This window comes from Leopardus geoffroyi, chromosome C2 (assembly GCF_018350155.1).
Source record: "Leopardus geoffroyi isolate Oge1 chromosome C2, O.geoffroyi_Oge1_pat1.0, whole genome shotgun sequence".
Lineage (NCBI taxonomy): Eukaryota > Metazoa > Chordata > Mammalia > Carnivora > Felidae > Leopardus > Leopardus geoffroyi.
This window is the reverse complement of record NC_059333.1, coordinates 10,194,901-10,771,616: the sequence shown is the minus strand read 5'-3', so window position 1 is coordinate 10,771,616 and position 576,716 is coordinate 10,194,901. Positions and strand designations below refer to the sequence as shown.

The window sequence follows — 576,716 nt, the reverse complement described above, 5'->3', positions numbered from 1 at the left end:
TTACCACCCCCCACCCCCAAGCTCTGACCACCAAAAATGCCTCCAGATTTTGCCAAACGTCCGCTGGGGGACAAAATTGTGCCTGTTGGGAGCCAGCGGTGGAAAGTCACAGCCTTATAGTTGGGTGGGCCCTTTTCGGGCGCCTCCTACTCTCACACCCTTTGACGTTGAATCCAGAAGGCGTTAGGGCCCTAGACTTCCAGGTTGGGCCCCGCACTACCCAGCAAGCAGTTATGTTAGCTCTGCAGAGAGTGGACCCTATCCCGGGGCACGGCCACATCTTGCCAACCTGTCTCGCCCTCGTGGACAGACCGCTGGGACGCCACAATGCTCTTTGGATAAAAGCCACACTTCCTGGCGGAACTTACAGGGCTCTTCAATGCCTGACCCTTGCCTGCTTCTGGAGGGCTCTCTGCCCTTCTCCCGGCCAGCCGCCCACCTCAGCCCATCCACACTCAGCCCCGTCCTCACTGAGATGACTTTTTCCCCCTGGTATGTTTCTTGCTCTGGGTTTTCCCACGCTCACTCCTCTGCCTGGAATGCTATCTCTGACCTTTTTTTGACCAGCTAAACTTCTACGCATCCTCCAGGTGTGTGCCCTCGACCTGACCAAGCCTCGCTCCATACCTACCCAGCCCCAGGTCAAGGTTGGACACCCCTCCTGCACGGTCCTAACAGAACATTTACTCCCTCTGTGTTGTACTTGCTTGGCTGATTGTCTGAGGCCCTCCAGGAGGGTGGCTCCCTCCGGGCGTGGGCTGGGTGGCCTTGGCACGCCGTGTCCCCAGCTCCAGCAGGGACACCAGCGGGTCTCAGGGCATAGCTCAGGGCTAAATACACGCACACACCATACAGTGCCTGGCACTGGGCACATACTTCTCAAATATTAGGAAGAGTTAAGGTCATAGGGTTAAGTTCACAGACTCCGGAGCCAGGCTGTCTAGGTCCATTGCTGGGCTCAGCTGCTGTGCAACCGGGTGCCCTTGGGCAAATTACTTACCCTCTCTGTTCCAGTCTCTTCATCTTTAGCGTGGAGTGGTAATAACGTATGTACCTGCAAGAACCACACGGATTAATGTATGATACGAGCTTAAAACGGTGCCTGGTATTCAGCCAGTATGATGTGAGTTTGCTGTCAGTGCCTCCCAATACTTGATAGAACTTACCCACACTACGAGGATAAGAGTTTTGGTTTGAGGGGGACGGTAGGTGGTTGGGATGAAGAGGGAAAGAGACAGCGTGGGCTGAGAGTCCCCATGTTGGTGAAGAGAAAACCAAGAGAATGGACTTCCTGAGAATAACCTTAGGACCTTGGAGAAGAGTGCAGGAGAATGTGTGAGATTCTAGAAACTCATTCGTTTCATGAGACTTTGTGGTAGGTTAATTCTGGGTCCAGGAAAGGAGAATGGAATGCCCCTTCTTCCTTCCTCCCTTACTTGGCCCTTTTCCCCAGCACTCACATGAAGAAGCTTCTCTGGACACCTACCCTCCATTTGTCACATCGTTTTCACGGGACAAGTGCATTTCACGTTCCTACCTTTCCGGCTGGTCAACACATCCACTAGAAAAGAGGAGACTGCCAGTTATATAAACCAGGACGACGACGGTCGTTTCTTGTTCTCAAGCATTTGGATACAATGGAAGAATTTAAACCTGCCTTGGGGAAATTTCTAACTCTCTGATTTATGCCCACTGGATAGAAATTGAAAACCTGAATTCTCCATCTAAGTCTTCGGTTTGCATTCACGGGTCTGGAGTCATAGAAAAATAAGTTGATGTGGTGTCGAGTCTGAGTTTTCAAGTCTAGAAGGGAAATGACTTTGAACTTCAGAACAAGGTTAGCACGACTGGAGGAGAAGCCAAGAACAGGAATGTTTTCTTGACTCCTGAGCCTGCGCTCATAAGCTCACACCGACCTTTACTGATTATTTAAGTTCATGTAGTTTGAATGCAGTAGAAATAACAGGGTTATTTGTCAGCTGCTGAGTTCATTTGGTTGTTTAAACAGTTAAATCAAGCAGGCGGGTGGGCAGACACACAGCAAACATGTGCCTGACATTGGCACCAGGTGCCCTTGGGCGAGACAAGCGTTAACAGTGGCCGCATGTGGGAGTTAGCACGTCACCCGTGGACTCCAGGCTCTGCCGCTTACCAGGGATATTTGACACCTCTGAATCTCAACCTGCTCATCTTTAAAATGGGGTAGGGACACCTGGGTGGCTCAGTTGGCTAGGGGTCCGACTCTTGATTTCGGCTCAGCTCATGATCTCACAGCTGTGAGGGTTCTGGTTCGAGCCCCGAGTCGGGCTCTGTGCTGACAGCTTGAAGCCTGCTTGGGATTCTCTCTCTCTCTCTCTCTCTCTCTCTGCCCCTCCCCCACTCGTGCTTGCTCTCTCTCTATATATAAATAAATAAATAAATAAATAAATAAACTTAAAATTTTTTTTTAAAGCGGGGGTAGTAATTTCAGTTACCTCATAGAGTTCTGAAAGGTTGTAACTAGACAGTCCCCTCGAACTGTGTGCCCAGCATTAATGTGACTGCCTCTGTTTTGGAGCTCGTGAGCAGATAGAAGGAGAGAGAACTGATTAGCAGAAGCCTGTTGCTGGGTCTTTTGGGGATGAGTGTGAGGAAGCTAAGGGGGAGAATTCAGGACGGGGTGGAAAGAGAGAGTAGTGGATCTGTTACAAATAGCAGGGGTGAAACCTTCTGGGGCCAGGAATGACCTAGAGCCCTTAAGAATGTATATGGCATTTTTTGGGGCATTTTTGTCCTGTGTAGCTCTGATGTAACCAACTCCCCAACCCAGTGCCCATTATTAGCCCTGATTCTTTCTTTCTTTCTTTCTTTCTTTCTTTCTTTCTTTCGAGAGACAGACAAACAGAAAGAGAGGCTCTCAAGCATGTTCCATGCTCAGCAAGGAGCCCGATGCTGGGCTCTATCACATGACCCTGGGATCGTCGTGGTCTGAGCTAAAATAAAGAGTCAGACGCTTAACCGACAGAGCCATCCAAGGGTCTCTAGCCCTGATTCTTTTTTTTTTTTTTTTTTTATGTGTATTTATTTTTGAGAGAGAAAGAGACAGTATATGAGCAAGGTGTGGGCAAAGAGAGAAGGAGACAGAAGATCCAAAGTGGGTTCTGAGCTGAGCACGGAACCTGATGCAGGGCTCGAACTCTTGAACTTGCAAGATCATGACCTGAGCCGAAGTCGGACGCTTAACCCCCTGAGCCACCCAGGCATCCTTGTAATTTACACCTATAGTCCCAGCGTAATTATTTTCACTTTTAAAAATTTATTTATTTATTTATTTATTTATTTATTTATTTATTTAGAAGGAGGGACAGGGAGAGAGGGGAGCGAGAGAATCCCAAGCGGGCTCTGCACTGTCAGCAGAGAGCCAAACCCAAGACTTGAACTCACAAACCATGAGATCATGATCTGAGCCGAGATCAAGACTCAGATGCTCCACTGACTGAGCCACCCAGGGGCCCCCATTACCTTCACTTTTAAAAGTGTACAAGTTCGGGCTGTAAATTATGTCCTAACTATGCCCACTGCCTTCTGTGAGGTGGTGTTTTGGAAAACGGAGGAAAAGAGGTGGGGGTGACGAGAGGAGACCAGCAGGTGGGAGCTCCGGGCCAGAGGGGACCAGAGGAACCAGCGACAGAGCGACGGACGGGAGGTATGTGGAGCTGTCCTCCGTGCTCAGGATGGGGCTGTCAGCCACTTACATCTTTAGGTGGAGCTGGACGATGGGGGGTTTTCAGGCAACTAGCGGATGGTTCGTATTTATAGCATTTTACAGGTAAATTTACCTACATTGAAATACAAAAATCCTATCCGCCCCCAGAAATCCCCTTGCCCGCGTGCCAGCGATGCCCCCACTCCCTGCCCCCAGCCAACCACTGATTTGTTTTCTGTCTGCTTGGTTCGGCTTGCAAATACTGTCCTATGAGTGGACCGATGCATTATGTATGTTTTTGAGTCTCGTTTCTTCTGTTTTTCTTTTTTTTTTTTTTTAATTTTTTTTTTTCTTCAAAGTTTATTTTTTTTTTTATTTTTGGGACAGAGAGAGACAGAGCATGAACAGGGGAGGGGCAGAGAGAGAGGGAGACACAGAATCGGAAACAGGCTCCAGGCTCTGAGCCATCAGCCCAGAGCCTGACGCGGGGCTCGAACTCACGGACCGCGAGATCGTGACCTGGCTGAAGTCGGACGCTTAACCGACTGCGCCACCCAGGCGCCCCATGGTTTCTTCTGTTTTTCATAACGCATTTGAGGTTCATCCATGTTGCGCATATCAATAGCTGGACCTTTTCGTTATTGAGAAGTATTCCTTTGTGTGGATGTGACGCAGTTTGTTTATCCGTTTCTCAGTTCGAGGACCTGACGTTGTGTTCATTAACTGTATGATGTTGACAAATGAATATACCTGTGCAACTGGTATTGTAAGATACACGTGTAGGTTTCATTGAAAGTACCAATGAGAAACCAAATAGAGGTTCAAGGGTTCTTGACCTCTTCTGAACTATGGATCTGTTTGCTTGTCTGGTGAGCTCATCTCTGAATGCTTTCAGTGCCCAAGGAAAAATGCAGAGGATCTCCAAGGAAGCCAATTATACTGAAATACAATTATCAAAAAAATAAGAGGAACCGTCTGATTAGGAAGAAATTTAAGAAGTAATTAAGTAATAATATATTTATTTCTTTGTGAACCCACGTCATAAAATCCAGACGCAGGCTTGATAACTGTTGAAATTTCAAAGTAGCGATGAACGGAATGGAAATGATACTTTAAGATAATTCACACCTGGAATGAGATACAAATATATCTCTGATTTGTACTGGGGACAAAGCCACAGGTACAATTATTGCAATGGTCGTTTGATCTTTATGTCCATAATTGAAAGAAATGTTAAATTTGAGTTTTGTGAATATAAAAATATGATTTTTCCCCAGGAAGCTTCTGAATTCTATCCGTGTGTCCTTTGGGGACTTTGATTATGGTGCCTTGTTGTAATTAGAATATTCAGCTCGCTTTCTTGCTATAACCCTAAAAGGGGGGGGGGATCAACTTATTTCTGCTGACTTCCATATTCACTGAGACAGAGCCTGGGTCTTTCTCTCCGCTGACTCATAGCTGTTGATTAACGCATAATGCACCTATTTCGGGCAGGTCCCGAGTCCCGAGTCCCGAGTCGCTTCTGTGACTTCAGAAACTGCTCAGCGTACAGCAGTGTAACAATAACGCCTTCAAATTTCATGAAAGAAAACTTGAACAAAGCTCCCAAAGTCCTTGGGAAAGTGAAACATCTCCTTATCTCGACTTAGGAGACCTGCCACCTGCATTTATAGCAATATACACACACTTAAAGCAAAAGCAAAAAAGTTAAAAAATTAAAAAAAAAAACCCAAAATACAAAACAAGCAAAACAAACAACAACAAACCCACCCCCCCCCCCAAAAAAAAAACAAACAAATGAAGTTTAGCTAGGGGTAGAAAAATACAACTCGTAACCTGTATTTTGGGAGCTCTGAGTTTCTATTGAAACATGAGCTAGTATGATTCTGGGAAAATTTACCTTCCTGGTTTAAAGACAGGGTTATAAAACAGCTTTCAAGTTTTGTGTATATCGAATGCTCCCGAACTCACCCAACAGGATTTTTTTTCAGACGTAATGCATACGAGTGCACCAGAGACATGCAGACCGGTAACGCCTTAAACCACTTAGATTTATAAGGAAGAATCATTATATCCAAAAAATACAAAATCTGCTCCAAAGATTTGCTTTGAAATCTGTTCACCCTTTTTTCTCACTCTTCCAACCAAACATTCTAGAACTGCCCCCTACCACCAAGTGCCATGTGTCAGCATCGCTTCCCCACCCATCACGTTCCTTATTCACTCCTTCGCTATCGACATCCATATGGCCCAAACGTACCTTCCTTTTATGGTCCCAGGTGGGTTGCCTTCAGGGAACTGTCAAAGACTCTCTACCTGAAAAATAGTTTCTCACTGGCTCTTGGCTGCCTTAGCATTTTCAAGGGTGCAAAGCTTTTATTTCCCAAATAGAGGTAGGGACTTAAAGTGTAGATCCTCTTTGGAATGGCCTAGAAGAACGTGAGACATTCCTGCAGAATGAATGGAATAGACACCAGGGCTTCTTCCAGTCTGACCGAATGGATAAATCCTTTCTGGAGACAGGGCCTAGGGACCTTTCATACTGACACACTCCCTCCGGCATCCCTGTCACTCTGATGCACAGCTGGGGTTAGACATCCACGCCTTGGAGCACTGAAGGTCCGATGTAGATGCCTTACCTTTGTATGTCCATAGTTCCTGGGTTTTTATTCAACAGACTTCTTGTTTGGTCCCAAATAACCTTGTAAGAGGAGGGCAGGGATCGCTCCCTCATGGTAAGGTTGGGAAACTTGTCCAAAGACACCCCAGAAACCAGGTACAAGTAAAAGAGGGAGAAGGAAGGGCTGGGCCTGCCCTTGGTTTATTTCGAAATTTTGTTTAAAGGTGATCTTGTATATTAATAAATGCCATTAGTGTCGTCTGTGAAATCAGGGACTTAAATACGAAAAGAGGTTTTATAAAAGCTGGCGTCCATTGGCAAATGTCGTCAGGAGCCTTCCAGGAGGAATCTTCCGGTTGGGTGGTAAGGCTGTAATTTTTTTTTTTTTCTTTTTTCTTCTTTTTTCTTGGTGAGAAAGTTGCCATCCCTGTCTCAGCAGAGGAAGGGCTGGTTTTAGACTTGGACTATCTTGATTTGGGGGCTATTTACAAGTGTAAGTGGGGTTGCAAATAAAGGGAAAAAGAAGTTTTACCAGGTATTTGAATCCTCAAATAATGACGATTGACTATACTTTGTACACATTGACACAAAACATCCCTGGTAGGTTATGGACTGAAGCCATGGAAGAGGAGAGACCAAGGCACGTAGGGGTCAAGTAACTTGCCCCAAGTCATATAGCTAGTAAGAAAGAAGCCAGGACCATATATCTGGTAACAGTGCTCCCCAGAAACCCACCAGCTGCTTTTGGACGTGTGGAGAGTGCCAGGTGCAATGGAGACCTCCATATCACCTGGTGTGTTTCAAATTCCTCTGCCAAGAACACCTTTGGCCTTGGGATCTTTCCAGAATATTTTGCTGTTTTGAGGGCTACAGTACAGGGTCTGAGGAAGGCACTTGTGCCTCTCATCATTGCTCCTGGTGGGGCAGTTGTTTACAAGCTAAAAGGTAGTCAAGACCTCAGATTCTAGGACAACAATTGGCCCTGTTTTCGAGAAGAAATAAATAAACAAGAGAAGAGAGAGCACAGTTTAGCGGCAGTGATTGGAAGGCTGGCAGGGGGAGGAGTGGGATTTGGGCATCAGGCTTCCTGCTGAGTCTGCGGGAACAGACTGTACAGAGAGGGAGGTAGGTTCCCAAAATAGAGTTCTACAGAAAAGCGGAGCACAACTCATTTGTAGTGGAATCTACAAAAGCTGGACTCGTCAAACAGAGGGTACGTTGGTGTTTGCCGGCGGCTGGGGCTGGGGAAATGGGAGATATTGATCAAACGGTGCAGACTTCCAGGGAAAGGATGAGCGAGTTCTGGGGAACTAATGTACAGCCAGGTGATTACAGGTAACGATACTGAAACATACTAGATACACTCTTTTTTTTAATATATAATTTTTTAAAGTTTTTAAAATTTATTTTGAGAGATAGAGAGAGCAGGGGAGGTGCAGAGAAAGAGAGAATCCCAAGCAGGCTCTGCACGGCCAGCACAGAGCCCGATGTGGGGACTCAAACTCATGAACCGTGAGGTCATGACCTGAGCCGAAATCAGGGGTCGGATGCTTAACCGACTGAGTCACCCCGGTGCTCCTGAAATATACTTGAAAATATACTTGAAGGGTACTTGAAAGTTGCTAAGAGAGTAGATCTTAAGTGTTCTCACCACACCAAAAGATGGCAATCTTAGGTGAGGCGATTAAGTGACCTTATTGTGGTAATCAGTTCGCAATATCTGTGTGTTATCAACTCATCTTGTACATCTCCAACCTTACACAATGTTATATGTCAATTATATCTCATTAAAGCTGGGGAGAAACGTAGAGCGTGAAATCTTATTTCGCGATTGTCAGGGATGATGATTATGATTTTATGTTTATAGAAAGCCTGAAAGGGATCACACTATCCTCAGGGGAAAAATCGTATTCAAATTTCCACAACTCATGCTTTAATCTAGTTCAGTTCCACGTCACTTCGCTCTGTGGCATCCCCCATTTCTACTCCAGGACAGTGACCCCATCCCAGGGTTGTTGAGATCACTCAGTGATTTAAAATAATATATCGGGGATAAAGACTGCTCTGTGTAGTGGCAAGATGTGTAACATTCTATTTCTAAGAGGGAACTAGACAAAACAATCTTTAAGGTCCTTTCAAGTTTTAATATTCTTTTTTTTTTTTTTTTGGGACAGAGAGAGACAGAGCATGAATGGGGGAAGGGCAGAGAGAGAGGGAGACACAGAATCGGAAACAGGCTCCAGGCTCTGAGCCATCAGCCCAGAGCCCGACGCGGGGCTCGAACTCACGGACTGCGAGATCGTGACCTGGCTGAAGTCGGACGCTTAACCGACTGCGCCACCCAGGCGCCCCAATATTCTTTTTTTTAAAAGATTTTTAAAAATGTTTTTATTTATTTTTGAGACAGAGAGAGACAGAGCGTGAACAGGGGAGGGGCAGAGAGAGAGGGAGACACACAGAATCTGAAGCAGGCTCCAGGCTCCGAGCTGTCAGCACAGAGCCCGACACAGGGCTCAAACCCATGAACTGTGAGATCATGACCTGAGCTGAAGTCTGACGCTTAAACCCACTGAGCCACCCAGGCACCCCTTAAATTTCTAATTGATACTATAATGCTTTATTTGTAAGATGGATAATTATAATATATAATAAGTAGTTATATATAATTTATTTATATTAAATCGCTGTACCTGACGTATTGACATATGGGGTTTTGTCCAGTAATACTGTGCCATTTCATAAATGAATACGATAAAATATAACCAAATATCTCTCTCTATTTTTTTTTTCCCCAACACACACACAACTATCAGTCTGTTTTTGAGATTTTGGCTCATTATTCTGTACTATGTGCTGGGTATATAGGGATCTTTCTTTCTTCTCTTCCTCTCTCCCTCTCTCCCTCTGTCTTCCCCTACTTTCCTCCCTTCCTCCCTCCTTCCCTCCCTCTTCCCCCTTCCCTACCCTGGGTTCTTCTTTCCTTTCTTTCAATCAAATAAGTCATTTTCTTGGTTCATTTGAAACAAGAAAGTAAACCTTATCGCTTAACTAAAACTTAAAAGTGTAAGCATTCTTTGCTTTTAATTTAACATTTAGTTTTCACAAAGACTGTTTCAGCCTTCCTGTTTTGCTGTTTCTAATGGGTTCTGAATCAAGACACCGGAAAATAGGTTAGGTTGAATTTAGAATAGAGTCATGGGCTTGGAATGAGAGCTCAGTTGCTCATCTTTGGGGAAAGCATTCACACTTTAAGAGGCAAACTCAGTTATATTGTTGTTGGCTTGGGGAGACCTTTTCTGCTCACTTCCTGATTCTGAGCTTTGTTCAGCTCTGGCTAGTGATTTCTAAATACGTGAGGTGTTAGATCATAGGTTACAGAATTCCAGTGCTGAAGGAACCCTGTAATCATCTGATCCAAGGTTTTCATTCAGGGTGATGTCCCATCAAGTGAAAGGGACTTCCCAAGGTCACTGAGTTCACTACTTACCTGATCAAACACATACATCTTTGGGGAGAATGTGCCAACAGAGCCGAGGCTCTCGCCCCGGTTGACCCTCTTTTACAACCTTTGTCTCTTTCTGGTCCAATCAGATTAAACTCAACCAAATTAAAAAAGGAAAGCTCAAATATTGTAAGATTTGGGAGTGTAAAAGTCGTGAGCTAAATGATTTCATTCTCAGTGTGCTCAATAAATAAACAAAAATACATTTCAAACATTTGACTCCAAGTTTTTAAGAAACATGATTCAAAACATGAGCAACAAAAATATTTTTACAAAGCAGGGCCTTGGCGTGTTTGAGTTTATAGAGTGTGGTTAAAGATCTTAAAAAAATGTGTAATCAAAGTTACTGATGAGGCGTGGCATGAAATACCAGCCATGAACCGGCATGAACATCAGAACGTTTATAGTTTAGTAAGGGTTTTCCACTCTGCAGAATTACACAGCAGGGTGGGACCCTTGTTCCATTTATGTTTATTTCTCCAATACTAGCTGAGTCTGTGTCACAAGAAAGGTCCTCAGAAAGAGTTTGTGGTGTGGTGGATGAATGAATGAGTGATGGGTGGATGATGGATAGAGGGATGGATGGATGGGTTGGTTGATGGGTGAATGAACTGGATGATGGATGGATGGGTTGGATGATGGGTGGTTGGATTGGATGATGGATGGATGGGTTGGATGATGGGTGGATGGATTGGATGATGGATGGATGGGTTGGATGATGGGTGGTTGGATTGGATGATGGATGGATGGGTTGGATGATGGGTGGATGGATTGGATGATGGATGGATGGGTAAGTCTTCTCAATTCTGTGAGTAGAAGGGAAATGGTTTCTTTAAAGGGCAATTTCATGACTATGTTATAAAGGGATGATTAACTTAATTTTGTGATATGGTGCTCACTTTTTCCTGAACCATAGTTACAAGTAAAATGATAAAAACAAAAGATTGCCAAGTCTCACAATGGCCAGCTTGTGCTTCTCGTGGCCACTTAGAGCTCACCCAGCTCCCGGCAGATGAGAGGTATTTTCTGGGTATGTGGGGACACGGCGTGCTCTAGGATCATCCTTTCTCTTTAGCACCATCTGTTTTCATTCTGACAGATAACTTTTTTCCCCCCAGTATTTCCTATAAGGAATAGACGTTTAGGATATTGGATTTTCTAAACCTTTGTGTCAACAGATGCCAGGGAATCAGCCATGGAAGCTGATTTTTTGACAAGTATCAAGGGATTAATATATTTTTTTTTTTAATTTTTTTTTTCAACGTTTATTCATTTTTGGGACAGAGAGAGACAGAGCATGAACGGGGGAGGGGCAGAGAGAGAGGGAGACACAGAATCGGAAACAGGCTCCAGGCTCTGAGCCATCAGCCCAGAGCCCGACGCGGGGCTCGAACTCACGGACCGCGAGATCGTGACCTGGCTGAAGTCGGACGCTTAACCGACTGCGCCACCCAGGCGCCCCAAGGGATTAATATTTTAGATGAATGTCCTATGTTATAGAAGAGTGAGATCCATTCCAATACCTGGACAGTGAAAACTAATAGGACCGACCATTGGATCACCACCCAAAAGCAAACCATTATCACTTGGCGATTGTGCAGAAACATCCACGTTTACAAAATACTTTACAGATGATCTCTTCAGAGGAGCCCAGTGCAGTAGGTTTATCACCAAGAAGTGGCTTGTGCACTATAACATGGCCAGTAAGCAGCCGAATTAGGAGTTGGGCCTAGGCTTGTAGATGCAAATCTCGCAATCTGTCTATCATTTCAAAAAGTTTCTCATCAGGATTCACTAGTAATCTGCAGGACATGTTTTAAAGAATTACCATGCCTCCCCCCCAACACAACACAACAACCCTTCATCTACTATTCCAAGCTCCTAGTAGATTCAATATATCAGATGAAGGCATTTTCTATGGAACACCCTGTAATTGGGGGGGGGGTGCTGGGGGGAGACTGGTCTTCCTTTCAGGCAATAATTCACATTATGGGCTGGTTAATTCTTGGTGGTGGGGGGCTGTGCATGGGTCCTGTGCATGGGAGGAGGTTCGGCGGCATCCCTGGCCTCTACTCACTAGATGCCAGCGGCAGCCCCTAATCATGACACCAAAAAATGTGTCCAGACATTGCCAGATGTCCCACGAGGGGCAATATTGTCATACGTATGTCAAGCCCAGTGCTCACGCACACCTCCATCCATCTCTGTAGATTTTTGGGTTCTGAAGGACTGGAGGGAGGAGAGAAAAAACTTGGGAGTTTAGTTTTTTTAAGTTTATTTCTTTATTTTGAGAAAGAGAGAGAGAGAGAGAGAGAGAGAGGGAGGCAGAGAAAGGGAGAAAGAGAATGCCAAGCAGGCCCCGAACTGTCAGTGCAGAGCTTGACGTGTGGCTGAAACCCATGAACTGTGAGATCATGACCTGAGCCCAAATCAAGAATTGGACGCTTAACTAACCGAGCCACCCAGGTACCCCAAAACTTGAAGTTTAAAGAAAGTCGAGTTTCTACAACATGTAGAGAGCAAATACAGAAGATTGGACCGTTTGAGAAACATATCAAAATGTTTAGACAAAAACTTTACAGATAGAAGGGGAAAGTTTAAAATTGGCTTTCAGTCTTGAGTTTTGGTATTGTTTTTGTCTTCAGCCAGATTGTGACTGATGCTCCTGGGGTCAGAGGTGAAGAATGGGAGAATAAGACCCTGGACCTACTGTCTTCAGGAGGCCAGGGGCCGGTGTGGCATGGGATGGGGGTCCACACCCTTCCACCCCTTCCCTTGTCCCCGGACTGACCACGGCACACCTGAAGCCTGCAACATGACTTCGTCTTTCCTTTCCAGATTGTAGGCTACCTTTCCAGAAGGGCTTTCGGCAAGTGGTTTGTAATCAAACCCTCCTCCTTCCACTCCCCTTCCTCCTCTCCTTTCTCAAAAATCTCTTCCCTCATCCAACAGGTATTTGTTCCAAATCTAGCTTGTTTTGAGAACAGTGCAAGATCATGTGGAAAGAAAACAGAAAAAGCTCTCACTAGCTAGGTGAGTTCCTGGTAGGGTGACCATATGAGTCATCGTCCCAACTGAGGCACTTTTGAGAGTGACAGGGGGTGGCTTGTGATTATGTTCCTGAGACAACAGGATGACTCAGGACTGTCACGGGCTAAGTGGGACGAAGTGTCATGGCTTTTCCAACACTTCAATGCACCGTTCTGTCAAGATGTGTCCTCTGGGACAATACTAACCATGAGGTCACAATGCTGACGATAACAAGTGCCGTGCTGGGTAGGATACGTACATTCTCTGACTTACAACGGCCATGGTCCTACTAGAACTTCTGTTCTAGAGGAAAAACTTAGTGAAGATCGCAGAGTTAATATGAGATAAAGTGGGGTTTGAATCAGGCAACAGTGTGCCCCGAGAACCCACTCATTTCACCATGGCATTATTCGTGTTGGTTTGCGTGACGGGCTTATTGACTTGCAAGAAGGAATATCAGTGTTTCAACCCCTGCCTTCCGATTTAGGTCTATTCTTCAGCAATAGCCTTCTTTTAAACTGAAATACACCTTTACAGTTAACGGGGCAAAGCCAGGAAAATTAGAGCAGGTTGGGGGCCATTCTTGGGCAAGAAAGACCAGCTCTTGGACGAGAAATCAGTTCAGGAAGGACTTTGGTTCAGGTATAGCATATCCCATGAGCTGAATGTTATACATACATCGAAATCCCAGGGGCCCTTCTGAAAGGACCAGACGCTGGCTAAAAAAGAGATCTCCGTGGAAATGAGTCTATCTGTTCCGGAAAAACCGCAAAACAACAAATCCTTTAATTGTTTGTTTATGGGGCACCTGGGGGGCTCAGTCAGTTAAGCTTCTGACTCTTGATTTTAGCTCAGGTCATGATCTCACAGTTTGTGAGTTCAAGCCCCACGTCGGTCTCTGTGCTGACAGCGCAGTGCCTGCTTGGGATTCTTTGTCTCTTTCTCTCTGCCCCTCCCCTGCTCTCTCTCTCTCTCTCTCTCAAAAAGAAATAAATAAAACAATAAAAAAATAAATTGTTTATTTATAAGCCCTTGAGTTTTTCCTTGGTAATCCCTGAGCTGTGCTGTTTCATGAGTCCTCGTAATACACTGTAAGAAAGCTCTGTAATTACTAGTAATTTCTTTTTTTTTTTTTTTTTAATTTTTTTTTTTTCAACGTTTATTTATTTTTGGGACAGAGAGAGACAGAGCATGAACGGGGTAGGGGCAGAGAGAGAGGGAGACACAGAATCGGAAACAGGCTCCAGGCTCTGAGCCATCAGCCCAGAGCCTGACGTGGGGCTCGAACTCACGGACCGCGAGATCGTGACCTGGCTGAAGTCGGACGCTTAACCGACTGCGCCACCCAGGCGCCCCTAGTAATTTCTAAAAGCCACTTGATTACCAGTCCTTTGCCTCTTGTCTCCCAGCCTTGACTCTGTCACTTCTGTTTAACCCTCCTTGGTATTTAAATAGCTAATCTGGTGCTGGTTGCCGAGTTAACAATGTGCAAACCTCTAAAGCAACTTCACCTCGACCTTCATGATTCTGTTTATTTGGTGTTTCCTTTTGTGTTTCTGTTCATGAGCTGACTTGGCCTTTGCTAATGATTAAAAGTATTCGCTGAAGTATTCGCCAAAGCCAGTAGATAAGAATTTCTGCAAACAGTGTGTCTTGTGACATTAGCTTGTCCCCTGAAGTACAAAACCAACTGAGAAAAGTAGTTTTGAAAACAGGTTCGGGATGATACGTATGTATTTGAAAGCTTGCATGTATTCGCCCGCTCAGGATTTATTGAGTTTCTAGTATGCGCCCAGTTTTGTTCTAGGCAGTGACAAACAAAACCTTTGGCTTCATGGGACCACCATCCTAGCGGGGGGTGGGGGAGGAGGGGGGGGAAGACAGACAATAAGGAAGTAAAACACATTGTATGTCATACGGAGACAACTGTTATGGGGGAAAAATAAGGCAGAAAAGGCTGACAGTGAGTAGGGATTGTGATTTAGTTATTCTCTTTTTTTAAATTTATTTTGAGACAGAGAGAGAGGAGGAGGAGGAGGGGCAGAGAGAGGGGAAGAAAGAATGCTAAGCAGGCCCCAGACTGTCAGCATGCAGCCTGACATGGGGCTCGAACCCACAAACCATGAGATCATGACTTGAGCCGAAACCAAGAATCAGACGCTTAACTGGCTGAGCCACCCAGGCGCCCAGGAATTGTGTTCTAAAATAGGGTGTTTATCCACATTTACTGCAGCATTACTCACAACAGTCAAGATATAGAAACAACTTCAATATCCTTTGATGGATGAATGGATAAAAAAAATGTGGTATATGCACACAAAGGAATATTATTTGGTTTTTAAACCGAAGGGAAACCTGCCATTTGTGACAGGGACGAATCTAGATGGCATTCTGGTAAGTGAAATAAGCCACATGCAGAAAAGACAAATACCACACGATCTCGCTTATATGTGGAATCTAAATAGTCAAGTTCATCTAAACAGAGAGTAGAATAGCGGTTAGCAAAGGCTGGGGGAGGGGAAAGGAGGGAGGTGTGGGTCAAGGGTACAAAGTTTCAGTGATGCAGGATGAATACTGGAGATCTAATGTACCACATGCGACTATAGTTAACGATACGGTTTTGTATATTGCTAAGAGGGCAGATCTTAAGTGTTAGCACCACACACACACACACACACACACACACACACACACACACATATAGGGTGCTTAGAGAAAAGAGCTTATGAAAAACCTAAACAAGGTAAGGGATGAGCTACAAGGATATAGGGAGCATCCAAGGATGTAGGGAGCATCCAGAATGCCTAGCAGATTCTGGCAACAGCAGGAAGCCAGTGAGGACAGAAAGATACTGGGACGCCTGATTTTATAGGAGCCATACTTGATGTGTAGGGACTTGACTTTCTCTTGGTGTGAGACAGGAAGGCTTTGAAAGATTTCAAGCATACGAGGTGACTGGTGGACTCATGATTTCGATGGGAGTCATCTGATTGTGCGGTAGAGAACAGACTGATGAAAAGCAAGGGTAAACCAGGGGACCAGCTGGGAGGTAATGGTGGGTTGGCCCAGTGGGGTAGCAGTTGGGGGTAGAGAGAAGAGTTTGGATTCTGGATATGTGTCATTTATTTATTTTTTAAAATGTTTATTGTTTTGAGAGAGAGCGAGAGAGAGCGAGCAGGGGAGAGGCAAAGAGAGGGAGAGAGAGGGTCTCAAGCAGGCTCTGCACTGTCAGCTCAGAGCCAGATGCGAGGCTCGAACTCACGAACCACAAGATCACGATCTGAGCTGAAATCAAGAGTTGGATGCTCAACCGACTGAGCCACCCAGGCGCACCTTGGATATGTTTTAAAAAGTGGACAATAGAATTTATTGGCAGGTTGGATGGGGGGTGTGAGAGAAAGGAGTTAAGGTTTTCAGTATGTGCACACACGAGTGTAAAGTCTATATAAAGCTGAACGTTATCCGAAAGTGTCTGGCTTAACTGCTTACTTATTTTTGCTCTAGCCCAAAGCCCCATGATGGAAGGCATACAGTTTGCTCATTGCTGTGTGCCTAGAGTCTAGAACAGCCTCTCTTTCTCAGCACAGAGCCCTACGTGGGGCTCGAACTCACGGACTGAGAGATCATGACCTGAGCCGAAGTCAGATGTTTAACCGACTGAGCCAACCAGGCGCCCTGAAGAAAGTGTTTATTGTGAGTAATGGGATTTCAGAAACATTGTAAAGAGTTCTGTTATTTTCTGTCTTCTCTATTTTCAGCTTTGAGTCTGTATTCATGTAAAAATAATGCACTTGCTGAATTATAGAAAATAAAAGAACTTTGCAGAATTATGTGATATAAACATTTAAAAATTGTTAAGACTATTATTAAAAAGTGAAAGCTTCCACATTCTACAGAAGGCAAGCTGTTATTATTTTTTTTAATAACATTTTTTTAATGTTTATTTATTTTTGAGACAGAGAGAGACAGAGCATGAATTGGGGAGGGTCAGAGAGAGAGGAAGACACAGAATCTTCTGATTCAGGCTCTAGGCTCTGAGCTGTCAGCACAGAGCCCGACAGGGGGCTCGAGCTCACAGACTGTGAGATCATGACCTCAGCCAAAGTCGGAAGCTCAACCGACTGAGCCACCCAGGCACCCCGGCAAGGTGTTATTTTGAAAGCCAATGTCAGTGTAAGTCAACGAATCTAAACACTATAAAAAATTAAATCCTAATCCTATAGAATAAAATGACCTCGTTTGAGAGGTAGGGTCCGTTGCGAGGACAGAATAGACTTTATGAATGCTGTTTCTCTACAAGGACACTCCTGGGGACCAGCTCTCAGCCAGCCAGTCAACTGTACTGAGTTCCCATTAATCATCTCTAGGCTTGATTCAAAAGGAGGTTTTTAAGAGATGCCAACCTTCCTATAATCAGGACTTCTGTTTTCTGGAACACACCAGGGCTCACGGGGTTTCCGTAAAGGGACTTCAGTCCTGTGCTCACGGGGTTTGCGTCAAGGGACTGCAGTCCTGTGCTGTGTTTGCTGTTCGGGGCTGACTGCGCTGGCTTTTCTCCTTCCTTAAGCAATGAGGCTAATGGCTATCTCCTGGCCTTGTGAGTGCAGCAGGATTCCTTTCTCTAGGTGGTGGGAGCTTTTGCAGAGCATGGCCTGTGTCTGACATGTCTGTCTAGCTCTCATGTGTGAGTGTGGGGCTTTGAGTAGATGTGCCGTGCTTTGTGGTGATGAAGCTTCCGGTCCCTTCCTTTCTGGATAGGGCACAACCTTGGAGAAAGGTGGCATGAATCTGGGTGACACTGGGCTACTGTCTTGTCACCTGTCAGTGGGTATTAGACGGAGACATCCCGGGTGACTAGCCAAATGTGTGACTCCAAGCCCTACCAAAGATACCCTCTGGTCTTTTAGTGATAACAGAGCCCTCTATAGACGTGACAGACTAACGTGTCTCAGGACAGTGTCAAAGCCATTAAGAGCCCTATGACTCAAATCAGTCTTGAGTTGGGCTCCCTGCTTCACCGCACTCAGACTGGGCCATCCTGGGCCATCCCGGGCCATCCTTGATCAAAGTGCCTCCACGGACTCTTCCTTCTCTACAGGGGCCTCTGGAACTTCTCAGGAGGGTCCTGCCAAACTGGAAAGGTGTCTCCCTGTCTTCTTGCTTTCTGGGTTTACCACCTTTGTTCGGGGACACTGAGGCGGAACATGGGCATCTGCATTGGATATCAGCTGAGGAACTTAACCCTGGGCTCCCTGGGGGAGAGTGGAGATTGGGTACTCGGGTGCCCAGCGTGTGGTGCTAGGGGTGTGTGTGATTTAAATGGCTCTGGAACTTGATGCTGTTACAGAAAACACCCAAGCTGCCAGGAGAACCGGGATCTTTTCACTGAAATTCACAAGGGCCATGGGAAAGGCTGTCATTGGCCAGGCTCCCAGGCCACCTGAACACTGGGAGAGGATGGGGTGCAAGCCCCGCCCAAGCCCCAGGGGGACGGAGTTGGCACCGATGACTACTGGTCAGTCCCTGGACGGCGGGCCAGGCATTTCAAAGGGTGTGGGAGCTAAGAGGCCCTCCCCAGCCGCTCTCTCTATCTCGGTGGCCCGCGCCTCCAGCGAAGCCGGGTAGGAATTGGAGTCTGGGTGGGAAGCAGACTCGAATCTGGAGAAACGGTTGCGGTGGAGGAAGATAACAGAAAGCTTAAATCCGGGACGAGGGGCGCAGTGTCTTGAGGTCGAGCCCATTTTGCGCCACCCGAGCCCAGAGCGAGGCGTCCCTTTGGAAGGGGTGCAGCGGCCCCTCCGGCACCGACCTCCTCGCCCAGGGCCCCTTGCCCCATCAGCAGTGTCAAGGAAGGGTCCCCAGCGGAGGACAGGGATCTGCGGCCATGGCCGAGGCAGCGGAGTTGGAGGGAGGGCCCCCAGGCCCCCAGGGGCCGCCCGAGGCCCCAGCGCCTGTGGCGGAGAGACCCGGTGAGCCGGGGGCCGCGGGCCGGGAGGCGGAGCGGGAGGAGGCCAGCGAGGGCGCCGCGGAGGCGCCGAGGGGCGAGGGGGCGGGCGCAGCCGCGACGGCCGCGGTGAACCGGGCAGAAAGCCCCGACCGGGACGGAGGGCTCGCGGGCTCGCGGGAGCCCGGCGCGGACGGTGGCCCGGCGGCCGAGACGCGGGGCGCGAGGGCGGCGCAGGGGGAGGCGGAGGCCGAGGAGGGCGCCCCGGGGTGCGCCGACGGCCCCCAGGGAGAGGAGGGGGCGAGCGGCGGGGAGCAGGTGGAGGACGCGAGCCCCGGGCGCGGCACGCAGGGCGAGGCCGCGACGGAGGTTCAGGGGGAGCCCGGGGAGCCCGAGGCCCCCGGGGCGGAGGAGAAAGCGGAGCGAGGGCCGGGGCAACCGGGAGGCAGCGCGCCGGGGGCGCAGGGGCCCGGCATGGACGCAGCGGGGCAGGCGGGAGGGGCGCACGGGACCCAGGGTGAACCCCGGGACGGAGGGGACCGCAGCCCCCAGCCCCAGGCCGAGGCCACGGAGGCCGCGGCGGCGGAGATTGGCGGGTGCGGCCCCGGGGAGCTGGCAGGGGAGCCTCGGGATGCAGCGGCGGGGCTTGCCGACGAGGCGGGGGCCCCGGGGACAGCGGAGTCGGAGGAAGCGGCCCCCGGGGACGCGAGGGCGGAAGCCGTCGAGGAAGGGGACCAGGGTGGACCCCAGGAGGAGATGGAGGAGGCAGAGGAGGAGAGGCGAGAGGGCAGCCCGGAGGGGGCGGGCGAGGAGGAGCCCCCCGACAGCAGCAGCGCACATCCAGAGGCGGCCGCGCCGACCGGGGCCGCGGAGCCGGAGGCCGAGCTCAGCAACCACCTGGCGGAGGAGAGCAGCGTCGAGGGCGCGGACGAGACCGCGCGGGTGAACGGCCGCGGGGAGGACGGCGAGGCGTCCGAAGAGGGGGCCCCGAGACAGGAGCACGACATCACCCTCTTCGTGAAGGTAAGTGGAGCTTTCCCCAGCTCTTAGCACGCCCCCTCCCATTTTTGGTCTTGGTCTTCCAGGGGTCCCCAGTGTCAAGAGGGTCACTTCCATTCCTAGGAGGGAGGCAGGACATCCTGGGTGTTTTGGGAGAGTTTTAAGGAGCGTTTCAGCGAGACACGATGGTTTGGAAACGAAGAGGTTGGGTGGAGGCAGTCGGGGGAAGTGTGGGGATGCAGGGCCAGCACCCCACTGTCCTTTGCTCTGAAAATCCAAACTGGCCCTTCTCCTCCGGAGGTTATTGAAGAATTAACTTAAAGAAGAAAAAAAGCGACACACCCTACTGATGTTCAGAGCAGTTGATGCCAAAGAAAGCTTAATACTTGAAGAGGGGGAAAAATGCAAACAGGTTGTAATGCGAGAAGTATCCCCAGGACTCCGATTTCAGAGGCCCAGGGCTGGCCAGGGTTTTCAGCCCCCCAAAAAGTATCCCTCTTTGGTGGGTAGAATCGATGAGGTCTATTTGGAAGGAAAGTAGAAATTTATGTAAGTATTAGGGTGTTTATTGAGCATTTTAACATTTATTCTGGACGTTTACAAGATGCTGGTGGCTTGAACGCAATCTGCCTTTATGTCGTATTTCAAACTTACTTCAAATGGGAGGAGAACAGTGAACTTGTTAGGGACTCTGTAGGGCACGACTGAGTACGTTTTGAGGTTTGAGTTTAAACAGGCATTTCTACAAGGCATCAAAAATGAGAGACGAGGTCCAGTGGTAGCCACCCCCCACCCCCTGCCCCCTGCCCCCCACATGGGGATCTTGGTTAAAAAAGCCCGTTCTGAAGACCTGTGGCCAGACCAGGAAAGCAGCAGATAATAAGGCCAAGAATGTGCATTGCATGTTGAATCATAATCCTTCCAGAATACTTTCAGGCTTATAGAAGCCAGTTAGGACCTAAAGCTCCTTGCGGGGAATGTAAGCAAATTCTAATAAGCAAAAGGAGAAATGTTTCCAAAGTGATTAACATCAGAATTTCAAGAATTGTTTGGGTGGCAAGGGGGTTAGGGAGGAGAGGGCATGTATTTCTTCACTAGTGGGAAAGGGCTGTTACAGAGCTTTTTTGAAAACCCTGGGGCCTTTTAAGATTATGCGTTGGGATAGAACCTAAGGGCACAGCCCCTCCAAAGGGCCTCTGGAAGCTAGAAGTTTGTAGGGAAGGGGAAGGAGAAGGAGGGGGAAGGGGGAGGGGAAGAGCCAAATGCCCTGCCTGTGGTGTGTGCCCCAAATCTGCTCTTGATCTGAAAAATTCCCATTGCTCTGGTCTCATGGCCACCTGATTCCAGCACATCTTTCCAGCCTCTTGTTACAGTTCGGAAATAGAGTAACACCTTCCTACCTTGTCCTGCTTCCATTCTCCACTGTCTCCAACCCAGGCCCTTGGTGACAGCCAGTGAGCTACACGTTGTTTCAACGTGTAAAATTCTTCAGTTGTTTATTGCAGAATTTCAGATAGGTCCACACCCTTAGCCCGGCCACAAGGTCAGTCCCTCATGATGTTATTCTTGCCTCTTTGGTGTTGTCTGGATGTCTCCACCCCCCCCCCCCCCCGCCCCCCTTTGTTACCGATGGTACCACTATGGCAGCCATATTGAACGAGTTACCTTTCCTTGAGCGAAACACATTCTTTCCTGCCCGGAGATTTTGCAGGTGCTGTACCTTCTGCCTGAATCAAGTTTTTTTCCATCTTGACTCTCTCCCTGCCCCCTGCAGGGTGTCTGGATTCATCATGGGGAATCATCTCCTCTGGGGAGCCTTTTCCAACCCCAGTCTGGGTTGGGTGTCCCTCTGTTGAAAGTCCACTCACGTCCTGTGTGTTTCACCTCTCCCCTTGACTGTGTGAAATTCATCTTCTCCCCTCCATGTGGAGCACAGGTCTGGAACACGACGAAGATTTGAATGGGTGTCTGTGTGCACGACAGCCACGGTTACCATGGTAATCAATAGCATGGACCCACAGCCGGGGGATCAAATCCTGGCTCTGCTGCTCTCTTGCAGTGTGACCTTGGGCAAGCTACTTAACTTGTCTAAGCCTTTACTGCTTATGGATAAAGTGGGGATAATAATAGTACCTACCGGTGAGGTTGTTCAAGAATTAGATTATGTAAAGCACTTAGAATAGTACCATGGCTTGAGATAAGCATGGTGCGAACCTGTGTTCTTATTGTTATATCTGCTTAGCTTCCACAAACTTCTATTGCTTTTGCACAGAAATGGTCCCCTGCCCATTTCATCCCTGCCCTCCTTTTTTTCTTTTTTAAAAAAATTTTTTTTTCAACGTTTATTTATTTTTGGGACAGAGAGAGACAGAGCATGAACGGGGGAGGGGCAGAGAGAGAGGGAGACACAGAATCGGAAACAGGCTCCAGGCTCCGAGCCATCAGCCCAGAGCCCGACGCGGGGCTCAAACTCACGGACCTCGAGATCGTGACCTGGCTGAAGTCGGACGCCCAACCGACTGCGCCACCCAGGCGCCCTACCTTTTTTTCTTTAAAGGAAAAATCTCTCTAGATACCTAATTACCTCCATTCTCTGGGGATAGGAATGTTATGGAAAGTAAAAATACATTTTTCTTCTCAGATCCTGCTCGGGAGGCAAGGGGCTTTTTTTTTCTTTTAATATATATTTGTTTATTTTTTTGAGAGAGAGTGAGCGCGTGAGCAGGGGAGGGGCAGAGCCCCATATGGGCTATCCAGACTGTTTTATTCTGACATGATCATCTTGGTGATCATTGCCCACCCCCCACCCCCCCCACCCCCGCTTTTTTTTCTTAAAGAAACAGATCTCCAGGGGAGCCTGAGTGGCTTAGTTGGCTTAGTTGGCTTAGTTGGCTAAGCGTGCGACTCTTGATCTCAGCTTAGGTCTTGATCTCAGGGTCGTGAGTTCAAGCCCCACACTGGGCTCTGTGCTGGGTGTGAAGCCTACTTAAAAAAAAACAAAAACAAAAAAGGGTAAGAAAACAGATCTCCAACTAGGGAGATGGGTTTTTAAGCAACTACTATTTGATACAACTTCTGAGGGTCACTTCAGATGTGCCTCATAGGATTGTTAGGGCATCCCCTTTAATTTTTCCACCTGCAAATCATTCTACTTGAAAACAAAAAAGAAATCAAGCAAAAACCTTTCATTTATTTATTTTAAAAAGTGTTTATTTATTTAGAGAGAGACAGTGTGTGTGTGCACGTGAGCAGAGGAGGGGCAGAGAGAGAGAGAGAGAGAGAGAGAGAGAGAACTCCAAGGAGGCTCCATGCTGTTAGTGCAGACCCTGACCCAGGGCTTGATCCCATGAACCGGATCATGACCTGAGCTGAAACCAAGAGTCCAACACTTAACCAACGGAGCCACCCAGGCGCCCCAAGCAAAAACCTCTTAGACGCTTGTATCTTTTGAGTTTGCTAATTCTTACTTTTGATTGAAAATCCTTAAATTAGTTCAAAATAGGCTTTCTTTGCCAGCTTTAGCTTTCTTTGGGCTTCTTCTTTGGGCTCTACTCCGTGATCGACATCTGACCTTCTGGGTTTTGTAAACATGTCAAGTTTTTCTATGCCATTTCTGGAGTGCAGAATTCACAGATTTGGTTTTTCAGGGAGACTACTGCAAGCATTTCAAACATCTCCCGACGGCCTGGCCAACACCGTCGTCATTAATTGGCCCATATTCTATTTGTGATTTTTAACTTTTGCTTTTTCCCCTGTTTTTTCAAATGCATATATTGGTTGCAAACATACCACAAAGTAATGACATATGACCCAGTAACATGTGCTAATAAAATCTGCTTCTACTTTTTTTTTTTTTTATTTTTATTTTTGGGACAGAGAGAGACAGAGCATGAACGGGGGAGGGGCAGAGAGAGAGGGAGACACAGAATCGGTAACAGGCTCCAGGCTCTGAGCCATCAGCCCAGAGCCCGACGCGGGGCTCGAACCCACGGACCGCGAGATCATGACCTGGCTGAAGTCGGACGCTTAACCGACTGCGCCACCCAGGCGCCCCTGCTTCTACTTTTAACCACCTGGTGGTTTATAATCTCCATCTTTGTGAAAATTCTCATCCTACTAATTTGCCATTTTGTTTTATTCCGTAAGTACGCAAGAATGTATTCTTGTAGAAGAGCCAAAAGCGTATAGAACAGGCCCAGGAAAGCTTCCTTGAATTATTGTATGGGAAATTAATTTCTGATCATGCTAATTCTTTTATTTTTTTTTTTACAAAGAAGTGTTAATTATTTGTCATCAAATGATAAGGTAACCCTGCAGTGTATTTAGTAAGAAAGAGTCATTTCTTCTTCACTCATAACAAAGGGTAACAACATAATAACATACCAACATAACAATAACAAACGACAAACAAAATACTGACAACAAAGGATAAAGTAGGGACTTCACCAGCTGTGGGGACTTAGTCGCTAAGGAAGTCTTGCTTACAGATTTGGGGCTTCTAATCCAGTGTGTATACTTTGAGGCAGGGTCTAGGCGTAGGACAATCTGAGTTATAGATTTCCTGGCAAATGTCACGTGACTTAAAAAAACCTCAGTGTGGCCAATGAGTAATCCCGGGCCAGAGTCTAGGAATTTCTGAAATTAGGTTTTTGGACACCATATATTTAACTGTTAACATGCAGCTACTGCAGAGCTCAAAAGCTGGCATTTGCCATCACATTTGGGTCTCTAGAGAGGTGGAATCGGGAGAACCAAGTACAACTCAAGAAAGACGTGACCTTGGGGGCGCCTAGGTGGCTCAGTCGGTTCAGCATCCGGCTTCAGCTCAGGTCACCATCTCGCAGACTGGTGGGTGAGTTCGAGCCCCGCGTCGGGCTCTGTGCTGACAGCTGGGAGCCCGGAGCCTGCTACGGATTCTGTGTCTCCCTCTCTCTCTGCTCCTCCCCCATTCGTGCTCTGTCTCTGTCTCTCAAAAATGAATAAACGTTACAAAAATTAAAAAAGAAAGAAAGAAAGAAAGGCGTGACCTTTGAAGAGGCATTGACGTTGAGAACTGCCCCCCAACATAAGTAAATAAATGAATGGAGGCAGCCAAGCAGGGCCACACCACGTGGCCACGGCAGGAGAGGAGGGGTAGGTATGTGTCCAGAGCAGCAGCTGACTGGCTCCTGGTAGACCAGTTGGCTGCAGCAATCTAGGCACCTTCCGCCAGGAGAGAACATGTCAAGACCTGTCCTGCGGGGCTTGGTCACCGAGGAGCTGGAGAGGGAGGTGGTATTTTCATCATCGTGTGTGGGCTGTGACCACGCGCCCTGAAGGGAAATGGGCAAAGGTGCACTCCTAGGACTTTCCGTCTCCCTGCAGAATGACGTTTTTGTCCCTTGTGTTCTGAGTGTCTGATACAACTTGCCTGACACATGTGCACACGGGGTCGGGGCGGGGGGTGGTGGTCCCTCTCCCCACGTTGGCAGGGCAGTGGGCTCATTGGAAGCTCTCGGTCGGTGCCTTTTGGGAATGGTAGGTAAAGGCCCAGGTGGATGCCGGTGGCATCAGTCCAAGGTGACCCAACTAGGCCACTCAGATATCCTGCGGATATCTGTACCTGTAGATACCTTCAGAAACAGATACCTGAAGATCGGCAAGATACCAGCCTTTGAAGGAACGTAGAAAGTACAAAGCTCTTGAGCCATGGTTTCGGTTCAAGTAGGTCACAGTGCTGTCGATGCCTCCCTTAACCTCGCGCGTGTGGATTTATCACCTACTGTGTGTCAGACACTGTGCTACAGTTTGGGGACCCAACGTCAGGCAAGACCGACAGGGTCCCTGACGTCACGGAGTTTACCGTCTAGCCCAGAGGACAGACCCCGAGCACTGAATGCTGGCGATAGCAGGGACTACACTGACGTGCTCACTTTTGTCCTCCCGCCCCCCCCCCCCCCAGCACAGGGTCTGGCACACAGTAGGCGCCCAGTTAATGCTGGCAGGAAGGGGAAGAGGCAGCAAAGATGAGTAGGAGGCTGTAGGAGTATATAGTGGGAAGACCCACAGATACAGTGGTAGTCACTAAGGTGTTTGTCGATTTGATGTATTTGGGGAGACACAGAGAGTGGGACCCTCCGATGATCCCTAGTGCAAGTTCTTGAAGATTTTTGAAAACAGGCTGCCTTTGCTCTCGCCACTCTGGGAGCTCCTGCGACGTTCAGCAAAGGAGGGTTTTCTCCGAGAGTTGGGGAGGTGGATATTGAAATCTCTTAGACTCCTTTTCCATCAATTTTTTCTACTTTTTTTTTTTTTTTTCTGGCAGAGTGCTGATTCATGAACTGGGCTTTATATTTGGGCATAGTTGGGGGTAGAGGGAGATACTCTGTCCGCAGTATAGACATCACTGTGTTTTCTGGCACACCATTCTCCTTCCCGTAGGGAGATGGTATCCAATTCCATTTTCAGCTGGATTCTGCAAAGCCTAAAATATTTACTCTCCGGCCCTTTAAGAGAAGGTTTGCTGACCCATAGTTAAGCCCCCTTTGATTTGTGACCTGGGACTAGATACATGGTCTTTGGCACAAAATTGGAGTTTTATTTAGCAAGGAAGATGAGGAATGGCTGTTGAGTAAAGAATCAGCAGTGTCTATGACAGTGAAAAATATTTAAGACGCTGAATATCTTATACTTATTTTTGGAAATGTTATTTTTCTACGAGGCCCCTAATCTTGGTTCAGGTGAGGTTGAAATAAAACAGAGATTATAAATATAAAAAGATACTATGAGGGGCACCTGTGTGGCTCGGTCAGATTAGCGTCTGACTTTGGCTCAGGTCGTGATCTCCTGGTTCGTAAGTTCAAGCCCCACATGGGGCTCACTGCTGTCAGTGCAACGCCTGCTTTGGATCCTCTGTCTCCCTCTCTCTGCCCCTCCCCTGCTTTTGCTCTATCAAAAATAAAAAAACATTAAAAAAAGATACAATGAAATACAATACAATAAAAAGTAAGTCTTTTTCCACCCCTGAGGTCCAGCTTCTCAGTTTTTCTTCCTGGAGACAGTCGCTGAATCTCTTTCCAGGGGTATTTTGTGCATATTGAAGCTGGCATGTAAATATCCTCACCGCATTAGTTACCTATCACCGTGTAATAAATTAATTACTCTGAGACTTAGCACCTAAAACAGCAAACATTTGTTATTTACGGCTTCTCTGTGTTAGGAATTTGGGGTCTTCTTGGTCGGGTAGTTGTAGCTTATGAGATTGCTAGATGTGACGTTCGCAGGGCTGTGGTCTCATCTGAAGGATTGGTTGGGGCAGGGGAGGATCTACTTTCAATGTGGCTGAGTCACATGACTGTTGGCAAGCGGTTCGAATCCTCACCACTTGGGGCTTTCTTCATGGGCTGCTCTCATGTTGGCACAACATGGCATCTGGCTTTTCTTAGAGCAGGGATCCAAGAGAGAAGAAGCCACAATGCCTTTTATGACCAAGTCTCAGAAGTCGCACACTGTGGTTTCTGTCTTATTTATTTTATTTTTTTAGATGTTTAATGTTTATTTATTTTTGTGAGAGAGAGAGGGAGACCACGCATGTGCACAGAGGGACAGAGAGAGTGGGAGTGCAGGAGGGGCAGAGAGAGGGGGAGACAGAGGATCTGAAGCAGGCTCTGTGCTGACAGCAGAGAGCCCGTCACGGGGGTCGAACTCACGAACTGTTGAGATCATGTCCTGAGCCAAAGTTGGACGCCTAACTGACTGAGCCACCCAGACATCCCTCACAGACATATTTTTAAAAAAGTACCACACCCAATTTTGTTTTCATAAAAAGTAGTACACTGGAAATACATTGAGTTACATCTTGCTTTCTTTACTTAATGGTATATCTTAGATATCATTCCCTGTTGTACCTGTAGCTTGATTAAATTCTGATCGAGCTAAAAATTTAACTCTGATCGAGTTAAAAATTTCATAGTTTTCTAGTGATAGATGTACTCTGTGGTCAGTCTCCCATGGGTGGATATTTAGGTAGTTTCCTTTTTTTTTTTTTTTTTAACAGAGAGAAAGCATGAGCTGGGGAGGGGCAGAGGGAGACAGGAACTGAAGGCGGCTCCATGCTGACGGCAGAGAGCCCAATGTGGGGCTTGAACTCACGAGCAGTGAGATCATGACCTGAGCAGATGTCCAACGCTTAGCCTACCGAGCCACCCAGGTGCCCCAGTAGTTTCTTCTTTTGGATGTTAAACCACCCTGTAATGAATATCCCTCGGTGCATACGTAATCACACATGGAAGCTCACTTCTTTAAAAAAATTTTTTTTAATGTTTATTTATTTTTGACAGAGAGAGAGAGAGGGACAGAGCCTGAGCGGGGACAGAGAGAGAGGGAGGCACAGAATCAGAAGCAGGCTCCAGGCTCTGAGCTGTCAGCACAGAGCCCGACACGGGGCTCGAACTCACAGATCGCGAGATGATGCCCTGAGCTGAAGTCGGCCGCTCAACTGACTGAGCCACCCAGGTGCCCCAGAAGCTCACTTCTTAGATCATATCTCTTTTGGTGTATGCGTGGTTGAGTATACTTTTATATTTAACAACTATTGACATCTTTTTTTCTGTGAGCAGCTCGCTTTTGTCCTTTGCCCATTTTTCAAATGAATGTTTGACCTTATTTTTCCTAATTTTTGTATTAAGGAAGTTAGACCATTGTCTGTCATGTGGGCTGCATATATTTTTATTGGACCGTTTTGACTATTTGTACTGGAGTAATTTATCCTTTCAGTCTTAGTAACTTGTTGGAATTGATGCGCAGGAAAACAAAGCATAGGCTGTGACAGCACTCTTAAACTCTCCAACTTCAGGGGCGCCTGGGTGGCTCAGTTGATGAAGTGTATGACTCTTGATTTCGGCTGAGGTCATGATCTCACAGTTTGTGGGATTGAGCCCCGTGTCGGGTTCTGCACTGACAGCGTGGAGCCTGCTTGGGATTCTCTGTCTCTCTGCTTTTCTGCCCCTCCTCTGCTCTCTCTTTCTCACTCTCAAAAATAAACAAACATTAAAAATAAAATGACATCCCCAACTTAATTTACTGTAATCTTTTTTTTTTAATGTTTGTTTATTTGTGAGAGAGACAGAGTGCGAGTGGGGGAGGGAAGAGAGTGAGGGAGACACAGAATCCGAAGCAGGCTCCAGGCTCCGAGCTGTCAGCACAGAGCCCGACGTGGGGCTCGAACTCATGAACCACGAGATCATAACCTGAGCTGAAGTTGGCTGCTTAACCGACTGAGTCACCCAGGTGCCCCTTAGTTTACTGGAATCCTCAAATCCTCTGTTTTACTTTATATTCTATAACTTCTTAAGTCCTGAGGGATTAGGTATTTCAATTCTTGCCTCTCTCCCTTTCTTTTTAATTAGCACGTTACACTTTATCAAGCACATGCCCTTTGAGAATTAAGTTCTTTCTTACATGGTAAGAATTCCCGTTCAAAACAAAATTTCAAATATCTAAGATAGCGGGATCATTTCATGCCACACAGCTACATCACTCTGATCTTGGCATGCCACCTACTGGAATGTATTTGAGTCCCACAAATGCAAACCATCGTGAAAAGTAATCGTCTGTGATGCAGTGATATCAAAATATCATTTCTGAGGTTGTCTCCTCGCCAGATGTTCTATTTATGCCTCCATCTGTCCAAAGAATTGACCAAAATTTACAGAGAATGATGGCATAGCCTATTTGTAGAGATCCAGTGAATTGTGAAAGACTGCTCAGAGCTTATGTTTAATTAGTGGGAGGGGGAACTGAAACACCCAGATGTCAAAGATCATTCGGGGAGATACTTTTGAAGCTTTGGGGGAGGGGGTAGCTCTATGGAGAACAGTTGATATATACTTATTCACACAGCAAGGGAAGTCAAATCTTATATGCTTGTGTAAGAAAGCATCAGATTAAAAACATTCTCTAATTCTAGATTTTTGTTGGGTTTATGAGCTCTACCCCAACTCCCTGGTTCTCCTCCCTTGGGTGCTTGGTTGGCCACATGAAAGTTGAGTGTTTTGCTGTGGGGAGAGGTAAAAGGTGCCTTTCAGTCTTCTAAACTCCAGAGTGGTGTTTTGGACTCAAGTGGCTATTTAAAGCAAATATTGATGGAGTGTCCGCCAAGTAGCAGACCCTGTGTTTGGGGCGGGGGTACAACAGTGACACACAGCGATGAACACAGCCCCTGCTTTTCTAGAGGTTTCAGCCTAGAGAGTGATCCAGAAGCAATGGCTAGAGTGAGGAAGGGGAGTGTGTGTGTGTGTGTGTGGGGGGGGGGCGTTTGCTGGAACAGGTGGGAGAAATAGGGTAGCAGGCTGGGCAGTGATCCCTAAAGGGGGGGGATTTGGCCTCTAGACCTCAGACAGCCTGGGCTCTGCCCTTCTGCTGCAGTCTCTTGCGCTCGGAAGACTGTGCTGTGTGTAATAGACGGGTAAGTGGATGATGGTAATGTACACGCGTGGCTACCGCATCAGGTACAAAGAATTGGGTGGTCAGTTTGCAGAGTGTAAATTGCGTCATCTCGTACATTCTCAGTTAGCCATGAATGCCTCACGCGTCACTTGGCACTCGCAGACATCGGCTTGTGTCTGAGCACAGTAACCGAACAGCTGTTCAAGCCGGGTGCATGTTGCAAATCATCTTTGGCTTTCTATTTGTATGGCAGGAGACTACAGGAAGCGGAACAGTGAAAGAACAAAACGGGGGAGATAGACGGAGGTCACTCGGTGGTGTTCAGCTGGTGGGGGGGCCGATCTGAGGGGTCCAAGGCAGCTTCGCACACGTGTCCACTGTCCGGGCAGCGTGGCCGGAAGGCGGGGCTCAGCCGGGATTGTCAAACGGAGCACCTGCAGGTGGTCCCTCCAGCTGGTGGCCTCCAGACACACAGTGGACGAGGCAGCAGGTGCACAGCCTTTTATAGCAAAAGCCACATAGCATCGCTCCCACCATATCCTGCTGGTGACCAGGTGGTCCCCAGGGGGCTGGCCAGATTCAGAGCCGGCTTCTCGGTGGGAGGAGGGCGAAAGAATTTGCAGCCATCTTTAGCCGATCGCGCAGTCACGTGATTTCACGTGACGTCAGAGGGTGCCGAAATGCTCAGATCGTTTATTTATAGATCCGGTTCTTTACTCACTTGAACTAGGAAAGTGTCAGCGGTGCCTAAAAGGAACGGAGTTATTTATTTATTTATTTGTTTGTTTATTTATTTATATGCAGTGATGGACAGAGCAGCCTGTCTGCACGATTTACTACAGCAAATGTCCCTGCCATGTAATTACCGTAATTGCAACTCACGGACGAGGCGGGCCTCGAGCTGAGATCTGGGCCACTCCACGTGTCCTTTCTACAGTCATTTCTTTGTCATCTCTACGAAGCCGCCATTCATGCTTATGAAGGAGAAGGGTACCATGCCAATTAAATGGAGACTTGCCCCCACACCCCCTTTTGCTTCTGAGCGTGTGAGTCCCACGCGGTCTTGGAGTAGCAAGAGGCTTGGGTCCCCTTTCAGAAGCTGTGCTATCCTGCCTTTGGGCCAGCAAGACTCTCCCCCTAGACGGCGTGGCCAGCTGCAGGGAGAGGAGAAAATCTGGACCCATTCTGCCCAAGGCGTTATCTTTTTTTTTTTTTTTAATGTTTATTTTATTTTTAAGAGAGAGAGAGAGAGAGCTAGTGAGGGAGGGGAGGGGGGAGCAGAGGACCTCAAGGAGGCTCTGCGCTGACAGCAGACAGCCTGATGTGGGGCTCGAACTCATGAACCATGGGATGATGGCCTGAGCCTAAGTCCGGTGCTCAAGTGACTGAGCCACCCAAGTGCCCCCAAGGCTTTATCTTTGTGTTTTTCTAACCTTCCTGGGGCCTTAAGATGCTGTGGTCCAGGAGGAAGAGCCTCATTATGCACCCCCAGCATCACCCCTTGGGTGCCCCAGGCCCACCTCTAACCATGGTGGGTGGAGGGAAAGACGAATTGGGGCAGGAAGTCGCTGTTCTCTTCCCTGAGTGGGGGCACACGAGGGGACCGATGGGGCCCTTAGGACAACAGCCAGAGGCATGTCTAAGACACTGCACATCACAGACATCACATGCTTTGAAGCCCACATAGAATAAACGCGCTATTGGTCTGGAGATACAGGGACATGGGCTTTCTTCCTAAATGAGGGAAATTAATACCTTTTTGGTGCCTTTGGTGTCAGGGAGGCGGTGAGTTCGAAGAATCTTGGACTGACTTAATCCCTACCCCCAACTTTGTTCCCTTTGTTTGAGCCCCGGGCTGGCTGCCTTCGACGCTATTCCCATAAAAGGTCAGACTGGATGAAGTTTTGGGTTGCAGCTCAATGGTTTCTTTGTGTCGTTTAACTTTACAGAGAATTTAATGCTTAAGAAAACTCAGAGGTATTAACACATCAGATATGAGAAGGACATTTTTTTTGTTAATTGCCACTTTAACCAATATATTATGACCCTGAGTCGTAAGCAGCGGCAATAAAGTGAGATTGTCACTCTCCAGATATTGACATTTGCTGTCGTAAATTCTGCACAGATGTTGCTCTGCCCATCACTGAACATAAAAAAATAACTCCCTTGCTTTTAGGCACTGCTGACATTTTCTTAAGCCAGTGCAAGCGTGTAAAGAACTGGGTCTATAAATAAATGATTTGAGCATTTCCGCACATCGTGCAATCACATCTTCAGGTGGTGGGTTAAGGATGGCTGCGAATTCTTTGACCCTCCTTCCACTGAGAAGTGGGGTCTGATTCTCCTCCCTCTGAAGCTGGCCAGACCCTGGTGACTGCCTGGTCACCACTAGAATATGGTGGGAGTGATGCTGTGTGGCTTTCGCTATAAAAGGCTGTGCACCTTCTGCCTTGTTCACTGTCTGTCTTGAGGCCACCAGCTGGAGGGACCACCTACTGGTGCTCCATTTGACAATCCCGGCTGAGCCCAGCCTTCTGGCCACGCTGCCCGGACAGTAGACACGTTTGAGAAGCTGCCTTGGACCCCTCAGATCGGCCCCTCCACCAGCTGAACACCACTGAGTGACCTTTGTCAATGCCACATGGAAAGGAAGGATCACCTAATCCAGAGCCTTGTCCAGATTCCTGATTTATGAGAGCACGAGAGATTAAAAAAAAAAGCAGCACCCTCTGTTAAGTTTGGGGTCGTTTGTTCATTGGTGATAAGTAACTGGGATGTGTGGCTTATGTGTCTTCTAAGCTGGTGAAATCTGGTTGGGTCAAAAGACAGGACCATGGTGAGAGGTATAGAGGGGTTTAAGGCAGGTCCAGGAGACACAGGAGGTTCCGTGTGGCCAGATCTTCTGTCTGCCGCGTGCATTTTTTCCCTGTGCAGTCACTGCAAGGATTGGAATATTCTCATCCATTCAAGAACGCAAACCACCAGGGTATATAAAAACAGGCTGCATTATTAAGCAGGCTTTCCAGAACAAGATGTTCCTTTGTTGTAATAATTCCTTGTGAGAATTTTACAAGGAAATAAGCTTTTCATGTCCGTGTAAAAGCTTCAGTTGGTATCCGGCCATATTATTAAATAAGGATTAAAAATAGCCCTGGAGTTTTTAAAGCATAATTCGTACACGAGGATAAATAGTAAGTTCCATTCTGTTCGTCCGTGTACTTCTTATGACTTGATTCCACCTACTGTGACAATGAATATGAACACGACTAAGCCTCTGGCCAGAATTTAAAGCTAAGAGCAATTTGATTCAGTGATTAAGTTATGTGGGTCAAGGGTGGCCAGCCACCTGATCCATGCAATAATACATCGATTGTTATGGCTGTTGAAAAGAATAAATACTATACATACCTGGGAGCGTAGTTAGGATTAATAGGCTTTTTGAAAGGTTCAGATCTATGTTTCAAAAAGTTTTAAGACTGAAAACATATTTCTGAGGATCCAGGTATCAACGATGCATTAAATTGTTCTTAAGTTCTAAGGGAGGGAAGAGTGAGAAGCACATTTCAAAATAGAGCATATCTTTTTTGTGTGTGGACCGGAGTAAGAAACTTAATAAACCTAATAGATGAATAAGGTGCGGCTGATGGGCCCATCTCTCCGCTCCACTGGGGACAGACAGCCTAAATCATTGGCTGGATGTGCCAACAAAATCAGTCTTGAGAAGCGTTATCAAGAGGGTAGGCTTGTATTTATGTGAGAAAAACAAAATACTCAATTTTCCTTTTCTAAAATAGGCTTTGCTGCACTGATGATACATTTTTCCTTTATAGGCTTACAAGAAGTGGGATGCGTGCGCTTTGTGTCACAAGAGATGCTAGTATAACGATAAACTCTACCGACAAAGATACGAAAGCGAGGGGCTTAACGGCCTCTCTCTTCATTCCTCCTAAGTGTGGTGAAACAGAGGGTCTATCCGTTTGGTTCCCATTCCGCGAGGACCCTTCCTTCTGCCGTAGAGTTGGTTTGTTGCTGTCCCCACGGGATATCTTGTTGCACCACTAGATGGCGGAAGAGGGAAGGCGAGAGACACGACAGTGGGGCCGAAGGGGTGGTTTCCCGACCAAGGAGCGTTCCCTCTCTGCCTTGCAGAAAATGTAAAAACCAGAAGCCTTCCGGATGGTCTGTACTTCACAGTAGTCATGGTGACGATACAGCTGGAATTATTGGAATCGTTGGCTTTTTGCCTGCAAGCAGCCGATAGAGCCCTTCCTACTGACCTTGGCAGTTGCCTTGGCACTGTAATCGGTGGCGATAACAGGAGCCCAGCAGGGCACGGTCTGGCTTTCTGCTCAGCTGCCCACGGGCCCTCTTCCCTCCCAGCTGCAGGTGGCCAGCTCCCCGGCCCCACACTGCCAGACTCCGTCCTGCACCTAACCAAGAGGTGGGGGTAGGACCCGTGAGGACTCTACTTAGCTGGCACACACTGCAGAGGAAGATGGGAGAGGGCGATGCTGAGCTGAGAAAAGCTTGTGCGGTGGGTGCAGGCAGACAAATGACCAGACGTCGGCAAATGGCTTGTCTTGGACCTGAGCTTCAAGAAGACTGGTTTCCCTCGGTTGAAAGGGAGACTGGAAAATAGGGACTCCACCGTTAGAGCAGGGGATATCGGATGCTGTGGCTGTCCTGGCAGAATCTCCCCAAATACAGAAATTGGGAAATGAGCCAAGAATTTAGCGCCTTGGGGACTGGCACTCTCTGTCCCATTTCTATTGGTTTTTCTCATGTTGTCTCTGTCACCCGCTTAGGGGGTTTCTATATCTTTTAGAAAACTTTCTCTTTCATAGGCTCCTCCTTCCCCAATTTTGTGGTTGTTTGGGCATTTCTATAAAAGCTGTTCCATTCGTTCTGGGCCAAGAAAATAATCTCTTGTTGTATCACTGTGTCCGTGGGAAAATCAGTCAATATATCAATTCAACGCACATCATCTTTCCCAGGAATGAAGTTTCCTTATTAAGCATGTCCTTCTCCTAAAAGGTATCAGTGAGTCACATTTCAGTAATGGATTTTTTTTTAAACCGGTAGTCCAGATTTTCAGAACCACAAGCCTATGGCACACCTTATTCTGATGACCCAGGTGAATTAGCTATTCAAGGTTTGTCGAGTATTTTTAAGTTCTTACTTCCTGCACCGACAGCATCTGAATCCAAATGGAAAGAGTTAAAAATCCCCTGAAATTATTCAATGTGTTCACCGAGAATACTGTGCGAAGTGGGTTTACGGCTCTGTATTTCTCCAACACCGTCCACCGTAGGAGGGATTTCAGAATGTTCTCGGCACAGTGCGTATCAACACTAGGCCAGGAGTGGAATACAGCAAGAAAAACTCCAGAAGCTGACCCTGCTCTGGTTGAGCTTCTCTTCTCGCCCCAATGGCACTGTCCCCTAGAGCTTGAGGATGTGTTGACAAGTCAAAAACACTGGAAGCCTGGATGCTTCTATTCACAGTGTGGTAGTGTGCTAACTATCAGTGTGTTTTGGGGATCCCTGATCCGTGGATTGACTTCTGAGTTCATTCGTTGGCTCAGCAAGCATCCCGAATGTCCCAAAAGAAAATCTTCTTTTATTGTTTCTTCTACAATTTCATCTTTCGGAATGGGGCTTCGGGTTTTCTGGTTAAGGGCACCCAGTGTTTTGTGCCATTTCTACCCTTGCGCCTTATTTCGTTGAGTAGATCTTTATTGAACAGACTCATGGACAAGACTGTGTTAAACCAAACCCTTTTCAGCTCCCTCTTCTCTTGGCTTTAGTCGGAGCGTCCCTATGACCATGGTTCTGGGCAGTTAGTGTGGTTTGGGACAGAAATGGAATCCAGGGAACCAGAGCAGGGCTGGTTTAGATGATGCCTAAGGGTGGGCTGGACGAGCTGAGGCACCTAACCCACTTAGGGTCCCACACCTAAGACATAGCCAGTGCCCATCCCTCCCGCCCGCCCTTATTCCCCTGAATGCCTTTCTTTTTGTGTCTGTGTAGATGCCTTTATTTCAGCAACAAGTGAGAGCCCTCACAGAGGCCTGAATGTAGGGCACCGGCTCTTAATCCCATAGGACCTTTTTTTCCCATAACTCGGGGCATTTTTATAAAATTGCCTTCAGTGTGGGGTGGGGTGGGACAGCTGCCTGGTGGTTCAAAGGGAGAGCAAAGGGCTCACTCTGCTGTCCCTCCCTTGCCCGAGGGAGAATTTTTCCCACACTCCCATCTCTAAAGCCCTGTCTGTCCTCCTTGCCCCTTCCAAGTGGGAGCAGGGAGAAGGGTCTCAATTTCAAAAACCAAACCTCTACTTTGGTTTCTCACCCCTCTAGTGGTCGTGGTCAGACCGATTGTGGGGAAGAAGTTGTCAATACTCAACCCAACACAGGTGTGTCGCAAGGGGGCTGTCCTCAGAGAAGGCCAGGTTAACTGGTGTTAGCAGAGATTTTGTTCAAGAGGGATGCTTTTCCTGTGGGGATTGGGAGGTGGGTGCAAAGAAAACCACGGAGGGCTTCCAAGGTCTTTATGCTTCAAAGCACATGCCTTGCACATCACCGTCCATTCTGAGTCTTATATGGTATGATCCTTTCCTGGTTCTCGTTTCTGGTTCATTTGCTTCTACGGAAAGTGCTGGATGGAGCAGGGTTCTCATTTGGTGCGTTAAGGGGTGTGAGGTTCTTCCTTTTTTTTGACAACTGTCTCGAGGGGGATTGATGTCGGTGTCCCTCAGAGTTGCTCTGCACCACTCCGCGAGACCCCCGGCACAGACTGGAGCACGAATGTGTCCCCAACTGTCGTGCTACGTGGCCTTCTCTGTGGCTCCTGGAGACTTTTCTTTTGGCTTCCCTCCCCTAGGTTTGGTAAAAGCTTTCAGACGGTTCCATTTGAATTTTTTTTTTTTCAACGTTTTTATTTATTATTTTTGGGACAGAGAGAGACAGAGCATGAACGGGGTAGGGGCAGAGAGAGAGGGAGACACAGAATCGGAAACAGGCTCCAGGCTCTGAGCCATCAGCCCAGAGCCTGACGCGGGGCTCGAACTCACGGACCGCGAGATCGTGACCTGGCTGAAGTCGGACCCTTAACCGACTGCGCCACCCAGGCGCCCCCAGACGGTTCCATTTGTCGACTCTGACATTTCCCTGGTGCTTTTTGCTTTTTGCTTCATCTTCGACACAGCATAAAATTATGCTCCTTGCTTTCCCTCAGCCCTCCGAACAGATGCCCACGACCCGTTTGACCAGCCATCCTGCTCCTGGCCCTGCAGTCATGGGGCAAGACAAGTTTCTGCTTCCTTCTTCCTTCAGACGACCGTTCCCTTGTTTCCTGTTTCCTATAAACAGATCATGGAGCTGCCCCTACAAACAGCAGGGGCATCCAGACTGTGGTAGGCTCCCAAGGGACAGGCCTGGGGGCTGGAGCAGAGAGAGAGGCCTCTCTGATGCTGCTCAAGCTCATGGTGGGTGAGGGCAGAACACGCCTGGATATCTAGGTGCCCAGGATGAACCGCTGGTGATTGGTGGCATCCCCCAAATCACAGCCAGATTATCTTCGCCTTCCATTGTCTTCCTGCAAGGGAGGGTGCTGGTCTTTTCCTGTGTCGTTCTTTACCTACGGGCACCCTCGTGTGAACTCTTTCCAAGTTATTCTATACCAAAAGTCGTATTTTGTTGCCTCCTCTCTGAATTCCAGTTTCCCAAGCCCTACTTTGCCCCTCCACGTAAACCTGACATACGGCAATTCTATATTGGATTTAGGGTCATAAATGACCATCTTTAGAAAACCCCAGCCTCTCCTCTTGTGTCAGCATGTCTGTCTCCACGGGGCAGATGAAGTGACTCATCACCCTGACATTGGATGGCTGCGGTCACAGGATGATTTGCAACAAATTAGGGACACAGGTTCCCGGCCACTTACCGTAACTGCCCCTTTTGAAAACAGGAGCCTCGGAATGGTTTGTTCCTGGGCTGGTTTGTGGACAGCTCTGTGAAGCTGATCTCTGGCTCACTGTCCTTGTTTGAGTGAAAGGGTCAGGGTTAAGGAATCCTGAAATAGTATATGCCCCTCCTTCTCTTTTCCCAGGGGTGAGGGTGGTGAGGGTGGGGATATTTGCCAAAAAAAGCATGTGGCACAGAAATGACTTCCTTATAATAAAGCCAGGGCGTTAGTCTCAGCCTTGGCCAGCCTGTTTGCTGTTTCTCCTTGTCTGGAGAGAAGCTCGTGCCCTTGGCCTTAAGCCACAGGCCTTCCTTGTTGTGTGGGTCAGGCCAGGGCACGGAATACAAGTCTGAGGGACTAGCGATGAGGAAGTGGGGAAAGGCAACGCTTCCAGATAATTCTGTAATGTCTGAAGCCCCCAAATCTCCCCATTTAAATTGCGAACATCTACAAGTCAGTACTGCGTGTCCCTGCTCACTGACAAGGAACTTTAAAATTCGGCACATTTGCCCCCCGTGACCTAGGAACTTGTAAGGAACACACCGGGGCTGCAAGGAAATGCAAAATAAAATCTAATCGTTACAATTGGGGTAGTTACCTTCCTGAGCATAGTTCCGGTAACATTTCGTCATTTTAATAAACTCTGTATCTCTGTATGTATATATATGTGTGTGTGTGTGTGTGTGTGTGTGTGTGTGTGTGTATTTATATAAGTGTGTGTGTGTGTATAAAATGTGTGTATTTTGGACTCTGCCTTTGGTTTTCTTGCTTTTGAAGCTTAAAGCCAACCTTTGCTAATTTATACCTGATGGGATTTGGGGTCGCCCTGTTGATTCTTCTGTCTCCTCTCACCAATGCCAAATGATAGTCTGGTTTGAGCCCAAAGCTTGCGAAGCCTTTGGTTTCTTTCTATTTAGTCATGCGGGCTTACCTTCAGATCTCAGTGGGACAACAGGGTGGGTCAGGAAAAAGGAGCAAGTTGGTGTGGCTCGGGTTTCTTATTAACCACAAAGATATAGGACAGAGTTTACTAAATTTGCACTGAAATAAAAATACCATCCCATTACACCCTGGATCTGGCCTGGGGTCCCATAGCGCCTTAGGCGATGACCTCTCTCCTCTACCAGAAGTTGTGTTTTGTGCTGGGAGCTGTTCATTCGTTTCCGATTCTTGCTGAAGTTCGAGAGCCATGCGGGGATAATCCGTCATCCCATTAGGCACAACTGCAGGGAAACTACCTAATGCCTAGAAATGGCTCCTACGTAGTACCCTCGGTTGCCATTTTCAGTATACCAGATGTTTTTAAAAAAGTATTTAAATATAGTTGACATATACGTTAGTTTCAGGTGTACAACATAGTGATTCAACAAGTCTGTACGTTATGCGGTGCTCGCCACGGTAAGCGTGGTCACCATCTGTCCCCGTACCTTATTCCCTACACTGTACTTTTCATCTCTGTGACTTACTTACTTTATAGCTGGGAGTTCGTATCTCTTAATCGCCTTCACCTGTTGCGCCCACGCGTTCTCTGTATTTAAAAGTCTGGTTTTGCTTGTTGGTTTGTTCATTTGTTTCGTTTTTTAGATTCCGCACCTCGGTGAGATCAGGTGGCGTTCGTCTTTCTCTGTCTGATTTATTTCACTCAGCGTGATACCCTCTAGGTCCATCCATGTTGTTGCAGATGGCAGGATCTCATTCTTTTATGGCTGAGTAATATTCCATCATCGTATCCCTAGTGACTTCATTTGAAATTGTGAGTATTCTTCATAACTCTAGCTGTGTAGTATAGCTATAGCTGTAGTAATTAATATGGCTTCTCACGAGTGCCTCGAACCTTTTGGAAGGAGATCTAAGAAGCATAACTTTATAAAGGGACATTTAATAAGACAAGAGTGTTGATCTGGTTTCGCCTCTTGAGCAAACACTTGTAGGAAGGTGCAGAAAGGGTCACCAAAGTAGACATTTTCCTGTTGTGTATGAGGAAATAGATAGCGTCAAATTTGTGGGAAGGTTAGTGGTTGCTGGGGCTGGTGCCCTCCTGGGGAAGAGAAAAGTAACCACCACCACTTATCTTAACAGTCTGTGGCTTTTTTCTAGATGATTCTCTGAGATTTAGGCTTTTGTGGAAAGCTGGTGTGGGCATTTTGGGCCAGGTGAACTCTTCCGGATGTCACAAATCATGCTGCACAGGTGAACCTTCGCCTTCTACCTGAAAGAGTAACCACAAAGTTTCTGATTTCTGTCATAATTTGCAATTTTTTTTTAATGTTTATTTTATTTTGAGAGAGAGAGAGCACAATGAGTGGGGGAAGGGCAGAGAGAGAGAGAGAGAGGGTGAGAGAGCATTCCAAGCAGGCTCCACACCGTCAGCACAGGGCCTGACGCGGGGCTCGATCTCACGAACCGTGAGGTCACAACCTGAGACAAAACCAAGAGTCGGATGCTTAACAGACGGAGCCACCCAGGCATCTTGGAAATATTAAAAGGAAAGCATCCTAAAATCCGCATTCATCCTAAACTCTGTCTCACAAGAATTCCCCCCATGACCCTTGAGATACTTCTGATTAATTGGCTAGTTCAGCCTGAACAGAAAATTCCACAGAATGCCTAGTCCCCTTCCCTGTCCTGGTCAATAGAGCTTTCATATGTTGGTCATCGAAACCAACTGGTGTCTCCGAGGCCCTAGACTTTCTTCTCTGTAAATAGTTCTAGGCCTTTGTCTTCCTTAAAACTTATAGACATTACAAAGAAAAATAAAGACAAAGCAAGTACCTTTTTTGTTTTTCAGGAAGCTACCTGTTTCTAAAGGCTTTTGCAAAAGAGCTACAGAAATCTGAGCAAATTGAGAAAAGCTGGATCAGGAGACTGCTAGAGATAATTAGAATTTTTTTGTTTTCCATTCTGCTCTCCTACCCACTGTATTTCCTCCCTCCTCTCTGCATTGTTCCTCAGTGAGAATCGAGAAATACGTTACAAATCATAAATGGTTGTTTTCCTAACATGAGCGAAGCACACACAATTTTGCTGCTGATCTCAAGTCTGGATGCCTTTTTAGAAGCCATACCGTTCAGCTCCCAACTGTGTTTGGGACCTGGCTGTCGCAGTGCCTAGGACAGAAAGACAGTGCCCTCTTTGGTGGTTTTAATGTGGGGTCTAAGAGGGAACTCAAGGGTAGGGAGACCAGTGCATCCTAGTTTATCCAGGACTTTGCTGTTTTTTTTCTTTTAATCATTTTTAAAATGTTTTATTTATTATTTTTTTGAGGGAGAGAGAGAGAGAGAGAGAGCATAAGCAGGGGAAGGGCAGAGAGGGAGAGGGGGAGCAGAGGACCTGAAGTGGGCTCCAAGCTCTGCACTGACAGGCTGACAGCGGTGAGCCCGATGTGGGACTTGAACTCACGAACCACGAGATCACAACCTGAGCTGAAGCTGGGTACTCAATCGACTGAGCCACCCAGATGCCCCAGGACTTTACCGGTTTTAAAATAAAAAAATCCAGGTAGCCGGAAAACCCTGAGCGTCTGGCAGATGGGGAAGGTTAAGTCCCCTACAGGAGCGAAAAACTAACCTGTGACATTTTCCATCAGCACCTAGTTAGGGATGGATGGTGGGCACGTCTGAATGTGAAGGTGGACAGTCCGAATGTGCCTCTTAAGACCACGTGGGGGCGCCATCAGCCTCCTAAAGTTGTTCCACAGTGTGATGTTACAGGGGGCTTTTGAAAAGGCAGGTCCTAAAATCCGAGGCGGGGCTCAAACTCATGACCTGAGCTGAAGTCAGCTGCTCAACTGACTGAGCCACCCAGGTGCTCCCAGGGCATGCATTTCTGATAGCCTTAACCCAGCTCCATTTTCTGTCCCGACCACAGTTTGTCCCGTGCATTTCTACTGTGCATTTTCTGATTATTATGGATTCCCTCGAACCACCCCCAATGCTTACTGAAAGGAGATGGGGTAAAACTAACAGGCAGACCTTTACTCTGAGGAAGGACTTTGCTGGAGCTCCATTTAAACAGAGGCCAGTGGGGGCGCCTGGGTGGCTCAGTCGGTTAAGCGTCCGACTTAAGCTCAGGTCACGATCTCGCAGTCCGTGAGTTTGAGCCCCGCGTCGGGCTCTGTGCTGATGGCTCAGAGCCTGGAGCCCGCTTCCGATTCTGTGTCTCCCTCTCTCTCTGCCCCTCCCCCGTTCATGCTCTGTCTCTCTCTGTCTCAAAAATAAATAAACGTTAAAAAAAAATTAAAAAAAAAATAAACAGAGGCCAGTGTCCAGAGTGGGTAGACGAGGATGAACTCTAGCCAACTCGGGGTGGGGGGGTGGGGAGCTCAGACCCTGCTGTGTGGCCTTGGGCGTTACTCTACCTCTCTGAGTCTTAGTTTTCTCACCTGTCAATGGAGATAGTAATAGGACCTACGTCTAATAGGCTCGCAGTCAGGCTCTACATCTAATAGGCTTGCACTGAGTTAATCCGAGTCAAGTGTTTCAAACAGTGACTGGTAGAGTGTAACAGTGATGTTGGTTGTTACCAACAGCATCTTTGTTTTGCAACATAGCCACTCTGTTCGCGATGCCACTGGGAAAAGATTTGCAATCTGTGATCGTCTTCAGGACTCAGGCGAGTTGTTTTGAGAAAATGCATTCAATTATGTGTCTTCTTTTGAGATGGAGAGGTGGGACAGAAATTCTCAGGTAACACTTCCTGGCAGTACTGATCTGGCCAGTCTAAATCCCAGGAGACAGACGCTCCAGCGCACCGGACTCTGTCCCCAGCGGCTTCTGACTTTGGGGAGACTGGGGCGATTTCCCTGCTTGATGGAGGTTCTTACTTTTCCTTCCAATCCCAGGGGTTCTATGGAGGATGAGAGAGAAATGGTGGCCTTTGTCGAGCGCGATACAGGGATTTGCAGATGAGGAGATCCTGGTTTCTGGCCCGTTTCTGTGGTACCGCTCGGTCTAGAATGTCCCTCACGCCCAGAGGTGGGCCGTTCGGGGGGTGGGTTTGCCCCGCAAACCCCACCGCTGATTTTAAAGTGCTTCTCTTTCCCAAAGGTGCCCTAACAGCTGGGAGGGGAAAGCCTGCTCCTAGAGTAGCAGGCTATACAGAACTTGGTGAGTTGGCCAGGCTCGTGGTAGTTCCCGCCTCCTCCCCCCACCCCTGCAGGCCTCAGCCCCTGTTTATCTGTTCACTCTTCCAAGGACCTTATAGTTGCAAGATTTCAAGGTATCAGCTACCTAATCTGAGCAGTTGATTACATCAACCTCTGCTGATGTTCTGCCTAGGGAGGAGCAAAGCCCTGCCTCTAGACAATCTGTGAGGACATTTATAATGTTGTTCCTCCTCCTAAAAAAAAAAAAGGCTCTCATCTGGGTACAGAGTATGGTGACCAGCTGTTTCAGCCTGCCTAGGGCTTGGAGGGGGGGGGGTGTGTGCGATGGTGCTGAATTTCCAGTTTGAAAATCAGGGCAGTCCTGGGGACACCAGGAGGAGTTTGTGACCCAAAGATGGTCATTTTGGGTGGGTGGGGAAGGGAGCCCCGTGACAGGCAGTCTGGGGGGAGATGCTTGAGGACAGAGGAGGCTGGCCGCGCTGCTGGCCCCGTGGGTGGGTGTTCTCGGGGAGAAGGAGTGGTTTCGCTGTCTTTAAAGGAACTGCAGGGGATGAGGAGTTTGCTAGAACTTCGGAGGACAGTGGCCGTTTGCTCCACCATGCGAATTTTTGTGGGTTTTTTTTAGTGTTTATTTTTGAGAGAGAGAGAAAGAGAGAGAGAGAGATTGGGGGAGGGACAGGAGAGAGGGGGACAGAGGATCCGAAGCGGGCTCCGTGCTGAAGCAGAGATGAGTTTTTATGAAGTGCCTTCCACAGGCCTGGCTCTGTGCTGTGGACGCTGGCGGGGGCGCAGGCAGAACAGGAACAGTGTCACAGACACTGCAAGGGGCCAGTCAACCACCTGTTGTGCTCAGGAGGCTGACAGGGTCCGCCCGAAGGAATGCAAACCCACAGGAAACAATCCGTAAATAATCTGGTGCTCAGCCGGGCAGAACTGACTCCCCCGGGAGCAGAATTCAGCAGAGGGCAAAAGAAATGCCCAGCAGAGAGTCAGAGAAAGGGAGTCCCTACCTGCGGGGAGGCAGGAGTTGGATGGTAGCCAGGTGGACCAAAGGTATTGTGGGAGGGTGACATGGGATAATTAAGAACACGGCAGTTGGCCAGAGAGAACAGCATTTGAGGAGAGTGATTAGCTTGACTGGTATGTTAGACAGTGGAAAGTGCCAGCCTTGAACACAAAACAGCCAGTTCTTTCACCAGTAAAATGGGTGTATTCGGGAATGGCAGAGGGATTGCGATTTGGGACATGCGAGCTATGGCAAGACCTCGGGTGCGTCTGGAGAACAAAGGAAAGGAACACTACGTTAGAGAGAAAAAGGAGGGACTTGCGAGGGACTGCTTTGAGCGAAATTCTGTTGGAGAAAAGTGAGAGTTCTGGGTGGTGACGGCTTCTCATTGGCTGAGTTGTGGCAGTCGCTCATTGGCTGAGTTGTGGCAGTTTCTCATTGGCTGGGCTGTTGCCGGGTGAAGAGAAAATCTTCTCCTGCTGAGGTAGTAAAGCTGGCTTCTTCCTGTGGGAAGGTGCAGGGGATACTTCTTTCTATTGGGTCTGCAATGGAATTGGTTGGGCATGAGAACTTTTTTCTTTTTTTTTTTTTTTAAGTTTATTTTGAGAGGGACAGAGAGAGAGAGGGAGAGAGAGAATCCCAAGCAGGCTCCACAGGATCAGTGCAGAGCCTGATGTGGGGCTCGAACTCATGAACCTTGAGGTCATGACCTGAGCCTAAATCAAGAGTTGATGCTTACCGGACTGAGCCACCCAGGCTCCTTGGCAGGAGAACTTTAAGGTTTCTTTTATTCAGGTTCACAAAAGGAGAAGAAAGAAAGAAGGAGGGAAGGGGCAACGGATGATGGAAAGTTTCCATTTGTCAGGCATTGTTCTCTGTAACATGTAATTAATTCTCACCCAACCTGAAGAGGTAGGTCCTGTTATCCTTACGTTGTAAACGAAGACCGAGCTGTAAGAGGTTGGGTACTTTGCCTTGGTCACACTGCTGGGAGAGCACTGTAATGTGAATTTGCATTTGAACAACATTCCAGCAGCATGATCTAAGATCTAAGGAAAATGGCATCTTGTCTGGGTGGTTCTGGAGATAGAAAAGATCAGAGGGGCTAGGATCCTTAGGCTGACAGACCAGCAGGAGACTGCTGCAGGAATTTGGGTGGGAGGCTCTGAGACCAAGGCAGGAGTGATTGCAAAGGAGGAGCCATCGCTGTGCTGGGGGACAGACTGATGTTCAGATAAAGGGTAGGAAAGACTGGGTTTCCATCTTGAGGACCGGGAAAGACGTTTGGGACCATTGCCTGGATCCAGTTTGGGAGAGTAAGAGAAATCTTTGTTCACCTAATCTTGTCTATGTCTTAGGGCAAGTTACTTAGCCCCTCTGAGCCTCAGTTTCCTCCATCTGAAAAACGGGAGTAGTAAGCAGGCATCTTACAGGAGTTTGAGAGGATTAAATCCGATAATGGCTGTAAATGGTTTAGAACCATATTTAAAATCAGAGTAGGTGTTCAATGAGTGTTTGCTCTTATCAGTTTTGAAAAAACGTCTGATTTTGGAAGACATTTCCTTCAAAAACATTCTCGTTCGACAAGGAAGTGATAGGCTCATTTGTTTCTCTCCTACTTGGTTGTGATCATTTTTCTTCATTTGATCTGCAGCTCTAGCGTGTGGGACTTCAAATCCTGGTGGGGATTCTTCCACAGTGTGGAATTCACTCTCTCCCAGTGACAGTGGACGAAAGACAGCTGGCAGGCCTCTCGTTTCCTTAGTGCCAACTGCAAAAGTCAGAAAGGAGATCGGCTTTAGCTTTTACAAGCGGAGACCTTTGGTATCGTTTCTAGAAAAGACTGTTCCCTTGGGCTTGTCGGCCCTGCCATCGGTCAGGGCGAGCACAGCTCTCCAGATGTTCTTTCCTCTGGACCTTTCCCCAAGAGGTAACTCCCCAAGACATGAGTGCCAGCCCTTTTGCATCCTGGCTGAAGATGTGTTTGCTTTTGCAATTAAGAAAACGACCTCAGTTGTTAATTTTCACTTGGAATACACAGAGGAGGCGTTACTTTTGGAGGGAAAAATATCTGTGGCTTTTTAAGGACTATACAGTTTGGCATGAAAATCACACTAATTGAGCCTTGTTAAAAAGTTCCCTAAATTCCATAATTGTCTGTTCTGATGCGCCCCAGTTTGGAGGAGTAATAATGCTGATGCTGCAGATGATAATGACAATAATAGCCGCCTTTATTGGTGCCCGGGAGACCGGAGTGTATCACGCCAAGATCCTGCAAGACATAGGCCTCCTTATCGCCGTTTTTAAAATGGAGAAACTGAGGCTCAGGGAGAACACATGAATTGCCCAAGGTCACACGGCCAGGGAGTGGGTCACAGCGGCTCTCCCTGGCTCCAAGGTCTGCTGCACTCATTCCCCTTGACCATACTGCCTCAAAATAGAAACTTCCACTGTCAGGCAAATGGAAAGAACTACACAGTTTTTTGTCTTTTGTTTGGTTTGTTTGTTTGTTTTGTAATTGACAGGAGTATTCAAATCAGAAAGTCTCAGATCTCTTTAAATATTACATTTGAGGTCAAACCATTAGATCGAGAGACTTGGGGAAGACTTTACAGCGTAGCTCAGGCCCTCCCTCCCTCTCTCCTACCCCCTCACCCCCTCTCCCCCAACCTCCCTGCCTCCAGCCCCCTTCTATTCTCTTCCCTCCCCTTAGCTGTCCCTCTTCACGGGTAATGTCATAGTAGGAAGAATTGGGAGCTTCTGGAAGGGAAAAGTTCAGAAAAGTTGGCTCAGAAAAAAGTGAGCGGGGAGGGGCTGGGAGGCACTTTCTGAAGCCGACCAGGCTGCAGGTGTATGGGAGCGACTGGACTCAGCACCCCCCTGCCTCCCACCCCAGTCATTTTCTAGTGTTTACTGCATGTCAGGAACTCTGTCGGGGAGTGAGGATGGGTCTCTGACTCCACACACCCCGCTTTTCAAGGATTAGAGCGATCTTAGTCCCCCCCCTTCCCCGACTTCCAAATGGGAGCAGGAAAAGACCCAGTGGGACGCCTGATTTTGTACCATTTCCCACAAGGCTTTCTCCCTGGGAGGGGACAGTTTCCCCAGCCCAGCCCTCCAAATGGCAGGCCTCGGTGCAGACAGGGTGGGCATAGGCTGGGTGGCACGGGGAGCAGTCACCCACTCCCATGGTTGGCGCTTCTGGCTTTTTCTCTCTGGCGATGCTGTGTCCGGCCTTCCACTGGGGTCAGCTGCCACCAGAGGAGAGTCCCCGCCCATCCCTTCTACCACACTGTTCTTCTCAGAGGGTCAGGTGGCTGCCCACGGCCTCCCACTCACACTCTGCCTTCTGACCCCTGCCTCCTCTGGTCAACTACTGTTTGTGTTCCGCGAAAGTTCCTCCGGAACGCTGGAAACAGAACAGCCCGTCATTACTCACTGCTTTTCTCCAAATCCCTGTGACGGAGCCCCATGAGCTGTTCGCCCCCAAATCCCTCCTGGTTTCCTGCGGGGACTGGCATACCTCCCTGCACACAGGGTGCTCATCCTGCCCTCTTTGGTTGAAAGCTGGCCATCAGAACAGGGACAATTAGAATATTACTGATTTATTGCCTTTTCCTCTACCTTCTCCCTGTTCGCCCCAAGTGTTGTTTCATTACATTTGGGTAGAGTAGGGAAAGTGCTTACTCTACAGAAGGTGTTTAAGGTTTAGGTCCACATAGAATTTTCTAGAAAGAAGGTAGAGCCAGGGGTGGCCGGCTGGCTCAGTCAGTGGAGCATGCGACTCTTGATCTCAGGGTGGTGAGTTTGAGCCCCGTGCTGGGTGTAGAGATTGCTTAAAACTCAAACAAAATCTCAAAAAAAAAAAAAAAAAAAAAAAAAGGAAGCTAGAGCCAAATAGGTAGAGAATCAAGGTGGTGGGTGTGTGGCCTGCTCTGGAGGAAAGGAGGGGGCGGGTGCTGAGGAGCTGCTAACAATACCTGGAAGGGGTGTCACCCCCGTGTCAGGTCTGGACCAGGATGCCAGGAGTCCATTTGGTCCTTTAAAGGCGGTGGCCGGGCAGGAGTCACTTTAGTGGAAGGTGGGGGTGGGGAGGGTGCCCCTTACATGCAACCCCAATGCAACACCAGAGAGGTCATTTGCTGGAAGCAAAAAGCAGTGGAAGGAAATCTGAAGCAAACAAACAAAAATGTCTTCATTCCCCACAGATTCTGAACGGGCACAGGGTAAGTGGGAGAGGTTCTAATTTGAAGAGGCCTGAGGTGAGGAGGGCTTTGGAGTGTCATCTGGACCCTTCCGCCTCAAGCCCGGAGGGGCTCTGTGCCAGGGAGGCGGGCGCAGGCCAGGACCCGCAGGATTACAGAAATTCTCAAGGCCACAGGAACTTCTCCGCACGTGTCAGTGGCATTAATGTCTTCCTTTCGAGAATTCCCGTCACAGGTGCTCGGGAAAGTCGCGTTTGAAAGACAGATGTGCCGGGGCGCCTGGGTGGCGCAGTCGGTTAAGCGTCCGACTTCAGCCGGGTCACGATCTCGCGGTCCGTGAGTTCGAGCCCCGCGTCGGGCTCTGGGCGGATGGCCTGTTTCCGATTCTGTGTCTCCCTCTCTCTCTGCCCCTCCCCCGTTCATGCTCTGTCTCCAAAATAAATAAACGTTGAAAAAAAAATTAAAAAAAAAAGAAAGACAGATGTGCCATCCTGGGTTGTCCGGGTGTCTGGGTCTTCCCTGGAAACAAGACACTCCGATCTCTCAAGCTGCTTCACCTGATTTTTTTTTTTAATTTTTTTTTTCAACGTTTATTTATTTTTTGGAGGACAGAGAGAGACAGAGCATGAATGGGGGAGGGGCAGAGAGAGAGGGAGACACAGAATCGGAAACAGGCTCCAGGCTCTGAGCCATCAGCCCAGAGCCCGACGCGGGGCTCGAACTCACGGACCGCGAGATCGTGACCTGGCTGAAGTCGGACGCTTAACCGACTGCGCCACCCAGGCGCCCCGCTGCTTCACCTGATTTTTATCAGAAACGTATACGTACAAGAATCTCCCCCTGCGGGCCGAGAAACCCTGCTGAGACATTTTTTTTTTGCCCAGAGTGTAATTAGCCCGAGAGAATTATTAGCAACGGAAAGTAGAACTTTATACCGTAACACGTCCCAATTACGGTGACCGTCAGTTATTCACTCCTACCGTATGAGGATTTATCCCATCACCGCGTCTGGTTAATGAACATGACAAGACGACCCAGTGTTCCTCCCAGTGTTGCTCAATCCCGGGCTGTGAAGATGGCCTATCTCCGCCTTGATTTTGGCTGGCGCGTCCCAGCACCGAAGCACATTAAAGTAATCAAGTCAGGCAGCAAGGCATCTTGGGAACTCCCACCACGTTCCCATGACCCCCTTCATTTACAACAGACCGAGACAGGGAAGTGTTTTCAGGGCTATTTAAGATGAGACGCCCGTGCCTATGTAAATCCTGTGTTGGCAGCTGGCTGATTCTCAGAAACAACTGGCAGCTTCCAGTTCACTAGCCGTGCTGGCTTGTGACAGTCCTGTTTGGAGGTCACACGGGGGTGGGGGGGGGCAGAGTGCACTTGTGGCTTTCCTCACTGCCTTCCAAGCTCTGGGCCCCATGGCCTGCAGGCCACTGCCCCCCCCCCCATCCCCCACCCCTCCCCCCCTCCCCCAGCCACACGTCTCTCTTAGGTTTGTGCAATTCTAGAAAGGAACCTGTTTCCAGGTTTCTGTGTGTGCAGAGCTAGGTGACAAAGGTAGGTTTTTTTATTTGAGATGTTGGATGTTTTTTGGATGTTTTAATTTTATTTGAGAGACAGAGAGAAAGAGAGAGAGAGAGAGAGAGAGAGAATATGAGTGGGGGAGGGGCAGACAGAGAGGGAGACACAGAAGCAGGCTCCAGGCTCTGAGCCATCAGCCCAGAGCCCGACACGGGGCTCGAACTCACGGACCGTGAGATCATGACCTGAGCCGAAGTCGGACGCTCAGCCGACTGAGCCACCCGGGCGCCCCAGGTTTTCCTTTTAAAGAATGTATTATCGCTTCTGATCCCTTTACTCTTCCTGAAGAAGGAGGTGGCCGGAAGGACAATTTTGGGGGCGGGGGTGGGGGGAACGCCGACCTGAGCTGGGGACAATGCAGACACGGAGCTAGGCAGAGACCCGGGCGATGGAATTCTGCCGCGGCAGAAAGCAGCCTGGTGCAGACAGGCCTGTTCCCAGACTTGGAGTTCTCTGTCAAGGTGAGCTGCGTCCACGCACCAGTGACGGCAGAGACGCACGGGCTCAGCAGGGATTTTGCCGCATTCAGGATGAGTTATGACAGGATCTCCGAGGTTAGAGAGACAAGGGAGAGAGAGAAAGGAGACGGTTACCCCACTCCACAGAACTTATCTTAGACTTTACTGTGCTTACTGTAACCACTATAAAAATAAGAGGTTTAGAAGCTGCCAGCGAGTCAGGACTGGCCAAAATATGTGGTTCTGTGTCCTTGTGATTTCATGTCCCCGCCCCCCTCCGTTGGCTTGATTCTGCCCAAACCTGCAGTGGTGAAGAAAGAAAGCGCCATGATTTAAGAGGTCCTTGCAGCGAGCTGCTGGGGGTTTGTGTAACTCAGCTCTGCTCGCTCGTCTTGCTCCAGAACAGAGTGAGGAGGGGCTGGGTTGGCCTTCAAAATGGCCTTGGTTGGGGGGGGGACCCCGAGGCAGGGAAGGCGGTCCAGCAGGGTGCTGTTTCAGGGCCCACCTGCTGGGGACTTGCAATGACCGCTCGATGGGGGTGTCCTGACCGGCCACCTCACCACCCCTCCAGCTCCCGAAGCTTCAGGCTCCAGGTGGGGGAGTCCCCAGCCTCTTCTCCCTCATAGGTGGACAGGCCAGCACATGCCCAGAGGGGGAGGGAGAGTGCAGGGGCTGGACAGGTGTGAAGAGAGTGCTTGGAGCTTAGGGGACTCTGAATTCAGTGCTCTGAGTCTGTTGGTGCCGTTTTACGGGCACGATGTCCGCCTTCATAGATCCCTGGCCACCAGCATGACATCATCTTGGGCGAGCTTGTTAGAAATTCGTATTTTCCCGGGCCCCAGGCAAGACTTACTGACTCCAACTCTCTGCAATTTTTTTTAATTAATATTTTTACTTAAAAATAATACCTATTGAAGTAACGCATGCAGTCAAGTAACCCTATGTTAAGACTCCGCCACGTGAAATCAAAGAGAATGAAATCTTGCCGTTTGCAACAACGCGGATGGAACTGGAAAGTATTCTGCTCAGTGAAATTAGTCAGAGAAAGACAGATATCATGTAACTTCACTCATGTGTGGAATTTAAGATACAAAACAGACGAACAGAATGGAAGGGAAGCAAAAATAACATAAAAACAAGGAGGGGGACAAAGCATAAGAGACTCTTAAATGCAGAGAACCAACTGAGGGTTGCTGGAGGGGTTGTGGGTGGAGGGATGGGCCAAATGGGTAAGGAGCATTAAGCAGGGCATTTGTTGGGATGAGCACTGGGTTTTACATGTAAGGGATGAATCATTGGATTCTACTCCTGAAATCGTTATCGCACCATATGCTAACTAACTTGGAGGTAAATTAAAAAAAAAAAAAGAAAACAAGACTCTGCCACTTCAATACACCCGTGTAGCCACCACCGCCTTCAAGATGCAGGACATTTCTGGCATTGCGAAGTCGCCCTCCTATCCCTCCCAGATGAGAGTCTCCTCCAGGGACAGCCGCTCTTCTCACTCCCGTCATCTAGAGAAGCTTGCCTGTGTCTGAGCTCCTTTGAGTCGGCTTTCTTCCTCTCAACACTATGTATGTGGGATTCATTCACATTGTTGCTTATACTAATAGCTGAATTTTCCCCGTTGTGATGTAGCGTCCTATTGTACGAATACACTACAGCTTCTCTACAACGAATGGATAAGTTGTAGTATACAGATATATTTTAGTATTTCTGTCTTATTTTTTTCTGTGCTTTTAAAAAAGTATTTCTGTCTTTTATTTACTTATTAATGTTTATTTATTTTTGAGAGAGAGATAGAGAGAGAGAGAGACAGAGTGTGAGCGGGGGAGGGGCAGAGAGAGAGGGAGACGCAGAATCCGAAACAGGCTCCAGGCTCCGAGCTGTCAGCACAGAGCCTGACGCAGGGCCGGAACTCACGGACTTCAAGACCATGACCTCAGCCGCAGGCAGACGCTTCACCGACTGAGCCACCCAGGCGCCCTTACTCGTTCTACTCTTGATGGCATCCGGCATGTTTTCAGGTTTTGGCTGTTCTAGCAAAGCTGCTAAGAACATTCCTATGAGTGTCTCTCGTGCCCATCAGTATTCTGCTCCGTTGGGAGTAGAATCGCTCGGTCGGCGCGCTTACGCTTACTTAACATTGGGAGATTAGTGCCAAACACTTCTCCAAGGTAGTTGTGCTGTTTGCACTCTAGGCAGCAGTGAATGGCGGCTCAGTTGCTCTGCACCCTTGTCCACACTTGGTGGCGTCAGACCTTTTCATTTTGGCCGTTCCCATTTTGGCCACTTGTGTGGCCCTGTCCCTCCGTGGCTTTGCTTTGCGTCGCTCTGTTGCCTAAACATGTTAGGAACATTTTCATGTGCTTATTGGCCCGTTTGGGTTTCGTCTTTGGTAACGGGGCCGATCTTTGATTGAAAATTGGGGGTCTCTTCCCCTCTTGATTTCTAGGGACATGTGGTTATTAGCAACCCCTCCGGGTGACTTATGCACCCCACCTCTCCGAAGGTCTGGCCTTCTCGCGTCTCTCTTTCCCTTTCTTCAGTCCCCAGGCCAGCAGCTCACTTCCTGCCTCGAATCCTCCTGGGACGCAGGTTGCAGACACAGTGCCGTCTCCTCCACCTTCTCTTAACTGCGCGTGGCTGCGGGAGGCGCGTGGCCTCTCGGATTGACTGTGGCTGTGTCACCGAGGTCTGGCTGGGTGCAGTGCTTGCGGTCTGGAGATGTGAGGAGTACGGCGAAGCCACCTCCTTGCCTTTTCCAGCAGGATTTTGTTAGCGCCACGAGCTGGTCAGGGACGTGCGGCCTGGTGGGGAAAGATGGCAGGAGACAGAAGGGTTTTGGACCTTCTTTTGTTGGCCTTGCTTCTAGCCCTCCGTTTCCCAGGGCTTGGGTAGCCGGGCGTCTCCTCTGTCTTCTCCAAACCCCGTGCCTTCCTTCTCGGCCACGAGCCCACGAGGAGGAGGACGTGCGTTCCGGACGTGTCTGCCTGTGTGTGGGAGAGGCGTGTGTGGGTGTGACCTGCTCTGGGTCACCGGGGAGCGGCCGCCCCACCCTCAACACCTTCTCAGTACGAATGCTTCCCATGTTTCTGCCACCCCATGAGCCAGAGGAGGGGACATCAAGGTGTGACAGTGTCCAGGAGGGATGGTGTCTTGGGGGGGGGAGAGTCTGCTGGCGTGTTTCCAAGCTGGAGCATCCTGGAAAGAGCACGTCTTTCCTTTGCACCTTTGGTGACAAGGAGAGTTCCCGCCTGCCTGTCCTTCCCTGTGGGAACCGTGCTGCTCAGAGGCCCAGTGTGGCAGGAAGGGGTGAGCGGCGGGAAGGAAGAAGGAAATGCTCCGTGAGGCCTGTTCGTGTGCCCCCTGCCCCCTCCCCGAGGGGGTGGCCGACTGGCTCAGAGGCTGAGTGAAATGGCCCCGAAAGGGTAGTGGCGGTGTCGTGACCACCAACGCAAGTTTGTAACGGGTTTGTGCCATGCCTTGCGGAATCTGGCGCTTAGCATTGTGAGCCTCGCTCTGATAACGATTTCTTTTCCCGCCTAGGCTGGCTACGATGGCGAGAGCATTGGGAATTGCCCCTTTTCCCAGCGCCTCTTCATGATTCTCTGGCTAAAGGGCGTTATATTCAACGTGACCACAGTGGACCTGAAGAGGTAAGAGGAGGTTTCCACGTTGTTGAGACTGGCCCTGCCACGTCCCCCCCCCCACCCCGCCCCGCGCACGTCTTCCCACCCACTCACACCCCACGCTCCCATAACCCCCACACACCCCCCGGCACTCACGCACTCCTAGAGCCCACAGGCGACATCGCCGCACGTCCATCCGCGTCGGGGCCCCGAACTGAAGCCCGGGTGTGGGCTCGTCAGTAATTACAGGACCCGCTCAGACATAACCAGGGAGGAGTTGGGGGCACCGTTAAGGAACCTGCTCCCCAAGCTCCTGGTCAGCTGAGCACCTCTCCAAAGCCCGTGTGAGCAGCTCTCCTGTGACCCACGGGGGAGAGTTGGCTTTCTTACCTCTGCGCCCAGACAAGAGCCACGCTTTCACTGTCGGTAGGACGTCTTGGGAACCCATGGTCTCCCTTGAACTTCTCAAGGGCTGCTCCTCGTAAACCGGGGAGGACGCGGCTAGGCTTTGGGGGAACGAATTCAAACCTTGGCGACCGTTCACAAAAGCTGCCGCTCCCCTCCCCCCTCCCCTCCCCCCCAGGAAACCCGCAGACCTGCAGAACCTAGCCCCCGGAACAAACCCTCCCTTTATGACTTTTGATGGTGAAGTCAAGACGGATGTGAATAAGATCGAGGAGTTCTTAGAGGAGAAATTAGCTCCCCCGAGGTAGGCCTCATAAAACCAGCATTCACCATCTGATCGTCCCTTTGCCCCTTCGCAGACAAGCCTGAAACCCGTGGCTTCGTGTATTTGGTTTTCTGCGGCCGTGGTACGTCCGTCCTTCCTTAGCCGTGCCGCGGCGTGCCGCAGAACACACAGCAAGAGCAGAAGCCTTGGGCGACGGTGGCCCGGGTCTCTTTGCTTCGTTTGCACCTGCGGTGGGGCAATTAGGGTTTGGCAGCAGGAAGCGGGGAGGAGGCGGGCCGATGTCGCACGGGTTGGCCACTTCTTAGGTCTGCGGCTGGGAGGGGAAGGAGTGCATGTTAGCGTGCGATGTCGCGGGGCGCCCGATCTAGAAGGGAATCTTCTAGCACAGTTGGGGGTGCGGGTGGGCGGCCGTGTCCCGGGAGGACAGCAAAGGTCTTCTCCCCAGGCTGTGCTGCTGCCACACCTTGAACACAAAGAGATTAGAAAACCATCCGAGGGGGAAGGTTTTTCACTTTTATATCCACTCAGAGAAAGACATGTTTGCCGCCCCCCGTTATCTGTGCTATTCCAATTCTGAATTTTTCAAGGTACCCTAAGCTGGGGACCCAACACCCTGAATCTAACTCTGCAGGAAATGACGTGTTTGCCAAATTCTCGGCATTTATAAAAAACACCAAGAAGGATGCCAACGAGAGTGAGTACCTGCCGTCTTCCTGTTCAATGCTCTCCACCTGGGGTGCCCCTCGGCCTCTGGTGTGGCTTCTTCTAAGGTCCTGGGAATTCTGACTGATTTCCCTCGGGGTAGGGACCTGTGTCTAGAAATCAGGAAAAAGTACCTTCGACGTAGAATCTGCACGTGCGTTTCAAGAGGTCAAATGCTTCCCCTGGAGGTTGGGAGCCCAGAAAACAATAAGTTTAGGGGCAAAGAATCACCACCAGGAATTCCCCTGCTGGACCACGGGAATCAGTTTCAATGAAGCTTCTGCCACTGCTTACCTCATTATGGGCCTCCCATAAAAAGTTTTGAATAAACGGATGAGTTCTAGAAGGAGCAGTGTTGTGTAGACAGCAGAAGTATTTTCCAAGGAGGAGTGAGTCCTTTATTCAGATCTTAGAAGTCCACATCCTTCCCTCCCAATTCCCCAGTGCGGCCCAGCCATGTGTCGGGAGGGAAGGGAGATCAACTCCTCGTTTCATGTGGAGAGAAAGGTAACACTAACTCATACAGCTGACTTATCTTGGTCATTTCTGGCCTTTCTGTTTTAGTTTATGAAAAGAACCTGTTAAAGGCTTTGAAGAAGCTGGATGATTACTTAAATAGCCCTCTGCCTGATGAAATAGATGCCTACAGCACTGAGGATGTTGTTGTTTCTGGAAGGAAGTTCCTGGATGGGGATGAGCTCACGTTAGCCGACTGTAACCTCTTACCCAAGCTCCACATTATAAAGGTTTGACGTTCCTCCTACCGTAGCTGCCGAACACACGAATGGGGCCTTATTTGATTTCGGCCAGACATTGAAACAATCTAAAAGGCCGACTCCTGAATTAAAGAGTCAGTTGGTTTCTGTTTGAGGCGGTCAAATCCCAGACGTCAGATACATGGATATTCTCAGATATGCTTTAGGTAGTCTCAAGAAACTTCTGGGAAGTTGGGCCCCACCCCTCCATCCTCACTGCTTCTCATTTCAAGTCTTGCCCCCACATCCTAAAGAAAAGTTATATGAGAGCAACTTGAGGGCAACATTGATTATACCTGGCATTTAATGCTCGAGGTTTGGAGACAATGCATGGAATCTGGGAGCAGTGCAGTGTGAATTCAGTTGTTGGTGACAGAAACAGTTCTGTCTGGGGATGGCAGAGATGTGTCTTCTCAGCTCTTAATATCACCCCCCTACAGCTAGGGAGCAGCTCCTTGGCCAGGCCTCTGCCAGATTTGGCATCCTGTCTTGCCAGATAGTTGAACAGGAAATCAGCATTGTGGGTCGTATATGTTAGGGTTTAAAGTCTCCCTAGACCAGTGGTTCTCCACCATTAGCAGGCATAAGAATTATTTGGGGAGCTTTCTAGAATTGAAAATCCTCCAGTCCAGCCTCTGGTCTACTAAATCAGAACTTCTAGGGGTGACCCGGAGATTCCAAAGTAGATGGCCCTACACCTGGCCTCTGGAGTTATGGTGGTCTCTAAGTAGTGCCCCCAGCCTTCACGTGTCATCAGTTGTTATTATCATTATCACCACTGCAATGTTCTTGACCCTCAGTAGCCTCAGAGGCCCCAGGAAGAAACCCACGCCTTGTTCTGGGGCATCTTGATGATTAAAATCCCCTCAAGTTCAAACCTGGGTCCTCGGTATAAAGATGGGGGAGATGGGCAAGAGGGGGATACAAGTCAAGGACCCTGTAATTTCATAACTCATGTAATTGCCGGTTAGAAACTCACAAATGAGGATCGCATAATCTGTGGTGCTGATGCTCCTGTAGGCTACCAGCTGCCTCTGGTTGTCTTGCCTTTCCTTCCTGTATTTTCTTCTTCCTTCCTGATTCCTTTCCCAACTCTTGTCCCATTTCTCTTCCTTCTTCTCTCTTCCTTGTTGGGCTTGAGGGATACCAACTTGAAATCCAAGCCTTGAAGATGTGGCTGAGCCCTCAAGCGAATGTTTTCTTCAATAGCTTTGCCAGGTCCCCAGCATCTAAAATGTAACGAAAGCATCTCAACTCGTCAAAACCTCCTCTATTTGGGAGCCAGTTTCCAACCAGATATTCACATAGTTGTGTTTTGGTTTAGTCCCTTTAGCGAACGTGTTGTAGTCATTGCCATGACCAGTGTAGCCTCACAGCAGTACGTGGAGGTTGGGGGAAGCAGGAGAGATGCTCCGACCGTTCAGCACTGATTGCCACTTGTTCATCTCCTATGAGGAAAGAGTATTTTAGATTTCAGTAGAACTAAAAGGGGGTAAACTTGAGAGTAAAATAAAACAGCCCAATATTTGACCCGAGAGCCAAATCTTCCAAAGCCATTGGACATCCAAAATACCAAAATAGCTTAATAATCTTTCAGGACGGAATACCTTCTGGAAGGAAATGAGACTCCGTCTAAAAGAATGTATGATAAAAGATGAGAGAGTAAAGGAATTTTTCATCTATTCTCCTTCTTAAAACCCAACACAAGCAATATGAAGAAACAGAGCAAAGCTTCGTCTTTCATAAAACTGGAATAGGACAGGATACCAGTTCAGAGACTAAGAAACGTTGTCCGGTGTGAGGTGTCACAGGGCTGAGGCAGGTTTCTCTCTATCTTTAGTGAAGTTCAGGTTTCTCTAAAAGTAAATAGTACAGTCTTGAAATGCCCAACCCAGACTTCTTTGAGGACCGGGGCCATGAGAAGAGAAGCAGGAAACAGCCCCACGCAGATCATTTTCCATCTGAGGTCTCCGGGGAGGCAGAGTTGAAGGAGGAACCATACAGAGGCGCCATCTTTGTGTCCTGCCGTCCATCCCCTAATCTGAAGGAACAGGGAGAGGAGATGGAGAGAGGGAATGTGCTTTTGGCTGCTGAGCAGAGGAAAGAAACAGTCCTGGAACCCGTCAAGAGAGGGACTGTAAATTTCCTGAGCTTTATTTTTAGCCGTGGTGACCTCCTGCCTAATCTGAGAGCCCGGGAGTGGAGAGTGTCCTAACTCTAACCTTGACTCTGACCTTGACCCTAACCCTAATTTGTCTGTGGAGCAGCGCATAGAGCAGTGTTTGGTGAGAGAGTGTTTGAGGGTAAACATCCAAATTGGTCTTCCAGCTACCCTGTCTCACTCTCTTTGCCCTCCACAGTATTTTTAAGAAGTGATAACTCCGGGGGCGCCTGGATGGCTCAGTCGGTTGAGCAGCCGACTTCGGCTCAGGTCATGATCTCGAGGTCCGTGAGTTCGAGCCCCGTGTGGGGCTCTGTGCTGGTGGCTTGGAGCCTGGAGCCTGTTTCAGATTCTGCGTCTCCCTCTTTCTCTCTGCCCCTGCCCCGCTCGTGCTCTGTCTTTCTCTCTCTCTCTCTCAAAAATAAATAAACATAAAAAAAAAGAAATGCTAACTCCAGTAGATCTGCCTCATTAAAAGACGATTAATAACCAGAAAGAATCCAAGTGGGACCTCTATGTGGATAGAGATGATCAAGAGGGAGAGGGGAAAAAAGAAAGAGAAGGCACAGAAAAAGGAAAAGGCAGGTGAGAAACACATTTCTGAGGAAGCACTGCTCCAGTAGATGAGAATACATTTGAGTCAGATACTTCTCTGTGGCCTCTGAGAAATGAACAAGAACATGGATCTTTCGAGAAGAAGCTCAGAGACAGGAACAAGATATCAAAAAATATATATAATATCACAGAGGACATGAAAATCATGAAAAAAACCCCAAACGCTTAAAGACAAATGAAGGAACTTCAGGGGCACCTGGGTGGCTCTGTCAGTTAAGCGTCCGACTTCAGCTCAGGTCATGATCTCGAGGTCCGTGAGTTCGAGCCCTGCGTCAGGCTCTGCGCTGACCGCTCGGAGCCTAGAGTCTGCTTCAGATTCTGTGTCTCCCTCTCTCTCTGCCCCTCCCCTGCTTGGGCTCTGTCTCTCTCTGTCTCTCAAAAATAAATAAATGTTAAAAAGATTTAAAAAATAGCTTCAGAAATAAGGTACATTTAAGCAAGACATAGAACAAGACATTGCAGAAATTTGTCAGGGGTCTGGAGGGTAAGCCCTAGAACAGTTTCCAAAATTGAATGGACAAGCACAAGGATAAAAATGCTCAGCAATTTCCCAGATGTATATAATCAGGAGCCAGAGAACAGGAAAGGGAAAAAAGAAAAGAAAAGAAAAGAAAAGAAAAGAAAAGAAAGGAAAAGGAAAGGAAAGGAAAGGAAAGGAAAGAAAAGAAGAGGGGAAAATTTATTTTGAACTAAAGGATGATCTGAACCTTCAGTTTAAGCAACATGCCATGTTTGGAAAAATACAGTCCAGAATAATCAACACACGATGACATACCTGATAAATTACTGAACTTTAGGGGCCAGATAGGACACGCTGGGTGTCCAGACCATAATAATAATAATAGCAGTAATATTAGTAATAAATAGTAAAGCCGTCTCCAGGGGGAAGAAATTCAGACTTGCCTCTTATGTCTTGATGACCACATTAAAACCAGAAAACAGTGGTTTAATAGGTACAGAGACTTAAAGGAAAGAATGCGTGATGTAAGAATTTCCTATCCAGGTAAATTGTTTTTAGCTGGGCTTCTGGTCTTAACAAATTAAGTACTCCTGGGCTGTTTTTTTTTCTTTTTAAAATAAAGTTTCTTTATGATGAATATAGTAATAAAATGATACTGAAAGTAAGAACCCCGGAACAGAGAAGGTGGGTGGTATAAAAGGGTTGGTGATAAACATAGAACCTATTTAAATCCAAAGACAGAACTAAGACCAAACAATGTTATAATAGTTACAGAACAGAATCCGAACATAGTAAACTTGGATGTTTTTACAACCAATGGAAGGGAGATAAGGAAGAAGAAATAGGAAAAACTGTAGTTGTACTAATTTCCTTATTTGTCATAATCAGGAGTTAGTAGATACCATCTAAACTTGACAAGTCAAGAAATAGAGAATCTCTGTTATTTAAAGCTTTGTAGGGAGAGAGACCGAGGACAAGTCGGGGAGGGGCAGAGAGAGAGGAAGACAAAGAATCTGAAGCAGGTTCCAGGCTCTGAGCTGTCAGCATAGAGCCTGATGTGGGGTTTGAACTCGTTAAAAAAAAAAAATCGATAAAGTTATATAGGAAACCACAGGAAGAGTTAAAACAAACCATAAGCTTCGAAGTTACCAGAAAAAGAAACATACACAAACACAGAAATAAACACAGAAAGACAGAAAACAAAGTATTAAATTCAGAAAATGTACCATAAAAAGAAGATCACTTCTATAGGAGGCAGACACTTAAAAAACTTGCTCAGAGGGGCGCCCGGGCGGCTCAGTCGGTTAAGCGTCCGACTTTGGCTCAGGTCATGATCTCACAGTTCGTGAGTTCGAGCCCCCCATCAGGCTCTGTGCTGACAGCTCGGAGCCTGGAGCCTGCGTCTCCTTCTCTCTCTGCCCCTCCCCCACTTGTGCTCTGTCTCTCTCTATCAAAAATAAATGTAAAAAAATTTTTTTTAAAAAAAACTTTCTCAGAAATGTTAAAAATTAGGAGCGCCTGGGTGGCTCAGTCGGTTAAGCTTCTGTCTCCGGCCTTTGGCTCAGGTCATGATCTCACAGTTCATGAGATGCAGCCCGGCATCAGGCTCTGTGCTGGCAGCGTGGAGCCTGCTTGGGATTCTCTCTCTCCCTCTCTTTGCCCCTCCCCCGTGTGTGTGTGTGTGTGTGTGTGTGTGTGTGTGCATGCTCCCTCTCTCTCTCTCTCAAAATAAGCAAATACACATTAAAAAACTGTTAAAATAAAAAAAAATAGGCAAAGATAAACCAGGAGTAATAAATAAAATAATACGTAAAAGGAATTCTTTTTAAATAGATTTTTTTTAATGTTTGTTTATTTTTGACAGAGAGACAGAGAGAGAGAGAGAGCATGAGCGGGGGGGAGGGGCAGAGAGAGAGGGAGGCACAGAATCGGAAGCAGGCTCCAGGTTCTGGGCTGTCAGCACAGGGCCCGACACGCGGCTCAAACTCACAGATCGTGAGATCATGACCTGAGCCGAAGTCGGACGCTCAACCCACTGAGCCACCCAGGCGCCCCAAGGAATTCTTAACATTAATACCCCTAAAGTTGAATTGAAGCAAGGTATTAAACGATTGAGGAGGGTGTCTGACAGGCATCTGGTCTTGTTTTGCTGCATCAGTGGCTTCTAGCCTGCAAAATCTGCATAATCAGGTCCCAAGGTCTTCTAATTTGTGTGAAGTTCCATGTTCGGTTCATCCACACATCCCAGAAACCAATGCAACAGGAGGCAAGGCAGCAGCAGAACAGGCCTTTGTGGCTCTGGGTTCCTGTTCGGGGATGAATTGCACCGCCTCCCCCACCCCCATTCATATGTTGAAGTCCGAATCCCCAGCACCTCAGGGCATAACCTTATTTGGAAATGGTATCTTCGGAGATGTAATTCGTTAAGATGAGGTCATAGTGGAGTAGAGTGGGACCCCTATCCAATAGGACTGGTGTCCCTATAAAAAAAAAAAAAAAGGTAATTTGGACACAGAGACACACAGAGGGAGAAACTACCAGAAGCTGGGGAGAGAAGAGACCTTTCCCTAGAACTTCCGGAGGGAATGTGTCCTGTTGACTCCTTGATTTTGGAGTTCTGGCCTCCAGGAGCGTGAGAGAAGAAGCTTCTGTTGTTCTAAGCCACCCAGGTTGTAGTACTTTGTCACAGTGGTCCCAGTTAACTGATAGCGTCTCCCACAGTATCACCCTCCTTTGTGGCGAATTCCCCAATGGGGCCCCTGGAGCCAGAGGAAGCATCCCCCACTGTTGTGGTTCCCATGATGCTCACTCTCAATTGCCCTGTCCTCGCATCTACCATTTCCGGAAGGACAAGGATTTGTGTCCATTTGTTGACAATGAGGCGATCTGTTCAGTGACAGATTGATGGAAATCTGCAGAAATAATATGCGCAGATATCTGGGATTTCAGGAGGTGAGGCTCAGCACGTAGGAAAAAGAGAGCATTTCATGGTGATCCCGGCACAACCTACAGGGAAGATCTTCACAAATCGTTAGGCACCAAATAACACAGCAAGCAGAACACACAAAGTCAAAACTGCCAGCAACACGAGGAGAAGTCCACCAGAGTAGAGACCGAATTCGTACCGGTGGATCCCAATTCATCTGGGATAAATTGGTGGGCAGGGCTGTGTGGAGTCGCTGTTTTGAGCCCAGTACTTTCATGAGCTTTCCCATCCCCCGTATGCCCTATGCAAGGTTGACGTGTAATTTGGGGTAACCTGACTGGCTTTAGGAAGAATGCGTCAGGACTCGAGAAAGAGAATACATCACACACCTCCAAAGAATGGATTGTGTGATCTGATGGCCTACACTAGTGGGTTTTTCCTTTGCTGATTATTTCCTCTTGATTTTCAGATCGTGGCCAAGAGATACAGAGATTTTGAATTTCCTTCTGAAATGACGGGCATCTGGAGATACTTGAACAATGCTTATGCTAGGGACGAGTTCATGAATACGTGTCCAGCCGACCAGGAGATTGAACATGCATATTCAGATGTTGCAAAAAGAATGAAGTGAAGCTGTCTTATTTCTCAGTGGTACGAGCGAGGCTGTGATGATAATGTATTCTTTGTGGGGCGCCTGGGTGGCTCAGTCGGTTGAGCGTCCGACTTCGGCTCAGGTCACGATCTCACGGTTCGCGGGTCGGGCTCCGTGCTGACAGCTCGGAGCTTGGAGCCTGCTTCGGATTCTGTGTCTCCCCCTCTCTCTGCTCCTCCCCCACTCACTCTCTGTCGGTCTCTCTCTCAAAAATAAACATTTACAAAAATGAAAAAAAAAAAGAATGTATTCTTTGTGAGTGGTCTTTTGATTTCCTTCCAATAGCCATCGTGCCCATATTTTAATAACACCATATCGTAGTGAGATGCACTCAACCCAGATGATACATGGCCTTGTGACTTGTCAACTCACTTGTGTATCTTAATAATACCAGTATCTATTGTGATACATGCCAGTTGTCCAGTTGACATTAACTTACTTCTTTGGCATTCGTTGACACTGTAACCCACGATGTTGGGGCATGTGATTTTGAGTTTCCAGTTTCTTTTAAGTTTTTTTTTTTTAACGTTTATTTATTTTTTTTTTCAACGTTTTTTTTTTTTTTTTTTATTTTTGGGACAGAGAGAGACAAAGCATGAACGGGGGAGGGGCACAGAGAGAGGGAGACACAGAATCGGAAACAGGCTCCAGGCTCTGAGCCATCAGCCCATAGCCTGACGCGGGGCTTGAACTCACGGACCGCGAGATCGTGACCTGGCTGAAGTCGGACGCTTAACCGACTGCGCCACCCAGGTGCCCCAACGTTTATTTATTTTTGAGACAGAGAGAGACAGAGCATGAACAGGGGAGGGGCAGAGAGAGAGGGAGACACAGAATCTGAAACAGGCTCCAGGCTCTGAGCTGTCAGCACAGAGCCCGACGTGGGGCTCGAACCCACGAACTGCGAGATCGTGACCTGAGCTGAAGTCGGCCGCTTAACCGACGGAGCCACCCAGGCGCCCCTTGAGTTTCCAGTTTCAAAGCAAATTAGATTGGGTTCAATTCCTCCTTCAACAGTTAAAAAATTGGTCTGTTCCTGATAGTTTTCATAGTCATATACAGCTTGTTTCTCTCCCCCAAAATAGGAGTTTAAGTTTCTTCAGAATGAAAGATTGTTTTTGTAGTCACACGATGATACATGCCTATTTTAATATTTTAAAACGATGTCAGAGAGTCTAAGGAAGAAAAACCATCGCCTAAAATTTCACTCCACCTAAATAACTGCTAATAACTTGTTGGTGAACCTCTTCCCGTTGGTTAGTCTCTCACAGACACTCGCACGGCATACGACTCCACTCATATGAACTTGGTGACGGGACATGTTAGTGATGCCTTGATGATCATCCGTAGGGGACCCGAGACCCACAAAAAGGTTCGGCACTGAAGGGCTGCTGGAGGATGCTTTCGAACAGGTTCCACAGGTGGAGAATTGGAGTCCAGAGACCTGCAAGGACCCACAGGGACCAGTGGGGACCGGGAGCCGTGGGGCGTCCCTTCTCTGCCTTGTTTCCGCCTTGGTGATGCCAGCTGCCTCTGGGTTCAGGGCAGGCAGGAGAGGAGAGGGCCAATCATGTGTCTTTTGTTCCAGTTTCCTTTCTGATACCTTCTCTCGCTCCCCCCACCCCACTCAGGAGACCCCCCGACTCAGGAGGTGCAGCTCACAGCTGCTCTTTGGAGAATCCTCCCGCCCTGGGATGAAGTGTGGGCCAAACACGCTTCGATTCCTTCCAAGGGTCGCCTTGTCTCAGACCCAACACTGGGCTTCTTCGGCAGTGAGGCGGTGTGGGGCTGGCCTGGTCGTCGTTGCTTCTCTGCCCTTTACAGCAGCATTTTGACGTCGGGCAGGGAAACTCCAGAAAGGCTGGATTCGTGGTGACTACTCTTGGGCAGTTCTGGTAACTGGTCAAGTTGGGGAGGAAGTGGAAACTATCGGCTCAAAGAGTGCTCTGGGGTACCTGTGGCTTCCCCGCCACCGTCCCCTGCAGCCAGCCTTCCACCTGCCGTGCGTGTGGGCTGGGCTTCCTGGCTCCACCTGAAGGCGAGGAAACAACACGGCAGGTTCTGTACAGATACTCATCAAGAGCCCTTTGGGTCTGAGCATTCGCGACCAGGCTGTGTTCCTTTGACGTTTATATACACTTTACAGAAATCCCCTTGTCCAGTTCGCTGTAGCATTTGGTTGATGCTGAGTGCTAAGCAAACATTTGTTCTCTGGGCACTTGTACATGAAACCAAGATCTTTGATCTTTTTTCGCTTTGCCTGCCTCACTTATGCGGGGCTCGAACTCACGGACCGCGAGATCGTGACCTGGCTGAAGTCGGACGCTCAACCGACTGCGCCACCCAGGCGCCCCTCAATTTTCTTTTTAAGCAAACATTTGTTCTCTGGGCACTTGTACATGAAACCAAGATCTTTGATCTTTTTTCGCTTTGCCTGCCTCACTTAGATGTCAAGAAACAAAATGGACAGGGACGGCTTCCTTTCAAACGATGAGAGCAACGTCAAACCAGAGATTTGGTTGGTAATGAAATTAGAAATAATCTGTATTTGTATTGTGAGCCACAACGGCATTTTAATGGAGACTTACAGAGGTCAGAAAAGACACGTGTGACCCGACCTTGTCCAGGTGGCCACAGCCGAGGTCCTCAGACGGTTCTAGGTTTCACTGTGGTTGTAGGAAAGTGGGTAGTCCCTGGCCAGCACCCACTCCTCTTTCCTACCTCCATGGCCCGTTCACAGGCCCCTAAGAGGCTATTCCTTTGTGGGGAAGGTGAGAAATATTCCAGGGCTGTTCGCTGGCTTAAAGTCTTTATCACAATGTCGGTTCTGAAACAAAATACGCTTGTTTTTCAAAACATACCGTACAGAATGCAACTAAGGGCACTCGGTGAATGAATCCCCTCTTTGAGGCTTCCTGAGAAGTTTCTTGATGACATCGGCTCCCCGTCTCTTCCTCCCCCTCCCCTCCGTAATGGGTTCCTCGATGTACTCCCGGGCGAGTGGACAAGGCCAGTGGCCATCAGAGGCTGGCCGGGGATTACCCACTACTCAGCTAACCTGCTGGGCTCTGTCCCCGGCAAAGCCGTCCTTCCAGTTGGCTAACGCTTGGGAACCTGAGTCAGGCTCCTTTCTGAAGCCCCAACCTTCTACTACTAAATACTTTACGTACACCTGCTAGGGCCCTGGGAAGCCGTTAAATCTTCTGGATTCCCTCAGGGCCCCGGATCATCATACCAGGAGGAGAGCAATGGTCACTGCTCAGGACATTCCTTGGTTTTGTAAAAGGGTGTTCAAATAGCATTGAGGTTTGCGTTTGCTTGCTTGCTTTTCCCTTATCTGGCATTAAGTGCTAACAAGTTCAACATGGTACTAACCTCTTCCCTGTGAGGAGCTTTGAAGCAGGGGTGATGTTTAAAAAACCCAAATACCAAACAGCAGCAGACACAGGGTCCTAAATCTGCCCTCGATACCTCTGACACGTCTGAATAATCATTTGATCTCTCTGGAGTCTTGCTCTTCTTATCTGGAAAATGGGAACGATAGCTCGAGGTCAAGGAGAAATCGGTGTACTTAGAAGTTCTCCGCAAGAGCTGTAATGCAGCTGGCTGCATACGCCTAATTTTTTCCTGTATTTGCTCTTATATGGGTCCTGTCAAAATGGACAGGTTTATAGGACCTTGAACTTTTCTCCAGGAGGGGAAGGCAGTTATGCCCGGACCTCCTGCTTCCGGGTAACGAAGCCCCCTCCCCACCCCCCAACTCCCCATGGGATGGTGGCCACTAACTGCTCAGCTGTCCCCTTTGGTAAGTCACTGTGGGCTGGTCCAGATACCTTGGCAACCGGATGGACTCCACAGTGGGCTGATGGCTCCATCAGGATCCTTTCCATCTGGCCCCGAGACACAGTTTTCAGTTGTGTGGCATGTGCTTGAGGCCCCGAGTCGTGGAAAAGCAGGTAAATCAATGTGAGCGGTGCTCAAGCCACAGCTGGAGGTCCACCCAGGCCCCGTTGTCCTCATTCTCACCACTAGGTGGCGTTTCCTTTCATGCCCGGAAGTGGGCAGGGGGCAGGGGTCTCATCCCACCTCGGGCTTCAGGTAGGTACCAGCTGGGTTGACCCACATCCTCCCCCCCCCCCCCCGCCCCCACCCTGGTCTGATGCAGATTCAGCTTTAGGACATCATACCCAGTCTAGCCTTCCTGGGGTCATCCAAGGGCAGCCCACCCGTCAAAGGGGCTTTCCAGGGCCAGAGAAGCAAAGCGTAAAATGCTCCTGATGGTCTCTGCCCAGCTTCCAGAAGGTCCACACCCAAGTTGGGCTGTATTTTCTGATGCGCTGCAGGATGTCTGTGGTGGGGCTTCTGCTCTCTCCTGCGGCTTTCTGTCCAACCACGGAAAGTGCTCTCGAGGACAAGAGGCTCCTGGTCAAGACTGCCTCAAACACAACTCAGCCACTTCCTGTTTGTGAAACCAGATGGGGGTGGGGTGGGCACTGCTTCATGGGCTTCAGGAGCCAAGGCCCCTCGGGCCCCTCCTTGGCCTCTTCCTCTCCAAGCCCACGAGCCCGGTGCTCCCTCCTGGAGCCCAACGCCCTGACGGCTCAGAGATGCATGAGGGTTTCATGGAAGGGACAAGTCCCTAGGATCATGAGAAACCTTGCGGCGTCTGAGATTTCCGCTTCCTCTCCTCACCAGCCCTGGCTCTCGGGCCGGAACATCTCCCTGAGCTGCCTTGTGGTCTGCTCACAGCCCTGGGCTTGGAAGGAGGGGGCCGTGGTCGGTGGGGGCAGGCACTGTCTCACCTCCATGCCCGGGCTGTGTCCCCACAAACCTCCTTTCGGTTACTCGCCCTCACCCAAGAATGGAGGGCCTGTGCCTTGGGCTGGGGCCAAGGGCTGGGGCCAAGTCTGACAACCGACTTAGTTGTTCCCCAATCAGTTGCCAAGCACTCAATAAATCCATCCATTGATTTTACCGTAGAACTATATCAAAAAGCAGCCAGGGAGCCTGGACGTGGCTCCCACCGACTGGCCCCCAGTCCTCAGACCTGCCAAGCGACCCGGGGCTCAGCTACCGCGCTACCTGAGAACGGGAAAACCCCGATGACCGTTTTGCGACGCGGTGCTCAGCCTCGACCCTCCCCGAGGTGCTTTGCGCTGTTTTGCATCCTGGGGTGCTGATTTCTTGGAAGTGCTCCTTAGTAAAGGAAGGCCGTCGGACAGCCTGTGGTCAAACCGGAAGGCACCTTCCTTGCAACCGCACAGGAAGTGGACCAGGAAGGATTTTATCCACAGCCTTCTGCTCAGAAAAAATGAAAGAGCTGAAAGGGAGGCAGACCTTGGATTTTTCCGGAAGAGGACTCACAGGAAGAAGAAGGTGGAGGAAGGGGAAGAAGGGAAAGGAGGAAGAGGGAAGGCAGGGAGGGGTGAGGGACTCCGCGCAGGGGTGGAGGTGACTGTGGCTCACACCCCAGGTATGTCAGTACTTTCTGGTGCCTGAGGGGTGTTTCAGGAAGCCCAAGCAGTAGACACAGCTACAAATTGCCTGGTGTTGAGGTTTGTGAACGGCAGGCGTGGGCTCCAGAGGCGCTGGACGGCTTGTGAGCTCTGGGCAGTGCCGGCTGCCAGGCCCTCTCTGGTCACGTGATGTGCCAGAGTTTTTGAAATGTATGCACGCGGTGGTCTTCTTAAACACGTGCACCCACTTTCCCACCGGTGTGGACTGGAGTAAAAGAAGCAAAAGAAAAACAGAAGTTATCTTAACAAGGGTTTTTGCCTCTTGACCTTTCAGTCTGTCCGAGGCTGAGGTGTGGAGGCCTGGTCCTGTCACGGGGTTCTCCCTCCTCGTCATCTTGGGCTCGACCAAGTTCGGAGCCAAGAGGAAGGAGAAAATGGGTTAGGGAGGCATCTAGGGTTGGAAAGGAGACGGGACGGCGGGCCTGGTCTTGCCTCCATCGGAATCTTTCCATTTCTATTTCGTCTTATTTTCTGTATGTATGTATGCGTGTGCGTGCGTGTGTGTGTGTGTTTCGTGTAGTTCACAAATGAGTCACTAGTCCCGAAAGAATATTCTTTGAAACAAAACGTTAGGGTCATCTGGCAGTGCTTTGGATGTTGGATGGGCGTCCAATGTATACTTTGGGATTTTTTGCTAGCTCAGGCAGGGGGGAAGAAGAATTTGTTGTATCGAGTATGATCCTGGAATGAGTAGGAAAAAAGATGACAAAGAAGTGAAAAGAAGTGTTTCTTGCTTTTATTTCAGTTTTTTAAATGTATTTTAAAGTTTTATATTTACTGAGAGAGAGAGAGAGAGACAGAGAAAGAGAGAGAGAGGGAGAGAGAGGGGGAGGGGCAGAAAGAGAGGGAGAGAGAGAGAATCCCAAGCGGGCTCTGTGCCGTCAGCCCAGAGCCCAATGCGGGGCTTAAACTCATAAACCGTTGACATCGTGACCTGAACCCAAACCGAGAGTCGGATGCGTAACCGACTGAGCCACCCAGGCACCCCACTTCTTGCTTTTAAAAAATGTGTGGTTACAATGAGAAAAGAGAATGGTGGCCAGAAAGATGCCTAAGAATATGTACAATGGAGACCAATTGGGCAAGCGGGCACTTAGATGTTTACAAGGTTGCTGAGGGGATGTTGCCACAAATGAAATAAGAGAAGTGATAAAGCACATTCATATAGCATTCACGGTTTGCAGAGCCCGCACAAGCGTATGTGGTCCCCTAGGCCCTGGGTGTGCGTTGCGACGCAGTGAGGGGACGGCCATCTTGCCTCATGGGCCTGGAGGAGCCTTACTTGCTTCTTTCTCATGAATGGAGGGTGCAGACCACCGCAGAGACCCTGTTCTGTCGACTTCGGGGCCTTGTACCGTCTAGAGGGAGCGGGACATTCCGGTCAGAGAAGTGGCAGCTTCCAGTTCAGAGATAGCAGTGAATGGAGGGGAGGGAATGGCTAACCTTTTGCCTGCTCCAAGCGTTCATCCGAAAAGTAAGCCGTTGGGCTAGACTGGTGGGTTTTCTTTTTTTTTTTTTTTAATTTTTTAATTTTTTTATTTTTTTTTTTCAATGTTTATTTATTTTTGGGACAGAGAGAGACAGAGCATGAATGGGGGAGGGGCAGAGAGAGAAGGAGACACAGAATCGGAAACAGGCTCCAGGCTCTGAGCCATCAGCCCAGAGCCTGACGTGGGGCTCGAACTCACGGACCGCGAGATCGTGACCTGGCTGAAGTCGGACGCTTAACCGACTGCGCCACCCAGGCGCCCCTAGACTGGTGGGTTTTCAATCTTGACTTCATGTTAGCATCCTCTGGGTAGCTTTAAAAATGATCGCCGTGCAAGCCACACCTCCGACCAGTCGAATTGGAATCTTTGGGGCTGGGTTTGGACACGGGTGTTTCCAAAATCTTCCCAGGTAATTCTCTTGTGCCTCCGGTGTCTGGATGTTCTTTGAGCTATTTCCAAGCCCAAAGTCTCTAATTTCTGGGTCTGGGTTACGAGTCCTGGTGGGGGTGGGTCGGGGAGGGGAGTGATGGAGGGGTTGCACCTACAGTGTATCTCTACTCTCAGGGCAGCTGGTTGAACTAGCCTTGAGCATACATAGAACACGACTATACTGGGGCGCCTGGGTGGCGCAGTCGGTTGAGCGTCCGACTTCAGCCAGGTCACGATCTCGCGGTCCGTGAGTTCGAGCCCCGCGTCGGGCTCTGGGCTGATGGCTCAGAGCCTGGAGCCTGTTTCCGATTCTGTGTCTCCCTCTCTCTCTGCCCCTCCCCCGTTCATGCTCTGTCTCTCTCTGTCCCAAAAATAAATAAACGTTGAAAAAAAAATTTTTTTTTTAAAAATAAAAAAAAGAACACGACTATACCAACTTGAATCGTGTCCCTCCGATGCATGCCCATTCAGAATCTCAGAGCGTGGCCTTATTTGGAAAGAGGGTCTTGGCAGATGTAATTAGTGAAATTAAGATGAGGCCTTATTGGATTTGGGTGTCTTATTGCATCTGGGTGGACCCCAAACCTAATATGACTGGTGCCTTTATAAGAACAGAAGACGCTGAGACGTACAGACACGGAGGGAAGGGGCCACGTAAAGGTGGAGGCAGAGACAGAAGTGGTGTAGCCACCAGCCACGGGCTGCCCAGGCTTGTCTGCAGCCAGCAGAAGCCGGAAGAGGCAAGGAACGGTCCTCCCCTAGAACTTTCAGAGGGAGCACCTTTCTGCCAACACCTCAATTTCAGACTCCTGGCCTCCAGAACAGCCGGGGAATACATTTCTGTCGTCTAAGGCCCCTGACTCCGGGGTACTCTGTTACTGCGGCCCCAGGAAGCTTTACCCAGTGAGGTCTGGATCTTGGAGTGACTGGGCCATTTCATCCTTACTTAGTTCCTGGGGATTCCGGAGCTGACAGCACAGGCAGGGGGAGGCAAGTCGGCCCAGGGGAGCCGGCTTTGTGCTTCCGGAGCAAGGACAGCGAGGTACAGACTGAGCCAGGGTCTGTCTGCTTGAGGGCTGATTTAACCAACGGGCAGCGCTTGGGTCATTTTGTGCTAGAGGAAAGGTGACCGGACGGGAAATGGCTGAGAGCCCTTCGGGCTGGTCCTTGCCCCTGCTGCTTCTGACTGGGGTGGGGGCTTGGGAGAGGCAGCCAACCTTCCAGGGCCTCCGTTTCCTCCTCTGTCCAACGCAGGGATCGGATGGTGGGTAATCCTATGAAGTTGCCCACCGATGAGTTGTCAACCCTGAGCCAGTGAGGCCGTTAAGCGCCAGTAGCCACAATGCTTGGGGACAGGGCCTCCCCGCACAGATGAGCAGCCCTTGCCCCAGGTCTGGTTCTAAGCTCAGGCCCGTTTAGCTGCCTGCGTTAGTGATTACGGATAGATGTTTTGCTTTCTGGTTAGAGTCACTTGCCCCATTTAGGAATATCTCTGCAGCCTGTGACTACACTAGAGATATCTAGTCACCTGATCATATAATATGAAGGATGGTAACCCCCCACAAAGGGGTCTAGTGAGCTACTTTTTCTCAGAACGCCTTCTACGGCATCAACCGGACTTTCTCTAACCCACAGGGCCAGGTGTAGCGACGTTGGGAGGCCTTCTCAGTACCCGCTCCCCCATCCATGCAGCAGCCTGCTTTGAACATTCACCTTGACGGGGAAAAGTGGGCCCAGAAAATATGGATACGGAGAAGCGGTGGGGAAAACGTCAGGCGCATTTTCTCTCTGCGATTCTAGGGCGATGTACGGGTTTTCTCTGCCACCAGCAGATGACCTCAAACTTAGCAGCTTAACACGGCACATGGTTGCTGACTCGTGGCAGTCCCACAGCATGGCAGAGCTGGGCTCTTTGCTCAGGGTCTCCAGGCTGCAGTCAAGGCGTCAGGCAGGCCTGTGATTCTTATCTGAGGCCCGGGGGCCCCTTTCTAAAGTCACTGGTCGTTAGCGGAATTCAGGGCCTTGCGGTTGTGAGACTGAGGCCTTCCGCTTTGAGAGACCATCCATCACTGCCCCCTACGTAGTTCTCTCCTTAATGTGGCCCTTTGCTTCTGCCAGGTCAGCAGAAGAATGTCTCTGCTGCCTGAGAACTCTCTGACTTCTTTTAACTCTGACCTGTAGTCCCTCACTCATCTGATGAAGTCAGGTCCATGCAGGATAATGTCCTTCAGGAAAGTTGACAGAGCAAGGCCTCTAATAACACATGCAAACTCCCTTCATCTTTGCCATATGATGTAGCCTACTCAGATGAATGACACTCCACCGGTGTTCACGGGTCCTGTCCGTCCCCCCCGCCCCCCGGCTATGGGCGGGGGAATTATGCGAGGCGTGCACACTGGGGTCTAGGGATCCTGGGGGCTATCTCAGGATTCTCCCGTCACTGATGACTTGGAGAATCTGTAATGGCCTTTCCAGAAGAAGTCTGCCGCCCAGTACCCAACCCACGGGTTGAGGTCAGCTGAGATGGCATTGTCCGCGTCTCAGATGGCCCCAGGCCTCACCAGAGCACCAAACGTCTGCTGCATATGTTCTTGGCAGGCTTCCCTGATATCCTTCTACTCCTAATCCTGAGGCTCAAGCACCCACGGAGAGAGAACGTATGGCATTCCCATGAAGTCCACTGACTCGATTTCCAGGTTCCTCTGACAAAGCAGGAATCTGTTGACCTTTAAGTCCTGGCACCAAATGTACCTATTTACCCAGGCTTTTGCCAAAGGGTGGGGAGAGAGGGTGAAGGAAGGATTCTTTGCAGTTGGTCAATACCGTGTTCTGTTGTTATTTTGCTCCACGGTGCACAGGTGGCCAAGCGTCCCACGTACAAGGCAGAAGGATTTCTCCTCCTTGGCCTTCCCTGCGTTCAGCCCTGAAGCAAGTGGTGAAGATAAGAATAAGAAACAAAGAGAGGCAGAGAGGGAGAAAGAGGAAAAGACAGAGAGAGGGAGAAAGAGGGATAGAAAGAGAGAGAGAGAGCAAGAGACAGGGAGAGAGAAAGAGGGAAAGAGAGAGAGAAGGAGATAGAGGGAAAGAGGGAGAGAGAAAGAAAGAAGGAACAAAAGAAAGAAGGAAAGAAAGAGGAAAAAAGAAGAAAGAAAGAAAGAAAGAAAGGAAGAAAGAAAGAAAGAGAAAGAAAGACCCACCACAGTTTCTCCTGTGGTAGAAAAAACAGTCTTTAGAAAGAAACCAATAGTCTGAAAGAAGTTAACATGGGCTTTGGGAAAACAAAACAAAAACACCTAACCGTCTTCTATTCTCTTTGAGTTTCATTCTGTGCCATTTGTCCCTGCCTACTTGATGGTTGCACCTTGCGATGCAGGGCAGGTTTTTGGTCTGTTTTGCTCGGGGAGACTCCCGGCTTATCTGCCCAAACGGGGCAGTCTTCCAAAGGATGAGACCGGGTTTGCTTTCTCTTGCTTGTGATGTAGGGTCCCCAGGAGTCCTAGGCCCCTGGACCTCAATGGAAAGCGAGCTGTCTGCCAGATCAGGAATGCCGAGTGGGGGAGAGGAGGCCAAACCGGACCTCGGAGGCTGTGTGCACAGGAGAGTCAAGAGAGGCCTCCTGGCCCTGTGGAAGGTCACCAGAGCAAACGTCAAGCGGCTGGAACGCTGGTCCTCAGGCCCCGGGGTCCTTACTGCCAAGAGAGGAATTTGGTCTATGTAATCTCCATCGTGGTTTTCAGCAGCAAAATGCTCTGATTCCGTTCAGCGTGCAGTCCTTCACGTAGCCCGGTGGCTGTGACACGACTCCCCAGCTTTCGCGAGAGACCACTGCCACATGTGTCATAGAATCATGGATATCTCACGCCGGGACGAGCGAGAATGCGGCCGGCTTTCAAGCTGGGGTTGGTGTGTTTGTTTTCCCACGGAGACCTCGCAAGAGATGTCTGCTACCTAATTCACTATTGTTAAATAAGCTAAAAGCAGTTTCCTGGCAAGAAATGAATATACAGTTTCAGCCACAATGCGTCTTCACAGATGAAACGATATCTATCTTTCTTAAGAAGCACATTTTCCAAGGGCTCTGGGCCTCCCTGAGGATGTGATCTTTAAGGCCGGACGACACGTTCACCTCGTCCTCAGGACCAGACCCCGGAAATACTCCCCATGAACACGGGAGGGATTTGATTTCGTTCCGCCAAACCTTCTGGAGAGGGATGATCCCCAGAAATACCTGTGTCTGCAATGGAGGAGGTGGGACATCTCCCCGGGAGACCTTGACCAAGGAAACGCCTCATCTCTCGGAGGCATCTTAGGGCGGCCCTGTCCGGAAGCGGAAAATGGGCTAGGCCATCTAACAAAGCGCCCCAGATTTCGAGGATGTTACTTTTCGATGAGAGAGCTTCTACTTGATATTTCTGAGAAGTCTGAAGATCCATTTCCATTGTTAAGGAGGAAAAATTCTTTTGTTTATGTATTTATTTTTGAAGAGAGAGAGAGAGGCAGAGAGAGAATCCAAAGCAGGCTCCATGCTGTCAGCAGAGAGCCTGACACGGGGCTCAATCTCACCAACTGTGAGATCATGACCTGAGCTGAAATCAAGAGCTGGACGATTAACCGACCGAGCCACGCGGGCCCCCCAAGGAGGAGAAATTTTGGAAATGCAGTGACGCTCACAGGTAAAATTTCAAGCAACGCCTTGTGGGCACCCCCCCCCCCCACCTTGGCAATGGCCATGTGGGGGCCTGGAAGACAGCCACAGTAGCCCTGTGGTGTTTGCCGGGAGGCTGGGGGCTGGGTTGGCCAGTACCGATTTGCCAGCCCAGGAAACTCTGTCCTTACCCGATGGAGTCAAAAGAGGCCTTCCCAGTTTGCTCCGTGGAGGCCGGCCAGTCCTGGCTCTCTGGCACACTGTGTAACAACTAACAAAGGAAGTTTGCATCTAGAACCCAGAGCCTGATTCACGATTCATGCCCGAGGCTCATTTCTGTGTGGAATATTCCAAGTACTAGCAGGAGAAAGGCAACCCCCAGCTCCCCAGCTCTCCCCTCGGTGCTCCCCATCCCGAGACCCTCCCGGGCTACCGTTCGTACGGATTTGTGCGTGTGTATGGCCAGATCACGCAAATGCAGATGTCAGGTCCACGTCTTCATAGGAGGCGAGGACAAGGAAGCAGAAGTGGATGGAATCAACAGACGGGGGGAGGGTTTCGGATGGGTGGGAGCAGCAAGATTACTCAACACTTGGGTTTTTAATCAAGGGATCTTAGTAAAGAACAGTATAGCCTTTGTGGGGCAGAAAATAAAAATGCAAAACAGAAGCCAGTAGAGATTTAATAAACAGAGCAATCAATAGGACGCTTTCAGGAGGACTTTGTCGCAATGACTGTTTTAACCCTGCTGAGAAGCGCTGTGGTGCCTGGTCTGTGTTGGTCTCTGTTGACACGGTCTCAGGCTGGCCCACGAGTCACTGCCGGAAAAGTTGGGTTAATTTGGGCGATTAACTCTTGCAAGCAGTAGTCCCCGGTATTGACGCTTTCGATGAACTTTCAAGAAGCCAAAAAATGTTTTTCAGGGTCAGATTGCTCCCCCTTTTTAAAATGCTTTCAGAAATGACTCGATGGGGGCATGTCTGGGTGGCTCAGTCGGTTAAGCGGCCGACTTCGGCGGAGGTCACGATCTCGCGGCTCAGGAGTTGGAGCCCCGTGTGGGTCTCTGTGCCGACAGCTCGGAGCCCGGGGCCTGCTTCGGATTCTGCGTCTCCCTCTCTCTCTGTGCCCCTCCCTCACTCGCACTCTATCTCTCTCTCTCTCTCAAAAATAAACATCAGAAAAAATTTAAAGAAAGAAATGACTCGATGTACTCGAGTGAGCAGCATAAATGTGACCAGGGTGGGTGCTGAGATGACCCCACAGTTGTAGCTGTTTCGGTGTAGACGATTTCACGCCATTGCTGGTCAGCCTATCTCCCGATGGCGGTTTCTTCCTACGCCAGCCCCCCGCCTTGTTTAACCAGAACTTCAGATTACTGAGCAAACTGCTGTATGGCCTTGGGCGAGTCCTTTAACTTTGCTGAATCTCAGGTTGCTCATCTGTAAGAGGCTTCTTTTTTTTTTTTTTTTTTTTTTTTTGTAATCCAACTCTTGGAGTGTTTGTGAGAGAATACAGACAATTGCCTGAAAATATGGAAATCTAGGTAAAAGCAAACATTATTATTCTTTCTGCCTGGTTACGGGGCTGGGCCTCAGAAGGTAGAGCGGCCTGGTGGCCAGGGAGCTGGGCCAGGAGTCAAGTCACTTCGTTGGTTGGGAGGCCTTGAACATGTGACTTTTTTTCCCCAAGGCCAATTAAGGTCACACCTGCCTTATTGAGACTACAAGAGGAAATGGAGGTGAAATCATACCGACTTCATTTAAAAAAACAGTGTAAGGGGAGCTGGGTCACTCCAAAATATTTCTTATGTTAACCACCTTGCTCTGTGCCAGGTGCTCTCTGTCCCTGAAGTCACCCCAAGAAGTCTCCACGACACGGCACCTGGAGGCTCAGTCGGTTAAGCATCTGACTTTGGCTCAGGTCATGATCTCACGGGTCATGGGTTCGGGCTCCACCCCGGGCTCCGTGCTGACGTCGCGGAGCCTGCTTGGGATCCTCTCTCTCCTTCTCTCTCTGCCCCTTCCCCTGGTCTCTCTCTCTCTCAAAATAAATAAACTTTAAGATAAATCAATAACAATGAAATAAAACAAGACTTTTCCTGAAGTCCGTTAAAAAAAAAAAAAAAAAAAAGAAGGTTCCGTGACATGCCATCCGGCAAGGAGGTCCCCTCTGGGTCTGGGGTTGCTTTGAAGCCAGAGCAGCCACGTCCAGTCTGATTTACTTCCTCCGGTTGAGAAAGCACACGAAGGGCCTCGCGAGGCACAAACCACATTTCAGGCTTCCTGCTTTTAGCCGTTTCCATTTTGTCGTCTAGATTGTGACCCACCATTAAGCATGACCACGGATCTTTAGAGAAGCCCATCATCACAGAGCAGTCGGGATTACACGAGGTAACTCCTAGGAAAGCACTTTGAAAACTGCAAGCTGCAACACAAACGTTCCTTCTATCCACAGTTACCTGGTCAGCCGCTACTTTCTAAATTACTTTAATTGGGAAACTTTTTAAAGTACCAGAGGAGAGATGAACAACGTCTAAGAGAAAATGCTGACGACGAAAGCACGAAAACCCTACTTGAACTTGCTCACTTATGGTTGAGAGCTAAACCACGCTCACCTCTCAGGGGTAGTTAGCGGAAAGATGAGCTCTTCAGCAAGCGTATCAGCAGCTCCAGTCCTGAAAGGTGTGCTGACTTTACCTGGAAAGCAAGAGTGGCAGGCTCTACGATGGCCAGGGGATGGCTGAGGCTTGGTCCCAGAGGCTGGCACGGCCGGGGGACGGGCAGTGGCTGAAACCCTGAGTATTCTGACTCAACACTAAAGTGAAGAATGGGTATTGCATGAGATGCGTTGAGCATCCAAGACCATCATGCCAATGTCCTAATGTTTGCATTATCATCTCCTGAAGATAGCCATGGGGAACGTGACTTTTCGTCAACGTCTCTGTAGGTCAATATTTTGCATTGGTCCTTCTCTTTGAGGATATGAAAACAATCTTGGTCATTCTCTAACTTTGAAGGTTCCCCAAGGACTGATATCTCTTCACATACTTTCATGGGTAAAGATCCCATTCTCGATGGAGACCCTCTACTTGGTGATGCCAAAAAACAAAATAGATACCACCTATCTGGGAACATTTTGAGGCATCTCAAGGGCAGGGAAGAACCACTTGGCTATGACATCTGGTTATTCTCTCTTGAGACCTTGGCCATTGAGCCAATATTGGGCTCTGTGGAACCTGCCTCTGCTGCTTCCTAAGGAAATCCATCATCCTTTGGGGCCCAAAGCCCATGAGAGCAACCACACTCAGATCAGGCTCTAATTCCACACAAGAATCTGACCTGGCTTTCTTCAGGGCTGGCTCTTGCCCCATTGGGCTCCAAGTCTCTGTGCTGGTTGGCGTCAGTTTCCTCCCCTTTCAGCCTTTCAGTGGAACCCAGTGTGACTTCGGACTAAACTCTTGTGAGTCCAAGATTGGAAAGGTGGTTATTGTTTTGACTAGTGCCTTTGTTGCCTAAATTTCATGAAGATCAGAGCATTGTAAGTGACATCGGAAGGGTATGTTAGACCTTTTGTCCTCAGATCATTTTAGAGCTAAAAGTAAGAGCAATCATACAAGGAAAATTTTGTTTCAGGAAGCCTGGAGAGTTTAAATTACTTGCCCCAGGTCTTTGTCCATCTATGGTAGAGCTGGGACTAGTGTCCAACCCCCTGAGTCATAGCTGAAGACCATGCGTCCAAGGCAGTGTTTCTCAAAGTGTGATCCTCAGACCACTAGCATACGCATCACTCGGGAACTTGTTAGAAATGCACACTCTTGGGGGTGCCTGGGTGTCTGAGTCGGTCAAGCATCTGACTCTTGATTTCAGCTCAGGTCATGATCTTATGATTTGTGGGTTCAAGCCCCATGTCGGGCTCTGCACTGACAGCATGGAGCTTGCTTGGGATCCTCTCTCTCCTTCTCTCTCTGTCCCTCCACTGCACAATCTCTCTCTCACAAAATAAATACACTTAAAAAAAAAAAAAAGAAATGCTCATTCTGGAGGGCCTTTGAATCAGAAGCTCGATGATCTGTGTGTTGACGTGTCCTCTAGAGAGTTCTGATGCTTGTGAAAGTTTGAGAAGCACTTTCCATGGTATGACAAGTCAAATCTTTTTGGGGGGGGGGCAGGTGGTGTCGATCCAATACTTTTCGTCACGTGTAGAAGAGTTGAGTGCTGAACAGTGATTTTTATCACCCTTTATTTTGTTCATCCGTACATTCATTTTGAGTGCCCATTCCCACATCAGACGCCACATGGATCAGAAGGACATATTGGGGGGCACCTGGGCGGCTCAGTTGGTTGAGCATCCGATTCTTGGTTTCAGCTGAGGTCATGATCCCAAGGTTGTGGGATCGAGCCCTGCACTGTGCTCCATGCTGAGTGTGGATCCCCTTTAAGATTCTCTCTTTCTCTCTCTCTCTGCCCCTCCCCTGCTCTCTCTCTCTCTCTAAAATAAAAAAAAAAAAAAAAAAAGAAAGAAGGACATATTGGGTATAAATATTTCCTTCAAGTAGCTGATGGAGAGTCAGGGCATAGCCCAAGTTTTTATATTGGAATGCAAGACAGAATGTGATTGAATCCTTGAATGATACAGACATCCGGGGCAACAACCTGAGTTTGGAAACTTCCTGAGGTGCAGAGGTGAGGTTGGAAATGCCAGCGGGGAGAGAGACCTAGCAGTCATATGGTGGAGATGGGCCTCATGAGTTCTGGAAACGGTAACAGTAGCCTGAGACCGGTTAGCTGAGAGGAAGAGCTTGGGCTGGACGTTACATGATCGAGGACCCCAAAAGGGCTGGCCTTAGCGCCTGAGGGGGATGGGCACTTGGCCTCAGGTGCATTGCTCAGTGATTGACTCTGAAACCTTCCACCTGGTAGGGAGGTATTTTCAGACTCCTCTACAGTACAAGCCTCAAGCAATTTGGCATGACTCAGGTGGTTGGGAAACAACCGTGCTCCCAGGGACGGCCTGACATGTCACTTGAGCGGCCGCCTGCGGCCCAGCTGTTCTTTTTAGGAGGTATGGGCTGATTCTGAACTTGGAGGGGAGTCCAGCAAATGGCAAATGGACACAGAAGGTCGAGTCACGAGCGCTTGCCTCGCCTAGGCCAGTCTTCCCTTCCAAGCGTGAAGCCGACCGCAAAGTCAGATTGGCTTGCAAACATCTGTGCTTTCAAATTGTGGCAGTAAATTCTCTGCGATCCACTCCGTTCCCGGCTCAATGCATATCCCCGCATGGTGCACACCTGCTTGGAAATCAAAGCGGCGTTCACAGCGAGGTGTCCCTCGGTCCCTGACGGCTTTCTGGATTGGCCAAGAAAAACGCCTAGTTGAGTAGCCAGCTTCAGGGTATTTCATCGCGTTTTAATTTTGGAAACGTAGCAATTCTTTGGTGACACATATCATAAATCTAGTTATCAGATTGTTTGATCAGAACACTTTATTATCAACCATGCTAAATAATAGAGAATTTATTGCAGTTACAACTACTCTTATTTTTGAAGATAACCCCGGCTAACAGTGATCTAGGACAGTCATTATTTTGTGTCATACACCTACGCTACGAAGCAAGCGTTCTTATCGTCATCTTACAAGTGAGCAAACCCAGTCACAGAGAGGATGGTGACATCTTCACAGTTCTGCATCTCTCTCTGAGTAGATGCCAGAGTAACTGGCATCTCTCTCTCTCTCTCTCTCTCTCTCTCTCACACACACACACACACACACACAGCCCATACACACACACACACACACACACACACTCATAATCCTGGTGGGATAATGGTATCACATCTTAGAGAGAGGTAGGGATTCAAGCCAACATGGGGCAACTGAGTTCGGACAGGCTGAACAACTTGGGGAAGCCACTTTTAACTCTTACAGCACTGGCTGTCTGTTTGTTGACACGAAGTCCCTTCCCCACAGGTTTGTGGTGAGGAAAAAACTGGGAGAATCCGTTGAAAAGTTCTGCTCTACAAACGATCTCCTCCCCCCTCCGCCTCTCTTTTTTTCTGCCCGTCATATCCAGAAGTTAGATTTCTCTGGAAGGCCACGGATGCAGACCTAGCCTCAGGGCCCCCTGATCTAACTCTCTTAGCCCAACTCAAATGGGCTGAGTCTGCTTCTAACCTGTTGGTTTAGTTCAGCAGAATCATCTGTCTGTCCAGGTGACCTCGGTAAGCAGTCGACTGGCCACGGGTTTCCCAAGGACCTTTTGGGACAGCTCAGCGCTCTGACAGGTGGATGCCAGGATCCCCACAAATAAAGATGTCTTGTCTTGGGGTCTGTGCGTTTCGTTACTTGAGCACTCTTCCACCCTGGGGAAGTCACGTCTTCCTCTGCTTCCCCGGCAGCCCCTGCAGCCAGTGGTTTAGGGCCCCGGGGTGGGGGTGGGGCTCCATACTTTCTCCAGCACCCAGTGTTTCAGGGACCCACTGACTACACCCCCTGACCTCCCATCCCGCCCACTGTCACCCTCACTCGCTGAATTTCAGTGCTTGATGAATTCGTGAAATAGGACTTCCCATGAGCTTGTGTCTCTCAAGGGGTTCACGAAAAACTTTATGCCTGCAGCAGAAACAAACCCGTGTGCTCCAGGTTTCTAGAATGAGTGAGATGTTGGAAATACTTCTCGAATTAAAAACGATCCCCAAATGAAGGCCTGTGAAATTAGAAATGTAGCTGTAATTGCTAGTTTTTGTTTTTGTTGGTTTTTTTTTTTTTTTACTCTTTTATCCTGGTATCATTGACATAACATCAAAGTTACCATTAGTAACATTTACTACATTCCCAAGATTGTGCAGCCCTCACTATTATTTTTTTCCAGGAGATTTTCATCCCCAAAGGGAGACCCAGGGGACACCTGGGTGGTTCAGTGGGTTGGGCATCTGAGTCTTGATTTCTGCTCAGGTCATGATCCCAGCGTCCTGAGATCAACCCCCGTGTTGGGCACTGTGATGAATGTGGAGCCTGCTTGAGATTCTCTCTCTCTCTCTCTCTCTCTCTCTCTCTGCCCCTCCCCTGCTTGCACTCTTGATCTCTCTAAAAATAGAAAAAAAAAGACAGACCCAGAGGGCAACAGGGTGGCTTAGTCAGTTGAGCATTTGACTCTTGATTGCAGTTCAGCTCATGATCTCATGGTCATGGGATTGAGTCCCTCATCGGGCTCTGCACTGGGCGTTGAGCCTGTTTGGGATTGTCTCTCTCTGTCTGTCTCTCTTCCTCTGCCTCTCCCTCGCTCTCTCTCTCTCAATCATACTCCATTTCTTCCCCCGCACCGCACCCCCCAGCCCCTGGAAACCACTAACCCACTTTCTAGTTCCATGGATTGCTTATTTGGGATATTTTCATATGAGGCAGACAAGTCTGCGAATTCAAAAATTGCAACATGCTATGCATTCACATTTATTAAAAATAGAAAAGTCCAGAAGGGCTTCCTTTCTTCCGACCGGGCCCCCATCAGTCCACATCCCCTGTCCTTTCTTCTACGCCTTCGTCGATTCGTGCGTGATACAAGTCAATGTGCCTATGTTGTCGCTTGCTCCCTTTATCCCACAAAAGGTAACATTCCATACACAGTATTACGTACCTTGCTTTTTAGTCACGTAACAAAATGTCCCAGAACTTTATCCGTATCAGCGCACAGAGAGCTTCCTGCTCCTTTGTGCGGCTGCACGGTGGCTTGGGCGGGCCGTGCTTTCTTTAACGCATCCTCTCTTGATGGACAGCTGGGTTTGTTTCCAGTGGTTTCCCCTCGCCCCCCAAGCCGCAGTGAATCATCTTGTATGCGTGTCCCCTCGAAAGTGTCCCTGCGGCACAAATTCTCAGAAGCCGAGTGGCTGGGTCAGAGGGCGTGTGGATTTTAATTTTGTTATCTTTTGCCTAATGAGCCTCCGGCGGGGTCGTGAGGATTCACACTGTCTCTGGAAACCCGGGGGAGCCTCCCAGCCTCCACCACGCTGTGTCCCCAAATGTGAGTAGTATTTTCAGTCCCGGTGTATAGATTTCATTTTAATATCTATTCATATGCTTAAGAAATAGGATGTAAAGAACAGTTATTCTCTTTTTGTCTCCTTTAGATTTTGTTTGTTTGTTTTTATTTATTTTTGAGACAGAGAGAGAGCGTGAGCAGGGGAGGGGCAGAGAGAGAGGGAGACGCAGGCTCCAGGCTCCGAGCTGTCAGCCCAGAGCCCGCCGCGGGGCTCGAACCCACGAACCGTGAGATCATGACCTGAGCCAAAGTCGGACGCTCAACCCACTGAGCTGAGCCACCCAGGGGCCCTTCTTTTTGTCACCTTAAAGGAAAGGAACGGTTGCCTGTTTGGCACCTCAGGTGACATCCACCAACGCCTGCAGACCCTTCCTCCACCCAGAAAGAATAGCCTGTGGAAGGTCTCCGCTTCCCTAGGCCAGAGGTCAGCTGAGACCCTCTCTGTTACAAGGATTTGGTATTTTCAGAATAGATTTCTTCTGCGTCCAACCTGAGCATGCTTCTCGCATTCCCAGGCAGAGGCTGTGAAGTCCAAGCTGTCACTGTTGACTCCGCTCCCCGCCAGGCACCTGCTCTCAGAGCGCCAGGCCAGGGCTCCAGGAGTTCATGACAAAGCATGGGGAGAACGCTAATTATGGAGGTCAAAGCCGTGCGGGGTGCGGAGCCGGGCTCAGGTTGAAAGGGCCCCTTCTCGGCTCTTGCCCATGGCAGTGGAGTGCGTGCGTGTGTCGGGGGCGGTGGCTGGCCACCCCTAGGCTTAATTTTTGGGGCCCACGTGCCAGCAAAGGGCGAGAATCCCTGCACTCGGGCCCTTTGACTGTTCCTTTAAAAAAAACCTTTAAACGTGTCTGGACAGAGGGACTGTCAAGTTGCTTTAGGCTTTGGAGAATCCTATCTCTCTCCTTAATTAGGAGTCAAAGACTCCATTGAAAACTCAGACTTTTTCCGCTTGCGGTCACGGCCTCTGTGTGGCTCTCTGTCGGCTTGGTGGGCACGCAGTGTTTGCCCCCGGTCACCTGCCCCAACTCCTCAATGCCTGGGTACTGGCCCCCCCAGGCACTGCCGGCCAGAGCTGGGAGCGTGCACACTGGTTAGCTGTCATGGTCAGCATCTGACTGTCCTCGAGGGACAGCTGATGGGCAGCGAACTTCCATCCATCATTTCAGACTCGGGGAAATAAACTCAGCCCTTAGGGAGACCAAAGAGACCGAGCATAAGGTGAGTCCTCAGGGGGCCGCGTTCTCTGATTTACAAACGGTGCAGGTGAGACCCTGCGTTCCTTCCCGCCCCATGAGCCCCACGTGAGCAACCCTGCCTGCCGTGTGTCTCACTGTGCCTCAATGGTCCTTATTTAAGCATTGAATGAGGAGTGGGCCGGAGGTTTTACACCGGATGGCTGTGAAGCAGGGACACCTCAGCTCCCTGCATGTGTGGCTAAGTGCATCCCCTACGTCCCCTAATCCGGAGAGCATTTCCTGTCCTCCTCTGCTTCTTATCCCTTAAATTTAATACCCTGAGCTCATCGGCCATCCTCCCAAAGCTAACCCCGGTCTCCGGTTCCTGGCACAGGGCTCTGGTGACCAGGGAGGTCTTGGGAGACAATTATAGATGGTCAAGTCCCTTCTTGGTCATTTATTTATTAAAAAAAAAAAAAGTTTATTGGGGCACCTGGGTGGCTCAGTCGGTTAAGCGTCCGACTTCGGCTCAGGTCATGATCTCACTGTCCGTGAGTTCAAGCCCCGCGTCGGGCTCTGTGCTGACAGCTCAGAGCCTGGAGGCTGCTTCAGGTTCTGTGTCTCCTTCTCTCTCTGCCCCTCCCTCGCTCATGCTGTCTCTCTGTCTCAAAAATAAATAAACATTAAAAAAATTTTTTTTTAAGTTTATTTATTTTTGAGAGATAGCATGAGCAGGGCAGAGGCAGAGAGAGGGAGACAAAGGATCCAAAGTGGGCTCTTTGCTGACAGCAGATAGCCCGATGTGGGGCTCGAACTCACGAACTTCGAGATCATGACCTGAGCTGAAGTTGGAGGCTTAACTGACTGAGCCACCCAGGCGCCCCCAAGTTCCTGCTCGGTCATTTAAAGTCCCGGAGTACTTTAATGTTTCCAAAATTCAGTTACATCACCTGTAAAATCGGCTAGCAATACCAATATCCAACAGCAGTGGGTGAGGACTGAAGGACACATTTGGAAAGTGCCCGGCCCCATAGAAAGCGCTTTTGGCAACCGTGAAATGTTCCGCCGATGGTTGGTGATAAACTCATTTGCTGCTCCTCTGGACCCACCACGAATGTGTGCAGAGCCACACTTGCCACGGGCTGTTCCCAGGCGGTGACCAGGCATCACAGGGGTGCTACGACAGGTGCGTTCCCGAGGGATGTGGGCTTCCTCTGTCAGACAGCTGTGGCTCGAGGACGTCCCACGGGCTTGGCCAGAACTTCCTTAGAACTGTGCTACAGACAGACTTTGTGTGTCGGCTCCCCCTCCCTCCTTCCCAGGGTCAGACAGGCATCTGCTCTGCTGGCCCTCCCCCTTCTGGATCTTTCCCTTTTTTGCCATCACAGTGGCATCGACTTCCATCTCGGTCCCTGCTTCTTAGAGACCCCACACTAGTATGACACCCAACACATTTTAGTTCCCTCTCCTCTTTGCCAAACATACAGCTCAAAGGCCATTTCCCATCTAGATATCATTTATGGGGATAACGATATGTGTTAATTATTCACTTTAAAATTATTTTCTCTCAACCTGGTGGACATCCCTGTCAGTACCTCGGTGACCGTGAATCCTGGGACTTCTTTGAGCATCAGCATTTGGGGGAGCTGCTTCACACGCAGACAGACAAAAGTCTCAGACAAAAGTCTTCCTCCCTTGCTGACCAGGGACTAGGTATTTTAAAGTGTGTTTTTCCCTACATGAAGATAAACGAGCAATGCTCCCACCTCTGCAAGTGCTGTGCTCCCCAGGACCAGCGTCTGTCTCCACCGAAGGTCTAGAGGGCGTGGGAAGGTCAACCGCAGGCCTGGGAACCTCTGGGTGTGTGCACAGAAGCACCTCTGTCTGTTTCTGGACTCAGCAGGCAGTATTCCTTTCCTCTGACTTTGCCTTATCTGATTTTTTCTAGGAATCTTAGCTTCTTGGTGATGATAGGGGTGAGAGACCCCCCCCAACCCTTACTCCATTCACCCCACAAATCAGCCTGGGGATCTTCAGCAGCTCAAGGTAATGAAACCATAAAAACATGGTGTGACAGACCATGGAGGGGTCTTAGCGACCATTAAATTAACCCACCTCATTTGCTAGGTAAGGAAAGAGGCCTAGGGTGCAGCAGAAATTGTCCTTCCTTTGTATTTCCCTTGACTTCCAACCATCCATCCATCCACCCACCCACCTATTCACCTACCAATCCATCCAATCATCTATTCATCCATCAGTCCATGGATCCATCTACCAATCCATCCATCCATCCGTCTGTCCGTCCATCCACCCATCCATCCATCTGTCTGTCCATCCATCCATCCATCCATCCATCCATCCATCCATATATCAGGGCGAGGCTCTGAGAATTCAAAGAACAATACAATGTGGTGTCTCTCCATGGAGGCTCTCCCAGTCTAGCACTTGCTAGATTTCATTCCTTAAAAAGGCCCAGTTCAACCTTGTCCCTGAAATAGCCCAACTATGTCATCCATCACTCAACCTCTTGCAGTGGAAACCTTTCAAATTCCATCAGCAACACTTTGGCTGTGGGTATGTAGGTCACGAAAAACAAAGTCAGCAACACATGCCTGCCCATTTCTTCCCGGAGGAAGGGACTCTTGCGCCCAGAGTCTAGGCCGTGGGGAGCAGGTGCCTCCGGGCTTGGGAGCCTCTCCCAGCAGAGAGAACCCGCTTTTAAAGTTCTGCTTCCTTCCAATCTCCTCCCTTCTCTCACCCCCACCCCATTGCCCCGGTACCTCAGCTTTCTCTACCCCACCCCCCTCAAGCACGACTGCGTTGGGGCCATCCAGCAATGGGGTTCCCTTTATGGCCCTGCTTGTCTCATTGCCCTTCACATCAGAGACCCTTTCTCTCTTTGAGCAAACTCATTACCCTCTGTTAACCCTGCTTGCATAGAAGAGGCTCTGATGTGTGTTGTGAGGGCTCAGGAATGGAGGGAGGAGGGTAGACACTCGAACACACTACACATTCAGATCCTCAGCTGTGAGACGTCTAGTTCTTTCCTTGGAGACCATGAATGACCATGGCTACATCTGTGCTGCTCGTGACGGTGAAGAAGGCAAGGGTCCCTTGGGAGGGTTGGGCCCATCCCTTAGCTCTGCCTTAGACCTGCTTCGTGATCTTAGGAAAGCGCTTCCTCATTCAGGTAGGAGCAAACCCGCTGATCATCAGCTAATATTCACGGCTTGCTTTGTAGACAACTCCTACAGTGCCTGAGCACCCGGGGTTTCCCCTATGGCTGTAAAGCTCGGTGACCAAAGCACGGCCGACTTACCATCTGCCATGGTGATAGGCAGATGCCACGATGCCGCTTCCTACCTCGCGTCTCCTTCTGAGTGAAGAGCTGCTGTGCCTTCTGGTGCATTTGCAGTAGACGTGTGCCAAGCAAGGTGCTGGCTCATGCGGGTGTCCTTGTGCCAGCGGGGGGCGTGCACCAGGGTGCCACGGACCTCGGGGACGTTCTGCAGTGTGCACGTACTTGGGAGTTGGGGTTGGGAGCCAGGCAGAGCAGCAGGCTATCGTCCTGGAGCCCCGAGCCCTACCTGCAGGATCCAGAGACATCTGCAGGCGCCCTGCTCCTACCCCCCCCCCCCCCCCATTTTCCCTTTTAATCCCCTCCCCGCCTCCAGAAACATGGTGATCGCTGCCGACCCTCATCTTGCGATCTTGGCAAGTCACCGATCTCCAGGAGTCGCAGCTTTCAAATCTGAGAAGCGGAGTCATAACCCCATGGACTTCACAGGGTAGGTATGGTGATTACACGAGGCCGTTTTTGTGAAGGTGATTCGCGAGCAGCTTCTCCCGTGTTATTTTGTCAAAGATGGGTTATTTAAGGTGGCTTATGAGGGAAGGGAACAGAGAGCGAGGGCGCATTCCAGGACTCCGCTCTGGCACCCAACGCTTCCCTGAGGGTCCACGGAGAAGACGGTCCCAGCCCCGAAGGAGCCCTTGATGCTGATACACCGTAGGCGCAGTGTGGACACTTCTGCGTGCCCAGCGTCATCTGGCCTCCTTCGTACCCACGGAAGTGGTGCCGTGTGAACCCTCGGCTTGCAGAGGAAGAGACCAGAAAGGAGCTTCTCCCGGAGGTGGTATCGTCACAGTTGGAACCCAGGCTGCGTGGTTCTTGCCCCCCTCTGAACCACGGCTCTGCTGGACCTCCTGGATGCAGGACGGAACTTGGGGAAAAGCCCACAGAGCCCCTTCCCGCTGGCTCGTTCCCCAGACAGAACAGCCCGTGTGGGGTTCATCCCGTGGTCACCCTGCCACCCACTGCAGCCATGAGGCTGACACATAAGGGACACCCGAGGGCTCTGGCTCACTGCTCCCTGCACGCTCAGCATGGGCAGCACCCCCCTCCTCCACCCTTGGGATCCCCCCGAGGGCCTCATGTCCAAGTGCACGACCGAGGAGGCCCCGAGCGTCCCTCCAGCCCTGGGTGTCTGTGACACGTCCGTCACCGGCTGTGTTCGTTTGCTAGGACGGCAATAACAAAGTTGCACGAATGGGGTGTCTTAAAACAACAGTAGTGGATGGCCTCACGGTTCTGGAGGCCAGAGGTCCTAACCCAAGGTGTCACCAAGGCTGGCTCCTCCTTTGGAAGGATCTGTCCCCAGAGAATCTGTCCCGGGCCTCTGTCCTAACTTCTGCTGACGGCCGGCGACCCTGGGCGCTTCTTGGCTTGTGGCAGCGACTCTGCGATCCCTGCCTCTGTCTTCGCGTGGGCTCTGTGTCTCCGACTCGTCATGTGGATGGCTCGCGTGCCACTCTTTTTATTTTTATTTTTATTTTTTTTAAATTTTTTTTTTTCAACGTTTATTTATTTTTGGGACAGAGAGAGACAGAGCATGAACGGGGGAGGGGCAGAGAGAGAGGGAGACACAGAATCGGAAACAGGCTCCAGGCTCCGAGCCATCAGCCCAGAGCCCGACGCGGGGCTCGAACTCACGGACCGCGAGATCGTGACCTGGCTGAAGTCGGATGCTCAACCGACTGCGCCACCCAGGCGCCCCAACGTGCCACTCTTTTTATAAAGACGTCGTCGTACTGGACGAGGGGCCGTCCTACTCCAGCACTACCCCATCTGTACTAATCACATCAGCAACAGCCCTACTTCCAAATGAGGTCACGCTCGAAATATTGGGGGTTAGGATGTCAATGTATCTTCTTTGGGGGGGAGGGAGGTGGGGGACACCACCGACCCATAACATCACTTTTGCATAAAACTGGCCCAACGGGTGAGCATCTTCCGTCTTGTCTGAACTTCCTCGGGCTGGGTGAGTTTGCAGAGAGGTTACAAGATTCCTCCGGCCTCAGATACCCAGAAGGTGTCTCCTCTGGGGCTACGGGGGAAGCGCTGGGTGGGGGATTGAGAGATGTGACCCGTGTCCCCCGTGTGGTTTCACCTGCGAAGCCAGGCTTCCTCAGGGGTGCCCTTAGGCTTATTAGAACTTATCAAGGCCACTTTTAGGGGGGGATGGAGCCTTATTAAAAACCACAGGTTGTGGGGGCACCTGGGTGGCTCCGTTCAGTCGGGTAAGCATCCAGCTCTCGATTTGGGCTCCCGTCATGATCTCGCGGTTCGCGAGATCGGGCCCCACGTCGGGCTCTGCGCTGACGGCACGGAACCTACTCGGGATTATCTCCCTTTCCCTCTCTCTCTGCCCCTCCCCTGCTCTCTCTCAAAATAAATATGAAAAAAAAAAAAAAAACCACAGATTGCGGGGGTGAGAACTAGAAACCTGTTCTTCCTGGCAGGCACTACAGGTTAAATAGTGTCCCTCAAAAAGACACGTCGCCGTCAGAACGTGAGCCTATTTGCCGGTGTAATTAGGCGAGTTGAGGTCATGCTGGGGTAGAGCGGGCCCCCGATGCAATATGACTGGTGTCCTTAAAAGAAGAGGAGAGACGCACACACGGTAAAGACAGCTGTGTGATGACACAGAGACACGGAGGGAGAAGGCCACGTGGCGACAGGTCGCAGAGGTGTGGCTGCGAGCCGAGGAAGGCCAAGGCCCGTCACTCCCAGAAGCTAGGACGGAGGATTCTGCGTCGTCTCAGAAGGAACCAGCAGTGTCTCGCCCGCTTCCGGTGTGGGCATCGTGGGGACACCGTGAGGCGTCTTCCTTCCAGGTTCCTGGGCCCGACACGCTCCGGAAGCGGGAAAAGACGAGGAGACACAGACGGCAGCGGGTGGGAAGCACGGCCCATGTGCCAAGCGTTTTATACCCGCCGTGCTCTCCCGTGCTTGTCCCCACTTTGCGGATGGGAAGTGAGGGAATTTGCCAGAAGGTTCCCGGCTGGTAAGCGGCCAGGCGGGGCTTCCCACTGGCGTCTGTGGGTCTGACCTGGACCAGCTCTCCGCAGGGGTTCAGCAAACGCCCCCGAGGTGGGTCCCCGAGAGGCAGAAGCCGCCCTCACCGTTGCCTGCTTGGTGTGGTGCAGACTTCCGGGGGGGGGGGGCGGGGGGATCTCCCCCACCCTTCAGGGCAGCTGGGCTCTGCCTGCTGTCCCCTTCTAACGCCCTACAAGTGACACCTTTCTCAAACCTCAGTATCTCCCTGCAAACTTAAAGAGCAGCCCCAACTCAGGCCACGGGAGCGGCCCCCGGTATGTCCTTCAGTGGACATTGATTACGCTCCGGGCCAGGCAGCATACCCGGGACTCTGGGACAAGCCAGAGAGTCCCAACGTGCCCTGGCCCTCAAGGAGGCGCAGAGGCTATGACTTCTGCATGCTTTCCTAGAAATGCCCCCAACTTGGGCCTTACCGTCCTACGTGGGGCGTCCTACGTGACTGTGAATCGCGTGCAAGGTCTCCTTGCAGTGACCTTGGGCCTGGCAAGACTCCTCGTCAAGATAGGTTTCAGGTCTTACACACTGCAGGGCCTTGGCGCCCTCCCCGTGCCCTGTTTATGGGCCTTAGTTGTTGCACAGTTTCCTGTTGACCTCGGTGGCATTTGCCCCTTTGCATCTCTCTTGTCTGGTAGCCAAATCCGATTTTTCTCCAGGCCTTATCTCCGGGAAAACTGTAAAAATGAGCTCAGGTCAGCCAGCGCAGGCCAGGCTTCTTCCCCCAAAGCCCTGCTCTGATAGCTTTTGGGATCACTTTGCTTTGTCTTTTTGGGCACAGGAAAGTCAGGTTGGTGTCCGTAGTAGCTTCCCTTCCGTTTATCAAGAGCTCTCAGGCTCCTGACTGGCAGACTGACCTTTTACACAGATTTCCTAATTTAGTTCTTGCAGCCATCCAATTAGATAAGCACTCTGATGCTTCCCATTTTCCAGATAAACAAAAACAAAAACAAAAACAAAAACAAAATGGAGGCACAGAGGTGTGATGTAACTTATCCTGCCTTTCAGAAATTGGACTCTAAATAACTTACCCCACGTCCCTTAGCCGGTGACTTTCAGAAATTGGACTCTAACCCAGGGGGACTGAGAGTGCGTAATCAAAATTCCACATGGCGGCTTGAATGAGACACGTGCATGTAGGTAGGTCCATACAGGACGGGTAATGTTAGATCGATTGATCGATCGATCGATCGATGATAGGTAGATAGATCGATAGATCAATAGATGATAGGTAGATGGATACTCTCTAGACATAAAAGGCTGGGGACTCCTACCAGAGAAAGATGTTGTTTGTTATGATCGTATTTTCTCCCACATCAGTCTTTCAAAATTACCTTCAACCCACGCACCCAACCTCGTGATGGCCGCCTTCTAGAGGAGGAAATAAATGCCCAGAGAAGTCAAGCTCGTCACTCAGGTTCTATGGCCCAGGGGCCACCACATGGCCATGCCGCATGCCGACCGGTCCCCCGGAATGCCCTGTGGCGTGGGGCTTCGTGTGTCCCGTGTCAGGGGTGCTGGCGTGGGCGGCAGGGGACCAAGCGTCTCCCTTAGAAGTACCCCCGAGGCAGGGAGCCTCAGGACTCCACCTCACGTCTCCAGGACACTGGACTTTGGACGTGAGGCCTCACCCCCGGAAGCATGTCCCTTACAACCAATCACCCCCTCTGGTGCCAAATCACCACGTGCCCTAGGGCCTGCAGCCGGGGAGGGGGAGGGCCTGGAGCGGGGAGCCCCACCCGGGGAGGCTGGTCTGGGGCTAGACTCACGGGTTCGGGCCTGCCCCCCATCCACCGTGGGGGCGGAGGCTGGTCATCCAACCTCTTCCGCGTCCTCACCTGTAGCACAGCCCGTGTCCCGGAACGTTTCATGCGGAGAATGAGTTTCTGTGTGAAAGATGCTTCAGCGGTGTGTGGATGTGGTTGTGTGCGATGCCCCCGGGGTGCTGGAGGCCGACCTTTGTGCCCACCCCCCCCCCCCCCCCCCCCCCGGAGGACGACGTCTGCCACCAGGGCAGTTGCTGCGGCTAAGTCAGGCCCCGGGTTTGTCTTGGCTTGACTTGTTTCCATTTTCAATTGAAAATTAAATTTGGATAGACTTCAGCCTGATGAGGTCCGCTCCCTGGGCCTCGGCCAGCCAGCTCTGAGTAACTGCAGACAGGGTGGGGTCACTGGGATTTGGTTATTGGATTTTTTCCCCCCTGTGGTTTCGGGCAGCCTCTCCGCGACAGGCAGCGTCGTCGTCTTAAGACTGGACTTTCCGGGAGAGCGTTCGGGTCACTCCAGGCGTCAGTTGGAAAGGGCAGCTCGTGGACGGGGTCACGGGCCCGAACTGGGAGCTGCCTCCTTCGGACCTGCAGCCTCCGAGCCCATCGAAGTCTAGGTGACAGCCGGCCCCAATAGCTGTCGCTCCATTGCTGGGCAGTGGGCATTGCTGTTTCCGCGTCAGGCCTGGGCTGTTCCTTTGCGATCATCTCTCTGCTTCCCTGGCCGCTGTCCCTTCGCCAGCCCCCTGACGCCTCACCTACCGGAGCTCTGGGGGAGGCAGAGGGGGGCGCCCCAGCCAGCCATGCCCCTGCTCCAGCCACGCAGCCCGCCGACCCCCACCACAGGGTCTCCCTCCCCGGCTGGGATTCGGTTAGCTGGGCTGGGGCGCCCACCCTTGGCTGCTCCCCTGCCGTCCCCAAATGCGCTGTGACCCGTCTCTCCACGACCCCCCTGGAACCACTGCAGACCGCTTCCCCTGACAGCAGCCCTGCCCAGACGGGGAATCCTATGAATCTAAAACTTGAATGAGGGGCGCCTGGCTGGCTCAGTCAGTTGGATGTCTGACTCCTGCTTTCGGCTCAGGTTCGCGGGTTCGAACCCCGCATCTGGCTCTGTGCTGACAGTCAGTGCGGAGCCTGCTTGGGATTTTTTCCTCTCCCTCTCTCTCTGCCCCTGCCCTGCTCTCTCTCTTCCTCTCTCTGAAAAAAACAACTAAATAAACTAAAGTAAAAAAAAAAAACTTGAAGGAAGAGAGCTTAGTTTGGGGCGCGCATCGCAAGGTCGTGTGTGTGCGTGAGGGGGCTTTTTATGTGTCTATTTCAACATTTTTGTCTAGGGCAAGAAGTCACTAGATATGCCAACCCCGGGGGCACTAAATCATGAGAACACAGAGGCCAGACAGCCTTTAAGGTGTAGACGGAAGAGTCCTCTTGGGATAATCCAGTTTACTGGTCTTCTAGCGGACGGAGGCGCCACAGTCTCCTGAGGTGACTGGGTTAGGAGCAGCGGGGGGCACTCTGCATTTCGTCAGCGATGTAGGGACGACACCCTCTTCTCAGCGCTTTATGAGGCTTTGTACCATGCTGGGCCCCTGGCGTCTGATCGAAACAGCTTCGATAATGCTGCGAAAAGTTGCCAGACGATTTATCCCATTGGCACGAAGCCTAGAATTATAATCAGATCTTGACTTCTTCAAAGGCTTCTCGCTCCGGACTTTCCAAATCGAAGATAAATATTGAGGGCAATTACCCTCCTTTCGTCCTCTGCTGTGCGAAGGGGAGTTTTCATCCCTTAGTTCCAGTAACCTGTCATTTCATTCGGAAGGTATTAGCCCATGGAATATCAACACGGTCCGTCTAGGTTTTGACTGAAAGGAGGGAAGATTTATTATGCCCCGGGTTCATATTTTCCTCTCTTTAAGAAGTCCTGGGCACGCCAGACACTCCTTTTCAGACAAAATCGGCTGTTTTCTTCCCATTACTGGATGCATTGTTTGTGTGCCCCGTTTGCTTGCTATACTCAGAACTCCCTCAAGGGGGCAGCAAACCACAACGCCTGCCGCGTTTCTGGGGCCGCGCCTGGGGTTGCGGAGAGGCCTTGGGACTTGCCTCCAGAGGGGGAATGATTATTGGATTACTGCTCGCCTTCTCAGGAGCTTCTCCGGGCTTGACACGAAAGCACTTCTCCCGGAGTGAAAGCCAGAGCTTCCCCAGTCTCGTTTTTTAGAGAGCTGCAAACATGACCAGACCTATTAATTACTTAATTGAGGTTCTGGGCTTTGAAGATGAAAAGTGTGCTTAAGTGGTGAGTTCTGTTGTTTCCAGACTGGGAAGCTCTTTACTGAGGGGGGTGGGGTGGGGGGAGAGGTCTCCTGAGCGTCTCTCCAAGTTATCAGGTCCACTCCGGTGACCCTCTCTGGTGACACGGACCACCCAGTCCTACCGCTGTGCATCGAGGAAGTGTCTCCTAGGTGAACCCCCTTGCAATTACTTCCTCCATCCATCTCAAGCCCCACCAGGCTGCCCACAGAGTCCTAGCAAAGGGTCTGGTCGCCCTCAACCCTGATCCAGTCACAGGCCCCCCTGTGGTGGCTGAGAATCTGTAGGGGGTGCTGGTCCATTAGGGACCCTGCTTGGTTGCGAGGCAGACTGACGCGGATGCCCCGGTGGCTTTGTGGCCCTGCCGGGGGCGGAGAGTACTGGTCACGTAAATGAGCAGCACCTCCAAGCACCAGGCCAGCTCCGCCTGGGGCGAGCAGTGTCTGTACCTGTCTTCGCCCATGGGGATGGGGGAATGGGAGGGGAGGTGGGGAGGTCTCCCCACGGGGGGCCCAAAGTCACGGGTAATAAGGGAAGCACTGCAATGTGGCATCGATGCTCTGGTTGACGGAGAACTTTCACATCGACATCATCTCCCGGGAGCCTCTGGAAGGCTCCTGCGAAGAAGCTGAGGCCCGGGTAGGAGACACCCAGAGCAGGCGGAGGGAGGGGCAATGCAGGAGGAAACGCCCCAGGAAGGCTTCTCGACACCTCCAGCGTCCCTCCCTCCCGACCCTCCCCCGCTCCTTCCAGACTGGCATGCTCAGTGGTTAGAAGGCAAGCACCCCACAGCGGCGCCCTAACCTGAGATATTAGCCTTCATGTCACCAGCGTTTGAAATTAATTCCTGCCACGAGAGGTGCTGCTCACGCTCCGCTGCTCTGCAATTCTTGCCGACGTGTAAGCAGTTTTCCTCTGCATCTGAACCCAAGCACAAGAGAAATCACTGAGGAAAGTCAAAAGTCTAGACTCCCCGCGAAAGGCTGTGAGGGGAAAGAAACCCCCAAATCTAGGGCGACGCTTCCTCTCCCGCGGGGACAGACGTCTCCTTCCCCGCGTGGATGTCCCTCGCCCGGAGCCCAGGACCTAACACGGCTGGGCGACCCGGTTTCATTTCATGTTTTGAGAGCGTGTACCGCCCTCTTAGCTGGAGAATGACGACCTTCAGAGCAAGTCTTTGACCCCGCCCGCTGAAAGTCCAAAAAGCCCCCCGCGGTGGTCTGCCTGTGGCCTGTCTGCCGCATAGGCTTCCCCAGAACGTGGGCGTGCAGGTGAGGGCGCGGGAGGAAGGAGGAAAACAGAACAGCCGTGTAGTCGGCGACGTCCTCTTGGTTACAAACCACAGAAATGGATTCTGGCTTATCAGTTTAATCAACATGTGATCGAAGAGGGGAGTGTACGGGAAAGGGACGGAGGTTTCACGGGCCCAGGGTGGCCGGCGAAACCAGCTAGGTTGGCCCTTCCATGCCGGGCTGTCGCGGTCACGGGAGAGGGGTCCTTCAGGTGGCCTGGCCTCAGCTCCTGGTGCCTGGGTCTTGCGGGTCCAACCTCAACCCCTCAGGAGCCCAGATCTGATTAGGTGAATGGGATGGAGCCAGTGGGTCAGAGCATGTATCTCTGTGTGTGTGTGTGTGTGTGTGTGTATGTGTGTGCGCGCGTGTGTGATGTTAGACAACCAGTAGCTTCTCCAGGCGAGGCCCACCATTTGCTTCGTGTGAACTGAATGTTACATGGGGATTTTCTTCAGCTAAAGCTGAAGCACATTTCTTACAGGAACGGCAACCTTCCTTTAAGGGTTACCAGGTTTTCTGTTAATAGAGAGTTTAAAAATAGAGAAAAATACCGAGAACAAAATGAACTTTGTCTGTAATACCACCATTCGGAGAGAGCGATCATCACATTTGGGTCATATCCATCAGATAGATAGATAGACAGACAGACAGGTAGATAGATGATAGATATATAGATGATGGATAGAGGTATACAGATGATGATGGATATTATACATAAAAAAAAGTATATACAAAAGTATATACATACTTTTAATAAAAATGTGATTTTAATGAGCGCATTGTTTGGTGATCTTTCTCTTCATTTGCTGAATGTCCTTTTTCATTACATTTTTTTCCCATTATTTTTAATGGGTCCTTATAATATTCTGTCAGACACATGTGGCAAAATGTATTTACTCAGTCCCCCACCGTTGAACAGTTAGGTGCTTCAAATGTTTTTTTGCCGTCATAGGCCATGAAGTGATAAACATCCTTCAATAAGTATTTTTGTACATCTGTGTGGTTATTTCCTTGGGATAAATTTCTTCAAGTGAAGATATCAGATTAAAGGTGGGCCCTTTTAAAGTGTTTGGGTTAGTAGGATCACCTGTCCTTCTGAGATGTCCCCGGAATACTCCAGCACGCTGAGTAAGATGCCCACGCTGAGTTTATTCATTTCCCAAATACTTTCCTATTTTACGGTGACATCTCATTGCTGTCTCAACTTTTCTTCCAGGTTTGTAAAATACTTTTTTATTTCGGTGTAACATATAAAACACACAGATCTTTTTTTTTTAATTTTCAAGTTTATGTGTTTATTTTGAGAGAGAAAGCATGAGTGGCAGAGGGCCAGAGAGAAAGGGAGAGAGCGAATCCCAAGCAGGCTCCTCACTGATAGCTGATAGCACAGAGCCCGACGTGAGGCTCGAACTCACAAACCGTGAGGTCATGACCAGTCAAGAGTCAGATGCTTAACCGACTGAGCCACCCAGGCACCCCGACACACAGATCTTATATGTACAACTCAGTGAATTTGTACATATAGAGATGCCCATGTGACCACCAGTCTGATCAAGATGTAAAATATTTCCGTTACTCCAGAATGTTCTCTGTGCCCAGATAAGGTCACACTCACAAGTACTAGGGGTGAGGAAGGGGACATAAATTTGGGGGGCTACCATTCATCCCAGCATATTCTCCTCACTGGATTACTTCCCACAAGTAGCTTACCTGCTGAGGGTAAGCCAGCCCACTTGACCTTCCCTCAGATTACAAGCGTATCGTTGTGTTTTACCTTCTTAGACACCAGGAAGAGGAAGCATTCCATCTTCTCCCCTGTGACATGTCTTGGTCCACAGCTGGCACGGATCCTTGCACAGATTCTTGGTCCACAGCTGGCCTGGACTCTTGCCTGTGTGGTTGGGACATAAATGTAATAAGCTGTGAATCGGCCTCTCTTGCCAGGGGTGCCTTATGAAGAAAGAGCATCTATTTGAGCAAACAGGTATCTTTAATTTGGGGACAGCATTTAGCAAAATGACGCGATGATAACAGGGAATATGTTTACGAGTGTGAGTGTGGAGCTATTTAGACACAAGAACCAGATCTCTAGGTGGTTGCCGATAAGTTACCGTGTGTTTGAAAAAAGTAATCTGTGTTTTTCCATTCATCCCTTGAATGAATAAGGAAGCTCAGACAGGTGACAGAAGTGACATTGATTATCGAGTCTTAATTTGGGTTTGCCTTTGTCCTTTTCAGTTCTTCAACACTCGATTAAAAATGGCTTCTAGGGGTTCAGTTATCTGCGATGTGTAGCACCTACGGCAGGTGTCAGACGTTCCTGTGCACGGTGATATAAAGTCACAACTTGAATCGTTGGAGTACGGTATTTAAAATTTCGGCAGTTTTGAACTTAAAGTTCAAACATCCAAAAAAGAAATTAAGATGGTAAAGCATGCACGCAGACACACGCGCGCACACACACACACACACACACACACATGCACACACACACTCATGCATGAGCACACACAGGCACCCACATGCATGCACCCACATACGCGCCTGCACACACACACATGCACGCGCGCACACGCACACACAATGCATGCACACACATACACACATGCACACATGTGTTGCACACATCCTAGGACCTGCTGCAGCCTGAGGGCGGTGCCTGGGCCTGGGAGTTGGGGACCCGCCCCGCCGGGCACTGTCACTGTCACAGTAGAACCCTGTCTCCCATCCTCCAGACCCTGTGCCTCGGCTCCTCCTCCTCTCAGGGCCTGGTGGCCACTCATCCTGTTCCTCCTGGAACCACCCAGATCCGAGGCTTCCCCACTGGCCCCTCGCCTCTTCTAACTGCCCCTCCCTGCCAGGCCCTCTCCTCTGAAACCAATCCTTCAAATCCTGCCTGCATTCGCCTTTAAACAACCACGTCAGCAGTCCTTACACAAAAGCCACATAAAGAAATGTGTTTTCGACCGCGACCCACTATCGTGTAAGTACACGCATATGTACATACTCGTACGCATACATATATATGCACCACCCCCGAGAACCACAAGACAAGAATCATGAAATAATGTTTACCTTTCTTATATGGAACCTTCTCTGACATTTGCTAGTCCATTTCACCCCATCCTGTTTCATTCTATTCCATTCCAGTTGACTTGATCCCGCTGCATTAAAAGTAACGCTTCCGGTGCCCTAAAACCTTTATCTCACGTCCCCTTAATGGCTTGTAGCCGCGCTTCCTCTTAGAGGGCAAGTCTGAAATCCTTAGCCTTGTTCTCAGGGCGGCTCCTGCCACTTGCCCCCCACTGTCCCTTCAGCCTTTTATTCAGGACTCTGTGTAGGAACGTCTAGGATTTATTTCCCCAAACCTCTCCACCCTGAGTGGCTCCTGAAGTTCAATGCTCGTTTCTGCCTGGCCTGCTTTGTGTTTTTCTCTACCTCCTCCTGCTTGTCCCGTGGACCCAGGTCAATCCTTGCCTCCTCTCTGAAGCATCCCTGACCATGAGCCCCCGCTCTTGTTTCCTGCCCACACATCTGGCATCTAGATCAAGACGGTGAGCTCTGCTTTCATAACCCTTCATTTACGAACAACCCACCGCGTCCGGGCTGGTTTCTCAGTGCAAATAATTGGCCAGGAGAAGGACACTTAGCACTTCAGCAAGTTACTGGGACCTTGAAAACCCAGCTCTCCCTTCGCCCAAGCCCCTGCCCTGGGGCTGCCCGTGGTGGCAGGGAGGAAATGGGAATGTTTTGGTAACAAGTTGGAACCAGGAGGCACTTTCCTGCTGAGGTTTCATCGCTAGATAAGCGGGTGCACCTGAAAAGGTGTTTGGGGTGCTGTGCCTGTTACATACTTTACGGTTACGTTGGCTTTTATGAGCCAGTCAAACAACCTACCCTCTTCTCAGAAGGCTGTTTTCCGCAGAAAAATGCATCACATTGCATACAAGTCCTACACTTGATCTTAGCCAAAAGGCAGAGAAGCAATGCATTGCATACAAGTCCTAAACCGCTGACCTACCGACAACTTTGGAACTCTCCCTGCCCTGAGGTCGAGCACCTCCTGTACTGCCTGGTCTCACCGCCTTTCCGTGTGGACGTGTCTTATCCTCCCCACCGGATGCCAAGCCTTGGAGCACAAGCTCTGTGTCCCCAGCCTCCCTCCATTTCCTACAGGGCTGAGCGCAGCGGCTCGTGCCCGGTGAGCTCTCTCCATGATCACTCGTCGGGGATATCCCCGGCCGCACCCCACTCCCGCACCCCACTCTGGTTTGTCCCAGAGGGAGCAGCTCTCTATTGTTTGGAAGATTTTAAGGGATACTAAACAGGCAAGAGAGAACAAAGGGAGAGACGGGGAAGGGAGTGGGGCGGGGGTCGGGGGAAGACCAAGAAAAGGGATGGTCTCCATCCAGGAGGCCCAAGGGGCAGAAAGGGACTGGGGGGAGGGGAGGGGTGGGTCGCTGGGGATGGGGTGGGGGAGGGTGGGGGCAGGTTATATTCTGCAAGATGAAGGGATTATGGAGATGCTTGCACAACATTGTGGGTACATTTAACACCCCTGACCTGCACGCTTAGAAATGGCTAAGATGGGAAATTTTATGGTGTGTGTTTTGTACCACAATAACAACAAGGAAACAACAAAGACCCCCCATTTGATCAGATTCAATGAACAAAGACCCCTAGAACTCTGCATTTTGTGTATGTGCTGAATTTTATTCCATGCATTTCTTTTTTTTTTTTTTTAATTTTATTTATTTATTTTGAGAGAGAAAGAGAGAGCATGAGCTGGGGAGGGCCAGAGAGAGAGATAGAGATAGAGAGAGAGAGAATCCCAAGCAGCCTCTGTGCTGTCAATGCAGAGCCTGACACGAGGCTTGATCTCACAAACTGTGAGAACAGGACCCGAGCCCAAATCAAGAGTCGGTGCTTAACTGACTGAGCTGCCCAGGCGCTCCTCCATAGAGTTCTAAAATATAAAATAAATTTCAAGCTTCATACTAGATATGAACCCAAGCTGAACCGCTGAGGAATGAGTGGCTCAGATGTCAGGAGGGCTGTCTCTACTCCTAGTTGATGTGGACGATACGTGCGTCCCAGTTTGGTGATAAGGTTTTTCATTTCGCCCCTCAGCCGAGACGGATTTCCAAGCACTATGTATGCCCTGAGAATCATTTGTCGCCAACTCACTTGGGCATTTGGTGGGCATAATAGGTCCTTAAAGATGTCCGGGTCCTGGTTTTCAGACCCTGTGACTGTGTTGTGTTACGCACACACATTAAGGTTGCAGATGGGACCACGGTTCCCAATCAGCTGACCTTACGATAAAGAGATTATCCTGGATTACACAGCAAACCTGGGTGCAATTACAGGGGTCCTCAAGGGGGAAAGCAGAAGAGTCAGAACGAGGGAGATGTCATCATGAGGGGGACGCAACCTGCTAGATTTGAAGAGGGAGAAGGGGCCGTGAGCCCCGGAAAGCACGTGGGCTCCAGGAGATGGACGAGGCGAGAAAACGGATCCTGTCCCCGAGCCTCTAGAAAGGGACATAGCCCTGCGGATACCTGAATTTTAGCTTAGTTAGACCCATTTCAGACTTCAACCACCAGAATACATTTGGGTTGTTTTAAGCCACTTAGTCCGTGATATTTGTTACAGCAGTCACAGGAAACAAATACACACGTGAATCTTTGAAAATCTACTTGAAAGGCTCAAAACTCTTTAGTACGTACAGGCACCATGAGTCCCTTGCTTTTGGGCAGCCTCTGACTTATGTGTGTGTTTCAGAAAAAATACAACCCTGATAATTGTCTGCAAACCAGCGAGCTAACCATTGTGTTTTAAAAACAGCTGTTCACTGCGTTCAGTTGAAAAGTTCTAATTATTTTCCAATTAGCTGGGTGTGTATTTGTGTGTACGTGTCACCTCAAAGCCACATGACACAGGAACCTTGAGGGGTGGTCTGAACTACGGAGAGCTGTGGAAAGTCAAAGATCGTCCGGGGAACTGCAAGTGTAGAGAGTCATCTTCCTTATTTGCTGCCTTCCCGCATCAATGAAAGCCTTCATCTTCCCCTCGGTCAAGAGCTGGAACTTCCAGAATTGTAATTCTTTGGCTCAGAGAAGCTTAGAACCAAGGTTTCTGACCCCGGCTGCCCGTTAGTACCCAGAAACTTCCAGGAATCCTGATGGCCAGCCCAGACCACGTGAATTGGGATGTTTGAGAATGCCACCAGGTATCGGTACCTTGTGAAGCTCCCCAAGTTCCTCTGGTTCCTCTGCATCAGCCCAGGTTGGGAACTGATGCATTAGGAGGATGTGAGGAGCAGATCCCAGGATCCTGTGAGGACATCGAGGCAGGCTTGCTTCCTGTGGACTGGTTGCATGGACAGAGGCAGAGATGGGGACAGTGAATGGTATGGGGCTGATTGGAAACCTGCATGACAAAAGAATGCAGATTCAGGTCGCATGCGGTATACCAAGTATTAATTAAGGCTGTAAGAACGCTTGTGAGAAAACCTAGATGCCATGGGAAGGTTTCCAACAACTGCTTCCTCCGCCATGAGCCTCAGACCATGACGGTCTTCGGGACTCAGTACTCAACCCAAGGACCGGGTGTTGACGAATGCCTGTTGACAGATAGAGCTCACAGAGGTAGAAGTCCCCCAAGAAGTTCACAGCCGGGGTTGACAACTGCCAGGTGGCTCATGGTTGTCACCATATCCTCCTCGGTTACGGAAGTCCCTCCAGTCCCCCGGCTTCCCTGCTTTGTACGGTTATGGGAGACAAGACGATGAAAGTCCCCTGTCAGAGAATGATGGTCCGGACCCTCAGATGTCTGTTGAGCAAACAAACAAACGTGGACTTGGAATTGTGTTGTTATCCCACGTCATTTTCTCTGCCCTCAGAAGAAACTAATTGAGTGCAGGCGCCGTTCTTTCTTCCAATGTAATTGTCAAAAGAAATCCAGCTATAAAATGCTATTTTCCTTGTATAAATAAGCGGGAACTTCCTAACCCTGAGCAAGTGGAAAGTTGGAAAGTTTTCTCCGTAAAAATCTGGAGGGACAGGAATCTTTGAAAGAACGAGAATCTCGCGGGTGCCAGTTGCTGATATCACTCCAATAGTATTAATTTGGATTCTACCAATTTGGAACTTGTAGTGATTAATACTTGTCCCACTAATTCTTCTTGCAAAAAATGTTCAAGATCATTTTTTCCCTGATGGAAACAGCACGGAGTCCAAAGCTTGGAAGCCTGGGGTCAAATCCCAGATTGGCAATTTATTAGTCATGTGATGCTGGAAAAGTAGCGGCCTCTGTAAAACTGAAATAATAATCCGCAGTTTGTTGTGGGCATAGAGGTGATGACACGATAGGCAAACTGTAGAGGGCTTTGCAATTGTTTAGAGTCCGTCTTAGAGTCCAAATCTAGTTGTTCGTTAGTTCTCTCTTAACCTCAAGAGGCATGAGATTCTTTTAAGAGGCTTCAACTTCTGGGCTTAGCAATTCTTTAAAAAATTTTTTTAATGTTTATTTATTCTTGAGAGAGAGAGAGAGAGAGAGGGAGAGAGAGACAGAGTGAGCAGGGAAGGGGCAGAGAGAGAGAGAGGGGGAGACACAGAATCTGAAGTAGGCTCCAGGCTTCGAGCCATCAGCACAGAGCCCGACATGGGGCTTGAGCTCATGAACCACGAGATCATGACCTGAGCTGAAGTTGGACACTTAACCAACTGAGCCACCCAGGTGCCCTAGGGCTTAGCAATTCTTTATAAATACGTTTATCATTAGAGTGTGTGAGGTAGAGAATTTATAGGCACCACTTTTCTTTGTCAAATAGACCCTTAAAACCTGGGGATAGTGTGTCTTTAAAATGTATTTGATCATCTGGGGCTCCTGGGCGGCTTAGTCGGTTAAGTGTCTGACTTTGGCTCAGGTCATGATCTCACGGTTCATGGGTTCGAGCCCCGTGTCAAGGTCTCTGCTGACAGTAAGAGCCCGCTTCAGATCATCTGTCCCCCACCCCCGCCTCTGCCCCTTACCTGCTCACACACACACACACACATACACACACACACTCTCTCTCTGTGTCTCAAAAATAAATATTTAAAAATAAAGTGTATTTGATCATCAAAATCACCGAGGGAACACACACACACACGTGTGTATGTGTGTGTGTATGTGTGCACGTTATGTGTAGGTGTGTGAATGTAGGTTTATGTGCATGTGTATGTGTAAATGTGTGTATGTATAGCCAATGTATATATGTGTACATACATGTACATGTGCATATATATAATATATAGAAGTCTTTATGAATCTATGCAATATATAGAAATATAGTATGTGGCATATAAATCTTTAAATATGCCTCTACGTTCATATATAGGTATGCATGCACATATACACATTTATATGCATATACAATATACAAAATGTACGTATATACTATATATAGTAATTGTATGGATGTGTGTATATAGCCATGGATAATATATGTATATATTAGGTTTACATGTATATGCATATGTGTGCCACAGGGTCCTATCTTCTGATTCAGTAAATTCTGGGCGAGGCCCAGGGATCTATTTTTAAGTTACACATTAATTTTGATTATCAGCAGTTCAGGGGATGACCCCCCTCACTTTTTACTCATGAAGAAACAGAAGCCCCCAGAGCTGCTGACTTGGCTGAGGTCGCACGGCTGGTTAGAGGCAAAGCCGAAAACAGAACCCTGGTTTCCCGGTTTTCTGAACTGATCTCCTGATCTGGCTCCTTGCGGATGACAATGAACCATACTGTCACTCACTATACTCATAATTGAGCTCTAGAAATACCACGTCTGGCGTATATTTGGCTCGTCAGACTAGATTCCTCCGCCCTTTCTGCACTCAGTGCTTGGATATCACGAGCAGCGAGTGCTGTGCACGGAGAGGCCGCGACCCCACCCCCTCCCCGCTGGCTCTTCTCAGGCCCAGCCCTCTGCGTCCCGCTCTGAGCCTCAAGAAGGCAGGGGGACCTCCGTCCTGGGGACCGTCTTTCTCCCTGGTGTGTGAGCTTCCCCGGGGAGACTCCATGTCTGGAGCAGGCCCTAGCATTCCAGGCCACTGGGACGGGAGGGCAGGTTTTAAGCGGAGGAGGAAAGACCAAATATAGTCTTTACCAAGGTCTGCCTGGTACCAACTGGAGGGCAGATTTACTGGGAACAAGAACGGAGGCGGGAGAACTGTAGAAAGATGTTTCAGTACCTTGGCAAGGTATTTTGGTGGACAGCGGGGGTCTGTTAGCTACAGCCATGGGTCAAATCTGGCTGGACACCTGTTAAGCCTGGAGAATGTTCTTTTTTTTTTTTTTAATTTTTAAAAATGTTTATTTATTTTCGAGAGAGAAGGAGACAGAGCATGAGCAGGGGAGGGGCAGAGAGAGAGAGAGAGAGAGAGAGAGAGAGGGAGACGCAGAATCGGAAGCAGGCTCCAGGCTCTGAGCTGTCAGCACAGAGCCCCATGCGGGGCTCGAACTCATGAACCGTGAGATCATGACCTGAGCTGAAGTGGGACGCTTAACCGACTGAGCCACCCAGGCGCCCCAGCCGGTGAATATTCTTAATTGATTCGATGGCAGAGAACACTAGCTCTGAATCTCAGTTAAGAGGAATGTTATTCCCCCACAAAGGAATTCTATTCTTCTCATTTGTTGACTTGCATCTGAAAAAAAAATTGCACCCCGTTGTTAATATCGTTATGTTTTAAATTTCACAACAAAAATGCATGGAAGTATATTTTCTCTTTTGTTATGTAAGTACCTGCATGATGTCTTTGATTTTGCCCCTTTGTCCACAACACCTAAGATATTTACTCCCTGGCTCTTTCCGGGAAAAGTTTGTTGGCCCCAGAGCCAGGTGTTGGCACTGAGCCAGATAAAACGGATGGACTGGGATACAGTTTGGTGGGAGAGCCCAGAGGACTTTGATGTTTAACGCCGGCAGAATATAGACCATGAGGCTGGCGGGTGATGTGACATTGGGTTATCTGATCCCGAAGACCCCTCCTAAGACTGGGAGGAGCCAATGGGCAACAGCCTCTGGGGTCAAGAGGTCCCCATCATGGTTGCAAAACAGCCCTGACCGTAGATCACTCTCGGCTGGATCTTTCTGGCTCTTGCCATATCCAGGCTGGGACTGCAGGTCTCATGTGTGGAAACAGCACTGTTGACCGGGACAAGCAGTGCCTGGTGTGGATCCTGGATGCTCCATGGAACAGCCAGTACACAACGAGGTATGTTTTGATCAATTATTATCATTGTCAAGTTTCCAGCCACCTCCCTACCTCCCAATGACCAACACGTTGGCTCATGGTTGGCACCAAGAATGAGCGGCTTAAAAATTTAATCAGGTTCAGGTAACAGGTAAGGACTGGTTCTCCAGTGAAGGGAAAAAACACAGCAAATAGTTTGGATTAAACTATGTGTGCTGTATCTTGCTGGAGCTTGCAGGCCCTTTGGAGGCTCTCAGACGGCTTTTAATTAATTGCTGGAGCCAAGTAGGGCAATCTTGTGAACGCGGCTGCTTTTGCTAATCTGATCCAGCCATGCTCAGGGGGTGGGGGCAGCACTGGCCTTGGGTTTGGGGGATGAGTGGGGCAGGCTGGGGCGTGGGAGGAGCTCAGCCCAGATGGTTGGGACAAAGCTTGGAACAGCCAACCTGCTGGTCAAGGAAACAAACAGGCCTTCCCTTCTAGGCTCAGTTTCCTGGCTTGGCAAGGAGGGATCTGAAATCGAATCCTAGCTCTGCCACTAAGTGTCCCGGGGACCTTGGGCCAATTAACGCCTTTGAACTTCAGTGTATCATGTGTGCAATGAATATAGGATTACAACCTGCAGGATTGTTGTGAGAATCAAATAAGATGACGATGATGCCATGTAACCCAAGCCCCGGGTCCAGCCCTGCAAGGCCACTGATTAGCTGGGCACGTGAGCAGCCAAAGGCAGTGCTGACCCTGGAGTGGGGAGACGGGAAGAGATCTAGGGTGGGCACATTTCTTGGAGAGCAGAACAAGCTGTAGGTCCCAGGGGCACCTAGGTGCTGGGGGTGGAGGGTTGCCGGTCCCGGGGACCATCTCCCTAACTCCTCCGTAGCAACGGAGGCAGCTCCTGTAGAGGTCGGCAGAACTTGGGCCTGGGGGAGGTGTTCCTGTCTACCTAGCCTGGGCCTCCAGCGGGAGCAAGGAGACTTTCCCTTGGCCCTGGTCCCCGTGGGGCCCCATTTTGCTTTCACTCCTTGTGGTGTGGCCCATGCCCTGGTCACAGAGCTTGAGAGTTTCTTCCCCATGCTCCCACAGAGGGCTACAGGTAGAACACAACTCCTGGGGAATCAGGATGGGCTGGAGCTCAGGGAGGGCACATGTTCAGCAGCATCTGCTACACCTCTCTGGCCCATGCTGATGCTTCCAGAATCCATGGTGCTTGGGCTTCCCTCCTGGGCCCCGGTTATGCCTTTGCTTGCTCTTCTCTTTGCCTGGACGCCTCCTCCCTCCCCCTTCTGCTGCAGAAAATCTTGCCTGAGCACACAGGTGAGGGACCAGCACTCCCGAGAGTCACTTCTGTTGCCCTGCCACATTCTGTTGGCCTTGTGCTTTTCTTGACTGCCTCCTCCAACCAGTCCTCGAAGTGCTTGAGGGCAGGCACTGGATCTTAGGCAGCTCCGAGTCTCCAGGATGGGAGTCACCTCCCAATAAATATTTGCTGCACTAAACTGATTCCTTTCCTTATAATGTAAGAATGGAAGCCAAGAGAGGGATGGTGACCTGCCTAAAGTCACGTGCTACTCAATGGACTCAACCCTATTTCTGGCAAGGTCAGACATAACCTTGATTCGCATCACGTTCTTACAGGATTGAAGTCATGCTGATGACTCAATGAGATCAGATGGGGTTAATCAGAAAACACTCCTTGGCCATCTCAACATGGTGGATACAGGTAGAGCAGGCAGTGAATCTTGACGAGTCTCAAACTCAAGTGTGCAGAAATGCAACTTTACTTTTTTTGTTGTTTTTCTGTAGATCACACGATCATTACATAAAAGCAAAACAGTATGAAAAGGCTACACCTTAAGATGTCTTGTTCCCATTTTATTGGTTTGTTGTGGATCTTTTAAAAATAGAACCAAAGGTGAAGACATATCCTTATTACTCCCCTTTCTCATAAAATGTAATACGTAGTCCTTTCCTTTACATATCACTATGTAGAGAGTTTCATCATTTTTTTTTATAGTCATAGACTATTTCATTATTGATTTAACTGATGGCCACCTGGTTGCTTTAGATTTTTTTAAAGTCTTTGTTTAAACTCCAGTTAGTTAACATAAAGTGTAACATTAGTTTCAAGTGTACAATACAGTGATTCAACTACAGTGAATAACAGCGTGCATATGTCGACTTGCGCAGAGGAAGTTGGGTTCATAGAAAAAGTTCTGAGAAGTGGAATCACTGAAATACGGGGTAAATGTTTCTGTAAGTTCTGTGAATATTTCCAAACTCCTCCCCACGAGGTTGTGCCAATTTAGACTTACACTAGCCCTGGAGAGAGTGCCTGCTGGCCACAACCCCAACACTATGTCAACTCAGTCCTTGTTGGAAGCTCCCTTTCTACCTAGTGATAGCACCATGCACTGACTGGTGTCTCCCCAAATTCAAATGTTGAAGTCCCAAGCCCCACTGTTACTGCATTTGGAGATAAGACTTTTAGGAGATATTAAGGTTAAGTGAGGTCTGAAGATTGGGGCTCTGATCCAATAGGATTGGTGGTCTTACAAGAAGAGGAGAGAGACCATGCTTTTTCTTCCCACATGTGCACCAAGAAGAGGTCATGTGAGGACAAAGTAGCCATCCACCAATCACGAAGACAGCCCTCACTGGAAACCGAACCCTGATGGACCTTGATCTTGGACTTCCGGCCTCCAGAAGTGTAAGAAATGAATGTCTTTTTTTTTAAAACACCCAGTTTGTGGTATTTTGTTATGGCAGCCTGAGCAGACTTATATGGGTAGAAAAAATTATGTTTACTTCAGGGTAACTTATTCAGTTAGGTGTTTCGTTTTGCTTTGTTTTTGGTTGCTTTGGGAACGTGCTTGGTGAGAGTTTCTGCCTTCCCCTCCTTCCAGGGCAGCATCTGCCTATAATCATGGCATCTTGTCCTTGGCTCCTGCTGAGAGGTCTGTGGTCTTGTCATGGTCTTCTCCAGGCAACCAGTGCATGGGCTATGTCTTTCTCCTCCTCCACTTCCTCCTCCTCTTCCTATTTTTCCTCTTTCTTGGATCTCAGGAGCACATGGTTGGATTAATCATAATTCTTGCTTCATACCATACCCTCCCCATCGCCCACTTTCATTGCACTAGTTACTTCTAATAATGACTAAGACAATTGTGAGATGGTTGTGTCCCCCTAAAGTCTCCAGTTGTCAGCTCGTGACTCTGTTTCTTTCTTGTTCACACTGTGAGGCCCTGTGCACACCCCTCTGAGGAAGCAAGGAAACTTCTGATGCTCTCTGATGCTGTGTCAGATCCTCCCTTCTAGTCCTGCTGCCCTTTCTACCCAACTGCTTTTGGGGTGGAGGCTGGGGAAGCAACTCTGTGAGGCTGCAGGCTCAGCAGTGCTGGTAAATGTCTAACAGTTAGCTCTGGTGCTGGGGAAGGGAAAGGGTGCAGAAAGGTCCACACTTGTAGCTTTGCTGGATGCAAAAGTGTGAAAACTAACTCCATGGCCAATTTCAAGCTGCTAACCTCAACCAGTTCATAAAATTGCTGAAAATTTAACAATTAGCTGCAGGCATGAGTGGGTTCCAAGCTCACCATAGGATAGGCAACAGGGGCCCTCCTTAGACACCCACAATTTTTTGCCCCTTCTGTCCCCTTGCTTAGGCAGCCCTTCTCCAGTCTCTAGGTAAAGGGTCATCTAGCTCTCATGTGTTCTCTTTTCAGCCCAGTATGGTTGACCTGGGCTTGCCATTCTTTGGAGATCACCTTAAAAATGCGACTCTGATCTCTGTACTCTGCAAGAATAGGGGAAGAGAATTGTGGTGAGAACAAGGCAGTATAGGGGAGAGTTCCTCCACTGAGGAAGCGATTTTGATCTGTTTTGTCTCTGTTGCCTTCCTGGTTGGCATATTGTTGATGTGCAATAACGATTTGTGGAATTAATACGTATCTAAAAATCCTATCGTGCTACTCAGAGAAGTAGAAGACATAGTCTTTGTCCTCATGAAACTTACAGTTGGTATAAGACAAGGAATGAAAAAAGTGACAGATGGCCAGTGCCGGACTATGGTCCAGACGGTGAGTTTTGGTGGTTGTCTGGAGGATGGAGACATTGTGATGGGCCAGGATGCTCAGAGAGCGCTTCATGGGGAAGATAGGATTTGTACCGAGCTTTGAAGGATGCTGTTTCTGAAATAAACCCCTTAACAACTAATTGAAAGCACCTAATTCAACTTGATCTGCCTGTCAGGGGTGTCTCACAGAAAGCCAAAAGAATTCTTCCTGCTTGGCCAAACGGCATATGCACCACATCAGTAAGAAGCAGGTTTGTTTGGTGCACTCCTGAATTTAGCTCCCCCCAAACAATCTGTGGCTCAAATTGCAGAACGGTCATGTCAAGTTGATCACTGAGTAGGGAAACAGGACTTGAAAATGTATGAGGAAGCTCCCTATTCTCTGAGAGCTACCAGTCTAATTAAGAAGATCCTGACATACTCGATTGACAGATACATGAGCAATGTCAGGGAAACTCAACTTCCGTTATTGTCCATCTCAGCACGGATGGGAAACTTAGGGATGGGAGGTGTGTAGGGAGATCATTATGCAGAGCCTCCCAGGATGTCCCACACAGATATCCTAACTCTACACAACCCAAACTCAACCCACTACCTTCCTTTTCACAGATGTCCAGTCTTTTGTGTTCCTTATCTCCAGGCCCAACGGCACCATTTGCCTGCCTGGGCAAATTAGAAAACTTGGGGCGCCTGGGTGGCGCAGTCGGTTAAGCGTCCGACTTCAGCCAGGTCATGATCTCGCGGTCTGTGAGTTCGAGCCCCGCGTCGGGCTCTGGGCTGATGGCTCAGAGCCTGGAGCCTGTTTCCGATTCTGTGTCTCCCTCTCTCTCTGCCCCTCCCCCGTTCATGCTCTGTCTCTCTCTGTCCCAAAAATAAATAAACGTTGAAAAAAAAAATTAAAAAACAAAAAACAAAAAACAAAAAACTTAACAGTATTCCTAGTTTGCTGTGTGTTGTCTAGTAAGCACTCAGTCCATAGTTTCTTTCCCTCGCTTATTCATTCATTCATTCATTCATTCATTCATTCAATAAACGACAACATGATCTGTAGGGAGACGGTATAGTGTCTAGACCAAAAGCCTGGGCTCCAGAAAGGGATTACCTGGGTTGGAACCCTGACTCTGCCACTTACTAGCTGTGTCACCATGAGCAAGCTGCTTAACTTCTCGAAGGCTCAGGTGCTCTATCTGTAATATGAAAATAATAATGTACCTCTCATACAGTTATTATAAAGACTAAACGAGATAATCCTTGTAGAGTAGTTCATAAGGGCTAAGCACAGAGTTCGCACTCGATACATTTACTGTTTTATGACTGCTACTACTTCCATCATTGTGTTTGGTCTCAGAATTTGGTAGGAGGATGGATGAATATGACCCTGGCCTTGTACCTTTAGTGGAAAAATTTCATCGCTTTTTTGGAGAGGACACATCTCCCTTATCAAAAGGGTGTGTGTGGTCCCTTTAATTAAATTATCTGCTACAGGTAGTGTCCACCAGGTAGACCTGAGTCTTAAAGGGGAAATGTGATCCCCTCTTATGTCTCCCCTGTAGACCCACACGCTGAGGGCATCTGTCTCCATCCTTCTCAATGTCTGAAGGAGCCCTTGACTCTTACCTTAAATACTTCTGTGTCTGTGGGCTACCCCCATCCTCGGCTAGGTTGACTTCAGCCGCTTTTTTGTGCCTCATCTGGTGCCCCCAGCCTCATTTCCAACAGTAGGATGCCAAAGGATGGTCCAAGACTTGCTCTAGAAACAACCACCTCTTGCTGAAGAGAAAGGATGTAGGCAGGCACAAGGGGGCCAAAGAGGTAATCATGAAACTCAGGTTATAGCTAATTATTGAAGCCCAGGATCTATGGCAAAGGCAGGGAGGACGGTGCCACATAAACCACCTGGAGAACACACAAAGCAGCAGTGATTACATCATGCCATCCAGACTTAATCAACTGTGATATTTGAGATGACCAGGCCACGTGGATGTGTTTATCAATAGAACCCAGGTGGGGTGGCTGCTAAGCCAACACATGTTGACCCCGGTGGGAAGAGACTGAAGCATCTGATCAGAGTCTCCAAGGAATAGGTGGCTTTGAGGGAAATTGGGTGGAAGTTCTGAGAAGACAAATAGGGAACAAAGTCCAGGAAATTTGAGATTAAGTAACAGTGTCAGGTCCACTTTTCTTCAGGAGTGAAGCAAAGGTCAGCTACATAGCTACTAAGAAGGCTTCCTGTTCCAACCCCACGTCGTCCTCACTTGCTTTCCTTTAACAAGGGGCCATGCCTCCCATAATTCCAGGGATTCTTGAAATGCATATCCCATCGGGAAAAAAAAGCACTATGGTGATTCCTAATCACACTAAGCAGTATAAGTCATTGGCCCGGTGAGGGGTAGAACCAACATGACTGAAGGCCAGTTGCTTTCAGGCATCATGCCGGGCAATTTTTCCATGTCATCTAATTTACTCTTCACACAACCTTATTGGGAGGCGAGTTATTTGTCTCACTTTGTAGACGAGGAAAGCAACGCTGAGAACAATGGAGTACCAAGTCCAAATTTACACAGTCCATTTTTGATAAGGTATAGATTTTTCCCTCCCAGGTTTGATCTTACTTCAAAGTCTATGCTCCATCCACCTTTCCACACAGGATGATCTGGCTTTGTAAAGCAATGGGAAAAATGGAATCTGTGTAGTCATGTTCATGAATTCCACTGGGGTGGTTTAAACTGAGCTTTGTTAAATTGGACAATATGGTCCAAATATGGTCCATACTGGACAATATGGTCAACGGTTCAATCATCCTGGATTGTTGTTAGATGTTGGCATTGTGATAATAGCATTTTGGATGAGTCACTGAACTTTTCAATATTTCAGTTTCTTTGTGTAATGGGGATAATAACCATGACCACCTACACACCCAACGCTACCTCTGATGACCAGAGTGAAGAGCAAGTAAGAGAGTGGATAAATGCCGTCTTTGGAATTGTGTATATGCCAATTTTTATTTGGTATAACTTGGTTTATTAGGTCTTGGATGTTTAAACGTCAGCTTTCAGTTCTGATAGTCAAATCCATTTAGATGCAGAAAAATGCACAAATTGTAACCAGTGATTGGCTTGATTAATTACTACAAAATGAACATACTTCTAAGTAATTACCGCCTATATCAGAGATAGAACATTATCAATACCCTAGAAGTCTCTCTGATACTTCCTCCAAATCTTCCTCTTCTTTTCTAGAGGAAGTAATCACTATCCTGACTCTATAACCTTAGATTACTTTTGCCAATTTTGAAGTCTATATATATGGAACCATACAGTATGTACTCTTTGTTTAGCTTCTTTTTTTTATTTAAAAAAAATTTTTTTTAACGTTTATTCATTTTTGAGACAGAGAGAGACAGAGCACGAACGGGGGAATGTCAGAGAGAGAGGGAGACACAGAATCCAAAACAGGCTCCAGGCTCCAAGCAGTCAGCACAGAGCCCAACGCGGGGCTGGAACCCACGGACCGCGAGGTCATGACCTGAGCCAAAGTCGGACGCCCAACCGACTGAGCCACCTAGGCGCCCCATCTTTGTTTAGCTTCTTAACTAAACCTGATGTTTGTGAGAAAGATCTTGTTGCTGTATCAGCGGTTTACTGATTTTCATTACTGCATAGTATCCCATACATAAAGAGGCCACAGTTTATACCATTCTCATAGATTAGTTGATTATTGAATAGTAAGCCAGTTTGAATTCTTGGAACAAACACAACTTGATGTGATGTATTATCTTTTTTTAAAAAAAGTTGATTTATTTGCATGTGTGTGTGTGCGTGTGTGTGAGAGAGAAACAGAGAGAGAGAGCAAGAGAGAGAGAGAACACGAGGGGGGGAGGGGTAGAGAGAGAATGAGAGATTCCCAAGTAAGCTCTGCACTGTTAGCACAGAGTCTGATGCAGGGCTTGAACCCATGAACCATGAGATCATAATCTGAGGCCAAATTGAGAATCGGATGCTTAACCAATTGAGCCAGGCACCTTAATTATCCTTTTTGATATTGCTGAATTCAGTTTGGTAATATTTTATTCAATTGCTTTTCCTCTATTGCTTATGAATGAGATTGGGCTATCCTTTTCCTGTTTTTGCATTGTTCTTGTCAGGCCTTAGTGCCAAGGTTAACGTTATGCTGCCTTTAGAAAATGTGGAGGAAATGTCTTTTCTTTTATCACCTGAAGAAATTTGTTTACAATTGGTGTTCTTAATTTTAAGAAATTAATTTAAATTTAAATACACTTAAATAAGTTTAAATTTAAGGAAATAATAACACCAATTGTAAACAAACTTTTTATCAGTGAAAGATATATCCAATTATTTAAACAGACATGAGATCTATTTAGAGTTTCTATTTCTTCTTGTGTCAACTTTAGAAGTATTTTCTAAGAATTTTCCCATTAATTTGTTTCCACATTAATTGGCATTTTGTTCTTAATGTATGTTATTTATTTAATATCTGCAGTGTATTTTATTGGTGGATTAATCCTTTTATTACAAAATATCATTACCATTATGACATGTTCCTCTTTATGTTATAGTAACACTCCTTGCCTTTCAGACTATTTTATTTGATATTAACATGGCTATGTACACTTTCTTTTGGTTAATGTTTGCATGAGGGTCTATTTCCATTCTTTTATTTTAAATCTTTTTGTATTCTCATTTAAGGTGTGCCTCCTATAAGCAGCATATTTTTTATCCAGTCTTACAGTCTTTGTATTTAATTGGAATATTTGGTTTTCATATTGAATAGTTTCTGGTATATGTAATTTTAATTTTTTTATGTTTATCTATTTTTGAGAGAGAGAGAGAGAGACAGTGTGCGAGCAGAAGAAGGGCAGAGAGAGAGGGAGACACAGAATCTGAAGCAGGCTCCAGGCTCTGAGCCGCTAGCACAGAGCCCAATGCAGGGCTAGAACCCACAAACTGGGAGATTGTGACCTTAGCTGAAGTTGGACGCTTAACCAACTGAGCCACCCAGGCGCCCCTGATATATGTAATCTGAAATCTACTTTTTGTATTCTGTTTTCTCTTTGTCTCACCTTCTATGATTCCTTTTATCTTGTTTTTTCATGGCATTAAAATATGCCCACAGATTCTTTGATATTTCATCTTTCAAGAGATGCAGCTTTATCTTTCTGCGAATGTGCCCTAGACATACTGACTCAATTTTATCAAACAGAATAGGCAGAAATGACAGTGAATCATTTAAAAGGCTAGATCACAAGAAGAATGCTATTGGGACTCTCAAACATCCACTCACATGTAGTGAAGAACTAAGGTTTCCTGCCAATAGCTTTATAAATGAGTCATCTTAAAAGAAGATTCTGCACTCCCAGTCAAGCCTTCCTATGACTGCAGCTCTGGCTGACATCTTGATGGAAACCTCATGAGAGGCTCTAGCTGAGGCCACCCAGCCAAGCAGCCTTCCAAATTCTAGACCACAGACACTGTGGAATATTATTGTGCTGTTTTAGCTGCTAAGTTTCTTTAGCTGCTAAGTTTTCTTTAAGCTGCTATATTTCTTACTTTATCTGGAGTAGTTACTTCTTATCATTCCTTTTTTCTGTTAAGCATTTGTTGGTTATATATTCTTTTATTCTGGTTTGTTTTGTGCGGGTCTCACCCTATTGACAGAGGTGCTATTGGCTAGAAATGCCTAGGGGCACTCACCTGGGCCTATGGAGTGTTCCTCATAGACATCTTTTCTTTTGGACTCACGGTTGTGGTGGGACCGGCCTTTGTAATTTTTATTATGATTGCAAGATGACCTCAGGAATAGCCAGTTAGAAACCTTGAGAGAATAGACAAGATTTATTACTCCCAGGTCCGGGGGGGCGGGTGGTGGGTGGGGTACACATGGCACTCCTGGGGCCATCCAGTGAGGACATGGGAAGGGAGAGTGGGGGAGGGGGCAGAAGCAGCCCTGGAGTTATGTTTATTATACTACATGGTTACTCTAGGTTACAACACACATGTTTGACATTGAAATCTACCGTAAGTTAGTAACTTTTTTTTTAATCACTCATGGATAACGCAAGGAACACAAGGCATTTTAACTTTATGTCCTCCTGCCTTTGGTGTTGTTATTACTACGTATTTTAATTTTCTCTATATTGTTTAAATCTCACAAGACATTATTAGTGTGTCATACACGCATACTTTACCATTTCCGTTCTTCTTAATTCCGTTGTAGGCTTCTACATGGAATCCTTTCCTTTCTACCCAGAGGCCTCTGTTTATAATTGTTCTGTATTGCAGTTCTGTTGGTGACAAATTCAATTTTCATTTGTTTGAAACTGTCTTTATTTAAAAGTGTTTTCACTGAGTGAGAAGTTCTAAGCTTGCAATTATTTTCTTTCACCACTTGGAAAATGTTACCCCATTATTTCCTGGCTTCTACTGTCTTGTTTAAAAGATATTTGTCAATCTTATGGTTGCTCTTTTGAAAGTGTTATGTTTTTTTTTTCTCTCTGACTGATTTTAAGAGTTTTTTCCCTTTGTTTCTGGTTTTCAACAATTTTACTATGAAGTACTTAGGTGTAGTTTTCTCAGTATTTAAACTGCTTGGTGTTTTTAAAAACACTTTTAAATCTGTGACTTGATGCCATTAGTTGTGGAAATTTATTGTCATCTCTTTGAATATTTTTCTTACCTACTCTCTTTTTCTTCTCCTGGAATTGTGATTACATGTATATCAGACCTTTCACCATGTACCTATGTGTCCTATGCTCTGTTCTGTATGTTCTGCTTTTTTATTTTTAACTCTGTATTTCAGTCTGGTGATTTCTTTTTTTTTCTTTTTAATGTTTATTTTTGAGAGAGAGAGAGGTGGGAGGGGGGGAGGGAGAGCCAGAGATAGAGGGAGACACAGAATCCCAAGCAGGTTCCAGGCTCTGAGCTGTCAGCACAGAGCCCGATGTGAGGTTCAAACCCATGAGACGTGAAATCATGACCTGAGTCAAGGTCATACACTTAACCGACTGAGCCACCCAGGCGCCCCAAGTCTGGCTATTTCTTTTGACCCGTCTTCTAGTTCATGAATCTTCTCTTCAGCCCTCTCTCCATTTACTATTGAATTCATTGGTTAAGTTCTTAATTTCAATTCAAGTACTTTTCAGTTATAGAAGGTCCACTTTTTTTTTTAATAGTTTTGAATTGTCTACATATAGCCATCTAACTTTCTTGCATTTATTGGTTGCATATATTTTGAAGTCCGTATCTGACAACTCCTATGATTTCTGTGACAACTATCTGTGATTTCTCTTGATTTTCAGTTATTTGTTCATGTCTTTTGGTGTGTCAAGTAATTTCTAGTTGAATAGCTAACATTGTGTATAAAAATTGTTCAGATAATTTGAGCATCTGTTACGCTTTGGAGAGCATTTGGATTTAAAGTAACTAAATCTATGCAGATATTGAGGTGATTAGAGTCTGTGTTTCAGTATTTGTGAAGCTGCACTCCCAGGTATAGCTCTTGGAGCATTTCAATGGAAAGCCTGGGTAATTTATCAGCGCCTCTCTCGTGTCTCTTTCTTAAAGGGCCCTGAACTTAATTTTTGTCCCTGTACCTTGAAGCCTAACCAAAAAAAAATTTTTTTTTAGTTTTTTAGCAGGCTTGAGAAACAGAAAATGCCTGGAAGGGAAAAGCAAAAGTAATGCCAAATGTCAGACTCATATCACTTCTCACTTCTTTTCTACTTCCCTTGCTTTCTAGGATATTGACCCCTTAGGTCCCTGTTTACCTTGGTTTGATGTCTTCAAACACACACACACACACACACACACACACACACACACACACTGACGTTTTGTTAGTTGTTCCCTATGGGAGTGTTAATCTGCAACATGCTACTCCCACCATGATTGGAGGCAGGAATCTTTCAAAATCTACTTCTCACATACCAAATGCACAACTCTTCTTAACTTCAAGCCAGGCAGCCTACTATACTTCTGAGAATCAGGTCTTTGAAGACCTAAAGTATGTTTATGATTTCAGAAAATGTATCAATTTAAACTCACTTTCTGGTTTTTAATTTCTTTACCCTCCCATTTTATTCTTGCTCTTATTTGTTCTATCTTAGTCTATGTAAGAAATACGTAAGTTGTCCCAAAGTTCACATTTGAACTCAGTGGAAATTGAAGGATTGCCAAGAAAACACAAGATACACATGTAGGGACAATGACTGTTAAGCAACGTGACCTGGGCTCCAGGATGTTCACGACTTTGGAGCCATTCTTTAAGTGTAGGCACTACCTAGAGAAACAGTGCCCGGTGAGTTCTTAACTTTTTTCCTACCCTGTGAAATTCTCTTTTGTCAATCTGACCATTTGATTTTGAAGCACAGTTTTGGCATCTTCACATCGAGACATATGGAAGCTTAGACCTGCATCCTTTAAAATTCAGCTCCATTAAATGGGAGGCACTGACCTTTTTAATATGTTGGGGACAGAATCAAACCCTCTATTAAGGGCATCTCTTTACACAAACTGTAGGACTCATTGTTAAGAAAAGATGGGAAGAGTCTCCTGGGCTGTTCTGAAAGGACTACCCGTTAAATGGTAAGGTACAGTATGTTTCGGAGTGACAAGCCCAACAGCTGAAAACGACTCTTTGATCTTTAAAAGGCTCATAAACAGGGGCAGTGTACTTGCAGACCTATATTTATGTGTTCAAATATTGGAGGAAACTCCAAGCAGAGTCTCAGTACTGCAGGAGTTAGTGGTTTAGACAAAGAGACCAGGGAGAGGGGCAATTACATCAAACTTTTTACAGCACGAAGCAACCTTTCTTCCCTCCTTGCTAACCAATGAGCTGGGATCTTGTTAAGGGCTTGTGTTTTAAGTGAGGCTTGAACCAATCATTACATAGACATGAGGTATTCATGGAGACAGAAAGAGACAATTGAAACCAAAAGAAAGACTGTTTTGTTTCTGAATTAAATTTGTGGTTATTGTCCCCTTCTTTTACGTTTACTATTGCCTACCCCTCGGTGCCACCCACATGCACGTATCCCCCTCCTTGGTGTTGAAATCATTAACCACATGTGAAGAGTTAATTTGTGGACAACATGGCTATTTCCTCTGTTTTGTGGAGCAACTAGCGAGGGTTTATAAATAACTTCAGGGGCATCATCAGGGCTTTGAGGATGGTTGCTGTTAAGAACCATCCAAAGGAAGTCGAATAAATATGCGATTTCCCCCCGTGGATACTTTCAGTCCTATTAGCATGTTGGCGTTTTTTCTTCCTCTGACCCAAATGATCTGGATATAAAGAATGACAGGCATTGTGGGGAGGGGGTGCCTGGGCAGCTCAGTCAGTTAAGCATCTGACTTTGGCTCAGGTCATGATCTCACGGTTCGTGAGTTCGAGCCCCACGTCGGGCTCTGTGCTGACAGCTCGGAGCCTGGAGCCTGCTTCGGATTCTGTGTTTCCCTCTCTCTCTGCCCCACCCCTGCTTGCACTCTGTCTCTCAAAAATGAATAAATTAAAAAAAAAAAAAGTAAAAAAAAAAAAAAAGAAAAAAAGACTCACAGGCACTGGAATGGGGGGATCTGAGCTGTGGTTCCAACAGCAGCCATTTACTCCTTTACCTGATTCCTATGGTGACCATGGGTATGTATTTGTCACATGATAGGTTGACTCATGGGATTCCAAAGGGGCCTTGGACAAGAGCGGTTGATCTAACGTTGAGTTTTGAGCTCATTAGCAGTTTAACTGAACCAAGTTCTCTCTATATGATTAGATAAAGATGCATATATTCACCACCTAAGCTAAGAAATAATATGATATCCCAGAATCTCTGATCACCTACCTAGTGTAACCAAGTATCCTGAATTTTGTGTTAATAATTCCCCTAATTTTCTCAGAACACCTGTGTATGCACCCCTTAAAATATTTTGCTCACTTTTGAGCTTTATATAAATAGAATTGCACCCTGTACATTCTTCTGATTTTTTAGCCCCGTGACTCATTTTGCTACATGTAATGGTAGTCCATTCATTCATGTAATGGTAGTCCATTCATTCATGTAATGGTAGTTCATTCATTCATGTAATGGTAGTCCATTCATCATGTAATGGTAGTTCATTCATTCATGTAATGGTAGTCCATTCATTTTCATCTCGGTATACTCTTCCATTGTAAGAATATAACACAGCCTATTTATCCATCTTCTATCGTGGACATTCGAGTTGTTTCTAGTTCTTGCTAGTACAATTAGTGCCACTTTAAGCAGTGGAACGCATCTTTTGGTGCATAGGAGGAGTCTGTCAGGTATTTTTCTGGCAGTGGACATTCTGGGACTGAGGGTGAGGCATGTGTTCAGTTCTGTGAGGGTAATGTCAAATTGTTTCCCACAGTGGCGATGCCAATTTATACTCCCACCTGCAAAGTAAGAGAGTTTTCATTGTTACTCATTCTCTCCGACATTTTCTGTTGTCTTCCTTTTAATTTTTTGCCAAACATATTCATTATTAATACTAGTTAGATTGAAACGGATACTTTTATTTGTACCTCACACGTGTGGCAGCTGAGGGTTGGGAATTTCAAGTCCTTGGATTAGGTATAAGGAGACTAGATTCTGGAAACGCCTATGTGTAGGGAGGAGATCATATCACTCAAAACCAATTTATGGAAAACCAGCCCGTGACTGGCCATCCAATGGCCAGTTCTGTTCAAAATTCACCTTTGTGAAGGTTTTTCATCTGTTTGGGAGCATTTAATGTGAAATAAAATACAAATAAACATAGCTAAACAAAATTAAATTTTAAAAAATGGTCAAAATTTGAGAAAAGGATCTTCAAAAAACCTGGCTAAAACGTCCTTTGTTTATTTACAATGAGAACAAGGGCACCCAAATTGAAAAAAAAAAAACCACCACATTATCCATAAAACACTGTAAATCTGATGGTTCCTTATCAAAGCCTTTTTTAAAAAAAATGGCAGAAATGCCCTCAGACCATATTCAACAGTTAGAAAGACAAGATGGCAGACGAGGATGGGACATGGAAGAAAGGCAAAAACTCTGAAGCTGGATTGAATTTTAAGGAAACTTGACCATCAGGCAAGTGGATCACAGGCAAAGTGGTTTTTGGCAACCTGAGCTAAGCACATTTGGGTCGTTACAAACATTAGGGCAGAGTTAAGAGATGAACTCGCAGTGGAGCCACGGGGCTGTTCATCCTGGTAGATTCTGGAGCAACCCTGCTACCTCCTCTCACTTCCTCCTTTCTCTACAGTCCCCGAACACCCGGAAAGGCCCTTAATAAACTGGAAGGAATCAGAGTTTGGGAGAGGAGAAAGCAAGAAAGCAGTTCTTCCCCCAGTCAGTGTTTCTGCCCGAGGTGGTCATTTATGTGTGTATGGCACTTAAGATTAAGTTTGTCTGCAGGGACAGAAAACCCCACATATAGGTGGCCTAAGTGAGAGGTAAATGTTTAGTTTTCTTTCATGTGGATGCATCCAGACATAGGCAGTTCCAGTGGGATGGGGACAAAGACATTGGACCAAACTCTTAATGGCATCCACCCATTGGGGTGTAGCTCTCTTCCACGGACCATCACCTCCTTATTCTAGGCAGCCAGGTTAGGGAAGAGATGGATAAGTGGGGGCAACATATGCACACCCACTCTTCATTAAGGAGTTTTCTGGAAGCTGCCTCCATTTAGATAACATTGGCCAGAAATTTGTCACATGGGAGGCCAAGCTGTAAGGGAGGTGCAGTCTTTCCTCCAGGCAGTCATGTGACCAAGGGAATCTATTACCGAGGAAAATAGATATTGGGGTAGGCAACTGGCAGGTTTTGGCTTCCTAAAACTCAGGGATGGAAGGAAAGTACTTCAGCTATAGGAATCTGTCGTTTTTGCAGGTTTCAATGCGCGGGTCATTCTGTTTGACAATCCAAATCAAGGCACACACGGACTTAATGAAATCCTTTCTCCATCCTTGGGGGCTAACTGATTGGCATAGGGAGAAGGTGAAGCCTACAGTTAAGTCTTGCTGTGGGTTTCCCTCCCCGTGGGCAGTTAGGCCAAATGAAGCGACAATTCCTCACCCACCGAATTAGAGAATGAGAACATGGCTGCGGAGATGGGGGCGGAGTTCAGGGATCCCCCTGCTTTTGCCAAGAGTCAGATCTCGATCACAGAATACTTGTGGGAAAATGGGATGCTGCTTGCTTATTAAGCCATGTATATGGCTGTCAAGCAGAATTCCTAACAAGCAAGGGAGACCCATCTTTTTAAATCTACCATAGCTTCTGTTGCCACCTGGATGGATCCTTCATTGTTGGAAGAATCTTGAAGAGCATGTAATGCATCCTCCTCTTTTCCTGACCCACCAGGAGATGGGGGTCTCTGGACAAACTCACTCCTTCCCAGATTTCTACTTCAGGGAATGCCCACTTCATTCATCTAGTTTCTCAGATCTAAAACCTTGAAGGTATTCTCAATTCCTTTTTCTCCCACACATCATAGTTAATCCCTCAGCATAGCCTGTTGGTTCTACTTTTTTTTTTTTTTAATTTTTTTTTTCAACGTTTATTTATTTTTGGGACAGAGAGAGACAGAGCATGAACGGGGGAGGGGCAGAGAGAGAGGGAGACACAGAATCGGAAACAGGCTCCAGGCTCTGAGCCGTCAGCCCAGAGCCCGACGCGGGGCTCGAACTCACGGACCGCGAGATCGTGACCTGGCTGAAGTCGGACACCTGACCGACTGCGCCACCCAGGCGCCCCTGTTCGTTCTACTTTTGTGTGCTGCACAAAATCTACCTGGAGCACCCAGCTGAGTAGGTGAATGGGACCTGAAATCCAGTCGTGCTCTACTCATTGAACTGTGTCCTTTGCTCCCAGGCTGCATCTGTTTGATAGAATCACCCTCGCCAGCCTCTTAATCTTGGACTTCTGGTTTCTAGAATTGTAAGACAACAAATTTCTTTTGTTTCAAGCCATCCAGTTGTGGTATTGTGTTATAGCAATCTTTGGAAATTAATATAGCATCATTTTTTAAAGTTGATTCATTTATTTATTTTTGAGAGAGAAAGAGAGAGAGAGAGAATATCCCAAGCAGGCTCGCACTGTCAGCACACAGAGCCCAATGTGGGAACCGTCAGATCATGACCTGAGTTGAGATCAGAGTCTGATGCTTAACTGACTGAGCCACCGAGGCGCCCCAATATACCATCTGCTAGACAATATGTTATTGTTGATTTGTTTAGAGTCTTCCTCCCCCAGGAGGAGGGAAAGACTCTGTTGTTCACTGCCATAAAAAAGATTTTTGATGAAGGCAGCCATTTTTTAAGGAAGACACTGCAGCTTTTAATTGCCTGCAGAAACTCTCCCACAATCACTAAGGCGAGGAAAGAAAATGGCCTCGTACAACTATTTGTAATAACAAATAATCATACTTTGTATGCACGTAAGACTTTTCATCTTCAAAACACTTTCAAAACATTAATTAATCTTTACAACAGCATCAATGAAATGGAAACGAGGGAGAATTTGAGGTATGCAAAATGTAATTACCAATATTAAAATTTGGCACACAATGAACACCCCTCTTCTGCGGTAGTAAACACATTCCATGACACCTTCTTTCCCTTTGAAAACATGAGCAGGGAACTTAATCCTATAATGTATCATGAAGGAGGCAAGGCTACTCTTGAGAAACCCTAAGGGGAGGGAAGGGTATATATGCATCAAAGAGAGGGGGGGCATTTGTTTACTTTGGCGTTACCTTAGGATTCTGGGATCTAGGATTCTGAAACCCCACTGAAAGGGGGGATCATGGACATACAGTGTGCCGGTTTTGAACAAAGATATGGGAAATTTTGTTAAGTCGTAAGATAAAGTTCAACCAACGATCACAAACCTAAAAGAAAGAAAGAAAGACAGAAAGAAAGAAAGAAAGAAGAAAGAAAGAAAGAAAGAAAGAGAATTTGAAGGAAAGAAAAAAGAAGGAAGGAAAAAGGAAAGGAAGAAAGAGGCAACTTTTTGGCATCCTGAGCCACATTGGAATACTTTGGTGAGGACTCTCTCAACATCATTTGGAAGGAAAGGGTGGAGGAAAACTTGGCTGTGAACAAAGACAGTGAGCCCAAAGTGACTGGGCAACATGGAGCTTCTAGAAACCTGAACTTTTGGATTGTCTAGGCTAGAGGGGGCAGAGACCGGGTGCTCCTACACTTAGCGGGAGGGGAGCTGGTCGTCTTCTCTGGAGCAGATCTCCAGGGGCCACGTGGCCACAGATGGTGCTGTCCTACTGCTCTCAGCCAAGGACTCGTGCCTCCTGAAGGGATAGAGAATAAGGCTTCATTTCGTTTTTATTTTCTAATGTTTTTCTTTATTTTTGAGAGAGAGAGTACGAGTTGGGGAGGTGCAGGGCGGGGGTGGGGTGGGGGCAGAGAACCCGAAGCAGGCTCTGTGCTAACAACAGAGATGCCAATGTGGGGCTCGAACTCATGAACTGTGAGATCGTGACCTGAGTCACCCAGGCGCCCCAATTCTTCATTTCTTAAGTGTGGCCTGTGTGTGGTGACTTTTTTCCGAAGAGTACAGTATGGAAAGGGGGGGATTGAAGGGTAACTTTACAGAGGAGAACGTGACAAACACTTCTACCGGCTGATCAAGGTCAATGCCAGTAGGCATCGATCATGTTGATTGTATGTATCCTTAATAAGATGTGATAAAAAATAGTACGTTACTTCTGTGATCTTCCTCCTCAACACCCACAACCCCCGTCTCATCATGAGAAAAAAAAGTGGCAGAGAAATTCTCATAGTGGGGCAGCCCGCAATATACCTGACTGGTACTCTTTGGAATTACCGAGATCCTCATAAACAAGGGAAACCTAAGAAAATGTCACAGCCAGGAGGAGCCTAAGGAGACGTGACAATTAAATGTGCGGAATCTTGGAACAGAAAAAGGACATAGGTGAAAACAAACTAAGGAAATCTGAATAAGCTGCGGACTCTAGTTCACAATCACGTATCGGGAGTGGCTCATTAATTGTTGCAAAGGCACTATACCGACGTTTAAGATGTTTAAGTCTCAGGGGAAATTGTGTGCTGGTGGCAGGGGGCAGGGGGACGGGGGAGATGGAAACTCTCTGAAGTGTCTGCTCACGTTCTCTGTAAATCTAAAAGCGTCTTTAAAAATAAAGTTTCTTAAAAATAAATAAGCGAATGAAGGTCGGAATGGAGGTGTGGAGGGCTCCGGCCGAAGCTTTCGCCCACATCTCATGGGGTCTGCCCGAGACACTCAGTCATGCAGGGAAGACGCTTTTCACTTGGAGCCTCTCCATGATGGGGAGGATGGAGTAAGTGTGAACGATTTCTTCGGAAGCCCCTTGGGCTCCCCTTTTTCTGGAAACTCTCATGTACTCATTTCTCCCTTCTGCTTTTCAGATGGGCAAGAGGTAGGCACTCTTTGAAGGGAAAGTCACCCATGAGGGTTTACTCAACTCTTTTGTCATCGATGAATGTCAGGGTTGCTCAGAGCCTCAGTCTAGAAAGCGGTGTAGCTGATGAGTCCTGAACCAGACTTCTGGGGCCCAAATCCCTGCTCCTCCACCGACAGGCATGGAGCGTGGGCGGACTGCTTAACCTCACTGGACTTCAGTGTCCTTGTCTGCAAAATGGGGATAACAACAGGATCTCCTGTAAGAACGGAATAAGCTAGTGTGTGTGCAGTGCTTTAGTAAGAGTCCGGCTTTAGTGAGCACGTCCATGTAATTTGTTAGTTTTAATTCACTCCTCCCCTGGAATGCTTTAAGCGCTGCAGAAGGTACAAAACCTCTCTGACCCAAAGGTCCTGTTTAAACCCTGCCCCCGACCGCCGTAATCGAGCATTTCCCTGGCAAGTTTCTGTTTTCTGCCACCTAGCATGTGGCCCTGACCCCGGAAATCTAATTCTTTTGAAAGAGCATTCTGGAGGGATCTGTCAAAATGTAAAATCGTTTGGAACCCACAGTTCCTTTTTATTTTATTTTATTTTTATTTTATATTTTATTTTATTATCTTATTTTTCAGCAGTTCTTCTTTAAATGTACAGAAATTCAAGCATGAGGTCATAAGACACGTGCAGAGAGCTGTTGTGGCAGCAAGTCGCTGGGGGGACCTTCCAGCCCATCAGTGAAGGAAGGGGCAAACTGACCAGTCCAACCATCCCGTTTTCTGTGGTGCCGTCACTAAAAAGAATGAAGGAGATCTAAGTGCGAAGGACACACACTGTATATCAAGTGAAAAGGCTGTGCAATGTAATGTATCGTAGGATGCCTTTTTGCGTGGATGAAATGAAATATGTGGTGTGTAGGGGCGCCCGGGTGGCTCAGCCGGTGAAGCGTCCGACTTCGGCTCAGGTCATGATCTCCAGGTTCGTGGGTTTGAGCCCCGCGTCGGGCTCTGTGCGGACAGCTCGGAGCCTGGAGCTTGCTTCGTTCAGATTCTGTGTCTCCCTCTCTCTCTGTCCCTCCCCTGCTGGCACTCTCCCTTCCTCTCTGTTTCTAAAAATAAATACACATTAAAAAAAAAGATTTAAAAAAAAGTATGTGGTGTATATCAAGGGTACAGAAAAAGTCTGCGATGGCAAACATGGACCAGTTAGCAGTAACATCGAGGCATGGATTGGGAAAAGTGGAAGGCATTTTAACTTTTTATTTGATCTTGTTTACGTTTTTTTTTTTTTTTTTTATAAACTTGGCTGTTTATTTATTTATTTATTTATTTTCAACGTTTATTTATTTTTGGGACAGAGAGAGACAGAGCATGAACGGGGGAGGGGCAGAGAGAGAGGGAGACACAGAATCGGAAACAGGCTCCAGGCTCTGAACCATCAGCCCAGAGCCCGACGCGGGGCTCGAACTCACGGACCGCGAGATCGTGACCTGGCTGAAGTCGGACGCTTAACCAACTGCGCCACCCAGGCGCCCCTTGTTTACGTTTTTACTAATGAGCAGTACTATTCTGCGTATTTCCATTTACTGAGCACGTAAATTACGTACCAACACTTTTTATTATTGTATTATTTTCAATGTTTATTTATTTTGTGAGAGAGAGAGCATGCAAGGAAGGAGGGGCAGAGAGAGACAGGGAGAGAGAGAGAATCCCAAGCGGGGTCCACACCATCAGCGTGGAGCCGGATGTGGGGCTTGAACTGCCGAACCCCTAAGATCACGACCTGAGCTGAAATCGAGTCGGACGCTTAACCGACTGAGCCACCCAGGCGCCCCAACATACCGACAACGTTTTAGTATGTTTCACATGTATTAAGTAATTTAGATCTCCTACCTTCTAGCATCGTTATCTCTATCTTACGGGTGGGAGAGGCTGGGCCCACAGTTTAATCTGTTTCCGAGTGTGAAACAGAACCGGAACTCAGACCCAGGCGGTGTGGCTCCCCAGGACGTGCTCAGCGGCTCCGCTAGGCCCCCTGTCTGAACACGCCTAACCTGAGCTTCCCACCCATTTCCTGCCTCGGCTCATTGGCCATTATTTCTTCGGATCCCACTTGCTTTGTGTCCTGACATTCTTCATGACCACCCTGCGGGCCATCAAAGACCACGACAAGGCAGTGACAAGAACCGCGAAGGAGTGTTAGATGGTGGTCCGTGGCTGGGAGGTAACTTGGTCACAGAGTCGTGAGACTGAAATACTAGCGTTGCACGCGGTAGGTGGTGAGGGAAGAACGTGAAACAACTCACCACCGCTACTCAGGGCTGACTCGTGTGGTTTCAAGAAATGGAGGCGGATGACGGCGACCGGCCTCTTGAACGTAGGCGCACCTTTCCCACTCTGTGTTTGCAGGTCCCACGTAATTCTTTGAAATCAGTTATTACTTTTATATAGGCATGAGAGCGTGCTTCCTTGCTCCTTCGTGCCCAAAGAAGCTGCGCCGGGGGGCCTGGGCTTGGCCTCGGCGCTCCTGGCCTCAGAAGCCAGGGTGTGCTGGCCCCCCGGGGAGGAGAAGGCACGGACGCCAGCCCGAAGGCCAGCCCGCCCGTGAAGAGCTTGCCGAAGGTGTTGTGCGTGCTGCGGGGCCTTCCTTTGGCTTCCCGCCCTCCATCTCCGACACAGACAAAACCAGTGTGATGAGGGTGTATGTACTTGCCAAACTGTTTATTTGCCATTCGCTAAGCGAGGAGATTGGATTTACAGAAGAGACTGTGGTACAAAGAGAGTAAGGCTCCCGTGGTCCCCGGGCAGCAGCAGGCCAGCCGCCCTGCACAGGCTGGGCCCGGGGAAGGCTCCCGGCAGAGGGGAGGCGGCCACTCGGACAGGAGCCCACGCACGATGGGAGCCACCCCCCGCCCTACCCTGTCTAGAAACACCTTGGAGAGGGGCTGGTGGGGGTGTTCTCTCATACCGTATCTGGTTTAAAACTCGCGATTGACAGTTTCCTTTTGGGAAGGATGCAACGCGTCAGTACCGGGGAGAAAGAAAGCACACACACATTTCCAGGAGGCTTTGCGAACAGATCCAGTAACCGCCGTGCAAATACACACTAGGTGGGTGGGGCCTGTTGGAGTAAGACTGCGTTTCCCATTGTTACTTTGTCAATAGAGGTGTTTTACTGCCGTTTCAATTTGGAAGTTTATTTTGTTTTCCATTGATTTTTATACATCCAGAATAGCACAAATAACCAACAGTTCTTTTTTTTTTCTTTTTCTTTTTTTTTTTTGCACATTCATTTCCCCTAGAACAAAAAGTGAACTTAAAAAAAACAAACAAACTGGAACCATGCTATTAGCTCTTTACAAAAGTGAATAAAAAGTAGCTCATCTTTAAGTCTAAAATAAACAAAGTAGAAAGAAGCATTTTTTTTTGTCTACAGTATTTAGCAAACATAAGAAAAAGTCCTTAGAAACACACACAAAAAAATTGAAAAAAAGTTATTACAGGTATTAACAATATTTTATAATGAAGCTTAAAATCTATTTACATACATAAATACACTTTGTTGATGCAACTCTTCTGGAAGGAAAAAAAAAAATGCCAGTTGATCAGCCTCATCAATACTGATCTGGCTAAAAGGAGGGGGGGGGGAACTCCAAAAAGACAAACAAAAAAACCCCAAACGATTGTATCCTGTAGGTAAACAAAAAGGCATTTGTTCAGATGTAAAAAACGTTTTCTGAGATTATCGTTAAACTGATTTTTCATGTATAAAAGACCCCAAATATGTCATACCCCAGAAAACAAAACCCACCAAAAACAAGAATCACCAGGACGGAATGTCCTAAGGAAGCAGGTATTTCAGGACAGAAATCTGCAAGCATAAATTGCAGGACATTTGAGTGAAACCATTCATTTCCTTTCTAATCAGAGCATTGCTGTTTATCTGCACAGAAACCCGAGGCAGCAGAAAGGCTGTCTATTAACTCACTGATTGTAATTTGCCCAGGAAGGCTTCTGTTGCTGTACTTGGACAGCAGGCAGATCCAAAATGGTTGGCAAGGTCTCTGTTCTGCTGGAAGAAACCCATGGGCAGGAGAAAGGCTGACTCACCATGTTCCTTTATGCAAAGGGAGGAGAACGGCAGCTCCTCGTGTTCTGGACATTTGGTGCGGAGTTGGGGTGTGTGTGCTGTCTCCTCAAATAAAGCGGGAGAACGGAGGAGGAAAGGGAAGCGAAACAGAGGAAGATGTTACAGGCGCAGGGAAGGAAAGAAATAGAAGTAATGTAAGAAATACAAGTAATAAAAGAAATATAGTGAGAAAAACAAAAAGAATGAAAATGCATGTTCATGTTGAAATTATAAAGGCACGAATGAGCAGTAGAAATGGCTTAATCTTTCTTCTCTTGGACCAATGTTTCCAGATACATCCAGTTATGACATTATTGGCTTAAGGGTCTCCTCGTTTAAAGGGACACCTTAATGTACCTGAAGGCAACCAAAGCAACTTCTCAGGAGGGGGAAAGGCATTAAGTGTGATGTGAGGCCTATCTCCAGAACAAGTAACGTCTGACTTAATTTTTTTGGACCAGTTAAGTACTACATTTGCTGGTAAGGGACTGTGAAACTCCGAATGGCCAAACCAGTGGGTCTACAACGAAGTGACAAGCCCTCCTCATACATGCCTTTGAGAGTAAAGATCCAATGTGAAGGATCCTCTGATTCCCCCTCTTGGGCATTAGGCTGGTTTTCAGTTGGAATATCTTCAGGTACCGGAATTGAAGTGAAAAATAGAAATTGTTTTTTCCTTCATTTCCCCCCCAAATTTTGTCAGGTCAGATACGGTCACATGTGCTGAAAAGAATGCTTCAATTCGATTTGGTAAATGGGCTGAAGGTCCCTTTCAGAAATAAAAAAAAAAAAAAAAAAAAAAAACCACAACACTTAAATTTACTGACATTCAAGGGTAATTTTGCTGTAAAAATGTGATACAGAATCAAACATCAAGTTGAGTTGTGGAGAGAGGATTATGTCTAAGCTGAAAATGAATATATTCTGAGTTTCTCCAAGATCTGTTTTAGCTCTTTTCTAGATAAGAATGACCTGACCGACAAAACAAACTGTTTTACTCTTTCTTACCAAAGTGCTACTGCATCTATGTAAAACAAATAATCAATATATATATATATATAAGAAAACTCAAAAACAAGTTGTTTTAAATAAGACCAGCTGTTTTGCTGCCTGCAGCCAAAGATCTTTCTAATTTGAATCCTTAAATTTATAAAATAAAAATCAAACACTGTTCTGAAGTCCTGCTTTCAAATACTCTTCAGAGTTGACCTGAAATCATTTCAGCTAATGTCAGAGGTACATTAAATAACAACCAGATCATTTTGAGCACACATATGTCAAAATCAGCAGTTAGTATTTAGGAGTTGTACAACAACTGCATTCTGACCGAATTCTCCAATGAAAATAGTGCCATAAAATTTACAGTGACATTGGATACTTTTGAATCGTAGCCATGGGCAGCGGTGGCGCGAATTTCTCCTGTCCCGCTGAGGCACGGAGAAAACTGCACACACACACCCCACAAGGTAGGTGAAAGCAACGCGAGGGTGGGCGGTGGACGGGCAGCGTGGCTCGGGAGTCCGGCTCGGGCGGGACAATGCTTTCGCATGCGACTCCACCTGGGCACACACAGGGAGACTGGCCTGTTCAGGTCTGCCTCTAGGCCCACCCTCTGAAACTTCGGCTGGAGACCTGTGGGCATCAAAGGCACCCGGTCGGTAGTTTCTTCCACTCCCAGCCTTGGGGGACAGCCACACGTTTTGTTCTGCAGCAACGAACAGGGACTGTATCAAACAGGACTATTTTCTTGGAGCTAAAAAATCTGAACTCTGGATTCGGACGATCTCCTTACTACCCCAGAAGGGAGCAGTTAAGGAACCCATAAATTCATTCACTGGCTTCCCATGTGGATACTTCTCTGCCACACAGCTTACTTTGGATTTGTTCGGTTATAAAGCATGTCTGAAATCATCAAGAGCCCGTGGAGGGAGCAAACTGCTAGGCAGAAAATAAATCCTCTCCAGAGGTGCAATCATTGGCATCTACCTGAACCCTCTGGAACCAGATCTGACCTTCTCTGTTCCAAGGGAGGGAGTCAGATAGGAGACCCTCTGTTGAGCTTGGCCGAAAATTCCATACTTCAGATCCTTTGAGTGGCCCTCAGTATCTAAAAAGCCTATTAAAAACATTGCTGCATTAGCTACCAACTCGTTTGATTAACATGAAAGGGAGTTTAATGTAAACAATATTTAGATAACCCGGTCATCTCAATGCCTGTCCTTTTTTTCCAGCCTTCTTCAATGTGACACATTTAACTTTGGCTACTATCAAAAACAAAAATGTAGTACTTGATATTTTTCTTCTTAATATAAGTACATTTAAATAATAAAAAAAAGTATCAACACATAAGTAAGTGTCTAAACATCAAGATACATAAATATCTAGGGATTCCTTGTGGGAATACAGTAGTTGAAAATGACCCAAAGCTGTAGCTGTTTCTCTAAAAGAACAACTACACGAAAGTCCAAAAGAAAAGTTAAATAAAACTTACAGAAAAAGGAATATTTCTTTCAATTGTCAAAGCAAGAGAGAAGCAAGCTCAAATATATATATATATATATATATATATATATATATATATATATACCACCCCAAATGCAAATACGCATTTTGCAATTTATAAGGTGCTGGAAAAGAAAATTAAAAATATGAATTAGATACCAAAACAAGAGGAGCTGCATTCCCCCACCCCTCCCCGCCCCAAACCAAAAATTCCATTCTTTGGAATAGACAACTTGGTTAAAAAGTGAAGTCAAGGGTATAAAATCTTTCTTTTATTCACAGCATCGCTAAATCAGAAGCATTCACAGTTTCCCTCTGGGAATCTTCCTGTTTGCCTTACGACGCGTCCGCGTGGTGGCGGAGCGGACACCCTCGCGGGGGGGGGGGGTGCGGGGGGGGGGAGGTCGGGTCGGGTTCGGAAAAGGGGAGACGGGCCCACACGACGGCGCTCCGCACGTTTCCGGGGGGCGGGGGGCGGCGCGGAGCGGGGCGAGATCCCAGGGCCCCCGGCGCGGGGCGCGCTTCCCGCCCCGGGCCCGGCCTCCCCGCCCAGGCGGGCCGGCCGTCTGCGGCCAAGGCCGGGCCAGGGCCGGGCGCCCCTCCCGCCGGCCGCCGCTGGGGCCTCAGTAGGGCCGCCACACGGCCTCCTCGAGGCGCGCGGCGGGCGCCATGTTGGTGGGCGAGTTGCTGTGGCTGCCCTCGGCCTCCACCACGTCGCTCTGGTTCGGGAGGCTGGGGTTGAGCAGCGCCGAGCCCGTGGACGCGTTGGTGCAGGGCGGCAGGATGCGCGGCGGCGAGCGCTCGCCGCCCACCATGGAGAACTGGTAGGAGCCGGCCGAGGCGCCGTAGTACAGGTGGTAGGAGGGCGAGCTGGCCTGGAAGGGGCCGCCCTGCGCCTGCGACGAGCCGGGGTAGGGCGGCGGCAGGTACGTGTGGTAGCGCGTGGCCGAGCTCATGGCCGACATGCCGATGCCGATGCCCGACGTGACGGGCGTCGGGGAATAGGTGAAGGCGCCGGGGTAGTGCATGCGAGGGTCTGAGATGGAGGGCAGCGCGGGGAACTGGCGCGGGTCGCCGAAGGCCGTCAGGTCGGGCGCCGCTGCGGGGTGGGGTGGGGGGGGAGAAGAGAAGCGTCAGGCGCTGGTGGAGGCCACGCCCCTCCCGCCCACGGCCACGCCCCTCCCGCCCGCGGCCACGCCCACGTGATTACCCACAATGCTGCTGTCCCCGGAGCCCGGGGCCTACCCAGCATGCTAGTGGGCAGGCAGGTGGGTGGACGGCTGTATAAGACAACGCGTAACGTGAGCTCGTGTGCGATACCACGTTATTGTAAACGATGTAATGTAACATCCAATACGGTAGATACAATACGTATGATTGGATATCGGTGTATCCGGGTTGACAAGCCCGCCTTCCAGCTGCTACCGATTTTCGCATGGCTCACAAGCTTACTTCTCTACATGGTTGAAAGAAGTGAAAAGAAGAGTATTTCCTGACGTGAAAGTCCCGTGAAATTCAAATTTCAGTGGCCACACCGACCATTTGGTTGGAAGGAGCTTTGCTCATTCTTTGATGTATTATCGGGGCTGCTGTGGAGCCACCGCCGCAAAGTTGAGTGGTCGGGACACGGACCGATCGTGGGACCCAGGAAGCAAAAATACCTACTATCTGGCCCTTTACATTAAAAAGTTGGCAGAAAGCGTAAAATACCTACTGTCTAGCCCTTTACATTAAAAAGTTGACCAGCCCTCTATCATCAGTATATTAATATGCCAATATTAATATAAGTGTAATCTGTGATATGAACATAATAATAACAAGATGTAACTTATAAAATTATGCAATGCTAATGTCAAGGATGCATGAGCAGATGAATATTAATAGAATATATCCTACATAATATGACACTGTGTTATAGTAATATATAATAACAATACATTATACATAATATTTAGGTTGAATCATAGGAAACTGCTGTTTCTGTAGGCCTCAAACAATTAAAAATTGGCAATTTCTTATGATTTGCTCTAATGCGTGCCATACTAATGACTTGAGAATGAGTGGCAGTGAATATCACTACCGCTCTCTCCCCTACGTCTATCTTTAGACTTGTTCCACATTGGTAGAAAGATACAGCCTCAGTTTCACCTGGTTCGCTTCGTTGGTTCTGTGCTTCACTGCTTTGTTAACACAAGTGGCCGCAGGGCCTTGATGTATATACTCCATTTTTGCACACGTTGAAGTTTTACCAGGAATGGCAAAGCTTTGTCTATAAAACTCATTTTGTTAGGGTCATGCATTTATGGTTTCAGAAACCGGCTTTGACCTTCCCTGCATCCTTCTGCATTTTTCTCAACCACAGGCTGCCCTTGGGAACTACTAGGGGGTCTGGATGCCAGGAAGTGCTCCCTGTGTCCTGTAGATCAGTTTCTCAACAGTAGCACTATTGACATGTGGGGCCAGATAGTTATTTGTTGGGGCTGTGGGGGCTGTCCTGTGCATTGTAGGATGTTTGGCAGCGTCCTTGGCCTCTGCCCACCAAATGTCAGTGGTGCCCCCACACCCCGCATGGCGACAACTAACAATGTCTGTAGACCCTGCCAAATGTTCTGGGGGTAGGGTGAGGGGGGCAAAGCCACCATCTCCCCCGCCCCCACTGAGAACCACCACTGTAGATGCAGGATGGTGTCCTGGGGTAATTTCTGTTCTTCAGAAAGTGACATCAGCAAATCCAAAAGGACGAAACGTTTTAAAATGTGTTAAGTTCTGAAACCAACGTATAAAATAACTCCAAGCTCAGGATGGCATGTAGCCTGTGTCCTTTTGTGTTCAGGCCCATAGAGCAACTTAACGGAGCCAAGAGTTTGCTCTGAAAGGAAAGCTACCAGGGTGGATTAATCTGTTTTTGGAAGGCATCCGGGGTTGATCAACTTCCTCATATTTCAAGCCTATTATTCCAGCAGGGAGAGCTAGTGTGCTCCTCTCTCTGCCTGTCTCTCTCCCCCCCCCCCCCCCCCCCCCCCCGCCTTCCCCTTCTCCCTTCTCCTCCTTCCCTCTCTCGAATGAACTCCTCTGTAAATTTGGGGTGAATGTGATGAGGAGGTCTATACTCCTCATCAGAGAGGTAATCAAAGTTTATTGAAACAACCGAAGTCTGCAGCCAATCTCTCTGCTAATGAGGAAACCAGGAGTCTGCCTTTCAAACAAACACTGCTGTTAATCTTTTCAAAGCGAGTCAGACATGTGGGCAGGGAAAACGCTGGGAACTGACAGTGGTTCTCGAGCTGCCCTTCCGTGGCCACGCTCTCGCTCGTCCTGAAGCCAGGCCGCACCTCATTCCACAGCGTTCGTCCCTGCCCGCTTTCTGGGGCCGTCTGTGAGCAAGCTGTGTGTCACTTGTTTTTGCTCACACGGAGAGCTGTGACAGGAAGCTTGACTCCATTTTTCCAGTGAGATTTCTATAGTCGAGGGAGAAGCATTAGGCAAATGCAATCAATTTGTTGGCATCTGATGCAAGAACTCTGGACACAGGCTAATGACTCTGCCCATTATGCCTCTTGCTCCATTTGCCCTGAGACACAAAGGTGAATCCACTGGAAAAATGAATGAAAGGTCACCCTGTTTCATGGCGATGTCTGGACATGTTCTGCCAGTGTGTTCCAGCTACTACGTGGTAACCTGGTGATAGTACCAAGTTACCGTAATCCCGAGTGAGTCCGCGGTTGGTCACGGATGTAAGTAATGGAATGATGTTACGGTCTCAGCTGTCAGGGGAAAATAGCTCTTTCATTTGGGGGCAGGATATCTGAAAGATCTTCAGTACGGCCCGTGATTCTTCTTCCAATGCCACTCCACCAGAGGCCATCTGTTTGGTCAAGCCATCTTTCCTCACGCATTTTGATAGGGAAAGAGCTGCGGCCCTCTAGCTACGTTCCGATTCAAATGGTCTATTCAAATATTTGTTGCCATTTTTATGTCCAGTCTGACATTTCCTACCAAGCCCCACAGCCATGCACCGTTCACCCCACCTGGCTGTAGCTCATGTGTCCCTTCGGCTGGCCCGGTGCCCCCTTATTCAACAGCGTGTGAGGGTGGCGACCCCTAATATCCACAGGGAGCTCCTAAGAAGTAGGAAATCTAGGGATTAGGAGGTTCAGGTATCTTCGTTGGAAATGTTTCCCCACCGATGGGGCTAAATATTTGCCGCGACAGCTCAAGTGTTCGTTCTGCAGCTTGACATGGATGAAAGCTGTCCCACTCAGGCCCCTCCCACTGCCCCCAAAGGATTAAACAGCCTGAGCAGATAATGGCTGCCTTAAAAGGATCTTTTGCATGACTCAGATTAATGCATGCTGTCTGTCGCCCAGGTTGGCAGCTAAACATTAATTTTTTTTTTTTTTTTTAAGAAAAAAAAAAATAAAGGAAAACCTCCAGATGACATCTCTTTTCAGACAAGGTGTGGAGACTGTCTGCAAAGGAAAGAGGGGGAGACCAGAGGGCAAGGCCCCCTTCGCAGAAGGAAGTCCAGGTGGGGCTGGGGGCGGGGAGAGGGGCAGATCTCAGAGCTCTGGGGCGGGATTAAAAGGAAAAGCAGTCAGAGAGCCGTGTCAGGTTCTCAAAGCCGGCAGACTGGCAGCCACTTTTCTTTTATGTGTCCCAACCCCCCACTGCCCCCAGGCATATGACAACACGTTGCAGGCCTGTGCTCCAGGCTTGAATTCTCAGAGGGAGATCTGCCAAGTTGAAGAGCAGCGTCCCATGCCCTTCTCTGCCACCGGGGGAAAGCTCATCTGGAATCCTCTCCGGCCCTCCCTCCAAGACAGTCTTGGGCGCTGAAATGGGACGGGAGTTTTGTGTACTTCACACCCTCATGCCATAAGACGTCCTTCCTTACTCCTTGGGTAACTGAAGTCCTGGTTATTCAGAAGTGTAACAGCGACACGGGACTTGGGAGGGCATGCTACTCGTTCCTTAAAAAAAAAAAAAAAAAAAAAAAAAAAAAAAAAAAAAAAGCCACCCTCCCATCTGAACCCTGGTCAGTTGGAGCAGCTGTCTCCTAGGGCTCTAGAAGGTGCGGATCTTGGGTGCTGACCAAGTCAAAAGTCTTATGTAATAAACTCCAAGGGACCCACAGCAGGCACATTTCCAAGGAAAACAGTAATTGTTTCAGATGTAGAGAGCCGAGCAGCGCCACTGAGAAGAATCAATAAAAGTTGACAAGTGCCTTTGGAATCAAACTAGTCCTGAGGGAACAGAACTTCTAAAACAACAAGCTGAGCAGACGTCATAATTCCTAGGCTACTTCCTCAACTCCTCAGCCCCCAGCAGGTGCCCTGAAAATACTGGCATTAATAGTCGAAAATAACGTGGGAAGTGGGCGCCCAGGCTGGCTCTCCCATTTCACTACAGTGCCCGAGAATACCCGAAGGCAGTGGTTCTCAGCTAAGGGGGCAGTTTGGGACCTCTGGCTATTGTGGCAACGTCTGGAGACATCCTTGGTTGTCCTGATGGGGGGTGCGGGGTGGGGGACGGCTGTATCTAGAGGCCAGAGATGCTGCTAAAGATCCTACAGTGCACAGGACAGCCCTCCACGACCAAGAATTCTCTGGCCTCAGTTGTCAGTGGTGCTGCAGTCGAGAAGCTCTGGGAAGAAGCCAAAGCGTTTGGTGAAATCTCGAGTACTCACAACTGTCTGGAAAACACAGTGTTACCCAGAGCGTTTAAAATGGCGGACAAGAGGCCTTGGCCCCTTTGCCTGCCCCCTGATCTACTCTAATCGGATCTCAAGGGCTGAAAAGCCAAAACCACCACCCGCTTCCCAACACACGTGAAGTGCGCTTGCGGGCTTCCCAAGGCTGAAGTTCTCGGAGCTGTTTTCACAGTCTGGCCCAGCTCCAATTCCAAAGCTCCAAACGGGGAGTTTCTTCCTTTGCTTTTAACAAAGGAATTTTTCTCTCACTCCGATTTCCCTGCCCACGAGCAAAGGTGAGTGCCAAGCCCAAAGGTCTCATAGGTTACATGACTAATATTTAATGAGCTCGTATTAACAACAATTATGCTAACCACGACACCCAAGCCTTCCATTCTGCTCCTCTAGTCTGGTGCGAACATCCCTTCATTCGAAATATCTCACGTGGGGGCGCCCGGGTGGCTCAGTCGGTTCAGCCTTCGGCTCAGGTCATGATCTTGTGGTCTGTGAGTTCGAGCCCCCGCATCAGGCTCTATGCTGACAGCTTGGAGCCCGGAGCCTGGAGCTTGCTTCGGCTTCTGTGTCTCCCTCTCTCTGTCCCTCCCCTGCTCACGCTCTCTCTCTCTCTCTCTCTCTGGCTCTCAAAAATGAATACATGTTAAAAAAAAAAAAAAAAGAAATCTCTCACGTGGGGTATAGCACGGGTACCCCAGTGTTGTTCACATGGCCTCTGAAAGCTGGCCACCACCAGATGGACAGTTCCATCAGAGTTCTAGAAGCTGATTACTTTGACCTTGTGTATTATTAACCCTTCAGCTGCTACTTTGTCTGCCAAGTGTGAGCAAGCCCAAAATGCCCACAGAATCAACTTCTGCCTTCGCATTCATAATCCCCGTCTCAAGGTGTCAGGGAAAATCCGCGCACGGGTATAGGACTTAGACAACCTTGTCTTTAAAGCACGTTTTACCCGCCCCCTCCCAAATGACTGCCAGCCCCTTCGGGCATCTCCAGTCTCTCGAACCTTCCACTCTAGCTCGACTTCAAAGAGTGTGTTCGAGCAGCTTACTTGAGAGTCGACTGGAAATCTCCGCGGAGAGGGTTGTCATGCCGCTGGCCCGTCCAGGCGAGATGGGTGTTGCTGGGTGTACGGAAGGCGAGGCGATTGATCCCAGGTACTGGTAGGACTGGTCATAGGACCACGGTGGGGACGGCTGGATCTGCCTTGTGTCTGCAGAGGATTGGAGAGGTCAGTCATGCGTCAGGTGGGGTGGGATTGAAGAAAAGAAACCTTTTAATAAAAAGCTAGTCACCTTTGTTTGTCCTACGTCCTGTGGCCTGTTGACCGGTTTGTATTAAGTCCAAGTATTTGCTTTTGTTCGAGAATCTCCCCCCTCCTCCCAAAGTTACTGAATTATCGTTTGTGTGAAATAGAGTTTATTCTCGAAGATTTCCCCCGGATGACCGTTCCTTCCAAAGGTTTCACCTGATCACGCTCATACCGACGGGAGAGGTTGAAGATGCTTTCCAGGTAGGTGTTCCCACCCACCTGTTGAACTACCACATGTACTGGCCGCCCAGCTTTACCGCGAGTTACAATTCTCATCCTCCGAAACCTTTTATCAACTCAGGTGATCACCTATCCATCTGTAGTCAGTAAGCAAAAAAGAACATAGAGCTTTGATTTTTTTTTTTTTTTTTTTTGGACCTTTGGCAAAAATACTCCAAGGGCTTTTAAATGTCCTCCGTTTACGCGAATTCTCTCCCAAGGATGACAGAAAAGAGGGTCTGGCTGGGAAGCTGGTGATGGGGCCTGGGGACTAGTTCACAAGCCCAGCAGTAGTGAGCTAGCCCTACCAACCCAGACCAACTGGTACCAACCCAGACCGACAGCTGTCCTGCATGTTTTCAAGACCTCCAGTTTGCCGTGTTTAAAGGGCAGAATGTTGAGCAAGTATTTTATAGATGGCCAATAAATGAGGCCTGGGAGAGAGAAGAGACAAAACTCTGACTTCAGAAGATTTAGGTAAAAAGGACTTTGTAAATTTGACTCCAGCATTCACAGGAGTCTTAGTTTCAAAAGCATCACACTGTTTGCAGATGAAATGGAGGGGAAAAAAAAGGAACAAACCCTCTATTCTTAGGCAACACGTGTAAGCAAATTTAAATGGAATGCTGGCCCGCCAGAGAGAGCTTTCCATTTTTTTTTTTTTTTTTTTTTTTTTTAGGGCTAAACATCGATTTTCTCTTTGTGTCCCACCTTCTCTGTGGACCACACCAGTCCCCAGGGTCCTCATAGCCCGGGCTGCATGAAGCCGGGAGTCAATCTAGAAAGAGCAGTGTTCCTCAGGAAAATACCAGTCGCAAGCTGTGTATGTGCCAGGACATAAAGAAGTGAGTTATTCCTACTCGTTATAAAACGTCCAGTTCTACTTCCAACGGGGAATTTGCGTTTCCAACAGTTTAAGTTTGCTGTCTTTGTTGATCTGTTGGCAGCCGTCAAAGCAGGGGTTTGGAGACCCAGGTCTCCTCCCCCACCTTCCTGCCCGCCCCTTCCCCTTTCCCTCACGTGGATCCATTTCTTCCTTTCCTGTAAAATAGCTCCATTTTGGGGGGCACCCGGGTGACTCAGTCGGTTGAGCGTTCCAGCTCTTGATTTCAGCGCAGGTCATGATCCCCGGGTTGTGGGTTCGAGCCCCGCTTTGGGCTCCGTGCTGAGCACGGAGGCTGTTTGGGATTCTCTCTCTCCCTCCCTCTGCCCCTCTCCCCCGCTCGCGTGCACGCGCGCTCTCTCTCTCTCTCTCTCTCTCCAAAAAATAATAAAATAACTCAATTCTTTAAGTTTGAAAACTCTGGGGAAATATTTTAACTTAGAATCTCTGCAATCTAATATTAAAGAAGGGCCCTCATGTCATTCTGAATTTGGGGGAATTTGAGCAGAGGGCAAGGAGTAAGAGAGCTGGTCCATTCTAAACTCAGTGCAAATGAATGTTCAACTACAGCCAAAGATCCTGCAATCTTACAGACAACGGTGTTTCCAATAATTGTAAGCAAATAGCAACAGCAGGATGTTCTGCATCCCCCTGTTACTGCAAGCGTTTTCTTCCAAGTGAAGAATAAAGTGTAGACTCAGATATTTTTGTAAGGCATGCATATGTCTTAGATCTACACATTTGCTGCGGGAATATACAGTACTCAAATATTTTAATCATTTAAGAAACAAACAAAAGAGGTTTTATAATTGTCATAAAGCCCTCCGGGGTGTGAATTGCGGTTCAGTAATTCATGCCTTGCTGTGTAGACAGCCCAGCTTCCCCTAACCCCGTGTCTAAAACCACAGTAAGCATAAAGTATTAGGCCATGATTCATGCTCTGTCATGTTTTACTGTAGTGAAAAAGTTGTGCTAGGCTTTTCTAAACTCATAATTAAACCGTGCAAACGTTGCATAATGTTTCACAGCCTTTTAAAAATATGCTTTGGTAAAATGATCTTTATGATTAAAGTCCAAGTTCTCTGATTGTGTTTTTTTTTTTTTTTTTTTTTTTTAACCCAGGGTTTTAGATTCAACATTCTTACTCCACACACAACATAGCTTTCCAGTGTGGAGGAGGGATAACACTAAAAACCCAAAGGACCCCCGTCCGATCACTTTCCATTCATATGACCGTAGTGAATTGGGTTTGGGTTCATTGCCAGCGATAGGCCAGAAGGTGGTGATGGCGAGCTGCTCGTGCCAGGTGTTTGGGTGTTTTCTAATTCTACAGGTATTATTAATAAAAATCCAAAAGCAAAAAATAGAACAGGACACTAGGGCCAACGATATGGTGTATGATGAGTTTACTGCTCAGTCACCATTCTTGCTCTGATGAGGCCGATGTGAACACAAGAAAGCAGGCAGAGAAATGGCAGTGCGGTGGGCCAGCGCTGGAAGACAGGATATGATCTCCAAGCCCCTGCCAACAGTAACAGCGCCGGATTCTAATTCAAACAGGTCCTACACAGTGTTTCTCTGCTTCACTTGTACGCTAATCAGACTTAGGAAGGAATCCGGCGGAAGCGTGGGGTGAACAATGGTGCTCTTAATAATAAAGGCAGCCATTCTGGGACGAGGAAGTAGGCCGGGAGAAGACGGAAGTGATCCAGAAAAGACCACAGGCCGAGGAAGAGGACCACTGTCAGTCATTCTCCAGAAAGTAGGGCGACTTGTTCTTGAAGGGAGGGCCTCCGATAAGTCACGCCATCAAAAAGGACCGAAGTTTTGTTTTGTTTTGAAATTTTGGCGTGTGCCCCGCATGTGCTAACTTAGCTAGTAGTAGCCTGATGAATAAGACCAAGGTGGCCCCTGCCCCATTGGAACTTCTAGGCTGGTATCAGTGAAGATCCTGAGAGCAGATGATGCTTGGGAAGGTTTCTTGCTATTGCATGAATCGTCATGTTGAGAGTTTTTTTCGTGTTTTCATTCACACTGATTGGTTCGTCCATTCATTCATCCATTTCATAGGCTGATGAAATTATTCACATCCTCATTCGTTCATGTTGCCCATGAGGATTTTCGCTTTGCTAGGGTCACTGTTCGGGGGACTCGGTAGTGAGTGGACTGTAGTCCTCGCCTTTAGGGAACGACAGCTCGTGAGGGACCTGTGTCCAGGCGAACTGATGGATGGTCTGTCTAATCTGGGCTTGCACACAGCTGTTCCCAGGTCAGAGCTACCCTGATGGTGTTCCTTATACACTTCTGTTCCGCCTCAGAGGAACAGGCTAGGGAAAGTGTCTAATTGAAGTCCTAGAATAGATTTCAGCCCGAATTCTGCCTGTACCCTGGGCAGGTCATTTCTTTTCCCTGCTACGTAGTTTTCCCACTTCAAAAAGTAGTGGCAAAGGGTAAGTGAGGTAAGCTATATATAAAGCAAGTAACCCAGTTTGGGGCCACATGAAATGTCCAATTAGTCTGAGTAAGTTTTATGATTATATTATGAAAAAGGAAACTAGGGGTGCCTGGGTGGCTCAGTCGGTTAAGCCTCCGACTTCGGCTGAGGTCATGTGAGTTCGAGCCCCATGTTGGGTTCTGTGCTCCCCTCTCTCTCTGCCCCTCCCCTGCTCACGCGCTCTCTCTCTCTCTCAAAAATAAATAAACATTAAAAAAAAAAAAAAAAAGGGAGGGGCGCCTGGGTGGCTCGGTCGGTCAAGCCTTCGACTTCGGCTGAGGTCATGTGAGTTCGAGCCCCATGTTGGGTTCTGTGCTCCCCTCTCTCTCTGCCCCTCCCCTGCTCACGCTCTCTCTCTCTCTCTCAAAAATAAACAAACGTTAAAAAAAAAAAAGGGAGGGGCGCCTGGGTGGCTCGGTCGGTCAAGCCTCTGACTCTTGGTTTGGGCTCAGGTCATGATATTGTGGTTCATGAGATCGAGCCCCGTGTCAGGCTCTGCGCTGGCAGCGAGGAGCTTGCTTGGGATTCTTTCTCTTCTCTCTCTGCCCCTCCCCTGCTTGAGCTCTCGCTCTCTGTCCCCCCTTTCTCAAAGAGAAACATTTAAAAAATAAAAAAAAATTGAAAAAGGGGAAGTGAATCCATGCTAAGGGATTCATCTGATACATATTGGTAAGGCCATGCGCACCTGCTCTAGAGCGAGGCTCAGGTAATACCGTGCTGTTCACTGAGAACAGGGCTTGCCAGCTGGTCTCCAGCACCAGAGAGGAACTGGGCTTGGACGATTAAGTGGTAAAGGGTAAGAAAACCGGATATTTGAGGTCAGGATAGCGGAGGCAAGGATCCACTCTTAATCAGTTCATGTTGCCACTAAGAAAACTACCGGAGGGGAGCCTGGGTGGCTCAGTCCGTTAAGCGTCCAACTCTCGGTTTTGGCTCGGGTCATGATTTGACGGTTCGTGGGTTCGAGCCCCGCATCAGGCTCTGCACTCTCAGATCCCTGCACTCCCAATCCCTGCTTGGGATTCTCTCTCTCTCTCTCTGTCTCTCCGCCCCTCCCCTGCTCGCACACGCTCGCTCTCTGTTTCTCTCAAAACAAATAAATACACTTAAAAAAAAAAAAAAAAAACCACTGGATTAGGAAATTTAAATTTGAGCCTTTCTGCCTCCTATGTTTCTCAGGGTACATAATGTTTTGATGCAGCTGCTCTACTGAGGCCATCTTGTGATGGGTTATTTTCAGCTTTTTGAGCATCATCCCTTCCGTTTGGAATGAGGCCAGAGAAGGGGGATGTTGGGGATCGGACGAGGCAGAAGCAAGAGCTCAGAGAGCTCCGAGGCATACGCCACTCAGTAAGAAAGCAGAGCGCTGTCGCCTTTTGATGCAGTGACATCAAGAAGTCGCCAGAGTGAGGGGCGCCTGGGTGGCTCAGTCGGTTAAGCGTCCGACTTCGGCTCAGGTCATGATCTCGCGGTTCGTGAGTTCAAGCCCCGCGTCAGGCTCTGGGCTGATGGCTCAGAGCCTGGAGCCTGTTTCCGATTCTGTGTCTCCCTCTCTCTCTGACCCTCCCCCGTTCATGCTCTGTCTCTCTCTGTCTCAAAAATAAATAAAGGTTAAAAAAAAAAATTAAAAAAAAACAAAAAAGAAGTCGCCAGAGTGAGAAGTGACCCTATCAAATAATTGCTGTCAAGGTGTTCTGCTTCCTGCTGCACCTCTGAAACGTAAAGAGCGTCGGGGGCCACCAGTCCCATCCCTACAAGAAAAAAAAGCTGAACAGACCGATAATCCATGACTTTTCTTAGTCTATTAGAGAATTGAGACTATAGGGCAAACCGCCAGCCTGAGGTCCTGAGGGACACGCGACTGTAGAAATTCGCACTGAGGGTCTGCGTGCCAGGAACAGAAGCTACTGGGGCCATAAACTGGTAGGAACATTTACATGGTCATTTTTATAAATTGTTGGAGACTGAGTATAGGCACCCGTGAGAATAAGAAACCTCTGGGGGCTGTAGTCTTATGTGTGTGTGTGTGTGTGTGTGTGTGTGTGTGTGCACATGCACGTGTGTGCATGTGCGTGCGTGGGGGGGCGGGGACACTCTCATGAAGTTGGCCTCACAAACTTCTCCAGGTTTCATGGGATCCAGTATAATAACAGCGGGTCACAGCTTAAAGACACCATTTAGGGAAGTGTTCTTAGGGAAGTCCAAAGACAACAAGGGAGACAAGGACATTAGAGGAATTTGAATCCTCTGGCATCGACAGTTTCAGTAAACATTATACGCAGCCCAACTACTAGCCAGATGCACATAAAATCTCACACTGAAGACCTGTTTACCTCCATTCCCATGACCCTGATACATCAGGCCCAGCTTTCAAATTAGACATAACAGGGCATATGCCAAAAGGTAAGAGAAGCAGTCTGAAGAGATACAGTTGGCATCAGAACCAGACTCAGATATGACATAGAACTTGGGAATTCCCAGACGGGGGATTTAATTATGATTAATATGTTAAGGGCTCTACTGGAAAAAGGAGACCGCATACAAGAACAGGTGGGTGATGTCGTACGGAGATGGAAACTCTCAGATACAGAAGGAAATTCTGGAAATTAAAAACATTGTAACAGAGGTGGGAAATGCCTTTGACAGGTTCATCAATAGACTGGACATGGCTGAGGAAAGAATCAACAAGCTTTAAAATATGTTAAAAACTTCCCAACCTAAAAGGTGTAAAGAGAGAAAAGAAAGAAAAACCACTGCAAACAAACAGAAAAAACCCAAACAGAACATCCATGAACTCTGGGACAATTTCAGAAGGTCTGACATATGGAGAGTGGAAATACCAGAAGGAAAACAAAGAGAAAACAGTGGAAGAAATAATTGAATTATTAATGGCCAATAACTTTTCTTTTTCTTTTTTTAAATTTATTTTTAATGTTTATTTTTCAGAGAGAGAGACAGAGCTGGGGGAGTGGGGGAGGGGCAGAGAGAGAGGGAGACACAGGATCCGAAGCAGGTTCCAGGCTCCAAGCTGTCAGCACAGAGCCTGACACGGGGCTCGAACCAACGAACCACAGGATCGTGACCTGAGCCGAAATCAGACACTTAACTGATTGAGTCACCCAGGTGCCCCATAATGGCCAATAATTTTTCAAAATTAATGACGGACATCAAACCATAGATCTGAGAAGCTCAGAGAACACCAAGGAAGAGAAATACCAAACAATCTACAGAAACACCTTACTTAGAGAGCAAGAAGGATAAGAATTACTTCCAAGTTCTCTTCGGAAGCCATACAAGCAAAAAGAGAGTGTAGCAAATATTTAAAAAGTGTGAAGAAAAAAACCCCAAAACACCACCAGCCCAGAATTCTATACTCCACAAAATTATACCTCGACAGTGAAGGAGAAATAGACATTTTCTGACATGCAAAAACTGAGGTAACTTATCCAGCACAACAGCCATGCAAGAAATGTTACAAGAAGCTCTTATAAGAAAAGGAAAATGTAGGTCAGAAACTTAAATTGACACAGAGAAAGGAAGAGCTTCAGGGAAAGAATAAATGAAGGTAAAATAAAGTCTTACTTTTCCTGTTCTTAGCTGATCCAAAAGATAACTGTCTAAAATGACATTAGTGATATTAGATGTTAGAGGGAATACATGTTGGATGGTCACAGCAGATGGACAAAGGATATGAGTTGCAGTAATGACAGAGTGGAAGGAATGGTGTAGTGTTATTTAATGGTGGCTTCGATTCATTATACATGTGGTTTGCAAACTCTAGGGCAAACACTAAAAACGGTAAAAAAAAATTTTTTTTTAAGTTTATTTATTTTTGAGAAAGAGACAGCATGAGTGGGGCGAGGGGCAGAGAGAGGGAGAGAGAGAGAATCCTAAGTAGGCTCCGTGCTGTCAGCACAGAGCCCGATGCGGGGCTTGAACTCACAACATCATGAGATCGTGACCTGAGCCAAAACCGAGAGTCGGACGCTTAACTGACTGAGCCACCCAGACGCCCCTAAAAACACTCTTCTTAAAAGGTGCAATTGATAGGCTAAGAGAGGATATAAAATGGAATCATAGAAAGTGCTCCGTTAAAACCAGAGAAGGCAGAAAAAGAGGAGAAAAAGAGAACAGGTAAATACATATAAAGTAGTACAAGCATGGTACGTATGACTCCAACCATATCAATAATGACTTTAAATATGAATGTTCTAAACGCACCCAGTTAAAAGACAGGAACTGTCAGAGTGAATTAATAACAAGGCCCAACTATATGTTGTCGACAAGGAACCTATTTGAAATGTAAAGACCTGGGTTAAAAGTAAAGAGATGCACAGACGCCATGCTGACAGTAAGCCACAGAAAGGCAGGGTAGCTCTAATAATTTTATACAAAACTGGCTTCAGGAGAAGGAAAAATTTCAGGGATAAAGAGGGGAAATACGTGATGATGAATGAGTCATTTCTCCAAGAAGATGTAACCATCCTTAATGTGTGTGCACCTAACAACAGAGTGTCAAAAAACATGAGGCGAAAAGTGACTTTGAACTACAAGAAACAATAGAAAAATACTCTTCTAGCAACGGATCCATCAAGCAGGCAGAACATTAAGGCACATTTGACCCGAACAGTACCACCAACAAGCTTGATGCAGTTAACATCTATAGAAGATGCCATTTAACAACAGCAAAAGACACTTTCTTCTCAACCTCACGGGGAACATTCACCCAGAAAGACCCCATTCTGGGCCATAAAACACCCTTAACAGATCTACAAGAGCAGAAATCATGCACAGTGTATTCTCAGATCCACATGGATTTAAAGCTAAAACGACAACGTCGACAACAGAAAGTTAGCTGGAAGAAGTATCTGGAGCTTCGACAACACACCTCTAAGTAACCCACGGGGTAACGACGAAGTCGCCAGAGAAATTAAAATGCACTTTGAATTAGATGAAAATCCAGCTGATCACAATTTGCGGGATGCAGCAAAAGCAGCGCTCCGAGGGAAATTTATAGCATCGAACGCATATACTAGAAAAGAAGAAAGATCCAGAGTCGATGATCTGAGCTTCCACCTTAGGAAAGTGGAGGAAAAAGAGCACACTAAAGCCAAAGCAAGCGGAAGGAAAGAAATAACAAAAATGAGGGCGGAAATCGATGAAATCGAAAGTGGCAAAGAAAATCAACAAAACCAAAGGCTGTTCTTTGAAAAGGTTAAGACGGCCCACTTTGTCCTCGGTCCTCAGACCCCCGCCGGGCCACCCAGTAGAGCCTGGCCAGAGACCCCTCTTGGTTCTGCTCTGACCAGCCACCTCTGGGGTCTTTAACGCCCACCCTCCAAACCCGGATTCCCAGCAGCGCCCCTGAGCCCAGGGCGTCTTTTCTCAGCCCGGGGCCGGGAGGTCGCCAGCTCTGGCGGCTGGTATAGTTAGAGGGCCCTTCCTTCGGCCATCCAGCTGATATCTTTAAAAGCTGCGACCTTTTGGTAACCTTTCAGAGCCATTTAAAAACAGAGACCAGACAGTTATGTATGTCATGGGGCCCCAGCATCTATTTTTAAAAGGGCCAAACCTGCTTGGTGAACATACAAACCCTTGGGGCTGTCCTGGTTTTTTTCCCTAGAGGATTTTTTTTTCTTTTCTTTCTCTTTTTTTTTTTTTTTTTTTTTTTTTTTTTTGCCCTCTTTCTGTTTGGAAGACAGCAAGGTGCTTCCCAGGGTGCTCTTCAGATTCACCTCAGTCATGGGGAGCTGGTGTAATGCCCTCTTGGATGCCTCCAAACGCACAACAGGATATGACTCAGGGCTCAGAGATGTGAGTCAGTTTCCAGGGTGATGTGTCAGGGCGGGCCCGGTGGTGGCTTGCGTTTCCTTGTCTGGGACCCTTGGGAAGGAAGATCGGGGCTCCCCTGCAAACAAAAGGCTGCCCCCCCACCCCCCAGACACCCTGCACCTCCCTTCAGAACCCTGTGCTACCAGTGTTCGTGGCCCCTGGCGCTGGGTGGTTCTCTGTCCTGAAAGAGGCATTTCCCCGAAGTCCCACTGTCTTCCAGCTGTGTCCTCCCGTCTACGAGGCCTGCAGTCAACGCCACACAGCCCAAGAGGGCGGGCGGGTGGGCGGGCCGTCACCTAGAAGTGCGCCCAGGTAGCTGACCCCGCAGTGGCGACTTGTTGCTATCAGCGAAACCCCAAGATGATGTGAGTCAGCTCCCACCAGTTCTGGATCCTGGAAAAAGCGAGGTTGTGAAATAGCTCTGGTATTTGCCAACCGTTGTCTCTGCCGGCTACAGACATCTTGGTTAGTCATGTACAGCTAAGATGCCTTCATTGTTCCAGCAATTACTCCGGAGGGAGGCATCCAGCACCAAGCCTGGGCAGAGACCTGCCCGGGGATGCTGCGTTTTAAAGGCCTTCAGGGTTTTGAGGGGTCCCGTCCGGATCAGGGGGGGTGGGGGGGTGGGGGGAGGAGGGCGCGGCAGAAGGGAAGGAGGGAGCCGGAGCCCCATGGCCACGTCTCCACCGTTCACAGCCTCCGGGACCCATGTTCCGAGCCCCGCCAGGGGGACGGTGGGGAGGTGCCGGGGCTCTGCGGTCAAGGCCACCGGGGTCGGGGTCGGGGCGCCGGGAATCCAGGAGGCCGGCTCTTCGCAGCAGAGCCGCCCCCAGCCCCTCTCCTTCCAAACCTCCGTTTCCTCGTCTCTAAACTTGGGGGCAGCCGGCCTCACCTGCCTCACAGGTGTGAGCGTTAATTAATGTTTGTGGAGCCGCTTTGAGAGGCACAGATGAAAGGCGTTCTATAAACGCAAAGTGCCGGTCCTCATTAGAGTTGCCAGACGCTTCCCAGGGGAAACAGCTCAGCCCTCGCCACGAGGCCTCTCCTCTCAACGTCTGGAGAAAGGCTCTGGACTCCGGCACGGTTGTCTCCGAGGAAGGGTTTGGGGGGGGGGGCGGCGAGTCACCGGCTCCTAGAAAAGACGGCCGTGTGGATGCACACCTGCTCTTCCCCGCCCACGCTGTGTCCCCGAGGCAGAGAGAGAGAGAGAGAGAGAGAGAGTAGCCTTCGGTTCACACGAGGTTGGAGCCGGGGGGGAGGGGGGGATCACGGTTTCGAGGGGACAGAAGGCACCTTCTAGTCCTCCTCTGTCCTCCCCCGCAGACGGATTACGTCCCCGTACTTTGTTAAGCAAACGTCCCCTGCAGACACCTCTCCCGGAAAGATTCTCTGCATCTCGGCCCCTGAACACACTTGCCAGGTCCGAACCGATTCTGCAGGTGGGCTGGGTGAACTTCTCTAAGGCCAGCCCATCTGTCATGTTCAGATGAGTCCACGGCCACCCTGTTATTTTCCCTCCATTCTTCCATTTCCCTCTCCTCCAACAAAAATCTCAAAACACGGAGGCTAAGGATGGCTTTCGGTTCCCATCCGCTCACTCTCTAGCCCCTTTGCCCTCCTTGTGGCTCCTGGAAAAGGAAGAGCCAGAAATTCCGCGTCAGCAGCTGGGAGATCTCAGGCAGCCTCCAGCTTGCGCTCGAGCCCTGGACATAGAACGAGGACCCTCACTCACAGGGATCAAATGACAGACACCTCGAAGTGGGAAGCTACAAGCGGGAGAGACACAGCATCACCTGGCACAGCCCAGAGCTAAAGAAACGGAACCTTTTGAGGGAACATTCCACGGGGCTGGCGCATGCTCTAAAGAGGACCGTACAGGTTTGAGCTTCGTTGGTCCATGGCACAGGGCGGGAGGCTGTCGAAGCCAAGCCACGATCCAGACTGTCGATGGGAGGCCAGGTGCCGATGAGGGGGAGCCCATAGGACTTGCCAGAGGGACATCAGTGGTCTGACCAAGCAGATTCAGGAGGAGCTGGCCCTTGAGGAGATCCTATTAAGTGAGGTGGCCAAGCTTCGCTAGGGTCCTTGTGATGCCTCAGGGTGGTGGCAGGCAAGGAAAAAAAAAAGGAGTGATGCTAGGTCTGGGGCCGCGGGGGCTGCAGGGCCACCGGCCCCTCCCCCGTGAGTTGTCAATATTGGAGAGCACGCTTTTGAGCCCAGCTCAGAACGAGATGTGGCACTCAATGGCTATCGGTCCTGTCATTCTGCGGCCTGGCTTCCTCGGAGACCACTCCATCCAGCTCTGCGGCCCCCGGCCCTCCGTTGTCAGCATGCCGCCCTCCAGCCGACAGCTGGCCTCCGACACATCTCTGGTGGGGGACACAGAGGCAGCACGGGGCAGAGATACCTGGAGGCCGCCCTCGCCACCAGCCCCGGTGGTGGCTTTCCCACGGTGCGTGCTCCCGGCTGCAACCCTAGATTTCACCTCAGCACTCGTGTGGTTTTGTAGAACGTTACGACTGTTGGGCAGATTTTAGAGGGGCTGAAGCCGTTCAGGCAGCCTCTGTGTCTTCTCCCATGTAACACAGGCCCTGCTGTTCCTTACTGGAATTTTAGGCCGGACACTTCTGGTTTTAAGCAGCAAACTCTGAAGCATGGCATTCTAATAAAATCAGGAGTCCTAGGGGTGCCTGGGTGGCTCAGTCGGTTAAGCGGTCGACTTCGGCTCAGGTCATGATCTCGCGGTTTGTGAGTTCGAGCCCCGCGTCGGGCTCGGTGCTGACAGCTCGGAGCCTGGAGTCTGCTTCGGATTCTGTGTCTCCCTCTCTCTGACCCTCCCCCGTTCATGCTCTGTCTCTCTCTGTCTCAAAAATAAATAAACGTTAAAGTCAGGAGTCCTATAGATGGGGAAGCAAGAACGCGACACAATATGATCTAGAGAGTGCTGGCAGGGGGTGGAATGGAGGCTTGGTGAGCCTTCCGTCTGTGTGGCCCCCAAACGTTTCCAGGATTTGGGACCCGCGGCCTGGGGCTGTCCCTCAGGGAGTCGAGAGGGCCTGAGGAAGAACATAGCAAGGGTGTCTGGGAGCCTGAGAGATTAGGGCTGAGCCCGGACTCACCCTTCACTCACCGTGTGCTCGGGCAAGTGACTTAATCCCTTGGAAACTCAGTTTCCCCAGCCATGAGGTGCAAAGTGCCCTCGAGCCCCCTCCCCGGGGAAGACGCGGTTTCACAGTGAGCCCGTGCGAGGCTCCAGCAGGCTGCACACGGCAGGTTACGGAGAGGAAACAGAAGCCCTTTCTCCTGCCGAGCACCAGCCTCCTTCACCGGGAGCACCGCGCCACCTCCCGCCACCCCGCCCTGCCGGCCGCAGCACCGAAATCCAAAAGCCGAGCTTGGCCAATGGAAGGCGCATTGTGCTTTCACCTCCCGAGGTGGGACTCCCGTTGAGGGGCGGCAGCTCTTTGCTAAAGAGCTCCCATTCCGTGCTCCCAGCCCGAAGCAGAGAAGAGAAAGTTTCCCAGGCTGAAGGGCCTGGCCTCCTTCCATAAACTGCTGGCTCGGTGTCTGCTTCAGCCTTCTTCTGTTTTCCTCGCGCTCGCTCCTGTCTGTGCCGTCCCGCCGTGACTTTTCTTCCCCTACCTGCACCCCGCTTCTTGTTTTCCTTTCCCAGCCGTCAGGCCCGGCTCCGGAAATTCCCAGCCGGGAGGCCAGCGCCCTGGGAGAGCCGCCCCTCGGCCCCTCTAGCACCTGCCTCCCAGCAGGTGTGGGGCGATTCCCGGCCATCCCTTGGCCTCCAGTGCTCTGAACGGACATAACCATGAACTTCTCCCTCTTGAAGGGCACTGCCAATTCCACTGGGCCTCGGACCCTTCGATTCTCCCACTCTGCCGTGTCGGAAATAACGGCAGGCCAAGCGCACAGATTCTCTTCACGTGGGAGGGGCGTTCCTTCCCCCCCTCCCCCGCCCCACCCCCGGCCACCCTTACCGGAGACACGAGACATCCATGATTCACGGATTGCCTGTCTTCCGCTGGTGGTCTCAGAGACACAGCAGGATAGAGCTCAGCATCATCTTTCATTCCTAAAGCTCAACATGCTCCTGACCCCACCAGCTCTGGCTTATTTTTCACAGACCTGTTTTTGGAGTGTTCGCTGCACTTCTTAAGTTCAAGGCTTCTCCATTCATAAAACCCCCCCCCCTCCCCCCCACAAATGGCTCTCTAATGCTGCTCTTTGTTTTTCGGCAATTGCTAAAGTATTGGGCTATTTGCCATCGGAGCGACACAGTGAAGAAGAACAACCCCAAACAGTTTCCTTAAAACGAACGGGTTCCCCCGCTAGTTTCTTTTTTTTTCTAAAGTTCACTTATTTTGAGAGAGACAAAGACAGCGCAAGTGGGGGAGGGGCAGAGGGAGAGAGAGAGAGAGAGAGAGAGAGAGAGAGGGAGAGAGAGACTCTCAAGCAGGCTCCGTGCTGTCACTGCAGAGCCCGATGCTGGGCTCGATCCCACAAACCGTGAGATCACGATCCGAGCCGAAATCAAGAGTTGGATGCTCAACCGACTGAGCCACCCGGCCGCCCCGTCCCATGCTGGTTTTGAGTTCTTCAGAATAACTGGGTTCCTTTGGCTTGTGAGCCAGGGGGACTTGCTATCAATCTCCCCTGCGGTAGCGGACAGCCCCCTCTTTGGTCTGATGCCTCCGCCGCAGCCCTCTCCCCCACCTGGGCGCGAGCTCCGTGCAAGAGGAATTTGTTCACTTAAGTCTGCAGCGGCTCCGCACCCCCCGAAGGACTGACCTTCAGGTGAACTAATTGGGACTGCAACAGATTAGTAACACAGGTTGTGGAGGTGCGCTTTTGCTGCATAAAGGAGACCTTTGAAGATAAGAGCTGTGTGCTTTCACAAGCTCATCCCTGGTGCTCTGAACAAAGGACACAAACTAATAAAGTCAGATTCATCTAGGGGCAATCTACACTCGCAGAGGAATATCACCCCAAACGGATTCAGAAAGGCAAATGGAAATCTGCCGGAATTCTTTTAAACTCCCAACACAGATCTCGATTTAAAAAATGACACACACACACACACAAAACTCTTGGTAATAAGCAGACCTCTGATGATCTAAAGATCCACAGTTTCATTTATTGACTTAGAGAAAGTAAATGGCATTTCAAATACAACCTTCATACTTTAATAGATGAGGTCACCCTGAGAAAGATGATACTGAGCCCGGCGGTGGGAAACCTCCCTCCAGAGAACGGCTTTGATTTACAAGGTCAAGGAAAGCTTTCTCGGAGAAGCAATAGGTTTTTCAGTGACTTGGGACTAACATGGAAGAATTTAGAAAAAAAAAAAAAAAAAAAGTAGAGTTTGAGACAGCAGACTAGGAAACTCTTGCTCAACAAAAGGGATGACCTGCGGAGAGCAGAAGTGAAGAGTCAAAACTGATTTGCTACCAACTATAGACCCCTGAGATCCGCCCCCTTGTTGCAGGCATCGAGGTCCTGTGCGGACGGCGAGATCTTTGTGAGTTTCCCAGACTGGCCTCAACGGGGGCTGTTTCTCCTCCAGGGGACATGGGGCAGTGTCTGCAGATATTTCTGGGCGTCACAACTGGGGTGAGGGGTGCTACTGGCACCTAGAGGGTGGGGGGGCGGGCCAGGGGTACTGCTACACATCCTGCAAGGCACAGCATGCCCCTCCCCCACGGCAGAGACAGATCCGGACCCACGTGTCAACGGTGCCTTAGGAAAACCCAGCCCGGGGTAGGCACGCACCCCAGGCACAGCACAGATGAAACCGAGGGGTGTGAGGAGATAAGGGGTGTGGTGGGAACCTCCGGAGCCCTTGTGGGAACCAGGGTCGCCGGAGGCCATTTGTCTGCCTGCGCGGCATCAGCAGTCATGCCGTGCCCAGGGAGAATTCTGTCCCCACGCCAGGATCTGGGACGACTCTTTCTCACAGTCTCGTGGCCCAGCATCCAGACTCGGAGCTGGCACGCCGCGTCCTGGGTGAGACGCAGGTGTAAACGACCAACGAGATCACTCCCGAGCTGACCGTCGGCTTTGCCACCTGGGAAGGGACAGGCTACTGCTTGCCTTTCCCAAGCTTCCCGGGCATGAGTCACATGGGACTAGATAATGATGCAAATCACTGTCAACATTTCTAAGGTTTCATTCCAACGTCTCATGGAATGATAGTGCAGAAAGCAACCTCAGAGCCTTTCTGAGCCAGCCCCGTTTCAGAGAACACTGAAGCACAGACAGGTCAAGTGGCTCTCTCTGTTCTCCAGGGCAGGCTGGTGACAGGGCAGGGACTGACCTTCTGGCTCTTTGTAGAGTGCTGGTTTTTACTATGCGATCATTGAAGCCATTACTGCTCCCCTGGTCTAGTTACCATATACTAAACACACACACACACAAACCTGGTCTGGACTTCAAAAGGAAGGAAGGAAAGAAGGAAGGAAGGAAGGAAGGTAGGAAGGAAGGAAGGGGCTGGATGTAATTGCTGAGCACAGAGGCCAGTGGACACAAGGGAGGGGATACCTTTTCCTGCTTCCACGTCTGGGATTCTGAGCTCTGTGGGGCTGACTGGGAAGTCCTTACACCATTTGTATCTCCTTTCTACCCCGAAACGAAGCCCAAACACCCCCCAAATCTCAAACGAAAGTCGGTGTCTATGGCCATGAATTCATGAACGACCCAAGTCAAAATCAGGGAGGGAAGGTATCACTTCCCCCCATGGCCCCTGTGTGTTGGGGTGTTCGTGGGGAGGAGGCAGGCTTCCAGAAACCAGGAGGTGACAGCAAGGATCCCACCCTCGCCCTGGTTCCGCCTTTTCTTCTAATGGCCTTAAACCGCCAAGTGACTGCAACGCGCCGATTTTAAACCCTTTTATGGAAAGCGCCATACCCTTTTCTGCTCACATCACTTAAAATAATGAGCTAGCCGCACTTGTATTAGTCTGTCTTTCAAGTGGATTAAATTCACGGTCTCGTTCTCCTCCAGTCTCGCAGGCTTTGGCCTGGCTGTCTGAACCTCCAGATTAGACCAAGGAGCGCACGCCAGACAGCAATGAAACGCAATTACCTAGGCAAACTTTTGAAGGATTCGAGCCCTGGGGCACAGGCTGTTTACGAAAGACTAAAAGCACCGTTTGTACTGAGCAGGACCAATTGCCTGCGTCTTTTTGAGTTCTGGATCCTGCCTGCCGCTGGACTCCAGGCAGGATTTCTAGGGGCCAGATAACATCAGGCTTCTGTCCACACCTCTGCACCTCAGGGTCTCTGCTCTGTTTTTCAACAAGAAAATGCAAGTACCAACAAAAACCTATTCTAACATCTCCTTTTGTGTTCACGGACTCTCTCTCATTGGTTTATTATTATTATTATTATTTTTTTTTTTTCGTATTGTGTACCACCCTGAAAAAAGGGCAGCAAGAAATCATCCTATAGCCACTTGGCTCTGTAACGTCTTTGGAGAAGAACAACCTTTCCCATAAACAGGAACTTCCCATCTTTGGGGGGGGGGGGGAAAGAACAAAACAGCAAACCAGTCTCAACTACACGTCCAAAGTACTTTCCCCTTGACCGGAACAAAAGACGCTTTCGGAGGAATTGAGGGAAGAGGAGGTGAAGAAAGCGAAAGGGAGGTTGACAGAGAAGGGTGACAAATGGCCTGCCCCCCGCTGGCCCACATTCTGTTATTTTTACAGATAGGCCGGCGGGCCCCCACACACCAGCTGAAGCCGTGATTCAGTGGCACAAGGCGGGATGGGGGGAGGGGGCTACTTGGCTTTTCTCATCCACCTCAGGCACAGAATGAAGCCACTGGGCATGGAGGGGGTGGCTGTTTCAGTGCTGGGGGACCTGAGGCCCTGAGGCCCGTCAATGGGTCAGTCGGGGGCTGGGGGGGGGGGCAGAAAAGAGGCTTGGTTCGAGGTGGCCAGGGTGGAGGGCCGCCAAGGTCAGGAGTGAACTCGGAAGTATGGGCTCGGAAAGTGCCAGAACCAGGAAGAATCAGGAATGCTTTGAGGGAAGGAGGCGATCCCTAGACGCACCTGAACATGTGGGGCTGGGGCAGAAGGCAGGTGTCTGGGAGACAGCAGGGACACAGGAGCGGCTGGCCCGGCGGGGGGTGGGGAGGCAGCAGAAGGAGAGGGCAGCTCACCAGCTTCAGAGAGCAGGGAGCTGTAGAAGGTAGGGGGTCAGGGGGTCAAGGAGCACAGACACTTCCCACCTTCTTCCTTGTAGCAAAAGGGAAAGGGGTGGGCGTGTTGGCACCTGGGTGGGACCACCTGGGCTCCCTCCCTCAGGCCCCCAGCCGGGCTCTGGGAGGCCGAGGAAGAGTCCATCACTGAACCAAGAAGCAAGGCTCCACCCTAGCACGGGTGCTTTGGGAGGAAGGAAATCATTCCGGGAAGAACATTTTAGAATTGAGAGTAAAACCGGTTACCAACCCGTTTTGACCTGCTGTCCCGAGAGCAGGCACAATCTTCCTCAGGGACTGCCGCTCACCCCGTACCTTGGAGATCTGGGCTGGGGCCGCGGGGGTCTGGAGAAGGAGGAGAGACGCTTCCTGCCTGCCGGCCTGCAACTGTGAGGCGAGCCTGTCGCTCTCAGCACCATGACTGGAGATGAGGGCGACAGGATGCAGGTGTTCAGGGCTGCGGGGATGCTTGGGAAGCATCTCATCAGTCGGTTTCGATGATCTCAAAGCACAGAGGGAACTCTCGGGTGCTCGTTCCCGGGAGCCCATGACAGCCGGGGCGGCGGCAACGTGTACCCCACTGGGTAACAGTGGAGGGCAAGGCATGGAGATTTGGTGGCGTGCCGGGCCCTGATGGATGGGACCAGGAGTAGAGAAGGGGGGCCGGGTGGATCATCGGAGGGCAGGAAGATGTCCTGGAGGAGATGGGGCAGGCCAGGCTCCCTGAAGGAAGGCAGGACAGGGGAGACGGGGGGGTGGGGGTGGGGGGGTGTTGAGAGGCCAGAGGAGGGGGCAGGTGAAGGCAGCAGATCGCAGCGACCTCAGTGCTCCAGCCTCTCCCCGCTCGCTGGGTGCACGTTTGGTCATCTCAGAGCATGGATGGCTCAGGAGGGGAATGGAAATCTTATGGCCCAGAGCAAGGCACGGCAGGAGAAGGAGCTAAGAAACCAGTGGGTGAAGTGATCTCAGTAGGAGCATCTGTGTCGGGTCCCCCTTGGCCATCAGAGGGCTTGAAAGGCCACATCTGCTTCCTCAGCCACCATCCCCCGCAGGCAATGCGTTCAGACAGAGGGGCCTCAAGGAGGAGGCTGTGCCCGCTCTGGCCTCCCCGGAGGCCATGGTCTTAGCAGTGATGCCCCCTCCCATGGCACAGGGTCCTCACATGTGTTGTCACTCAAGGCCACATACAAGGGGTTCGAACCCAGGCAGGAGGCAGCCGGAAGTTCGCCAGGTTTTCTATCACTCTTTGCCGCTTCCCAGGCCTCACTCTGCTTGCTGCCTCTGAAAGAGTCCTGGGGGAAGCTGGCCGACGTGCATACGGAGAAACCGGGGGTGGCTGAGTTCAAAGGGATGTGCTCTAGGAAAAACGGATGGGCCCGCTTCGTCCCCAGAGTCTCAGGTCTCAGATAAAGCAAGCAGCGTGCACATTTTCCTGCTGTGCCTCTGAGGCTGAAGCTAGCGCCTGAGTCGTTTTTCGGAGGTGAAAGGACGGGGCCCTGCCCGTCTCTGGTGGGAGGACGAGCAGAACGGAGTGACCACTGGCACCCAGATGCCTCCCCGCTCAAGTCAGAGCCTTGCGAATCGAGAAGGAAGCGGAGAGATTCACTGAGCTACTCCAGCCCCCAAAGACGGGACAGCTGGGTGCTGGCGTGGGGCCTACGGTGGGGTCTGGCAGGAAAGGGTTGCTTTCTTAACCCCCGGAAACTCTTCTCTTGACTTTCATCCCACATTGTGCGGTCCTATGCAAAGCAAGTCATTTCAGGGTGGCTTTGACCGAATAATGATCACTCACAGCCATCAGCCTTGAGGGCCGCTGACCTGGGCCCAGAAGAGGTCCTGCCCAGTCGCTGCCTCGGGTCAGGGTCTCCGGAGAGCAGGATTTGCAGAGGGTCCACAGACGTTTAAGTGCTGGTGGCCCACTGGTGTTCTAACAAGGGACAGGAGGGACACAAGCTTGCCAGTTCATCAGTGAGTAACACAGAGCTGGGGAAGACTTCCCCTCTGCTTACTGCCCCAGTCACTGAAACGTCAGCAATAGAAGGGAAAAACAAGAAGAGAAAATCCTTCCTGCACAGACCCCTTCGCGTGGAAAAAGCTCAGATTTCAGCTACCCGCCCCCATGCCCCCCGCCCCCACCCCCGCTTCTCCACGGTGTTGTTCAACCCCCTTGATGACTGGGAATTTATTCTCCAACGGGCCTCAAGCTCCCTGTTTTGCAGTAGGAAATTCTCCTTCATAAGAGGGCTACTGTTGGTATTGTTTGTTTGTTTTTAATTTCCAAAAATAAGGAAAAGTTTATAAAATGGGGGGGGGAGGTGGGCAGGGAAGAGGGGGAAGGAGAGGGCAAGGGAGGCAGCTGACCCCAGCATTTCCCAGTCTCGCCTTGGCTTCTCCCCAGCCCCAAGGTTCCCCCCCCCCCCCACCCTCTGTTCTGAACGTGAAAAATAAGCAGCCTGAGCCGCCTTGACTGGAGATGTGTCTAACAAGGCCCTCATTGTCTCAGACAGGTGTGAGATTGGACTTGATCTGAGGCCAACACCTCCAGTCCCGGAGCCAGCTCCGTGAGCTGAAAACATGCACCAGCCCTCCAGTAATACCACTGCAGCCAGCCAGAGTCTCAACAATTTAAGGCTTAACACACACAACATAAATCAGTGAAGGATGGACCAGCCGACCGGCAGCTTCTTGGGCGGATGCCTGCAGACTGTCTGCAGATCAGACCCTGCCTGTTTGGGTTATTTGAGACCATTTTTTTTTTTTTTTTAATAATATAAAGAAGAGAAACTGGGTGGAGCAGTGCGCAGGCACACTGGTGTTTGCCCTATCTTGTTCCAACAGCCCCTCTTTCACATAAGTGCTGTTTTGCAGGGACGTCTTGGGAAGCTTCACTTTGCTATGTCCTAATACTAGAATGTGTCCCAGCTGGGGAGGATGGGCCGGAAAGCTGGGCACGTGAGTATAGCAGCTGGCTGTGTGATCTCCGGCAAGTCGCTTAACCTCTCTGGGCTTCCAGTGTCTCCCCTATTGAATGAGGCGGCGGGGGGGGGGGGCGGTGGGGGGGGGCTGGCCATCTCCTTCTCATCCGGCTTTCTAGGATTCACTCATTTCCGCGGTCAGAAGTTCAAAGTCACTGTACGCACTGCCCAAACCAGGGGACATCGTTCCCCTGGCTGGGAAAACTTCCGACACCACTGAATGCTATGTTTCCGAATGGCTCTGTTCTTCTGAGCAACGAAAAGGGCCATTTCCCAGCATTTCCTTTATCGCCCCCTCTTCTGGTCTGTTCTTTAGAAACCTGTGGTTCTCGGCCCAGCCTTGAGAACCTCCAGTGCGAGGCCTGGAGCTTAAGCACACCCCCACCCTGCCCAGGGCTATGGTCATAACTCGTCAAGAGTCAGGCGCTGTGGGAGGTGAAGCCGGGAGGGCCGGTCCACGTGCTTAGTCAGTGCGGGGCCTCAAGTCCCTGCTTCTCTTGATTAACCCTTAACTAAGGAGCACGTAGGACAGGTGACCACCAATGCAAGGGGGCCCGGAAGCCACCCTCGATTCAGCGCCTCTGACAGAGGGACACTTGGTATCTGCCCACGGGATTCCTGTGAAGGCCCTGGGTGGCTCTGGTCTTGCCGCCCGTGACCCTGACTCTGAAATCACGGCGGTGGTCAATCGCAGGGACGCCTGTGTCTGGCCCTAGCTCCCTCGTCCGCGCGGCCTAGATGCGGAAGTTGGCAGCGGTGTCCTGAACTGGGACACGGGACTGTCACTGAGCACCCGTCCCCAGCACCCCCCCCAGCCCCGGCTTTGCCGAGTTCCCACAGCTGTGGCTGCCCGGCCCCGCCCCAAAACCCTCGCACACCTGTCTGCAGGCCTCCTCTTGGCCCGCCAGCCCAAGCCGCCAGCAGGCTTTCAAGGCCCGGGCCTGTGGGCGGAATCGGCCCAGGGAGGTATTTACTTAAAATCACACAGGAAGGTGAAACTAGGTTCAAAGAAATCCTTTTGTAGATGGTTCGTTAAAAATGCCAAAGAGGCTGACCATTCACATTCTCTGAATGTGTCCGATTCATGCAAGTAAGGGACGGGTCGGGGTTCATCCGCGGCTGCTGCCCACGTGGGCCCTGTGGTCACGGAGTGTCCCGTCAGCCCTTCTGCAGCTGTTTGCTGTCCCCCAGGGAGCTGGGCTGGGGGGCGCTCTGTGGGGCTGAGAAGGACACAGGGTGGCCTGGAGACGGGTATCCTAGCCTTGCCTTTTCGCAGAACCCCTACGCAAGTGTGGAATTGAGCAGTTTGCAAACGGAGACACAAAGAAGCACAGGATACGGGACCCGACCACGCGGCCTATCGTCTCGTTGAGGAGACCGCACACTTCTAGAAAAGGGCCGCGGAAGGCAGAGCAGGATTACGTGTCCTAATGAGGGTTCCATACCCTATATTCCGTGGCCACCTCCGAGGCGGGCTGGACCAACGGGATGAGCACTGGGCCGGGAGTCCCAAGACTTGGAGTTCAGGTCGGCCTCCAACTAGGCCAATCCCTGTGACTCCCTGGGCCTCGGGTGTCTCATGAGTAAAATAAAGGGCACGGAGCAAAGAAGAATAAGGTCCCTTTCAGCTACAACAGTTTGCCATTCCCACTTGACCTTGTGGAGCAGCAGTTATGGGCTCTCCTGTTGGAGTTCACCCAAGGAAACGGGACAGGACTCGAAGACCCTACTGAAACCACCACAGACAGGGCTCCTGTCCTCCTGCGGCACAAGGTGACACAAGGCGAGTGTCACAGAGTGGCTGTGTGGCTCATCCGAACCGGGCAGCGTGGACGGATATGTGACACCCTGGTGATATACCACTGCCACCAGCACGAGGACAGTAATAGCGTTAAGAGTAAAGCAAATGACACCAACCACTTATTTAGTGGGCGCTGTGCTTAAACCCTTGACGAAAATATACCTCAATCCCTGCGGCAAATTCCTGACGTAATAGGAGTAAATACACGCGACGCTCCCTGCGGGCCGGGCATATGAATGTCAACTCATTTGTCCTCACAGCTCGCTGGTGAGTCAGGTGCTAATATTACCGCGCCCATTTTACAGATGGGGAGCAGTGGAACAAAGGACTTCAGTAATTTTTGCAAGGTCACATAACTGGGAAGCAGCCAACCTGGGATTGGAATTCCAAAGTCCGTACCCACTATCCGCCATATAGCTTTTAGTGCTAATTTATAGATCCAGATTCTGCTTTCCCGAGAAAGTGCATTCTCGGGGGGGGAGGACAGGGGGGGCTCCCGTGTTTTTTTCTGAGTCTCTTCTGATGATAAGATGGGAGGAACAGCTGTATCTGCCCTGTCTTGACATCTCCAGGCCGCTGTGTCTCTGTCTGAGGGAGCCATGAATGACCAGGGAGAAAGTTTGAAACATAAAAGAAACTCCTTATAGACCCCCTAATGTATCCACCGCCCCCGCCCCCGACCGCCCCCCTCCCCCAAGGCGTGAAAGAATCAAATGAGGAAATCGGGAAGAGATTCTGGAATAAGACTAACAAGATTTCCTCTCCCGTCCACCTGAATTGGCCATCGGTAATTTTGCACAAATTCAATTTTAAAGTCATGCTTTGTAATTTGTGGAAAATCATATTAAATTAAACAGATCCACGTCTGGGCAATGACTTCTCTCATTTAGCAACATATGGTGCCTCAGAAAGCTCGATCTCACAGCAAAAATATTGCCAAAAATAGAAGGAAGGAAGGAAGAAAGAAAGAAAGAAAGAAAGAAAGAAAGAAAGAAAGAAAGAAAGAAAAGGTGGCCTTTTAATCATAAGCAACCGAGTAGAGGTATTCCGAGACATCCCTACTGGTTTCCCTGAGAATGTTCGGCATGACCGGTAATCTCCAGGAGCTGCAGTAGCCAGAATTACAGAATATTAGCGTTGAAGACCATGTCTGTAATTGCTTATATGAGATGGGGGGACCTGGGATTGGCGGTAAAGGGAACGGCGGGAACTGATCACGTGGAGGCTGTGTGCCTGTGCGGGCCCACTAGGCGGGACCCTCAGGACCGTGCCCTGCGCCTCACGGGTGACAGGTGGTGGGGATTACATGAACCAACGACAAAACCATGGGCTCCATTTTGTTATCGCCCTTGGTACACGCGTGAACCAGGCAGCGTCCTCGTCATAATTCACCGCAGTCTGCTCCAATCACAACCCCAGCATAGACGCCGTCACCAACCTATGCTGCAGGTTCAAAACCGGCGGGGGGGGGGGGGTGCGACATCACTGCGCGTTTCAAAAACTTGTGCTTTCACCCCGAAGACACAGCCACAGGATCACCCTCTTGGACCAACCCTCTTGGACCAGCCACAGAATCACGGCCGAGAATTCAGGCAAATGACGGTTCTACAGAGCTGGCAATCTACAACAACATCCGGATGAAGATGAACAGACCTCGAGAGGGGCGATCTCAATAAACCACTTAACGGGCAGAAATGCCGAGGCGAGACCTTGAGCTTGTGCTGACTTTTCCAGATATTTTAATAACTTTATCATATAATTTGCCATCTGATCTTGCAGAGAGATGGGCTAATGCAGTGTGAGTGGCCACACTGGGCACAAACCCCATGAGACTTAATAAAACAACCACGTTCACTTCCCTTGTGCGACCTGCGACTCCAAAGAGCGCTATCACTGGTCAGGTTATTTCTTCCTCCCTTTTTACCTTGAGAGATTCTTCGACCTCCCCCACCCCCACTCCTGCAGGTCAGCATCCACATGCGACCTTCCTAAAGATGGCAGGAGTTGTTGGCACAGCGTAAGCTCCCTGGGTCTTGGGTCTGGCCTCGGAGTGACTCAGTTGAACACATAAAGCTGTAAGTAAAGACAGTTCCTCCGTGGGAACCAGCAAGTTATAGATCTGGGAGATTTAAATGTCCCGGATGGGTGAACTGCTCACACCCAGGGTGGTGCCGATGCAGAGGCTTTCTCTAGGGATGCTCTGCCTTTACGACATCGCTGGTGGCCACACCCAAAGCCCCACAGCAGAAGGGTCACGGTGCATCGTCCCCCTTCCTCCCAGCGGGACTGGGCTCGCCACCCCAGCAGCCCAAGTCTTGTTCAGCACGATGATCGCACTGACTTATGGAGGCGTAGATTCAGTAATGTCGGCTGGAAGACCAAGATGGTGAGCAGGAATGAGCTCCAAGTGTTCGTGCTGTGTGTTTTAAAGCTCAGGTTTCACGGCCACGCGACAGCCCTGAGGTGACATGAGACGCGTTGGTCAGTTCTCTCCCACCTCCTCCCCCATCGCGTCCACACTCCCTCCAGGCGGACAAACAGGGGGTTCCATCTTACAGAGAATCCCCTTTACAAAAGGGTAAGAGTCCAGCTTCGGCTCAGGTCATGATCACATGGTTCGTGGGTTCGAGCCCCGCGTCCGGCTCTGTGCTGACAGCTCAGAGCCTGGAGCCTGCTTCGGCTTCTGCGTCTCCCTCTCTCTCTCTCTCTGCCCCTCCCCTGCTCGCGCTCTGTCTCTCTGTCTCTCAAAAATAAATAAACATTAAAAAACATAGAAAGGAAAAAAAAATCAACTGGATAAGAAGTACTCCCCCCCCCCCCCCCCCCGCGGTCAATCCTCAGGCGTGCACAAAAAAAAACCAGAAAATAAGCATGACTGCCCAATGTTTGTTTTTCGGGTGAGTTCTATACTATTTTTTCAAATTATTCTGTTTTATTTACTGTGGTTGGTAACTGAATCTCTGGTATCAAAACATAAAATGTTCTGCCAGAAAGAGATTATGGAAGAAAGGTCTGTGGAAAGAAACTGGGTTTGTCAGTGAAGATTTTATTTACAGGTGTTTTGCAATCCGTCCCTTTAATCTCCATAACAATTGGGCTGTTCTGCTTTGGAGGCAGATTATTGTTCAATAATCGGAAAGCTCCAGAGGGGCGAAGGCTACGGACGGATGTGAAATGAGAGGGTCTGAGACAACTATGTACCGAGGCAGCTCCTGAGGTCCGAGAAGCCCTGGGCACACTTTCCCCCAAAAGGCCTGACAGTGAGGCCCCGAGGGCCAGAGAGGAATAAGGAGAGGCAGAAGTCGTAAGGGTTCCTCAGCATTATTTAAATCCCATGTGCTTTTAAACAGCCCCTAAAAGAACTGAATTACAGCAGGGCCTGCCTTGCCGCTCCGCGACGTGAGGAAAAATAACGCCCATGAGTGAAACCAGCTCAGTTTGGGGAACCACCCCTTACAAGAAAGCACAGTGGCTCTCTAACCCAGACCCTGGCTTTGCTACCAGAGAGTATGGTTTGTTCCTCCCTGGGTGCAGACTTTGGGCAAACTTGGACACGACTTCGTGGCCGTAGTCAAAATTTCTTTTTTAAATACACAAATGTGAAAGGCTGTCTTCGGGTGATTTGTAAATTTGGGATTATGGGGCATGCAAAGTGAATCGCCAGCCTTTCGAAATGTGTGTCCGGTCAACAATGCCTTGCCATAAAGCCATTTTTCAAAGAAAGGCAGCTTGTCCCAAATGACAGCGATACGCCTAGCTCTGGGGAGGTCCAATTCTTGAGTCCGTCCCAACTGGCTGGCTGTGGTCTTCCTGTCGTCTTCTGGGCCCATGCTTACCACCATCCACAGCGTCATGAGCTGTTGGGGGCGAGGGCAGAGGGCACCCAGGCCTCCAGTCTGCTGGTCTGCGTGGTTCCCATGAGACAGGCCAGAGATCCCCCCGACCTTTCCCTACCTAGCACTGCTGGCCCTCTGGTCCCATCTGCCTACATGCGCTAGAAAATGTTAAGAAATGTCTGACTTCACGTTAAAAAAAAAAAAAAAAATCCTATGTTTTCCTGCCTGGGAGATAAATGTACCATGATACTGAGTTCCAGCAATGACGGGCTGACCTGTTGGCCAGAAGAGATGATGGAGGCATTTAACGTGAGACACAGTGTCCACATGTCCCCTGCCTAAAATATCTGCTCTGGGGGGTGGCCGTAGCAAAGTTATTTCTAGACTCCTCTGCGGCCTCCTGTCCTTTCTACTTTGGTGTAATTGCTAGAATGGTGCCCACCGGCCCTCCCCCCCCCCCCCCGCCGCCCCCGACCAAAAAGCGTGTGTCCATGTTCTGAGCCACGGACCCGTGAATGTGATCTTATTTGGAGAAACAATCTTTGCAGATGTGATTCAGTGAGAAGAGATGAGATTCTCCTGGTTTATCTGGGTGGGGCCTAAATCCAGTGACAAGTGTCCTCATAAGAGACAGAAGAGGGGGATGACACAGACAAGGAGGCCGTATGAAGGTGAAAGGGGAGCCTGGAAAGGGGTAGCCAGGAGCCAAGGAACCCCCGGAGGCATGGATTTGCGTGCTCGGGGTGGGGGGGGGGAGGGGCACAGAGAGAGGGAGACAGAGGATCCCCAGCAGGCTGTCCACACCGTCAGCACAGAGCCCGATGCGGGGCTTGAACTCACGAACCGTGCGATCACGACCTGAGCCGAAATCAAGAGTGGGATGCTCAACCGACTGAGCCACCCAGGCGCCCCTAACGGTTTTAAGTGTTTTCCATGGGCTGAATCTACGGCTCACCGCTTCATGCTTCACGATGGTCCTAGAATCTCCAAGCAGAATTACTGCTCTTGTTTTCCAGGTGGAGAAACTGAGGCTTTAAGTGGTTAAGTAACCTGCCAGAGGTCCCAGAGCAATACACGGTAGAGGCCGGGGTTAGGCCAAGGTGGCCTTCACTCTTAGCCACTGTGCACTGTCTTTCTAAGCCGTTAGGTCCTCACTCAGCTCTCCCTCTCGCCATTTAATCGTCGGTGCCACGGAAGTGCTCCAGCTAGAGTTTTATTAAAACCTCGCTCTGCTGAGCAAAAACTCTGTATGTGTGTGTGCACCCACACACCCGCGTGCCGGCCTGTAGATTACCCAGAACGAGGGGACTGTTCAGAACATATCAAATCCTCAGAAGGAATATTTTATCCTTAAGATCAGGCCCTAAAGTGAACCCTTCTTTCTTGTAATCAGAAAACTATTAGAAGAGCATTGCCAACGCGCTCTGGAAAACACGGTCCGATCGCCTTGAACGACATCCATGAAAGCGTTTGGTCTGAAAAGGTAGTGCCGCTAAAAATGTGGTTTATGATTACGGGTGCTGACAGCTCACGAGGTCGGCGGCTCCTTTGAAGGGCTGGTTTATTAAGTACTTAGCTGTGCGGTGCTTGTAAATACAGTGCAGGCATTTTGAGCCGTGCCGTTCAGGGGGGTTCTGTGTCGCTAACCATGCCTCGCCATCAACAGAGCGCGAGAGGAACTCACAGGCCGTGAATGGAAATCAAGGTAGCCACCTTCCACTCAAGCTACAATGGCGAAGGCCTTACGGCCTTTTTCTCAAGGAGAAAACCGACTTAGCTTTCTTCCCATCCCCCTTTCTCTTTTTCTGCATGTCTACGACGCGATTCATTGATATGAGCTTTTCAAACTTTCCTTAAACCTACAGTTTACATTGCACCAGCCAAGAACATGGGAAACAGTAAACTGGGTTCTCAATTCCTGCCTTGAGAATGCTTTCAGCTCTGTTAACTCTAACCCCTCCGCCTGCTCCTGAGAAGAGAGGACAGGACACAGCAGTGGCACCTGACACCTTGCTCACCCACACGTTAACTCTTTTTTTTTTTTTAATTATTATTATTTTTTTTTTTACATTTATTCATTTTTGAGAGACCGACAGAGACAGAGCACAAGCAGAGGAAGGGCCTAGAGAGAGGGAGACACAGAAGCCAAAGCAGGCTCCAGGCTCCGAGCTGTCAGCACTGAGCCCGACACGGGGCTCGAGCTCACGGACGGCGAGATCGTGACCTGAGCCGAAGTCGGACGCTCAGCCGACTGAGCCACCCGGGCGCCCCTCACACGTGAACTCTTCCTTCTGCATCCTTTCCACTGTTTTCCTTTTCCCTCCCTCCCTTCCCTCTCGCATTTATTTATTTTTCTGTATTCACGGGGACACCCGATTCAGGCTTGATCTCAATCGTGTTCAGATTCTGACGTCGTAAACCTCTAAAGGCTCTCAAGTTCTACCACGCTAGATAAGAGTGAGTTTTAAATCATTCACTTTTCACCTTTCCCGCATGGCTTCTAAGTCGATTCCTAGCGCCCTGACTAGTTTGCTTTGTTGTGTAAGCATTAAATGACCATTTGTAGATTTACATGCGCAAACCCCTCTGGCTTTGGACTATATAGCCTCCCACCCCGCTCTGATTTTGAACTTCTAGAAGAAAAAGGAAGGAGAGAGAGAGAGAGAGAGAGCGCAACAGAGAAGAAGTGAGGAGAAGAAAAGAGAAGTTTGATATTTTACCCCCAAGGCTGGGAAGGGGATTTCTCTCACCTCCTACAGGGAAGTAGAAAGGTTTTTTTTTTCCCTTTTGTCAGTGTGGCTGATAAACACTGACATATGTAACCGGATAGCTGAGGAACAAAGTCAATTCATACCTCCAAAAGCTTCACAGACAACCGCAGCCTTTCCAAAGTAACTTTGACTTTTGGGGAAAATCACTATCAAAACAAAAATCGTTTGGAATACTAAAAATCAGGAGGTGAATCTGAGATGTCAGGGTCTCCACTCTCTGGCCATACTCTCAACTCTCGGCGAGAGGCACGTGTGTACTCCTCAAGGCTGATCAGAGGTGGCCTGTGTTTGGACGTTCGGAAGGTTCCGGCAACAACGGACCCCAAGAGAGACAGACTCGTACATGCAGGAAGGCCGGGCCGCTGCCCCAGGAAACAAAGAGCAGTTGGGAAGCCCTCCTCGTCCTTCGTTCCCTCACGCTGGAGATTCATGATTCTGAGTTAAGTGTCCTTTTGTCCCCAGCTTGAAAAATCAAGCCCCCCGCTTGATGCCCCCTGCCCCCCAAAAAGATAGTTTTTCGAGGTGCCCACCACAGAGTCTGGCCCTAAGGTTATCATCATCAGCAACATCTAATGCTAACAGAAGGCAAGTGAATGTCTAGCTCAGCACTCCTCCCCTCGCCTCTTTGAGGATCTAGATCTTTTGACCCTGGTCAGCCTTGAGTCTAATGGATCCTGATCCAACAGAACCTGCCACCCTCGCAACACTGGCTCCATAGCCAGAAAGATCTGGGTTTGAGTCTAAGTCTGTCACTTCTGCTCTTGGAGAATCTGGGCAATTGTTAGCCTGTGGGGTTTATCCCCTGTCTACAACCCGCATCAGGGGATTGCGGTGAGAGCGGAATAACGTGTACAAAAGGTCTGACCTGTGCCAAAATACATCCTAACGGGTTAAAGAGCTAAACCTCACGCCAACATGCAGCAGAACTACAAAACTTTGTCCCCTTCCTTTCTCCAGTTTCTTCAGCTGTGAGTCTGTCTACCTCTTCCCAGAAAGGTGGGGGTTACGCAGCTGTAAATGTGGTTCATCAGTTCTGGTAAATCAGGAGTCAAATTCTTAAAATGACTTGCTTGGGTCGCCTGGAGCCATCTCTAAAGGAGTGCGTGTGACCCATTGAGCATCGGCGACTTCATCTTGCTAGAATCTGTCCTGTCCCATCTTTTGAAAGGACACGTGTCCATTTTCCTTCCCATGACTCTACGAGAATCCTAAACCTCGCCCGTAGCAGTTCGTGATGCTCTCTTGCCTAATCGTGTAGCCGCAACAAAATGGCTTTCTCTTCTCTTCTAAGAGCTGGTAAAGTAGGAAGTTGAAATTGACCTCAGCCCTCTTAATAGTTAAAAACCTCACCAAACGAACAGTGGTTTGGTGGGTGGCAGCCTGCCCCCCTTTTCCCTTACCTTGCTTCACATAATTTGAGATGTCTGTTTTGGGGGATTCTCAAGCACATCTGACTGCAGATAAACAGAGGCGTTATTCTACATCTGCGATTTCCTACGGGCAGAGTTGAAGGGGCAGGCGTAGCTCTCCGGATGAAGTCCCAGCCTCTCTGTCAGCCCACGATCTCTCCAAGCCCCCAGCTGCTGACGTTTCCAGATGCTGAAAACAGTCACACATCTGTATGGCACCCTATTCAACTTCCTTGACTACCTTTGGGATATTTTTCTTATAGCGATTGATGCCTTTTCAAAGAGAGCCATAAACACATGCTGAATTTTTACATAAAGCATCTTCTTAAATATAATATGGAGTCTCCAGAGCTAAGCCAGGAAAATAACCATTTTCCAACTTGTCAAGAACAAAATGAAGGTTCTGGCTGAAAGAGACTTTACTATTATCCCTGTTAACTTTCTAATTTCAGGGAAAAAAAATCCCCAGGGTCTACTCAAAACATGACTAAGGGAAAAAAACATTTCCTTATAGAAAAAAAAAAAAAAAAAAAAGGAAGAAAGAAAAAGTGGTTTTACACGAATATATCTTGGGCGGTTATTTTTAAAAAGTTCCTATAATTTTACAAGTGATGTACTGACCAGCAAATCATATTTTGGAAAGAAAGGGCATTAGCAATATAGTTAACACATTCTTTAGCATAGCAACCAAGCCTCTGGGGCCCTCTAAAAGCAAGTTATTATTACTTACATGTTGCAGAAGTAAAAAGTTTTCAAAAGGAACAATAAAGGGGTGATGCTCTGTGTTAAACCTGATACTCTGCTAAGCATACAGTATTCCAAAGAGCTGAAGAATGCCCGTCCACGGTTGTGTCTCCACCCAAGAGCTGCTGACTGCCGAGGACAAGAATTCAATTACCACCCTCCCCCTCTCCTTTTTGGTAAAAAAAAAAAAAAAAAAAAAGAGCGTATCTGACAAGGAGGGAAATCAGATCTGATTCACTCCTCACCAAAACCGTCTGAAACAAAGCTGGCTTCAGGGTGACCATTTCAACTTGCCCCCGCTGTGGTTGAATTTTCCATTGCTTTTTAAAAAATGCTGAATAGTTTTGGTTCCAATATCAGGAGAAAAAGGCAAGTCCCTTCATCAACCTAGTAGTATAAATGGCCCGGCATACGACGAGAGAATAAGAGAACGGAAATCTTCCCTTTGATGTCACAGATGGAGGTCTGCAGGTGACGTAAAGTAATTTCAATGGCCCTCAACACAAGATCAAAAAATCTCCTTGACAGTTTGTTCTATCTGGAAGGCAAGTATCATGTAACCCCTTGCCCATCGCTTTCCATTAATGTGCCATTCGACCCAATTTACCGTCCACGCTTGCATTTTGGCATTAGAAAAGATCAGTGTGCATATTTTTGAATGACTAGTCATGATAAAGCACCATAAACCTGATGCTTTCACGGAGGCTATTTCTCAAGACACCTAAGATGAGTCTGTAGATGAGAGACAACCTGCCCGAATCAAGCTCTGGGTTTCTGTTCCGATACAAAGGGGCCACTCTACCCACAGGCCACTTAACAGCTGTGTGCCGAGCATCTGACGGGAAGCTGTCTTTGGGAATTTTCCACTCAAATAAAAGAACCGCCCCCAGAAACATCATTATGAGAGCCTGGGACAGGAGCCGTCGAACTCTGGGCAAGAGAGTCAGCCTACTCTTTGAGGACCCCCCAAGTGCTAGCCCCAAAAGAGGGGTACTGGCCTAGAAACCTTGAAGAACTCACGAGGAGAGCACATCCCGCAATACGACTCACACGGAGAAAGCACCCAGGGAAGCGAATTTTGGCAGTCTCAGGGGGCTGGTAGCGTGTCCCCGGCTGGCCACCTGCTCTCTCCCCCAGATGTGTCCCTTATCTCTCCCTTTGAGTCCAACAAGCCTGCTACTTGGAGAAGAGAATCTGACTGTGACCGTATCACATACAGCTGTGTGCTGCACAGCACAGAGTAAGGGACTGCATTTCGGAAATTTGACATGGTATCACAGAGCAAATAACCATTGACGTCAGCGGTTTCTACGGTGCAAACGAACTTTGTGTATTATCTAATTTGGCACAGGGCATTTTATGCAATTACTGTATTTTACAGTGTTTTTGCAGTTGCTAGCTAAACCCCAGGGTATGCGTGTATGGCTGTGTGTGTGTGTGTGTGTGTGTGTGTGTTAATCTGCACTCTTTATTGATTGCAAATTTATTTATTGTAAATAATACCTTTGATGCGATGGCAGCCAGACTTTCCTCGTATTTCTTTATATTTTCGTAAAGGACATATATTAGGTACAAGCCCCACCAATGATCTGAAGCCCACAGGAACTTGAAACCTCCTGACTTTCACCTCGCTTGGGGTGCGTGCGTGTGTACGTGCGTGTGTGTGTTCTAGCCTAATGGGTAGGGAGGAAAACAGCATAGCCAAAGCTAACTCTTGAAAACATTCAAGATATTATCTACGTATAGATAGATATCTCTCCATATCCTAGGCAGCAAAGCCTCCGGATCTGGGGATCTCAGTACAAGGCAGATCTGACTCAGTAGGTCCGGGCTGGGCCAGAGACCCTGCGTGTCTACGAGGCTGCTGGTCCAAGGACCACCCTCAGCGCAAGGAGGAGAAAGAAGCCAGGACTGGTCTGGGGGAGGGGGTGCGGCCCGAGGGCGAGGCGGGAAGCGGGCTCCCTCCAGGTACTTACCCTGCATCTGACTCTGAGGCTGAGGGTTAAAGGCAGTGGAGTGGTTCAAGGAGGCCCGAGGGTTGGGTGTGGGGGCTGGGTGGTGTGGGCTGACCCTCATGGCTGTTCGCCGCAGCTGCTCCAGCTCACTGAGCCGCTCGGAAAAGGACAAGCTCCCGGGCTTGGTCTGATCATCTAGTTTCTGACGATGTCCTATTGTGGGGAGGGCGGTAGGGTGGGGAGGGGAGAGGGAGGCAAGGAAGGAGGGAGGGAAAAGATCAGAAAATGTATTGTGGATTTCCTGACATCCGGGGTTTTCTTGTCTTTCCCCTCCCTCTCCCCTCGCCCCCAACGTGGCTTCGCTGGAGGTCTGCACGCTTGGCTGGGGCGCCCCGGGGGAGATTCGGGGCCCCCGTCATCCCAGGCCACTGGGTGGCCCACCCAGTGTGCGCCCCGTCTCCCTAACCCCGTGCGCCCACCTCCGCTGGGCAGAACGCGGTGGGCGCACCCGCCTTGGTGACCGCGTCAGGTCGAGAGGGAAAGGAGGAGCATCGGTCGTTGGCGCTCGGCCGCACACCGCGGGCGAAGCTGTGGCAGCCAGGAAAGGTGCCTTCCCTGTGGCATCGGAACGGCCGCTCCCTACTGCAAATCCAATCACCACTGGCAGGTTTTAGAGGCAGCAAAGTGGGCCCTGGAGCTCAGCGCACACCCCTTCCAACAGGAAATGAGGTGTGGCTGCAAACCCACAGTCCTTGGGGAGGTCCGATTTCCTGCTAAATGCAGGGCTCGGGCAGCCCCTCGGCCCCTCTCCTCTCCCCTCTCCTCGAAAGCTTTCTACGGGCATTCTTGAGCATTCCTTCCTGAAGCCGACTTCCCCACGTGCACCCTCTAAGAGGGGGGTGGACCGAAAGGTGTAGCCTGGGTCTCATCGGGTCCAGTATTCCCAGCAGGCTGGGCCCACTGGAGCCCAGAGGATATGCCAGCAGACCGGATGAACTTGCCCAAGGGCTCAGGAATCCAAGGGTGGGGGGGCTCAGTGTCTGTATAGATGGTGAGTGTCCTTGCCTTGTTCCCCATCAAAATCACTGTCACCACCACGCAGTGAGCAGAGGCCATTCACATGGGACAGGCCGGGAGGGTTGGGCCTCCTGTTTCCTTCCTTAATTCCTCCAACAAAACGTCTCTACACTGGAGACGCAGGCCTGTCAAGCAGAACTGAGGCTCGAGATGTACCGATCTAGCCACCGCGGGGCCAGGCGATTCATTCCCCTTTGAAAGACGATGTGCCCCTGCTCCTTCCTCACCCCTGTGGTTCGAATAAAGGGTCATTGACCAATTTCACACACCGACACCCCCCCCCCCCCAACCCCCTCCGCCATTGTCAGGCAGCCTCCAAACAACACTGGACCTCGTTGCCATAAACTGGGGCTGCTTCACACGCCCTGACCCAGCCCGCAGTTAGAAAGAGAATTCCAGGAGTCTACTCTCCCCGGCCTGGGGGGCAGTGGGGTGGGAGAAGTGCATTTCAGCCCAGCTCCCGATCGCTACAATTACAAAATTAAATTTTATAACTTGTATTACGGCTCCAAATCTCCGTGGCTTGCCGTTTCTTCCTGCTGCCAGGCCCCTTGGCACAGTGGATGCAGTCTCAAATTCCAGACCAAAAAAAGGACCCACTATACTGCAGTGATTTTTATCATGGACAAGACCTGTTTGGCTCCAAAATGAGGAAAACGACTTAAGCATAATATTTGTGTAGTTCAAACGCAACGCTCCCTCTTTTCATGTGTCACCAAGGCAAATCTGGACTCTGATTCAGCCCCGCAGCCCACAACACTCGACCTGAACACAAACAGCCTGAGTCACACAGGGCCAGCACACATGTGAGAGGCCTCTTACCGGCTGAGTATTTTAAGCACTGGCCTTGTGGGCGAAAGGCCATAGGGCCAGGTCCCGGAACAACTCCTGTCATCCCTTTCTCTCAGAAGTATGAAAATGTCCTTTTCTAGAACATTCTATTTCAGTGGATCATGGTGTAATTCAGTGTCTCTGGATGGATCTTTCCCTGACTCCTCCCTCCTTTTTTTTTTTTAATGTTTATTTATTTTTGAGAGAGAGAGAGAGAGAGAGAGAGCATGAGTGCACGCACGCAAGTGGGGGAGGGGCGGAGAGAGAGGGTGACACAATCCGAAGCAGGCTCCAGGCTCTGAGCTGTCAGCACGGGGCCCGACGTGGGACCCGAACCCACAAACCGCGAGATCATGACCCGAGCCGAAGTCAGACGCTTAACCGACTGAGCCACCCAGGCACCCTGACTCCTCCCTCCTTTTATATTTGGGACAGATTCTTAGCTTTCCGCCGATCAGACTGAGAAATCTGGTATTCCTACAAGCAAAAGAATTCCAACTCAGAAGCCATTCAAAGCAGTTTTAAATGCCCACCACGACCTAATGGTTGGTATTAGGAGTCAGGGAGAGAAGAGGGCAGGACAAATGATTCTGGGGAGTTCCACTGCCTCAGAAAGAATGCCGGTTGGCGAAATAATGGTGCAGAGGCTTCCAGCAGGTTTTGTACCCGTTTCAAAACTTCACATTCCTTGGGCACCCAGTGGCATTTTTGAAGAACACCGTGTCAAGGACAGAGGGTGGTCCAGAAGGATGATGTATACGAGATCATTGTGAGTACACAGCGTTTGGCAATTTGGACTCTACGGTCTGCCTTTGAAGACTGGCTGTCGGTTGTGTCCGTCTCGGTCCCCAAGGTTGGGGATCACGTGCCACCAAAAACATGGAGCAGGAATAAGTCATTTTAGGTCAGCCGCGACTGTGGCCAGGCACAACGCTGAGATGATTTGTTTGCATTAGTCCCCTCTCATTGCCCTACGTCTAAAAAAACCAAAAGTTTTAACATGTGAGCAATTTCTGTATCAGCTGACACCTGCCAAAATCGTAGTCATTTACAGAGATTAACTGGTGATTGCCTGCTTTAGCAGGAATGTTCGGGCATAACTCTCAGAGAAAACAATTCTTCACTCGCAGCCATTTTCTAAGCCCCGAGAGTCGAGAGTGGGGAGGCTGAGTTTAATGCCGGAGGAGTGGGGGGAAGCATTCATTCCGCGCCCTCCCCACATGTGATCCTGGCGGTAAGTAAGAGCCTTCTTATCTTTGCAGGGAATCTCCCCTCACCAGTCACTTCCTCACCAGGGTGCTAGAGGGTCGTAATACCAAGGCACGGGGGAAATAAAAAGCATTATCATCTGAAAGGTGTGGTTCAGATGCATTTATAAGCTAGATCAAAGGAACACCTAATTCTTCTTTTCTGAAGCCATCAGATTTCATGGGCCAAAGAGGCATATTTTGTATGAAATACAGGAGCTTCCGACATAAACTTTCAAGCCGGGGGAAAATGGATGCTTTAGGTCTCCGGTTTCCTGTATCTGCTTGCAATTAAAATGTCAATTTGCCCCCTGAATTTTAAATATGGGAAATGTTCCCTATCAAGCTCCCTTTTCTTCTTTCTTGCTGAGGACTGGGCTTCAGAGGGCAGCAGGGAATTCAACTCGGGATCAAATCTAGTAGAATTACCATGCAGCGCTAAGCAGGCACGTTTGGTAGTCTGACTTTTTGAGCCCACTGTAAGTAAGCTGAAAATGTTGACACAGTGGCCCTTAAAATAGTGGCTGCTTTAAGATTTCATACCGGGGCATCTCAATGACTCTTGAACAGAGTTGAAAAGGATACTTAATTTTGTTTCTCTCTTACTATTCCCACATTCTGGAAGAAGTATTTGATTAGGATTTTATTATATACATAGTGTCATAAAAAGCCAAAAGAAAAAAAAAAAAGGAATAAAAATAAATTAATCCCATCTGCGAAATTTTACTTCTTCATTCCAAAGATATACGTCCTGTAGCTTTCTGGGATAGCTGCCCACAAGGCATCCCTAAATGTTATGATAGCCATGATGGATAAGGAGACCAGCTTTCAATTTTTCTGCTATAAAAACTAGACTGAGTAGGTATGCATCTCTCATCCATAACTGAACTATATTTTTTAAGAAACCACGGTGGAACTGTGGAATATGATATTTTCTCTTTTTAAATTTTTTTAAAAGTAGTCTCCACACCCAGCCTGGAGCCCAACGTGGGGCTTGAACTCACGCCCCTGAGATCAAGACCTGAGCTGAGATCAAGAGTTCCGTGCTTAACCGAGCCACCCAGGCGCCCGAACTATATTCTCCTCTATCACAGAAAACAAGCAAGGCTAAATTGTCACATTTTCCTGGAAAATTTTGGCCAGAGAGAATAATTTTATGGCAGCTTGTCAGCCCATGTTTCTGGTATGGGTTTACTACTTTTCTTGATAAGTTCTCAGCAGAAAAAGTAGGAAGGCATAGATTCGAAGCATTGTCATGATGAACAGTTGGAGAAAATGTATGCGAAATGATAATACCAAAAAGATATCTATCTATATATGTATAGATACATATATTTGTGTATGTCTATATATGACCTTGTGAGTCTTCTAAAAGCATGCAATTCTAAAAGCATACAATACAATTCTTTTGCATTTCAAAAGATGCTTGCTGGTCAATCTGATACTAACAACATGGGTCTGGATATAAAAACCTGGGTATCGCCCCCTTAATTTGCTACGGCTTTAGGACTATGGAAAAGAAATTGACGTGTGTAGACAACAGCTCATTTTTCCTGGTATAACAGTCTAAACTCTAGATTCCGGGGTTATTAAAGTCTTGAGGACAGGAAAGTAATCATACCGAATGTGAATGTGATCCTTCCTTAAAGCACCTTGCAGGTGATGAAATAAATCTTTCTAATTGCAAAACTATCTGTCTGCTGGCTAATTTAATGCTGGACAGTATTGTCCCATTGTGTGTATATACATATATATATATATGTATATATATATATATATATACACACACACATACACATATGTATATATCATGATATAAAATATATATGTATATTAGCATATTCTATATTAGGATACATATTATATATTCATGTTTATAGATTGTCCAGTGCCATATAAACTTTGGTAGCCTAACTTCTCCCTCTAATTTCTCCCCATGTTGTCAAACTAGGACATCCCTGCAAAGTTAGAGTACTTCAGAACTGGAGACATGCTGGAGAAATCGGCTTTGTTTTTTAACCCACGTGTGAGAAGTGAAGTTCAGACCGGTTATGTCATTTATCTAACCTCACACGGCCAATGAGAGAAGGAGGGCAGGTCTGAAAACACACCCACTCCCTTGAACAGCTGCCCACCCACCGCCCCACAATCTTGCTCCTATCCATACCAATTTCTGTGTGCCCCCCCCCCCCCCGGTGGATCGATAGGAGAGTGAACAGTGTTAGGTAATTGTAGGTCACCGGGCCACCAGAGCACCATAAGGATTTGCACTTTCTGCCTTTACTGTCCCACTTCTGTTCCCAGCTCGTGTGTAGAGCCAGAAGTGTATTGTGACCCCACAGTAGAGAGCTATGTCTCATACACCTGAATGAGCATCCGAGCCGTGGGGCATTCTGGCTTGGTAGCCCTGGGGTGTGGCCTGAGAATTTAGACGTCTAATAAGGCCCAAGCGATGTGACCCCCCCCACCCCCCAAGCTGGTCCAGGGAACATCCTGGGGATTTGAGCGAGACAGGGGGGTGACTCCTCCCTTCAACGTGCTTCTAACTCTCCCTGGGCTAGAAACGAACACACCAAATATACTGGAACTGTGTTTAGACTAAGTATCCACGAGCGCCGAGTGACGAGTGACGGCCTTGTTTTGGCGACAGCTACCTGGTGGTCTTTTTCTTAATCTTTCAACTCTTCAATGTATGCAGGACGGCTGTAAGTGCCAGAGGTCTGCCCTACAGACAGGTGGGTGTAGACCAGTTCCCTCCCGCCATCACTGAGCTGAGTCGGTGACTCACCATGGCTGTGCTCAGGCTGATCTGTAAGGTGAACCCAGAACGTGACTCCTGCTCTGCCGTCTACGGAACGACTTTGAAGAAGAGCAGGAAAGGGTTAATGAGGAACCTGTTGTTCCTTTCCAGTTGAAGCCTCTGGGTGCCCCCAAGGATGGGGGTGTTAAAGCAGATGCCGTAATCCTTCTCTCCGCCAGAGAAACAACATGGCACCAGGGAAACGTGACCGCCAGTCTGCCTGTTAAGAACCTCTATTATAAATCTGCTTTTCCACCCAACTTTCCTGCGGACAAGAGCAAGTCTCTTCATCACCCAGCCTCCTTATCTGGAAGCCTGGAATTAAAGGACTAAGATGGATGACTCCGAGGGGGCTCTGAAAGCATTCACGGCAATTATATCTCAGCAATTAGCTACTCAACTCGTTCTGGTTGGGCGACTCCAAGCACAGGCTTTCTTGAACAACCTCATATGACGTTAGGACTTTCAAAGGTTTCTTTCTGTCTTTTTTTCAGCCAGACACCTGGCCTGTGGGAGCCAGTCCCAGGCTCAACTGTCTAATTGGTCTTTGGAGCTCTAGCTTGAACCTGGCATTCTACCCGGCACGCACTGCCCTCCCGGGTGCTGGTGGTCAGCAGGTTTGCACAACATATCCCGAGAATTCACTCTCCCCCTGTCTCCTGCTGTTTCGTCAGTGGCCTTTCAGACAGTTACTAGTGACCGAGGACATCACTGTTCTCGGATCTTCTCCTCTCTCCCCTCAAGCCTTCGCCGAGCTTTTCCTGCTACCTTGCTGACTGGGGCATCACATTCTGGGTCTCGGCCCCTTCCCCTTCATCATCGAAAGGGTGCATCCAGAGGGAGTGGGCTGTCAGACTCCCCTCAAGACCTGCTAGCAAGGAGTCAGCGGCTGCAGCTGGGAAGAGAGCCAGCCTGCTGAACCTTACTCCAGGGTCTCATTTCCCTGCTTCTCTGATGAGATGGGAAATAATGATACTTCTTGGTCCCCTGCCCTTCCTCTGTCATCAGTGGCAAGAGGAATGTAAGGCTGAGATTACTGCTCATTCCTCTACCTGTGTGTCTGTCCACGCCCCCTCTCCCATGTGTCCTGGGCACATGCCCTCCTACCTTCTACAGGTGGAAAATCACACTGAACCCTGGAGAAAAGTCTGTCGGGGTGCTGCTTCTTCCTAGGTAACGTGTTTCGACTTCCTTAGGGATCCCACTGACACGATGCTTTACCCCAGGAGAATCACCAATGGGGAGAGCGATGCCTTTGGTTGGGAAAAGCTTCGATTCTCTCGCAGGTGGCAGTAGGTAAGCGAGTGACCACAGGTCTGGTCGTGCGGGGGGCTTCCCTATCCTGGGTCTTTCCAAACCGTGGTCCTGCCTTGGCCCTTCATATGGCATAAAGCTCATGTTTTAGAGGCCAGCCTGGCATTTTGCTAGGCCTGCTTTCTAAGGTGAATACCCCTTATTTTGAAACTAGGAGGCAGGCAGTTTGAGTTCTCTGCTCTGCTCCAGCCATACTGGCCACCTTGCTATCACTCCCAAATGTCTGCCTCCGGGCCTTTGCACTTGCTGTTTCTTCTGCCCAGAATACCCCTTTCCCAGATATCTGTGCACCACATCCCTCCATCCTTCAAGTCTTTGCTCAGATTTCACCTTCTCCCTGAGACATTCCTAAACACCCTAGTTTAAATTGCAAACTCTCCCGGCCCAGTCGACCCCTTAGCCCTTTAGCTTTGGTTTTCTCCATGGCACTTATTAACAATTACTTCTGGTCTGCCTGCGCCCACTGGACTGTGAGGTCCACGAGGGTGTGGGGTTTTGCCTCTTTTCTTCAAGCGGGGTCAGAAAACTACTTGTGGAGGAAAAACGTCATAACTGAGCGCATCAAGTTTCATGTGGAAATGTCTCATTAGAAGTCAAATAGTCTGTCTGGGTGGCTCAGGCCGTTAAGCATCCGACTCTTGATTTCAGCTCAGATCATGATGTCATGGTGTTTGGGCTGGAGCCCTGCGTCAGGCTCCTTGTTGACAGTGCAGAGCCTGCTTGGGATTCTCTCTCTCTCTCTCTCTCTCTCTCTCACACACACACACACACACACTCTCTGCCCCTCCCCGTTCACACACACACACACACACACACACACACACCGTCTCTCTCAAAATAAATAAATAAACTTAAAAAAAAAAAAAGAAGTCAGTGGGGCGCTTGGGTGGCTCAGTCGGTTGGGTGTCCGACTTCAGCTCAGGTCATGATCACGAGGTTTGCGAGTTCGAGCCCCGCGGCAGGCTCTGTGCTGACAGCTCAGGGCCTGGAGCCTGCGTCTGATTCTTGGTTTCCCTCTCTCTCTGCCCCTCCCCCTGCTCATGCTCTGTGTCTCTCTCTAAAAAATGATTAAAAAAAAAAAAAAAAAGTCAAATGGTCTGCAAAACTTGTCTTCTCTAATGTTTCTTTCATCATGCCAAAAAATAAAAAAGAATAGATGAAAGGCCCTTGTGCTGAGTTGAGCACAATACCCTCATGTAAAGAAAGAGCTGCTTCGGCTCCCCTTGTTTGTTTGTTTTGTTTTGTTTTGTTTTGTTTTTTGTAGCATCTTCACAACACACGCAGACACAGACACACACAGACACACACACACACACACACACACACACACACACACACACACGGTCCGACGGGCGAAGACCCAACTGCTAGAGACGAGTAGAAAAGGAAAGGTATACAAAGCAACAGTACCAGGGAGAGGCAGAGCCAGCTGGGGCCAAAGCCAGATGAAAACTAACAGAGACTCCGGCGGAAGGAAGGCCCACGAGAGGCCTGCCCCCCACCTCCAGCCATGCCCCCCAGATTCGCGGGACAAAAACAAAAACAAAACAGAGCTGCGCCCGTTCCAGCCTCAGAGTAACAGGACATTGGAGTTCTCAGCTCGCTCGCAGGAGCTCTTTGAGACCCGGACCACCCTGAAAGCAGAGTAGTCAAAATCTGTAGTCGCTGGTCGCCATTGGTTACCTCCTGTTTCTGTCTGGTGACTCAGGACCTAATTGTAGCTTAGGGCGGAGAACCCGTCCGGTTTCTTTTGCTCTTGACCAGAGGTGGCCGTCTGGGGGGATGGGGGGGGGGGAGGAGACCCCGCAGAGGGAGGGGTGCAGGCCGCTCACAAGTTCAAGAGCCTCTCTTCTCTATGAGCCTGTAATTCCAAGGCTTATCCGCTGTCCTTGATTAAGGGACTGTCTCCAGAAAAGCCCGTTAGGGAGCCATTAAAAAGTAACCTGAGAGCGGTTACTTTTACCCCAGGAGTTCCTAACCCCCCTGGGCGGGCTGTGACTGGAAGGGGACTTTGGAGGGTATGTTTTGGTGGGGGCGGTACTGAGGGAGCTTCTGAGCTGGTTCTGGAGTTCTGGTTCTCAGCAGAACAGGCCCCAGGGCAAGGCCTGCGGACAAGGAGAAAACCATCCCAGGGGTCCACAGATGGCACCTGCCTCACTGAGTTGCCTGGGCATTCCTGTTGTCCACACAGGCCATCCACCTTCCCTGCGGGGGCCATCCACCTCCCCGCCGCACCCCACTACCCTGTGTGACCCGCAGAGTAAACTGAGGGCCCGTATGAGGTTAGACGGTACCTCGGGAACTGCTGGGTGAATGAATAAACGGGTGAAAAAAAAGAGTGAATAAACTCCCCTTTGGTAGGCTAGGCTTATCCTGGGATGTGCACTCAGCAGTGTGTACGATGCTCTCTACTCCTCTGTACTTCTGAAGAGGGGAAAGTAAATTCCCTCCATTCCTAAAAGTCCTGGGCCCCCAGGGGGAGCGGGGGTTCCCAGCAGCAGAGAGGGCAGGGAGCACCTGATTTCCATCTCTCTGGTCATAAATGCCAACTGACCTTGGGGCCGTCCTCATGGAAGTGTGAGATCGAGGGGAGATCGAGGGGCTGTCAAAGTCTTCTAGAAAATGGCTGAGCAGCCCCTCAGGTGTGTAAAAGGGCCACGGCACCCTGGCCACTCACAATCTCTGAGCCCTGGTTGGTCAGAAAACCAACAGTAACTAGTAGTTGCTTTTTCACGAGCTATTAGCCCCGCCTCATGCCATCCAGAGAAAAAACTTCCAGGTTGTCTGGGGGATGATGACCTCACTGAGGCTTTTATCCAGGCTTTTAAAAGCCTGTGTTGTCAACACACAGCTGAGAAGCAGCGACCGTCTGTAGGGGAGTAAATCTTCTGACAGTTACCTGAATGGGCAAGGGGGTATTTGCCGGGGATTCCCAAAGAGCCACGACGTGGTGACGAAAACACTAGTCCCACGGCTTGCCAGGTGACGTTGGGAGGGAAAAGCTCTATTTACTCCAACACACAAATGCCCCCCTATTCACCCTGCTGACCACCGCTGAGCCAGTTATGGAAGGAAGGACCAAACGTGGGCAACCTTCTCCCAGCAAATCTTTCCAGATCTGAAAGGAAGAGGCTTTCTCCTCTTTCTCTGTCTTGACCTTGGGACCCGGCCTATGGAAGGCTGGCTCAGTGACCCCGGCTTCCCAGCTCCACTCTGCTCTGAATACAATAGGACGCCTGCCTTTTCAACGACTGGTTTTGAACCTCCTCTCCTTTTAACTCCCTCAACAGTCCCTCTCCTGTATGAATACTCCGGGGTGTGAAGGCATCATCTCAGCTCAGAGGGAACGCACTCATAAACTATTGCAGATTATGGTGAGTCTTTCCATAGCCTGTGGGGCGCCCCCCCCAACTCCTGCTCTGACTTTTCCCCACCCCCAGCTTTTTTTTTTTTTTTTTTTTTAACTACTTCTGCTTCCTTCATTTTCTTTGCAGCTGCAGCAGAGAGATATAGTAAAGCTACTGTATAGGATTTTGCAAGCAGGGCCTCTGAGAGCTTTCCAAACTCCATACAAGCCGGTTATTCTCTGGCTTGTTTTCTTTGGCTTCAGGTTAGTAACACAGAATGAGTCAAACAGTATTAACTTTCAATAGGGAAGTGGTGTGGTCAACCAAAGCTGTTTGCGGCTAGATTGTGCAGATAGGTAGGGCAGGTAATAAAGAACAGCCCATAATGCTGCAAGGAGGTGAAGGAGGGAGGCAGGCCTCGCTCAGAAACATCTAGCAATTAAGTCAACAGGACTCAAACCATCTTTTCTCGTTGGCTGAGGAATTAACACGAAGGTCTCTGACCGGCCAGCTTCAGGAAGCTGGCCATGCCGGGATTCTGTGGTTTGCACAATTGAGGACTTTGTGGGTATAGGGATGTCTTTTTTTTTTTCCCCCTCTTCTTTTCTTAAATGATGCCAAAGCCATGGGAAATCTAGTTAGGCTGACTTCCCCTACTTGTGGCATGTCATTCTCGAGTGGACCTTTATTCGTTTCTTTCCCCAGCTTGGGGAGTGATAGATGCCCCCTCCCTCCCCCAGCTTCCCAGTCCTGGGCCTCCCCGGGATGGTGGGCTGAGGGCAAGGCCCCGGGCTCTCCTTCTCCAGGCCGGAAGACCATGCCTTGGAAATGTACCTGCTCCTAGCAGACATCAAGTCAGATTCCGAGAAGCCGACAAGGACCTTAAAATCGTCAGATCGTCTCTCTCGCTCTGCAGATAAGGAAAGGGAGGCTCTGGGAGGGGAAAGCGGAGCTTGGTGGAGCCAGCCAGGGCCAGAAGCTGCCTTTCCCAGGCCAGCGGTCTTTCCACTAGGTGGCCGCTCCCTTGCCCAGGGCTCAGGATTCCTTTTACAGTTCAACCGAGCGGCTCCCGAGAAGAGCCCAGCCCTGGAGACTCAAATTTCAGCAGTTTCCAGTTCTTTCTGCCTGCCTATTTATTTTGAGACTGGCTGAATCACCCAAGGAAGAGAACGAGTTTCTCCCAACCTGGTCCTGGCAGCCAGTCCGTGAAGGAACAGGACAGAGAACCGGCCTCCGGAGCCTTGGAAGAGTCTCACCTCTGAGCTGTTGCAGATTTGACTCGTCCTGGGAAACTGGCACGGAGGCCCAACGTTGGTAACATGTCACCTCCCTGAAATCTAATCCAGAAATCTCAGGCAAGCAGCATATGTAAAAAGCCATGGGCAAAAAAGAAAAAAAAAAAAAAAAAAAAAAAAAAGAACAGGGACTCCACCAGGAACTCTCTTCCCGAGCCTTTCACCGAGAGAAACGAGAATTCCAGAATCGCCGAGGAAAGGTGGCATTTGGTTTCGGAAAAGAAATGCATCTTTAAAGTAAATGCGGCTCTTTTAACTGTTAGGGTTGCTGCTTTTAGCTTCCAGTGTTTTTCAAGGGTATATAGTAGTAGGTAAAGACAATAGGATATTCTAATGGCAAAAGGTAAAATTCCTAACAGTACGGATTGGCACCTGGGGCTGATTTGAGCATCTCTATTCCTTTTCTACACGTTTCTTCCCCTCGGTTCTGAAAGGCCTGATGAAACAAAATCTACCCTCAAAAAAACAATAATTATTTAAGATCCCTGAGATTTTTGTACAGTAGATACAAAACAATAATCAATTTTTCTATTATATTTTTCTATTATTGCACTATAATCTATTAGATTTCTATTACCTAACCGGTAAGACTGTTTACCAAACATCTTGATATATATTATCTCAATTCATCTGAAATAGGGCTAGGCAGTAGACAGCTCATATGATTATTCCCATCTGATAGATGACCCCGTGGAAGCTTCTAGACGTTGGCAGGCACACAGCAGCATGAGTGCTAACATTCAGTTAAGAAACAACTAAATTTTGATAAAATCTCTATTTGGAAAAGGACCACTTCTCTCCAGGGCAATCCGGTTAACAGGATTTTGCTTCAGTGAGGAATAAATTGTTGAAATCAGTTCAGTATTTGGAATTAATAGTAGATAGGGTGGAAGGTAAAAGAGAAAAAAAGCCCTTATTGAATTGTATGCTGGGGACCCAATCTGCCAGGAGTTTTTAAAAAATAACTTGGCAATGGGGCGCATGGGTGGCTCAGTCAGTTAAGCATCCGACTTTGGCTCAGGTCAGGATCTCACGGCTCGTGGGTTTGAGCCCCACGTCGGGCTCTGTGCTGACAGCTCAGAGCCTGGAGCCTGCTCCGGACTCTGTGTGTCCCTCTCTCTCTGCCCCTCCCCTGCTCACACTCTGTCTCTCTCTGTCTCTCTCTCTCTCTCAAAAAAAAGAATAAACATTATAAAAAGAAAATTTAAAAATAAAAACTAACTTGGCAATGGCACATATTTGGTCCCCACTCGGGCAGAATTCCAGTAGTTTCCCTTGGTAAAGGCTAAGGGATGAGGGAAAGGGACCTGTGTCCAGGGCATGTGCTAATATTTAAGGAGCTCCTCTGTGCCAGGCTGTGCTATCATCAATCTGCACAAGACCTCCCTCTCATAGGGATATCACCCTCCTGGTTTTACACCCGAGAGGGCTGAGCTTGGGGAGGCTCATCTGATCATGGAGGAGAGGCGGGGTTGAAGGAAGCAGCCAACTCTCTAGTTGCCAACCCCCACTCTAGCCTGCCTCTCAGGCACACTCCTTTCACCTTCACACCCTCCAGCAAGGCCGGTGTCGCTAAGCCCATTCTTCGGATGGGGAAACTGATGTGCCACTGGTCAGTGGCAGGGATGACACTGAAGCCGGGCTGGTCCAGCTCCAAATGCGAGCTCTCTGCTCCGTTTCTGAAACCTGGGGTTATGCCCTGTTGGCAATGCTGGAGACAAACAAAAAGATGTGACTGTGTGCAGTTTTCTGTAGCTCTTTACAGTGAATGAATTGGAAATATCACAAAACCACTTCAAAGCTAAGTAAAAATAAGGTGATCCCGGGAACAAATCCAAAAGGGGCCATAAATGCATGCAGTCTTTAAGGATTTACTTATTTCAAAATATTTACATTTTATCTCAAATGACCAGAAGACTGACTTCTAGGCCACGGTGAACACAAACAAAAACAAAACCAACCAAACACATAGATCAAGTGTTCGACATTTCGGTAAATGAAAGAATACCGAGAGACTTCCATAACGGTCTCAGCTTTACTGAATACTGGCTTCAATGGAACCTGAGTATATGTAGATCATGGAAGTAACAAACTAATGTACTACCATTAACTTACTTTATAGGGGTCCAGGGAGTTGGCAGATTAATTCAGTCGTGTTCCTTAAAAAAAAAAAAAAAAAAAAAGAAAAGAAAAAGAAAAAGAAGGCAAAGAGAAAAGAACTTTGCTTGGGGTACCTAAATTATTTGTTTTTAGTTTATCCCTTCTTTATGGTCAACTTTTCATGGCAAAAACCCTTGAAGACAGCTCAATTATCAAGGACAAGCACACTGAAAGAACAGAACACGAAAATTGCAAGTGAGCCCAAATGAACTTAAATACAGATCTAGGGCGAGGGGGTGGCTTTTACTTATTTAAGCTGAACTTTGGGGTTTTGCTTTGTTTGGTTTTTTTCTCTGTGGTGATGGAGTTCTAGAAGACCCACTGGATCTAATTCTTACTTGAGGACTTTCTTGGCTACCTAGCTTACAGGAAAAAAACCCAAGCCTTCGGGAAAACTTGAGCAGAGTTTTGTTTGTTTGCTTTCTTTTCTTTTTTCGATACATGTTTTTATTTACTTATTTTTTTGAGAGAGAGAGAAAGAGTGAGTGAGCGGGGAAGGGGCAGAGAGAAAGGGGGACAGAGGATCCTACGCAGGCTCTGTGCTGACATCGGAGAGCTCGGTGTGGGGCTCGAACTCATGAACCCTGAGATCCTGACCTGAGCTGAAGTTGGATGCTTCACTGACTGAGCCACACAGGCGTCCCTGTTAGTTTGTTTTCAAAACGAAAAGCGGAAGTGGCTGGTGTACGAAAAAATTCTAGATCCGTCCCACGGTCAAGAAGCCGATCTGATAATGTGTGCGGCACGGCCAAACCCAGTCCATCCACAGGCACAGGTCCACGTGCCGGCCTTGGCAGTGGCAGTCACGGAGCTGGGGCCCACCTGTTGCTGTAGCACCCGAGGTTACCAATGCCCCAGCTCAGGTCCCCTCACAGGGCAACTGGATGCTACCCACGGACCTCGGCTGAGCTACTCCCCTCAGGCCGCAGGGCCCGTGGGATGCTAACTGCCCCACCACGCGCACCCGGAAAAGTCTCCAAGTCTGTAGGGTGGGAGCACCGGGTCATTGAAATGTGCCACTGAATGTCTTTGGGGGGAAATGAAGAAAAGCCCTACAAACAGATACCCAAATATCAAAAAAACGCCAAAAACCAAAAAACCAAAACAAGTCTAGAAAGACACGATGGTTTAGGGTGGCTGAGCAGGTTTCCTATGTCTGCAAAGCTTGCCTGTGGCTGGCGGGTCCAGGTACCCCGGGAGGAGAGCTGCCTTCCTCTGGGGCAAGAATTCAGATTCCAGGGGCCTCTGGCGCACTTTGTCAGTTTTCTAGAACAGTACGGAAGAGCCTGTCCTACAGCCCTGTCATGCCTATATTGAAAAGAGCCCACACGTTAGATCTCAGCACCGACTTGCGATGTTACTCAGACAGGATTTTTCCCCCGGAATTTTTCACAAAGTTCAACATTTGGGAGCAAGAGGGACTTGGGAGCAACATTTTACCCAAGAGGGACTTAGGAACAGTGCCCGGAGCGTTTCAAGGGTCCATAAAAATGCCAGAAAAGAAATTTTGCTGGGTCTAAATACAAAAGGAAAACTGAAAAAAAAAAAAAAAAAAATCAAAATTTATAAATGTTTAATTAAATGTCTTAAAAAATGCAGCATGATGGCGACTTCATGAATTTTTAAACTGAGGATTCTCAAATTTTTTTTTTTTTTTTTTTGGCTTAGAGTTTTCTCATAGCCAAAGAACTCTAAGACCAAATGCAAATAATTGCTCTGTCTTCTGAGCACTTATTGTGGGCCCTACACGTTCCACAGAGGCTGTCTTATCCAGCCTCCCAGCCATGTCCTTGTTTTATGGAGGCTCAGCGTCCCCTCCCTCCCCGGTATGGTCACCCACACAGTTAGCAAGTGAGGATATGGGGATCTCAGCCCCTGATTGCACTCACCTTGTTCATGGCGGTGAAATCGGGGCTGAAGGTAATAAAACAAGTTACTCACAGCCAGATAATTTCAAAAATAAATGACAAAATGGGGCGCCTGGGTGGCTCAGTCGGTTAAGCGTCCGACTTCGGCTCAGGTCATGAGCTCGCAACTCGTGGGTTCGAGCCCCGCGTCGGGCTCTGTGCTGACAGCTTGGAGCCTGGAACCTGCTTTGCGTTGTGTGTCTCCCTCTCTCTCTGTCCCTCCCCCGCTCGTGCTCTGTCCCGGTCTCAAAACTAAATAAACAATAACAATTAAAAAAAAAAAATGATGAAAGCTCTTTCAAAAATTTACAGAAGAAAAAAAAAAACAAACCACAATGGTATCCAACATATCACACACGTGGGTGCATGTGGGTATGTCCGATGTCACACAGGACGGAGTCTCCTTCCCCCAGGGAAGGGGGCCCAGAGACTCGGCCTCGAAGGGGCCTTGCTTGTGTGGAACTCAGGGCTCTGCTTTTCGGACAATATTTTGTTACCCCTTCCAAGTGGGAGCTAATTTAGAGATGATCTCATCCCATCGCCTGGTTGGTCAGAAGAGGAAAGTGAGGAAGAAAGTACTTGGGATAATTGCTTGAGGTCACATCCACTGGCCTGATGGCATCATCGTGAAACCCAGGTCCCCCCTTCAGGACCCAGAGACCTCTCTACATGTTTTAAGATTAAGAAATGGCAGCCTCGAGAGAGACAGATTCTTTTTTCTCCTTTTAGCACTTCATAGAGTAAATTCTAACAAGGGCTGTGATATATTAGCTTAGATCTCGACCTCACCGGGGTGAAACTCAAGACAGTGCTTCGGTTTACAATGGCCTCGATGGAAAGAGAAATCCAAGGTAATGGTCTAAATTTCACTGCCTGCTTCCTCTCTCCTCTTTCTCCTCCATTAGACTGTGAAGGTGCCCAGATCCTTTCCTGGCATTCTCACTGGTACCTGGAAGGGATTTTTGCCCCTTCCTTTCGACAGCAACGTAAACACCATCTGAAAAATCTTAGTAACCTTGATATAAAATAGAGCTAGTTACCAAGAGGTCATAGGCCTCCCTGGGTCTTGGTGAGCACCGAGGAGGGATTATCCCTGTTTCCAGGGACAGAAGCATACTTCTCCCAGGATTTTCCTCTATTCCCATTTGTCCAAGGGACCCTTTTGGACCTGGGCCTGAATTAAGTCCATCGAAAACTCAAGGGTCAGGGAAATCTTTATATAAAAGTCTTCTTAATCTTGTTTCATACTACTAAAAATAACAAGCAGAAAGAGGTTCTAAAATTCATTGGAAACACTTAGGCACATTATTATTAATCCTTGAAAAATTGCCATTGCTAAGTCTTGGGGGTTGTCGGGGAACTTAGCACATGAGAATTACAGTACCAGAGAAAGTCACCCCAGAATGTCCATCGTAGCACCGAAATGCCTCTCAGAGTCGGGGGGAGGGATATAAGGCAGTAGAACATTTCCTCTTCTTTGACCCTCAGCCTGTCTCTTACTTTATATCTGAGTGGGAGGGAAGATAGCATTATTTCCTTTTTCTTTTGTGGAGCCAGATTTCATCTAGAAAAAAACTGAGGTCCAAATCTGATATTTGAAAAATCCAGAGGATTAAGTAAATCACTGTTCATTAACTGGAAGAAATGCTTAAGCAGTTCTGAGCAAACAAAGCGACTGTAGACGGATAACTGCAATCCTGAGCTCACAGATCTGTAAAACTGCCTGGCCTTCCACTAACCATTTGGTGGCAAATGACACAAATTTTCATCTTTCCAGAGGGCTGCACCCGTGTATCTGGACCTTCCAGGAAGCTCTTTGCCAAAGGTGGGGGGGAGGGGGCACAAGACTTGGACTGTTCAAGTGATCATTTTGTTACATTAAAACAATTCTGTTTTCATGCTTCTTTATTTTTGAGACAGAGAGAGAGAGAGAAAGAGAGCAGAGCATGAGCCGGCGACAGAAGGAGGCACAGAATCTGAAGCAGGCTGCAGGCTCTGAGCTGACAGCACACAGCCCGATGCAGGGCTCGATCTCACGAACTGGGAGATCCTAACCTGAGCTGAAGTCAAATGCTAAACCGACTGAGCTAGCTACCCAGGCACTCCTCATTTTGTTACCTCATTCATCTTTCCTGCATGCCAACACTGGAGGTCCCTGCTTCACGTCCGTCCCCAAGCAGACCCTGGTGACAGACATGGAACCAACCATCGGTACCTGTGACCACGTGGCCGGTCACCGGGTCCCGCCCTGTGCCCCAGGCTGTACTGCATTACAACCTCATCCAAGGGCGAATGCGGGTTCCCTTCCTGTCCAATGACTGCCAAGGCTATGAGGCTCGGCTTTCTTGAAGACGGCTGTATTTGAACCAGAGTCGGATTGATACACTCTCCTAATAAAAAATTTCCGAAGCAGAAATTTCAATACAATGAAGCGCAAGGAGGGGTTGGCGCAGTTCTTCAAAACAGACCGTGGCGGCTGCGGCTGGCCGCGTCTGGGCTGTTTCGTTTCAGTTCTCGCTTACTGACCCTGTGACCTTGAGCGAGGGATGTCTCTTCTCTTTGCTTCCACTTCCTCACCTGTTCTCGCAAAGATTAGATCAGATGATATACGGGAAGCCCTTTGAATGGTGTTGGGCAGACAATCAGCACTAAGTGTTAGCTATTATTGTTATTAGGTGTCTTTATGATTAAGAGAAAACAGTAGTTAAGGAAACCCTGTGCCTTAGTCTCGAGAGCAATCCGCAAACACTTCTGCTCATCCCACACTCTTCCAAGGAGACTCCATCTCAAATATGTTTAGGCTCGTTATCGCCACCGTGTACGGGTACCTTCCACGCATTCCTGTTTTTCCCTCCAGACACACTCTCCATGTTGAAGGATCTTGTTTCTTCTGTCTATTGGAGATCTGCTACTTATATTCAAAATCACAGAAGGAAATGTATTTGTGTGACGTGACCTCCACAGAGTCCTTAGCAAAGCAACGGAGCGATGAAGAGTTAGGCCCTTCGGTGGACCTATTTTAACTACGATTCCCTGTTTTAAGAAAGTGAGCCGGCAAGAAGGCTGGTGCCCCAGAAAATGGCATTTTCCGAAGTTTTTCAGGAACGGCTCCACCTAGCTCTCTGTTATTGTGAATTCCAAGCCAGCATAGCAGTTACTGTGAAGGACTCCTTTAACCTGAGGGCAGGTGTTGTCCCAGAGATGGCCAGTATTTGTTTTATTAATCTTTTCAATTTTTAATTAGGTTGCTCAATGTTCCAGAAGTTAACAGCTATCTGGCCAGACAGGTAATGGCTTGTGACATCAGAAGGACTCTCCAGTCCGCACTCCTGGGATCCCCACCCCCTGCCCGTCGGGTCACTTAGGGTCCCGGCTGCTAACTCTCCTCAATCTCTCCTTAGCAAAATGTCTTCCTCCACGGCCCTGGGCCGCCACACAAATTATTTAGTCAAACAGCTGCAGAGAATATGCTTCGGTATCTCAGTATTATCATATCACAGATCCATGGGCTCGAGCTAGGAGTTTTCATTAGATCCCCTCAAATATAAAAAATGCATCAAAAACAACTCTCGAGTACCGTTTTCCTGAAAAAGCCGGTCGCCCTGTCTCTCCCGCGTAACGAGAAGACTTTTTCTTTCAATGTGTTACCAAGCCACAAAGTGTGGTTCTGTCTCGGTCCTGGAAATGTACCGTCATTTGCATAACAAGCCACCCAGGATTGTTGCATCTGTGTGCTATCTGCATACTGCTGCTTGCAAGAACCGATCCCCACAGAGAAAATGCCTGCGGACAGTGCCCTTTCTCCATAATAAATTTAATTTTTCATCAACTGGTAATTTCTCTCTTAGTCTGACATGAAAAATAAATCTCACGGAGTGTGGGAAAAAAAAAAAAACAACCCAAGTTTTGACTCACTAAGTGGCAGGTCAGTTACTGCAAAAGAGCAAGTAACCATCCGAAGTGAAAACGGTTTTCAGTTCTCTCCGGAATACACTTTCTGCTGTACCTTCGCCACCGAAACCCAGGGAAGTGGGGTGGGAAGCACCAAGTTATCCCTTTGGCCTGGAAAAGTCAGCTGTGGCATGCTCTCTAATTCATAGTCCTTTTCTTTCTTTCTTTTCTTAACGTTTATTTATTTTGAGAGCGAGAATGCACGAGCCGAGGAGGGAGGGGCAGAGAGAGAGGGAGAGAGAATCCCAAGCGGGCTCCACGCTGTCCGCACGGAGCCTGACACGGGGCTTGACCTCACGGACCGTGAGATCGTGGCCGGAGCCGAAATCAAGAGTGTGACGCTTAACCGACTCAGCCACCCAGGTACCCTGACTGTTCTTTCCTTAATCACCTGAGTGTCCGGTTGAGTGAGATAAGCTTTCCTTCTGGTTCTTTGCATGAGTGTTTCAAGTTAAAGGCCTCCATGCCTGCAATGAAGCACCACCATTTGCCCGTTTCAGACCATCTTACAGCTGGGAGGAACGCGAGGAGCCCTATGAGCTATCGCCTCATTTAAAACACGAGGGTGAGAAGCCAGCTCAGAGACTTTGGCATAGGTAGTGGACAGATGGCCCAGGGAGATGAAGAGGTGAATGGACGGGTGGACAGGAGAACAGGATGAGGTACCAGGAGCCCCTCATTCTCCTCCTGCCTTATTACCAACTACTTTTTCTCAACCAAGGCAAATCATTTCATTTCTCTGGGACTTTCCCTTCTCTCTGAGGCCACGAGGCCCGGAGGCTCTCTCTTCAGCTCCCCCGCTCTTTGATGCCATGAAAACGATAGAACTTTTCAAAACGATTGTACTTGTCAATGCCAGGGCCACTTTGCCATAACTACATACCGGAATATCATTCAGCCTTAATAAGGAAGGAAATGCTGCCATTTGCAACAACATGGGTGAACACTGAGGATATCATGCTACGGGAAATAAGTCAGACAGAGAAAGACAAATACGGGATGATCTCACATGTAAAATCTAAAAAAAAAGAGAGAGAGAGAGAGAAGAACTCATGGAAACAGAGAGCCGATCGGTGGGGGCAGGGGCAGGGGATGGGGGTAGAATGAGTGTAGGGAAGTAGGCAAAGATGGTGAAGGGGTACAAGCTTCCGGTTGTAAGATGAACGGGTCCTGTGGATGTAACGGATAGCATGACGACTATGGTTGACAATACTGTGTCGTATAGTTGAAAGTTGCCAGGCAAACAGATCGTAAAAGTTCTCAGCATGCACACACGCACGCACACGCTATTTGAGTGGATGGATCTGTTAACTCATCTTGCCGTGGTAATCATTTTGCAATATACACGTACAGCGAATCATCATGTTGCAAACCTGAAACTTACACAATGCTATAGGTCAATGACATCTCAATAAAGCCGGGGGAAAAAAAACCCAACTGTGTTCACTTTCTCATTAAAAACAAAATGGCTGCGAGCAGAACTTCATCAAAAAGTAGTTCCCACCTTGAATCGAGATGTTCACATAACGAGGAAAACAGCATACTAATATTAGCAGTGAGGGGCCCCACCCTTGCTTCCTGGGTGAATAGAAAAGTCAGCGTTACTCAAGCCCCTCTGGGAGTCTGTGTGCATTTAATTCTTCTTCTAGAAGACCTTTGTGAAATGCGAGGCTGTCTACTTGGGACTGTAACACCTCTCTATAGCATGCTTAGCACCTCCCACTTAATTTTTCCTAAGACCCCAAATTCCATTTGGCAGGAGAGACGCCATAAAAATGGATGCCTCTGGAGCAAATCTCTTCTGTCTGTTCAAAGAGCCCTTCTCAATCGTGACCGCTTTCTGGAGTTATAAAACAGCAGGGGAGTCAACTGTATACACAGGCAGGCCCTTACAATAGCATATTTTCCCCTCCGGCTGCCAATTCTTAACAGTCAGAGCGACCATCATTTGTTTTTCTCAAGTTCAGCCACCTGGATGCTTCTTTGAATGTTACAGGAAATACAAGCAGTGGGGCAAAAACCTGCCCTTTTTTCTGCATGAGAGAATAACAGAGGTAGAGGTATATCAAGGGGTCACCTGGTTAAAGCTTCTTCCTCCAGGCAGGTCACCGTTTGAACGGTCTGAGTCGAAACTACTGTTTCTGTTTTTAAAGACAGAGGTTCTACAACCACCCGAGTGAGCCTCTCTCACGACTTCGCGACCCCCAGGGTCATTTTCCTGACACCTCACAGCCGCCTGCATGCCCCCTGCCCCCCCAACCCTGGGCTTTGCTCGAATCTAAGCCTGCTTCCTCTTTGGTCCTCTACAGAGAGCCAAGGCGCCTGCTGGGTGTTTCTGTTCCGTTATTAATATGACAGGGTCACTAGGAGTCTTCAGTTTGCCACGCCTACTTTGGAAACCTACAAAGCTGGGTTTGGCTGTCACTGTGTGGTCCTGTGCCTGTGGCCTGGCTGTTCAAACACACACTGGAATCAGGGGGATGCCACCAAAGTCCCAGAGTTTCCTGAGTCTGGGCATGACCCGACAGATGGTCTCCGTGACTTCAAGAGAAAAAGTGGAGAGGCGGTAACCGAGGTCAGAGATAAAGGGAGTCACACGGAGCAGGCAGGCTGCACCCAGGCGCTCCTCGTGAATGGAATGCCACATCCTGGGGGGCTCTTCCTGGCGGGTGTGGCTTCCCTGTGGGGGTTCTTCCCTCTCTGGGGCACTGAGAAAGCTGAGGCAGCACATGGGATGGTTCTATGTGATCAAGACACTATGAGGCACGACTTGGGGTGAGCACGGGGTGACCTGTAGAGTCACGCCTGGGGGCGGCCTTACAGCCCCAGGAGCACCCCCACAACGAGAAAGGCCCCTGGAGGACAGCCCCGCCGAACAGCAGCCGCAGAGGCGGGCAGGGAGCCCCTCCTGCGGATGGACAACGTCTCCCGAGCTCATCCTCTGTGCCAGGCACAAAGCGTTGTCTCTTCCTGTCTTATAAAAGCGGCCCTCGCTATTATCTCCATTTTGCAGATGAGGAAACTGAGGTCCGGGGAGGTTCCGTAACTTGCTGAAGGCTTAAGCGCCTGAACCAGAACTCCATTTGTTTCCCCCGACCCCCAACACCCCCAGAACCCAAATTCTTAACCAGTCCGTTTTACGACCTCGCCTCCCCGCGTCTCAACCTCCAGGCATAAGCCCTATTTTTGAATCTCTCCCACCAGAAGAGACAGGACTCATTTTCCACCCCGGGGACCTGATATGGTTTGGAGGCATGCAGATGATGGGTAGAACCCAGCCTCCGGCCCGGGGAAGGGTGTGGTTCTGGAAAAGAGTGTTACTCTTGTGTTTACTCAAAGATAGTCATTAAGTCACCGTGAAAACATCTTTCTGCAGACTAAACAACCCCACTGCTTTTTAAAAAAGCTTTCCTCACAGGAGCTATTTCTTTTTCTTTCTTTCTTTTTTTTTTTTTTTTTTGGTACCGTCTTTCTATATTTACTGGTTTTCCCCCAGGAATTCTTCTGCCCTCCCATTCTCTATTTTAATCAATCCTGTAATAAGATTCTGATCTATGCCACAGAAAAGACATGGTCATTTTCATAGTTTTCATCTCTGGCCTTAACAAATGAATAAAAGGCCAGCATGGATGGTAATCACTACTTGTGGTCCACTCTGACCCTCAGGCATTTTTTTTTTTTGGGGGGGCCACCCCTGCGGCTGGCCATTCTTCCATTTACTGTTCGTTTCTGATACTGTTGAACTTCACCGTGTATTTGAGGGACTAGTCCTTAGTTTCATGCAGCCCCGAAATGCTTCCAACACACATTTGACTCAGGCTGATTTGCTTCTGCCTTCTAAGAGAATGCTTTAAAAGGAGCCCAGTGCTCAGAGACAAACTTTGACGACTGTCAACGATAAAATTCTCTCTCCCTGCAGGAGCCTCCTATCCCTCTCTGGCACAGGTTTTAGCCGCATTTGAGCAACGTCAGTCAAACCCAAGGATTCTGAGATACCGTCCCTGGTGCCTCAGTGTCCCAGCCCAGAGGTTTGCCAGCCCCGAGGGGGGGGGGGCACTTACTTCGAGGTTCCCGGGGTCCATCCACTGTGATTTTGATGGCTCTGTGGTACGTGGCAACTTGTGGTGGGTTCGTGAAGACCGTGATTGTCAAAGTGAAGCTTTTCCCTGTTGGAACACAAAAGAGAACACACAAAACAATGAGGTGATGGCCTGGATATATCTGCTGGGTAGTTGACCATTAATTTATGCTTTCCAGCCATCAAACTGGAAAGGTGGTACTTCTTGGGCACAAGTTGGTGGTTTTTCCAACACTCCCTTGAGTTTGGCTTTGCTTAAATTCCAGAATGCACACCTTTGGTATTTGTGTAAGATGTTAACACTTCGCATAGTTACACGGCTTCCGTTTAATCATCAATAAAACAACACAGGATCAAGAGAGATTCAGCTTTGTTTTCTTTCAAGCCAAGACTCCAGGGAACATGGGATCGGATTGGCTGCTATCCACTCCCCCAGAGCTGGTCCCCAAGGAGTGAAAGAAACTGTATCCATCTTTCCTTTTTTTTTTTTTTTCCCCAATATATGAAGTTTATTGTCAAATTGGTTTTCATACAACACCCAGGGCTTCATCTTTCCTTTTTAACATTGCTTGCCCCTTCAAGGTTTGGGAAAGACAGAATACCTGAGTTTGGGAATAGGCTAAATTCAAATTATTCTCTCTGTATTTCAAAGACACTAATTGCTGGTGGACTTTAAATATTATTATTATTTAAAAATTTTTCTTAACGTTTATTCATTTTTTTTTTTTTTTGAGTGAGACGCGGGGCTCGAACTCACAAACCGTGAGATCGTGACCTGAGCCGAAGTCAGACGCTTAACTGACTGAGCCACCCAGGCACCCCTAAATATTATTTTTAAATGCTAGATGCTATTACAGGTACTCATGGGATTGGCCAGACAAAATTTACAGTCAACAAACTGACTTCACAATATGTAACTGACAGACTGAGGTTCAATAAGGACTAGAGACATATACACGCACGGGATCTCCACCCAAACACTTCACATACATGCATGGGACGCAAGCACCTTTTTATAACATATGTCTACCGCCATGGTTTTAGTAACTTTTAAAAACTATTTTAAAATATATATATAATTCAGACTACAGTGACCAACGTATAAATACATAAATAACTAACAGAACAGAAATATACCAACAATTAATATTAATAATATAGGTATTAATATGCACATATATTGATCATTGAAAACATTTTTTGGCTAGGTGGTTCAAAGGACGAACTCTTGGTTTGAACTTGGGCTAGCTGACCTTTGGCAAGGCCCCAGACCCCTCTGTGCCTCAGTGCCCTTACCTGGAAAATGGGTACATATAACATTTTCTACCTTATAGGGTTTGGAGGAGGTTAAATGAGTTCATAGGAGTAAAATCATTAAAATGGTATCTGGAGCATGATATTTGAAGGTGTGCGTGTGCGCACGCGCGCGTGTGTGTGTGTGTGTGTGTGTGCGTGTGTGTGTGTGTTGTGCTCGCTTTTATTATTTTCCTTTTCTGTTTCTCAGAGTTCCCCAACAGGATCCTAAGGTTTGACTAAGCATGATATTTGGACCACCCACATCACTGCAGTGGGTCTCTATTTAACAGTTTCTCCTCTTAGTCATGTACCATGAAATGAAACCTAGAAGAAATGAAAGGCCCACCCATCCCCTTATCTGTTCCCAACCCACGTAAGACTCAAATTGTCTTCCTCCCCCAAGTTAGAAAGAACAGAGTATCTTCAACTGTCATGCATGTTTTCACACCAAGGAAAGCTACAAAAAAGCTCAATAAAAACACAGGTGACCCTTGAACAACACAGGTGTTAGGGGCAGCGACCTCTGCCCTGTTGAAAATCCATGTATAACCTTTGACTCCCCAAAAACTACCAATAGCCTACTGCCTATCTGAAGACTCACCGATAATGTAAACAGTCTATTATCACGAATTTTGTATTTCAGGTATATTATACACTGTGTTCTTATCATAAAGGAAGCTAGAGAAGAGGAAATATTATTATTATTCTTCTTATTAATGTTTGTTTATTTTTGAGAGGGAGAGAGAACACAGGGGAGCGGGGAGGGGCGGAGAGAGGGGGGAACAGAGGATCTGAAGCGGGCTCCGTGCTGACAGCAGAGAGCTTGATGTGGGGCTCGAACCCACGAACCGTGAGATCATGACCTGAGCTGAAGTCAGACGCTTAACCGACTAGGCCACCCCCGTGCCCCGAAAAGAAAATATTAAGAAAATTGTAAGGAAGAGAAAATATGTTTACAGTCCTGTACTGTATTTATCAAAAAAATCTGCATGTACATGAACCTGCATGGTTCAACCCATGTTGTCCGAGGGTCTACTGCGTAATCTTTGGCCACAGCAAGCCAGTGATTCTTTTTTTTTTTTTTAATTTTTTTTTCAACATTTATTTATTTTTGGGACAGAGAGAGACAGAGCATGAACGGGGGAGGGGCAGAGAGAGAGGGAGACACAGAATCGGAAACAGGCTCCAGGCTCTGAGCCATCAGCCCAGAGCCCGACGCGGGGCTCGAACTCATGGACCGCGAGATCGTGACCTGGCTGAAGTCGGACGCTTAACCGACTGCGCCACCCAGGTGCCCCATCAAGCCAGTGATTCTTAATCATGAAAAGTCCCCAGTGAACAATCCCCAAGGATCTGCATTCTGTCTACAGTGAAGCCTGTGATAAGAGGAACAATGACAAGTAACCACTGGATGCTGAAACCGGCTTCGTCCGGCCTGGCTTTGCAACCACAGTCATGGCTGACAGGCCAGGCTGCTCTCTAGGGAGGGGTGCTGAGGGGCCTAGAGCACTGGAGGAGCCCAGGAGGCCCGGCCCACAAATTTATCTTCCCATCAGCTGCTCTTCTCTCCTGGAACCCAGAGAGGATCCCTTTTGGGCTTTAGGGATTTGCCATCTTTAGGACATCGTTGAAATGTGGCCAGGCGATACCCCAGATCACTTCTCCCCTTGGCATCTCGCTGAGGTAGGGGCGCGTGCAGGAGGGGCTGCTGGTCAGGCCTGGCGAGGAGGGCACGGCGATGTGGAGGCAGCACCCAGTTCAACTGCCCATCTTGGTCAATGGAGCAAAGGCAACTGTGGCCCAGGTGGCCCGTCCACGTGGTCTTCTGAGCCCTACGGCCATCCACCTTTTGTCAAGAACCCACAAAGTGGGGAGGCGCCTGGGTGGCTCAATCGGTTAAGCGCCTGACTTCAGTTCAGGTCTTGATCTCCCGGTCCATGAGTTCGAGCCCCACGTCGGGCTCTGTGCTGACAGCTCAGAGCCTGGAGCCTGCTTCGAGTTCTGTGTCCCCTCTCTCTCTGCCCCTCCCCTGCTCATACTCTGTCTCTCTCAAAAATAAATAAACATTAAAAAAAAAAAAAGACCCTACAAGAGGTATGGACCGTATTAAGACTGGATCCCACACTAGCTATTAGGACCTTCTCCCCGATGAGCCCCCCAGTCCCCCCGCATTATTTCTTGCTCACTCTTCTCTCCCCCAGCTGGACTCACGACCACGGGATTTCCACTCTGGGGTCTGTCTTCCTCCAGCCCCCTGGCCAGCCTGTCAAGGCTTCCTTGCTTTGCCCATCCCGCCCCCCACCCCCTGCCCCGCTTCTATGTTCCTGGCTTCAAAGTCGGGCTCGTGTTGCAGGCAGCCTCCCCACATCTGCCTCCGAAAGCGGTCTTCGACTTTGATGGGGACTGAACGGGTTTGTGGCTGTGAGAGCCCAAGGACAGGGATGGTGGTCCAAGACCACCGTGCCTTTCTCAGAGGAAAGTGGCAAAGGATGAGGTGGCAGCAGGTGGCTTCAGGGTAGAGGGGGATTCAAATGGATTAAAAAAAAAAAAAAAGACCTTGAGGACACAAGCAGTGAGTAATGACATGGCCCCGGGGACCCAGCAGGTCTGGGCGCATGAGGGGCCGGGCTGCTCTTCCTTCCAGAGGCTTAGATACGAGTTCATGTAACAAACGATGTGACCTCTCTGGATCTCAGTCTCCTGATCTGCAAAACAGGGAGCCCGGGGGTCATGGGATACCCACAAGGTCACTTTCAACTCACGGTATCTTCTGAGGACGCAGCCCTCCCGGCGCCCATGTTCACGTGCGTGTGTGTGCCTACATATAGCTGTGCCCCCGTGCGCCTCCCCCATCGCCTGTAGCGTCAGCATTTCAGAGTCTGTGAAAATACTGTATTACTTTTCTAGAGCTGCTGTTAACAAATTTCCACAAACCGACGGTGTGGCGGTGGGGGGGGGGGGGGGGCTTAAAACAACTGAAATTTATTGTCTCATAGTTCTAGAGGCCAGAAATCCAATATCAAGGTGTCGGCAGGGCCGTGCTCTCTCTGAAGGCTCTGGGGCAGAATCCTTCCTTCCTTGTCCCTGCTTCTGGTGCTTGCAGGCAAGCCTGGGCTTTCCTTGGTGTCCAAGTTCATCATTCAGCTTCTGCCTCTGCTGTCACATGGCCTTTGTTCCCGTGTGGCTTCTGTCTCCAAATGCACTTCTCCTTATAAGGACACCAGTCATTGGAGTTAGGGCCCACCCTCGCCCGAGACGTCCTCACCTTACTTGATTACATCTGCAAAACCCCTATATCTAAGTAAGGTTGCCTTCTGAGGTTCCCCGTGAACATGAGTTTTTAGGGAACATTATACAAGCTAGTTCAAACACCGAATGTCGTCAGAGTTCCGGTCTTGACATTATGACTAACAAGTTCTCTACAGGCACCTGTATATTTTACCCTCTGAAATGGTCCCACTCCCTTGGTAGCCCTAGTGAATCATCCTATCCCTTTTTTTTAATGTTTATTCATTTTGGAGGGCGGCGGGGGTGGGGTGGGGACGGGGAACACACGTGCCTACGAGTGGGGGAGGGGTAGAGAGAGAGGGAGAGAGAATCCCAAGCAGGCTCCGCACTGTCAGCGCAGAGCCTGATGTGGGGCTTGATGTCACGAACGGTGAGATCACCACCTGAGCTGAAATCAAGAAGTTGGACGCTCAACCGGCTTAGCCCCCCAGGTGCCCCATACGATCATCCTAATCTTGATTTCCTAAATGACGACAAAGAATTAGTTTTTATAATATTGGCATTTTCAGATTTGTGTAGAACTTGCAACCTTTCACGCATTTTCCTCTACACTATTGCATTGGGTCCTCGGAATGGTCTCATGAAGTAAACAAGAGAGATTTTATTGTCCCTCGCCAACAGGTAGCAAAGCGAAGGCTCGGGGAAATTCCGTAACTTGCCCCAAGTCACACAGCCTGTATACACCGCAGAACCCAGATCTCTCAGCTTTACACCCACTGTTCTTCACGTTGTCGTCAGGAAATCCCAAAACCCGATTTGCAAACTCAGTGACAGCAGCACTGGGGATCCAGACTCCTGGCATACTTCCCATGCTCCACCATTGCCCCAGAAAGCGAATGTAGGGGCGCCTGGGTGGCGCAGTCGGTTAAGCGTCCGACTTCAGCCAGGTCACGATCTCGCGGTCCGTGAGTTCGAGCCCCGCGTCGGGCTCTGGGCTGATGGCTCGGAGCCTGGAGCCTGTTTCCGATTCTGTGTCTCCCTCTCTCTCTGCACCTCCCCCGTTCATGCTCTGTCTCTCTCTGTCCCAAAAATGAATAAACGTTGAAAAAAAAAATTTTTAAAAAGAAAGCGAATGTGGCCCCCGTGACTTCACTATACCCACACTGTGCTCGACAGCTAACCGTGAGCCTGGGTGAGAGTTCAGAAGCAGCTTCTTACGGGGCTGAATTTGGGCTCCTGGCAGCCGAGCATTTAATGCCACCCCCCCCCCCCCCCCCCGACACACACCGGGCAACCACAGACTGGCCTGCTTAATCAGGAATGAAATCCAACCAAGGTGAATACTTGTGAAATTGTTGCCCATAATTCTAACTCTATCATTTTATTTACACCCATCGTTTTATGTGCAGTCACAAGAAATGTGACTGACTGTCCAGCAAGAGCCACGAGCTGGGGCGTTCTGGCCCCAGGAACGTGCTGTTCACGACGGTGGGGATATTCCGCTTGGTCCCCTCACAATGGGCTCTTGTTTACGCCTTTGAGCACCAGGACATCTGCTCATGACCTCATAGACGGAGGTAATGAGTGATGACACTTTGTTCGCAGGCGTGTGTGACATTTTTCCACTCTGGGAAAACTCTGCCTTCGACTTCCTTGTGTTCTTCCGATCAGACCTGGCACCGAGCTTGATCACTGGCGAGAGTCGGCCAGTGGGCACCCGTGACTGCCGTTCGGAGCCTCGGGACCCCCCACGCGCTGCCCTTCACCACCTCCCGGCCCTTCTTGGCCGGCACCTGCAGTGGTGGTAGCTGCCCCCCCCCCCGCACCCCCCCCCCCCCAAGAGCACACGCGCTGTTAGCCGAATTCCCTCATTACAATGACCTATGGGCCTGGTATTTGAAGTGCGTGGGTGTGGAGAGCGAAAGGGGCTGAAGTGTTTTTCTCAGCAGACTGTAGCCAGACTGGTAAGGCAGAGGAGAGCAAAGGAGAACGGACCGGCTAAATCACCACCATCCCCGAAAGCGGCTCTGCAGGATCGAGTGCGGGCCTGGGAGGACGGTGCTGCCGTAGAGAGAGCTGATTCATTCACTCGTGTGGCCCGGAGAGGCTCGAAGTTTCCCTGCATCCCTGGCTTTGGTGCCAGGAGACGAGCAGAGGCCTTGGCGCCCCGAGGTGCGCTGCTCTCGGCTCCCGAGGGGGCAAGCGGCAGGCTTGCAGGCGTCCCGTGTGGGGGTCCCCGGTGGAGCGAGTGCCCAAGGGGCGCACAGAGACCTTCCTTCTCCAGCTCACAGGGACCTAACTCAAACGGCAGCCTCAGCTCTGGCCAGTGGTCGGGTTCCAGGAGGAACCCGTTTAGAAGCGCAAACGCCGAATGAGGAGGCAGGAGCTACACGACAGGGGACAGAAGGGTCGCCTTATGCTCAAAAGCTGCAGGGGCGCCTGGGTGGCGCAGTCGGTTGGGCATCCGACTTCAGCCAGGTCACGATCTCGCGGTCCGTGAGTTCGAGCCCCGCGTCGGGCTCTGGGCTGATGGCTCAGAGCCTGGAGCCTGTTTCCGATTCTGTGTCTCCCTCTCTCTCTGCCCCTCCCCCGTTCATGCTCTGTCTCTCTCTGTCCCCCAAAAAGTGAATAAACATTGAAAAAAAAAATTTAAAAGCTGCAAAAGATAAGGCACTGAGTATATAATCTGGTGGACGAGGGCACACACAGAGTGTGGGCCCTGAAGCCAGAAATGCCCGTTTCCGTATCTCTGCCACATGCTTGACCACACGCCTGACCTTGAGCAAGTCACTTAACCTCTCTGGGGCCTCAGCTTTGTCATCCGTGAAACGGGGGCGACACCAGTCTTTCCATCTCATCGTCTCATTATGCAAGTTCAATGAAGTAACGAATCAGCACATACTAGTTTAATTATCGTTAAAGACGTGAGCAAGGTGACTCCACGAAGACGGAGGTGTGGGCGATCCGGGGAGGAGGAGCTGGTGACGAGGCACGTCGAGGTCTGATGGGGGAGGTGGGTGCCGGGCAGGGGGCACCCTTGAAGCTCCACCTGTTTTCCCTAGGAGTCCCAGCAAACAGAGGCAGAGCACAGAGGGCAGCAGACAGGACAGCGGCCCGAGCCCCGCGGACACGTCAGGAAAACTGCACGTTCAACTGGAATGTCAAGTTCACTCCTGCCCCGCCAGCTGGCGGTCTTTGTGAGGCACAACTGTGGCTGGCTGATCCGCCTTACAAACCAGCTGGGCCAAATGCTCCCCGGCGACCATGTGTCGCCCCCCTCGAGGCCAGAGTGTGCATCTGAGTGCCAGGACAAAACACTAACTGCTTTATTTAGTCGGGAAGAAGGTCACGGGTGAGTCTTCCCCGACGCTTTCAGGCGGCCCCACGTTTCCAGGCCTCGGGCTGCTGACCTCTGACAGCCACCTGTGGTCTAATAGAGCCGCAGCTGGACGCTGCAGTTCCTTGTGGCCCCAGCACAGACTCCGATTCCTCACCGCATCTGAGAAGTAGTCAAACCTCAGGACTGCTCCCCAAGGGGCCGAGGGCGGGGAGGGGAAGACAGGGCGTAAAGGCCGCTCGAAATCGTTCCTCGCCCACGAGCGGAATAGCAGACGCAGAAGCTGGGGCCCTGTCACATCACAGCAGTGTCCTCCTATGCCAACGGTGTCAGGGGCAGCTCTCTCAGTCCTGTCCCGTTGTGACTGTCCCTCCCTGGGTTTGGTTCGTGGGTATAGCCCATCTGCCTGCATTGGCTCCTCGGCCGCTGGGCTGTGTTTCTGTCACTCTCCTTGGGGTAGGTTTGGACCTGAGACTCATCTTCTCCTTTTTGGGCAGTTTCGCTGGGATGTGAAACTTGCCCTTTGTCACGCAAGGGAAGGCTGTCCGCACAGAGGGCCGTCGGCCGTGGGGGCCGGAAGGGGCAGGGGGCTGTGGGGACACACCGTCATGACATCTTTCACTTGCGTGGGCATCTCTGCGGGAAAACCGGCTGTGCTCACGAACTTTAAACACTTAAGAGCACAAGTAAAGAACAGTCAAACGAAGGAAAAAAAATGCAGCTTTAGAAAAGCAAGAAAAGCCCGTGAAGGCTCAGGTTTTGCTCTTTGCAAATTCTGGAAATCCCAGCAGATTCTGAAATGTTGCAGGAAGAGTTCTCCTTTCACTGTAGAGATTGTGCCGGGTCTACTTTTCATCAAGGATAACTAAGTATTAAAATTAATGCACCCTCAGATTCCAGGGGAAATCTGAACTGGGGGTATTTTTCACAAAGCACTTTTTTTTTTTTTTTTTTTTGAGAGAGAGCGAGCGAGCGAGTGGGGGAAGTGGGGCAGAGAGAGAGGGAAAGAGAGTATCCCAAGCAGGTTCCACACCCTGCCGGATGCGGGGTTCCATCTCATGACCACGTGATCATGACCTGAACCAAAATCAAGAGTCTAATGCTCAACCGACTTGGCCACCCAGGTGCCACACATTAAGCATTTTTAGAAGATGCTTATTTATTTATTTTAAGAGAGAGAGAGAGAGAGCGAGCATGCATGCAAGTTGGGGGAGAGAGAGAGAGAGAGAGAGAGAGAGAATCCCAAGCAGGCTCTCCGCCCATCCCAGTGTGGGGCTCGATCTCACAAACCATGAAATCATGACCTGAGCCATAATCAACAGTCAGACGCTCAACCAGCTGAGCCACCCAGGCGCCCCCTACACACAAAGCATTTTTAATTTCCATTTCTTACTTTTTCCACTGGAACAGCCGAACAGCCAGAGTTCATGCTTTTGCTCTCATCCATTTCCTCATCTAAACACCACTATTTTTGACAGGGGAGCTGTCAAATGATTTACATGAGGATTTCTGGATAGGGTACAAATCCTTCAAGTCGCACAGAATTTCAGAATTTCCTACTTTCTCTAAATTGAACTGAAATGAAGATGTCTGTGTGTATCCCCATGCAGGCAAAGGGCCCTGTGTGTTTGCAGATGTGTTGATCTAAGGTAAGGGTACCTGCATCCACATGGGCAGAATGCAGACGGGGGGCCCATGCTGCTGGCGCCCCCCCCCCCAAAGTCTCCTGACATGGACTTCGAACACAGAACTCAGTTTTCCATAAAAAACAGCATTTGGGGCGGGGGGGTAGGGAGTGACAGATTGTTTGAAAAAAAGCATTGTTTTACGTACAGAAACGTGCAGAGCATTTTCTCTGGAAATCTCCTCTGGAAGTCGAGGACAGGGGCAGCATTTTATTCATCTTTGTGTCTTGTTCCGAGGCAATAAAAAAAGGTTTGATCACTGGATCAGTGAATTATCCCATAAACTTTCAATCTGACAGCCGGTTCTTTATGGCGTCCGATTTCACTTTGAAGGCGTGGCTTTCCTTTTTCGTGGCACCGGTGTGAGCTCGGCCTGACCAGGGGCATGGATGGGCAAGCCTTCTTCTTCCTGGAGAATATTTACCCAACCCCAAGGCGCCACGACACTCATGTGACTTTGCATTCCTTTCCCCGGATTTCACGGTCCCTCCACGATCTTCCCTTTTCTTTTGGTGTCACGGTTCCTGGGCATCTTGGTGGAGGAATCAAGTTTTAATCCTTTTAGCCCAAACACTTCCAAGACCCTGAACTGCGGCCGGGGGAGCCCTCTGGTTGGTGACCCAAGTCCCCCAGGGGAAATCGAGCCAGAGGCTTACATAGTGGGCAGGTGATCAAAGTAGCCTCGTCCTAGCCCTGACTCTGATAGTGCGATGGCCGGCTGCCTCAAGGATACAGCCCAACCCCTCACGATGCTTCAGCAGAGACCCAGGAGTGGACATTTAGAAGGGAAGGCAGCGCTGGGGTCCTCCATTCTGCCTCCAGCCTTTCAGACCCCACAGCGGCTGCTTCCGGGAAGGCAGGTGGTGTGGCGGCTGAAAGAAGGGAGAAGCTCCAGGCAGGACTGGGGGTGTGGCAGGCAGGGCCCGGCAGGAGCGGACTCTGGGGACAACGACATTCACCAAATAGGATATCTACAAACTGGGTATGCACACGTCCGAGGCTGCCTGCGGGCAGAAATGGCGGTTTGCGGTCTCGAAGGCCCCAAGCCTCCTTTCCCTTTCTACATCGGCAAGCTGCCTATCTTTCTGCACTTTGTATCTGCTGATGTCAAGTCCCTGCCTAAAAGCATGTGGGCGGTTCTCCCTTTCCCTGGGACCAGGCCCAAGTCCCAGTGTGGATGGAGGTCCAGGCCTTGAGCCGCTCTCTGGGTCTCATCCTCCTCCAAAGCCCTCCCCAGATGGCCACTGGAGCATCTTCTGGCTCCTCCACGGGCAGGCGTTCTTCCCCGCCCTGTTTTCTCTGCCCGGACACTCTTCTTGGTGCCTTCACCTGACATCCTGAAATGTCTCAACGGAGACGGCAGTTTGTCCAGGAAGACAAACTTCACTAGGTTCTGCGCGACTGCTCATCTGCTTGACTGCTGGCCCCTCGCTAGCTCCCAAAGGCTGTGGCTTCTCTTTGGCTGATCTTTGTATCTCCAGTGGGGACCCAGTGCCTGGAACACAGTAGGTGCACAATGCATATCCGATGAATGGATGAATGGATGAATGAGGGAATGAACGAAGTGCCCTCATCAAAGGACCTCCGGGCGTGGGGGCGAAGTCTCAGAAAAAAGCAACGGACCCTCTACTTCCCGCACTGGAAATGTCCGAAGCCTGTGCGAGACTTACCAGTTAAAACCGAGAACACCAGGTCCACCCCATGTCAAAAAATCCAGCCAATGTCTGGAACGATTATACTACTGTTATTGTATTTACTTATGAATGTTTGTGAAACTCCCGCTGTGTCTCAGGCACTCTCGTTTTATGAGGTTCTTAGCAGGATAAAGGAATTCCTCGCATCCAGAAGCAAGAGTGGAAAACAGCCTCCTTCCTAAGTGTCTGATGCAGGGACTCACGTGCTGACCTGCTCTCTCCGTGCTTCTCACGGCAGAGGGAAGGACACGCCCGGGGAAGCGGGATCTCTTCTTCCTGAGTCCTGCCACACCCACATCATCTTGTTCCCATCATCCGGACACCCTTCGAGGCGTGCGTGAGAGGCACAGCCACGCCCACTGTACAGATGGGGAGACTGAGGCCAGCATATCTTAGCGAGCCCCGCAGGCCTCGGACCATGCCGCGCTACCTCCCGTGGACCCACAGAATCACGGCGAACAGACGTGTGGGTTCTAGGTTGCCCCTGTAAATCAGAGGCACACTGACTGGGAAGCAATGGCTTCGGTGTAACGCAGAGCCCGTGTAATGCAGAACGTGAGGCGACAGTATGTAGTAAGATACTTTGCCAAGCAATAGCCAGATTAATTAATTCTCCATTTATGGATGGCCAAAAGAAAGTGCACGAACGTTCGCTTGCAGTTTCTAAAAATGCTGTGATACAACCTTAAAATGGCTCCCAGCGGAACAGCCAGCATGTCCTTCAGTACGGTCCAAGTCCAAGGCAAGCCGCCGTGGTACTACTATAAAACTCCCCAAACTTGGGTGGAGTCAGCAATTACCGTGCAGGAAGAATGTGACGCTCCTGGGTGCCAGCCGGTGGAGCCCAGCGACAGGACAAAGGGATTATTCTGCTTCATCGTGAAAATGCAGTGTTTATTGTTAAAATGCGGTGGGGAATTAAAGGGGCATGTATGAATCCTAAATATTTGCATGCCATTAATGTTTGCACAAAAGACTTGGAATGGCTAAGTTGGGAGAACGTCTTTTCCCATGAAAAACGTGCCTCAAATTACAGCGCATATTTAATTCCGCCTCCGCCACCGCTCCTCTGAGATCTCAGGGCCCGCTGCGTATAACTCTTTCGCGACCCGAGACCTCCACGCGGCCGGCGAGCAAGGGGAAGGGTTGATGTCCCTCCTGGAAAACTCGTCCACGTGGATAAACAAAACAGCAGGTCCCCGTGGCTGTCGTTTGCTACGAGCTCACAGAGTTTCCATCATCTGCTCTGCAGAGTTCCTGTCACTGAAGCACATCTACCATGCGAGGCAGTGACTCCTGTCATGGGTCCCTTGTGTCAGGACATCCTCCCTGCACCCACCCCCGCTCCCAAGGACAGAGCCAGAATCAGGCTCAGAAAGGTCAAGTGACTTGCCCACGGATGCACAGCTCCGTGCCAGCGTTCTGCACCCGGGGCGATCCCCTCCCCTCCCACCCCCGCCCCCAGTGGCACTTGGTGACACGTGCAAACATTTGTGGCTGTCACAGTTGGGAAGGGAGCTGCTACCGGCTACTGGGGCGAGGCCAGGGATACTGCTAACCATCCGACAACACACAGGGCAGCCGCACAATAATGAAAACTCAGCCCTAGATGTTGATAGTATTGAGGGTGAGACACCTTCCTCAGCCGAGAATCCAGAAAAGTCCGTGCACTAACCACGAGGCTGTACTTCCCGAAGAGTCCGGGATCCGTCACTCGCCGGAAGACGTTTAATGAGACTCCGCTCTGTGCCAGGCACTGAGGATACCACACGGTGCTTTTCTAGAGCAGGCTCAGATCTTTTAGGTTTTTGAAAATTCTTGGGGGTCCACCTCTTGGGAGCCCCAGGCACATCCTCCCGTCTTTTTCGTGGTGCTTGGGTCTCAGTTACCCCCGCAGTGTCCCCGTGCATGCCACAGCTGTTCTTGAGCTCTTTCCCCGGCGACCTTCACTCCAAGCACATGGGCTCGGCACGGCCCCCAGCGCAGATGCTGCCCGTGAACTCCCATTTCGGTAGCCAGCTATCTCTAATTATTTGACATGCCACAGATCTCCACGCTGAATCTGGGGGATGGTTGCTTAACTGGGGGGAGCCTAAAGGGGAGCGTCCGTGGGGCAGGAAAGGTAAGAGTGGGGGTTTCCACGCAGGGCTAAAGCAAGCCAACGGAAACCAGGGAAAGCACTCCCAGCAAAATTTCTTTGAGAAATTCAGCCTGCAGCCGACGCGACCTTGATGCAGTTAAGAACCCCTTCAGATGTTTTTCAAATCATCTTTCCCTGAATCTCAGGATGGGAAACAAGTGAGAGCAGAACTAATGATGGGGCAGGTGGGAGAAAGTTCTGGAAGAGACCCACCTGTCTGTCTGTGGTACCTGGGAACCCAGGGCCATCTCAGAGACGGCCAGCAGATTGGGCCCCTTCTCTGCTGCTTTACGTGTCTCCTCCGTTTGTTCGTTTGTTTGTTTGTTTTTCTTTCCCAAGGTGTGCAGACCAAGCCCTTTCTGGTGTCTGTCAGTGATGCATGCCAGGACTTTGCTTTCAGCACTTTTTAGTTCAAGGGGACACTGGCCGTTCACACCGATTCATGTTCCCAGAGTGGTGGATCTGTGGTCCCGGACTGCAGCACTGTGCGGGTGGGGGTGCTGAGCACTGAGAAGCCAGCAGGGTACTTTCACTGTTTCCCAGTCCCTACACCCGTGGGACACTCCTGAGGGACCGGCTGCAGTATGGGGACTCTTCCAGGAAGAGCTTCTCCTGCCATGTGGCCCCACACGCAGCCACTCCTGGCCTCCACACGTCCCCCTGCTGCCCGGGGACGTTCATGTTCGGAGATGGGGCCGATGTATGCATCTAGAACACCTGTAGGTTTTCATTTTTAAAATAAGACTTTACTATTCAGTGATGTTTCCTGATTTTATTTTTTTTATTCTCTGTGAGCTTTTGAATGTAAGTTTGTCATGTATTTTGGGGAGAGGCAGAAAGTGTTGGGGGTAGGGGGGTAAGGGAGACATTTTGCCACTTCTCGTGAATGAGTGTGATGCTGGACGAGCGTTCTCGGTCTCAGCACTACTGACGTTTCAGACGCGTGACTCCATTGCCAGTGTGTGTGTGGGGGGGGGGTGGGGGATGGGGTGGTGGGTTAGCCTGTGCACCGCAGGGTGTGGGGCCCCATTCCTGGCTTCCACCCACTAGAGGTTACCAGCACATCCCCGTGCCAGTGGCGACAGCCAAAAATGTCTCCAGATGCTACCGAGTGTCCCACGGGGGTCAAAACCACCCCAGCTGGGAATGACTGAGTGAGCCCATCGTCAAAATGGATAAGCAGAAAGACGGATAAAATACTGACTGTGGCCTGCCCTGAGGTTTCCAAAGGCATGACGAAGACAGAGCACCTGGAAAGACCCAGCAGCGTAGGCACTGGAGATACACCACTCAAAGGGGCAGCCAGAGCCGTATCATGGCATGAGTTTAGATCGGCTTCTCATTAATTACAAATAAATAGGGCGCCTAGGTGGCTCAGGCGGCTAAGCATCCGACTTCGGCTCAGGTCATGATCTCACGGCTTGCAGGTTCAAGCCCCACGTCGGGCTCGGCGCTGACGGCTCAGAGCCTGGAGCCTGCCTCGGATTCTGTGTCTCCCTCTCTCTCTCTCTCTGCCCCTTCCCTGCTCACTCTCTGTCTCTCTCTCTCAAAAATAAATAAACATTAAAGAATCAAAAACATTAAAAGTAAATAGATACTGACTGTACTCCACACAATAGTTTCAAGTAGAATGAAGGAAAAACAACCGTAAAGACCCAAAACCAGTGCCTTGAGCGAGCTGGAATGTTTCCACCTCCCAACAGGCCCATCCCTCGTCGCCTCGTCTGCCGAGATCTGATAAGCACACAGATCACCAGCTGAGCTCAAACGCCCATACTCCTGTGCAGTGCCTTCGAGCGAGCCAAGGAAAGTCTCCTTTGTTTGCATAAGGTGACTCAGTTAGGGCCACACAGCACCCTGAGAATGCCCGCCAGCACTCCCATTAACCAGACCCAGGAGTTTCCTTGGGTCAGGAGGCTGCGGGAGGTGGAACAGTCTACGGCTGACGCCACCCACACATCCTTAATGACGGTCTGAAATCTCGAGGTAAAAGCAGGGATTCATCTCAGTTGAAAAATCAACAGGAAATTTACTTCCATCTTCTTTGAGAAGCACACAGTTTAAGTAGCTTCTAGACGCACGCTTCCACACCAAGGACATCGCAAGACACCCGTTCTGGCTCCAGCAGCTGAGAAAGGCCAAGAGCCTCTCCAAGAAGGATGTGGGGACCACTTCGTGACTTACGGGTCCTCGACCCCCGGAAACCCTCACTAGAGGAAGTTCTCCGACAACACGTGGAGCTCCTGCGTGGCATCTGTGCCCGACAGAGGCTGGGGACACGCTCGAGTCCCAGATGAGCGCGGGGCAAAGCGCGCGCCACGGGGAGCTCCGTTCGGAACACAGAGCGAACGTACCTCTGCCGAGCGAGGGACTCGCATCAGAACTGCTGTGGTGATGGGGGCCAGGCGTTGCCTGAAGTCCAACTAATGTGTGTATATGAAAATGTTTTTCTTTTTTTTGGTTTCTTTATTTTCGAGAGAGAGCGCAAGTGGGGAAGGGGCAGAAAGAGAGGGGACAGAAGATCTGAAGCAGGCTCTGCACCGTCAGCAGTGAGCCCGATGCAGGGCTCAACTCAAGAGCCGTGAGATCGTGACCTCCACCGACTGAGCCACCGACAGGTGCCCCTACAAAAATACAAATCTTGAAGAGCCGCGATATGTCCCCCACGCCCCGACAGTGGGTCGGCACATTTGGAAGTATCCACAGGCAACTCATTCAATCTACGCTGCTCACTTATTAATTTTTGGTAATCGCATCCTTTAGCATGCACGTAGTCCCAAAGATAATTTGGTCCAAGAAGGCTTTTCGGTGGGGCTACATGGGCACACGCACGCACACACACACACGCACTGGCTGAAAGCCCAACAGATCCTTCAAAAACACATAACCTCTTCATACTGACAGGACGTGACTGTTTATAAACACCCCCCGAGTGATCCGAACTCGTTTTATAATCATCAACAGAAGGCAAACAGTCAGACAGTATATTCTCTCTCTTTTCCGACAAGTAATTTTTCTTTTTCAAAAGAAAATAGTAACACAGAACATGCTCTTCCCTCACCAATCTTCTCCACCCTCTCTTGCCCCTCGCCAACCGGCACAGAAAGAAAATACAAAACTGATTTATTAGAACCAGAGCAGCGTCGCGGCCGTTGGCCGGACCGCTGTTTATGTCTATAATGCTTGCCGCTGAAACAGGAAGCTCTAAAAATCATTCAACCATTATTTGTCTCGGAGGCGCTTGCTGATTGAGAGTCCCCTGTCCCCACCAAAAAGAACTGCCTTGGCCGAACGCAAGATGGCTGGCACGGAAGGGGTGGAGGGCGGGTGAAGTGTAGCGTCTGCCCACCAGCTCTGAAATATTGCTCAGGCCATTCACTTCAATTTCAAAAAACCGTCTGACCCTATCAGCAACGTCTGGCACTTTGTAACACCAGCAAGAAAACCACGAAGAGATGAATTCTGAAACTCTATGCTTCAGGCATAAGCAGTTTCCAAGAGGGCTTTTCTCCTTGGTCCCTGCCACGTCTTAACGGGACAAGGACCACCAGTGGTGATAGTGGTGGGGGTGCTGATGGGAGGGCGGGGGAAGGAAGGGAGCAACCGGCTTTAAGAAAGTGTTGCTGCCCCTTTTATTGGCAAATGTGAAACAGAATGAGAAAGCTGATCTCTAAAGATGAATTCCAGGGGTGCCTGGGTGGCTCAGCGGGGTAAGTGTCCGACTCTTGGCTTCGGCTCAGGTCGTGATCTCACAGGTCGTGAGTCGGAGCCCCGCATCGGGCTCTGCGCTGACGCGCTGTCTCTCCCTCTCTCTCTGCCCCTCCCCTGCTCGTGCTCTTTCTCAAAATAAATAAGTAGACTTAAAAAAATTAAAAAAAAGAAAAGATGGATTCTACATCAGATCATGGACACGAGCTTTCGACCCGTCGTCTAAAGGAATTATTTGCTAGGGCTTTGCAGGGCTTGGTGTATCAGAAGTTAAGTCTTTTTTTTTTTTTTTTTTTAAATCCATATTTGCCCACAGTGAAGTCTGAGAGCAGATTTCAGTGTGTGTACATGTATATATATGCTCATACACATATTCAATATATATATACTAAACATACATATACTAAGTATGAATATAAATATATGTAATATATAATTTTTAAATGTAAATCAATAGCAACTGAGAAAAAAAGGGGAGAATGGGAGAGTTGATTTGAATACACCTCGTGTCTTTTTTTATATTTTCTCCAGGAGATCTGATTACCAGCTTATTATCTTGAATGTTACCCATGGAACAACTCTGGGGCTGTCAGATAAATTTTTCCTACCCCTCTTAGAGGACTCTGTGATGCAAGGGAGAATGACTTGGGTCCTATGATAATACTGTGAATCATTCAGACCATTTCTTTCTCCATAAAGATGCCTCTCTTTTCGTTCAGGATATCAGGACAGTTTATCCTCTCCTAAAGGTGCCTTCCTTTCGCGTCAACCGCAGTCTTTCATTCATGTGAACGCAACCTCCTCATACTGTTCTCCAAATAATGTAAAATAACTTAAGAATGGAAGTGCCTTACGTAACAAACATTACATAAATACGCAATAACTCAGATAGTGACAGGGTAAATATTCTGCCTGGGAAGACATCCAGAGCAAGAACATAATGAAGGAATTTCATTTTATAAAAGCATTGGGAAGGGGTAACTGTTTTGCAAGTGGAGACTTAAGTTGCCAGGGAGGTCAACATACACATAAATTCCTCCAAGAAATTAAACCCCATTCTAACAGCCGAGAGAACTGGGGACCTCATGGGGGCTGAGCATGGGATCCACACTGCAGGGGTGTGGGGGAGTCCAGGCACTCACTGAGATGAGGCTCTGACAACATGGGCCCCTTCCCCTTTCGAGGGACAGCACGTGTGCATGCCTGATGGCCTTCAAAAGGTTTGGACCAGCAGTTCGAATGGGATCTGTTTTCCTAATTATACAAACCAGGTCCTGGCTATAATAAAAACAGGTGTTACCAAAACACACAGGGTGCAAGAAGAATGCCTTGTCTGTTCACTCATTTATATTCCAGTTATCTACTATGTGTAGCCCCATGCTAGGCTGGCCCTCCAAGGCAAGTTTCAAGTTCACAGATTCTTGGCTTGGGCCGGGGCGGTCCATGGATCCCCAGAAGGTGACCACAAATGAGCCTCAGCAGTCCTGGAAAACGAAACTGTGCAGGGGAAACTCCGCATATAAGCGCATACGCGTATTTTTTTTCCCTTGGGAGAAGGCTTCCAAGGGATTTTCAAAACTTTCTGTGATGTTCCCAAAAGATTAAAAATCACACTCTTAGAAATTAGAAGGAAATTTACACTGGATTCTCTTCCCTCGTTTATGATGTGGTTGATGATACGGTCTGGTAGATTTCCTCTTTGGTTCTAAAATGAATTCACTGGGGCGCCTGGGTGGCGCAGTCGGTTAAGCGTCCGACTTCAGCCAGGTCACGATCTCGCGGTCCGTGAGTTCGAGCCCCGCGTCAGGCTCTGGGCTGATGGCTCAGAGCCTGGAGCCTGTTTCCGATTCTGTGTCTCCCTCTCTCTCTGCCCCTCCCCCGTTCATGCTCTGTCTCTCTCTGTCCCAAAAATAAATAAACGTTGAAAAAAAAAATTTTTTTCTAAAATGAATTCACTAAAGCCGGTATTCCCTGATTGATCGATTTCTTTCCAACTGACTATGTACTCCAACAGGGACGGAAGCACTCACAGATCTCATTGTTAAAATTTCTTAAATGTCTCTCAGCTGCAGCCACGCTATGCTTTCCTGTAACTGCAAATGTCAGTGATCCCTGCCTCAACTGCCCATGTAAACTGACGGAAGCGACTGTTAATTCACCTCACCAAAGAGAACCTCTTTTGACCCTGAACTTCAATTTTCCGGAGGTGAGGGATGGTCCCAGAACTTGTGGTTAAGTGAAAGGTTCTGAACAACAACCTGTGTGCTCTGCATAACCTCTCCTCCCCTGGGAGCTGCTAACTCTTCTTCCATTGTAAAGGAAGAGTCCATTTCTATGGAGACACCAAATCGAAGGGAGAAACTCCCAAAAGGGAAGTATACCCTGAACGAGAATTTAAACTGGCAAGGAGCAAAAGGAGGGAAGGGGAAAAAGAAAGACGGTTCAGACTGCTGAAGCCTTCACCAATATTTTTTAGGGGCCAGTGTTGTCAGCAAGGCCTTAAAAGCCGGAAGGGCAGGTTTCCCCAGTTGCACTGAACTTGAGGTTAGACGTTGTGTGATCCTGGATATGAGCCAGCACCCAGACAGATCAGTTTTGTCGAACAGAGAAAAACCCTTCCACGTCCAACCTCTGGCGATTTCTGTGAGGTTTTCCAATCGGCATGGACTGGCAGCTGGTAAAAAGAAAAGGGAGTTTCTTTTTCTACCCTTCGTTTGGAGCTGAGCACCAAGCCCTTTTGAGAATCCATCGGATCTGTGCTGTTTGACAGAATGCGAAACTGGCACAGAAATGTTTGGACGAGCCAATAGCCAGGACCTTCTCGGCCACTGTGGTGTGTTGATGCCAATGACGTGTTTTCAGGCACATTTTCAAAACCAGAAAATGAAACAGTAAATAGCCTGAAGATCGCCTAAGAAAACGTAATGACACTTTTAAAGGACAAGATTCAGTGAGGAAGATTAAGGCTAATTGTCAAAATTAGCAGAATCATCTGCTCTCTTCGTAATGGGAAGCAAATTACAAAAAAAAAAAAAAAAAAAAAAGATCTGGCAGGCTTCGATGTTGACACTTACACTCGAGAGAGTAAAATCAAGTTGTATTTTATAACTATGGAGAGACATAAGGACACAGAGTCAAATGGGGCCTTTTGACAGCCCGTTTTGTTTTGTAGTACTGACTAAAAAAAAAAAAAACACAAGCCCACAAATAACTCAAGACCAACAATCTACAGGATAACCATAATTGGGTCAAATGTGTAATTAGGGCTCCTATATTTTGGATCGCTTATTATCTCGCATGGGAAGCGGAGCCCATTCCAAACAGATATTGTCCCTTTATGGCATTTTAATCGATTTTCTTGTTCCAGGTTATCAGAAGACAGCCCGGCCTTGGTTCCAGCTATTTCACTCTCTGGGTTTTATGCAAACTCTAGGGCATTCTGGCACGAATCAGGCAGCCAAGTGCAAACAATCCACACCTTGGGGAAACAGTTCACTGTTCCCCAAGTAAACACAATCACCTATTAGTCACCCACTCAAAACAGAAATGGCCAATGGGGGACAAGAGACCAGCCCTCGATGCCAGAAAAGGAAGCATGCTGCTTTCAAAATCTCATTCTTTATGAGCACCGACTAACTGCATCCTGCCTCAAAGCCACTACAGCGCTGCTTGTGGGGAAATGTCACCGGCATGATCCGTTCAAGTTTCCCACACTTTTATAACCCAAACCCAACACGCAGACCCCCATAGACGCGCACTACGATAACAGGACTTTCTCTGGAAATGCAGTGCCGTGAGACTCAGCCACCGTTCCTGATAACGCACATCCACAAGAATTGAAGTGAGATGGCGAGCGAGGCTGGCAGGCAGGCCCCAGACAATAGATAGGGCCTTTGTGTTTTATTGGCTTCTCACCTACTCGGCCAGCCACTCATCTGAAGCCTTCGAGATGTTTTCTAAACACACATCTCTGAATCATAATGTGAATTCCATTTACTGAAAGGCGGGGACTTTTAATATAACAAGTGAACCCATTTAATGACTTTATGCTTTTATACATTACAGCATCTCTCATGCTTTCCATAAGTGGATATAATTTTCTTTGCATTACCCTATTATTAACATAGTTAGTATTATGAACATATGTATTCAATCATGTTATCTCTTTTTTTTTTTTTTTTTCTTTCTCAACCTAGGATGCTATTTTAAAAATGCTCTGGACGGCTAAGATAGCAAAAATGATTGCCCCCAAAAGCAACACACCTTTACCCCTTCCCCTTTTTGACTAGTCAAACACAGATTTTCTTATATTTTGCAATGTCTTTATAAAGAGTAACGATTACTCTTATGTTTAAATGTCCATTGGTTATACTTTAATCTTTTTTTTAAATACAAGAATCATCTACTGCTGTTCAGGCCCTTATCGTGACTTTTATTATATTCAAAATAACTTGTATGCATTAGGTTACTCATTACTATATCGTGAAAATGAGATTTTCAAAACAAACTCTCCTTCCTCTTCAATTAAACTTCTAGTACTTATTGCTATTTATAAAATATGACTTCAGTTCCCACAATGCAGAGAAAACACAATATTTGAAAATAATTGGAAACCAGAGGGGTTTACGGGCCAAAATTCCTCTTTCTGCTCTAATACTTCAGTAATGGGCACAGAAAAATAAAACACACAGAACAGTTCCTTTGGGTAATCCAGTCTTTAACACATTAGCACGAAAATGTTAACTGGGTCTGACCCCTCCCCCAAATAGTAAGGCATCCAAATGACACGAAACAAGGAAGGTGGCAAAATGCCATCAAATCTACCAAACCAGAAGGATATCAACACCGTGTCTTCATATTTTGCCATAAAATGGTAAATTTGAAACCACATTTCAGTAACCATATATTGTATATCCCTTAAAATGATCAGAAGTGCTCATCTGAAACTTGGTCCCTTGTCACAGACAGCTCATGGAATAAGTTAAAGGCTTCTATTGTAGAGATTTTTGATAATTACCAAGTTGAGAACACCAGTTGTACGATCTCAGTTTCCATGATGGTGAGTTTTATATTTTTAAATTTTAGTGAGGACCTGAGGGATTTCCTTGAAGTTCACATTTCATGTTTTACATCTTCCAAAGCAGTTTTAAACCAGCTCAATAATAGAAGGCAACAATGAACCTTGAAAACATATTAAGTTTTAAATAAATATTTTTTAAAAGCTCGATGTAGTGATAAGAACAAGAAAGACTATTTCTAGGGGGGAACTTCCATCACGGAAACTTCTAGAAGGTTTTGAAATTTGTGTCTGTTGCCATGTAAATACTTGTGTTTCAAGTTCACTTTTGACGGATACATACCTCGTCCACTCCGACCGACAAACCTGAGGTCATTGAATCTTGCAACTTGGTTTTTCATGGCTGCGGTGGCATTTCTCAGTTCGGCTGAATAGTTTTCGTCATTGCCTGCCATCACAGTGACCAGAGTACCATCTGGGACATCCCCCAGAGCCACCACCTAAACACCAGCCAAGGGACAAACGCAGACATCAGAAATGTTACAAACGTTGGTGTCTCTGGTGTAGTAATTGCTCTAAAATTAAATGTATATTAAGTGATCCTTTTTAAGTTTGCAAAGGAATAGCAAAATGACAGAAAAGTTATTCACGGGAAGAATTTCTTTGAATTCCATTATGCAGAGCTAAATATAAATTTTCAAGTCCTAAAACATTCATCTAATAAAGCCACATCAGGTCACATGGCACAGTTGGAAGGAGACTGAATGCGGCCAAGGCTCTGGAAAGCTGTGCCTTCTCACGAATGCAATCATCTTACTCGTGCGCATCTGAGAAACGCAATATCTTGTTTTTGTGACTATATAACCTAACCCATTTTTCGCTTGTCCAGACCTCCATTGATGGGCCTGACAGGGCCAACTTTGCTTTTAGGTGTTCAAACTTATTTCTGCCAAAATTGAATTCGATCATTACAACTGAATTGTTGACCGTTCCTGAGGGATGCTGTCCCTCTGCAGGTCATCCTTGAGACCCCCTGCTCGCTTCTCTTATTCTGATTGTCAGTAGCAGGGAATTCTGGCAGGCAAAGGAAAAAAAAAAAAAAATCAGAAGTGTATCCTTTATTACTAATTCCAAAATCAACAGACGTCAGAGAAGAGGGGCTCTCCCTGTTGTGTGCTGCTCTGAATTCAGGAGTGGAACTAGGTGGCATTTTTATATCTGTGGGTCCCCCAGACGTGTCCACTGCATCCTGATAGTTGACTGAGGTTTTCCCCAAACCCAGCTGACCTTGAAGAGGAGTTCCGCTAAGGTAATTGCATAGGAATGGATTTCCTAACAGGGCTGGTGAACAAGACTGGTAGATAAGTATTTTTGATACTCAGGTAATAAAAAAAGCAGTAATTTCCAAGGTAAAATGCTCTGAAGAGCGTGGTGTAAAGATGCTTTGTGCAGTAGTATCCCATCATTTGACCCTTCTAGAAACTATTTATTGGGGTTAGACAACTATTACCAGCTAAATTTCCATTGCTTCTATTTTTTTAAAGTGGTCATAGGACTTCCAATGAAAATACCCCAAGTTCTATCGTTTCTGATGTTCCTCATGGTACTTTCTCAGTCAGTAGTGCATTTGTGTTAATCATTCCAATTATACAGTCGCTTTCTTCATACTGTGTTTGAGTTGGAACAGCAAAGAATTCTCTAGGGATTATTTCTTCCCTGTGTTTTCTACCTCTTCATTTTTACCCAATTTGGGGGTTAATACCTATATTTTCGACCCTCTTTTCCTGTCTGCAAAAAAGGCTGCCATAGGCTCCCTGACAGCAAAGCCATGGTTTCTCGAAATGCCCATCTTCGTGGCCTCCCCGTGTCACCCAAGTGACTATCCATTGCTTTTGTGCCTTGGGATGCTTTAGCTCTTGGGCTCTGAGGAGTCTGGCGGGGAGGACAAGCCATCCCACCACAAGAGACTATGGGACCCGGAGAACCAGCCCACACAGCAGTAGGTAAGCACATTCTTCATCTGTCTTAGCACACTTGCTCTCTCAAACACCGTCTGGGCCTTTTATCTTTCTTTCTAATCCTTTCCATCCCAACGCTGGGCATGTTTTCTACGAAGGAGATTTAAAAACACAGCTATTTATTCCCCAAGCACCCTCTAATTAGATATTTAGTTCCCATTAGAAGCGTGTTTGTTGCCTTTTAATTAAGAGCAGTAATATGACAATTCCCTTTTGTTTCGAAAACATCATTGAACTAAATCTCCCTGATCAGTTATTTACTTATTATTATTATTTTTTTTACCACTTTTTCTATCCCCACAAAACGTGCTTGCTTTATTCTGCTTTTTTCAGTCTCTTAAAAATTTTTCCACTTTTTTTTTTTTCTTCACTATTTTCACTTCCCTCTGTAAAATTAGCTCACAGTGTTGAAATGCTCTCCTGGAACACATATTTTTACTTCCTCGTCCCCATCTCCCTGTGATGACCCGGCTTCTCTATTTTAATCCAACCTTCAGTAAGTATACAAGCACTGTATACTTAATTACATGGTTTTCAAACTCAATAATTCGCTCTTGGGGCAGAGTCTGCAAAGAGGTTGAAGTAAGTAAATCTTGTTGTATAGCTTCCCAAACGTATTCTAAATCACCTTCCTCCCCCTGGCTCCTCTCACGATGCTCCACGCCTGTGCCTCTCTCATCTTTCCAAGACTATCTTTGTCAGTAATTTGGCAAACTTGTGAGACCTTCATCAAGTGGAAACAAATATAGAGTAAAATGATCATGGTGGCTAAATATGAAAAGGTTGTTGATGTTGGAATTTAAGACCAACAAAATTAGGAGTTTAACTCCTACCCCTCCCTTTCTAAAAAAAAATGCAACAAAAGACAGAGATATTTGGGTGCCTGAAGATCATTTATTTGGTCTTTTATCGATCTCAGAGGGATTTTTTTTTTCTTTTGTCTTTTTGCTTTTGGCAGGAGGAAAGGGGAGAATATTAAATCCGGGGAAATTACAGTAATAACGTATAACATCTAATTGTTAACAAGCCTACTTAGCCTAGATAAAAAAATTAAAAAATTAAAACTAACACGTCTGCTAATTTTATACAGATTGTGTCACTGATAGGCAATAAGGAGAGAATAAAAAAAAAAAAATCTAACTTCAAACAGAAAGAAAGAAGGAACTGGAATGAAAAGCTATAAACAATAGGTAAGGAAACACAAACATTTACATTTCACACAGACCAAACAGACAAGAAGGGACTTGCTGGCCAAAGGATATCTCATATTTTGTTTTACTTCTCTGTTTTTAAAGTATCAGGAAGTTGGGCAAAATATCAGCCCTCCTAGGTACCGTAGTGAATCTCCCCACACCGCTCTTGGCTGGCCTGCTCACACATTCAGACTGGCATTTTAAACAACTCTAATTAGGTTGAAATTACAGTTACAATTCATTTATTTCAAATCCCTTAATTTTCCAGAGTTTCAAAGAAAGCTGTGGAGTGGAACCCAGAACTCAGCCAAGATGACATTTAATGCATGCCCAGGGACTGAAGTCTTGCCGATAGAAACATGACTTCTTTCTTTCTTACAGAAAGTATATGACTATTAGCATCCAAAGCCTCTGAACTTGTTGAAGGCATGTTTATGCCTTCGGACCCTGGTGAGCCAGGGCCTAAACAGACTGTAATATTGCAGTATTAAAAAAAAAAAAAAAAAATCCTAAGTCATCTAAATAGCTTTTTTAGGCTGCTTCTGTAAGTAGTGGGTAACACGTAGCAAATTTAAGATTTTCACAGTAGGAAAATATGTATCTTTTCTATGCTAAAAAATAAAGGTGTTCCATGGGAAAAATGAGGGGGGGGAGTTACATTTTTGGGGTCCAGGACAAGCAAATAGGCATATTTTAATCTATTTTAAGGAAACTTCGTAATCTGAAGTCTCCCTTCCATTTCAAACATTAAAGCAGGGGATTTACACATAGGATTTCGGAAGGCTAGTAAAGAATCACTTACATGCTCTTTTCATCAATACCATCAGACTTTATCATTGGTTCACATTTTCTCCTCCATATTACAGGGAAAACAATCATTCTTTACCGATTAACTTCTTAAAGAGATTGTCTGGGGCTTATTTAAAATCCACATTTTAAAGTAATAATGTCTATGGAAACTCTCTGGGAGGAAGGTAGGTGGCTACGTGGGGAGTGGAGCCAGGGATACACAGGGAGTCAACTGGGACGGAGTCACGTTTTGAAGGCTAGCTTGCTTTTTCCCCCTAACCTTTGGGCTCCTTTCCTCGCTGAAAATTCTGTCTGCTCCTTCGGTTGTGCAGGGAGCAGGCTTCCTCCAGGAAGAGGCCTCTCTTGATGGGGACGCAGTGGTGACAGATACTACTCAAGTGGCTACATTTCTGCAACGTCCTTCCCTTTCCCTTATCTGTCCTCAAGACCCACTTGAACTTTTTTCAAGAGAACTCTACATGGGTCATTTAGGAGTCTACCAACGATCACTCAGTAAAACAAATGAGATTGAAAAAAAAAAAAAGTGAATCGTCAAAAGTCATTTTGAAAAAGAAATCTCTTTGGTTACTAAGATTTCTGCGAAAAAGAACTCCCGGGAGGCTCATCAAAGCAAGTTCTAGGATTTTCTTTTCAGGCTTTTAGAAGAAAAAAATATATATATCCTATATATCATATATATATATATATATATATATCATATATTATATATATATACATATATATGTATATATATACATATTTAGAGTAGCTTGAGAAACTATATCACTTCACCCCCTGAAGATTATTAATCACTTAGTGTTTTGATATATTTGGGCGTTGGTTCCCTGGCGGAGGAGGGGACATCCAGAAGAGATTCTGATTTCACCTCAAAGGAAGACACAGGGCTGTTACAACCCACTCCCTTGGTAGGTCAGGGGTATTGGGTTTAAATGACCCTTTGGCTGATCATCAGCCTGTCTCCTCCCTCAGCTCTTATCTGAAAAGTGGCCCCGGGGCCGGCCGAGCCCTGTCAAGTCCCCAGTCACAGAAGGGACTTAGTCTTGTTCTGTGGCTAAAGGAGCTTGTTTCTGTAAAGAGATTAGAATGATTGAAAATTGACATGGACTCCCAGCCCAAATCTACAGAGATGCAGGACAGCAAGGAAAGAGTCCAGTGGCTTTTCCACCTCATCCTCACTCCCTCCCCCTCCAAAACTTCTGTTCTCAGAAAACGGAGGCAATTCTATAGACAGAGCCAATTACACATTTTGTTTGGTCTTAGAAATCATAATGTTAAGTTTAGAAGGTGTATAAAGCTTAAAAATAAAGAACTCCGACAGTACTGTATAAAAAACTGAACACTATCCACTGTAACTAGATCAAGATCCAGTAGAGGCCTGGAACTCTTAAAAAGCTTATATTAAATTAATCTCCCTGAAAGGGCACAATCTGATCTTTACAGCTCCCTCCCCACCCCCCACCTGCCTTTCTTAGTCCTCAAAATGAACAGGAAATGACTACGGATTGTACTAAAATGTTGGTTGCCCCTTCGTAAACCCACCCCAAGACAGAAGAATAGAATCCCCACCGCCAAAATTAAATTTCTACTGTTTGCGGTCAGGGCTGGGGCGGGGAGGGGGGGGGCAGTGGCGTTTAAAAATGCCGGGTGTTGTTGATAATATCCCCGTTCAAGGGCAAGGTTCTTTAAAGGCCGCTCAAAGCTAGGGCGAGATCAGGGGTGGAAGTGAACGAAGACCTCTCGGGCTGTTCAGCAGAATTTGCGGGGTCCAGGCCACCCCCTCCCCAGACAGCAATGCGAGCGGATTAGACCCCGGCTGGCTCGCAGAGAAGACAGCCTTGCCACCTTTCGAGGCCCCGGGCTTAATCTAGGTGAGCCGGAGATAAGGTTCAGGAGGGTTCCAGGAAAAGAAACAGGATTCGCTACTTGCGGCTTGTGGCAGGCGCAGACTAGAAGCTGCAAAAAGTCTTCAGAAAACTTTTGCAAACTTAACTACGCCCTCCGCGGACTTTGGACATGCTAATTTCGATGGGACTGTTGAAGAGCGAGTGGGGGTAGGAAGCCCTGACAGTTTTCCTTGTCAGTTTATATTCACTGACCCTAAAGTAGAAAAGTATCTTTACTTCCTGATGCCTCCATCGGAGCGAGGCAGAATGGCTTGGGTGTCAAGCCAGCGCTGGGGGGGGGGGGGGGAGGGGGGGTTGGGTGGGGGAGAAGCATGGGAGCAGACGGGCTGGCCAGGGCTGGGTTATAACTTTTTCTGCTTTTCTACTTTGTAGCAAAGCTAAGGACCTAAGGACCTCTGTCAGGGAGGTCCCGACCGGCCCTCAGTGGACGTCCTTGGGGGGCATCCAGATCTTTTTCAGTCCACCCTGGAGGCGGCCCCTGCGGGTCCCCCAGCACACACACACACCGAGGATCGCCAGGGCAACCCAGCATCCCCGGTGTCCCGAGAGCAGGAGGATGGACCAGGGGCCGCGGGGGGCAGCGCCGGCCCCTTTCTAGAACCCGGCCCCGCCCGCCTGGCCGCTGCCCTCCGGGATCGCCCCCGGCCTCGACCGGCCTCCGCCTGTCCCCCCGCCACCCGCTCGCGGCCCGGGCCGAGTACCTTGAAAGCGATGGGCAGGGTCTTGTTGCAGCGCCAGTGCGTGGGCAACACGGAGCAGAGGAAGTTGGGGCTGTCGGTGCGCACCAGCTCGCCGGGGTGGTCGGCCAGCACCTCCACCATGCTGCGGTCGCCGCTCCTCAGCTTGCCGGCCAGGGCGGCGCCGGCGTCCGGGGCGCCCAGCGGCAGCGCCTCGCTCATCTTGCCCGGGCTCAGCGCGGTGGAAGGCGGCGTGAAGCGGCGGCTCGTGCTGGCATCTACGGGGATACGCATCACAACAAGCCGATTGAGTTAGGACCCTGCAAACAGCTCCTACCAGACGGCGACAGGGGCGCGGATCTTCGGCGAGCAGCTCCAGGGAGACCAACATACAAGTTCAGGGGCCTTTATTGCTGCGGGGGGGGAGGGGGACTGGGGGAGGCGGGAGACCAAGTTACTGACAGTCCAGGAGGGGGAAAGTTCTATTATGCCGGCCAGCCTCAGACCCGGCAGGGCTCCTAGCAACCGACCGGTTAGTGCTTTAAAAATTGGGCGACTAGAATCCAGAGTCAAATGCCAAGGGAGACTATCTTCTGAGTCTTGCTTTGAGAATTTAACTTCAGTCTTTGGCTGTTAAAGAAAGTTCCCGGAGGCAAAATTCCCATACGCTTTCTAAAACATTTATACGGAGAGCGAAAAGACCAGCAAATACATAATTTGGAAGTTCCAGTAGGTAATCGCCTGTCAGTTTTTTGTTTTTTTTTTTTTTTTACTTGTTTGCTTTTGCGGGTGAGTTTTGTCTAAAGTCCTAATACGACACAAAATATACGAGTGTCTTCCATATACAGAGCCACTCTCACATGCAAAACTGGCTTCGGTCCTCAAAAGCAAGAGCTGCGACTTCCAAAGGTCATGCTACTAATGTATGTGCACGTATATATAAATATATACATATGCTCTACTTCATAAAATATTTACAATTCAATCTGTAGAGAATTTAAACACAACAGAAATCCATTAATGTTCACTGCTGATTTTTTTTTTTTTTTAAGTAGCCTTGAAAATAAGCTTCAGTAGTTGAAGAAGGGCTGGGCTGGAAATACTTGTCATGTTCTCTTAATAATTTCTGGCAAAATGCTCAGTTCAGAGAATTCAGCTTTTCAAAAAAGAGCTAGTCTTAAAAAAAAAAAAAGAAAAAAAAAAGTTCCAAGTCGATGACAGTCAGGGTACAGCTCTCCACATCTGAGAACTCGGGTTTGGGGATGTTGGTTAAGTTTGTGGCTGATCCTGTGGTTGGTGGGAGTTGAGCAGCAGCCGAGTCACACGCACGCAGACACGCACTCTTCCCGAAGCCAGCCACTGTCTACATCGACTCGGTGAGTCAGCCCGACTTGGGCAGTAGCGAGACGATCTTCCTCCAACGTCGCCTCAGCGCCGGCTGGTTAAATGCCCGGACGCGCCTATACCTACGATCACCGCGTAACCGCAGCAGGTGGAGCGGGCCTTGAGAGGAGGCTCCGCAGCGCAGATCGAAACAGACGCGATGGTTCGAATTACACACGCAGTCACACTCCCACGCACACTCCCACGCACATGCAACTTCACGGCTCGCCTCGAAGCCCAGCACACTTTCTCCTGCAGTTGTCAAAGGAAACAACCGGGGAAAAGTTCACAGGCAGGAAAGAAGTTGAAACATCCAGCCAAGAAACCAGTTCATTCAAAAGTAAGAGAGAAAGAAAAAAAAAAAAAAAATCGTAGCTCCAACGCAGGTCAAGGAGAAGCAGCAAAGGTTGACTTTCTTCTGGCGTCCCCAGGAGGCCCGGGAAGAGGTGCCTGCCGGCGCAGGGCCGGGCAGCGTGGTGCCCTGGCTGGGTCCGGCCGCGGGGCGCCCGTCCCGCCTAGCGCCCGCTGGCTCTATGAATGAGAGTGCCTGGAAATGAACGTGCTTTTACTGTAAGCCCGGCCCGAGGAATTCCATTCCCTCAGCTCGTTTGCATAGGGGCGGCCGCCGGCCAATCACAGGCCTTTCCGGTATCAGCCAGGGCGCGGCTCGCGGCCGCGGGCTCCTGGAATTGGCCCGCGCGCCCCCGCCGCTGCCGCGCGCTACTGTACGCAGCCTGGGTGGAGAGTCCCAGGCTGCCGCGGCCTCCCCGCGCACCCCGCGCACTCGCATCCACGCACACACACGCACACACTCACACATTCGCCCGAGGCCCCGCCCTGGTGCGGACCGCGGCCCTGCGTCTCTGCGCCCGTGCAGCGTCGCGCTGCCACCGGCCCGGGGCTGCAGTGCGCAGCGGCGCCACAGGCGGCCGCGGTCTGGAGACCAGGGAGGTGGAGAAAGAGGAGGCCGGCCGGCCCTGGGAGGGCTCGGGCCGCGCGCCGCGCCCGGAACGGCCCGGGCACGGAGACCAGCTGGAGGGAGGCGCCCCCCGCGCCTTGGAGATGAAGCGGCCGCCGCGAGGCTCCCGGGATCGGTACCGGAGCCCCGGGGCGGCCCCGGGCCCTGAGCGGCCACCCAGGGCCGAGCCTCTGCTTCCCCGGCGTGGGTGGGATTCGGCCGCGAGGGGGGCCGGAGGGCCGAGGGCCCGGCCGAAGAGCGGCTCCGCGGGGCCCCATGGTCGGGTGGGCAGCTGCAGCGAAGTGACGCTGATTCATTTAACGAGGCCAGACGACTCTCGGTCTCCCCAACATGGTTTTGTGTTTTTAGTTTTCTCTCTTGGTTTGCTTTCTCTAATTGGTGTTTTTCACCGCGTCCGGGCTGCGGCTTAATTACGCAGCGCGCCTCAGTCTGAGTGCGCGGTGCGGCCAGCAAAGGAGTGTCCCGATCAGAAAAGACCCCAAAGAACAAGCGACGGGAAAGAAAGTTGAAGGCATCCGCTGGGCTGGCACCCCGTCCTCGGAGCGTCGGCTCCCCCGCAGGCGGCACGAAAGCCCACCGCTGGGCCTAGGTCGCCCTAGCCCCGCACCCACCTCCGGCTCCCCGGAAACGGCGCTGGCTCCTTTCCCCGCCCCCGCGAGCCGGAGCGGCCTGGGGTGCCGAACCCACCCCGGCTTTGCGCGCCGGCGGGAACTTCCCTTGCGCCAGTCCCCGCGGCGCCGCGGGCATTTTCGCGGAGCTTAGAGGGGGCCCCGCCCCACCCCGGCGCCCGAGGCCCGTCCCTCCCCTCCCCCGCCCCGCAGCCACGGGGCTCCCTGGCACCCCGCGGCACTCACCCCCCGCCGCGGGGGAGGGCGCCCACCCCGCCCCCAACACGGAGCCCTCAACTTCGACTCCCGGGAGCTGGGGTCCCTCACCCGCCCTCTCCCTCGCCCCCCCGCGGGGCCCCTCCCTCCAGCCGCCTCCTTCCCCGCTGCGGGCGCGCGGCTACAGTGCCGGGGACGGCCGCCGCCGCGCGGGACTCTCCTCGGGCTCTGCCGCTGGGGCCTAACGGAGGCGTCGGCCAGGGCGGGCCCGCCGCGGAGGCCCTTCCCGGGGGCCCAGGCGGCTTCCCTCGCCCCAGGACCCGAGAGGCCGCACGGGCTGCGCCGAGCGGCGAGGAGGCGGGGGCCGGCCCCGCGGGAGGCGCTGAGGGCCGCGGGCCCGGGGCGGACGCCAGGGGGCAGCAGCCGTCCTCTCTGCCGCCCGGGGCGTCGGGAACGCCCCCGAGGGCGCGGGACTCCGCCGGCCCTCCTCTGGGCCTTTGGGTCGCTCTCGTCAGAACTCCAGTTTGGGGAGAAACGACTGGAAACGGCCGCCGGAGCCAGCCCCAGCGGCCGCGTTGCGCCCCTACTATCCCGGCAGCCGAGCTGGCGGTGCAGGAACCCTCTGGTGGGAGTCGTGGGGGTCCCGGCTGTCCCGACAGGCCCGCATCAGGGTCTCTTCCCGAAACCCGTTTGCGCGCACAGCGCGGTCGGTCCTCCCGCCACCCCGGTGCTCCCGGCGTCCCGGGCGCCGTCGCCCGGCCAGCGGCTCCGGCTCCCGCCTGCCTTTCCGAGCCTCTCCCCAGGTGGGCCGTCCCCTCGCTCCTCTCCCGGGACGCCCGGGACCTCCCAGCAAACTACCTGCAGTTTGTTTTAATGGGTCTGAGGTCTCAGCAAACTCCTTTGTGTTTTTCCTAAATGATTTTGAAGAGGCCCCATTTCAGGCATAAAGACCCCCAAAAGTCCTCTCTCCACCTTGGCCCGGCGGTTCCAAACATTGCGCCGTTGCCAAGCCTCCCCGTCTGCCGCCCCCCTCCCCCCCCCCCCCCCCGGCCCCGGCTCCGCCGCCGCCGGCTCTAGAGGCGAGTTGGGGCGAGTGAAACCCCTTTGCCGCCGCTCAAATACAACGCTCTAAGTGCCCACCGAGCGCTCCCGGGAACAGCCGCCAAGTGCATCCTTAGGGACCCCCGCGGACGCAGGGCGGGAGGCTCAGGAGTGCGGCAGAGGCGAAAATGGGCTCTGACTCGGGGGATGTAGCGGATTGGGGTAATTTCGCCGCGCGGAAAGGTCAGAGAAGAACGCTCCTCTGGGGCTCCGGCGGTTTGAAACCCTAAACCCTGCGAGGGGGCTGCGGGTCTGACTCTCCGCGGCAGCCTCTCCGGCGGGGTCAAGTTCCCTTCCTTAGAAAAGAGGTACTGGGATAGATGCGCCAAGGTGAGCCCTTCAACGGCAGCACCTTGGGCGCTGCTCGGCTAAGGGCTTCAACCAGTGCATCTCGAACTTGAACGTCGACGAGGATGATAAAAGCGAGAAAAGCTTTTGCTGATTTATTCTAAATCCGGCCGCCGGGCATTTCGGGTTCCCGGGACCCGCGCTGGCTATAAATGCGCTGTGCGGTGCACACTTGAAAACGAGAAATAAAACCCTGCACTGCACCTTCCTTATCGAGGAACTAAAGCAGGCAGCATGAGGCTCAGCTAAGGTGTACCTCGAATCCCTTAGTCTGAAGGACTTTTTACAGAGCTTATAAAGTTCATTAACATCGCACGCGAAATGAAGAATTCCTTCCCACCCAAAGCGCTCATTTTAGCGGCAATACAGAATTTCCCTTCCTCTGCCTAAGAAAGGAAAGGAGACATTACCGCATTCACTCCTGGAACAATACTAAAATTTAACTCTTGTCATAATACAAAATAAAAAACACAACGAAGCGACGTGTTGGGTGGATGCTGTAGGACAGATTTTTCCAAATTTGCTGCGTGGGGGAAATTCCAATAATGTCCCTTACAGGAATGAAATGTAAGTTTTCAGAGGGATTTTTAAAAGTAGTATTTGGTTAGTTGGAATAAAAATAACAATTTCATTGGGAAAAAAAAACAATGGCTCATTGACGTTTTTCTTCAGCGTTAGGTCAGTATATAACTGTAAGTGGTCTCAGAAAATATCTAAATATCTTACATTTTTGCTGTTTTAAAACCCTCTCAAAAATAAAATATGCCTGTAGGTAGGATTAGAGGCTCAAACATTCTCTTAAATCAACATTCCCCTCTGTGGGTAACATCTTTTTAAAATTACATTTCTAAAAGTGTATTTCTAGAAAAAAAACTTTCTATTTCAGTGACCACTTCAAAAACCAGGGCACATATTTTGCTAGTGGTTCTGGAGCAAGCTGGTGCAGTTGGTATCATGTCAGAGGGATGGAGAACATTTTTATGAAGAGTAACATGTCAATATCAGTGCAGGTGAATAACCTGCCATACACACAATCCAGTTTTCGACATTACAATTTGATTAAACATTTCCCCCCTTCTGGAGTGGCTCTGAGATTATTATACTTCTGGAATCCAATTCCTTTGGGGACAGGAGTCTTTTCCTTCTGCCACTATATCCTTCCCTCATAGGAATGTTTCCATAGGATGCATGGTTGATGTGTGATCTGTTCACTCCAGCATCATCATTGTGTAGCTCACAGGTAGCAAGCAGCAAGTTTTTAAGTTAAATTTTTTTTTGTAATTTAGGATGCTTAGTAAACATTTTACCCTCGTAAAAATTTTGCATTGCCACTGCTGTAACAAAGGCAATAAACTAGGTTATAACAAGCTCTATTTTTTTTTTTTTTCAGAGTCATGCAGAGTCGTTTAATAAAAGCAGAATGCACCTGTGGTAAACTATGCTGTAGAACCGAGGGTGTCATTATAGTTTCATTGGAATGTTTTATAGGGTTTGATATTTACAATATGAAGAGCAGCTTTTAAGTATTTGTGAATCAGCAAAAAAAAAAAAAGCCTTAATTATTTGGCTAATTTATGTCATACGTTGTAGACATGCATAGATTAAAAAATCATATGAATGTGCATATTTTATAAAAAAATAGAATTTGGGATCCAACATACCGTGAACATCTCTAGATGGATTCATTCCGTGTACACATTCTGAAAGAACAGAAAGTGGGAAAATAAAAATAATTGGGTAAATGTACTGACAGCAAACACTAAATTCACTGATAGTTGATAAATTTCATTCTAATAGCAATAATTACAAGCATTAAAACTAAATTTCCACCCCCCTCTTTTTTTTTTTTTTTTTTTTTTTGTTGTTGTTGTTCGCTGATTGCCCCTCACTCTTTTTAGCACTGGGGAATTTTATAGCATATTGTCCAATTTGGGTACAAAAGTAGCTTTGAAACAGTAAACCAGCAAGTAAAAAATGAACTGTTACATATGCATATAATTTTATGTGACTTCAACCAATGTTTTCCATTGATAGCTAGTAGTGAATCTTTCTCTCTCACAGAATCACCTTTTTAAACCTCGGTATGTGAGGCCAATGTGATTTATTTATGAACATTAGAAATACATTTGGAGGAAGTAGACGTGAATCAGAATTCAAGGTGAAATCAAGACCAAACCCTTACTTCATACCAAAACACTTGCAAATTGGTATTACAGCAGACGTGAAATGCAAGAGGTAAAAATATGAGTTTTCTTTAAAGCAATGAAGATAAACAATTTTGAATACCTCCTCTGAAAGAAACAAACTGATAAACATTATCATAATTTACTTCCAATGGGACAGGTTGGAAATATTTCCTCCTTGCTTGCTCTACTCTCCTTCCCTTTACTAATTTATCCTGATTTATCTTGCAGATTATTTATCCTGAAACCTCTCATTCTTGACATAACAGATGATAGCAGTTTTTATTGAAAATATCTGTCATACGATCACATCCAAATATGTGTCACTATATTGCTGCTGTGTGTCCAGTTATAGGTAAACCCATTAAGCAAAGTCATCTGAAGCTTCTTTTCTTTGAACATCTACAGTAATGTTCTGCTTTTGACATTGCCGGGACAGCCTTGTATATTGAAAATGCTCAGCACTGAATGCTTAACACGGAGGATACACCATTTTTCAGAGCCTTCGGATCTGAGCATTTGCAATGTCACAGACCGACTTTCAACCTTACTCCACAATATTAATGTAATATATCTTAAAAACACTTTAAAACTAAGAAAGGAGGTAATTATTTCAGATTTCCAGACGCTGTTTAAATAGGCAGGAGAACGAGATTTACAGCTCCTTAGTCTTATGTATATATACATATATATATATATATGCATATATATATATATATATTATATATTTGCCAAAGCAAAAAGAACAACTAGAATAATAAGGGGTTCTGAAGGACTACCCTATAATGAAAGATTAAAGCAATTGAATAGGTATAGTTTCCACGGAGCATCCTCAAAAAACAAATCACTGAGAGATTGTGGTTTGCATGTATTTAAAAGGACTCTGTAAAGAGTTTTTTTTTTTATAAATAGAGCAGGGAAAAAATCATTTGTGCTTATGAATGATAAATTAAGAAATATCAAATGTACCCTGAAGTTCCTAAGTTTACTTTTAATAGGCATGGGGGAGGGGGGACCCACAACAGTAATACTGACCAGACAGCTGGATTTATACAGAAGAGACCCAGCAAACCCTACCACCCTGGAAATTCTCTCCTGAGACCCTGAGAAGCTCCCCCAGGTCAGAGGCTGGGGAATAGAAGAAGCAAAATAGAAAAACAAGTGTTCCAGTTACACAGCTAATATTTCCGGGATTCTGGGAGAAAACCCAAGATCTTTTTTTAACCTAAAAACAAAGGCAAGAGTGAGTGAATTTTGGAAGGTGTGCATGTCATCTGTTGGGAACCGTCCTTAGTTTGTCCTGTGTCAGTAGCCTTGAGGACACAGTGCACATGCCATTAAGCCTTAAGCCGGGAGAGGGTGGGTCGTCTGCAGGAGAGGTAGCCCCTGTGGAGGTTGGCAGTCATTTGCCCAGAGGGTTGTGAAATGTGCTAGAACCTAAACCACAAGAGAAGAGAGGTCTTGGGGGTTCATGGCAGCAAGAGCTCAATTTGGCCAACTTATCCACCAGCTCTCTCTCTCCGTCTCTCTCTCTCTGTCTCTCTCTCTCTCTCTCTCCCTCCCTCTCCTTGAAACTACTAAGTGCCAGGTAATGACCAAAATGCTTGTATATTCCTCGCTTCATTTAATCCTTGCCAGGATGCCATTACCAACCGCATTTTACAGACGGGGAGCCTCACACTTGGAGAGTTTAGGAAACCTGACAGTCACTCCACTCTATGTACACACACACACACACACACACACACACACACACACGACACAGACGCATGTCCACCTATGGGTCTGAGCTATGTTTCTTTTTGATCACAACTACGTATTTTTATGGGTATCTTTTGGAGAGCTCTGAAAAACTAAACTCTGAGCTCATCTTTCAATTTACCCTCTCCTGTCTCATTGTCTCCATTAGAAACTATCCCGAAATTCTTTACATTGCAAATCTCGAATACTTAGGAGTCACAGCCCGAGGTTATTTCTGGCCATCTGTAGACTTTGAGGAGCAGGTCAAGGTCCCTTTAGCTTTTCAGTTCTTAATAAATGTTAAATGGCTTTCTAGCCCTCCGGCCTCCACTCATTCAAAATGGCATTTTGAGGACTTTCCCAGGTATGAAGTATTTGATTTCCTCCCTTCAGCGTATCTGTAAAGCTTTCTATGTGCCAGGCAGGGTGCTGGGCTGGTTGATAGCAAAGGACAAATAGAGGAGAGCGACAGAGCGTCATGGCTGTTGCTGAGTGTCATGGAGTGTCATGGCTCCAGGAAGATGGCGGGAGGAGACACAGGAAAAAGAGGGGGCATACCACCCGGCGGGGGTGGTACTTGGGTTGGTTCTTGGAGGTTGAGTAGATTTTTACCAGATGGTTGGCAGGGCTGGAGGAAGGTTTCAGGAAGGTGGGAGGGGACAGGGGAGAAGGCGCTCCTGGCAGAAGGATCAGCATGAGAAAGATGTGAATTTCTGAAATAGACCCACACGGCACTTCTGGTGTCATTGGAGAGTAGGTTTGGGATGAGGGCGCTCACAGAGGACACAGTGCTGGCAGACATGAACACAAGTCGTAGGCGGCTTATAAACCTGCAGAAATTTGCATTTCAACCTGAGGCCACTGGGTTCTATCAGAGCCTTGAAGTCTGGGGAACATCGTGATTCACACCAGTTTGAGGGAAGTAAATCTGTCAGAGGTGGATGGGTGAGTAGGAGGGGGTAGAGATGAGGAACGGAGGGAGCTACTGCAGTTGCCGGACAAGGAACTGTGAACATCTGCATTAAGGTGGGGACAATGGAGATGGAAGAGATGGCCGCAGAGGGGAGGAGAGGAGTCTCTCCTGCTTCCGGCCCAGGTGCCATTACTAGCGGGAGGGAAGACCAGAAGAGGAAGGGTTTGGAGGTCGACCCGAGGATCTGGCTTTGGATGTACAGAGCAGAGCTGTAGGTGCTGGTGGAGAAAACAGCAGTTGAGGGCAGAGGTCTAGGATACAAGTAACGAGTGCAGAATCGTCACATATCTGTGGTGGTTTCACATCTTGCCGAGACAGTGTCCGGGGAGAAGGGAGCGCTGACAGAATCTGAGATTGTCAACATCTAAGGAGTTGATTAGAAAAAGATGGACCCGGACCGACCAAGGGGATTGAGCCAGGTAGAGAAAGAGGAGAATAGGGTGTTTGAAACAAAAGAAGATGGGAGTTTTGAGAGGAAAGGCATGAGTCTCAAAGGCCAAGGTCAAGGAGGGGCCAATGAGGATGAGGACTGAAACAATGACATTGGATTTTCCCTAGAGGATCCGTGGTAACTTTTGCTAGAAGACATTCAGTGGAGCAGAGGATGGGGCAGTGAATGCATGGAGGGAGGGGGGAGGGAGGTGCCTGTTGGAGGAGGGAGGGGAAAAGGGGGGTGGCAGGGAAAGGGAAAGCCCAAAGTTGAGATGTGTGCGTGTGTGCGCGCGCGGGTGTGTTGAAGACATGAGAGAAAATTAACATCTATCGTGTGCATTTTACTGACGATCAGACTCATCAGCTCCCACGCCAACCCAGCTCTTCTCGCTCTTTTCACCCTCCGGTCTCCAGAGTGGGATCCATGGATTTGCCTTTGACCTCATCCAGTCTGCTGCCAAGTCCTCTTTTTGGTTTCTTCGTTGTAATTTACCCTCCTTTTTCTATCCCTATTGCCATCATTCTGGTTCAAGTTCTCATGACTTCTCACCAGATCTCCTGCAAAGGTCTCCCACAAAGGGGCTTCTATTAATTTCATGTAGTACTTCCAGATTAATCTCCCATACCACTGCTCTGCAGACCTGGTCACAGAACACATGCGCTACGCACCCCAGCTTCAGAGCGAGCTCTTCTGCGCTCTCCTGCAGGATTAAGGACTACCCTTCATTCCCATCTTGGAGTGGTCTCAGATCCCTGTACCTTGGGTGAAATTTTCCCTCAAGGGCCAAATATACTCTTCCTCATGGTCTCCGTGTCCTCTGGGTGACCCTTGGACTATATTTTACTTTATGTTATAGCTATTTGAGTGTATCGAGGGTGGGGTGCGTAAGAGCCAAGTAATGGGACCAACTCTTCCCTGGCTTCTGGTTTCTATGTGGAGTGACATTCTTCGTTGTAAAACTCTTGGCCTCTTGCCCCAACCTCGTTCATCCTCCACCATAAAAGACTGAATTGCTTGCTTAGTAGCTCTGGGAATAGAAACCAGGCACAGGAGGCAGAACCCTAAAACGGACCCTCAAGACTTCCCACCCGAATCTGGAGGACAGCAAATATGAGGAAATGTCACGCCCTGGCCATGTGACGTGGCAAAGCGAATTTTTCTGATGTGACTGATGTTACCAATCCGTTGGCTTCGAGTCAGCCAAAAGGGCAATTATTCTGGAGGCCTGATCTAATCACATGAGATCTTTAAAAGCAGAGTTTTCTCAGGCTGGGGCGGAAAAGAGGTAGAGAGAGGGATCCGATGTGCCTGCATCGTCGGCTGGATGATGGAGGGAGCCATATGCACAACGGAGAGCAGTCTCTGTAGGTGACCCCTGGCTGACGGCCAGCATGGAAGCAGGACCCCATCTCGCAGTCCTTAAGGAACCGCATTCTGCCGGCAACCTGCAGAAGCTTCGAAGAATATTTTCCCCTAAAGCCTCCAGATGAGAGTCAGCCGGTCCAACACTGGTTGGTTTTTGGCCTCGTGAGTCCCTAAGCTGGGAACGTGGTTGAGCCCAACTGGACTTCTGACCTACACAACTCTGAGTTAATAAGTAGGTGTGGTAATTTGGTAGTGTGGCAGCAATAGAAAATTAGTACTCTGAGCGTGCCTTTCCCTTCCCTTTTGTTTGGGATAACACTGCCTGCGTGCTAATGAGTAAGTGTCTATTTATGGGGTTCAATGGCAAGAAGCCATGTCCTGAGCTATATTCTCTCACAGTCCTTGGTGATAAAGCTGATATTTTTTTCCTTTTTTAAAATTAATTAATTAATTAATTAATTTATTTTTAATTTTATTATTTTTTTTAATGATTTCTTTTTTTTTTAAATTTTTTAACGTTTTATTTATTTTTGAGACAGAGAGAGACAGAGCATGAACGGGGGAGGGGCAGAGAGAGAGAGAGACACAGAATCGGAAGCAGGCTCCAGGCTCTGAGCCATCAGCCCAGAGCCCGACGCGGGGCTCGAACTCACGGACCGCGAGATGGTGACCTGAGCCGAAGTCGGACGCTCAACCGACTGAGCCACCCAGGCGCCCCTTTAATTTAATTTTATTTTTTTTTAATTTTTTTTTCAACATTTATTTATTTTTGGGACAGAGAGAGACAGAGCATGAACGGGGGAGGGGCAGAGAGAGAGGGAGACACAGAATCGGAAACAGGCTCCAGGCTCTGAGCCATCAGCCCAGAGCCCGACGCGGGGCTCGAACTCACGGACCGCGAGATGGTGACCTGGCTTAAGTCGGACGCTTAACCAACTGCGCCACCCAGGCGCCCCTAATTTTATTCTTTTAAATTTACATCCAAATTAGCGTATAGTGCAACAATGATTTCAGGAGTAGATCCTTAGTGCCCCTCCCCCATTTAGCCCATACCCCCTCGCATACCCCCCTCCAGTAACCCTCTGTTTGTTCTCCATATTTAGGAGTCTCTTATGTAAAGCTGATATCTTAATCCCTGTCTGCTTGGCTACTTTGCCTCACAGTTGGTTCTGGATCACCGGGGAGCAAGGATATCTTTCATTGGGCCCCCTTAATGTCACCTGTATAATTGTCTTATTGTCTCCTGATTCGCCCTCACCCCCACGTAAACACATCGCCTCTAGGTTTTGAACACCTTGCTGGTGAGGCTGTCCTCCTCCTTTGTGAATCCCTAGACAGTACTGCAGAAACTGAATATGTTTTGGAAGCCCCTGGGGATCTGGTTAAGTGCAGATTCTGATTCAACAGGTTTGGGGGGCGCCTGAGATCCTGCATTTCCAACAAGTTCTCAGTGCTGCTGCCTTTTCAAGGACCACACTCAGGGAAGGCGAGAGCACCTGCTCAGTATCCAGCGAGTTGTGCCCAGCACACGCTAGACTGCGGTGTCTGAAAGGTTTTCTTAAACAACATTGCCGAATGCAAATTGACATCAAAGCTGTTTCTGATTGGGTTTTTTAAACTCTTGTGATGGACTGAATGTTTGTGCCCCGCCCACCCCACCGTCCCACCAAATTCATATGATGAAGCCCTAACCCCCAGTGTGATGGTATTAAGAGGCACAGCCTGTGGGTGGCAGTTAGGTTTAAATGAAGTCATGTGGGCGGGGTTTTCATCACAGGATTAGCGCTCTTCGGAGAAGGGATCAGAGAGCTTTCTCTCTACTTCTGTCTCTCCCCCTGCCATGTGAGCACACAGTGAGAAGTCAGCCATCTGCAAGCCAGGGAGACAGCTCTCACCAGAACATGGCCGTGACAGGCACCCCGATCTTGGACTTCCAGCCCCAGAACTGTGAGAAGTAAATTTCCATTGTTGAAGCCACTCGGTCTATGATTTTGTGATGGCAGCTAACTACGGCAACAGAAGTTACCTTTTATCAGTGCACCCTCCAGCACACCGTACAGCAAGTGCTTTACACGTGCTCTTCCCCTTAACCCTCTGGTAACAAGCGGTTCATATTTCTTCCCTTCACTCTACTGCTGCAGAAACTGAGATTTAGTCATTGGCCCACTTTCGACCCAAGCAGTTTGCCTCAGGAGCGCCCCGCTAGAACCAGCCAGCTCAACCACACTGCAAGATGGTTCACATCATTATACTGTCCCCTGTCAAAATTTCTTTCCTAGACCCCGACGAGGTTCATTTAAACTACGTGGCCATTCTTTCTCATCCTGGAACAACGCCGCCCAACGGAAATGTAATGTTAGCCATAGACACGATTTAAAATTTTCTAGTGGCCACATTAAACGAGTAAAGAGAAATGGGTGAAAGTGCTTTGATGACATATTTTATTTCACTCACTGTATCTCAGACATTTGCATTTCAACATGTCATCAATATAAAAATTATCGGTAGAGTTTACATTCTTTGTTTTTTTGCAGCCAGTCCTTCAAAGTCCTGTGTGTATAGCAAGTCTCAATTCACCGTAGTCACGTTTCAAGTCCTTAAGGGTCACCTGTGGCTAATGGTTGCTGTTTGGGACAGTGCGCCTCCAGAGTGACCGCTCAAGACACAACTCCGTCTGCACAGCAATGTTGCTACTATTCTGCCGGCGCTCTAGGAGGCCCTGTTTTTAACTTTGCTGTCAGGGAAGGCCCTTAAGTGACACATCTTTCCTGACTCACGTTCTCCCTCTGAGCTTTCCTGAAGCAAAGTTCAGAATTTTTATTACAGTATCACCCGATAGACTAACAGGCAGAAAGATACACACACACGCACACGCGAGCGCGCACACCCATACAGAGCCAGCAACTGAACTGCAAAAGCCTACCAACCGCTGTCAATGCCTTGAGGCACGTCTTCACAGCCACGGATGAGCCACAAGCCAACCTCATGCAGTTTTCGTTTCCACGTAATGTTTAGCAGCCACTGATGGCTCAGCCTATACAACAGTGTGGGGGTTCCTAAGAGCTCTGAAAGGATATTACCAAAGCATCCCTTGTTTCTCTCTTTTACAAGATTCATTTTCTATGAATTTCATGGAAGCAATGGGGATTAGAAAAAGAAGTTCTATTTTTCAGGGCTCGATTTCAAGACCGTGAGATCATGACCAGAGCTGAAATCAAGAGTTGGACGCTTAACCGACTAAGCCACCCAGGTGCCCTAAGAAGTTCTATTTTTAATAGGTCATGATTTGAAAATAGAATTGTAAAGTAGCTAAATGATACTCATTCTCAAAGCAATTCTTACAAACAGGTTTATTTTGAAATATAGCATATTTTCCTCCCAAATCACTCAAGATGTCAATTTGGTAACAATCTTCTGGTTAAAATACAGTAAGAGTTCAAATCAGTGAGGCAGCTCCTGGTCCAAGTTAGGGAGTGGATCCGCCTCTCTTCCAGTGCTCAGAAAAAATAACAAAGGGGAAGATATGGGACCAGGTCTATTACCGAAACGACTGGCCCTACCTCGCTGTTTTGAGTCCTCAGAGGCTGCTGGGAATCTCTGAAGGTCCCAGTTATCTCTTTAGGGCAAACGTACCTGGTTTCCACCCCTCAGTCTGGTGGGGTGAGTGCAGAGGTCAAGAGGCTGATGGGTGGAGACTAGAGAGGATGTGGATTTTCTCCACGGTTTCTTTGGCTCCATTAGCCGTGGACAGAAGGTGGTTTCCTGGGACAGGCTGAGAAACCACTCTGGGTGCATGAAACTGGTCTCCTCTTTGAATGGCATCCCTTATCCCAGCGGTATGGGAGAGTACCCAAGTATCAAGAAGCACCTCAAAAATCTACTGAACAGGGAAGCGAATTTACGTGCTTTCCCATGATTCCGAGTCCCCCAAGTGGGGACGGTTACAGGAGTAAACTTTTCTGGTGGATGACAGGAGTCTATAAAAACAGCTTATAACTTCTACGTCTGCTTTACTTTAGGTTAAATTTTAGTCCATGCATTTAAAACCATCCCGCCATGATGAGCTAAAACACAATTTTTCTAAGTTGGGTAAAAAAAGAAACGAATGAACGTAGGAATGAACGCACAGAAGGCTTTTTCCTTGTTTCCCACATCATTTCGCGATGAACGCTCCTCCCAGAGGGGAACAGTTTATTTTATTCTTTGTGTTTATAATTTACCTTTCCTCTCTCACTTGGGGAATTACGAAATAGGAAGGTGTGTTTTTCTTCCCCCTCCCCGTGCAACATTTACGTCTAAAAATAAGTAGGTGAGTCGATTTAACCCATTCTTGAACTGTTAGACATAGGAAGGAGGGTTGGGGGTGAACTGTAGGTCAGTTTGATAAAATGAACCCAACGACCCCTTTCGAGCTGGTAGAGCAGTGGGCGGGCCCACGTGATGTTAAATGTGGACCGTGGTGGGTAAAGGGGCGGGCAAGGAGATACATATATCTTCAAGTGATGGGATGATGGCTGGGTAACTGTTCACTCCCTCCCAACAGCAGAAGTTTTGACGTTGTTGATGGCATGATTGAATGAATGACCGGGTTGTTCGTGCAACCAACAACTCCTCCCACCCCCCCCCCCCATATGGTTGATGCAGGAGGACCCAACTCATCTCTCACTGGTAGAGGCACACCAGGAAGGGGGCTTCAGCCTCCTCCTGCTACTAGCCACTTAGACACTTACACGGACCCAGCCTCAGTTTTCTCTCCTACAAAATGAGAGATTTGGACAAGGGGGCTTTTCAGCGCCATCAACACTTAACATATAAATGCCACCTGGAATTGTGAGAAATTGACCTGATCTGGTGCTGACCTAGGTCAGCACACGGCTGGAGTGAACTCGGGTTTTGAGTCGGGAGGGGAAAAGAAAGAAAAAGGGGAACCCAGAATCAACTTCGCAGTGTTTTCTTATCTGTGGTTCCACAGAGACTGCAGAGAAATTGGCTCACAATTGTAGCAGAAATTATTAGAGAGGGACCGCAGCAGAAATTATTAGAGAGGGACCACAGAAGTTTGAGACGAATCTTGATTGTCCGATCTGCCACCTGTCCTGGACATGGGAATCTGCTCAAGAATCAGAGTAAGCAGTGTAGTTTCTCTGTGAGGAATTGCTGAGAAATCTACATCGATCAATTAAATAATAAATTGCTAAATGCTGGTCTTAGAGTGTGCTCCAGGCACTCAGATAAGAAGGCAAATCCTCGCATATTAACCCTGCTATCTGCAGATTTGGAAAACAGAATTATATATGAAACAGCGGGCTAACATTATCATTACTCTGCTTTGTTGTGGGGTCATGGAATTATCACACTCCACCAAAGCTTTAAAATACCACACAGTAGCATGAAATAAAAAATAGCTAAAAAAAAAAGCAGCCATAGAAGTGATTATTCTATTCTCTAATTACATAATTACATTTTCTGTTTTATACAAATCCTAAGATCTGCATTGTAATAGTTACATATTTTCAGATTACATTAAGACTATACGATTATGTTCTAGTAATAATCACATTTTTATGAAGAGTATACCATACACATGATGAAAGGGAATATTAAAAGCTTTTGTGGAGACTTCCTATGAAACATCATTGTTTATTTCTTAATCAAAAAGTGTTAGTTAGGTAAGATTTAAACTTTTTGATGTGACTGCTCTGTGCTTGCTTAGAAAAATGTCATCATAAATCTATGTTTCAAAAAAGCACAATTTTCTACCTTTTTTTTTTTTTTGCAATGAATAAATGGTACTAATTCTGTACAGGTCATCTGTTCTTGAAAGGTAGGAAGGAAGGGCAAAAATAATTTTTAACAAAATTAAACAAAAATATCTGAAAAATAAGCATCTGTTAGCTAGTTTCCAATTTATACTTGTATGTACAACGAAAGCAATATAAAGAGACCATCCAAAAATTGTTAAAAATGATTAAGCATACAAACAACACTCGAAGGCTTTTTAGCACACATTTTTGCAGAGAAGGTAGTTCTTTAAAAATGGTAATAACAAAGGAACAGAGGATTACTCCACCGTGAAGGCAAATGAGTCCCCAAATGAAGTCAAGTTTATTTCCAGTTAAACTGACCAATGAATGCACCGCTCTTTAGTGACCATAAAGCACCCCCATTTTTTTCTTGCTTCTCTAGTTCCCTTCATTCAAATGCATATGAAGCCATTCCTCCCGGAGGACAATTTCGAAAGCCTTATTGGTTAATACAGCATTCTAGGGTAAGTTTTGAAAAAGGGCATGCAGAAAGTATTTCTATAAATGTGGGCCTAAAGAATTTTTAAGAAGCATTTAATTAGAAGATGTTCTGTACGTGTCAAGGTCTCCATTCAGGGGGCATCTTCGTGTTGAGAGAAACATATGCCGGATCTAGTGGATTTCCTTACCACTTCTAAAGTAGAAACTGTCCGTTTAGCCCAGAACGCTTTCAGTGGACATACTATATAATGAAACGCACTTCTATCGGGAGGAAAGAAGCTTTTCCCAAACATGTCAGTAGGGGCTCCGCTGTTTGTCTACACAAACCACGCTGAGTGGTCAGAGTCTGGAGCCCGGTCTGGGGTGAGCTGAATGAAGGACAGATACTGTCCAGGAACTGCCTGGTGGGCCCCGTCTAAGAGACCCGGGCAGACCCCTTTTCCCGAGTCCCACCGTTCTGGAGATCATTATTTAACATGAACCTGAAGTGCAGATGTAGATTTCTTCCCCCTCACTAACCAAGCCCACGAGAGATTCCATTTCTCGTCTTTTTGCCTCAGGCACGTGGAGGCTGGCAATTTTCATCTCGTTCCTGAAATGATTTCCACATCCTCCCCCCTTCCCAATTAGACTGGAAATTTATTAAGACCTCTGGTTAACCCCTTGAACGCTAGGAATGAGAAGGAAATAAAGTTACATGGCAACTTAGTTTTCACTTTTGTGTATGTTTCCTTCTTTCTTCCTTTTTCTTTTTCTTCTGATCACAATAAAGGAAGGTTTGATTAATCATACTCTCCCCAAAAGGCATTTCTTTAACGAGAACATGGCACTGCGTTAAAGGTAAAGCAGCGGAAGAAAAAATTTCCTTAATGAGAATGTTATTCTGTCTCTAGTCATCTTTATATTTAAAAGTGTTCTGGAATTCTTGGGGCGCCCGGGTGGTACAGTTGGTTAAGTGTCCGACTTCAGCTTAGGTCATGATCTCACGGCTCGTGAGTTTGAGCCCCGTGTCGGGCTCTGTGCTGACAGCTCGGAGCCTGGAGCCTGCTTTGGATTCTGTGTCTCCCTCTCTCTCTGCCTCTCTCCCACTCATGCTGTTTCTGTCTCTCAAAAATAAATAAATGTTTAAAAAAAATTAAAAAAGTAAAAGTTCTGGAATTCTTACAAGTAAAATGAGTAAAATTAGAGACAAAGGCAGATACAACCTAGGACGTTATACTAAAGCAGCAAATGCATGGTGGAGAATGACTACCACACACGTGGAATGTTCTCTTGGCTTTTACTAAGCTCCAAGTATCTGGAACTAAAAAGGAAAAGTGGATTGAGTATCTAGAAACTGCTAGATCACCTGAAGCTTATCGAGTGCGTCTGCGATCCCACCCCTGACCCTCGAGTTAAAAAAAACAAAAAACTGGGGCGCCTGGGTGGCGCAGTCGGTTAGGCGTCCGACTTCAGCCAGGTCACGATCTCGCGGTCCGTGAGTTCGAGCCCCGCGTCAGGCTCTGGGCTGATGGCTCGGAGCCTGGAGCCTGTTTCCGATTCTGTGTCTCCCTCTCTCTCTGCACCTCCCTGATTCATGCTCTGTCTCTCTCTGTCCCAAAAATAAATAAATGTTGAAAAAAAAATTAAAAACAAACAAACAAACAAAAAAAAAAACCAAAAAACTTCTATTAAAAAATATCTTCTCATTGGTCTTTAAGATTTTGGCATGTTGAATTCCAAAGTACATATACCCCAAATAACTCCTCAAGCTACCTGTGAACAAGAATCTGTCAGCTGGAAGTCTGTGTATGTTGCTTTGAACAGAAGGAAGAAAGACACTTGTGACTCGCGTTATAAGTCAGCATTCCTGAGAAAAGCCAAGTTCCCCTCTGAGACGAACGTTTGGATCTTTAAAAATAAATGTGAGCCTTTTCTATTTTTTGAAAAGACGCAACTAACATACAAGCATAGATCCGATGGACTTAGTAGGTCAAGGAAATAATTTAGCATGTCGGGAGCCGACTGGACAGCGTGCCGCTCACGAACACGTTGGACTTGGGCTATGCTAGGTTTTAACACGTTTGGGGATCCGTGGACCTGAAGTCGAGAGGCTAGGTGGTTTGACCTCTGGAGACCCATCAAATGATCCTAGTCTACGTGAACAGAGACGGCCATGGAATTGACTCATCAAAAGTGAAAGCCTTAGTGATGCTAATACAGTTATTATATATATGTGTATATGTACATACGGCAAATGTCAGTGGGCAAATAATAAAAGTCTCTAACAACGCGTGAGCTACTTCTGAGTTATAGGCCTTGTGGTAAGGGCTTCCCTGGCATTATCACCTTTAATCCTCTTAATAATCCTATTACGTTTGTGACTATTATCCTCTTAGGCTTAAAGGGTTAAGCAGTGTGGCCTCGTAGGGATGGAATACAGAAAGTAAGAATTTGACCAGGTGCGTAGGAAATCAATCTTTGAATTGCGTGCTGTGCTGTGGAAACCACGTGGCTCTTCCTACTTCTCATGCAAGAAGTTTCATAGACAATGACTTTCCGAAAGGACGGCCTTTGCTTCCGACAGTCAGCCCCTGCCCAGTTCAAGGGGCATTTGCAAACAGGCCCACTCGAGATGCCTGGTGCAAGGAAATGAGCTGCTTTAGAAACACTGAACCCAGATAGGTGGATAAATATTTCAACGACTTTTCCAGAATGTACTTAAGGAGCAGAGCCCATCTCAATTTGGGTTTGAGCCCATGGCCTTATAGTTTAAATATAAAATGCATTAAAGCCCTTTATTTAGAGAGCCATATGCCATTTTTAGGGAGCAGCCCCAGTTATCCTTCTGACTTTATTGGGAGTACAGTGCAAACAGGTGTCTCCATATTGTCATTAGTATTCATTATTTATTAGGACTTGATGGTGTATTCAGAGCCGGGAGGGTCATGAGTTGCCTAGGGTGGAAGGCTTGACTCCAAGGACTGTGCCTCCTTATTATACAGACTTGGGGGGCTTTCTACAGAGCGAGAAACCCACAACAAGAGAACCCAACTTGGTACTCATCTGTGGGTTCAGAACTCAGGGGAGTACACCTTATTTTCTGACTTGGGAAAAAGCAGGTCACTGTCATGTAAAAAGTTTCTGAAAAGTGACTTCTAAACCATATATTGTGGCCCACGAATTAGTTGTGAACTAAAAATTATAACAATGATTCTTGTTACAATAAAAAGCAAAGAGAGGAAAGGGAAAAAAAATAGAAGAGAATAAATGGAAAATAGAGAGCTTTGCAAATAGTGAGAAAAAGTATTGCTTCCTGAAGCCCCTCTTTTGACCGCTAGACCCATTTCCTGAGTCGTGCATACAATTTTCTTCTTACTGTTGCTCGCCATTCAAAAAAAATTTGAAAGCCTCTGGCCTGAAATGTCTTTTTTTTATCTTAGTACTCATTTTGTTAGGTGACCCAGTGTGTGACTCTCTGTGACTCTCAGCAGGGCTCCTAACCTTCCCGTGCCTCAGTTTCCTCACTGGCCTTGGCATCCTGTCATTTTCAAAGTTCTCAAGAAGACCACGTGAAATCATAACGGCTGACGTACCTTGCAAAGCCAAGCACGGTCATCAAAGGCAAAAGGATTATTACAAAACACACCAGGGGAAAATGTTTTGAAGGCCACCCCTTCGTAGACTAGCATCCAATCATTTCAAGAGGTGAAAACAGCCTTAGCAAACACCTTGTATACTCCATTCATGATGGAATGGAAAAATGAGTGATTTCTCCAAGGTCTCGAAATAGTGGTGGATCTGGGACCCCCTGACCTGTTAATTAGAATCTTTCCCCAAAACTTGCCGCCATTTCAACAGCCATGTTGTTACTTCTTTATTAAAAAAAAAAAAAAAAGGAGGGTCTTGTGAAATTTTATTTACAGAAAATTTACAACTCACGAAAAGTTAAATTGATTTCTTCCTTTTCAAAGTGGTTTCCTGATTGCAATCACATAAATTAAACTCCAGCCCCGAAGACGTTGTGGGGACAGAGTAATAAATCTTCCACGAAGAGATACGGGGAATCCTTTGAAAGTCTCAAGAATAATGCAGTAAAATGTAAGCAGTAAATACTACTGGTCTTCTGCTGGAGACATTGATTGGGAAAGGATTTTTAATTTTTTTGTGTAATGTTTATTTATTTTTGAGAGAGAGAGAGAGCACAAGTGGGGGAGAGGCAGAGAAAGAGGGAGACAGAATCCGAAGCAGGCTCCAGGCTCCGAGCTGTCAGCATGGAGCCGATCCGGGCAGGGGGGGCTCGAACTCACAGACCGTGAGATCATGACCTGAGCCAAAGTCAGACGCTTAACCCACTGAGCCACCCTGGCGCCCCAATCGGGAAAGGATTTCTATACGCTGTTGGAAAGGTAGAAGGAAGAATGTCTCTTCCCTGTCTTTAATAGTCTAACCTGAAAGTCAAGGGGGAACCAAAAAATGTCACCAAAGTGTCATCTTTGCTTCTCCAGGGGGAAAAGTGGGCTGGAACATAGACTTCGCTGATAGGGCGAGGCCGTTGCTCAACGCTATGTTGTAACACTATTTTAACTGTCACCGAGGGCTGAGATGGCAAATGTTGCATCAACTTCTCTGCAAGGTGTTTCCTGGGCTTTGCAGACAGGATGGTTCTGGGGAGGTGCAATCTCTATTCTTGTGGAGGCCAGATAAAGCCTTACGCTCAGGGCCACTATCTTTGAGCGCCAAAGCTGTAGATAACAGGGTTTCACACCCAATGCCCAGGCGCTGCTTTCCTAATTGGTAGATCTTTCTTGCTAAAGTCTTTTGTGTGTGTTTTATCAGAGACATTTTATCATCTTTCTCCAAACGTCCTTTGTCAAGGTAGGCCTTTGAACTTCTTTTGCGTATACATTGAATGTGACCAATGATTCAGGGGATGTAAAAAGCTTATCTATAATTCTAAACAAAGAGGAACAGAGTCATTGATCTTTCTGCCGTGATAGATCTTCTTGGGGCTTGCGTGTGTGTGTGTGTGTGTGTGTGTGTGCATGCCCGCGTATGTGCACACACACGCACGCATGTGGGTTGGGGGACACACATATATAACAAGAACTATAATCGTGTTATTTCTGTTTAAGGCGTTCTGCAACAGATTATCCCATGCAAATACTTTGTGCTTTTTGTTCTCCCACAAATTAGACCCCCACATGCTAAGGGGCAGCTTGTCTTAGATTGGAGAAAGTGCCCACGGAAGGCGGGCCTGACATGACACCCAGCCAGCTCTGTGTTCCCTTCCTGGTGCAGCTTGTGGGCAGAAGACAGCCAGAGTCCTCGTCAGACCCTTGCTTTGCTCTCATTCAGTATGGGACTTTCTGGAACTGAGCACTAACCCTTGCAGGACGAATTAATCCTTGCTCATATTATTTATATCCCCTCTCTGTGGAAAACAGATGGAATCCATTTGGATCACATCAGATAGGTTTATAAGTTCACCCCTCCCCTTTTCATTTTTTGCACGTCTCCTGTCAAGGTCCAGCCCGCAACTGTGAAAATCAGACTAGAAAGGAGGAGAGACCAGGACAGATGCGGGAGGTGGTGTCCCTCCCTCTTGGCACGGAGGCAGCTTCCTAATGCCACTCACGTGCTGTGGCACGCCCATCCTGACAGGGACCGCATCAAATCTCTTAAAAAGAAAAACAGAAGAAAAAAATAGGTGATGTTCTGTTTGACGTCCCGCACGTCTCCAGAAGGAGGTGTGAGCTCTGCCGCCGGGTCAGGAGGGCTCCCCCCTGGGTGGGGTCCCGGGGTCCTCTGGCTCCAGCCGGGCCATCCTCCAGGAGAGGAGACGAGTTGACTCCATAGCGGGAAAGTATAAAAGAGCAGATGAAGACCGGCAAGATTCAAACTTGATCTTTAGGACGGTGGGTCTTCTCCCCAGGATTCCACTGGCTCACACTAACCTTTCTCTTGTTCTTCACCCTTCCCTTCCTCTTTGCTTGAACCTTTGACCCACCGGGCTGTGAATGGGCGATCATGCGGGGTTCTGTGGTTGCCAGGAATACCCACAGGCCAGCGCGGACGCTGACACAGGGCGACAGCTTCAGTTTTAAACAAATCAAGACTTCCGTCACCCGGCCCCGCGATCGACTTCCACAAACCAGCTCCGGTGCGAGCCTCACGCATGGCCTAGCCCTCTCTTCCCCACGGGCGCTTGGATTTCCCACTCACTCTCTGCCTGCCATCCTGGGAAACCAGCGCTGCTATCTGTGGGCCTGAGTCATGGCTTATGGCTCCCTGATGTCTGGCTGTGCTCTCTTGCTTTCGCCCCACTGGCTGGAGGGCTCAAAGCTCTCCCCGGTCTCATTTTTCTCCTTTTTTGTAATTTCCTGATCGAATCATCAATGACGGAGATAATTTTCAAAACTTTTTTTCTTTTTTTTTTTTTTTTCTTTCTGGCGGGGAATTCATTCAGGCTGCTGGGAACTCAGAACAAATGAACTGTCTTTCTGAAGTCAAGAACTGCATAATGAAAGCTAAAGGCAAAGGCAAACGTCTCTCGCACCCTTTGTCCTCTGTCTCACTAGCCCCGGACAGGAGAGTCAAGCTCCCTTTTCCCCACCGGCCCCCAGTAGTGGTTCAGAGTGCACAGGACAGAGCCCTCTGGGCTCTGGACAGAATGGGAACCCATCCCCCACCCGGGCCGGTCCCGGGCCCTAGGGGGTGGGGGACGGCTTGTTCCTGACAACCGGTAGGGAATCCTAGTGCTCAGGCAAGCGCTTCATTTCAATATTGCAAGAAACCGCAATAGAAGACCTAGGAGGAGAACGCGGAAAGCCTCGTTGGACTTTCTGGGCGCAAGAGGAACTCGCAGACTTGGGTGGGGGAAAAGGGACGCTTCCTGATCCGACTCACAAAGCTTCTCCTGTGGTGGTACAGGACCCAGGGAGATAAAGAGTAGGTGCTCAGTAAATGCCTGCCATATAGAAGTTGGTAAAAATCGGCACCAAAAATACACTTTGGGGCTATACTGTAGGAAATAAAGATGATGCTGACCATAGTAGCCACCAGGGTTCCCGAAAGCAGACAGCTTGCATCCAGTGGCCCCGGCGGAGGTGGGGGCGGGGGATCCTGTTCTTGATCAGATCTGTGAGGCACAGAGAGAGGGGGAGGTCTGCCAGGGTCATGCACCTGACGGTCACGTTTGGACCCGTGCTCTCTCTGACGGGGGAGGGGCCTGCAGCCTGCCTGGTGTTGGACTTTTCGGTAGGGGGAAAGGGCAGGAGCCCTCTGGCCAGCCTCATTGCCAGTCACGCCCTCTGGCCAGCCTCTCTGCAGTCACGCAGGCAGCGATCGTGGTTCTCCTCTAACCAGACTCCGTGAGGGCTTTCCAAGACGCTCAGAATTCCAGGCTCTGGGCGAGCGGGCCCAGCCACCACTTTCACCTCACAGAGCACCTGTGTCCCGCAGCCTCCGTCCTGTGCTTCAGATACGTCAAGCGCTTCCTGCCTCAGGACCTTTTCACGCGCCTTCCCTCTGCCAGGATCACTTGGCCCCTGGGTGTTTTCCCAAGCCTGCCCACGTGTCCTCTGCTAAAGCGACAGCTACAGTAACCCCACTCCCGACCTCTGCACCGCCACCCATATCAGCTCCCACACATTGATTTATTCTCATCATTGCATTTGTCTTATTTCACCTCTGTGTTCACTTGTTTATTGCCTGCCTCCACGCTTCAAGGGAATGGGTGCAGCGAGGGAGAAACTGTCCCGTTCGTTGCTGGAGAGCCCCCAGTATTAAGAAAAGTGCTCGCAACTGGGTAGATCTTCAAGAGATACTTTCTATGAATGGATGAATGAACGAATGAATGAATGATGGACTGGAGCTGCCGCCTCTCCAGCCTGGTGTACCCTGAGTCAGCCCAGATCTCAGAGGAAGGAGATAACTGCTTCCGGGTGTTAGATAACGGGGGGAAAAACACCTCCCCTTTGCAACTTGCGTTTTAAATCACTGGATTCCTGTAGGTCTAGAAGCCTGGGGAACCTCCTGCCTCTTTTGTAGCTCTTGGTGCCTCCAGGCCTTTGGAAGTTGATGGTCAATAACCTAAGAAAGCACCTCAGGGTTTGGGAAGCAGTGAGAACCACAACCCCACCCTTGAAGGAGTTTTCTTCCTCACACAGCGGTTCTGATGCTTTGGTGATGCAAATGTATGGATTTTCTCAGAAGGTAAACATTTCTGGCCAGATCAAAACCAAAGAAACACAGCAAGGGAGACTCCTTGGCCCCTGCGCCCCTGCCTGCTGCCTCGCTTAGCAAGTGCAGACCTCTGTTTCCACAGCTTTCTTAGTCTTTGGGGTGCAGGCTAAGTGGAACGGAGAGGGAGTCTGTCTCCATTTGGGGAATCCACATCTGATGTGTATCTGAAACTTCAGGTCAGTCTTGAGTTGGCCCCAGATATATAAGGCATATACGGGTGAGTGTGACTGGGTCTGAGCCAAGTTTTCCCAGTCAACGGCAACAGGGGACAGAAGTCCCTGGCCTCCCACCCACGGGGGCCACCCCCGGCCCAGTGAAGGCTGCAGGCAGGTATAGAATTGGCAGGTGCAATGAGGGAGCAGTGGGCTTTGCCTGAGTCTTTTTCTGGGATGAGCGGGGCTCCGGAGAAGGAAGGAAACTGTAGGGCTCTGACTCAGGGCTGCCCATCTGCCATCTGCAAACGGAGCCGTGCGGAGGGGGGCACATTTTCTGCAGCCATCATCTGAACAGGTAGGTGTACACATTAGAGAACCCAGGACACAGAGTGTCACTGCTGGGGCAGCATTCAGAGGCACCGACAAGCTCGGACTGTTTCTAGACACTATGTCTCTTAAGCCATGTCTCATTTTTGCTCTCTCTCTCTCTCTCTCTCTCTCTCTCTCTCTCTTTGTGGCCCTTAATCTTTGCTCTCCTTTCAACTGGGCTTCAGGGCAGGATGCATGATTTGGTACCCATGACACAGGGCTTCAGTTTGGGGTGGGGGTGGGGCCCTTACATCGGATTCTTTAATAATTCACACGGCGGCATCGTAGGGATACTCTTAACTGCTTCTTAAAAGTAATTAATTGATTTTCTGACATCTCAGTTAACAATGTCTTATACTGACACAATGTTGTGTTTTGGGCTTTAGATTGGCCCCGAGGACTGAATGGATTGAATTCACCCCAGAGTTTCACTTCAGAGACTCTAAAAATACGCCTCTGAAGAGGAAGGGCTTTTTTACATGGAGTGTTGTCTAAAAATCTAAACCATATGTCTTTTCCGGGCCTGTCAATGGGGGTAAAATATAGGTTCGAGTGTGTGTAGCCGCTCAGACGTCGAACATTCAAGAGGCATGAAATAACCTAACGGTTACTCAATCGGCTCAGCACTCTGGAGGAAAAGTCACCCCAGCTTTGTCGAGAGGGTTGTCTCAGCCGGTGTGTGGCGGGAAGAACTCCATCGAAACGTGGCTTGCTGAGGGCTCTTGAAAGAGGCAGACCAGCTCTGTACGCCGAGTGGTCGTCTCCTGGCAGCTTGTCTTCTGGTAGCTGACTTTGCAAGATCTGTTCACTGCGGCCTGTGATGGAAGAACTCTCCACAGGGAGGATGCCCATCGGCGAGGCAGACTTTATTAATGGGGACATGAAGACACAGACTAGTTAAGTGGCTTGCCCTAGGTCATGCAGTGAGTCAGTGAAGTGCTGGAAACAAGGACTCGCTGACATCTTGGCCTCTGCAGGGATTCGTGTGACAAACTTCTGCAGTGAATACAGTGTAGTCTTAAATGTATTTACCTGCCAGGGAGCCGCCATGTTTATTTGCACACCTAGCGTGCCCACTGGATAGAATTCCTCAGAGTAAACGTTCAGGGGAGCCGTATTTCTTCCCCGTTCCGGATGCTGCCTGTCTCAGGGACCACGGGGAGGCATTGCTTCTGACCTCTCTCTCCCTCTCGCTTGGTGTGCTGGTGAGTGTGGGAGAAGGACGTGGTGGCCGGGGAACTTGGCCCCCTTCTCTCCCTCCTCCTGAGGGTCAGTGGCTCCAGGAGGCACAGATTCTGGCCTGTGCTTTCGTGTGGTGTGTTCGAGGCCCAGCACTGGTTCGGCGGAGACTGAGGCAGGTGGGGAAGTGTGTCTACTTTTGGAGCTCAGTGTTAGGAAGCCTGTGGTTGCTGGGGCACGACTGAGCCCCGTTCTGCAATCTGGCTTCAAGAGCAATAGAGCTGGCCTCTTGATCTGCATATGTCCCCCTCTTTTTTGTCTTTTTCTTACTTGTTTCCGAATTCAGAAAGGCTGCCATTTATTGAACCTGCTTCAATCTCCAGCATCTGCAAAGAGACCTGAGTGTAAAGCTGGGGCACGGGGTGACAGGAGAGCAAACCCACTTGAACTTGATACACAGGGAGCTGAGCCTGGCTTCCTGGCTGTGTTACTTCCCTTGGGCTGCTCAGTTCATCTGTTTCCTGAATTATAGAGTGGGGATCATTTCTCCTTTCCAGCTCTGTTATGAGGATTAGATGAGATATCCCGTAAGACACTTCATAGACTATGTTTAGCCTATCTGTGGCCAATAAAGGGGACTCGAAGCCTTTTCTACTGCAAAGCACCAGAAGAAAGACAAATAAAAGTACTTAAATACCTTAAAACATTACCATAGTTTCGCTGTTTTACTTTTCACTAATCTGAGAACATCTTATGTTCCAACACTTCTCGGGAGAAAAACGTAGTGGAAAAATGGAAGACCGCATGAGGAAAAGGGAATGAACCCTTTAAGATGAAGAAAGGATCTGGAAACACCTCAGAGGTAAAGCCCAAACTCATCACTGATCTGGTCTTGCTGAGAATGGTCCTTGACATTCCTTTGGCAATTCTTTGTTACCATTCCTTCCTCCTTCCTCAGCCCAACCCAGGTAGGCATAAAGACTCCTGTTCACAGCACCTGCTTTGAATGCACAGATTGGTTGTCAGGGTGGCAGTAAAGGGGATCGGCATGGTAAAATCATGGAGGAACCATTGCATGCAAGCACGGAATGTTCTTATCGACGTGCACATGACTATTTTGACTGTGTCTATTACCACGGTTGCTGTTTCTTGGCAAAGTAGAAGGTGTTGTCAGACTAGAGAAATAACTACCAGAGATCAATATTGCTTGGGTAACTCACTTTAGAATCGTCTTCAACTTTTAACACTTGCAAATTCCATTTTTCTAGGTCAGTGTTATTTTGCTGACACGGGGAACAAATGCTCACGTTATAAAAACACGAAGAAAAGTATCCTCAGGGGCCCAGAGTGTTGAATATCAACAGCCTCTTCACATTCGTAATCTTGGGAAGTTAAATGCTTTCACCCAGAGATGTAGGTTATGTTCTTTACTTTTTTAAAAGTATGGTGACAAGAGGTCCAAGCAATTCAATAATGCATATTTTGAAAGTTGTTTAGGTAAAGAATAGGTGAGGTTTTGTAGGGGGACTAGGGAAAGCAACATGAATTATTTACTGTGTCTCTAGAGATGGAGGAAAGTCTCAGGATTTTGCTGAAGTCACTGATTGATTTTCTGACACAAGTGAAATGAAACTCAAGTGGCCCGTTGGTATTGCACACCAGACATGTAACCCTCTGCTAAAGGCAGAGCTTCATTTCAGGGGCTAGAAGTTTGTGTCTTCGGGGTGGGGATCGGGGGAAGGCGGTACTTTTTTGCTGCTTTATAATGAATACATCCTATAAAGTTCTTCAAGCAATCAACACCACACGAATTCCAGATTCGATTGATGTAATGCAAACACTTCCCACGTGCAACGACCCATCCCGGACATTCCTGGAGGGTAAGAGCCAATGAAAGCATGGCTCCACACCCTTAACAAATGCCCAGCTTGGTAGGGATGGCAGGTTGGTCACCCAATGCTGACAATTTGATGTGGAACGCAATGAACGTGGTAAGGGAGGTGTAACCAACAGTTAGGGGAGCGTGGGAGAGGGGAAGGATGAGTTCCGTCTGGGAGAGTTGGGGAGCTTGGGGGAAGTGGTGATGAGGAGGCTGAATCTGGAAGGAGTGGAGGATGGGAAGAGAACTTAGGATAGTACGCTGACATGGGCAAAGGAAGAAGGAAAGCCAGGATATGTCACGGAACGGTGCACGCAGGATGCTGCTGTCCCACACACTGGTACAGGGGGGAGAGGGTGTGGGAAGGCTACCAGGACGCAGGGATGCCACCCTCGGTAAGGGGCAGTATTTACTGAGCACTTACTGTGGGCTACCAGGCCCTGAATCTTATGTCCACGTTAATCTAACTGAATACTCACAACAAGTCTTTGAGAAATTCACCATGATTGTTCTAATTTTAGGAATAAAATAACATGTTTATATTGGGTCAGTAATGTACACAATGCCACTCAGATGGCCAGTGGTAGAGCTGGGACCCAGACTCAGGACTCTGGACCGTGAAGCCCCCTGCTCTGAATGCGTGCCATTTCCCGTACGATACCATCATAGAACTGAGTTCGTCACTCAGGGGTTGGGAGACCTCTTTCCCAAAGGCAGGTGAGCACCATAGGGGCATTATAATCCTAAGCACAGCCATGCTTCAAGGACTGTGTCAGAGATCGTGAAAAGGATGAGTTTGAATGGGTCGGCGTTAGAAGCCCATAGACCCATTAGAAGATCCAGCAGTCAGCTTGGTGAGGAGACCATGGCCTCCAGAAAAGAAGAGGCAGATGGAGAAGGCGAGGTGGGAGAGAAGATTCAGAACTTTGGAACTGGACACTGGAGTGGGGCCCAGAGACAGATGTCTGGGATTTTAGTCCGAGTGACTGGGAGCCCCATATTACCAATCCTTACGTGCCCTTCAGTTTAGCTAAAAGAATTAGAACTCTCTATTGGCATTGTGCATTGCAATTCTAGTTATTCGGCAGTGAAACACGTTGGGTGGAGTCATAACACTAAATCAAACCAAAGACATCTCTACTGGGTGCGAAATGTACTGAAACGGTGGCATCCCTTGATATCCGTCTCTTTCTTGGCAGAAATATTTCAAAGAAGACAGATAGATGCAAAGGTGGGCAGACACAAAGAGGAAAGGAGAGATTTCGCCTGGAGTGTTTAGCCCTCCTGTTAATGCTGAAATGAACGTGGAGCCCGGAGGGTAAGAAAGGCAAGCCAATTATCATCGCTGCAACTTGGAATCAATCTGTAAGACGGCTCAACTGGACCCCAGACACATAGCCAGAAGAATAAGAGATGGTTATAAAGGCCTTGGCGTTTGCCCAAGTTATGATGCTATGTCAAGGTCAGGTTGATGTGCAAACAATCTGAGTTTTTCCCTTGAGGGTGCTCATGAGATGGGAAATAGAGAGTGATGACGACAACTTTCACCTTGAAAAACTCAACATAGGTGTATGACAACCATCCTTTCTGGCCCAGGAGTTGAAAACAATCTGGCTGATCACCAGCATCTCCAGAGGAACATCCGAGAAGCGGTTATCCCTAGTCGCAGGGAGGACGTGGAAGGATCTCTGTTTATTGGATTATTTTTACAATTTGCTTATTTTATATATTGTGCTCTCTTACCGATGGCCTGATTATATTCTTTGTTGAAGAAATATCATGGCTTTATTTATTGATTTTTTTTTAATTTTTAAATTTTTGTTAGAGAGAGAGAGCATGAGTGGGGGAGAGGGGCAGAGAGAGGGAGAGAGAGAGGGAGAAGAGAGAGAGAGAGAGAGAGAGAGAGAGGAAATCTTAAGCATGCTCAGCATGTAGCCAGACATGGGGCTTGATCCCACGACCCTGAGATCATGACCTGAACCCAAATCAATCGTCAGATGCTCAACTGACTGAACCACCCAGGCGCCCCTCCAGAGCACACGCTCTTAATCAGTCTCTTGAACTGCCCGCTCTTTACGTGAATTTGCAAGTTCAGCCTTTGAAAAGTGATGACCGAGGAGCGAAGGGGCCTCTAATCTAGTGACCAGGAAGGACCCAGACAAGTAAACTCATTTAATATTGTATTTGTCATCTGCGTCCTTTTGCTGGAGACCAGATCAGGAACCTGCACAGTTTTTGTTTTTTTTTTTTTTTTGACTCCTTGACTCACTGACCTACTGCACTGTTTTACTAGCTTTGCTTGTAAGCCCCCATTGTACCTGCGTCTCACCAGGCAGCGCTGGCCTGTCCTTTGCTTCAGTGGGTCTGGTGGCCTGCCCTCACCCCTTACGGGCTTTTTCATTGCCACATTGCTGGCATACACCCAGCACAGCCAGACTCTTCCGGGGGAAAAACGATTTACCAAGTTAGCGCGGAGATAAAAATACTTCCTCCTTCCATTGGGTGGTCTCCCTATAGAACTGAAACAAAATTAGATCCAGGAAGTGGCAGGTATTTTGGAAACTGATACTTGATAATTGAGTATTATTAGACTTAGTGTTTTGGGCCTAAATGAGCTTTGTTGACCTTTAGGAAAGACTATTTCAGATGAACCTTTTTAGATGGGAGTCGAATTGTAAAGAGAACATGTACATGCTGTATTAGTGTTATATTTTGGGCACGTACTTGAGAAACAGAGTTAAGCATTTGCTCATTGAACATGTTGTTCTGAGCTGGTGCACCTGGCCAGGCACTGTTTTAGGAACTTGAATGAGACCAGTGACCAAAACAGCAAAAACCCCTTCTTTGGGGAAGCTGACCTGGGTTCGGGTTCAGATGGAAAAATCTAAATGAATGCAAGTTCTATGTTTGACTTGTGGACCAAGGAAAGGACCACTGTCAAAGGCCAAAATGTTCTTCATCTTTGGAAACTTGCCTTCACACCATTCTACCAATTTTGAGGATACCCCAGCTCTCTTCCTCCCAGGATATAATTTAGTATCTTATCTATGGCCTCATTCCCAGCCTTTTTAAACAAATGTCTGCTACTTTTTGTGTTTTCTTAGTCCACAACGAAAGCTTTCCCCAAGACCCCAGGCTTCCCTCCTTCCAATGTAAATTGTGATAAATGGATGGTGAGTGTCCCCGGGTTCTGGCCAAAGAGATGAACCAAGAATGAAAGCACTTGAACCTAAATCATGTTGTTGGTCCAAAATCTGTCTGTCTTAATTATATCATCATCAAGAAAGGGCCATGGTCCAAAGGAAATAAAAACCAGATACTGAAGACATTTGCATTCCTATGTCCATTGTAGCATTATTTATAATAGCTAACATATGGAAACAATCTAAGTGTCAATGGATGAATGGATAAAGATCTATCTATCTATCTATCTATCTATCTATCATCTATCTATCGGAATATTATTCAGCCACGAAAAAGAAGGAACTCCTGCCATTTGCAACAACGTGGATGGACTTTGAAGACATTATACTAAGTGAAATAAGACAAACAAGAAGACAATTACTGCGTGCGTAATTTATACGTAAAATGGAAAAAAAGGCCAAATTCATAGAAACAGAGAGTTAAAAAGTGGTTGCCAGGGGGTGGGGGTTGAGGGGAAACAGGGAGAGTCTGTAAAATGGTACAAACTTTCATTTGGAAGATAAATAAGGTCTGAAGATTAACAACAACAACAACACAAAGACTGAAAGTACCACCTGCTAGGGGAAGAACTTTCAACTGGAAACACGTGAAGAAATTCTCAATTTCGGACCGAATTGAACAGTCAGCAAAAAGTCTCACAAGCATGTCCCACTTCATAACAATTATTTAAGCTGTATAAACTTACACTCCTGGGCATACCGGAAAATAGCTTTTGGGGTAAATCTCTGGAGAAGTCTTAACTCTTTGCCGAAGTGAAGGCCCTATCCAGCTCCTCACCTAAAACCTGCAATGAAACACCTGGGACCTTGGGCTCTTCCTAATTCCCCTGATGCTTGGAGGTGGGCTAGGAGAGTTACATAAGGTTCACACGGGCACACGCTTGCTAAAAAAGTCTTTTCATAATAAAGGCCAGGAGCTGTTTAAATATTCTTCCCCCCCCCATGTGTTAATGTGGTAAAATATACATGACACAACATTTATCACCTTAACCATTTTTAAGGACACAGGTCTGTGAGATTTTAATACAGTCAACTCCTCCTGCAACTGTCACCACCATTCATCTCCAAAACTTTCAGTCTTCCCAGATTGAAACTCTTCCCCCAGACAACACTAACTCCACACCCCCTTCCCCAGCCACCATTTTAAGTTCTGTGTACGGGTCTGACTACTCTAGGACCTCATGGAGGTGAAACCACGCGATATTTGTCCTTTTCTGATGGGCTTTTTTTCACTCAGCATAATGTCTTCAAGGTCCACACATGTTGTGGCACGTATCAGAATTCCTTTCCTTTTGAAGGACGTATGATACACAGTTGTACGCATGTGTCACACTTTGTTTGTCCAGTCATCTGCCGACGGACACTTGGGTCGTTTCCACCTTTTGGCGATTGTGAATAATGCTGCTATGAACACGAGTGGACAAATGTGACCAGTTTTATTCACTATCTTGATACAAGTGGATTTTTAAAAAAATGTGACAGGCTTCACTAAGGGCAAACCCTTTTGAAAATGTGTGGCAAGGTGAGATTTTTGTAACTGATTTTCCTTGACTACCTTTCGCTCTTCCAATCGATTCCTTCGTTTGTTCAACAGAGATTTAGCGGGTGCCAGCTGTGCGCTGAGCACTCTACTAGGTCTTGGGGATTCCAGCGTCGGTCCCTGCTTTTCAAGGAGACAGGTCTATAAATGAGGGGTTCTAGCCTTGTGTTCTGTGGGTCTTCTGTAAGGTGTGATCTGGTTAGAAAGGAAGGGAGACCAGCTGTCTTTACCATTCCTGGGTGGCTAAGGGAGGTTTTGAGCAGTAATGATTCCAGAGCTAAAGGAGGAACCCGTAAGATGTGCCGTCCCTGGGCTAGGTACTTAACATAGGTTGTCTTGTGCAATTCTCTCCATAGTTTTATGAGGTGGGTGCTTTACTGTCCCTACATTACTGATAGGGAATCAGGGCTCAGAGAGACTGAGTAATTTGTCCAAGGTCTCACACCTAGTAAGCAGCACCCCGCTTGGTAGCTCTTAACTATTCCATTGTCCCGGTGTTTGGAACAGGAACCGACAAGGTAAAGGTAGAGGAGGGGTGCAGGGCATCCCAGGAAGAGGAAGCAGTGAGCTGGGCACACGGACTGAGGACGAAGCAAGGAGGAATTCAGAGAGCTGTCACCCTCTCCAAGTGGTTTCAAAAGAGGGTCACGGCACTTGTCTGCTGGACACCCCCAGTGTTTAGGCCTGGAAACGAGCCCTTGTCTCCCATCTGTTCCCCATTGTCCTTTTAGTAAGATGGCACCAGGGGCATCCAGAGATGTGGACACTAGGAAACCACAGGATATGTTCTGCCAAGTTTGGGTCCCTGTGGCTCAGAAGATTTTGGCATAAACAGATGGAAAGCATCAACATCATTTTTGCTGCATAAATATGTATCTACCATTGATTTAATGCTTGTTGTAAGCCGGACACTAGTCTAAGCGCTTCACGTGGATGAACATTCTAACTTTTCGCAACAACCCTTAGATGTAGGTTCTATGACCATTCTATGTTATTTATGTGTTCATTTCTAAGGAAGCTCTATGCCCAACATGGGGCTAAAACTCACAACCCTGACATCAAGAGTCACATGCTCTACCAGCTGATCCAGCTGGGTGTCCCATGATCATTCTATTTTAGAGAGGAGGAAAATGAATCCCAGGGAAGATAAGAATTTGTTTATGGTAACATAGCTGGGAATTGGCAGGGTTATGATTTGAAGTCTATGGAGGTCCAAAAAATTGTAGATGGTCATTATCAATGTTCTACTGTGAGTCAGTCCCTAAATGTCACCTTTGTCTCAGTATGATTGAGTGAGGTTCTTCTTCCATCGTCTCTGGGACCTCTTACCCTTGGCCGTTAGGACAGGTGGCTTAGAGCTCAGCGTGCTCAGAAAGAAAAGTAAAGACTATCAAGGACCCAGGAGCTGTTAATTCCCTTTCATCTTGTGCAACAGTAAAGACGAAATGTCTATATTTAAATTGTGTTCTTTCATAGGTGGCTGTCACTGTCCGTTAGCTTTGTGGTTTCCATTTCTTTCCAGCTCACAACTGGACTCCTGAGGAAGCCGAGTGGGGAGGAGCTGAGTCCTGCTTGTCCTGTGTCAGTCACATACATTTTTAGTTGTGAGGTCGTGAAAACCGGTGACACATTTCTAAAGAGTCAGAATTTGATCTCAAGATGAAATTCTAATTATAGTTGCTACCAAAAAACCAAACAAACCCCCCAAAATAAAACCCAGCCCCCACAACCTAGTTGTTAAATTTGTAAACCTAGATGTCCTGTGGGAATTCAAAGTACTGATGTGCAAGACCGAACTTGTGGCTGGCCTGATTCCTGCTGCGTTTCCTACATTTCCTTATTTAAATGAACAGCAATTCTGTCACCCATCGCTCAAGGGAGAAATCTCAACTATTTCTTTCCCAACAATGCAACCCTGTCGAAGTGGGAAAAAAATCTCTTCCTCATGGTTGGTTTGTGTCTGTTACCTTCTTCCTACCACCAGTATTTCTTCTGCCCTGCGCATATCGTCTCTAGACTTTGCTTGGGCTATTCCTTGCCTTGGATTCGACAGCACCTTTCCATCTTCCATGCCGCCGCTAAGCCATGTCTCTCAAATTCACATCTAAACCTATCTCCCTGCTTGAAATCTCTCTATAGTCCCCCCCCCCCCCCCCACCTGGAGGCCCTGCTCACCGGGGCCTCCATCCATGCCTCCTGCTTTTTCGGTCTTGAATCTGATGCTCCTGGTGTATCGACTCTTTTTGTTTCCCCAGCATGTCAGGTCATTTCATAAGAAGGGCCTTCGCTCATGGTGATTCTCCCATGATGTGTTTTGTCCTTTCCCCTCAGTCTTCAGCTCATCCCCAGATCCTGACCCTTTGCACCACCCCAGTTAGGCTCATTTCTTCATCTCCTTTCAAATGAGTTCAATTACTTTCCAGTAAATGTTTGGTGACCATTTGCAGCGCGGGGCTCTCTGCTACGTATCGGGAATATGGAGAGGACTGGGGCGCAGTTCTTGTCCTCAAGGCAGACCCTGCCAATAGTCAGTATCTATCAGGTGGCACGGGGTGGGTGGGGAGCTTGTTCCCTAGGGGAGCCCAGGATTCCTGTAGTTGTGATGTCAAGGTTGGGCTTCTGGAAGGATGAATGGGCAATTGATTGGTGGCAGTGACAGAGGTAGTGTAGGAACTGGAGGGGAGACAATCCAGTTAGAATAAGCAACATGTCCACAGGTGTGGTGGTACAAAAGAAGAAGGTGTCTGGGAACTTCTGTGTGGTTTAGCCTCACTGAGAGAGTCTCCTGTGACATGAGACCAGAAAGGAGGGTAAGAGCCAGATGGAGAAGTACCTTGTTTATTATGCTCAGGAGTTTAAATTTTGTTCCTTTTCCTGGATTGCCCACTTCCCCCAACCACCTTTCCTACCAAGATCAATCCAAGTGCAATGAAATTTATAAACTGTTCACAAACTATCTCATCCTTCTAGAATAGTTCTGTACATTTTGATAGCACTGATAGTTGAATTATATATCTGAAAACTTAATTATACACATCTTTTATTGTTCTCTAACTGGATAACAAGCTTTTTTTTTTTGCTTCCCCAATATTAAGAGTTGAATTCTGTCCCCCCAAGAGATGTGTTGAAGTCTTACCCCCTGGTACCTGTGAATGTGACCTTATTGGAAATAGGGCAAGTGCGGTTACAATGAAGTTGAGATGAAGTCGTTAGTGTGGGTCTTAATCCAATATGGCTGGTGTCCTTAGGAGAAATGGGGAATGCTATAGAAAGACACAGGGGTAGTGAGAAACAACATGATGCGAGAGGCAGAAATGGCAGTGATGCACCTGCAAATTAAGCCATGCCAAGGATTTCCAGCAGCCATCAGAAACTAGGAAGAGGCAAGGAAGGATTCCCATGCTTTACAGGAGGGAGCACGGCCCTGCCGCCATCTTGATTTTGGACTTCCAGCCTCTAGAGAATGTCAGACAGTACATTTCTGTTGCTTTAAGCTGCATAGTTTCTGGTACTTCGTTACGGCAGCCCCAGGAAACGAATAAATCCCACTCATTGTAAGTTCCTTAGACACCAAAATAGATGGAATATTTTAGCACTATTACAGTACATCTCAGAAAGGTGTTCCAGAGATATTTACTGATTGATCGCAAATTAGGTACATGAAGCGGGGATGGGAGTTTACAGTAGTCAGAAGGGCACAGACTCATGTGTGTTCCCCAAATGCCAGTGCCGTAGTGGATTTTACTTGTGCATCTCATTTGCTGTGGAAAAGCTGCGTTTCTCTGCCACTCAGCTATCCTCTTTTCTGGTCATTAAAAGCAAAAATTAGGGCAGAACATGTAAACAATTGTTAACAGAAGTTATTTCTAGAGGGTGATACTTTGAGTAATTGTGATCAACTTTTTGCTTGGTTGTTTGTCTTTTTCTAGTTTTAATAAAATGCACATGTATTCCTTTAATAATAAAAACACCTATTTTTAATTTTTATTTTTAAAAAAGATACGGTTTTTTGAAAAGGCAAGTGTTCCGTGTGTCCAATATTAAGAGACAACCCATATTTCTTCCTGATTGATTAAATCTGTCAGCATTTTGATCCATGGCAAAAACAAACTTGGGTTTTTCTAAAGCTCTTTGGGGTTTCTCATAAAGCAGGCTTTTTAACCAATGTTTTGAACATATCAGGTTAAGGTATGTGAAACAGCCTTTCCAAGTGGGATTTAATGTAATGCAATAAGAACTGAAGATTTAACAGAGGATTTCTTTCCTAAGCATGGGAAGAATCAGGTAGTTGTTCATCATTCTTTGAATGAGAGCATTTAGCTTTTACCATCAGCCAGACAGAAAAAACGGATGTTCTCCGAAGACATCGGCACCTTACACAGAAAATCAAAGCTACTCAAAAGAAAAACACAAGGCTAGTGAGAAATGCAGACCCTGTCTGTAAAGGTGGTTCAGCAGCACTGGAGATGTTTCTCTCACTGTATCTCTTTCCCTCAGATGTCCTGGGGCTTTCGCTTGGCCTGAAGTGCCATCACATGGTCAGCTACTGTAGCGAACATTTAGTTGCTCACCAAGAGTGGGTAAAAAAGTGTGACCTAAGCATTTCAGAAAGCTTGACTCCTACTTTATGAGAACAGGGAGAAAATTCAGAAGAAAGGGAGCTCATTAAAGAACAGAATTTACAGGATGCCAACATGGGAAAAGAACTCAGTCTTGGGACACACTACTAAAGAATGAATGACAAGAGGTTGGGCTTCGGCTTTGTTTCCTCTTGCCATGTTCCATGTAACATAGAAGGCATGAATACCAAGCCACATATGTGGTTTCCCTGGGTACACGAGTGTGGGGTAACTGGATACTCCTTCGTTAATTAGTTTCTCATTTGGTGACTCTTATCCATGATGCAATTGGTTTTCCATAGATGATGCTTTGTTTGGGATAAAAGATGGCAGATGCCAAAGACGATCCCTCCTCCGTGTCTTGGGAAGATGGGGCAACTCATTTCTCCTAGGCTTTTCCTTTGACTATAGATAACTTGCTTGTAAATTTGGACTCTGAATTCAGTAAGGTTCCCTTGCTTTGAGTTGGCCATTTAGTGTTTGACACCAATGGTAATTTACAAGAGTGTAGTACCATACCAAGGATATTAAGGGTGCTATTAGAATAGATTAAACATGGTACCTGACATATAGTAGGTACTTGAAATATGAAAGGCCTTGCCTTGGGGACACAATCAAACTGTATATTGCATTATTGATATTTAGGGTTTGAATCCATCCGTAGTTAATGGATAGACTGGCCAGCTGGCCTTAGTAATGTCTCTTCTAGAACAGTGATTCTCAGCTTTTCTTGTAAATTATGACTGCTCGGAGAGTTTTTAAAAATCATAATGCCCAGGCTACTTCTCATACCAAATTAAATCAGAACCTTTGGAGGTAGGACGCAAACACTGGTACTTATTAAAAAGTTCCCAGGCAATTCCAATAAGTAGCCAAGTTTGAGAACCATTTACTACCTTAGAGCTATAATATCCATAAGTAGCCATTAATCTTATGTGGTGATTTAAATTAAAATTATTATAATTTAAATAAAGTCCTTCAGCAGCAATAGCCAAATTTCAAGTGCTCAATAGCCACATGTGACTAGTGGCTGCCATACCAAACAGTGTGGAATTATAGAACATTCCTGTCATTGCAGAAGTTCCCACTGGTCACCATTACCATACAATATGGAGCCCTAGATTTATGTCTAGTTCTTTAATCTGAACAAATAATGAATGGCCACACTGTCAGCAAGAATTTTAAATAAAATGTTCCTGGGCATTGCCGTACTTTATCTTGACAACCATCTCTGAAAGGGTCAAGTTACAACTAGAAAGCTAATTAAAATTATTTAGAATTCTCTGACCAAAGCTACATCCTTCTTGGGAGAAAAAAAAATATTTGATGTACTGGCCCAAACAATAGTGTGCTTTCTGGCACCCATGGTTACGGTTGGTGCCCATGGGAGTTGCTGAGCCCATTAGAACAGAGAATCTCATCAGAATGTACCGGTGGGTTCTGGGGCTCAAAAAGGCCTCTACAGCCTTGCAAGTTGATTTCTCTAGCTCTCCTTAGGATTTCGCTTTGTGAACAAAACCTCTTTAGAAGTATAGAGGATTCTCTGCCCTGCATTCCTTGCAGCTGTGAGGAAGCATCTAGGCGTGTGTCCCTTATCCCAACTCTGTGCATTAGTTAGGGGTCTTATTAAGCTGCCTAAGTTCATCATAATGTACTTATTTAGGGGTTTGATCATAAAATGCTCCTTATAGCAACACTACAGGGTGACCACTTTCAGGGAAAACACAAAGTAGAACCCAGTGGTTTACTTGGAAATAGCATGGCTTTGATAATATGACTCCACTTAAACTCATAGAAAAGATTTATTTCCGGAAATACTTTTCAGTAGGGAGGAGTATGGAGACCACAGACCAAGAGGTCATCCACACAGGATGCTGATCTCTCTGCTTCTTAAGACACATTCTGAAATATATATATATATGTATATACGGAGCTTCCATGACCTTCATGTTTCCCAGGGTGCCCACACTAGTCTCCCCATGGAAAGACATTTGCCTGATCACATGACTACCAATGGAGAGACTGGTCCCAGTTTTGATAAAACACCAATGGGGAAAGAGTTTTTGTATTATTCATCTGAGAAAAACAAGTGACATGATCACAGACATTGGTTCTTAAGAGATGAAGCCCAGAACCACCTTGAGAACTGGCCTTAATACTCTTTACCCAAGTCACCCTCCTGTTGTACTTTTCTATGGCTTTCACCAAACACACACACACACACACACACACACACACACGTTCTTTAGAGCTCTGGACAGTGCTACCTAGGCGTTCTTTAAACTGATGTCATCCTGGAAAATTCTGAAACTTTTCTAACATTTAAGTTTTCATATAACCCCTTTTAAGTAATGATCACTATAGCAGATACAAAGAAGTATCAGATGCGATTTTTTGTTCTTTCAGGATACGTGATGCCTCACATTGGGGTAGTTACTCAGTTCAAAAGTCATACCCATTTCTTTCTTGATTTTTAGAAAGAAGATGATAGTTTTTCTCCCCAAGCCTGTCATGAACGAACCTGCCAGAATTCATGTTTACTCTCCTAAGAGTTAGCCGTGCAGACTCAGTGGCAGTGACCAAAGCTGGCTGGGAATTGGTGAGAAAAGCCCCATTTTTGTCATCCACTTGTTGTTTGGGTTGGAATCAGATGGGTTTTGTTGTTTAGCAAAAGGATTATCTAATTTATCTCTGAGTTTTTCCATGTGATTCTTGGAGCCCAGCCTCCTGATGAATGTATAAAAGGAATTTGAAGTGATTTGTGGTAGATGTCCTTACACACCTGTGCCTCCAGGTGACTCAGTCTTTTAAAATTCCTCCAATAATATTATTATTTTTCTAAGAGTCTGGAAGGTAGCATCTTCCAGATCAATCAAAAGGGATTGTTTACATTTGAAAACAAGTTAATCAACATTCAACATGCCCCTCCCCCCCGCCTTTTTTTTTTTTTTCTACAACTAACAACAGCAATTGAATAGTTTGAACCCAGTTAGATTCTGGTTTGTTTTTCTGACAAGGGACTAGAGGAGGGATGGCCAAATGAGGTTCATCTGGAGTCCCAATCCCGAATGGTTGGTATCGGCTGAAGGAGTGGTTCTGAGGCTATGACGGGACAAAGGAGGAAGGAGTGCTGTGATCATTTGCGGATGTTTTCAACAGGCAAGGGGGAAAGCTACATACATACCAGACATTTCTGATCTCTGGACTAGAGGATTAAGCGTTTGGAGAGGATAGTGTGAGATAAAGCAGCACGGGAAGGTTGGCTCCATGTTGAAATTTGTACCTATTCCTTGGGCAGTGGAAAGCCATGGAAAACTGTTGACCATGATAGAAGCTACGATCAGATCTGAACTTTTAGGAAACCAAGCTGGACATAGGTGTAAGATGAAGTGAAGTGGGGCAGGGTAACTAATGACCTAGAAGTCCAAATAAGGGACAAGGACAAGGTAGATGTGAGAAAATTAGAATTGCCCAGGAGCCAGTGATAACCATGAGATTTCCATTTAGGATAATTGGTTTATAGAAAGCTTCATTATTTTTTCAATCTACTATCAAACAGCATGTTTAATATGCCATAGACATTATAAAAATGGTTAATGAATAAGATATGTGTCAATGAATGGATGAGTGAGTGAATTAAAGTTAGGAGAAGGAGGTAGTTTGGAGGAAAAGGGGACAATTTTTATTTTAGACATTGAGTTTGGGCTGTCAGTAGAATCTCTTTAGAGGAGAAGACCCCAGGCCTCTCCAAATCAACTGTTGTACCATTGACAGATTGTAGAATCTTCCCTCTCAACAACTGCTTTCTACACAGCACTTATCCTGCAGATGATCCAAGATGCTTCTCTAGGAAACCATGCACCTGTATTATACAATTACCATTTATTGAAGCCTCCATTATATGGTATTATTTGTGATACAATAAGTGATTTGACCTTTGCAACTTTTTAATAGGGAGTATTATTTCCCCATTCTACAGAGGCAGAAAACGAGCTCTGGAGAGGTTCAAACACTTGCCAAGGTCCACCCTGATGGTTACTAACTCAAGTAGCAAAGCTGGGATTTACACTCAACCTCCCCTCCCTTTTAATTCTCTAACTGTTCCATTTCTGGACGCTACCTCTCACTACTAGGAGACGCGTTCTAGAAAATGCCCAACTCAAGCTGCTGATGTCATGTTAAGGAATCATGCCTCGTGGATCCTGCATCACTCTCTACATTTTCTATTCTTTCCCGCTTACTCCCCAGTTTCCCTCATCCGTGCCTAACTGACCACCTAGCCCCTCTTTCTTACTCACCACACCCAACCGTGTTCCCAGCGCACGTGTGCCCTCTTTCCTGTTCTCACTTTCTACTTCTGTTTCTCTCACAGGTGCATGTGTGAACATGTGCATAAAGATCATGGGCATTTGGAGTGGTTCAAGGAATTTTGTGGGAGAAAATGTGGGACAACCATGACTGTATTGTGGTACATGTTCAGACAAAGTTGCTAGATATAGCCAGGGATTGTAAAGGCAAATGCATAGTGCACAACGCTTTGTCTTGGAAAATGAGTGATTGGGACCATCCTAATGGCTGAACTGTTTAGCATGAAACAGCTCTTCGTCAGCCTGCGTGCTCAACTGCCTTCTACAGGACTCAGTGCGTGGGTCTCGTGAGATGTACGTTTGTTACTTGCTACAAACAACCCTGTAGGCAGGAATCGGTATTTCCAAATATCCACGTAACTGGGTCAAATGACATCCAGAGGTAGGCTGTGAGGCTCTGATGCTCTTTATATCTGCTTTTCATGGAACCTAACATGTTAAGTCACTAATAACGACCCTGACATTTGACATTGTGTGTGAGTGGTGAGTCGTTATCTGTCCTTCACTAAGTTTTTTTTTTTTTTTTTTAATTTTTTATTTCAACGTTTATTTATTTTTGGGACAGAGAGAGACAGAGCATGAACGGGGGAGGGGCAGAGAGAGAGGGAGACACAGAATCGGAAACAGGCTCCAGGCTCCGAGCCATCAACCCAGAGCCTGATGCAGGGCTCGAACTCACAGACCGCGAGATCGTGACCCGGCTGAAGTCGGACGCTTAACCGACTGCGCCACCCAGGCGCCCCTGTCCTTCACTAAGTTTTGATGCACCTTTTTTTCTTGAGACTTTTGGCAAGTTCAAGTCGCTAAGATTTATGACCAGGCAAAGCGACGGATGCTGTTGTCTTACTATGTTCAATGTAACTGAGGTGCAGGCAGAAAATGGTCAAAACCTATGTTCCATCCCGGACCTTCTTGGCTCTTTGCCATAGAGCTTCTTTTGGCTCTGGGTCTGGGTGGCTTTGGCAGTGGCCACCGTCACAAAGCCGTGCTTTGCTGCTATTGCCACCACAGGCCAAAGAATTCCCATACGTGATGCCCACCGACAAGGGAAGTTGGCCGCGTCTGTGCCCTCCTGGGACTAGACTTCCAGATGCTCTGCTTCCCCAGTGTGTGCAGGCAGTGCCAGGTATCACCCTTCAAGTGCAAGGGGATTAATACCCCGTTGGGTGGAGTTTTGATCGATGGGAGATAGTAGATGGGAAGGATCCAGCAGCAAATGATCCACCCTCATTCCAAGACACAGCAGTTCCCTTCAGCCTTTCTGGATGTTCCGAAAGGCCAAGCACCGAGCTAGGTCTCTTGTAAGCTCTGAGCCAGATCAGTAATGCACCCCTCTTGGATTTGCTTCCCCCTCCCATGACTCTTTTTGTTTCGTTTTCGTTTCCTTTCATTTCCATGCACACCCTGTGGGACCACCCCAGCAGAGTTTCAGCACGTAAGCTCCTGGCTCGCTTTCTATTCTCTAGGGATGTGAGGCTAAGACACTTGTTTGTCCTTTCTACTAGACTTGAGTTCCTGGAAGGCATACGTCAAGGTCATCTTTCTGTTGATAGTGCCTAGATCTTTCGCCCATGTTTGCTGAATGAAAATGTCTGGCAGGCCAGCCAAAGGGAGCTTCACCAAGGAGACCACAATCTCTCAGTTCAGCTTGGCTTTGACTTTCATGGCACGCTCAAATTGCCACCCTCAGGTTGGTCTCGCCTGTTAATATCTTGCCAGACGTTGGAAGGCTTGGCCTGGGAGACACTGGAGAGCTAAGGGGACTCCAAGATACGAACACATAGGTTGACCCACATGCTGGGGCCTTAGGGGTCATGAAAACCATTCTAGAGAAGCAGAAGTGAAATGTGCCCAAATTGACATTTTGGGCTGGATAGTGCTGCGAATTACAGGAACACCTATGTGACCGCTGGCCCTGCAGGTCTAGCAGTGACAGAGGAGGGCATAATGGACTCATGAGGTCAAAGCTGTGATAGACCTTGACTCTCCTGGAAAGAGGCTGTGTGGGTATGAATCAGGGAAGGAGAGGAAGGCAGGGTGGGAGCTGGCAGGCAGGAAGAATGGGCAGCTGACCCAGAGATCATGGAGGTGTCAGAAGTGAAAGACTTTAGCCACCCACAAGGAAACGGCGGGCATTTCCTTCCATTTCCCCCTTCTTTCTTTCTTCTTTGTACTTTCCTTTATTTACGTCTTCTCTCTCCCTCGCAGCCTTTCCTTTTTCACACTTTTGATTGTGTCTTTATTTGACATTCGAGGGTTCAACATACGATCTCTTTAGGCTTAATGAATTCTTAAAGCAGTGTTTTTTTTTTTTTTTTAAGGAGTAAAATAAATAAAGAGGATGAGAGAGGAAACCAAAATGCACAACTAATTTCCATAATTAAAAATCTGTGATTAAAATAACGTGTTACTCATGTGTCAGCTGCTTCTAGTTGATGTGCTCTTGAGGAACATAAAGAGAAATAAGAAAGGGGATCTTGTAGCTGTGAGCTCCCCTTCTACTGCCGTGATTCTCCTTTATGGGGTCACGTCATTGGTGATTTCAACATGGGGTGTACTTACATCTGGGTTTAAAACCCTGATTCCGATATTCAAACATGATACGACCTTGAGTTAAGTCCTTGGTTCCCTAGTTTCTCGTTTGTGACGTAGATGACACCTTCACAAACATACACGGTATGGAAGTTTAGGGGAGATGGCTGAAAGAATGGCCAAACAGGACTTTGAACAGCTTCAACAGCTCTCTGGGTTCAGGGATTTTAGTATCGGTGGTGATAATGTGATTGATACTGGTGATAATAATTGAATTATCCCCTCAGTGAATAAGCTTGAGTTTCTTTTGTAAACCGCGTGAAGCAGCATTTCTCAGTCTCAGGACCATTGACATTTGGGGCTGGATAGTACTGTGAATTACAGGCAAAACAGCAGCATCCTTGGCTTCTACCTATTAGGTCCCAGTAGCACCCTTCACCCGTGGTATACCAAAAAAAAAAAAAAAAAAGGTCACCAGACGTCGCCAAACGTTCCCTTGCTGGGCAAGATCACTGCCAGTTGAGAGCCATCAAAATACAGCATGTCCGGGACAGCTATAGTTTCCCTCCCCTATATTAACATTTTGAATACGACTTGGAAAGCAAACGGCATACACACCCCCCGAAACGGCGACGGAGGCTGATGCAGTTGGTGTATACGGCAGTGTGTTTGCCACTGTTTATCCCGAACCCATAGCTCTGCTTAGACACGACCACTGCCCTATAGAATTCAGAGTCTACGCCAAGAAGCAACTTACATGAGGGGACGAGAAGCTAGGAGACTCCCCTCCCAGAAGCCTCCTTCTGCATCAGAAGGCAGATGTGAGCTCCGCCTGTGAACTGATTTACAACCCAAACCCTATTTGTCCACACACATCACATAAAACCTGAGACTTGGAGACACGAGCTGCCGTGTTCATTTTTTCCCCTCAATTCTTTCGTGATAACCATTTAGACTCCAGCCCCTCTGTTTTTTTCCTTTTTTTTTTTTTAACAATATAGCACGCTGTCATTTCCAGAAAATGTTTTAAATTAGTATAAAACTTGGCTAAATTTAGCTTTTATAGAAGAAAGAATAAAACATAATTAACTGTTTAAAGAAGAAAACAGAAACCACATGAAGGAATGAGGCTTGCTGGCGAGAAATCTAACGGTAGTGTTTGGTAGCTAACTCATCTCCTGTGCAACAGATGTTCACAAACTCAAATGGAAACAGGATGGCCATCCGCCTGGAAGGCATTGCTGATAAAAAGCTGGTAACCGGGAGCACGCAGGAGCCCCGCACAGGTGCGGCGTCTAGGCAGCCCCACTGCCCAGAGATGGGATCCCAAGAACCCCGGAGCGGACAGGGGAACAGAAATCTCGGAAGAACGACCCACAGAGCAACGCTCGGCAGGATGCCACGTTAGTCTAGTCCGTTGCTAATAATTGCCAGCCCTTGTGGAAAAGCCAGCCCTTGAAGCATTAGTTTCTGGTTTCAGCAGAACAGACGCTATCTTTTGTCATTTCTATATAAATACTTGCGAGTTGAGAGGCACTGTTTTTTTCTCCCGACGCAGACTACTCTTTATGGCTCTTCAGTGGGTAAAGGGGTTAGTTTGATTTAAAAACTAAAAATGATTCTCTGTTTGGCTCCGGGGGAGAAAAAAAAAAGGCATTAAAAAAAAAATTCTGCAGAGAACAGAGAGAGACAAAGGGTTCCATTGTACCACGGACCTAGGCGCTTCCCTCCCCGTGCAGACAGAAGGCCTGGCCCCAAAGCATGCTAGATTATGCGCAGATGGGTCCAATCTTTGTCACCTAATAAAGACTCATTGAATCAAAGGCCAGATTATCATTTATTCTGCCGGACTAATGCAACATTCTCTCTTTAGTGCAGTCTTTCCTTCATAGTCAAACAGTTATAGTTATTATTATTGTTGTTGTTGCTGTAATATTTTAAAACACAGATGGACCTGGTTGGATACCATTGTAACATGGTGGCCGCCAGCCAAAAAAACTACAACAATCTATTGTTGAGAGCTAGCGCGCCTTGGGTGACTCATAGAGGCTCCGGGGTAATATGTCTGAAATCATCCCAATAACTTAATCGGCGAGTTCTGCTTTTATTCCTCGGTTTCCACATTTTATCTCCCTGGAAGTTAACAAATAAAGTTCAGAATAATTGAATTATGGGTTAATAACGCGTGAAATAAATTCATGATAAATCGAATCGCCAGCAAGCACCTTGCCAGATGACCTCGTTAGCAGTCACGTTTTATTTGAGGTGGCTCTAAATATGATAAGAAGGGTTTTCTTCAGTTGAAAAAAAATCTAAAAAAAAAAAAGGATCAGAAAACATTTTGAGGCTCAGTGTGGGGTTCTGGGATTCATCTTTGACGTCATACCTCGTTCCACAAAGTGATATAGTTTCATAGTGAAAAAATTAGAAGGAAAAGTACTTCTGTTTCCTGGGGACGAGAGTGGAAAGGAGAACCCCCTAATACGTCAGGGGTCCTGCTTTTCACCCACATTTTCCAGGGTTTTCAATGGAAAATGCCAAGTGAGGTTGAGTACCGTTTTCTAAAATTGCTTCCTCTTTTTAAAAAAAATTTTTTTTAATGTTTATTTATTTTTGAGACAGAGAGAGACAGAGCATGAGCAGGGAAGGGGCAGAGAGAGAGGGAAACACAGAATGTGAAGCAGGCTCCAGGCTCTGAGCTGTCAGCACAGAACCCGATGCGGGGCTTGAACTCACGAACTGTGAAATCATGACCTGAGCCGAAGTCGGACGCTTAACCGACTGAGCCACCCAGGCGCCCCTAAAACTGCTTCCTCTCTGACCCATGGCATTCATAGTCAGGCCCCCAGGCTCCGAAGAAATGAGAAATTTACCACCTCTTTTTTCAATGAAGTTCTCCCCAAAGATGCCAAACCTTTGGATGCAAGCCTTTGAAGGCTTTCATTATGCAGACATCCTTGCATTTCATGCGAGCTGAGTGGTAACTTATGGTTTCTAAAGTTTACATTTTGATTAAGAATAGCAAATAATAAGCCGTGTATCATATAATATTCAGAGCAAAAAGATCCAATGTTACCAAGAAGAGATCGAGACACTGAATGCCTACCTACCCATCTTATATTTGATAGTTTTCTAAGTAGTTTAATGCCAGTTATGTCTCCGGGAGAACGAAAGGTGTTATATTTTTCTCCTTTCACTGAAGGATAGTCAAGATCAAAAGTAAGCAAATCCTCTCTCTTTTTTTTCCGGTTTTTAATTTTATTTATTTTAATATGAAATTCATTGTCAAATTGGTTTCCATACAACACCCAGTGCTCCTCCCAAAAGGTGCCCTTCTCAATGCCCATCACCCACCCTCCTCACCTTCCCCTCCCCATCAACCCGCAGTTTATTCTCAGTTTTTAAGAGTCTCTTATGGTTTGGCTCCCTCCCTCTCTAACTCTCTCTTTGGCTACACTATTCCAGTTTCTAATTATAACTAAGTTAGTTCTCATTAGTGTGAAAAATTGGAGTGATTGTCTTCTCCTTTATGCTGAGATAGATTCTCTTAGTTGAATCTCGTTCAGGGTCTGATGCAGACAAATTGTGTTTTGCAAGTTTCTCTCCCTTTTCTTCCTGCTCTTCATTGGCTCTTCTTTTTTTCCCTATATGTGGGGAATCTGTCTGATCCGCCAAATGCCATATCTGCCAAAACGCTGAACACACATTGTTTACAAGTCAGGGCGGATTCAGCGAGCGACCCTATAACAACTGGACATCCACGTGCAAAAAAACTCATCTGGACACAGACCTCCCACTCTTCATAACCATTACCTCAAAGTAGATTACAAAGCTACCTGTAAAATGCAAAACTGTAAAACTCCTAGAATATGACATAAGAAACAGCTTAGAGGACCTTGGGTATGATGTGATGTTTTATTTTATTTTATTAAAAAAATTTTTTTTAATGTTTTATTTATTTTTGAGACAGGGAGAGACAGAGCATGGACAGGGGAGGGTCAGAGAGAGGAAGACACAGAATCTGAAACAGGCTCCAGGCTCTGAGCTGTCAGCACAGAGCCCGACGTGGGGCTCGAACTCATGGACCGAGAGATCGTGACCTGAGCCAAAGTCGGCCGCTTAACCGACTGAACCACCCAGGCACCCCTGATGTGATGTTTTAGATACAACACCAAAGGTATGATCTATGGAAGAAATAACTGATATGTGAAGCTCTTATAAAAATGAAGATGTAAAGACAATGCCAAGAAAATGAAAAGACAAACTATAGACTAGGAGAAAATATTTGCAAAAAACGCATCTGAGAAAGGACCGTCATCTAAAATATATGAAGAACTTGAAAAACTCTACAGGACACAAATGGAGAGCCTGATTAAAATACGGGCCAAAGATCGATCTTAAATGACACCTCACCAAAGAAAATATACAGATGTCAAGTAAGCATAGGAAAAGATGTTCCACATCGTGTATCAGCAGGGAAATGTACATTAAAATGACAATGAGCTATCACTATCCACCTGTTAGAAGAGCTAAATTCCTTAACACTGACGACAGCAAATGCTGACAAGGATGTGGAGCAGCCGGAACTTCCATTCACTGCTGGTGGGCACGCAATATGGTACAGCCACTTTGGAGGACACTTTGGCAGTTTCTTCCAGAACTCAACATACTCTTATCCGATGATCCAGCAGTCACGCTCCTTGGTAGTTACCAAAGGAGTTCAAAACTTATGTCCACAAAAAACCTGCACAAGGATGTTTATAGCAGCTTTCTTCATTACGGCCAAGACATAAAAGCAACCAAGATACCCTTTGGTAGGATAAATAGACTGTGGTAAATCCAGCGGATGGAATATTATTTAGTGCTGAAAAGAAATGAGCTATCAAGCTATGAAAAGATGTAGAGAGAACTTAAATGCATGTTAGTAAGTGATGTGACTCTGAAAAGGCTATATACCGTATTATTTCCATCACATGATATTCTGGAAAAGGCAAAACTATGGAGACAGTACAAAGATCAGCGGTTGCCAGCATTTGGGGGCAGAAAGGAGCAATGAATAGGTGGAGTACAGAAGATCTTTAGGGCAGTGAAAATACTCTTTACGATGTCATGTCATATACCTTTGTACAAACCCCTAGAATGCAGAACACCAAGAGTGAGTCATGATGTAAACGATGGCCTTTGGGCGATGGTGATGTGTCAGCGTAGGCTCATCAATTGTCACAAATGTGCCACTCTGGTGGAGGATGATGAAAATGTAGGAGGTTATGCACGTGTACTGGCAAGGAAGTGTGCGAGAAATCTCTGTAACTTCCCCTCAATTTTTATGTGAACCTAAAACTGCTCTTAGAAAGTGAAGTCTCAATTAAAAAAGTAATTATGAAACTAACAGTAATAAAGAAGTATGAAAATCTGTGTAACAAATGGCCTTCCTTTTCTTCGCAACACATTTTTTTTTGTGCTTGATATTACCATTTGTGATGATCCTTCCTTATGTCTTTGCCTACACATAGAGCAGCAAAAAGGACTAACTTCCTTATGATAACTTTTAGTTGGCTAGGGTTCTGAGACTATTCTGACAGTAAAATATAATCTTGGTTTTATTGATTACCTGGCAAAGTACTGAGACCGTAGGGACTTAAGTCGTCTACTGGTCACCACCATTCTAAGGGAAACTCATATTTATCACTATTTTTTCCAGACTCAGTTTATATAACGGTGCACTTCATGTTATAAAAGTCTTCGCAAAAGTTTTATAGATGAAGTTTATAAACAAATTGGATGATTGATCATTGAGCATACTGTGTCTGTATTTGCTACTTTTTAAAGACAAGTAAATGGTCAAGATAACTTTCTCTATCAGAGAATCCTAATGGATCATATGATGGGTTTTCTAGAAAAAAATTGTAAAACAAACTTATCTCAGTGAACAAAAGAGTTCAGGAAAGAAAATGTAATGCTTCCTAGGCTCAACCGATATACTTATTCTAACAGCTGCTTCTGTAGACAATGAAAAGTGAACAAACATTATTATCTCAAGGTAAAAATGGTCACCTCTGTTGTGTCACTGATCGTCAATGGCATCAGTTTGCTTCTATCTTGTCCATCAATGGCTTTTTTCTACTGCCACAGTAACTGAATTCTTCCAGTGGAGAAGAACATAATGGTCATGTGTGATATATATTGAGGGTACCCATTCATGACAGAAAACATAGAAAAGAGACTCTGCCCTGGTAAGCCAAAGTACACCTGCCGTGTCAGAATGAGGGGAGAAACAGGGGTTCCTTAGTCTCAGGCTTGAACATCTTTTTTTTTTTTTTCAACGTTTATTTATTTTTGGGACAGAGAGGGACAGGGCATGAACGAGGGAGGGGCAGAGAGAGAGGGAGACACAGAATCGGAAACAGGCTCCAGGCTCTGAGCCATCAGCCCAGAGCCCGACGCGGGGCTCGAACTCACGGACCGCGAGATCGTGACCTGGCTGAAGTCGGATGCTCAACCGACTGCGCCACCCAGGCGCCCCAGGCTTGAACATCTTAAACAGACATCACCACTCGGGCCTTAGGGTCTAGCCTCCCAGGAAGGTATTGAGCACCAAGAATACTACTCCCAAGACAGGGGCAAACTAGAGGCTGCCTAGAATTTTCTACCAAGGGAGTCTACATTCATCCGTAAAAGTCGTAGCCTGTGGAAGCAGGTAGCAGAGGGGATGCTAGACCCCAGCCAGCTTCTGCAGGGGTGGTTAGGAAAACTCTGGAACATTTCAAATTCTGTGATCTTTGCATCGCTTTGCTTCTGTGTTTCTTTTCTCTCTCTCAGACAAGACCATTCAGGTTCGCCCGAGAATTGCGCAATATATAACCAAGTACGCCTCTCCCCTTCATAGTTTCTTTTGTTTTTATTTTAAAGAGAAACCAATAGCCATTACCCATTTAATGATCGGCAGTGAAGAGACAGGAGCGTCCCAACCTTATAACTTTTCTGGATTCTTTTCAGTGTCCCAAAAAACAAAACAAAACCAAAAACAAAAGAAAAAACAGGTGCCAGCTGCTTCCAGGACAGAGTCAATTTCTACTGCTTGTTTTGTATGTCTCATGGGTAGCATGAGTTGAGGAACAATGCCAGAAAGTGGCTGAGGATCTTGTGGAGTGGAAGCTGCCAAAAGATGGAGGAACGTTAGTGACTTATAAGATGCATTGATAATGGAAGCCACGGTCCAGAATTCTAGGGCTGGAAGGAAAGGAGTTGCTTATGGTCTATCGAGAGGTAAGTATTTGTTGGTTCTTTCGTGTCCTGGTTAAATGTGTTGGATACAGTCATCAAAATCTAGAATTTCTCGGTGCAAGTTCTAAACACTCAGAAAATAATAAATGGCACTGAAAGGAACAATTATCCTCAGGATTTTTGAAATCAGTTCTTAGATAGCACAATGACCATGTTCATGTATGTGTATACACACACACACACACACACACACACACACACCCTAACCCAGAGATAGATTAAAAACAGCAGTTGGCATCCAGTCTGTTTCTAAGCCCTGAATCAAAGTTGAGGGGAGAAATGAGGTCTACCACATTTAGTTTTGTTCTAGGGCGTGAGAGTGTGTGAGCTTTTCTGAAGCCTCGCCTTCAGTCAAACCCACATAAGCCTTGAATTGCTCTCCTTTTCAAGGGAAGTAAGATGATGCCTTTCCTGCAACTTTCAGGAGGAAAGGTAGGAACTTTCTGGTGCCTTGAAGAGTGACAATTAGTAGGCGTCTCTGTCACTGGGCTTGGAAACCTTTGATTTGTGCTTCTGGCTCCTTCCAAATACATTTGTGCCTTTCAACTTGAAATTAAAAAACAAAAAATGCAAACCTAGTGTGCCTTCTTGATGAGAGCGATGACCTAGCCCTATTCAAACAGCAGCTCAACGTCTCTCAGCATCAGGGGAATACAAATCAAAACCACAGTGAGATACACATCACACCTGTCAGAATGGCTAACATGAACAACACAAGAAACAACAGGTGTTGGCGAGGATGAGGAGAAACGGGGACCCCTCTTGCGCTGTTGGTGGGAATGCAAACTGGTGCGGCTGCTCTGGAAAACAGTAGGGGGTTTCCTCCAAAAAACTAAAAATAGAACTACCCGATGACCCAGAAATTGCACTACAAGGTATTTACCCAATGATACAAAAATACAGATTCAATGGGGCACATGCACCCTGATGTTTATAGCAGCATTATCAAACAAGAGCCAAACTATGGAGAGAGAATCCAAGTGTCCATTGACTGATGGATGGATAAAGAAGATGCGGTACACACACACACACACACACACACACGCACACACACATACACATACACACTGGAATATTACTCAGTCATCAAAAAGAATAAAATCTTGCCATTTGCAATGACGTGGATGGAGCTAGAACGTGTCACGCTAAGCGAAATAAGTCAATCAGAGAAAGATAAATACCATATGATTTCGCTCACACGTGGAGTTGAAGAAACAAAACAGAAGAACATATGGGAAGGGGAGAAAAAGAAGAGAGGGAAACAAACCACAAGAGACTTTTGATGATAGAGAACAAACTGAGGGTTGACGGAGGGAGATGGGCGGGGGATGGGTTAGGTGGGTGATGGGTACTAAGGCGGGCACTTGTGGTGATCACTAGATGTTGCATGTAGGTGATGAATCGCTAAATTCTAATCCTGAAACCAACATTACCGCTGTATGTTAGCTACCTAAAATTGAAATAAATTTAAAAAAAAGAGCAGTACGGACAGCTGGAAATGTCTGATCCTGTTACGGCAATGGAAGCTAACTGTGGCTCTCAGGGCTCTGAAGATGCCAAGAGTATGCAATGGTCCTTCTTTGGGTCCCTATATTTTAAATGTCTTAACTGAGAGTCATTCTGCCCCTTTCTTTAATCAACTGATCAATGTACGAACAACCAAAGTATCCTCCTGACAAGCCTTAATCCAGAAATGTGACAATTTCTATGTTCACTCTGGTGTCCAGAAGTCAGTCTGGCTCCCTTTAGCCTCTGGGCCCCCAGGAGGTCCAAGGCAAGAGTGACAGGTTACTCAAGAATGCACTCTCCTGCCTCTAGGGGAGCAGGTATGCTCACGGGGCACTGGTCTACATAAATAAGGTGGGAAAGAAAGATCCCTGAGTTGGGAGTTGAGACCTGCTTTCTCCTCCTGGCTTTGCCACTAACTAGGAGTGAGATAAGGGGCAGTTTCCTCCTTGGGACTCAGTTTCCACACCTTCAGTATGAAGGCTATCCGGTGATATCCATGAATCACGACAGTGTGCCATCACCAGCTACCCTGTTCTCTCTTGGGGCGGTCCTATGGCATGCATTATTTCGTACCCCCACATGGTTCAGAATAAGCGAAATAAGTCAACTGACATCATTGGCACTCTCTGAGGATGTGGAGGGTGTATGTGGTGGAAGAAGAGGGAGCTGGTAGTTTCCTGCCGATGCGGATCATACTCGAAGCTACCAGGACCAAGTCTCCCTTTCCCTTTCATCCCAGAATTTTGGCTTCTCTCTTCCCGGACCTCTTCCTGGGGCACTTCCTAAATATTCTACGGGAATAGCTATCTATTTTTCCACGTAGGTTCAGATTCGTGTCGAGGTCCACACATCTCGAGAAAGGTATCTGACATTACCACACGGAAGAGTCTGCGTGTGACACAGAGTCCTACCCACACTCAGGTCTGAAGGAACACGCTTTCCCTTGCGATTCTTAACACAATCTACCAATCAGTCTTTTCCAAACTCTTGTCTTTTCATGTATGACATGTTAAGACTTTTACGAAAGAACTCTCTTAAATGTCAGCCCAGAGAGTCTGCAGAAAATGTTTCAGATCTATTTACCCGCATTCTTTTTTGCGCGTCATGTTACCAAAGCCAGATATCTGAAAGATGAACGTACGGGGATTTAATTTCTCAATGGTATGAAAGGCTATTAACGGTTTTATTGATGTTTAGCTATAGATGATGATTTCTTTTTCTTTCTTTCTCTCTCTCTCTCTCTCTCTTTTTTTTTTTTTTGAGGCTAGGAGGATTATTTAATGAGAGACATACGTAACAAGTTAAAGCTTGCTAGCTTACTTCATCTCGGTAACGGAGAAAACGCCTTCAACTGTGGATTTTCTTTCAGAGGGCATTCTGAACCATGCAAAATACGGTCTGATTCCTCAAAGAAAATTAGAAAACAATGAAGAAAAACTACCTTTAAATTTTATGAGCTCCTCACCTCTGCCCCTCTCCCCGCTAATCTCTGCAACCCAATCCAGGATCGAATGCATGAGATTCAAATACCAGAGATGTTACGGTTGTGGAATATTTAGAAGTCATTCCCTTGAGACACACACCTATGTTGGGGTGGACCACTGTTGTTCCTGGGGATAGAACATGGAACCAGTTCAACGATTAGGCTGGGTGACCTTCCATAGGTTATTTACACGGCAGGTTCCCAAGATTTACAAGACTGTATCTTTGAACTTGCTCTAATGCACTCGGGGACAAATTTCCTATTCGTTTACTTATACCTTGATGACGACGTCGGGCAAAAATGTATACAAATGGGGTCGCGTGGATATCTTCACCGCATCGGAGCACTGCACAGGCTCCATGGTCACCTGACAATCAGTCTCCAGAGGCCTCGAGGAGTGCCTGGCTTTCTTCACTCTGACCCAAGCTCAGGTAAGTGTCCATTATTGCTCCAAAAGCTACTCTTGATTGTGCTTAATTGATATTTCCATTAGTCTGATGAACACACATAGCATCAAATGCCAGGATTGGCCACAAATTGAGTATGAGGCGTCCTTCGCCTCCGCATGGGAGGGTGAAGAGGGCTTTCAAGGCGGAGGAGGACATGGGGAGGACAATTACCAGGGTTCACGGACCCTTTCCAGTGCTGAGATGACACCAGATGCCCCTCTGTTGCTTGTGCTCAGCGCATGCTTAAGTCTATGCTTATTCGCGGGGAGAATCAGCAAATCACACTGGTTTTGAATGCCAGAGGCTCCATTTAGCAGTGGGACAAGCCCGTGCTGTTGAAATAAAGCAGTGAGGCAGCAAGTGGGCTGGAAGCCTCCAGTCTGGTTGAAGGAAAGTTTCCCTCCCCTCACCCCAGCCAGACAGCCATGTCAAGTGTGAACCCCGAAGTCTTATAAAAGCTCTACCAACTGCCCCAACTGAACTGGGTTCAGAGCCCCAAGTAACCGCGTCAGCTTTTAACCCACTTTCCTGCCACTTTGGCACCTTGTATGTCTCCAAGCAATTGGGATATATGGGAAGCATCTATGGAAAAGGTCCACGGGGGACAATCAGTCATGTCATCAAGATCACTTTCTGCAGCAAACAACCACAAATGTTAGAGTGAAAATAGACTAATTTCAGTCTGACTGTTCTACTGTTCTTGGTTTTATGACCATGTTTTTCACCCCGGGTGGAAAAATACAAAGAACTGCCCTGGAACTAAAAACAGAAAAGAATCTGTTTTGAGGAACATTTTCCCCCTTGACTTCTCTGCTGCATTTACCAGATGTCCCCCATCGCGGGCTCCAACAAGAACCACACAATGGACTTTTCGGCCCATTCCTGCCAGCACACAACACCTCAAACGCGCATTCGTGAAGTGTAAAAAGCATCTTTAATATCTTCCTGGCAAAGTACTTCACGTGAGTCACCGGCTTTCCAGTTGTTCTACCAAAGAGAGACAGAAGGACCAACTAATCAAACTCTATTGCACACACTGCCAAAGAGACAAACGATGACAGAAAGCCAATGTGGTTATGAGGAGAGAACATAGAACCAAATCTCAGTGTTGGTTCAATTATCAGGCCACATGGTCTTCCACGCGGTGTTTAGGTTGGCACGTTCTCACTTCTCAAAGCAGGCTCAGAGATTTATAAGATGGTGCCTTTGGGTGTATGCTGATGTCCTCAAGTAAAAGTTACATATTGACTTACCTGTACATTGACAACTGGGTCTGGTAAAACTGGGGGGAGCAAACGTCCAACCCTCCCAAGTCCATCGTATACACATGCGATCCTCTTATAGTCACCTGATAGGGATGATTGTGGTAGATGCTGAGGGAGATTTGCCTAAATAGAACAATTTGCTTATGTAATACCCTTTCTCGTTTCCCCACATCTTTTTTTTTCTTTCCTTTTTGAAACAAATAGAAAGAAAGGAGGTTTAGGGAATCGTTTCGTGTGCTCCCTACAGTCCCCAACAGTTTTCTTACCCGTTGAGATTCTCAACCTTATGGAACAAAGAAAATTCCCGAGTCGCACAGCAATCAGGGTAAGATTGTGCCAGACTCGGATTGTGCAACAATTCTTTTTTTTTTTTTTAGTTTATTTACCTATTAATTTTGAGAGAGAACGAGTGGGGGAGGGGCAGAGAGAGAATCCCACGCAGCCTCCGCAGAGCCTGACCTGGGGCTCGAACCCCTCAACGGTGAGATCATGACCTGAGCCAAAATCAAGAGTTGGATGCTTAACCGACTGAGCCAGCCAGGCGCCCCAGGATAGTGTAACAATTCTTTCTCAAACAGGTCTTCTGAGATTTAGGCGGGGAGAGTATGCTTCTGGATTAGTTAATATCGGGATGCGCAGCATGTCAGCACACGAGATACGTGGTTAAATATTATATTGCTTTGGGTGCTGGGCTAATATCAGTGCTTCCTTAGCATGAACGTCATCTGGCAATGTTGATCCTCACAGTCCAAGCGAATGACACGCAGCCAGAAGAGGGGCTGGCATCTCCTCTGAGATCATAAGATAGAGTCTGCACTGGGAATGTTAAAGTTGGAGACGACTGGGTCTGCATTTGTGCGATTAGGGAGTACGCTAACTATCACGACCATGTTATGGCCGTAAAGAAAAAGAGGTACTTTACTTTCAGGAATGCCTGTGGCTAAGGGCGCATTTTGAGAATAAATCTATAACTCGAGCATCTTCTTTGCTAACGTTCGTGAATCAGCTGCTAACCAACTAGATGAGCAACGTAATAGGTAGTTTCAGTGTTAACACTTCCACTCCCGGAAGAATTGTTTGGCAGATGGCTTTAGACTTACGTGGGAACTGTTACAACATCAAAGCACGGCTTATGGAGCTTGGCAAATGAGGCATTGTATTTGAGTGTCATCTATTGTTTCCAACATGACTTTCTAAAGGACCTTTTTGATACCAAAGATTAATAGCAAGTGGAGTTAAATAAATCATGTCATTGAGAACAGGAATGCCAATATAGATATTATCAAGACACGTAATTTGCCAAAAAAATATTTGTTGGGCGTCTGCTCTGTGCCAGCCATACATTGGCCAACACCTGCTAATCAGTCATGGACACTCGTGAGAATACACCGGAGTCTATGTTTTCAGGCGGACTAAAATATAATTACAGAGAAGGCACCAAAAATAGCATTCTTCGGTTTTTCTTTTTCAAAACCCAATTCCACAATCTCACAGACGTACGCAGGCCCGTTTCTGTGTGATGAAAAACATGCTCGTTCTTGCCCAATGGGTGTGCAATGCACCTTCCCTAGACCTCGTGACCTGCCTCCTTGACAGCGGATTTTCCTTACTCCACGTCTCTGCCGGATCCCCCAAGAGAGCACCCCCACCTTCCACCTCCACATTCTTACCATCTCCTCACGTCCCAGCTCAGAAACCTGCTTTTTACTCCCACTGCTCTCCTGAAATTGCTTTCTCAAATGTCAGCGGCGTCAACAGTTGCTGATTCAATTCTTCCCTTCTAGACTTCTCGGCGATGCCCTGGCAACACTCTCATTGAAATGTTCTCTACCCTCAGTGTCTCCTTGACCCTGTAGCAGCCTAAGACTTTTCTTCACCATTCTGACAGTTCTTTCCATCTTCTGTGCTCTCATCTCCAGACAGATGCACTCTTTAAGGCTTTCATTTAGTTGCCTGTACCATTTCTTGTAGCGCTTGGGTGTTTCTTGGGCTTCAACTGCTGTGTCTATAAAGGTGACTCTCAAAACTCTTCCTCCAGACCTCGCTTCTCCTTAAACTCCAGTCTTAACCTCCCCACTTGTTAGCTGGACAGCTCATTTCTTGATGAGCTTTGACTTCTTCTCCCTGATAACCTTCCTTTCCAGGCTTTCTGTTTTTTTTTTTTTAAATTTGCTTTTAATGTCTATTTGTTTTTGAGAGACAGAAAGAGAGAGAGAAAGTTTGAGCAGGGGCAGGGCAGAGAGAGAGGGAGACACAGAATCCGAAGCAGGCTCCAGGCTCCGAGCTGTCAGCACAGAGCCCGACGTGGGGCTCGGACCCACAAACTGTGAGATCATGATGTGAGCCAAAGTCGGACGCTTAAGTGACTGAGCTTACCCAGGCGCCTCAGGGGCTTTCTGGTTTTGAACATGGCACCCTGTTTTCCCAACCACCCGTGTAATCTTAGATGTGGATTCTCTCTCTCAGTTGGTTGCCAATTCTCTCAGTCCTGTCCTCATTATATCTACTGACGTGTCCCATATCTTGGCTTATCCTGCCACCATCTCCATTCAGCTCCTCACGAATTCCCTCTGTGAGCTGGTCTTCCTAACCCCCATCTCTTCCCGCTTTCCAATGCCTTCACATCTCGCAAAATCTCTAGGATAATCTTCCCAGAGACATGATACCATGGTGACATTGCTTTCTTCAAAAATGCTCTATTGTGTTTTGACCCCTAAACTCATGTTCTTAGTCTTTGCTCTGCTCTTCCTCAAATATGTAACCATGTCCTTCAGACCCAATGGACTCAGTGATAGGCCCAAATAACACACGACTTTCCCCCTTCTCCCCCATTGTCTGTGCTCATCCAGCTGCTTGGAATACTCTCCTTTACACATCTCTGCCCTTGTCATCCCTCCAGGGCTCGCTGTGTTGTCATATCCCCCCCCAAGCCTTCCCCTTATGGGGATGCCGTGGAAATCAGAATAGGGCTTTGCCTTTCTCCATAGCTTGGCTTGATTCATACACCACAGATATGAAGGTTATAGGGGGTCTTACATCACACAGCAACACGTGGTTGACAAATCATTGCAGGAAGTGGCTGTTGAGAGCAGAGGTTTGTTTATCAAAGGGCCCAGCTCTGAAGTTGAGTGTATAAGAACTTCCCTGGCCAGGGTCATTTGGTGCTGTGCAGACACAAGGCGGAGGTCATAAATGGGCTTGGGCTACAACATCCCAGCTGTCTGCAGACTCTCCCAGTCATCTCGAAGGAACTGGTGAGGCCCATGGGGAACTACAATGTGGGCATCACACACGTAGAAGAGAAGAGGTCAGCTTCTCAACGGACCCTCCTCTATGGTACTCGCTGAACTCTTGCTCTCTCCCTCTTCTGACCACACGTGGTGATACATCTGTGCCTCCATTGGCCTGATTACTTCCTGTATTTTAGCCTTGTCATCTCACCAAATAGAGTAGGAGATTTTTGACTGGGAGAGTGAATTTGATTCGTTACCATAGTACCTAACATCGTCGTTTGCCCAGAGCTGGGATTTAATCAATGTTGGTTGAAGAAATACCGAAAGATAAAGTTTCAGAGTTTTGGGGCCACCGTCACTGTCCGATGTGTTGATATGTGTCCTATACGAACGTGACTGTTTCTCAACCTACTGCTCAGATTAACGAGTTTTTATAGGGCTTCTGGATAGGGCAGCTTTCAGAATAAAGACCACACCCCACCCCCACGCACGCTGTCACATGAATGACTAAATAATCTCAAACTGTATTATTTATATAAATCCAAGGGAATATGCTGAAACTTCAGTTATTTCTAGAAGGCGGAAAGACTTGGCATTATAAGCAAGTCGATGTCTTGTTTTCGTCATTTCCCCCCCCTAATGTGTTCACGAAGACAGGAACCCCCAGCTAGTTCTCCGGCAGTGTGAACGTTTTCCACGGAAGCCCTATGTATTGTGGTAACGACTTCTTCTCCACAGAGATCTCTGATTTTTCTCCCTGCATTCCCATCAGAGGCCTGTCCACGCGCTGGAGGGACTTCGCAGTCGTGCCGCCCCTGAACACAGTCACGCTCAAAGCTTTCTCAGAAGCGTTTCCTCTGAGGTCTTCCTAAAAATTCTTGTGGAGACTGTGGTACCTTGCTCACATGTAGAAGGTATTTGTCACCCGGGGGGTGCATGTGACAGAGAATACTGCAGACCTCAGAACCTGGGGCTCTGTGGACATTTCACCTCCTTTCCTAACATCAAAGGCCTCGACGCCAGCATCCGGTCGGGTTTCCTCCTAATGAGGGTTTTCATCTGTTGCTTCTTCTTCTCAGAGGCTGGTCAGGAGCCCGGTCAGCTCTGCCTCCCACCCAGGCATTAACTGAAGACATCCCCTTCTGTTTCACTTTCGAAACGCAGGTTGGTATTTCAGCTGAGATTTAGAATGGCCATCTCTTGTAAAAATTCACTTCTTCATATACACGGAAAAAGGCACCACAAGAAAAGCCGTGGCAATAATACCTCTTCAATCATGGCCTCAGACAGGGCTGATGTGGGCCTCGTCTGACCTTGTGAGGCCAGCCAGAGGCCAAGTGCACCTGGGCTCCCTCTCAACCCAGACAGACTTTCATTTCATTCATGAGAGCTCTTAGTGTGTCTTAGTGTGTCCATACAAAATAGTATGAAAAGTCTCTGTTCTAGATGGCGATAAGCTCTCAGGGGAACATTTCTCCGAGGAGGTTCCAAGGGCCCTGCTTAAATTACCTGAGGCCCAGACTCAAAGCAAAGGGGCCAGGGTGCGCAGATTTTCATTTTGGGTGCAGGGACATGAAGAGTACCGAGGTGGCATCGAGGACTCACCGAGGAGCACTTCTCTGACTGGGGAATGACCGACCACGAGGACGGGGCTATCCAGGTGGCCGGAACATGCAGAGCAGATGACTTCCAACCTGACCCGATGGTATAGAAACAAGCAAACGCACAGAACTTCTTGCCTGCTGATGCTCCTTGATTCATATATCACTTCCTGCCCCACCCCCTAGGCAACCACGTTGGGCTTGTCTGGAGATTTGGAAGACAGGAATAAAGAGATATTTGGGATATTTTAGATAAAAGGAACAAATGAACCCAATGACACGCCAAAATCTTTTTTTTTTTTTTTTGGGTCAAACGACCAACATCAGTACAGTGATTAGTTTGAATATTCCCAGTAGCCCACCTTTGAGGTTCACGGGAAGGTTTTACTAATGGCAGGATTTAAGACCAGTGACCTCTGTCTTCTTGGATACATGCTTTCCAGCTGCCGGACTATCGAGTGCATTTCTATAAGGCATATTGTGAGTTGTTTTTTTTTTTTTTTAAACATGATTTTCTGTATTATAAACAGAGATCTGCCCTTTACCCCAATGAGGCTGGATTGAACGTTTTGTCAGGGAATGGTGAAGGGGAATCTTTGAAAATGTAACCCCCAATGGGAGGAGGAAAAGAAAATTTTGCTCCCCAGGTTGGCCTCCTGGAGGCATGTTCATTTACATATATATATATATATATGAGTAAATATGAATGTTAATAGATTAATGAATGTTACTATGAATGTTCATAGATTTATTCCTAAGAGGCAAAAACTGGAAACAGAATCTATCAACAGGTAAACATATAAACAATTTTTAGTGAAACTGCTAAGATTGGATCCACATGGGAACTGGCCAGTGATAATAAGAAATGAACCTACTAGTACTCATCAATCTGAAAAATCTTTTTTTTTTTCAGAGCAATGTCTTCTGCTTTTATTTATTTATTTATTTAAGTGCCCTCCAAGCCCACCCAATGCAGAGCCCAACACAGAGCTTGAACTCACTACCCCGAGATCAAGACCCGAACTTAGATCAAGAGTCGTACGCTTAACCGACTGAGACACCCACGTGCCCCCGTGTGCTCGTTGATTCAGCACAAAGCCATGAGGGCAGCCCCGAGCCCAGAGATGACCACGCTAATGAGGAAAGGCCCATAAGACCAGTCTTGAGATTTTTAGCCTGTCACGGTGCTACATGAAATGGGGAGGGGGCACCTCAGTGCCATCAGCCAGCTTTGTTTAGCCAACCAATAGCTAATGCTTATTGGTCATATCCCTTCTGGCAAGTATTGAGCTAGGCCCTGGGGGCACAAAGATGATTAATGGATGAGAATCTACTTCAGGGAGCATATAGTTCCTCCAGGTTAGCCCAGATGGCTGTCCCTCTGAACTAACTGGATATCAGTGAATGACACTGGCGTAGGCATTCCACTCGCAGACATATAGGATCTTCTTAACTGACATCATAGGATCCCCGAATTTTATAACACTGAGGGACCTTAGAGATTTTTTAGCACGTTGACATAAAATTAAAAGATTATTAGGGGCGCCTGGGTGGCGCGGTCGGTTAAGCGTCCGACTTCAGCCAGGTCACGATCTCGCGGTCCGTGAGTTCGAGCCCCGCGTCCGGCTCTGGGCTGATGCCTCGGAGCCTGGAGCCTGTTTCTGATTCTGTGTCTCCCTCTCTCTCTGCCCCTCCCCCGTTCATGCTCTGTCTCTCTCTGTCCCCAAAATAAATAAACATTGAAAAAAAAATTAAAAAAAAAAAGATTATTGTAGTTCCTTATAAACTGTCCAGAGCTGAACAAATATTGTTATCTGTCTAAGGGTCTCGGTTTATGAAGGGGAAATCCGACACAAAGCTAAGTGATCATTCGGGGTCTAATAGCTACATCGTCACACATGTTGGGTAATAGTTACAACTCACATTTTATGTTGTTTAGGATTCAAAACTTACGTCTTATTCGGTTGACGGAGGGAGGTGGGTGGAAGGGGTAAGCTAGATGGGGGATGGGTACTAAGTCAGGCACCTATTGGGATGAGCCCTGGGTGTTGTATGTAAGTGATGAATCACTGGGTTCTGCTCCTGAAACCAATATTGCACTGGATGTTAACTAACTGGAATTTAAATAAAAATTTGAAAAGAAAAAAAAAACCTGTGTTATAAATAACAGATACAGAGGCGTGAAGGAAACTGCACTAAGGAAACACTAAAATGCAATTTTGTTCTGCATATCTAAAGTATAACTAACGAGAATAACCTAAAAGCAAAAAAAAAAAAAAAAAAAAAAAAAAAAAAGTCAAGCACTCGTAAGTATGAGCTTAGGTAATAATTACTTATTCGATGGTTTAGTTGCATTTTACGGACTACCTGTGGTAGGCAGGATCCTAAGACACTCCCCTCCTCCCAGGATTTCCCACCCTAATCCCTGCAGGTGTCTGCCTTTGTGCTAACTTCCAGCATGGTGGAGGGGAAGCATGAACATCCTGTAGAATCTTAGAGAATGTAATTAAAAGTTCTGTTTATAAATCCTTTATTGACATTTAGTAAATGATTACAGTACTACATGGTGCTTCATTCTCTAATATGATGTTCCTTAGAGAGGACATCGGCAATTTGTCAACAGCCTCTGGAAATCAAGTGACAAGTTATTTACATTTTACAGTGTTGCCAAATGCTAGGTACCTCCTCCCAGGTGGGGATTCGTCATCAAATTCGTTCACGGAGGCGGCTCAGAGGCTTTGAAGACAAGCCATAGTCAATTCTACAAGTCAACAAGGAGAATGACAGCAATCCCACCCAGAACAGGGACCCCGACACTCAAACACCAGAAGCTGCGTGGAATTTCTTTCGTGTCTTTCTAATGAACAAAAGAATTCTTATAAAAAAAAAAGTGTGGAGTTGGCCTGTCACCACGCTGGCTGCCTGAGACTACATCTTTGCACCAGTTTGGCACCTCTTGTCCTTAAGTCATCATGTTGGTCATGGACCCGACTCAACGTATGGGATCTGAAGGAATGAATGGATTGTAAGTTTGTAATTGCTTTACGACTACTAAATGCTCTTATTCATAATTATCTCCTTTAATCACCTAGTCCTCACCATTCTGGGGGGTTAAAAAATAACACCCTCATTTTATAGGAAAAGAAACTGACGTTTGGGAAGTTTGATTTGTCCCAGAGGCCACGTTCTCATTTCTTTTTTTTCCCTAATGTTTATTTTTGAGAGATAGAGAGACAGAAAGAGAAGGACAGAGCGTGAGTCGGGGAGGGACAGAGAGAGAGGGAGACACAGAATCGGAAGCCGGCTCCAGGCTCCGGGCTGTCAGCACAGGGCCCGATGCGGGGCTTGAATTTACGGACGGCGAGATCATGACCTGAGCCGAAGTCGGACGCTCAACCGACTGAGCCACCCCAGAGCCCCCTCATTTCTAATCAGACGTTCTGTTTCCTGAACATCCCCAGGTGTTGCTGCCAGAAGGTACTTTACACACGTTCTGTCACCTCATTTGTTCCTCATTAATTAGACCCCCACACGATGATCTTCTTGTCTCCAGTTTTCAGATGAAAGGCTCAATGAAGTTACGTAATTCGATCGAGTCACACAGGCCAGAACCGCTCACACTGGTCCTCAATCCCAGGTCTCTCTTGCTATAACCCAGCTGCCCTTCCAACTAGAGCATAAGGCTATTGCAATTTTCATTTTTTTAAAGTCAGAAAGGCACAAAGCACTGACTCGAGGCAGGATTAAAGCGATCGTATCTCAGTTGAGGAGTCTCTATTTTTTGGCAGTTTAAAAAAATGTGGGCTTTGGAGCGTTATTATGCAGTCCAATTGAATTGAACTCTGTGCAACAGGCTTTGATGATTGCCTATTTTGTACAAGTTCTGCGTGGTACCTGATGTCCATGCTCCCCTCTTCCCTAGAAACAGAGTCCCAATTTTGTTGAGGACAGCAATGTGTTTAGGTAAAAGATGACATTTCCTTTTTTTTTTTTTTAATTAGGCAGTCATGTGAGTACATTCTCACGTTCTGGTTGGGCCTTCAGGAAAACTCTTTGAAGGGCTCTTTTGTCTTTACCCTTCCCTCTGGTTGGAAAGTGGGCATACTGTCCGGAGCTCTGGTAGCCATCCTGCATCATGAGACATCTTTGAGGATGAAAGTCAAATTGGAGGATGATAGGAAAGAAAGACATAGGGAGCCCAGACCCCTGGTGACAAGGTGGGGCAGCCGGGGCAGCCTTGGACTACTTATATCTGGAATTACCATGTGAAAGAAATGAATTTTTATCTTGTTTAAGCCACTACTTGCTTCTGGTCTCTGAGTACAGTGTCTAGCTGGTGGGCTAAAGGAGAGCTGAATAAACTACATTTATTGGCTCCTAGAAAAGGCAAATGCAAAATTCAGTAGAGTATGATCTGAACATGATCTGATCCAGTAGAAACAAAAACCCAGTGGGGAAGCACACCCCGCAAAGAAGAAAATAATTGTGCTAGGAGGAGGGTGTCCGGATAGACTTCTTACCCCTTGGATGAAGGGAGATAAGAAATAGAAGAGAAAATTCAGTGAGCAAAAGCCTGGAGACTGAGAAGCCAAGTTGAAGTAATGGCATTGGTGTTTCAGAAATGATTTGATTGCAGTTCAGCAAAGCATTGACCATCCGTTGTGATGGACTGAAATCTAAACCACATAGGAAAGTGGTTTAGCAAAGTTTGTGTCCTTTGAGATATGGTCTACTGGCTCATTCAAGTTCTTTTCTTCAAACATATCACTTTGGCAATATTTTGAGTTGTAGAAAGGGTAGTTCACCTTTATGCATTTGGCTGTATTTGAGGAGAGATGGTTTTCATAGGATTCACAGTTTTTGGTCTGCATTAAAAAGGTGTCTTTGAGGTGGGAGGAGGAAAGGGGAGGAGAAATCCCGCTTATATGGTTATGGGATGCCGTTACGGACTGCATATTTGTGTTTCCCTGAAATTCATGTGTGGAAGCCCTAACCCCCCATGTGAAATGTAAAGAGATGGGCCATTTGGGAAGTAATTAGGTGTGGATGGGCTCACGAGGGTGGGGTTCCCGTGATGGGATTAGCACCCTTATAAAAAGAGACCAGAAAACTGGTTCTATCTCTCCCCGACGTGAGCACACAGCAAGAAGGTCCCTGTCTTCAAGCCAGGAAGAGTGTTCTCACTAGAACCTGACTGCACTGGAACTCTGATCTCAGACTTCCAGCCTCCAGAACTGTGAGAAGTAAATGCCTGTTGTTTAACCCATCCCAACCTACCCAGTCTATAGTATTATGATTTTTTTTTTTAAGGCAGCCCAAGCTGACTAAGGCAGATGCATTTAAAAATTTTTTTTTTCAACGTTTATTTATTTTTGGGACAGAGAGAGACAGAGCATGAATGGGGGAGGGGCAGAGAGAGAGGGAGACACAGAATCGGAAACAGGCTCCAGGCTCTGAGCCATCAGCCCAGAGCCTGACGCGGGGCTCGAACTCACGGACCGCGAGATCGTGACCTGGCTGAAGTCGGACGCTTAACTGACTGCGCCACCCAGGCGCCCCAGGCAGATGCATTTTATACTTGCTATGTGTGGCAGGGAGATTCCCTGACAATTGCATTCCGGGGGTCATGCTGGAGGGTGGGAGAGAAAAAGGGCAGGATGCAGAAGAATGGAGAAATGAAGTTTCAATCCCAGTGGCTAATGAAACCTGGGGAATTCCAAGAGCCGATGGCAAATTCCAGATCTCTCCCTTGGGTGTCCACAAAGTGTCCATGTGGTCCTACCCTTCCGCAGCCTCCCTCACAGGTAGGCTGTGGCATCTGGCTGACTTATGGTCAATGTGCTGTAGGTAGAAATAACCTAACCCTTTCAGGTTGGGACCCAGTGGTGTTCCATGTGACCATCCAGCCCTCTCTCTCCCACTGTGGTAATACTAGATCGCGTATTCCACAAGATGTGACTATAGGTAGAAGCGGCCTGGGGCCCCGAGTCACAGCCTGGAGGAGGTCCTTACAGATGACGTGCCCTCAAAGTGTGTCATTGGGAGAGAAAGAGATAAGCTTTGGTTGTTTGAGGATATTGGAACTTGGGAATTATTTGTATTGTCAGTTTGTATTCATTACTCTGACTCTGATATTATTGCTTGGCAGGGGAAATCAGTGTTTCTCCTTCATCAAATAAGTGAGAGGCAGTGCACCTTTGGTTAGGAACACGGGATTTGGAGTTGGCATAACATAGGCTCAGTTTGATTCCCAGGTAAACTTGGGAAAGTTTCCTGCCCTCATGGGCCCCAGATTTTTACCTACAATATGGGAATAATACTTGTACCTACTTCTTTTTTTTAATTTTTAAAGTTTATTTATTTATTTTTGAGAGAGAGACAGAGAGAATGAGATGGGGAGGGGAAGAGAGGGAGGGAGAGAGAATCTCAAGCAGGCTTTGCACTGTCAGCAAGGAGCCCGATGTGGGGCTCAGACTCACAAACCATGAGATCATGACCTGAGCTGAAACCAAGAGTTGGACGCTAAACCAGATCCTGGTATCAGAAATACCTTACAGCACTGTTAAATTGCCAATCATCAGGTACCCACCTAGACTCCACTAAACCCAAATATCTGCAGGGTGAGGGGAGGTTTGGAAGCCTGAATTTTAAACAAGCTTCCCAAGTAGTTCCTATACTTACTGAATTTTGACAATGACTATTCTTAGAGGTTGTGGGGAATATGAACAAATGCACGGCATAGTATCTGGTACATGGTAAGTGCTCAGTAAATGGGAGCAATTATGTTTAGTACTGGAAAATATAATGGTATCAGACTCTAATTTACCTAGGGAAGCTGGGAAAAATACATGAAGGATCAAGAGAGAGAAGGCTTTGTTCCTTGTCACACTCATCACTTTGGCCTCCAAGGAAGCTCTAAGAGCAGGCATTCTGAACATAACCCGATTTGACTTAAATGGAGGACCGAGGCAAATTGCTGTGATGTGGTGCAAATTCAGCAACAAAATAACAACCTGAAAACAGATGAAGGAGTAGGTCATTTGCCTAGCAGCAAAATCCCTCAAGACTCCCAGGCTTTAGGAAGGTGAATTTTTAAGCATTCATGGAGATTCGTTAATGAGTATACAAAAAGGTTGTTGCATGGCGGCCATCATGCCTGAAGCTCTGTTGAAAAATTATTGACAGCTATATTGCTTATTCCTGTAGTGGTCAGGAAATGAAATGCCTTTGTCTAATCAAGTAATTGCATTAAGGAACTACTGGGAACCTTTGGTTGCTTTTCTGGAACAGGCAAGAAGTCAACTGTACTCCAACCAGGTTAACTGTCAAGAGGAGTTTGGCTCAAATTTCTTTTAGTTCAAACAACATATTTTTTACCTCATACATATGCAAGGCAAGTATAAAAATAAAGCCAACCCACAGTAAAAACAAAGCAGTACGTTTGTAACAAGCCCTGTGCTTCCAAAATGGAGCTCAACAAAAGAGGTATTTTTGTTTTTTCCTTTTTGGAGGGGTCCGGGGTATGGGTCTGGACACAGTATGAAGGCCTGCGATGAGTAACGACAGAACCAAAATGAGAAGGATCTCCAATGACTTATAACAGGCCACTCTGCACCCAGACTTGACTGCAGGGAGGATCACTCTACATTGTGCTACAACCCAGGCAGAGAGAGACATTTTCTAGTTAAGCCGGTTGCCACTGGTAGCATTTTCCTGAAGACACAAAGTCCAAAGAGTTTGTCATTTGAAAGATCCAGTGCGGGAAAATTATGAGCACGCGAAAAACAATAACATAAGTAGACAGAGACGTTGTCAGTTTTGTTGAAGTTGTTATTATGCGATCTCAAGCCTTTGGGTTTTCCAAAAGCTTCTTTTTATGTCTACACCTTCATAAAGATACAGCCACTAAGGGGAAACACAGTTACTAGGGCCCCTTTGTCCACATGATGTCAAATTCTTGGCCAGTCCTAGTTGTCACTGAATTGTTGACAGGGGGTATTGCTTGTACATTACACACTAGACCCAACGGGCTGAGTTTGTGTGTTCTTATTCCACTGCCTCTCTCACTGGCTGTGGTTCCAAGGCCCTGGACACTGAGCAAGGCGGGTCTGAGTTGCTAGCGCTTGGCCTCACTTTCCCACATTCCTCCTCCTTATTGTCTCCCGTCTAAACAGTCACACGCAGGGTATATTTCTACAGGGTATATACCAATCCTCCACGCTTATAAAATTACTTCCATTTGTGAGGTAAACTCGCTCTTTTCCCCTAGCTTTGGATTTTCCTCTTAGGCTTGCTTTGAGGAATGGGCTCAAAAATAAACGCATGCTTTCCACGTGGCAGGAAGCAGGTTCTAGAGTTTGGCATGTGGCCCATCACAGGCACCCATATTGTTCTTGTTTGAAATAGTGGTGTCTACGAAAGGATGCCAGGGAAGGTGACACCAGAAAGAAGCCGGCCATCATGCATCTGAGCTTTGTGAAATTCTGCTCGCCCTGACCTTTGGCTCAGGTCACCTGCTCAGTGTCTCACAGCATCCAGGTGCCAAACAGGAAGAAAAACGCTGACTTGGCCAACGCGGGTGTTACACGTGTTGGCTAATATTTGCTGCCTGCTTTGAAGATGAAAAGTATCATGGGGCACTAAGTGCAATAATTATTAATTGTAAAGCCTCACAAAACTCCCTGGAAAATTAGTGTCAAATGGGAAGGAAATATAAATGTTTGTGACGGGCATCCAGGAGCCAGGGTGGCTGTGAAATGACAGGAGTGTCCTCACCTTGGGCCAGCCAGGAGCTCACTCGTCTTTGGAAGGTCAATGCTTTCTGGAGTCAAAGTAGTAATGTTGGAGGCAGGTGAGAGGGAAGGTCCTCTAGAGATCTGTCTTCGTAAGCACCCCTGGGACTCTGGGCTGAGCGTGCCTTTTCTCCTCCTCCTTCCTGAGAGAAGTGTGTCTGCAGCACGGTGCTGCCACATGGGTGCTATGAAAGGGACACCCCATTTGGGCTTTGGGCTGGGCTTCATCCTTTCTCTATTATCTGGAAGTAATAGGGTCATAGACCCTTGGATGGTTCAGATAATCACTTATCAACGGCATGCTTCCTCTGGCCATCTGATCGCATTTACGAACTTGAGCTTTGTCCTCTCAGAATTCTCTAACCTTTTCTGGGTCATCTGGAGCCATCAGGCTGACGGTGTGTCTGGCTAAGGGCACGTGTAGTATGGACAGGTGAGCATATGGCGTCATCTGGGGGATGCCGGGGCAGGGTGTCTGTGCCCTGTTCAACCCTCTGTCGTGGTGCCATCGGGAATTCATCCTGTCACGGATTATCTACTCGAGTTTCTCATCAAACGCATCTTTGTGAAGGTTAATGGTGAAATAAAAATCCTCCTAATGTATCTTTTTTGAAAAACAGTGCAGAATTGGAGGCATTCGTAGGAATCACAATGTATTTACCTAATATTAGATGAGGTGTTTTCTTTTTGTTGTTTTCTTCCTTTTTTATTTGAGAGAGAGAGAGAGGGTGCGTGCTTTGGGGAGAAGTGGGGGGGGGGTGGAGAGAGAGAGAGAGGGAGAATCTTAAGTGGCTCTATGCTTAGCATGGAGCCTGACGTGGGGGTTGATACCACAACTCTGGTATCACGACCTGAGCCAAAATCAAGATTTGGACACTCAACTGACCGAACCACCCAGGCACGCTGAGAAGGGATTTTCTAATAAGCTTTTGTGCAGCTGTCACAGACGCGACATTCGCATTGCGGGAATGGACAGCACTGGGCCCCAGGCCTGACATCTGCTGGCAACCAGCTGCGTGGCTGTGGACAAGCTTCTCCATCTTTCGGAGGCTCCGCGCCAACACCTATAAGATGAAGTGTAGCTGGACCAGTGATGTTAAGTTCCTTTCTGGCTTTAATGACTCAATGTCCTTTGAGCTGGGGCCAGTATGGCACCATCAGTGGAAGGGACAAAAAAACCACAAAACTATTATGACTTGCTAAGGAGAAACTACTAGCTGTGTGACCCTGGACAAGTTACTTAACCTTTCTGTGCTTTAGTTTTCTCAACCTCGAAATGGGGACAGCACCGTGTGGATATGGATTCTGAAGCTTCCATAAATTAATATCTGTAAAGCACTGAGAGCACGCAGTAAATGCTGTGTGGATGCTTATCAATAAATATAAAGAAACTGAACTACGAATCCCTTAGGTAGCTAGAGAGGGACAGAGTGAGCTGAAGGCCATAAAGACATTCAAAACAAGACCTGAAGAGAGAAGATAAGAGAGGACTTCCTGAATGGACTGAGGAGGACAAGTGTTTAGAAAAACTAAGGAGGTGAAGGGTCTGGGTTTGAACGACGGGTGGGGGTGGGGGAGTTAATTTCTTCACAAACCTGACAGAGAGAGAATCAACTCAGGCCTGGAGGCAGGGCGGAGGAGATATGTCGAGGGCAATGAGTGGCTCGAGGTTTCTATGCAACGCTTCCAGGGGGATGGCCACTCCCAGCCAGGGCCCCATTGGTCATGAGCGGAAGGGCAGTGACCGCAGAGGGCACACTCATGCAGGTGGGCAGCCTACTAACAGTGTGAGGGGATCGCTCTGAACTAGGAGGCTCAACCAAGTGGGCGTAAAGATGGGCCAGCAAGTGAGGTTATGCCTCGAAGGGGCTGGTGGGTGAGTAAAGGTAATCTAAGATCAACGTCCAAGACACCTAAGACCTACCCAGCCTTGAGCAGCAATGGAATGCCCTTTTGGCCTCAGTCAGTACCCTGGAAGGTGGCTGAGTTCTACCAGAGTTTATGCCTCTTGATGGTGTATGATTTTTTAAGAAAATACTTATTTATTTGTTCTGAGAGCAAGCGAACGAGCACACGAGTCGGGGAGGGGCAGAGAGGGGGAGAGAGAATCCCAAGCAGACTACACTGTCAGCACAGAGCCTGCTGCAGGGTTCTATCCCATGACCCATGAGATCATGAACTGAATTGAAATCAAGAGTCAGACACTTAACCTACTGAGCCACCCAGGTGCCCTGACTGTGTATAATTTTTTTTTTTTCAACGTTTATTTTTGGGACAGAGAGAGACAGAGCATGAACGGGGGAGGGGCAGAGAGAGAGGGAGACACAGAATCGGAAACAGGCTCCAGGCTCCGAGCCATCAGCCCAGAGCCCGACGCGGGGCTCGAACTCACGGACCGCGAGATCGTGACCTGGCTGAAGTCGGACGCTTAACCGACTGCGCCACCCAGGCGCCCCAACTGTGTATAATTTTTAAGAGCCCCTGGTTGTCGACCACGACCAGATGAACAGACACGTCTATGGGCACACTGTAGAAGGTGGGCGGAGCAATAATGAGTGACGTATGGATACAGGGGCATCGTAAATGTCTTCAGGTGAGGGATGAAGGGAAGGTGAGGGAAAGGTGGGGAGATGTCCTGCGAAGGTCCTCTATGGTCCAGGAATCACATCATCAGCTAACTCTTTTCTGGATTGACGACAACTACAAAGGAAAAACACTCTTATGGCCTAAGAAGCCACGGCAGCCAGGAGAAGCCATTTGTTAATGACAGGATTTTTACCAAGCCTAATATGTTTGAAGAAATAGGATATTCATTTGCTTCCTAAATGTTTTGACTGACCACTTGAAAGAATGATAAATTGTGATGTATAAAGAAAAATCTGTATAACAACACTTCAGTGATAGACTTCGAAATTGAGTTCTCCTGCTACTCAGAGCCAGGAAATTTCCTTGATGACTGTATTAGCAGGACAGGGGACAATGACTTCAAAGCAAGCAGAGCTGTCTCCTATGTCTTACTAATAATGATATGTAACCCCAGTCAGCCTGCTGTCGTAGTTTCTAGAGGGAGCAATGATTTCGTCATGTTGCACAGACAATATTCTTTCCCAAATAAACCTTTCTTGAGAAAAGGCAGGGAACAGCCATATTGGGTGATGCAGGGATGAGCTCTTTTCTCAGTAAATTATGTTTCTGAACCAGGGTACTTCTCCAGGAATGCATTCTTCTGAGCCTCAAAGTTATTTTCCAGTTTAATGGAAGCTCTATTTATGTGTTTTATTAATTTATAGATTCTTGATGTCTGAGAAGTTCATTGCACTTTTTGCTCCCACTAAACATTTAAAAACATTTAGAAAGAGGCCGTGTTTTGCCAAAGGCAAAGGGATGAACACCCTCTAGTGACTTAAGAGTTTGCTTAGGACTCAAAACAGGACGTTCTGTTGGACCAAAAGAAATTTCTTTCTCTACTTTTAACGTTCCTGTTAACCCTTCCCTTTTGATAGAATTTGAGAGAAATATCAGCAGATAGCCAGTAAAGAAATGACTTACAGAAATTTGCAGTAATGAGTTAGTTTCTCCCCTCTCTTCCTTTCTTAATAGTTGAGATTTCTCAACCACTGTTGCTATTGTTGGTGTTTGTATGCTTGTTTCTTTCCTGCTCCACTTGGTGTTTTGAGGCTATGCTTGGGTTCAAACAATTAAACCAAAGGATATTGACCAAACAACCCAAACCTAGATTTAAGAACCAAATAGCTTTCTACTTCCTCATCCACAGACACACACATTCTCACTGCTGCCATTTTGCAAAGTGTGTTGAAGACAGAGAACACGGTGCTTCTTCTGTGCAAAAAATGAGTAATTGATTCACGGTTGTCACTTCCTGACGGCCTCAGAGGGCTTGGCGGTGGAGAATTTGAACACGGGTTCTTGGGCTTTGCCAGTCAAAACACATTGCTGACCTTATGTCCCCCTAAGGGAGCCCACGCAAACAGAGGAAAGGAATAAAGGCCATGACAACACCAGCACTTGGCTCTCCATATTTTTGAAAAGCTCCCATGGCAATGCCAATGTGCAGTCAAGGTTAAGGGCCTCGGTCACAGAACACTTAGTGTTCAGGTTAGGCTGTGATCCCCTGAGGGCAGCACCATGCTGTGGGGGTATTCATATCGGCATGCTCGGCTTCTAGGCAGCAAGGAAGAAGCACTCACTAAGCACCCACACGGAAGACACACCTTCCTCCAACCCCAGCACTCTGGAGCATCCATGGCTTTCCAGGACAGCAGCAGTTTTTCAAATTCCCATAGAGCAGAAGCACTGGCCTAAGACCGGGGGAGCTGCTAGGTGAGGATAGAAAAGCCTAGAATGGAGCTACACTCTCTCATCCAGCTTGGCCACAGACTGGCTCAGTATCAGTACTTTTCTGGGCCTCAGTGTCCTCAAATGCGTGAGCTGGTTGCAGTAAGACGGTCTCTGAGGCCCTTTGTACCGCTAAAAACCCATCACTCCGTTTGCTAAAATGCCAGGCCCATCAACCAGAAGGAGGGTTGGAAGAAAAGGCCTGAAAGAGGGGAATTTTGACAACTAGGGACGGCCCTTGATTTTCTTCCCACCTGATGCGCTGTTCAAGGTCCAGACCACCCCCAAGAAATATTACAGTGAGGCAGATGTGAAAGCCAGACAAGACATGAATTTTGACAGTGGATCAATGGGACATTATTTAGCACAGCTGTTTCTGGTCACGGCGATAGAATAGGGAGACTTGGCACACAGTGGAATCAGAGGGCAGTTTCCTCAGTTGGGGGGGGGTGGCTTTTGAGGGACTTGGCTGGGATTCACTCTCAGCCATGAAGAGCACTGAGGCTGGCCCACCTGACAGAGCTCTTAGGCTCAGAATGTTCTAGAAGCCTGCTTTTTTCAACTTCAAGTAAATAGAACTTATGCACGTGGATGGAAGACTGGGACTGGCGTCCATTCATTCATGAATTCATTCATGCATTGACTCCAGGTCCTCCCCCTGTTCCCACAGAGCAGACCAGAGAGGCTCCAGCATGCTTGGCTTGATGATGACCACAGGGGTAACACAGAGAACAGCCAACTCCCTCAACCAGGTGATCAGAGCTTGTGATTCCAACATGGGCGCCATGGAAGCTGCCTTCCTCAAGAAGTGAAGACCTACGTAGGAAGGTTGTGTGCTCAATGGCATGAGGGCATTTTAATTCTAACCCAGAATTACAGACACCCTTCTACAGTCTCCTGTTCCTCACGTGCATGTCCCTCACAGCAAGGGGGGAAGAAACCAGCAGGCGAGGTAGAGCAGGGGGGGAGCCAGCCATACTGGTGGTAGTGTCTCAGAGGTCAACCAAGAGTAAGGCAAAGTCGCATGAAAGACAAGAAAGTGGAGGTGGAAATTCAGCTTTCTCATCTGGCATCTGCCACCAACAAGCTTTGTGACCGGTGAGTCATGGCCTTCTCCCGGCTTAAGGTTCCTAATCTATGAATTGAATGCAAAATATGTCAAGTCTCGTCTGGCTTCCTCGGAGGGCATGATGGATGGCTAGCATGGCACCAACACCCAGGGGGCTTTTAGCACACACACACACTTGTCACGTGCTTGCACGCACATGCTCCTGCCCATATGCTCGTGCATATGCTGGCCCACACATCCCACTCACGCACTTCCATGCTCAGGCAGCACCCACACACATCTACTCATGTGCGCGCACGCACACACTCACACACACACACATACACACACACACACCTTTACATGCACTCCGACATATGCCCACACGCTCTCTCGTGCACACAGATCTGAGTATATGCTCCACATTTCATCCATATTCCACACTTCATCTCCAAATTTTCAGAAATCAGGAACAGACTGGTCAGGAAACGAGAATAAAAATCATCTGGAGGGTATTTTTTATGGGCTTCTGATGATCTCGCTGCCTCTGGTTTAGTTCCTTTTTCCACTGCGTAGGGCCAGATACTTTGGTTTTTATGTAGACACCTCTTTCAGGGGGACATGGCATTAAGAGAAAAGAGCTAAAGCAAAGAAAAGTGTAATGAAAGAAAGAGGAGAAAAGCCCTTCCACCCCCATATAGGGAGGGCAGGGGGGTGGAAGGATGTTTGGAGTGTTCTTGCAGAATATTTGTATAAAGAACTTCATGTCCTTGTTTACTTTCTGTGGAGCCCCATTTCCTCCCTTGAATTCCTGGTGGTCATACTCACCAGCTATGGGGCTCTTCAGATGAAAATCTGAGACACAGAAAGCACACACACACTCTAGGGCAGGAGGACCCTGAGGGTCAAGTGCTCCTTCCTGAGATCTAGGGCATTTCCGGATCAAGTATCTCTCTTGCTCCTCACCGCTCTCTGACCTGGCCCCAGAGCTGCAGAGAAAAGCCAGGGAGGACATTTCTGGGGGGTCACACCGAGAAGCACCTGGGGGTGACAGTTGAGGAGAACCAGGCAGAAGGCGAGCATCCCCACCTGTGCACACCAGCGAAGGGATTGGCCGACTACAACCCAGGGCACCATATTGGAACTGTCTCCTCTACTGCATTTCCAATGTCTTCCGGAGAAAGGGGAGTTTTGAGGTCTTGCCTTCAGTTACAAAATGCTTTCCCATTGCTGACTCCACTTCACCGGCATACTTATGCGAATTAGGCAGAGCCCTGTTATACCGATAAAGAAACTGAGGCTTAAGGTGGTTAATTCGTCCAAGATCACACAGGAAGGAAGTAGGAGAGCTGACACTGGGCTTTGCATCTCCTGAGCCCCAAAGCTAGTCCTTTTACCACTGTATCATGGACAAGGAAAGGATAATAAAAATCAGTGACAATAATAATGAGGATGATGATCTGCTATTTGTGAAGGGTTTACCAAGTACCGGCTGCCATTTTAAGCGCATTATAGCGATCAGCTTCTTTAATCCCTACATACCTGTGAGGCGGGCACCTTCATCATCCTCAGTGAGCAAATGCAGAAACTGGGCCCCAAAGGGTCAAAAGTTGCCTGAAGCCACATCCCAGTGAATGGAGAAGTGAACACTTGGGCCTAACCACTCTGCTGACCGGAGGAAGGCCTGGGGTCACCATCCCTTCCCGCGGGGTTCAATGAGCAACATTTTACGCATTTCCCCCCTACCAAGACATCCATAGAGGGTTTCACCCCACCAATCAATGGCCGCCCACTTTCTCCCCAAGGATCAGGTCATTGATCTAATGATGAGTTTGCTGCAGAGGGAAATTAATGTCGTTTGCCCTTCTATTTATTTTTGCTTTCCCCGCTGAAATTGCTATTATGGTTACATACGTCATGCAAGAATTGTGGTGACGTTGTTTCTAAATTAATTTCCGCCTAAGAGTTTTCGATTTTCGCTTTTCACGGTGATGGAGCCTGCGAACACGGCCATGACGGTAAACTGTTCTCGTCACACAAATGAACCGGATGAGGTGAAGCGATGACGGGCCAGGAGCCTGAACATAAGGGGGCATTTCAGAGAGAGTTATTCAGACAGTTAGCCCGTTTCTTCAGGAATGGGGAAGAATCTTAGGGGTAAAGGTAAAACAACTTCACAGGCATATTTTTTTAAAATAGTGCTCTGTCTTTCCACTGAGCATTAGACTTGGACTGAGGCATAATTGGCCAACCGTCTCTCGCCAGGCCCCTTAGACTGTGCACCTTGCAACCCCACAGCCACTGCAACCCCCCCAGCCACTGTCATGAATATGTCAGCGTGGGCATACCAGCTGGGGGTGGGGGGCTGACCTCCATCCCAGGAGCCCTGAACGCCGGGTCCCAGTGTTGCTGCAAATCAGACCTTTTTGTAGGCGTGCATGAGGTGTGTAAGAGTCATTTCTGGTGTTAGGTCGAGAAGGTCGAATTTAGAGTTTTAGACAAGAGGAGTCTCCAGGGGTGGGCGAGTGACGCACAGTTACATCAAGTAGAATGACAAGGCATGATGTGACCGTACCAGCTAGGGTGGCTGATGGATGCCAGCACCGGGATCCTCTGAGACCCTCAGCAGAGCCCTAAATGTTACATGGAAGGGCTGCCACGGGAAGACGGAACGCCATGCAACGTTCTCCTGGGGTTCCGGACATTCGTTTCCAAGCAGCTTCCATCCAAGAGACCCGCGATCCCCTGTGTCACATGACCACCTGTTTCAGAGAAACAGCTTCTTTTCCGTTTCAGGTCAAATCCAGTTTTGAAGCCTCCTAAACTGCAGGTGCTAAGGCTGCACGAGCTGGAGAATCAGCGGACGTCGTCCCTCGACCCACACCCCCTTTCCCCAGGGCCTTCCAGTCTGAAAAAAAGTACTGATCAGCATTTCTGAGCTGTTGAGTTTCTCCCTCCAGCCCCAGCCCCTGGACTGAGCTCTCTGTAGGCTTCCCTGGGCCCAGAATGTCCTCAGGAGACAGGTTGCAGAGCCACTGAGATCTAGGACTGCGTCCTGACCCGGATGTGTCTGAATAAGCGAGTCGGTTCCAAGCTCTCTGCGGGGCTCTGGTGCCGGCTTGCTGCTTTGGTCTGGTGATTCTTCCAAAGCAGCTCACTCCTCAGCAGAGGCGCTGAGACCTGCCCGGAAGTGTGGGGTGATCCGAAGGGATGCTGGGAAACTTTCGACATCGAGGTCCTAGTTAAAGGGACGCTTTGGTATGGCCCTCCAGAGTTCGAATTTGGGACTCAGAGAGCAGTGGCTTAGGGAACCGTTAGTGACAGACCCCCGGGGGAAGGAGGTGGCTTTGCTGCCATTGACAAGACTGACTCTCCACCTCCCTCATAGAAGCCAAGTCCTGCTTTTTTTTTAAGCTTATTTATTTATTTTGAGAGGGAGACACACACACAGAGAGAGAGAGAGAGAGCGTTGAAAAGGCAGAGAGAGAGAGAGAGAGAGAGCACATTGAAGAGGCAGAGAGAGAGGGAGAGAGAATCACAGGCAGGCTCTGCACCATCAGCATGGAGCCTGATGTGGGGCTTGAACTCATGAACTGTGAGATCATGACCTAGGTTGAGATCGAGAGTTGGATGCTTAATGGAATGAGCCACCCAGGTACATCCTGCTTTTTTTTTTTTTTGAGAGAGAGAGAGAGAGGGAGAGAGGGGATGGGCAGAGAGAATCCCAAGCAGGGTCCACGCTCAGCACAGAGCCCGATGTGGGACTCGAACCCAGGACCCTGGGATCATGACCTGAGCTGAAATCAGGATTTGGACACTTCACCGACTGGGCCACCCAGGTGCCCCCAAATCCTTTCTCAATCTCACCTTCTCTTCAGGAGGCCTCCCTGTGACTCCTGTTTCAGTTCAAGACTAGAAGTGTCTAGAAGGTTCTTCTATCCCGAGTCCAGCTGACAATATTGGAACGGAACTGCAGAGGAGGGCAGACCAAGTGGGACTTGCTCCCAGGCACTCCCTCTGCAAACCCCAGGGGACCCCCTGGAACATTCCGGCACTGGACGCCGTCCATGAAGCATCTGGCACAGCGAGCAGCTGGCCTGACCTGTGGCAAACTTCAGGGGCTCACCTGAGGGCGCGTGACTGCCCTTTTGTGATTTGAAAAGGTGACGCGGACAGAAAGCTTTGTCATTTCTGAAACCGTGACCCCTCCTCGGCGAGTGCCACATGCATTGTCCATCAGAAAACCATATTTGGGTTTACACCCAGCTCCAACCATTCAGTAACCACGTAGGCAATTGGCCTGGAGGGGTGAAACCAAGCAGGAAAAGTTCTCTCCCCCTGTGTAGCGACTGTTGGGCAGAGAAGCCTAAGTCAGACATTTCATACCACAGTCTCCTGTCTGAGGAGGGGGTCAGTTCTCCTTGATCTCCGGTGCCCTTTGAAGTAGAAACCTCTGTCTGCTTAACGCCCTAAACCAGAGAGACTCCGATGAATTCCTTTTACATTAAACAAATCCAAGTCTGGAAAGGCAGTGATATTTCTAAACAAGTAAACCCAGCCACGATTTAGGCTTTTGCAGAGTTCAAGATGGTTATCCAGGACCGTCGCTAATGGACCAAAAAATCAAACATGCATCTAGCAAGGAGCTGACGGAGGTGACGGGAGACCCTCTGACAGGTTTTCCAGCCAGAAACCCACCTCCTCTTTGAATCCATTGTACTCCCAGGGCCGCCTGTCTCCCTCGGGAACTGAGAAACAAAGAGGGAGGGAGATGGGAGTAAAGGGAGGGCAAAAAAGGAAGAAAAGATGAAACGTGGAGAAAGAGCGAAAAGGAAATGAAAAGAACTTTACTGCTCAGTTTCTTCTCTTGCCTGACCCAATTATCAGATTTTGCATTTAAGTTTAAGACAGTAGATCAAACAGTAAGAGGCACTTTGTACTTCTGCCAGGAGACCATATGATATCTCTCAGTGGCTCTCCTGCATGCCAGGAATACGGAGCCCTGCCTCTCAGCCGGGCTTGCATATGGTGCAACGCGCAAAAAAAAAAAAAAAAAAAAAAATAGCAGGATTCGTAAGTGCCTGCGCTCGGGGGTGATGTGCAGGATTTACAGCACTTGGTCAGTTACAGGGGAAAAGGCGAAGCGCAGTCTAATTGTAACTTTCCCCAAATGAGAAGCGAGAGAAGGCCACAAGTCTCGTGGCAAGCTTATTTTGCAAGACTGATCATCTTCGGGGCTGTGTCGATGCGATCCAGAACTTTCTACGAGGTACGGATCAGATCCGTCGTGGGGATTTGGACACGGCTTGCGGTGGCGGTGCGTGTTCCCCGCAGACGGGAGGGCCTGGGGAGCAGACGTGAACTTCTTGGAGCCGCTCTGGCTCGCCTCCTGAGAGCGCGTGCTTTATCATGCAGGGAGATGGCTCGTGTGGGCCACGCGGGGCATTTAAGCGGTTTTCGTGCCCTTGGACAGGGCTCTGGCTTTGTGCAGCCACATGAAATAGAGGCTTTGGAAAGGTTACTTCTCACTTCCGAGAACTGCGATAAGCACGGAGAAACCATGACTTCCACTCCAGGGCTTGGAGTTTGCAAGCACACAGCCCAGAAGGATGTTCCGCTCTTTGTGGTAACAAGTTTTTGGAAGCCCCGTGGGTGACCTCTACCCCACTGATGACAGTGGAATTAGGTTGGGCACAGCGGCAACTCACTTTGCCAAATTAAATTAGCTAATATCTCTCAGAGGCTTTTCAAATCCAGCCCTTTCTCCGGGAGAAGGCAAGGTGGAAGGCAGAACAGAGAAATCGGTATTTTGCTCCGATCCTGGATGGCCGGGCGTTTAAAGCCTGGCCTCAGAGGTCACTTCCTCTGTAGGCCTTTTCATCTCCCACTTCCCTTCAACCTCGGGGATGGGATCACTTCCTCCTTGGTGCCCACACTAGGCTTCGAAGTTGGCAGAGGTCCTGTTAGCCTTTGCTACAGCTACTCGTTTCTGTGTCTTAGTTTTTCTATCTGTGAGCTCGTTAATCTTCACAGGGACCCTGCGAGGTAGACACCAGTATTGTGCCCATTTTATAGACTGTTATAAACCCAAAAGCACACCAATGAGAGCCAGGGGCTCACGTAGCAGGAAGTGAGAGCAACTGGAATCTGGGTGCCGCGTATATAGAAGTTCTTTGTGTTTAGTCTTCCAACTTTCCTGTATGTTCAACTCATTTCAAAATAACAAATTAAAACAAAAAAAAGTTCTCAGGAGTTAGGTCATTGCGGATATCAGTACCGGCTTGGCTACTGACTAGCTGTTTGTAAACTAAGGGCTTTACGTGTTTTAGCCCATCTGATCTTCGTAATCCTATAAAGTGAGGTAGGCATTGCATATCTATCTCAACTGTACTCAAGGGTAAACTGAGGCTCAGAGAGGTTGAAGAATATGTCGGAAAAAACCTGTGCTCATTCACAAAGCTTGAACTGACTTATTAACATAGCGTTAACCTCCCTAGAGCTCTGAAGGGATACAATGTTGGCTCAGTTCTTTCACCAAAGAAAACTTTATGGAACATACAGCAGGTTCCAGTCAAGGCTCTGACCTTAAAAGGTGCGGCACGCAACTCGAAATTCCTTAGCTTCTCTTAATTCGTTTCTAGATGATACATCAATAAGAGGAATCCAGGAAGGGCTAAAATTTTGGGACTTTGTTGATTCTATCCTTTCCTTATAATCGTTACAGATTACAGAATAATTCTTTTTACCTTATCATAAGAAAATATCTTAGTATTTTGATCACCTTAACATCTTCCAAGCACATTTAAAATTTTTGTTATAGGGGCGCCTGGGTGGCTCAGTCGGTTAAGCGTCCGACTTCAGCCAGGTCACGATCTCGCGGTCCGTGAGTTCGAGCCCCGCGTCGGGCTCTGGGCTGATGGCTCGGAGCCTGGAGCCTGTTTCCGATTCTGTGTCTCCCTCTCTCTCTGCCCCTCCCCCGTTCATGCTCTGTCTCTCTCTGTCCCAAAAATAAATAAACGTTGAAAAAAAAATTTGTAAAATTTTTGTTATATTTCCTTTCTTCTACTCATCACCCACCCATCCAGGCATCCATTTATCATCCATCTACCCAACCATCCACCTATCCATCCATCCATCCATCCATCCACTTATCTTTCCGTCCATCCATCCATCCATGCGTGCATCATCTATCCATCCATCCATCCATCCATCCATCCATCCCCTTATCCTTCAGTCCATCCAACCATGCATGCATCATCTATCCATCCACCCATCCATCCATCCATCCATCCATTCTCCATTATGTATGGTATCTAACAAAGTCTCTGTGATAAGGGAAGGTGCATATCTCCTGTTTGCTGAGTTGAAGAAAGAGATTCATGTGTACCCATGCCAGAAGGTAGGAAGCAGTGGGGTCAGTGAAAGGACGATAGAGAAGGTAAATTCCAGCAGTTCAGAGGAGGGAGAAATGATTCTTCTCTGAGACCCATGAATTGTAACAATCAAACCTCAAGCACCACATGTTTCACAGAACAAAGCAAACGACATGTTGTGTGGTTTGCCAGCTCCTTATAAAAGATTTCTGTGGCCTCTCTGGATGGAGCAGTGCTCTGATGTCTCTACTGGAAGAACACTCTCTGGGACAATTTTAATAACCCTTGTAGGCTTATAACTGATCACTTAGAGACCATAATTTTCTAAATACGGTTTAGAAGAATTTCTCCTAAACACAGGAGCAGACCAACATTTAAGTTTATGTGGCATTTTTATATCCAGTACCCAGACCTTTATATAGGTCATTCCATTCGTATGGCACCTGAATTTTCTCTAGAAAAACTGGAGATTTCACTGCTCACTGCTCCAAGTACGAGCTGATTATAAAATATTGAACTAGAGGGCCCCACAGTGACCTCTGGGGCCTGGAATTAATACTTTTCATAAAGGGAAATGCCCATTTGGGTTTCTGCCTCTACATCAATATTCTATAGCATGACATCTTCCAATTTCATAGTAATTAAATAAATAGAAGTTTTTACTAGGCTCTGTGCCAAAGAACCTTTGGAAGTAAAAATTGATTATAATTGCCGATCCCATTTAACCACTTGCTTATGATCTACCGAAAGAAATTTATAGCATGCATTGCCCTAAAAAACAATCAAAAAGAATCAAAAGTGAACCCATGTTCCAAAAAACGTGTGAGCCAATGCAATTTTTGTTTTGGGATTGGTGAAATGAGTCATGTGTTGCCATCACTAAGGACATTGGCTCTTTGATAGCACTCCATTGTGAATCTCATCAGGAAAGAAACGATCCCCCTTGATTGCTCTTTTGTGTAAATGAGGCGCTGCCTGCACGTAGGGTTTGTTTATTATAGACTATCCTGTAGTGGAAAAGTGAGATGTGACTTTCTACTTTAAAAAGTGGTTTGGGATTTTGCAACGATCAGCTCGGCGGGGTGACGAGGATCTCCTTTTCGGTTCGGCGGTGTGCCTCCTTCCCTACGGGCATCATTTGCTAAGCCTGCTCTCTTATGCTTCCCCACATTATCCAGTTGCATAGACAGAACGTGGGAGTCAAAAACCCTGATGCTCCCTTTGACCTTCTTCTTCCTCGCCATCTCGCCTCCGCGACATCATTGACCTACTACCTTTACATTAGTCACCCCCTGACCCATGCCTTCAGCATGGAGTTCCTTGAACTTCGAGACCAAATTCTGGAGAACCTGGAGAGTTCTACGTGTATATTTTATGGGACCCTCAAAACCCATATACTTCGAACTGAGCCCGTCGCTTGGATGGATTCCCTAGCTCGCGGGAAGGCACCACATTTTAAGTCTTTTTTCCCCTTCTAAGATCTGTCTCCTAGAGAGCCTCTTTAGTTTTCAGTCCTGCCCCTTAACAACTTAGAAGATAATCCCTCCACCTTGGCTCCTGACATTAGATTGCCCTGGTTGGTCCCTTTATCTCCCTTGTTGCTCAGTAAGCATGCCTAGATACGTTTGTGTCTGTAGAAGGAGATGAATGAGGGAAGGTCAAATTCCTGTAGTTTCTTGGCTTCTGGGCCTGGATTGGACAAGTCACATCATTTTGACAAGACCTACACAAGTTGCCTCACCAGGAGGTGCGGGGGCTTTGTGGGGATTCAGTGTGGTCATGTGTGGGAAATTTTGTGTGTGTGCATCTTACAGTATTCCATAGATAGAAGCTATTTTTAAGAAACTATTTATTTTCGGGGCTCCCGGGTGGCTCTTTTCCTTAAGCGTCCGACTTCGGCTCAGGTCGTGATATCTTGGTTCATGGCGCGGCTCACCGGTTTGAGCCCCACATCTGGCTCTGTGCTGGCAGCTCGAAACCTGGAGCCTGCTTTGGATTCTGTGTCTCCCTCTCTCTCTCTCTGCCTCTCCCCCGCTCACGCTCTGTCTCTCTCTGTCTGCTAAAAATAAATAAGATGTTTAAAAAACTTTGAAAAAAAAAAAAAAAAAGAATCCACTTAGGTTGAAAAAAAGAAACTATTTTCTCTTATTGCTAATCTGTAAAATTTTGCATTTATTGATGTCATAAATGTTTTACTATAGATCTGATCCATTTTTCATGTGTTCAAAATGATGATCCTCTTAGAAATCTCAAGAACCTGTTTAATTTAATTTGTCAAGGTAACTGCCTTCCTATGAAGGTGGCTTCCTGTGATGTCATGGAAAACTCAGCTTGGAGTTCCTTCAAATCAGACCCTCTTTCCAAATGTGGTCACCACCCAGGACAAATGGCTTATCTGACACTGCTAGCTTCTAAGGAGGCTTTTAGTCTCTTTCTAAGGAGGGGGAGATTGACCTCATTCTTCTATATACGAATATAACCTAGTTTGCCTTTATTATCTAAGTATTTCCAATAAGCGTGGAATTTTGGCCTGGATTATTCTAAGAATTGCTTCAACCCTTCTCTCCTTCCACGCGTAGATAGAGCATTAGGCCATGTCTACCATCCCACCTCTTTTTTAACCCACTGCTTTTCAGAAATGTTCTGTTTTCATAAAAGCCAAGTGCAAAGAGATGAACGAATTGACCGTATTTCTGATGGGTACGCCGGATGGTTTTCAGTCCTCTTCATGATCACATGAGCAAGATTTTTCAAACCCTGGGCCTCCCGAGGGCAGCCCAAGGAGTAAGTTCCCCCAGGCCGGCTGGCCGGAGGCGCTGATGAGGCAGAGTCCACGCCAGCTAAAGACTTGCTCACGCTCTGCTAAGAAACTCTCGTGAAAGTAGGACAAGCTTTGCATGAAACCCCATTTTCAAACTGAAACCATGACAAAAAATGGTGGTTCGGTGTGGTTTTTACACAAAACCAGGTGAAGCTTTGTGGTTCAGCCAAGGTTTGACTTGGAGCCAGAGCGAACTCACTGAGCTCGACTGGATCTTGTTTCATGTTTCGTGCCCCTTTTGGTTCCGTTTCCCAAACCCGAAATCTGGTTCAGATGAGGGGTGCAGAAGGAAAGTGGCATGAAATCTGGTGCAGATGAAGACAGCAGTCACTTTATAAGGGCCATACCCCTCTCCCGGGTTGCTGTCTGTTCCTGTTTTCTTTCAATATTCCTTCTGGAAAGGATCGTCTGCACGCTAAAGAGTTCCCTGAGATTTTCTTTAAAGAAGCAGAATTATTAACGCCGTAAAATTTAGCAAAGCCGATTCGGCTCTTGTTTTCTTTTCTTTTTTTCCTAATAGATCCATTACCAAATCTGTTTCTTCAGGTCAGCCATCGAAACTCTTGGAGAAAACATTTTAAGCAACAAGTGATGACATTACGTAGGCATGGATTTATTCAGCAAGCCTGAAGCACCTACTCTGTGTTGGATCCTTTAACTTCTTAAATTCTCACAGCACATCACACTAGTTTACAGACGAAGAAACTAGCCTCGGAGTGATTGGGTAACCCGTCCGGATACTAAAGGGAAGGTGAGCGAGGGCAATACTAGGTAGACGCAGCCAGAAGTGGTAGATGAAAAGGTTGCTCCCAGGTCTTTCTCTGGCTCTTTCTGTTATACCACGTGGTCTAGAAATCGTACCAAAGTTCTGCCCTTCAAGAGCTTTTAACTTGGAGAAGGAACCAAATCCTATAGTCTGTAGGGAAAACCATAGTATGTAGTAGAAGGAGCAAAGTGCCATAAGGCTTGTCCAGGTGGCTAGTTGTAGGAATTCAAAAAAGAGGGGAGATCACTCCAAGCCGAAGCTTACACATGTTATATGTCAATTATATCTCAGTAAAGTTCAAAACCAATCTTTGTGAAAACTACCATTTGGGCTGCTTTAAGAGCAGTTGGGGCGGAGTTGGTAGGGAGGAAGGGAAAATAGTCACGTGGTGAAACAGGGCAGCTAAAAGCCCAGAAATGAGAGTCTTGTTTTTGGAGTGAAGTTTAGGAAGGAGAGCTGAGGAAAATAACTTTGAAAAGAGAGCTTGAGACTCAGTCTTGGAGGGTCTTGGTTTTATGACTATTGAGTTGTATTCTACCTGCAGAGGGAAAGCCACTGAATATTTTTGAGTTGGGAATTGCCCAAATCCGCGCAAAACGCAGGCAAAAGCCCGGGATTTAACTCTGAAAGTCGTGTCTCATTGGAAATTCAGATAAGAATAAGAAAAAGTGTAGTAATTGGCCTTCAAAAAAAAAAATCACTGAAGAAAAACTAATCTCTATACCATTTGAGCTCAACAATGAGATACACTTGGAATTACAGAATAATATTCACGCTCTTGCTTGAATTTCGAAGTTAGAATTTATTAGCACATATCTTCCACGAATATACTGTCTACTGCTTACTTTCCCAAACTGAAAAATGTCCCCAAATGTATGGGCTTTTTTTTTTTTCATTATCATTCTCTACTTCCTCCAAACTCAGTAGCAAAACCAAATTAAATTTAAATTCTCCTTCATGACAGAAAGGAAATACTAAGGGATAAGATTTTGTCAAGTACAATTGAGTTTGGGAGGGTCACAAGCCATTGTGATATGAGAGATTTTTTTCACCCCCTGAGAACCAATTTTTGTCCCCTTAGGCATGAGATTCCCCGCCTTGGGAATGCATGAGACAGGCCCAAGCTTGCTTTGGCATTCTATTTTGATAGACACGGTGGAAGCTCAAATGTCTGGTGAAGTCTGTGCCACAGAAAAGGAGGAGAGATAACAACCCCCAAGCCCAATACGCTGACAGTTGACAGAAATGCCACCTGGGAGGTTAGATGCAGAGATCGCACAGGACACGCAGGAACTATCAGGAAAGGCAATCTCATTGGAGCATCACGGTCAGTAAAATGTTGGTGGATCATATTTCCCTCTAGCTACCAGTGCTTCCTGCGCAATAATTTATACTATCATTTTTTACTACGCATTCGGCCAGGCGATGGCCACAGAAAGGCAAGAGAATGCTCCATGAACGCCCCACAAAACCAAACATGCGTAATATTCTTCTGAAGCCTCGAGATGACAGTGTTTCCAACCTACCTCACTCATAAAGGCGATGTTTCTTTATGGGACAGCTGCGAAAACATTCATTTTAACCAACTAGATAGGTGTCGTTTGGAGAAACCTCGGTTATAATGATTTGAAACAACAACAACAACAACAACAACAAACGGTGATAATTTAGAAGACCAGAGTGGTTGAGCGTATAGCTTTTAACAACAATTTTTTGTTGTTGGGAGTGTCTGTTGTTTGAAGAATATCCGGGGTCTTCACTGGATAAAGAGTGCTCTATGCCCAAGGAACACTCTCCCAGAAATTCTACCACAAAGCCTTCCTTTCCGTTAATGAGCACGAGGGTGTTGCTTCTAGGTCAGCTTTCGACGGAGCTCAAAACGCAAAGGTTTTGAAATGAACGGGGATGCGGATTTCCAAAGAAAAGAGAAATGAACACCTTTCTTCCCCTTTCACCAAATACATATGACAAATATATGACAAAAAGCCTGGTTTTATTGTGTTGTTGTTTGTAGTTTCCTAGGAGCAAGAGATATTGTCTACCTTGAGGATTCTATTTTTTACTGGAATAATAAGATGTCACCGGGAGAACGTTACTTTATGGGGGAAAAAAATTTTTTTTTGACTTGTCTACCAGTGTCACATATTTCGTAGCTGTGTGTTTCCTGGTTAAAAGGCACTAACTTTTTCAACGTTTGCTGCTCATTTTGTGAACCAGATCAGGGTAAGGAAATTGCAATATTTAAGAACAGCTGTAGACGGTAATTAAGGGATTGTCTGATTTTCTGCCAGTCTGCTCATAACCTGTGGGCTGCTTTATTATTTAAATCTCTGCATGCATGAAGACTCTGCTTTCTGATACTGAGGCACGTCTTCCTAAGCCACCTGAATACAAAAAGGGCTTTTTAAAGTTTTTTAATGTTTTTTTTAAATTTTTGAGACAGAGAGAGACAGAGCCTGAGCAGGGGAGGGGCGGAGAGAGAGGGAGACACAGAATCCAAAGCAGGCTCCAGGCTCTGAGCCGTCAGCCCAGAGCCCGACGCGGGGCTCGAACTCACGGGCTGTGAGATCGTGACCTGAGCCCAAGGCGGACGCTCAACCGACTGAGCTGCCCAGGTGCCCCCCCCAAAGGGATTGTTTTAGGTGACTGTGGGGCCTCCCCTGCCAGAGTTCTTATGCAAAAACAGTATTTATTTCTGGCCCAGTATTTATTCATCCCGGGCCAGATAAGCTCGTCCTGTCTTTCAGGAGACGGACTGTTATCTCTCGTATTGGAGAGAGTAAAGCTCCATGGCGATTGCCACTCTCTCCAGTATGTTCTGAGCACTAAAGGCTCCAGCCTTGCTTGGCCTGACTGGGGACTCTGAAATCTCAAGGATCCTGCATGTATTCCCATGCCCAGGTTCTGGAATAGCACCTGTGACTCACAGCCCACGGAGTGAGAGAAAGATTCTGGGCTTGGCTCTAAACTTTATATGCTATAAACTGTCTTCAACTTTTTCTATAAGTCACAGCCTTTTTTTTTTCTTTTTTTGCATAGGTTTGCAGCTCCGAGGTCATTGGAAGCACCCTCTATAATGGCCACAAACAATATTTGTTAAGAAAACTCTTCCCATGGGTGCTTCGCCAGGTGGTCTACAAAAAGAATTATGTAGGCACACCCATAATTTGGAGGGGTCCATGGTCTCATTCAGGCAGGCCTGGAAAAACAAATGTTAATATAAAAGCAACCAGACTGATACTTAGCCGGTCTGTCTGGGGGTGGCTATATTGGTCATTTTATTGCTGCCTTCCTTCCTGAGTGGCTGTCACCTGCACTGTATCTGTTGCTCGATAGTTTGATTATCTTCCCCGAAACATATACATTATCTGGTAAGTCTCTGTCGTATCCGTTTTTAAGCCTCATCTGTTTTTAGGTGCATTTGGCGATAGTTGGATGATGTTCATAGTGATAGAAAAATACCAGCTTTGAAAAGCTGAATTTTCGGTAACACACTCCTCTCTCCTTGGTCCAAAAGCAACACAATCTAGAACAAAGGGTAGGACCAAGAGTCAGAAGCGCTGGCTCTGCACAGCAGAGTGGCCTGTTGAACTCGCCAGACCCTATAACCAGGTTGCTGGCTCCAAGCACAGTTCTGTGTTTTGCTAGTACACGGCCCGGGGCAAAGCTCCACGCTGGAAGATGGGATAAATATAACGTGTACCCCGCAGGGCGCGGATCATCGCAAGGATTAAATGAGTCAATCTACATAAAGAACCTAGAAGAGTGTCTGGCTTGACAGTAAGTGCTTTACGTAAGATCTGTTACGTGGCTTTGATCCTGACTTTGTCACCGAGAAGCAGGTGGGGGGCAGACTCTCCAGGTGTCAATCCCGTATGAACAATGGCTGAAACCATTTAGCTTCCTAAATGGTTTTCTTTTCTTTCCAAATAAGGCACCTTGCAAACACCTAAGAGAAGTCACTCAGAGTAGGGGGAAAACGAATCATCAAAACAGGACACTCCGCAGCTCGAATGGAGATGCCGTTAATAATTAAGATCTCCGCTGGGACACAGGGCATTGGCCAGACCAGTATGGGAGATCCACACGGAGCAGGTAATGTCGTGAGCGTCCGTAGACAGGAGATGGGAGATTTTGGCTTTGGAGACATGAGGGGGTGGGGATATTGTTTCAAGTTGTAAGAGTGGCATTCGAACGGCACACAGTTGAAACAACAATTGCCGAAAGGCGCCACACGCTTTCGCAACGTTGCTCTCCGTTTATTCCCAGGGCCACAGCTAGAAGGGGGATCAATATCACTAAAGAAACAGACTTGGATAAACATAAGTTATGTGGATTTTTTTTTTTTTTATCTCTGCTGAGTTTTCTGTTATAAAGCTACCTTCACTATCCTGAGAGAAGCAGTTTTCCCCATTACTGATGGAAAGTTAAGTCTCCTCCTAAGTAGGATTTCCCTTCCAGAAATTCAAAACGAGAAAAAGTAGCAGACCATGCAGTTTTGTGCCAGCGAACAGCTTTTTCCAAAGATTTGAACGGAATAATTTGTTTTTCATGGTTTATAAGTAGCAGATAAAACCTACATGGAAAATCAGACAAGAAGAAATGGAAAATAAGACGCAGAATCTGGAATCGTAACCTTAAAAAGCAATTTGTTTTATTTCAGCCGTGCCCAGAAAGCACTTGAGGTTAACAAGTGAGTATTTCTACTGGAAGAATCAGTTACAATCAGGTCACCAACTTAGAGAAGACGTAGGCGGAAGTTTAGACACCAAGTCTATCATTTTAAACGTGCTTTGTCAGCAAAACTGTCAGTGACAGACTGTTGACTTAAAGTGATTATGAGAGGGTAAAATATCAAAGAGGAAGATGAAGCGTTTGTGGATGAGGCCCCTCTTAAGATCGGGAGCCGCCGAGGGTCTCCATATGACACAGTGGCGCATTCCTTGGGGAGCAGGTTTTGAGCTCCTTGACTCCTTCCTACATCAGTCTCATGTGGAAAAAAAAAAAAAAACCCAAAAACAAAACAGAAACTAGCTTCCTCTCGAAGTCCTTGCTCTTGGCTACAGAGACCCGGGCCACACATTTAATCTGGTGCAAAGTGTTGTTTAGGATGACAGAGACATGGTAATACTCTTCTGCTTTTCCACTGCAAGCTGGATGTGAAAATCTATAACAGTACTATTCGAACTTCTCATTAAACAATCAACAACAAATAAAAACCTAGGGCCCTCGACCCTGGCACCAATGGACAGATTCTGCGTGGATCATCTTAGCTCACCTGGGAATGGATTATTTTTTTCCTAGAAGTTTATTTGAGTCCGAAAGATTTAATTGCTAATTCAGTGTCTATCATCGTCTTACATAGGTGCTTAATAACGACTAGAGCTGACAAACCTTTGGATCCATATGAGCTGTGGAATTCAGAAGGATATTATTTCCTGCTATATTAGTAACTGAGTTTTTGCAGTGGGTTTTACTTGGTAGCTCATTTGATCCATTTGGTTTGATCATTTAGATGTTTCAAGCCACCAAATATGGCCTTAAGTTTCACAAATGTTGTGTCTATTTCCTTAGCAACCAAATGGTTCTGAGACCTGTTTTTTTTTTTTTAATCTGTAGGTCATTGCCATCACTACAGGGGGAACTCCCCCCTCAAACTTTTCTTCTTAAATTGGAGCAGTTGCTTGAACAAAAGCCTGAAAGGATGGGTCTTAGAAAAGCTGCTGAACACGCAGCTGTAACATAAGGCTGAAGCGATCCATGTCAACAGTTAACTGGGTGCATGCATTGGTTTGTGTCTGTGTTGAAGACAGCCTGTAGACAGAAGGCACTTGGTTTTAGCCCTAAACCATTCAGTGCCTTGTTCCATTTCCTTTACCACATGCGTGTTAGTGTTTATCTCTTTGAATCATTAGAACTATAAAATGCTGTCCCTTTTCCTATCAAAGATTTGAAAAATATCTTTTGCCACGTGCCAGGTATAGAGAATTCTTTTGGACACAGACTTTTAAGTCCAGTCTTCCCATGGAACTACCATTGATATCAGATATTAAGATGAAGACAGTTTACTGTTCATGGAAGTGTAGCTCTTAGGAGGGCCCAAGGTCATCCCAAGGCTCAGTTGTAAAATCAGAAGATACTAGTGTGTGTGTGTGTGTGTGTGTGTGCGTGTGTGTGTGCGCGCGTGCCTGTGTGTGTGCACATGTGAGACAGAGAGAGAGGGAGAGAAGGAGAGGGAGATTGGGTTGGGAAAGGTACCATCCACTGGATGTTTAGCCTCATTGTCAAGTTTTTCTTCTTTATGACGAAAAGAATCAAGCTCATGGAAAAAAATTTGATAATGTCTCCATTTTTCAAAATATGGCGTGAATTCAGAGAAGCTAAGTCATCTGCCAAGAAATTTACAGCCAAGAGGTGGTAGAACCAAGATGCGAAGTCAGGTTGGCCTGTTGCCAAAGTCTAGTACACTATATGCTGTTTCCCAAGGAACATTCTAAGAACCTAGTTCTTTTCCCACTTGCAGATGTCAGGTAGGCTGCGCAGGTAGAAGGTGCTAAATGCAGATATTGTCAACGGCAAGTGAGTGAGGTAGAATTTTGGGGAGATTAAAGCTTTACTGGACACCCGAATTACATCCTAGGCATAGGTCTTGTCTCTCAACATGGCTTCTAGAAATATTAAGCATCAGAAGCTCTAGTGATGGTGTGAATCATAGGAAGTACTAAGCTAAAATACTGAATGAGTCATTCTTTCCGGAAACAATGGCGTTTATGTCTCTAAAACTCTTGGTAGACTTCTGCAGATGGGGTAGAATAAGAACTACTTAAATTTCACCACTACTACCTACTGCGAAACACTAAAATAAACGTACTGCTATTAATACAAAATAGCTTTCCCTTTTTGAAAAGTTGTTATCAACATGTTGAATTATTTGCTTCTCAAAACAAATAATTGTGAATGAATGAATGAATGAATGAATGAATAGCATGCCACAGGCCTTCTGGGTGTAAAATAAATGTTAATTACAATAAATATAGTGGTACCCGATCTTTTTACTGTCTGATCTCACTCACACCATCTCTCTCGTGTCCTGGGTCTACAACAAACCTGGTGCTTGGATAGCTAGCAGGTTCTAGAAACTTGGGGGGTGGGATAAATAGAACCTAACCAGCAGTTGGATGTGCCACGAAGGGTGGGGGCATCAAAGTCAATTCTGAAGGTTTAGCCCTGGTGATAAGGGAGCCGGTGGTGCCATGACCAGAAATAGGAGAGCTGGAAAGTCTGATAAAAGATGATGGATTCAATATGGGACACATTTTCCTTGAGGTTTCTGGGGGTGATGTCCTGATGGATGTGTTTGTGAACCCGCTGAAAACATGGCCAGACCTATGAGATGGGCTTGCCTGGAGGGCCAGTAATGCCTGTCATGGGCCTATGGCATTCGAGGCAAAAGTGGGGAGATTCCCAAAGGGGAAGAGTTGGACCAGAGGGGGAAGAGTCTAGAACAGAGTCTAGGATACATCTGGGGTAAGGGTGAGGGAAGAGGAGTAGAATTGTGGGAAATTGTGGAAGGAATTGTGGAAAAAGGAGTAATAATACAAGATCTGAAATCACCATAGGGTGAAAAGTAGGGCCAAGGGGTGGGATAATTTTCTTTTCTTTTCTTTTCTTTTCTTTTCTTTTCTTTTCTTTCCTTTCCTTTCCTTTCCTTTCCTTTTCTTTTCTTTTCTTCTTTGAAGTTTCATTATTTATTTTAAGAAAGAGGGAGAGAGAGTGCGAGAGTGTATGTATATGCACAAGCAGGAGAGGGTCAAAGAGAGCGGGAGACAGAGAATCCCAGACAGGCTCCGCACTGTCAGCACTGAGCCTGCTGTGGGGCTCCAACTCATGAACGATGAGATCATGACCTGAGCTGAAATCGAGAGTCGGACACTTAACCATCTGAGCCACTAGGAGCCCCGGGGGTGGGATAGTTTTCTTTCAAAGGATGAGATGGTCTCATCCTTGTTGGCTCTAGAGTAGCAAATAAGTGAGCTCAATCTCAGTATGTCGTTGTGGACCAGAGTGTCCCATGCGAAGTCAGAAAAGAAGGGAGAGCATTGTTAAGAACCCCAGAATCCCACTTCGTTTGCCACATAACTCATCTGTGGAGGAGAACGTCTCACTGGCCCCAACTCTTTTGGAGGAGACATTGTAACCCACTGTTCAGAAGGAAGTGGGGGCAAGGGGAAGAGGAAAAGGAAGATGGGAGCTCTCGGGGATGGCTGAGTGAGCAAGAAAGGCATTTTAAGACAAAAGACAGAGCAGGTGGAGTGGGACCAAGGGTGGAGGAGAGCAGAGAAGGAAGAGGGGTGGACAAAGAGCTGACATAGCAGTTCTAGAGGAAGCAGGGGTGTCTGAGCGGGGAGCACATTACTTGCTACATCTCTGGAAACTGATGGAGCAAATCCAATATTCCTTAGAAAGACGGCATGTAAGGGTGCAGCGAGACCACGCCTCAGGAAGGAAGAAGTGAGCAGGTGCTTTCTTCAGTACTCACTACTCTTCTCAGGAGTACAGGAGGGAGAGGATTTTCCGAGAGGAGAGGCTGGCTGGAACCTAGGGTCGGGCTGAGAACAGCTCGCAAAGAAGGAGGAGCACGGTAGGGTGTTTTGCGTGGATAAACTGGATACGGGATGCAGGGGTTAGAATAAGACAATGTGTGCCAAAGTGGTTTTGGGGCTCCAACAATGCTTAGGATACTGAGAGTAAAAAGCAGAGAAAGTAAGTTGGAGGGATTGTACGAGGAAGGCGACTTGCGGCCATCGTTACGTGTAACCGAGTAGTGACAGCGAGGAACTTGGAACTCAGCTGAAAGGCAGGGGGGATTGCATGTGAAAACCTTTTATTTCCCCGTGGCCCCATCACAGTGTCGTGCCACGGGGTTGATGGGGAGTTACAGGCCGCTGGTGTGACGGAACCTAGGGTCTGGCTCATCACGGCCGGCCAATTATCAAGGGTGCTGGCTTGAGTGCCGGGGTGGCCAGAGGCATCTGGGGTCACCGCGGAGGCGGCAAGTGCAGTCAGTAGGAGTGACGATGGTGGACTGAAAGGAGTAGAAGCTGTGAGTGGAGGAACATTCCAGAATGTGAGATCGTGGAGACGGTACCATTTTCACGTGGAGAGCCAGTAGCCCCTGGTGAGGATGAAAACCCTTCCAGGCCGACTGTGCTTCACTCCTGCCCTGATTCCCTACTGCAGAATTTATATTTCTCTAAACGCATTTAGAGAAGGGTGTCTGGTGGTCCATCTGAAATACAACTGTTGGACCAGACTCTTGAGGCTGATCATTTACAACCTCGCACGCTGCCCACTGTTTCACCTTCTAGCCTGCCCCACGTTAACTTTCGGTGCTCTTTCCGTCAAACCACGCCCAGCCGTGTGTCACAGATGGGCACCGTTTGCTTTCTCAACCCTGGAAGTCGGAAGGTCAAGATTCAACATTGTGCGCGAAGATTTCGGTGTGGAGGAGGTTCCAAAATCAAGACCAGGAATGACTAATTCCACAAGAGGGGGCAGGAGGTGATGTGGAGGAAACAGCAAATGAGCCATGGTCCCTGTAGTGTCCCCCAAACGTTCATGTCTACCGGGCATCTCAGAATATAATCTTACCTAGAAAGAAGGTCTTTGTAGATGTGATCAGTTTGAGTCACACAAGATCAGGGTGGGCTCTAAACCTAACGACCGAATCTTCGAAAGAAGAGGAGAAGACACACAGAGACACAGGGAGGGGGTCGTGGGAAGACAGGGACAGAGCCTGGGTATTGCACCCACAATGCAAGGGGCGTCCACGATTGCCAGGAGCCACGAGAAGCAAGGAAAGGTTCTTCCCTAGAGCCTTGGATGGGGGCGTGGCCCTGCAAACACTTCGATTTTGGACTTCGAGCCTCTAGAATTGTGAGACGATACGTTTCTGTTGTTTTAAACCACCCTGTTTTCGAGAACTCGTTCCTGCAGCCCTAGGAAACCAACAGAGTCCTCAGACCCTGATGACTAAGGTTTTCACTGCCCAGCTGGGAAACTTCTCCCAGGAGGCCACGTTGCCCCTGGAGCCTGTCCCGATGTAACCAGCATGATTTAAAGCCTCGGGAAGCCTTGCCCCAGAAGGCTTCATGCCCAGGTAAGTGTACTTCTTTGGCAGGCCCTTGTCATTACAAGCTTCTGGCTTACATCTTTGTTCCTTTGAACTTGAAGCAATGGCCGCCCCAGGGCCGTTGTTTTGACTACACTGCTGGTTTCTAAACTCCCCACTGTGTGGTTTCCAGGTCAGACAGTCAGGCTTTGTTCTGTGAATCACTGCCCGGAGAGAGTCAATTAAATGTCGCTAGGCTGCCTCGCGGCCTGGCTTCAGTGGCTTAGCGAGAACAGGGGCCTTTAGCGAGTTCCTGAGGAAAGCCAGACGTGAGGGGGTGGGGGGGGGGGGAGACGGGGCGCTGACATGGGGCAGGGAACACAGACGGCGGTGACAGATGAAGGCACCGCGAGCTCAGCTTCCTGGCTTGGGAAGCAGCTGTGGATTCCCGCCACGCTATTTCAGGACCCGAAAGGGAAAGTGAGGGGCTTTGGGAAACCTCTTGGAAGGGGCCTCGCGTCCAAGGGAGAGGAGGCATGTGCGAGCCTCGCCATCCTTCTGCTTCAGGACGGGGAAAGAGTCACAGTGTGCGTCTGGTTGGTGATCTTTCTGGTGGGAGGTTTCCTTTGAAGTCTGACATCACTGAAAAACTTCTCATAAAACCAAAAAGGAAAAAAAAAAAAAAAAAAGAAGCTCTCCTGCTGGCTAGGAGGGTACCAAAGAAAATGGAAATGAGAAACAGTTACAGCTCTCTGCAGAAACAGGAACGGGCAGAACCTGAAGTCAGTCGGGGAGAGAAAGGGAAAAGACAAGACAAAATTCCTCCACGGGCCTGTCGAGTGCTGCCTTTGTGGCAGGCTTGCTCCCCGGGGTGGGGGCAGGAGTCCCGTGTGAGACCAGGCACCCCAGACGGAGGAACGGGTCAGCTCCCACCCTGCGCGCACTGGGGTCCCGGGCAAGTCACAGGGACGCTCGGAACCTCGGTCTCTTCTTCCTAGGACGGGGGATTTCTGCCGGCCCTGCCTTCCCTCGCAGGATTGTGTAGGGCTCAGGGGAGACGGTGTGCGAAACCAGTCTGTCACTTTCTAAGGATCCTGTAAGTATAGACGAAGAAGGATGGGCCCCCGCTGCAGCTCGTTCCAGGATGCCTTCGATATCCTGTTTGCCCAAACCATGTCAGGGGCCGGCTAAGGATCTCCATAGAAGCCCCGCTCCAGGAGCCCCGGTGGGTTAGAACTGTCTCTTCTTTCCCTGCAACACATTCATGACACAGCCAGTAGGGAACAGGGATGCAGAGAGAGAGAGAGGGAGAGAGAGACTGGCGATGCTCTTTTCCCAGAGCCTCATGAGGGCAGTCCCCTGCCCCACCATCTACCCAGGGGCCTCTCCTTTGGAGCATGAGCGGAGCCCAGAGGGGCCAGCGTGGTGCAGACCCCAGGGAAGGGGATGCCCGAGGCCTGGCCCTGGCCCATGCTTCTCTCTGAGCCACAGCATCACAGAGTACCTTCGAAGCCTGTGCTCTGAGCCCCCACTTTTCTTCCTTCAGCTGCAAGGGCCTGTCCTTTCATCTCTCTCCACCAACATCTCCTAGATGCTACCTTCTGCCTCGAAGCCTGTCCCGAGCCTGCTGCAGCACCTTGCGGGTCCTCGGGATGCCACATCCTGTTGCTTCTGTCCACTGCTTGGATCAGCCCTCCCTAACTGTAAGGCCTGGTAGCCGATGATTCAGCTTATTATGATTATTATTTGGGTGGCCTTCTCCTATGCCCTAATCTTATCCAAGATGCAATATCCTGCAAGTGATGGTTAATAGTTGGCGGATGCTGATACACTAGCTAGTAGCGGGCAGGGCAGCTTTGAGCCCCTGGGAAGGAGACTAGAGGTGTGTTTATGCAGGCTCCGGGGCTCCCAGGTCCTCAAAAGGGAGCGGTACCAACGGGTGTGGGTTCAAGTAAGCGGGGAAGTCGAGAACACTTGCCTTTGGCGCCTCCAGCTCTCCTTATGCTGACCTTCATCACTCTACCTTCTTTGGGGCAGCCTCTTGGTTCATACTAAAGTGTAAATGGCTAATAGTTTACCCTTCCCTGGGGGAGTCGCCTTCTCAGAGCTTACCTAAAGTTGAAGATGAAGTCCTGGGGCTGTCCTAGAGGTCAGTGGGGGGGGGGGGGAGGGGGGTAAAAAAACTTGTCTAGGATGAGGAATTTTCCAGGCTTCTGAAATCACCCCCTTGGGAAGCTGCCTGGTGTGGTGTGCCCCTCGGTTAAGGTAGTTTCTCTCATTCCAGGCTGCTTAGGACACTGATCCCTTTCTCTCTGGACCCTCCCTACTCAGCCTAACTTGAAAGATACCAGATTCCCCCAAAACAGCTTCAGGGAAAAGTATGGAAGTCTGTGGGTGGCAGGCATGCCTGTTGCAGCAGAATTTAAATGTCTTTGTGTTGTAAAACTTGGAATGTCTACTATGGGTTCTGACTGTGCTCTTTGGCTTGCTATAGGCAGCGGGCGAAGGGAACGTCCAGGTTCACGTTCTAACGATGCTGCCTTCCCTTCTGCAGACCGCCAGCGACTCCCCGGGGCCCTGCCTTGCCACATCTATAGAATGGGGAGACGTGGCCCACTGGATATGCTTCTGGGCATCAAATTACTTACCCTCTCTCTGCTTCGGTTTCCTCATCTGCCAGGGGTTCCTGCTCAGAGGGTGGCAGGAGGAGGAAAGGAAACGACATGCACAGAACACCCAGCTCAGGGGTGAAAGCCCAGTAGATGAGTTCTTTTTTTTTTTTTTTAATTACAGTTGCTAGGGTCATTTCCTGTTCTGAGCTTCTGTGACTCTAGATTTATTTTTCTGTCTATGGACTAACTTGTGCTTCGGAGGTTCTATCCCTTTGCTGTTTTGCTGACCAACTCCCTTCCCGAGAGGTTGCTCTTAATATCACTTTCATTCCGGGAGCCCTGACCATCTGGAGGGACCAGATGGGACAACATATCAAGGTGGAACATCAGTGGCGCAGGGGACATAGGAAGGTCCTTTTCTTTCAACCAGAAACCCTACGATGAGTTTGCTTACGATGCAAGTAAGATCTAGACTCTACCAACTATGGAGGGCTTGCAGACAAGGTGACTCCTTCTAGAAGCTTCCCCGGGGAGGAGCAGGAATCTTCAGAATGGGAGAGCTGTGTGGGTGTGACAGTGGGTCACCTGCACGTCTAGGCTTCTTGTCAAAGAGAATCAGGAGTGGGTGTTTGTTACGGTTGGGAAAAATCAGCAAATATGATAAGTCTAGTCATCAGGATAGATCAGAAGTATGGGCTAAATTTAGTCAAAAGCTTTCAAGATGGTGAGCCTCATTTTCTAGTGGCTATTGTGTCATGACCAGGGTCACATGTGCACACAGACACATGTCCGGGATGCCTCAATTAACGGACATGCCACTGGGACACAGGGAATGGATTTCTGTTGACATTTTCCCTAGAAAAGGACAGGAACTCAGCAACTTTGTCATGGGACGTATCGGCACGGTGTTGCATTTGGGATCAGAATGCCTCACGCAGCTCATGTGTTTGCTCCGAGGGCTGGACAATGCAAGAGAACGCTGGAGCATTCTGACCCACCAGGAGTTCAGGGAACTGTCGATGCTGCAGACTGAAAGAATGTTGTGCCCCTTGACCCCAAAGTCATGCTATTTCCTAAAGCCCAATGGCATGGTATTTGGAGGTAGGGCCTTTGGGAGGTGATTAGGTCCTGAGGGAGGAGCCCTCCGCAATGGCATTTGTGCCCCTATAAAAGAGACTCCAGAGAGCTCCCTTGCCTCTTCCACCATGTGGGGCTACAATGACAAGACAGCCAGCCATGAGCCAGGAAGAGGGTTCTAGACGTTGACTAGACGTTGACTCTGTCAGCATCTTGATCTTGGACTTCTCAGCTTCCAGAACTATGAGAAATAAATGTCTGGTGTTCATATGCTGTCCAGTCTATGATATTTCTGTTATAGCAGCCTGAATGGACTAAGACAGCTGAGGGCTAGACGTGACCTTGGACGCCTCCGTGGGCTACAGGGCTGGTGAAGTCCAGCGTCCTGCCTCCTGTGATTCCACCTCACCTGCTTCTCTCCTTATATCCCAGCTGCACTCTTGTCTTGGGCTTTAGCCATCCCGACCAAGGGGGGCATTTTCTGAATATGCCAGCTCCCTTCCAGCCCCCAGGCCCTTGAACACGCCCTTGCCTCCACCGGCAGCTCCTTTTCCCTTCTCTTCCTTTGGCTACATTCTAGATAAAGGATAATCGTACCTGCCATCATCCCCTCAGACAGGTTGGGTGTCCCATCCTATGCTTCCTGGCTGGCACTCTGGGTCAGTTCTCTTGTCTGTCACGCCCCCCGCAGGGTCCTCGATGACAGGGCTGTCCATTGACATCTGTGAAGCATCTAGGAGTGCTTACTTGGCTGAGTTTATCTCCCCGGACTACATAGCTCACCCATACCTTTAGCCTTTAGCCCAACCGGGCAGTGCTACTACGGTTCTTCGTTTGCAGACGGGGAAGCAGAGGCACAAAGAGGTTATATGACTTGCCTGAGGTCACACAAGTAATAAGTGGTGTGAATGGGGGGGGAGCACCTCTGGTGTCCCGATGGCCTGAACTGGGTTGGGTAGCGTCTCCCAAAATTCATGCCCACGCAGAACCTCGGAGCAGGACCTTCTCTACATAGAGGGTCTTTGCAGGAGTAACGAGATACCACAGGGTCACGCTAGGTCTGTATCCAGCGGCCGGTCTCCTCGTGAGAAAACAGAGATGACGCAGAGGGGAGAAAGACGGCCATGCTCACAGGCAGAGAGACTGTGGTGATGGAGTCAGAAGCCAGGGAATGCCATTGTTGGCAACCAGCAGAAGCGAGGAAGAGGCAAGGAAACCCTTAAGACGTGGAGTGGAGTGGAAATCCGACTTGATTTCCGACTGCTGGCCCCCGGAACTGTGAGAGAAAACAATTTCTGTTGCGTTCAGCTGCCCGGTTGGCGGTCATTTGGTACGGCGGGGCCACAGGAAAGTAATAAACTACCTCGCAGGGAGCGAAGGGAGTGGTTTCTCGGGGGGCTGTGGCACCCACACCCTCTCCCAGGAGCGGGGAGAGGGCCGGGGCGCCTGCTTCCCCTGGAAGTTCTGCCCAAGGATGGGCGCGATGGGAGATTCCCGCACCGCTCGCATGCTGCACAGGCTTGCCGGTCCCCTCCAAGAGATGGGAGGGACGTTTTGGGAGGGACACTGTGCTGGGCTTAAGATGGGAGGCTGGGGCACATTCCAGGCGGCTGGACCTCGGGGAGGCCCAAAGCAGCCCCACAGCGCCTGTATGTTCCTTCTTAGCAGATGGGACCTAGACGCGAACAGGAGCCGGGCACTGCTCTGGGCACTGGGGGTGCTCTAGGCGACGAGGTTGACCGCAGTCTCTGTCTCCAGGAGATGAGATTCTGGGGGACCAGGAGTCACCCAGAAAAGAAACAAGTGATGATTTCAGAGAGTGGTTAGGGATCTGAAGAAAAACCTCCTTCTCCAAAGATAAGGGGGTTTCACAAAACGCAACAGTATAAATAAAAACAAAACACCAAACCGAGTGGCGATGCCCTTGGCCCGTGTCAAGGATCACACACAAATGTTGGCGTGTCGGGCCGGGCAGAGCTGAGACTCAGACGATCCGTGGCCGGCCGGGCTGGGCTTCAGAGGACGGCCTACCTTGTGGCCAGGCTGGCCGTCCAAGTCACTTTCTGCATGGTGGGGCCGGCAATGAAAAGGATGACTGGGCAGGCAGCCTGCCCGGACCTCAGCGGGAGGGAGAGCCGAGACTCCCCTGGGCCGGTTCCCCAGGCCGAGCTGGCAACAGGGCCCGCAGTTCCCCGAAAGGGCCGCTCTCCTGCCCCGCCAGGAAGAGAGTGTGGGGGGGGGGGCCTTGGGGGAGCACCCGTGAGAGATGCCAAGCACTGGACATGCCTCTTGCCTGGCAGATGCCATCCCCCCCCCCCGAGGGTGCTTCTTAGGTGGCTGCTTTGAGAAAGACCCATGGAGCCAACTTCAGGAGCTTTCAAAACTTCCAGGAGGAGCAAGACGCACACTTTCCAAACCTAACACACAAGCCTTAGAAATATCCCCCATAAGCATGGATACTTAAATTTTTTTTTTAATGTTTATTTATTTTTGAGAGAGAGGGAGAGAGAATGTGAGCAGGGCAGGGGCAGACAGAGAGGGAGACACAGAATCCGAAGCAGGCTCCGGGCTCCGAGCTGTCAGCACAGAGCCCGACGTGGGGCTCGAACTCGCGAACCGCGAGATCATGACCTGAGCCGAAGTCGGACACTTAACCGACTGAGGCACCCAGGCGCCCCAAACATGGATACTTTTAAATGCACGCAAAGTGACTTAGCTATAGAATAAGATCATTTAAAATACAAAGCACTCTCTTTTTTTATTTTTTGAAAAATTAAAAAATGTTTTACTGTTTATTTTTGAGAGAGAGGGAGACAGAGCATGAGCAGGGGAGGGGCAGAGAGAGAGAGAGAGAGAGAGAGGGAGACACAGACTCAGAAATCAGGTTCCAGGCTCCGAGCTGTCAGCACAGAGCCCGATGCAGGGCTCAAACCCACAAACTGTGAGATCATGACCTGAGCCAAAGTCGGATGCTTAACCGACTAAGCCACCCAGGTACCCCTAAACGACAAGGCACAATTAATGATGGGTAATAGAAACCATTATTTTAGAATAGAACCATTTTGGAAAGAGAAGCAATTCTGGGGTCAGACAAAACTGTGCATCAGTAACTTTCCACCTGATGTGCCTTCTCTGGTCAAACACCCCCCACTCCGATCCAGGGCAGAGTAGAAGGAGAAGATCTGTCCCCTTGCTTGTTGCTAAACACAGACAGTGACTGAGGAGTGTGGGGGGGAAAGACCCGGAATAAATGCAGTGGTCTACCTTTTCCCACATCAATCACAGATTCCTCAAGGAGTAACCTCCCTCAAAGCTGATGTTTCTCATCTCCTTTGAATATCTCATGGCTTTGGTGGAAGTCATGTTCCCTCTGAAATGGCTGGTGACACGTGGACAGTCTCAAGAGCCCCTTCAGCACCGGGAGACGCTCCTGTCCCCTTCATGAGTGGAGAAGGACAAAATGAAGGCTGTGATTGTAGGACACATGGGAAGTTGTCATTTCGACAATCATCCGATCATTTAACGGTGCCAGAGCAACCAGGGGGAGCTAGCTTTCTTCATCCTTGCGGTTTAATTTTTTTTTTTTTTTGAAAAAAAAAAAAATTAGAAATGATCTTTGAAGGGACACCTGGGTGGCTTAGGCGGTAGAACATCTGACTCTTGATCTTGGGGTGGTGAATTCGAGCCCCACAGTGGGTGTAGAGATTGCTTAAGTAAATAAAACTTAAACAAATAATAACACCAACTAAACTCCAGTTAAAAACAATAACCGAGGGATGTCTGGGTGGCTCAGTCAGTTGAGCATCTGACTCTTGATTTCAGCTCAGGTCATGATCCCAGGATCATGGGATTGAGCCCCACGTCAGGTTCCTTGTTGAGCGTGAGATTCTCTCTCTCTCTTTCTCTCCCTCTGCCCCACCCCTTCCTCTCTCTCTCTCTGTCACTCCTCCTCCTCCTCTCTCTAATAAAAAAAAAGATAATAATCTTTGAAGAAATGTCATCAACTTGGAGGAAGGATAAGACATTTACTCGAGCTGTAAACTATTTAAATGAAATGATGAATCGTCTTTTTCCATTGGTGAGGACACAACGCAGGGTTTTGTATCCTAAGCTTTTGTATACGTATATTGACATTTTTATGCTTGTAGATAAATTAGCCAATGGATGTAGGTTGACCTAAAAACAAAACCAGTCCTGGCGTTTTTTTGTTTTGTTTTGTTTTGTTTTTGGTATTGATAGGAGATCCCGGTTGTTCATTAACTTATTGCCGCAGACATTTCACGGCATATGTAAGTCATGTCACATGCTGGTCACCTCAAACCAAAACAGCCCTGTACGTCGGCTATATCTCAATAAAACCAGAAAAAAAAAAAAAAAAAAAAGAATGGAAGAAAAAAACAACCACAGCAAAAAAAAATGGCATGAACTTCCAGCCTCCATACTGACCGGGGAGCCTCTGTCCTCTCACCCTCAGACACCTCAGCCACATTCTGGGGCGGTTAATTTGGTTTCCTGACTGGAATTGCGACACCCTTGCCACAGAGTGTCTTCGAGCTCCAGACAAGCCCGTGAACAGGGTGTCAGGAAGTCCGGGAAAGCATGAGTCAGCTCAGCACTGGCACCCGTGGCCCCCCCTGGGCCCCAAAAGGAAACTTGACCAGTAGCCGAAGTCAACAAGGGGCACAGAGCAAGCCGTCCCATGCTCGGAAGGCGGCCTGGGAGAGGCGGGGGGCCAGGGGCTGGCTGGTGGGCACGGCCAGGGAGCCCTGGCCGGCGTGTCCCCACGGGCCCTGCACACCAAGCTCCACCCTTCCCAGCAAGAGACTTTCCAGCCTGTTCGGCTCTGACCACAAAGGGTGGAATTTAATGGCCTGAGAACTCATTTCGCGTTGGTTTTGGTAAACTCAAAATGACAGAATGAGTAATGCGTTAAAATCATCTTTTTCCCAATCGAAAAATACGTATTACAATTCTGTCTGCGACTTAACTTCTTAGCAATAAAGATTGTAACTTTCTGGGAGATAATTCGAGATCTGAACGTACCAGTGCTAGACTCTGGGCGTTGTCCTGTGTGGCCACGGGACGCGGTTCGTAGCAAAGGCCGTTTTGGAAGCAATGTTCTCTTAGTTTCCTTCTCATCTCTTCCTGCCTCTCGGGATACACATGTGTGTAGGTACGTCTTTCCGTACTTGGTTTCCTCTCTCCCTCATTCCCACCTTTCAGAATCCCCTGCTGCACCCTCAGTGCAGACGTGCTTTTCAGAATTTGGAACACTGAGAATTCCTGGAAGACGCAGGTCTGTTTTCCCACACCTGGACCTTGAACCTGATAGGTCCGCAGCCCGCTCCTAAGCGTGTAGGGCAATGGAACCCCGGACGAGGTAGGGCCGTGCGGCTGTGGACTTGGGCTCCCCCACCCAGGAGATGGAAATTCTCCCCAAAGCACTACTCAGAGCACCCCCCCGGGGCCCGCCTGACTTAGCCGGGCTCCACGTTCACTCCCACTTCTCAGCACAGTTGGGGTGGGGGAAGGGCCCAGATGTGACCCTCTGCCTAGGAGGAGGGGAGCGGGGAATTCATCTGTGGGGAAGTGAGAAAGGCCCACGATCCGATGCAGGAGAGGAAAAAGAAGAAGCGAGACGGGGAGAGGTCTCCCTGTAAGTGGGGCTGCAGCCAGAGGCTGGGGGGGACCCGCTGAAGAAGGGAAGGTTAGAGAGATGCTTTCCTCTAGTTCCTGCCTCTGGTCTGCGACCCCTCTTCCTCCAACCTGGAGACCAGTTCTGTAGGGTCAGCCCAACACACACACTGGAGGTTCTGCACGCGGCTGGGAAGGGGAAGACGAAAACTATAGCCTAAAGGCAGAGTTTCTGAAATAGCGTCGATACCTCTTAAATAGCAGCTAGCTTGAAAGAAAATGCCACGCTCTTCCTCTCTGTGCCTTCGCCCCGCTTTACTGCATAACCCGTCTCCTCGCTACTAAAATCTGTAAGCGGAAAAACTTAGTAGCGTCAAGATCTTCCTTACAGAAAGCATGCTGTAAATTATCTAGAAACTTGGGCATTTCTGCAGGGCTACTCTCCCCTGAGCTTGGCGCTTTTCTTTGCACTGGGAGGCCAGGAGGCTAAAAACAAAGCAAACCAAAGCAAAGAAAAACCACCCCAAAACCAAAACCAAAACCAAACCAAACCAAAACAAAAAGCAAACAACAAACCCCCTCCAAACTAAAACAACAACAAAAAATAAGATTTTAGATCTTGAACAGTAGGACGAAGATACTATCAAAACATTTTGCGAAATTTAGAGATTTTTTCCATATTTTCCACAGGGTTAACCTTTGAGATGAAAATCGACTTTGGAACTTTTGATGTTTTTTTTTTTTTTTTTTTTTTTTTTTTCCCCAAATAAGAATTTCCTTAACCGAACTGAAGAAATTTACTTGGGAGAAGAAAATGACTAACTTGTAGTTTCCACAATGAGAAACACATTCCCATGGCTGTTGGCCACTTTCTGTCACTGTGTGATAGGCTTAAATTGCCTTCTTTTATAAAGAGTTAAAAATATGAATGAAATGTTTAAATTTGTTCAAAGAACATCACGGTTTCAACATCCTCCCCCAGAAAGAGAGCAAAGATATTAGATGGCAATTGACATAATGATCACTTCTGAGTAGCAACCTGAAGCTTGACTGCTTATATTTAATTTCAAACCAAGTGCCGCAATTTCGAAAGAAAGAAAGAAGGAAAGAAAGAAGGAAAGAAGGAAATAGCCAGTCTCTATTGCTGCAGCCAGATAGGGCTGCGTAATGGCCGTGAGCCTGTCTCTTCCTGCAGCGTTTCTGGCCTTGAGTCCACAGAGCCCCCGCCAACATCAAAGGAAGCTGTAGGAGATGGTGTGCGGAACACCAGATAGCCCGAGGAAGGGGGGACCCTTCCTTGGCCAAAAAGGAGTTGCTAAAATTAGGCGGTGAGGTTGTCTCAGCACTGGAGGGGATCTTGCTGACCGCCTGCCTCCATCGATGATGGAGCCTTCACTGCTTTTGAGACCTTCAAGAGGCAGGGCTTGTGCAATCGGCAGGGGCGTCTTTCTGCTTCGAGATCCTTCCCTCCCCTCTCTCCTTGAGCGCCTGCTGCCGATATTTAAATCAATTTCCTCTTGCTTTGGGGCTCAGTGCAGATGGGGAGCAGCCGGGCGCTGCTCTGTTCCTCCGGGCTTTCTAAGATGGTTTTTATAATCCGAGACCAGCCTTTGCCCTCCCCGTTCATCCGGGATGCTGTCATACGGGCTTCATTTTGTCCTTCTCTGTGCATTTGGGATGCGTGGGGGATGTGGGTTCTTGGAGGAGGGGTGGAAGGTCAGGGCCGGCCTCACCCTTGGGCTGAGCGTGTGGTCACCTGCGAGGCTCCCCCCCTTCACCTCCCTCTCCACCTGCCTTGCCCCGGTGAACGGCATTTGAACACCCGCCGCTCGAGATTTACGCTTTGGGGTGAGCATCGTCCTCCTTCCATGTTTCTCTTTCAAACCCGGAGTCCCTCAGGAAGGGGTTAAGTCCCTTAAAATTAATATCTTTGCTGCCCTGATTTCCTCTCCAGAAATATGTAGGGAAGCGAGTCGGGCTGGAAGAGGGGACGGAGAGGAGAAGCAAGGGGTTTACGAAAGGAGACCTGAGCGAGGCCGCAGACATCAGCCCCCTTTCCCGGAGACCGTCCCCTGCGGCTTCCTCAGGAGGACCACACGATGTCCAGAGACGACTGCGTGACTTTCAGAGATAACAGGGACAGTTCCTGTGACATCCGCTCCCCTCCCCCGGCAACATCTGTCCCTCTCCTCAGAGGATCTCTCTATGGCTCTGGGCGCTGGGAGCCGCAGCTTTGCAGGGCGAGGACGGAGCCAGAACCCCAGGAGCCTGGTCCTCATCTTGTCTGCTTCTTTTTTCTCAAGACCAAAACAAACCACAAAGCCCCTTGCCCCACTGAATATCCACCCACGGAGGACAGTCGAGAAATCTGTGTTCCAAAGCAAAACCCTTCTCTTTGAAGGATCCGGGCTTTCAACGGCCCCACCAACGGGAGGGTTAATAGACCTGACCTGAGGCAGGCATATGGCAGGAAGTAGGTCCCTTATGAGGTTGAGTGGGTGACTTGTGGTGACTGTCAGGCACTGGGGGCCTTGAATTCAGGCCTGTGGGTGAGCAGGGCACAAACAGCTGGGCAGAGTGGCCCTTAATCTCCTGCCAGCTGGACCCAGAGACGGGGCTCGGAGGCTCGAGTGCCCGGGCTGTTCTTGGCAGACGTTCCAGAAATGACTCTGGTGGCGAGAGCCTGTGGCTTCAGGCCTGCCCCAGAATAACACACTGTCAGCATATGTTAACAGGCTGCCTTTTCCCCAGAGATCACAAAATGCATTCCATTTAGTGTCTGTTTTGCAAGTGTTACTATCTGTGTTTTATGGGCAACGAGACCAAAAGACAGCAAGGCCTTTGAGCTCCGCCGGGTGAGTGTGAGTGGTTACGGGCTGTCCTGGGAGGCCCGTGCTTCCTGACTCTCAGGCTAGAGCACCACAGCTTTCCCCCGACCTCTCCAAACTCCTTCCAGAATGATCTTTCTGGCTCGCAGCTCTCAGGGTCTGGTGAGCGTTAAAAGGAACGCGTGTGTTCTGAACTCCCTGGAAGAGAGAGCTGTATTAAACGCACACACACACAATCTAGTGTTCAACATGTGAGGACATAGATGAAAGGGGACGGCCGCTTCAGTGTTGGGTTCTGTGACCACACATGGTGAGGCCTTCCCCCTTACGCTAGGCGTGAGACCGTGCAGATCCTGCTTTCTTCTTTTCACAACGTGGCCGTCCCATTAGACCGAACAGAACGAGGTACCTGCTGGTCCGATGCTAAGTGAAGTTTTCCGAGTTAGTTCAGCTCGCTCTCCCCAGGAGGAACTTCATCTCCACCGGACAGAGCGAGAACATTTTCTCCCCGAAGGTGTCGGAGCCACCCTTGCAATATCTGACGCTAAAACAAATGATTCTTGTTTTTAACCAGTATTTTTTTAGGCTATTTATTTTTGAGAGAGAGAAGAGAGAGAGCGGGTGGGGCGGAGAGAGAGATGGTGCGAGAGAGATCCCAAGCAGGCTCCGAGCTCAGCAGAGCCTGACTCGGGGCTCCATCCACAACCAAGAGAGCATGATGGGAACCGAAGTCAAGAATTGGATGCTTAACCAACTGAGCCACCCAAGGGCCCCCCCCCCCCCAAATGATTCATTAATGGTAATCCCAGTGAGGGCAAATGATTTTCACGGCTAGAATTAGCAACATAAGACCTGGAAACATCACCACATGCGAGACTGAAAGATATCTAAGGGAACCTTTTCTAGGATAGACACTCAAGCAGTTCCCAGAAAAGGAAACTCAACTTTATACTGATTTTTTTTTTTTTTTCAAATCTCAGGGAGACGGTTCCATGGTTTGTCACTGGGAACTAGTGTTTAACAGACAATCAGCAAACATTTATCACACACCTACTATGTGTAAGTTTCTGTGAGGGCACGAGGACGGTTATTTAACGCCCGGCCCCCAAGTTGACCGTGTTGACGGCCTGCCCCGAGTTGGTTCTCAATCTTTGCACTCGTACACACACGGCAACAACTACTCTCAATATTTGGAAATCCTACGTTATCTCTCTCAACTGTCTCTCACGTCTTTGCTTCCTAACTTGAGGGGAGCTGCTGTTGGATTCTCTCTCTCGATGGCAGTCTCGTGCATACACACAGGGGACAGTTAGTTGGCAGGTCGCTGCTGAGCCGCTTCTTCCAAGTGCTGGGATGAGCCGAGGATAAGCAAAAAGTAGCCCCTAAATGCATCCAAGTCCAAACTCATGGTCGTCCCCTCACCAGATACATCCCCGCCCACCATACTCTTCCCTGCCTCTATGGAGACTGCAGTTTTCAGATGGCTTGTGCTACAGAACACTCGATTCTTCCACACTTTTTTTATTTGGCACCATCCAGACTGTCATCCAATAATGCTGGTTTCAGCCACTTTTATTGTCCCTGCCAGGCACCCTTATTTCTTACTTCCATTTGCAATAGTTTCCTATCTGGGTTTTTTTTTTTTTTTTTTTTTGAAGCCTTTAAAAAAATATTTTTAATGTTTATTTTATTTTTGAAAGAGACAGAGACAGAATGTGAGTGGGTTAGGGGCAGAGAGAGAGAGAGAGATACAGAATCCAAAGCAGGCTCCACCCAGGCTCTGAGCTGTCGGCACAGAGCCGGACATGGGGCTCGAACCCACGAACTGTGAGATCATGACCTGAGCCGAAGTCAGACGCTCAACCGACTGAGCCACCCAGGCTCCCCGATTGGTTTTAAGCTTTTAAAAAGAGCTTTATTAAGATATAATGCACGTACTACATTTCACCTATTTACAGTGTAAAAATCAGGGCGCCTGGGTGGCTCAGTCGGTTAAGCATCTGACTCGGTTTCAGCTCAGGTCATGATCTCAGAGTTTGTGAGTTTGAGCCCCTCATTGGGCTCTGCACTGATCGTGTGGAGCCTGTTTGGGATTCTCTCTCCCTGTGTCTCTCTCTGCCCCTCCCCTGCTCACACACACTCTCAAAACAAATAAATAAACTTCAAAAACTAAAGTGTAAAAATCGGTGTATTTAAAAACTACATTATTAATTTTTTGAGTTGTAAAATTTCTATATAATGTAACAATTCTCATTTTTCACATTTTTCAGCATACAATTCAGTGGGACTAATTGTATTCACAATTGTTGTGAATTTATTACTGCCACCTACTACTAAAACTGTTTTACTACTCCAAACAAACGGTAAACTAGCGATAGGAGGGAGATTCTTCAACATAATACAGGTCATCTATGAAAAACCCACAACTAATATACTCAGTGCGGAAAACCTGAAAGCTTTTCTCCTAAGGTTAAGACCAAGAAAGACAAGGAAGCCCACTTTTGCCACTGCTCTGTAACACAGCACGGGAAGCTCTGGCCAGAGCGGTCAGGCATGGGAAAGAAATAAAAGGCAGCCAAACTAGTGAGGAAGATGTACAATTCTGTTCATAGACGACATGCTCTTCTGTGTAGACATCCTGAAGTCCACAGAAACCCCGCGAAATCTAATAAACGGATTCAGCCAAGTTGCAGGATAAAGACCGACACACAAAAATCAGTTGTATCTCTACACCCTTGCAATGACCCATCCAAAAAGGAAATTAAAAATCAATCCATTTATAATCGTACCGAAAAGCACAACATACTTGGGGCGCCTGGATGGCTCAGTCGGTTACGCGTCCGACTCTGGCTTAGGTCGTGATCTCACAGCTAGTGAGTTCGAGCCCCGCGTCGGGCTCTGTGCCGACAGCTCAGAGCCTGGAGCCTGCTTCGAATTCTGGGCCTCCCTCTCTTTCTCTACCCCTCCTCCACTCATGCTCTGTCTCTCTCTGTCTCAAAAATAAATAGACATTAGGGGGCGCCTGGGTGGCGCAGTCGGTTAAGCGTCCGACTTCAGCCAGGTCACGATCTCACTGTCCGTGAGTTTGAGCCCCGCGTCGGGCTCTGGGCTGATGGCTCAGAGCCTGGAGCCTGTTTCCGATTCTGTGTCTCCCTCTCTCTCTGCCCCTCCCCCGTTCATGCTCTGTCTCTCTCTGTCCCAAAAATAAATAAAACGTTGAAAAAAAAAATAGACATTAAAAAAATTTTTTTTAAAGAACAAAATACTTAGGGATAGATTTAACCAAGGAGGCAAAAGACTTGTACACTGAAAACTACAAAATATCACTCAAGGAAATTAAAGAGGCCTAGAATGAATGGAAAGACAGGTCATGTGCACGGATTGGAAGGCTTATTATCACGAAGATGACGGTGCCACCCAGAGCAATCCATAGACTCAATGTAAGTGCTACCAAAATCCCAATGCGGTTTCTTACAGAGATTGAAAAACCCATCTCAAGCTCCTGGTTGGCTTTTGCACGTCCTGGTCCCCCTGCTTGGTGCCCTGGTACCCCAGAGCCGCATGCCCCTGTGTCACTTCCTTCAGGTGAGTCTGTCACCACCTCAGTCACATGCTACCTATCACATTCTCATTGTGGCCCTCCCTCGCCACCCTTGTGCTTCTGGAACACTTTCATTTGTCTTCTTTTTGTCCCCGGCTGTTCATGTCATCTGCCCACAGAGTCTATTTTACTTATTTATTTTTTGACCTTCCCTCTTCGAACATAAAGTTCATGAGTTGAGGAATTTTTCACTGCTCCCTGCTACACGCCCAGCACTGAGAACATACCAGGCACAGAGTAGGCATTCGAGACAGATATTTACCGAGTCCAAGGACGACTGTAAGACATATAAGCAAAATGAATACATTTGGTCTATTGGTTCTGTAAGGAAGCAAGACCAACAGGGATCAACTCCTGGGACCGTTGCCTCTCGCTTTCCTTAACAAAACTCCTTCTTACGGTGAAAAACAGTGGTGTGGGAGCAGTGCAGCTCCCTCGCACACTCAGAGAAGTGGCCGGTTCACGTGTTTCTTCCTAGTTGAAAATCATGTTCGCTTGGGCTGGTTTCAAATCATCAACTGTCTTTCCAACACACCACTCCCCGAATTCCAGTATCTTCGAAATCTCTTCCCGGCCTGAAAAAGCCATCAGGATGTCTTAATCCGTCCTGATCTTCGATGGCGGGGGACCCGAGTTCGGGGAGATGCCGTTATGGCCACCAGCAGGATGCCGAGTACTCGGCTTTGGCTGGGCGAGAGCAAATCTCGACACCCAGGGCGCAAGTGGCACAGCTGGCAGGGAAATACTGGGTATGGTCGTGACAGCCCCTCGCCCAGTCTCGATTCCTGCATTTCTACCCTCAGGGGACAGCTACTGCCCTTAGGAAGAGGGGCCCACTGCCTCCCTGAGATCAGAAAGGCGCACTTCCCGCCCGGAGACTGATCGGGCTGATGCCCCCAAGTGAGTCCCGTCATCCCACTCATTGGAACAGTACCTTTAAAATATCCGTGGGGTAAAATCAATGAAAACCAAACACATACGTTTCAGCATTTTTCTTTCAAATACATCATTTTGGTAGAGTATAGATATATACTTTCCAACTTCCTATTTATCTATCTATTCATCGTATTTTCACGATAAGCCATACGTTAGATACTCATTAATCCCACCCATATAAGATGGTTTTAAAGTGGAAAACCTTTTTCACTACCAATTGCTGTTGAGAAAATGAAGGGAGGAGTAAACTCTGGTAACTGCCTTCGGGAAATGGGACAGTCCAGAATCTGGCCATACAGAGGTCACATAGAGGCTGTTCATCTTGGCTGAGTCAGCCATGAGCCCTTGGATACACTTGGGCCCAGGGACTGATTGGATGCCAGTCACACTCATGCAGGTGGCACGCCACAGGATGGCAGAGGGGCTTTGGTTGCATCAGAATTTTGTTGCGTCAAATAATTCCAGAAAACAAGAGGCCCAGAGGCTCCAACTGGGACACGATTTTTGTATGGAATAATAAAAAGCTCAATTTCTCTGCTGTAGCAATTCCCGTCAGCATTTGAATTGCAGGTCTCAGCTTCCTGGCAAATCTCAAAGGGCCATGACTGAAGTCTGCTCCCTGCTCATGCTCCATAGAGAACAACATGGCAGTTTCAGGGCAAGGACGAGCGTGCATCGTGAATGAAGTCAGTAAAGCTCCGACTAGATCTCAGGAATGTTGGCCCTGTTTTTATCACCCCATCTGTTGTAGAATTAATCATTTATTTTTCCCAAATGGACCTGGGATCATTTGCAATGGGGTCTTATCTGATCCCGCCTCACTTCTGGTTCGTCCTATTGTTCCTGGGTCTGCAGATTTCATCACGTGATGGGATCATATTCGGGGGAAATAGAAGCATTACGTTTTTCATCTCACAAAGGAAGCTGCTCACAGGTCAGGCCTTCGTTTACTACCTACTTCCTGGAGAGGTGACTGTCTCGTGATCCCAGGCCCGGCTCCCACTTGGGCTTCGACCAAAAACCAGGCCCCCCCCTGCCCCCTCAAGAGCACACCTTGGGCATGATGCCCGTGTTTTAAATTCGTATCACTTTCCCATCATTGAGGGACTTTGATTTGGTCCTTTCTGAGACTGGATTGGGAAATTTATTTTCTGATCTGAACTTCCGTGCCTCCGTGTCTTAAGACCATCTCATTCCTGCCTTTCCCCACCGGTAGCATTGACCTCTAAACATGCCGGCACGGCTCAGTTAGTTAAAGAGAAATCACAGGTAGGTTTTATTGACCTCTATACAGAGGTAGAAATCATACTGTCTGTTAGGGTAGGATTTCTTCCTTATGCCAACGTGCTCTGTGCATGTGATAGAATGATGGGGAAATAGAGATGAGAGAGACAGGGAGAGAGAGAGAGAGTGAAGGAGGGACAGAGGGACAGGGAAGAAGAGAAGGAGAGACAGGGAAAGAGAGACACAGAGAGAGATGGAGAGAGAGACACACACAGAGAAACAAAAAGAGAGAAAGACAGACACACAATTCCTGCACCCCCACCCCGGCCATGCACACATGGGGGGAAGGGAGACAGGGACAGAGACAGAGAGGCTGCATATTACTTTTTAAAGGAAGCCCCCGTCCCCCACCTGAGCCTGTCTACAGTCCTATAAACACCATTAGGATCCTGTGTGACTCATTTTATATCCCAGGAAATAGTCTCTTCTGTCTTCCAAAGTACCACATTTTCAATTCCAGACTTGAGTCAAGTTGGAGTAGACGCCCACCCCCACCAATTCTGTAATTAATTTATACTGAGAGACTCTATGTTATACATTCTCTATTTTTAGGCTTAGGAACTGACAGTTTTCCAAACACACATCCTACTTAAATCACAATCTTCACAATCCCAGCCTGGTCCTTGGCACCTGTTATCCCCTTAAAGGACACTTCCTGTTCTAGCTGCCCCTTCGCTTCCTTCTGGAAGCTCAGCCTCCAGAGGGGGGGACCCTAAAGTATACCATGAGCACTTGCCAGAGGGGCACCTTTCCTCAGTGCTGTGGATGCTGTACACAGAAGAGCTGGGCATTGGCTGGAGCCGGGACCTCCTGCCCATCTCATATCTCTTAAGCTTCCTTTGAATCTCATGCTCATGGCCGGAGTGGAGGGGTGGTGCTCTGATGTGATTTTCCTGCTGTGCCGGCAGGATTGCTCCGTGGCCTTGACATGTTTAGTTACTCCCTGTTTAACTGGAATGCGTGGCAGCCAGCACCCCCGCCCCCAGCCGGAATGCCCGGGATTGTATTTTACTGGCTCGGCCTCTTCACAGCTGGGAAGAGTCTCCCCAGGGGTCTCCGACGCTGAGTAAGTTTTTCACATCATCCTTGGCAGACTGACCCCGATCTGAAGTCATCCTCCAGGACAAGATCGACAAGAAGTCTCATCAATTATAGCCACGAGTTCTTTAAATGTTGAGGAGCTAAACCATCACTTAGCGGACAGGTGCTATATTTCAGAGTTGGGTGCATTGTGTGCGAGAGAGGGGAGACACAGAGGAGATGGACACACACACACACACACACACACACACACACACTGAAGACTGGAGATTTAAAACTTAAATGTTCTTGGGGCGCTTGGGTGGCTCAGTCGGTTAAGCGTTCGACTTGGGCTCAGGTCACGATCTCACGGTTTGTGGGTTCGAGCCCTGCATCCGTCTCTGTGCTGATGGCTCAGAGCCTGGGGCCTGCTTTGGACTCCGTGTCTCCCTCTCTCTCTGGCCCTCCCTGATTCACACTCTATTTCTCTCTCTCAAAGACAAATAAACATTAAAAAAATTATAAAAATAAAATAAAAAAATTAAATGTCCTCAATGTTTTGATGGAAAAATCTGCTTTGCCTCCACAAAAGCCTCAAGTAGGCTAACTGAACTCAATAACCTTTCCAGGAAACACAACTAGAAAGATCTGCCCTCTGGTAAGCCACATCACTCTCTCTTGCAAGCCTTCCAAAGCATTCCATGCAACCACCCTTCCTCCAGCAAACATGGAACAAAATTATCCGTATGGCTCAACTCAGCTAAGACCTGGTAACTGCAGACAACCAGACCTGGGTTTGAGTCCCTGTTCTGCTGGGCGACTTTGGCCAAGTTAGACACCCTTTCTGAGCCTCAGGAGGACAACAGTAATATCAGTGTCATGGGTGTCATATACGAAGGGCTCATCCCTGCCCTGGGCAAATTCGTATTCAGGACATGTTAGCGACATTGTATTATTAACCTTTCCATGGAGCGTGGAGGTGGAACAGCGTCAGCAAGTCCTTTGATCCCAGGTCCCAGCCTGGCGCTTTACAAAGGCTGCGGGCAGGGCTTGTACGTGACCCATGGCCTTTCTCCACCAGACCGGAGGCACCGGCGTGACAGAAGAGAGAAACAAGAGGCCTTCCAAAGGAACCTCGTGTCGGGGAGCACCGTCTGCCGGGACACTCTGGCTATGTCTTCATCCCTCCCACTCTAGGGAGTGCCCCAGGCAGGAGGACAAATTATATGTTCACTCTGTGAGTTTCCCTCAGTAGCTTCCAAAGCTGCTCCGGCCAATAGTGTGGCCACCAACAAAATGTGCCTACCACGCCCTTGAAATGTGGCTGGCCTGAACTGAGATGTGCTTTAAGTGTAAAATATACACCAGACCCCAAAGAGCTATGAAAAAATAGAAATGATCACATCAGTAACTTTTGCACGGAATACATGCTGAAAGGATAACATTTGGCTACCGTGGCTTAATAGAAATATACGTAAGCTTCACATTACTTGTTTCTTTTCACTTATTTGATTGTAACGCATCAGAAATTAAACGTGGGGGCTGGCGCCGTATTCCGTTAGACGGCCCCGTTGTTGACTTTGAGTCCTATGGATGGTGCACACGTAACTGTGCATTGGGCAACTGTGCCTTGGGCAGAAGCTGTGGCCTGCCAGTGGATTGTCTCTCGGGCTTTAGAGGAAAATGCCTTCCCCACAGAACTGCACTGTCATACCATTGGCTGATTGGGTCTCTACTCCTCAATCCTAGCCTTTGATCCCGAATTCCCTCCAGGCTGCAAACTTTCCTTTGTGCCGTGGTGGCTTGCCATCACATGGACGTCGAAAGGGACCCAGACTCAATGAGTCCAAACACCACCCCTCATTCTCAAAGCAATATCAACGAGTTCTTAATACAACCCCGAACTGTGTTATGTCCCAGCTTAGAAAATGTTCTTGACCCTCTACATTTCCAAATTCTTTATCCTGGCATTCAAAACCCTGGAGAATCCAGCCCTCCTGTATGGATCCAGCTTTATCCCCTGTGAATTTCACTGCCTCTCTCACCTCCCCTCTCCCCACCACCACCAGACCATGCTATTTAGCACGAACATACCCAGTGCCTTGTTACCTCTGAGTCTTTAATTGGTATTGCCTCCTCCCCCACGCTATTTTCACTTTTTTTATCTGCTTTGGGGGTTCTATGTAGCTCAGGAGTGCAGTTAAAAATCCACATTCTCTGGAAGTTTTTCCAGCCCTCTCCTAGCTGGCAGTGTTCCATCATCCCATATCCAAGAACATTTTGATCACCATACCGTGATAGCACGTTCCAGTTGGTTCCGTGTTAGCATCGTGCAGGCGAGCATTTCCCTTGCCACCTCGAAGGTGGACCTACTTCTTTAGCATTTGGTGGTTCCTTATTCATCTTCTGACCCTCCCTCCTCATAGCAACGAGCCCTAATTTCCAACAATCGTTTGGAAGGTGCTAATCCATGAGGGCAAGTTAAGTCGATGACAAATGCATTCTGGAAGGGTGGCTGTCTGGGCTTGTCGCGGCTCTGCACTGGGAGAATTCTTTGGGGACTGATGAGGAGGAGTGAGACCAAGGTAGCATTTGGAAAGAAAAAGGAAACAATTAGGTTGTGCGCATCTTTGTAAGGAGACTCTCTAATCATGCCACGTCAAAATATTTGTTGAGTGCGCATTTCGAGAAAAATTTAATCTGAAGATCAAATTCAGTGGTGGTGAGCCCACGATGTGCTTCAGACCTGGCTTGTTCTACCATTTATCCCCTCTTTCCCTTCATTATAGATGTGACAGATGCCGAGAGCTGGACTCAGCTCGTCTAACCACGCTGATTACGGCACGATCATTACAGCCATGAATAAGGAAGGCTTCTGGAGAAAGATAAAATTACACTTTTATTAGGACATCAAACAGGACCTTGCATGAAAAGAGCTACTGATCCAAAGGGAAGGAAAATAAAGGGGGAGAGGACCGTGAGGCCCCTAACTGTAATGGAGAGGCTGACGCTGGGCTTTCAGGAGAGCTGGTCGTGTGTGTGTTGAATTACAGGCAATTATTGGTGGTCTCCCTGTTGGCCCTGAAGAATTTAGGACCACGTCAAAGAGACACATGACCTATCAGAAGGGAAGTTCTGTTGCATCTTTTAACCCTGTGTCAACTCTGAAGCTCTCCGTGATGCGTTTTACCGTTGAGATCTTATAAATAGTTGTTGGTAAGAGTCCTGTGAGGATAACTTTCTCTCTCAGGTCACATGCTTTGATGGGGCCAAACGGGGGTCGTGAAAATACTGAGGGATGTTTAAGACTGAAATAAATTGCGTCAACGTCTTCTCTGCCACCGAGCGGTCTATCCGTAAGGAAGGAAGCAACATTTGTGCACAAACCACTGTGCGTGGTTCACCAAGACGATCTGGAGGTTCAAGACCATGAAGCGTGGTCTGATTCTTCAAAGACAAAAGTGACACTATGGTCAACACGATTTTAATGTTCATCATACTTCATTATATTTCTGGGATGTGGCGCATTTCCACAGGAGCATACTGGACACCGGAACACTCACCACAGAAAAAGAAGGGAGACGGAGACAGTTCAAATGCTCCATTGGGCCAGGCCAGCTGGAGAGCCGTGGACATTCCTGCATTTAATGCAGCGTGCCCTGGGCTGATGAGAGCTGGCTCTCCTCATGCTGGTCCCCAGCCCGCATCCATAGCAGGGACACACGATGCTTGTGGCTCAAATGAAATAAAGGTTACTGAGTGGAAAAAAAAAAAAAAAAAAATGGAAGTCCAAACACTTCAAGGATGAATCTTTTTGGATTCTTGTATTCCAGGTTGGATTAAAAGAGCTGACGCTAACTAAATGTGGAACGGAGCCAAATAGCTTAACATGTCCATGGTTCGTCCCCTCACGTGCAAAACGTGAACAAAGTTTAAAGTTCTATCAGTTTATGTTGCAGCGACGTTAGACAACCCATATCTCTGCATCAATACTCTAGACGAGCGTCTCTTCTGAGTGTTCGCACGGAATTGCATAAAAGGGATGATGTCAAGAATGAGGTCCTACGTTAGAATTCTTCAGGGAAAGCATTTCAGTCTGTGATATACTTTTTGGTGGTATTAAGTTGGATGGTGTTTCATCTCTGGTTTCCAAGCATACGAGAACCATATCGCACGTTTGGAGATTTCAAGCTTTCTTCCCCTGATTATTTCAGTAGCAAGGCATTATCACCCCATACACGTCAGGAAAAGTTACAAGAAATACCCTAGATTTGGGGGTACTGGTAACCGCTGTTAGAAATTTAATCTGTTCATTAATCTCCTTTTCATTATCCTTTCCATCGTTATGTTTACATAAGCAGAGTCCCAAAGCACCAACAACTCACGTACTTAGTACGTTCGTACCATACAGATCACATAAACAGCCTGTGTTTATGAGAATGTCTTTATTTGGTGGTGTCCCGGATTTCTTTCTCTTCCCAGCTTCTGGAGCACTTCTCGGTAGAGAATGATGGCCAATGAGTTTGTTAAATGAATCAACGGGTGGAGGAATGGTGGAGATACTTCACCTTCTCAGACCTCCTCCCGTCCCCGGCAACTTTTCTGCTGAGAATCCTTCTCCGCCCCCAGGTCCGAGTCACTGAGACAGCCACCAGTGACTCATGAGTTGTCACTTGTGATAAAATCGATGTCTGGACTAGACATCGCTTCTCACGGGCGAAGAATATGTTCATGTATTGGGATAAGCAGATGTCTCGATGGGTAGAAGTGGAAAAGAAGAGCCTCAAACAACTTGGCATTGGTCAAAGGAAGCAGGGGAATATAGGTGATGTAACTACACTAACCAAAAATGCTAGATGGTGTTTTAGTGCCCTTGATAGTCACCGCCTGGGGGAAAATCCTCTGCTGCTTATCGAAGGGAAGTCTCTCACGTACAAGTGTCATCATTTCAATAGTGAATGGAATGGAATCAGAGGAGCATTTATTACCGTGAAACAGAAAATAATTCTCGCCGACACCCTTGCCATTTGGTTGTAAGGTACGGTGAAATTTTGGGCACCCTCTCGACCCCAACTAGTTTCTTTCCTTGGCTTTTATGTGGGCAAGGTTGTTGTAATTTCTCTGTTCAAATAAAGTCTGTCGAAAACCACAAAAGGAGATCTGGACCCTAAAGCTTAACGGATTCTGGAAAGCAGCTGGCTTGTAACATGAGTCATTCCAGTCAAGCTTTCTCTTTTGTATGTTTTCATCTGGCCTAAAGAGTGGGTTATTGGATGTCTTCTGGCAGGTGCTATGGGATTAAGGAGGTAGCTGGTCAGAAACAAACTTTGAATTAGGGTTTTTAAAAAATAGTTTACTAAAGTAAATATGATCGTTAGCTTAATCCCCATATCCAACAGAAGGTTCACATTTAATAGCGAGGTTAAAAAAAATTGGTTGGCATGTGCACGTACAGGTCTCTGTGCTTTTGCTCTGAGATTTATATTTTAGCGTTAATGATGAAATTTCCAGTACACTCCCATTTATCAGGATATAAGCATTCCAAAAGCTGGCAAACATCTCTTTTTTTGCAATTATGAGAGAAAACCGAGTGGAATATTCATAAACTTACAATGGGAAATTAATTTCTTTTAAAGTTACCTTTACAAGGTATTACAAGGTCTGTGGAGATTCAGAACAGACTCCAATACCTGTAATTTTGGGTCATGATAAAATCAATTTTCTCATGATAATTCTCACGTATTTATTTTTTTAGTTAGAGAGCGCACGCGAGCAGTGGAGAGGGGCAGAGAGAGAGAGAGACAGACAGACAGACACACACACACACACACACACACACACACACACACACAGAATCCCAAGTGACTCCACCCTCAGCACAGAGCCCGATGCGGGGCTCAATCCCCTGACCCTGGTGTCATGACCTGAGCTGAAATCACGAGTCGAATGCTCTACTGACTGAGCCACCCAGGCGCACCAACTTTCACGTATTTCTGAGGATGCTTCAGGTTTCTGAATCATTCAAGAAAGAGGAACTTAAATGGCAGATACTTTCAATGATGTCAACTCTCTCTCTTCATACACCTAGTACTCAAATTAAGAAGAGTGGGTAATCCACGTTGCATATATATGACATATACTACTCGTACATGTTATTACCACCATCACAGCACCTAAGTTATCAAAGGGAAAGAGTCCATAAGGAGAATTTGGGAAGGAAATGACACGCACTTGCTGTTAAGGATAGACTAAAGAAGGGGCAAAAGAAAATAACTTTTTGTATCCAGGAATTATAAGACCCCAGATTTCAGGTCTAAAGGTCTAAATTCAAGCATCAGCTTCCCCTCACTTAAAGTAAGCATGACCTTGGACCCTAGTAATAATGCCTGCTCTCTCTCACAGGATGGTAAGGAATAAAGGAGGTAGTTTTTGTGAAAACCCTTTGCAAACTCCAAAGTAGAATATAAATCAGAGGTCAGTAGACTTTTTCTGTAAAGAGCAGACAATAAACGTTTTAGGTTTTGTGGATAGATCTCTAGCAAAACTGCTCAACTCTGCTATTGCAGCAAAAAGGAAGTTATAGACAGTGTATAAATAAATGGGCATGACTGTTTCAATAGAATTTTATTTACAAAATCAGGTGGCAGGCCAGAATTGGTCCATGGGCTATAATTTGCCGACCCCTAACGTAAAGAATAGTTTTTGTCATGACGGCACGATAGAAACGTCCACGGTAGAGCATGTTTGCAAATATATCATCCCAGCGCATGTTAATGCATACATATACATCATTAGTCTGCATTAAAAACAATCTGCCTTTTTTCAAGCCACTGGGACTTGTCAGTAAATGAAATTGTGTTGGAACTCTAGGGGTAGAGCTGAATTTTCACACTTGCATTGCAGATGAGAGAGCCGGGCTAAGGCCACACATTTGAGAGTTGGCACTTGCCTGTCACAAAGTCTTACCTAGATAAGACTAATACATTGGCACCTTTAAATATACATATGAACCTAGTTTCTAATTGGATACCAACTGCTTTGTTCATCCTCTACTTTTTCATAGATCCGCAAACGGTAGAGAATGGGAACCACACTAAAAGGCCAACTCGGAGAAGCTAAAATGAGAGGAGAAGGCTATCAGATGTGAGTGTGTTAAAGACATTCTCCCTCAACTTGGAGATAGGTTCTAATCAAAAAAGAGAAAACAGAGCGAAGCTAGTGTCCAGGGATGGTGAGGATTGGGGGAAAACAGCCCCTTTTGGGCACAGGGGGTTGACGCGTAAATTGGTGTGGCTGTTCTGGAGGACAGAGTGCCAGTGTCAAAACTCTTAAAAATGTAGCCTCTGAACCAACATTTCCATTTCCAGGAATTTATCCCAAGGAAATAATCAGCAATGCACCCTGAGATTATGTTCATAGATGTTCAATGCAGCAGTGATCAGGACAGTGGAACAGTGAAAACAATCTAAATTGCCAAAGATTTGGGGCGCCTGGGTGGCTCAGTTGGTTGAGCATCCGACTCTTGATTTGGGCTCAGGTCATGATCTCAGGATCATGGGATCGAGCCCCACGTCGGACTCCAAGCCGAGCATGGAGCCTGCTTGGGATTCTCTCTTTTTCCCCTGCTTGGTCTCTCTCTTTCAAGATAAATAAGATAAACTTGAAAAAACTGCCAAAGATCTGAGGCTGTTTAATAAGGAGCTGTGTTATATGAAAATCTATGCAAAATGAAAACAACGTTTTAAAAGAATTTTTAATAGCATGGAAATGCCCACAGTATTTTTTAAGGGATAAAAGGTAGTTTATAAAGCAATACTTGAAATATGGTGTTGGGGCACCTGGGTGGCTCAGTTGGTTCAGCATCCAGCTGTTGACTTTGGCCTAGGTCATGATCTCACCGTTTGTGGGTTTGAGCCCCGCATCGGGCTCTGACAGTGCCTGCTCGGGATTCTCTCTCCCTCCCTCCCTCCCTCCCTCCCTGCTTCTCTCTCTCTCTCTCTTCCTCTCAAAATAAATAAACTTAAAATAAGTAAGTAAATAAGTAAATAAATAAATAAGATGTCAACTACAAATATATTTTAAAAATAGGGAAAAAAAGACACCAAAATGTTAACACAGGACGGAGATAATTCTTAAGATTATGAATGAGGCAAACTTCTTTATATTTTCTTGATTTTTTTTAAAAAAAGTCTCCAATAAGCCTTTGAAGTAAGAAAGAAAAAAGTAAACATTATTTAAAAATCAACACCTTAATTAACCAGAATCAGCTGAACTTCAATGAACCGGGTTATTTTTTAAGGGAAAGGGACAGTCTCCTCCGGTATCTGAGTCCAGTTTTCACACCAAAGTCTACTGTTTCAACCTCCTGCAGGTGCTGAATGATGTGGGGTTAAACCCTGATCAGGGGCTGAATTTGCTCAGGTGAAGCGTGTGGGACATACGGAGTTGAGTGGGAAGCGGAGAACCTTCCTTCCGGTCCAGGATCTGTACTTACCAGCCCTGTAACCTTGGGCACATTTCATAAGTTACTGAGTCTCAGTTTCGATACCTATAAAAGGAGTTAATCATCTCTGCTCAGTATACTTTCAAAGATTTGCCGGGAAGGTCAGGCATGATACGTAGGTAAACGTGAAAAAAGGTACAGAATTAAAAAAAAAATCACTTCCCTCAGCCGTAATAGTATTTTATAATTATTTAGGAAATTGAGCTCAAAGATTTTTGAGATGTGGTGGATAACAAGGTAGAATCAAAAGGAGTTTTCTGGCCAAGTTCAAGTCAACCATAGGATCCAATTTGCTAGCTACTTCTTTTCCTGAAATTTCCACTTAATGGAGGTTTTAGTACGCTGAGGAAAACCAGAAACCAAGACTCCTTTGAAGCCCTAGTTGCATTATCTTCAAACTCATCTGCCAAGGTAGATCTGGGGGGAGTCATGTCTGTCCTGTGCCTCCTCCTGTTTGCACCTCAAGATTCTTGACTGACTTCTAGCCCCTTCCCTGGGGATACTGAAGACTAGTCAGGCTAGTTTCTTCCTCGCCGGTGGTATGGAAAACCCAGCCCCACCACATGTTAAGGCTGGGGAGCTGGGGGAAACCACTGGCCCAGGAGTTTTTAAGATACACGCTTTTGCTAACAGCAACCCATTGTGGCCCATCAGAGCCTCCCCTGCAACCACGGATTGAGCCCCAGCTCTCCCTGCAGAGGTGAGGAGACGTGCTAGTTGGCTCCTCTGTGTGCTGAGGGCCTCTCACAGCCCTTGGGACGCTGCATTGTCATGACTTGTGTGCGTGTGTGTGTGTGTGTGTGTGTGTGTCTCAGCTACACAGGGAAGCGTCCGGTCAGAGCTGGGCCTACCCACCCTGGATTTCCGGAGAGCTTCCCTCAGGGTCTGGGTGACAGACTCATCCTGTGGAAGCCGAGGAAGAGAGGAGGAAGGTATATCCAGCTCGTCACAAGGTTGAGGAAGAAGGAGAGGCAACAGCTTATAGAGGAGAGGAAGAGAAGGACTTTGGACCCAAACTGCCCGAGACTGTCACCAGCCCTGCCTTCTCCCACAGAGCAGACCCCGGGATCCTGAACCCCTTGGCATTTTGGTTTCTCACCCAGAAGATGGGGTTGCTGCGGGGACCAAACAAGTTGACGTATGCAAAGTGCTCGGTTCGGGCACCACACTGAAGTGGGTGCTATTGTCCCTGTTCTTGCTAGAGAGAAGCCGAGGGCGGAGAGTCAGGTGTGATGTCTGTTTGGTTGGTTTTTTTCTGTTACCGCATTTCTGAGCCGAGAGGGGGAATGACTGATGGACAGTGGACAGTTCCCACACACAGGCGGGAGGGCTGGGGGCCAGCCAGGAGGTCCGGTGAGCCGGGTGTGGAGGAAGCAGGTCTGCGGGCGAGGAAGACAGGTCTGGCTGCCCAGTGAGGGGAGCAGGTGGCCCAGGGGGGGACCAGGAACAGCTGGAAGAACTGTGGTGGGGATGGATGGGCCACATCCAGGTCAAGTGCAAAGAACCTGCAAGCCGCGCCTGGAACCCCAGCGCACCGCAGGCCTCTGAGCTGAAAGTGGCTGAGGGTGGCGGTGGGGTGGCCCCTGGCCGGAAGTGTAGATGCTCGTGGAGTGGAGGGACGCTGTGGGAGGACAAGAGCATGAAGTGACCCACAGAGAGGGCCGGGCAGAAGGGACGGACTCCTGGACTGGAGCCAAAGAGCGGCCTCCGGGAGGCGGGTGCCCGGGGAAGGCTGCTGGGAGGCGCGGGCCTGGAAAGGACGCGCAGGTGGAACGCGGGACGGCCAAGGTCTGCAGTTTGCAGACCCAGCACGCAAAGGTCCGGGTTGGCGAAATCGGAAAACACAACAAACAGGTCTCCAAATCTTCCAACATCCGTCTCTTCCCTGCCTTCCAGGGAAGGTAGAACACAGACCTCAAAAGCCAAACCTTAGTCAAGAACGCTCCGTCTGACCTGTCCCTCCTGAGTAACCTTGACCTCAGTTGTCTCATTCCAAGCTGTTGCCACGTTAGGCCAGGGTCTCACGGCCCCCAAGTACTTCCTGTTTCCTTCTGTATCAGATCCCGCACCCAGCTGACTGATGGACTCATGCGGGCTCAGACACACGGACACCCGAGGGGGTTTCCCCTCAGGGGAGTCCGAGGGGAGGCTCCACGGCGCAGCCGGCCTCATCACTGCTGCTCAAGCCACTGAGGGACTTCTCTCCTGTTCCTCAAGAGGCAGCCTGAGTGACACATGGGACACCAACGGTGTGAACAGTATTTCTCGTTTTGTTTAACTCATTTGAGTATCCATTTTCAGATTCAAGTGAATTGTGATGCCTTTTAAAAGCCAATCGGGGCACCTGGGTGGCTCAGTCGGTTAAGCGCCCGATTTTGGCTCCGGTCATAATCTCACAGCTCATGAGTTCAAGCCCCGCGTCGGGCTCTGGGCTGACAGCTCAGAGCCAGGAGCCTGCTTTGGATTCTGTCTCCCTCTCTCTCTGCCCCTCCCCCCGCCTATTCTCTGTCTCTCTCTCTCCTTCAAAAATAAGTAAACGTTAACTTTTTTTTTTAAAGCCAATCACCTTTGGAAAGAAGGTTTTCTTCCCCACCTCTCTGAGGGTGTTCACTAGAGGTTTATTTCCAAACGAGAAGATCACAAAACAGATACCCTTCTGTATTATCTGTTCAGCAAATCCCAGAGTGTGAATGTGCCATGAGGTGGTAATAGGGGGTCATAGGGGTTACTAAAAAAGAATAATGGAGAGTTTGTTGTTAAATAGGTTTGCGGAACAGACTCAAACATAAGTAGAAAGTTACCGCTGCGGCAGACCTTCTCAGAGCCTTTAAGGTGCTAATGAACCTTGTTACACTTCCGGGAGAGGCTAGCTTCACGGGCAGCAGAAACGTGTCTGCCATAAGCATCTCGAGAACCAATGTTCTGGGACTGTTCTTTGGAAAAAGTCTCTTTAGTGAGGGCTCCTCACATCAGAGATGAGGCACGATCCCAAGAAGATAAGGTGACGTAGCCAAGACGCGCAAAGCTGGCTAGCTGCAGAGCTGAGATTCAACGCAGCACCGCTCTGAGGTGTGCTTCCCTGTGCCGTAAAGAGTTCCTCACTGAAAGCAATGCACACCTTTTCAGAGGGACCGCTTCGTTGTGTCTTTTTTAATGTTTATTTATTTATTTTGAGACAGAGCATGTGAGCGCACGTGCGAGACAAAGAGAGGTAGAGAAGGAGAGAGAGAGAGAGAGAGAGAGAGGATCCCGAGCAGGCTCCGCATAGTCAGCACGGAGCCCGATGCCGGGCTCAATCCCATGAACCGTGAGGTCAGGGCCTGAGCTGAGATCAAGAGTCAGAGGCTTAACCGACTGAGCCACCGGGATGCCCCTCAAAGGCAGCACCTTTGAATGAGAAACACTGCTGTGTCTGTGCAGGCTGGTGCCCACCTGCCCATTGATTTAGGCTACAAGCGACCTCCTGAGTGGACGGGGTGAAGGCACGGGACGTTCTGGGCTGAGGCTTCCTTTGGGCGGCCAGCGTGGCCATCAGGACACCCAGTAGATGCACAGCCAACGAGAGAGGCACAGAAGAAGGACGAGGAGGCTTTGCCATTTTACGACTCGCCCCTGTTCACGAAAGGGAGCGGCCGCCCCTCCTTCCTCCTCCAGCGCGTGGCTCCTTACCTCAGGATGCAGATCTTCAAGGACTTCTGCAGTTGGCATCGGATGGGGGCTGTCCCATAAACCTAATTCCCACATGTAACCTTATCTTAATAGAAAACTTTATTCATGCTCCAAACAACTGACTCATCAGTGCTCTTGAGGAGAGAAGCTGTTTACAAGGAGCCACAGACGTCCTGCAACGTTGGCTCGGATGGGCCACTCCGGGCAGTAGAAATAAGTGAGGAGGCCGTGGAAGACGAGGCCATACTACGCTGCAGGTTGGGGAGCGATGGGAGCGTCGTTAACCCCACCCAAGGCCTGTCCCAGGCGAAGTCACAGAACAGAAGCCACTCCCGGGGCGCCCAGCATCCCGGCCCTGTCTCCTGCCCACTGAAGGGCTCTCTGCAAGTTTCCAGAGCCGTGATGAGGTGACCAGGCTACTCGAGCAGTTCTGAAGCCCGCACCGCCATGCATGGACTGCAGCGTTGGAATCAAATGGAACTCACAACAGAGTTAACCTAACACGCACGTGACGATTTCTGTAATTGCTCTTGGGCTGTAAAGTGTGGGGTAAATCAGCCGGTGCCCTGGAGTCAGAAAGCGCGAGGTCTAAGTCTGTGCTGTGTTACTACACAGCTCTTGACCTCGGGTGATCTATTCACACCCCCCCGAACACGGTTTTGTCATCTCTAAAACGGGAACAACACCTACCCCACAGAGTTCTCGTGAGGTTAATGGCACACGCACGCTTCTCGCTCTAGGACTTGAGATTGACCTCACTAAGGTTGGAAGGCACAAGTGTTTGTACCAAGAGGACACGGACCGTCTCAGAAAGCAGCCCTAATCCTTCCAGTGTGGTCATCTCAGAGCCCCGTTGCTGGGGCCAGGAGGGTCCAGGCATAAAGGGGCCACGGGGCACTTGGGTGGCTCAGTTGGTTAAGCATCCAACTCTTGATTTGGGCTCAGGTCATGATCTCAGGGTTTGTGGATTCGAGCCCCGGGTTGGGCTCTGTGCTGCCAGTGCGGGTCCTGCTGGGAATTCTCTCTCTCCCTCGCTCTCCGCCTCTCCCCCACTCTCTCTCTCTCTCTTGCTCTCTCTCAAAATAAATAAATAAACATTAAAAAAGTAAATAAAGGGGCCAAGACAGGAGCCCTTGGTGACCTCCCAGTGTTTGCCCAAGGGGCCCACACACCCAGGCCTCTTTTGTGGCTTCCCACAGAGGGGATCTAAGTTAGCAGCCTCGTGAGCCTGCTGCGTCCGAATCTCTGAGCCTCAAAGCCCGTGCACCTGTTTCTTGTGTGTGTGTATCCCTGTGGCCTTGGGATGGAGAGGGAGGCCGTGAAGCTCGGAGAGTGCTGAGTGATGGTCAAGAAGGCAGGGGGTGGGAGGGGACAGGGGTTCAAGTGGAAAGAGGGGAGGGGTGGGAAAGAATGATGGAGGTGGTCTCCCAAGAGCTAAGCTGGGTTCACTGTGGTTTAGGAGCCCGAAGACGCGGGGCACCAAGCCTTCCTTTCCCTGCACCCAGACCTTCCCCACTTGCTTAGGACGAGAAATGTCTTTGGTTAGGGGCGAAGGGTTTCAGTCCTCAGTGAAATCAGAGCGCTCGATATGCAAAAGCTCGGGTGTGCTGACGCATTAGCACAGGATTGAGGGACATGATGCCCAGCGTCGTAGCGGAGCCCTGAGCGAGCAAAGGGACCTGCACGATAGGCAGTAAGACCTAGAAAGCGTCCATTTGTGGGTGGTTAGAAGGCTGCACCTTGCTGAGGGATCAGGCTCACCTCCATCCAGGCCTGAAGCAGAAGGCTGAGCTGGAAAATCTAAGAAGGTACAAGCCAGCAGGCAAAGGTGTAAGAGTATTCAATTGGAAATGAAGACGCCCACGTCTAGTTTTCATGCTGTCCTGTGTGGCTTCGGGCAAGTTACTTCACCCCTCTGGGCCAGAAGGTGCTCATATTTAAAAGAGGCGGGAAGTATGTCCTGCTATGACTCGTTCTGGGTCTATATCGGGGGGATTCTCAAGCATGGGGGGGTGGTTCTGTGTTCTCAATCTTTCTCATAGTTTTGTGTTCTCCAATTTACTTTTATCATAACCAGCTTTCGGGAAAGCATCTTTGGCCCCTTTACACTAAGTATCAATGACCAATAACCCTTCCAGAGGGAGAATCAAAGAGTTTGGCTAAAGAATGGAGGGTTAACAGTGGAACTGTCCACTTGATCTGGGAAGTCCAGTAGCTTCGGGGGCAGCAAGGACCCGCAAGGACTCTGAGTTCACACCTAGTGTGATAACCAGCTTCACACGCACACGAAGATTAAGACGCAGACCGTGTCCTTACAAAATTAAACAGGGAAGCAGCCCAGATCCTGAATCTTTGCTCACCTGGGATGCTGCTTCCCTTCTAAAGGAGGCTGCAGGAGCAGAACGAGGGCTGGGGAGGACCCCCAAGGCTCAGACCTGGAAGGCTATATTAAGTCAAATGACTAATACGGACGGTAGAGTATATTGTTATGGGCTGAATTGTGTCCCCTCTTAAATTCATATGTTGGTGTGTCAAGTCCCAGGTCCCCAGAATGTGACCTCATTTGGAGACGGGGTCTTTGCAGAGGTGATCAAGTTAAAGTGAAGTCATTAAGGTGGGCCCTAATCTGGCGTGACCAGTGTCATCATAAAAAGCGGAAATTTGGATGCAGGCACGTGCAGAGGGAAGGCGGTGTGCAGGCACAGGGAGAAGACAGCCATCTATAAGCCAAGGGCAGTAATCTGGAACAGATGCTTCCCTCAAAGCCCGGGGAAGGAAGCGACTAGGCAGACATCTTGATTTTGAACTTCTGGCTTCTAGAACTGTGAGAGAATACATTTCCATCGTTTGAGTCTCCCAGGCTGTGGCAATTTGCTATGACCGCCCTAGCAAACTAATACTTATATCATGAAAAATGTCTTCCCTTGCAGGCTTGATGAGTAACTTGATTATTAGGGTGATCTGACATTTTCCTAATTACGACTCCCTGTGGGGACCAGATAAAGGCACTCTAGACATATGTAGGTCTGTGGGCATACAGTTTGGGGAATGAGTGGTCCCTTTCTTTGCAGAAGGCACCTCATCTTCTAGGCAGGCATACCCTATGCTGTGACTCTAGATTTGGCAAGCGGAGCCTCCGTTGGACTTCAGCCTACATTGTCCCCTTAACAGGTTGTCTTTGTGCCGTGCCCAAACTGCTCAACTGTGCTCAGTGAACCTACACGAGACCAAGTGCCCCTAAGGGACAGGGGCTCATCCTAGTGCTTTGGGGGCTCTAGGACTTAGCCCAGGGCTAGCTTTCCAAGGACTCTTAGCCAACTTTTGCTGTCTGAATAAAGGCAGCCTGATTTGCTCTAGGATTTGAAGGGAAGCAGGACACCTCCAGCTCCCAGTCTCTGTAAGTCTCCACTGCCTTGGGGAAGAAGTCCCTCTACTTGGCTCAGACTGGCCTAGACTAATTAGGGCTGGCCCAACCAATCCATCATTATCTTCCAACACCGCATTCCCCTTTTAGTCAAAGTGATCAGCTCATCATACTCGACCATGCCCTCGGCACTTCCTGCCTTGCAGATGCTGTTCCCTTTCCTGGATTGTTTCCCACTGCTCTCCTCTCCACGCTTAAATCCTCACTTCGCCTGAGGCCTCTGAAATGGCTCCAGCCACAGTGTGACCCGCCAGTCTTTTGAAATGCCACAGCATCTCAGTGTGTACTACTCAGTCCCAAGCGGTTTTAGGATGCGACTAGCCATTCCGTAGGTGTACGTCTTTTGTCTCCAATGATACTGTAACTAAGGGGGGCAAACCCTACCTAATCCTCTTCTGTGTCTATAAGGGGCCCAATATAAGATTGTCAATCGACAGAGCAAGCTAGCAACAAACTCATGTGGAACATTGACATTCACGAAGTCAGGATGATGCAGTGGGCGTTTTTCAAAGGCCTTAAACGTTTTGGAAAAGTATTGAGATTATGTACAGTTGGGAAAAGCGTTCTGGAATTGTAGTAAGTAAATAGGGCAAAGTTCCTTGAGGCCCCAGGCCTTCGCGGGTCAGATGGGGCCATACGGCACACCCCCATACTCTAGAAAAAGGAGGACGATCTTATTCTCAGCAGCCCTCCAGGGAGGGGAATTGACGACCTGCCAGACAGCCTCTTGCCTGGTTAATCATAAACCCATAACCTGTGGAAGCCAAGGGCATCACCAGAACAAATTCTTTGGATACACGGTTCACCGGCTCACTGGGAGGCTCATTGGCTGCTTTCCTGGCACCCAGCACCAGCTTCCTCTTGCGTCCAGAATTCTAGCGGAGAATTCTAGCGGACTGCTATTCAGGAAGATGTCATTTTCATGACAAGCAGAGAAGCGCGAGCAGGTGCTGGGCTGTTTGCACAGTGTCAGGCTTACCAGGGCCTGTCCAGGGCCCTGGGGTTTCCTAATTGCAGATTTTAATTGCTTTAAAGAAAACTTCAATGGAAGTCATGTCCTTCCCACAAATGATTCAATCCTACATAGAGAGCAAATAAAGAACTGAGAAAGTATCATTCTCTAAAGCCTTAAGAGTGGTGAGTGGTTTTTAAAGAGAACTAGCAGCAATTCGTCTTTCTCTATAAAAAGCTTTTGTCATTTCCTCCTAGACCTGCCTTCCGGAGAGCCTGGAAATACGCAGAACAATGATATCTTGTGCGTGCGTCATCCCAGATCTTACATTTAACGGCGCAGGGACGGATCCTGGGCTGATAACGGCACCGGGTAGAAAACACGGGGGCTTGGTGTTTGGGTTTGGTTTGCCCTCGTTTCGAAAGATGGAATGAGCCCTAATTTCTGGGGGATGCTCCATCAAGAGAGCAAAGCACGCATGGACCGTGGCGCTCGAGGCCGAGGCCGAGAAAGGAAAGGGGAAAGGGAAACTGCGGATGTCACCTGCCAGAGCACCAACTTCTTCCTCTCACCCCACAATCCGTCTCTGTCTCAGGGTGCAGCCGGGACCGTGGGCTAGGCTGACGTGTGGGTGCAAATCACGATTTAAAAAAAAAAAAAAAGTAACCACATACCTTGAGCTTCTGGGTCCCTTAAATCACGCCCTTAAAGTTGTGACTCTTGGGGCGCCTGGGTGGCGCAGTCGGTTAAGCGTCCGACTCCAGCCAGGTCACGATCTCGCGGTCCGTGAGTTCAAGCCCCGCGTCAGGCTCTGGGCTGATGGCTCGGAGCCTGGAGCCTGTTTCCGATTCTGTGTCTCCCTCTCTCTCTGACCCTCCCCCGTTCATGCTCTGTCTCTCTCTGTCCCAAAAATAAATAAATGTTGAAAATAAAAATTAAAAAAAAAAATAAAGTTGTGACTCTTTTTTTTTTTCTTGAAATACATTTTTTTTTTTTTTTTACAACTTTTGAAAGAGTGCTTTGCTTCCAAGGAACCTCACAGAAAGTTACGACCCGAGTCTCTGTTGGTGGCCTTTGAGAAGGGTGGTGGGCGCCACTCATCTCTCCTTCGGCTGCTCCCCTCCACACAACGGGGGTTCGTCCCTGACTCATCAGAAAGCTTCCCTAGGTCTGGCTGAGTGAGGGGTCCCCAGGGGAGTCTGATACCGCCCCCTTTTCCCTCCAGGATGGAGGCGGAAGCTCCTGGGAAGTGACTGCAGGGGAGCTGGGGGCGCGTGCAGCCACAGTCTTTGCTCAAGAGAGAGTTCCATGCATGGCAGAGTCCACTGGGCACTTTGTTCTGTATCGGGGGCTAAGCGGACTTGAATCCTGGAGCCAGACGGTCTGAGTTGGAACTCAAGACCCGGGGCACCAGGCTGTGTGTCAGTTTCCTCATCTGTAAGATGGTGGTAACGATGGTACATCCCACGGAAGGATTGCTTTGAGGATCGCAGGAGTTCTTATCTGCAAAGTCCTTAGAACAACGTCTGGCACGTAGCAAGCACAGCCAGCAGTATAGGGGTGTTTGTGAACTGAGTAACTATAAATAAACGAGATGGTCCTAACTTTCCAGGAACTGATACACCCTTTTCTCTCTTGGGCAAGTTTGGTTTGCTGTTTGTGGAATACGGGACAATCACAGAAACTCCGTAGCAACTCGAACAGAGCACTGTGGGTGTTTCGTGTGTTTGTGCGTGTAAACAAGATAGAAACATACCCGCCCAAACAGTCCTGCCCTCTCCACTTCAAACGCCAAAGCAACTGACAAATATACCCTAGAATTGAACGGACGCGTAAGGGATGGGCCTTTGGCTTGTAGAGGTGGGTTAGAGAATACTCCGAGGACAGAAGACTACAACGAAATTGTCTCTAGGCTCCACCTGAGTGTGGACCGTGGAAAGGACCCTAGGAACCCTCTAGCCAGCCGCAGAGGCTTGCACTGCCTCACCCCTGCCTGAGCCCCCAGATGGGGCTTAGCTGGGGAAGGAACAGAACCTCCGGAAGGCAGGCCCTGACTGGGGCATCATCCCAAGAGAGGGGAGCAGAGGAAAAGGGACTCCTCCCAGGCCCTCCCATTGTAGGTACTTCTCCCCTCACAGGGCAGAGGGGGGCAGATAAGAGGAAGCCCGGTGCCTTTTTCTCGATGCTTCCGGCAGTGGAGAGTTCCCACGTAAGAGGCTGGCGAGGGCTCCAGGATCGGGCAAAAACGGCTCCCAGAACACATCTCACAGAGAGGGATACTTGTCTTTATCCTGCAGCACCATCAAAGTACGTATCACAAGCAGCTTGCTGAGGGGTCATTGTCTATAATCGGACTGGGCACAGGTCAGGGGGTAGCTGCGAGGCAACGTAGATCATAGTAACTGTCCTCGAGGGAGCTGCTTGGGGACTCTGTGGTTTACTAGTGGCGTTAAGGAGAGAGATGTGGCTGGCCTTTGAACAGGATAAGCAGAGTTGAAGAGTCTGTGCTGGGTGCGTGTAATCAGGAGATGGCAAGGGATAGAGCGGGGGCTCAGGAGGGGCTCCTTCTTAGCCTTGCCCTTGATGGAGCCTGGTGGTCCTCCAGCTGGCTCCACCCAGGATGGCCTGAAATGTTGCCAGAGGACAGGAGTTGGCTCTTAACCTACCCTTAAACCAGCAGGGCCCTGGGGAAGTTCAGAAGCCAGCTGCCCTGCACAAAAAGCCTTGAGTTACCTATCACATTTGCAGATTTCAGCGCTCATTACTGACCGGTAGAGTTGTGATACGGTGTTTCCGCTATTTGGAGACAACAGGCTTAGTAAATAACCCCCAGAGCATAGGTCATGCAAATCACAGTAGAATAATTCGGCAGTGACGGGTTTTGAGTATTTATTGCCTTTATTGTAAAATCATCCGTTGAGCCGTAAGTTTATGTAGTTTTGTACTTTTAAATATATTTTTAAAATATTTCCTTATTTTTGAGACAGAGAGAGAGAGAGAGAGAAAGAGAGATTGCAAGTGGGGGAGAGGCAGAGAGAGGAGACACAGAATCTGAAGCAGGCTCCAGGCTCCGGGCTGTCAGCACAGAACCCGACGTGGGGCTCGAACCCACAAACCTCAAGGTCATGACCTGAGCTGAAGTCGGATGCTCAACCAACCGAGCCACCCAGGCGTCCCTGTACAGTCTCATTTTGAATGATGGCTGTGTTTAAAGACCAGCTTACAAAAGCCCTGAAAGTTAACGATAGACTCTTTTGAGAGGATGCGAGCACGAAACCCCTGCAACCCGTGCGCCCTTGTTGTAGGAAGACGAGGCCAACCTTCACCCACGAAGGGTCTACCTTCTGTAATTCTCATGTGCAAACGCATCTGGGTACAGACGGGACGGGAGCCTGAGTGTGAGGAAAAGGTGGGGACCACTGCTCAGAAATCGGGTCGTCACTGCTTGGTCCACAGGGGAGGGCTGAGTGCATATGACCGAGGATGGATAGACACAGTGTGAACGAGGCAAATATCTGCAGGAACCTGAGTGTCCTATAAGTCAGACGGTTTCTTTTGTGCATATAGACAACACATATATATATCATGTGGAAATGCTAATGGTGTATTTATATTATATGCCATGTATTATGTACTAAATAAAATGTTTTATCATAGATTATATTAAATATATCAAATAGATTTATATAAAATATATTTTATAGATTATATACTTGTATTTATCTGAAGCATATATTAATATAGTAAATGTAAATGGATATACATAAGTAAACAAATAAATAACAGATAAATGAACAAATAAATCCTTAATTTGGCATACGGCTGCCCAGCAAAAGAGCGTATTTCCCAGCTTCCTTTACAGCCAGGCGTCCCCTCGTGTTTGTTTAGGCTCTGGCCAGTGGCCTTCGAGCAGGAGCGTTGTGGGCGAATTTCAGAGCTGCTGTTAAAGGGAAAGAGTAGGGGCGCCTGGGTGGCTCAGTCGGTTAAGCGTCCGACTTCAGCTCAGGTCACGATCTCGCGATCTCGCGGTCCGTGAGTTCGAGCCCCGCGTCGGGCTCTGGGCTGATGGCTCAGAGCCTGGAGCCTGCTTCCGATTCTGTGTCTCCCTCTCTCTCTGCCCCTCCCCCGTTCATGCTCTGTCTCTGTCTCAAAAATAAACATTAAAAAAAATTTTTAAAGGGAAAGAGTAGATATCCTCATTCCATATTGTCTCTTCTGACTGGCTGGAATGTGGGCATGTTATTGGGGTCTGAAGCAGCCATTTTGGGCCACGAGGGAAGAGGCAGGCATTGCAGGGGGCAGATCATCGGGGTAGAAGGCTCTGTGTTCCTAGTGTTTCTGACAATGCCATACCAACCTACCCAGACTCCACGAGAGAGAGGAGTGCACATTTTTCTTGTTTGAGCCCCAGTAATTTGGAATCTATTGGAGGAGCCAAACCCATATCCTGATATCACACAATGCGTTTATCTGCCCGCGATGAACAATTAGAACATGTCTGAGGTAAAAGTAGACCTCTTAGCCTTCCCCCAAAAGACTTTGCAGAATTTTAATTCACTTTCTGCATCTTACTCTTTTAACTTTTTAGAGAGTGAGGGTCAGGTATATCGTTAAGTTCCTACCCAGGGCACCTGACGTGAAGGTAGCTACGTCAGGCTGGCTGCTCTGTTTGTTTGTGTTTTTCTTTCAAGCAGGTGTTGCTGCAAGTTGAAGTTGACGTTTTCAACCCTGCGTATCAGGCTGTGTAGTATTTCAGGGCTTTTGTGTATTAGTTGATGTTTTCAACCCTGTGTATTAGACGTTTAGGCTGGTAATCTTGCCTCTTTCAACCTAGACGTATTTGTAACTTTGCATTATTTTCTAGTAATGCTAAAATTCTCAGCATCCCGGTCCTCACAGGGCCGAGCACAGTCTCTGAAATCATCAGTGTCGGGAACATGAGCAATGGATTTGAGCTTTAGATGCAGCGAGAGCCACTTGAGACCAAGACTAGTGATAGGTAAGGGTAATGAAGCCTGGTAATGCTTGTCTTGGTCAACAGTGAAGTGCGATTGCAAAGTCAGGAGGCTGTTGTACTTGTTCAACCCCCAAACGGACGCCAAAAGTCACTTCCAAAGAGCAGCTCCAAAACTGGGAGCTGGTGACCTGCTGCAGATTTGCCCCGGGAACTACCCTGAAGGATACGGCCATGATGGATGTGGAAATTCTGGAATATGCAGAAAAATCAGATTTATTATTTTCCATTCGCTCTCTTTTTATTCATTTGTTTATAAGAGCGCTTAAATGAGAAAGAAATTGATTGAGGACATTTCAGTGAGGTCTGCAAGGTCATGAAGATAAATAATCGTGCATCGATTTGAGCAATTGTCCGCCACAGAAGGTTCCTTCTTGAGTGTATTCAAAGCCCTCCATGGCCTGGAGAACCGTGCCCTCCCACAGAGCTTCCCGAGTGTCAGTCCGACAGGCAGCCTACACTCCCAATAGACCGTGAACTTCACTGTCCATACCTGGCTCGTGCCAGCCTTGGCTCATCCTCTCTCCTCCTTCCCTAAGAATGAATTATCCTTTGACTTGAGTTTTTGTTTGAGTAAAGACTTTCATCGTCAAGTTGAGCTATTTATTATTAGAGTCTATACCTGGATTAGCCCACCTGTATGGGGACTTATATTTATTGGGATCAAGCATAGCAGCTTTAATTGGGAGAACATGGTAAGTCAGCAGGAAGCATGCGTGAGATAAAGACTAAACGGTCACAGAAATGGGAAGATGGGCTTGCAAGAAAGAGTCTGAGGAGTGATTTCCCATGAGGAGCTGCCTGACAGGAGAGTTTACAAATTGGAAGACGTTTCTAGGGGAGGAAATGGGAAAATGATATGACTCTCTGGAAATCCTTACAAATAAGGGCAATTCTTATTCCCCCAGGGTAGTTGGTTATTCATCACGAACACAGGACGATTGAGGGATGCAGATGGTCTGTTTCTACCCTGTGTTTTTGGACAGTGGAACAGAAGCAAATCTGAAACTTCAGGAAGAGAACCTTAAAATGTATGGGTAGCTGGAGCGGCCCCAGCAAAGATCAGGACCCCTGGGATGCCCGGTGGCCTCCCTCTGCTGTGCTCTGAAGCAACCCCAATAGGAGCCATTTTCTGTGATTGGAGAGGGGTGTGTGTGTGTGTGTGTGTGTGTGTGTGTGTGTGCGTGGCCGCACGCACGCGTGGGTGGGTGATTGTTCTTTTCAGGCAGAGAAGTCTGTATCAGGGATTTGAGAACACAGAATTTTATAGCTTGTGTGAAACTATTTTCAGGTTAATTCTCAATTACACCCTTTGGCTTGGAGGGTCAAGTTGTTTGGTTTCCAGCGAATATTGTGGTTGTACCTGTGGTTACCCACTGACTTCTCATCTGCTTTGCTTATCTGATAACAGGCAAATGGGGAAAGAGCTTTTAATATCCCCCAAAAGGGGAAGATTGGTAATTAGTTATTCACCGCATGGAATCAGGCCAGGTCAGTTTACTCCAAGAAAGAAAACAATCTGGATACTGGACTTGGGGATTCCTTTTCCACAAGCTTTTTGCTTATCACTGGTCTCCTCTGGATCGCTTTTTGTTATTTCTTTTTTACTTTCTGTTTGTATTTAAAGGCAGGCCAAAGCATTAGACACTGCGGAAGAGAAAGCAACTTCACCTCCTCCTCAACTGTGCCATTTTCCTGGCAGGTCTTAAATTTCGACCCCACACCGGCCAGCCCGGGGTCGGCGCGTATCCGCTCCCTCGGGAGGTGGGGGGGGGGGTCGTCGGCCCCATCCCTCCGTCTGCACGGAGCGGCAGCAAGGGCATCCTTGAGAAAAAGCAATGGGTGAAGTTAACCGAAAGAGCAACGCAGAAGGCAACAGCCAGAAACGGCGGGGGGGGGGGGGGGGGGGGGGGGGACGAGAGCAGCGGCGACAGGAAGGGAGGCGGTGGCGCGGGTCCTGGCGCGGCGCGCGCTGCAGCGACGGAACTTCTGCAAAAGCTGCCTGCCCGCGTTATCAGTGGCGCGCAGGCCTGTGGTTTTCTCGCTCTCGCAACCCTGCTTTAACTGCCGGTTTATTTTTCGACAAACAGGATGCCTCCATCTGAGGCTGTCAGCATCCCAGGCTCAGAGAGAGAAAAGAGGTAGTGCAGCCCCACCCTAGAGGCAAGGCGGGGGGGGGGGGGGGGGGTGTCTGTTTTAAGAGGCTTCCCAGAGAAGAAAGGAGCCTGCAGGTGCAGCCGCTGGGAAAGCGTCGAGGAGGGCGGGTGAGGAGGCAGGAGGGAGTGAAACCCGGGGGCCCCCACCCTCTACCCTGTAACTGATGACACTGTTGCGCCTTTGCAAGAATCTGGAGCCGGGGAGGCCCAATCGTGGGGGCCAGGCTGGAGATTTAAGGACAAAGCTCCTTGACCGTCAGCGTGCCTGCAAATCGCCGGGAAGGAAGCTTTTGTGAAAATACAGGTTGATTCTGCAGGTCTGGGCCGGGGTTGGAGATTCTGAACTTGTACCAAGTTCCCAGGTGATGTCACTAGCCCCAAGACCACATTTTGACTCAAAGCAAGGCCTTGGGAGAGTCCTGTCTGGCCATTTGCCATAAATTTCTTGTTTGGAGTCTCTGTGGAGGCTCCAAGCCACGGGGCCCAGGGTTCCGCAGGAGAGTGAATCCTCACGGAGGCCTTGCACTTAACTTCAGCCAAGAGGCATTTGTTCCCACGGCTGTGCTTTAATGCCCGCCACCTTGCTACTGGAAAAGTGAATTCCTTTCTGCTCCGGAGGGAAGGAAAATTCGAAAGAGTTAAGGGATTTTTAACATCCCAGCTGGGACCACCTTCAGGGATTCGGGAGAGTCTAGGTTAGGTCCTGGGCCCACAGGTGGTGGGGGAGGGGGAGGATGTGACAAATACATAAAAAGCTCACACAAGAAACTCCAAACCAGTCAGGGGCCTCCTGTTGACGAGATGTGTTCACATCTCGGAATTCCCGCACGTCCACAGCTTTTTCAGAAGCTGTGTAGTTTGGTGCAGCGGGATAGGATCCGGAGCCCACGTCTGAGTGTTCTAGACCCGACTTGATCTCTCGCTAACCCTAGAATCCCATGGCATACGCTTTAAAGTACATATTTTTGAGTCGCAGGTAATAAGCAGTAAGTGCGATCTTGGCTCGGAGAGACCGGACTAGAAAGATCCATGGTATGCGAGAAAAATCACGAGAAGCCTCACCCTTCTGGAAGGAATACGTCCCTGCAGAGCAGGCGCAAGCTGTCAGATGGAGAACTGAATCTGACTACACCCTGAAATTTCATGAAGATTCTATTTTGACTTCATCAAAACCAGTCCAAGCCTTCCTGTTGCTGAGCATCTCTCTAAGTACTAGCAAGGTTACGGGGCTGCGAAGATGCAGATTCTGGGGCCTCTCAGGGTCTCTCATGAGGCCCCAGAATCTGCATTTTAACAAACCCTGCAGCGGGATTCTTAGGTACTGCCAACTTAGGACCCCCTCCACCCCCCCCATCGGCAAGTTCAAGTTCGGCCTTCCTTCTGCAACATCCAAAGATCTGGCTTCAATTTTGCTGCTCACTGGTGAGCCAGAGTGGTCTCTTCATGGCCCATGAGCATCTCCTGAACCAGCTCGACTGGCCGCCTCATTTATGTCATCTCCTTCGTCCTCCCCAGCCCCGGATAAGATGGCCACTTCTCCTCTGGACCCTCCACAGATCACTTCTGAGTTCAGCAACCAGTCATCTTCCTGGTGTGATGCTTCTCCCGTCTTTGCTGCGCTCTTCGATTATCATTTTGTCCCCTGACTCTTTCTCCTGCTTGGGATTTGCCTTCTTTACCAGACAGTGAGCTCCCTGAAGGCCACTTCATGCCACGTAATCTTTGCATTCCAGGCTATCTTCTAATACACGGTCACGCACACATCAGCCACTCAGTACACTCGCTGATGGGTCATTGCTAACATGTTCTACAGAGTGCGATCAACCAGGCACCCAGTGGGTCTGGGATCAGAAGAGGCTGGGAAGGAAAATGGGGGTGGTAGTGATATGTTGAAAATCTGGTTATATAGTCATGAAAGACACAGATGGAGTGGGGAAAGGGGAGGGTGGACGCCCAGCTCATCGGCTTGCTGTGTGAAGTGGGGAAGGAGTTTCTTCTTGTTAAATATAGTTTCCATTCTACTTGAAATCCAGATGATCAAATCTACAAACCAAAGGATGGATGTCTGGTTTTCAAACTCATCCCCTGGTGGTGGTGACTCTCTTGAGTGGCCTCTCCCCACTGTCCCCTCTGCTCCAACTGACCTCTCTCCTTCTTTTTTGCACAGTTGGTGGTCAGCTCAACAGCCTACTCCAAGTTCAAGTTAGAGGAAATTTCACGTGTTACATGTAAGTAAACAGAATAAAAGTATGATAGTACATCAATGATTAGCAGAGAGCAGTAAATATACCTCAACTTTCATCCCAACATAGCTAGGATTACTGCTCACGCAGACTTGGCTTTCTTTCCTGGCCTTTCTAAGCTCTGAATTCTTACTGTTATCTCAGAGCCTGCATGTTTTCACTTTCAAACTCAGCTAACAATATTGGCTCCTAAGGCATTGGGTGGGCAAGGGGACAATGTATGGAGACCGCCTGAGAGCCTCAGGCACAGAGGGTGCTAGTAACCTATAGAACCCTGTTCCTTAGTTCAATATACTTCCTGGAGGAATACCTCCTGGTGTTCCAGGCTATTCCTTGCTTCAGGCACCTTCAGTGCCTCTCAACCACAGCCCCATCGTTCTCCTCCAATCCTTAACTTGTCTCTTACGGGAATCTTTTGGCCTCAGGAGGAATCCCTTCCTTCTTGGGTTTCAGGCACATCCTTGTTGGCTGTGTGGTCACTCTGCTCACCTGTGTGGACGTGCCCCCAAACTCTGCTCCTAGGACTCCTGCCTTCTCCTTATCTCCTCTCTCCAGCCTATGATCTGGTGTCTCTATATGCTGTCTCTGGCCTTGTCTCTTTACGCTGGGTTCTCTTGTCTTTTATCTGTCTTCTTCCTTTTCCTCTGATACTCAAAGCCCTTATGATAGTCTTTAGAACATCTGTTTAAGGTGATAGCTTCCTCCTCCACATAATAAAGAGATTAGGATCCTCTTTTGTAATATAAAGGTGCTTAGAATAGATACTGGTCTATGATATTGGTCCTTGGGAATCCCCAAATGACCTCTGCCACCATAATTTCTAAGGCCTTTCAGTGTTTCCACCTACCCTTTGACAGGTTCTCACTCCCTGAAGACATGCACACTTGCTTCCCCAATTTCAGGGGGAGGGGTAGCACTTTCCAGAAAGCAAAACACCAAGAGGGTCGAATAAAGGGCAGAAATACATCTCTACAACCATAACTCTGGTGATAGATAATACGAGGTTGGATTATCAAGCTCGTCATTATTTACATTTGGGGCCTGGTCATTCCCTACTGTAGTGGGCTATCCTGTGCATTGTGAGAAGTGTGATAGCATCTTTTGCCTCAACTGGCTAGATCCCAGTACACTTCTCCCATCCTCCCGCCATTTGTAGCCATTACAAATGTCTCTAGACATTGTCAGATATGCCCCAGGGGCAACACTGCCCCTCACCTCACACCCGCTCCCTCTAGTTAAGAACCACCAATTTAAGATACTTCATGGTGAAAAGCTTGGTGAAGAAAATGGGAAAAGAAATGGGAAATATATCTGGAAAGAAGTTTCCAATATATGGTCTAAACAAATGAAAAAGGAGACTGAGCAAACAGATCCATGGGAAAGGAACCACAAGAACAGATCTTAAGGAAAAGGATGAAAATTACAAATATAAGAAGGCATTTATTTGGACAGAGGATCCGCTAAGGAATGTTCCTGAATGGAACAAAGAATGAGGGCCAAGCTTGACAGAATCCTTCCTAGCTGCAGATGTGGCTATGGGCAAAGCTGAGTGTATCCATGGGACCTGGGTCCCGGCCTGGCTGAGGGGCATTTAGGTGCAGATGGGCTTTGGGAGAATGGTCGGCGTGTTTAGGAACACAAGATACTCCAGTTGTTCAACAAATACTCATGGTTTCCGAACAGAATGGGGAACGCGCGTATGCAACGTCACCTGGCCAACATTTCACTGAAGACCATTCCCCCCCTTGATTGAGAGCTATGGAGAAAACGTGCTGCATCTACAAGACAGTCTCTGTGTCCACTCACCTTCCCAAGTCTTTACCGAGAAAGGCAAAACCGAGACCTTAATGACAAATCTGCTGTAAGTTATTTACCGAGCCTTTTCTGGTTTTCCACTAGTTTTCCTTTTTGGACAGGAAAAAAAAATGGTTTAGCTTTCCAATAAAAAGGCCTTTTTAAACTGGTAACAGAAGAATAGAGGGCATCCCTTCTGTTGTTTTTTGTTTGATGTCTTAGAGGTAACTCGATGGGAAATGGAGTGGACCTCATTATCCATCCTGAGATAAGAGATTCTCTTGCTCATTGACATTTATTTTTCCACAAAGGTATTCAATTTAAAGCACAAACCAGTCAACTCAGGAACAGAAAAAGCCCCTTCACTATGTGTTTTTCTCACATGTTTCTTGTGTACTTACCCAGCCTCCCACAATGGACACCCAGCAGACCTTCCAGCCCAACACCCTTTGGACAAAAGTGGGATCAGCCCCATGCAGCCTGCTTCTCCTTACTCTAATATCCCCACATACTCTTTCCTATCCTTAGCTAATCACAAGAGTTAAGGTGGGGGGCCAAGTCTGAGTAGAGGTCTTAATTTCTCACTCCCAGCTGTGGTTGTATGGCTGGAGAGAGACTATCGTGGCCTCTTCTGCCCATACAACTGGGCCTTCTATACCTCAGCAGTAAGCACAAGGCCAGTGGATTTATCCATCTATCTGTTCAGCTGCCTATCCATGCATCCATGAATCCATCCATTCATCCAAAAATTCATCCATGATCCATCTGTCCATCCATCCATCCATCCATCCATCCACCCATTCATCTATCCATTCATCCATTCATCCATCCATCCATCCAACCATCCATTCACCTATCCATCCATCCATCCATCCATCCATCCATCCCTCTGCCCATCCGTCTACTCATTCATCCATCCACCACCCATTCATCCAAACATCCATCCATCCATCCACCGATCCACCTGTCCATCCATCCAACATTTGTTTAGTGCCCACACCTTTTCAGGTGCTGTGAGAAAAAGAGAAAAGGATTCATGAGATTATTTCTCAAAGAGCTCAGAGTCTCTGGGAGAATATGTTTAGAAACAGAAAACCTTGAATTACATTTTGGTGAGTACTGCTGTACCTACATGAACCGAATAAATAATAGAACCAGAATGTGCCCTGTTGCAGGAGACCCCAATGGGTACCCTAGAAGTCTTGGCTACCCCTGCATCACTCTGGTAGCCCAGTGGCGTCAGGGAGCAAACATAGACTGTGTCCATCTATGTCTATGACAGGGGTGTGGGGATGCCTGGTCTTTTTCCTGCAGCGTTTCTAACAGACACACGTCCCACGACTTACAACTCGCACACTGACTTCCCTGCACTGAACAACAGCCCCATGGACTGGCTGGATAACCCTGCTACCAGAAGTTATGGGAGCAATGACAATTGTGCAGAAGAAATCTTTCCCCAGAGAGGATTTGAAAATAATATGCAGAACAGTGACATTGAAGATGCTTTGGCACTTCTGAAACTTTTGACTAAATCTTCAATGATCTGTAGGTCCTGGAATCTCTCCCTACCTGGTCTTTTTGACTACTTTTCTCCTAGATATCTAGAGCCTTCATCCAAGACCTGCTGAGAGTACCCATATGAAAAAGGAAATAAAATGGGTTGTTCAAAATCAGGATTCAGAACGGCAGCCTCCTGAGCTTCTAATAGTTTTGAAATAGTTAAGAGCTCTATTGCTGTCAAGTATTTCCCTTGATGTCTGTAATGAGAGGCTAAGATCGCTCATTTTTACTTTATTCCAAAGGACATGAGTGCCCAGGTCACACCCTCTCTAGAAGACTGTCTCTTAAGTATGCGTAGTTTAGCGGTTAAGCATTCAGGACCCCAAACCAGACTAGGGTGGTGCCCCACCATGCCACTTCCCAGCCGCGTGCACCTCGATGAGTTTTGTGGCACACTGTGCCCCCGGTCCCCCATCTGCAAAACGAGGAGATTAAGTGTCCCCCTGTGTAGGTGACAACAATGATGTCAGTGCCTATTTGTAGGCACCTAACACAGGGCCTGGCCCTTGGAAAATGCTACATAATAGTGCTTGCTCAATACAACTGGACATTCCCCAATGCTTTCCTGTCACTTCCTATGGGGTGACTTCTTCCTGCTGAGCTTTAATCATTGTGTATGTCAACCACAACAGCCTGGACGCATTGTCCCAGGAGTACCTAATTTTCCCTCTCTTGCCCTAGAAAAACTCTTGAAGGTCAGGTTAACAGGTCTGATTTCTTCTCGAAAGTAACCCCAATTTACTAATTCTTTCTTGTTTGTCCTCAGCAGACTGGAATCTTAAGGTACCCTTGATTCTCTGCTCTTAATTACGGGAACTCTGGCTGCCTGCCCTAATTTCAAGGCCCTTGCTCATGGACCGTCCCTTTTGGTGGACAGCCTGAGCCAGCGCTGGAAGATGGGGACCAGCCAGGTGTGGTGGATACAAACATGTCGGAGAGGGTCAGAATCACCACATTTTTAAAATTTCCTGACCCATAAGTAAATGGGAAGCACCAAGAATGGACTGGTCCCTAAGGTTTCTCCGGAGCAGTGGTTCTCAAACAAGGGGTGATTTCGTCACTTCGAGGAGATTTGGCGATGACTGGAGACGTTTTTTTGTTTGTCCCAGCTTGGGGTGGTGATGCGTCTGGCATCCAGTGGTGCAGGCCAGGGATGCTGCTAGACGTCTCCCAACACACAGCACAGTTTTAACGAACAGTAGTCTGGTCCCCCAAGTCAACAGTGGTGAGGGTGAGAAGCTTTGCACAGAATTAACAGAAGGCGGATTCGCAGCCTGCACGATGCCTTTCACTTAGAAGGTCAGCACGGAAAGATCTCAAACATCCGCCCTCTCATTTCCCAGGTGGGACCTGGGAGCGGAAGATCACGTGCAGGGGTACACACAGCTGGAGCGGAGACCCGCATCAGCCCAGGGCTCTCTGCCCAACCCCCCCCCCCCTCCACACTGCATCCCATGCCTGAGCCACTAGCTCCTGGCCAGTGGCTGAGCCAATGGATCCAGTGGACCTGCCGATCCAATCCATCAGATGCCCCTGTGCGTTCACGTGAGTGCCAACATCAGGGTTCGCTTTGCAGAGTTCGCTTGCCGTGGTGTGTAAAGACGAAAGGGGGAAAATCAAGCAGAGTGGTGTCTTGCAAAAAAAAAAAAAAAAGGCAAATCAGGTGGGCAGCCGAAGCCCCACTACCCCGGGTGAATTCAGCTACAGTTTGCCGTGTATTCCGGTATTCCTAACTTAGTCCTCATGGCCACCTAGCAGGTAAGCACCGCCACCACCCGCTGCTCAGAGGACGAGAGGAGGCCCAGAGAAGGTAAGCAGGCGGCTCAAGGCGACAGCGGGAGCCCTCTGACCCGGAGGGCCGTGACCACCGCCCGCCCTGTCCGGGGATACAAGTGGGTAAGCCAGCGACATCCGGGCTGGGCTCTGCCTCCTGCCAGCCCTGTGGCCTGGGCTGTTCTGTGTGCCTTTTTTATTGTTGTCAAATGGGGATTAAGAGCCGTACTTATCTCATAAGGTTTTTATTGAAAGGGATCATGGTGGCAATGTGCCTGCTGCTTCGTAAGCACCGGTGAGTGTTGGTGAATGTCATTAATAAGCAGCCGTGAGACTGAACTGTCATCTGCGGCACAAGCCAGAAGCCTTCCCGGCGGAAGCACAGAGGGCACGTGACTGCACTGAGTCTGGCGGTGGGGGCTCCTCCCTCTCATCCTCCTGGTCCAGAACCTGTTCAGGGCCAGGCAGCAAGGTCCTTCCCTGCCTTCTACTCCTTCGGGCCACGTTACCGAAACGTGGAATGGACAGATGAGGCTGTCATTTCTGTGTGAGTGACAGGATCGAGGCTGGCCTGACGTGGTTGACGTGGGCAGCTAGGGCCTCCGAGGGAGGCCACTGGGGGCCTGGGGGCCAGGATTCCCCAGGAAGGACCAGAGCCTGCCTGAAGGTCAAGCGGAGATCACGGAGGGAAGACGGCGGGACGGAGAGAGGGAGGGAAGCCGGGCTGGGGCAGGCTGGGCCGGGCCCTGGGGTGCATGCAGATGGCCCTAAGTAAGCATGCGAGGGTGTTTTCTGAGTCACAAGAATTCCCCACATATAATCTCTAGCGCACGGAGATTTTTTTTTCCCTGTCATTTGCACACTCTGCATAAGGAAAGCAACTCTTTTGAGGTGATACAGAATCACCTTTCCAGAGGAGCTTTATTAGTTTACTATTATTTTTTATTGTGGAGAATAATTAGCTTGAGCGCCTTTTAATTTGTTCCCATTAAGATGTTTGCATAGCAGCAATTAGAGCCTGGCGGGCTCCCTGCCTTCTCGGTGAGCAGGGGCCTCTCACTGGCTGTGAGCTGGCTTTGGGGGTGGGGGGGAAATGTAATTAATTCTTGCGGCCTTTGCCACGTGGAGAGCCCAAGGAGAAAGGGAAGGAACTTTCTGTGACTCTGTGGTACTGGCTGTAGACTAATCAGATGGGAAATGCCTTTTTATACTAATAAGGTTAAAGAGAAAACGAAAACCTCAAACCCACCTACTTGAAAACAGGATTTGTAATGATGTCGGAGCACTGGCAACACGGACTTCTGAAATGACAAATGTCTCTGCCGAAGGGTGGAGAGGCTGTTCTCAAAGGCTCACCAACCAGTCAGTGGGTCTCTGGCTGTGCAGCTGGCCCCCAGTGACATGGAGGGTCCTGTTTACAGGAGGGGTCGAAGCCACTTCTTGGTGGCACAGCTGAGTCCGCTGCTTCCACGGTAGAATTTTTATCTCGGCCATGGGAATAATTGGATGTGGGCGTTTGCTGGGACCTTCACTGGAACCCTGGCCAGGGTCAGGGTCATGACAGTGCAGGCTTTGGGGGGGCTCCTTGGCTTCCTAAAGGATGAACTCATGTATGAGACCCCTGATTACTGGGCAGATCATTCTGTGGGCTCTTCTGTATGTGGGTCCCGGGACGCGGACCAGGATGCGGCAAGGGAGCCACCTAGGGCGCAAAGTTTAAGGAGGCGCTGTCTCTCAAAGTCAGGCCGGCCTGTGGGGTCAGCCCACCTGTGAGCGAGCACCTCCTGAAGACTTTTTTGCAAAGTGCCTTGCTGTCTCGCAGGAGTGCCACTCCTGGCAGGCTCCCAGACCGATGGATTAAGACAGATGGCTGGGGAGAGAGACTTAGGGCTGGTTTCTCCCCACCCAAAGTAGCATCCCACCATTGCCTTGGGAACAGGCCATTCAGGCATACAACCTAGTTTGAGCACCAGCGACTTAGAGAAGCGTCTCTCGTGCACTGCCCTGGAACCACATGAATGTCTCCCTTGGGGGCAGCTCTGATGGGGCGGGACCACCATGAGGGTCAAAGTGAGCCGGGCATCGGTGACGCGGATGGGAGGGACCCACACTGCTGAATGCATCCAGAGATATGTAAGCAGTCCAGGATAATGGATGGTACCCCGGCTCAAGGCCGCCTGAGGTTCAACCTCTCCTCTCTCCCAGCACACACGGTGTCACCTGCTGTCCGGGGGCCTCGACTCGTCTCTAACTCTGTCGGGTGTCGAACCAAGAGAAGGGCAACCTCCCGACAGGCAGACCGTGGGCTCGGCGGTGAACTCCTCCACTTGCCCCTGGCTCCCTCATTTGCATTCAGCCCCACCTCTCGCAGGTTACCTAACCTCTGCGTGCCACGCTTCCCTCGGTGAAATCTGATTAGCGATGAGAATTCCTGCTCACAGGTTTTCGCGGAGGATTTCATGAGGTGACACAAGCAAGAGCTTGGCACCAATGCAGTGCTGGTACATAGTTGATGCCCAATAAATACCAGCTTTCCTATGACCAGTTCAGCCTTGTGAAGCTCAGCCCTCTGCCACGAAGCACTAAGATCATTTCTGCGCTGTTACAAGAGAAGTAGAGCTGGTAATTCATCCTCGTCTGTGCCTGGCCACAGGGCCCCTCTCTGGGCTCAGCAGAGGTTTACTCTCCCGCCGTAGCCCCTGTTCTACACGTCTTCCGTGGCATTTCTCGGGGCTACTTTTCACCTAGTGGCTCCTCCTGTGTCTGCTGCTTCATGTTTTACCTCAAAGCTTGACAACCTTCCAAAGTAGGGATCGTTGCCCCCGCTTTACAGATGAGAAACCCGGGCCCCGCACGTTCGGGTAGATGGCTCAAATTCACGCAGGTGGTGAGTGCTGGTGATGGGGTAGAAACCAACCCCCTGACCTCAAAGCCCCGGGACCCCCGCACCACCCCGCCTGGCGGATCAAGACCTGGCGATCAAGAACACTTGATTCCTTCCGGAGTGAAGCTTATGCTTAAACATCCGTCGAAGAGTCCAAGGGAAGGAATAAAGGTCTGCTTGTAAAAGCGGAGTCCCAGTTAGCAATTTGTAGGCGTCCAGAACTTTTCTGTGTCAAATTAGGGTATTCTTGGAGGAGAAGGGAAAAGCATCACAACTTGCACTTTAGGTGTATCTTATTTTAATTTCCATTTTTAGGCTGTCTTTTATAACGCGTATACCATAATTATATCAGCACAGAAGTGCAGGCATGTAATTTATAAGTAAATCGCTATGCATAGGTTTTCGGGTACGCTAATTAAGTTTTATTTATGTGTCACATGATCGGGAGAGGTTGGAAGTGACTTTCGACTTTCAGAAGCTCCTGTTCCCCCTAGAAAAGGTTTTGTCCAATTCAGTCCATCATGGGGAGAAATCCCAGTGGGCTGTCTGAGGTGTGTGAATTTTGAGTGCTAGCCTCTGCGAGTGTGCGAGCGTGTATGAGAGAATGCTCGAGAGAGGAAAAAGCCTTTACTTTTCTTGAGAGAGGCTACTCGAGACCATACATACTTTGAATCAGGAGTGCGGTGAGGACAGATATCCCTGATGGGGGTTGTAGCCTGGGTTCAGATCTTGTGGGAAGACAGCATTCTCCTACTTCCCAAGGGTCCCCCTTCGAGAGCTGGAGGCTGGCAGCCTTAGCCAAAGCCATCTCTCCCCTCTCTTCGTGAACATGCACGCTTGTAGTTCCTCTGGTTTTTCAGATTTCACCAGAGACTCTCATTACAACCAACCTGGTTAACCCTAAAATTGCTTAAGGGGGCGGCGGGTGTGCGGTGGGCAGCTTAGCGAAGGCACTGCTGGGTTGACCGGTAAAAGAGAACATGCAAACCACAGGGTGGGTGAGAACATCCAAATCACATCAGGGCAGAGGAGGCCCTTCTCTCTTCCTAACGCGCGCACCTCAGCTGCGGACTCCATATAAATTCCTCTACTTAATGTGTCCCCACAATGAAAGGGATTTAGCCCGTAAAGGGCTGTGGCGTCTGACCAAGGAGAAGAGTAATTAAGGAGGATTGGGAGAGGTGTCTGCTAATTATTGAGACTCCAGGTGGAATCTGCCACCAAAGTCCAGTATCTATAAAATGCTAGGGGCCAGGGGCCAGGCAGAGCCAATTCCTGGGTCTTACTCAGGTATTGACCAGCTGTGACCCCTTAGAAAAGTGAATGTCTCTGGGGTCCTAGGCAGAGAGATGTCTAAGATCACTCCAGCCACAGTATATATTATATGTTATATGTTCCATGTGATGTGCTATTTATTATATATTATATGCATATATTATATATTATACATAGTTGTATTTATATATTGATGTATTATATAGTTATATATTATATATTATACACACAGTTGCATTTATATATTTATGTATTGTATATTATATATTTATGTATTGTATATTATATATTATACATATAGTATTTATAGATTTGTATATAATAGATATTATATATTTATATATTGTATATTATATATTATGCATACAGTTGTATTTATATATTGTATATTATATATTATACATACAGCTGTATTTATATATTTATGTATTGTATATTATATATTTATATATTGTATATTATATATTATACATATAGTTGTATTTATAGATTTGTATATAATATATATTATATATTTATATATTGTAGGTTATATATTATACATATAGTTGTATTTATAGATTTATATATTGTATATTATATATTATACATATAGTTGTATTTATAGATTTGCATATAATATATATTATATATTTATATATTGTATGTTATATATTATACATATAGTTGTATTTATATATTTATGTATTGTATATTATATATTATATATACAGCTGTATTTATATATTTATGTATTGTTTATTATATATCTATATATTGTATATTATATATAATACATATAGTTGTATTTATAGATTTGTATATAATATATATTATATATTTATATATTGTATGTTATATATTATACATATAGTTGTATTTATAGATTTATATATTGTATATTATATATTATACATATAGTTGTATTTATAGATTTGCATATAATATATATTATATATTTATATATTGTATATTATATATTATATATACAGCTGTATTTATATATTTATGTATTGTATATTATATATTATACATACAGTTGTATTATACATATGTAGTTTCAAATGCCAACTGAAACTATATAGAGCTATATATGTAAAACTATACACACACACACAATTTAGAAATATTAAACAGGATGATGTCTCATAGTTCATTTGTTATTTAAACATATTCATACACCTCCATGACACAGATACAATGATTGCTTTGTTTTGAACACAACACAAAAAAAAAGGAGCTTTTTTTTTTATTTTTAAATATGAAGCAATGATGTAGGATGATTGGCAGCTGAACAGAATGTCCATTGTTGGCGTTTGTGTGTCTTTACCTGACCCCACACCCTTCAAAGTCCTAATATTTGCTTAAGGTTGTTTAATACTTGTTCCTCCGCTCTAGAACTTTGGGAGTCATGGCCACCCTGATCTTTATAAATAGTAGATTCAATAATGAGAGAGTTGCTGCCTGAGTTTCTCTGTTCATCCTTGTCAGTGCCTATGTAATTTCATTTTTACCCTTTCCCACCACATTACGTGCTCCAGCCTGTAAAGGGCTGGGGGTGGACAGAAGTTTCCAGAAGGCCAGAGCTATTTTTCCTTCCTCGCATTTTCTCCAGACCCTTGCAGGGGCTTTATACATGTATGCAGTTTCAGATTTTTATAAATTATACCCTTGCAAAGTGGGTGAGTGTCAAGTTCAGCTGTGGCCACTGGGGAGGTGGCTGGGGCCTCCCAGATGCAGCCTGCAGACGGTGTGTGGAATGAGGGGCTTGGTGCATGTAGTTCAAAGCGCAGCAGAAGCTGTGTAATAAAAGGCAGCAAACTGTGGTTGATGTTAAGACTGCTTCTGGAAAAAAATGGCCCCCAAGCCAGTGTGCTTCAGCTCGTCTATGTTTTCTTTTGCACATTTTGAGGCTACAAGAAAAAATAACCATTGAAGTGTATGCACGCTTAGAAAAAAAATGCAGAGCAAAAGGAAACTGTTCTTTCCCTGAGCAATGAGAGAGCAGCTCTGATGTTTCAGCTCCCTTAGAAAGCTCACCCCAGGGTGGCCCGTGAGCCCAGATTACCATGCAGCACGTTTCAGATTCTAAGTGACCCGTTTACTCTTTTAAACATACTTCCTTTTGTAGCAACGTGGATGGAACTGGAGAGTGTTATGCTAAGTGAAATAAGTCATACAGAGTAGGACAGATTCCATATGTTTTTACTCCTATGTGGATCCTGAGAAACTTACCAGAAGACCATGGGGGAGGGGAAGGAAAAAAAATGACTAGAGAGGGAGGGAGCCAAAACATAAGAGACTCCTAAAAACTGAGAACAAACTGAGGGTTTATGGGGAGTGGGAGGGTGGGGTGGGTGGGTGATGGGTATTGAGGAGGGCACCTGTTGGGATGAGCACTGGGTGTTGTATGGAAACCAATTTGACAATAAATTTCATATTAAAAAAAAAAGAGAATAAAATGGTGACACAGCCATTCATATAAAAAAATAAAAAAATAAACATACCCCTATGTGGCCAACTGGCTACTGCAATATGTTTTAGATATTTCTTTAAGGTCAACAATAACAACAACAAAGGTCTGAAACCCTACACACTTTCAGAAGAACTTAAGTGTTGATCTGATATACTAATATCGACTAATCGAGCTCTCCAGGACAGGTAGAAACAGAGGTTTGCTTTTGGTGCCCCTGGGCTATACTGATTTCATTTCTTGCTCATCTAATGACTTCATTCTCCATCAGACATCAGAAAAAGTTTCTTTGGAAGAGTCACAGTCTTTGCTGAGGACACGTCAAACACCAGGAGTAAAAGTGGGACAGTCAGCCGGGAAGGGAAAGGAGCCACATGTTTGCAAATGTCACAGCCACATAGTTCTTTCTCCCAAAGGACGTGGTTTCTTTCTTTCTTTTTTTTTTTTTTATTTTTTTTAATGTTTATTTATTTTTGAAGGAGAGAGAGAGAGAGAGAGAGAGAGAGATGGAGTGTGAGTGGGGGAGGGGCAGAGAAAGAGGGAGACACAGAATTCGAAGCAGGCTCCAGGCTCCGAGCTGTCAGCACAGAGCCTGACGCGGGGCTCGAACTCACAAACCGTGAGATCGTGACCTGAGCCGAAGAAGTCGGACGCTCAGCCAACTGAGCCACCCAGGCGCCCCTTAATGGACGTGGTTTCAAGATTTGCCAAGTTGAGTCCTTGATTTAGAATCCTTTTAACACGGGCTGCGAGTTTATACAATGAAGCATCAGTTTTGAAATCAGTGGAGCCATTGAACAAACCTAACTAGCCAACTGAGATTTCTATTTTGGGGGCTCTCTTACCTTCGGGCCCCCAACATGCCTGGGAGAGCTCCCTGTCTAGAAAGAAGTCCATCTGAAAATAGACACATAAGGACCGCAGACCCCTGGCATACACGAGACCAGCGGGTTCTCTAAGTGCACATCGATCATACAGCAAGACGAAATGAGAGATTTACATTATTGCTTATTTCAGGGAAACACTGTGTAAAGATTTTTTTGTTTTCCTTATTGAGGCGCTGGCTTGCAGGGAGGTAGTTTGCATCCAGACTGAGGAAGTTGACAGGGCCGGTCGTTACGAAGCAGAAATAATCTATCACTTGCAGAAAACAAGGTGTGAATGTGTTCTATCTCTTCCATAGAGGGTTATTATCTGGTTGTTTTATTTCCATCACAGATAAAAACGTCTTGAGGTAAATTTAAGGAGGGCAAGTTAAAAAAAAAAAAAAGCTCCTCTCAAGAAATTCTATAGAAAAGAATCCTCTTAATAATAATAATAATAATAAAAGTATGGGGCGCCTGGGTGGCTCAGTCGGTTGAGCGCCTGACTTCAGTTCAGGTCACCATCTCATGGTCTGTGGGTTCGAGCCCCCTGTCAGGCTCTGTGCTGACAGCTCGGAGCCCGGAGCCTGCTTCGGATTCTGTGTCTCCCTCTCTCTCTGCCCCTCCCCTGTTCGAATTCTGTCTCTCTCTCTCTCCTTCTTTCAAAAATAAAACCTTAAAAAACAAAAGTTGCAGGGTGTCGAGTCGTGAGCTTTGGAGCATGCAAGGAGCAGGGCGAGGGAAAAGTAAACTATTTCCAGTTACTGACAGGTACTTCGGCCCCCCAGGCCAGGTATGGTGGCTCTCACATAAGCAGCACTCCCGTGGACGTGAGGCTGTCTGCTTGTCTTCTCTCACCCGAGAGGCAAGTGTGACAAAGAGAATAAGTGTGACCTTGACTCCCATTTAACCAGCTCCGGGCCCCGCCCCATCCCGTCTCCAGAGGATCATGAAGATCCGAGGAAGAACCCGGGGTCGCCCCGTATGTATTTTCAAAGCACTGCCGACATGGAAAGTGTTGGGACAAATGAGACGAGATGTCATCAGGGAGCAGGCGGTCTAGGGAACAGCATTTGCTGTCCTGGAAGGTGCTGCATGGGGCTCACTGGACCCCCCTTCCCAGCTGCCCTCCCCCTCTGCTTCCCTTCCCTCTCAGGGCAGGAAAGTGACAACCCCACCGTCCCAGACACCTTCCAAGCCTGAGGTCTTGTGACCTGGGTCTGGCCTACAAGACATCCAAGGGGAAGTTTGCAGAGAAGGGCTTCTTCCTCTGCTGAACAAAAAGCCTCATGAAGAGAGGGTTTGGGCCCTCGATCTCCTTCCTGCCTGGACAGAGCTGAGGTTCAGGCCTAAACACAAGAGCACCACGGCCCCTCCGAACCAGCCGTGGGTTGTCCTCTCGAACCGCCTGCCGCAGGAGATGGGCCAATACCCGGCTGCTGAAACGGCTGGAGTCAGCTTTTCCTAAATATGCAGCCAAATGTAATTCTCACTGATAAACTCTAGCAGGAGGTTTGCACTTTGCATGTCACTGTGATACAATTCATTACCGTAATCATCTTTTGGATACGTAGTTTATTTCTCTTAGTTTTTTCTCTCTCTTGCACGGCAGGCATCGTTGGGGGCATCATTGGGTGTTATCGGGAGAGTGGAGGGGAAGGAGAAGGGAGAGAGAGATTCAGAAAGCTAAGAGAGCAAGGGAGTGGGACAAAGAGGGGGAGTCTGCAATCCAGAGGAGTGTCGAAGCATACTTTTCGAGCACGCCAGTAGTAACTTGAGGTTTTGCGTTCGGTTCCGTGTTCAGGAATCATCCATCGTTCTCCAGAAGCACTCTCTGCCTGTGTGCAGGGCCTGCCAAGCTCTTAAAGGAAATGGTCCCTTTCGACTACTGTGGGCCATCATAGTTATGACATTTTTTGGTGGGGAAGGGACAGGCCCAGGAAGACACATTGCTTAAGCCTTATTTTACTCAGGAAATGCAGGGCATTGGCGGCACCCAGGAGGAGGGATGGGGGAAGTCAAGGAATGAGAGTCACAGGGCAAGTGTTATGCAGATTTTAATCTCTGTTCAGGGACCAGAGCAGCTTCTGGAGAATTCTCTAAAGGACGGGAGTTAGAAGGAAAATTTTTCAAGCCAATGTGGGAAAATGCTTTGCGTGTGCGAATTGGTAGGAGGACTATTTCCTATCAGGAAATCAAATAGTTAAAAAAAAAAAAATAGCCGCTTCGTGTAGCCACAAGAGGAGCCTCTGTGATGTGCTATAGGGCAGCTCTCTGACGCGTTCAAAGATTTTGAACAGGAACTTTGTAACTCGGAGGCCGGCGCGTCTAGAACATTACCAGCCCCTTTTGGTAGAAAACTGAGACACAGAGACATTCAATGACTCATCTAGGTCACTAGGAAGCTACCTGAGAAACTGAAAACGAGCTGGAGTTTCCTGTGTGGCCTCTGCTCCCTCCCCCAGTGACAGAAGCAGACAGGGCTTCTCCATCTCTGGGCTTTGATAAAGTAGGTGATCAGAAATGTCTCAGAGGCGCACGAAAATAGGCAGCCTCTCAGAGGCCTGGAGAACTTGCATGGGGTTCAAGGGCGAAATGGTGTTTTCGTTAAGAAGGGCCTTGAGGAAAATCAAGCTACACCAGGGCTCTCGAGGAGGAGCTACATCGGTCAAGGTTGATGTTACAACACACCCCAGTCAGCCTCCATATTTAAAAGCCACACTGGTGGGGCGCCTGGGTGGCTCAGTCGGTTAAGGGTCCCACTTCGGGGGCGCCTGGGTGGTGCAGTCGGTTAAGCGTCCGGCTTCAGCCAGGTCACGATCTCGCGGTCCGTGAGTTCGAGCCCCGCGTCAGGCTCTGGGCTGATGGCTCAGAGCCTGGAGCCTGTTTCCGATTCTGTGTCTCCCTCTCTCTCTGCCCCTCCCCCGTTCATGCTCTGTCTCTCTCTGTCCCAAAAATGAATAAACGTTGAAAAAAAAAAAAAAAAAAAAGGATCCCACTTCAGCTCAGGTCATGATCTCGCAGTTCGTGAGTTCGAGCCCCGCGTCGGGCTCTGTGCGGACAGCTCGGAGCCGGGAGCCTGCTTGGGATTCTGCGTCTCCTTCTCTCTCTGTCCCTCCCCTGCTTGCACTCTGTCTCTCTCTGTCTCTGTCTCTCTCTCAAAAATAAATAAACATAAAAAAAATAAAAAACTCTAAAAAAGAAAAGCCACAATGATTGAGTTGAGCTATACGAAGGGTCCAGGCTTCTCTCCTGTCCTCTCTGTGGGTACTTCTGAGTGAGGGAAGGGTGATGTGACGATGGGAAAGCCATCGGGCTGACTTACTTAGCACCTCCCACACCCCACTGGGGTTCCCGCTGCTTCACCTTTGCCCAGACCGTACATCACCCCCCGCCCCAGCCTCGACCACCCTTCCCTCTCTCCTCTCAGTTCCTGCCTAATACTTAACTGCCTGTTTTTGTGACTGTGCCAAGCACATTACACAGGTTACTGAATTCAGTCCACACAGCTGCATTAGCCATGGGTACGACCACTACCTCCTTGTTTTGTAGACGAGGAAACCGAGGCTCACGAGAGAAGCTGCTTTTGCTATTCGGCTAAAGCCAGAAAAATGGAAGGGAAAAGTCCATCATCCCTGGGCTGTCCGTGCCTGGTTCACCTACAGCCCGCCGCCCCGCCTTGTTCTCTCACTGTTCCCATCGACTCCGGGCTCTCTCTACACCGACTCCCAGCCGAGGGCTGGTGTCTCTAATAGAGTCTCCATGTGTGGTGGCCTTGGAGCCTTCCTCGGCCCAGGGTATCAGACCCAGCCCCGCTTTCTCTGTAAGGGGGCAGGTCTCTCCTGAGCACACATCTCAGGGCTAGTTTGAGGGAACAAAAGAACCTCCTGGCTCCTGATTTCTTTCCAAAAGCTCTCCAAGGGTTCTGGCTGTTTAGCTCCTGGGTCGGCTGCCGTTTCTGAAGACACTTCGGCTACTGCTTGTTCACGGGGCCTGCACTTGGTGTGCGAGCAGATGTGGGGCCTCCTGCGGCCTGACACCCTCCCCCACCCCCACCATCCACCCTCGCTGCTGAAGTGTGCCTTGCAAGGACTCTGAAATCCGGGGACAGTCCCCCTGGAGGAAACAGAACCGAGGCCTGGCTTCTTCTGGGGACAGCTTTTTGCTCTTTTAAAACTTAAACGCTCCAGAATTGCTTTGTCATTTTCAAAGGTTTGTTAGCGTGCAAAGAAACTAAATGGCGAAACGTACGATTGTGAGTTTAGATCGATTTTTGGCACCTTTTTTTTTCCCCCTCTCAGTTTCAAAATGTGTGGGCAGTTTCAAGATGTGAGGCTCCGTTTTGCACGGGGTAGGGGGCTAGGGTCTGAGTCTTCAACATCCGGGAGGGGCCCTAGGAAGGGTATGGTTTCCTGGTGGGCCAGAAGCAGTCAGATTTGCTAAGACGCATGTCATGGGTTGAATTGGGTCCCCTCCAAAATTCATAGGTTGGAGTTCTTAACTCCTAACACTTCAGAATGTGGCTGTATTTGGAGGCTGGGTTTTTACAGAGGTGATTACTGGTAAATTTAGGGTGGGCCCTGATGCCACAAGCCCGGTGTCCCTATAGGAAGGGAGATTGGGACACCGATATACACAAAGAGGATGGCACGAACACACAGGGAGAAGACGGCTACCCGCGAGCCAAGGAGAGAGGCCTCAGAAGAAACCAATTCTCCCGGCACCTTGAAGCTTTCCAGAAATAAACCTCGACCAGACTTCTCAACGAGACTTCGGTCTCCAGAGTCATGAGACCCTACATCTCCATTGTTTTAGCCACCCAGCCTGTGAGGCTTCGCCATGGCGGCTCCAGAAAAATAATACAGATTTCACACCTTTCAAACTACGGATGCCCAAGTTAACCTACGGCTTTCTGTGATCTGGACTCTTCGGTCGAGCCAGAAGCGTCTCGGCGAAGGTTTTTCTGAAAATAGTGGCACACGGAGGCTCCCAGAGGAGCACGCTTCACTCAGCCTTGTATTCTGCCATTCCTTTTGAAAGATACCCTCCAAGAAGACAGTCGTGAGTCAGCCTCGCTGAGATTTTTTTTTTTTTTTTTTTTACCTGTGGTTCTAGGAACTCAGAGGCATATTAGCATTCGGGCTTTGCATAGACTACTAAGCCACTTCTAAGAACAAGGCTACCTGAGGCATTGTGCAAAAGTTCGCATATGCCACCGTTTTCCTCTTTCCCATCTACCACTCGCCCTGGGGGCCGACGCCTTGGGCCTCGTGGGGGGACACCAGTGTGGGTTCTGCCAGAACGCTGCAGCTCGAACCACGCGTGTTCGTTCCTCCCAGGGAACGTCCGTCACGTCTAACCTTCTCACCTAAGCAAATGAAGTGAGAGTGTGGGGCGGCATGGTGGGAGCAGAGAGGCATTCTCTGTGGTAGACCACATGCATTTTGCATGCCACTCTTTTAGACCCTTGCTTGCCTCTCAAGGCAAGGGAACAGTGGTTTGCTTGGTCCCACCCCTCTCGCTCCTCCCGGATTCCACATGGATGTCTCTGCCGAAAATGAGCTACGGGTTTCCTCCTGTGAGGATTGCACGGACCGATAAAGTACCGTCCCGGGAGGAAAACCAGGCATTGTTTCCCACCCCCGTAGTTCAGAGCTCCAGGGAGGGAACATTTGCCATAGATTTTACGTAGCAAGAAATGACCACGGGGCTGAGCACTGCTAATGGCCAGTCTTCGGGAATGTGGCTAAGAACGCCGAGAGAGAACCATTTGCTGGAGATGACCAGACACGATTCTCCTAGCATCACGCTCTCAGGCAGGGCCCAAGAGGCCCCGAAAGCAAGGACCTTTGGCCACCCCTCTGGCTCCAGTGAGCGTGGAAGGCTGATCCCGACGATGCAGACCCTCCATTGGCGGGTCACCTTGCTAAAACTAACTGGGAAATTGCTAAGATTTCACTTTGGCTCCCTGAAATGAAATCTCAATGTGATATTATTCAAGTTAGAGACTGTAAAAGCCCCTAAGTTCCTTCTCCTGACACCGAGGGCTTTTGCCAATAGCCCTTCTGAGTCTTGATTCGAGTCTCAGGGCTCTCTCGCCCCCACTCACTTAAAAGCAAACTGCCCCTGTTCCTAACCTGGGGCGGCTCAGTGACCTGCATTAGCACAGGAGCTATGGGGCTGTGCGAGGGCCGGGCCTCCTTCTATTTCCTGTATTTGAGCCGGTCCCTGGGTCCCTTCCCCGTCTCTGCCGTCTGGCCGGTAAGGACAGCTTTGAAGGCAGCCTCACACTGTGCCCCAAATCCAATCTATTGCCCAATGGAATGTTTTCAAATTTCCTGACTCTGCCTTCCTGAGTTTGATAAAATAGGAAACAATAATTGTGTGGAGGGTATTGAAAACGGAGTGAAGGCAGGAAGATCTTTCTTTCTGTTATTCTACAAATATTGCTTCCTTTGCTCATTAGTGGCCCAGAGGAAATGCAGCCAGGGAGCAGCCTAACAGCTTCTCACCAGCGGCCGGCGTCTCTGCCACAGGAGCCCGGCGCTGCTCTGCGACAAGGGCGTGTGACTCACACACATCGCATGATTCAACTTCACTAAAATTTCCTCGGCTGCCAGTAAAGAAGCATTTGCAAACCCTCTAATTTGAAGCTTTGAATCGGTTAATGACTTGCTTTCTTCCCCTTCTCCTGAAATCCTCCCCCACCACCCTCCACACACACACACACACACACACACACACACACACACACACACAGCTTTGTCAAGTTTTTACATTTCAGGGACCCGGAAACCTAGAGGCCCTGTGACATTCACAATAGCATTTGTTGTGACAAAGTGGCTGGCAGCCTTCTGCATTCCCCTGCTCATTTGGCTGTAGGAACAAATAATGAGTCACAGATCCTATTTGGGTGCGCGCGAGAGTTTGTAGCCAGAAAATTAATTATTCCCCCGGCCGATCCCACTCCGTCCCCGCTCTGCCAAACCATCAAGCCGCATTTTGCAGGCGTCGGTCAGAGTGCGAGCCCCGACACACTGCTCTGCCTTCGCGACATTCTTATGTTCTTATTATTTCTGTTTGTTGAAGCACGGCCCTCTTTTCCCCCCAGCGCCGCGCAAAACGCACACGCGCACGCGTACTCACACACCCAGAGCCGCGGCCCCGGCGCAGCTTTGCACATTGCGCGAGGCTGCCTGCGAAACTGCAGACAAGCGTTTCCACACGGGCCGTTCCAATTAGGAAGCGCACCGTCTAATGACCCGGGCCGCGACACGACGCTAGACTTAGGAAACGGTTTCATTGCTCTTTGCGCAGAGGGAGACAGAGATCTCTCCATAGGCGACAACTTGCATTTCCCCCTTCCCCCCCCCCCCCCCCCGAAGGACGCCGGCTGCCGCTTTGCACTGAGGCCACGAGGAGCGTGGCCCCATCCTGGTGGTTCTAACACAGACAGATCCGCCTGGCTCTCGCGCTCTCTCCCTTGAGGGGACAGCAGAGCTACCACTTTGCCCCCGAAGTCCCCAGGCTGGTCTAACGTGTGCCTGCCAGCCTGCCTCCGCCTCCGCCCCACGCTGGCACCAGCCCTCCCGGCCAGCTGTGCAGGTGCCCGCTACCACCCCCCCACTCTCCCCCCCCCCCCCCCCCCCCCCCCCCCCCCCCCCCCCGCCGGGGCGGGCCGAGTTCAGGACGCTCAGCTACCGTCATTGCAGGCAAGGGGCAGAAAAGCAAACCCAGACGGCTTCTTGCGAGCTTTATCATCTCTAGGACTTTAATCAGGAACAGCCCAACTTACTTGCACTTGACAAAGTTCTCACACACCGACTGAACACTTCAACAGCTTAGCTAAGTATTTATTAAAACATTTCTGAAGAGCTGCCATCTGATGAATAAGTAATCCAATAGCCTTGTAATCATACGCCTGAGTTTGAATTCCTTCCACCAAACCGACAGGGAATCGACGGGAGCTACGCGCCCCGAGTTACGACAAGCTGCCATTTCGTTATCTGCAAAGCCGAGCCAAAGAAGGTATCGAAAGACCAGAGCGTACTCACCTCTCATGAAGCACTGTGGGTATGAAGGAAATGACTCAAATATGCTGTCTGAAGCCATCGCTTCCTCCTGAAAATGCACCCTCTTCTGAAGGCGGGGGATTCAATGATTTCTTTCACCTTTGGAGGGAAAACCAAAGAAAGGTCACTGTGTTAACCTCACCCCCCGACCGTGGCTCCCTGCCTTTCTTTCTTTCTTTTTTTGTTTTTTTTTTGGTTTTTTTTTTTGTTGTTGTTGTTTGGTTTTTCCTCCCCATACCTCTGGGGCTCCCTGAGCCCTGCGAAACATGTACCTTGGCGAAAACAAAATATTCAAATTGTTCAAGATTTGAAAAAAAAAAAAAAAAAAGCGGCGTCTTGGCTGTGGGTTGGTGATGTTCACCACTCTGTGAAACCCTGTGGTTTGCCGTCAGTGTGATTCGTCCTGCTCGCTGACCACTATGCCGGGCGCAGACTTCTGAGACTACCAGCCTACCCAACTTGTGGTTCTGTGGTTGTTTATGGGGCCCAAAGAAGTTTTCACACAACCCAAATTACAAATTTAACTGTTCCCCTTTCCACAGCCCGTCTTAATTGGTTCTTGCCAATCATGTGACTTAAGTGATGTCAAATTTCTTTTTTTTTTTCCTTTCTTCTTTTTTTTTTTTTTTTTTTTTTTTACTTTCTGAGCAATGCCCTTCCTTCCCCACCCCCCCCCCCCACCTGCCTTCCCCGAGGCTGTTCAAGAAAAGAGCCGAGTAGAGTCTGCAAGAGAGGGACCGTAGAGAAAAGTGACTCAGTCTCTTATTATATCAATGGTCTTTGCTGATGGAGGACAACTTGGGTCTTGCTGTTGTTACTTGTGGTTTTGGGAGCCACTCATTATTTTGATAACAGTTTCATTGCCGCTTATTCAATAGTAGTTCAACCTTGGCATCAGGCTCAGGCAGGATGTGGAGCCCATCACTTAAGACGCTGGGCATCAGCTCAGGACAATCCAGCACTTGGTAAAGACCAGGGCAGCGTAAGTGAAACTACGAAAGGAAAAACAAAATAAAAGGAAATGTTTTTCAGAGAGCTTGATCCCTTGAAAGGGTCTAGCCACTTGCTGGTATTGTAAAGCTTAAAAAAAAGTCCAAAAAAAGTGGGGGGGGGGGGAGGGAAGCATTTGAGTTTTGTGACCAACAGGTCGTTTCAATAAAAGCAAAATTATGTGGTTTTACTCCTCCTAAACGAACATCTTTTCAGTCCAGAGGGGAAATCAGGGTTCTCTCCGACACACACACTCAAATTAGGAATCTACCGGAAAACCAAGAAAGGAGAGACCCTGCACTTTGAGGCCAAGCGGAAGGCTAACCTGCAACCGTTTGTTTTTCGTTTTCACCTGTGGAAGTTCACGGCATTGCCTTTCTCTGGTTCTGTTGGCATCGATAGGCTAAGTCAGACCTGGAGGCAAAACGCAGGTTAGCCCGACGGGAACTACACTCCTCAGCAAGCCCCTTCTCATGGGGACTGAGCGAAGCAGATCGTAGCGCTCACCCTCCACCCCGGGAAGAAGTCAACCTGCGTGGAATGTGCTACACACAGGGTACTTTTGCATGTGGGCAAGCCATTCCGGGCACACGTAATAATTTCTCTCTCCTGCTCGTTGCCTTTAGGTGCTGACAAATAAAACACTGTGTTTCTTGAAGTTCCAAGGTAAAGGGAGACTCTCTTCCCCTAATTTCTTTCTATTAACTTCACTCTGCTCCGCGTACAAGCCTTCACGGCACCCTGTACACACCACGTTTCGACTCACATGGTCAAGAGCGGTCGAGATGACGGGTCCAAGATGCCAACCCTGGGTTCCAAGCTGCACGGGCACAAGCAGCGAAGGGGCTTCAGGAAGCCCGTAGAACCTGAATAACCCCTCGGTGTTTTCCTCATCTGCTCAGTTTCGCTCCTACCCACCGTGATCATGTGCTCGCGGGCAAATGGCGCAGGTCTCTTTAAAGGAAAGGACATGATTTTTACCTACTCCTGTTTTGACTAGTGCAGGAATTGAAACTCAAGAGACTGCTTTCTCCCACACTTGTGTGAAGTCAGCTTCCCGAAGGTTGACACCTTATTAATATTTGAAAGAATAATAAGGTAGGTATTTCTTTTATGATGTTTATTAATATCCACACCCGATGCACGTTTCCTGTTGCTTCTCCACGCAAATCCCTTGCGAAGGTAATTAAGACCGTGTTCCTGTGCTCGCTGCTAAACCTACGTGTGGGTGTGAGCCCACATCAGGCTCTTTTCTCTCTTCTGTATGTAATATTCCCTGGAAGGGTCGTAAGAGCTGAAGGCCGTAACACGCAGCTGTCACTTCCGAGCTGGCTCAGACTTATTAATGACTTAGCAATTCAAGTGGCGACGCAGATAAATTCTGATACTTCATTCTAGAAACTCCCCAGATGCTTTCAGCCTTAGGTGGCCAGATGCTTGAAGGGAGGCGGCCCTGGATGGGTCAGCTAACTGCCCGCATTCTTGGCTTTTCTCTGCGCGCCTCGCTAGAGCCAAACATGTATCCTGCCCAGCAGAGTCTTCCTAGAACAGGTCAAGGTTAAAGAGGACTTGTCAGGCTGGGGTTTGTGTTTGCTGAGGCCTCACCTTAACGCTGCGATCATCTGTAATCGCAGGGGCCGGAGTTTCAGCGGGGCACCAGGGGGCAGAGTTGAAGGCCAGTGCGCCGGGCTGCTGGCGTTGCCTCCCTCCGGGTTATCTGCCATAACGGCCGCAGCAGGACCTCAGAGCTTGGTGAGGCAACAGTCAGAGTTTTTCTGGGCCTCCTCCCAGTCCTGACAATAAGTGAGGACCCAGCCAGCCGCTGGTGAACTTGGCCTTACCGCTTCCCCGGCAGCCCAAGACGAAAAGACACATATGTCATCAGTGAGCCCCCTGGAGGAATACTCAAGCCTATCTTTGCTGGAACTGTTGAGGATTCTTTAAGTTTGTGCATTAACCCACACCCTGTGACCTACTTCCTGCGAGTGACTCAGACCTTGGGCTGCTCGCTTGGGAATTGTACCCAAGCGGCTACAAGTGACTGTGGCTTTGCCAAGTAATTGGATGGCAGTTTTCATCCTCACTCAAATTGGCTACGGCTTCCACATGCCACTGTTGGGGGGAGGAATATGCTCAGGTGTCATTTTTAATGGTTCCATAAAAATACCACCAAAGGTGGAAAGATGCATGGTTGCATAACCCTGTAATTAACGTATAAACTTCTATGTGCAACCCAACCCAAACCTGCCCTTGGCAAACCCAGAAGTTCAGAATAAGCTGGAGGCCCTGTTGTTGCAGATCTTTCCAGGCCCCTCACGATGGCGTCCACGGTGGGGCATGGCCATCTGACGCACGAGTCTCTCATTCTTCCCAGTAAAAGTAGAGAATTCGAACGGAAGCCCCCACAAGACTTTACTGTACAGCCAGATAAGAGTTTCAGTATTCACACCCTTACCTTCCCTGGATGGAGATACATTGCTCTGTGGAGAAATGGGACTTAAAGGGAAAAAAAAAAAAAAGGAGACAGGCAGGCATTGAAACCCATCAATGAATCCTGTCAACCCATCCAACGAAAGCTGTCTAATGACATGAAAGGCTGTTTAATGACCATTGTTTGAAATCCAAGAGTTTCAACTGCTTCACTACTCGAAAGGTGGCCTGTGGGTCAGCGGCAGTGACATCACCCCGGAACTCGCGAGGGATCAGAATCTTGGGCTCTGTCCCAGACCTGCGTTTTTAAGAGTCTGCAGGTTTGCAGCTCTCCAGGTGATTCCTGCACACATCAAAGCTGGAGAGGCGTGGCTCCGAGAAAGCCCTTGCATAGGTAGGGATTTGGTAAAGGATATGCTATGATGATTTCCTACAGTCTTTGTGATCTCCGTTTTCCTTAGAGCTTTCTGAAAAGTCGACCTTTTCTACCTTGTTGCCTTGGCACAAGTTTTTAAACTCTGGATGTTTCTAGACAGCAGAAACCCGCAAGAGGTGCGGCTCCTGTCCTCCGAGATAGAGCTTTCTTGGATGGTCACTCAGACTCTCCTCGCGCGTGCTGGGTTTGGGTCAAGTTTACAGTTTGAGGTTTGACACACAAGGTGGGGAGGCTCCCGTGTGCTCCGTCTCCCAAGCTGGTGACCACATGTATATAAACAGAAGGCTTCTTTTCCTCCAGGGGCATCAGACTCTCAGTTTTTACCTCGTTTGCATTTTGGAAACACATCAATCCTGTGAGTTCTTCCAGACGCACACCACGTGTTCCTGTGGTAGCATTGCAGGTGGCCGCCGGTGTCCTGCCGTGAGCCGTCCTCCCCGTGGGAGACCTGCCGCTGCTCTCCGGCCTTGGCCTTGCAGATGTCATATCCTATGCTTTGTTCCAAAACGAGGGACCCGGCCCTACACTGTCGCCACCTGGCTCGGCCAAACCAGAGTCCAGAGGACCCGTTTACGCAGGAGTCCAGGAGGTTGGCTCCCTCTTTCCAATGCATCTGGATCCTTTCAGGCCTGCCCTGGGCCAGGAATCTTGTTTGGAATAGTTTCTCTTTACAGAATGTTGGCTCTTCAGCTTCTGGTGCCATTTGTCACCAGGAGGGTAAAACTGGAAAACTTAAACAAACCCTCTTTGAATGGTTAGAAATGTTTAGCATTCGAAGTTTGGTCAAACGATGGAAAACATTCCGAGTTGGTACTGAACTTTCCATCCAGTTCCTCCAACCTTGAGGCTAATTTTAGCATGAGATCCAGGCAGGGAAAGCTAAAGGAAATGAAGCAACTAAAATTACTCTGCGTTGGAGAAGCCGGAATTTACGGTGGTTAGATAGTGTAAAATTCAATAATTCAGCTTAGGTGGCAAATAATGAGCGTCCCCAGTGGGATCAAAGCAGCTGGCTTTAGGAACTTTGGACTTTTATTGTAATTGCTACCCATTTTCCTGGTAGTAGGCAAATTAACAGACTTTCACAAGATTCCTTACCAACTGACGCATAATAGTGCCCTTTTCACGGGGGTGCTGTGAGAATCAGTACTTTTTGGACTATGCAAAGCGCTGTTGAATGGAATTAAAAAGAGACTTGTGGTTGATCCTTCAATATGGGAACCTGTAGTATGTGCGTTTTAACACCAGGACTCGCCACGTATCACAAACATATGGCATCAGGTCCCTAAATTAGAGGTCTGGATAAGAGCAAGTGAAAAATAGCCTCGGCAGTCGATACTGGAGAAGTCCTCAGTGCTCATCGCTTAAGTTTTGGATTCAACGTTCTTTGGGAAGAGTATTATTCAGCGCTACCGATGCGGGCTGCGAATTCCTACTGAACCTCAAAATGTCAAAATTAAAAAAAAAATGTACTGAGAAAACAAAATACTGTGCTTAAAATTGGGCGGGGTGCATTTTAATTCCCTCCTGTTTCAGTTCCCTTGCTCGCCTTTGCCAGTTCAGCAGCTGGCTGGATTTCTGGGCGAAGAGCGGGAAGGAAGATCCTGCCTGCGTTCTGGTTCTGATTTCACGTTCTCAAGTTTTCAGTTTATTCAAAGCAGAGGGAGGGAACCAGGATATCACCACGTGCCACACCACTGCAACCGCACTACGGCTATCAGAACACAGTCCCTCAGCCTCTGGGGCCAGTCATGGCATATCCTCACGGGGACTCGAAGTGTATTCGTGACACATAGACACATGCGTTCACTTGCCGATCCTGTTTATTTCCCACACAGGACTTATATCTGAGATGGTATTTTTTCCAGGATAAGAAAATTTGTTTTAACTTAAATTTTAGGTAGACAACATACAATGCGATATTGGTTTCAGGAGTAGAATTCAGTGATTCATCACTTACGTAGAACACATCCCAACAAGTGCCTTCCTTAGTACGTGTCGTCATCTAGCCCATCCCCCACTCACCTCCCTTCGGCACCCCTCAGATTGTTCTCAATTATTAAGAGTCTCTGGCGGGGCCGCCTGGGTGGCTCAGTCGGTTAAGCGGCCGACCTTGGCTCAGGTCATGAGCTCGCAGTCTGTGAGTTCGAGCCCCGCGTGGGGCTCCGTGCTGACGGCTCAGAGCCTGGAGCCTGCTTGGGATTCTGTGTTTCTCCCTTTCGCTGCCCCTCCCCCACTCAAGCACATGCTCTCGCTCTCAAAAATAAACATTAAAAAAAGTTTAAAAAATTAAGAATAATAAAAAAAGCGTCTCTCGTGGTTTATTGCTCTCCTTTCTCTTTCCCTCTACCCCTTTCCCATATGTTCATCTGTTTTGTTTCTTAAATTCCACAAATGAGTGAAAGCATATGGTATTTCTCTTTCTTGGGTTTGTTTTGCTTGACATAATACATTCTAGCTCTATCCATGCCACTGCATATGGCAAGATTTCATTCGTTTTGACGGCTGAGTAATATTCCACTATATTATATGTATATTTTGGTGGCTCTTGATTATGATGACAGTATTCGTCTTCAGTTTGTTTCCCTGGGCCTTTTACATCTTCCCATCACTCATTTACGATTCTCAGATTTGTATGGAAAATGGAGACTCAAGGACCCGAGTTTCTGCCCCTGTGGGCCACACGCTGTGTACTGGGACTCAGGGGCCGCCTCAAACGCACAGTGGTTGTTCAGCAGATGTTGAGGGTTTCAGAAAATCAATGCCGTGCATGTCAACAGGCCTGAAATTGTAGCCAAACAGTCCGGGACTCTCCAAAAAGGAATTCTGAGCTCCTGGAGGAAATTGTCTCTTAGGGCTCTGTGAGGTTCCTTGTCTGTGAAAAGATGTTCAGGAAACATACAACTCCACCCGATTTTGTAAGTGACCTTTAACTTCTTCCTTCCATGCCTTTGCCTTTAAACAGGAATCCACCATTTCCCTTTGGATCCGTGTCCCTTGTCAATTCCTCCTCCTTTTAGAATCACCACATTTCCATAACCAGCGGCCTCCTTTCTCTTCTCTCCCCTTCCTTGGTGATGGTCATAGCCATTCATGTATGTGTGAATGCACTCAGCTCTAACTTCACTCCACAACCCAGGCCTAGGAGCCGTCCTCTTGCACCCTCCCCAGCGATGGGAATCTGTGTCTGCGTTTCGGCCGCTCCCCAGGTGGGCTCCTGCGTTTTCCCCTTCTCTACCCCCGGTGTCCAGCGAGCGTCTCGAGGTCACTCTACCTCACAGCGGAGCTTTCCTTGTTTCTTGAATTCTTCTGTTATCGAGGCATGGATTCGTGTGCCTTGGCAGAATCAGTCAATCCATCCTTTGTCCCTACATTTTTTGTGTCTTTCAACTTTTCCTTCTAGGCTTTACTAAATAGCAGGAACACCTCACTTTCTCCACAACTAGTGACTCCACTGAGTATTTGAGTACTAGGTTACCTCACTGAGTATATTTATCTCCTAATCTTGGGCTAGGCAGTCCTGGTCCTGCTCAGAAGAAGGTTATGATCGTATGAACCATTCACATAAAAATTGAAAAGTTATATCAGAATGACCCGTATGACCAGTGTGGGGACGGGGGGAGAAGTGAGTGAGGCTCCCAGGATTCGCAGTTTAGGGAAGCGCTGACCGTCGGTGATGACCCTGAACTTGGGCGACCCCATGAGTGAGCGCTGCCTTAAAGGCGGCACCCTACGGGCCTCCCTTGCTTGACCCTAGTCCCGGCCCTGGGCGTGGCTCACAAAACTGAACAGAGACCATGGGCTGGGCAGAGGGTCAGGAAGAAAGCACGTGGCTGCAAAGCCTGTGGCCACAGAATAGTGGGGTCCTGCGCCGGCCACTGGCAGATCCACACGTTCTGTTTTGTTGGCGCTAGACACGTACATTTTGGGTAGATAAAAGGACAGGGAGAGCAGCAGAGATGGGCAGAGCTCTGAGGCCAAGGGCAAACCACAAATAAGCTCTGTCTGCTTGGGTGCTGGCGAGAAGCCCGGCCCGGCTGCCGTATTGCAGCTATGAGGTGACGAGCACTCTGACAAGGTGAGGGGCAGGGACGGGGGTGGGGGGTGGGGAGGGGCACTCGGAAGGTAACGGGCTTATGACATTAGCTTCCTTAGGTTTTCACTCCTCCCTTTACCCTGTAGCTGTGGTCCCCGCCCCCCTGACCCCGAGCTCGGTCTCGGAACTCGCTCTAACCAGTGGAGCAGGAACAAACTTGCTGGAAGGAGAGGCTTGGAAAGGTGCTTGGTCCCTTGAATGCTCCCCTGTTGGTGTACTGGAAGAGAGCCAGTGGTCCCAGTTGGGGCCATCCTGGATCAGCCAGTTGCCAGCTGGCCATCGGACACTTGGGTGAGCACCAGCCTAACCCAGAAGAACCAACCAGCCAAACCCAGCCGTGACCAGAGCTGCCCAGCCTCCCCACAAAGTGTGAGTGGTAATCAATGGTGTTGTTTGAAGCCGTAGCATTTTGTGGTGGTTTGTGGCATCGCATTGCCATGGTGGTGGTCTTTGATGAGGAAGAGGTAAAGGCGAAGAAGGCGCCAGCATCGAGCTTCAGGCTGAGGCAAAGAGGCAGGATCTGGTAGTTCCAACGTGAAAGAAAGTCAGAAGCTCAAGATGAGAATTCTCAGAAGGGGGCAGGAAGAGACAGCAGTCAGGAGGAAAGGTGGCCAGGGGAATGGGAGAAAGAAAAAGGAAGCTTGAACGCCTGGGTGCCTCAGTCGGTTAAGGGTCCAGCTCTTGATTTCAGCTCGGGTCGTGATTTCACGGTTCGTGAGTTCGAGCCCCACATGGGGCTCTGCGTTGACAGCACTGAGCCTGCTTAGGATTCTCTGTCTCTGTCTCTCTGTCTCTCTGTCTGCCCCTCCCCTGCTCAGGCTCTCTCTGTCTTTCTCAAAATAAATAAATAAACATTAAAAAAAGAAAAAGAAAACAGGAGTATGGTACAAGCCAAGGGACGACATCTCAAGGGATGAGAGAAAAACAGGGTTAGATGTTGAAAAGAGAGATGAGAAAAACAAAGACTATGGGAAAGTCAACAGATTTGACAAGAAAGAGCCACTTGAGATCTGTTCCTTCATGACGCTCCTCAGACTAAACAGAAGAGTGACATCCAGTTGTGCTGGGTTGCAGACAAGCAGATCCACTTTGCTTGAATAGGGACTTAATATGGAATGAATCATTGCGTGTGCGTGTTTGTCTGAATGGATCTAAGTTGGTTATGTGACCTTTCCCGTCTCGATTCAATTCAGAAAACATTGATAGAGCAGCCACTGTGATAGAACGGGGAAAAACTGCATCTCCAAAAGGAAGATTGGAGTATTTCTTGTTGTCGCAGTGCATAACACAGCTAGATCCCGAGGGTATGTTTGAGATGGGCTGACGTGGGGCAAAAGGAGGTGACCAAAGAGAGGGACAGCCACCCTCCACGGCAGCCACAGGTATCGAGGCTTGCTGGGCTGCTGAAGGGGCTGCCCGTGCTACTGAGAGATAACAGATATTCCAGATCAGAGTGAGTGTGAAGACAGGACCATGGGGAAACTTCCAAAGAGATGTTCAAGGGCCCTGATCCTCAGTGGAGCCATAAAGGGTCAAGAGAGGACAATGGAGAGGAGGGTCTTAGGAGAGAGGGCTTCAAGTGTGGCTTCTCGACTTCTCTCCCCCATCCAAGTAACCAAGTCTGCCACTCTTGTCAAACCTGGAGAGAGGGACAAAGAGCGTGTGTGACTCAGTCTGGGCCCTGACTCACCCCTGCGACTGTGAGTGGCCTCTTGTAAGGCAGGAGTGGAGCTGTAGTAGGAATCTCCAGCACCCCTTCCAAGGTGCCTCAAATATGGAACCCCAAGTAAGATGTTGGCTTGACGCTATTCTAAAAATATTTTTTTTAAGTTTATTTATTTGAGAGAGAGAGAGAGAGAGAGCGCGCACGCACAAGTGGGGGAGGGGCAGAGAGAAGGAGAGACAGAATCCGAAGCAGGCTCCACACCATCAGTGCAAAGCCCTATGTGGGGCTGGAACTCATGAACTGTGAGATCATGACCTGAGCCGAAACCAAGAGTCGGACCCTCAACCGACTGCGCTACCCAGGTGCCCCGGCTTGGCTCTATCTTAAAAGGGATTCTGGGGGTTCCTGGGTGGCTCAGTCAGTTAAGTAAGGGGCTCTTGATCTCAGCTCGGGTCATGATCTCACGATTCATAAGATCGAGCCCCTAGTTGGGTTCCACACTGGCAGTGTGGAGCCTACTTTCGATTCTCTCTCTCTCAACCCCTCCCTTGCTTGTGCTCTCTCTGTCCCTCTCTCTGTCTCTCTTTCTCTCTCACTTTCTCAAAATAAATAAAGAAACTAAAAAAAATAAAAATGGAGTTAAAATTAAGGAATTCTGGGGGCGCCTGGGTGGCTCAGTCGGTTAAGCATCCGACTCTTTAATTTCTGCTCACGTCATGATCTCGTGGTTCGTGAGATGGAGTCCCGTGTCAGGCTCTGTGCCGACAGTGCAGAGTCTGCTTGGGATTCTCTCTCTCCCCCTTTCTCTCTGCTTCTCCCTTGCTCACTCTCTCTCTCTCTCTCTCTCTCTCACACACACACAAAATAAATAAACATTAAAAGAAAAAATAAAAGAGATTTTGCCCACAAGGTTGGAGTGCCCAAGCAAGGAGATTTCAGCCTAAAGAGCTTATGGTGTAGACCATCGTGAGCAGCAATTGAGATGGCATTGGGGGCTAAGGTCCTAGAGAGGGACACTGCCCTGGGTGGGGAGTTGCATCAGAAGGAGCCAGATAAGAGAGTCCACGAGAATGCACAGGAGAGAAACAACCCATGTTTAACAGCCACGAGGTCAGAGAGAGCCAGGATCGCTTAAAACAAAGGCTGCTAAGTGAGCTTCTAATCTCTCCCACGGTCTCCCTTTGCCCCCCCCCCCACCGCACCCCCAGCACAGCAGTGTGCAGGCCGAGTTAGCAAGGACTAAGGGTGGGTATGGAAACACTGTGGGCAGAAAGGAGTCCCATGAACCCACCCAGGTAGTCAGCCCAACAGGTTCCAATTGCAGTGATGGGCGTCCAATCAAGTTGGTAATTTAGATGATCTGAGACTCTTGTACTGTTTACGGTGAATGCAATTTTTCTTATCTAAGCGAGAAGAAAAGAATCACACATACTAAATAGGGTTTCAAAATGTGAGAACACCCAGCGGATGAGTGGACGAACAAAATGTGATCTGTCTTTACAATGGAATACTTTTCTGCCGTGAAAAGGAGTGAAATTTCGATATATATCACAACACGGATGGACCTTGAAAACATTATGCCAGACCCAGTAAGACAAGTGTTGTGTGTGGGACTTATATGAGGTACCTAGAACAGGTAAATTCATAGAAAAGAAGGTAAAAGAGAGGTTCCCAGGGATTGGAGGGAGAGAGGAATGGGATGTCACTGTTTAAGAATACAGTGTCACTTTGCTCAGATTCTGTGTCTCCCTCTCTCTCTGTCCCTTCCCCACTCATGTTCTGTCTGTCTCTCTCTTTCAAAAATAAATAAACATGAAAAAAATTTTTAAAAAGGGGGGTGCCTGCGAGGCTGAGTCGGTTAAGCGTCCGACTTTGGCTCAGGTCATGATCTCACGGTTCATGGGTTCTAGCCCCACATCAGGCTGTGTGCTGACAACTCAGAGCCAGAATCCCTCTCTCTCTTCCCCTCCCCCACCCATTCTGTTTCTCTCTCCTTCAAAAATAAATAAACATTAAAAAACATTTAAAAAGGGGCGCTTCAGTGGCTCAGTCGGTTGAGCGTCCAACTTCGACTCAGGTCACGATCTCACGGCTCGTGAGTTCGAGCCCCGCATCGGGCTCTGGGCTGACAGCTCAGAGCCTGGAGCCTGGTTTGGATTCTGTGTCTCCCTCTCTCTCTGCCCTTAACCCACTCACATTCTGTCTCTGTCTCTCTCAAAAATTAATAAACATTAAAAAAATTTTTAAAAAACATTAAGAAATGATATAGTGTCAGTTTGGGATGATAAAAAGTTCTGGAGAAGGTTAGTGGTGATGGTTGTATGTTATGAAGGTAATTATTAATGCCACTGAATTGCACGCTTAAAAATGGTTAAAATGATAAATAGAATATGTATATTTTACTACAATAAAAAAATCAAGTGACCTGTATAATTAAATCTATGAATTCTTTATGATCAAAGTAACCGACTATATCAATGATGGGAACTCTTCTGTATATCAGTCCCCACAGCTCCGGATGAGGAGCAGTGGGATTTATTTATTTGTTATTTTTTTTTTATCCCCCTTAGCAATACTCTGTTGACCAATTTAAAACAGATACAGCCAGGATCTGGATGTTACTTATTGAGTCAGGGTAGACTACCTAATGGCTTGAGACTCAAAAAGGCTTGTTTGAGTCAATGTATGACACAGTTAATATAGTACTTATTACCTGATAAACATTTACTAAATGTCTCTACTATTTTTACGGTAATTGGAAGCAATCAGAAGATCTTCCCAGGAAACAGAGTCTTCAGAAACTTTCTGACTCTGATCGCACCTTATGTGGTGCTCTATTTGTTCAAGAAGAATCTAAAGTTGTATCTTAGTAAGTTAAGAAAAATGGAATTTAACATGATTTTTTTCCAGCATCTAAATAAGCCAATTTTATGGGCTTTGTATTGTAAGCCAATACAAGCCAGTATTACATTTCTCTTCAAAACTATCTAGACCCGCACACTCAGACGCGCGCACACACACACACACACACACCCCACAGTTGAATCCAGGCTATTGATTTCACTAAGCTCTGCCCTCACTTGGCACCGATGTGCAAGCAAGCTCAAACATATCACCTTTCTGTGTTCCCTGTTCTTGTAGTTAGTGGACCACACAAAGGGCAGACCCAGAGGAGATAACGGATTTAACGATAAATCAAATGATTCATTCTTTTTCCTTTAGCCTCTTAAGATGAAGGGATTAAACTTGTTTGATGCCTGCACTGGAAATGTGCTATGTGTCTTGAATCCTACATAATATACCAGCCTTTTTCTCAGGTCTGCTCAAGTGTTCATCAACACCCTTCTAAGCTTCTAGCTCCCAGGTCAGTTAGATAAAACCATGGAGTCATGCCGATTAAAAGCGTCTAATCCCTTTAGGATGGCATGCCTCCCAGAGTGCCCTTTACAGAGATGCCAAAGGAAATTCAAAATAAGGTGCAGGTATGACTCCGTGTTGGCAATTCCGCCCCCTGTGCTGTGTCAGGAACAGTGCCCTCCCTGGACTACCCAGGACCTGGTTATTAAGGTGATAAGAAGTGCGCGGTGAGTTCCTTTAGGCTCAGAACGCTTCAGCTACTAAAAACGACACATCTTTTAACTCCAAGGTTTTCATTGTTATTCATATCGCTTACCCAATGAGCAAATGAGCCTTAGCTCATTTCTCTTCTTTTAGCGTGAGCTGGAGACATTTGGAACAATTAGGTGATTTCACTGCACCTCGAGCCATTGCCCCAATGGAGTGCTGTATTTTCAGTCTATCACTTCCCGTCAAGTTCAAGTTTATCTCTACCGAATATATATACGCTTCTGTGATGCCGTGGGGGTCGGGATGCCAGATTTAGCCAAAAAAAAAAAAAAAAAAAAAAAAAAAAGAAAGAAAGAAAGAAAAAAGAATGCACTGTTAACTTTGAATTTTAAAGGTAAAAAATGAATTCAGTTCCTAGTAAATCTCAGATAGTACATAGGGGGTTCTTAAAGAATTATTCACAGTTTAACTGAAATTCGGACTTAACTGGGTGTCCTGTATTTTCTCTGGCCGTCCTCACCGACAGTCCAGATGTAAGACGTGCATGTACATATATCACCCAAGAAGCCAGAGACTTTGGGGTCAATTTAAGTATCCAGGAGAAAATAATATAGTACGTCAGGGCACTTCGATCACTGCGGGCTGGGATGGACTTGTTTTCGGTTTTGTTTTTCCCTTTATCTTGTACCCTTTCAGGAGGAGTTCTTTCATACCGTGCCGGTGGTTTGTCCAACAGTAGGAAGCAATGGCAAAAAGGATCATTTACCTTGGCCTTTTTTTCCAAGCTGGATTCACCTGCTTTCCTGTCCAGGAGGACTCGCTGTGGTATTGTCCTCCCAAGCTTCTTTTCCAAAGGAGAACCCGGGCGTGCTAATTGCTGGGTGTCGGCGACACGAATGGAAGTGGACGACAGCTGGGTGCTGGGCCCGTTCTGCGGGGACAGGCTGGGGTTTCCATTGTATAGTCTGGCCTCCTTCCATCTGCACTGGCTTTTGTCTTGGGTCTCAAGCAATTGGCTAGAGCCGCAAACATAAACACCTCCATGCCCTTGCCCCTTATCATTTTCTTTTCATGTTGGTTGAGGAAATGTACCTGAGAGACCAAAGGAACACAACACACCCAGCAATTACCAGCCACCACGGGCAGGCGGCAAAGGCTCAAACAACAAAACCCCCGAGGTGGGCTGCTGCTGGCCCCTGGCTTTGCTCGGGGCTCCTGTCAGGGGCCAGGCTCTGGGACTGAGTCAAGGACTCCCTCCCCCTTCTGTCTTGGGACAGCTGGTTTCCTTGCTGCCAAAGATGGAGAACTCTGGAAGTTTCTGTCCTGATTTATTTCGCGCAAACAGCGGCCACAGGTCATGCCCGGTGCTGGGAAAGCTACTGAATAAACGGAAGGAGGCAGAACTTAACTAAATTTGTGTCATCCATGAAGCTGTTTTCTTTTTAAAGTTTATTTGTTTGTTTATTTCTCCATCTCTGTGCCCAACGTGGGGCTTGAACTCACGACCCTAAGATCAAGAGTCACACGCTCTACCGACTGAGCCAGCCAGGCGCCCCTAAACTGCGCATCTTTGACCCATGGATGCATCTCTGTAACCCACACCCTTATCAAGATACAGTATATTTCCACCACTTCACAGAAGTCCTTAGAAAATTCACAGCCCACCCCACCCCCACGAGGAAACCGCTGTTCTCCGTTTTCTTTCACTATAGTTTTGACTGTTCTAGAACTTCATAGAAATGGATCATACAGTCCGTGTCTAGATTCTTTTGTTGAGTAGATCAGCTCTCCCCTCTTTATATTTGCTGAGTTATTGTTCCGTGTGAACATACCTCAATTTGTTTAGTTCTCCTACTGATGGACATTTGGGTCATTTCCAGTTTTGAGCTATTATAAACAATTCTGCTACAAATACATTTGCATAAGTGTTTTATGGAATTTTTTTTTTCCTATGGAATGTATTTCTCGTGGATAACTCGATCGGAGTGACATTTCTGGGGGACAGGGTAGGTGAGTATCAAAAGGACTGACTACCCCGGATGTTTGCAAGGATGTGGAACACCCAGAACCGATGCATTGCTGGAGGAACATAAAATGGTACAATCTTCGGGAAAAGTTTGGACTTTCGTGTAATCACCTATGAAATACTTAGTGGCAAAATTGTGAAAAGAAAGAGTGTATCTTTTTTTTTTTTTTTTTTTTTTTTTGACCCAGGAAAAGCTTTGGTGGAAAAATCCCAAAGGGCATTAGAAAGAGAAGGTCAAGGGGCACCTGGGTCGTTCATTCGGTTGAGTGTCTGACTCTGGATTTCCGTTCAGATCATGATCTCGGGGTCGTGAGATCGAGCCCTGCATCAGGACGCACGCTGAGTGTGGAGCCTGCTTGAGACTCTCTCACTCCCTCTGCCTCCCCAACCCTCTGCGAACTCAGGGTCTTTCTCTCAAAATAATAATAAAAAATAATAAAAATTAAAAAAACAAAAAGAGAAGGCCAGGGGGTGAGGGTGTAAGGAGAGACATCTGAAAACACCACCGCCATTTCATACAGTAGAGACTGAGTTCTGCACTCATTCAGCGCGTTTATTGAGAACATTCTGTGTATCAGGCTCCATTTTACATATACACACATTAACTCTTATTCGGTGGTAACTTTGTATTGCTATTTAACACAAAGCTGCCGATTAATAGGCTATCTGTGCTGTCTGTGGGAGCTGTTGTATAAATGATGAAGAAAGGGAAAGATGATTGCCTCTCAAACCTCACAGGGGAAGACTGAGCAGATTTTATGTTCATGCCCCCTCCCACAAATAGTGAATGACTTCAGCAAATTGTTCTTATTTGCCATACTCTAGTTTGGTCCCAAAATGCCAAAAGCATTTCTTTTAAGCAGTTCTGTAAAAATGATCAGAACAGTAACGATGATTACAGATGTGTGGAAAGAAATGGTCATCATTACCGAGCTCGAAATCAGAGTTATCTTGTCGGGTGATTGGACTGAACTATTGTCCAGAATATTCTCTAGGCTCTCCTGTGCCTCCCTATCACGTGTCTCACTCCTGTAGCTGTCTTTCTCCCGTGAGACTGGCAATGCCGTGGCTCGGGCTGCTTGTTCAAGGACGAGGAACAGAGCCACCACCAAAGGGTAGCTGACAGATAAAGTGAGGACATACCAATCTTCTGTGGTTGGACGTGACCGAGATTTGGGTTGGTGGCCGTAATTGAGCCCCTACTGACTGATGTGCTGGCTCCAGTCAAAACAACCTGACTCGTTGTTCTCTCTTTCTCTGATATTACTTATTCCTTTTTTGATAGTTGGTTGATTTTTATAGGAAGAGTATATATTCCATGTACCGAACAGTTAAGGATTGCATCCAAAACAACCTCTGTTCCCTTACTAATTATTACGGATCTGCCGCACACACATTTATCTAAATTTGTCAATTCTTTTATTCACTTAACAGACGTTTCAAAAGTACCCAATCCACGTTGCTTTCTGGGCCGGGTGCTGGGGGAAGCAGGTGGCAGTTTCCGGCACGGGTAAGACAGGGTTCCTGTTCTGGGGGTACTTATCAAAAGAGCGGAAAGTTTTGTTTTAAGGACACAGCGTTCTAGACGTGTATTATGTGCTGTGCAGGGTAACATTGTGTTCTGCTTCTAACACCTGCCTTCAACTTCAAGCGCTGGCCTCTACTTAGAGCATTTTCTGAGTTGGTATTGACTTAGTGGTTACCCTAATTTGTAACCTTAAAAATTGTTTTTTTTAATGTTTGTTTATTTTTCAGAGAAAGAGACAGACCGCGAGGGGGAGAGGGAGACACAGAATCCGAAGCAGGCTCCAGGCTCTGAGCTATCAGCACAGAGCCCGACGCAGGGCTCGAACTCACGAGCTATGAGAGCGTGACCTGAGCTGAAGTCAGACGCTCAACCGGCTGAGCCACCCTGGTGCCCCTAGTCTGTAACCCTTGTAAGGGTTAAAACCCAAATCACATCCTTTGCCCTTTAGCTTACCAGGCTAACCGCGTACATTTAATTAAATTTATCTCTCACCAAATGTCCCCTTTATTTCCTTAATAGTATTAGTTACTCTTACTAACTTTTTTATACCTTAGTAGCTTTTCTCTTCTGGGCAGATATGTGAAATCTCTCTAGATTTTGACACCCTATTATGTTGTTGGAGAGGTAGATAATGGGTTTTTGGGTGTTTTCCTTCTCCAAAATATCTAGGTGGGGAACACTGCAAACATATTTCTGATTTACACAGTGTCTGACCAGAACTTTCTACATGGGGGACTCAGTATTATTTCCCCCCCTTGTTATTCATTCGCACTTGGAATTTGATATGCACTTGGGTTCAGGAGTAGGGAAGTAAAATTCCTTAAACTTGAGCACATGATCCTGAGTACATCATTTATGTTATTAATCGACAAACGGCTGAACTCTGTTTTTAATAAGTTCTTAAATCTGATAATAGACCTATACTCCAAAACAAATTAGCCCAATGTTTCAGGTAGTTGTGGACAAATGAAGTTTTGCATCTCAACCAAACTAAGTAACTAGACTATAAAGACATAAAATAATAATAATAGCAAGAAATATTTCTTCCTGCTTTGGTGACCACATTTTCACTTGGAAAGATGTTTCCTTTTACGAACAGAAAGAGAAAAGAATGACTCTATGTATTTCATTTTTCAAATTAATGATCTTGGATACCTTAAAAGTACTTCTTATTTTAAAAAGAAAACAAAATATTAGGAAAACGCTGGGGGTTAACTTCACCAACAATTGAATTCATTAAAAGTTCACTAATTATACTAGTAACTATCATTAGTTCACTCCCCCCACCCCCCCACTAAGTGCCTTACACTCAATTCTCACAAACGTGTATTTCTTCCCATTTTCCAGATGAGAAAACTGAGGCGTAAAGAGACTAAATAATTTCCAAACCATCTAGATAGAAAGTGGGGGAACCAGGGTATCAAGCCCAGGCAGGCTGACTGCAGATTCTGTGGCCAGTCATGACTACACAGTAGTGCCCAGAATATTCCACATCTTTACCTTTACTCTTTGTATTTATTCTTCATCCAAGAGTCGGCGAAAATGAGAAAGAGGCGATCTGTTGCAATAGCAATTCCGATTTCACATGCTTTGTAGCTCAGCACTGGGGTCATTTGCTAAAGGTTAAGAGAAATATTTTCACTAACGTGCAGAGGGTCCGTAGGACGTGGTACCCGAGTTTCATGGTCTTTCTTGTCTCTACAATGTCCATTTTGCCTGTAATGTGTTCATCTCTACTACAGAGGGTTCATACGTTCCCGTTGGAGATTTAAACAGCATTTTTGAGGGATAATGTAAGTTGACCATGCCCAAGCCTGTGTTTGGGAGTGTCTTTATAAAAGATAGGATGCATTTAGGCCATATTAGATCTCATTCAATGAGAGAAGGGGATGATTTAGTAGATAACTAGATTGTCCATAAAGTGATTCAAAATGAACATTAAATTTTTCCTTCCTCCAAACACTCCGGGCGCTTTCGAATCACTCATGCAATGGGTATCGTGTATCACCCTAGATCAGAGTCGTCAATGGCCATGCCTATCTTCCCTGACAGACTATAAAATTTGGAGCCCAAGGGCGTGTCTCATTCTTTGCTATGATCCCTTAAGAACTTAGAATGTGGTAGGAGCCCATCCCTTTTTCGTTGACTGGCACATCAGTTATCTATTTAAAAAAAAAAAATTAATGTTTATTGAGTTTTGAGAGAGAGAGAGAGAGAGAATGAGCGGGGGTGGGGGGCAGAGAGAGAGGGAGGCACAGAATCTGAAGCAGGTTCCAGGCTCTGAGCTGTCAGCACAGAGCCCCACGCGGGGCTCGAACTCACGGACCGCGAGATCATGACCCGAGCCGATCAGACACTTAACTGACTGAGCCACCCAGGCGCCCGGCGTATCGGTTATCCATTGCCATAGTCATACCGAATTAAAAACATCCCCAAATCCTGAGTGCTTCTAACAATGAACCCTTGGTGTTGGTCTCGGGTCTACAAGTCACCGGGGCAGTTCTTCCCATCTCGGTTGGGCTCGCTCAGGCATCACCTGTCAGCTGCAGCTCGGCTAGGCAGCTCTGGACCCTGGCCGGGCTCCCCCGTGTTGGGGTTCGGCTGGCTTGGGACGGCCTGTCTCTCTTTCATCCGCTGTCTCATCCTCCAGGCAGCTTCTCATGGCGCTGGAGGTGACAGAGAAGAAGGCACGCCGAAATGTACACGACTTCTGACGTCTAGGCTTAGAACTGGCACCCTGTCATTTGTACTGTAGTCTCTTGGCGAAACCCAAGTCACAGGCCAGCCCTGATTCAAGGGGTGGGGAAAACGGGCTGCATCTCCTCCTGGGAAGGGCTGCAGAGTCGTGTGAAAAGGCATGAGTGTGCGATCCGCCACGACTAGAATAAAGCAAAGACGCATCAGAAGCTGTGTCATGAAGGGGGAAGGTGGGGGGGGGGTGTGCAGGGCGGAGTAGCCGGCTCAGGGTCCCTGCCCTTTCTACAGCTGCATGACCACAAACGTGCCATGTGCCACATGGCGGCCTTAATCACGGTTTTAGGTCTTCCCAAGGTTGTCGGGAGACGCCGGTGAAATAAACACACTGACTTGCTTTGTAAATTGTAAATCTCGGTGTGCGTGTGACCCTACATCGCTGTCATCTCACTTGAAGTGAGAGAGACTTCTGGCAATTCCGGGTACCGACAGATTCTGAGGAGGCGCCCGGAGAGAATGTGCAAATCCCCATAAACAGCATTTCTCTCACTCTACTCCCTGACGGGATCTGATGCATCCTGAGACCAGCGTACCAGGCATCAGAGGCGCCCGCTCGAGAGGCAGGGACATTTTAGACCCGCGCCTTCCGGAAAAGCAGACATTTGTTCCCGTCCCGGTGGCTCCCACGGCGAAGGCGGGCGGCGTGCACAACACCCCCCTCCTTCGTTTGCTTCTGCTTGAGGGATTAACAACCTCTTAAAATGAATTCCCAAGTCCCCTTCCAGATTGTGTTATGTCACTGTGATTGGGCCCTTCCCTCTTCGGCTGCCCGGGGTGATATCTTGGCGCTCGTTGGAGTGAGAAATGGTCTTGGGCGCTATTGGTAACAGCTTACTTTGGAGCATTTGAATGGATGGGTTTCCCCCATCCTGTGGCACTCCTGGTGATTAAAATGGAAATAAGCTTTGCGTAAGGGGCTTGGAAGGAGTTTCCTTTCTACCCCAGTGGTCTGGCTCTGTTTAGGCATCAAATGTGAATGCGAATCTGTTGAACACGTTGCGAGAAGTGACAGTGGGGGAAAGGAGGGCCCAAACTGATTTACCGTGTGCGGGAGACAGCCCACGCCGGTTTTCCGCACTTCGAGAACTTGTAGTCAGCCTGTGAGGCCTCCGAGACAATCCAGGGGCATTTACGGGGCCTGAGAACATGTGCGAATCCCAAAGGAGAAGAGAGAGTTTGTTGTTTTAGATCGCATCCTCCAGAAGCCTTATCACGGCCCGTCCAAATCCTTTCTCTTTGAAGTTTATTTATTGATTTCGAGAGAGAGAAAGAGAGGGAGCAGGAGAGGGGCAGAGAGAGGGGGAGAGTGAGAATCCCAAGCAGGGTCCGCACTTGGCAGCACTGAGGCCGACGTGGGGCTTTATCCCACGAACCGTGAGATCGTGAGTTGAGTTGAAATCAAGAATCGACCAACTGAGCCCCCCAGGCACCCTGCAGGTACACATCCCAACCCCCAAATTGCCTTAAATGGCATCACACACCGTATGCACCCTGGATGGGATGCGAAACCAGCACAGATGTGTTTCCCCTTCTCCTTGGCATTGACGGAACTCACAGGCTGGACAAAGCCCAAGCTGCGATTTACTGAAAAGCCAACTCAAGCCGAGGGCGGTGCTAATTCTGCACATACCGTTGTTAATTTCTTTGAAATGGTGCTGCTTCATTCATTTGGGCTGCCTTCAGCCAGATGGAAAAACCGGCTGGCTTTTGCCTTCCTAAATGCCCAAGACACTTCTCTTTTCTCCCCCGCTGGCTCCGTGTGTCTCCCCCGTCTCGGGACAGGGGCTAGAGATTCAGATGCGGCCTTGGAGGCACGGGTCCTCCACCTTGGCGCTCCGGGGGCCATGGTGCTGCCAGGGTGAGATGTCAGGGGGCAGGCTGGAGGGGCCCCGGGGGGTGATCCGAGAGCAGGCCTCTCTGGCCAGCAGCAGCAGCAGCAGCAGCGATTTGCGGAGGAAAGACAGCACTGTCCTTTTTTCATTAAGTGTATTTATAAACACACTGCACATGAAACATTTTTCCTTTCTTCACAGTGATGGATGATTATACGTCTATGAAATGTTTTCATTTATTTGGCGCCAGGGTAATCAAAATCAGTTGAAACTGTCCCACTGAAGGGAAGGAAAACAAGTGGGTGTGGGACAGCCTGCGTTCTGTCCCTCGTGCTTCTCAAGGGTAGTAGCTGGCAGAAGGGCTTGCTCCTCAAGGAACACGCTCTTGGGCGGGTAATTACTCCCAGTCCTGCTCGTGGCCCCGGTCCACGGAGGCTGCGCGCGCTGCAGAACTTTCAAAGCACTCCGGAAGCAGCGTGGGAGCATCGGGGCCAGCCTGTGCGTGACTCTGTTTAGGCTGAGAGGGAGCTGGTCCCAGAAAACCTTTGTGAATGAAACGCTCCTGCTTTCATGTCTGCCCTGGCCCGTGTTCTGGGTCAGTCATCGTGATGTCCAACATCCTGTTTAAACGGGTGTTTTCCACTACATACAGACAAAACCATGTCTATTCTAAGCTCCTCATGACTGTGCAAAGGCAGGCAGTGGAGATCAGGTAGGGAAGCCGGCTTGACCTGTCAGTGGGGAAAATGCAGAAGGCAGATGCCTGGCCCCTTCCCCTGATGGGGTTCTTTGAATGGCTGCAGGATTTAGATCTTTGTTTTACAAAGCCAACCTGAATGCGGGAAGGCCACCGTTTGGGTGAATGGAACCAGCTTAGCCCGCAGGATTAGGTTTCAGCTCACTTCTGGTGATCTCTTTGCTTTATGGTTTGTGATGCAGACCTGTTCGCAGGCACAGGGGTTAAAATAATGATTTCCTTGATCTCCAATCATCACCTTGCGAGGAATTAACTTGAATACTGGGGCAGGGGAAGCACATTCACCTCTTGAATAGATTTAGGAATTTTTTTTTTTTTAAGCGAATTGGCAGGATTTCTATTTTTTAATGTTTATTTTTTTTTCGTTTATTTATTTTTGGGGGGACAGAGAGAGACAGAGCATGAACGGGGGAGGGGCAGAGAGAAAGGGAGACACAGAATCGGAAACAGGCTCCAGGTTCTGAGCCATCAGCCCAGAGCCTGACGCGGGCTCGAACTCACGGACCGCAAGATCGTGACCTGGCTGAAGTCGGACGCTTAACCGACTGCGCCACCCAGGCGCCCAATGTTTATTTATTTTTGAGAGAGAGAGAGAGAGAGAGAGAGAGAGAGAGAGAGCATGAGCAGGGGAGGGCCAGAGAGAGGGAGACACAGAATCAGAAGTAGGCTCCAGGCTCCGAGCTGTCAGCACAGAGACTGACGCAGGGCTCGAACCCACAAACCGTGAGAACCTGACCTGAGCCAAATTCGGATTCCTAACTGATGGAGCCACCCAGGCACCCCAAGAAGATTTCTTTATAGTTTTCTTATCAAAGCACGCAGAGTCTTAAGTGATGTTTTCAAAGCAGGGTCAGAAAGGAATGAGTCTTACTTCCTGGCTCCAAGTAAACAGGGTACAGAGGACTTTGAGAAAGGCCTTTTGGAACATACTTATATGGGGTTTTAAGAAAATTATAATTTCTACTACAGAAACTACTGTTCTAGATAAGCACACTGTGTTTTTTCTCCAGTTGTTGGCTATAGAAAATCTGTGATCTATCCTGGGGGCCGCAGAACTCTGACGTTGGGGTTCCTGAACTCTAAGAAAGAAGCTCCTCTATCCTCAAGGTATTGTTTGATATACTTCCCCTACAAGGAGGAAAGATTTTACCTTTGCAATGTGCCAGGACGTGAGATGAGCATTTGTGAGCATGAAATCTGAATAAAAATCATAACATTGAAAGTTTCTTGGTCCGAAATAGATACAGACATCTTTTCTGTAGGGAGCAAGGGACAAAGGTGACCAGTGAATAACCAGTGCACCTTCCTGTATTCTCTCAAATTCCCATTTTTAGCTGTGCACTTTGGAAGTACCCAATTTCTGAAGGTGAGGAAGATGAGAATCTCAAATGACAGAGCGTGTTTTTATTTTATTTTATTTTATTTTATTTTTTTTAATTTTTTTTTTCAACGTTTATTTATTTTTGGGACAGAGAGAGACAGAGCATGAACAGGGGAGGGGCAGAGAGAGAGGGAGACACAGAATCGGAAACAGGCTCCAGGCTCTGAGCCGTCAGCCCAGAGCCCGACGCGGGGCTCGAACTCACGGACCGCGAGATCGTGACCTGGCTGAAGTCGGACGCTTAACCGACTGCGCCACCCAGGCGCCCCACAGAGCGTGTTTTTAAAAATATTTACGAGTGCTTCTGGAATGCTGGGGTAGTTTGAAACAGACAAATATAGGTGCAGCAGAATGGTTTCCATGTTTCATATTATCTTCCCCTAATTAAAAATTAACCGGGATGATTAAAAATGTGTTGGTGATCCTTATAAAAGAAGGTGTGAGAAGGGTACTCTTTGGCCCCCCGAAAGGTGGCTTGAGCGATGCTTGAGGGGGTGATCCTGGTTTCAAATGTTTAGCTCTTCAATTATTTGGTGTGAAATCTGTTACTTCACTAAGAGAGGAACTGATTAATTCAGAAACTGGTAGCAACCAACTTCCTCCCAGTCAGATAAGATGACATCACCCCAAAGGTCCGAGGCAGTATGCTAAATACAATTTCAAAATAGCCAGTCATGTTGGCTGGAATGGAGTGGCCACAGCCAATCACTGGCACCCATCCTTCATTGTCCGGCCCCCAAAACGCCAGCCACCAGAGTCAGGGTGAGCAAAGCCAAGGGCAGCCAGCCAAGTCTTATACAAATGCCCGAGATGCCTTTATCTCCGGATAAATAGATCATGTTAAGGATTTCTGTGGCAGAAATGGATCCCATAGACAACAGAACTTTGGCGTCTTTTTAGCTAATGTTTTTCCTTTATAGACAGAGCCAACTGATTTATTTTAGGATGAGCATTTCCTATTTTTATAGGCGTCTCTTCCATTTTACTTAGAATCTTATCTAAAGTGTGAACAAATTCTCAAATGTTTAATATGAACTGAGAAGAAAAAGCCCCTTAATCAGAGTTCAATTAGCTGGTTTTGCTTGCCAGCAGATTATATATTTCACAAAGGCAACCAGCTGTCATTCCCACTTGGTTAATTCCGAGTGAGTTCGGATTCTTCTATTTCTGCCTGTAGTTTTTTCCAGGCTCAGCCAAACACACATACTTCCTCTCCTCCGCCATCTATCATTCTGACTGTAGAACATCCAGTTTCTTGAAATTTATGCAAGGCCTCACACACTCGTACAAGTACACAGTCATCTACGCTCGTGACAGACTATATAATTTGTGAGGCCCGGTACAAAGTGAAAATGCGGGTCCCTTGTTCAAAACGTATTAAAAATTTCGAGATGGTGACGACAGGCCGTTAAACCAAGGGTGAGGCCCTTCTGAGAATGGAAATCTGTAGGGCCACGTGGGTCGCATGCCCATGAGGCCAGCCCTGACCATATTCGATACCTATACTCACACACCGCATCCCAAATACGCAGCAAAGAATACACAGAGACCAACTGAACTTTTTACTTTGTGCTAAAACTTCCGTTTCCGCCCAACGCCGATTTCCCATATCTTGGTTGTAATACGTTAGCAAAGAAAACACCGATTTCTGAAGTTAAGATTTCTGTAGCTTCGTGCTATAAAACACTAATGCGTCTAAAGCACTTTTGTGTGGATTTTCTCCTTTGATCTCAAAAAGTTGTTATCTCCAATCTGCCAAAAAGCGAGCAGGAAAAGTCACCCAAGGCCATACCACATACTCGTTTTTTGTTTTTTTTTGTTTTTTTTTCTGATTATGAGTGTACTGTACAGAAAATTTGAAAAATGTGGGGGAAGAGAAAATATTTATTACCCATAAAATGCCATCAATTAGAGATAACTACCATGAAAGTTTGGGTATGTGTCCTTCTAAGTCCAGGTTTTTATGAATCTGGACCCAAGAGTTTGTGTAGGTTCTTGCATTTTTTCTTTTTTTAATATGTTGTTTTTTTATGTGTATTTTATTTTATTTTATTTATTTATTTTTTTGAGAGACAGCGAGCATGTGTGGGGAGGGGCAGAGAAAGAGTGTGAGAGTGAGACAAGAAGAGAGAGCATCCCAAGTAGCCTCTGCACTATCAGTGCAAAGGCCGATGCAGGGCTTGGACTCTCACGTTCCATGAGATCATGAACTGGGCTGAAACCAAGAGCCGGGTGCTTAACCCACTGAGCCACCCAGGTGCCCCAGTTCTTGTATTTTTTCCTTATCTCTATTGGGATCCTGTTGTACGTACTGCTTCATAATCTTTCTCACTCAGTAATACGACACAGCTCTTTTCTACGTTATGAAACACTCTTAGGAAGCATTATTCCTCATGGCCATAGAGTATTCCATCATGATTAGTAAAGAATGCATTCAGGAATAAGTGAGCAATGATAAACAGAGAAAAGATGGCCCAATCAGTGATAATTCCCTTTCCTACCGTATCTCTTTTACTCCCGACAACCACCTTATAAACCAGCCGTTCTTATGTCCACTTTCATAGAAACTCAGAGTCCAAGAGTTTAAATCATTAGCTGCCGGCCACACACCTATTAAAGCAAAGCTGGCATACCCAGCGTTGCAGGAAGGCACGTAAGGCAAAGCTGATACTCCTATCACTGTGTGACGGCAGGAATGCATAATTTAGTGTTTTATTCTAATGAAAGGTCCTCGGGTTAGCACATCACATAGAGCCTCGGAGATTGTCGAGGTGTGGCGGTTTCTCTAGGAAACAGCATCGAGGAGGATCCATGGAATCAAGACAAGGATCTGGTGACACAGACAAGTAATGATCAGGAGCAACCCCCGGGCCAAAGAAATATCGCTCCGGAAATGATTTCCCGGTTCATGGGAATTCGTTTGGTGACAGAGAGTCAAATTTAAACTTCGCAGAGATGGTTGTACCTTGCAAAGAGCAAATGCGGGAGTGGGGGATGCGTCGATTTCCATCTTTAAGGCAACAGCACTGGGATGAATTCCTAAGCCATGTGTCTGTTGGACTGTGTGATTACCCTAGAAGTGAAGATTTAGGACAATTTTAGAAAAAAACAAAACACAAACAAAAAAAAAGATGTTCCTTAAAGTTCTCAGGAGTGATCGCTTGAAAATGATTTCCCTGGTGTAATACTTTTTACCCATTTTGCTCACCCCCTCTGGCTTAGTCAGCGAGTTTCTCACTGACGTTCTGAGTTCCAGGAGCTGAGTCCCAGAGGGGAATGGAAAAGATTCCTGGCATATACATTATTAGATCAGGAGATGTTCAGGATGAATAAGAATAGCCTACTACCCTGGGTCTTGACCACAAAAGGATCCCCCGAAAGGGAAGGCAATCAGTGGCTGTCTCACTTTTCTGAGACAGCTGTTCCAAGGCACCAAGTAGGTGGCTTAGAATATCAGAAACTTATTCCCTTCGTAGTTCTGGAGGCCAGAAGTCCAAAATCCAGGGGTCAGCAGGACCACACCCCCTCTGAAGTTCATAGGGGGGAATCTTTTCTTGCCACTTTTGGCTTCTGAGGACTCCTGGTGTCCCCTGACTCAGGGCTCTTCGGTCTCTGCCTCTGTCTTCACGTGGCTTCTCCTCTGTCTTTGTCGGTTCCTCTTCTGTCTCTTACAAGGACACAGCACTGGGCTTGGGGTTCACCCGGATAATCCAGGATGATCTCATCTGGAGATTCCTTGCAAAGATCCTTGTTCCGAAGAAGCTCATAGTCACAGGTTGTTGTGGTTGGTTCATACACATATTTTGTTGGCGGCTACCCTCTACAGTGAGGACAGCTTAGGTGTTGACGTGTCCCTGAGAGAGAGTCACTGAGTCTTTCTGGGTTTAGACTTTGGGTAGGACCTTCTTTCCTGGATAAAGTGCTGGGAAGGAAGGAAGACCTCAAAACCAAAGAGCTGTTTGGGTTCCCGAGGCAGCCAGTTCTCTGGCAGTCTCTGTGCTCCCAAGTTCTAGATTCAACAAAATGGTGCCTGTGGGCCCCAGAGGGGCATCAAGACAGGCGAGGGAGGGAGAGCCATGCCTAAAGAGAAAGCAGCTCTGTGTGGCAAACACGATGTAAGGCCACGTGGGATGGATGACGGCCACCTCGGCAGACTGGAGCCCGGAAATGGAAGCTTACCCAAGACGCAGGGCCCGCTGTGGCATCCTGTGTCCTGGCCTGGAACAAAAGGCATAGCCTTGAGCTTTGACTCTGGGCATGAGGGCGCTGCTCATCTGGAGAAAATGAGTTTTCTGTCCCACTGAATGAGGAGAGGGTCAAAAATAGAAATTGACGATGTACATTTTTTTTTTTTTTTTTTTTTTTTTTACTGTGTTAGACAGGGTTCTCCAGAGAAACAGGACCATTAGTGGGGAGAAAGAGAGAGACAGAGGGAGGGAGAGATTCATTAAAAAAATTTTTTTTAACGTTTATTCATTTTTGGGAGACAGAGAGAACAGTGTGAGCTGGGGAGGGGCAGAGAGAGAGGGAGACAGAATCCGAAGCAGGCTTCAAGCTCTGAGCTGTCAGCACAGAGCTGGATGCGGAGCTCAGACTCACTGACCACAAGATCATGACCTGAGCCGAAGTCGGATTCTTAACCGACTGAGCCACCCAGGTGCCCTGGGAGAGATTAATTTTTTTTTTAATTTTTAAAAATTTTTAAAAAACCTTTGTTTTTGAGAGAGAGAGACAGAGTGTGAGCAGGGGAGGAGCAGAGAAACAGAGAGAGAGAGAGAATCCAAAGCAGGCTCTAGGCCCTGAGCCGTCAGCACAGAGCCCGACATGGGGCTTGAACTCACAAACCATGAGATCATGACCTGAGCCAAAGTCGGATGCTCATCCGACTGAGCCACCCAGGCGCCTCTTGGGAGAGATTAATTTTTAAGGAATTGTCTCATGTGAGCGTGGGCCCAGCATGTCTGAAATCTGCAGCCAGGCTGGCAGGCTGGAGAGTCAGGTGAGAGGTGAGGTCATAGTCTTGAGTCCTAATTCCACAAGCCAGCAGGCTGGAAATTCAGGCAGGATGTCTATGCTACGTAGTCTTGAGATAATTCATTTCTCTCTTTGGAGAATCTCAATCTTTGTTTTTAACACCTTCAACTGATGGGATGGGGTTCACCCGCGTTATGGGGAATAATCTCTTTTCCTCAAAGTCTACTGTTTTCAATGCTAATCACGTCCAAAAAAAATGCCTTCACAACGACATCTAGCCTGGTGTTGGGCCAGACAGCTGTGCACCATAACCCAGCCAACTTGACGCTTAAGATGAACTAGCACATTTACATAATGGTGCAGACTTAAAATTTAGGCTTGTCCTTCAAATATTTCTGAGCACCTGTTAAGATATGAGAGTGGATGGGATAGCTGTGCCCCCTGCCGTCATGGAGTCTAGAGTTGACCCATCGATCTAGATCCAATCAAGGTGGCAGTTATAACATCCTGAGGCAGGTATGGGCAGTTGAGAGAACACCCACGGGGCCTCAGTTGATGTCCTGGAAGTCTGGGAACATTTCCTCCAGACTTGGAGGAAAATAGGTGTGAACCAAGGGAAATGAGAAAGGGAGAGGAAGGACAAACCTCCCTGGCAGAGAAAAACCTTAGAGTAAAAGAAGATGATGGGAAGTTTGAGAGACTGAAATAAAGTCATTATGGCTGGAAAATAGAATGCGAGGCTCGTGATCATGGAGAGATGAGGACAGAGGGGTGATCTTGAGGACTGACCATGCTGCACCTCGGCTGAGATATGATAGCAGTCACACCTTAGGCTAAGAGCACTGGGGAGCCCCTGAAGGCTGTTGAGCTGGGGGGTAACATGACCAGACTTACCCTTCGAGAAGAGGGCTCTCGCTGTTCTGTCTAGGTGAGTTGGAGGTGGGGGTCAGGGCCTGGGTCAACAGTTGCAGGATCCCCGTGAGATGCGAGAATGGCCGGAGTTAGGGGAGTGATAGCAGGCGAAGACACAAAGTATTTACAAGAGTACAAGTCAACCAAGATGGTATCGGTTCCATTTACAGATGGTTGTTGGGGTTGGATGGATCGTCAGGCAGAAACACTTTGAAATTTGTTATCTCATGTGGGGACGGAATTTGACAGCCTTACTGCAACTTAGCGTCTCTGATCATCTCTCTACCTGCCTTTCCTCTCTCTCCCTATCCTTAGTTCTTGTGATTAGACTTAGTGATCTTCCTTTCTCAAATATTTGATGTCCAGTTCAGAGTAAAGTGGTTCTTTGTTTTTCCTCTTTTTTTTTTTTTAAGTTTGTCTTGTGAATTAACTTAATACAAAACGGGAAGAGAGGTAGATGATCGTGTCAATGTGAAATCTTCTACATCCTTCAATCCTTGCAGGGCTGTTCACATCCTGGGGAGAACCCCTTCCCCCGCCTCCCCCACCCTCCCAGGATGCTGGAATCTTCCCAGCTTACCTGGCTCCAGCAGCCCCTGGCCTTTCATTGAGAAGATGTAAATTGGAGTGCATTGTGACTGAAGGTTATTCAACCTTTCCATATTAAAGTGAACATGAGATCAAATTGTCGGTTTTTCCAAACTTTATGTCATTTTGTATTAGATTACTTTCCTCGTGCCAGGACATGGAGCTCATAGGAACCCAAAGTAGAAGGAATCTCCACATTTTGCCAAGTCTATAATGTGAAGAAGAAAAAACCATGCGAGAGAGGTGCATTCGAATGTGAATGAAACCCCAGCTCTGCTTTGGCAGCAGGATGAAATGAACTCAGCCTGCACTTGGCATTTGGGTTGCTAATGTCCTGAACTACACCTCCCAAGCGGTCCGAATTCTATCAAACCAAAAACACGTTTTACCAGATGCTTCCCCCGCTCATTTCCAATATGTGTGCTTTGCGTGGAATGAAATCCATATGTTTCTTATCCATTTACACTTAAATCATCAAGATGTTGCTCAATGATGCCTCTGTGATTTACAGATCTCCTCAGTCTTTTTTTCTTTAATTTGCAAAAGGAAAATCATATTTTGCAAAGTGTAGACTTGAAACCACAAATTTGTACAATGAAGAAAAATGTGCGTCTGCTGTTTTCTTTCTTTTCTCTTCCCAGCTTCAAAGGAGGCATTGCCAACTTACAAACACATGACTTCCAGAAGCATCCATACCAACGGCATGCGCCCGCGTCTCCATGTCTCTCTCGTTAACTACTGTAGTCTCTTGTCATGGGAGTGTGTTTGTTGCGGGGGTGGGTGGATGAAAAGAGAATAATTTAGAGACAAATTGGTAAGAAGGAAAAAAAGGAAGGAAGATACAAAGGGAGGGTGGGAGTAAAAGGTTTTAAAGTTGGGAACATGTGGGAAATGGATACGTTTGGAGGTGAAGGAAGAGAAAACAGGCTCAAGGAACAACGTAAGGCAGCCAACTACTGAATCATCCACTTGTTAAGAAGATATTTGTGTGGTGCTTTCTACGTACCAGATCGTGCGAAACGAAGATGGTTGCAAATTCTTTGGTACCTCCCCCATCAGGAAGAGGGCCTGTTTCTTCTCCACTTGAATAGAAGGTGGCATGGAGCTACTTGGCCCAATGCGGTTTGGCAGAAGGGATGCCATGCCAGCTCTGGACTTAGTCTTTAAGAGGACTAGTACCTACTGCCTTGGCCTCTAGAACCTAGCTGCCATGCTGAAGCCATGTGTAGACCAAGTCAGCAGTGCTAAGTGACCACTGGCCAATACGGACCACGGTTGCCAATACTGTGAGTGGCCATCTTGAATGTCCAGCCCATTCCAGCCTTTAGGGAGAAAGATCGCACCAGCATTTCATCACCCCCTCACTTTGAGAACAAAGAGTTGCTTTCCTGAAAAAGTTTTGTTAACATCAGTGGTCAGAAACATTTGCTTATACCATAGTGTCTTTAAGATGAATCTTTAAAAATTTCATGCCATCACTGGCATATAGAGATGATGTATATTTTTCTGGGCTGTGAATCTTTTCCGTTTAATGACCTTATGTCCCAGCAGCCAAGGTGATTCTATTCAAAAGAGCTTTGCCAATGTCTTTTCGTGTGGTCTTTATATTTAATACCTAGCCACTAACTGTTACTTTGCCTATCATCTATCTATCTATCTATCTATCTATCTATCATCTATCTACCTATCTATCATCTATCTATCATCTATCATCTACCCATGCATCGCACGCAAGTCTCAAATTTCAATTGTATCTCACATATATCTAAATACATACACGCATGTATTAACCCTTCGTATTTTAATTTTATAGTCCCTTGAATGGATTAAAGGATTCCATTTTTTAGCTTTTGATCTATTTTTCTGTAAGCTAGATTTGCTTTGTTCTCTAGACTCATTTTCTTAGGCTTTGACGTAACAATGGAAGGAATGCACGAGTGACTTCTGAATTATTGACTCCCCCCTCAACCCACACTGCTTCTTACATTGTGCTTTCTTGCCACTAGTTTTTGAGGGATCATAATGATAGCTGCCACTTTTGAGTATTACTCTGTGCCCGCGGCTTTGCTAATAAGATAACATATGTCATCTCATTTAATTGTCATAACAATGGCTAGAGGTCGGCATTATTTTTCTCATTTTACTGTTCAAGAAGCAGAGGCTTACAGAAATTCAGATACTCGCTCAGGGTCATACACAGATAGTGATAGAACCAGGATTTGAATCCATATTTCTCTTCTTTCTGATTTTTTTTCTTTCTTTAAAAAAATTGTTTTTAAAAATTTTTCAGAGATTGAGAGAGAGAGAGAGAGAGAGCATCAGCTGAAGAGAGGGACAGAGGGAGAAAGAGAAGGAATCTTAAGCAGGCTTCATGCTCAGCACTGAGCCTGACATGGGGCTTAATCCCACGACCCTGGGATTATGACCTGAACTGAAATCAAGAGTTGGATGCTCAACCATCTCAGTCACCCACGCACCATCCTTCTTTCTTGTTCTCTCTTTAAAAAAATTGTTTAAGTTTATTTATTTTGAGAGAGAGAGAGAGAGAGAGGAGAGAGGCAGAGAGAGAGAATCCCAAGCAGGCTCCATGCTTTCCGTACAGAGCCCGATGTGAGGCTAGAACTCATGAACGGTGAGATCGTGACCTGAGCCGAAATCAAGAATCAGACACCGAACCAACTGAACCACCCAGGCACTCCTCTTTCCTGTTTTCTAAGACCAATTCACACAAAGGGGTTAATTCGGTCGTTCATGTACTAGTTTAAAAAATTCTTCAGACGTTTTCTGTGTTGAATAGTTTAGTGAAAGCATACTAGATAAATGGCCAGTAGAAATAAATAAGACATTCTTCATATGCGTCAGGAGTTTTCGGGGCAAGCATCTGAATCTTGTTAGTTTTATCAGTCACATGGGACTATAGACAGTTCTTACCTTCTTTAATTTATCAATCAGGCTAGGCTGGGTTAGTTGCAGTAACAAACAATTCTACAATCTCAGTAGTTTAAAACAAGGTTAATTTCTTACCCACGCTGTTCAGCCTCTGAGGCTTGGGTAGTGGCTCTGCTCTATGTTGTCATTATTTGTACTCTGGGACACGGCACTATCTGGAACATTTATATGGTCACTGTGGCAGAAAAATGAAAAGAGATCTCCAAAGGGCATCAGTGGGGGAAGGAACTGCTCCAGCCATAAAGTGACACACTTTACTTATACTCAAAACACATTGGCCAGAACTAGTCATTCCCTACCACAGGGGAGCCAGGATAGGCACTCTTGCAGAAGGGGGAGGAATTAAAATGTTTGGAAACCAGAAGCAATGACTACCACATTTACGGTAATTTAAGAATTCATAGCTTAATATGTGGAAGGACCTTAAAAACAGAACAGCATGTTATGCCTGACATGCGTCAGTGCTTGATCAGTGTCATGGAATTCTATTGAGAAATTTGGTAATTCCAAGACTTTTCTTCAAATTCTGTCCTCCTGACTATCCTAAATTGAAAAAAAAAAAAAGTAATGGGAAGGTTAGTGTGAGTCTTTGTATTCTTTGTTTCTTTCAATCTTTAAGATAGGGCTTCAGCTAATAGCTCTGAAGGACTAGTTTGAAACAGACCAATCCTGCTGTCGAGAACAAAGAAGGCTTGTATAGAGTATGGTCACACACATGCATGTGCACACACACACATATGCATAAAGAGTTACTAAAATGGACTAGATTTGAGGGTCTAATATCTTGGAGAGAAAGGTCAGTCACTGAAGGGAAGCTACATTCCGAGCTGATTTCTCCCTAAGGTGCCTGCCTAGTCATATCCTGGGCAAAGAGGCTGAGAAAACAAGGCAAGAATAACTCAAGGGTAAAGAGGAAGAGAATCTGAGCAGAGCTTTTGGTAATCCCATAGGCCTGGGGAGATAAAAATTGATGTTCAATTCTACTAAGGCAATCAGAACTCAAGGGATCAAAATTTTGGAGAAAAGGTAAGCTCAGAGAAGCGAGACCCATGCCCTGAGCTGCTTTCTGCCTATTGGTTTTTATTGATTCTTATATAGTTCAGATTGAGAGATAGGTAAGCAAAAGAGAAATCAGTTGCTAAGAGAAAAACTCCACAGGGAACTATTGGATATCTCATGATCCTGGAGTAAAAAGAAATTGTAATACGAAGATTTCCAAAGGAAAGAGGCCTAGTTAGCAACCCAGTTGGGACCCTCCTTAAGCACTGTATTTAAAGAATGAAAGCAGGTCAGAAATTAGAGAAAACCCTGTAAAGACTAAAATCCAATTTCGAACCAGCTCAATCCCTCATTGGATTAAGGGATCTGCTTCTATGTTACCCATTTCCAAGGAGCTAAAGAGAATTCTTTTGAAGTTAGATAAGATCATCCAGAAATTTTGCATTTTTCCCCATAAATGATGTTTAGGATTCGGTAAAATTACCAGACATACTAAAAATAGTACCAAGAGAGAGGGAGAGAAAAGCAAACAGAACACCCCCACAATTTTGGAACTTCCAGATGCATATTAATTGAGAAAACTATGATTAATGTGTTAAACAAAACAGATGACAAGACAAAGAATTTTACCACAGAACTAGAATGTATAACTTCAGTGGAAATGGGATTAAATAGAAAATCAGGAAATTTAAAAAAAAATCTGAAATTAATTATGCAATAGATATGTTTACTAGCAGATTATACAGTTTAAAGGCAGATGAGTTATCTGGAATATTTGTCAGTAGAAAACAAGCAAATGAAAGCAGAGGAAAGATTATAAACTACACATTTTGGGGGGGGGAGAAATTGAAAAGGAGATAAATAAATGAAAATAAATACAAAACAATCATTAATTTTGATGCATTAGAAGGATCGATATTATAAAAAAATGACAATTTATTTAAACTGAACTTTAAAGTCAATACAACCAAATGAAACTCACAAATAGTTTGCATTTATGTGTGTGGAAATTGACAAGCTGATATTAAGATATATGTAAAAATGCAAAAGGCCAAGAAGAGTCAAGTTTATCGTCAAGAAGAACGAAATTGGAAGATTTATAGACCAGATTTCAAGATTTATGATAAAGCTACAATTTTTGAAATGGTATGATATCAGTGCCAAGGTACATAGTCTACATTAGCACAACTTATCTTGGAAAAATGTATGAATGGAAAAAAGAGAGAGAGAGAGAGAGGAGGAAAGAAGAAAAAATGAGACAATGGAAGTAAGCACATCCGGTGGAAAAAGGATGGTCTTTTAAATATTCGTAAGAATATCCACATTAAAAAAAAAATAACTTTCAACCCTTACCTCACTCTATACACCCACATGAACTGCAGGCGAGTGGTAGTACTCAATGTGAAAAGTTAAATTGTTAAGCTTCTGAAGGATAACGTAAGATAATATATTCGTTGCCTTTGTGATCTAGGCAAAGATTTCTTTCTTTTTTTAAAAAAGCAATTATTTATTTTGAGAGAGCGAGGGCAGGAGAGTGGGAGGGGCAGAGAGATAGGGGCGGAGGAACCAAAGCGGCCTCTGTGCTGACAGCTGAGACCCCTAGCGGGGCTCAAATCCATGAAACGTGCAATCGTGACTTGAGCCAAAGTTGGATGCGTAACTGACCGAGCCACCCGAGGCGCCCCTAGGCCAAGAGTTCTTAATCAGGACATAAAAAATATTAACCATTAAGAAAACCATTGACAAATTGGATGGCTTTAAAATTGAGAACTTCTGTTCCTGCCGTGATGCCGTGAAGCTGGTAAAAGTGCCTGGCACACGGTATCTGTAATACATACGTTTGACAAGGACCTTCGAAATCAACTACTCACACATTCAGACAACGAAACGAAAACACAGGAAGATGGGAACAAATGCCTCAAAAAAGAAACTCTCCACTTGGCCACCACGCAAAGATGCTGAACCTCAGTGGAGTCAGGCAAATGCGGATTAAAATAGCCGTGGAATAGCACTGCTCAGCCCTCAGTGTAACTGAACCGCAGCAGAGGAACGAAACTGGTAACACCAAGCGTCAGGGGGGGATGAGGGGTTTTCGGAACTCCGGCTTTCCCGCACGACTAGCGAGAGTGTAAGTGAGTACTATCATTTGGGAAAAATGTTTGGGGGTAATTAATAAAGTTAAATGTACACGTACCCTTTGGCTAGAAATTGCGCTCCTTTTTTGGGTACATAACTGGATTGCAGATATGGGCAGGAAATGTCATGTAGAAGAATATTTATAGCGACATATCCCTGATGGCCTCAAATGCCCATCAGCAGTAGAATGAATACATTGCATATCCATACTATGAATGCTATAAAATAATGAAAATAAATACATGAAATATTGCTGCACACACACACACACACACACACACACACGAATCTTACAAATCAAATATTGAAAGAAGGATGCACATACCATGACAAGCACAAATTCCATGATTCCATTTATTTCAAGTTCAATAAAAGGCAAATTTAATCCATAGTGAGGGTAGTCAGGTAGTTGTTATCTTTGGGGAGCAGAAGGAGGTGGCTTTCTTGCCACAGAATCTTTACAATGCTGGATATTGAATGTGGATTCGATTTTTATTACCATGGTCACTGAGCCCTTGTGTGAAGCAGATACTACATGGTTATTTAAATGGCTTCTGTGATGCAGTCAGAAGTAAGATCAGAAGTAATGAAGTAAGATGAAAAATAAGAAAAAAAAACCCTTGTGATTCTTTTATATTTTTATTTTGACTTGGCTCTTTGCTGGGTATAAACACAGAAACTAAAAAAAAAAAGATAAATTTGGAGGCTATAAAGGGACATTTTCTTTTGAACAGTGGAATCGATTTATTGGAAAGCTTTCTCGTTGTGTATTTCTGTGCTTTGTTATGTAATAAGCATCGTGACAACTCTTTACGGTTCCATTACCGTATAGCCTCACTTTAATTTTGCCCCACTGTATTTTAAAAACTTGAGGCAAGTCAGTGTTGAATCATCCCCACCGTAACCTTGTAAAGTGGGCTGGAGACAATGACTCTACTTCCTTTCAGCGATGAGAAAACCACCGCACAGGAGAAGTTAACCTACTTGTCCAGGACCACACATCTAGCCAAGTACAGACCAAGGCCCAGATGCAAGTGCTGTAATCTTGATCGATACCAGTGTTTTTCCACTAAATTCATCTTTTCTTCCTCTCGGTCTTGATTTGGGTCAAGGAGATTTACGATCATCGGTTTCAGGTCAGGCCTGGCAGAGATAAACCAACGATAAAAAGAGAAGTTGTGTAACTGGACAAATTTGAACCGAGGGGGCTGAAAAACTGGACTGAGGCAAGATTGGGCCCCAACGTCCATGGCCAAACCATAAGCCAAGAAATAGAAAAAAAAGACAATCACTGTACCATAGTTTTTATTGATTAACAAAAACCAGAATGTGAAAAATACGTAGAGTGAGATACTGAGAACTCAGTCCCAGACAACACATCTGTTTCTTAAAAGGTTCTATGATTTCATGAAACCAAAACTTATAATCTTCTAACATCTCCCCACCTCCCTTCTAGTTCTGTTTTTCTGGGAAATTACTTGTCAGAGCTGCACTGTGGAAATTTCGTGTTTCCTGGGAAGCAGTTGCAAGAGAGAGCTCGTGTGAAGAAAACTTCAACCCTGCATCGAAATCCAAGAGAGCCAGTAAAGACCTTGAAGACTTTCAACTGTCTAGTCCTTTGGCTATTCTCCAAGGGCCTTGACTCACCATCCTTGCATGGATTTGAACTCCTAATTCCTCATCTCTCCATCTCTGCCTACCCTGAGGTGGGATAGGAGACGACACTACCATAAATCACATATCTCCATTGCATCCACTGACTTGGTAACCACAAGATTAACTGGCTGGGATACTTGGGATTCATAATTTAGGTACTTGGAATTAATTCTCCATGAATGCAAGAAATGCTTTGTCCAGTTGGACCTCTCTTACCTTCCCTTCTTACATACCTTCCCTTCTCTCCAGTCTCTGGTTTTGATCGTCACTCATTTCCTCCAGAAGCCAGAACTGACCTTTTATGCTGTCTCTGATCCTTTCCATTTCCCCACCAGTCCCCATCTCAGGGACTGGAATCCTTCCCTAGAATTCGGGAGGGTCTTTACTTCCTCCATATTCTTGCAAGTTCCTGTCCCCTCTCTACCTCTTTGATGAGCTTTGGGGGTAAGCCATTGCTAGGTTCCTACTCTGAGACCCCACACTGGAATCCTCTTTTGCCAGAGTCTCTGCCTGTATCAGTTATGATGTCAAGGAACATAAAGAAATTAATGTTGGCTCAAGCAACATGGTTATTTTATTATCTTCCACTGCGTGTGAAGGTAAATGATTTCACCCTGGGTGTAGCAGATGGCTTGTGTCCTCAAAGACACAGACTCTTTCTATTTTTTCTTCTCTGGGATTTTGACAAGTTGCCTTTTTGTCTTCAGACTTGTCACCTCACGGTCATAAGATGGCTGACGTATCTCCAGATGACACATTCCAGCTACCCAAGCAGGAAGGAAGGGACTGACACAGAGCCATCTTCCCCATGAAGCTGTTTTTTTTTTTTTTTTTTTTTTTTTTTAATTCAGATTGTGAAGGTCCTCCAGGGTACTTCTCTTTATGGCCTCCTTGTAGAAAATTAAGACATATTCCTATTTCTAGTTGATCACTGGTGAAGGGGATTGGGATTTCCACGGCTGGTTCAGACTGATCAAGAGTCATCCTAAACTCAGGATGGGATACGCTTCCTGGGGATGTGGAACATTTTGAAACAGAATTGGGAGGGCACAACTTTTGAATGAACATGGAGCCGTGAAGACTCAGTCTGAGTTTGGGCTTCATATTCAGGCATTCTAGAACCCAGAGAGTGGGTTCAGCTCTTGATTTCTCCTTTGCCCTGACCTCTGCCCACGGTCAGCACAAAATAAACTTGGAATGTATGCAGGCATCATGCATGAAACGATGCACACACAGAGGAATAAATGAATGGCGTGAGTGAGAGTGTACATCCCTTTCTCCCTTATTTAAGACAGACTTACCAGAACCTTCCTCTCAATCCTGGTATTTGCCTTTAGGAAGGGGTTACCTCGAGTTCCGTTGTTGTCCTGTGTTGCATCGTTCTGTCTCCTCTATTTATAATCTAAATTCTTTGGCTTCCTGGAAGTGTGTCTCTTTTATGTTCCTTTTTCTTACGCTGGCTTCCCCTCATCAAACCCGTTCTCTTTCTTTGCCGTTCTTCCCACTCAGCAGTGTTCCTGCCTCCCTGCCAGTGCAACATTTCTTATTATTTTTAAGAACATTTTATTGTTTATTTATGTTTGAGAGCGAGACAAAAATGTGAGCGGGGAGGGGACAGAGAGAGAGAGAGGGAGACACAGAATCCGAAGCAGGCTCCAGGCTCTGAGCTGTCAGCACAGAGCCCAACGTGGGGCTCGAATTCACGGACCGTGAGATCATGACCTGAGCCGAAGTCGGACGCTCAACCGACTGAGCCACCCAGGCGCCCCTGTGTTTGCCTTTTTAAGGAAATGGCCTATGGTTTGCAAACTGGACTTCCATTTTATACTCCCTCTAATACATACGAGGATTTGAGCTTCTCCACATCCTTGCCAACACTTGTAGCTGTCTGTCTTTTTGTTAACTGTTTATTTATTTATGTTGAGAGAAAGAGAGAGAGCATGTCTGTGAGTGGGGAAGGGGCAGAAAGAGGGGGGGGGGAGAGAGAATCCCAAGCAGGCCCCATGCTGTCAGTGCAGAGCCCGATGTGGGGCTCCATATCACGAATGGTGAGATCGTGACCCGAGCTGAAATCAAGAGCCAGACACTCAAACGACTGAGTCACCCAGGCGCCCCCATCTGTCTTTTTTATTATAACTATCCTATTGGATGTAACGTGATATTTCAATGACGTCTGGCATTTTTTTTTAATTTACTTGTCAGCCGTTTGTACGTCCCCTTTGGTGAAAAGTCTGTTTAAATCTCCTGTCCATTTGTATAGTGAGTTGTTTGTCTTCTTCTTATGATTCTAAGGATTTCCTATATATTTTTCCCACAAATGTTTTATCAGAGTACGTGACTTGCAAATATATTTTTTCAATTTGCTGTGGCGTGTCTTTCTGTTTTTATCATGGTATCTTTTTGAGCAGTAAGTTTTCATTTTGATTGCAGAGGAGGGTTGTGGCTGGAGAATGCAGGGTATTTCTCCCTCTTTCCATTTCTGTGGCCGTTCGGGCAAGGCCCACACCTCCCGGGGTGCTAGGCCCTACCTCTGGTGACCCCACTGCTTCCCTTGTCCCTCCAAACCTAGGGTAGGAGTGGCTTCCTTTTGCTCGTCGCTGGGCAGCCCTGTCAGCTTGGATGTTCGCTGCTTCCAACCTTTTTTGTAATTAGTTCCCCACATTAGAAGTACCTGCCTGTGGTACTCTGGTTTTCTGTCTGTCTCCTCACCGAAAAAAAAGAAAAAAAACATCGCTGTCGGAGATATCATCTTTTTTTTTTTTTTTTTAATTTTTTTTTTTCAACGTTTATTTATTTTTGGGACAGAGAGAGACAGAGCATGAACGGGGGAGGGGCAGAGAGAGAGGGAGACACAGAATCGGAAACAGGCTCCAGGCTCTGAGCCATCAGCCCAGAGCCCGACGCGGGGCTCGAACTCACGGACCGCGAGATCGTGACCTGGCTGAAGTCGGACGCTTAACCAACTGCGCCACCCAGGCGCCCCGGAGATATCATCTTAAAATGCTCTTGTATTGCCTTTTTACTGCTTTTTTCATATTGCCTAAATTCCCGTGTTAGATGCCAAAGGCTTCTAATAATCTGGCTTTTCATAAACCGAGGGGTTCCTGCTTTGCACCTGCTCCTACTACAAGTACCCCTACCTTTAGCACAATTCACTTCCCACTGTTATTTGGCCACCTACTGGCTCCCCTTTCCTAGCCTGTGAGCAGGGGCCATAAGCTACTTGTGTCTTTTTAGCCCCAGACACAACAGAAGACCACTGCTCCCCAGAAGGAATCAGTAGGTGATGGCAATGCAAGAAATGTCAGGGTATCCTCCAAGTGGAGAAAGGCCATTTTTGGGCTAGGCTTTGGTCATCCAGTGGCTCCTCCAAGACAAGGAGGGGAGGAAGGTCCCCAGAGCACAGGGGACCCTGATCTGATGTCAGCAGGAGCATCATTCAGAGCTTCAGTGCTCAGAGCAGTTTGGTGTCCGATGTGGATAGAATGTGAAAGTTCTTTGCTACTCTTGCTTTATCTGCCATCCTCCTCCGCGTTTTCCCCACTCACTCCTACACTGTACACACACACACACACACACACACACACACACACACACACACTTTCTCTCTCTCTTTTCTGCCTAGAAAATGCTATTTACTCCTAAAAGTTCAGCCCTTCAGTTTTTTTTCTTCTGAGAAGCTTTCTGTAGACCAGTCGAGAGGAATTAACAGTTCCTTCTTCTGGGCTCCTCTAAGAATGTGGGCACATTCCTTATAAGCACAACATGGTGACTGTAATTAGCTCTTTGTGTGTCTCTCTCCCTCACCAGACTGAGGGTCGGTTTTGTTAGGGGTAGGACCACATCACACGCCTCTTCATCCGAAAGGCTGACCCACAGCCTGGCAGGGAGGATGTTCAGCACACGCTTATTGAGTCAATGAATGCAATCTGTTTCAGCCTGATATACTTTTCACAAAGAGATGTTGTGGTGAAAAAAAGGAAGAAAGAAAGAAAGAAAGAAAGAAAGAAAGAAGAAAGAAAGAAAAGAAGAAAGAAAGAAAGAGAAATGAAGAAAGGAAGAAGGAAAGGAAGAAAGAAAGAAAGAGGAAGAAGGAAAGAAAGAAAGAGAGGAAGGAAGAAAGGAAGAAAGAAGAAAAGAAAGAGAAAGAAAGGAAGAAAAAGAAAGGAGGAAAGAAAGAAAGAAGGAAAGAAAAAGGAAGAAAGGAAGAAAGAAAGCAAGGAAAAAAGCAAGAAAGAAAGAAAAAGAGAAAAAGAAAGGAAGAAAGAAAAGAAAGAGAAAGAAGGAAAAAGAAAGGAAGAAAGAAAGGAAGAAAAAAGAAAGAAAGAAAAAGAAAGAAAGAAAGAAAGAAAAAGAAAGGAAGAAAGAAAGGAAGAAAGAAAGAGAAAAAGAAAGGAAGAAGGAAAGAAAAGAAAGAAAGAAAGGAAGAAAGGAAGAAGGAAAGAAAAGAAAGAAAAGAAGAAAGGAAGACAGAAAGAAAAGAAAGAAAGAAAGAAAGAAAGAAAGAAAAAAAGAAAGAGAAAAAGAAAGAAAGAAAGGAAGGAAGGAAAGGAAAGAAAGGAAGAAAAGAAGGAAAGAAGGAAGAAAGAAAGAAAAGAAAGAAAGAAAAAGAAAGGAAGAAAGAAAGAAGGAAATAAAGAAAAAGAAAGGAAGGAAGGAAGAAATGCTTAGAATCTGAGCTTGGCTCTGTGCTGATTATTATCTAACTTCTATAGAAGCGTGAGGTGAACCAGGTCACAGCGGCCCGTTTCAACTCCTTTTTTGGACCAGGGAAATAACTCCCCAGCCATTTGCAGCTTCTTCTGTTGTTTCATTTGTCACCTGAACTTCTCCACCCTGAAGTCTGTACATGTCACAATCACTGCCTTCCAGATATCGAGAGCTTTCGACAGTCCTCTAAAATGCTTTCCTTTAGAAATTTGATACTCTAGGGCGCCTGGGTGGCTCAGTCGGTGAAGCATCCGACTTTGGCTCAGGACATGATCTCACGGTTTGTGAGTTCAAGCCCCGCATCGAGCTCTGTACTGACAGTTCAGAGCCTGGGGCCTGCTTCAGGTTCTGTGTCTCTCTCTCGCTCTGCCCCTCCCCTGCTTGTGTGCATGTGCATGCTGTCTCTCTCCCCCTCTCTCTCTTTCTCTCTCTCAAGAATAAAGACACATTAAAAAATGTTTAGGAATTTGATACTCTAGAAAACTCTTCTCCATAGTTACGATAAAGATAATTCTGAATAACGTGATCAGTCTTGTCTTTCTTACTTAACTTATAGTTTCACTTAACCGCTTTCTTCTACCCATTGCAATGGTCATCAGTAGTTCTTCAAGTTCAGCTAACTAACCATCCAGAGTCACAGCTTCTCAAATCTACCCATCTACTCAGAGGCTATGGGACAGGAGTCGTGGTTTGCCAGTGAGGCAGGTCCCAGCATTTCTCTCGGTGAGGACTCCTGCAGCCGTTGTATGCCCAGCAGGAAGATGAATCCACATCGGGCTCTCTTGCTCGGGCTTCAAAGCCTCCTACCCCCAAAGCGCACCAATGTATCTTGTAAAAACTCCAGAGGTATAGCTTCCAGGGCCCCCATAAGGGCCATGTCTCATTATAAGACTTATCACTCAGGGAGGCCCCCAAACAGGGCTCCCTAATTGGGTCCATTGATAGTTTCCCCCCGTCCAGATGTGGGCTCCCCATCAAGGTCATTTCTACTATAATGAATGTTGCCTAAGAACATAGCTGACATTTTAATTTTTATCAGGTGCCGGGGAAGAGAGCTAATCAAAGGTTGAATTTTTACGTAGTAGGTGAGAAGATTGGGTTTATTAACCCTTTGCCAGCACCCATGTAACATAAGGTCAGGTTCCTCAGCACAACATTCAAGAGCATCCACAGCCACCGGGGTGGGGGCCTGTCAGGTTCATTCACCCTCCCCTTGATTTTGAGCATTCGTCACATCTGACGTCTCACCGTTTTCTGGAAACACGTTGTACTTTCAAATTGCCTAATCTCACCCCAAAGTTTTCCCCACTTACAGAAGCTCTTCCTGCAGCCACTTTACCCTCTATTTTTTTTCTAATTCGCGTTTCCTTGCGAAGGTCAAGACCAAATGCTACCCCTCCTATTAAATGTCTCCCTGATGTGACTTCCCAGGTAGACTGAGTCATTTTCGTCCCTGCACAAGAGCATTTTATTCACACCATGATTTAGATGGAGACGGACAGAAAGAGAGAGAGAAAGATTGTCACCTTGAATTTCAGCGAATTACATTCGCAGCTGCTGCAGAACTAGCAGCACGCAGAGCACGGGGCAGTGGGGGTGGGGGGTGTCTTCAACTTTGAGTCCCTGGACCTTGCAGAGTGAGGGCATGTTGTGGGTGCCCCAGAAATAATTAAGGAAGTCAATGAAATGGCCTTTGATTCTAATTGTAGATCTCCTGGAAAAGTGAGCACTTATGGGGGTGAAAAAAGTTCAAGTTCACAGTGTTCTATAAAAGTCTACAGTGATCGAAAGCACTTCCTGAGTGCTTAATGTGTGGCCACAGTTATCACTTTCTTCAGTTAATCCTTGCCAAAGCCCTGTGGAGAAAGTACTCTTCTTGTGCCCTTTTAACTGACAGGGAGACTCGGATTAGGGAGGTTGAGGGACATGCCCGTGTTTGTATAGCCATCAAGAGGAGGGGCTGGGATTCAAACCCAGGCAGACTGGCTCCAGAGCTGGTTATAGTATCTCTCTTACACCTTAGGGATGCCCGTGGGCAAGCTGAGGGCCAAGAGGATCTTTACTCTCATTTTCTGACAAAATGGGCACGTTTACGCTGCTCTCTCTGCCCATCTCCGCCCCAGAGTCCATGCAGCACAATTTCAAGGTCATCTGTAAATCTGACCATGTATAGTCCACTGGAACGACTGGTAAGTTGAGTAAAATAAGCCATTTACTCTCCTCTTGGGGTACTCTGTAGCGGTTATTTTTATAACATTAGTCAAATACACTGAAACATTTTGACTTTGGGCCTCAAACATTGTTTTGGCCACTTGGGTCATCATGATGGGAGACTGATATTCTTAGGCAGCAAGCTCGTAAGTGATTTCATACCCAAAGAAGCAAGAAAGGATCGAAGCTCAACGTGTCAGGGACATATTGTTCCTAGTGTTAATAGTTATGTCATTGGGTTTGTGACTTTGCAAAGTGCTATGTTAGCAGAAACATCCCCTATCTATATACCTATCCCCTAACATATACCTATCTATGGCCCATTTGCCATGGTCTAAGAGCAATAACATCCTTTAAAGAGCTTGTCCAGGGCGCCTGGGTGGCGCAGTCGGTTAAGCGTCCGACTTCAGCCAGGTCACGATCTCGCGGTCCGTGAGTTCGAGCCCCGCGTCGGGCTCTGGGCTGATGGCTCAGAGCCTGGAGCCTGTTTCTGATTCTGTGTCTCCCTCTCTCTCTGCCCCTCTCCCGTTCATGCTCTGTCTCTCTCTGTCCCAAACATAAATAAAAACGTTGAAAAAAAAAAAAAAAGAGCTTGTCCAACAGTCTCTAATCAAGGATAGAAATCTGTGGTAGTGTATCCTATCCCTTTGGTATTTTAAATCATATATTTTACCCACATTTATATCCACCAGGTACAGTGAAATAGAAATATTTTATTTTATTTTATTTTATTTTATTTATTTTTATTTTTTTTTTATTTTTTATTTAAAAAAAAATTTTTTTTTTTTTCAACGTTTATTTATTTTTGGGACAGAGAGAGACAGAGCATGAACGGGGGAGGGGCAGAGAGAGAGGGAGACACAGAATCGGAAACAGGCTCCAGGCTCTGAGCCATCAGCCCAGAGCCCGACGCGGGGCTCGAACTCACGGGCCGCGAGATCGTGACCTGGCTGAAGTCGGACGCTTAACCGACTGCGCCACCCAGGCGCCCCTGAAATAGAAATATTTTAAATGGTGCCTTGAAATATTTTGTGCAATTCAGTAAGGAACATGGGTCCTATTCCTGAGACCTTAACAAGAATACCCAAGCAAGAGGGTAGGATCTGTCTTGTTTCTGAGAATCTTCCAGAAGTTTCAATTTTTTTTTTTTTTTTTTCTGGAACAGATGTGGTATAATTTTATTTGAATGGTATTTCTGAGTTAGTTTTCTTAGGAAGCCGGAAATGGAATAGTCTGTATCTATCTTTTTGCATTCATTCATGTATTTATAGAGCCTCTTCGTCAGGCTTTCTTCTGTGGAATAAACTGTGACAATATTTTCTTCATCGCTTCCGTCTTGGGTTATAGTGCTATTTTCTCACTGGCCTAAAATTTGGCTTCAGACCTAAGGAAATCTGTTTTCCTACACCTTGGGATAGTAATATGACTGGGTACACCGGAGGTAAGAAGACGATCAGTCAAATAAAAGGTAGGACCGTACAATGTTCTTCTCTCTAGCTGACTCCAAACCTGACAATACCTGACTCTGGTCTAAAAATACCAACTCTGGAGTTATAAAGGCTTCATGCCTTGGGTGTGACTGCCTACTGCCAGAGGGCTCTTCGGCTCAGGGAGAAAAGGAACAGGTGTTCACTATTCTCGGAGGTAGGCAGCAAATGGAAACTTCTGTGATTCTTAGATGATTCTGCTTGTTTTGGGTAAGGACCGGACCCTTGGGGGTCCCTTAGGCTACATTCATCTGTCTGTCCATAGCCTCTGTCTATCTGTCTACCTGTCTATCTGCCTGTCATCTATCTACCCATCTATCGATCATCTATCCATCTATCATCTCTCTCATTTTGGCTAATTCCTAACATGGATATAGCTGAGGCGGAGTAAACCTGGTGTGTGTTAACTCTGGAGTCCTCAGGGTGACTTTTGGTCTTTGAGAAAAGGGTGGTTTATGCTGGCACCCACCATGACCATGTGGCCATGGAGAGAGGAAGGGAGAGGGGGTTATACATACTTCGTCTATATGACGCTCCAATTGGTTACTCACAGGTCCTATTTCAGATTGATCTTTTCCAGTGAATTTGCATTTTTGGTCTAGTTGTCAGTTAAGTTATAACATAGGAAGGTTCAGGGAGCAATCAGAGGACCACTGGGGTAATGTTTTTCACCAGACACCTTGTTCTTTTTCTTTTGCAATTTAGTTTTATTTATTTTGAGAGGCGGGGGGAGGGGCAGAGACAGAGGGAGAGAGCGAGAATCCCAAGCAGACTCTAAGCTGTCAGCGCAGAGCCAGATAAGGGGCTCAATCTCACAAACCGTGAGATCATGACCTGAGCTGAAATCAGGAGTCAGACGTTTAGCTGCCTGAGCCACCCAGGTGCCCTGACATCTTTTTCTGGTTACAAATAAACCTCTCCTAGGTAGAGGAGTGTAAAAATCAGATTCAATGGCATGATGCAAAGAAAAAAATAAAAAAGGTAGCCGACACACTTGGGTTAAATTAAGTAAAAAAAAAAAAAAAAAAAAAAAAATGCGCTCCTTACAATTGTTCTATTTTCCTTATGCTATTATTATAAATTAAATAGTCCAGTGTCACAAGTGAAGCCTTATTTTTACAGCCTCCTTTTCCAGGCCTTTCAAAAAGATTAATTCCAGGGATTAAGGACTCGTCTGAGGAAAACATGTACTTAGGCCTTTCCTCCCCCAGAGGTCTCAGAGCCTAAGACCGAAGATGAATGTGGACGGGCTACTCCTTTTCCCAAAACGCAACCTGCTCTGGGAGAGCATCATACACATATATGGTTTGCAAAGCATAACAAGTAATTGAACACAGATCCCCAAGGGGTTGACAGTTCACGTGAAAGTTTATAGGAAATGTGGCTTTTGGCCGGTGTGTGCTCGAGTGTGAGCTGAATGGAGTTTTACACAGACTCTGAGAGTGGCCAGGGAACCAAGCATCCTCCCCTGCCTTGAGCTTTGCTAAACAAGGCGAAGATGTGATGTCCCAGTTTGAGTGTAATGAGGTCACCTCCTATCACAGCGATTTCATCTCGGCGTTGACTCATAGATGCTTCCAGTTAAGTCTGAGGCTCAAATCATCCAGTTCTTTGGTTCCTCCATTTTGTTTCAGACCATCAGGATCCGGTTGGCTTTCCTTCTTTCCTCCTCTACCCCAGGCTCCTTGATTTGCAGGACACCTTTGTTTTCAAGGGTAATCCCCTGTTTCTTCTCAGCATCCAAGAGCCGGTGAGATGCCAACTGGGAGCCCGCCATCTTTGGTCTCTTCTGTTCTCAACGCAGCTGGGGAGAGTCACTAGGACCCTCCAGCCAGTCACAGGAGATGCACGTGGCTATTCCAGACCTCCAGCTCTTCCCTCCATGCTGCTGCCTCAGAGTACAGGCAGCACATGGTCTGGCCTCAAGTGCCCAGAGGACCATATCGTGTCCAGACCCATCTTAATTCCTGCTCCCCTTTTCTTCTCTCTGTGGCTGACCCCACCAGCTGGTCTGCATTGCATGTTCTTCCACATCCTGGAGAACTTTCCTTGGCCATTCCTTCTCTGTGCTGCACTCATATCTCCCTCTCTCCCAGGTCCTGCCCCTTAGCACGGAAGCAGGTTGAGGTTGTTCCCCTGTGTAAGAGCAAATAAACATAGCCATGATTTTTAAAAAATATTTCCATTCAATGCACTTTTCTTGACATGGTGAATTCCACTCATCCCTATCCTTCCCCCTGACACACACTCCCAAGGCCACACCCTAGCCGTTGATACAACCTGGAGTTCTTCTTCTTATGAAAACTTACATCCTGGTATCCCTCTTCCTGCCACAATTCTGTATTATTCTTGCTCCCCTATTTCTGTGTGCCTGCTACACATGTCCGTTCATCTCTTGAAAGATGTGTGTCATCGTAACTCCATGCTATTCTCACTTCTAGCACAAAGTAGCCTCCATTTCACCACCCATCTTCCATCCCCAAACAAGCTTATCCTTCTACCTGCTTGCCCGGAAGACGCCATCCTTGGGCCAATACAACCACCCACTGTGTCTGCACCTGGACCACTGGTGAAACTCAGATGCCATGCAGACTGGTATCCCACACAGCCATGGTCTCCAGCCTGAGCTGGGATCTCAACTCTACCCAACTGTCATTCTGCAAACCCCATGACTGCTCCGTCTTGCATTCCCCCACATAGTGTTTCTCTACAGTCTTCCAATTCCCCCTTGGGACTCCCTCCCTTCTCCCTCTTAGGGGATTTCATGTATTCTTAATTCCTTAAGAAATGGAGATCACTGAAGTAAACCCTCATATTCTGCCTGAAACACTGATGGTAGGTGGACCTGTTTTCAGAGCCCTGAAATTTTCATGGAGAACCAACATCCACTTCTCACAGTTAATGTCCTATCCCCTATCTGCTTCCTCCAGGGTCTTTCCTTATCAATTCCCTCCTTTTATCTTTAATTTCCAGTGACTTTTGTTCTACTCTCCCTTTCCTCTAATCATAAAGCTATATTTAAGTTCTCCCCCCATGCATAAAAATTACAAATGAAAATTACAAGTATGAACAAAGCACAAAATTCACCCTTGATCCCATGTCTTTTTGGAGCGTCCACCTTCTCTTTTGCTCCCCTCTGGGGCAAAATTTGGAAACAACGCTATCTTCCACGTCTTCTCACAGACCTTCTAGAGACCTTGTTTCTGTTCCCAACTCCACCAAAATTATCTTAAGGTCACTAGGACCTTCTTATCAGCATAAATGACCGTTTCGTAGCATTCGACCTTGGCGGGGACTTTGCTGTTGGAAATTCTTTCCTCAGATCGCTATGATCATTGTCTGGAGGTTCTCCCTCCTTCCCTCAGTATTTCTTTCCCCCCTCCTCAGCAGGTTCCTCTTCCTCTGCTTTCCCCTAAGTCACTAGTGTTTCCCAGTCCACAGCCTCTATCAGCATCCTTCAAAACCTACCTCTACCTTCTTTTCCTTGGTGAAGAGTTGCCTACCTGAAGCCCCCAACAAATTGAGCATTCCATAGAATGCTATGGAAACCTACTATCCTGACGGATAATTTACTTCTTTGTATACTTTCTTGATCTGGTTTGTGAGTTTCTTGTTGGCAAAATCATGGTCCCATGCCTTGTAGTAGCTTACAGAGAAGATAGTTCGTAAATGCTTGTTTAACTTAACTGAGTTGAGTTGTTGCCTTTTCTCTCTGGTGTCTGTGTATAGTAAATGTCAGGTGCTTTTCCAGAAGGTCTATCCTGTCCTTACTTTTTCTGGACTCGCATTGTAGGCCTTAGCATATTTTTCAAACCTCTTCAAAGCACAAGGCTTCCTGACACTGTTTCTCACCCTCCTTTATATTCATCTTCATTCTATTTTTTTGTGTGTGTACAAATGTTTTTACATCTGACTTCACCAGATAATTTCCTGTTGGGCACCTCTTTAGATACTTCCCCATTTTCTCCCCAGTCAGAATTACACTCTTAACAAAGACTCTCCGTTCCTCTTGAAGCAACTTGCTATTTTACTCTCAAGTCTTAGGGTCCCACCGATCTTTGCTCTAAACTTCTAGAACTCTGCCTTCTCAGAACGAGGACATCCATCTGACAATACCCAGCTCAGCCATTCAGCCATTGTTGGCTTTCACAGGCTCTGGAGTAACCTGCTCTTTTTTTTTTTTTTTTTTTCCAGGGCCCTGCTACTTCCTTGTTGGTTAGAATAGATCCAGAGAAGCAATTCTGCATCACTTCCTCTTTTGGCGAAGTTGATTCCTAGCAGATGTCCCCATGGCCTCTTCTCACAGAGCCCCCTCCCCCTGCCATCTCCTGGCCCCTTTAGCTCCATCTGTGCCTGCTGTTTGATCCATGCCTGGAAAACATCATTGTTTCCTCCATCTGGATGGGTGGTCCCAGCGTATTCCTTCTCTGCGTTTCCTTTAATCTTCAACCAAACTCTGTCCTGCCCAATCCCCTTATCACAGTCACACGCTTCACCTCAGGTGTGCATGGCTTTTATTGGCATAGTGTGAATCTGGTTCTTTTGAACAAGGTATTTCCAAGATCTTGCTGTCTTAGGGCCTGACACCTGCTTATTTAAATCCTGGTGATGGTGAATAGCGGCACCTACATTCCCACTTAGAATCCGACATTTTATTGTTTTATTTGTTAACCATATTTTGTGCCTACCCATTTAGTATGTGGACATACCACTAATTCTGGGCTTCTTGAAGGTTGTTACTGAGTGTGACTTGGCACCGTCTGGTAGTATTATTTTCTCCATTTTCCACACAAAATTTTCCCAGTGTTTATTTGACTTTATACATTTTGTGGAACAAAGCTTTGATTCTTTTTCTTCTTTATTTTTTAACTATTACATTTTTAATTTCCTATTCTACTTTTTTTGCAAAACAAAGCTTATATTATTATTATTATTAGAACATTTTTGGCTGATCTTCGTGAGATATCAATTCTAGCCAAGGACACATATTTCAGTATAATTACTCTAGGATATACAAAACCAAATTTGGTTCCAACAATAATGTCAATAGTAGTTGTCCACATACAACTAGCAGCAGTGATAGTAGTAACAGCAGTTACCATTCATTCAACAAATATTAAGCACCTACTATATGCCAAGCAATATATTATATGCTGGAGAAAATCGTGATACATTCTCCAACTTTCCTGGCCACCGAAAGTCTGCTTTCTGTGAGGGACACAAATATTAATCAAATACCCACACAAACAAAAATAGAAATCAGCCCTGTGATACAGACATGGCAGAGATCACTGGTCATTCACCACCATCTGCAATCTCTTAGTGGTAGAACTTCTGAGTTAGCAGGACTCATGGCTGCCCCGCCGGAGGCATAAAGCCCATGTTTCTTCCCTGCAGAGAGGGATTCTTCTAGTTAATAAGCACTTACACAGCACTGTCCGAGGGCCAGCCACTCTCCCCAGTTCCTTCCACACACCAGCTCATTTGATCTCCTTCAAGAAGGCTTTGAAGGACATACTATCATCGTTCTCTTTTCACAGGTGAGGAACCCAAGGAGTAGAAGGGTTGAATGTTTAGTTCAAGGTCACACAGCTTTTAAGAGTTGGGACACATATCCGGACAGTGCACCTTCAGATGCTCTTAACCATGGCACCAGGTTCTCTGCAGATCTATCTCCCCATATTGTCCACTTGTGTGTACGTATGATTCACGTGCGTGAACACAAACCTGAAAGTCTGTGCGTCTGCGTGTGCGTGTCTGTATGTATACAGAGTTCTGTTATTTTGCTTAGAAATAACCAGTGCTTTGATGTAATACTGCAAATCCCATCCTGCCTTCCCCTACGGGGTCAACTCAATGGACAGCCACATTTACTGACTCTAGGCACCACTTGGTCAAAAAGCACAGAGGATTCTGGGGAAACTAATCTTGGTCGTGGGAAGGAGGGACTATTCAATGATCAAAGGCTGTTTGGTGACTCACCTCCTGTCTCCTTTTCCTCCTGCAAACAGGGGCCTAATGCCATTTTAGATACTATAAGTGGAAGTATAACTGCGATAGCTTTTGGAAAGGTATTTTACTTGCTAGTAAGTCACACGCTTCCTCTGAGAACAAACATAGGAGAGAAACACTGTTTTGTCACCACCCGATCTTCATGTGGTGGTCAGCTGTGCCCAACTGGACTTCACTGCAGACTTCAGGGCAGTAACTTCTGGGAGATAAGTGGGGGCACATGGCATGGGCAAGATAAGACCTCAGCAGCCTTAAATAAATGTGAACAACAATGGTCTTCTAAGTGGTCTTCTGAGAAAAGCACTGTTATCATCAGCATTGTTCACACTTATTAACAACTTTCCTTGGATGAGGCTGTCAACATGTTTGTTCTTTCAACCTGAATTATCTCCCGGGAAAGAAACTCTTCCCAAGATCGGCCAGCAGTTGTTTGCGTGGGTTGCGGCTCCCAGAGCAGTTTCCAGCTGTTGTTAGCACAGCAGGAAGGAGCCTGTGCCCAGATAGCCAGGGCCTGGAGCTGGGCCAGCCCTGCCCAGTAGGCCAGGCCTGAGGCACCACCAGCCAAGGCTTTTGGAAAAACCTGTGATGAATCTTCCAGAGAGGTGCAGTAGATCTAATGGGATGCTACCAGGGAGAAATGACGGAGGATTTGTGGTTTGCTGCCTCTTCGTTCTCTGCCTACCCCTTTTTAAGTGTCGGTATACAACGTTTATTTATTTTTGGGACAGAGAGAGACAGAGCATGAACGGGGGAGGGGCAGAGAGAGAGGGAGACACAGAATCGGAAACAGGCTCCAGGCTCTGAGCCATCAGCCCAGAGCCTGACGCGGGGCTCGAATTCACGGACCGCGAGATCGTGACCTGGCTGAAGTCGGACGCCCAACCGACTGTGCCACCCAGGCGCCCCAAGTGTCGGTATACAAGTGGCACCCCCACTAGCCAGAAAGGGCCTAAAAGTTCTCTGCCATATTCTAACACTAGTCAGTTGGGTTCTTATTGGAGCCATATTGAATATCCCACTGTGTAGCTTAAGCTCTTCAAAGACAGGTCTCACCATAATTTCTCTGTGACTCTCCAAGTCAACAGGTCTATGCAGTCAGTGTTAAAGAATATAAATGTTGGGGCACCGGCCTCAGTCGGTTAAGTGTCCGACTTCAACCCAGATCATGATCTCGCAGTTTGTGAGTTTGAGGCCCGCATTGGGCTCTGTGCTGACAGCTCAAGATTCTGCGTCTCCCTCTCTCTCTCTGCCCCTCTCCAAGTCACCTCTGTCTCTCTCTTTCTCTCAGAAATAAATAAACATTAAAAAAATTAAAAAAATAAGTGTTAAAGTGAATGGAAGATGCTAAATGCCACCACTTACTGTCACCCATGGACACATGTTGGAGGGTAATCTGACAGTGATTCCCATAGATGTCCTGGAGATGTCCACACAGCTCTTTTGAGGAACTAAATGTGAACTTTGAGGATGGAGAAAAACACAAGCTGTCTGTGGAGAAGCATCACGACTTTTGTTTTCAGTCCCTGGACCAAGTTTTCTTACTTCTATTTGTTCATCATTCATTCATTCATTCATTCACAGGCTTTCGATTCAGACAGGCCAGGGCTGAATCCATCCTTTTATATTCTTGATGTGTGGTGTTGGGCAAACCTGTGGTATTGCCCACCCTCAATATCCTATCAAACGTAAAACGAATTCGTTCAGTCAAGAAGTGGATTTGAGTCCCTCCTGGGACTAGCAGAGAATCCCCCTGGGACAGAGCAGAGAGTAAAGAAGAAAGACAGGGTTCCTTCCCTTATGGAGCAGCTAAAGATAGAAATAGCAAATTAGAAGACAGAGCTGAAGAAATGAGGGATTCTCTTACCTTTAACCGGTGTTTTAGTTTGCCAGACCGCTATAATAAAGTACCATAAACAGGTGCCTTAAAACCATAGAAGTATGTTGTCTCACAGTTCTGAAGGCCAGAAGTCTGAAAACTTACAAAACCAGGTTTTGGTAAGGTCATGGTCCCTTGGTAGCCTTCAGGTAAGGATCCTTCCCAACCTCTTCGTAGCTTCTGGGAATTATGGCAATTCCTGGAATTCCTTGGCTTGTAGCTCTCTCCAATCTCTCCAATTTCTGCCTCTGGCATCACGTGGGTTTCTTCCCTGTATGTTTCTTTTCTGTCTGTGTGTCCAAATACCCCTCTCCTTTCTTTTGTAGAGATACCAGCCATTGGACTTAAGGCCCACTCTGATCTAGTATGAACTTATCTCAACTTGAATATCTGCAGACTATCTCCAAATAAGGTCACATTCACAGGTGCTGGGAGCTTGGACTTGAACATATCTTTTTTTTTGGGGGGGGGGGGGAACTATTCAGTCCACTACAATCAGACACCAAAAAATTTCTTCAGAAGCCCCCAGCAGGCATCCCTTCACATCTCATGTGAAGGCTCATCCCTTGGCCTGGGGCACACCCATCCTCTATGGATATAAAGAGCTTTCTGGTGGATATCTAACAAAAATTAGAGTTAAAATAGTAAGGGAGAAGAGCAGTGGGGCATACTTAGTATGCATGGGCCCCAGCGTCTGCCACGTAGGGAGAAAAAGTGGGAATCTACCATATATATATGACATGAGGTACTTAACTAAAAAAGAAAGGCATCATGTAGGAGCAATATTTGTAGAGATAGACTCGATATATCTTGGAAACTACAATTAAGAACATAAGAGAATCCATGTGCAAAGATGAGAACAACCTAGGGTCTGCCTAGGAAATGAGAAACTCGGAACTTGACACTGAGTGAGTGTGAGCAGAGGGTATTTGGAGAAGGTGAGCAAGAACTGAGCTACAGAGAGACACAGGCACTGATGAAGGTATAGCTCTATTTATATTTTCTTTTGCAACCCCCCACCGCCAGCCCTACACATTTGCTCATCTACTCATCAAACCCAAAGTGGAAAGCACGTCCCCAGTTTCAGCAAATCCTTGGCAAGAGCAGCTCTCTGGGAAAATACCCAGCACATGCCATGGCGACTGGAAGGCTTCCGGATGACACAGTTACTCTTGTTTGGAAGATGAACATCAAGAGCGCTTGAGAAATGATAGTGGGAACTACTCCATTCTCATCTTGCCTATATTTGGACATAATATTTTAACCATTCCTACGGTCCCATCTCCATCTACCTGAGTCGCTGGGGTGGAGACGTGCACGCTGGACTTTTCTGTTAGTCACTTGCCTTGGTCGGCCTCCAGCTGGAAGAAGTAATAGACAGTGTTGGAAGCTGAGGTCATCCCTTTGATTCTAGTAACCCGGCTGGAGATTCTGCACCACTGGAATCCAGCTCATTCATTTCCAGGAAGTCAAGTTCGGTAAATTAGTACCTAATCTATTTCATTCTCAAATCCTCATCATGACAGCTTACATGAAGTTCAAGGAAGAACTTCCCAAGTGTCCTCATTTAAAATATACTATAGCTTTTATAGTAGCATCGTGGATTAATTTATCTCCATTTTCTTTACATTTTTTGACTTCTGAGTCAAAACTCAAAAGATGACTCCTACATTTTTACCCACACTCAACTTTCTACAGTTTTCCTTGGGATTGGGCCTGTAGGAAATAAAGCATAGTAATCCTCATCATTTCCCTGGCCCTGTTTATATCAGGACTTCTCTTGTTGACTCAAAGCCCTTACTTAGTAGTCTCCTCACTTGATAGGAGATAAAGAAACGCAGAGCCAATTATCCCCACTTTTCAGATAAAATGACTAAGGGACAAAGGAGTCTGAAGACTGACTGGTTGCCCAATAGCTGGTGCCCAGTCTGGGGGAAAATTACTGACCCATCCACCCCCTAATATGCATATGCAGCCTTTCATTTTCCCACGGGTTTGACACAGCACGGAGGAAGAGAATTCAACATGTGAAATTACCTAAAATGCCCACAGATTGGATTGACATGAGTTATATGAAAACACTGGGGGCCGTATCTGCCGTGTAGAGCATGATGTATGAAATTTGATTTCTTTCCTTACCAATCTTGACTGAAGTGCAGATTTTTGTATTAACATTTAGATGCGGTACTTCGATGCAATAACATGACACCACAGTTTGCTGATGCGAGCCGGAAATGATTTTCTCCACGCAGCTGAGCTGCGATGAAACCTTCCTTTGCCTTCCCTGAAGGCTGGCAATTTGTGTGAGGAGAAGGATGTGAGCCCAGCCCTTGTGTCTTTTTTCACTGAGACAACTGAGACTTCGTGTTAAAAAAAAAAAAATCATCTGCCTACACTCGGGTGGGTGGGGAAATACAAGTGAACTGAATTGTGAGGAACCAAGTCAACAGTTCGTGTTCCCACCCAGGAAGATTGAGTCCTGCATTTGCTCCTGCTTTCTTCCGGGTGCCTGTAGAACATATCACCCCTCTGCCCCCGACTCCCAGGTGAATGAAGATGATTAGGGAATAGGAGTTCTCGGTTTTCTTTCAAGTACTGAATTGTGGGCTGAATTGTGGGGCTCAAAGTTCACATGGTGGAATGCTAACCCGTTAGCAGCTCCGAACGTAACCTTATTTGGAGCTAGGGTCTTTATAGAGGTGATCAAGATAAAATGAGATCATGAGGGTGCGTCCTAATCCAGTATGACTCACATCCTCATAAAAAGAGGAAATTTGGACAGAGACATACGCGCGAAGGTAAGACCGTGTGAAGACGCAGGGAGAAAATGGCCATCTATGAGCCAAGGAGAGAGACCTCAGAAGAAGCCAACCCTGCTCACACCTTGGGCCCGGGCTTCCCAGCCTCCAGACTGTGAGACGTTACATTTCTCTTGTTCTGGTCACCAGTCGGTGGTAACTTGCCATAGCATCCCTAGTAGCCTCATACAGAGTTCTACGATTCCACTGTTTAATTATGTCATTACAGATTTAATACTAATGGGAAGTGTTTTTGTAAATGTTTACGTACATGTGATCTAACTGGAGCCTGACATTAACAGTGGGAGGTAGGAATCATTTTCCTATTCTTTCCAGGATTAGACGCTCCTCTCCAATGGGAAGATGAAGAAAGACAGGCTCGCGTGTGACTTGACCAGTCACCCAGTGTTGTGGGGCAGATCCAGGTCACTAATATGTGGCCTGCTCCCAAGATTCTTGGTCTATCTTCTACCACATGCTGCTACCGTGTAAGGCGTTGTAAGAGCTTATCTATTGCTTAAAAAAGAAATTGAGATAGCAAAAATTAAGGTGGGCGTCCTGGGAACATACATAAACATGGTCTGAACAAAGAAAGTTAGGGTTGAGTCCATGGGCACCATACATGAATGGAGAAAATACAATAGGCACATTGACCTTATCAGTATATCTCATTTGCTGCCTTCTTTAGCCCAATTTGGCTGAAAAGATGATCATTGCTGCCAAAAGCTGCAAGACAAAGGAAGACACAGATCTCTCAGGAAAAAAAAATTCTGAGTAAAATACCCCTAATTGGTTCCAAACTGTTAAATGTGCAGCTCCAGGGAACATCCTTTACTGCATGAAGACAAGTGTTTACTGCCCTCACGGGGAGAGAGGGGGCACACAGGCTGCTGGAAGGGTTGCAGGTTGGTAGAACCTTCTGGAAGGCAATTTGGCAGTATGTCTCCTTCGGCTCCACGGTCTTTGACTCTGTAATTCTATTTTGGGGAGTTTATGCTGCTGAAACAGTCCATTCAAAGGTAGGGAAACGTGTGGCTACGAATGTTCTCGGCAGCTCAGGTGTCTGCCTCAGGGGACGGGAGCGGAGCAGGAAGCAGGGAAGAGAACTGGGGTTTGGGGCAACATGGCAGACTGGGAACCGCCATGGAGGGTCCCAGACCTGGCATTGCTTATCACGCAAGCGTGGGGAAAGCTGGGGGTGTTCATGTATGTCTAACACATGCAAAGATGTCCGTGACATGTACCAACTAAAACAACTATACAAATGGTAGGTGCAGTATGACCCTGTATGTGCATATATGTACATGTACGTGCTCATATACACGCCCACAACATACGTGTGCACACATGTGCATGGGCACATGCACACAAATGAGGGTGGCAGACTTAAATGACACACACCAAATACTATGATTATCTCTGGGCCGTGGATCACGGAAGATATGATTTTTTTCCCTTTTACTCTGCGTACATGTCATTTCTAAAACCTGTACCACATGCATTTATTAATTTAGTAACAGTAAGCGTTCGTACTGAACACGTAATAGTTTAGGGTCCATAATATTATCATGGCCAGTATCTTTATTTCAGTTTATCCTCCAGTTCTCCGCAGTTATTCGATTATTAAATCTAGCACCGATATCTGCTAAGAACACCAAGAACTCTCTGATCGAATCTGAGATTTTGCTCTTTCTTTCTTTGGTGCAGTTCGCCTTAACCCAAGTTCAGATGAAAGGAAACACTTGTCATCTCAGACTCTTAGAAGCCTGGCCAATTATATCACTTGCCATCCTGCCATGTCCCGAGAGAGCTGATGGTCAGCAGCTTGCCTAAGCTGATATGTCACCTCGGAGGCACTATTTATTCATGGACGGCCCTGGTGCGGGGCATTTTGTTTTGAATTAGGCTTCTCCAGAGAAATAGAACCTTCGTTGTAAAGAATTGGCTCATGTGACTATGGAGGCTGAGAAGTTCCAAGATGTGCAGTTGACGAGCCAGAGACTGAGAGAGCTGATGGTGTAGTTTCAGTCTGAAGGCAGGCGGGCTCGAGCCCCAAGTGCTGATTTTCCAGTTTGAGCCTAAAGGCAGCAAAAGGCCAGTGGCCTAGCTCAGCAGTAAGGAGGTGGGAGCTCCCTCTAACCGGGCCTTTTTGTTCTTTTCAGGTCTTCAGTCGATTATGTCTTGACCCCACTCAAGCTGCTACATAGAACTCCATGGATGGAGGGCTTGAACGACAAGCACTTACTTGTCACAGTTCCAGAGGCTGGGAAGTCCAAGATCAAGGCACCAGTAGATCTGCTGAGACCCGCTTCCTGGTTCACAGACAGCGGTCTTTTCATGATTTTCTCACATGGTGGAAACAGCACAGGAGCTCTCTGGGGTCTGTTGGATAAGGGCACTGATCCATTCATCAGGGCCCCACTCTCACGACCTAAACACCTTCCAAAGGCCCTACTTCCTAAATACCATCACACTGGGGCTAAGATTTCAACATATGAATTTGGGCGGGGGCGGGGGAGGTGGACACAAATATGCAGTCTATGGAAAATTGGATGAGGGCCACCCATATTGGAGGGGGGGGCATCTGCTTTACTCAGTCTACTGATTCAAATGCTCATCCTACCCAGAAACGCTCTCAGGCACACCCAGAATAATGCTCTGTGCCAAATGTCTGGGCACCCAGTGGCTCAGTCAGGTTGGTATGAAACCAACCCTCAGATTGCCCAGCATACAAATGTCTCTCAGTGAGCGTAAACTGCTGAGCCCAAACCTCTTCAGGCCCTGTTCCCGCCCATCCTGATGAGTCTGGCAGACCCCACGGGCTGACTTTTTCCCGGGAGTCACAAGAGACCTGGACGATACAGAAGACCACGGCTTAGTTATTGGAACATACTTGGGTATATTTGCTCTGAATTAAACTGTACAGCCAATGGACTCTATCGGAGCGAGATTATTCAAATTACAAACTTCAGTGTTTAAATTCTTCCCTGACCCTTACGAAGTATTTTCTCGCTTTTGCTACCAACTGGTTTAGTGGGGTGGGCACACAAAAGCAAGCCACCCTCAGATTGGCCATCAGGGCTACCACCATCAGATTGGCCACCCTCATTGATGTTCCCTTTTGATTCGAGTTCTCAAAAGCTGAGGGAAAGAGTTATTCACCCCCCTCTCCACCCCCACCCCCGGAGCGATCCACCCTGGTAATTCTGGCACCAGGAAAAAATGCCAGGGGCCAGAGTTGGTTGTTTGTTCCTAAATTCAAGGATGGTGACTCTCTCGAGGCAGAACTGAGACCAGGGATGACATCTGCACAGAGGGGCTGGGAGAAGTGAGTCGGCTCTGGAGCAGGTCCTCAGAAATGCCAGGAGACAGGACAGACCGTGTCCCAGGGGTCCAAGCCCTGGGGTGTCAGCTCTCCAACTGCTCAGCCCTGGTTTTCCAATCTAGGGCTAGATCCCTGATGTGGAGAGTCAAATGGGGCTCAGGACTGATATATGAGGATGTGGCCACCAGGGACCTGTGTTGATGGACAGCGAGGTCCAGGGTGGAGGGTAGAGCAGCAGAGAGGCGAAGGGGTCAAGGACAACACAGCAGGATTAAAGTCCAGGGGTTTTCCATTGTGGATTATTTCATAAAGTCTGGGACATTTTGGGGGTGTCACAATGGAGGGGGGCACTACCGACATCTTCTGGGTAGAGACCAAGGGTGCTACGAACATCCTACAATGCACCAGACAGAACGATCTGGCCCCTCACGTCGGCCACGCATACATATGGATTACGCGCAGGCACACTCACACACACGCATGTGCACACACAAATGAAGAGTACTTAGCCTTACAGATGGGAGAGCAGGAACTGGGGGATGGGGCTCACGGGGGGAGAGCCGTGACTTGAGGCAGCTCAGCAGCCTGGGAACAGAAAGCACCGGGGGCTGCAGGCTTGGCCCGATTCGCAGGAACGAGCGATGATCGGCAGCAACCCACAGTGACAAGGTTGTAAGCCGAGGCTGGGTCTGGGGTGTTCTAGGTTTTGTTTGATTTTGTTTTTATAAACACCCACCCAGTAGACTCCAAGGAGGGGGGAAGAACCTAAGATTACATCTGCTACTTCAGGCAAGAATGATTCAGGGCGGGGCATTGTCAGGGAACTCATTTAGGGGAGTTATGGGCAAGGCTGATGAGGCAGGGGCCCTGGTTCCTAAAAGCCTGAGAAGGACATATGAAAACTCCCCACGAGGCACATTTTAGGGGCTTTCTCCTTTCCTCTCCGCCCCCCTCCCATACACAGGCTGTCTTGGCGAGGAGCTAAGTGGTGGCCAAAGGGCCTGTGCTCTCCAGCTAGCCTGCCTGGGTTATCATCGTATCTCCACCCCTTGCTGGCTGGCTGTGTGACCTCAGGCGATCTAGTTAACCTCTCCGTGCTTTCAGTTTCCTCCTCTGTGAAATGGGCACACTAAAATAGCCGTCATCACATAGAGGTTACAGGGACTAAATGAGGTGCTATCTGTCAAGCTGTGGATTCTCTGTGATAATTGTCCTTCTCAGCTTCCCCAAAACAGATCATCTTTCGTTTTTCCACAGTTAAGCGTCTCACGCAACTGAAACTGGGAAAAATGCACGAGAGAGAAGTGAGGTCTTTGCTTCTGCTGTTCTTTTCTGACCACTTCCAGATTCCAGCGGCGGGCGGGGGGGGGGGGGTGCTGGGGGCGTTAGGGGTCAGGTGCACATCTTGTTCTCAGAAGGCAGTGCGACAAAGGGGACGGTGGTCGGGGTGTGCCCTGGGCAAACTGCTTCGGAGTAACATGGAGGGCATATTTCTTTTCCCCCCAGGGCTATAAACACACCCTGCTGAGGTTGTGGAGGTCACGTTTCCCACGTCCAGTCTGTCTTTCCGTATCACCTTGAGAGACTTGTCCTGAAGTCCTGAAGTCACCTTGGGAGACTTGTCCTGAAACCTTTGCTCCCAAAACATTTTAAAAAGCGCAGACCAGAGCTTACAACAGGGGCTTACGACAGCATAAACTGTGTCAACACAGCACAAGGATATAGGGCGTCTTCCCAAAACGTTCCCAGAGCGCATCTCTGGCCCCCAAATATGGGATTGCCACCAAAGCCTCTCTCCAGCACATGAAAAAAAAAAATAAAAGAAAATAAAGAGAAAAGAAAACACACTGAGATTTATTTTTAAAAGGTCCGCTAAAGGATGAACAGGCACAGGGGAAGGTTTCTATTAAATGGTCTTCCGTATGCAGAGAGGTATTTACACATTTCGCCAACTGCCTGACTAATGCATGCCAGCATGAGAAAAACTTTTTGCTTTGTTTTGTTTTGTTTCCCCCCACACGCTCTTCTCTGCTTCTTAGAAAGAGAGGAGGCAGATTTGGTTGGCCAAGGCACACACGCGATGCCGGGGTGCGTGTGGTGATGTCCCTGCTGGGTCTGGCATGGTCCAACTGGTCACCTAGAAAGCGGATAAGGTGTTAGGGAACAGGCATAGAGTAAAAAAGGTAGTTAAAGAGAGCTGCCTCTTTAATAAAGTAACCTCTTATTCCCCACGGAGATTCCAAAAGCATCCGAGACGGCTCCCGACTACTGAGGGCTTTGTTGACAAATGATAGCTCTGGCCTCCACATAACCGGTGGCCCCGGGTACACGTCTCATCCCTGTGGCCTCGGGAAGGAAGTTTTCAATTGGAAGGTTTTTAGGCTGCGACGAATAGGGACCATGGAAGTCGCGTCGCCGGTTTTTTCTGGGTGATTTACACCGCAGTGCTCCGTACGAGCTGAAGTCAACCTTCAAAGCCCACATGGCCTCGTTTTACAGGGGAGTTGAGAGCCACTGAATTTATGTCCTTGTTCGAACCTCCACAGCCAATTAGTGTCAGAGGCAAGCCTTGATCATGTAACTGCTGGTTCTTACTTCTGGGCTCCTTCCCCCACGCTGGGTGGGTCCCTTCCTGCAGAGACATCTGCTCAGAAGCATTCGTGCCTAAAGAGTGACATGACATTTTTCAGCATCTATTACACTAAAAACTGGAACCCACTGTCATCCTTCACTTTGTTCCGGAAAGTCTTCATTTCCTACTTTGCTTTAACTCAAACCTCATGTGACGTTTCCAAATGCCTGCCTCAATCCATGCTGACCTTCAGCACCGCCAGCCCCACGGCGGTCATATCTCACTTCCCAGCCTGCTCCTGGGGAGAAAGACAAAAGTGAATTCTCAGGTTCCTCTTCTCCTGGTTCATGTTTACGGCCGGGGATGCAGACAGGGCCCACGCGATGCAATTTCTCTGTGACCATCCTTCCTTCGCTCAGCTTTGCTGTCCACTGTCTATCCAATGAATTGCAAGAAATATGCCATTGCGGTTTTTAGAAGTCCCCCCCCCCCAAAGTTGTAGGGATTAGTCGATTGTTTCTTTAGGGTTCACACTCACCGTGAGTGTGAGCACGGCATAAATCTTGCCTTCAGCGGCCTAGTAGACAAGACAGATGAAAAGCCATTGGCTCATCTGAACACGAGTAGGAACGAGAAAGATGGCACTATCGATGCAACAGGGAGATTGAAAGTAGTGTGCGCATTTGTTCCAGAAGACTCAGGTGCTGGTCCACGGGAAATGAGGAATTTGGGGTCTGGGGAAGAGTCTGCCCAATATTCTGACTTCCGTTTAAGTGAACAGCTGTTTCCTAAGCACATTCTGAGCTGCCTACTGTCTTCCCATTAGCATGTCAGTGCCTGTCATCTGCAAGGGACATCTCTCCATGAGCCAGCCATGAACACAGCTGGGTTTGTTGTGCTTTCGTTTACATGAGAAAGAAAAAAAAAAAAGCGAATAAACATTTCAAGATCCCTACTTTGGAAAAGATTCTGGAGCCACCCCAATATTCATCAACTTCTCTGTTTAGAATTACTCAGATGTGTGGCGTCTACAGTTTCTTCACGCGATTGTTCTTTTGGTTTTGTTTCTTCTCTGAACATTTTGAGTGATGGAGGACGACCAAGAATCAATGCTTTGACCACAATGCCTCGCCAGTTGCCATGAGGGATGGATGCGGCCAGATCCTTGGTAGTATCCATACTATGCATACTCTCCTTCTTAATTTCCTTTCTTAAAGCTCTTCTAGATCTCTACCATGAAGAAAGAAATGTGTGAATGTACTTAATGCCATTTAACTGTATATTTAAATACAGTTAAAATAGTAAATTTTTTGTGATGCGTATTTTTACTGCAATACGAAAGAAATACATTGTATTTTTTTACGTTATTATTTTATCTTTTATTGTCTGGGACAGCGAGAGGAAAGAAAGAGAGAATCTTCAGCAGGCTCCATGCTAGGGTAGAGCCCAACGCAGAGCTCGATCCCACAACTCTGGGATCGTGACCTAAGCCAAAATCAAGATTCAGACACTCAACTGACCGAGTCACCTAGGTGCCCCTTGGAATACACGATACGTTTTAAAACAACAAACAGAATTTTAGCTGCGGCTAAACAATAAACTGTAAGAGGAAGGATAGTGGAGACAGAACTGTGGTGAGTCTGAATTTCGAAGCCCTCAATAGGTGTTTTACCCCCCAAACCAACCCTGGGAGGTCTTCAGATTCCTTATCTCTGCCCCTCAGTTATGTCAGGAAACTTCACTGATGCTTCTCATGAAACTGAGGTCTTCAGCTGGAAAGGGAGGCACAGTGCCAAGGAATCAATTGCTTCATTGCCCCTTGTTGCCATTCATGTGTGAAAATGACACAAATTTATCCCACTCTGCAGAATTTTCAACAAAAACAAATAACTTTCATGAAAAAAAGAAACCCTCACCTTCTGTCTGGTTTTCTCTTGGGAGCAAAGCTTTGCTTTTCTTAACGGGGATCAATTTTGCACTTCATTAAGCACCTTGATCTTTTCGACGCACCGGGCTTTAATGCAATAACACGATCTTAGATCATCTAGATTAATGATTACAATAAAACTGGGCATAAATCTTTGGAAGCCTGTGGAAACCCACAGCTGCAGATGCTGACGTCTGATTTCTAAAATTTCAGAAAGATTTCTTTCTATCGATGGATATCCTATGTTTTGGGATTGTTTGTTTGTTTGTTTGCCTAGACTTATCAAACTTCTAGTCCTAGAGTTGAACAAAGTCCTCAGGGGATAATTTGCCCCCTGGCCTAGTGTCCAACCAAAATCCTTCTGGTGGGGTTTACGTTCAGCCCTGACATTTCCATGGGAATCCTGATACTACAAGTAAGGGATGTATTTACACATGAGATGGCATTCTCCAAGGTTCCCTACAGCACAGGACTGGTGCCCTGAATTTAGGACAGAATGGTCAAGACTATTCTTTGGGGTGCCTGGGTGGCTCATGTTTAACCATCTAGATCCTGGGCTTGGCTCAGATCATGATCTCAGGGTTTGCGGGTTTAAGCCCCGCATTGCGCTCTGTGCTGACAGCGTGGACCCTGCTTGGGATTCTCTCTCTCCCTCTCTGTCTGCCCCTCCTCCACTTGCATTGTCTCTGTCTCTCTCAAAATATATAAATAAACTTAAAAAAAAAAAGACTGTTTCAAACGCTTGAAACTGCTCAGTCCATCTCCCTGACACGTACTGATCCAGGCAAGAAAATGTCTCCTTGGCCTACACATCCCAGCACGAGTGTGGGATTCAGTCCTTCAGACTTCCAAAGGAAACAGGGCAGTGCGCTGAAGTGAAGCCGCTTTTGTACGTGTGTTGGCCGAGGATTGCCAAACTCTTCTTGAAACGTGGGGTCAAGACATCAGGGTTCCTTAACAAGGCAAGAAAAGAGAGACTTGAAAGAGTTTGATGCTTTCTTGGTTCTGTTGCACAGGACAGCAGCTCATGGTCCTACCAAGAGTTCCACTCAGATTGTTCTAGAACATTCTGTGGTCCCACCGGTGCATGATGAGGACTGTACCACTACTCCACCCTCTTCTTTGGAGGAAAGTTTTCAGATGCTTCCCTGTGAAAGAACTCAGTGAATTTCAGATGCTTCCCTGTGAAAGAACTCAGAAACAATTTATGCTTTATGGGTACCAGTGTTTTCGTCCTCGTGATAGCAAACACTGAGCAGTCCACTTGATAGAATCCAAATGAGTCTCTGACTTTTGCATTCATTTTTTAATGTTTATTTTGAGAGAGAGAGAGAGAGAGAGCAAGCCATAGAAGGGCAGAGAGAGAGGGAGAGAGAACTCCAAGCAAGCTCTGTGCTGTCAGAACAGAGCCCGATGCAGGGCTCGAACTCACAAACTGTGCAATCCTCACCTGAGCCAAAACCAAGACTCAGAGGCTTAACTGACTGAGCCACCCAGGTGCCCCTGACTTTTGCATTTTTTATCCCCATGCATTGCAGCCTCAGCACGACACTAGTGATTATGTTGTGGGTGCCTATCTGGGAAGGACACGGGGGACATGGAAACTGGACAGTCCCCTGAGTCTAGTTTCTTGGATGAGCACTTGTGTTGTCCTTTCTCAGTTACCATCAGTCAACGGGGTGCAGTTGTTGGGGGCTCTGGTCAAAATTAGAAGCCTGACCCCCACAAGAGTTGGGGGGAGCAGTGGTCAGGGTACAAAGGGATGTTGACCTCTCTCCCCAGGATGAACCATCTTATATCTGCCTTCGACAGTAATCTTTACAGATTCTGTTCCAGATGCAGTGGCTTAGGTAAGCCAATTTTCCAAACACCTGCCACAGAGGGGACACGTATCCAAAGACACGTTATCCAGAAACGTATCTGGGCAGAAGATAGTAAGGTGTAAGGAAATGACAGGTTCCTTGTAAAAAATGTAACCAGGAACCACCCAGTTCGACTCTACACAGAACATCTCCTTTCAGAAAAATTTAGCTACTGTAATTTCTCATCCGATTGGCTTGGGGCCGGTGATGGGAATGTTCTCGATGATTTCTGCCATGTCTGTGTTGCTCCCAAGGGCTGCTGGCACCCGTGAAACATTTGGAAGAATATGAGATAAGTTTGCGATATTCCCAATTTTACTAAAGGCTCTGAGGTAATAAGGGAAGTGAACAGAGAACATCACGTATGAAGGAAACGTGAATGCCCAGCGAGGGCAAATCGTGGGCCTAGTTAGTGCCTTTGCCGGGGACCCCACAGAACTGCAGCTTGACCGGTATTTCCTCACCTGGCTCGTGGTCTACCTCCTGTGTCTTTCCACTGCAACCCAAGGGAGGGATTCACCCCCAGTGAGTTGTCATACCAAGAAAGAGAGACGGCCTGGGGGAAGCTCTTCCTCTCCTGTGCAGGGATGCAGGCTACCCTTCGTTAGCATCAGTGCGAAAATCGTAACAAAGTGCAAACCCATGCAAGAGGCGTGTACCAGACAGACAAGGCTGACCCATTTCTCCGCTGTGGAGAGATCCCTTAATTCTCTCTCTCTCTCTCTCTTTTTCCATTGCTTTAAAATTTTTCCCTCAACAGCTCCTGTTTTCTCCTCCGGGAACTCCTATTATTTGTGTGAGGTCTTGCACTGTTATCATTTAGGAAGGGGAGATCTGAAAGCCTTCCTGGGTGTGGCGGTGGTGACAGTGAGGGAATGAGGACAGACAGGAGTGGGGGTCGCAGAGACAGGACCCGTAGCTCCTAATTACGGATAGGCGTCAGTTGACCAGCCCTCCTGGTTTGTCCAAGACTGCTGGGATTCCCAGGACACGGGTCCTCCTAGGTGGGACTACCACAGGGTGGGGAGTTAGGCTCCCCCCCCCCGCCCACTCACACACGGGTGGCACCCCTCCAAACTCCCATCTGTGCAGGGGACACGCTGACACCATCTTTCAGTTTTAATTCCTCACACCAGAGGATCAATCTTTTTCTGTTGTTGTTTTCATCTTGTACGGGCCATTCACTCATTCTGCATGATAGCTGCTTGGCATTTGCTTTAAATAGCACATTAGGCTGTAAGCTCTCTGAGGTCAGAGGTCATCCTTACGTCCCTCATCTGCCTGGTCTACCTCCCTCCCCCACTCCCCACCAGCCACCTTCAAAGTTACCTGTCTGGAAGGGTCGCAGTTTCAACGCTGAGACAACGCGGAGAAGGTTGAGTCCTTACCGAAACCTCCTGAAGAGGCAGAAGGGGGGGGGGGGGGGCGGTTCATGCTCCACAGAAAGACAGAGTGAAACCCTGTCAACACCCATTCTTCCCTCCAGTCTCTACCCACCTTCTCCCTTCTCAGTCTCCCTCAGGCCTCCTGTTCTTTTCCAGACCTGTTCCTTTCTCTCGTGAGTGACTCAGAGCCTTATGCAGCCCAGCTTTGGCCTTTTCTAATTCTCTTCTGCATCCCGACCACTCAATATCCCAGAAAGCCTCCAGAGTCCAGAAGGCCAAACTTCTAAATTTTGAGCATGTGTTTGTTGGGGGTTGAGGGGGGGGGGGTGGAAGATGCAGAGAGGCTTAAGGGCAGGAATCTGTGAACATTTCTGCCCTCATCATCATAATACAAGCATTATAAATAATATGTGCTTACTAAATATTTATCGAGCTGTGTTATTTCTCTATCATGCAGATGGACGGCTCTGGGAGGGAATTAGCTGTGGGTCCAATGCAGTTTGCAGTAATAGCCCCTGGCCAAGGAAAGAGACCCCCGACCCTCCTTGAGACTCATGGTGAACTAGGGAATGGAAAAAAGGCCCTGTGCCCTTAGCAAGAGAAGTGAACGCTGTTTAAAGGGAGGCACTCAAGAAGGAGTGTTTGTGCAGGGACGTGTGGTTGTGTTCCTGTGAGTCTCTTGTGAGAAAGCTCCAGTCTTGGTCATACAGGCTCAGTGTGGTGAAAACAAAGAGTGTGGATTTGGGTCTCGGGTGCCTGCAATGTCGAACCAGCCCTGGAGCGATGTTACTATTTTCTCATCTGTCCTTCAAAGAGTTCCCGGTCCTTCCCAGAGCTCTCGGTCCTTCCCAGAGTTCTCGGGAGTCCTAAATACCCCGAGACACATCAAACACTTAGCACAGTACCTGGCATATAGTAAATACTCAATAAACGACAGCTATTACTATTATTAAGGTTGACCCCAACGTCAGATGAGAGCCTGCTAAGGCCTCACTAAATCCTCACGAGAGGGGACCACAAGCAACCAAGGGTGTGCTGGCTTGAGTTTTTGGAACTGTCTTGATATATTTGAAATGTATACGGAAATCCAAAGTGCTGAGGTCCCCTGATAAAAACAGAAAAAAAAAAAAAAAAAGTGAAAGCATATGGTGGTCTGAGTCTCAAAGAAGAATGACTTCAGTTATAGAAACAGGCTGTTGGAGAAATGCGTCTTTTCAGCTCCGTCAGTCACAAACCTTTTCCAAATGTTGACATTACGCATGATATTAATATACTATAAAGGATCCGCGTAAAACTGGAAAAGCACAAACACACCATGCAAAGCCAGAGTCATGCTAATGCCCCTAATGGATGAGAAACAAACATTCACAGCTAGCTTTGGGTCTTAGGGTTTGCCCTGGATTGTGTCAGGCCTGTAACAGCCAGTCGCTGTCTCCGGATGCGGCAGAATCTGGAATGTCCTAAATGGAAGGAAACATTTTCTCATTCATATTCTTATTAACGTTTTACTTTATGTGACTCGATTATCAAGGACTGTTTGCCTTTTGCAACCCTTGTAGGTTTGGGGTGGGGAATAAATGCCCATTTAGAATAAAGGCCCCCCCTTTTTTTTTACCCCCCAAGGTTGCAGGAGTTGCTCAGGCAGAGAACAACCTTTGAAGTTAAGAAACACTGTGTTATCAAGCCAGAATATGAAATAAAATCAGAAAGGGGCCCCTAATGCATTATGGAATATACGGTGCAGAATCTGGCCGAAGGTAATGCTAATTTCTGCTCTTGTCAATGAAAAACAGACGTCAGGACAACTTGCTGTGCATTCGTCTGAATCCTCAGCACTCCGGGTTGCCACATGGCGATCTGAGAGAGCTGGTGGGCCTGGCGGGCAAGGGGGGAGCCCCGCGAGGGGGGTGCAGAGGCTGGCTCCTTTATTTTCTTTGGCCTGGCTTATGGAAAAATCAGAGAAAATGAATTTCAAATGATGGGTCAAAACTCAAGATTCGAAACACATTTCTTCTATCCTGTAGATCTCACGCATCCAGGAACATGGTTTGGATACCTTGAACTCCGTTTCCAGCTGCAGGTATGTTGTTCGCGGGGTTCTAGTCAAAGAAATAGTTTCCTTTCAGCCGCCTACCAGGCGATGAATCTTTCTAAAGTCCGTAGAGTCGTGGGGAAGAAGTTCAAATTGGCTGCTGATGACTATACTATACTAATATAAAAATTATACTAATTTTTTTCCGCCCGTTTCTTTGCTCCTTTAAAAATGTCCTTTTGGCCTGTGGCACATTTTGCATCAAAAATGTGTGGGGGACAAAAGATCCACATTAACGCGGCAGCTGGGACGGGGATGTCACTCAGGCAACTTCCCCCTGACTTTATATTGCTTTTGGAGACATTGTCAAAATACTTCGAGTGCTCGACAAACGTTTGCATGCTAAATGGAAGCGTAGAAATAATGTCTACTGTTTGGTGATAAAATCTTAGAAACTAGACAGATGTGTGAATACCCTTATGGGCGGAGAGAGGCAACTGCTTTACTAAGACACTGAATTTTCAGAAAGGAAGGAGGTTGATGCCAGAAGCAGAAGGAAGGATGTCACTGCCTTCTGAAGAAGCAGGCCCCGCTACTCTTTCTGGTTAACTAGGCTACACAGGCAGCTTCTGAGGAGGGTCGCATGCCTTGCATTTTGGCAATAAAAAATCATCAGGATGACTGGGGTGCCGGTGGCTCAGTCGGTTAAGCGTCTGAGTTCCGCTCAGGTCACGATCTTGCAGTTCGTGAGTTCAAGCCTCACGTCGGGCTCTGTGCAGGCAGCTCAGAGCCTGGAACCCGCTTCGGATTCTGTGTCTCCCTCTCTCTGCCCCTCCCCTGCTTGCACGCTGTCTCTCTGTCTCTCTCAAAAGAAACATTAAACAATTTTTAAAAACATCATAAGGAAGAGCGAAATATCCCCACCACCCATCACCAACTTGAGCCAGGGGACCCTTGTCCTCCAGGCACAAGGTGTTGCTGCAGAGAATTGCAGGCTTTGAACTTGATCTTGCTCCTGCCCCCGCTTCTGGGCTGCTGGCTTCTCTTCTTCTCCAAAGCCCAGGTCCCTACTGTCTTTTTGTCTCATCCCCATTGTCCTGGGCTTTCTTGCTCCTCCCAGGCCCAGGCTCAGGCTCAGGCCCAGGCTCATCTTGTTCCCAAACAGTGTCCGGTGGGCACAGAGTGGTCCTTGGAAGGACCCAGCGGCACAAAGACTCCCCCCTGTGAGAAGGTCAGAGCAGGGTTTGCTCCAAACACACAGTGGAACTTGTGAGGGGCGGGGGTAGGGGGAAGGGTGGGGGGTGGGTGCGGCAAATGGCCTTGTCTCTTCCCATTCTGAGAGTCTACTTGGAGGAAATCTTCCTCCAAGAGTTAGGGATGCAGAGATGTTTCCCTGGGGTGAGGCTTTATGGAAAAATGGAAGTATTGAATTTAGGATCCAGTAAGGAATTTAAACTTGCCCAAAAAAGGGGGTCTGGTCTTTGCCCTTGGTCTCTGGGAGGTAATCGCTAAGTGCTTGGAATGTGCTGCCTGATAGGAGTGTCTATGTTTGCCTTGGGTCTTTGCACCAGCCAGCTAATAACAATGTGATTTTGGGTGGGGACCGTGAGCCGCACCGACACGCTTTAGGGTAGTGGGAGCTCTGGGAGCCTGGGTGGTTCAGTCGGGTAAGGGCCCAACGCTCGGTTTCAGTTCAGGTCCCCATCTCACAGTTAGTGAGTTCGAGCCCCTCTGTCCACACGAAGCCTGCTTGGGATTCTCTCTCTGCCCCTCCCAGCTTCTCTCTCTCTCTCTCTCTCTCTCTCTCAAAATAAATAACTAACTTTAAAAGAAGGGGTTAAAAAACAAAAAAAAAGGATAGTAGGGGCTTTGAACCCAGTGGTATCCGCTTTGCCTCTTGAGGGGCTGGAGACTGAGATGAGCCACTCAGCACTGTCACATGGTGGAAGCCCAGGAAGGACTCTGGACCCCAGGGCTCTGGTGAGGTCTCTGGGCCGGCGTGCTCTCTGCGTCCTGGCCCACATCAGTGCCAGGAGGGTACTGCTGCTGCCTCATTTCCCCACTTCCCGACAGAGCCACTCTCCTTGACTCTCCCCTGCACATTATCCATTTACGTTATTTCCATGAACATTTTTAAAAAAATTTTATTTATTATTTTGAGAGACAGAGAGAGAGACAGACACAGAGCATGAACAGGGGAGGGGCAGAGAGAGAGGGAGACCCAGAATCTGAAGCAGGTTCCAGGCTCCGAGCTGTCAGCACAGAGCCCGGCGCGGGGCTCGAACCCACGAACTGTGAGATCATGATCTGAGCTGAAGTCAGATGCCCAACCAACTGAGCCCCCCAGGCGCCCTGCATTACTTCCATTTGAATACTTATTTCCAACTAGCAATTACTTCCTATGATCTGCTGATAAAGTGTGAAAAATGATCTTATTAATATCTATATCTATATCTATATCTATATCTATATATCTATATCTATATCTATATACACACATATGTATGTACATATATTACATACATATACATACATATTTAATATGTATGTTATATATGTATGTATTATGTATATTATATGTATGTGTATATATAATATATAATATATAATATATAACATATAAATTATATAATATATAATATAATATATAATATATAAATTATATAATATATAATATATATAAATTATATATATAATATTTATATTATTTATATAAAATTATATAATATATTATATATTATATATACACACACACACATTGGAATACTACTTGGTAATCAAAAAGAAAGAAATCCTGCCATTTGCAACAATGTGGAGGGAACTAGAGTGTATTATACTAAGCGAAATAAGTCAGAGAAAGACAAATGTCATATGATTTCACTCATATGTGGGATTTAAGAAACCCAACAGATGGACATAGGGAAAGGGAAGGAAAAATAAGACAAAAACAGAGAGGGAGGCAAATCATAAGAGACTCTTAAAAAGCAGAGAAGAAACTGAGGGTTGCTGGAGAGGAAGTGGGTGGGGGGATGGGCTCAATGGGGGACGGGCATTAAGGAGGGCTCTTTTCAGGATGTGCACTGGGTGTCCTATGTAAGTGAGGAATCACTGCTTCTACTCCTGAAGCCAAGACTACACTGTATGTTAACTAACTTGAATTTAAAAAATAAATTAAGGGGCACCTGGGTGGCTCAGTCTGTTCAGCGTCCGACTTTGGCTCAGGTCATGATCTCACCGTTCGTGAGTTCGAACCCCGCGTCGGGCTCTGTGCTGACGGCTCGGAGCCTGGAGCCTGCTTCGGATTCTGCGTCTCCCTCTCTCTGCCCCTCCCCTGCTCACACTCTGTCTCTGTCTCAAATATGAATAAAACATTAAAAATAAATAAATAAACAAGCAAACAAACAAACAAATAAATAATGATCCTATTAAGACTTCCATACTCAGGTGAAAGGAACACTTCTATGCTTTGAAAGAAAAGCACAGAATTGGAAAGCGTCCACTCCCTGCACTTGGCACAATGTACGGGTACAGGTTCTCCAGGAACAGTGAAAGGTCAACCAAAGAACACACGATAGGGTCTCAGTAAATGTTTGTCCCCACCCGTATGAGTGTGCTGGGGCCGCCCTAAGAAAGCACCACAAACTGGGTGGCTTGAAACAGCAGAAATTCATTGTCTCCTAGCCCTTCGGCCAGAAGCTTGAAATCAGAGTCAGCAGGGCCGGGCTCCCTCTGAAACCTGCAGGGGACCCTTCCTTGCTGCTTCCCAGCTTCCGGTGGGTTGCTGGCAATCTTTGGTGTTCCTTGGCTTGTAGATGCCTCTCCCCCCTATTGCATTCTCACATGGCCTTTCCCTTTAAAAAAAATTTTTTTAATGGGTATTTATTTTTAAGAGAGAGAAAGAGACAGAGAGAGAGCAGGGGAGGGGCAGAGAAAGAGGGAGACACAGAATCTGAAGCAGGCTCCAGGCTCGGAGATGTCAGCACAGAGCCTGATGCGGGGCTCGATCTCGTGGTTCACGAGATTGGACATGAGCCGAAGTCAGATGCTTAACCACCTGAGTCACCCAGGCGCCCCTATGTTGTGTGTTGTTGTTGTTGTTGTTTTAATAAGGACGTCGGCTCTGTTATTATGGGCCCATTCTACTCCAGTATAACTTCACCTCGGTTAATTACATCTGCAACAGTATTTCCAAAGAAGTCCGAGTCTAAGGTACTGGTGGTTAGGACCGGAAAATACCTTTGCGGAGGGGGCAAAGTTCCACCATTTCCACCTTTCTGGAAGCTAAAGCCACTTACAGAGCTCCTAAGCCTCGGTTCCTTCATCTGTGAAATGGGAAGAATGACGTCACCGCCTCCCAGGCTGTGGAGGGATCAAAGGACATAAAAGGACACACGTGCCCGGAACACACACGCATCCATCGACGTGTAGGACAGCTGACACCCGCGAGAGCCGGGGGGGGGGGGGGGCTCCCTGCCTCTGTGGGCGGTAGTGATTCCAAGCAGGATATTTTCTAGTGCGTTTACATTCATTCACGTCCGAGGCGTGCAACTCCCCTTCTTTCACCTGTCCTTTCTCGTCCTGCCGCCACCAGGTGCTCGGGGAGCAGGGAGGAGCGTGAACCAAAGGAGCATTGTTCCCTGGGGAAGGCTCAGTCGTCAACTCCATTCCACCAGCTAGCACGCTGAGACAGTCGCCGGCTGCACCTTGCCTTTTCCTCTGTCTTGACTTCGGGCTTATCTGAGAGCCTTTTGTTCAGGCTCATAATTAGTCAGTGACTCAGTCGCCCGCAAGCGTTACCCGTGGAGCCAGACGACAACAGCAAGCTCCGTGGACCACCTGTCCCGAGTCATTTCCTGTGTGGGCGGCAACTTCACAGGGCTGACAATATGAGTTACGGTAAAAATGGCTTCGGCCCTGGCATTCTGCATTGTTGAAACTAGATGGAATCTCGCTTCATTATGGTCTGGCCAGACACATTTCATTATCGTTCTTTGCATATATATTAAAAACTCTTACCCCTCTGTGAACAAATGTGCTCAAGGGGGGGGGGGGGGGGGGAGACGATACACCCCAGTGATGCGAGGTTGCTGTAGGAGAGAAGACACCTCTGTTTTACCTGTTAAGTCAGTTCGGTGAGCACAGAATGCACTTGGATGGGACGGCAACTGGGGTGGTGCGTGCGTTCTTGTGGGTGATTTTCCAGATGGGGGTTCAAGAAGATTAACAGTACATTTTAAGCCCTACGTTGCATGGCATTAGAGTTGTGGAAACAGTCTGAATGAATCAAATATCCTGTTCACCTAAATTGGCCAATGGAGTGGAAACACACACACACACACACACACACACACACACCCCACCCCAAACAGTTATTTATGTCATATAGACAAAACACCGGGTTGGTTGACTGATCATTTCCACTCCGCAGTGAGCCATGCTTGGTATTTTCACTCTGGGTTTAACTGCCACATTTTTCCACTAATGGAACTGCTCCTCAGGAGGACGGTTCATTTTTAACCTTATTGCCCCTCATTCTCTGTCTGTCTGATCTCTTTGTAGACTGTAGAGTTCTTGGGTCATGATTAAACTCTAAAAGTGAAGCCTACTGGGGCAGCCGGGTGGTTCAGTCGGTTAAGCATCTGACTCTTGATTTTGGCTCAGGTCATGATCTCAGAGTCAGGAGATCAAGCCCCGTGGCGGGGGGAGGGGAGGGGAAGAAAAGTAAAGCCTACTTATTTATGACCATGAGAAACAGTCTAGTTTCTAGTCTAAGTCTATGTGGCAGGGAGGCAGTGCAGTATTGCAGAAAGAACAGGAATTTAGGAGCCTGGGGATTTGATCAAAGTCTTAGCTGTGTGGCCTTGTGCTAGTTACTTCACCACTCTGACCCCTCGGTTTAGTGGTCTTCGAAAAGGGGCTGGTAATACCTACTTCCCAGGGTTTAGATGATGAATGAGAAAGTGCATATTATCCCCTGGCAGGCCCTCAACTAAAAAGGGGAAGATCCCTCATTTGCGTTTATAACTCTGTCAACATCACTAAAAATGCTGAGTCCTCTAGCCTCCAACTCTTACCTGCCATATACTCTATGACTGTCACACACCCCAGTGATTTAAATATTCAAGCCAGCATCACACACACATCTTGTGGACCACAGGTGGGGAGGGAAAGGGACAATGTGCCCAACGCGACGTTCCCGGAGCGAAGGGAGCAGACCTCAAGTACAAATGATCTCTTTTGCTTATAAAAATGACCCTGTCAGCCTCACTCGGCGACTAGCCTTGGAGTTGACCAGAATCATTGATTCACAGACTCCTGTATTGATTTACTCAAAAAACCTCTGGGGTGGACACCGTACTAGGCTCTGGGGATACGAAAGCATGTGTCACGGGTCACGGGTCGGCGGGGGAGTCAAGCATCAAACAAGTGCTCATGAAGGTAAGTATTTCGGTGGAAGCTGGGATTCATGCTGTGAACAGCAAAGTGCAGGGCAGTCTGGGAGGGTGAAACCCCAGGTCAATGAGAACGATGCTTCGTCATCTGCGTTCTTTCCCCCCGGTTCCCAACCAGGTTGATGCGTTATGGATGCAACACTGAAAACATTGACGGTAAGAGGAATCTGGGAATACGAAACGTGGAATACAGAGGGTATGTCCTTTCAACCATTGTTTCTGCCCATTGACATAAAAAGGGCCTTTCGACATCTGTAGAGAAGTATAATACGAAAAACAATTTTTTGTACTTATCTTTCATTGAGGTTGCTCGTAAGTCCCACAGATGTTACCTCACCCAGGTTTTAGGACACTTCTCACAGGAAGGTAAGGTGACACTCTTGCCCCCATTTCACAGATGAAGTCACTGAGCTGGGAGGAGGTAAGGGTGATGTGGGATCAGGGGCCAGGGTGCCTGAATCCTGTCTCTGGCTTTGAACTCAGCAGCTAGCTATGGGACTTTGGGCACTTCCCTTGTAGTTTCCTTTAAGGGTTTGGGATGGATAGTCTCCCGTGTCCCATACAGTTTGAATAATCAATGATGGTGTCAAGGAAACCGGGCAAATGTCAGAGTGCTGATTCTCAGGATATAATTCAAATCTTCACGGATAACTTCAGCTTCAGAATAAGATTTCTGCAACAAGACCATCCCAAAAGACTATCAGGAATAAGTGAATGTTATGTTAGAAGGATCCTAGCTCAGTGTGTCCCCAAATGCCTAAGAGTAAGATTCTGGAGACCCAACCCAGACTTACTATATCCAAATTCCCAGGCAGAGGCCTGGGAAGAAATTACAGAATTCAATAGGCAACTTGGGAAAACACGGCCTCCATCCAGATCGGTGGTCTCACGTTACCAAGGACCTTGGAAGAACGGGGATGGCGGGATCCAACCCTAGACGTTTTATTTACATGGGTTGAGATGTGTTCTGAATGATCACAGTTTTAGCGTCTCCCCGGGTCATTACAATGGGCAGCCAAAATCTAGAGCAAGCTCTGTCACTGTGCCAATGAACTTGTGCTGAACAGCTTCCATGAGGCTAATCTTACGAAGATGTAAAAACCATGTCCAAAGTCGCCCACTGATTGGGGGCAATGCGGGGCTGGACCCCCAGCCCCTGACTCTGCTCTCGCTCTGTCCACCTCATTATGTTGATACCCTAATGTCAGTTTTCTTTTTTCTTTTTAATATTTGCTTATTTGGGGGAGAGGGTAAGTGGGGGAGGGGCAGAGCGAGGGGGAGAGAGGATCCGAAGCAGGCTCTGCGCTGACAGGCTGACGTGGGGCCCGAGCTCAGAACCGCGAGATCATGACATGAGCCGAAGTTGGACGCTCCACTGACCGAGCCACCCAGGCGCCCCTGTAAGTTTTCTTTAAATGGAAAAGGAAAAGGTTTTAATTACAGTAGCCCAACGGGGAAAAAAAGTCATTCAGAAATTTAAAATTTGGAATTTAGTAAAACATTTGGATTCACAGAAATCCAAATCGTCTGTATGGTTCCCATCACCACCACTGACACCACTAAGGTAGCTCAAAGATGAACAAACTCGGAGAAATGCTTGCAACATTAATGACAAAGGGTTTTGTAAAAAAATCTCTAGAAACCAGTACGAGGATGGATAATCCAATGGAAGAACGATCAAAAGTAAATAGAAAATTAACACAGAAAGCAATTCAAGTGACCAATAAAATCATAAAAGTGTATTTTACCTCCTTAATAATTAAAGACCTAGAAATTAAAATATCAGTGAATTATTAATATCTGCTCATCAAATTATGAATGATGACATGATTGATAATCTCAATTATGGGGGAGGATGTGACTGCTGGTTATCGGGTAAATTGGCAGAGTCTTTCCGCAGAGCATTTTGGCGATGCGTAAAGTCTTCAGGTATGTGCACTCTCTTCGACCTGGCGATTCTACCTCCCAAATTGTCCTAAGAGGTTAAGTGTGTGAAGATCGACGTGTGTCTTTTTATCACATGATTGTGTATTATATCAAACACTTGGAAATAATACAAACAGCCATTAATACACAATTGGTGAAATACAGTTTAGTTGATCCACAGGATGGGGTAATACGTAAATATTAAAAATTATATTGCAGAATGACATGTATTGGCATAGAAATACGTTCCATGTACATAGAGTGAATCGTTACCAAGCTATATATCACAGGAGCTCACTTTTTAACTTGTATGAGTGGGTCTGTATCACCACATATGCACCACATATGGGCCATAGAGACCTAGGTTTGGGGTCCAGTTCTGGTCTTGTCTAAAATCCAGGTTTTTCAGAGAGGTTTTCCAGGATGTGGGACTTTGCATTCTAACCCTGGGACAATACTGACCAAATGAGAATGACCGATCGTCTGGTCTCATCCCTAACTCACTGTGTGACTTTGAACATGGTTTTTCCGTGTTTGTGTTGCACATTCCTTTCTTAAAACAATGGATGTGACGTAGTCGTGGTTGGAGAATTTGCACCCACTCCCATATTAACAATGTTTTTATTTGGGTGGTGAAATTATAGGCATTTTAGAATTTCTTCTTCGATATTTCTTTATAGTGCGTATCTATAATTTTCATAATATAAAACACATTAAAGTTGTTTATATTAAAAACAACTCTAGGGTCAACTGGGGTCTATTTTCAGTACCAAGAAAATGGCAAAATGATGGTAAAGAAGTATTTATTTCTACAGAATGTCAATCACAGACATTTATTATAGAGGAGAACCTGAAACCAGAGATTCGAGAACAAAGAGTATCATGGGCAATTTGTCCCTCACGACTACAGTATCTTACACCAGAAATGATACAGGAATAAAAAATATATATATATTCCTTGTGTTATAGGAGCAGCAACAGCCTTCCTGTATGGATTCAGTGTACTTTGAGTTTGGAACTAGAATGTTTTCTTTAATTTTTTTAATGTTTATTTATTTTTCAGAGAGAGAGACAGACAGAGAGAGAGAGAGAGAGAGAGCATGAGCAGGAGAGGAGCAGATAAAGAGGGAGACACAGAATCTGAAGCAGGCTATAGGCTCTGAGCCGTCAGCACAGAGCCCGATGCGAGGCTCGAACTCACAAACCGTGAGATCATGACCGGAGCTGAAGTCAGAGGCTTAACTGACTGAGCCACCCAGGCGTCCCAAGGAATAGAATGATTTAATCACTTTCTTCCCAGAATAAGAAGGATGCGGCTTATGAACAAATTTCCAAGTGAGTACGTGTTGTTTGAAAACATTCACCTTGGAAGTTTCTATGTTCATAATTTTCACGTTGCTTCGATAAGGCTAAATAGTGATGCTTTTCAAGAAACCTTGTACTGATGATATTAGCGTATCAACAGAAAAGTCCAATTGTCAAGTGAAGCAGTCAGCCCTAAACTTTGCGGTCCTAAGTTTGGGGAAACTTAAGAGGAACTTTCCCCCCAAAAGGCTTGGAATTGGGTCAAGCATAAATTCGCTTAGTTTGGTGAGAGATGGTGATGGGGAAGGAAAAGTTGCCAAAGCCCTCGTGGCGTGTGCCGTGGCCTGGAAGGTGGGTAGAAATAACACATACTCTTTCTGGAAGTGTCCAAATTGCACATTTTGACACGCATGGCCTGGAAAGCTAACTCTGGTACTCTACCACGGCTGACGTCCTGACTTCCTCTGGGGCAAGTGCCCTTGCCGATTTCTCACCTGTCTTGCAACAGCTGCAGAGGTTTGCACGAGTCTGAAGAGAGCAGGAGAAGCCCTGTGCCCTGCGCCCTGTGAAGAACCCTTACCATCTTCCCAGCAGACCCCCAGGCCGTGCCCCTACACCGGTCACCTGAATACTGGACACATTCGTTAATGTCACAACTTTTGAGATTTTCTTCCTAACTCATTCTTTGTGCTCTGTTCTCCACATCAGGAAAAGAAGAAAAAAAAAAAAAAAAAAAAAAAACAAAGGCAGTGCCGAAATCACTCGCAGTTCTGCCTTTGAAAATCCCTTTGACTTCCTTCTGCATCTGGAAATTACACCTGGATTCCAAAACATTCTTCGTTGCTTTTGATGAGGAAGTCAGGACTTCCCTGATGGGAGCGCATGGTTTGATTCACGGGACAGGATTCCTGACAGGTTTTGTGCGGACATTCCTACTGCAGGACTACAAATCATTTTGTGGGTCGGGTGATAAATCAGCAATCCTACTGCAGTACGTTTCTCCTTATCTAAATGTATTTCCCCAAATTTATTTTAATTAAGCAAAAAGGGTTTGCAAAAGTTTCCTTTGCATATTTGCAACCCCCTCCCTGCTGGCCGGGTGCCCAGACTGCAGGAGCGTCAGATCCCAGGCTGGACATGCAAATATCCCTGGTTACTGTGCAGCTCCAGACTCTTCCTGTCTAAAATATATTTTTAATCCAGAAAGATGAGGATACGAATTGCATTCCTGAATATGTACCATTAAAAGCACTGTGTGTATATTCTCTGGATGCTCTGGAAAATTATGCACTAATCCAAATGTCACTCCGTTAAGCATAGCTATGGGATTATAACGGTTTGGGAATAGAAAGCTTGTGTATATACCAAAAAGCTTTGAGCTAATTTTGCTGTATGGCCAACTTAGTTTGTGAGAATCGAGCTGTGTCAAAAAAATTACAAAAATGAACCAAGCAGTTCTTTTCTCAATGAAATCTTTTATTTATTTAGTTTTTCCATTTTTTAATGTTTATTTTTCAGAGAGAGCGAGAAACAGAGTGCGAGCCGGGGAGGGGCAGAGAGAGAGGGAGACACAGAATCCCAAGCAGGCTCCAGGCTCCGAGCTGTCAGCACAGAGCCCGACGCGGGGCTCGAACTCGCAAACCGTGAGATCATGACCTGAGCCGAAGTCAGACACTTAACTGACTGAACCACCCAGGTGCCCCTCAACCCGATCATTTTAAATGTCAAAATTCATTAAACCCTGACCTCAAACATGGTCCTAAGTCTGCCACTAAGTGGCTAACAGTGAGTAATGGATTTCAAGGTCATTTTTCTAACAATTTATATGTCTATGAGTGACTTGATTTCTTTCTTCTGCTTCTTTGTTTATTCTTTTCTTATGTTTCTTCCTTCCTTTCTTTTTTATAGATAACTGTATCAGTCTGCTCAGGCTGCCATAACAAAATACTGCAGACTATGGGGCTTCCAACAACAGAAATTTATTTTTCACGCTTCTGGAAGCTGGGGGTCCAAGATCAAGGTGCCAGTTGATTTGGTTCCTGGTGAGACTCTCTTTCTGGCTTGCAGAGGGCCACCTTCTTGTCCCACATGGCAGAGAAAGAGGAAGAGAAAGAGGAGGAGGAGGAGGAGGAGGAGGAAGGGAGGAGGGGAGCAGGAGGGAGGGAGGAAGGGAAAGAGAGAGAGAAAGAGGGAGGGAGGGAGAGAATGAGGGAGCAAAGAGAGTACTCTGGTGTTTTCCAGTCTACTACAAGGACACTATCCCTAGTGGATCAAGACCCCATCCTTATGACCCCCCCAACCTTAATTACCTCCTTATAGGCCCCATGGCCAAATTGCAGTCATGTTGAGAGTTAGGGCCTCAATATAGGATTCTGTGTGTGTGGGTTGGGGGGGGGCACGCATAATTCAGTCCATAGCAACAATTGATTAAGAAAGTGAAAATCATCTACTTGGTTTGAGAGAGCTGGCAGAATGTGAATGTCACTTGCTTTTCAGATGGACAGGTTTTGTACAAAAGAACTTCAAGTAACAATTGCAAAGCCTTGCTGATAGGAAAAAGCCATCACACAATGAGCAAAGGCTCAGCCACATCTAGAATCCTTTCCCAGCTGTATCTTTGTCTGGTTGTGTGGCCATGAGCACATAAGATTTTGTAACCTGTTGGTGTGTGTGTGTGTGTGTGTGTGTGTGTGTGTGTGTGCGCGTGTATGTGTGTGAATAATTGTATTCGTCTCAGATAACTGCTGATGAGTTTACCTGGGAATTTTTGCAGAAAATGCTTGGTGAGTAAGTGCTCACTTTTAGTCATTATTAACATCATTGCCATCATCATCATCATGGTCATTATCATTCCCAGACTAGTTAACAATAAGGTGAAAGTATTTTGTCTTGTAAGTAGGCGTGTCATTCTCCAAAGAATCACATGCAATACGTGAGACCAGAAGCACAATGTGAAATACTTTTTTTGCTCAAAAAGAATCTTAAACAATCTTACTCATGGGTTGTTGCACATGGTTCACTATCCAGAGAAAAGCTGTCTAGACCCCGAACTGCCAACTTGAGTCCCCATGGAGATCACTGTCCACTGAGCAGAACATACCTTTAACAGCTTGCCTTCTTCCCCACATGAATGTTGTCTCTGTAGTGATTTACAGGAAACTCAACACGGACCCAACCCCGCAAGTGTCTCCAAGAAGAACCCACACTCACTGTAGAACAGCAAGAGAAAAATAATGCCACTAGGATGAATTTTCAGTTCAATAGAGTAAGTTTTTCTCAAGCTATTCAACATTTGCAATGCCTGAAAACACTTTCTCCAAAACCACTTCCAACCCACAGCTCATAATATTTTTATGATTAACCTTAGAGGGAGCAAAAATATAACCAGCACTATGTCACATTCCCACAACCAAACTTCTGGTCTTTTTCACCGGTGGGGTAGGGAAAGGGGGGTTTGGATAGTGCAGGGGATGCAGAGAGAAAGTCCTTTGTCTGGAGTTTTTAATTGCTGAGGGTTTTTTTTTTTTAAACCAAAGAAGCAATTCCTTTCATGCACCATGTCTCACCTTGAATTCTTATCCACGAGGGACATAGTTGATCAATGATGTAATTCTACAGTTATTTAAGGATAGTGATTCTTTTATTCTCACCAAAGGTTTGCCGAAAATTAAAAGAAGCCTGGAGTCATTTATTTTAATCTCTCAAGATTGTTTATTGTTTCTACAAGTTAGGGCAGCCCCATCTTTGGAAGGCATAGTCCAAGAGAAAAGTCGATAAAATGATAGCATTGTTAGATGGGGTGGGGTTTTCGCAAAATAGACTCATTGTTGATGGTCTTTTAAGGTAACACTTCATATTTTATCTTGTGGCCTTTCTGAAATGCACGGATGTTCGTTTGGCATAAACAACAACAATAATAACTTACCTTTTGAGACTTGGCCACCATTGAGAACTCAGTAAACGTCTACAAATTATAAACTTCAATAGTGGATTCTTGAAAATGTTCATTTCCATGTAACTTCCTTTCCATGTGCTGCCATAAAGCTCTTTGGTCTTTATACCATGTATAAAATGAGGAGTCATATACACACTTAATTTGGCTTCTTTGAGTATTATAAGCTTCCCTCCTCCCAATATAATTAATCACTTTTCCATGCATGATGGAAACTGCAAAATGATTTTTCCCCCTTGGGTTATAAAAATATCCCTAGATTGTCAGCGTTTGCTTTTCAGGCTCTTTGATCTACTTTGAATGTGAAATGTGCAGGACCACCAAGCTGGACCCCAAGCTGGGTGGGTGACCTCTACCCTACAGTGTGAGAAAAAAAGCTGTAATTTTCCCCCTTATTTTTTTATACCCATGAGTTTTTTATTTAGAAAAAGAAACTAATACATAATCAGTACCTTTACAGTTAACTCACCCAAATGTTATTTGTTTAAGGTATTTGATGTCCAATATACTTAGTGTTGGTTTTTTTTTTTAAATAAGGCTCGTTTAAGCTCTTTTCCTAGAAAAGGGATGTTGCCTTTGCCAAAGGCACATTATCTTCAATATCCAGTATTTTCAGTCTATTTTCTGCAACTTAAATTTTCCACATCTTAATTTGTCTCAGTTCTCTACATTGGTAGGGTTAGAAGGCCTTCCTTTCCTAGCATCTGACTCAACTCGCTTAGGAAATTAAACAAGGTCTTTCCCCTTTGATGGAGAAACCAATCACTGATGGGCGCACAAATGAGAGAAAGCTGAGGTCTTCAAAGTCTGCCCCTATTTATTTTTTTTTATTTATTTTTTTTTTTTAATTTTTTTTTTTTTTCAACGTTTATTTATTTTTTTGGGACAGAGAGAGACAGAGCATGAACGGGGGAGGGGCAGAGAGAGAGGGAGACACAGAATAGGAAACAGGCTCCAGGCTCTGAGCCATCAGCCCAGAGCCCGACGCGGGGCTCGAACTCACGGACCGCGAGATCGTGACCTGGCTGAAGTCGGACGCTTAACCGACTGCGCCACCCAGGCGCCCCAATCTGCCCCTATTTAGATAAGCACCTTCCAACATCCAAATCTGTTCTATGTCACTATAATACCTACTGTGTCTAAAACTATAGTATGACCTTATAAGGAAAACCTCCTGTGAGCCAAAAATTTAAAGTCTAGTTATAATGAAAAGACATCAGAGAAAAAATGACTCAATGAATTTTAAAAGCCCTACATGGAGAGCAGTTCACCTGTTATTACAGATGTGAATAAATCGTGTAGATTAATTACCCAAGTACAAGAATATCTATAGTATGCAAGCATCTATTGGGGGGATTACTCATTGAACTATGGCCCCAGCCTAAGGACCCGACACATGTCTGAATTTGAGAATGAAGGTGGTTTGGGAAAGAACGTGCCAGCAATTTTAATGTTTTTAAAATCCTGCTGTGGTTCCTCAGGTTACAATTGCTTTGCTACATTTTCTATGCCAAGAATAGAGTTTCATACCTTTCCAAACAATGCAACTCCGGTGGGACGTTTGGTTGGGGAAATGAATCATATAAGATACCATGCAATGATGTCTTTACCTTTCTTTTCCCTAAATTCTACCCATTCCAGGGGTTTCTACACTTGCACAAACTATTCAGCGCTCAGATGGAGACTGTAAGAACCTCCTGGTCCTTAGATGTTCTTCTGGGCCTCAGGCATAGCAAGTCTGAAGCGAGCAAAGGCTAGAGTGAAAACCTTCCTTGATCTACACTGCATGGCCCTGGGAGGACACTTGAGAAAACACAGTTACATTATGTTAGGCCTCTTTGCGCCCAGTACTTTTTCTCGAAGATGTTTCAAGAGTACTTGTGGAATTGTACAAACCCCAGATTGTAAATTTCTGCTCTTGGACTTCACTAAATACCCTTGCCCTCTCCAGAAACATTCTCTGCCACTGCAGAAAGTTGCTGAGTCCTTATTAGATTCATTCAAAACTTGGTGACCTTTAAGCAAACCCCCAAAGATGAGAGATGATAAAGAAGAAAACTAGAAAATGTTACTGGTAGACACAGTGCATTCATTTCTTGTTTTTGAAGTAATCAACTCTTGAGCTAAGAGTTTCAAAATTCTATTCAGATTTAGACATCTTTCAACAATAACAATGTGAATGATTTCCAAGTTACCCACTCTATAATTCTTACTAAGTAGAATAATGCAGTATTTACTGCAAACTTGAGTATTTGATTTTCATATAACAAACTTCTGATTAAATACTCTGTAGATTGTGATCACCCACCGCGACCTTCAGGTAACCTGTTGTTCCAAACCAGACAGGAAGAAAGAAGGAGTGGTCTTAGAGGAAACAAAGTCTATTGTAAGGAACTCTGAACTGGAGAGTCAAGAAATGTGTCATTCATTCTATTCACAACTTTAGACAAAGTCTTGTTTTCTCTCTACCTTAGTTTCTCATTTCGTTAAAAAAAAAAAAGGACAGAAAAAATGTCATCTTCCAAGAATATGGTAGAAAAAGATGTTGAGTTGAGTAAAAAGGTTAGAGCTGATGGTCCCCTTCAAAGGCATTATGCTTAGTGAAAAATGTATAGCTCAGAATGTTACATGCTGTTTGTTTCCATAACATTCTTGAAAGGACACAATTCTAGAGAGGGAGAACAGATTGGTAGTTGCCAGAGGATCAGAACGGAGAGGCGTGTACATAGAAGAGTAGAATGAGGGGGTTCCTTCGGTGACAGAACAATTCTGTATCTTGGCTGTGTTGGTAGTTATATGAATCAACACCCTAGATAAAATTGCATAGAATTACATGCACACACGCAAATGGAATGCGTGTTAAAAATGCTAAAAACTGGACAGCTCTGCAGGTCATTTAACGGCATGACACCAACGACAACTTCTGGGAGAGCTTGATGAAGGGTACAGTTGGACTCTGGGTATTATTTTTATAACTTCCGGTGAATCTATTCTTATTTCAAAATAAAACATGTTTAAAAGTGTCGTTACAGAGCCGTCTCCAGGTGCCTTCTTGACTAATCCAGCGTTCCCTACGTGTACAATTACAATGAGATTAAAAGGACAAATAATTTTTTAAAAAAAGGGCCATAGTGAAAGAATGGCAATTGTTACATGGGGTGGGATGAGTCACAACAAAACCATCAGAGTTCTTCTCTTGTAACGTAACTTTGCATAAACGTGAATACAATGGTGCCTTGTTTCACACCACTTTGAACTTACAAGCAAAGTTCTTAGGGACAGCCTTTTGAAATATAAGCCTTTTGTAAATCGAGATGCCATGGAACATTTGTTCCATGAACTGTTTCACGAAAACAAATCAATCTGTAGTAAAATAAATTTGGAAATACTGGAATTAAACATATTTTCCCCTGGATCTCTTTTCATAATAATAATTTTTAAAAAAACACATACTTTTGAAAAAATAGACTCTAGCCTTCTACTCCCCAAAACAATGGACGAGGTGATCCTGATGATTTGGCCCAATTCGCTGCTGAAGACGAGTAGGGCGTTGGAACACACACAGACACGCTCGCTCACACACACACACACACACACACACACACACACACTATCTGACTGAAGGCAACAGAGAGCTGTCAATGCAGCGAAAAAATATGAAGCCAAGAGCCAGAAGACAGAAACACAAAGAGAAAGTTTCAGCATTTGGGTCATTTTCACCATCAAGTAAACATTTTTACCTGGAAGAGGAAACTACAAATTTTTAAAGATATTCAGAGCTTTTGCCAATTATACAAGGTGAGTGGGAGAAAAACAGGAATCCAGGGCCTGCCGGGAGTTCTGGTATATCTCTCGTGCTTTGGATCGAGAAAACTGAGTCCTGTAACCTAGGGATCCAGGTGAACGGAAAGGACGGCCCTTAGGAAATGCAAGTCCTCTTATTTGTTAAGTATTATTTTTATGTTATTATTTTAAATTTAAATCTAAGTTAACATATAGTGTAATAATGATTTCAGGAGTAGAACCCAGTGATTCATCTCTTACATTAGGACAGCCAGTGCTCATCCCGACAAATGCCCTCCTTCGTGCCCATGCCCCATTTAGCCCACCGCTCCCCCACCTCCCCTCCAGCAGCCCTCTGTTCGTTCTCCGCATTTAAGAGTCTCTTATGGTTGGTCCTGCCCCTGTTTTTATATTATTTTTGCTTCCCTTCCTTTATGTTCATCTGCTTTACATCTTTAATTCTACATATGAGTGAAGTCTTATATTTGTCTCTGACTGACTTATTTCGCTTAGCATAATACACTCTAGTTCCATCCATGTGGTTGCAAATGACAAGATTTCCTTCTTTTTGATTGTTGAGTAATATTCCATGGTATGTATGTATATATATATGCATACCACATCTTTGAAGCTGAAGTCTACCTAAGGATCACTTCAATCTCTGAAATTGGTCCCATGTCAATCATCTCTCTAGGAACATTAAGTCTTAAATATAATTTATAATTTGTTACATATATCAGGCAGGAAGTCAAAAGTATCAAGGCAGAGGCACCTAGGTGCCTCAGTCGGTGGAACATCCCACTCTTGATTCTGGCTCAGGTCATGATCCCAGGTTTGTGGGATCAAGCTCAGCTCTGGGCTCCATGCTGAGTGGAGAGCCTGCTTAAGATTCTCTCTCACTCTCACTCTGCCCCTCTCCCCTGCTTGTGCTCTCTTTCTCTCTCTCTAAAAAAACCAAAAAAACAAAACAAAACAAAACAACTAAAAAAAAGTCAAGGCATAGGAAGCCAGAAGAAAAACAACAGAAACAGACCCAAAAGGGCTCCGGATACAAGTTACCAAACAACAGAATTTAAAGTCGCAAGTGGTCAAGGAGACACAAGGAAAAATGCAGAATTTTGATGAATATTTAAGAACTGTCAGGATAATCAAAGGGAAATGTTAGAAAACTACAATTACTGAAATTAGGAACAAAGATGAAACTAAAGTGTATTAAAGAATAAGACAGAATCAGTGAGTTGAAAGATTCAGAGAAATTACCCAGATGGAGGCATACAGGGGAAAATGGATGAAAAAAGATAGTAGAACGCATAAGAGAAAAAAAAAGGAGTGACAAGTTCCATTGAACATGTAATGAGGTTCCTTCCAGAAAAATAAAAGAAAGGGAGTGGTATAGACTTAGTATGTAATGGGGCATTGTCGACAACTTTCCAAACTGGCAGAGATTCAAGAAGCAGGAGAAATCCAGAGAAAAATCCCATCAGAGTAAATGACTGAAAACCAAAAATAATGGGAAAATACGAGAAGTGACCAGAGAAAGAAAGACACGTTGATTTCCAAGGAGGAACATTAGATGGAGAGTCATCACCCCAAGAATAAATAAGTGAAGTAAAATAAAATACTCACATCTTAAAAAGAAAGTGAACAAACCATTAAAATAATGAAATAAAACAACATAAAAGCCAGAAGGTAATGGGCAAAGTTTTCGAAATGGTGAAAAAAAATTAATATTCAACCTAGAACTCTATATTGAATTGAAAAATACCCTTCAAGGATGAAGACGAAATGAAGACATTTCCAGACAAACAAAAACAGAGAGTATGTCACTGGTAAACTTGAATGGAAGGGAATAGTGGAGGCTTTCTTTAGGAGGAAGGACAATGGTCCCAGAGGGAGGCCTGAAGTTGCGGGAAAGACTGAAGAGAAAGAAAAGGCGATTATGTCTGTAAACTAGAAGAATTTTGACTGCACGGATCCATAATAGTATTTGAATAGAATATGCAAAGATGCATGCAAAAGCAAGTAAGCTGGGAGGGAGGGAAAAGGAGTTTCTGCATCATGTGACTGGGGTAAGAGGGATTAGGTTCCGCGGCATCAGGCTGTATCTCCAAGTAAGCTGTGGAAGAATAGTGAACCAGTATTCACCCTCACACTCACAGAGGGGGGACAATAGGACAGATGTTAAGTACCCTAGAAGCCCCAAGTAATGCAGGGCTGGAGACAGAAGGAATGTAGAAATGGGTAAGACAAGTAGAAAACAAGTAACAGGATGGCAAATTTTGCATCAAATAGGGTAGTATTTTTAACACTACTGTAGGCTGTGATCTCAGTGGACGATAAAAACAATAGTTCACTTATGGAAGTCATATGTCAAACCGCCTAACAAGCAGTGACTCATTCATATGTCGTAAGTACCATTATTTATTCCCACTTTAAAAATGAAATTTAGGCACAGAAAGGTGGAATAACAGACCCAGGATCGCCCAGCAGGTGGGGGCAGAGCCGGCATTTGAAACCGTGCAGTTAATTCTCAGCTTGTGTGTTTGATCGCCATGTTGGGCTGTATGATTCTGCCCCTCCTGTGGTAGTACTGAGAAAGTTCCAGACTTACTGTCTGGCGTTAAAGAAAATAAATTGTTTGAAACTTCAGGAATTTCCCCGGAATTAGAAACTGAAGCCACCAATATATTAAAACTTAAAATAAGGGCACCTGAGTAGCTCAGTTGGTTGGGCATCTGACTTCAGCTCAGGTCATGATCTCATGGTTCATGGGTTTGAGCCCCACATCCGGCTCTGCGCTGACAGCCTGGAGACTGGAGCCTGCTTCAGATTCTGTGTCTCCCTCTCTCTCTGCCCCCCTCCCCAGAGCTCACGCTCTGTCTCTCTCTCTCAAAAATAAATAAACATTAAAAAAATTAAAACTTAAAATATCACATCGAGAGCAGCTTGGTCATCATTTATATTAAGAGCCCTAAGAAATTTCATTCTTTGATGTAGTATTTGCATTTCTAGGAAACTACACCAAAGACGAAGTACGGGGAAAAATGGATGAATAGAGATGTTCATGGAGCCTTATCTGTGACAGAAAAAAAAAAAAAAATGAAACAGGATAAATGTGTCATTAATGATGATGTTTAATTGATGAGATAATACATGGTCACTAAAAGGGTATTGATAAATACAAGTATTATGGATACATCCAGCATTTACATGTATATAATAAAAAGCCATTATATCAAGTAATGGAGAAGGGAATCAAATGGCATATGCTAGAATAATCACACGAATATACAACCCCCTTTTCCCATTCTCCTTGACAAAAATCCCCAAAGAAAAAGACAACTGTGAAAAACCTAATATAGTCTTGAAGCAAATATGTTAAAATATTTGCAATATGTATATTGCGGTGGTAGGATCAGTTATATATTTGTTCCTCATTTTGTATTTTCCAGTTCTTCTTGGGGACTGTGTTCGAATTAATATGTAAATTCATTAATACCAAATATGGTTGTTTGAAATGGTGAAATCTTCTCTTTTCTGATGAGGGCACATTTGGGCTCTCCCTGAGAGCATTTAGAAAAGGGTCAATTACCCAAAGAGGGCAGAGTTCCTGATGGAACATAGCCTTGTTTTCTTCTGAGGAAAACCCAACCACAATACAAGTGGTTTGGATTCACCAGCCTTGTGCCCATTGCCTTGGTGTGGAAGGCCCCATCGCTTCCAGCTGATCATGCACAGCCACAGCCAAAGCCAGCGGCTCCAAGGGAAGACCGTGTCTGGGCATGACTCTCAGGTGGCAGGAGGAGAGAGGAAAGAGGACATTGGAGAAAAACAAACAACGAAACAACCCGTGTGAGTCCCTGCTCTCTTTAGAACTTTAAATGATACTTTTGTGGACACTTCCATCCATCATCCATCCATCCATCCATCCAAGATCATTTCTTCAGCAAATGAGTATTGCACGTCTGTCATATGGAATCACTTTGCTGAGGGCCAAGAGGCTAAAATTAGTTTAGGGAAAAGATCCTGTTTTAGTCCTAATGACCAATCAATTGGGGAAGTGGAGACTTCATGCTCTTTTTTTTAATTTTTATTTTTTATTTATTTATTTTTTCAACGTTTATTTATTTTTGGGACAGAGAGAGACAGAGCATGAACGGGGGAGGGGCAGAGAGAGAGGGAGACACAGAATCGGAAACAGGCTCCAGGCTCTGAGCCATCAGCCCAGAGCCTGACGCGGGGCTCGAACTCACGGACCGTGAGATCGTGACAGGGCTGAAGTCGGACGCTTAACCGACTGCGCCACCCAGGCGCCCCAATGCTCTTTTTGTTTTTTTTATAAACTAAAGTCCGCTTCAATTTCCTTATCTAGTGCTATTGATATGATATTGTTTAGATGTTTGGTTATCCTGAGAATCAAAGAGCCTGCTGGCTATTTACTAGGTTCCTTTAAAGTTAGTTCCTCAAAGGATAGTTTGTCCAGGGAGGCGTAGAGAGACAGCAGTCTTTCTTCATCTCAGAGGTCCTTTCCCTGGGGTCTATGGACCCTGAGGATCCTTATGAACTTGGTTAGGACAAAATATATCCTTATTTTTACCAATCTCTAAATCAAATGTGGGAATTTTCTTTAATCTTGAATATAGAGAACTAATGGCAGTAATATTAGAAGGACATATGACTTTCTTGTCTCTAGAAATAACAGATATTTTCCAACCAGGTTATATTTGTTACAAATGTATCAAAACACCGTGCATGCTCACCACGACCCAGAAATTACTGTCATTCAGCTCACGTGTAGGTCTTGTTATTTAATGACTTAATGAAAAAGCATAATCGTTTCTATTTGCAATTAAAAAACCTGCTTTGGTAGCTATTTTGCTATGAATTAGGGTTCCCCAGAGACACAGAATAGGATCCATATATATGACTTACTATATAAAGAGATTTGTTATAAGGAATTGGCTCGTGCAAGTTTGGAGGTCAAGAAGTCCTGAGATCTGCATTCTGCGAGCTAGAGACCCAGGTGAAGTCCGCGTCTCCTTCCTAGTCCGGATCAAGCACATCAGCCAGGACAGTAACCCCCTTCTTTGCCTGTTCATTCAGAGTTATGAGGAGCCCAAAGTGGCAAAGCAGCCGTCTTCACTTCCAGATCAATAGAATCATTGTTTTGTCTCCTGGTGGACGCACTCTGCCCTTTGGAACTAAGACTACTAGGCTGGCAGAGCATAAGGTCGTGGGAACAGGAAACAAAAGTTTTGCTAGGGGGTCATTCGGGGTAATAGTGAGTGGTACCACTCCTACGTCCACCCCTTGATTTCTGGACCCACGAAGCCTGGCTAAAGGAGAAACAGCACCGTAGAGTGAATGCTGATTCCCAGCATATCCAGCCTTCTGGAGAACCCTGCCACAGGTCCGGGGGTATTCCCACATTGCCAACACTGTAGCTGAGTCTTCAAAAGGCCATTCCCCTGTTCTGTCAGGTCAGCTGATTCAGGATGCTTGGGGACATGGTCAGAACGCTAGTGAATTCCATGAGTGTGGGTCCACTGCTGTAGTTCATTTGCTGTGAAGTGAGACCCTTGATGAGATGCCATGCTGTGTGGAACACGGTGATGATGGGTCAGGCATCTGTAAGTTCATGGATGGCAGTTTGGGCATACTGTATGCAAGGTAGGTAAATCCCTATCCAGAGCAGAGCACTATCCCCTCCATGATGGAAGTGATCTAATGTAATCAACCTGCCCTCAGGTAGCTGGCTGATCATCAGGGGCTCTGTGCTGGTCTCTGCTGTTGGTAGTTGGGTCACTCAGCAGAGGCTATGGCCATGTTGGCCTTGGTGAGTGGAAGGCCACGTTGCTGAGCCCATGCATAACCTCCATCTCTGCCGTCATGGCCCCTTTGTTCATGAGCCTGTTGGGCAATGCTGGGGTAGTTTGGGTGGTCAACTGGTATTCACAGAACAGAAAATCCTCTCTACCTGATTATTAAAGTACCCCTCTGCTGAGATAATCTTTTGGTGAGCATTCACACAGAACCCAAATAGCTTCACATTTTTTTTTGCCCATCAAAGGGGTCTATCTGCATATTTTTTTCCCCAAATTTCCTTGTCACCAATTTTCCAATCATGTTCTTTCTAAGTCCCTGACCATCCTGTCAAATAATTGGCCACAGCTTATAAAGCAGTGTATAATTACATATCTGGCCATTTCTAAACAAAGTAAACAAGCAGGTGCATTGATCAAAGTTCTATCTACTGGGAGGGTTTCCCTTCACTGTTGTCCTTCAGAGATATCCCAGAGGGGCTGAGTGTGCAGATGTCCACTTTCAGGTGGTGCCTGGGTCTCATGGAGACACGTTGGAAAGTGAGGCACAAGTCTTCTCTTCCTCTGTCAACCGATTGTAGGGAATTCTTCACGAAGCTGCAGGCACAGGCTGGGAGACAGAAGGTCGCATCGCAGGAATGGGGACCACGGACATTTATGCCACTTCTTTGTGTAACTTGTACCTTCAAGGCCACTCAGGCAAGCCCGATTGTATCACTTCCAGTTGATGGCAGAGTGTTGCTGTGCACACCCAACTTTATGGCTTGATGGGTCAGGAAATGCCTGGTTCATGATGGGAGTTCAGGTCACATGGTAACTCGGTGGCCTGTGGTTAAGCATTTAATTTCTACTAAGGCCCAGCAGCAGGCCAAGCATTGTTTCTCAAATGAATAGTTATCTCCATAGGGCTGCTTCAGTATCCTAAGGCACTGCAATTCACCCCCAGACTCCAAACAGCATTTGTCTCTGCCCCGGATACTCCAATCACCGTTGGATCTGCCGGGCTCTGTGGCCCAAGTGGCAGAGCAGCTCGGACCTGTTGCAGAGCTTTCTCTTCTTCTGGGCCCCACTCGAAACTAGCAGCTTTTTGGGTCACTTGGTAAACAGGCTGGAGTAGCCCACCGAAATAAAGAATACCTTGCCTCCCATATCCTAGGAGGCCCACTAGGCATTAGGCCTCCTTTTCGTTGTAGGAGGACCCACCTGCAACAACTTATCCTTCACCCTAGAAGGGGTAGCTCGACAGGTTCCATACCACTAGATGTGTAAATATCCCACTGAGGTAGAAGGCTCCGGATTCTTTGTTGGATTTTTGTCCCACCCACTGGCATGCAAATATCTTACCAATAAGCCTAGAGTAGCTGCCACTTGTTGCTCACTGGGTCTGATCAGCACAATGTCATCAACACAACGGACTAGTGTCATCCTTCATGGAAGGGAAAAGCAATCAAACGAATTTATGACGTAGTGCTGTAGCATCGATAGACTCCGGGAGCAGGACCATGAAGGTGGATTGCTGACCTTGCCCACTGAAGGCAGAGTGCTTCTGGTGATCTTTAGCACCATCTTTTGAGAAAAAAGCATTTTCCAGATCAAAGGGTACATACCAGTTACCACAATATATATTAATTTTCTCGGTCAATGAAGCCACATCGGGTACAGCAGCTGCCATGGGACTCACCACCTGATTAAGCTCATGATGATCTGCTGTCGTTGCCCAGGATCCACCTGCCTTCTGCACAGGACACATAGCAGAGTTGAATGGGGATGTTGTGGGAATCACCGTCCCCGCGTCTTTCAAGTCCTTTATGGTGGCGTTAACCTCTGTAATCCTTCCAGGAATCTAGTATTGGTTATCCTGAAAATCAAAGAGCCCACTGGAGACTTCTTGGTGTCCTTCTAAAGATAGTTTATCAAAGCGTAGTTTACCCAAGAAGGAGCAGAGGAAAACCAAGTTTTCTGCATCTCGGAAGTTCTTCCATGGCTAAGAATTTTATAAACTGGGTTAGGACAAAATGCTGCTTTATCTTTATTAACTGTTAACTCAAATGTATTTTCTTCAATCACAAATATAGAAAATCCGTGGGAGAAGTATTACAAAGCACTTGTGACTTTCTTACCAATATAAATCATAGATATTTTCAAACCACATTATAGTTGTTGCACGTGTATCAAAATATTGTTGATCATCTCAGCAGTTTTGATATTTTGATATTTAATGAGTTAATAAGGAAGCATAATTGTTAGAGGCTACAACTGTTTGAAAAAACTGTTTTGATAAAAAAACCAAAAACCTATTTTGATAAACACATGCCAGTATAATTGCATTTAACAGAATAGAGCTATACTGGTACAAAACTGGATGTCTTGTGTCTCTGATCACCATCATAGCTTATTTTGGTATGGGGCCATATCTGTATTTTCTATCTGACTAGACAATCGCTAATAATCTTCCTTGACACTGATAATACTATTTTATTTTTGTTGTTCCTCTTCCTCAGTTATTTCACAAATTATTTTGGACCTGAGGCGTAAGATGTCTATGACAACGTATGCCATCTTATTTCTACTCCCCCAATGTTCTACTGAATTTAGTTCTATTGAAAGAATGATACCCCGTGTTGCTGCATTCCAATCATGAGCTTTACAAAAATCTCAGAGTTTTAGGCATGGCAGAATAAGGGAGAGTTTTCCATCAGAGATAATCACAGAAGGTATTTATTCATCGTTCCTTCAACTAACGTTTTCCAGAGACTATATTGAATGTCAGGAATGTACCAGATTATTTAGGGCTTCAAGAATGGATGTGACATGGTTACAATAGTACAAGAGCTTAATCGAGCAGGGGAGTTAGACATGTAAAAGGTCCCAGGGACAGAGAACATGGATCAGGGGACGCACAAGAGAATATAGTTGTCAAAGTAGAGAAGGGGCAAAGGAAAAGAATTGGTTGACGGTGGAGCCATTACAATCAGAGGAATCAAAACAGGTAAAGGAACATATGTTTCGGGGGTTAATTGGTGTCTGTGGGGCTGGAATAAACACTATCTGGGTAGGAAAGTGGGAGAAGGTGCTGCCAGAAAGATAGCATAGCACGGAGACTGGACTTGGGATTTCTCAACAGGTAATGGAAAGCCATTAATAACTTTTAAGCAGGGGAATAGCATGATCAGACACAAGCATTAGAAAGATGATTCAGGAGATGACACATTGAAGGCAGACAGGAAATCAAAAAGATCCTGTGACCTCTCTGAGTTTGGAGAAAAAGAGAAAAGAAAGAATCAAAGGTGCCTTTCAACTTTCTTGCTTAGGTGAGAGGTTTGGTGGTGACATCCTTAATTGGAGAAGGTCATGTTAGAGGCAGAAAGTAAAGGTCTGGAGCTCAAGGGAGATATTGAGTCTGGGAAAATAAATGTATGAGTCATCCACATGGAAGTGATAGTTAAAGCTATGGGAATAAACGCATTTTCCTAGGAGAGTGTCTAGACTTGAGATGTGAGGATCTTTGAGGACACAACCCGGGGGAACAGTAACGTGTAAGGGTGGAGTCAGGAAAGATGAGTCAGTGAGGAAAACTAAGGGAGACAAGTCAGACTACCCTTCAGAGAATCCAGAAGCACCATCAGAGGAAAACTGAGGGTGGGGGCAGAGGGGGGCAGCGGTGGTGATTTTCAATGAGAATTTCAAAAGTGGTTATAGAGGCTGAGGTCCAAGATGACTATCCTGGAGGTGAAGTGAAATTGTCCACACGAGGATGACATCTAGGGGGTGCATTAGTCTGCTGGGTTCACAGCAGAATACCAAAGACCGGGGTGGGAGGCTTCAACAACAGAAATTTCTTTCCTCACGGTTCTGGAGGCTGGAAGTCTGGAGATCTAGGTGCCATCAGGTCTGGTTTCTCGTGAGGTTTCTTCATGGTTTATGGACAGCCACCTTCTAACTGTGTCTTCACAGGGCCTTTCTCTGTGTATGCACACCCTTGGTGTCTCCTCATGCTCTTAAAAAGGTATCATTCCTACTGGAACAGGCCCCCATCCTTATGACCTCACTTAACCTTAATTACCTCCTTAAAGGCCTTACCTCCTAGCACAGTCACACTAGAAGGTAAGAGCTTCCATATAAATGGCAGTGGGGCACAATTTGGTCCATGGCAGGAGCTGTGATGGGAAAAAGTGATAGGAAATGGAGTTGCCAAGACCCAGGACTCCAGAGGCAAGGAGTGAATCAGTTTCTCTAAGAGGATGTATAAATGGAGACATGCACCTCGTAAGAGGAGTAGGTGGACGAGAAGACCCATCACTGACGCTCAGAGGCTTGTGGACCAGGGTAAGATGGCATCTGCATTTTCTCCACAATGGATTGGCGGTGTGAAGAAAGTGACCTTCCGGGATGAAGGTCTGTTATCTGTTGTTTTCCAGTGGTCCCGCCAGTCGGTGCTCCTCGAGGCTGTGGGATAGTCAGAACCAGAGGGGGGACATCTGCCCAAGGTACAGTGTGTGAATCCACGTGGTCAACCCACAGCCTCAGCTTTGTATCAGTGAACTGAACCCTCCGTCATCTGATGAACAGTCTTGTCTGTTTCCAGATGCCTTTCCCATCAGGACCTACATTTGGTCACAGCCCCTGCTGACTGAGCAATGTTGGAGTTGGTACTAGACATCAGAGAAGGGTCATTTTATTGCCACGGTCGGTTGCCCAGGGACACACATGAAGTTGTGACTCTCTGTGTAAGCTAGATCTTCCGTAGAGGCCCACGCTTCCAGGCCTGCCGTTACCCTTGCTGCCCACCTTCCAGAGTGTTCCCTCGGAAATGTAAATTATACTGCAGATCTCTTCCACTAAACCTCTCCAGCAGATCTCCATCACACTTATAATAAAACCAGGGTAGGGGCACCCAGGTGGCTCACTCAGTTAAACGTCTGGTTTGATTTCGGTTCAGGTCATGATCTCACGGTTTGTGAGATCAAACCCTGCGTTTGGCTCTTTGCCAATAGTATGGAGCCTGCTTGGAATTTTCTCTCTCTCTCTGCCCCTCTCCCCGCTCATGCTCTCTCTCTCTCTCTCTAAGTAAATAAATAAGCTTAAACAACAACAACAAAACCTCCAGGGTCATTGCCACCACCTCTTCTCGCCATGACCTATGGGAGTGATTCTGCCTTCCTCCCTCGGCCACCATGGGACATTTGGTGATGTCTGGAGACTTCTGGGGTTGCCCCAACTTATGGAGGTGCTAATGACATCTGGCGGATAAAGGCCAGGGATGCTGCTAAATGTCTTACAATGCACAGGACTCGGACCCACCTCCCGCTACAATGACAAGAAACTATCTAGTCCTAAATGTCCATAGTGCTGAGGTGAGACACCCTGCCCTACAGGGTGCTTGTGCTCTGGCTTGCCCACCCTGCCCACCTTCTCTGGTATTCCTCCTGGTCCGTCTTGATTTTCTCAGACACATCAGTGCTACCTGAGGACACGTGCCTTCACTGCTCCCACTGGGATGGCCCCTAAATGTCTCCAGAACTTGCTCCTTCCTAAGGCTTTCTCGGATCCTACCAACTAGCTCCTTCCCTCAGACCACTCCCTCCCCTTTCTTCTTAGCCTGCTTATCACCTGCAATTATAGAGCTTAATGGGCTCTTTTCATCTGTCTTCCGTGCCAGGAGGTGACCTCCAAGATAGCACAGGCCTGGTCCTGTTCACTGCGGTGTATCCCATCTCCAAAGGCCCAGCATACAGTTGAACCTCAATAGCCAGCTGCCAAAGAAGCCAAGGAGGGCAGAAAAGTTGCTGTTGGAGGTGGAGAAGGTTCCTGGGGTGCAGTGATGTGTGATCCCCTTGCTCTCTCAATACTCATCTGGTGAAAATTCTTCAATTATTATTATTTTTTTAATTTTGGGGGAGAGAGAGAGAGAGAGAGAGAGAGGGAGAGAAAGGGAATGAGCACGAATGGGGGAGGGGAAGAGAGAGAGGGAGACAGAATCCCAAGCAGGCTCTGCGTTGTCAGATGGCTGACCGACTGAGGTCAAGAGTCGGATGCTTAACTGACTGAGCCACCCAGGTGCCCGAAAACTCTTCAGTTAGATTCTGAAGTCACCTGGCTCTACATGTACTTAACAGCCAACATAATGAGAGATCCAACAAGGAAGCCACTGGATCCAAAGAGTTACAAGTCATGGCGCCAAATGGCAGGCATCTTAGATGCATCTGCTTTGGTGAAATGGCTGTTGCTTCACTCAGCTCTCATTCTGGACTTTAGGCTTTTACAGCAATAGGCTGAGCAGCACGGCCAGCAACCTCAAACACTAAATTCAAGTGCAGTTTTCAACACTGTTCACAATGTATTATATAAACCACATATACGCGCCTATGAGTATGTGCAAATGTTCACAGGCTTATCATCGTATAGAGGTGTGGGTTCTCTTACCACGGGCCAACCACTGTTTCAGTCAAATTATTTTGATTAGAACATAAATGCAACTGAAGTCAAGGCAAGTCTCTGCAGATTGAGAGCTGGGCAGAGGACAGCCAGCCAGAAATGGCTCCAAATGTTCTACGATAGCTGAACGTTCCCAGAGAAGGTTGGGGTTCACTTTAATTCATTTATAGTAGAGACATTTTAGAACATCGTGTGAACTCTTCTTCTATTAAATAATTTCAGAACCCACTCATCTTCAGGATTCTTGATTTCCTGTCAACAACAATTTTCTTTTGCCTTTTTTCTTTTTTCTTTCTTTCTTTCTTTCTTTCTTTCTTTGATGAGAGCTCTCCCTAGGGAAAAAGTAAAAACAGCTTTTCCTGGAAGAGCTCATGCTGCCCTCATTTACCTTTTGCATAACAAAAGCCCAGACTATAATTCTGAATGGCTGTTTTGTGTAGTTGAACCAGGTGTTGAGCTTGGAGAGACCCAACATTAGAAGTCAGAGAAATGCCAATTTGCTCTGTTTCAAAACACTTTGTTTCAATCACTGCCAAAGCCTCGGGGCAAAATGCTATAATCTATTTTCAGTTCCAGCTTTTCAGTTGGCTTGGGCTTATTTTTTAATTTTTTTTTTAACTTTATCAACATGCCCAAGTGACAATATCACTTATTAACCGTATTGATCTGAAAAGACTTTTATTAACTACAAAACGTATTTGTTATTTGGAGTTGGTTCTAGTTACTGCTTGGCAAGAAAACATCGAAGTCCTGAGGGATGAAAACTGATTTATAAATGAATAGTGAACATACTGGTTAAAATACATCGGTGATCTATCTGTTTTTTTTTTTTTTTTTTAATTTTTAACGTTTATTTATTTTTGAGACAGAGAGAGACAGAGCATGAACAGGGGAGGGGCAGAGAGAGAGGGAGACACAGAATCCGAAGCAGGCTCTAGGCTCTGAGCCATCAGCCCAGAGCCTGACGCGGGGCTTGAACTCACGGACCGCGAGATCGTGACCTGGCTGAAGTCGGATGCTTAACCGACCGAGCCACCCAGGCGCCCCGATCTATCTGTTTATAGGTTAAATAATACAAAGCCAAATTGAGAAAGGCACTGCCACCCAATTTAAAGGATACTGGCATACCGGATAAGGGCATATTTTCAATTTAGAGAGTTCGAGAGACATTCTGTCATTGCTGGAGGTATGTTACACTGGGTAGATCCAGTGCCTCATTGTCTTAGCAGCACTGCATTGGCAAAAAAATGAAAGAAAAGGCAGCAAAGACATTGCAAGCTACCAGAGACACCCCTAGATGAATGCATAAGACTCATTCACTCAACAAATATTTTCTGAGCACTGACAATGGTTTGGGTATTATTCTACATGCTGGGTTTGCAAAGTAACCATATATATTTGTGTTAACATAGTATTAAGCACCTGGGTCTCTGAGCCGGGAGTTTTCTATGATGCTTCATCAATATCTGGGCAAGCTGAGATATTACAGAACTGGGCGTGTTCTCTCCAAAGGCGGAAGCTAGAGACCTGAGATGTTTATGCAACACAAGGGTACCGGACTTTCAGGCAAAGGCATGGAATCAAATTCTGAAACTGACAAACTGACACAGGCAAATGGTTTTCGGTCTTTGACTCTCGGGATCCTCCTTTATAAAATAATCCAATCTCATCAGGTTGGTATCCCCGGTAAAATGAGATAGTGTATGTGCAGTGCGGTGGGAGTGTAAAATGGTAGAGCTGTGGTGGAAGACGATTTGGCGGTCCCTCAAAAAGTTAAAATTACCACACGGTTCAGTAATTCCACTCCTCCATGTATACCAAAAAATTAAAAACTGGTACTCAAACAAATACACGTAAATGCGAGTTCATAGCGGCATTATTCATAATAGTCAAAAGCTGGAAAGAGCCCAAAGATTCATCAACTGACGGATGGACAAAGAGGTTGTGGTGCAGACAGACCATGGAAGATTATCTAGCCAAAAAAAAAAAAAAAAAAAAAAAAAAAGGAATAAAGTCCTGATACATGTTACAACATGGAGGTGCCTCAAATACATGATGTTAAGTGAAAGAGGCCAAACACAAAAGGTCACGCGTTGTCTGATTCCGTTTATATAAATATCTAGAGTAGGTCAGTCCACAGAAACAGAAAGCAGATTAGTGGTTGCCAGAGGCTATTTGGAGAAGAAAGGGAGAAGAAACGCTTAGTTTGGGGGCGGGGTGATGAAAAGGTTCTGCAACTAGATATTAGCGGTAGCTGCACACACTGTAAATGTGCTAAATGCCACTGAAATGTTCTCTTCTAAAGTATTACGTTTTACGCTTGTGAATTTCACCTCACTCAAACAAACCAGGAGACAGTGTGTATGGAAATACTCTGTACCCATTTTAGTGACCTACCCACGGTTACCGAGCTGGTTGGAAGTTGTATGGGTAAAGGCTATGCACAGATCTCAGGTGGGGAAGTCTGAAACTTGTAGTGGATTTTCTTCCGAGAGGGAAAACTTTTCTCTGAAGGGATCCCTCCCCGTCAATTTCCCCTCCTGTCTCACTGGCCGCAATCCGGTCACATGCCCATTCTTAAACCAGTCATGGCAGGAGGAGGGAGGATATCCTGAGGCCAATCAAGCCTCTTGGAGCTGGGGAGGGGGGCTGGGTCGGCTTCCCCTGAGACCACGGCTGTGTGTGTGTGTGTGTGTGTGTGTGTGTGTGTGCGCGCGCGCGCGCGCCCACGCGTCTGCGTGTGCGCGTGCACTCGCACGTGCGCGTGCTTATGTGAATGTTGGAGGAGAACCAGGGTTCCGTAGCACTAGATAGGGGCACAAGGACTTCAACTAAGCAACCCTCAGAAGCCCCTCTGTTAGAAAACCTGGCATCGTGGTCAAGATGGATGAGTTCATACTTGCGCCTGGACACACGCTTCCCCACCGAGATTCAGTAATTTATCCTTTACAGATCTAAAGGACAATCAGGAAGGAGGTAACAACCCACCACAACATATCGCCCTATAAATCTATAAAATGCAGTGACCGCTTTCAGAAGCCCCCACCTCTGGAGACAGGCTTCTGGGAGCCCTTCCGGTAAACGGGGACTTAGGGAGACTGGTAGGTGGATGGGGCCCTTGCAGAGAAAGACCTGGGTGCATGGCTTGGCTCACCACTTCTACCATGGAGGTCACCCTGAGAAAGTCTGGGTTTTTCCAGGAAAAACCGGAGCCTCCTTGAGCTTCAGATTTATCGTCTGTTGGAAGATATTGAAAGAATTACACTGGAGGGTGAAAAACGCTTTCTAATTTATGGTAGGTACAGAGAACATTGACTAAATTCCCTTGACTGTCAGGTCAGATGGACATGACTTACACGTGGATTCTCACTTTATAGTAAATACTGTCATGTCGTATGTCTTAATATGTTGAAGCCTTGGGAACAGTCGAATATTGAATGAATGAATGAATGAATGAGTGCCTCCATATCCAATATAAGTGGAAGCAGAGGTTCTGATTGGCCAGAGAGCTCCTCAAAACACCCCAAATGTAGCAACCATCAGTGATTCCCAACCCCGCCCAATGGACACTCTGCCTTCCTTAGAAATCCCTAACTGGGGTGCCTGGGCGTCTCAGTCAGTTGTGAATCAGACTTTGACCGGGATCATGCTCTCATGACCCACATTGGGCTTCCTGCTTTCAGCCTGTCACTGCAGAGCCTGCTTCAGATCCTCTGTCCCCATCTCTGTCTGTCCCACCCTGCTTACACTCTCTCTCAAAAAATAAATAAAACATAAAAAAAAAAAAAAAATCCTAGCACGTACACCTTAGGCCTGGCTTAAAACCACGCTCTCTAGGATAGTCATCTCTTATCGTCAGGCCTGGGTACACAATTTTTGGAACCTGGCACAAAATCAAGGCCCCCTGTTTAAAAATTATGAAGACTTTCAGGACCCCAACAGAAGAACATTAACCCAAAAGTGGGGCCCCTTCTAAGCACAAAACCTTGTTTGACTGCCCAGGTCACACATTCATGAACTCAGTCTTGATTATAACTTACACATTCTTTTTTTTTTTTTTAATTTTTTTTTCAACATTTATTTATTTTTGGGACAGAGAGAGACAGAGCATGAACGGGGGAGGGGCAGAGAGAGAGGGAGACACAGCATCGGAAACAGGCTCCAGGCTCCGAGCCATCAGCCCAGAGCCCGACGCGGGGCTCGAACTCACGGACCGCGAGATCGTGACCTGGCTGAAGTCGGACGCTTAACCGACTGCGCCACCCAGGCGCCCCATAACTTACACATTCTTTAGCCCAGCATACAAGGCCCTTCAGGATGTGACTCTCTAGTTTCGATCCTGGGTTTCTCAGGGTTCCAATTAGCATTTGTCACATGGCACTTAAGTCACACTTTTTCCACCTTGGTCTCTTCCCACAAGAAGGTGAGCGCCTTGAGTTCAGGGGATGTGTCTTATCTCCTTCTATGCCTCCAGCTCTTAGCCTGGCATCTGGCAAGATGTGAGCAGAAAAACGGCCACGTGACTAGAGGGCAGCAATCCTGAACCCTTCATTCTCAGCTGCCACTCTAGGTGGGGCCTCTGAATCTTACCAAGTGTCTGTTCAGGTTTTGGCTTTGACTTCTGACTTGGCCCCTGGTTGCTATGTGGCTGTTTTTTCTGGGACAGATAGTACCAAAGTCTGCTCTCTTTCCAAAATGGTGCTGGCTCTCAGGTCTTTGCTCGTCATTCATATTCTCGTCGTGGGGCGATGTAGGTGAAGCTCTTCTAAAGTAGATCCCAAGACAAAGATTTGGGCCAGTTATTCTACTTACACTGGGAAGAGTGGGGAAGTAAGAAAGTGAAAGATGGAAGGCTACGAAGAAATACCTGAATTAGTAGGTTCGGTTACCTGAAAATTGGGCCCAGACTGCTCAGCACCTTTTGAAAAGTTGTGTTGAGCCCGACTCCGAGTGATCCCACCAGGGGCGAAGGAGAGCCCTTCCAGAACTATTTTTGCACAAGTGCTGCCTCTCCTTGACTGAGAGGTACTCTGGAATCTTCCTGGCACTTGTAGCCTGGTGTGTATGTGGGGGTGTGTGCCCGCAGTCGCAGAATGTCATTAGCCAGGAGACGAAGGAAGCCATCATCATGGTGGCACGTAGCCCTTGGAATAAAGTGAGGGGAAGTGGGTGGAGCACTGATGATGTCTGATACACGGAGGAACAGTGGCGAACAGTCCTTGGCAGAAATGTTTCGAGATGATCATGAACTCCAGCTAGGGCATCAGTGGCAGAAACTATGGCAGCTAGTTTCTTAGGGCTGCTATAACAAAGTACCGAAAAGAAATAATAAATAACATATTCTTTCATAGCTCTGGAGTCCAGAGATCCAACATCTGGCTGGTCAGTAGGGCCATGCTACCTCCAAACCCTCTAGAGAAGGATCTGTTCCAGGTCTCTCAACTTGTTCCTTGGCTTATCGTCTCCCTCTGCATCTTCACATCACCTTCCCTCCCTGTTTATCTGTCGGCATCCAAATTTCCCCTTTTTATAAGAACATCAGTCATATTGGATTAGGGCCCACCCTAATGACCTAATTTTAACTCGATTACCTCTGTGAAGACCTGATCTCCAAATGAGGTCACATTTTGAGGTGGTGGCAGTCAGGCCTTCCACCTACCTTTTTTTAGGGGAACATAATTCAACCCATAACATAGGCAAATGAAAGAAACCACCCCCGCGTCCCACTCTGCGTCCCTAAGTGGGCAACACCTAACAAGGAAATGTGTCCCTTGCCTACCTAGATGTTTTAGATCAGCTCCCCAAAACAACAGCTGCTGCACCTTCCCACGTCACTCGCTCACACAAAACAGAAAAGTGGGCCAAACTCTTTCAAGCAGGAGGACAGGCTATCACCAAAGTTATACGCATCTGTGAATGTACACGAAAGCCAGCGTGGCTTGCAAAAACCATCGCGTAATTCTGTCCAAGGGGAAGATTAATTGGAAGCTCGCTTAGGTTAAGATGGTCTACTGTGGGAGGTATGTGGCAAACCAGGAGAAAATCCACAGGGGGATCTTTGTAAAAATGAAAATAATTAAAGGCTTCAAAAATAGGACCCAGGGAAAAAGCTAAAAGGAATTTGATAATTTGGTCTACAAAAAAAGCAGACTGAGGTGTGGCTTGCCAGTTCCCCCGCATTTGAAAGGTGGCCAAGGGCACTCCTATTTCTGCTGAGAAGAGACTGATGGGAAAAGGGCTTAAACTGAAGGGGGAGATTTGGGCTGGATAAACTGAAGAATGTTCCAGAATTAATCTACCTGGTGTTGGCACTCCAGGATTGGTTAACTGACAGAAAAGGTTTTGCTTTTGTAGAGATTTAAAGATCTATGCAGACATCCTTTACATACGTAATCTCATTTGATTCTCCCCACTGTTTGGGGGAACAGCTTAGGTGGCATTATATAAACTGTAAAGGGCTGTGCACATGAGTTACACTAACAGCTTACAAAATGCTTCATTTTTACTGGTTCAATGTGTCTCCACCTCAACACTACTGGCATGAAGGCCGGATCATCTTTCCTGTACGTTCTCCTCTACGCTGGAGAATATTAGCAGCAACTCTGGTCTCTGCCCAATGGTTGCCAATAGAACCCCCTCCAGTTATGACACCCCAAAATGTCTCCAGTCATGGTCAAATGTCCCCTGAGGACAAGATCACCCACAGTTGCAAACACTGTTTTTTGCTTTTTAACAATTTGAGAAAGATGAAGAGACAGCCCCTAACTTCTAGGACCTCACAGACCCCTGGGAAATGGCACCCCCATTCTCCTCACAGTGGGAAGATGGCTACCTTAAGACCCTTAAGTCTGTGCGACATTGTCAGGGAGGAACAGTTTCCACAGAAGAGAGAAGGTTGAAATTAGAATGTTAAAGGATGAATAGGGTTTATCTTCTAGATGTTGTCATTTATGATATCATACACAACGTTTTACCGGGGGGGGTCGGGCGGGGGGTCATCGGACTCTGGTCCATGGATGCAATCAGGTCTGTTGTCTTTTTTTTTTTTTTAAATAAATAAACCTTTATTGAAACGCAGTCACGGTTATTCATTTAAACAACGCCTATGGGTGCTATGTGATATAACAGCAGAGCTGAATGGTTGCGACTGAGTCTGTATGGCTGAAATTTGAAAATACTATCTGACTGTTAGAAAAACTTTCTGATCTCTGTCCAGGTGCCGGAATATGAAGAACGGGGACCTTTACTGAATGCCCGCTGTACACACTTCTCACCGCTTTATGCAAGATCATCTACCGCGTACCAAGCACTGTGGTTTACGTATGCGACCGAATTTCCCCTTTGCAATGACCTTGAGAAATCTATATTGTCATCCCCGGGGCCACAGATGGAAGTTCAGATAAAATAATGAACTTGTTAAAATCATATAGCAAGTAAGCAGGTGAATGGTGTGCTCAAAGTCCCACTTTCTTTTTCTTTTTTAAAAAGTTTATGTATTTATTTTGAGAGAGAGAGAAAGAGAGCGAGCATCCCAAGCAGGCTCCTCTCTGTCAGTGCAGCACCTGACACAGGGCTCGAACTCACGCACCGTGAGATCATGACCTGAGCCGCAATCAAGAGTCAGATGCTTCACTGACTGAGCCAGCCTGTTGTCCCTCAAAGTCCCATTTTCTTGATTCAATGGCATTAAAACTGCAAGACTGTCAGTTTTCTGACCCATCGAAAGCAAACGAAGGTACCTACCTTATTTCAGCGCATAAGCTTTCTCGTGACTTAGCAATGTCAGTAACACTTCTGACAACAAAATGTTCTGTAGACAGTGATTCCAGCAGTGTAAGTGAGCACAAGGTGAGCATTGCGCTCTGTGTTCTAGTGACATTGGCTTCCGTGCCATGTGTACCCCGTGAGGAAACCAGCGGATGTTCCTTGCACACTGTCTGTGGTCCCCTCACTAGGTTCTTCCTTCCCCATCACACGGCTCAGCTGGCAGGTCCAGGGGAAGAAATAAAACCCAAGCTTGGAGTTCAAAGAGGTTTGAGAGCAATGGCATGCTAAATCGGCCCCATAAAGGGTTTGGAGATCCTGGAGGCCACAGTAAAGATATTCCCGAAATGAAGTCAGGATGGGGCTGCCCGAGTGGTGGAGGAATCTGATCTGCCCCAAAGATCAGACGTCACCTTCTCTCCACCCCAGCAGGAGAAGCGCTCTGGTGGGCATTTCGGCAGGTGGCGAGTGTGCAGGTGGGCCTCAGGAAAGATGGACAAGTGGCTCGTGGGTCCCCCTTTCCTTGCTTCTCTTCTTTCCTAGGTGCTCAGTAACATGTTTCGCTGGGGGCACCCATATCACTAGGCGTGTGTGTAGAACAAAATGAAATCGCTAGTTATGGAACAATTGCTCACTAAGGAGTACCGAACACAGCACACAAAGCATGTTAAATTCCTCATTTCGTTCTGCCGTCACGACCACCTCTGTCGTAAACGCTGGTCCCATTTTACGGATGCAGAAGGTGAGGCTTGGGGGGCCATGAGCAACTTGCTGGAAGTCATGTAATACCAAGATCGACAAGCACATCTTTCAGACTCCTAATCATTTCACTGCCCATCCCTCAATGAAAATGGGGTGCCAGCTGAGGGTGTTTCCTGCCCAGGGGGCAGGGAGACAATCTGGTGTTCCTGAGCCCACGTGGTTTTGCCCACGTCTGACTTCCAGGTCTCAGGTTTTCCAGGCTTGCTCAGACGGGCTCTGGGTGTGTCAAACGCCTCAGATAGGATAGACCCCCACAGAATGGCATATGCAACCAATCAGTATGGTAACAAAGAAGGAAATGATTTAGCCCCCCGTGTATACAACATGTGGAAGGTATCTGGGCACTAGAAGAAAGAGGTGTGAAAGCTCCTAGTGCCTCAGGCCAGAGACAGCAGCTTGAGCCCACATGGGGGGACTTGCCTCTCCCCGGCCCCCCCCCAAAAGACAGGCTGCTGCAGCCTTGGGCACATGGGAGTTGGTGCTGAGTTCATGTGCACAGATATAGGCAAGGAGGGTCCCCGCCCTGCTCGCCCTAGCCTAGCTGCCTTTCTGCCCTGTGGCTCCTCCAATTGTCAAGACCCCGCAAGAGGCTGGCCCTACAATCTCTGTTCTCAGTGGGGCTCCCACTGGGACAAGTATGAACATGTGAGCCCTCCAGAGTCACCCCCTACGGGGCGATGCCAATTCCAGACATGCTTGCTCGAGCCCCCGTCACGCTCGCTGCTTTCGTTGTGGGTTGAGCTGTGTCCATCAGAAAGATACGTTGAAGTCTTAACCCCACCCCCTCCCTGTACCTGTGAATGTGACCTGATTTGGAACCATGCTCTCTGGTCTCCTAGGGGTGCAGACTCACAAAAGCTCCTTCTAGACTCTTCATGCTGGTATGAAGGTTCTAGAATGAGATACTCAGGACCACAAAGGGGATCTTTTTGCTAGTCTCGGGCAGATGTGGAGATTCTCTGGTTAGATGTGGGTCACATTGGCCTTTCCAGGTCTAACGGTCCAATGGGACTTTTGGGATAATCTTGAAGGGCTCTACTCGCAGGATATCAGAATGGCCTGCCTGCACCTGGGACCGATAGGAAGGGGCTCTGATCTGAGTGGAGGTCCTTCTCGGTGTGCTTCCTTCCCATCTCATGATCATTTTCCCGGTCCGCTGTGCTGCTACATGCCTCTGGCAATGACCTCTGTGGAGCATGACTGCCTTGCCTGGGCTGCCTTGCCTCCTGGCAAGAGATTGCAGGAAGAGGGGAGAGAGGGCTCAGAGTATGGCTTGCTTCTTCCCTCCCTAGTCCCTGGGTGCTTTGCCTTTCTCTCTTAGTTTCCCCAGGGTAACTGTTATTAAATTCTCCCCTATCTCCACAATTTGGGCCATCTGCTTCCTGCTGGGAATCTAACAGCTATAGTAAGCGCCGAGAAATATCAGCAATTATTTTTATTACTGCCATGCCATCCTTGGTCTATGCTCTGGGATATCCAGAGAGGACCTAGCCCCTTCCTTGCCCTGGAGAGAACGGCAGGATTAACCTGTTTAGGCTGTGCACCACCACCATGGAAATCATACCACCAAAGGAGCGTGAGTATTCCGAGAGCCCATCTTTGTGTTGTGCCTGTGTATTTTTAAGAGAATTCCTCTATATCTGCTGAGGGAGTACTTGGAACTTCTTTCGAGGCAAGTCACAGAAATGTTCTTAGTATTCCCCCTCCTTTCTCATACTTTTGCCCAAGGACATCTCAGTGGCCACTGCACAACGTACACCCGTATTTTTGGCTCCTTGGCCAGCTCTTTCCTCCACTGAGCTGGGGGCCCTCCATTTCAAATTGCCTTTCCTTACTCCTACAAGTTTTCTTTGGCAGATTTCTAGAGCAGAAAATCCAACAAAAAACTCGCTGATTACAATGGAATGTACCCACTCATGTTGTAAAAGGTCACTCCACTGTGTGGCATCCTGTGACACACACACCAAATCAGCTTAGTCAGAAGCATGTGCCACATGACTAACGATTGGACCTGAATTGGGCATTGTGTAGGATAGCTTAGCAGGTGTCCCTATCACTCTACAGAACCCCGTGTCAAATGAGCAATGCCCAGTGGTGCCAAGAAACCTCATGAATGAGTCCAGAAAAATCTCTGGTGTCCGCCTGCTACAAGTGGTCTCTGTGCATGGTACACAATCAGTGCCCAATAATAAGATCATGTCCAAAGTCACACAGGAAGCTTCAGTTGCAAAACGGAAGCTGTGAAAGCCAAACAGGGAAGACACAGAGTGCCAGTCTTAACTTCCTTGAAATTGTTCAAGCAGCTTTGGAAATCACAGAAAGATGGAGGAACCATTATCCAATGGTAGGAAAAACAACACTTGGTTAGAAAAAGGGCAAATGGAGTTGTCCTAAGAGGCAAGTGTGAGATTCCTATTTGTGAGAATTCTGTACTCTAGGCACTAATAGATGATTTGGCTCCAAATCCCAACAGTGGTATAGATGTAAACCCTGAATTATTTTCCTGTTGGAAAATATTATTTCATGTATAATGAAAAGTAAAAGGGACGAGTGGTTGTGTCTGAGTTTGACTGGGATTGAGTGGGAACGGGGCATGAGAGAACTATGTGGGCATTAGTCTTGTTCTATATCTTTTTTTTTTTTAATGTTTATTTTTGAGAGAGAGACAGAGTGTGAGTGGAGGAGGGACAGAGAGAGAGAGAGGGAGACACAGAATCGGAAGCAGGCTCCAGGCTCTGAGCTGTCAGCACAGAGCCTGACGCAGGGCTTGAACTCACAAACAGTGAGATCAGACCTGAGCTGAATTGGATGCTTAACCGACTGAGCCACCCAGGTGCCCTGTCTTGTTCTGTATCTTGATAAGGGTTACATTATACACCTGTATGCATTTGTCAAAACTTTTAGAAAGCTACAGTAAGATTTGGGCATTTCACGGCTGGCAATTTTTTCCTTAAAAAATACGTGAACAAATACTGAGCTCTAGTTAGTGATGTGCATGTGGTGATCTTTACTGCAACTGGCTTCAAAATGCAGCAAAAATAATATAGACAAATGGATAGAAAGATGAATAGTACGTAACAAAGCAAACACAGCCATCCACTGGTTGTAGAATCTAGGCAGTGGATATGGACATTTTCTGTATAATCCTTCACATTTTTTAAGTGATTGCAAATTTCATTTAAAAAATGTTGGGGGGAGAAACCTAAAGAAAAAAAACTGAAAAGAGAAATCCCAAGGTTTCTCATACAGTTGAGAATATTTCAACTCAAGTATTATCAGGTTGTCAAATTATCAAAATATTGCTGTTAGAAATCCAGTATGCCCCATAGAATATGATATGTGTAATCCAATATAAAATTCCCTCCAACTAAATCTTGTCCTAAAAATTGATCCCAAGGGAGATATATACAGGGGAGATACACCAGAGGTACAAGATTGCACAAAGTGCATGATTTTGAGGAGGGTGTTTCTGAAAGAGCACGTCAGGGCTAAAGATGGCTTCAGTCCCTACTCTTGGCACACCCACCTTTTATCACTCCCGCCACCTTCAAACCACGAACTTCACAGAGATCACAGATGGTCTAGCTGCGTAACCTGTTCATGGGCTATGGGCGGCTGCTGGGAAGCCCAAAGGGTAGAGTGGAGAAAACTACACAGACTCATGCTTGCAGCTACGGAAGAACCCGCTTATACACCTGACTCCTTTGGCTCTTTACTTCTTGTATGAAGTCTACAGTTTGACTCTGCCCATTTGATATCTTGACTATTTTTGGACTGGCTGTCAACAGGATGAGTCTGTGGTAGACATCTGGCTTTGCTAATAAAGGATGGGGCTGTTGAGAGTAGCTGGGGAGTAGTAGATGGTTAATAAATATTATTGGTTAGAAAAAAAAAGTGGAGGCAGGAATGAGATTGAAATTTATCAGGGACCCTTTGAAGGGAGGGAAGAGATGTGATTCAGTGAAACAGAAGATCCAATAGGGATCAAAAGAATGTAAAGGCAGACATTGACACGGGTAAAAGAATTAAATCCAGAAAGGATCCGGAAGAAGAGACAATAAATGGTAATGATTTGGAATACGATAGCTTCCTCTCTGCCTTCTGGCTGCATGACCTTTAGACAAATGCTCAAACTCTCTCTCTCTCTCTCTCTCTCTCTCTCAAAAATAAACATTTAAAAAATTAAATAAATAAATAAAAAGATTTGAAGTTTCTGTCAGGTGATTACTTAAGACCCAAAGGAAACCAAGGATGATGAATAAGCAAGTCTTCACCCACTGGCCTAGTCTGTTGGATGGGCTAACAATTGGAAAGGAGAAAAAGGGGCGCCCGGTGGCTCAGTTGGTTAAGCACCTGACTCTTGATCTCAGCTCAGGTCTTGATCTCAGAGTCATCAGTTCAAGCTCTGCCTTGGGCTCCATGCTGGGCATGGAGCTCACTGAAAGAAAGAAAGAAAGAAAGAAAGAAAGAAAGAAAGAAAGAAAGAAAGAAAGAAGGAAAGAAAGAAAGAAAGAAAGAAAGAAAGAAAGAAAGAAAGAAAAGAATTAAAAGGAGAAAAGTATCCTAATTCCCATTGGAATGGGAAGTCACCATTGTCTCAGAAGGAAAGTGGAGGAGGCTGCTGATGTGGAAGGTTGAGCTAATTGTCTGTTGTGTCTAGAAATTTCTTGGGAATAATTCTGCTGGGGCAAGATGTTCAAAGGAGGCTACACCCTACTCCTGGGGAGCATGGAGATGAACAAAAATGTGAGTTAACAGTAATCGCAAAAAGAGCTTCCGTGCAGAAACGCTCTTTCCAAGGAAGCCATTATTGAAACTACAGCCAATGAAGTTACATCAGCACTGATCATTAAAAAAACACTTTAATTTCCATCATGAACTGTTTCTCATACCTGTAATTTTGACTGAAGGATGAAATAGAAGAGAGGAGAGCTATGGATGTGTGTAACTGCTGGGGCCAAAAAGACCATTTCCACGCATTGGGTGCATGCATTAGGTGAGGTCTACGGAGACCATCAATCGGGCCGGAATTCCAGTGGAAATTGCACGGAGTCTCCAAGAACAGTGCTTTCTATGTTGAGTATGGAGAGTTGCTTCTAGTAACAGGACAAATTCAGACCCACTGTACTAATTTCTTCCATGCACAAAGATGAAATCTTTTAATGGCAGTAATGAGGCAGTGTTGCAAGTGGAGGGGACTTCCTTAAGAAGTGAAAAATAAGCATTTCATTGCAGTTGTGGCACATACTAAATGGCATGTAACGTCTAACCAAATCCCCCCGCATCATCTCTCTCAGACTTCATGAAGAAAAACACTGCTACTCAGGAATCTTGTGAAGGAAGAGAGAGGAGAGCAAACTCTTGAGAAAGCCTACCTCCGTTATTCAGTCCTGTGCCCTCAGCTCTCAAAGGTGATCATCTGAGTGATTCAAATCAATTATTAAAACGACAGGTTTTGGTTAATGAGAAAATCTTGAAAAGCAATTTCCCACTAAGGTTTTACAACTCAGCTAAAGCTGTCTGGTAGAAATATTCTAGAATATACTTACATAGCCTTTGACCAACCAAACAGAAGGAAATATTGCTTCATGTTCCCCCAAATATAAACGCCCTTTGATGTTGTATTTGAGGATACAGGAGGCTCAAATAGTTTATTTCAATATTCTTCTAAGTCACCGACTGTATACATATACATATATACATATATACATATATATATATATATATGTATATATGTATATGTATGTATTTTTTCTCTAGAGCAGGGCTGGTTTTACCCTTGGTCAAAGACTGTTTTGAGAGATGGAGAAGTTTTATGGGGCCTCCAAACCTTGTAAAAGAAAACTGCTTTCCTCCCTAGACTCCGTGCTCCATCTGGGAGGCCGACTTCCAATATTTGGTGGAAATTTTGTCTTGCTTGTCAGCCCTTTAGATCTATGGAAAATTTCTATATATTTTTTTATTGAAGTGTTAAAAGGAAATACTTGTCATGTAAGCCTAAAGGAAAATTCAGACTTTGTGGACCCCTAAAGAAACATAGCAGTGAGCACGTAAGAGTATTCAAATGTGGATCAAGAAACACTTTCCAGGAGAATTTAGAACTTGTGGTTTTATGTTTTCCTACGTAAACGTTTTCTTACTTTTTGATCTCATGCCTTTCAAATTACAAATCTCAAGGATTTTCTTTCTTTTCTTTACTTACTTTTTTCTCCTCCCCCAAACCCTTTTTTTATTAAAAAAATTTTTTTTAATCTTTATTTTAATTTTTGAGAGAGAGAGAGAGAGAGAGAGCGCATGAGCAGGGGAGGAACGGACAGAGAGGGAGACACAGAATCCGAAGCAGGCTCCAGGCTTTGAGCTGTCAGTACAGAGCCTGATGTGGGGCTCGAGCTCACGGCCTGTGAGATCATGCCCTGAGCTGAAGTCAGACGCTCAACCGACTGAGCCACCCAGGAGCCCCATGGGTTTTCTTTTTTTAATTTCTTCTTCTTCTTCTTCTTCTTCTTCTTCTTCTTCTTCTTCTTCTTCTTTTTGTATTTAGAAATGGGGAAAGTGATGCTCTTCCCTTGAAGAATTTAGACTAATCAGAAAATCCTACAGAAATAGATTTTTCTTCTTAGGTCATTGCATGAATCCGACTTTGAGACGTTACATTGTAATAATACGTGACTCCCCCCCCCCCCATATCTGAGGGGCTTCTAAAAATGCAAGTTCATTTTTCACTAATGTAATGTGCCAAGCATCTCTTATGTTCCAGCATCGGAATTAAAGAAGCAGGTTTATGTGGGTGGCCCTAGCCAATAGTTGCTGTGGATGCAGATTTTGACCTATCCCACCTCTGTGACTGCAAACTTATTATTTTCTCTCTCTCCCCTACCCCCTCTTCTCTCTCTGTCTCTCTCTCTCTCTCTCCTGGGACTGCCATTTTATTTTCTTGTGGGTTTTTTTTCTTCAGTACATTGATTATTTAAGCATAATTTCAAAACCTCTGTGCAAGTATCCTTTTAATGGTGTGTAGCATTTCTTTTTTTCAGCTTTATTGAGGTATAATTGGCAAAAATTGTATCATATTTAAAGCGTATGACTCGATGCTTTAAAATATGTACACTTTGTGAAGTATTCACCACAATCAAGCAGTTTTTTTTTTTTTTAATGTTTAGTCATTTTTGAGAGAAAAAGACAGAGCATGAGTCGGGGAGGGGCAGAGAGAGAGAGAGAGAGAGAGAGAGAGAGAACTTGAAGCAGGCTCCAGGCTCCGAGCTGTCAGCACAGAGTGCAATGCGGGGCTTGAACCCATGAACCACGAGATCGCCACCTGAGCCAAAACCAAGAGTCAGACGCTTAACCGACTGAGCCACCCAGGTGCCCCAAGGTATTGTTTTAGGAAGAAGACAGTGGTTTTGAAGCCACCAAAGGGCCTCGAGGGTTCTAGAAGGTGCATCCACGGGTGCATCTCACGCATCACTACCAGCACTGGCATGGATGCGGGGCAGGAGGGCGTACAGGTGAGTGTGGAGCTTTGGTGGGGATTTGCCCCCCTCATATTCTGGTTACATGTTGCAGCCTCATGTGACACATCTAATTCTGACGCATTATAACAGATGTCCCAGCGAGCAGAGTCGGGACACTGGGTAAATCATTCTGGCCGGGATGATGGTGTTATCAGCTTCCGATCACACGACACGTAAACAACCGAGAAGCTCAAGGAAGCAGCCTCCTTTTGCCGGGAGTTCTAACAGCAGCCACGAGCACTTAATAAACGCCTGCCATGTGCAAAGTTCTTGGCGTGCATTATCTCCTTTGATCCTCGCATCAGCCGGAGGAGGAGGCTGCTATAATGCTCATTATTTACAGACGAGGAAACCAAGGCTTAGGAAGATTAAGCAACTTGAAAAAGATCACATACTTAAGTGGCGGAACCTAGATATGATCCAAGGAAATCTGATGGTGGGATTCACACTTTAAACCATTATCTGGTTCAGTCATAACTGACGTTCATGATCTTGAGCCTGGGATATTCCAAGATTCAGAAGCGCCTTCTGATTCATAAAAAAATCGAATCGTTCTCTGTGAGGCCTTTACGTTAAAAGTATTTCGTCACGACCTAACTCAGTGGAGGGACACTTTATCTATGCAGGGCCAGATAGTGAGTATTGTGGACTTGGTGGGCTACAGACCGCCCCTATTTTATATTCTTTGTCATATTTACAACCTTTTAAAGTGTAGAAACATGATTAGCTCAAAGCGAGGCAGGAGGCAGATTTGGCCCACAGGCCATAGTTTGCAACCCCCCCTGGTAACCCATCAAAACCCAATATACTGGGTGTGATGTCTGTGTAATCTCCTTGCCAAATTATGTGATTAACCGGAATATTTCATTTACAGCTCTTTTGAAGCATTGGGAATCTACTAAAACTGGAAGGTGGGTTTGGGTGTATACTAAATCTCTCTCGACTGTGGCGGCTGGCAACACAAGATATGTATATATATATATATATATATATATATATATATATATATATATATTTATTAATGACAGGATAAAAATATCCTTAAAATTAGATCAGCATTAATAGAAATCTAGTGTCATAGTAACTGCATGAACTCCCTTCACAAGAGACTCAGCCCTTCAGGAGGGAAAATGAATGAACTTCACTCATTCATCTTAGAGGACCAAGATAAAATCTTAAGGTATCCTTCAGATGCTATAATCCGCTTTGAACTTTGGTTCAAGTTATTTCCATGGTCATCCTCCATTTTCACTGGAGTAGATGCTCTACAAGACAGAACCCTACAAATCACTTTGTTTAAAGTTACCAAAGAAAGAGGGGGCAGAAAAAACAGATTGGAGTCTGCTGTTAATTAAAACCAGCCGATGATGTGCAGTGATTTGTCTGGGGCACTTCTGACCGGGCCGGTTCCTTGACAGCTGTACATTCTTTCCTGCCCATATTGTTTGAACTGCGTCCAATGGTACAATCATTAAATCTTTGATAGCTGTTGTTTAAATATGAGAAAGGAGGAGCGCTCTTCGGTTTTAAGGAAGAAAAGGAGATGAGTCTTGTATTACATTTTAAAAGTTGGGGCTTATTAGATCATTTTCACTAGGTTTTGATAGCATGCCTCTGGTCATTTTCAGATTATCAGCTGACACTTTTTAACCGCGCCAATGTCAAATGTCTCGCGTCTTCCCTCTTTCCCAAGGGATTCTGGCTGTGGGGAGGAGGGGAAAGTATGAAACACCTGGTCTTACTCACATGCGGCTGGGGGGATAGGTTGATTTCACAGTTGAAAGCTCCATAGGGTGGAATGCATTGAAATGTTTACTAATAGAGAAAGGGGCTCCAAACAAAAAAAATAAATAAATACAAAAGAGAAGAGAAAAGGAAAAAAAAAAAAAAAAACAAACCAGGTGGCTTCAGGGAAATTGCTTACAAGCACACGACAAAATTCTGTTTCGACCTTGAGTTTGATAGACAATAGGCCTATAAAGTATAAATATTTTATAAACACAGTATCCTTTCTAAATAGCTATTGTGATATCTATATATGTACATAGGTATATACAGATGTATAGGTAGGATAGATGATCAGATAGAGAGATGGATAGGCTTAGGGTTTTCATTTATATCTCTCTTTCAGCTCACATTTCAGTTTCAAAGATCTGTTTCACAACAGCCTCATCTACCACCAGGAGGGGGCTTGGGGGTTCAGATGAACAATTTGCCAGGGTGGGAGGTGTGGAGGTCTGGGACAATGCTTTAACTCTCCTTCTCTCAATGGAACGAACACCCCTCAGCCTGCCAGTGTGACCCTGTCCTTTGAAGGGCTTTCAGAATGAGACAGATTGCCTTCTTGCTGGAACTCTAGACTCCTGGGGCGACGTTTTTTTCAAAGACAGGTGTGAAAAGTATCCTTACATATTCAGAAATGAGTCATTGTCTCCTGGCTGCCGCTGCTTAATCTCAACCCGGTCAAGGTCAAATGAAGTTCCGGTTCACATGAAGATGCTCTACGCTGACTTTTCAGCGTCACCGGGGACTCTTTTATTTCATCTGATCTGGGGGAGCCTGACAACATTGCTTGACGTATCCATCCATGTCAGGGTCAACGTTTACCAGACAACCGTGGAACTGCTGGACCATAGGAATGTAAGTGAGGTTGTAACCCTTGGAGTCCAAACGATACTGCCAGACAGACAGCAATGAAAATAGACCTCACCAGTAGTTAGGGCAAACTTCTTTTCTTTTCTTTTCTTTTTTTTAAGTTTATTTATTTATTTTGAGGGTGAGAGAGAGCAGGGGAGAGAGAGAATTCCAAGCAGGCTCCACACTGTCAGTGAAGAGTCTGACGCTGGGCTTGAGCTCACAAACCATGAGATCGTGACTTGAGCTGAAACCGAGTCGTTTAGCTGACTGAGCCACCCAGGCAGCCCTAAGGCAAATTTCTTAATGCCAACTGGTTTGGCCAAATATGGGAAGAATGATTTGGCTTTACCCTGACTATGGGTACTTTTTAGTTTAATCAATCCCTTGGTTAAAATTCTTTGCCCATTTAGAGACAGATGAATATATCTGTTTGTCCTGGTCTAATCCGTTTAAACTAGAGCCTGATTGGGGTGCCTGGGTGGCTCAGTCGGTGAAGCATCTGACTTCGGCTCAGGTCACGATCTCACGGTCCGTGGGTTTGAGCCCCGTGTGGGGCTCTGTGCTGACGGCTCAGAGCCTGGAGCCTGCTTCCGATTCTGTGTCTCCCTCTCTCTCTGCCCCTCCCCAGCTCACACTCTGTCTCTTTCTCTCTCAAAAATAAATAGACATTTTTTAAAATATTAAAAAAATAATAACTAGAGCCTAATGTTTGCTCCATTTGCCATAGGAACTGTGGTTCATGAAGTATACGTACTTATGAAGTTCTTGTCCCTGTTAGCTGGGCTATGTAAGCAGGATACAGCTAGTAAAAAAGCAAGCTGCGTTGGCTGTCTACACCCAGCTCTTTCTTCCCCCCACCATCTTCCTTGCTCCCAGAGCTGACCTCTCCAAGAGTGTCTGATGATATCAGGGATTAGATTTACCAATCCTACTTTCAGCTGGGCAATGAGCATTGACTGTAGACTGGCACCGGAGGGAAAACCATATGGGGAAGTAATTAAGAAGGTTTTATTCCCTTGGGGTGCCTGGGTGGCTCGGTCAGTTAAGTATCCGACCTCAGCTCAGGTCATGATCTCACGGCTCCTGAGTTCGAGCCCCACGTCGGGCTCTGTGCTGACAGCTTGGAGCCTGGAGTTTTCTTTGTATTCTGTGTCTCCCTCTCTCTCTGCCCCTCCCCTGCTTGCGCTCTGTCTCTCAAAAATGAAATAAACGTTAAAAAAAAATTAAAAAAAAAAAAGAGAAGGTTTTACTCCCTCATTACAAAACAATGCCCAGGTGGACATGCCCTTCTTTTCTGGCTCGGTGTTGCTATGTCCATAAGTGATCTCTGGAACAGCTGCATCCATTTTGTGACCTGAGGATAGTACGCAGAGAGAAAGAGCCTTGGTCTTCGATGACGTCAGTGTGCCACCAAACTGAAACTGGACACACCAACCTCTGAATGTGTCATGAAGTGAATTTAGTGCACACTTGAAACCATCTTAACTGAAACAGAAAGGATTGAATACAAAGTTTGATTCTATTCACAATCCCCTTGTGCCCACAGATCCATAGCAATGGTCTTTAAAATTTTTTTTTAACTTTATTTATTCGTTTTGAAAGAGACAGAGACAGCGAGAGCGGGGGAGGGCGGAGAGAGAGAGGGAGAGACAGAATCCCAAGCAGGCTCCACACTGCCAGCACAGAGCGCGATGTGAGGCTCAAACTCACGCACCGCGACATCATGACCTGAGCTGAAACCAAGAGCCAGACGCTCTACTGACTGAGCCACTCAGGTGCCCCCACAGCAATGGTCTTAATGCTTACTTAACACGTTAGCTCTTAGGCACTTAAGAGCATTAGGATCCGGCTACGAGGTATAGAAGGCTCAGAAAGTGGCAACGTCCGGAATCAGTATGGTAATGAGAACACTAGGCGTGGTATAGACGAAGAGAACCAGTACACTCTAATTCAGCAGTAGGTAATATTTAATCCAAAGCCAGGTTTTCAAAATTTAAGAAGGGCCCAGAAGGGCAAAGGGATTTCCACACTAAATGGGAGGCTGAGTCCCAAGAACTCCAAGTTTGTTTCTACTTTGACATTGGCTCACGTCCATGTTTAGAAACATGGACAAATATGGGCTCCTAGGTGGCTCAGTTGGTTAAGCATCGAATTACTGGTTTTGGCTCAGATCATGTGTGATCTCATGGTTCATGAGTTTGAGCCCCATATCAGGCTCTGTGCTGACAGTGTGGAGCTTGCTTGGGATTCTCTATCTCCCTCTCTCTGCCCCTCCCCTGCTCTCTCTCTCTCTCTCTCTCAAAATAAGTTAATAAACTTAAAAAAAAGCAACATGAAAAAATTATTAAGGAAATGTCAAAAAAGTAATCCATTAATCAATTAAAAATTTCCTCATACTCTCTGCGTTTTAAGGAATGTTGGTCTACAGCTTGAGTTCACGGGCTTGAAAGACAGGGAGGGTCAGCATATTGGTCAGCTCTCCTTGCCTGAGGGTCTGTCCACGACAGTCAGACTTCTGAGATCACATAAATGGATGGGCACAGAGTAGAGACCGATTCTGTTTCAAATCTCAGCCTGACCCACCATAGTTTGTGAAATCAGTCGCTCAACCCTCTTAATTTTAGTTTCTTTAAGGAATCTACTCCTGACATCATTGTTTCACTACATGCGAACGAATTTGGATGTAAATTTAAAAAAATAAAAGAGAAAATTAAAAAAAAAAGAAATAAATAAAAATGAAAAAACATGGAAAGAAAGCTAGTATTTGTCTTCTAGGTCTTTTCTTGGTGGGGAGGATGATTAAATAAAAGAATGCAAAGAAAACGAGTTAGCATGCCAGGGACCCCATAAATGCAAAAAGTCTAGCTACTATGATGTTCATGGTCTCTTACAACTTTATGATACTAGTGCTTCTGGAAGAATTGAAATGGTTCCTAAAGAGCGCCATGTATTTATTCAATAGAAATCACAATGCTCCAAGGAGGAAAATATCTGTCCGTTACTACGTTTCTTATACTAATCACTGCTTTTCTAGAATAAGATATTTAACAAATATTTCAGGGAGTCATTTTGAGAAGGACGCCTGGACAGCACGTGAAACTGCTTAGTTCTCTCACGCAGGATCTGCCGAATTGCTGATTTCTGCATAAAACAGGAGAGTTTTGAATTATGAATATTGAATAATAATTTTTAAAATGATGGACAGGCTAAATATTACCACGTTTTAACTGCTTCTGTATGATATCTGGTGTCATATCATCACTATTTTAATGGACCACTTTGTGGCCAAATTGTTTTAACATGTGTTCAATCCTAAATAATCACTCATTAATCTTATGTGACAACCGGATTTTAATATTTATCAGTGCCCCGTTGGTGACAACAGACTTTATGCTACTTATAGTATCTGAATCTTTGTCTTTCCAGAATAAAGTTACTTACACACCAAACTGCTTGTCTTACAACCGTGACAGTTAGGCACAACCGTAGGCAAAATTACGATATTGTCTTTCCACTAAAAATCAGTCCTGGATATTTATTTGAGATTGCCAGTTAGGTAAAGGAATCTTATATGTCATTGTTTAGAAATGAATACATTTCATAAAGGTGAGCCTGTCTATATTGTGTTGGCTTACATACAAATGTGCCCTGATCATTGTTGAAAAGTTTCTGATGTAATTACTAAATCCGCTAAAGAGAGGGCAAGATATCTGTGGAGGGTTGATTCATATGATAATGAAGACAATGATAAAGACTTTCAGGGCAAAATATGACTTCAGGTTGGTTGAGGGGTTTATTTTCTCTTTGGACATTATGCCCCTTCCCTGAAGGCCCTAGAGAGAAAGTGCCAGGGTTGGGATTAAGTATGCTCTCTACTTCCCATTGAAGCTAATCTCTCCTCACATCATCCTTTCCACTTTTTTTTTCTTTTTCTCTTTCTTTTTCTTAGAGAGAGAGAGAGAGAGAGAGAGAGAACATGTGAAGCAAGGAGAGGGGCAGAGGGAAAGAGAGGGAAAGAGAGTCCCAAGCAGGCTTCATGCTCAGCACAGAGCCCGATGCGGGACTCGATCTCACAACCCCGAGACCATGACCGGAGCTGAAATCAAGAGTTAGCCACTCAACTGACTGAGCCACCCAGGCGCCCTTATCCCCTTCCACTTTTCCACTTTTTAGCTCAATCGTCTGCTATCTTCTAGCCAATTCTACACACCCGTTGAAGAAAAGGTTTGCCTCTTTACCCAAATTCCACTGACCTGCCATTATCTTCAGTGACCTGGTGGTTCAGGTAAATGACCTTTCTGGCTTTCTTCCTCTCTGCTTCTTAACTTCCACATCTCCAACTGCCTTCATCTCTCCTCCCCTTCAGGCACTGTCTCCAACTTAAATCCAGGGATTTATCCATCCTTACGTTCCTGAACACAAATATGACACGCTTTGGTCCGCAGTGTCAGTTCATTTGGTTGTATGACTGCTGCCATATTATCTGGTCTTTAAACTTACCACGTTTTTTGACACCTCTTGTTCTTTCAGAATTAACCTCTTCTGATGTTTTTCTTCCTTGGGCCCTACCACAAATATCACTAGGATCCTTGGCTCCATTACTTTTCATCCTTCCAAAACACACACTCCACAAAACTATAATACTGCGTTAATGCTTCGGCCCCCTTCCTGGCTGGCTCCTGGACCAAGGTGGTCGAGGACACTTGGAGAATATTTATTTCGTGTTTCAACCAGATTCTCCTATCAGACTCCTACTTACTGTTGGGCAACTTCTTTCCAAATACCTTTCAATGTCTATTAAACCCCCCCCCCCATCACTCTTCTCAAGAACTCTATCAAACTTTCCAGTGACCGTGGACAAACGTGCCACTTTGATAAAAAACCAGGGCAAATAGGCATCTTATTAAATAGATTTGTTGGAAAGCTGCGTGTGCCAGCCCCAACATCTTTGGTTTCCATTTCACATCATGAGGCCTCACTCTCCTGTTGGAATCCACAAGCTATTTCTTTGATGGCAGCTCTTTCTTCCTCTTTCGAGTCCTCTTCATTCATCATTCGTATTCTGTCCCCTATCTTTAACTTCTTCTTCTTAGTTGAATCCTGTACGTCTGTGAGATCATAAGATAATAAAAGATATGTCTGCTCCCCTGTTCCTGGCACAGAACTCCTAAAACCTTTGTAATTTCCTGGGTGATAAAAGCTTTAGGAACATCTTTGGCTCTAATATTTGGTCTTTGACCCTGGTTCCTGCCACAGAGTTCCTAAATCTCTTGGAATTTCCTGGGTGATAGCAGTGTCTTTTGCTCTAGTGAAACAGTCTTGATGGGTTCCTGGGTGGGGGCTGGTCACCAGAAAGAGCAAGCTAAGATTAGAAGCTTGGAATTTTTAGCCCCATCCCCCATTCTCCACAGAGCGGGGAGAAGCTGAAATAGAGTTAGTGCTCGATCATGCCTACGTGATGAAGCCTCCATAAAAATCCCCACACTCTAGGGTTTGGAGAGCTTCCAGTTGGTGAACACATCCATGTACGAGAAGGGTGATGTGCGTTAACTTCACGGGAACAGCAGTTTTTGTGCTCGGGATCCTCCCAGATCTCTCCCTGTGAATCTCTCCCTCTGACTCTCTTTCTGTATTCTTTACCATATCCTTTAATAAATTGGTAAATGCAAATAAGAGTTCCCCTGAGCCCTGTGAGCTATTCTAGCAAATAATCAAACCAAAAGTGGAGGAGTTCATGGAAGCCTCTGATTTGTAGCCACGTCAGACAAAAGTTGTGGGTTAACTGGGGAACATATCACTCGTGATTGGCATCTGAGGTGGGGGGAGTGCATCCTGATGCAATTGAGCCCTTGACCTCTGGGATCTGATACTATGTCCAGACAGAGTTGAATATAGCGTCCGACTGAGTTGAATTAAATTGTAGGACTCCAAACTGGCAGCACGGAGAATTTCTCAGGGTGGGAGAAACCCCACACATCTGGGGTCAGAAGTGTTGCGAGTGTGGTAATCGTGTGAGAATAAAGGAGACCCACAGGAGGAGAGCTGAGTTATTACGAACACAACTTCAGACTGTTAGCGGGTTTAAGATTTTTCCAACTTAAACATTGCTTCACGGATCGGGCTTTCTTCTAGCCACCAACTTACTCCGTGCATTCTCCTCTTGTCTACACCTCTTCAAAACAGCAACGTCCATTTCTTGTGTGTTCTTTCCTCTTTTCTCATTCCTTCTTGGTCCTTTGCGATCGGGCTTCTGTCATCATACTCTGCTGTGATGGTTCTCTCAGTGGGCAACTAGTCATCTTTCTACTGAAAATTCTAATAAAACTTTCAGTCCTCAATTTCCAGGCTTCCTGCAGCTCCAGACCTTGCTGTTCAAGGAGCAGCGGAAGAAGAGACTGGAGACATATGCCCAAAGCTGATGGAAGGTTTTATGTGCCAAACGGAGGAGCGTGGACTTTTCCGCTGAAGTTCTGAAGAGGTCCTCCAAGTTCACTCTCTTCAAGCCTTTTACTTCCATGATTTTTCACTCCTCTGGTTCTCTTTTCACCCTTTGTAGCTCTTTCTCAGGCACATTCTCTTCTGCTTACCAATGAAACGTTGTCCCCCAGAAGTTGCCCTGAGTGATCTCATCTGCCCTCATGCTTTCCAGTGACTGAGATGGGATGCTGAGTCCTCTGTGAACAACTACAGCATTGCACTCCATTGCTGTGGACTTCCGATTTACATATCTAGCGATTTATGGTATACCATAGAATCCATAGGTCCTTTGAACTTTATTTGCACAATATTGAACTCATGATCTTTCTTTTTTTAAGTTTATTTTTATTTATTTTGAGAGAGAGAGCGGCCTAGAGAGCAAGCAGGGGAGGAGGAGAAAGAGAGGGAGACAGAAACCCAGGCAGCCTCCGTACTATCAGGGCAGAGCCCAACGTGGGGCTTGACCTCACAAACCGAACTGTGAGATCATGACCTGAGCTGAAGTCAAGAGTCAGGACGCTTAACCAACTGAGCTAGCCAGGCACCCCTCGTGATCTTTCTTTTAAGCTTCTTTATTCTTATGCATTCTCCATTAATTCTTTCAGATAACCTAGAGAAGTAAAGCTCGCAGACATCACTTTGCCTGCCATCTTTCTCACCCTCCATCAGTAAGACTCCAAGTTCTTTTCATTTAATTTTTAGTCATTTCTCAACTCTTTTCCCCTGGCCCTCATGCATTACTCCTCTATCTACCTGCATTAGTGCAAGAGCCTCTAAACCAGTCTTCCTGCTACTAACATTATTCCTCTGAAAGCCATACCCTGGAGTCTCCAGATTTGCCTAGTCCCAAATCAAACCCAAACATGGCGCGTTCTTTGATTGAATCCTTAAATGGATACCGTCACCTGGGAAGTCAAGCCCAAGTTCCTTAGGAAGACTTTTGTCTACCTCCCTCGGAAATTCTCTCACTTTTCCTCACTCACGTGCTCCGTCACTATGGAACTCCTGAAGTTTGCCGCCATAGGCTACTTCTCAGCACCTCCTCTTTACCTCCATTCTCCTCGAAGGGTCTTTCAGCTTAGGGATTACCTCCTCCTTGATGCCTCTTGTAACACCCTAGACTAAGCCAAGCCCTCTCCCTCCCGTGTGAATAAAACCTTATGCTCACATTTATTATTTCATTAGCTTCATAGTGTATATTTGTGTGTGATATATATGTGTACACACACATATACTTTATATATCATTACACTTGCAATGATTTGTTTGTGAGTTTGCCTAATGCTACTCACTGTGAACACGTTAAGTCCAGTGAGTACCATAGGTACCTGGACTGTATTCCATCAACACTTACTGAAGGAAATGAGTTAGGAAAAAATATGGTGCACGCACATGAGCACGCACACTCATTTTACCTCAGGAAATATTTATGGAGAATTTGCTATACACCCAGCGCTGTTCTAGCTGCCAGAGACAGAAGTCTGATCGAATGGAGCTTGCATTCCAGAGAGTGGAAAGTATTCTGATAATATAAAAGTCAATGCATTGATGAATAAGAAAATTTCAGAGACTGCTATTAGTCAGATAATCGTATAAACATTTGCTCAGCTCCTGCTTCAGGGTCAGACAAGACACTTTTCTAGGTCCTGGGAATAGAGTAATGAAAAAAAAAAAACCAACCATAAAAGAACCCTGGCAACATGGAACGTACAAGCTTTAATTCAGAGAAGGTTAAAAAACTACGGCAAAGAGTAACTTGGTGGGAGGCTACTTCCATTAGGAGGGCCAGGGAAATATTCTCTCAGGAGGTGTCATTTTGGTTAAGATTTGAGTAATAAAATCAGTCACACAGAAGGCTGGTGTGGGGAGGGTGGGATGTTTCAAGGTAGGGAAAAGAGATGATCTTGATGTGCAGATGTGGCCAGAAAAGAAGCAATATGGCAGACCTGAGACTGTGATTCTTATAAAGCCTTTCTTACAAGGTTGGCCCTTGGCTGACATCTGCAAACATGGATTTCAATAGTGTTGTCACCATTCTATAACCGATAAGGATGGTCGATTGTGCCTAAACTGTTTGAATGCATGATAGGGTTTATGCTGAGCACCTGCTTTCCTTTTGGGAGTCTAGAGTATTGGTATGTGCTGGGGAGAGAGGGCCTACATGATCAATCCCAAATAAAAACGGGTGTGGAGTCTTCAGTGAGCTTCTTTGGTAGACAACAGTTCACATGCGGTGTCACAATTTGATGCTGGAGGAATTATGCATGTCCTGTGGGACTCCACCGGAGGAGGACTCTTAGAAGCTCATGCTTGGTTTCTTCTGGACTTCACTTCATGTGCCTTTTCCCTTTGCTGATGTTGCTTGGTATCCTTTCATGATAATAAATTATAGCCATTTAATTATAGACACATGCTGAGTCCTGTGAGTCTTTCTGGTGAATCATCACATCTGGAGATGGTCTTGGGGACCCCCGATACAACAGGTGTGCTTATTTTGTGGGATTCATGTCACATATTTGAAGAAAGAGGTTAGAATGAACAGATAGTTGGGTTGGATGCTAAAAGCAGGAAGATACAAGGATGGGTAAAGGAAAAATGGGCTTAAGAGAATGATCACCCAAAAGGTTGCATGGTGATGAAACCCCAGGCAGGTTTTAATTCAACTGCTTTACTTCTCCTTGGTATTTTGGTCACATTCTGGTCATACCCATTCCTTGCAGGTAACTCCAAGCATTTAGGCACTTAAAAACCTCCTGAGATATTGACCTAAGCCTTTTCTTCCTAAAATGATTTTTCCCCTTATTTACAATGACAACAATTCACAAATCAGTTTTTAATGTTCTCAAATCTTTTAATATTCCTTACATTACTCTATCATTCGATAAATATTTATTAAACACAAACAATTTACTGTGCCCCAGGTGTCATGGTAGTCCCTGGTGATTCAACGATGACCTACAACAAATCCTTCTCTTGTTCTCAAGGAAGGAAAAATGCCAAAGGAAAAACAGGCAAACAGATTTTGTTCAGATCACAGTTTTGCAATTGTATATAAGTTTCAGGAGCTTTCTGGCCACCCAAGGCCCCATGTGCTATACCACAGCCATGCTCCCAACAGGTGAACGTAGGAAACTGTTAGGTGAGTCAGCATATGGAAAATGCTGGGGATTCTTGAAATAGCCCTGTGTCGTTAATCACTGATACCCTGGCTCTGTCTGTGAAGCAACTGGAAATGAATAAGCAAAGACGGTGAACCATCCTGTAATGGTTAGAGGATGGAATTACCCCAAGGGACATTTGTTGAGTCAGTAAAAGAACGTGGCAAACTTCAACAGTCATAGATCCAAATGGAATGAAGGAAAAGGAGAAGAGTGTTTTCCAACAGCTTGATCTCCAGTCAGAACCTTCTGGAGGGCATGATTCTTCTGGATTCTTTTGGGAATTGGAGAAAAGAGGGAAAGAGAGGAATGGCATGTTGTTCTGACCACAGTAGATCCTAGATTTACTTGATATGATGATACCTAGTACATAGCCAGTGTGTGATGCCTGATTTTGAATTGAATGATTATAAAAGGCAAATTTATAATATAAAGGAAAAGAGAAACATTAAAAAATCAACCTTGAGAAAATGATACTAGAAAAGATGGGCTTTGGAAGTGGTAAATCAGTAAGCTGAACATAAGATAGGCTTTTTGAAACCATAAATGGGGATGCCTCTGTAGGAGTTATTTCAAAATACTGAGTCTGGCAGAAATGATTTGAGAGAAAAGTCGAAGTAACACTAGATGTTGATATATTTTATTTTGTGAAACTTCCCACTAAATTTGGAACTTCTCGTATTTTGCCACAAAGTGAATTTCTGGAAAAGTATAACCAGATTTTTCAACTATTCCCAAGGCAAAATCAGAGATGTAGTTTTTTAGGGAACAAATTTATTCCACTTCAGGCAAAAACATACGAAGAATATAGTAAACGTTTAAAAGCACAACTTAAAGGGGGAGAGGAGACACTTCTAACAAAACATCGTTTTCAAAATATTAACAATAGTACATACGAAGCCATAAAAATGTTGAATGAGTTGGAAGTTGTTTCCACATTTCAGCTAAAGATGGTAATTTGGGAAAACGTCCCCGTCCTTTCATGAAACTCCAACTGTCTTCAGGCTCAGCATAGCAACAATCCATTTGTGCCACTTTCTTCATTTCAGAAACTCTATCTATATCTCTCTCTCTAGCACTTGGTCATGTTTCAGTACCACGGAGGCAGAGTTGGGGCTGGACACTAAGCAGGGCTGCACAACTAACAGCCACTGATTGGGCCCCTTCCTATGCAGGCATCGTGCTGGGCACCCCATGGCCTTCTTCCGTTTAATTCCCCCGACACGGTACAGAGGGGGTGTTCTCACCCTCATTTAAAGGATGAGGTAAGGACTGAAATGTCCACACTGTCCTCACCAATGGAGAGGGCCCCTTTGCTGTAGACACCAACTTTTGTCTAAGGTGGCTTGGCCACTGGTAGGCAATGCCACACCCTGGCCTAACCCACTGGTGTCTACTGGGCCAGCCCTCCTCGGATCATTGCTGGGCTTGCCGTTACCTGGTACGATTGGGTCCCAGTGTTTTGAAGGCCATTGAAGGACCTTGTCCAGCTACACTAAATGCCTGACCTTCTGGGACTCTAACCCTCTTTAGAAAGTCGAAGTAGCTCAACAGGCCGGCCAGTGATTCAGTACGGTAAATGTGCGTTCCGTAAATGTATGTTAGGTGGGTCATTGTGTAGATTCGGCAACTCCTGAATGCTCTTAAGGCATTTCAGAAGAATCTTGCATTTTATTTCTGTGTTTCACTGTTTCCTCGGCCTGTCTTGTGGACGCCAGTCAACGGAGATGAAGTGCAGTACTCATAACTGGGAAGAGAGGTTTTGTGCGTGCGAAGCATCCTTTTAAAGGAGATAGTGATAATGTAAGGTGAAATACTGTCGATAGGTTATTTGGGGATTCACTGATTTTTCTTCTTCTGGATTCTTCCCATTCTCGTTAAGTAAGATATTTTCTCAAGTCCCATTGCCTTTCTTAGACCACATGGTATTCAAAAAGCGATAGGTTTAGTAACTAGCAGGATCCAAGCAACCCATCTCACCCTTATGTTTTCAATCAATCAGTCATCAACCACGGAGGAGCTACAAAGTCCTTGATCCTTCTTGAAGTAAGAACATTCTTTTCCTTACCTCTTGACTCATATTCTTGCTCTTTCTCAGTGAGTAATACTTGTTTTCTCAAGCCAGACACTTGAGGGAATGCTAACTGTCCACTCTCCTTTTGCCTCTCTAGCTTGTCACCGGTTCTGCTGGGTCTTTCAAGCCTCTCAGCAGCCTCCCCTCTGTTCTCCCGTCTGCGGGTCTGGCTCTTGTCCAGCCAACTCAGACTACTGAAAGGACTCCTCACTGTCCATCCTCTGCATGCTTCTAGAACATTCTCCCTGACAGGGAAATATGACCACATCTTTCCTTGCTTAGAATTCTTCAAAGTTCCTCTGGCCAAAGGATTAGCTCACTCTTTTTTCCTGTCAGAGGAGGCTACACATTCATTCGGTTCAACTTATATTTATTGAGCACCTACTATGCACCAGAGGTGCCGATCTGGGTGCTGGGGGATACAGCAGTGAACAGAGTCCGTGTTTTCATGGAGCTTCCCTTCCACAGAAAACAAACAAAGTAAGTCGTGTATGTGCGTACCATACACATATGCACAGGTATGTTTATATTTAAACGGTGACTTGGCCGAAAGTTGTAGAAGTTGCTTTGGAGAAAAACAAAGCAGGGCAGGGTCCTAGGGGATGTTGGTGGAGGGGTCTGTTTATTTGTTTGCTTATTTATTTATTTATTAAAGTTTATTTATTTTGAGAGACAGAGAGAGAGAGAGAGAGAGGGAGAGAGGGTTCAAGTGGGGGAAGGGCAGAGACAGAGGTAGAGAGAGAATCCCAAGCAGGCTCCCTACAGTCATTCGTGATCCCCAAAACTGTGAGGTCGTGACCTGAGCCGAAACCAAGAGTTGGATGCTGGATCAACTGAGCCATCCAGACGCTCCTGGTGAAGGGGGCTGTTTAAACAGCGTGATCAAGGAAAGCCTCATGAGACAGGATATCTTGGCAAAGGTCTGAGATACACTCTGTGTGTGTGTGGGGGGGCCATTTCCTCCACCCCTCTGCGCCCACCCTTGGTCTTTCCCAAGTCAACCATCCTCCCGGCCTTTGAGCCTTTGCACGTACCCTTGACTTTGCCTAGGACATCTGGTCTCCTGCAGGGCTCACCGGGTTGTCCTTGTGGCCTCTGCTGCTCCACTCCGACCTCCTCCTGGGACCCTCCAAGCGGGCTTGGGACTCTCCCTCCGGCCTTCAGCGTCACTTGGAACAGACCTACCAGAGAGAGCACTGTCTCGTTCCGTGATTCTTCCCTTTCCCTCTCTAAATACATAGAAACATAAACATGCACGTACATGATGGGTAACTTTTCTTATTTGTTGAGCCTCGCCACATGCAGGCCTTGTATTCTAACTCACTCTTTGTGACAACTGAACGAGGTGATAGTGCCCCCATTTTCCAAGTGAGAAAACCCACTTGTCCAATCCCTTGTCACTAATGGAGCCGGACTCAAACTCAGAGCGCTCTGTCCCCATGGCCTTGCTCTGTCTCCTGCCCCCCAGCCTCCTTCCATGACGAAGCCACCTTAGGGCACGTTTTGTATCCTTGCACCTCTGTCTCCTTGGACCTCGCACAGCGTAAGTGCAAAATAAGTAGTTCTTGAACAAATACATTTTAATAATATCTGTTCGTTGCTTTATCACTCTCCACGTAGAGCTTCTATGTCCATCCCCTGAAGTGTCCCCCCCAAGCCTAACGTTTCCTGGTACTTACCAGGTGAGAAGTGCACTAAATACTAATGCTGACCTCAACTCCTTTAGTTCTCAACAACCCAGCGGGGCAGGTACCACGCTTACCCCTGCTTTACAGATGGGAACGACGAGGCCCCCAGCAGTTAGGTCACTTTCCAAAGCTCGCAGAGCTAGCAAGTGACGGGACAGAGGTCGGAACCGAGGTGGCCTGGCACTGGAGCCCCTGCTCTCCATCGCGGCCTCACATCGCCTCTCTTGACTCTCTCAATCCAGGTTGTAGGCCCAGGGAATGATGTGCAATGGTGTGCGTGGCCTTTGCCCTGCTTCTGAAATGAGACATCTTCCTTAACATTTACTTCGTATTGACATAGTAGAGAAAGCAACCTCTTACACCTCGTTCTTCCAGTGACGAAGACACACCCAAGGGGCATTTGACGGTACCATCGATGCACTGGGGCCCAGGGGCAATCAGGACATAAGAGGACAAGTATCCAAAAAGAAAGTGGGTAACCGTGCGGTGGAGGAAAAACAAAAATAAAGAGTTTTCTCGCTGTTGTTTTTTTAAAGCCAGGAAGTATTGGGAAACCGTAATTGAAAGAGAATTGATGTTGGCACAAAGGGAGGAATATTCGGGTTTGCCAGTGACATCTGGCTCTGAATCAAATGTCTAAAAATCCACAACCCTAGACCCTAGACCCTAGACCCAAGAAGGAATAAACCAAATCATGCCAGAAGTCTCGGATCTGGGAATGTGGTACCGTCTGTCCATGGGCTGCTTTGGGGCTTAAATGAAGCACGTGAGAAACTTAGAAGGAAAATGTGATCAGGAAATCAAAGTGTGTTTTTTACGCCGCCTACCGCTTCCACTGCCCTTCTGGTCATCGCCCTTCCCCTCCCCCTGCCCCCCGAAGAAAAGGAATAATATTTTCACTGCTTCGTAAAAGGGGACGAGATGCGTGGTGACTTCTTTGCCTCAGAATACTGTTAATCTCATCGAACCCTACCTCCGACCACAAGGCTAATTTCAACGTTCAAGAAGTTTTAATGCTTTGTGGGGAAGCGCGAGAAATGCTCTGTAAAGAGAAGAGGTAACTCTGCTCAAGGGTCATCTCTGGTTTTTTTTTTTTTTTTTTTTGGGTTTATCGCCATTTGCAAGAAAAGCAGACATTTTCTTTTCACGAAAGTTGATGACTTCAGGTGGGGAGCAAGCGGTTGTGGCAGATGGACTTTTCAGATGCAGTAAAATATCCTGTCTTCGGATAAATGTTTATGGTAGCAGGAGAGCTGAAGAAGAAAAACACAAGCAAAAAGTTGCATGACTCACAGGCTGATGTGCTTCTAAATAAAGCATTTCTCAGAGTTTCCCAGGAGGTGTTTTGAGTGAAATGGCAGCAGGCTCTCTGCTAGGGTGGCACGGGCATGTTTTAAAGGCAGAAAAAGGTGCATCCCACAGTAGGTCAAGAAAATCATTCCGTTGCTTTTGATGTTTAAGAAAATATATGTCTCAAGTGAGAATATCTGACCATGGATACAGCATCCTAGACCACATATGGGCGATGACATCATTAGCAGCTCTCGGCTGGGCCCCTTTGCAGGTGATGATCAGAGGTTTTAGTGGGACGCCTCATGTTGACTCACAGACTTTCCTCCAACAGAGCATCGTGGAGGGATGATAATTAAGTTTAATTTTAGATCTTGTGTGCCGAACCTGGGAATGTTTTCAAATACAGAGCAGGATCTGCTGACTTTGGCACTTGAGTCTTAAAAGAAAGGTCATAAGTCCTAGACTACCTCCATTCCCTTCAGTCCCTTCCACTCCAGAATATTGGGTGTTTGGAACCGATTGGGGGAAGAAAAATCTTCTATTGAAACCATCCTGCAATTAGCAGGCCCTCCTGGCCTTGGCTGTCGTTTCACATGTAGGAGTGCGGCCACCTTTCTCCACACTCAAGCCTTTCTAATTATTCGGTTCCAGAGAGCCTTTTCCACTCTTGCTAAGATTCAAAAAAAACTTTTTTTTTTTTTTTTTTCCCAACCATGTATAAAGGGCTTGAGCTTGTTGAAACAGTGGTTGGAATATTCTCCAGATTCTCATGGGGGCTTAGCAACGACGGTCTCATGGGACCTGATAATAAATTGGCAATATTAGATTAGTTGACTCGGCCATCTCTGGCTACCTGGTATAAGCGTCAGTGTAGAAATGAAGCAGTTATTCCAGCAAAGAGTTGCTACCCCGGAAGCCGGAAGGAAGAAACTAAATCATATCGGGATTCTTAGATCTGGAAAATGTGCTGTTTCTACCAAGTGGCTGCTTTCAGGCTTGAGTGCAACACGCGAGAAACTTAAAAGGAAAATGTGATCAGGATGTCAAAGGGTGCTTTCGAATGTAACGTTGCCGCCTCGTTCCGGATCGCCAGATTTAACAAATAAAAAAACCCAGGGCGCACAGGTAAACTTGAATTTCAGATGCACGTGAATGACATTTCAGTGGACATACGTACGACCCGTGCGCCATTTCATTATTCATAATTCATCCGAACATCCAAAAAACGACTCAGTGTTGCTCTGAAATTTAAATCTGAGTAACCTATGTTTTAGCTGGCAACTCTCTGAGAGGCAAGACCTTTACTCCGGTGTTCTTTTATCACAAACGCGTTCAGAATATTTTCTTGCAAGGACTGAAGAATCTAGAGGAAGTGTAAAAAAATATTTAATAAAAGCAAGGACATAGCCCCTCTGGGAGGGGCTTCTCCCAGCCAGAAGCACCCAGAAACCAGCAGGGGAAAAGTAAACGTAACGTGACGATTTAACGAAGCCTGTCGTGACCTAACACTTCCACCTAGACACAATCCAAACTCAAGCTTGAGGCTCAGGTTCTGGTTTGCTCATTTCTCTTCCCAATGTTTCACTGCCTCCTGTAGGGGAAAATAAAGGGAGAGAGAAAGAGGGGGAAAAAAAAGAAAAAAGGCCAGCATTTCCACGTACTTGTGTTTTGGCACTAGGTGTGTTGTGGAGAAGAAAGCCACCTCCTGCTTTTAATCTGGCCAGTGTGCAGCAAAGTCGCATATTGCGAGATTCTGGCTTTTAGCGAGAACAATTACCAAGCGTTTCTGATCACCGGAAGTTGAGAAGAGTCACTGTCCCTAAGAAGATAATAAACATGGGTAGCAGTTAGACGGGCCATAGTGGGTATCATTTTCCAGACTCCACTGTGATTTGGGGCAACGGGGCCACGAACGAGCCCCCCCCCCCACCACCCCCACCCCTACCCTCACATGGGCAGCTTTCTGCTCTGAGCTGGGCTGTCTTTTCCTTCCTGCCCAGGGAGGCAGGCGCGGCTGCTGTTTCTGGGCAAGTGGCCACCTCGGGGATACTTGCTTTAGATAGCCCGCAGCTGGCCGAGTGGGCGGTGCGCTCAGACAGCACAGGCAGCTCCCACTGTCTCCGCCGAGGCTCTGGGGCCTTGTGATTTATAAAGCGCTTTCCAGGCCTGCAGTTAACGGTTTAGGAAGCAAAGCCATGATATAGATGAAGCTGTGGCTATCCGACTAATGGATCTCCACGCACGCGAGGCCCGCACACCTTTCCCCTGGGGTTGGCCTGGAGGCGATTCCAGGCAAGCCATAGGGAGGACGTGGGTGCCTAGGTGCTGCATCGCGGTCCAGGGCAATGGTGCCCCGGCGACCATCAGGGCCGCCCGCCCCCCCCCCCCCCCAGATGCCAACTCAAGAGAGTGAGGCTCGCCAGCTGTTTATGTGGCGTGGATATTCTTACATTTGTGACACTTTCAGTTTGAAGGCACAGAGGACCATGAAGGGAACCGTGTGAGCATTTCTGGGCAAAGCCTGAATTTGATTTTTTGGTTTGGTTTGTTTTCCTTCTTTGTTCTCCTCTGTGCTGGCAATTAACACGTTCAGGGAATGAGGGGTGGGGAATTCTCCACGGAGGGGGTCCGAGAAGTTTGATTTTCTTGTCCCCAACTACAAATGATTGCCTAATTGGGAGAAACTGTAACTACAACAGTTCACTGGGGGAAACGTGAAAACAAAGTAACCAGAAAAGAAATAGAAACCCAGACTTTTCAGTTCCTGTTTATCCTATTTTTAATCTCAACATCTCAGTTGCTCTCTTTCTGTTTTCCTTGCCTTGCTGGAATTCGTACACACACCTGGCTTTCCATTTGCCTTGGGGACAGAGAAGAGGTGGGGCCCGAGAGTGGGGGGCAGCTCCGCTGCGGGGGGCGGGGGGGGGACCAGTGCCACGGTGGCGCTTGTCAGAAGAGGGAGGGGTGCGGAAATCTCGCCCCGTCTAACTCCAAGGTGTCGGGGGAACGTGAGTGATGACCCCTCCCTGCATTATCTGCTCCCGCTAAGAGACCCTGGCCATTCCAGGTAAGTGCAAGGAGGAAAGGGGGGAAGGTCCTCTTGAGATGGTGGCAACATGTCCAGACTGACCAGTGACCTGAGGAGACACGAAGGGTTCTGTTCATTGGTCCTTGTGCACACATCATGTCTGTCTCTGTCTCTGTCTTTCTTTCCCCCCCCCCCCCTCCTCCCTCGTTGTTTCCTTCCAGCCCCAGTGAGGCAAAGGCAAAGAAAACCAAGGACATTGGGGGTTGGAAACCTTGCAAGAGACAACAACTGTTCGCCACGGAGGCCGCTCTCTGCTGTGTTGGTGCCCATGCCACAGTATGCTCAAAATTGTGAAAATACTTTCTCTTCCTTTTACGAGTGAAATAATTCATGCCGTCGTGTGGTTCTGTCACGGGAAAAAAAAAAAAAAAAAAAAAAAAAGAAAAGGGAACAGAGCGCCTCAAGGAAAATAACGTCTTCTGAAACAGTCAGATGTGCGAGCCGGCGTTTTAAGTTTTTATTTTTATTTTTAAGGTTTATGTATTTATTTGGGGGGGGGAGGGGCAGAGAGAGAGGCAGAGAGAGATTCCCAGTCAGGCTCCCCGTGGTCAGCGCAGAACCCAATACGGGGCTCGATCCCACGGACTGTGAGATCACGACCTGAGCTGCAATCAAGGGTCGGACACTTAACCTACTGAGCCCCCCAGGTGCCCCTAAACTGGGATTCTAAAGCCTGACGGGGGAGGAGCCTCGGCCCCCACCCTGGGCTCTCACGGTGCCCTGGAGCTCTATTTTGTGACTTGTTGCCTGTGTGTCTGTCTTCCTACCCAACTGGGAGCCTCTGGGGGTGGGAGCTGCGCCCTTTTGTCACCTTACGCCCAGCACAGAGCACTGCAGCACCTGGCCTCACGGGCACACAGGGAGGTCTGTGAGGATCCTCTGGTGTGGCTTACGTGTGCCCAGCCCCCTCCAACTGCTGTCCTTCATTCGGCACAGACACCGCCTGGAACCCCAGAGCCGCTCCCCAAAGGGACATATTCAGCCTCCCACCTGCTTAGCCGTTCAAAGTCTCCCCGTCAGAAACCGGAGTTTGCTGCCTGCCCCCTCTAGTCAGCAGGCGTCTCCAGGATCTGCAAGGGTGTCCCTGAGGTAGCCTTAGATTCCCTCTTCCCCTGATGGCTTTCATTTGGTTAATTGACCTGGCCAATTATCGCTTGAGAAGAGCCATCACTAGCTTCCACCCCAGAGAAAGGATGAGAAGACCATCAGACCTCTGTGGGGCCGGCCTACATTCACGTCCAACATGAAGTGTTAGAACATGAGGTGTCTCCACCTGGAGAGCCGGAACCTTCTGGAAGACTCTGGATCCTTGTACAGGGTGTTGAGCTGCTGGCACCGAACTCAGTAATAAACGTCCTCGGTTCGTGCAGTCTTCACTGTAAGGGTGCTCATTAGAAACTGTCTCACTAGGCTTCAATGATTTGAATAGAAATGGATATATTTAATAAAAACAATCTGCTTTGTGAAATTGTTTCAGACGGTTTTGTTTCGGTGGTGTTGGTTCTTATATGTTTTCTTCAGCCCCAGATAAGCTTGAAATAAATCGTTGACATACAATTAATGTTAAATGTCATCATATTTTGAGTCAAGCTGATTTTGATGACAGTGAAGAACATTTTGAAGCCATTCCATGATTTTCACCACACAACGGATTTTAGAAGGAAAAAAAAAAAAAAGATTCCCATATTGTAGACCTTGAAAAGTGCTAGCAGTGTTGTTTAGCCCCTCCAACATAAGCACCCACAACAGTAAAGCAAACAAAACCCACAGTGGACTGAAAATGTGGTTTCTGGAACTCTCTTAAACCTTGGCTAACTTTTGGGGGCTCCCAAAGGACAGAATTACTTCATGTCAAAGCAAAAATTCTCCTGACTCTGTAAACAACCCACAGTTCTGGGAAATATGGAAAATGTAGATCAAAACTGAAATTGTGTTGTATTTGGACAGGCTGTCCCAGATGATGAAGTTCGGTCCCGCGGGACCCACCTCGGCTGCTTTGGGGGGCTGTTGGGGCTTTTCTCTTCCCGTGTCCACTCTCTCTCTCTCTTCCCCTTCTTCCTCAGAATCCCGGTTGCCAATCAAAAACACCAACAACGCTTTTCCCACCAACCTGGACTGGAAGGCCCGATCCTTTCTCTCGAGCGCAAACCGCGCTGTGCATTTTCACGGTATCATATTTGTGTTCTGTGGTGTCCTCAGAAACTTGCAAAGTCAAAAGACAAAAGCCACTAAATGTCTCATTTCCCACTAGTTTCGTGGCGCAAACCAAATCAATGCTCTCTTTTCTCCTCCCCACCACATGACTAATTCCCGTTTCATGCTTCGGTGTGGATGAATGTCAACACGACACTCTCACTGAGAAGATTTTATGGTCGGGTGAATGTCAAGCAAATTTTGAAATACATTCTGATTCCATCTGGACAGAAGACAGCAGTGAGCACCAACACAGCGTCTCATCAGAATAAACTCAACTTTTCTTTTCTTTCTTCCCCATCCTAGAATTTATGTTGTGAAGGTGGAAAGACGATTCACCCCCGAAGAGGAGCCTGTGATAAAGAAAAGGTTATATCCTTGAATTTTAAATGTCACCCAATAAACTATCCAGACGTAGGAGATTAGGGCTTTTGGCAGAATCCTCGGCAATTTGCCTCCACGAGAAGGGAGAGAGCCAGAGGAGAAGGAACCACAGTGCATCCTGTCTGTCCCTTCCGCAACTGGGATCTTCCCTTGTTTGAAGCCAAACAAACATTAACAAGGAAGGCCAGCTGCTTTTACAATGAATAAACCCATTACCTCAACTCCCTGTACATTACTGAGGCATTTTTACTTGTCAGATTTTCTGTTTTGCGGAGGCTGGGATGTTTTCAGGATGCTGTCAATGCAGACAAAACAGAGCCGGTTTTCCCAGCAGCACCAGATGTGGATGAGAACATGGGCCTCCCTGGCCCTCCAGTTCCAAGGTTTGGTGGTAAGTCACCGCTGCTGTCGAAAATAGTAACAACGGTATCTGGCATCTGGCCCCCATGCTGCCTGGTGCTGGCTAAGCCATCTGCACAGTAGCCAACAGGACGAGGCCGCCTGTGGGCTCAGAGAAGGGTGGGGGCCCCCTGCGTGTGCGACCCAAACACGGCCCCGAGGGCCGGGGCTGTTGCAATTTCCAGGGCAGCGAAGAGAACCAGTGCGTGTCGGTCCAGGGAGCTACCCGACCCTGAGCACCACTCACGTTTGACCCATGGCAGTCGGCAACCTTAACTGTGCCGAGGCAAGCAAATGAACACTGAAAAATCCAAACCAAGAGCAAGAGGGATTTGCCGAAAGCACCCGCGTCGCGTCTCTTGCTTCCTCCCGTAGCCAGTTAACCGCGGTCTCTCCCAGATTACTGGGTATCCTACAGGCTTAGTGTGACAGACGTGGCGCTGGTGCTGAGAGTGCCCACGTGGTCCTCGAATCAGTCAGACGCACCTGTGGCCCACAGCCAGACAACTCAGGTGGGTAGAACCTGACAGGAGGGCTGTTTGACCGGTAGAGTATAGGGAACAACCTCTACTTTACCATGAAGAAGTGGGATCTGGAGGAGCCATCAAACTTCACAGGATCAGCACTAAAGAGCGGGTTCAGAGCCAGGCCCTCCTAATTGATTTGCAGCAGCAATGAAGGTTATAATTTTTAAAAAATGCGTTTCTACGCCTAGCCACTTCCGATGGTTTGCCTCCGGCCTTGTCCCCATCTAATCCAGTCTCAGCGGAGTCCGGGCAGTGGAAGGAGTATGGCATGACACTGGCCGTGGTTGATCTCGGCTCAACCCCTCGTCACCTGAATGACTTTGAACAAGTTTCTTAATGCCTCGTTTTTCTCAGTGATGGAATGGGGACATTGGCACGTTATCTGCCCATCCAAGTTTGTTGTGAACGTTCAATCGGGGGAGGCACTGATGCGTGGAATACACTCATCACAATGTCAAGCACATATTCGATACTCAACAGAGGCTAGGGATGGCTGTTATCCAGCAATGTCAATGGGCCTTCTTTTCAATGGCTTCCTGTTGCCCATAGGAAACATATAAAGTCTCACATGGCTGAGAGGTTCTCCATATCTGGGGTCTAAGGTCTCAACAGCTTATCTCTCAATACTCTCCCCTCTGAATTCAATACTCTGAAGATGTTGAAAATCACTCAGCTCCTCAGAAATCCTGTGTTCTCCCCAACTCCCAGGCCTTGGGACGTGCGCACCATTGCCTTGGAACACTCTATCAACACCTCCTACTCACTCTCCTACTCACCCTCCTATCAGCACCTCCTACTCACCCTAGAGGGCAGCTTAAATGCCCTCTAACTTCACTCTCCTTGCACTATGCTGCCCTGAGCAGACCCTCTGTGAAGTTCCCTTGTCCCTTGTCACTGGTCTTCTCCATGTGACCGTAAGGTCTATGAAATCAGCAGCCATGGTGTTATTCATCTTACTATTCCTAATCCCTAGAATAGGAAGTGAATATTCAATGAAGTGAGTGGGATACAATCTGTTCTCTTCCAAAGGAATGGTTTTTCCTGAAAAAAAGAAAACGAAAAGTCTCGTTGTCCCCTAATGTGTACTCACTTCTTCTCCCAGGGTAATGGAAGTCTTGATTTTTAGTTGGGCCCTTGGTTAAGAAAAGGAAAAAAATAACAGCCCTACATTTCCCAACATCCCTTGAAGTTGTGACTAGGATGTGACTAGGTTTTGGATAAGTTTTGACCAATGAAACGTAAGCCACATGTTGCTTATCTTCAATTCATTCTCTACAAAATCCAGGCTATAAGTATGTAAGCAGTCAAGGCCCGTCAGGTTCTGTCACCCACCGGCTGTGTTTTGTGTAGCAGACTCTGGCACCCTACCCTGACTGACAGTTGGAATGCATTCTTTGCTGTGTTCTTTTTTTTCTCTTTCTCCACTCTGATACCTTGAATTGAGATGCGATGGCTGGAGCTTTGGCTGACATTCTGGACCCTGAGGAACAAGGCCCTACTTTAGTGCTGGTAAAGTATACAGCTGGAAGGAGCCTGGGTCCTTGAGTATTTTAGAGATTATAACGACTGTACCAGCTTGGATTTCTTACCTTCTGATTTTTTCTTTTGCTTAAAGCAATTATTATTTTTATGTGCTGGTACTCACAGTGGGGACTAAAGGAAACTTCAGTTATTAAGAATCACATACAAAACAATTATTTCATTTGGGATAAAAGACCTTAAAGAATTTCAAGCTATTTCAATGAAGACTTTTCATAATGGAATTTTAGTAACAATGATGCATTTATTTATGTTAATTGAGGGGGTACTGATGTCAATTTGATGTAAGTTGTTGAAAGTATTGATGTGAGATTTTTTTAAAAACCCAAACATAACCAAGCAAATTATAGAGCTCAGACCCAAATCGGTAGGCTTCTAGATTCAAAAGACATAGCAGAACATTTCACGAATGCCACTGGTGAGCAACAGAATACAATGTCAACTGAGCCGCCAGTCATTCCAGAAAGCAGCTGTGTTTTCCAAAACAGAGCACACAACAGGCTTTCTTCTTATGTTTGTGGTGCTATTTCTCAATCACAAGCCAATGATGACTGGGAACAATATTCAAAATATTTATCAATCTGTACAGTGTGGATCCAGACCAATCAGAACAGATGCTGGCTATAGAACATAGAATATCGTCTATCCATCATGGTGTGTGCTGATGTGATATCTGTCCGATGCTACCAATAGCTGCCTTTGTACAGAAATCATGATCATAGTCTGTCTAATCCATGGTATAGCACACGGAAGAAACACTTATAACATACGCAAAGCGTCCAGGTCTGTGGACATTGTTCTTCTTTCTTTGTACGTTTCCTAATGGGCTTTTTTTTTTTTTAATTTTTTTTTCAACGTTTATTTATTTTTGGGACAGAGAGAGACAGAGCATGAACGGGGGAGGGGCAGAGAGAGAGGGAGACACAGAATCGGAAACAGGCTCCAGGCTCTGAGCCATCAGCCCAGAACCCGACGCGGGGCTCGAACTCACGAACCGCGAGATCGTGACCTGGCTGAAGTCGGACGCTTAACCGACTGCGCCACCCAGGCGCCCCCCTAATGGGCTTATTTAGGAGAAAGTGACACCCATAAATTCTTTTAGATGGATTCTTGGAAGGTGATTAAATGGCTCCTTAGCATACACTTTTCTTTTCTTTTTCTTTTTTATTTGAGAGAGAGAGAGAGAGGAGGGCAGAGGGAGAGAGGGAGAGAGGGAATCTTAAGCAGGCTCCACACTCAGTGCAGAGCCTGACATGGGGATTCCATGACCCCGAGATCATGACCTGAGCCGAAATCAAGAGCTGGGCACTCCACGGACTGAGCCACCCAGGCGCCCCTGGAAAACACTTTTCTTAATCATAGTTTGCCTGTGTTTGAGTAAGTGCTTATGTGCATGCATATATACGCACACACACACACACACACACACACACACAAAGGTGCTGTGATCCCAATTCAGTGCTCTGAATTGGACCTGTGGCCACAATGCTGGCTCCTTTCATTCCAGGAAGAAGACACATCAGAGTCTCCAACACACCGGACCTGTTACCAGCATTCATGTCACAAAGCTCCTGGTGTCTACCAGACGGCTATTTTTGATGTGCAGCTGTTGAGTTGAAACATCTGATAGTTTCTCTTCTCCAGGCGGGTTTGGTGCAAGATACCAGTAAACGATCATTTGTTTCAGTTCTTATAAGCATCAAGAGACTAATATTAGATAATAGTTCCTCCCACACAGGCCCCTTTTCTTCTGGCGTTTGGCCCTAGAGGATCCCAGACCCTGAGAAAACCATGCAGAGCCATTCTCTGGCAGGCCTGGGCTTTTATCCTCAAGACCCGTGGGGCCCCATCTGCTTTTCAAAGTCTGACCAAATGGGAGAATGGGAACATACAGTGTCACTCCCCCACACCCTGGGGTCCATACTGTGTTTTTTTGCTAGAGTTGTACTCATTTCCTTTTGTTTTCTTCCCTGTGGATTCGGGGACTAACTATGATTCACTGAAATAGTCATTTGAGGACTTGGAGGCCAGTAGAGAAATCCCCTTTGAGCTCAGGGGGGGACGGGTGATCAAAATATTTAACAACTGGTAAAATTTAACAACTGTTAAGGCCGCAGCATTATCCAGTCAGAATGGACGCTGGCCACAGAGCTTGAGCTGGGTCCTGGAGGCTCCTTGTCGTAGACTCTGGGGGCTCGGGGAAGCAACTATTTGCCAATTGGTACGAGACATATTTCCGTATTTGTGGAATATGGAAGAATTGGGGAATCCTCAGCCTCAGCATTAATAATCATCTTGTTTATCTATCCTCATGGTCTTTTTTTTTTTTTTTCAACGTTTTTATTTTTATTTTTGGGACAGAGAGAGACAGAGCATGAACGGGGGACGGGCAGAGAGAGGGAGACACAGAATCGGAAACAGGCTCCAGGCTCTGAGCCATCAGCCCAGAACCCGACGCGGGGCTCGAACTCACGGACCGCGAGATCGTGATCTGGCTGAAGTCGGACACCCAATCGACTGCGCCACCCAGGCGCCCCAATCCTCATGGTCTTTATCAACTCTTCTTATGTTAGGACTCACAGTTCGATATTTCTCATCCCTATTTGTCAATTGCCAGATGGCTTTCGTCCATACTGGAGCCTCATTTAAGATGCTCAATAACAGGGGCGCCTGGGTGGCTCCGTCAGTTGAGCGTCGGACTTCAGCTCAGGTCATGATCTCGCGGTCCGTGAGTTCGAGCCCCGCGTCGGGCTCTGGGCTGATGGCTCAGACCTGGAGCCTGTTTCCGATTCTGTGTCTCCCTCTCTCTCTGCCCCTCCCCCGTTCATGCTCTGTCTCTCTCTGTCTCAAAAATAAATAAAAAACGTTAAAAAATTAAAAAAAAAAGATGCTCAATAACAATAACAACAACAAAAACACTGAAACTGTTAACTTGCATATGAGAAATTATAACATAAATGTCAGATTATCTTTGGCTTAGAGGAAATGGAACTTTATTGAATTACTAGCACAGTAGCGTTTGCTAGAAAGGTCCCTATATAATGAGGGGTTGCTCCAATAGAGGCGTGATGCTTTGTGCTGTTCACTCATCAGTCCACTTCTGCTCCCCAGGCTCTTCTTCTGGCTGCCACACTGTGGAGGAAGTGATGTACGAGCGACCGTGTCCACGCACAGGGGAGGTCCCAGAAACGTCATGGGGGAAAGGCTGAAAGGTATTTCTTTATAGGTGCCATGAAAGGTGCCTTGCATTTTGCATTTATTTGGAAGAAGAAGGAGACTTATTTTGTGTTGCCTCTGCGGGTGAAACAGGGGAAGTGAGGGGCACTTACAAGGAGGTAGAATTGGGGTCAAGGTAAGGAAGAGTTAATGGAAGGAAAATGAACTACATAGTAATAGAAGTTCAAGGTTAATACAATTCAGTTCAAGAAACATCCGTGAGGCACCTACCATACTCTGCTTACTATGTGCAATGTTGTAAAAATAAAGAAGGCTGTAGTTGCTTCACGTAAGAGATACATATATGAAAAGAATTAACAAGAAAACATCAGGACATGTCCCACAAGAGACTCTTTCATCAAGAGATTCCAAAGGAGTACAGGGAGTAAGTGATCAATTCTTCTCAGGGGACCAGGAAAGCGTCTGTGAAAGAGTGAGTGACAGAGCTAGGTTTCGAAGAATGAACTCTTGTCTGAATAAGACGTCCAGTCAGACAAGGGAGGAATAATATTTCAAGCTGAAGGAACAGTGTATGCAAAGCCCACGGAGGCCCTTCAAATTGTGTGTAGAGAACTACAAGAGTTTTGGAATTGATTACTTTGTCAGGAGCACTGGCCGATGCTCTTTTGGGATACCTTACATACACAGAAAGAGCTAGAATTTCAACTGTTCATTCGTTTTGAATCATTGCTTGTGTTTCTATATTTGTTTGGTGTTCCTCATCCAATAGATCTGTTCCTCCAGCCATTCCGTAAGGGAACTGTTCAGCAAAAGGCTTTCTGAATTTATGAGAAGGGAAACGTTCAAAATGTGAGTCCAGTTTAAATTGTTTTTGGTTTCAGTGGATTTTTTTTTCATTTTGTTCTTTTTTTTTCTTTTTTTTTTGCTTTGCATAGGAATAAACTTAGATTAGCTTTGAATGATCGATCAAGCATAGTATCTGTTTTACTTAAAAAATAATTATAATCTCAAGGGTTGCTAGAGGAGAGGTAGGTAGAGGATGGGCTAAATGGGTGATGGGTATTAAAGAGGGCACTTGTTGGGATCAGTACTGGGCATTGTATGTAAGTGACGAATCACTATATTCTACTCCTGAAGCTAATACTACGCTATATGTTAACTTACTTGAATCTAAATTAAAAAAACTAATAATAATTATAATCTGAATGGTCCCATGCTCAACTGGTTATACAAAATCTTTCAAAATTGTTCAAGCCAATTTTTTTAAGTTTATTTATTCATTCTGGCAGACAGTGAGAGGGAGAGAGAATCCCAAGTAGGCTCTATGCTATCAGCTCAGAGCTCGATGTGGGGCTTGAACTCATGAACCATGAGATCATGACCTGAGCTGAAACCAAGAGTCGGACCCTTGACCAACTAAGACACCCAGGCGTCCCCAAGCCAATTTTTAACTTTTTTTTTTTTTTAAGAGAGAGACACACAGAGCATGAGCAGGGAAGGGGCAGAGAGAGAGGGAGACACAGAATCCGAAGCAGGCTCCAGGCTCTGAGCTGTCAGCACAGAGCCCGACGTGGGGCTTGAACTCACAAACGGTGAGATCATGACCTGAGCTGAAGTCGGACGCTTAACCGACTGAGCCGCCCAGGCGCCCCCAATTTTTAAGTTCTGTTTAGTTCGTATCTGCACCTTGAGTTTCTGGCCCTCTGTTCCCTGGGCCAGAGTGATAGAGTGGGGATAGGTCCTCCAGGGACAGAGAGGTATGGAGAAGCAGCAGACCCAGGAGGTAAAAGGCCACTTCCATCAGGCCCCAGGCAATTAGGAATGTTGGCTACTTGTCCACCAGCCCTCCTTGTACCAACCACACCCCCGCCCATTACCACTGTGGGGGCTGGGGAGGGTGGGCTTTGTGCCCCTGAGCTGTTTGTCACCAAAGAATTAGAAAGGCACGCTCCACCATCTTGACTCAAGTAAAAACTACCAAATGTTCCCGAATCATGAGCTGAAGGCTTCCAAATAGCAAATAAATGCCCTTAAATAATCACTATTTTATACCCAGTTTAACAGAAATGTCTGTTGAGTTCACTGCCAGGTGCCGCATTATCACTTAACCAAAAATTTCTCTATAAAAATAACTTCCCCCACTGGAATGGTGGTATATGTACACAGAGGAGTCTATTTATGTTTCAGTTCAGTTTCAAACAGTTTTAAGAAATGAGCTGAATGCATAGAATTGAAGCAATATGGGCACCTCTGGAAAGACGCGGCAGATGTTAGCTGTTGAATTGGTGCAAATAGAAATAACAGCCTTTCATTTCGCGAGTAGACCTATTTAGGTTTTTCTGGTGTGATGCTGACTTTTTAATGTGATTTGGCACAGAAGTTGCTTAATGCGAACGACGCTGTCTTGTTATTGGGAAACTTCTGGTTTGAGAAGAAAGCTGCCTTTCCTTCTTCCCGGATGCGAGCAGCTCCTGAGAACGGAGCCCCCGTAGCTGGGAGGCACTGAGCGCGCAGAAGTACTGGCCACGGGGACACAGTACTCTTCTCTTCTGGGTTCATCCTTCATTGCGCAGGAAGGCTCAGTCTGGCTCTCAGTGCCCTCTGATCTCGCCCCTCCAGTAGAACTCACCCTGTATTTAAAAAAAATTTTTTTTAATGTTTATTTTTGAGAGAGAGGGACAGACAGAGACAGAGTGCGGGGGGCGGGCAGGGGCTGAGAGAGAGGGAGACACAGAATCTGAAACAGGCTCCAGGCTCTGAGCCGTCAGCATGGAGCCCGACGCAGGGCTCGAACTCGTGCACCGTGAGATCATGACCCGAGCCGAAGTCGGACGCTCAACCGACTGAGCCACACAGGGGCCCCAGCACCCACCCTGCATTTTAGTGACCTCTTCCTCTTGGGTAGCAAGGACCAGGTCCTGTTCACCATGGCATCTCCAGGACCCAGTGCAGAGCTGGGAACCCCATGGGGGCCGGACAATGATTTTTGAAGGAACTGGAGCCTTGTGAGTGACATCGAGTGCCTTCGGAGGTCCTAGAGAGCTGGGACCGAAGGGAGGGGATGGCCAGGAATGGAACTCGTGCTCACCTACGAGAACCTCAAGAACAGAATTTCAAGCAGGATGACAGTGAAAAGGGTAAGGTTGATGAACCAGCAAATTAGGGCCCCTTTTGGTCGAGGAAAAAAACCTCGTGAAATTGAATGAGGCAACTCTTGCTTCCTGGTGTGTCTTATTTTTCTGCTAGCCCTCTAAAATCATACATAGCAATTGAAAAAGCTGAAGTTATCTCCGTCCTCAAATAAAAAGCAGATGTCATTCATCACAATAAATCCGAATTTATTCAGAGCTCATTCATGAAGAAACGTAGTATGCATTTACTATTTTTAATTTAGTCTGATATTTTCCAATTGTGTCTGCTACTGATTTGAAAACCGTAGTTTCCTTTTTCTAATCTGAGTCTTTACTTAAATGTTCTGTTGCTCACCTGATGCAAACCTAACTTTTCTTGGTAATTAAGAATCATTTTACCGAAACTACCTTCTGGAGAATGCTTAGTGTTCTGGAAAACTAAATCTGTTGGCTCTTGTCACTAGTTCGTATCAAACGTCTAGAGAAGGAGGTTAAATAAAAGTGCATTTTAAAAAAGAAACTCCTTTAATAAGCCAGCACAGGCTGTATGAATATCTGCTTCTTGGTATTCAAAGAACTTAGAGATCAGTCTCCCTGAGACATGGGCGGGCCGTCAAATGAGAGCTCCCAAGCATCCAGGCAAGTGCCCTCAGTTCTGACCTGATTCTCCCTTCCTACATGCTGGTAGAGGAAGGAGGGTAATGTTCTAGGCTGTTTCTTTCAGGACAATTAACCTGCCTCCACCTCCTTTCCCCCTACATAGAGCCTTCTGATGCACATCTGCCAGGAGCTGTGTGTTCGGGGATTAACATTTTCCAGTTCTAAGAGGCAGTCCCACGCTTCAGTTTAAAATGAGATTGAAAGAGTCATTTGCTTTCTTGTCCCTTTAGGGTGCGGAGGCAAAGCTGGAGCCTCTGTGGGTTCACTTTTTCAAGAGTGACCTCTTTCCCCAGAGGAAGTAGTCGGAGAAAGACACTGGCTCTCTCCAAGCCACAAATGGAAGGTAATCCTTGGAACGAGACTAGGTGACTACACGAGCAAGAGAAGCGAGGTGTTGTTCTTCTCAAGTGAGCACATTAAAGGGGGCTAGTGATGAACCCGTAGACTTCATACTGATAATGCATCGGGAAGCATGGCAGATCGGCCAGACAACAGTGACTCACGTGGCATTAACCCAGCACGGGAGGGGGCCAGGTGATCAGCGCCCACAGGGGCAGGTGCACACGTTGGGATGGGGTTCAAGCCTACGCATCTAGACCAGTGATGGCGCCTGAGAAAGAGAATGTGAGCAGACCGACAGGAGATTCATTGACATCTGTGACTCAAACTCTCCTGCGCCCCAGAGGAGGGTGTGGGGGGCCAAAGTAAATGACACAGCAGGAGGAGCTACTGCATACTGACTCAGGGAAAAGAAATGTGGTCGAGAACGGCAGGGGTGGATTGGAATGTCCAAACCCTAATCTTGGAGACATGCGCCTTTGTAGGGCTGCAAGACTTCGCCTGGACACATTTCGAACCACCCGTGGCCTTGATGTTTGTGTACACATTCTCATGGTGCAGTAACAAGTAATAGCAATTGTTCATTTGAGAGGTATTTATTGAACGTCTATCCTTTCAGGGCACGTGCTGGGACTTGAGAAGGCTACAGAGACGTGCAAGCCTGTCTCTGTCCCCAAGTTTCTTAGAGGGTTTACTGACTATCTTCAAAGAAAAAAATATAGACACACACACATATACATACACATGTACATATGTGTATATATAGGTACATACACACATGCATGTTTATATATGTTCTCTTTACTAGGTTATAAAGATGCTGTTAATTAATTTTTCAGAGAATTGGTGAGAATTCTAGAATTTGAGGGAGGTGTTTGGCACCAGCTGATAAAAGAGAAGTCTTGGACCTTGGCTATATAAGGAGACACAAGACATCTCTAAGCACCATAGGGATCCTCCCATGGGGGAGGAAAAGCCGTAAAGAACTGAATCTATGAAGTAGCGAGATCGGGCTGAGTCCCAGCTTCAGCTTGTGGAGCTGTGGATGGGTTCCTGAAGGAGTAGAGGCTCTGTCTCTAAGGACAAAAATACCTACCTCAAAGGGTTGGGCGAGGGTTACGTTTTCTAATGGCTGGCCCACAGTAGACACTCTGTAAACATCAGGTCCTTTGCCAAGATCTTTTCCCTTTGGTTGGGTTCCAGTCCCCTGGGTTATACATAAAATGAGCTTTTTCATGTTGAAGTCTGTGACAGAGCAGATAAAGTTCTCTGGAAATGGGGTGTCTGTGGCACCCTAAAACCCTCCCTCCTTTTAAAAAATGTTTTTTATTTATTTTGAGAGAAAGAGAGAGAGCGGGGGAGGGGAGGAGAGGGAATAAGAGAGAGAAACCCAAGCAGGCTCCGTGGTGTCAGCACAGAGAGCCTGACACGGGGCTTGAACCCACGAAGTGTGAGATCATACCCTGAGCCAAAAGCAAGGGTTGGTCGATTAACCTACTTAACCACCCAGGTGCCCCTAAAGCCCTCCCTCTTCAAACATGTAACAATGCCGGATAAAATATTAAATGCTTTTTTGCAATATTAAACGTGTTTTAAGTGCATGGGGTGGGGAAAATATCAGAGGCCAAAAAGGTTAAGTTAAGAGAGCAAATCCAGAGGGGGGAGGCTAGAGCAGCCTAGCTGCTTAGCTATTCCAGTAACTTGGCTGTGGGTTCAACTTAATGGTGAACTGGGTAGGGTGACCCCACGTCCAACTAGGGTCTTTGAAAGTCTGTGCCTTCACTGAAAGGATAAACCAAAATATATTCTCCCGCGAGTGTAAATCACCAGACAGGAAGAAGTACTTTTTGAGACGTTTTGACCATCTCTGGCGGAGTTTTGAGATCCGTTTCATGGTACACATGTGGTCTGTGAAATATCAGGCTAAGAATATGACATTACGTGCCAGACTGGTGGTGGCCCCAGGGACTCACCAGGAGTAAATGAAAACCTCTAAAGAGTAAAATGCCTTCAACCTAGACTTCAAAGAAAGTTCCAAAATTCATGAGCTAAAAAAAAAAAAAAAAAAAAAGATCAGAGAACACATAAGTAAACAAGGCACCATGAGTGAGAGTCTGCAGACTCAAGACAGAGCAGAATGAACACAGAGACTATCAGATATTGAGATTATTGAAAAAAAATCTAAAATAAATGTATTCCATGCGTTTTCAGGAAGGAAAGAGTGTCTTGCAAACACCAGAAGAGAAAAAGAGAGCGTGAAAAATGACGACCAGGATTTGAAAAAGTAGTAAACGTATCTTTAGAAACAAGTCTATAGTAAGTAAAATGTGAAGCTCAGGTTAGGCAGAGCTGAGGGGAGAACCGGTGAAGTCAGGGACCCTCACGGAATTGTGCTGAGCACAGAGCAGAGTGACAACGAGGTGGAAACAATAAAGGAAGGTGAGGAACATGTGTGCAAAGTAAAAAATCATAACACACCCTCGGTCAGCTTGTGGAAAGAGATGATACAGAGAGGGGATAGAGGAGGCACAGTGGCGAAGAGACCGTGGTAGGGAATTCTCTGGAATTCATGAAATCCATGAATCCTCTGACTTGGGAACTTCAGGGAATCATAAGCAGGATAAGAGAAAGCCACGCAAGATTTACTGTGTCGAAACAGCTGAACGCCGAAGGTTACCTGAGAAGTTGCCAGAAAAGAAGCAAATGATGTAAAAGGAGCCATGGTTAGACAGACAGCAGATTCCTCAAGAGGGAGCAAAAATGAAGTACAATCACGTCTTCAGCAGGCTGGGAGAAAGTAACGTCAACCCAGAAATGGGTACCTGGTGGGCACGTCTTTTAGTAAAATAAAGGTATTTTCAGATAAACGATGAGGGGATCTGTTGGCTGCACAGGCCCACTCATGGAACTTCCCCACAAAGCAGGCTCCAGAAGGAAGACGTGGACCCCAGAAAGAAGTTGGATACGGATGCATTGATGAGCAAAGACTTCACAAATGCGGTGCAAACCTATAAAGAAAATCCAGAAGTGATAAACGCTGAGTTTCAGATACTGAGTGTTTACCTGCTTGAGGAAGGAAGCAAAGGGAATGTCGATACATTTTTTATGTTCTACTTGAGCTCAGTGGTGAGTACATGACCGCCTATTTTATATTCTATAGACCTGAATGTCAGTTATATGCATACATAGCCTTTGGCATGTTTGAAACATGACTTCTCATAAAAGATTTAAATATTACCTCAAAATCCACCTGGAAAACTGCAGATAATAACACACTTCGAAGAAAAAAAAAATTCAAAATTTGCCTCCATCTAACATGTGTTAGTTCCTACAAAAGTTAGGAACGTAAGAATGGAGATAGAACATGGCAATTAGAGAAGGCTGTACTATCTAAGAACCCTTGAAATCAGTAATTAGAAAATAGATAAATTCCCATAGGGGGGATTTTACCAGTTGATGATGTGATCTGTCAGATTATTTCATGGGACAATTTGGTCATGTGGTCTTTTGTTCCCTTCTTTGCGGTGGCCCTTTGGAAACTCAGGTCCCAGTTTGTGTTCAGCTGCTCTGGCTTTCTCACGGTGAGGGCCTGGCATTGCTTCCGTTGGCTGATGTCTTCTCATGGCACCCCAAAGTTGGCCAAATGCAAGCCTGGTAGTTCTGGGTAGTAAAGGGAGCCTTGCAGTCAGGTTGAGGGTAAACCAGGAAAGGAGATCCAAACAAAGGGAGGCAAAGAGTCGCCCGTATGTCCTCTCTCAAGGCACTTGCCCAGCTGTACTGTCGTGACCTTTTTCTCCCAACCAGACGGCAAGCTCCTTGAAGACGGGACCCCGTCGCTGTGGCTCTTCATCATGTGGCCAGTGAGACAGGCAGGGTGGCGGGTGCCCCTTGCTAGGAGGTCAAGTAGTATGTATCAAGTGCATGACTACATGATGCATCGTGGGCCAGGCAGTCCTGGTCGTCCTTACAGATTTCGTCTCATGTGTGCGCCAGGATGAGATGCGTGATGAGTATCTGAACCTTTTGTAAGTGATTCTCCGATGTCATTTACGAGCAAAACTTTCGCAACGTCTTCATGCTGCTGTCTGAGGATTCTGAGGACAGGATCACATGAAATATTTTAAATTGTTTTGCACGTGTTACAAGGTCATAAGAGTATGAGTTTTAAAAAAACAAGACACTGAAACTGAATTGGCAAGAGAGCAGAGGCGGCCGCCAATGGGAAAGCAATGCTAACTCCAGGCAGGACAGGGGTGCTGGCCGGAGGTTTGGGGATCTCTCCCCAGGGCAGTTGCAGACTCCTAGGAAGGCAGAGAGCACTGAGCAGCTTCAGAGAGCAATTCCGCGAAGGTCCTCGTGTTCACCAGGACTGTCTCACCGCCCGGCCCCGTGCTCCCCTGGCCCCCCTGGCTTTGGGTGAGAACCCCGACCTACGTTCCTTTGTTTCGGGACAAACCGGAACCATTCGCGGCAGCAGAATGGCCACGTCACCGGCTTGCTGTCTCGTCTCGTGCCCCCTTCTTGAGTCACCACCGCTGGGGGAAGCCATCTCCCTGCCAGGACACAGGGGATGTGGACATAGGTGCACGGTCTTCGGAGGATGGGCCGGCCCTGCAAGGAGAACAGGACTCAGCAGCTGAACCACTTGACACACTGCATCTCCACCTGGGGTCTGGTTCTGAGTTGCTTGGGATTCGACCGGCGCCTAAAAGACCCCACAACCTGCCCGGAGTCCAGCAGCAAGGCAGCCGATGAGCCATGTGTCCACAGAAATAGATTCTGAGGGTGTCCATGTCCGGGAGATCCCTCCCTACCAGCTTCTGGAAAGATGGGGAGTCAGCAAGGTGGATCCCCATCATAGCCAAGAGAGACCAGACATTCTCATAAACATCCCTCCCCTTCTCCACAAACTGCCCGAACCAGAGATCCCTGCCTGTATCTTCCTCAAACTTCCTTCCAGGCTGTTGTCAGCGTTGATTTATTTATTTTTAAATGTGTGTTTGCTTGTTTGTTTATTTATTTCTGGATGCTTGTTTATTTGGAGGAAGAGTGAGAGCAAGCAAGGGAGGGGCGAGGGAGAGGGAGACCCAGAATCCAAGCAGGCTCCAGGCTCCGAGCTGTCAGCACAGAGCCCGACGCGAGGCTCGAACCCACGAACTGTGAGATCATGACTTGAGCCAAAGTCCGACCCTTAACCAGCTGAGCCACCTAGGCATCCTTAGAAATATTTATTTATTTCTGAGAGAGAGTGAGAGAGAGAGAGACAGAGAACAAGGGAGGGGCAGAGAGAGATGGGGAGATAAGGATCCGAAGCAGGCTCCACACTGACCGCAGACAGCCCGAGGCGGGGCTCGAACTCTGAACACATGAACCATGAGATCATGACCTGAGCTGAAGTCAGATGCTTAGCCATCTGAGCCACCCAGGTGCCCCTCTGTCAGCATTTATTAACAGAAGAAGGTTTGGGAGGTGGGAGAGGGGAAAATGAAAAGTGGAGCGGCCTGGGCCCAAGAATCCCTGGGACAAACGTGGACTGTGGGATCATAGACTCGTGGGGTTGCAGGGGACTGAACAGAACAAAGTGCTGAGGAGAGAGAGAGGGCAGAGAGGTGGCACAGGTGGGAAGGACAGGACCACACGGAGGGACTTCCCCAGAAATCTGGCTCCCGCATCAAAAGCCCTTCAATGGTGCTATGCTTCACTGAGATCAAATGCACAGGGACTGGGCAGATATCCAACTTGCCCTTAATTGTACTCCTGACAGCCTGGCTTTATTGTTGGTTTCTAAAAGTTGTGAAGGCCAAGAAAATCAGACACCATAAAATGAAGGCTAGAGTTAAAAACCAAATATTAACCATACCTTGCATGTTTAAGTGTTTCCCAGTGGACAGCATGTTTTTCTACACCCATGATCGCGTTCCCCTCCCACCACTGTATGAATTGTGCAAAGAGACATGCCCGCTTTGTAGAGGAAGAAACTGAAGTTCAGAGACGTTAAGTAATTTGCACCAAGTCACACAGCTATCACGTGGAGGAGTCGGGACTCGACTCTGGGGATTCCTTTCACACAATTTGGTTCTGGCGCATCTCTGCCCCGCCTGTGGTCCTGCCCATTTGACTCTGATACTGCTACAAAGACACAGGTGAGTTTTCCATTCCACCCCCCCCACCCAGTGCTCTCTCCCTTTCTCAGTAAAATTGGTCATTATTTGGATGGGTCAACATCCCCGAAATTTGAAAATGTGACAAGTTCTGGATTGTAATGTAAAGAAAGCACGTCTTCTGAATATTTCTGAATTATGAGGACACGGCTGTGCAAAGAAGTTAGTTTTGTCATAGAGTCTCTTGTGCAGTAAATTCAAGTCTCTGCTTTCCATGGGGTCAAGCCTCGTCAGTTAGAGAAGCAAATCAAGTTCTGGAAAGGTAGGCACATTGTCCAGATTTAGGCAGGGAAAGAGTCTACTCAACAGTGCATGCGAACCCACGACCTGGAAACCCTAGATCCTGTGACCTTTTCTTGCCAACGTGAAGCAGGCTGGGCTCTTTCGGAAGCTCAATGCTTAATTTGTAAGCGCACATTTAGCACTGCGGATGGGACGTGACCTTGTTTCACGCACATACCCACACGCACACGCACACACGCACAAACACACATCCAATTCGCAAGCCCAAAGGGTCGCGTTCTTTACTCCCCTCCAAACTCTCCAGATGAGAGTTTGCCTAATTGGCGTAGCTCATGGTCCTCTGGGAGGGCAAGCAAGGTAGGCACACGGAGATGGACCACGGCTGCAGAAGCTGGCACATCGAAAATTAGTTAGTTAGATCCAAGAAGGAATCTTGGTCCGTCTGTGTGAGGGTTCTAAAGAAATAGAAAATGTCAAGACCCCGTTTCGTGCAGGTATGGCGATCACATCCTATTCCACGCGTTGTTCGCTGTGAGATCAAGTCGATATTTTGGAAAGCAAAATTTAGGAATTTCTCTAAAAACGTTGATCTCGCGGTTCCTCCTCTAGGACTTTCTCATAAAGAGATGCAGCCAGGTGACCACACAGAGGTCCACTCGGTGATGCTTATCTCAGCATCGCTTATAAAATGAAACGTCTGGTAACAGCAAATGTCAGTCCACGGGCGACGGGTTGGATAGATGGCGGTCTAGCTAGCCAGCGGGATTCTATTTGGTGAAGAGAGAAAGCGATTGCGCTACACGTTCCCCTGTGTAGTTATCTCTATCTCACGTAGAGCAGAAAAAGCAAATTACAGGATAGTTTGCATACTGAGTTTCCATTTCATAGAAACAAGGAAAATAGAGGGGCATGTATGCATAATATGCATGTAAAACATTGTATGTGCATGAATAGCAGACTGGAAAGAGACACACCGAGTTTCAGTGGTTTTCATCTTTTGGAAGAGGGAATGGGGAAATTGCTTTCTTTTTTTTTTTCTCCCTTCCTCTTTTCTTCCCTAGCGTTCTTTCTCTTTCATTCTTTCTGTACCGAGTCTGGTATTTTTAAGATTTTTGCGTCGTAAAGGACTCCTTTCCTAAGTGCAAATGTCAACAGAAATTTAAGGAAGGAGGAACCAGCGTGTCGGGAAGCCTTTTCTACACGGGGCAGGATGCGAAATACCTTACGTGCGTAATCTCACAAGCTACTCACAAAGTCTCTGTGGGGTAGGGAATGGCATCATCTTGTCTTACACATGAGAGATGTGAGAAGCAGAGAGCATAAATAGCTTGCCGAAGGTTACATGGCTGGTGAGGGCAGAACAGGGGACCTGACTCTGGGCTTCAGACCAGGAGACCCGCGTGCCCGCCTGTCGCTGGGACCCTGCCTCAGGGAGGGGTCTGTCTGGAGATCTACGGGGAGCCTTTAAGGGGCCTGAATGGGGCACCAGCCGATCCCCCTGTGTCCCGCCCAGAGGAGGTCTGGAGCTTTCTCAGAGCGACATAGTATTCCTCTGTGCTGTGTTTCTGTCCCCAGCTGCTGCCCTGGTGCCGAGCCCCTGCAGGGCCCTGCAGTCAGCTGAGGGAGCTTCAGGAAATGCTCCCTGGCCTTCTCTGGGCTTCCTCTCCACGCGCGTGCATGTGTGTGTCTGTGTGTGTGTGTGTTGGGGGAAAGAACCCTTCAGTTGAGACACAATGGCTCCCCACCCAGCTCCTGGAGAAAGCCAGGGGCAGCTCGATGTCAGGGTGCTGTTTTCCCTGGTGAACTGGGTCAAAGGTACTGATGGAGAGAGGCTGTTGGATGGGCGCTGGGATCTCTTCCTCTGGGAACAGAGTTTTGGCTCTTTTGCAAGTGGCCACGGAGGTCCGGTTACAGGCTTGCTGAGCTGGAGTAAAGGCCAGGCCTGGGGCCAAGCAAGGCCTGAGAACCACGCGGGAAGTGATTCGCCCCAAAGCCCTCAGCCAAGTGGGACAAGCCTCGGCAGGCCCTCCCCTCACCTCTCAGGGGGCCTCTGGCAGCCCTGGTCCCTCTAAGGGAGCTCGAGAGACGGAACCTGTGCGGGTTCAAAAGCTCTAGCGGAACCCTTTCTGGGCCCTGCTCCTGGCCAGGTGCAAAGCCCCGCCGATACGACATTCATTTTTATCCCAAATTTTCAGCCTGGACCACGTTCGTCTACCTGATTACACCTGGGCCATGGCTGTTGGTCTTTTCAGATTAACACAGGTGTGGCCTCCCCCAGGCAGGTTCTGCCAGAAGTAGGCCGGGCCGGGGCCCCGGTGCTGCTCCGAGAGCCCCGTGGGGAGCATCCTCTCCCCCACTACACGCCCCATGTCAGGAGCATCGATCCTTTCCACTGCTCATTCTCCCACTCCACCATAAGCCATGGTGGGGCCTCAGTGTCCCCTCCCCTAAGCACAGAGCTGGCACAGGACCCAGCTGGGATCTGCCTGAACTGAAGGGTAAAACGGCTCCTCTCTGCCCAACCAAGAACGAGTGTCAGCCACCACGCCAGGGGCTGGCGTAGGATGCGTGTCCTGCTCGAGGGGAGAAAGCCCTCAAAGCGGACTCTCAGGAGAACGGTGAGGAACAGCCTGTGAATGATGTCAGAGGAGAAAGGCCGCCAACAGATAACAAGCGCACGTCACAGAGGACACCCCTCCTGGCAGATCCATGGAACGAAACACAGGCACTGAGGAAGACGAATTCGGACAAGGAGAATCACTCCCCTCGGAGCTGGTTACGCATTTTTGCACAGTGCACAAACTGCACAATCGGACATGGCCACCCCCCAAAATAACATTAAAATATCACACGCTGAGCTCCTGCGGGGACCGGGTACCAGACTAGGTATGTCATAGATGTTGTTTCCCTGGATTTTCCTATCAATGCTATGAAACCGTGATTATTCTTCTCATTTTAAAGACAGGGTAAACTGAGGCTTAAAAAAAAGAAATTTTCTCAAGGCCATCCTTTCAAGGAGAAGTTGGCATCCAGTCCCACCGTGGTGGCTCTTGGGGGTCTGCTTCTAACCTACCCTCCACGAGGTCTCAGGAAAACACATGGAAAAGGCCATGTCCGCACACACTGCAGAAGAAACTGGAAGAAGAGAAGAATCACCTCCACGGAAAAGACAGGCACAGGCTTTGGAAAATGAGAGATGTGAGACTAGGGCAGATGTCATCTGGGACACCGTACAAAACAAGCTGATGGCAAAAGCCGCCAGGTTTCTGTTTTAGGAGAAGCAGCACCTGCTAGTGTGGGGGCCACAGAGGGAGAGGAGACGGTGACCCAGCAGCACCTGTCTCTCCACGGGCCATGGCCACAGGCTCTGTGGCCCTGGGCCAAGATGATGGGACAGAAGCACGGGCCAGCTCTGGCCCCAGAGAACGCTAAATAAGGGCAGACAAACAAGAAAGCGCAAAGAATTCTGACTGGGCAGAAAACAAGTGTAGCAGCAGCAGAAGATCTGCAGCCATTATGTTTGCAAACAAAACCAGAAAGGGATAGACTGGGAGGCCGTGGGTCTAGGAAAAGATGAGGCGGAAGCCAAAGAAGAAAAAAGGACGGAAAGGCGAAACCCGTCTGTTGAACAAAGCTACCCATAGGTGTAGAGGTAAATACTATTTGTGAGAAATGCAGGCACGTTTTTAAGGAATATTGGGAGAAGCTTGTTTAGTGGTGGGAAGAAAATTATGAATGTAAATATAAATAAATACATAAATTCTATTGTTTTTAAAAAGTCTGTGAGGCGTACATTGAATTAACTGCATGCAATTAGTTAGTATGTAAGGCTTGATTTAAATCACAGGGACATCTGGATCAATGTATTGCAAGAATAATTGTGAGGCACGCTCCATGTACAAGGCCCTGTGGTGGATCCTGGGGCCACCGAGAAAAACTAGACATGTGGTTTGCCTTTGGGAGCCCACATCACAGTTAGAAGTGGACAGTGGATGCCAAGGGCAGGCCCTGGGGTACAACCCAGCTTGGGCAATCGGGTGGTGCATTTTCTTAGAGAATTAAAAAATGATAATAAAACGGATTAAAAGCCAGTCATTCTAAAGAATTGGTGGTAAAATACTCCTCTGCTCAAGAAAGTCTTCTGTTGGTTTAAGCCAGGGTGTCGCGATTGTAGCCTGTGGGCTAAATCTACCCAGCTGCCTGGTTTTTTTTTTTTTTTTTTATTTTTAATATGAAATTTATTGTCAAATTGGTTTTCGTACGACACCCAGTTCTCATCCCAACAGGTGCCCTCCTCCATGCCCATCACCCATGTCCAGCTGCCTGTGGTTGTAAATAAAGTTTTATTGGCACACAACTATGTCATTAACATATGCGTCACCCACGGCTTCTTTCTTTCATGCTATGATGGCAGAGTTGAGTAGCTGTGACAGAGACCAGATGGTCTCTCTTTATGCAATAATAAAATATTTACTATCTGGCCTTTACAGAAAAAGTTTGCCAACCCCTGGTCTAAGTTATAAACAATGGCTGCATTGTTACCATTGAGTTTTTATAATATATATGTCAACTTCAATCAGCACACTTTTGTTACTTTTTCTTTAGTAAACATTATGTTCTAGAAGGGAAGTGAATTCAATGACTCCCAGGTATATAATCTCTTTGGAGGACTCTGCTATATACATTTGTTTTGAGAGTAAGTTTATCACTGGCTGGGCTCTGTCTCTCTCTCTCTAGCCTTTATAATATTCTTGCCTTAAAAAAAAATTTTTTTTTCAACGTTTATTTATTTTTGGGACAGAGAGAGACAGAGCATGAACGGGGGAGGGGCAGAGAGAGAGGGAGACACAGAATCCGAAACAGGCTCCAGGCTCTGAGCCATCAGCCCAGAGCCCGACGCGGGGCTCGAACTCCCGGACCGCGAGATCGCGACCTGGCTGAAGTCGGACGCTTAACCGACTGCGCCACCCAGGCGCCCCTATTCTTGCCTTTAAAGAGCAGGTTCAAGGGTGTCCGTTAAGTGTCCGACTCAGTTTTTGGCCGAGGTCATGATCTCATGGTTCGTGAGTTTGAGCTGACATCGTTCTCTGCACGAACAGTGTGGAGCCTGCTTAGAATTCTCTCTCTCCCACTCTCTCTCTCTGCCCCTCCCCCACTTGCTCTCTCTGTGTCTCACAAAATAAATAATAAACTTGAAAAAAAAATGTAAAGAGTAGGTTCAAAATCATGATGATAGCACTCTGCTTATAAAATAGTAGAAACAGAACTTGAGTTGTTCCAATTTCTATGTTTTAGATGACCACTTGGATCTTCTGTTCATGTTTAAAACTTAAAATGATGAAACGGAGTACAAACAACAAGGTGTAATAATTTTGCTGGCTACGTGCAAATTTTACTTTATTATTTTTTTAATGTTATTTATAATTTGAGAGAGAGAGAGGGAGCGTGCACAAGTAAAGGAAGGGGAGAGAGAGAGGGAAAGAGAGAGAATCCCAAGCAGGCTTCGTGCTGTCAGCCCAGAGCCCGATGCCGGGCTCAATCCCATGAACCATGAGATCATGACCTGAGCTGAAACCAAGACTCGAACACTTAACCAACTGAGCCACCCAGGTGCCCCTATTTTATTAAATTTAAATACTAGCATTGAAATTGAAGTGAATTTACTTATAAATGTTATTTGGTTTAAAACTAAAGAATGAAGAAAGACCAAGGGTCATGATTGAATGTCATGGAGGTTTCAGACGGGGGACAATCCTTCCACATGGAAATCTGTGTTTGTCACGCCTGCAGAAAATGCTCCCGATAACCTTCGCCACACCTATGAGGATGTGAGTGTGTGTGTTACCCCGTGAGCCAGCAAGCCTAAGTGTGCACAAAGTGCAGCCTCACTGCTCTCCAAAACAAATATATGTAGAACTTGGTGATGGGTTATGTAGCTGCAAGCATGCACATGAGAATCGAGACAATCTTCAGGATTGCACTGGTGGAAAGGGAGCTAAAAAAAAGGAAGGAAAGGCTTTCCAATTTATGATGCTTTATTTATTTTCAATTCTTCCCTTCCTTCCTTCCCTCCTTCCTTCCTTCCTCCTTCCCTTCTTCTTTCCCTCCCTCTCCTCCTTCCTCTCTCCCTCCATTCTTCCTTCCCTCCCTTCCTTCCTTCCATCCTTCCTTCCTTCCTTCCTTTCTTCCTTTCTCCTTCCCTCTCTTCCCCCTCCCTCCCTCCCTTCCTTCTCTTCTTCCTTCTTTACTCCCTTTCTTTCTTCCTTAGACATGTATCGAGCACGTACTATGTGTTAGGCATTGTTCCAGATTTGGGAAAAACAGTCCCCGCCCTAACAGAACTTAGATTAGGTTGTGGGTTCATGTGCACACGTACGCAACCTGAGAAAGCAAAAGGGTTCATGGAGCCATCTGTGCATCTCTCCCATAGCGACTTCAGCACTAAAGATCCCAGGAAATATCAGACTGTTGAATAGCTTGGCTGAAAGATGACAAACACATTGTCAGCTACACCCGCAGGGTACCCTCATTGTTGCTGGTGGCTTCTCGGCCCACAGGTCTGATCATCTATGTACACCCCTGACTTGTGAGTCACTGAAGAGTCATAACTGTGACCCTGACCATAACAAGGACAACCATTTATTTGCCCTTTGAAACGTGACCAGCTGGCCCATTAATTTTGCAGCATTAATTCTAAGAGGAAATTAAATTCCAGCCAGAGTCATTAATCTTTTAAAAATAGAGCCACAAGAGGAGAACATTGATAATCAGAATGTAATTTTCTGACTTAGGAAGTGGTCAAGACATTGGTGTCAGGGCTCCCGTAGATCTAAGGTTCTCAAGGCATTTTCTCGAATGACTCAACCAGGTCAAAGCAATGGTTTTAAGTCTGGAAAAAAAAAAAAGACTTCAAAGAGTCAAGCTTCCTAAAACTTTGCTGAGAATCTTGGCCAGCAATAACAAAGGGATTGGCATCTATTGAACGATTAACACCCAGTCATTGATTATCTCTTACTCAACTTCTCTTCTTACTGAGACAATTATTTAGGAGATGGGTTTTATAAAGTGGTACCCAAAGTGGCCCAGTGATGGTTCGAGAGCTACCACTTAGGTACATTTATATTCTTTTTTAAAAGTTGTGACTCTTTCTGTAGTCTGTCAGCTCTTAAAAAAATGATGATGATTTTCATTAAAGGAAACTAGGTCTGTCTCAATAATTTAATCTAAAAGCAAAACCTCTCCTAATTCGTTTATATTCTTTTAATTTAATCCTTTATTGCTTCTGTATCCAACTCAAACTGAAACATTTTTTACCCACATTTCGTTTTTGTTCAATTTATCTCTCTTATTTTTAGTGATTTAATTCCAGGTCTTTTAGAAATACACTCCTGTTGTCTTAAAGCTTCTAAGGAAAATTTGCTGCAGAGAGTAGGCATAAGTATCTGTCCTCTTTGGCACCCATCTCTTATAAAAAAGCAAAATGAGCAAATAGAAAACCAAAGTAACATGAACATTTACTTGCAGACCCAATTTCACCATTTTTGGTCAATGATACGGGAGAGGGAGAAGGTCTTCCATAGATTCTGTTATACCTGCTCCTAACCACTCAAGAGCGAGAGCTAATTGTACCATCAGCCACCATGGAAAGAATAAAGACAGGCTAATGAGGACTTAAAATCCATCTCTGACCTTCAGGTCCCAATAAGAAGGAATGGAGTTTGGGACCAGAACCCTATGGCAATGCGTCAAACTTTGGTTTGGTTTCACAAGAGCTATCACTGGCAGGAGGGATTATGACTCTAGCCCTAATAACCGAATCAGAATCAAGTCTGCTCACTTGCAAAGAGGCTCCTTCTAAACACATAATACCCCCCTTTCTTTTTTTTGCACATCAATTGGCATTATTTTCCATCTCCAGCTATCTTATATGTATACCGCCCCTTTATAATCCCCGATCCGGTATACATTCCAGTCTCACATGGCTTCCATTGTGCAAGAGATGTGTGCCTCCCAACACAGAGTAGAGTCTCCTTCTGAAAACCTCAGAAGAGTCACATCAGAAGTGGCTCTGGGGAAAAGGTATGTTTCCAACGTTTCTATGTTCTGTGGTGGGAATTACAACATGTCTGTTCACTCTGCTTTAGACAGGAAAGCCTCGAAATCTTCTCCTATGGATGTGCTAGCCTTCCCACTGATGTCTTTCTGTGCCCATTAATATATGTTGCTAGGTAGGAAGGAGAGGTTAAATCAGTGTTGTTCATATTCCATGGGGAGTCTTCCCCCCCACCCTCCACCCAGTCATCTCAATGTGTTTTGACTTTTCCTCCTCGATAAGCATCAGAACAGGTAGAAACTATAATATATTAATGCCAGTTATACAAACAATGTCACAAGCAGCGAATTTATAAAACGAAAGATTTCTTTATATTTACCAGAAGCACTGAAAGGGAGTAAGTATTAAATATTGGCAAATTACTGTGCCGTGAGGCTTCTGAGTTGAGTTGTTCAATTTGCTGTATGAGTGAGAAATACCTTGATGAATGTGTCCTTTAACCTGTATGTCAATGGCAAATGGATTTTGTTATAGGAGAAAAAATGAATTTTATTTTTAATTCAAAATGTCAGAAATGTCAGCAGCCCAAGTGACTGTTGGTTTAACCACATCTTCTCTAAATTGGCAACACAAGGCAAAAGCCTAAATTTAAGCACTGCAATTATGGTTTTGGTTTCAGACCCATCGCACAGTTGTTAGTTACCATACTTGAGCAGAGGAAAAAACTGCTCAGGGTAGGGAAAGGAATTTGCAAACTGCTGCAGCAGGTTAATTTAGACTAGCTTGGACTCCAGTCATGAGAATCACGCATGCCCTCTGGAATGTTTCGGCCAACCTTGTCCTGGTTAGCTCAACAAGAGAAGACTTCTCTGGTTTTTAAAATGAAAAAAAAAAAAAAAAAAAAAGAGAGAGAGAGAGAAATGAGAAGAGGCATTTGAAAATCGAATGCATGGGCAATGTTTTCAAGTGGAAACCCCCTTAACTGGAAATCCAAAGTTTGAAGCCTAACTTTTGGGTTTCAGTGTCTTTCAACCTACCTCAGTGGAAGTTAGGGTCAGTGACTACTGCATGTAGGTTTGGAATCAAGATTTGTGTTTCACATCCTACTGTCATTATGCCATCACGGCAGTTCCTCCTTTTGCTTCATTTTTTTTCTTTTTTGCAGCCACAAAGCAGCCTCCATGCTTCCAAGGTGATATGTAGATCAAGGTGGCAATGACCGTATTGTTTCCATTCACTCAATCCAACAGCCCAGAAATGCCACCCCAAGTCTCTGCTCTGGAGCAACTCCTGAACATGTGCATAGGGACACAGAAACAAGAATATCCATGTCCAAAAACTGTACACATTTTTTTTAGAAGTCTAGATTTCTAACACCAAGAGAATGAATTCTAAATGGGTGGTGTGTAGGGGCGCCTGGGTGGCTCCATTAAGCATCCAACTCTTGATTTTGGCTCAGGTCATGATCTCATGGTTCGTGGGATCAAGCCTCACATCGGGCTCTGCACTGACAGTGTGGAGCCTGCTTGGGATTCTCTCTCTCTCTCTCTCTCTCTCTCTCTCCACTTCTTTCTATTCTTTGTCTGTCTCTCAAAATAATTAATACATAAAAATAATGGGATATGTCTAGATGTTTGTGTGTGTGAGGACATACACACAAAAACAATGGAATACAATTCAGGAGTGAAATGTCTGTTTCAACACGGTTATATCTCAAGATGGCAAAGTATTGAATGAAAGTAACAGTTTTAGGTAAGACATATATATGGGTAGGAACCCATTTCTTTGGAGTTTATATGCAAATTCATACTCTGCCATGTTTTATAATAAGCATGCAGTAAAGTTATAAATCAATGCATGGGGATGAGAAACGCCAGCTCCAGAGAGTGGTTTTTTTGGGTTTTTTGTTTTGTTTTGTTTTGTTTTTCCCCTTGAGCCTGGGAGGAGAATAATATCAGAGCAGGTAATGGGCTGGGCAATACACGATCACTAATACTTCAATGGACAGTAAACCCAAGAGTCATCATGATACAATCTTGATTAATTAATTAATTAATTTTATTAATGGATCAATAAACTATATTTTATTGTACCAGCCTTTATTCCTTTTTGTATGAAGAAATACTTACTACCAATCTAAAAACCTAGCGAGAAAGGAGTAAATGGGGTGGAGAACTGGAGTCAGATTCTTTCTAGATACTTGGTAGAGACAGCAGGCTGTTGGAAAGATAAACAGCAGGACTAAATCATTACTGGGCTGACCCGTGCAGTGTTGAAGGGAAAGTAGCCAGGAGGAGGAGAGAGATTTGGTATTCTATAAAGGTGATGATTGACATGGTGGGCCCCCTGAGAAGGCCAGAAAAAGGGCAGTCAGGCAGCAGATGGGAGAGGTGACTAGTAAGGCAGAACGGGCAGCATTTCCTCTAAAGCTGGAATGGAATTAAAAATGGAGCCAGAGAGCGTGAATTCTTTGATTCTTAGAGGATATGAGCTAAAGAAGCTCGCGCTGGGGCACCTGGGTGGCTCGGTTAAGGGTCCGACTCTTGGTTTTGGCTCAGGTCATGATCTCACGGTTCGTGAGTCTGAGCCCCATATCTGTGCTGGAAGCATGGACCCTGCTTGGGATTCTCTCTCTCCCTCTGTCTCTGCCACCACCCCCCCACCCCCCACCCCCCCGCACCCACGCTCTCTCTCTCTCTCTTTCTCTCTCAAAAGTAAACAAACATTTAAAATCAAGAACTGAAAAGCCAACTTTAGGAGCGATCTGGGATTGTGGTTGGCTCAGCAGGCCCACAAGTAGGTCAAAGGGGCCTTGAGACTCCCAGTTGAGCGTGAGAGCAAAATTGAAGTGTCTGACCACAGAATGTCAGCTGAACAGAGCTTGGGAGTGTCGAGTAGGAAAAACAAAGTGAAGCAGGAAGGGGAAGATGTGGGCTGGCGGCCCCACTGGGAGCAAAGAGCATGAGCAGTGAGAGGTGGTGGCCGAAATGTTGGGTGATAGTGAATGCAGTGTGGTATCAGTCGAGTCATCTGGGTTGTAGCAGAGAATCCTGGGCGTCAGCCACTGAAGTGTCATTGGGGAGGGGGACATGAGGGAGAGGATCTCTAGGAGCTGCCAGATGGCAGGGGCCCTAGAGGGAACGTGGAGTGGGGCTCACAGACCAGTGGGAAGCAAAGAGAAGGCAGAGGACTCTTTCTCTCCTCTACCAATGACCTGAATTTTTTTTTTTTAATTTTTTTTTTTCAACGTTTGTTTATTTTTGGGACAGAGAGAGACAGAGCATGAACGGGGGAGGGGCAGAGAGAGAGGGAGACACAGAATCGGAAACAGGCTCCAGGCTCTGAGCCATCAGCCCAGAGCCCGACGCGGGGCTCGAACTCCCGGACCGCGAGATCGTGACCTGGCTGAAGTCGGACGCTTAACCGACTGCGCCACCCAGGCGCCCCCCAATGACCTGAATTTTGTAGACACAAGACCACGTTGATAAAAGCACAAGGAACTGGCACCGATGGTGGGTAATTGGATGCAATTGAAAAGTAGACAACCAGAACTATGGTGACGTGTGCACTCGGATTCTCTACCCCTTAATATGGTCCTTCACCTCCAAATCTTCCGACCCACGAGCGATCTAATTATGCCGCCTCTTCCGCACGTTCCATATGAGCATCTAACCATCAACCTTAGGATAGATTTAGCTAATCTGATAGAAGAATAAACCCAGATGGTAAACAGATGATGAAAACTGACATGCATGTGCATCGTTCCTCTGAACATTGTTACGTAACAATAAGTATTTGGGAGTACTAAATAATTGGGTCAATAAATAATTGGACAAAACTGCCTTGGTTTGTCAGCTTGTAATTTGGAAAGAGGAAATAACTGAACTTCCAGGTTTGTTCACCAAAGAAAGAAAACATTAAAGAAGCATTGCCTCAGTTTTTTAAGTGAGCACGTTGTTCTGTACTAAAAACATACAAAACAACACCCATAGACAGACAATGTGAGAGAAAGGGAGTGTAAGTGAGCACTGCTTTGCAAACTCATACATGATCTTCCTGTTCGGACCTGCCGGTGGGATGTGGCTTTTCCAGCTACTCCACTGAATGGAGCCCATAAAAATATAGTCGATGTACGATGGAGAATATGCTGCATATCTTCAACAGTCCTTGAATATAATCTGCTTTTAAAGACAATCTAAATAAGGATGATTCGGGAAAAAAAATTATCAAAGTGTATGATTCATAGTGGGGGTAAGGGGGGAGGAGACATTCCGAACGAGAAATCAGTCTAAAGATGGGTGACTCTAGTTTGGCCACGGTAAGATTACACCAGTGGCTTAGAGATTCCAAAAAAATGGTCACGTACAGTCTAATGGGTTGGTACCTGCCAATTCTTTCCTCGCCATGCAATTCTTTTTGTTTTGCAGATCCAAAGGATATAAATTCTGAAAATGAAGGAACCGTCGCCATCACTAATAAAATGGTAAACATCCTCTGCCTTTAAAGAAGAAGAAATAATCAGGGCGCAATTGGGTCCTTAAAGTGCTTCTTCGTGTATCCAAGAGCGTACATCTTGTAGCAATCTGACAGTAATGGCTAGCCTAAAACTGGGCGATCATTTCTCAGAGAGCGTGTTTACCTAATTAAGAGCTTCTCTGTGGTCCCCAGTTACTTAATTGTGTCATTAGCGGCAGTTTTGACATGAAGAGCTACTTGGGTCTGCAGCACCAGCCTGGCCTCCGTTAGGAGAGCCCAGCAGAGCGGCTCCCAGGGGGCCGGCACAGCCCCACTGCAGTCTGTGATGCACAAAATGGAATAATTGGTCCCCAGAGGGGCTGTCTCCTCAGCTGCCAGTAGGGATTGTTTTTTTCTTCTTTTTTTTTCTCGTGAATAAAAAGCCAAGCCTCCAGGACTCCTCTGCTGACCATTAACTCGCCGTGGTGTGCAGAGCGAGTGTGGGTGTGGGGGGGGGTTAGGTCCCAGCGATTGTGACTACTACTGTCCTCTTTGCACTACTGTCCCCTGTCATGTCTGATAGCACCAAATCAACGTACTGACAGAGGGGAGAATGTGGTCAAACTTCCTGGTAGTCAGACTGATAGAATGTGCAGTGCACCACAGAGGCATCCGATCAGGCGGTACCACGGCTGTTTCAGCTCCAGGATCCGGGCCCAAAGGAGCGTTTGCCCTCCTGTAATAACACAGCAAAGGGCCAGAAGTGACCATGATCGTGGCAGAAGTCAGGTGGGAGCTTCCTGCCGCGCCTTCCGTTTTTCAGAAGAAAGAGCAAAACTAAGAGAGTCGACACAAGTCCTCAAAAGTATTTCCCCGGGAAAAATACCAACGACTTCTAAAACAGATTTTGCTTTTAACTTCTATTGAGATATAATTCACACATAATAAATTCACCATTCTGAAGTACACAACTGAGTGATTTTAACATATTCACGAGGAGGCATATCCATCACCACTGCCCCATTCTAGGAAAAACTAGCACAATAATGATCTGTTGAGAAAGAAATATTTTCATTTGCAATTTGAGCCTCTATTTTGGGGCTTTTTAATTCAAGCCTAGACATCTTTGTGAAAAAGAAAACACTTCTTGGAAAGGGTCTTAAAATGCATAGAAACAAAAAACTTAATCCAATTTTATTTCCTTGAAAAAGCCTAAAGGATTCAGATTTACTTAGCTGAGGCAGCCCATTGAAAATTAGTTATTGTGCGTGTATAGATAATGTGACCCTCCGTTGTATATTCTAGGACACAAATTTCTTTAGTATAGGGTCACTGAAATAATTTTTTTGGTGCATCATTCCACCTCTGTTTTCTCAAAATAGAATTAGAGGTGTTCATCCAATTTTGCCATTGCGTTTTTCAAATGCGACTCAACTCTAGAACCCCTGTTGCCTTTATGGCAAGGTCCATACCAACCTTTTGCCCTAAGAAGATCTACTTGACGTATCTTATATCACTGGTCACTTAGGAGGGAGATATTTGCCACTAATCAAAGCTGCTTCGATCCATTTCAAGTGTTGGTGTTGGGCAGTATCTTCGCCTTGTTTCTCCCAGAAAGCAGAGCCTGAGACGAGGGCCTGCACTAAGCTTATTTTGGGAAAGAATTCCAAGGGACGGGTGTGGGAGACAGGACAGAAGAAAATGGAAGGAGGGAATGCCCATCCAAAGGTATGCAATTGAGTTAAACCCAGGAAACGAGAGATAACACTCCAGCCGAGGCAAGATGTTATCGGGTCATAGCTGCCTGCGGATGTCTGGTGCAATAAATGGCTGGCAAAACCTAGTAATAAGAGGCGTCTGGTAAAGGGTCCCAATCTTATGCCCACGATGGGCATTTAAAGAACTGTAAAAGGTGAACCACGGTTCGATGCACGTGGCACATCTGCGCCTGTGTGAAATTTCAAACAAGAAGTCATTTTTAAGCAATGCAGTTTTAGAGATTCTCATATTGTTCTGGCTACAAAGACAGTAAAGGTCAGATGGGTAGAGGGATCGTGGCCAGAAAAGGGCCTCCTGAAGTTGACGTGCAAAGATGGGGAGCTGCATGTGACCAGAAATATGAGTCCGGATCAAGAAGCTGGAATGCCAAGGTGGAGCAGGCAAGATCCGGGTGGGACCAGAGCAGGGAGTTTTCTTGTCTTTTCTTGGCCAGACTGGATAAGGAGATGGTCACCTACTTAGTGAGGATGAATTGGAAACCCACCCTCAGGCGCTATACTCCTTATAGCTGGTGGAGAGTAAACCGATCTCATTCCAGAGTTCAAATCCAGCCATCCTCAACAGAACACTTTGTTAGTTTCATGAAGGTTGACATCAAACAATTCTCCATTTGTTAAGATAACACTCAAGTTAGGCAGACTATGCCTGATTATTAGAAACAATGTTCCCTTGGGGGGCATCTGGGTGGCTCGGTCAGTTATGTGTCAGACTCTCGATTTTGGCTCAGGTCATGATCTCATGGTCTGTGGGATCGAGCCCCACACTGGGCTCTGTGCTGACAGCGTGGAGCCTGCTTGGGATTCTCTCTCTTCCTTTCTCTGTCCCTCCCCCTCTTGTGTTTTGTCTCTCTCTCTCTCTCTCTCCCTCAAAATAAATAAACATTAAAAAAAGAATAATGTTCTCATGCTGTTCAAACAGTGTAGGTGGAAGAGTAAATTAAGATGACTTTTCTGGAGGTGGGCGATTTGAACCAAATCCTTAAAAATGTTTATGCCTTTTGACCCAACAAGTCTACTTGTAAGATTCGATCCTAAGAATAAAGGCAGATACGGTCACAAAAAAATGTGTATATAAGGATGGTTATTAAAACGTTGTTAACAACATTGAAGACAACTTTTTTTGCCGTTTCAATTTTTTATTTAAATTCTAGTTAGTTAACATAGAGTTTGATATTAGTTTCAGGAGTAAAACTTAGTGATTCGTCACCTACATATAACACCCAGGGCTCGTCAACTTTTAAATTAATTAATTGGGGGATAGTTATTAACATATTAATGCAGCCATAGAAAGAATTACTAGAAAGTTATCAAAAACCATGGTTGAAATGTGTACACCTTAACATAGAAAGATGACCACAAATTATTAAGTAACAAAGTTAATGAACTGTATGATTCTGTTTAGGTAAAATTATATATGCACAGAGATGTGTCTAGACAGGTAGTTATCAACTTTTTAATGGTTCTTATCGCTTGCAATGTTTCAGGAGATTTTTCCTTTCATATATTTTTTGTATCCTTTGGCATTTTATAAGTCATGTTATTATTGTCACAATCTAAAAAAAAACAGCAAAGATATTTTCATTTTGAGGAAAATAGATTCTAGTTCCCAGTTTGAACAAAAACATGTGGGTAGCTCCTACTTTAAATTCAGTCTGGGTGTGCTACGTGCTATAGCAACATGCAGTAATTAGCTGACTCAAGGTGTATTTCCATTCTTTTTTTTTTTTTTTAAACTTTTTTTAACGTTTATTTATTTTTGAGACAGAGAGAGAGACAGAGCATGAACGGGGGAGGGGCAGAGAGAGAAGGAGACACAGAACCGGAAGCAAGCTCCAGGCTCTGAGCCATCAGCCCACAGCCCGACGCGGGGCTCGAACTCATGGACCCGGAGACCGTGACCTGAGCTGAAGTCGGACGCTTAACCGACTGAGCCACCCAGGCGCCCCGGTGTATTTCCATTCTATTGACACATAAGATTTTGGCCGTCCTCCTTCGGGCTGAATTGAGGCAGATGTGCCAAAACTCAAGATTTATGTGAACTACAAATAACTTACCAAAAATCTGAGGACGCTTTCTTTCTGTATGTTGTCAGAGCGCTCACCTGGTGGGTCCAATCTGCCAATCGTTCAACCCAAATTCCTGGTTTGCTCAAAGTACGAGTGAGTCATTCACGTGGGAAGACTGGCATTTGAGACAGAAAATAACATCAGTATCAAGGGACTGTTCCCCGGTGATTCTGTAAATATCCTTCTTTTTCTATCTCCTCCCAGTATTTGCTGGGTTCGTTTGACGTTCACTCCTTACCCTGTCATACCTTATTGGAGGTATGATTTCATTTGTTAGGAAATGCATTGGTTTAAAATATTTTATGCAATATTTCCAATAGCACTTGGTGGGAATATGCAGACTATAGATCATATGCTGATAAAGTATATTTTGTCAGTCTATTAATTAGATTAATAGATTAATTAGATTCATTTGCTAAATAAGCTTGTGAGAGCTTTGTTGCTGTAACATTAATGATTGTCTTACTGATGGCTTAGAAGCATGCACACTTTCTGACTCATCAAAAGACTAAATTATGCTCATCAAAGAATTGCATTGTATTCTAATTCTTTGCTAACGGGTGGTAGTTACAGAAGACTTTATTAATGGCACGTCCCCCTTCCCTCTTGATACCTAGTAAGTCACTGCCTGTTGTCACATACTTGGTTACAGTGGGCTTGTAAATATTCTCTTTTCAAGTACCTATCCCTTTCCTCTCCAGTTAGATAAAAATCATTCACAGTATTCCGAGTTCTAGAAAGACTAGGACTGTAAGTTGGAATCCCTGATGCTTAGCTCCTGCCCCCCCATCCTGGAGCCCTCTACTCAGGGTACAGACAGGAACAAGAGACATTCTATGCATCCACACTGTTCCCAGGACAAAGTTGGGCATCCGAAAGCAGATAATAGATGCCTGCAGGTGACCAGAGTTCTAGAGGGGAACACAGATGACGGTTTGGGTTTGTTGACACAGGACTTTGACAGTGAGTGGCCTGGCAGGGGAATCAGCTGCAGAAGGCCTTTTCCGACTTGCATTTGACAGTGGGCCTCCTCCCCCAGGCAAGGAACCCCAAGCTTGGATGGACCTAAGCAGAAACACACACGACTAGACTTTGGCAAGGGATTCTCTCTGGCACAGCCCCTGGGGTTCAAATGGTGTTTTCCTTTGTTGTTTCTGTTGCCTCAAGAGCACAGAGGTTTTGATAAACCACTTTAGACTATTTTAATCTCAGGGATTTTTTTTTAAATATAGAAACATTTTTCAAAAAGCGTTTCATTTTGTGTTAATATCTCTTGTCCCAATTTACTTCACTTCCTTTGGTTTCTAGGAGCATTTAAAACTACAGATTCATAGATCCTGCCTCCAGAGATTCTAATTATTAGGTGAGCCTGGGCTGGGTCCTAGACTTCCTGACTAATTAAAAAGCAGCCTGGGATTCTGAGAGGCAGCCGAATTTCATAACCACCAACTGAGTAGTTTGAGCTCAAGGAATGGGACGATCTTGTCTTCAACTTACGTAATTTTCTGGCACTGGGAAAGCCTCCTCATCGGTCATTGGTAATTCCAGGACTTATGGAGAACTTAAATATGTATCAATTACTCCTTGGCCCTGATAACAGAGGTAGTAGTATCAGCTGAGAAGAAATCAGGTGGAAAGTCAGACTTCAGGGATGGTGCCTTGCATCAATCGGTGCAATTATGTTTTCTGGAAAGAACAGTCTTCTTAAAATTTCTAAGTGATCCTTAACTAACTGGAATTTAGATAAAAACTTGAAAAAAATTTCTAAATGATCCTTTGAAAAAGGTAAAACAGAGGGGCCCCTCGGTGGCTCAGTCGGTTAAGCATCAGATTTCAACTCAGGTCAAGATCTCATGGTTCGTGAGTTCGAGCCCCACGTTGGGCTCTACACCGATGGTGCAGAGTCTGCTTGGGATTCTCTCTCTCACATTCTTCCTCTGCTCCTCCCCCACTCCTCTTTCTCTCTCTCTCAAAATAAATGAAAACTTTTTTAAAAATTTAAAAAAAAGAAAAGAAAAAGGATGTAACTGATTTGCATATGGCTTACAAGTGTGTTTAGCAATGGAACCATATTTTCCTTTCAAATAAAGATGTCACCTAGAGCTCTAATACATGCTATACCTAAGTGGCTTTTTTTTAAAACTGAAAACTGTATTTAACAAGTTCTAGTCTGTAATTGTTTAGAGGACTTTTCTTCCCCTCGCACTTCTCTTGATGTGGACACAGGTCCCCAAACCTCCATGCTAACTTTCTCTTCCAGCCTCTCACAGATTCAGGGGGTGAGGCTTGGAGATGGAGAGGAAGTCCAGCAGGCATGACTATCCCTTGTCCTCCCTCCACTGTCTGTGATCTGCCTGCTCTCTGCCTTGTCACCAACGCAGCCCAGCAAGCAAGTGCTGCCACACACTTCCTGCCCCAGGCCTGGTCTCATGGGTGAGTGAATCCACTTCTGGGGTACTAAGCTGTGTACCATAGTAACAAACTTCAGCCTCCTCCTTCAACCTCGCTTTTGTCCATCAGTAATCTCCATTGGTCTGACGCCCATTCTTTTTATTTATTTTTTTTTTAATTTTTTTTAAATGTTTATTTATTTTTGAGACAGAGAGAGACAGAGCATGAACGGGGGAGGGGCAGAGAGAGAGGGATACACAGAATCAGAAGCAGGCTCCAGGCTCTGAGCCATCAGCCCAGAGCCCGATGCGGCGCTCGAACTCACGGACCGTGAGATCGTGACCTGAGCCGAAGTCGGACGCTCAACCGACGGAGCCACCCAGGCGCCCCTGACGCCCATTCTTATCACTCATTTAATTAGGCAGGGAAAACGAGAAAACTCTCTCACCCTCCATCAATCTTAAACAATTATATCTACTTACCACAAGTTCAGTTTGGAAGAAAGACGCAGGCTGTCTTGATAAATCAGAATTATAGCTAAATATTGACCATGTCGTGGTTCAAAGCACAGAGTAGAACCCTGGGGTGTCTGCCATCTATCAGCTGTTTGACCTCAGGAAAACCACCTAATCTCCCGCTATCTCAATTTCCTCATCTGTAAAAATGGTTCCTTCCTCCTAGGATTATTGCAAAGTTTACACTGGTTGATATTTGTGTATGCGTAAAATGTTTACAACAGTGCCTGGTATATAATAAATGCCTCATGAGTGCTTGCTAACATCACTATTGTTTCTTTCCCCTGCTGGCTGATTTTGCGACACGATGTGGAAAAAAACCTCTTAACTCATGACACAGAAATAGCCATGAAAGATCGTTTTTTCCCCCTCTCACTTCCATTTATTTATTTATTTAAAACCATCTGCTTTGTAGCATCAGGACCCTTTTCCATTAAACCAAGATGGCTGGAGACACTTCAGTTGAGACACTTCAGTTGAGATCAATGAATGTCAAAGAATAAATAATAAGTGCATCAGAATTTAGTAGATAACATACCTGAGTGCTCAGATTTATTGTAAAGTTTTAAGCATTTGAAATATTTCTTACCTGAAAATTGAATTAAACATGAAAACCCTGGGGCACCTGGGTGACTCAATTCGTTAAGCATCCAACTCTTGATTTTGGCTCACGTCATGAGCTCACGGTTCATGAGTCCCAGCCCCAAGTCAGGCTCTGTGCTGGCAGGGTGGAGCCTGCTTGGGAGTCTCTCTCCCTCTCTCTGCCCCTCTCCACTTGTGCGATCTCTGTCTCTCTCAAAATAAGTAAATAAATATTTTTTTTTAAAAAACATGAAAACCATGAAGTACCTTTTTGGAACACAGTTTGAGAACCAGTGCTCTGGCCTGTACCTGATTAAACCAATCCTGCTTGCCACCAAGGCAGGATGTAGGAGGACTTCTTAAATGGAGTTTTACAAAATTCTGATTAGAGTTACAGAAACCCCCTAACTTATTAACTTCAAATTCAAATTTAAAGCTCAAGATCATGACATGGATGACTGGGGAAGCCTAGAGCCCTGGTCCTATTTCTGGTGGCCCTGTTGACTGCAGGCCTCCAAGGGTCTCCATTCATGTTGTATTCCTGTGCATAGTGTCCCAAGGTGGTGAATGAAATGGTTATCATGACTCCTTCCTGTTGCTTCCCTGGTAATCCCATGGTTATCTTTAGACTGAAAAAAAATATTTAATGTTTATTTCTGAGAGAGACAGAGAGAGAGAGAGAGAGAGAGAGAGAGAGCATGTACGGGGCGGGGCAGAGAAAGAGGGGGACAGAGGATCCAAAGTGGGCTCTGCACTGACAATAGAGAACCCAATGTGGGGCCCAAACCCACAAACTGCAAGATCATGACCTGAGCCAAAGTCAGCCACTTAACCAACTGAGCCACGCAGGTGTCCCACCATGGTTACCTTTAGAGATTTGACCAATGTTATTATCCCTTGTGGTAGGCAGAACAATGGCCCCTCAAAGATTTCCACTTTCTAATCTTTAGAACCTGTGAATGTGTGTGAGCGTGTCACCCTAAATGTGGCAAAAAGGACTTTGTAGATATGGATACATTAAGGACCAACAGATGGAGAAATAATCCTGGAGAATCCAGGTGGGTCCAATCCAATCCTGTTAAAAGGGGAGAATTCTCCCTGGTGGTGATAGGAGGGAGAGAGGACTAAATAAGAATGGTCAGAGAGAGGCAGCATGCTGGCTTTGAAGGTGGAGAAAGGGGCCATAAGTCAAAGAATGTGGGCAGCCTCTAAGAGACAAGAAAAGACAAAGAAAGAGATTCTCTCTTAGAACCCCCTAGAAGGAATACGGCTATGTCTATGCCCTAATTTAGCCCAGGAGGCCCAGCATTAGATACCGACCTCTAGAACTGTAAGAACAATTGAGTTGAGTTGACTTGAGCCATCAGGTTTGTGGCAATTTATCACAGCAGCAATAGAAAACTAGTACATCACCTATAACAACTCTATGGAGTTTTTAGCAATATGGTAGCCATTCTTTAGCAAGTTTTGCTTTGTTTTGTTTTGTTTTGTTTTTCAAGTAGGCTTTACACCCAGTGTGGGGCTTGATCTCACAACCCTGAGATCAAGACCTGAGTTGATATCAAGAGTTGGACGCTTAACAGACTAAGCCACCCAGGTGACCCAAGACTTTCTCGAGTGTAAAACAAACACAGAAAATCTCATTTCCTTCTTGACCAGCTGGATCTGACTTCCGTGTCTGTAGTTGTTCATGCAAGAAAGATATTTGCTGTGTTTCAGAACCTCCTGGGTGCTAGATTATCGTGTTACCCTTAGCAACACAGCGATGAAACAACAGTAAGCCTTTTCCTGAGGGGTCAATTGTCCATATGTCCAAATTCCTCATCCTCCTCACCCATTCGCTGAGTGGAGTGTACATATCTGGAAGTTTGTAGCGTTGATGTAATTTATTCCTCAACAATTCTGGGAAGTAGTGATATTATCCTTACACCCCTCTTACTGAGGAGAAAACTGAAACACAGATAGAGGGAAAGCTAATAAATGGTGGAGACAGGAGAGACTCCCACACAGCTCGGTTCCAAACCCTGTGACAGTGAGTATTACAACACACTGCCTCGCATAAAAATAATATACAGATAGTACAAATGCCAAGATGATAAAGACAACAGTAGAGAAGGCATGCTATACGCTGAGTGCTATGGAACGTCAAAGTGATAGTCTTTTTAGAAAGAAATGGAAAATGCTTGCTGGAATGCTAACATTCTGCATTGATATGAATTAATAATGATCGCTCGCTGCTCTTTGTCCATGTATCGGTTAGCTACCACCGCGTAACACTCTGAAACTTAATGGCTTAAAAAAGTAAGCACGTGTCCATGCTCGCTAGTCTGTTGATCATCCAGATGGTTCTCCTGGAATGGGCTGAACTCCCTCACGCATCTGTGGTCAACGGCAAGTTAGGTGGGCAGCTCCACGGCTCTAGGCTGGGCTCCTTCACAGGTCGGGAGCCAGCTGGCTATAGGCTGGGCTGCCTCAGTCTCCCTCACATGGCCTGTATCCTCCAGTATGCTAGCCCAGGCCTGTTCACAGAAAGATGTCAGGGTTCCCCGAGAAGTAGCAAACCAACGTGGCACTACTTCTGTTATTTTCTACCGGGTAGAATAAGACATGAAATTCAAGGGCAACCAATAAAAAGATTCGAGGGAACACAGGCTCCATCTCTTGATGGGAGAAGTTGCCAGATTCAATGCAAAGGGACATGGGCACAAGAGGGGTGGAAGATTGGAAACGTTGTGTCATCAGATAAACACAGCACGCCGTGATTCATTTAAGCCTCACAGCAAACTTCTGATATAGGTAGTATCATTGCATTCATTTGAGAGCTGAGTGAACTGTAATGCCAGCTTTGGTCCCAGGCGACACCTGGCTCCAGAGCCTGCAGGTGGACGAGGGGGAAACAGTTTGTGCACCTAAAACTCACAGGGGAACAAAGGAAGGGCTTCAAGGCTTCTCTGGTGCCCTGTTCAGCAGGCATATAGCTGCACACTGTGGACAGACAGAGGCTGGGAGTAAGCAGGAGTCGGAACAGGGGATCGGCAGCAAAAAGAGGGCAGAAGTAACCACAAACAGTTAAGAGTTTGCTGCAGTCCAGGGAGAAATGATAAATGACTGAACCAGGGCCATAACTGGGGACTTTGGCTAGAGAACAGAACTGAGCGACAGTTGAGAGGTAGAGCTGACAAGATGTGGCCACTGGCTGGATTCAGGGGCCAAGGAAGAGAGAAGATTGAGGAGCATGAGGAGAAGGGGAGGACATTCACAAAGCAGGGATTCTAGGAGAAAACAGGTTCGTGGAGGGTTGGGAAGATGGGAGAATGTGGGCAGGTGGAGACAACTCATTCACCCTTTACCCAACAAAGACTTCAGTGCCCACAACGTGCAGGTACTGTTCTAGGCACTTGAGATACACGAGGGGCAAACCGGACAAAAATCTATGCCTACCGGAGCTTTCCTTTTAGTGATGGAAAACCCACAATAGGAACCATAAACATAATGAAGCAGTTTTTATAGCGTGAGAGGAGGTTACACACAGTTACTGTAATAGTTGCCTCTGGCTGATGTGACAAAATTACCTCAAACTGGATGGCGGAAAACAATAGAAATGTATTTTCACGGAAGTCTAGACACGGGGGTCCAAAATCAGTATCACTGGGCCAAAATCAAGGTGCCAGCAGGGTGGGGTTCCCTCTGGAGTCTATAGGAGAGAATCATTCCTTGCTTCTTCCATCTTCTGGTGGCTACTGGCATTTCTTGGCTTCTGGCTGTATCCCTCCAATCTCTGCATCCAGGGTCACATTGCTGTGACCTCTTCTGTCTGCATAAAATCTCTCTCTGCTTCACTCTCATAGGGAGACTCAGGATAACATTAAAGGCCCATCTAGATAATCCAGGATAATCTCTCCATCTCAAAACTCTTAATTTCATCACATCTGCAAGGTCTTTGCCCTATAAGGTAAGATATTCGCATATTCCAGGGGTTAGGACACTGATATTTTTATTTTATTACTATTATTTTTTTATAGGAGGCATTTCTCAGCCTTCTAAACTATGACACAAAGGAAATGAAGGGAGGGTATGCGGGAGCAGAAGACCTGAGGAGGGGGAAGTGATGCTGAGTTGTAAGACAGGGTGGTGTAGAAAGGTCTTACTGTGGAGATAACACTGAGGGCATCTGGGGGTGACCATTATAGGCAAAATGGGGGAGGGCAGAGGGCAGCAGTGTTGCACAGGTAGAGGGAGTAAGGACAGAGAAAGATGAGTGAGGACACAGGGTGACTGCAAAGACGCCTGTTTCAGGTAGAGTGAGTTTCAAGTGACCATGGAAACTCCAAGTTCTGGATTGGATGGAGGAAAAGCTTTAAGCATTTAGGGGGAGGTGAGACCATGATCCGAGATGAGGTCTTCCAGGAGAAAGGTGTAGAATGAAAAAAACAAAGATCAGAGGAAAGAATCAGATAGCAAATCAGTGTTTAAGGGACAATTGGCTTTGGGCTCATCTGTCTACAGGAACCTGGATTTTATGGAAAAAAAGGTACCAGTCTCTTTTTTCAGAAAGCCTCCAAGCAATCCAGGCTGGGCTCTGATCTCAGTTCCTGGAAAATGAGCATCTTCTGGGCTGCGGAAGTGCACAGGACTAAATGCACCCCTTCCTCAACCACTGTCCCCATTACCACTGAATCACATGTTTCTCCTACCATTTTGCATCCTGAGTTCAGAATTCCTGAAACCTCTGGCCAGTATCCTGTACTTCTTGGATGCAAGAATTCATTCACCACCTTAGGTTTGGTATTTTGTTTGTTTGTGTGTTTGTGTGTGTGTTTCTGTGAGTAGGCTTCATGCCCAGCATGGAGCCCAGCCCGGGGCTTGAACTCATGGCCGAGATCAAGATCATGGCCAGACCTAGGCACATCTGGCCTCACATCGGCCACAGTCTGATGGCCAAGATGGTCACCTGGAAACTCTTGCCACAAAAAAATGTCGGACTAGGTCAATATTCCCGTTTGAATGAGGTGGAGGTCCCAACTGTGTGCACGTACAAGAGTGTATGTAAAGATTTCTCTGGTCTCACCTCTACATCCCAGCTTCCCTTGAAGTACGGCCATGGGCATAGATGCGCTTTCTCAGATGCAAATCTGCCTCCCAACAAAGGTCAATTTCTACTCTTTCTGCTAGTGGGTCACCTTAAACAATGGCTCCCAAAATCGCTGCTCCTTGCAATAATCTGGGGAGTTTTGTAGATCTCAAAGGCTATGTCTTGCCCCAGGCCAGTTGACTGGTTCTCGGGGTTTGGGGGAGAGGGCAGAATTCAACTCCCCAGGTGAAGCAGGAGAGGATTGAAAACTATTGATATAAAACATATGAGCCCCCCTTTTGACCGATATCATGTCTAAGGCCTTCAACCATAGTTTGAATAGGATCCATGAGTTTCTAAAAGTTTACTTCAGATATCTCACATGTAAGAAAGACTAATAATGACGAATCGTTCATGAAGGAAGTCACCATTTACAACCCCTGAACCAGGCATTGTGCATTTTCTTATTTAATCCTCATAGCAGCTGAATGAGGTAGCTATTTGCTATCTTCTACGGATTAAGAATTTAGAGTGCAGTGAGGAAACTTGCTCAAGGCCATACTGTCAATAAGTAACAGAACAAAGAGACAAGTGCATGCGGATCAGATTCCAAAGTCAGTACATCAACAGAGATGCAATCAAAGGGGTGAGTGCTGTGAGTTCACATGTGGTGGGGAGCACGAGCCCAATCCTGGCTTCTCAGAGGAGATGAATCTAAGCTCTAACCTGCAGGATAAGATGAAGCCACATTGGAAAAGCCAGAGATGGGTGCTGAGGGAGGGAGACAGCTGCTAGAAAGGGGGCCAAGGAGGAAGAAAAGAATGCACCAGGCGGGGGGAATAGAACGTACCCAGGCCTGAGAATGAAATAAAATATGCCGATGACCCAGGTGACAATAAACAGAAGATGTCCCCACCTGGCTCAGGTAAAAACGGTAAAGCACCAAAATTAATATTGTAGAGGATCTACGGAAAAGAGAGCACACTGAGTTTATAGAATCTGAATTCATAGAAGTTCAATAACAGGAAGTGGTCACAGAAGCAACTCAGCAGTGGTGTGAGAAGCTTATTACAGAAAATGGGTGAGAAAGAAAGTCTTGTTGTTAAGGCCATGCGACAGCATTTACCTTCTAAGATAATTGCCACCATCCATTCTAGAAGTGGGTTAGACATTATCTACGATAGCCCTTTTGTTTAAAGAACCTAATCCTCAGAGAGCTTGCCCAAGGTCCTAGCAGCTGTCGAAAAGTCCCCAGGTTGGCCCTGAGATACTGCGTGGTTGACTCCAGGATCCTTTTTTGTTTTCTCTGCTCTATCTAAAGGTAAATCATCAAAGGGAGTGGAAATAATTTTGCATAATTTAAATGATAAAAGATAACGAAGAGACAGCACAGCTCACGGTTCTTGTATGACCCACTGCCCCTCTGACCAAGGCAGCTGTGACATCATTCTCCTTCACCTGGCCATCCAAAGCAGCCACTGCATAAACACATGTTCCTGTATGTATGTGTGGGCAACTTTGTGGAGAGAAGGTCTATGGCAAGCCCAAAGTATATATCCATAGCTTTCGAAAGGTCTCTGAGTCCCAAAGAGGTTTTACAATGGCAAAGTGCTTTCTTTTATTAAAAACCCAAAGGCACAATTGTTTTTCCTAAGCTTATATATTCAGTACTGTGGGGTAGTTTTATTGAAAATGTTTGTATGTTTGATATGGATTTTCCCAGCGGAAAGCTAATTTACGTCTTGAAACATTAAACAATCTGAGCGACAGGATGTTCTATCATTGTTACCATTAGTGGCAATGGTTAATGCTTAATTAACACAATATGCTGCATGGGACTCTAAGACCTTCCCTATAGCACTTTCTTCATTATGTTACAGACAAGAAATCTCAAGAACAAAGAAATTCAGTCCGTTGCCCTAGGTTGGTGATCTCAGTGTTGGCCACTAGACTGGGAGCAACAGCATTACCTGGGAACTTACCAGAAATGTGCACTATATGGCCCCACCCTAGACCTACTGGATCAGAAACTCTGGGGATGGGCCCAATAATCATTTTTTTATTTTTTTTTAAGATAGAGAGCAAGGGAGAGGGAAAGAGGGAGAGAGGGAGAGAGAGAGAGAGAGAGAGAGAGAGAATCTCAAGTAGTCTCCAAGCTCAGTGCGGAGCAACGTGGGACTCAATCCCATGATCCTGGGATCGTGACCTGAGCTGAAATCAAGAGTCAGATGTCTAACTGACTTAGCCACCCAGGCGTCCCCCCAATAATAATTCAGATCATTCTGATGCACCTGGCCATCGAGTTCGAGAACCAGAGCCCCAGAGCATCCACTTAGAAAACGGAGCCAGAATTTCAATACAGACCTCATTGCCTCCAATCATAGCTGGCAAGAGACAGGCTGATACTCAAACCAGTGCAGGAAAGGCTGGTTTACCTTCTCTCATTTAAGCAGTGTGGATGTGAACGGTCTCGGTAAGTTATATAAGCCCTAAACCCTGTCGGGCCTTAATTTTATGACTCTCATTGATAACGTAAACTTTGAAGCAATACCCTGTACCCAACGGTCCCCCACTGCTTTGTCCAGCACGACTACATTCTCAGCGTGGGGGTCTAAACCCTGAACATTTCCCGATTTTAGTCATACGATCTTGCATAAGTTTTACTAGTGTTAAGGACGGGCATTGAGGCAAACTCTAATGCCAAATACAGCTGCTGAAAAATAATAATAAAAAAAATCCAATAAATCAGGTCATCTTTAGAAAAAATATTTCCTTATAAGACAACGTAGGAGCATTTCAAAATAGCATCCAGAACTTCATTTTAAGTTCTCTCCTGGTACAATTTGAGGCACGGTGTTGAAACACGAAGCTGGTATTTGGTGTAAGTGACAACTCTAGATTCTGAAGTTAATTAAACACAATAGCTGGAAAGACCTCATCTGTACCAAAAATGAAAAGTACACTGCCTAGACACACAAACGACACCCTGGGGTTGCCTTAAGCCTTGGGTTCACCTCTCCGATCTCTTTCCTCCCAACTCATTTTGAGGTCCTAAAAAATACACCTCACAAGTGCAAGGCCATACTTTGGGACGGAGGACGGTTTCCGAAATAAGACATGAAACCAGATTAGATTATCTCCCCTTTTCAGTTTACAAATTGTATAATTTCATTGGCTCCTTGAACTGAAAGGAGATCTCTTCCAGCCTATTGCAAGTGCCTCACAAATCAGTTCACAAGGCACTTAATATTCTGTCTGCGTATTAGACAAGGTGTGGTACCAAGTATGGGCTATTCTTGAGAGGAAGCAGGTGCCATGGAGTATAAGGTACCTCGCACCTTGAGATCAGCGGGCCCTCCACATCAGGTTGGTCCCCAGACATTTTACTTATTTATTTTTTTAATTTTTTTAATGTTTATTCATTTTTGAGAGAGAGAAAGAGAGACAGAGTGCGAACGGGGGAGGGGCAAAGAGGGAGACACAGAATCTGATGTGGCGTCCGGGCTCCACGCTGTCAGCACAGAGCCCAAGGCGGGGCTTGAACGGCAACATCGTGACCTGAGCCAAAGTCCGGTGCTTAACTGAATAAGCCACCCAGGCACCCCCCCACCCTTTTTTTTTTTTTTTTCCCCTTTTATTAATAAGTCCCATCAACTCCAGTTCCAGCTTTCTATACTCTGGACTCTCAAAGGGAGTGTCACCAGCACAATGACACAATGTTCTCCTGCTTGTTTGCATTACCAAACACAGGAAGTGCAGTGGGGAAAGAGGCTGTGAATAAAAATGAGCTCAGACCCTGGATACAGACGTGATGAATACCAGCCTGATTTTCATGTAGGAGATTCTGTCTTGTTTTATGTGAAACTAAGGTAATAAAACAAGACCATAGGAGGGGTAGGATTCCAGTTTCAGCTCTTTAAACATTATAAATGTGCTGATATGTTATAATAAATATCCTCTACAGTGGGGTCATTTTTTTATGCTTTTAGTACTTGTGTGTGTGCCTCTGTGTGTGTGTGTGTGTGTGTGTGTGTGTGTGTATCTACCTGTCACCTATCAGAAGAGATGCCTTTCTACACATTCGTGTGGAAGTTGGATTTCTCAACAATCTGATAGCACCCAAAAGACCTAGTCAGGCCTACTCCACTATGATTAGTATAGCGTGATTTGCCCTTAGTAGAATTAAAACAGCTCTCATTTAGGGGCGCCTGGGTGGCTCAGTGGGTTAAGCGACCAACTCTTGATTTTGTCTCAGGTCATGATCTCATGGTTCCTGAGTTTGAGCTCTGCATTGAACCTGCTTGGGTTTCTCTCTCTCTCTCTCTCTCTCTCTCTCTCTCTCTCTCTCTCTCCCTCCCTCTCTCTGTCCCTCCCATGTGCACTCTCTCTCTCAAAATAAATAAATGCACTTAAGTTTTTAAAAAAAAATCTATCCTTTAATATTAAATTATTAACCCCAAATTAGAATACCTTAAAAGGCAAATATCAAATAGTAGCAATTTAAAATACGCCCGAAGAAAAAAATGAAAGTATACAGGATAGTTATAACGTAAAAACGTCAGCAATTTACTTTCTTATCTTTTTAAAAAATCAGTTCTATTTCTCTCGGTAGATAGACATAGTGAGAAATAGAACTGATGTTTTTAAAGATAGGAAATATATCTCCGTACATGTGGAACAGTTCTCGCTCACCTTCAAACCACAACGTGCCATCTCCATTTCACTGCCATAATCGTAAGATGAATAGGTTCATGGTCAGAAATGCATCTGAAAGATGAACGGTATCCAGGAGAGAAAACGCGCATCCTCGGGAGAATGCAGAAGAGTTGTTGAAAAGTTTCTAACCCTTAACCAGTCATTTCCATTTGGCAGTCCCATTTCAAAGGAAATCAAGGAAAGATGGGAAAAAGAAGACACCACGATGGCGAGTAGGAACAAGGTAGAAGCAAGGGAAACAAAGCAATAAACCCTCAAAGCCCAAGTGTTTCTGTCACTATGCTATTCTCATCCCTCCCTCTTCACCCCGTGATACCTTCATGCCTTCTTTCATTTTTATTTTTCCAAGTGTGGAATTTTTGGTTGGCCTTTGATGCCATGTGAAGAAATGAGTTCAGCCCAGGCCACCACATACTTATTCATCCAACTGTCTTTTTCTTCCCCAACTCTCCTCCCAGCCTCGACTTCAAATGGCTTTGGTATTCTTGACTTAAATCATGCTAAATCCCACTTTCCCTTCAACTTGACCCTAATGACTAATCTGTTCTTCTGCCAAGAAAAGATGACACTCCTCGTCATCCCTCCAGTTCCTGTGGCCAAAATTAATTAATTCAACCAATATTTATGAAGCCTCTATCATGAGGTAGACCGTGGGCAAGCAAGACCAACAAATCCCTGCCCTCCCAAACCACCCCACACACATACAGTTGTCTATGAAACCGCAGACACACAACTATCCCCCTTTGAACTTAGAATATATATTCGCAAAGGGGCAGAACTGAAAAACTTGTTGATTATACTTAAAACTACGCACCTTAACACTGTTTCAGGCTTTAAAGTACCTCGCAAACTAGACTGACTGATAAACAGTCATTTATTTTCCCAAGCTCTCTTTAATACAAAGACTTTATTCTTGGGAAAGGAAGCTAATTTATGTTTCATTCTGGCTTCAGCCTGGTCCGAAACTATCAGAATTAGCTTTTGGTCCAGTCACAAAAAGGAACTTGATTTTAGCGAACACGAATCGCCAGATCGGATTTTTTTCTCTCCCAAATAAGCGCAAAGGAAACAAGGTCTTGCCTAAATGTGGAAAGCATGAGCTCACACCAGAATTTTAGGGAAATGGAGTTTAAGTCAAATGGCCATTAATATCAGTAATTATTATTCCTTATTTGTCCAAATTTCAACCTTTGGAGAACAAATCTAAACTCCGTGCCTCAAAAGGTTTTTTGAAAAAGTTAAAAAAAAAAAAAAAACAATTTGAAGCAAAAACAAAAATAAAAACAGGCCTTGTGTCAAGGCTGTCTGATTTCAGGTAATGATGGTTTTTCTCCAAAATCGTCTTTATTAGTCTTTCCTACTGTACTTTATAATGCAACCCACCCAACAGCTTTTCATCATATATCCCCTTCTGTGTTGAGGAGAGAGCTATATAAGCTCACAAAATATGAGTATGCTCGATTTCTCACATGTTTTTTTTTGTTTGGGTGGCTTCATTTTGTTTTTATTGTTGTTCAGTTGAGCACATTTAAAACCGTCACAACGACTTTGCAGAAAAGGATCCCTAGATGAACGACATCTTGCTGAAATCCCCCCAATCTTACACTGGTCAGGCCAAACCTGCTGGCACGACACGAACTCAGCTTCCTGCTGCTGACCCATAATTTTATATGTGAAACTCATCATCAAAGCTTGCAAGACAACTTGCGTTGAGCATTTCCAGATACCAAACCTCTCTCTGTTATTTCAAACAGTCAACAGCTGCACAGCCTGTTCTTCCCATCATGGTCATGATTGCGTTAGAAAAAAATCCACCTTTAAAAAAATTGTGAAAACTGAGAACAGCCGAGCAACCAATGGCAACGAAGAAGCACTATCCTGTTATCAACCCCAGCTCGTATTCTTGGGTGCTTGCCCGACAGGGACTAAATTCCCTTTACGGCAAGGGGCGGTTTCAGCTGACCTGCTGTGAATGTCCCAAGTGAGTCACCACCGTTAACTCCATCGACACCATTTGCTGCCCACTTGGACATTTCTGAACAGCTGCTTGGCTCCAATGTCTCCTTCTAACTGGAAATATGGCCTGGTCTGACTCAGTTTCAGAAGGGGACACGGGGAGGGGGGGTGGCGAGGGGGGGGGAGGGAGAGACAAGGAGAGAAAGCACCCTTACCTCCTCTCACAGAAGGCTGACCACTCTGGTTTTTTCCACCAATGATGCTGGAAACAAATTTTGAAGATGTGGAAATGCTAAACCCAGTTTGTCCTATTCTCCTTAATTTGTCTTTTATTATTTTTCTCATGAAGTTGGGTTGGGGTTTTATATTGAAATTATGCGCTGATGTTGAAATGTGTGGCCCCTAAGACGTCGCCTCATCTCCACTTTTTCTAAACGTATCCATCCTATTTTCCGAGCACACAAGTGAATATTTCCTTTACTCTAAAAATATTTTTCATAAAATTGAAAATCCATTTTGAATTGATCAACAACTTTTTTGGAGCATTTGCTAGAACAGGCTTCTGGACTAGACATTAACGAGGATTCTGAGAAATATCAGACGTGATCCATGGATTCAAGAATTTGTAATAAAATGAAGAGAAAAGGCCCGTTTAAATAGATCGTCCAGGAACAATATGAAGGAGTGTGTGTAAACGTGCCAAATGCTTGGTACAGCTACTAGGGGCCGCAAGAGCTCAGAGAGAGGCTCTGGGCCGGTGGTTTTAAATCTGGAATGATGGTAACCGATACTAACAACTGAAATTAAATTGACTTTATAAACATGGGCTATGTGTCATAGCTGGGCATGCAGCCTAAGTGTCTAAGTTAAAGGCTGAAATATGTTCACATGACCTCAGTTTCATTTCAGGGGAAGTCCATGATTTATATGTACCTTGTTGCGTGCATAAGCACATGCATACATTTTTTAAAAACTCTTATATTACCAGAATCACGAGGAGGTGAGGGCGTACTTGTAGTCTTGGGAATATTTATCAGCCATCTCGTGGGCCGTGAACAATTTATTTCTCGCTATGTTACTTACTCCAATTCATTGTAGATTTGGGTTGAAGATAGCTTGTTCATTGAATGAGTGGGGATATTTAATCAATCTTAACATCACTGATTGAGATTTGACCACAAACTCAATGTAAAAAAAACAAAATAAAATAAGCCCGAGGTTTTAATCCTGAGGAGGTTTGCAAATATTAGAAAGTAATAAATCCTAAAGAATGCTTTGATTTGAGACCCGAACACCAATTAACAGTTTTTAAAATAATATTTCCCAGGGCATATCTAAGACTGAATAATTAATGAACTATTATCAGTTTTCCCAAGATGTCAAAAAAAAAAAAAAAAAAAGAAAAAAGAAAAAAGAAAAAACACACTCAATGAAGACGTGTCATGTATCAAGAATTTGGTACAATCAAGTCTGTCTTAGGCCTTATCAATGGGCTTGATGGGCTCAAAAGAGGTTTTCTTTAAATGGGAAGCCAAGCCAGAAAGACAGTTACTCTGAAGACAACTAAGACTCGTGTGGTGAGTATGTACAACAGATGAGATTAT

The 576,716-nt window shown here is 47.0% G+C and overlaps 2 protein-coding genes, 1 long non-coding RNA gene and 1 other non-coding gene across 10 annotated transcripts; 2 read left to right on the top strand and 2 right to left on the bottom strand.

Moving 5' to 3' along the window:
* The first annotated feature begins 18,350 nt into the window (after nt 1-18,350).
* CLIC6 (chloride intracellular channel 6) lies at nt 18,351-63,230 on the top strand. The gene is made up of 6 exons (XM_045501445.1): nt 18,351-19,804; nt 54,076-54,185; nt 54,742-54,867; nt 55,437-55,543; nt 56,116-56,297; nt 62,938-63,230. The coding sequence occupies exons 1-6, from the start codon at nt 18,722-18,724 to the stop codon at nt 63,097-63,099; spliced, it is 1,770 nt and encodes a 589-aa protein (XP_045357401.1). The 5' UTR covers nt 18,351-18,721; the 3' UTR covers nt 63,100-63,230.
* A 65,870-nt stretch (nt 63,231-129,100) lies between these two features.
* RUNX1 (RUNX family transcription factor 1) lies at nt 129,101-389,277 on the bottom strand. Of its 7 annotated transcripts, none has more exons than XM_045501440.1 (9): nt 389,014-389,275; nt 388,758-388,874; nt 231,712-231,750; nt 225,440-225,693; nt 219,157-219,313; nt 196,692-196,796; nt 172,723-172,914; nt 139,311-139,472; nt 129,101-133,654 (listed from the first exon to the last, which is right to left on the bottom strand). In XM_045501440.1, the coding sequence occupies exons 2-9, from the start codon at nt 388,813-388,815 to the stop codon at nt 133,179-133,181; spliced, it is 1,443 nt and encodes a 480-aa protein (XP_045357396.1). In that variant the 5' UTR covers nt 388,816-388,874; nt 389,014-389,275; the 3' UTR covers nt 129,101-133,178. The 7 variants fall into 7 exon arrangements, with proteins under 7 accessions (XP_045357396.1, XP_045357395.1, XP_045357399.1 ...); XM_045501439.1 differs by having other exon boundaries at nt 389,048-389,274; XM_045501443.1 differs by lacking the exon at nt 172,723-172,914 and having other exon boundaries at nt 389,048-389,277.
* Nucleotides 389,278-403,438: 14,161 nt separating this feature from the next.
* Nucleotides 403,439-403,511, bottom strand: TRNAK-CUU. Its single transcript has one exon. It is a non-coding gene; the product is annotated as a tRNA-Lys (tRNA).
* A 120,575-nt stretch (nt 403,512-524,086) lies between these two features.
* Nucleotides 524,087-525,131, top strand: LOC123576006. The gene is made up of 2 exons (XR_006701132.1): nt 524,087-524,755; nt 524,938-525,131. It is a non-coding gene; the product is annotated as an uncharacterized LOC123576006 (long non-coding RNA).
* The last annotated feature ends 51,585 nt before the right edge of the window (nt 525,132-576,716 follow it).

Coding starts and splice junctions, on each gene's coding strand:
- CLIC6 (XM_045501445.1), top strand. CDS start 18,722: ATGGCCGAGGCAGCGGAGTTGGAGGGAGGGCCCCCAGGCCCCCAGGGG. Junction 54,186..54,741: donor ACCACAGTGGACCTGAAGAG/GTAAGAGGAGGT, acceptor CCTCCCCCCCAG/GAAACCCGCAGACCTGCAGA. Junction 54,868..55,436: donor GAGAAATTAGCTCCCCCGAG/GTAGGCCTCATA, acceptor GAATTTTTCAAG/GTACCCTAAGCTGGGGACCC.
- RUNX1 (XM_045501438.1), bottom strand. CDS start 228,524: ATGCCCGCGGCGCCGCGGGGACTGGCGCAAGGGAAGTTCCCGCCGGCG. Junction 172,915..196,691: donor TGGACCCCGGGAACCTCGAA/GTAAGTGCCCCC, acceptor TCCCCACAATAG/GACATCGTCAGAAACTAGAT. Junction 133,655..139,310: donor GATTTCCAGTCGACTCTCAA/GTAAGCTGCTCG, acceptor CCCACCCCGCAG/CGGCGCCCGACCTGACGGCC.